The sequence below is a fragment of the Haliotis asinina genome, chromosome 3, assembly GCF_037392515.1.
Source record: "Haliotis asinina isolate JCU_RB_2024 chromosome 3, JCU_Hal_asi_v2, whole genome shotgun sequence".
In the NCBI taxonomy this organism is placed as follows: domain Eukaryota; kingdom Metazoa; phylum Mollusca; class Gastropoda; order Lepetellida; family Haliotidae; genus Haliotis; species Haliotis asinina.
Genome location: NC_090282.1, coordinates 39687943 through 40189869, shown reverse-complemented (window position 1 = coordinate 40189869; position 501927 = coordinate 39687943). Strand labels below are relative to the sequence as shown.

General features: G+C 40.0%; 17 protein-coding genes, 1 long non-coding RNA gene and 2 pseudogenes across 23 annotated transcripts; 9 read left to right on the top strand and 11 right to left on the bottom strand.

Annotated features, from left to right (window-relative positions):
• Positions 1-49175: 49175 nt before the first annotated feature.
• LOC137277990 (calcium-activated chloride channel regulator 1-like) lies at positions 49176-64231 on the top strand. Its single transcript, XM_067810018.1, has 13 exons — positions 49176-49494; positions 50654-50930; positions 52569-52639; positions 53169-53393; positions 54711-54944; positions 55583-55781; positions 57419-57531; positions 57897-58019; positions 58936-59040; positions 59537-59810; positions 60351-60512; positions 61108-61326; positions 62202-64231. Exons 1-13 carry the CDS (start codon positions 49342-49344, stop codon positions 62591-62593), a joined length of 2547 nt encoding a protein of 848 aa, XP_067666119.1. The 5' UTR covers positions 49176-49341; the 3' UTR covers positions 62594-64231.
• A 2581-nt stretch (positions 64232-66812) lies between these two features.
• LOC137276833 (uncharacterized) lies at positions 66813-86397 on the top strand. Its single transcript, XM_067808478.1, has 5 exons — positions 66813-66973; positions 80673-80998; positions 82770-83125; positions 84221-84611; positions 85055-86397. The coding sequence occupies exons 2-5, from the start codon at positions 80683-80685 to the stop codon at positions 85783-85785; spliced, it is 1794 nt and encodes a 597-aa protein (XP_067664579.1). The 5' UTR covers positions 66813-66973; positions 80673-80682; the 3' UTR covers positions 85786-86397.
• On the top strand, positions 66946-76770 carry LOC137278884 (uncharacterized). The gene is made up of 4 exons (XM_067811384.1): positions 66946-66973; positions 70751-71404; positions 72739-72851; positions 76081-76770. Exons 1-4 carry the CDS (start codon positions 66946-66948, stop codon positions 76768-76770), a joined length of 1485 nt encoding a protein of 494 aa, XP_067667485.1.
• Positions 86398-88666: 2269 nt separating the features above from the next.
• On the bottom strand, positions 88667-91262 carry LOC137278883 (scavenger receptor class F member 1-like). Its single transcript, XM_067811383.1, has 4 exons — positions 91259-91262; positions 90318-91127; positions 89788-89884; positions 88667-88907 (listed from the first exon to the last, which is right to left on the bottom strand). Exons 1-4 carry the CDS (start codon positions 91260-91262, stop codon positions 88667-88669), a joined length of 1152 nt encoding a protein of 383 aa, XP_067667484.1.
• A 10534-nt stretch (positions 91263-101796) lies between these two features.
• LOC137276831 (uncharacterized) lies at positions 101797-105003 on the bottom strand. The gene is made up of 2 exons (XM_067808477.1): positions 102365-105003; positions 101797-102247 (listed from the first exon to the last, which is right to left on the bottom strand). The coding sequence occupies exon 1, from the start codon at positions 104688-104690 to the stop codon at positions 102426-102428; it is 2265 nt and encodes a 754-aa protein (XP_067664578.1). The 5' UTR covers positions 104691-105003; the 3' UTR covers positions 101797-102247; positions 102365-102425.
• A 13064-nt stretch (positions 105004-118067) lies between these two features.
• On the bottom strand, positions 118068-126415 carry LOC137278881 (uncharacterized; annotated as a pseudogene).
• Positions 126416-134894: 8479 nt separating this feature from the next.
• On the bottom strand, positions 134895-145644 carry LOC137276830 (uncharacterized). The gene is made up of 7 exons (XM_067808476.1): positions 145398-145644; positions 141993-142048; positions 141260-141369; positions 139903-140048; positions 138478-138655; positions 136514-136636; positions 134895-135305 (listed from the first exon to the last, which is right to left on the bottom strand). Exons 1-7 carry the CDS (start codon positions 145474-145476, stop codon positions 134963-134965), a joined length of 1035 nt encoding a protein of 344 aa, XP_067664577.1. The 5' UTR covers positions 145477-145644; the 3' UTR covers positions 134895-134962.
• A 163-nt stretch (positions 145645-145807) lies between these two features.
• On the top strand, positions 145808-167321 carry LOC137278003 (enoyl-CoA hydratase domain-containing protein 3, mitochondrial-like). Of its 2 annotated transcripts, XM_067810033.1 has the most exons (11): positions 145808-145823; positions 154749-154805; positions 156487-156581; positions 158503-158638; positions 159255-159326; positions 161960-161993; positions 162323-162407; positions 163614-163723; positions 165653-165711; positions 166087-166193; positions 166842-167321. In XM_067810033.1, the coding sequence occupies exons 1-11, from the start codon at positions 145815-145817 to the stop codon at positions 166957-166959; spliced, it is 882 nt and encodes a 293-aa protein (XP_067666134.1). In that variant the 5' UTR covers positions 145808-145814; the 3' UTR covers positions 166960-167321. The 2 variants fall into 2 exon arrangements, with proteins under 2 accessions (XP_067666134.1, XP_067666133.1); XM_067810032.1 differs by lacking the exon at positions 145808-145823 and having other exon boundaries at positions 154650-154805.
• Positions 150209-152170, bottom strand: LOC137277222 (uncharacterized; annotated as a pseudogene).
• A 350-nt stretch (positions 167322-167671) lies between the features above and the next one.
• LOC137278001 (paramyosin-like) lies at positions 167672-181132 on the bottom strand. Of its 2 annotated transcripts, none has more exons than XM_067810030.1 (11): positions 180595-181132; positions 178550-178661; positions 177505-177606; positions 176625-176703; positions 176012-176126; positions 175478-175662; positions 174679-174834; positions 174125-174286; positions 171520-171678; positions 169968-170135; positions 167672-169588 (listed from the first exon to the last, which is right to left on the bottom strand). In XM_067810030.1, the coding sequence occupies exons 1-11, from the start codon at positions 180707-180709 to the stop codon at positions 169367-169369; spliced, it is 1575 nt and encodes a 524-aa protein (XP_067666131.1). In that variant the 5' UTR covers positions 180710-181132; the 3' UTR covers positions 167672-169366. The 2 variants fall into 2 exon arrangements, with proteins under 2 accessions (XP_067666131.1, XP_067666132.1); XM_067810031.1 differs by having other exon boundaries at positions 181025-181131.
• A 1253-nt stretch (positions 181133-182385) lies between these two features.
• On the top strand, positions 182386-205339 carry LOC137277986 (vacuolar protein sorting-associated protein 11 homolog). The gene is made up of 29 exons (XM_067810013.1): positions 182386-182430; positions 182766-182840; positions 183416-183589; positions 184690-184740; positions 185599-185664; positions 186806-186903; positions 187452-187593; positions 188028-188117; positions 189324-189460; positions 191879-192020; positions 192566-192645; positions 193009-193162; positions 193495-193641; positions 194198-194389; positions 194726-194831; positions 195390-195419; positions 195552-195652; positions 196067-196150; positions 196584-196634; positions 197623-197711; positions 199036-199110; positions 199575-199666; positions 200914-200999; positions 201265-201386; positions 201852-201950; positions 202583-202642; positions 203119-203185; positions 203633-203698; positions 203901-205339. The coding sequence occupies exons 1-29, from the start codon at positions 182416-182418 to the stop codon at positions 203970-203972; spliced, it is 2763 nt and encodes a 920-aa protein (XP_067666114.1). The 5' UTR covers positions 182386-182415; the 3' UTR covers positions 203973-205339.
• A 2372-nt stretch (positions 205340-207711) lies between these two features.
• LOC137278880 (uncharacterized) lies at positions 207712-215953 on the bottom strand. Its single transcript, XM_067811382.1, is given in 6 exon segments — positions 207712-208908; positions 209596-209674; positions 210673-210766; positions 214781-214843; positions 214845-214896; positions 215757-215953. Coding segments are annotated over 6 exon segments (726 nt in total). The 3' UTR covers positions 207712-208667.
• A 4324-nt stretch (positions 215954-220277) lies between these two features.
• On the bottom strand, positions 220278-226230 carry LOC137277989 (elongation factor 1-alpha 1-like). Its single transcript, XM_067810017.1, has 7 exons — positions 226088-226230; positions 225746-225900; positions 224893-225072; positions 223535-223994; positions 222789-222880; positions 222460-222624; positions 220278-221851 (listed from the first exon to the last, which is right to left on the bottom strand). The coding sequence occupies exons 2-7, from the start codon at positions 225887-225889 to the stop codon at positions 221501-221503; spliced, it is 1392 nt and encodes a 463-aa protein (XP_067666118.1). The 5' UTR covers positions 225890-225900; positions 226088-226230; the 3' UTR covers positions 220278-221500.
• A 2741-nt stretch (positions 226231-228971) lies between these two features.
• LOC137277988 (elongation factor 1-alpha 1-like) lies at positions 228972-243281 on the bottom strand. Of its 2 annotated transcripts, none has more exons than XM_067810015.1 (7): positions 243170-243281; positions 240722-240886; positions 234311-234490; positions 232374-232809; positions 231784-231875; positions 231510-231674; positions 228972-230023 (listed from the first exon to the last, which is right to left on the bottom strand). In XM_067810015.1, exons 1-7 carry the CDS (start codon positions 243260-243262, stop codon positions 229673-229675), a joined length of 1482 nt encoding a protein of 493 aa, XP_067666116.1. In that variant the 5' UTR covers positions 243263-243281; the 3' UTR covers positions 228972-229672. The 2 variants fall into 2 exon arrangements, with proteins under 2 accessions (XP_067666116.1, XP_067666117.1); XM_067810016.1 differs by having other exon boundaries at positions 240722-240876; positions 243170-243267.
• Positions 243282-255885: 12604 nt separating this feature from the next.
• On the top strand, positions 255886-357780 carry LOC137277985 (oxidation resistance protein 1-like). 3 transcript variants are annotated; one of them, XM_067810009.1, is made up of 16 exons: positions 255886-256203; positions 303054-303196; positions 325950-326131; positions 328149-328256; positions 328449-328565; positions 333586-333777; positions 335397-335578; positions 343049-344334; positions 347594-347756; positions 349541-349727; positions 350691-350807; positions 352063-352215; positions 352771-352866; positions 353472-353545; positions 354103-354240; positions 354482-357780. In XM_067810009.1, the coding sequence occupies exons 1-15, from the start codon at positions 256154-256156 to the stop codon at positions 354236-354238; spliced, it is 3186 nt and encodes a 1061-aa protein (XP_067666110.1). In that variant the 5' UTR covers positions 255886-256153; the 3' UTR covers positions 354239-354240; positions 354482-357780. The 3 variants fall into 3 exon arrangements, with proteins under 3 accessions (XP_067666110.1, XP_067666111.1, XP_067666112.1); XM_067810010.1 differs by having other exon boundaries at positions 255890-256203; positions 326055-326131; XM_067810011.1 differs by lacking the exons at positions 255886-256203; positions 303054-303196; positions 325950-326131; positions 328149-328256; positions 328449-328565 and adding an exon at positions 332106-332305.
• Positions 357781-363976: 6196 nt separating this feature from the next.
• LOC137277987 (cadherin-23-like) lies at positions 363977-381433 on the bottom strand. The gene is made up of 13 exons (XM_067810014.1): positions 381374-381433; positions 379284-379461; positions 378144-378308; positions 376610-376759; positions 375396-375524; positions 374263-374430; positions 372551-372747; positions 370512-370710; positions 368425-369061; positions 367003-367059; positions 366193-366249; positions 365768-365793; positions 363977-365052 (listed from the first exon to the last, which is right to left on the bottom strand). Exons 1-13 carry the CDS (start codon positions 381431-381433, stop codon positions 364973-364975), a joined length of 2103 nt encoding a protein of 700 aa, XP_067666115.1. The 3' UTR covers positions 363977-364972.
• Positions 381434-385491: 4058 nt separating this feature from the next.
• On the top strand, positions 385492-395125 carry LOC137277227 (protocadherin beta-7-like). Its single transcript, XM_067808896.1, has 10 exons — positions 385492-385551; positions 387251-387443; positions 388618-388797; positions 389708-389851; positions 389980-390108; positions 390253-390420; positions 391821-392017; positions 392854-393252; positions 394316-394544; positions 395106-395125. The coding sequence occupies exons 1-10, from the start codon at positions 385492-385494 to the stop codon at positions 395123-395125; spliced, it is 1719 nt and encodes a 572-aa protein (XP_067664997.1).
• A 2432-nt stretch (positions 395126-397557) lies between these two features.
• On the bottom strand, positions 397558-400339 carry LOC137278879 (uncharacterized). Its single transcript, XM_067811381.1, has 2 exons — positions 399955-400339; positions 397558-397784 (listed from the first exon to the last, which is right to left on the bottom strand). Exons 1-2 carry the CDS (start codon positions 400337-400339, stop codon positions 397558-397560), a joined length of 612 nt encoding a protein of 203 aa, XP_067667482.1.
• Positions 400340-404315: 3976 nt separating this feature from the next.
• LOC137277984 (solute carrier organic anion transporter family member 2A1-like) lies at positions 404316-418892 on the top strand. Its single transcript, XM_067810008.1, has 10 exons — positions 404316-404506; positions 406774-407539; positions 408902-408988; positions 410823-410990; positions 411343-411507; positions 411835-412027; positions 413965-414142; positions 415606-415766; positions 416577-416641; positions 416934-418892. The coding sequence occupies exons 2-10, from the start codon at positions 406804-406806 to the stop codon at positions 417203-417205; spliced, it is 2025 nt and encodes a 674-aa protein (XP_067666109.1). The 5' UTR covers positions 404316-404506; positions 406774-406803; the 3' UTR covers positions 417206-418892.
• A 64439-nt stretch (positions 418893-483331) lies between these two features.
• On the top strand, positions 483332-498079 carry LOC137276829 (uncharacterized). Its single transcript, XR_010956584.1, has 3 exons — positions 483332-483418; positions 496842-497329; positions 497690-498079. It is a non-coding gene; the product is annotated as an uncharacterized lncRNA (long non-coding RNA).
• Positions 498080-501927: the final 3848 nt, after the last annotated feature.

The following is a 501927-nucleotide window of genomic DNA, read 5'->3' as shown; positions in this document are numbered from 1 at the left end:
TTCACTTGTCATGCAGAAGACCCAGGTTCAGTTTCCCTCTTCGGTACAATGTTTGAAGCCCATTTCTGGTGTCCCCCTTTGTGATATTGCTGGAATATTGCTCAAAGCTGTGTAAACCTAAACTCCGTCACTATGATAATGATACAACTCAACACCAGATATCACCTATTGCAGCCACTGTAGCCTCTGGTTTGAAGCCAGTATGATTCATTTTAGACTAGTGACCTCACTTTACAACAGTCAAAACACTGAAATCTACTTACAGTTTTGTTGATTTTGGTCAGTGTGTTGCAAGTTATGTTGCTCGAACCGCATTCATTTATGCATATTTGAGTTTGGGGTTTGAGTGTTGGGGTTGAAGAAACTAAAGGCATTCAACAAAAGGCATTGGATCATAGGGTGTGATGTCATACCTATGACTTGACGACTTGCACAAGCAATGACATATTTGTGTAGAAGTCCCTATTGCTCTTGACAAGTTACATGAGCACAGCGTAGATAGGTGGGTAAGTTTTTGTTTAGTTATTCGACTCTCACTGGCCATGGGTGATAGTTCCTTTCTTGACAATGTGGAAACCTGCTGTCATGGACACCAGAATTAAAGGTGATATATAGATCTATAACAAAACCCTTGTACCTAGACCATGCTTCAGTTTTACATGGAATCCTCTTTTTTAGGCCTAATATTGACCTTAATATTTCTTAATCTTCTTTTTAACTTCCATTGTTTTTATTCTTGATGTTACAACTGACAATTAGATACCTTGAAAATACCACATATTGTGGAAAGTAGGTATATATTTTCTTGTTGAAGTCACTTGTGTTTATTAGCTTTGATCAAGAGGTTGTACACACATGATGCTCATTCATTAGCCAAGCATCTGTCCACTCTTAGGGAGAGTATGTAGGTGCAGAGCCCCTTATTTCAGTCACCTTGTTTCTGACCTCCTGTCCATGTCAGGTCATTGCTAGGGTATTATGTGCATCCTCCTTTTTCTATGACCTGGATCTACCCTTGTGTTGTCTATGTTACATGTCATGTACTATACTGCACAGGGTTTCCAGTGGGTCAATAAAGCTTTGTTGATGCTACATTTTCTCAATAGGTTTTCTTTGGTCACAAGTTTCTCTATTTGAGAAATATGAGTTGTTTTCGAAGTACAGGTGCATCAAAATTACAATTCTGTAAAATAATTATGCGCCCCTTGGCAGTGCCTTACCTTAAAGGGTACCTAGGTCATGCTATGTATTTATTATTTGTTGTCCTTGCATCTTTGATCAAAAAAATTTGAAGCCAAATTTTGTGTGTGTTAATTCAAATATACATAACAGTTACTGTCTGATTCACTTTAAAAATGAGCCTTTGAGCTCCTCTGTGATTAAAACAGAGTGATGAGTACCTTTAATAAAGTTACTTCTTTTGTGATAGGTATGCATACTTCCAGGATTTTAAGTTAGGTCCAGGCCACTTTTAATTCTTGTTTTATTGATCTTCCTGTCAATAAGAATCAAATATAATCTGAATGTTTTTATTGGCCAACAATGTAAACTAACAAGAAAATATATTTTAGATTGTTTTTGCCCCATATACACTTCATAAATTGACAAAAGTAAAATACTATGAGTATTTAGAAGGATTAGTACTTTGACTGGTGATTATTTTCTTCCCTCCAGTCATTAAGTTTCCTGAGAACACAAATCCGTAAAACATGAAATAAAACTACTCTGGCCTAAGCTACTTTTGTAACCCGAAGTTTGTAATTAAGGTTTAACAATTTGTTTTACATACTGACAACATACCGATTATTCTTTTGTGAAAGAAAAAATTACATTTTCAGCTCACCCTCTTATTGATCGTTGCCGGTTGTATTCTAGCTTGAGCAGTGTTCAGGGTTATTGTGTGTGATGATTTCCACTGCTATGTATGTTCCCCGGGCCTTTCAGTTTAATACTGACAACACTGAAAGTCTTGGGTTTTCGAGTATGACAGATGTGCAAGATAGTAACAAATATGTATATTTTCTTAGACGATGTTCCAGATGGACAATGATGGTGTACATGTGAATGTTTAAATTATGGTGGTTTGATTGTACATATTTTGACTCGGAGCTTGGGGGAGTGGCTTGAAAGCACTGAATGAGCGTTTTGTGAGATCAGGAATAAAGAATGTATATCTGACTTGCCGTGTTTTTTATTTGTGTGTTCAAATATCAGGAGATTTGTTGTTTTATGCTTTTGATGATCCCGTTGTTGAGATTTTTATTGTATCATTTAGAAAGCTAAAAAATAAGTTATTACAACGCTCTTCTATAGTTACCTGGCATACACTGTTACCAACAAATTCACTGGGTTGGCACTCATGTTAGAAGTACGTGTGTTTTACGTCTTAAATTTGACCCGAATTTGTTAAGTTTTCTTCAGAAGGTTATTTAGCCCAAACAAAGTTTGTTTAGTATTTTCTCTGAAACATACATGTTCCACACGGGCATTAGTTGTTTCCTACCCGTGAAGATCCGGGCGAGAATTGGTCTTGTCATTGTATCGAATTGCATGCTATTTATCACTGAATTGTTAGGTTCAAACAAACAAAGCAAACGTTTTTATATGAGGATGCAGACGGCCATAAAATAAGTGGAATGTCTCACACCGCGGATATAGACAACAAACACCACGAATGAGTGAGATTGCAGATCTTTTGCTCTTTATACAATGTCCATTGATGTTGTAATAATACTTTGTTGAACCACATACAGTCTCTCAGATTCTGATTGTCAGAATTAGAAATAGTATATATTTAATGGAGCAATCAGCAGCATCCTAGCTATATGGCAGAGGTCAATAAATCATCGCGTGAGGACCAGACAATCCAGTGATCGGCATCATTACCACCGATCTCTACTATTGAGCTCGAGATAATAATTGACAGTGTTTAGTGCATGACCCTGCATCCCTGGTGATAATGTTGCTGGAATATTGCTGAAAGCAGCATTACTCCATAATCACGCAATTGTGTCAATCACACTCCGATGTACACCGAGTAGGGGAACGCACTGTGGTCTTCCACGTGCTTTCAATGCTTTATGGACAGAGAAAACATCTAGTGCCCCTCAGACACACAAGAAATATTCCACGATGCAAAGTTGTGAAATCTGTATCAGTTGTGTTACGAGTTATTTTGAAACCTCTGTGAAGGACACAACGTGTGGAGAAACATAATCAGTCACTGAATTGTCTATTTAATGACCTCCATAATGCACACCCACAGCGGCTCCACGCCTGAATGAACTATTAAAATATTGTACAACTATTTCAGTTGCAATGCAATGCTGTCCGAACCTTGTCACTACATGTTAACGTGAAACTGTCTCCATTATATTCTTAGATCATCCTACGCCTCGGCGACCTTTCTGGAACAACCAGCATTGGAAAGTCAGTGGCATAGCTACCAGTATAAAAAAAACCTAGGCTTACACATCAATGATACTAAATAGGTTGGGCAAGCCCTCAATACTATCTTAATGTAAAGCTTTGCGTTCTATGGGCTTATAAAAATGTTTTCATGCTACGCGCCTGAATGTGTAATGCTAATGTCTTGTTATCATTCCTGCAAGTACAATGTTATCTTATTTCATTTGAGAAACACTTTTCATTAATAACTAATATGTCTTGTCTTGAGATATTTCTTTACATCGATAACGGTTATAATAACCTGTTATTGTTATTGATTGTATATATTTTTACTAAATGTGAAATAAAGGATGATTGCAATGAGGAGTGGTTCCACAAAAGCAAAGTCATTGCTTTGTACCGTACCCTCCTTACCTTGGCAACCACAGCAAAAATGAAATGTGACAAACAAAAATGCATAAATATTTTAGGCGTTATTGAATACATGATCTTTTGCATCACGTGCACAATGCCTCGATCACAAATAGAACCCTTTCAAACTCTTTGAGTTGTTTGGAAAACAGCCCCAAAGCACCAAATGTGTACGTTCTTTCGCATATCGAATCCCTAACATGCACAGCCTCCACAGCGAGTCTCCAGCACCCACAGTCTCCATATCGAATCCCCAACACACACAGTCTCCACAGAGAATCTCCAGCACACAGTCTCCATATCGAATCCCCAACACACACAGTCTCCACAGAGAATCTCCAGCACACAGACTCCATATCGAATCCCCAACATATACTGTCTCCACAGCGCGTCTCCAGCACCCACAGTCTCCATATCGAATCCCCAACACACACAGTCTCCACAGAGAATCTCCAGCACACAGTCTCCATATCGAATCCCCAACACACACAGTCTCCACAGAGAATCTCCAGCACACAGACTCCATATCGAATCCCCAACATATACTGTCTCCACAGCGCGTCTCCAGCACCCACAGTCTCCATATCGAATCCCCAACACACACAGTCTCCACAGAGAATCTCCAGCACACAGTCTCCGTATCGAATCCCCAACACACACAGTCTCCACAGAGAATCTCCAGCACACAGTCTCCATATCGAATCCCCAACACACACAGTCTCCACAGAGAATCTCCAGCACACAGACTCCATATCGAATCCCCAACATACACAGTCTCCACAGAGAATCTCCAGCACACAGTCTCCATATCGAATCCCCAACACACACAGTCTCCACAGAGAATCTCCAGCACACAGACTCCATATCGAATCCCCAACACACACAGTCTCCACAGAGAATCTCCAGCACACAGACTCCATATCGAATCCCCAACACACACAGTCTCCACAGAGAATCTCCAGCACACAGTCTCCATATCGAATCCCCAACACACACAGTCTCCACAGAGAATCTCCAGCACACAGACTCCATATCGAATCCCCAACACACACAGTCTCCACAGAGAATCTCCAGCACACAGTCTCCATATCGAATCCCCAACATACACAGTCTCCACAGAGAATCTCCAGCACACAGTCTCCATATCGAATCCCCAACATACACAGTCTCCACAGAGAATCTCCAGCACACAGTCTCCATATCGAATCCCCAACATACACAGTCTCCACAGAGAATCTCCAGCACCCACAGTCTCCATATCGAATCCCCAACATACACAGTCTCCACAGAGAATCTCCAGCACACAGTCTCCATATCGAATCCCCAACATACACAGTCTCCACAGAGAATCTCCAGCACACAGTCTCCATATCGAATCCCCAACATACACAGTCTCCACAGAGAATCTCCAGCACCCACAGTCTCCATATCGAATCCCCAACACACACAGTCTCCACAGAGAATCTCCAGCACACAGTCTCCATATCGAATCCCCAAGACACACAGTCTCCACAGAGAATCTCCAGCACACAGTCTCCATATCGAATCCCCAACATACACAGTCTCCACAGCGAGTCTCCAGCACCCACAGTCTCCATATCGAATCCCCAACACACACAGTCTCCACAGCGAGTCTCCAGCACCCACAGTCTCCATATGGAATCCCCAACACACACAGTCTCCACAGAGAATCTCCAGCACACAGTCTCCATATCGAATCCCCAACACACAGAGTCTCCACAGAGAATCTCCAGCACACAGTCTCCATATCGAATCCCCAACACACACAGTCTCCACAGAGAATCTCCAGCACACAGTCTCCATATCGAATCCCCAACATACACAGTCTCCACAGCGAGTCTCCAGCACCCACAGTCTCCATATCGAATCCCCAACACACACAGTCTCCACAGAGAATCTCCAGCACACAGTCTCCATATCGAATCCCCAACACACACAGTCTCCACAGAGAATCTCCAGCACACAGTCTCCATATCGGTTGTCCTCCTTATAAGGGATGACACCTCGGGATACACGTGTATTGTCATTTCAAGCACAGAGACCTCGTCCCATCATTACTGCAGTAACAGAGTTTTGACGACATGTTTTTGTATCAAATACAGAATCTGAAACCAAATTTTCTTGAACAATGGCTACGAACCAGGTCCATCTAACATATGAAAAAGTGAAAAACTAATTAAAATTAAGATGAAACATATCTAGCAAACCTTTTGGTTGGTGACGTTTCTTTTGATTTTCAGTATACATGACATTGCAAACCTAAAAAACCAATATTTTAAGCAAAATAAAATACACAACAACATCCAAGATACTGTATTTTTTAAATAGCAAATTATAATTCGTTGTGCTAGAATTTTTTATTTACAGGTTTATACAGTCTCCCGTAATAGTTATGAGAATGCATGTGCTGGAGACATCCTGTGAAGGCTGTGTATGTTGGGGATTCGATATAGAGACTGTGGGCGCTGAAGACTAGGTGTGGAGACTTCGGGGAATTCGAAATGGAGACTGTGGGTGCTGGAGCCTCGCTGTGGAGACTGTGTATGTTGGGGATTCGATATGGAGACTGTGGGTGCTGGAGAGTCTCTGTGGAGACTACCTGTGCTGGGGATTCGATATGGAGACAGTGGGTGCGGGAGACCCGGAATGGAGAGTAGACTATCTATGCTTGGGATTCGATGTGGAGACTGTATGCTGGAGACTCGCTATGGAGACTGTGTATGTTGGTAATTCGATATAGAGACTGTGGGCGCTGAAGACTCACTGTGGGGACTTTTGGGGATTCGATATGGAGACTGTATGCTGGAGACTTGCTGTGGAGACTGTGTATGTTGGGGATTCGATATAGAGACTGTGGGCGCTGAAGACTAGGTGTGGAGACTTCGGGGAATTCGAAATGGAGACTGTGGGTGCTGGAGCCTCGCTGTGGAGACTGTGTATGTTGGGGATTCGATATGGAGACTGTGGGTGCTGGAGAGTCTCTGTGGAGACTATCTGTGCTGGGGATTCGATATGGAGACAGTGGGTGCGGGAGACCCGGAATGGAGAGTAGACTATCTATGCTTGGGATTCGATGTGGAGAGCACCCACAGTCTCCATATCGAATCCCCAACACACACAGTCTCCACAGAGAATCTCCAGCACCCACAGTCTCCATATCGAATCCCCAACATACACAGTCTCCACAGCAAGTCTCAGCATACAGTCTCCATATCGAATCCCCAAAAGTCCCCACAGTGAGTCTTCAGCGCCCACAGTCTCTATATCGAATTACCAACATACACAGTCTCCATAGCGAGTCTCCAGCATACAGTCTCCATATCGAATCCCCAAAAGTCCCCACAGTGAGTCTTCAGCGCCCACAGTCTCTATATCGAATTACCAACATACACAGTCTCCATAGCGAGTCTCCAGCATACAGTCTCCACATCGAATCCCAAGCATAGATAGTCTACTCTCCATTCCGGGTCTCCCGCACCCACTGTCTCCATATCGAATCCCCAGCACAGGTAGTCTCCACAGAGACTCTCCAGCACCCACAGTCTCCATATCGAATCCCCAACATACACAGTCTCCACAGCGAGGCTCCAGCACCCACAGTCTCCATTTCGAATTCCCCGAAGTCTCCACACCTAGTCTTCAGCGCCCACAGTCTCTATATCGAATCCCCAACATACACAGCCTTCACAGAGAATCTCCAGCACACAGTCTCCATATCGAATCCCCAACACACACAGTCTCCACAGAGAATCTCCAGCACACAGTCTCCATATCGGTTGTCCTCCTTATAAGGGATGACACCTCGGGATACACGTGTATTGTCATTTCAAGCACAGATCTATATCCCCTTATAAGGAGGACAACCGAACATGCACCGAATCGTTCACTGTTTGACAATAGCGACATGCCACGATTATCACCGGAGCAGAGGGACCAAGCTCTGGGAAGCCCGAATGCGGACCGGACTGCAAGACATGTTGAAAATCATTTTTCTGTTCATGTTCAAACAATATACCGCCTGCCGCGACTGGAAGCACAATCCGACTGTCCTCCCAGTGGAAGACCGCCTGTGACAACGTTGAGGCAAAATCGGCAGATTGCCCGTCATTCCCTGCAAAGTCGTTTCTCCAGGTCTACGGAAACTGCTTGGACCACCAGTGGCAATCACCAGAGACCAATCAGCACCGACACGGCGCGGAGGCGTCTGAGGCAGAGATACGTCATATGTCGCAGGCATTACCGAGGTCCGAACTGGCGTAAGCGGGAGTGGCGAACCGTGGTCTTCTCCGACGAAAGCCGGTATTGCGTCTCGCCGCTGATGGCAGAGTGAGAGCGTGGCGACGATGCGTGGATCGTTTTGCAGATGATTGTGTCCTGGAAAGAGACTCGTGGGGAGGTCTGAGCATAACGGTGTGGTATGCTATTGCTCTCAGTCACAAACCAGACCCTATGGTGTTCCAGGATATTGTCTAAATCACCTTTCATTTACAAAAATGATCAGTCAGATTACCATATTCGATGACACAAGGTGCTGTTGTCTCAGCAGATATTCCATGCACTGATATTAGACTATAGCCGACTAGCTTTCATTGTTCCGATACGTTTCCTATCTCTAAATTCGGGACCGGTCAAATCTGACTTTACAACGCTATTCCTAAGAGGAACAGCGATGAAACAAATGCCCATTTGACAACATTTTTATCGAATCTATAGTCCAGTAACAACTATACATGTTAACAAACTCATCATCTGGGTTACTACAAGCAATTTGCTCTGAACACTTGTCCAGTTCATGTATTGATATACAACATATAAACATAAATAAATATACAGTATTTCATGTAGAAAGTATGGGATCTTATTTTTATGATTTATGATTAAAAATATTTAGGAGATTTATCGGAGTCAATCAATGTTGATATGATATTATTGAATGTTTTGAGAGTGCATTAATGTTCTAAGTGATTTCTCGACCGTCTTGGGAAAACGTCAAAATCAAGAACTTCGACCCCATGCACGTGTACGGGACTACTGCGTTATGCACGTGCAATATCACGCGTTGTCTTTAGGGGTGGTAATAGAGGGAAATGGCAGTGCGTTCTTAAGATGTCTGTACTTGAAACGTTTGTTAACGTTTACATTTCCTATCCAAATTGAAAGTTCATTATCCTACTTTTTTAAGACTATATGGGCGATGTATTGGGACATAAACAACATACATTTCTGTAAACGGGAAAACCGACTCAACAGATAAAGACTGATAATGGTTGAACGTACTGACAATGACAATGACAATGACAATGACTTATGACAATGAAACAATGGTTGATAGTTACATACACATTGCAACTTATGTCATGCTAGGGAGGAATGAAAGCCGAGTAAATGAAGAAAGGATTTCGATTCTTTCCAATCGAACTATCTTTTGTATACCATGACGTCCGTTTACATAAACTGAACTAGCTTCTTTCTGTCCAGACCACTCATTGTACAAAACATCCATCAGTCAAAGAACTGGCTTTGCGGCAGTGAATAGATCTAATCTTTCATATAAGATAAATAACTGGTGTGTAAACATATCTGTTAATAATATATTTGATTATTTTTGTCCTTGTGTATAAACAACTTTGGATCAGACGCCTACATGGCTATGTTGTATCTGGAATGAAAGGGAGTGTGTGTGAGTGAGTGAGTGAGTGAGGTTTTACACTAGCAGCAACAAGAAGACTTTATTTCCAAATGATTTGATTTTTATGTTCATACCTTTTATGTGACCATCATTGATAACATAACAGGAAAATGAGTTAAACAATCGACTCTTGAAAGGCCGTTTCAGTTCCTGGAAACTGTTTTTCACCAGGACTATAATTACACCAGTGATGACATATGTTTCACAGAATTTCTCTTTTGGTATGGACAGGTCCCCATAGACTCGACACTATGAACCAGTATGTTCCTGCCAGTGTTGTTCATGATATAGATCATTAAACAGACGGCTTGGTAAAGCAACATACTTAGTCTTGTTAATCGCGAGTCATACCATTAACGCCAGGTTTGAACAGAGCACAACTAATCATGACTTTTCAGTAGAACTGAGCTATACAAAGAGAAAAGGCTTTCCCCAAACGAGAACACGCTAATCGTGTTTGAACACAACCATTTCTTGAACGAGAATTCCAAATAAAGGATATTTATGATAACGAGACACTAATACTCCTAATGAATACTTTCAACGTGTGTCTTTCTATTTGTGTCCTCTGTTATCTGAGTGTCTATAGGGAATGCTCTCTCCCGTTTTTGTGTAACCAATGTCGTTGTGAAAGGACAAGGACAATCTGTATTTGATTTTATGTCCGTGTGTTTGTTCGTTTGTCAGAGACAGACTTGTTAGATCACCATTCATTCGTTCACTTTCTGAAAACTCAGTTACTAACGATGCAGCTTTCAGTGTGTTCATGCATAGGTCATAATTTTATGTTTCACCCTTGGACTACGCCGGGAATGCGTTTCCCATAACCGGACTGGTTTTTCAATGAATCGCACCTGCTCCTTGGTTGGTGCTATTGAGATGGAGACCAAGGAGTGTGTACTTTAAATGTGCGCTGTGTGGAATAATGTTTCCCAAAGCCATTGGAGCTAGCAAGTAAATGTTTAAGCCACTTTGATCGATATTGTAGCAGTATAAAGACGGAAATGAACTTCACAGCTTGTACCCATGTTCGGTTGGGGCACCCCTTTAATGCCTTAGGGTTGGGGAGCCATGTTAGGGTGGGGCAGCCCATGTAGAGTCTTTTGGGTTAGGGAGACATGTTAGGGTTGGGCACCCCTTTAAAGTCTTAGGGTTGGGGAGACATTAGTTTTTTGGTAGTATGGTGATAAAAGAAACATATTACAATTGGTGGTGAAACATGACAGTAGGCTTTATGAATTCCAACGCCTTTGAAGCATGGTAGGGGAATGAGTGAATTTGATGACTTGACGTTTTTGGATCAGAGGTGCACAATGCTCCCAAAATTTGTCACTCTACAATGCACTCTCGCTATGAGTCTCACAAAGGCAATTTGATGGAACCGTCCCACTCCTCGTCCAGCGCCTGTGTCAGGTCAGCCAAAGTGGTTTGATTGCTTATAGCTTTGACGCACACGTGTTCGAGAAAGGTCTGGGCTCATTCATTGTTGACTATGGCATTATGCAAATTGGAATTTTGATTCAACGTTTCAGTGTGGCTTCGTTGAGTTTGTAGCTCTGTTTTAGATCAACCCATTCTGTATTCTTGCCGTTGAGTTGGAAACATCAACAATATTTGATTTTTAATGGTACCTACTCCATAATCTCCCAAACGAAGAAACAAGAAAACATAGGACATAGTGCCAGCATGCCATTAGCACACAGACACTCTGTGCGTTAACAAACATGGACAGAAAACAAGCAAACAATTTAGACTTTCTGAGAGAAAACTTTTTTTCCATCAAAAATTAAAGTCCAACCACCCTTGTCACTTTTGAATAAAAATGTGCCCGAGAAACATTTTATTTTAATGCAGCATAATGTATGATGAGTAGAAGCAGCACGATTCACAGAAATACAGGTCCAGCTTGAATAATTATTGTTCTGATGTTACTTTTAACAGTCATATACCTTCTGATATACAGCATCTGACAACTACACAATTCTTTGTCGTGCCGCATGAAGCAGGTATTTCAATTTCAGAATCCAATTGTGAAGGTTTTTAAATCAATGTTCGCATGTCTGCGTCTATTAACGCAAATGTTCTTTCAAAACAACTGTATTCCAATTAGCTGTCATTAATATTAAATATTATACAATGGAAAATGAGATGCGCCAATACTAATGAACACAGTTAACCCCCATGTTTATACCGGCTATATACCCTTTTGCTCTAATCTGCATGCATGGCTTCAACTTAAAACGGAAATAATAACCATGATACAATATTTTTCCTAAACATACCGTGGATTTAATGACAATCGACGTAATTAAATGTATTTATGGCTATTCAATATTCGATTCTTCTCGGTGACAGATTTTAAAGTCCTTATTTGCCAACGTAGATGCACCACTATCTGTTAATAATGTATACAACCGTCCATTAGACTGGTAGTGAAAGACATCTTGAAGAAAAGCTGGTCAACATGGATCCGTGGGATGGGGTGCGCTTGGAACAATGTCTTCTGTTGTGTCTTTGTTTGGGAGGGCGTTTTTCTTCTGTTTTCGGTCACAACACATGCGGTCGGTTTTCATATCACCGTCACCATAGACTCGACAACCAGATATTCACCAAGGCTGCTTTGGAAGTGAAATTTTACATCCCAGAGAAAGCCTTGACTGGGTGCTCTTCTGACTGTTTTCGTCACCCGGCGTGCAAGATGTTCGTACTCAGCTCCAGCTCAGGAGAGTGCAGAAGGTTTAAGCGGGCTTTCTCTGATCTAACGAATGCCGTACCTGCGGACGGTTTTAAATATTATGCTGGTAAGTTACACGAGCCTTTTGTCCAAATATCTCTAGTAAACACATATTATAATGAGTAAGAATCGGTTGTGAAAGATTTTCCTCAATAACTTCATACTGTTTAGAAAGATTTTATTTGGTAACAAGTTCGTTTTCAACATATCCTTTTTCTGATATATACAAGGTTGTTTTAAATGTTTTTTCGTTTGTGTTTTTGTCCAGTTGTTTAGTGATCGAGACATTTCATAAGCACGTGTAAATACGGGAGCTTCGAGGTGATATCAGAATATGGCTGCCATCCCACTTTGTATAATTTCGCAGTAACATCAGCTCACGTACACGTTTCATAGCCCTGGATGGTCATGTCGAGGGTCAAGGTTAACGACCACGCCTTTGAATTAATTAAACCATTTGTTGACCGTTTAAGTCGAAAAAGATGAAACTATTGAGGTAATAGAACTTAATGCATGTCGTCAGAGAGAGCAGCAACCGTATCGGGAAAGTTCGTTAGTAAGTTTGTCCTAACGTATGTTTTTGCCACTGTCTCTGGTTTTCCTTTTACGAGGATATTTTGATATTTATACAGTTTATGCCATTTAAATCCTTAAATGATTTCAGACTTACGCATCGTGTTCGGTCACAGCAGCCTACCGCTGTGGAAAGCAAATACGATTTTTCATTTTACGTTCAATCCCTCCCTGGGACATAACGTAGTCACAGCTCATTTGCTGGATGGTCCTTTAATAAAATGGTTCTCTTTGTTAAACAGTTGTCACTGACATGGATGCCAGCAAATGTATTTCAAAGATGCATTGCGTGTTGGAGGATTGCATTTGGTGTACAACAACATCAGGGTAGTATACTGAATTGATTAGGTTTTAAGTGCTTTATCGAAGGTCAAGGTCACAGAAAGTCAAATGATGTCAGGTAGTTTCTTTTTGTCCTGTTAACATCGTCCAAGCCAGTATTTACACTACACTAACTAAATTTCAGTTACAGAAATAGCAGTACATTTTGACTTATCGGTATCGCTGCGCAGATAATATTGATTAGGATTGACAGTATTTGGTACAGGACAAAGAATGACACGATAAATAATGAAGTCGATGTTCATGCCAACCTGTGGAAACCGTTGCACCCGACACCTAAGGCCATGGCATTCAATAGTTTTGTTTTGGAATCCCATTACTACACTCATCCTCAATCTCCTGGGTATACGTTATAATAGTCATAAATCTTCACTATACCCTGGATGTATCTACCGCACAGTCCGATAGATTTATTACCTCCCTTGGCTGTCTTTTTTTGAAGCAGCCAGGTGTCTACGGTTGGAATTTGAACGTACCAGTCACAACACACTTTCGCTTTTAAATTGCCTAACCGATAAATTTGGCAACACAAATGATGCAGAGGTACTCTGAAAGAAGTAGAATTCGTTGGTTTCTCATTAATTTCAGACTCGCTGTGCGCATGCGCAGAGCGTATGAAAATATCTAGTGGCTAATTCCCGCTTTGGTCGTACATTTACCGATAGAAATACACTCAAAACAAAATGATTAAATAATAATTATTTACGAGTGACAACTGTTCATAGCTGACTAAATATATCGATTTGCATATGCTTTTCAGTTATTGATGCCCTATTTTCGTTGCATCTGCATCAGAAATGTCTGTTTTGTTAGTTGTGAGAAAGGGATGTGTGGGAAGAATGGTAGTGGTGAGATGTGTTTATACAAGAACTTATTTTGTCACTTTAGTTTAAATCAAATAATTGTTATTAGTGTCAGTATTGGGACAGTAGATTTGTAGTTAAGTTTCAAGTCGGTATGTCATAGCTGACTGGCTTGCATTCTCGATTCACCGCGAAGACAGACTAAATTAAGTGGACAAAAACTTCTTCCACACATTCGTTTAAATTCTAGAAGGGAAACATACCTTTACCTGAAAGGTAAGTATTAGTGGTAGTTTTATGACTTATGGTGCATTTGAGGTGTGTGAAAAATGTGGCATATCGCTGATTTGATCTGATCAGCCACTGAAATACTACACTGCGGGTGTTTCTAGTTATTATTCTAAAACATCTTTTACACACACCTTTAATTTTTATGAAGGGAATATACAATCAGGTGAAAGGTGTTTGCAGGTAATAATGATAGTGATTTTAGAAAAATTGCTCGTATGTGATGTGTGTAAAACATGTGACGATCTGATCTGATCTGATCTGATCCACCATTGATGCTGGTGATGTTTGAGGGTTATAGTTCTGTAACTTGTTTCTTTCTTGATGATCTTAATATTTTTTGTTGATCTTATTATTTGAGAAAAAGTGGAAAGGTGCTTATAAAGCTTTGTGATAATTTGAAGTGGCGTGTGAGAGTGTTTGTTAATGTCCATGTCATTCCCCACATGCAGTAAGAACTCTGAATTAATTATTAATGTAAACAAAAAGTGTCTCAAAGTAGAATTTTTAAAAAGGACACAGCTTATGTTAACACATGTGTTACTTTTGCGATAATTATGCGTTCTTAAACATGGTCGTGGCGTATCATTTATTCTTTCATTCATTCACAAATGTACTTTTCTTTCTTTATTTCTTTCATTTACTCACTGATAATTCTTACTATAATTCATTTATTCATTGTAAAATTCCGACTGATACAATTTGGTAACAAGTTCGTTTTCAACATATCCTTTTTCTGATATATACAAGGTTGTTTTAAATGTTTTTTCGTTTGTGTTTTTGTCCAGTTGTTTAGTGATCGAGACATTTCATAAGCACGTGTAAATACGGGAGCTTCGAGGTGATATCAGAATATGGCTGCCATCCCACTTTGTATAATTTCGCAGTAACATCAGCTCACGTACACGTTTCATAGCCTTGGATGGTCATGTCGAGGGTCAAGGTTAACGACCACGCCTTTGAATTAATTAAACCATTTGTTGACCGTTTAAGTCGAAAAAGATGAAACTATTGAGGTAATAGAACTTAATGCATGTCGTCAGAGAGAGCAGCAACCGTATCGGGAAAGTTCGTTAGTAAGTTTGTCCTAACGTATGTTTTTGCCACTGTCTCTGGTTTTCCTTTTACGAGGATATTTTGATATTTATACAGTTTATGCCATTTAAATCCTTAAATGATTTCAGACTTACGCATCGTGTTCGGTCACAGCAGCCTACCGCTGTGGAAAGCAAATACGATTTTTCATTTTACGTTCAATCCCTCCCTGGGACATAACGTAGTCACAGCTCATTTGCTGGATGGTCCTTTAATAAAATGGTTCTCTTTGTTAAACAGTTGTCACTGACATGGATGCCAGCAAATGTATTTCAAAGATGCATTGCGTGTTGGAGGATTGCATTTGGTGTACAACAACATCAGGGTAGTATACTGAATTGATTAGGTTTTAAGTGCTTTATCGAAGGTCAAGGTCACAGAAAGTCAAATGATGTCAGGTAGTTTCTTTTTGTCCTGTTAACATCGTCCAAGCCAGTATTTACACTACACTAACTAAATTTCAGTTACAGAAATAGCAGTACATTTTGACTTATCGGTATCGCTGCGCAGATAATATTGATTAGGATTGACAGTATTTGGTACAGGACAAAGAATGACACGATAAATAATGAAGTCGATGTTCATGCCAACCTGTGGAAACCGTTGCACCCGACACCTAAGGCCATGGCATTCAATAGTTTTGTTTTGGAACCCCATTACTACACTCATCCTCAATCTCCTGGGTATACGTTATAATAGTCATATATCTTCACTATACCCTGGATGTATCTACCGCACAGTCCGATAGATTTATTACCTCCCTTGGCTGTCTTTTTTTGAAGCAGCCAGGTGTCTACGGTTGGAATTTGAACGTACCAGTCACAACACACTTTCGCTTTTAAATTGCCTAACCGATAAATTTGGCAACACAAATGATGCAGAGGTACTCTGAAAGAAGTAGAATTCGTTGGTTTCTCATTAATTTCAGACTCGCTGTGCGCATGCGCAGAGCGTATGAAAATATCTAGTGGCTAATTCCCGCTTTGGTCGTACATTTACCGATAGAAATACACTCAAAACAAAATGATTAAATAATAATTATTTACGAGTGACAACTGTTCATAGCTGACTAAATATATCGATTTGCATATGCTTTTCAGTTATTGATGCCCTATTTTCGTTGCATCTGCATCAGAAATGTCTGTTTTGTTAGTTGTGAGAAAGGGATGTGTGGGAAGAATGGTAGTGGTGAGATGTGTTTATACAAGAACTTATTTTGTCACTTTAGTTTAAATCAAATAATTGTTATTAGTGTCAGTATTGGGACAGTAGATTTGTAGTTAAGTTTCAAGTCGGTATGTCATAGCTGACTGGCTTGCATTCTCGATTCACCGCGAAGACAGACTAAATTAAGTGGACAAAAACTTCTTCCACACATTCGTTTAAATTCTAGAAGGGAAACATACCTTTACCTGAAAGGTAAGTATTAGTGGTAGTTTTATGACTTATAAAAATAGTTATTGTGTCCGATGCAATTCCCGATTTTGAATTTTACCATCCGTTTCCGAATTATTTCACGTGAACGACTGACTGTACTTAGCATTTGTTTAGAAATACTGCCACTGGTGAGGCACAACAATCCCCAACACCTGGTATCATCACTTTATCAGTGACAATCACTGGATTTTCTGTTCTCGTTTTGTTTACAAACGTACAGCTGTAATACTGCTGAAAAATAATAAGCAAATGATGTTGTCACAATTGTTTTTAGCAGAGATTTCTTATGAATATGAAAATGCTTTGTCGCTTTTATTTCCACTTGATCATGTGACATGCATATAGTTGATCTTAGTCAGACTATTGTTATCAAAAATATTATTGGTATTTCTTTTGTTAAAAAAATGTTCTATATTTCTTCCTGATCGTTACAGCCGATTGCCTCTTCTACAAGTCTAATGTATGCCAGGCTGGGTTTTCCCTTTATGCAGATACAGAGGGTTACCACTGCTACAGAGCAGGCGTCTGGGAGTATGGCCGTGTCTGCAGACAAGATGAGTGGACAGACTTGGTGAGAAATTGCGAGACCATTACTAACACGTCGAGAAGGCCTACTCACCCAATTGAGTTGATAAACCCAAAAATTATAATTTAAAAATAGCAGCAATTTTACGACTAGTTCAAAACAATCCTATAAAAACAACTAAGGAAAACTAAATATGTTCTTCATTATTCTTAATTTGTTATGGAATCGGACCATCATTCACACTCTCCCTCGGCAGTGGTATGTGTTGAAAGTCTTGCATCTTGCTCTGGAAACATTTAACGTATATAAGAAGGCGGGTTGTGTTTCGTACATGCCCAACAGATAGTACCCGTGAAGGGAATCTTCAGACATGTTCTACCATGAACAAATGATCAGTCCCCATGAAGCTGAACATCCTGTTGCAGAGTGTAAACGATGTTCCTCTACCATCGCCTCTCGTGTCGGGGGTAACTATCGACATCAGGGGATCTAGGAGCAGCGATTTTAAGTAAGAATGATCTGTTTGTCACTTCTTGTCTATTCATGTTCATTTTGTTAACAAAGAAATACTTGTATGCAAACTTGAGTTTCTATCTCAGACATTCATTTTTTTGCGAAAGCTGCCGTGGCTCAGTGTATCCTTGACTTTTTAGTTTTAGGTTGGCGATTGGGTGCAAGTCTCTGAGAATGTGGCTTTCCAAACCCGGAAAATCCCGGATCCACAAAAGTGCTAACTACTAAAACTCACTTTACTGAGAAAGTGTAAACCAAAATACCACATATATTACATTTTACCACTCTCTAAGTGTCATTAATATTTGTTCACCCATATTGCCAACTTGTGTGTCAAATGGTATCTGTGTGTGTGAGCTGGTAATCACTCTTCTATTGCTTTGACGTCCTTAATGCATATTTGTTACTCAAAGATTCATGGAAACAATCTTACTTTGTAACAGATTGTTTACTCTGCTACGTCAGAAAACGTCCATTGATGAAACGGCGCTACTGACTGTGGCACCTGACGGAACTACATTCGCTGGAGTGTACATACGTGACAGATGGCAGTCCACGCGTACTATAAGCCCTTTCCCCGTTGCCCCACGGGTGGTGTTTGATTTGCAAGTGGTTGTATCAGCAACTCACTTTCAGGTAGTGTCAACTTCTTTACACAGGTCACCTCGTTAATGTGTTTATATTCTGAAAACCGGTCAATACCAAGCGTTTCGGTTGAAAGAGCATGACGATGATGATGAAACGTGGCTGAGATTCTGTAATATTAGGCATGCAATGGGGAAAATCATCCAACCACACAATTCAATCTCAAGCAAGGACTATTGTATCTCAGATAGCTGGGACACACCATGCAGAAAGCAACTACAGAATACATTGATAATAATGACTACGCTTATCATGACCTGAAAACGAACAAAATTTGTCCTGGCCTCGTCTGAATATTTTAATAGCAAGGCGTTTTAAGAATGGTTATAAAGAACAGAAAATCGCGGTTCCTTAGAGTTCGCTAAAACCGTTGTTTACTGTACCACACTAACCACCTTATCTTCTATGTCACTATGTATGCATGTTTTTTTTCGTTACAGATGAAAATTGATGGCGCTGATTTGATAAAAATGGGCGTTGGACTACCGCTCAACATTTCAACAGAGATACAGATGTTTGACTGGCTGACTGTGGAACGGGTCAAACTCACCTACCCTTGAACATATCTTATATCCGAATATACGCTCTTCAAAAAAAGGATAAGCACGGGCCATTTTTAGAAGAATGTATTATGTAATTTTAATGGTAAAAGGTGAAAATTGACACGGCTATAGACAAGGAGTTCGCCAACACAACAGCAACCTTTATTATTGTGTCTCGGTTTCTTGAATCCACAAGATGGCGCCAAAGTCAGTTCTTTTTATGGTCACCGTTGGCGGCAAATACAGTTTGGCACATACTACAAGTCGAAGAAGTCCCCTTACGGTACTTCAGCAATGCAATGCTTAAGTGTCTGTTGCGTGTTTAGACCTTATATATCTATTCTTTATTCCTCCATAGGGGAGTTACAAGAGTAATGTACATCTGGAAAAAAACATTGCAACATCAGAATGTTGGAACTGGGATAAAACCTGTTATTGTGAGACAAATTGACGATAAAATGTCAATTGTTATAAATTGTTACTATTTCCTTCGACTGGGCAGCCATTTTTGTTTTAAGACGCTACTCCGTACAAAAGGATTACGCTGCACATGCCACAGAAGGTCCGTGTCTTCCTTGTTAGATGTGCATGGAGGTCTGCCCGAAAGTTTTTTGTCCGTTTCCAAGTACTTTTTTATCCCAAAGCGGTTGACGGTCGATGGATGACGACCAATTTGAACAGCAGTTTGGTGTAGTGACATTCCAGCGTTTCTCATGCCGATTATCTGCTATCTCTTTGCAGCCGGCAATTGTGGAGGACCTATTTGCTTCCCGTATGTGTCCAAACATGTTGCCCTCCTTGAATACGATACCGAACTGATTCAGATTGGAAAGTGCCCTTTTATACGGCTCTGGGTGCATGAATACCACGCGTATGTTTTGATACATGTGCCTTGGGTTAGTGTGTTTGGGCGATGCGGCAGATGGAAGAGATGGAAACGTATCCATTTTATCTTACTACAGCTTCAATAACAAGATGGAAGTCATTCCAGCCTACAACTATTCTGGTGTTGCAATACTTTTTTCCAGATGTATAGTATTACATTATAACAGCTTTACATTATATCCCCATGCAAAATTATGATTACGCGTATATTCATAGATGAGAACAGTTACTCTTTAAAACCGATGTAAGCCTTTTATTGCTACTTCCAAAAATGTGTCGTCGTATGTATGATGACACACAATATTATGCACAAGGAGAATATATACTCTTTAAAAAAAAGTAGGGAATTTTCTTTTTTTCATTTACGATATTGAGGAAATAAATATATAGGAAAAATAATGAGGAAATTTCAATAAATGTGGATATGATAATATGGTTTGTTTTGAGAGTGCATAACTATTTGCACTTACTTACAACCGTACACTACTGAATAAAAGTTCATTCTCCTTACAACCGTGTCCAATGCGTGACACAACCCGTGTCAGTCGCCTTGGTCACTCATGTGCAACCCGTTGACCATGCGTGTAAAACCCGTCTGACACGCGTTGCACACGGGTGTGAGTCGTGTTGCACATGCCTGTGCAACCCGTGACACACGCAATTCGGAGGGAACAAACTTTTGACCAATGGAGGACCCATCTAAGATATATGTTACCTTTGTTTCGACTTCTTGTTAATATATAATATATGGATTTCTTGTCGTTGAAACAGGGAGACTATATACAGATAGGGAATCCGTTTATCCCTCTTTGAAAGGTTTGTGTAAATTCACATTAAAAAATGCGACGCGACTTCTAGTGCGTTTGTACATGAGTAGATTGCAGTGTTTTAATGGGTTATAATTACTTTATGTTAGCTTCGATCATCTTGTGTCAAGTCTGTGGCCTTGACGCTGGGAAGAGCAGCATGGGGTTTTAGTGATTACCTACTACAGGTAGAGACCGCGCACTCGCGTGTGGCCATTAGGGTAACGGCTGCCGGGAGAGGGAAAAATAATTATTGACTGGGGAAGTCAGAACATAACAGCAGTGCTGTTTGCGCTGGTCTGTTGAATGTAATGCCTACGCTACTGGCAACATGATGTCTAATCAATCGATGAAACATATTTGGACATTTACAGTATACACATATGTAAACCAGAGTGCGAAATATTGCACTTTTGATTTGCGATTGTACGCTTATAATTTGTTTATTTGTTTTCTTTTTCATAATGCATACAATATGCCATGAATGAGTGGTCGTTGTGTCCTAATAATGCTTATGTTTTTGGTTACATGCGACCTTTAAAAAATGCTCAGCTTGAAAACTGAAATGTTTTAACTCTTGCCTATAGAAACAGGAAAACATGCGGGTTGTGATAAGGAACCTCTTTCACAGACGTAAACAATCTGTTTTATTGACACTCACGTGTCTGCCCGCCTGCCTGCCAAAGACAATATGCAATACACAGATTTAATCATTGACCACCTGTAATTTGAACTTAACACCTATTAGACAATACTCCATAAACGAAACACATTGACTTCTGTCTTTGTCACGTTACGTAATTAGACAAACAGGTGTAAAGATGTCTCGTTCTTCTTTGATATCAATACTGGTATTTAAAAAAAAATAACCCATGCGCGCCTCAGGTTCAGCGATTTAGATTCTTAGTCCAGGAGGAGGCAGTTCTGATTAGGTTTGACACTATTTTCAGTTAGTATGATGTCTTGGGCTCATGAAAAGGGTTGTAATACTCTCAGGGTGTGGTATCATTTTTATATCCACAGGCTATTTTATGTGGTGGTCTGTGAGCATTTTCATGACATTTCGTTTCCTGCCCGGGAACATCTCAAAGTTAATTATGGATAGTTTTACTACTATCAGTCTGATCGCTTTCATTTTGACTTTTGTGTATTGCTAAAGGATGTATAAAGCTTTTGACATATTTTTGCTTTTGACATGTCTGTGTGCACAATAAATCAGATCATCTGCATTGACATAGATCTCTCTGCTGGCATACTGACTTTAATGTATTTACTCTATGTCAGTTCAACCAATCCACGGGGAGCAGAATCTCTCGACATCAAAACACCAGCAAAGGTATATGCTGACCATCGCATATGATCCAACCATGGCCAAATGGTGAAGGGATGTGGTTGGCTGCAGATACTGGTTCCAAACAAGCACGTGGTAGTTTACTTGCTCAATGTGATGTTTGTTGGAGCTTTTCATTCAATGTCTTGCCTCATCTACAGACATCACTGGATTGTTGGGGATGTGATGTGATCTGGTTATGTTCATAGGCATTCGTATTGTAATTTCTGGTTTGTAGATATTATAATACGCCCGTGTACTGATGTATTTTGGTTTTAATGTTGTACTTGTTTCTTGGTGTGTTTTTGTTTCTGTTTGGCAGTGTATGGCAGTGTATGGCAAAAACAAACACCCCTACTCGGTGATAAAGTCGAGCACATCCGATTTCCATGGACAAAAACAGTTCTCGAACTTTCAAACACAACAACAACAAAAACAAACAAGTACAATTGGATCAGCTGTTCGGATTACGTTTTTTAATGTCATCATTCCCAACATGGAACAGTACCAAATCCAACATTGTTGCCGGAGAATGTGTCTAAATTGACCTTGTTCAAATCTCAAAGGTAACCGAAGCCCGACGCGTAAAACCAGAGATAAAAAACTTTTTTGAGAAAAAAATCTGGAACCGTGTTCCCTCAACGCATGCAACGCTACCTATTCTACCGGAGGGTTTCCAGTAGTAGACACTCAGAGTACATTGTCACAAAGTGTGTGAACAGTAAAACATCTACATCCTGCTCCAGAAGAATCCTTGATACATTTCTGTCCATGGAATGTCTTCTTGACAGTCGCCCTGCCTCTGGGGGACTTCAGGGTCCATTTCCGCCCCCAGGACGATGGCATGCACGCCCCTGATAATAAAGGTAATTACTTTTTTTACATCATTGGTACCGTGTGTATGAATGCCAAATATATGCCTACACGAGAAAAAAGCTCAAACATGAAACTCAAGTTGTGACTTGGGTGTAGACGTTATTGTAAACAAGGAGGCATTTTATGTTTTCTTTAAAAGATCTAGGACGGTTCTACTAATAAGGGTAAATAGTATTCGTAGTATCATTTATACTTTCCACACGTATTAAGACTGCATGAGTGTTGTTTTCACACCGCTTTAGCAATATACCAACTTATCACGGCGAGAAACATCAAATATAGCCTCCACACACCATCCACATATGAGAAATCGAATTAGAGTTGTTTGGAGCGTCATGAGCGAACGCTTTAACCATTCGGTTATTCGACGATCTCAATAGATTTAAATTCAAAACAAATATGTCCTGACATGAAAACAAAATTTAATCTAAATATGAAACTGAAATATTGAAATACCTTACCAGCAGATGACCGCGCAGTCGGCCAGTACACTGACTCTCAAAGTGACCAGCCGGGACTTGCTTTGTCTCGAACTACCTACTGAAGGACGGAATGGTGGGTTACCACTAAATTATGCCATCTATAGATAGCATCGTACAGGGCATGCACGAAGGGGGCCCTATCTACACTACCACCTAAATCTACCAGCCAAGTGCAGTCAGCATTGGGTCTACTGGGGATGCTGAAAAGACTGGGGCCACAGAGTGTGCCAACCCTAAACTAGCTGGGTTGCTGTAACAACCATCCTGACTGTACAATCAGGCCCTAACACCGAACCTACTCCATGTACAGTCGGCAGGGGCTACGCGGAGAGCAGATGTACGATGGAGCCACCATGAGACAAAAGCTCATACCATCGGTCCCTCGGAAAGCCAGTGTACTAAAGTCCAGGTGGAAGGGTTTAGAGGACACAGCACCAAATCCAGAATGTGCCAGGGTTCCTTCGTCTGAAAGAAATGAGTCATGCATAAGCATCAGGAATCATATTTCTTGCGTATGTAGATTGGTTTAACAACAGCGAGTAAGTCTGGTTTTATACCGCTTTTGGTAATATTCTAACGACGGGCGTGAGACAAAGTATTCAAGTGGGGACTCGAACACTGGCACTGAACATGGCGTGCCATCACTTGAACAAATAGGCTACACTACCACTCCGTTTCCATGCAGAAACCACTATCAACCTTTCCCATCTGTACCTAAATGGCAGTATACTATCAAAGAATGAGTGTGCTCTGTATATTAAACAAATATTCATGAAGACGCATATTTTCTTCCAAATAGATTTGGAAACACCTACCTGTCTGGTCCTCTGTCGCCCTTCTGATGAATTCTTGAAGTCATCCTACCTCTACAGGATCTCAAGACTTTCTGTCCCCACGACAAATATTTCAGATCATTTTGAGTCGGTGATCAGACCCCAAGCGGGCTTCAGTCGCTCGCTTCGGTCGCTCAAGTGTGTGCCGCTGGAAACAAAGGGCAAACCAGCCACCTTACGCAACCTAATCCCAGTCGAAACAAAGGGTTAAAGCTATTGAAAACACTCTCAATCACAAGTGTTTGCACAGAAACATGTTTTCTGATTTAGCGTGAGCCAAGTAAGACCTGGTAATATTCTTTATTGAAACAAAACTAACCAAAAAATTATTTCATTACAGATTTATTTATGTAAGACAGTATGATTAAAACAAAACCAACGGCTAATACAATACAGGTATGGCGCATTGTCAATTTAAAATTACAATTTAAACCCAAAGTGACATAGGTGTGTGGATCATTCAATACAAATTAACTGAAACAAGCTGTCGTACGTGGGTGGGAATGTTGTAAATTGTGATGTGCTTATTACTGTTCATCGCATTCGTGACTCACTCTGTTATTCTGCGATTACAGTCTGTTTGCCGTGAAAAAGTACCGATGAATATCTCTTTATACAAAAAAGTAAATCGAATAAAGTGAAATTAAGATTGCAAATTCTTATAATTTTACCTTGCCAATTGAACATTTACTTATCAGAATTTTATTCAACTTAGGATGAAAGTTGTTTAGCAAACGATCATGATTTGAAATCACTTTCTTTCTTTGTATTACAGGGGGTATGCACATTAAATGAAACACAGAGAAGTTGGGTTGGTCTAAGTTTCACTGTTCTAACTGCTGCGCTTACCCCCTTGCGTTACAAACCAGGAATAACGATTTGAATCTGTGATCGTTTGTTAAGCAACTTTTATCCTAAGTTGAATAAAATTCTAAGACTTAAATTTTCATTTGGCAAGATAAAATTAAGTGGATTCGAAATATTAATTTCACTATGTCTGGTTTACGTTTTGTTTAAAGTGAGAAATCATCTCAACATCGGATACCACCATGCATGTACATGAGACACCGCCATCACCATCACTAGAAAGACAAAGTAGGATCATACCTTCTGAATGAATGAAATCTCTGGATATGGATGAATATGACGTTAAAAGAATGTGCATTTGAAACCACAATATTGACACCTAGGTGATTTACAAAGTACACATGATATACTCCCGGTTTTGCGATATTCTAAAAAAACCAATATAACTTTAAACACATGACACGTTTTATTGATCACAGTAGTTCTCTTTTTATTCTTTATGCCATGTTTCAGAACCACTTCGTTTTTATTCTTCATACGACATTTCAAAGCTAATACTTGCTCCTAGTCAGCTTGAAGATATTAAGACTGCATGAGTGTTGTTTTCACACCGCTTTAGCAATATACCAACTTATCACGGCGAGAAACATCAAATATAGCCTCCACACACCATCCACATATGAGAAATCGAATTAGAGTTGTTTGGAGCGTCATGAGCGAACGCTTTAACCATTCGGTTATTCGACGATCTCAATAGATTTAAATTCAAAACAAATATGTCCTGACATGAAAACAAAATTTAATCTAAATATGAAACTGAAATATTGAAATACCTTACCAGCAGATGACCGCGCAGTCGGCCAGTACACTGACTCTCAAAGTGACCAGCCGGGACTTGCTTTGTCTCGAACTACCTACTGAAGGACGGAATGGTGGGTTACCACTAAATTATGCCATCTATAGATAGCATCGTACAGGGCATGCACGAAGGGGGCCCTATCTACACTACCACCTAAATCTACCAGCCAAGTGCAGTCAGCATTGGGTCTACTGGGGATGCTGAAAAGACTGGGGCCACAGAGTGTGCCAACCCTAAACTAGCTGGGTTGCTGTAACAACCATCCTGACTGTACAATCAGGCCCTAACACCGAACCTACTCCATGTACAGTCGGCAGGGGCTACGCGGAGAGCAGATGTACGATGGAGCCACCATGAGACAAAAGCTCATACCATCGGTCCCTCGGAAAGCCAGTGTACTAAAGTCCAGGTGGAAGGGTTTAGAGGACACAGCACCAAATCCAGAATGTGCCAGGGTTCCTGCGTCTGAAAGAAATGAGTCATGCATAAGCATCAGGAATCATATTTCTTGCGTATGTAGATTGGTTTAACAACAGCGAGTAAGTCTGGTTTTATACCGCTTTTGGTAATATTCTAACGACGGGCGTGAGACAAAGTATTCAAGTGGGGACTCGAACACTGGCACTGAACATGGCGTGCCATCACTTGAACAAATAGGCTACACTACCACTCCGTTTCCATGCAGAAACCACTATCAACCTTTCCCATCTGTACCTAAATGGCAGTATACTATCAAAGAATGAGTGTGCTCTTCGTTTTTATTCTTCATACGACATTTCAAAGCTAATACTTGCTCCTAGTCAGCTATTTTTCCCAGGTGATAACATGTTATATTTACTAGCCAGTGTTTAGAATACCTCTTGGCTACATTTTCAGCTATATGTACTTTTGCTGAATCAGCTGTCACGTAGATACAGGTCATGGTGTGGATGCATCTTCCAGTCATCGTACATTGTAGGTTAAACATTTGTGGATTTAGATCTGGTTTTACATAATCGTAGATTGTACATTTGTGTATTCAGATTTGCATCTAAATGATCTTAGATTGTACATTTACGGATTCAATCTGGTTTTGAATAATCGTACATTGTCTGTGCGTGTATCAAGATCTGGTGGCAGACAATAGAACTTATAACTTAATACATGTTTGATATAACTGTATCAAATTCCGATTTATTTCCTGAAAATTTAAAGATATTCTTGTGAAATCCCGATGTTCTAATGGCCTTTCTTGCGTCTTGTTTCAGGGAAAGGGCATATTCGGTAGACTGGATCAGGTGCACAAAATGAAGACAACAATATAGGACTTCACTAAACGTGAGGATCCTTGAGAATGGCTTTAATATTAACATTTTGGGGGATTGAACCTACACTAATTGTCAAAACGCTTCACTCACTCACCCAGCTATTCTGGACGTTGGGATTTGATGGCCGCGTTGTATGTGTATACAATCTGGAACATTCTCTGACATTCTGATACTACACTGAAGTGTTTTGACCTGTTTCCAAAGTGTATTAATAAGACGATGTCATGTGTAATGAAGATTTGATTTGGGACGGTTATATATTCAAAGTGTCCATAAGATATAATGACCGACAAAATCCTGATTGTCACCTAATTGTGTGAATGTACTTGGTGAGCTGCTTCAGTAAGATAATTCCCATTGTCCAAAGTTCGACAGGTTCTAAAATGGGACGGAGTGATAACACACCTTAAACAAGATCGCCGAATGACGAACGGAATGGCCGTTCTTCAAACTTAATGGGGATGTGTGCAGACATAATATAGTTGGACATCAGTTGCAATACGTTTGTACACAGATTCTCACCAGGTCAACACCGTTCGCAAACAGACGAAACTCGACCGCATTATGTTCTTAGTTACTTTGGTATTCCGTGCAAATATTCTCAAAACCAAATGAATTGTTCTTAAGAAGTTTGTAGTACATTTCTACTCGGTTCTGAAAGAGCGCGATGGATTCTCATCAAGTTCTGCTCGTTCTGCGTTTAGGTAGGTCTCACACATGTGTCACTATGTCAACACTGTGTGCATTACAATACGACACGGTAGGGTATACAGACATGCATGTTTAACATGTTCTCCATTTGGGATAAAAAAATCAGCTGTCAAGATGCTGAATGCTTATTTCCTGCAATTTTTATTGGAAGCAGAACAAGAGTACAATGGGTTGGTAGAGCAAGAAAGGAGGAAACGAACAAGAACTTGTTTGGTGAGAAACTGACTTTACCCTGAGAGGCCAGCGGCTGTGGAACAGTTCATCAACTGACACAGGATCTCCGCCTTGAAGATCATGAGTGCTACAATTCCTTGAGAATCACCCCACCCATGTTTGATGAAATTCTTGAATTCATCACCGCTTCATTAAATAAGATATCCTTCTTGGTCCACCCTCATTTTTCTGTGGAGGCATGGTGATGCCGATGTTTCCATCTCGAAACTGATGACGGAAATAAGAATGGACTGGGTACTTACAGAAATCAAACCAGGACATGTCTGCTATTTCCACTGCACACGCTAGAATCAGAGTGAGAATGTAGTTCGAACTGGAAGAGATGTCTGAATACGAGCTGGCTGAGCTAGGACCGCGGTAGGGCTAATTCAGAACGGATATGAACTGACTAAAGACAGCTTTGAACTGCTTGAAAATGTTGTTCACATGGAGTGAAGGCGCATTTCGCCCCGGTCTATACGTAATACCAACTGTCTGGGGATTGGGCACAGATGATTTATATAATCATGACAAGTTCTATCTCGTTCAATTACTTTTTACAGTTATTGTTAAGGTCAGGACGTCCTAAGAACTACAAATGTACCTTAGTGTGCCCTTTGTTGAGAGGACCGCTGATTTGTTCCATTGTCTTGGTACTGGTGTGTTTTTACCAACAATCGTGACTTCTTGTGCCGTTGACGATCATCTTTGATTCGCTCCCCTACTTTGACCGACTCTTGCCTGGCATACTTGTCCTAAACAGCATCAACTGTAATACAGTCAGTTCGATTCCGAATCTATCTCAATGCATATCAGCCACGTCTCCAAATTTTGACGCAGTTCCCTCTCTGCACATTTGCAATTTTGCCATTCCATTAAGTACATGTATATGAAGAGCCAGTATTCTCACATCTGCTAGTAATCAATGAAGGACCAAACACTCTCGTTTAAAGTTCCTCTTACAAACCACATTTGATGTTTTTCCTTGATGTTCCATCTGAATGAGACACTTGTAAAAGGAACACCAGAAATGTCAATGTGCTAATCGGGATTCATGGAAAATCCATTCAGTCTTCCAAATTAATGACGTGTCATGTCTGTGTCTTATGAGGTTGAGGGGTGAGTTTAGTTTTACACCGCACGTATTTTAGAGGTTCGACAGAATGGCAAATAGTGAAAATCATCGAAATATCCTCTAGGCAAGGTTTGTGAAATGAAAATAGAAAATAGTATTTTAGTGTGAGTGAGTTTAGTTTTACGCCGCACTCTGCAATATTCCAACCATATGGTGGCGGTCTGTTAGCAATCGAGTCTGGACCAGATAATCCAATGACCAACAACATGAGCATCGATCTGTGCAATTGGGAACCGATGACATGTGTCAACAAAGTCAGCGAGCCTGACCACCAGATCCCGTTAGTCGTCTCTTACGACAAGCATAGTGGCCTTTTATGACAAGCATTGGTTGCTGAAGGCCTATTCTACCCCGGGACCATCTTATGAACATTGCAACTGGAGTTGTTGTCCCAAAGGATATAATTCACGGCTTCTTGCATGTTGAACAGAACAAAAGGATTAATATCATATGTAGTCAGCTGAACTCTTCCAAGACAAACTCTTGGTCAACTTCAAATCGATTGAACCTGAAACTGAAAATCTCCTTTCAACATTGATTCCCTAAAAGTCTGTAAAGCCCAAGCATGATACTGGGTCACAATTTTGATGTTCACGAAACAGTCCTTACATCTTGTGGACAGGTTTCTAATGCTATGTATGTACATGTACCAAATGATCTAGTGATGCTTGTAGATGAAGTATTGACAAAAACTCTCACCGACATCCAACAGTCTAAAGCGTCTTATTGAGCGAGTTAACTACAAAGTGCATGTGTGGGTACAACCAATCATGAAGACTGCAGTTGGCCCTGGTTTTGAACATTTGTGATGGTCAGCTTATCCCTTTTCTGATGTCGAGAGATCCTGCTCCCCGTGGATTGTGTGAACTGACGTCGAGTAGATGCAAAAGGTCATGCCACCAGAGAGATCTATGTCAATGCAGATGAAGTGATTGTTGCCCGAACAGCTTTGGCTTGTAGATGACTCCAAGTCTGACACGATGTAACATATGATATGAAAGAAAGTGAAGAGGGGAGTTAATTGTAAGCTTCTGAATGATCAAAAGTGATTAAGAGTTATCTGACAGACTACTTTGCATAGCTACAACAGGGCCAAAGTTAACATTTCTCAATTAAAGGAGCACTATCAATATTAAAAGTGTGTTATATGAATACGTTTATGCATAAAAGGTAACCTGTAAAAAATTATAGGGGGCAGCTGTACCCCTGCTTCCCCTACCCTGTACAGCCAGAGCTTAGACGCAGTTATCGGCCATGAAGCATAGTTTTCTAACACCATGGATGATGTTATTTCATCAACTAATTTAGACAAGTGACGCTTTCGTAAACCATACCATTGAAATTTTGTTCTTTTTCGAGACTGCATAAAACATTTGACATCAAATGAATTGTTTGTTTACATATCAGTACAAACTTAGTACTCTGCTATGTATAAGTAGTGAAACTACAATGGCGGCCTATCCTTTCTTATACCTTTCCGCTGTATAATTACTTACGGTTTTCAACATACTTTATCAATACGATGGATACCACATACATTTGGTTTTTATATGGTAACCTGACAAAAGGTTGATCTCTGTTCACCATTTATGCAGTTTTCCGAAAATATTTAACGTGACTGGTTGTGGCACCAGGGCATTCTCTTACTTTACTGGCAATTGATTAGTTGTAAATAGCTTATGCAAATATGCACATGTTCTGGAGAGGCATTAATATAAGCCCAGTGAGCTTGTTTGCCAATCCCTTTTCGTTCTCTTGAAATAAAATTTGTTTAAAACATATATCATGCCTGTTACCTATGATATTAAAATACATTTGATGTGTTCGAATCTCTAACACTACTTTGCCTATGCTAGACAAATCTGAAACTTTACAGATGAAAATAAGTACATACAGTTTGTAACTTACATGTGAGTACACATATATGTATTTAAGTTTCGTTCGTTTCCTCGGGCACTTTGTACATGCAATACAGCGATAACTGCACCGTTGTTGGTGGTATAAACCTACACTTGTTATTTGTCATCATTCATGTGATGGTCAATCCGTGTGTTTCCTTATCATCAAGGCTCGCATAGTACAATTTTTATCCGTGATAATATGATATTAATGATACGGAAACACACTCGGCCAATAATCTGCATTTACGAAACCTAATAAGGACAATATCGACTCTACTGTTTATGAACCTTTAATTAACAAATACACAATCAGCAGTATGCGCCCGCAGACATCGTTAGAAATGAGTAATTATTAAGGCTCCCATAAGAATGAGATGTTAAGCTCCAACTCGGTGTGTTCCAAGGGTGGCCTCTCTGTCTATTACTCAATGACTGCCAACTTCCAGGATCCACTCCGAGGTGACTCGTGGAGAAGGTGTGAACGTGGGAGCTGAAGTAAGACGTTAAACCCCATTTCAACTCATTTGACTCATTCTCCTCTTTACTATAAACTGCGTAGCAAGGACAGGTATCGTTGACTTCACTTGACCAAAATATAGAAAAAGCACGTATGTGAGATTTATGATAATTAGTTTACGGACAGAAATCATCTTCCGATAATTCTAATGAAAATTCATTGCAATGTTGGTCTTGCATTTGCTGCAATTCATTGGGAAAAAGTCAAGGGGTCAAAATGTAAAACTGTACAAATAAGAGGTCCATTTTGAAAGTGCATAAAGGTGAATTACCATGATTTACTAGATGATATATGTTATCATTTCATATTTTTGAGAACAGGGGAAATACGTTTTGAACATGGGTTTATCAACTCCATCAGTACAGGTTTCCCCTTCTGTGAGCTGGTCTCGAGAAGGGTCAACTTCTCTTCCACATCGGTGACAATCTGCAAGTATCATTTAGGAAAGCACCTCAATAGTAGAGACCAGGTTTTGTGTAATATAACTTTTTTTCTCATTTTTTATATCAAATAATACAAATGTCATGAGTGTTGAAAAATAATGAAGTAATGTATGGCCAGTTTGACTTTTTTCGTATGTCCACTTTGACCTTTTGGTATGGTAATTTTGACTGGAGGTTTGTGGCCATTTTAACGTGAGGCTATTTCGACTAGGAACTCCACCCGATCCAGTTAGTCGCAACTTACGACAAACACGGGTTACTGAAGATCAATTCAAACCCGGATCTTCAAGGGAGTGTACAAGGTAGAATGTACAATTTCACGCTGACATTGCAAACTACAATTTCCGAGTCCGTTTAAAGTTTCAAAGTATTGATTTTAAAAGTGCAAATAATGCCAAATAATTTCTCCCAGATACAGTGAAACTGGTATTCTTAATCTACCGATCACAGAGAATTGACTACCTTGAGTAGTTTGGGGAAACAGGTTAATGTGTGAAATATTAGTAGTCGCAGCTATTTAAGGTTTAGTTCCGGATAGAAATTATCCATCAGATTATCCATTATCCAAGTGCCCCAGGCTTGGTTGCAGCAGTGTAACGCACAGATATATGAACCATCTATATCTTCAAACTGCGCTTGTTATTGTGGCTGTTGATACAATGATCCAATTCACAATTATTTTCGTGCGTTAATTACACTGACATTGAACAGAAAATTCACTTATGTGCTGAAGGATATGACATGAAATCAATACTATACGGCAGCTGTAATGGATTTACTAAATGAAATCTTGAATTATTAGAATCTGCCCAGTCTTTCATTGTATTGTGCGGCAGATTTGTACTTTCCTACACTATTTGTTCTAATGTTATAGACAGCTATGTTTCCAGATATTGATTGTTACATTTCCAGAAGGCTTTAGTTTGTTAATAGCATTCCTTTGTCCTCACGATTGTTATATCTATAATTTATTTGTATTCCAGGGCGGTATTCACAAAAGCAACATACTGCTTGTTTACCGATCCGGTTCCACATTTGGATATAAATACGTTTAAAGCAAATTTCTCTCGGAGTGCCAATTTATCAAAATTCCACAGCCACCATGTGACATCAAAAGCGAAAGGTTTTGAAAATGTGGTCACTTTTTATAGACTGGTGAGTGTAAATGGGGAGACCAATTAGATGAACGCCCCTATTATCAACAAAATACGGATTCAATAAAAAAGATGACGGTGAAACTGTCATTGTTCGGGGAATTGACAATAGAACCTTCACAAATACTTAGCTTGAACAGAACAGAAACAACAGCCGAGGGAAGTTTATTCAAACAAACAGTTAATCCATATATGTTTACAGAGTACCTTACACTTTCCCATGAGTGTTAAGATCAGAAAAAAAACAGATTGTGCCTGCTTGATTATTCATCTGCAAATACTATCACCAACAGGATCCCGAATCCCCAATAGAATCATACTGAAACCGGCATTCCCCAACTTACTGACATTGTTGCAGTGACCTGTTCTGAAGGACAAATATGTCATGTTAATAGTGTTCATTAGCATATGTAAAGAAGTAATATGCATCTTTCTTTCTGGGAGGAAACTAGTCACATGACGTACTGAACATAGCAACTCAGACGCGCGGGATGGTTGACGCGTAGGATCCAGGAGGTGCAGTCATGGGATATGACTTTCCACTTCTGATCCTTCTAGGTTTGGAGGTTTCTTTTCTCTTGGTCACTGGTCAGAACACGTGTGGGCACTTCTCATACCACCGTCACACGGGCCTAGATGACAAGACCTTCTCACAAGATGGATTACTGATAAAAGGCTACACAGTTGAGAGAGCCTTGACCGAGTGTTCTTCCGACTGTTTCCATGACCCAAGCTGCAATATGTTTGTACTTAAAACGACCACAGGAGAGTGCCGGATGTACAAACGGTCTTTCGTCGACTCCACACATGCCTCCCTGGCCTCTGGTTTTAAGTACTATGGTGGTAAGGTGCTCTAGTTCTTTTGCTTTTAACGTGTTTTGTACAGTGGCGATACAAATCCTCATCCTAATCAACATCTTCAAGGGTTCTTTTCCCAGAAAATGAATTCATAATTATGACCGGATTTTTCAAAAATGCTATTTTTGATGTGTCATATGATCTTCGCACTTAAAAAACTATTATATAACACAACGAAAGCACAATAAATCCTTTCTTGAAAATTGATGACACTGGATTTTTAAAATCTTTCTAACCTTTTGAGATAGAATTAAAAAATATTTTTTCGTTTTGCATTTCCGTTGATTAAATATGGTTTCTTTGTGGCAAGAATTTGTCACGAATTCCTGGTTCAAGCTTGACGGAAACGGTCCTTCTTATACAACAGCATCAACGGCTTTGTGACTACAGGCAGGGCAGGCATTTCCTCCTTTGGAACATTAGGAGATTATTACATCCATGAATAGTACTCACCAGACAAACCGTCATCCGTCTCACGGGGTTTGCACTTAGCCTTGTCGTCTAAGGAGCTCCGGGCAGAGTGTTCATGCAGAAACTCTCGAGGGTCCAAATCAGTTCGTCCTGATTATGTGTTTAGATGTGTCAGCACTACAGCACTTAAACAAGAGCCACCGGGTTTCACAAAAGTTGAACAAGTTTGAAACCTGCATCACTGTACGGCTTACAGACATTTCACATGATATGTATGTAAAGCTTAACATCGTCGTGAGAGATTCATTTTGGTCCGGATTGTACTCGTTCTCAGCAGAATGACAGAGGGTCGTCTCCACCAATCAAATAGTCTTGTAAAAGGTGATGAAAGTCTGTAAACTGCCAAGAGAACCAACGGCGTGTTCAGGAGCTCTTGCTGTATGGTGTAGTGGGTTTTATGATCTTGGGAGGAAGTTGTGGGCAGGGGAGAACTCCAGTGGGCACCGTTAACGGAAATTTGATGGCTCAGCGTTACATGGGTGGCATTCTCCGACCAGTTGCCTTTTCCACAACAGCTGCAACTCGGTGGCCGTTACCCGCGAAATGCATCCCAAACTGAACATAACTTCCTTGCAACAAACAACATCGACTTGATGCCTGCACGTCTTTGGAACTCATCCGGGATGGTAGGGATCGTCCTCCAGGCAACTGACAGGAACCGATTCATCCTCTCCAAGAACACTGGCAACATAGCCCAGGTGGCCTCCTTTAGAGAAATACGTGTTTTTGAGCGCCGGAGAAATTTTGTTGCAGGGAATTGTCAGGCACACATGTGACCGGGTGTCCAGCACACTTAAAGCTTGCTTTTGCTGCCACACCTCTGTTCGAGCAACTGTGCTGCTAATATCGGTTGCCTCTTTGTTCTTAATTTGTGTTAAACAAGATTGAATTTAAACTGTTGTGAAGTTTCTTTTGGCGGCCAGTTTATATAAAAGTGCATTGTGATATCGTCATATGGTTAAGTTCTAATTTGAAAAGCAAATCTGTGATACTCTAATTAGTTTACTGTCCATTGTTGACAGTTTTTTTATGGTTGAAATGTGTATATTCTTAATGTATGTATTGTTATCATGATGTGGGTGAAATATTGCCGACGTGACATTAAAAGGCACCAAGGGGCAGTGGGGTAGCCTTGTGGTTAAAGCGTTCGTTCGTCACGCCTACGGTGCGGGTTCAGTGTCATACATATATACCATGTGTGAAGCCCGTATCTGATGTATCCCGTCGTGGCAGTGCTGGAATATTTCTAAACATGGCGTAAAACCACTCACTCACTAACTGACCGTAGTTTTCATATCTCTATATTTCAGCGTCCTGTACAATGTACAAGTCCAGCACCCAGTGCCAGGCTGGATTTTCCCTTTATCCAGGGTCAGGTCCAGCGGATGCCCACTGCTACAGCGCTGCTGGACTCTGGGTAGCGACGGGCGGATCCGGTAGCAACGTGTGCAAGCAAGACGAGTGGATCAACACGGTAATATGATGTTTTCGCTGTCAAATACACATATATTATTGTTATATACTAGCCACATAAGAAACTGTGCATTGTCAAACTTATCCCAGTTGATAAGTACGGTAACAATGTCAAAGGTACACATAAACGTTAATGGAGGGGTCACGAGACCATAAAAAGTCGTGATAATTTCAACTGAAAAGTTAATCACAATGACGTCACCAGTGCACAAGCGGGACAGGGGTCAAAAGACCATGTCACGAGCTCAATAACGGGTATGTCCACCATCGGCTTTGAGAACAGCAGTGCACTGGCGACGCATAGAGTCTATCAAACGTGCAAGGAAGGCTTGTGGGATGTCACGCCAGATTCTCTCATGTTCTGTTGCAAGGTCAAGGACGTTATCTGGTTGATGAGGAAGACGACGTAGACGTCGATCCATCTCGTCCCAAACATGATCTATCGGGATGAGATCCAGTGAATTTGCAGGCCAAGGCAGTAAGTCAACGTGGTGTTGCAAGAAGTAAATAGCAACCCTTCCCGTATGAGGGCGGGCATTTCCTGTTGGAAGGTTAACCAAGAGCCATGGCGTTGCAGAAAAAGGATTGCCACAGGTCGAAAAATCTGATCCATGTAGCTCACACCAGTTACGTTGCCCTGAACAATCACCAGAGGAGTTCTTTGGTGTGCTGTTATTCCACCCCAAATCATCACGAAATCACCACCACCACCAAAGCGCTCCCTCACCAAGACACAGACCTGTGCGTAACGTTCTCCCACGCGTCTATAGACAAGTCGACGTTCATCACTACGGGAAATGTTAAACCTGGACTCATCTGTAAAGGCGTTATTTCTCCACTAAAACAAGGGTCTGCGAACATGATTTTGGCACCACATGCGGCGAGCTTGTCGATGACATTGTGTCGTTGATAGGTCGTATGGCGAGATGCCGTGGTCTGATCCTGCGATGATGTAAACGTTGTGAATACGGCGAAGATGGGTCACCCTTATCCATCTGTCCTGTCTTGGCGTTGTTACATGTGGACGTCCAGAACGTGGCCAATCGATGACGTCGTTGATGTTCTGATAGCGTCTCACCTGTGAAGAAATGGTGTTACGGCGGCAATATGTAAATATGTAGCTACTTGTCGTTGACGCATTCCCCCAAGGACCATCCAAATGGCCTCATGACTTTGTGTAGATGTTAGCCTTGGCATGCTGTGCGTTTGAATAGCCGTTTAATTTTTGAACGATCGCAAGGGCACGGACAGTATTGTGTTGCTGTGTTGCTCTGTTTGTCGGATTCCACGTCTCAAGGACGAAACCACTGACGTCACGGACCGTTGCACGTGTACGCATGTTGGATACATGTCACTAATCTCTTAAATCCTTGTGTCTACACAGGTTTGATAAATTTAGATTTTAGTTTTAAACTTTTGTGTGCACAGTTTCTTTATGTGCCTAGTGTAGTATGTTTCTTAACACCACACTCAGCTCTGTTCCAACTATATGGCGTCGCTCAGTAGAAAACGGCTGGCGATAGTGGTTCCATGTCTTGAACAGTAAATTTTCACCTTGATTAAACATTTACACATCTCTCATATTGACAACTGAAAAACGTGATGACCATTACGGAGTTGTTTTGGGCAAGGTGATCAAGATAAATTATGATGAAGCGTCCTGCCCCTTCAGCTTCACCTGTTTTGTAACGCTTTGTTAGATGGGTCAAGAACATTTGTTTGGACTGTTTTGTGGACACTGCTGATTTCTTATCCAGGTGTGCTACAGTGCATCGGCACTGGTTCTGTGTAAGAACTAATTCCTTTTTAGATGATGATCACGATGAATCGAAACTACTACCTAAACGTAACTCTGTCCTCAAAACTATCACGGCGTGGGAATTGTTTATTTGTCCCCAAAAACGTTTGCGTTTCGTTGGAGGCAACCTATCGGACCGTGTGGTTCGATTTGGTGTCTTAGTTGACAAGGTGTCAAAGCTCACATACACACTCTTGAAAATCATTTTCTTTGTTAGATCTATTTACATCTTTCCGTTTTGATATAAATATATAAAACGGAATTGTTATATGTCAGCAATCGTTTTGATGTAGTCTTGACGGCCAATATAATACTGATTTTTTTTATCAGAAACACATGTTTCGTGATGAAAAAGCATAATTTCTACCTTTAATATGGTCGTCCGGTTTGCCCGAATTGCGTTCGTGGACTCTGGTTTGTCACCCTGTCGTAAACCGTTTCGTTTGCTTCAGAAATACACAGGTTATTTCCCAGAAAAATGATTTTGTGTTTTCTAAACCGGGCACGGGGCTTATATAAGTATAACTATTTCTTTTGTTAAATATATTTGTTTAGCACAAGAAAAGTTTGAATTGGGGTGACACATTTCTTTATGGTTAACTGTCAGAAGCAACTGAACATAGCAAAAATATATAGTATAAATAAAATGAAAAAACGTTGTCTCCTTTCAGACTGAAGTTAGCATTCCCCTTCCAGCGCCCATTGTGCCAGGAGTAACAATCGACATCCGGGGCTCCAGGAAGACTAATTCAGAGTAAGAGAAAGTTGTTTGTATATATTAAGTACTTACAGTCTCGAGTTCATCTGTGTAATGTCACATGTACCTGTCAATGTGCAAATACAAATTACACCTCACCAATTTGCAGTTGGCACTTTCCTCCGTCTGATATGATCCAACCATCTCAAGAGGGTCTCCCAGTTATCATTGTCTTGAACATTCAAGAAGAAGAATATGTCTCGGCGCATTGAACTTCTATAGTTTCTATTTTCTATGTTTATTTCACAAAACTGGCTTAGAGGATGTCTTGATGTTTTTTCACTATTTGCCATTCTGTCGAACCTCTAAAATACTATTTTCTATTTTCATTTCACAAACCTTGCTTAGAGGATGTCTTGATGTTTTTTCACTATTTGCCATTCTGTCGAACCTCTAAAATACTATTTTCTATTTTCATTTCACAAACCTTGCCTAGAGGATGTCTTGATGTTTTTTCACTATTTGCCATTCTGTCGAACCTCTAAAATACTATTTTCTATTTTCATTTCACAAACCTTGCTTAGAGGATGTCTTGATGTTTTTTCACTATTTGCCATTCTGTCGAACCTCTAAAATACTATTTTCTATTTTCATTTCACAAACCTTGCTTAGAGGATGTCTTGATGTTTTTTCACTATTTGCCATTCTGTCGAACCTCTAAAATACTATTTTCTATTTTCATTTCACAAACCTTGCCTAGAGGATGTCTTGATGTTTTTTCACTATTTGCCATTCTGTCGAACCTCTAAAATACTATTTTCTATTTTCATTTCACAAACCTTGCCTAGAGGATGTCTCCATGGGTTCCTGTCCCAGATGTCATTCTGTCCTACCTTTAGAACTACTTTCTTTGCTTTCGCAAGTATGCTAATAGCCAACTCTCCTGGTATCACTCCTTCAAGGAAATGGGTTTTTGTTTGTTTTGTTTTTTCACAAAATTTGTAAAGAAGACATTTCCACAGTGTGGTGAGTACCATTGTGCTGAACTTCAAGGAAAACGTTGATCTTTGTTTGCACCATAAACAGTCGTTACATAGTCATCACAGCAGGGTTCCGTCCCACGAGAATCATTGTATGGGAAAACGTTTCTCTTTGTTTGCACCATAAACAGTCGTTACATAGTCATCTCAGCAGGGTTCCGTCCCACGAGAATCATTGTATGGGAAAACGTTTCTCTTTGTTTCATCCGCAAACCTTCTTCAAAAGCCATCTTGGCTTGGCCATATCGTACGTCGACGAAAACGGCCGTATATTTCGCAAGAGAAAATATTTTTGTTTTGCACAGAAATGAAAGAGTGTCTTCAAGTATCGTTACATGATTCAACTTGTTTTAATTCGATGCAGGTAACTTATAGCTTTATTAATATAGTTTGCGTATGGGCGGAAAAATGACTTTTTTGTATTGAAAATTAATGATGATCTGACGCTTGTATGCATGTGCGTGAGTTTGTGTGTGATTCTGTGTTCTGTGAGGGGGGGGGGGGGGGGGGGGGGGTGGGGTGCGAAAGAGACCAGTGACATGCAGCTTAGATGCCATGCTGTGGTTTAACATGAATACTACTCTGTGTGTGTGTTTCTGTGTGTGTTTCTCGATCTGTGTGTGTTTGTGTTACTCTCTCTCCATGTGTTTGTGTGTGTTTCTCAATCTGTGTGTGTGTATGTTGCTCTGTGTGTGAATGTGTTTCTGGACACCTGTGTCATGCTGCTACCTCACTGAGATATCATGCTGCAGTTTAGCATGAATACCCCATTCACACATAGAATAAACCACAAGTCTTTGTTTTATCATGTTACTGTCAAGCACCAGGCAGGGTATCAACAAGTACATCTTCCTATTTGACATAGAGGGGGTTAAACCATGAAGCAGGCTGACAGTCATGTTTCCAGGAGATCAGAAGTTTCTGGGTTATCTGGATGTCAACAAAGTCTGACAGCATATGCACACACAAATCTGTTACATTGGGCTGAACTTTGAAACCTTTTGTATCTCATGAACTTGTCCCTGCTTACTTGAATATAAGACCTACGAACAATTCCCTTTTAGCAATATGGATGCATGCGTGTGTGTGTGTGTGTGCGCGCGCGCGTCTCCGTGCACGTGCGCACATGCTGAAACCAGTTCATGGCAAAAGAGATAAAGCACCTTAAAAGACGTTTTATGAGATACAGGTTCACGTGGAAAAGTTGCGTTGCAACTTATCATCTCCTGACGTGTTTTTGACAGATTGTTCACCGCACTTCGTCGGTCAGGCAGCACAAAGGAAACAAACCTCCTCAGGGTGATGCCTGACGACTCTACACTATTTGGAGTGTATGACGGTGTCTCCTGGGTGACCTCTGAAAGCATCCCGACTTTTCCCATTGCTCCGGGGGTAGTGTTCGACTTGAATGTTGTTGTGACACAGATCCAGTTCCAGGTAGGACCATCGTCGATGATACAGGGTGTTTATCATGTGTGGGTAAAGACACGAAGAAAGACTTATGTTTTGAATATGTGTCATTTAACATTACATTGTGGGGGTAGAGAGTTGTGTCCCTTCATCGCGCCAGGATTGGTTGGATTCAAGATTCCGTTTAACGACCCGTCGGTTTCTCAGTACAACCATGACCCTGTTCTTCTGTTTCACCAAAGTAATAAAACTCTTAAAATAAACTTTTTTCTTGAAGGTAAACACTAAAGAGAAAATGTGTTCGTAATGGCAATTGTTTTTCTGGAGGGTAAACACTAAAGGGAAAATGTGTTCATAAAGGCATTTGTATTTCTTGAGCGTCAGAAAATGTGTTCGTAATGGCAATTGTTTTTCTTCAGGGTAAACACTAAAGGAAAAACGTGTTCATAATGGCAATTGTTTTGGCAAGTTCAAAATGCAGAAGAAGTGATGAAACTGAAATTTTCATATTTAAATCCTATGGACAATTTGAATTGCACACGATTCAAACCACACGATTACCACGGGGAACATGAACTAGTAAAAGTTTATCCAAGATTTTTGTAACTGTAGACATCGCATGTTTTATCTGTAACACATAAAAAGGACGTGTCTTGATCTTTTGACTATTAACACCATTGTGATTCCGGGTGGAACAAGTCACAATACTGATGTAAGACGTCACTAAATGGATCGAATAGTCAGATTAGATTTATTGCTTGTTATCTTCATCGTGTACTTATTGGACGGATTGAATATCCCCGTGCTCTTAGTTTTCAGTACAGGTAAACAGCTGGATATAGACACTGCAGAGTTTTCTCTTTAAGGTGAACGCTTAAGGGAAGTGTGCTCTATGATTCGCAATTGTTTGTAATGTAAGCTCAAAGTTCGGAAGTAATGATAAAAGAGATGAGGAATACGAGCTGGAATACAAGATATAGAAGGCTGCATAAAAAGATTAAATGTTTCTCGGGCACATGTTTTTCCAAAGTGATGAGGGCGGTAGGAGTTTTCTTATAATTGTTGATAGAGAAACAATAGTGACGAGGGAGAAACACATTTTCTTTTTCTCTCAGAAACACAGCTTGGAACGTGTAGCACGTGTAAATGAGTTGTAGATTCAGTTACACTCGTTCTTATAGACACGCATTCTTATAGTGGACAAAATGGACGGTCGGGACGCGGCAAAGTCAAAATTTATTTTTGTTAAATGACAATAAAATGTTACGCGCACAAAATAAACGTTAGGCGCCGACGTCCGAGAAACATTTCACTTTTTTAAGTTCGCCTAAATATAACGATACATACTTCATCTATCACGTATAGATGTTTGTAAATATAACGAGGTATACTTTATTTGTGACACATATGCATGAGTGCGGCATTAAACATCAAGCAAACAATTTTTGACTATGATTAAATACCAATGACCAGCTGGTAGATGTACCTTTCAGTCTGAGTATATCCCGTCTGTTGTCTGGATGTTTCAGGTTAAAGTGAACGGGAATACCCTGAAAACATTGGCGATCGGATATCCCCTGAACGTCTCGACGTTTATACAGATGTACTACTGGCGGACGGTGGAGCGGGTCAAACTAACATACCCCTGAATACACACATAATCCAATGACAGATTCTAGGTTTTCCAAGATATCACTTTGAAGCGTTCATTTATAATGTGCTTCACATATTTGCTATGAACAATGTTTTTATTGACATCACAAAATTAATTATTAATATCTGAACTGATTTTTTGTGATGTAAAATAATTATTGATACCACAGTGTCATCTTGAATGGAAGAGATAAAACATGTGTTTTGTGGTATAAAACATGTGTTATGTATGTATAGGATCACAGTCTTAAGGGTTGGACATTTTCTGAAGTTCTAACGCAAAGCGACTGGTTATTACATTCATAATACTCAAGGAGAATAAACGATGTAGACCGAGGCGAAACATGTACTCATGTACATAGTTGTACATGCTTGTACTACAGGAACATGCAGTGTGCATTGACTGAACAAACACATGTACACAAGTTGTACGTGGAAGCACAGTAAATATATTGTACAGATTCATGCTGTACACAAGATGTTCGATTCCCATATGGGTAAAATGTATCATGGAGAATTCGTGTTCCCGCGCCGTGGCATTGCTGATTTATTGCTGAAAGCGGCTTAAACTCACTCACTCATCCTTGGAGGTATTGGTTAGATGGGAAATTTCAGTTGGCCCTATCTGATCGGTGCTGCTTAAGCTATTTGTCATGTATAATTTGAATATTAATGTATAAGGTAAGAATCTGTGACTATGTATTCCCTCTTAAACACGCCATATTAATAAACATGAAGTATACTAGTCAGTGTATACCTGCAGTTGTTTTTGAAGATCCGTGAAGATCCGTGAAGATCCATGCTGCCACGAGTATACAGAAACCCATATACTCCGTAAGAAGCGACTAACAGGAACACGTGGTCCGCCTTGCTGACTCTCCTAACAGTACTCCGCATGCGTAGGTCGAAACTCATGATGTCAATCACTGGACTGGATCCAGTCTCGGTTATTGACCACCGTGATTTAGGTGTAATATGTTTTATGATATATATTCATATTGCTAATTGTGGCGTTGAACCACAAACAAAGTTACAGATTTACAATGCATTAGTACATGTATAATGCAGCAAATTAGATTTGTGATAAATAAAACTGAGGTGGGAATTATGTGTTTATTTAATAATGACAACCACTTGAGTACAATCCAGCAAGGCACATGCTGTCCCATTCTATTAACATATGTCTTATATGCTGAGAGAACACAGCATATAAGGATATTTGTAGACGTGAATAGTCGCCCGTAGAATGTGCTCAGAGATGTTGCTAACTCAGACATACCCACACTATGTCTTTTGCATCTGTGTGAGTCTTTGCATGAATGTTTTACTAGTGTACTGTTCTTTTTTGTGACCTTCGACTGATTCCACTCTGAGGAACAGCACGATTCACAACAATAGAATAACTATTGCTTCCATTACCCCACGGACAGCTGTCAGTAGTGTCGATGGGTTCGACGTCGGACGATCGATCTTACATACCCCTAGCGGCTGATGAGACTCGGTGACACGTCATTCATCCATGCTACCGCACCCTATAGTATGCTTGCCGACGAATTTCACTTTGATAAAAAAAAGTTGCTAATGAAATTAAGGTTGCTAATCCTCATAATTTCAAACACATAAATATCAGAACTTCACTCAACTTGGATAAAGGTTGTACAACAAACAATCATGGGTTTCAATTCCTTATTCTCGTTTTTTATGTCAAGGGGGTAGGCACATTAAATGAAACACCAAGAAAAAGTGGGGTTGGTCTAAGTTAACGCCCAACGTGTACCGCGCGTGGGTTTGTTTCACTGTTCCAACTACTGCGCTTCCCCTTGTAATACAAACCAACACGTCTTCACTGCAAACAGACTAACTATAAATACGGAGGTGTATGCCCATGATATGATTCACTGGATCGTCTGGTACACCTTTACACAGACCGATTGTTCTCATACAGCTAGGATATAGAAAACTCTGTATTCAGAAAAGCAGACATGGAAACATGGCTAATTTTGTACTCGTGGTCGTATGATGTAAAATGTGCAGTCCTTTACAGGCGTTGACAATATCAATATCTATTGTAACCTCTGCAACAGACCCCCTTCCTCATTGACTGTTGCAGACGTGGCATTATACTTTGTAATGCTGCGTGTGATTCAAAATGAGGGCTTGTTCCAACACGACAAGATTTAGTATTGTCTGATCTCCCTTGCGCATTCTGGCGTCCATGAAGACTCATTTTATAATTTTAAAAGACGAACCGGAAGCTACTCTTTAACACGCCACGTGCACTTGACACAATGACGGCCTATGATTCACAGAAGGGCAGAATCCTCTGAAGAAGCTGTCACTCGTGGTCGACCTGAACACTAACAGTTCCAAAATTTGGGGATACACTAGATTAGATGTTATTGAAAAGGTACACTTACTTACTTGTACTGCGTTTTGTGCTTCTTGTGTGACTGAACTAGAAGATGAATTCCATATCACACTAGTGTGTCCTCTCTACAATGAATATCGTGCTAGATACCGGAATATTGTCATACACACCCTCGTGTCCAAATGTTTCTTGAACTGATGAAAGCAAGCGATAACAATAGACTTTTAAGACTATGTATCTTTTTTATAAAAGTGTTTGTACTCCGATCGAAACACAAAAATAGCTGTGAATATTTATCATATTAATTGTACTAAGATCCGCATTTACAGTGTGGAGCATATGTATGTTTTTACCTCACTGTGTACACATGTACTGTTCGCCTCATGGCCATGTATACGTAATAAAGAATCAGAACTTACTTGCTTGTAAAAAGTTTTAAAACCTTGGATTGTCTACACCAACTGCCATGGTATATGGAAGCTACCCTCTATACGAGATTACTATCGGAAAGTGTATTCGATTCTGGGTTAGAAGTTTAAGAATGGCAACACATCGCCTCCCTAAACTTGCTTACAACATTCTATAATAGCATTATGATACTCTTGGTCACTTGGGCTTCTCACATCGGTATGTTTCTCTTCTCTCTTGGTTTTGGATATATATGGCTCTCACAATTTGTTGAAAATGTTGATACGTTCATCACCCAATTTCGACAACGTGTGATTGATAACTGTAGGCAAGCCTGGGCATCTACGTTAAGAGACAGTTCTCGTTATGCCACCTATGTCTATTTCCAAGATACTTTAGAACCTGGAAATATTTATCTTGTCTTCAAGGTAAGAAAACATTAAAAACGCATTTGTTCGATTTAGGCTGGGTCTTACAAGCCTAATGATCAATGAAGGTAGAAAATGTGATATAGAAAATTCTTTACGATTATGCCCTTTGTGTAGCTCTGGATTTGAAGATGAATTCCATTTCATGTTTTTGTGCCCATCTTTTAAGTTACTGCGAAGAAAATATCTTGGCGAACTTTATTGTCCAAAACATGTCAGTTATACCGTTTTCGTTAATCATGGCTACCAAAAATGAAGCAATGTTGTCTGATCTGGCATTATATGTACAACAGACACTGAAACTAAGACAGTCTATTGTATAATTATTCTACCTGCACACTGAATGTTAATATCCATGTTTTTAATAATTGAATGGGTGATTACAGCAGCATGAATTATACTCACATATTGTATCTATGGTTTGCATACACGCCAATGGCCTTTCATGCAATAAACACTTTCAACTTGATTAATTTGGTTTCTGGTCATACGGAGGGAGGCAACCGGTATGTCTTGCAATACATCCCGCAGACATACCAACTATCAAGATGTCAAGAACTTACCATCTCTGAGTAGTAAATGCGAATCTGTTGATAAAGGAGACACAAATGTTGTATGGGTAAATGTTGATAACGGCGATGTGCGTCTGATGTTAACTGTGATGTGCGTCTGATGTTAACTGTGATGAGTGTTGTTAACTGTGATATGCGTATGTTGTTAACTGTAGTATGTTGTTTAATGTTATATGCATTTATTGTCAACTGTAATGACTTTATGTTATCAACTGTAACTTGTGTCTGTTACGTGTTTACTCTCTGCGTGTAACATCTGTGGTGTTAATATGTGTTTGTAAGGAAATACAAACTATTACAAATTGTTACTTGTTATCGAGCTTCGTTTCCCTTTCACGAATACAATCGCAGGAGCGCAACATGTCTCTGTTACTTCATGCCACAGAGGTTCCATTACTTATTTACTTCAAATGTTTGTGTGGGTGAAAAGTTGTTTGATAAGCTCGTGTAAAGGCACTGCCATACTCCCATGTGGCTTAAGATGTTATAAAACAGGTCCTACAGTTCATAAGCACCAAGCGAGACTTTGCGCTGGTTCTGTAACCGTCAAGGGAGACAATCGGAGGAGTCTCTAAAGGTCACAGGGGAATGAGAATCCTGCATTGGTGACAACTGAAGGTGACACACATTCCCACTTTTCTAACACGTTTGTACATTGTTTAATGTAGTTATACTCGTGTAGTTCGTGGAGCTTAGACTGTTGTTTCCTGTTATGGCTTTTGTCAATTGTTACGATAAACCAAACATTATGGAAACTACTTCTTTAATTGGCATCTAGAAGCTGGCATGATGAAGCGGAAACACATTTTCATTGATAAACAATCTCTTTATTGCAGAATATGCGATGTTTGGGTGTAGATCCTAAGGCCGTTTGGACAAAAACAAAGCAAAACAAAAAAAAAACAACAAAAAAAACAAACAAAACAAAACAAAAACACACACAAGCAAATAAAATCCCCCTGAATGACCTTCAGAACCGTTTGGTCGAATCTAACAAACAACACCAATTCCAGACTGGGATCCCAAATCTGTTTGCCCGTTGGTTTGATTGCTTGCAGCATACATCAATATTCCTGTGATATGTAAATAACTGGCCTGCAACCAATCCAGTCTAGACCAGACAACCCAGTGATTAACATGATGAACACTGACCTACATAACCTCGGTACGATGACATGTGTCATCCACGTGACTGTGCCTGACCATCCGATCCCGTTAGTCACTTCTTACGACAAGCATGGGTTACTGAAGACCAGTTATAACCCGGATCTTCACGGATTACTTAAACACGTTCCCCACGTTCCCCCGCATGCCACATGTACAGCAGGACTGCACGATATCACCGGTATATCGCAGTACGCTTTTCAAACGACACGTATGTTCCAGTATTTTGTCTGAGAACAGGTATATTGGGTAAAGAACATAAATGAAATTTCTGTGATTATCTTTATGGCGTAAATAAGAATCCGCACATACTTTCATTCGCCCCTGGTGTTTCCCTCGTTATTCATTGATAAAACATGATAATGTAAAGGAATAAATTTTACAAACAGGAACAGAATCCATGACTATGTAATCAGAACAGTATATATGTGTGTGTGTGTGTGTTTGTATGCGTCCGTGTGTGTGTGTATGTATATGTGTGTGCATGTGTACGTATATGTGTGTATGTATGTATTTATGTATGTATGTGTGTGTGTGTGTGTGTGTATGTATGTATGTATGTATGTATGTGTGTATGTGTGTGTGTATGTGTGTGTATATATATATGTGTGTGTGCATATGTGTGTGCATGTGTACGTATATGTGTGTGTGTGTGTGTGTGTGTGTGTGTGTGTGTGTGTGTGTGTGTGTGTAGGGACTTGTAATGTAGAAAGTATGGCTGACATGCACAACGAGTGCCACTCACAGTTACAAAAGTAAGGCCCTAGTAAATAAATAAATTTACATCGCATTGACATGCACAATTAGTGCCACTCACTGTCAAAAGAATGGTCCCAATATATCGCACTGACATGCTCAATTAGAGACACGCACTGTCAAAAGGATGGTCCTAAAACATCACATTGATATGATCAAACAGTGCCACTCACTGTCAAAAGAATGGTCCCAATATACTATTATCACAGTACGTGTGGTAAAACGGGTTCCAGAACAGCCATAGATTGCAAAGCGATTTTCTTCCCAATACACAGCTGTAATGTACAGCTAATCTTAAAATAGGTCTCTGAGCAGTACATACAGGAAAAGGATCACGTGTGTGTTTGCATTCGCCTTTTCACAATCAGATTTTGTGATTCTCTACCATCAAGTGAAACAAAACAGTCTTATTAACATGATGAATAGTGGCATTCTTTTCACCCACCACCCTAGACATGCGAACAGAAATGGTGTGCAAAGGGGATCTTTCAAATCAGCTGACTACGGTCAAATGTCACACTGGTCTTCCGCCAACCAATGCGTGCGACAACGACGAATAATGGTTGAGTGGTCTATGGGAGGTAACTCTATGTGATCCACAGTTATACCGCTACGATTTCAAAACATCATCTACGTAAACCTATGTAAGTCTTAATCACATCACAAGACTAAGTTTGCCAATTTACGCATGCTCAGACGAGACAACTTCCGACATGCAACAGTTAAACGTGCTGCTTTTCCTTTCCTGGGGAATTCCCTGTGGCTATTTTTAGCTAAGTATACGTCAGCGTTCATATTTCTCGACACCGACAACGGAATAGTTATAGCAGGGAAATGGGGACAGTGCTATCCACGGTAGTCACAGGGAAATCTTGTTAGACTGTACAGAGAAGTCGGCACCACTAATACTACTCTTATAATACTCTCCTCCATGCTGCATAACTAAAGTGTGTTCAGCCATGACTGTCCAGTCCGAAGGCCTTGCGTGCCTGTTTTTGATGTCCGTGGCTATGGCAACGAAACTGTCTCTAACAAATGGAGGGTACGAGGACATTACAATCGCAATCAACAAGAATGTTCCAAAGTCCATGGAGATGGTTGAAAAACTCCAGGTAGGTTACCTTGACCTCTGGCTGTTTTCGCTAAACCTGTCTGATTGTATTATTATCGAACATCAGAAAATGTTCCAAAATAGCGAAACTCATATCCCTCCTTTCGGGTCAAAGGTGTGTCAAAGCCCCGAATAAAGTTCTACCTTTCGCTACGTGCTTGGGTGCGAATCCCAGTTTTCTCCGGTTGTGTTGGTCTTTGGGTTTCACCAGAGTTGTAAGTTTATAAGACGTGTGTACATTTACATGTGTACCTATAGGAGGGGAACATTGATCCTTGTTTAAATCCCCAACAGGCCCAATAAGCTGACGAATTTTGTGTAACATGATATGTAGTCACTGCTGAGCTACCGTGGAGTGTTAGCAGTCAGGGACATGTGCTGTCATGCGTGCACTGAACGGGTGTAACGACTCAACTTCAAACCCTGAATACATTACATGGGTTGGATAGCCCTCTTGTAAGTCGATACGTCGAGTTCACTGTACCCTGGGGATAGTCGATGACAGCGATGACGTATAACATTTACCTCAAGGAAGAAGGTGTTTGTGCAGGCTGTTCGGTTGTAAGTTTGTAACACTCACACCGTTCATCTGTACTACCTACGTATAGCCTTGACGAGCTGACAGAGAATTTACATTTTATCTTATAGGAAATAAATAATTCATGTGACATGTACATCAGATATGTCACGTGACGTACATCAGATATCTCACCTGACATGTCCATCAGATGTCTCACATGACATGTACATCAGATATCTCACGTGACATGCACAATAGATATCTCATGTGACATGCACCTTTCACACCAGATATCTCAAATGGCATGTACCTTTCAGATCCTACGAGACATTTCATAGCACATATCTCTCGTGACATGTGCCTTTCGTATCAGATATCTCACGTGACATGTACATCATGTATATCACGTGACATGTACCTTTCATATTGAGTGGCTCACGTGACATATATATTTCACATCAGATGTCTCACATCTCTTTACATCTCACATGACTTGAACATGAGATTTCACACATGACATGCACCTCACGCACCTACTACTTCACTAGACTATCTGGTATCCGATGTAGAAATATTGTAGTGTTTTACATTGGGTACAATGTAAAAGATACAATGTCAACAATTTAAGACCGTTTTTCAGATCCTGCTACAGGATGCGTCCGAGAGTCTGTACGCCGCTACAGGTCTGTACATGCGCACTGCTACTATCCTTGTGCCCAGTAGTTGGCAGATCGGGGACAGGAATGATAAGCTGACGTTCTCTGAGGCGGATATGAGGGTAGACAGACCCCACCCCTACTACAGAGACCGGCCCTATACCCAGCCCACGTGGACGTGTGGGACTACGCAGCGCTACGTGCACCTCACCCCGGGGTTTGTCCTCGGGAAGACTGACCGTACAAAAAATATACGACCTGGTAAGTACCGCTTCTAAGATTGTCCTCGTGGTAAACACTCACGTTTCCTGAAGATTCATTCGTAATCATGGCTTATACAGAACGTCTATTTCTAATCTGTTGTGACAAACACCCCCTGACATCACTAGAATCAGCACGTACTGTCCTGTCTTGGTTTCACAAGTAATCCACTGAACGTTGCAAAACTTCCGTCCCTTGCCTTAATTTGTGGCCATATTTGTCTCAGGTAAAGCCTCGTTATTCAGTATAGAGTAAACTACGCTTATAACGAACCCTCTATACAACGAACCATCAGATATACCTGCTTATGTTTTCCTGTCGCGACCACATGTATATTTTAGTCCCTTTGAGTTCGTCATGGCCTCACTTAACTCTCACTCGGATGAGGCTGCTATTTTGTATGTAGGTCTGCGGAATTCGTGTTCAGAACAGGAACGCCACCTGCTTACCTTTTAAGGAAATTATAATCCGAAACACTTAAACAATAACGAATAAGTTCTGAAAGGCAGGAACGGGCTACTTGCTGAAATGTTAAACAACAATCAATGTTTCATGTAGCGGTTGGGTAACAACTGGCTGGCTGACAAGGAAACACCTCGTTAAAACGAATCATAGCTGACAAGAACAGAAATAAGAAAGCAAAAAGATCAAAGGTGTGGACAATGGTTAGTGTTTAACGGTGACCAAGAACGTCAACACTCACTCGTCTTGTCAGAAGAATAATCCGCGTCACAGGGCATTAACATTTCAAAATGAGGATTTAAGAGAAATCTATACAGATGGTAAAACCCATTCTCTTCCCACAGAGGTTACTCCTGTCATATCTTCCTACGTAACCTCTGTTCTAATACGGCCCTTTCATGGTGCGACTGTTCAAGACTCGCGATTGGAGGCGTTCAGATTTAGTTGTGCAATTAGAGGCGTTGTTTCAAGAGTGATAATTGCAAGATCTCGGTAATTTCCGAATGCATCGGGAAAACTTGCCACTAGCAGTTTTTGTTTCTACAAACACATCATGGCGATTGATCCCTGCACTCTCTATTGCCAGTTTCTGATTTTCTGTTAAATGTGAAATACCGAATCCTTCCTTCGCACGTTGATGAACCAACTCCATGGGAGTCGCCACATTGGAGCTAAGTCTATTTAATTGTTCTGATTGGATAGTAACAAGGGAGATAATTCCTGTTGCGATTTTTCGCCGCTTGGGGATTTCTCTTTGACCGGGAAATATGGCCGTATTAGAACAGAGGTTACGTAGGAAGATATGATAGGAGTAACCACTGTGGGAAGAGAATGTGTAAAACCGTGTTACACAACGAAAGTAACATGCTTAAATTACATAACCCGGGATTCTCTTTTTCGTACCATAGTGGAAGCCTGCTTATCCAGAGACCGATATCTGGAAACGTTGTCCTTCCAGGACGAGTCAGGTGAAACAAAATATATTCCTTCCCAATTGTATATTTAACCGGAAATTAGGATCCGGTGAATTTCAGTTCCCAACAGTACCAAATGCACATTTTCACGCATCACTACTAGCAACAATTGATGTTGACTTTCATAAACAAAACTGGTGGTAGCCGTTACGACATAGTATAACGTGCCACATACAAGGAAACGTTTCCTCTTCTTTGGTAGGCATCGCCCTTGCAAACCAGTTTGCTCGATATCGCTGGGGGGTGTTCGACGATGTTATATCAGATGAAACGGTAAGTTATTTAAAAACACTCGTATATTTCTGAAAAAATATTATTTCCGCGCATTGGTTATTGCCTTGTATACTAGTATTTGACCCTGGAATCTCCGGGTTATCATTGATCGTCAGTAACCTATGCATGCAAGAGGCTCATTGAAGACTCCCTGACTTGGCTGACACGTCATTGTATTCCATTTGGGTACATCGATGGTCATGCTGTTGATCATTGGATTTTCTAGTCCAAACTCGTTTACTTACAGGCCGCTGCCACATAGTTGGAATACAATGGAACGCGGCGTAAATTAGAGGTCTTTCAGTCACAGATCCCTAAGTTTTCAAAGAGTTCTCTCAACAAATGAGTGAGTTAGTTGGTGAATTTAGCCATGTTAGCCAAATCACAGAGGAGAGCACAAGAACTGCACTTCACACTTGCTTCATGCATCTATATGAGCAATGGGTAGGATCGAGTGTCCCTAAATGTACATGTGTATGTATTTCACCAGTCAGATATTGATGCTAATGTGACTGAATTATTTCATTAGGGTTCCACTACAATGTCTAGAAGCCACGAGAAAGCTTGTAAGGGGAAAGGTGTGGCGGACATCATACAAAGTCACGACGACCACAGTCAGAAAGGTCAGACGCCGATTGAGACAGTCACATTCACTGTCGTGTATAACGACAACGATCAGGACAAGAACCCGGAAGAGAAGGAGTGTGGAAGACGCGTTGTATTACTGCTTGATGACTCCATGTCCATGGATGAAGTAAGTGGTCGTGGTGAGCTGGGCGACTTATCCCTGAATATGTTTATAGAACTTAAGCGAGATGAAGTAAGTCAAGATGTGATAAGTAATCTTGGTGAGTTGAATAAGTTAAGGTACTATGTGGCCAGTAAGCGTGATGGGCTGAGTAAGTCAAGTTTGGATGCGATAAGTAAGACTGGTGAGCTAAGTAAGTTAAGTTGGATGTGATAAGTAAGACTGATGAGCTGAGTAAGTCAAGTTTGGATGCGATAAGTAAGACTGATGAGCTGAGTAAGTTAAGTTGGATGTGATAAGTAAGACTGATGAGCTGAGTAAGTTAAGTTGGATGCGATAAGTAAGACTGGCGAGCTAAGTAAGTTAAGTTGGATGTGATAAGTAAGACTGATGAGCTGAGTAAGTCAAGTTTGGATGCGATAAGTAAGACTGGCGAGCTAAGTAAGTTAAGTTGGATGTGATAAGTAAGACTGATGAGCTGAGTAAGTCAAGTTTGGATGCGATAAGTAAGACTGGCGAGCTAAGTAAGTTAAGTTGGATGTGATAAGTAAGACTGATGAGCTGAGTAAGTCAAGTTTGGATGCGATTAGTAAGACTGGTGAGCTGAGTAAGTTAAGTTGGATGTGATAAGTAAGACTGATGAGCTGAGTAAGTCAAGTTTGGATGCGATAAGTAAGACTGATGAGCTGAGTAAGTCAAGTTTGGATGCGATAAGTAAGACTGATGAGCTGAGTAAATTAAGTTGGATGTGATAAGTAAGACTGATGAGCTGAGTAAGTCAAGTTTGGATGTGATAAGTAAGACTGATGAGCTGAGTAAGTCAAGTTTGGATGCCTTAAGTAATCGTGAAGTCAAGTTTATTTGTGGTCAGTAAGCGTAATGAGCTGAGTAAGTTAAGGTTGGATGTGGTAAGTAAGCCTAAATTTTCCCCGGAGGCATTGTAGTAAAGTCGTCTCGGTGTAATTTCCCTTCGTAATATTCACAGGGACTACATTTGAAATCTTTTCGTAGCCATGGCTAGATTTTGCAGACGACACAAGAAAAGGAGATTTAGAGTTATCTCCCTTCCATCGATTTGCAGTCGCGAAATATCGGTAATTTCCATGCATCATGCGTGATTCAGTGTTAACGAGATAAATAGGTACCTCCACGAACTAATGAATCAGTTGCCATGGGCAGCGAGGGTTCACTTAAATGTACCTGGCTTGTAAGCTGGTTGCATTGAAAATAATAGAAGAGCGCTCAGCCCATCAGAAAACGACATTAATGTGTGAGAAAAGACAAGATGATTTGTTCATTATAAAATAGTTGTTTTGGTTTCAGTATTCCCGTGTATTCAGGCAGAAGCAAGTGGCTAGAAATTTTATAAAGGACGTGCTTCCCGCCAGCTCAGAGATTGGAATCATAACATTCCACGAGTATAGCATCATGCTAGTACGGAGTCTTACCAAGCTCTCCAGTGATGAGTATCAAGCACGAATTGTCGACTTGGTGACTCAAGATCGTCGGCTTGGGGCAGCCACGGGAATTGGACAGGCTTTGAAAGATGCCCTTGCAGTAGGTCGCCTGTCATAACATTGTTATCTGTTGTGTTATGCACTCTGTAGGTTAACATGAACTTTCCTGTTTTTATTATTTATTGGAAGAAGCCATATCTAGTGGAGAGGCATGGCGGTGTCACCGTAGATTATGCCTTTATCTCGTTATGAGTTAGAAGTTTGATTAAGAGTGAGCAATTGATTATGTTTTTACGCTGCTTTTAGCAATATTTCAGCAATAGCATGACTGGGGACACCAGAAACAGGAAACCAGGCAATTCTTCTTGAAAGGTCATTGTAACTGAGGCAAATACCCACAGTATCAGGATAGACATAAAGCAAGCGATCGTTTTATGCATATTGAATGAAAGTGAATGCACGTTAACGCTCTTTGTAGTAATTTGGGTGTGATTTTGGGAGACAGTTTTCACAAGAATGGGGCCGTCACGAATCGCGGAGAACCGGACAATTTGTACCCATACCGTTTATGGCACTGCATCTTTTCCAAATTTTGGTGCGGGTCAGTCTCATAAAGAGGCGCGAATCTGATGTTAGGTAGTGGTTAGCTTTTTAACATTTTGTACGAATTCCGTGGGCATTGACAGTCTTGTCTTCGAATTTAAAACTGGCTGAAGGTACGTTGTCATCTCGCTCCAGCTGCTGAAAGGAACTTCCGACACAGGAATCAGCGAGGAGGACAGAATACTGTTGATTACCGACGGCGAGGAGAACCCACAAGGAGGCCCGAAAATCGTCGATGTCATGAAGGACATAATTGAATCCAGAGTGATGGTCCATTCCATAGCATTGGGGCGTGACGCTTCAAGGTCTTTGGGAGAACTGTGTCAGGCAACAGGTAGAGCATCGCAGTCATTATGGAAGAGACATGTACTAGTCAAGCATTGGTAACTGCCAAACAGTCAAATTCAGCACCTAGAGAAAATTCAGAATCATGCCGCTCATATTGTCACTCGCCCATCTTCATCATCCAGTATGTCCTCTATCCGGACTTCTCTTCATTGACTCTGTGTCCAAGAAAGAACTGACTTTAAAATACTGTGTCTCACGTACAAATCTCTCCACAACACCTCTCCAATGTATCTCCAGAACCTTGTCAAGCCACACATTCCATCCCACCCAACAAAGATGTTCTGGTAGCAACTTGCAGTTCGACATCACAAGAATCAATTTAAAAGCTTTGGAGGACGCTCTTTCTCTCACAATTCTGCAGTGCTCTGGAACTCTCTACCTCTCCACGTGAAAATAGCTTCATCTCTGTCTCAACTCTCTTCAAGTCATGTCTTAAAACTCATCTTTTCAAGCGATATCTCTCATCTTCAGTGTGTACCAATAATGCTTTTACCTCATTTTTGTACACATTTGTAAATTTTCTGTTCTTTACGTAATATATTTCATGTTCTTGTCATGCGAATTGAGCATGTGCCTAGCACGTGGAGTTGTGCGCTTTACAAGCACTCTTATTATTATTGTTATGTCAGTGTGTTAGTTAGAAGCTAATACTGGGCACCAACCCTGCAGTAAATGAATTCCATTTCGAAACGAAACCCCAATGTCTTAAAAATGACCAAATGTAACTGCATTAAAAAAATCAAATTCTTAACAATATCGCAGTTATTTATCCAGTTGCCTTGACTACGTTTGCACACTTGTCAGAAAAAATATCTATGTCTCTTCTACATCAGGTCTGTCTACTGCCTTCGGGCTGGTGCAGCTACCATCATTATTACAGCTGCTGCTAGTTTTACTGCTACATTGATCACTGTTTCTACCATTAATGCTTCTAGCACAGTCTCTGTTAACCACATACTGCAGCTACCTCTACCACTACATTCTTAGTGTATATATTTCTGTTACTACTGTCGCTACTGTATTCAGTGGTACTGCTGTACAACCATTGTACTGAATGTATGGCTAACAGGTGCTGTTTCAGGGGGAGCATGTGGCTAACAGGTGATTTTTTAGGTGGAGTGTATGGCTAAATATGGCAATGTTTTAGGTGGAGTGTATGGCAAAATGTGTCAATGTTTCACGTGGAGCGTAATGTTGATTATGGCAATGTTTCAGGAGAAATGTATGGCTAAATATGTCAGTGTTTCAGGTGGAGTGTATGGCTAAATATGTCAGTGTTTCAGGTGGAGTGTATGGCTAAATATGTCAATGTTTCAGGTGGAGTGTATGGCTGAATGTAGCATTGTTTCAGGTGGAGCATATGGTTGAAATTGGCAATGTTTCATGTAGAGCGTGTGGCTAAATATAACAATGTTTCAGGTGGAATGTATGGCTAAGTGTGGCAATGTTTCAGGTGGAGCGGATGACAAAATATGGCAATGTTTCAGATGGATCGTATGGGTAAATATAACAATGCTTCAGGTGGATTGTATGGCTAAATATGGCGATGTTTCAGGTGGAGTCTATAGCTAAATATGGCAATGTTTCAGGTGGAGTCTATAGCTAAATATGGCAATGTTTCAGGTGGAGTCTATGGCTACTACACGGAGAACGCCAAGTCAGGAACCCTCACACAGGTCGTCAGCAACTTATGGCAAGATTTCAACATGTTGTGTGTGGAGGACCAGCCCATTGAGGTACTGACACAAAGCGAATGTTACATAGGAACATAAATCAATTGGCAACCGTGTACAAAATACCCAGCAAATACATGCAAATCACTTCCAAAATTAGAAGAAGCCTATGCTAACAGCATATGTCTTTGAATCACTTTTTACACTGATGATGCTTAATCGACCTGGTTTGGCGTAAGTGGAATATACTCGGTATTCTGTCAATAAAAGAACCCAGTGTTCTCATTATAGCAGTAGGAAAAATACGTATATGGCGGTACTCGCAAAGCTTGTGTCAGCTGCAGTCGTCGAATGCCATTTCGCATTCCTCTCAGTAACGAGAATATCACATTGCCAACACTGGGTATTTCCGTGTTTTCACTTTCCAGATTGTGAACATACCACTAGAAGTAAGCAAGGACAAGCCTGTGGTTGAACAACCTGTACCAATAGACTCCACCGTCAATAAGACCGTTTTCCAGTTTACATCACCAGAGAACTCGGATATTGAGGTAAGCAAACATACATGATTGTACGGATGAATCGTATTGAATTCTTCGTGAAACCACTGTGAACAAGGACAGGTTAGTGGTGCACCTTGTCTCTACCAACATCCTGTACCACCTCCAGAATAATTCCACAGGCGGATCCAGGGAAGGGGGTAGGGGGTGGTGCAACCCCCTTTTGCCCTGAAATTTTGATAAATGTCCACTGTAACTCGGATGAAAATGAAGTGTGCACCCACCTTTCTCAAAAGTGTGCACCCATGCCCCTCTTTCTTAAACACTCTTAAGCTGCATCCACCCCCTAATACAGTTCCCTCCCTATAGTTAGAAGTTTTGGATATTTATTTAGAAAGTGATAAAGGATAACCACTCTACACTTTGCAGGGATAACAATGTTTTGTATTCTTTATCCCGACATTTGAGAGCTAATTGCTGATCCTTCATCACGTGATTCTTCTGGGCGCTACATCTGATGAAGGAGCAGGAATTAGGTCTAATACGTCGTATTATTACTCGCCCGTTGAAGATACTGCAGTGTAATATTTTCACTTCAATATTGCACTAGTGTAATAGCGCTTGACGTATGACGTCAAAATGGTTCAAAGTTGTGACGTCACAATGCTAATGTTGATGTCGCGATTTTACTAGACCTTGCTTGACTTGAAAGCTGAGTGTCCTCACACTATAGGCAATTTCGCCGCAGTTTCTGTCAATTTATGTTGGCGAGTAATAAACAGAATACTAAACTCGCTTCCGTGAAATACCATTTTCATTAAACTCGTTAAAGATTTGGTATCAAACTCGCTTTCGCTCGTTTGATACCAAATCATTAACTCGTTTAATAAAAATGGTATTACACGGAAGGTCGTTTAGTATCCTCTATATATAGCATAAAGGAGAAGTTGTTCCTCTGTATGTATAGCTGCAGATTAAAGACCCCGAGAACAGGACCTATGACAGAAATTCACCTCAGTACACAGAAGATCTACGACTCAAAGTGGACAAGTTCACCTTTGACAACCCGCAGGTTTGTGTAGGGTACACGATCTCTGTGATAGTTACACCAAAAGAATGGTTCTTAGACACCTCATTGAAAAATTGCAAGTTACATTCTTCTTATAAGGGACGTGGGGTAGCTCGATGGTCAAAGAGTTCACTCGTCACGCCGAAGACGCGGCTTTGATTCCCCACATGGGCATAATGTGTGAAACCCATTTCTGGGGTCGCCCGCCGTGATATTGCTGGAATATTGCTAAAGGCGGCGTAAAACTAAACTCACCCTAACTCCTTCTTATGAATACAGCCAAACAATGATCTGTTGAGCGTACGTTTGTCTCGATGTAAAAGCTTGGCATGTGCATATGCCTTCAGCATTCATTATTTTGCCTCTGTGTTGAAACTCCGATTATGCGAATTCTTTACGGAAGTCTCTTTTACTTGGACGCAAGGGATTTACCTGTATATTGATATCTGTAGTCCATGGAATTCGACTTAAAGATGCTTGACTAATGTGTTTGCAACAGCCAGGTGAATGGAACGTAACTGTTAGGAGCAAGTCGGTGCACTCCAATCCCGAAGCTGTAATCATGACTGTCAAGGCTGACCCCAAACAGGACTCCGAGACGTATGAGGTCCAGTCATGGCTTGATAGCATAATCGTCAATGTCCCTGCGGTAACCCGAATCTACGTATCAGTCTCTCGGGGTTACTCCCCTTTGATTAAGGCCAAGGTGACAGCTACTGTTGAAAGACCAGATGCGGACGCTGTGAATGTGGACCTCAGAGATGACGGAAAGGGTACTTTGAAACTTGCAACACTGTGACTTATATCAGTTACAACAGTACGTTAAGATTAATGCCTTGTCACAACATGTGTGAAAGACTTATTTAAGGTACCCTTCAGTAAAGAGCAATGGCTGAGCGTAATATATTTTATGGTTTTGTTTGTTGTTGAAGCCAGCACTGCTCAATTCACATGGCTGATTTCTCTAAACAATCGATTCTGTGTTTGATACAGTTAGCATGATCAAAGACATTTTCATGCGGTGATGGGTACTTGGTTGGTCAGCTTATTGTTTAAAGCCGCACTCAGCAATATTCTAGCTATGTGGCAGCGGCTCTGGCAGGGTACCTTGTGATCAACAGCATGAGCATCGATCTACGAATTAAGGATACGATGATTTGTTCCCATTGGTCGCCTCGCACGGCAAGCACGGTTCTAACTGAGATCTTCATGCGTCGTCATGCTTGAAGCTGACACTCCATGTTACAATTAAAGCATTGCTCTAAGACTTTCTTTGATATCAATTCACTGACATTAAAATAAACGCTTTGCAGGTGCTGACGTTGTAGGCTTGGACGGTATATACACTGGCGAGTTCACCAGCTACACCGCCAATGACCGGTACTCCCTCGAAGTCCATGTAGCCTCCGTTGTCGGGGAAACAGTGGTTGTCAAGGAGCTGCTCAGCGGTGCTAGAGACACGCAAGATGATGTTGGTCGGTAACCATTTACATACTCAACTATAAAAGAAACGCATGTTTCGAAAGATGAAATATCATAAAAGTAAATCTTTGTGTTCATGTCTTCTATTTAAATACTTGACATAAAAAAAGTATAACAAAAAAAACCAAACCCGAAACACAAACAAACAAACAAACAATAAAAACCAACAGAGTTTCTTTTGCTGTAATGTATGCGTAGTTGGTAAGAAACACTATGTAACATAGGCTGTTCCAACAAATGTAGCGGAAATAAGGGGATGACATCGACAATATGGCTACACGTATTGATCAATATGTTGTGTACATAAAGAAACCAAAATTTGGTAGAAGACTTGTCATGTTGTTTTACGTCACGCTTTTAACAATATTCTGGTTGTATGACGATAATGGAGCCCCACAATCCACGGCGTCGTTCTGTGCAACTGGGAAAAGATGGTATGTGGTCAACCAACGTTGTGGGTGAATACCCTTCTTATCACATGTCATCTCTGTCAAGTACTAGTATTACGTAAATGAACATTTACTGAAACACAATATGTAAGGAACACAGTATGGGCCGACAATTATTGACTGGAATTGTTTTCTACAGGTGTAGAGAATTTTGAAGATAAGATTATAACATCTCCAGTGGAACCCATGGCTCGAAAACCATCCCAAGGACCAGGAGCATTCGACGTGCGTGGACTGAACCTACAGGTCGATCAGTTCCCGCCATCTCCAATCACTGACCTTGTTCCCACAGAGGTCAAGGACAACCGTGTCACGCTTCAGTGGACTGCGCCCGGAGATGACTGGACAGAAGGGACAGGTACAGCTTTCACGTCACACTTACCTTTTGATCGGGTTGCCTTTTAACTGTTTATTATCAACTAGCTACTTACATGAGTATGCTATAAAGATTGAGACCACATATAATTTTAGATAATTATGTATTCTTACGATAACCTCAACTGCATTTTGTCTGTGAATTTTGACGTTTTCACGTTGCATGAGGGTTAGAGAAATATTCTTATGTACGACGTTAAACTGTTTCACCTCATCCCACATCTGTGAAATTTGGTTAACTACCGACTTACGTAGTTAAGGCAACATAAGGAGTGAATCCTGCTGGAGATTCGTTCAGGTAGCAGTAGGCACAACCAGCTAAGGTGCCGTGTGTTTGCGTGCTGACCCGTTTTATATGTTTGGTTTCTGTGAAGATTCATAATTCCATTATCGCCCATTTTTTAATGTTGGGATGCTGAAAATTCTTTTTTCCATTATCGCCAGTTTTTAGGTTGGGATGCTGAAATTCATTTGTCCATTTTCGTACTTTACCCAGAGTACAAGACGTATGTCAGATTCACAAATGCCTTTTCAGACAGTGTCTTATGATAACACTGCATTTCTAGCATGTCGCCTTGCAGACACTATACGACTCTAAAGTTAATCAAAACTTATTGATCTGATAATCACAAGTACCCACACCCACAAGAAAAGAAGCTGCGATCTCTCACATACAAAATGCACAACTTAGAATAATTTATAGACACCATCACGTGGTCCATTTGCACGTTCAGTCAGGTAAATGGTCAGATCAATGCCCGTTGTATTGTTATTCAGTTCGTCTATGAACTAAGTTATCTTCAATTTGTCAGCGTTTCATATGTCTATCTTCACCAAAACGTGTTTGGATTGTTACAGCAAGCGAGTACGAGTTCCGAATGTGGTATGACCAAGACGCTCTGAAGAAAGATCCAAGCATTGGCATTTCCCTTACCATCGAGGACACGGAGGGAGGAAAATACGCACCCTCACCCTCCCGGACATTAGAGTCAGGGACCATCAAACTAACGGACAATTGGCCATTTCCTTTCTATTACATCGCTGTTATAACACGTGACCATGGTAACCACACATCGGAACTCTCTAATGTCGTCCGACTGCCTCGTCCTGAGATACAGTATGACATCATGTCTGACCCTGCCGCCATATTTGCGTATACATACGCAACTGTGTACTTTTTTACTCGAATTTTAGAAGCATATGCTATAATTGGTTGTGATTGGTTGTGTAAAAATGTGAACGAATTTTAATTTCAAACCGCACATAAGATGCTACTTCAGATTATTTTATGCCCAAACCAAGAGACGTTACCTATATATTTTATGGCTAAGTAATCTAACGGTCTAACCAGTCTGTTTCATGGTGATTTTACATAATCATAAAACGTCAGCGTCAGCCTCAGTGTCTACCGGTCTTCCACCGAAAGCGATTCCTTTCTGCGTGAAAGGCAAATTATCGGTGCTGAAAATGTGATATCAATGGTTCACTGCAAAAAAGTTGTTATGAATCACCATCATTGTACATAGAAACATGTTTTTGCTCTGAATTCTGCTCTGAAATGAAGGGTAGAACAAATTCCTCCGACCTCTCCCTCTTCCCACCCTTCCCCAGTTTCTTCCCACAGTGACCCGTGAAGGTCCCGGGGTAGAATAGGCCTTCAGCAACCCATGCTTGCCATAAAAGGTGACTATGCTTGTCGTAAGAGGCGACTAACGGGATCGGGTGGTCAGACTAGCTGACTTGGTTGACACATGTCATCGGTTCCCCATTGCGCAGATCGATGCTCATGTTGTTGATCACTGGATTGTCTGGTCCAGACTCGATTATTTACAGACCGTCGCCATATAGCTGGAATATTGCTAAGTGCGACGTAAAACTAAACTCACTCACTCACTCACTCTTCCCACAGTGGTTACTTGTCACATCTCTGTTCCAATACGACCCTTTCATGGCGCGAGTGTTCAAGACTCGTGATTGGAGGCAATCAGATTTAGTGCAATCAGCGACCTTGTTTCAAAAGTGATCGTTCGCAAGATCTTGGTAATTTCCGGATGCATCGTGAAAACTAGAACCTGTTCCGGAGCGCGATACTCAAATGTTTCTTCTAGACAGAACTCAGTTATGTCATATTTGTTTTTCCACATTGCTTCCATTTGTCAAGTTGAATCTAGGTCGATGTAACACGTGTTCTGATTGGACAGAAAAGGGAGATACATCTGCTGCCATTTTTTGCCCCTAGGGGATTTTATGAGAACCGTGAGGTTCGTAGGAAAATATGACAAGTAACCCCTGTGGGAAGAGAATGCCCCTTCCCATGTGTACTAAATCCACACTGAAACATATGTCCTTGCAGTGCAATGTGATTTGTGAACATAGTATTTCCAGTTATACAACTGGAATCTTTGTTGTATATGCGTCATATTTTGGCCGTTAGTCTCGACTCGTGCGCTAATTGTGTTCTTTAAATGTCCGGACGGTGGGGTAGGCGAATGGATAGAGCGTACGCTTGTCACGCTGAAGACCCGGGTTCGATTCCCCACATGGGCACAATGTGTGAAGCCCATTTCTGGCTCTACAGCTGGAATATTGCTGAATGCGGCGTAAAACGATACTCACTCTTTACTCACTCTTGAAATGCCATTATTGTTTTGATATTTGTGGACCTTTAAGCGTTTACAAACTTTTCAAAGACTGAAATGAAAAATCGTACTCATGCAAATTTTACGTCATACATCAGTCATCAACAGCGTTTATTTTAAAAACAACTATGAGCATTAGGATGTACAAGGGGTGATGCACTCTCAACTCATTCATTATTCTCATATCAACATTGACTAACTGCGATATATCTCCCACTTTATTCAATGTTAAATAAAGAAATGATGTCCCCACGAAGAGTGTATTACAAAGGTTTCAGATCAGAAAAAAAATGTTTTTGTGGAACGAGATATTTAACACTACAATAGAGATTTATTTATGAATTGTACATTGTAGGCCTTACAAATACGCAACGATTGTTACCTTGACTATACCTCAGCTACTGGGAAAAAACAGAAGTATGACCTTGGACGTTATCAAATTGTTTCTTGGATCAGAAAAAAATGTTGCTTAAACACTAGGATGATGCCATCTTACCAAAAATAGATGCAGAGTATAGAACTATGGGTTACATAAGGACATTTCCCCCAAAGACGAACCCCACATGAAATGGGCATCGTCATGATCAAAGTGTACCACAGATTCGCGGAGACCGGGTGTGGCGACCAGAACTGGGCTAAATACAAATTATGACTGTACATCCATGTTCTGGGTGCGTGCCCGTACAAGGCGCCCATGATACACATGCTTCAAGGCTGTACGGAATGCTGAGCCCTCTGGTGTATAGTACGTCTATCCTTCGAAGAGGCATGTCTAGATAAGCGGACAGTACAAAGACCGTGACGCCAGTCTGTTGTTTTTACTCCTTTTTTCAGACCTTCTCATTTAAACTGTTGATTCCACCCCCGAAGATCTCGAGAAGGAGCTAGTGCTTACAGACTATGGGTCACTGCCGGGGAGAATCTGGGATACAATTTCCGCACCAGACAGGATAACAACATCAAAACATGCTGCCATGGATTGAAGTAGATGGAAAGACGGTCTGAGTGCCAGGCAGGATAACAACATCACAACTTGCTGCCATGGATTAAAGTAGATGGAGGTACAGTCTGAGCGCCAAGTAGGCTGGCAACATCACAACTTGTTCCCATGGATTAAAGTAGATGGAGGTACAGTCTGAGCGCCAAGTAGACTGGCAACATCACAACTTGCTGCCATGGATTAAAGTAGATGGAGGTACAGTCTGAGCGCCAAGTAGGCTGGCAACATCACAACTTGCTGCCATGGATTAAAGTAGATGGAGTTACAGTCTCGGCACAACACAGTCTCCAACAAACTCAATGAATCTCTTGGACATCAATATTTTCCACAAGCAACTTCCCACAAATTAGTTAATGACAGAAAACCGTCAATTCGTCAATCTACAAAGAGTTTTGACGTCGGCTTATTATATAGACTTGTATGAACTGATGTTTTGCCGACCTTTATGAATGCATGCGTGATGATCAGGCCCTAGATTTTCGAAGATCTCTTAGCGCTAAGATAGTCGTAAGTACTATGCATTAACATTGACTTACGACTATCGTAGCGCTAAGAGAGCTTCGAAAATCTGGGCCCCGGGCCCTTATTCTCGAAACGTTCGTAGCCCTAAGAATTCTTATCTTTGATCGTAGCCAATGTGTTAAGAATGGGTTTAAGAAGTTCGTAGGGCTACGAACGTTTCGAGAATAGCTGGCCAGATAATCAAGTGATCAACAGCATGAACATGGATTTACTGATGTCATGTGTCAACCGAGCCTAACCACCTGGGCCCTTATTCTCGAAACGTTCGTAGCCCTAAGAATTCTTAACTTTGATCGTAGCCAATGTGTTAAGAATGGACTTAAGAAGTTCGTAGGGCTACGAACGTTTCGAGAATAGCTAGCCAGGTGGACAAGTGCGCTATACGTAATATATGTACGGACGGGTGTATATATGTGTATGGATGTTTGGATATAGTTGGCAGTTTGCAAATTAAACAAGGCTAAATTATTCTTTGCTATCACTGATTATCACAATATCATTATTCAACATTATGTCCATGGCGTGAGTACTTCACAACACGGTTTGGGTGATGTTTATACAATGGGTATTGTTTTTTCTGTTTTGTACCATATATTGCACAAATGGGGAGACATTAATAAACACGTTTGTATTGTATTGTATTGTAGTATAGTGTATCTTTTGTTTTGATGCCACAAGTAATCGAACCACTACTCTGTTCTCTAGACAGTAGCTCGATCCGCTACACTACGGAGACAGTAGTTGTAGAGGTGAGTGGGTGTCTTTTCAGGCTATCTTTTCAATGTTCAAGCTATGTCATAGCGGGGCACTCCAGAAAGTGACTTCACACACTTCACATTTAGAAGATCTAACCTGGATCCTCGCTAATTGCTGTTAAACCAATACTTGAGTGGCATAGACGTAGCAGGGTAGCATACAGCGTTTTGAGAAAGAGGAATGCATAGTTCACTTTCACCCATTTTCACGAGAGTTCCAATGGTCGTTTTTTAAAAGAATACTAATCTTTATGGCCTGCTTGTCAAAATAGCCCGCTAATGCAGTGGGTTTGTTGACCATCTCCCTGACTTCAAGAACACTGATGAATAACTAAGGACAAAACTAGAAAGAATTTAGTACAACGATCACATATGACAAAAGTCGTTATGATACATAAACACGTAGCAGTTTACTCAAAGATTTAAATGAAAATAGAAAATCCGCAGCGTAGTCACTGTGAAATTCCCGCTGGTCTAAATATACCTCTATGTCAGGTTGACATGCGGCGAACGGGGCAAAATGCGCATGTTCAAACGTGATGAAATAAAAGTCAAACGCGTAGTTTCGTATTCGGAATATATATATGCGATCTAATTTTAGAGGCTGTTGCGCGGCATTAAGTTTGCTGCTGGATGTTTCAAGGAATGATGCCGTGCACTAGGTAATCCAGCAGCTGGGAAAGAGAATGTCAGTCCACTTTGTCACAAGCGACGGTAGGTATTGTGCTAATTTTGTTCCATTTCAGATGTGTTGTTTCGAGCGAGCCTGTCCTTTTTCTACCGCTATGTAGACTAGATGGGCGTTCATTCCGCACTCCACTGAGTGTTTGTGACAGTGAGGCGAGACGATATCGCTCGCTGTAGCCAGTCGTGTACAGTGGGATTGCTGAGTCACGGGAATACGTCGCCCTGAGAGGGCATACAAGATCTTTCTGACTTTTCGAGTTACTCTAGAACGCATGTATAATCAACGCTGCATGCTAACTGATGTTGTCACCAACAAACTTTGTGTCATCTATACATATCTTGCTTAACGCTGTATAGCCTTTTTGGATAGTAGATTACTCTCTGGGGCTGGCGTAGTATGTTTGCTGAGATGTCTCCGACTGTTAGATGATCATATGAACTACACTTTACTGATCACAGTAACTGCTCACCTGGAGAACACTTTACAGACCACAGTAACTGCTCACCTGGAGTACACTTTACTGACCATAGTAACTGCTCACAGGAGTACACTTTACAGACCACAGTAACTACTCACAGGAGTACACTTTACAGACCACAGTAACTGCTTACAGGAGTACACTTTACTGATCACAGTAACTGCTCACAGGACCACAGTAACTGCTCACAGGAGTACACTTTACTGCTCACAGTAACTGCTCACAGGAGTACACTTTACTGCTCACAGTAACTGCTCACAGGAGTACACTTTACTGATCACAGTAACTGCTCACAGGAGTACACTTCACTGATCACAGTAACTGCTCACCTGGAGTACACTTTACTGACCACAGTAACTGCTCACCTGGAGTACACTTTACTGATCACAGTAACTGCTCACAGGAGTACACTTTACTGATCACAGTAACTGCTCACAGGACCGCAGAAACTGCTCACAGGAGTACACTTTACTGCTCACAGTAACTGCTCCCAGGAGTACACTTTACTGCTCACAGTAACTGCTCACAGGAGTACACTTTACTGACCACAGTAACTGCTCACAGGAGTACACTTTACTGATCACACTAACTGCTCACAGGAGTACACTTTACTGATCACAGTAACTGCTCACTGACCACAGTAACTGCTCACAGGAGTACACTTTACTGATCACAGTAACTGCTCACAGGAGTACACTTTACTGACCACAGTAACTGCTCACAGGCGTACACTTTACTGACCACAGTAACTGCTCACAGGAGTACACTTTACTGACCACAGTAACTGCTCACAGGAAAACACTTTACTGACCACAGTAACTGCTCACAGGAGTACACTTTACTGATCACAGTAACTGCTCACAGGAGTACATTTTAGTGACCACAGTAACTGCTCACAGTAACTGCTCACAGGAGTACACTTTACTGACCACAGTAACTGCTCACATGAGTACACTTTACACTTTGTGGTGTACAGGAGTACACTGTACACTTTACAGACCACAGTGTACAGTGTACACTTTACTGACAACAGTAACTCCTCACCAGGAGTACACTTTACTGATCACAGTAACTGCTCACCTGGAGTACACTTTACTGATCACAGTAACTGCTCACCTGGAGTACACTTTACTGATCACAATAACTGCTCATGAGGAGTAGACTTTACTTATCACAGTAACTGCTCACCTGGAGTACACTTTACAGATCACAGTAACTGCTCACCAGGAGTACACTTTACAGACCACAGTAACTGCTCACGTGGAGTACACTTTACAGACCACAGTAACTGCTCACCTGGAGTACACTTTACTCATCACAGTAACTGCTCACAGGAGTGCACTGTACACACCACAGTAACTGCTCACCTGGAGTACACTTTACTGACCACAGTAACTGCTCTCAGGAGTACACTTTACTGATCACACTAACTGCTCACCTGGAGTACACTTTACAGACCACAGTAACTGCTCACCTGGAGTACACTTTACTGATCACAGTAACTGCTCACAGGAGTACACTTTACTGACCACAGTAACTGCTCATAGGAGTACACTTTACTGATCACAGTAACTGCTCACCTGGAGTACACTTTACTGACCAGAGTAACTGCTCACCTGGAGTACACTTTACTGATCACAGAAACTGCTCACAGGAGTACACTTTACAGACCACAGTAACTGCTCACAGGAGTACACTTTACTGATCACAGTAACTGCTCACTTGGAGTACACGTCACTGATCACAGTAACTGCTCACCAGGAGTACACTTTACTGACCACAGTAACTGCTCACCAAGAGAACACTTTACTGACCACAGTAACTGCTTACAGGAGTACACTTTACTGATCACAGTAACTGCTCACCAGGAGTACACTTTACTGATCACAGTAACTGCTCACAGGAGTACACTTTACTGATCACAGTAACTGCTCACTGACCACAGTAACTGCTCACAGGAGTACACTTTACTGATCACAGTAACTGCTCACAGGAGTACACTTTACTGACCACAGTAACTGCTCACAGGCGTACACTTTACTGACCACAGTAACTGCTCACAGGAGTACACTTTACTGACCACAGTAACTGCTCACAGGAAAACACTTTACTGACCACAGTAACTGCTCACAGGAGTACACTTTACTGATCACAGTAACTGCTCACAGGAGTACATTTTAGTGACCACAGTAACTGCTCACAGGAGTACACTTTACTGACCACAGTAACTGCTCACATGAGTACACTTTACACTTTGTGGTGTACAGGAGTACACTGTACACTTTACAGACCACAGTGTACAGTGTACACTTTACTGACAACAGTAACTGCTCACCAGGAGTACACTTTACTGATCACAGTAACTGCTCACCTGGAGTACACTTTACTGATCACAGTAACTGCTCACCTGGAGTACACTTTACTGATCACAATAACTGCTCATGAGGAGTAGACTTTACTTATCACAGTAACTGCTCACCTGGAGTACACTTTACAGATCACAGTAACTGCTCACCAGGAGTACACTTTACAGACCACAGTAACTGCTCACGTGGAGTACACTTTACAGACCACAGTAACTGCTCACCTGGAGTACACTTTACTCATCACAGTAACTGCTCACAGGAGTGCACTGTACACACCACAGTAACTGCTCACCTGGAGTACACTTTACAGACCACAGTAACTGCTCACCTGGAGTACACTTCACTGATCACAGTAACTGCTCACCTGGAGTACACTTTACTGATCACAATAACTGCTCATGAGAAGTAGACTTTACTGATCACAGTAACTGCTCACCTGGAGTACACTTTACAGATCACAGTAACTGCTCACCAGGAGTACACTTTACTGATCACAGTAACTGCTCACGTGGAGTACACTTTACAGACCACAGTAACTGCTCACCTGGAGTACACTTTACTCATCACAGTAACTGCTCACAGGAGTGCACTGTACACACCACAGTAACTGCTCACCTGGAGTACACTTTACTGACCACAGTAACTGCTCTCAGGAGTACACTTTACTGATCACACTAACTGCTCACCTGGAGTACACTTTACAGACCACAGTAACTGCTCACCTTGAGTACACTTTACTGATCACAGTAACTGCTCACAGGAGTACACTTTACTGACCACAGTAACTGCTCATAGGAGTACACTTTACTGATCACAGTAACTGCTCACCTGGAGTACACTTTACTGACCACAGTAACTGCTCACCTGGAGTACACTTTACTGATCACAGAAACTGCTCACAGGAGTACACTTTACAGACCACAGTAACTGCTCACAGGAGTACACTTTACTGATCACAGTAACTGCTCACTTGGAGTACACGTCACTGATCACAGTAACTGCTCACCAGGAGTACACTTTACTGACCACAGTAACTGCTCACCAAGAGAACACTTTACTGACCACAGTAACTGCTCACCAGGAGAACACTTTACTGATCACAGTAACTGCTCACCAAGAGTACACTTTACTGATCACAGTAACTGCTCACCTGGAGTACACTTTACTGACAACAGTAACTGCTCACCAGGAGAACACTTTGCTGATCACAGTAACTGCTCACCTGGAGGACACTTTACTGACCACAGTAACTGCTCACCTGGAGGACACTTTACTGACCACAGTAACTGCTCACCTGGAGTACACTTTAGAGACCACAGTGACTGTTCACCTGGAGTACACTTTACTGACCACAGTAACTGCTCACCTGGAGGACACTTTACTGACCACAGTAACTGCTCACCTGGAGTACACTTTACAGACCACAGTGACTGTTCACCTGGAGTACACGTTACAGACCACAGTAACTGCTCCCCAGGAGTACACTTTACTGACTGCTCACGTGGAGTACACTTTGCAGACCACAGTAACTGCTCACCTGGAGTACACTTTACTGATCAGAGTAATTGCTCACCAGGAGTACACTTTACAGATCACAGTAACTGCTCACAGGAGTACACTTTACTGATCACAGTACCTGCTCACAGGAGTACACTTTACAGACCACAGTAACTGCTCACCTGGAGTCCACTTTACTGACCACAGTAACTGCTCACCTGTTGTACACTCTACTGACCACAGTAGCTGCTCCCCTCGGGTACACTTTACAGATCACAGGAACTGCTCACAGGAGTACACTTTACAGACCACAGTAACTGCTCACCTGGAGTACACTTTACTGACCACAGTAACTGCTCCCCTGGAGTACACTTTACTGACCACAGGAAATGCTCACCTGTTGTACACCTTACTGACCACAGTAACTGTTCACCTGGAGTACACTTTACTGATCACAGCAGCTGCTCACAGGAGTGCACTTTACTGATCACAATAACTGCTCATCAGGAGTACACTTTACTGATCACAGTAACTGCTCACCTGGAGTACACTTTACAGATCACAGTAACTGCTCACAGGAGTACACTTTACAGACCACGGTAACAGCTCACCTGGAGTACACTTTACTGATCACAGTAACTGCTCACCTGGAGTACACTTTACAGACCACAGTAACTGCTCACAGGAGTACACTTTACAGACCACAGTAACTGCTCACCTGGAGTACACTTTACTGATCACAGTAACTGCTCACAGGAGTACACTTTACTGATCACAATAACTGCTCATGAGGAGTACACTTTACTGATCACAGTAACTGCTCACAGGAGTACACTTTACAGACCACAGTAACTGCTCACTTGGAGTACACTTTACAGACCACAGTAACTGCTCACCAGAAGTACACTTTACTGATCAGAATAACTGCTCACCAGGAGTACACTTTACTGACCACAGTAACTGCTCACCAAGAGTATACTTTACTGACCACAGTAACTGCTCACAGGAGTACACTTTACAGACCACGGTAACAGCTCACCTGGAGTACACTTTACTGATCACAGTAACTGCTCACCTGGAGTACACTTTACAGACCACAGTAACTGCTCACAGGAGTACACTTTACAGACCACAGTAACTGCTCACCTGGAGTACACTTTACTGATCACAGTAACTGCTCACAGGAGTACACTTTACAGACCACAGTAACTGCTCACCTGGAGTACACTTTGCTGACCACAGTAACTGCTCCCCTGGAGTGCACTTTACTGACCACAGGAAATGCTCACCTGTTGTACACCTTACTGACCACAGTAACTATTCACCTGGAGTACACTTTACTGATCACAGAAACTGCTCACGGGAGTGCACTTTACTGATCACAATAACTGCTCATCAGGAGTACACTTTACTGATCACAGTAACTGCTCACCTGGAGTACACTTTGCAGATCACAGTAACTGCTCACAGGAGTACACTTTACAGACCACGGTAACAGCTCACCTGGAGTACACTTTACTGATCACAGTAACTGCTCACCTGGAGTACACTTTACAGACCACAGTAACTGCTCACAGGAGTACACTTTACAGACCACAGTAACTGCTCACCTGGAGTACACTTTACTGATCACAGTAACTGCTCACAGGAGTACACTTTACTGATCACAATAACTGCTCATGAGGAGTACACTTTACTGATCACAGTAACTGCTCACAGGAGTACACTTTACAGACCACAGTAACTGCTCACTTGGAGTGCACTTTACAGACCACAGTAACTGCTCACCAGAAGTACACTTTACTGATCAGAAGAACTGCTCACCAGGAGTACACTTTACTGACCACAGTAACTGCTCACCAAGAGTATACTTTACTGACCACAGTAACTGCTCACAGGAGTACACTTTACAGACCACGGTAACAGCTCACCTGGAGTACACTTTACAGACCACAGTAACTGCTCACCTGGAGTTCACTTTACTGATCACAGTAACTGCTCACAGGAGTACACTTTACTGATCACAGTAACTGCTCATGAGGAGTACACTTTACTGATCACAGTAACTGCTCACAGGAGTACACTTTACAGACCACAGTAACTGCTCACTTGGAGTACACTTTGCAGACCACAGTAACTGCTCACCAGAAGTACACTTTACTGATCAGAATAACTGCTCACCAGGAGTACACTTTACTGACCACAGTAACTGCTCACAGGAGTACACTTTACTGACCACAGTAACTGCTCACATGAGTACACTTTACACTTTGTGGTGTACAGGAGTACACTGTACACTTTACAGACCACAGTGTACAGTGTACACTTTACTGACAACAGTAACTGCTCACCAGGAGTACACTTTACTGATCACAGTAACTGCTCACCTGGAGTACACTTTACTGATCACAGTAACTGCTCACCTGGAGTACACTTTGCAGATCACAGTAACTGCTCACAGGAGTACACTTTACAGACCACGGTAACAGCTCACCTGGAGTACACTTTACTGATCACAGTAACTGCTCACCTGGAGTACACTTTACAGACCACAGTAACTGCTCACAGGAGTACACTTTACAGACCACAGTAACTGCTCACCTGGAGTACACTTTACTGATCACAGTAACTGCTCACAGGAGTACACTTTACTGATCACAATAACTGCTCATGAGGAGTACACTTTACTGATCACAGTAACTGCTCACAGGAGTACACTTTACAGACCACAGTAACTGCTCACTTGGAGTGCACTTTACAGACCACAGTAACTGCTCACCAGAAGTACACTTTACTGATCAGAAGAACTGCTCACCAGGAGTACACTTTACTGACCACAGTAACTGCTCACCAAGAGTATACTTTACTGACCACAGTAACTGCTCACAGGAGTACACTTTACAGACCACGGTAACAGCTCACCTGGAGTACACTTTACAGACCACAGTAACTGCTCACCTGGAGTTCACTTTACTGATCACAGTAACTGCTCACAGGAGTACACTTTACTGATCACAGTAACTGCTCATGAGGAGTACACTTTACTGATCACAGTAACTGCTCACAGGAGTACACTTTACAGACCACAGTAACTGCTCACTTGGAGTACACTTTGCAGACCACAGTAACTGCTCACCAGAAGTACACTTTACTGATCAGAATAACTGCTCACCAGGAGTACACTTTACTGACCACAGTAACTGCTCACCAGGAGTATACTTTACTGACCACAGTAACTACTCACCAGGAGTACACTTTACAGACTACAGTAACTACTCACCTGGAGTACACTTTACTGCTCACAGTAACTGCTCCCCAGGAGTACACTTTACTGATCACAGTAACTGCTCCCCAGGAGTACACTTTACAGACCACAGTAACTGCTCACAGGAGTACACTTTACAGACCACATTAACTGCTCACCTGGAGTTCACTTTACTGATCACAGTAACTGCTCACCAGGAGTATACTTTACTGACCACAGTAACTACTCACCTGGAGTACACTTTACTGCTCACAGTAACTGCTCCCCAGGAGTACACTTTACTGATCACAGTAACTGCTCACCAGGAGTACACTTTACTGATCACAGTAACTGCTCACAGGAGTACACTTTACTGATCACAGTAACTGCTCACTGACCACAGTAACTGCTCACAGGAGTACACTTTGCTGATCACAGTAACTGCTCACAGGAGTACACTTTACTGACCACAGTAACTGCTCACAGGCGTACACTTTACTGACCACAGTAACTGCTCACAGGAGTACACTTTACTGACCACAGTAACTGCTCACAGGAAAACACTTTACTGACCACAGTAACTGCTCACAGGAGTACACTTTACTGATCACAGTAACTGCTCACAGGAGTACATTTTAGTGACCACAGTAACTGCTCACAGGAGTACACTTTACTGACCACAGTCACTGCTCACATGAGTACACTTTACACTTTGTGGTGTACAGGAGTACACTGTACACTTTACAGACCACAGTGTACAGTGTACACTTTACTGACAACAGTAACTGCTCACCAGGAGTACACTTTACTGATCACAGTAACTGCTCACCTGGAGTACACTTTACTGATCACAGTAACTGCTCACCTGGAGTACACTTTACTGATCACAATAACTGCTCATGAGGAGTAGACTTTACTTATCACAGTAACTGCTCACCTGGAGTACACTTTACAGATCACAGTAACTGCTCACCAGGAGTACACTTTACAGACCACAGTAACTGCTCACGTGGAGTACACTTTACAGACCACAGTAACTGCTCACCTGGAGTACACTTTACTCATCACAGTAACTGCTCACAGGAGTGCACTGTACACACCACAGTAACTGCTCACCTGGAGTACACTTTACAGACCACAGTAACTGCTCACCTGGAGTACACTTCACTGATCACAGTAACTGCTCACCTGGAGTACACTTTACTGATCACAATAACTGCTCATGAGAAGTAGACTTTACTGATCACAGTAACTGCTCACCTGGAGTACACTTTACAGATCACAGTAACTGCTCACCAGGAGTACACTTTACTGATCACAGTAACTGCTCACGTGGAGTACACTTTACAGACCACAGTAACTGCTCACCTGGAGTACACTTTACTCATCACAGTAACTGCTCACAGGAGTGCACTGTACACACCACAGTAACTGCTCCCCAGGAGTACACTTTACTGACCACAGTAACTGCTCACCTGGAGTACACTTTACTGATCACAGAAACTGCTCACAGGAGTACACTTTACAGACCACAGTAACTGCTCACAGGAGTACACTTTACTGATCACAGTAACTGCTCACTTGGAGTACACGTCACTGATCACAGTAACTGCTCACCAGGAGTACACTTTACTGACCACAGTAACTGCTCACCAAGAGAACACTTTACTGACCACAGTAACTGCTCACCAGGAGAACACTTTACTGATCACAGTAACTGCTCACCAAGAGTACACTTTACTGATCACAGTAACTGCTCACCTGGAGTACACTTTACTGACAACAGTAACTGCTCACCAGGAGAACACTTTGCTGATCACAGTAACTGCTCACCTGGAGGACACTTTACTGACCACAGTAACTGCTCACCTGGAGGACACTTTACTGACCACAGTAACTGCTCACCTGGAGTACACTTTAGAGACCACAGTGACTGTTCACCTGGAGTACACTTTACTGACCACAGTAACTGCTCACCTGGAGGACACTTTACTGACCACAGTAACTGCTCACCTGGAGTACACTTTACAGACCACAGTGACTGTTCACCTGGAGTACACGTTACAGACCACAGTAACTGCTCCCCAGGAGTACACTTTACTGACTGCTCACGTGGAGTACACTTTGCAGACCACAGTAACTGCTCACCTGGAGTACACTTTACTGATCAGACTAATCGCTCACCAGGAGTACACTTTACAGATCACAGTAACTGCTCACAGGAGTACACTTTACTGATCGCAGTACCTGCTCACAGGAGTACACTTTACAGACCACAGTAACTGCTCACCTGGAGTACACTTTGCTGACCACAGTAACTGCTCACCTGTTGTACACTCTACTGACCACAGTAACTGCTCCCCTCGGGTACACTTTACAGATCACAGGAACTGCTCACAGGAGTACACTTTACAGACCACAGTAACTGCTCACCTGGAGTACACTTTACTGACCACAGTAACTGCTCCCCTGGAGTACACTTTACTGACCACAGGAAATGCTCACCTGTTGTACACCTTACTGACCACAGTAACTGTTCACCTGGAGTACACTTTACTGATCACAGCAGCTGCTCACAGGAGTGCACTTTACTGATCACAATAACTGCTCATCAGGAGTACACTTTACTGATCACAGTAACTGCTCACCTGGAGTACACTTTACAGATCACAGTAACTGCTCACAGGAGTACACTTTACAGACCACGGTAACAGCTCACCTGGAGTACACTTTACTGATCACAGTAACTGCTCACCTGGAGTACACTTTACAGACCACAGTAACTGCTCACAGGAGTACACTTTACAGACCACAGTAACTGCTCACCTGGAGTACACTTTACTGATCACAGTAACTGCTCACAGGAGTACACTTTACTGATCACAATAACTGCTCATGAGGAGTACACTTTACTGATCACAGTAACTGCTCACAGGAGTACACTTTACAGACCACAGTAACTGCTCACTTGGAGTACACTTTACAGACCACAGTAACTGCTCACCAGAAGTACACTTTACTGATCAGAATAACTGCTCACCAGGAGTACACTTTACTGACCACAGTAACTGCTCACCAAGAGTATACTTTACTGACCACAGTAACTGCTCACAGGAGAACACTTTACAGACCACGGTAACAGCTCACCTGGAGTACACTTTACTGATCACAGTAACTGCTCACCTGGAGTACACTTTACAGACCACAGTAACTGCTCACAGGAGTACACTTTACAGACCACAGTAACTGCTCACCTGGAGTACACTTTACTGATCACAGTAACTGCTCACAGGAGTACACTTTACAGACCACAGTAACTGCTCACCTGGAGTACACTTTGCTGACCACAGTAACTGCTCCCCTGGAGTGCACTTTACTGACCACAGGAAATGCTCACCTGTTGTACACCTTACTGACCACAGTAACTATTCACCTGGAGTACACTTTACTGATCACAGAAACTGCTCACGGGAGTGCACTTTACTGATCACAATAACTGCTCATCAGGAGTACACTTTACTGATCACAGTAACTGCTCACCTGGAGTACACTTTGCAGACCACAGTAACTGCTCACAGGAGTACACTTTACAGACCACAGTAACTGCTCACTTGGAGTACACTTTACAGACCACAGTAACTGCTCACCAGAAGTACACTTTACTGATCAGAATAACTGCTCACCAGGAGTACACTTTACTGACCACAGTAACTGCTCACCAAGAGTATACTTTACTGACCACAGTAACTGCTCACAGGAGTACACTTTACAGACCACGGTAACAGCTCACCTGGAGTACACTTTACTGATCACAGTAACTGCTCACCTGGAGTACACTTTACAGACCACAGTAACTGCTCACAGGAGTACACTTTACAGACCACAGTAACTGCTCACCTGGAGTACACTTTACTGATCACAGTAACTGCTCACAGGAGTACACTTTACTGATCACAATAACTGCTCATGAGGAGTACACTTTACTGATCACAGTAACTGCTCACAGGAGTACACTTTACAGACCACAGTAACTGCTCACTTGGAGTGCACTTTACAGACCACAGTAACTGCTCACCAGAAGTACACTTTACTGATCAGAAGAACTGCTCACCAGGAGTACACTTTACTGACCACAGTAACTGCTCACCAAGAGTATACTTTACTGACCACAGTAACTGCTCACAGGAGTACACTTTACAGACCACGGTAACAGCTCACCTTGAGTACACTTTACAGACCACAGTAACTGCTCACCTGGAGTTCACTTTACTGATCACAGTAACTGCTCACAGGAGTACACTTTACTGATCACAGTAACTGCTCATGAGGAGTACACTTTACTGATCACAGTAACTGCTCACAGGAGTACACTTTACAGACCACAGTAACTGCTCACTTGGAGTACACTTTGCAGACCACAGTAACTGCTCACCAGAAGTACACTTTACTGATCAGAATAACTGCTCACCAGGAGTACACTTTACTGACCACAGTAACTGCTCACCAGGAGTATACTTTACTGACCACAGTAACTACTCACCAGGAGTACACTTTACAGACTACAGTAACTACTCACCTGGAGTACACTTTACTGCTCACAGTAACTGCTCCCCAGGAGTACACTTTACTGATCACAGTAACTGCTCCCCAGGAGTACACTTTACAGACCACAGTAACTGCTCACAGGAGTACACTTTACAGACCACATTAACTGCTCACCTGGAGTTCACTTTACTGATCACAGTAACTGCTCACCAGGAGTATACTTTACTGACCACAGTAACTACTCACCAGGAGTACACTTTACAGACTACAGCAACTACTCACCTGGAGTACACTTTACTGCTCACAGTAACTGCTCCCCAGGAGTACACTTTACTGATCACAGTAACTGCTCCCCAGGAGTACAGTTTACTGATCACAGTAACTGCTCACCTGGACTATACTTCAGAGGTCAGCGACCTGAGTGTTTTATAACACCTTATATTTACAAATCGTAACTGCACATAGTTGAGAGTATACATGTATCGAGATTTCGTGCAGAGGGTGCTCTCATGATGGCCTCGACACTGCAGCAAGGCGTGTAGATAACACTTCATACATTGCATTACCACCGGTTCGGAAATTTCTTTCCGGTTCAAGGTGGACAAGGCAACATCCGGCCATAGTATGTTTATAATATGTTTATGATTGCAAGAGGATCGAAATCACTGCAATTTATATGAGTTCTTACCAATCCCCTTTTTCGTTTTTCGATTAATTTGTCAGATGCTCCCACATTACCGTATTTTCTCAATACATTGTCTTGGCGTATGCATTATTCGGGCTTTTGCTACCGACAGATTGCATTCAAAAAGGTAATAATGAAAAGATCCGGGGATTAATGCAGCTTTACCGAAATGCATGCTCTGCAGGACTGAATAGGGAGTATCTGAAAGGAATATTCGTGCTGACGCTTGATCGAGGACATACGATATGTGATGATGTCACAGTTCTGGGCTGTGGCTTCCCAGTTGATGACAGTTTACAAACGGACGTGACAGCTTCAACGTGCGTACCTCATATTGACATAGCACCCTTTCAATATCCGTAAGAAATATTTGCTGAAAGACGACTCAGTTTTAAGTCAAGAGTTTAGTTTTACCCCGCTTTGAGCATTGTTCCAGCAACATCACAACGAGGAACAATACAAATGGGATTCACACACTGTGCCCAGATAGTGGTATAAAGATGGATCTGTTTGTTTCAGGCCGCACATATATTGCAGTATTATGGCAACAACGTGTGATGTGCTGATGAGTCGCTAGGAGATACGGGTGATAGCAGGTGCTCAAACAAGGGTGATCGCATACTGCACCACCGATAGCACCTATCATGAATGCATGTAAAAGCTAGTCAACCGATCATCTGAAAACGTTCGTGAGCGCATGGTACCAGACAAAATGCGGAATTACCTTTTCCTGCTGCCACAGAGAGGTCAAAGTTTGAAATGCTCTTCATCTGTCCAACGTAAACGTTTTAGAAACCTTTAGTAAAACCCTGAACGTTGTAACTTTGATCGAACAGCGTGGGAGCATGTGAGGTATAGCATACTGTCATGTTCATTCTATTTATTTTTCATTGTAATTTCACGTTTGCAGTTTTGTAACAATGACACGTGATAATTACATTGGGGACCTGACCTCGAGGCTTGTTTCGCACATCCATGAGAAGGTGAAGGCCACCGTCCGCCCTCAGGTCGACGTGGAAAAGAGAGCCAGGCAGTTGGAAAAGACTATTCAACAAAAATTAGAAAAAGCCTTGAACAAGTCTCTGGATAATCTAGAGAAAAGGTTCTTCAAGTATGCAGACAAGTGTGTATCCCTTTCTGAAAACAGGAAGTTTGAACGGATCTCAAGCTGGATATCAAGGGCTGAGAACGACGTGGACGCCAACTTTAATGAAGGTCAAACACAAACAGGGTTCGGTAAGTGTACCAACTACCATCAGTATCTTCTAATGGAACGCGTCGGAGGCTGGGGTTGTACAAAACAATTATCAGCGTCAACGTTTGTTACAGAATGAGAGTAACGATCACCTTAGCACTAAGAGACTTTTGCACTGAACAGAGTGTGACACTCAATTTGCGATCGTAGTTACTATCGTAGTTTTAGTCTGGCGTATCCTACGTTTGAAAAGGTGATGTAGCCGGACTGTCTGTCATGGGTTGAGGAACTGTCCATCCTTTGGAAGAGTGTCCAATCCCACCTGCTGTATTGTGTGAGGTGAGAATGTGTCATATCTGTGTCAAGCAAAGCGATCTTAACGCTAAGGTGACAGTAATTCCCATTCTTTAACACAGGTTCGGTTGGCTTTGAACAACGGCACTCTATGAGGTAAAAGCGTGTCGGGGCTAAGATTTTATACGGTACATGTGGCCATGCTGTTCCTGACGGGTTCGACTGAATATATCGTCACATGAGAGTGTCCTACTTTACGCGACATACTGTCCTGGTGAGAGATTCTTCTGCTGCCCCACACAAACTCTAGTTCCGGGATGACAGGGCTTGTCCTAAAAGCGAGAGAGTGTCCAACCAGTTAGCTAATGTCTGTGCGTTAGACTGTACCCTGTTTTCTTTCAGTAACCCCTGTCCTGCTTCAGGCGTTCCTTGGGATTCACAAAACGTGAAAGCCAACAGTTTCCCAGCTTATGGAACAGAGTCCTTGGTGGGGGGTATTACATGTTTCCACGTAAATTCAGATGACAGATGACGAAATAGAAACATGTCTACTGAGTGAAATAGGCTCTCTGGTTATTCATTAATACGACTGCAGCCATTAAGCATGGAAATTCGTTAAGGACTACACAGCTGACATTTCCTCGTTTTTGCGACCTTATGCTTTCGCTGCTACAACATTACTCTGTGGAGTAATGTATTGTGACAACGTTGTGGCCAGCCGTTGCGATAAGTCGTTTTTACATTCACAAGGTTCAAAGTATTTGATGCTAACGTATGTTAAGTTGTCTTAACGTTTTATGTGACGTTGCCACCAATGTTTATCCTCGATGCACAATTAGGGGATAACTGTACCGTGTTTGACGACTTGGGGACGTATAACTGCGGTTATAATTTATTTGAACCAGGTCAAAGTTACAAAGGTCGTTATACTTCATTTACGACCGTATAAGCTTACCATATGATCAGAAAATAATAGCACTGACCAGTCAGTTCTTGCGTTACATACTGAGTTGAATTAGTTGAGTATTACCGAGTGTGCAATCTACATTTTCTGCGTCCATTCTTTACGCTACAACATTGAGTGCTTGCTTTCAAACGGCTTACTGCCACATCCTGGCTACAGTAACTCTTTCAGCAAGCCATGCTTGCCATAGAAGGCGACTCTGCTTGTCGTAAGAGGCGACTAACGGGTCAGGTGATCAGGCTCGCTGACTTGGCTGTCACGTGTCATCGGTTCCCAGTTGAGCAGACCGATGCTTGTGCTGTTGATCACTGGCTTGTCTGGTCCAGACTCGATTATTTACAGACCGCCACCAAATAGCTGGAATATTGCTGGGTGTTGGGTAAAATTTTAACTCATTTTAACTCATTTTAACTCTTGATTCAGCCACCCCACGTAGGTGTGACATTAACCACAATCCGATAACTTATCAGATATTGGTTGTTTAAATATTAAGATGTTTTCTTAGCTCTAACATTTGTGTTTTACTTATGTTTGAAGATGAAACCAATTCTTAGTTGCAGGCAGAGGCGATATCCATGGGCAAGTGCTGAAGGAATGTTATTATGACCTTGTGGACAACTTGAATATTTTAGGATCTCGTCTCCTTGATATTCTGTATGGAGAACACATAGTATCAGAATCCGACGACAGGAGCATTCGAGAAAAGACATCTAGTCGTGAACAGAATAAAGAATTTGTGGATATTATATGTCATAAATTATCTCCAGAAGAATTCAATGAGACTTTCCTTCCGGCACTTAAGGAAGATCATCCACTTGTGTTTACTAAATTGGTAGAAAAATTGTCCGAAATGGAAGAGAGCTATGAAGAACGGCAGTGCCTATCATGCAGAGTAAGAAATAATGTACAGGTATGTATAGAGATTTATTGGTTACAGAGAATAACCCCCCTCCATTACATCTTTATCACAATGTCAAGATTCAGTCGTTAATTACGGTCAGTAATCTTCAAAACAATTCGTTTACGCCAAAATGCGACTTTCTCGGATACTTGTTCATAATGTTTCGGGGTGCATGCAACCAAACTGGACCCAAAGTCAGTACAAAACATCTAAGATTAAAGTTTTAGGAATTCGTCTTGAGGATCACTGTCCCAGCATGCTCTGGTACAAGGTCGCTTCATCCACAAAGATATTATCACCGAGAGTCTGACGATCCAATAAGTAATGATTGAATGAGTTTTGTTTCACGCTCTTAGCAATATTCCAGCTATATGGTGGCGGCCTGTAAATGATCTGTGAGGACCACACAATCCAGTGATCAACAGAATGAGCTTCGATCTGCGCAAATGGGATACGATGACAGGTGTCATCTGTATGTCTGTCCACTCGATCCAGTTAGTTGCCACTCACAACAAGCATGAGTTACTAGAGATCAGTTGTGATCTTCACGGGAGCCTACACTTAATGACTTTCAGTTGATTTCATCTTCCTCGCATATCAGTGTAAATGAGACAGCCGAATATTTTCACCCAAAACTTCTGAAGTATTCGTTTGATGGAAATGTTGGTAGAACATATTAAGAGACATTCGTCTTTGTATATTAAGCACGTTTTATCCCTTGTGCTTTTGAAACTGCATACGATACCACATTTGGAGAAGCTTTCAGTTACTTGTTGAGACCAGATCTGTTTAATAAACCTGAGTTTTTCTGGAGAAACGAAACCAACTGCAAATGTGAAAATCATCATTTTAGCTTAGCCAGCTTGAGGATTAGTTGCAACAGAATCGTCTCGTTCTAAAAGGTTCTCCACTGGATAACACCTCGTATGCAAAGGCGCTTACCCAAAGACTTACCAAAGACTGATAATTGATTGCTCCAGATTCCAGGGGCATGGTAGTAATGCAACAGAGGTTGTATTCTCAGAATGATAACTTGTTTGATCTGTGAAAACTGGGTCACTTTGTTCATTCATTCCTCGCTAATGCCTATTTTCAAATGTGTAGGTGCATCGACTTGCAAAGCCTCTTCTAAGGAGGGGAGCAATCCATCTTTCACTGCACGCCGACCTGTGCCGAAGGGGGCTCTCAAACAGATGCAAGTGGGCAGAACTAGATCACCATCGCGTTCATCCCAGAGACGTCATTGAAGCTCTGGAAAAGAAATATCCAAACTATTACGACCAGTTCAAACAAAACAGAACAACGTCGTTGGAATGTTGTTGTCAACAGGAGCTCGGGAAGCGGGAGATTGTGGATGACCACGATATTGTGGATTATCCCAGTGTTAGGGATGATCCCAGTTATCCTCCATCAGAAAATCCATCAACCAAAGGGTCCGAAGTTGACATGCGGGATGTTGATGCATATGTAGATATCTGTGAAATAAAAGGAAAAGGTAAGCACGCCGTTTTATTTTGATCCGTTCTTGTTACTCTGAGTAAGTGCGGGTTTTATCATGTTAATATCCATTGACACACTGAAGTCAAGACGTTTGACTTTGACTCTGACACTGGAGGAACAACAAATATGAGCTTGACACCCTGCTCCTATACAATTAGTCGTAACCCGCGTGTACATTTATTAATCCACCCACTTCCACAGACAACCTGAAACTATAATGAGAAAAATACATGTAATAAAAATGTATAACGAATTCTCAATTTCACTAATTTCAAATATGCGTGAAAATGTCCATCTTTTAAGATACAAGGTACATTGATATACGGATTATGGCAAAGGATAATTCTTACTGATATCCTGTCTGTGCATTTATTAGATGTCCTAATCTTCATTCAGACCAGCTTCGATCGATTCTTATTCAGGGTGTACATATTTCAGATTACCCAGTGAAGCAAGGCAGTTGCCGTGGAATATGCCTTATCATTAACAACAAGAACTTCTCTACACCAAGGTTTCGGACAAGATCTGGGTCAGAGATTGATGTGGAAAAACTGAGTGCTACATTCACCAGACTGGGATTTCTAGTGGTGACAGAAATAGATTTAACTTCAGATCACATAAGAGCTCGAATTCGCGAATTTTCCAAACACACCGATTTCTCAGATTACGATGCGTTTATTTGCTGCTTGATGACGCACGGGAACAACGACATCCTATACGGGTCCGATGGAGCTAACATTCCTTTATCTGAGATTACGGCTGAGTTTACATCCAGCAAATGTCCATCACTGGCAGGCAAACCCAAGATATTCATTGTTCAAGCCGACAGAGGTAAGACTCGTATGCAGGGTTTCAAACTGCCCACTGAGATGGCCGAGGCTGGAGAAGGCGTTCAGACCGTCGCAGACATGGCCGACTTTCTCATCGGCTATTGCACACCTCATGGGTATGCTAGCTACAGGGGCAGATCTACGGGTAGCTGGTATATCAAGACGCTGTGTGAAGTGCTGGAGAGTAATGCGGACAGTCAAGATCTTCTGGCAAATCTGGTGGAAGTGAACGCAAGAGTTGCTGAGTTAATTGGGCGTCACGGCGAGCAACAGGTCCCAGCACCGATGTTTACTTTAACGAAATATCTGTATCTCACCATCGATCCACTGACTGTTTGAAAGCATGGAGTAAGTTTGATCAGATCATATAAGACATAGCGGTCACAGCAGACTTCACAGAAGAACCAGTATTCCATCGTGTCTACAGACATTAATCCTCTGTACTTTGTTACTTTGTTTTCCACGATGCGAGTATTAATTGTGTGTGTTGTTTATTGACCCGGGTCCCGACCACAACGTGCTCGTAGCGGTGCGACATTCCCAAGTCTGTTATAGACTGTAGATATACGACAGGTCGTATCGTTACGAACGCTCTGTGAATCAGAGCCCAGATTTTCGACGATCTCATAGCGCTAAGACAGTCGTAAGTCCCATATATTGACATTAGCTTGCGACTGTCTTAGCGCTATGAGATCTTCGGGACTATAGGCCCTGGACACTGAGTAATACGACTAGATGTACATATTTACAATGTGTGAGGCCCGTTTTGTTGTGTCCCCCGCCGTGATATTGTTACGTGAAAGCGGCGTATAACTAAACTCACTCACAATAAGGACAAACAAACGCCTAATGGCCATGTGAACATACGTGTGAATGTCAGAAAATTAACAAGGATTGCAAGGACATGTAAAAAATACTGACATATCAACATATATATTTTTAGAAAGTAAACTTTATTGATGTTTTTAAATATATGTGAAGTCACTTCGTATTTACACGCTCAGGTCTCTCCTAATTTTCTAAAAATGATTATATTCATTGTCATGCAAACCCGTGCTACATTACAGCCTACTGGTTAAAGCGTTCGCTCGTCACGCCAAAGACCCGGGTTCGATTCCCCAGATGGCCACGATATGTGAAACCCATTTCTAGTGTCTCCAGTGGTGACATTGCTGTAATATTACTAAAGGCGGCGTAAAACTAAACTCACTCACAGATTTGTCGTGACAGCGATGCCATTATTCAGATATTTTTAGTTTACCGCACCAAAGTGCCAACGATGTTTGCAAAACTACACTTCACTTCACCTTTCAAAACTATAGTCCAGTACGTTTGAGTAAGAAACCGACCGATGAATCGCATATTTAATCATTGTACAAAATTGACACATAAATATAATTAGTACACACTGTTATCATTTACTAGTACTCAATAGGTTTCTTATATTTGAACAGTTTCCGGACTCCACCCAAAAAGTTGTATAAAAAACTATCACCATTGACATTTCAAGAGTTCTTATCTGTTGCGGCGGGGTGAAACCGCAGAAACGGAACAGTCACTATCTCTTCGTGCACGGGATACACATGCTTGATGAAAAAGTTGAATGCTGACTTAAAACAGTTGATGATTAAAGTGTACGATTTTTTTCCGTGCTGAAGCCGAAAGGGGCTAACCATTCTATGCCATCAATAAATTCCGTAAGCGGGCATCAAAAGCTTTAGGAGTATCAGCAAGGGTATTGACAAGTGTTCTGAAACAGAAACATTGTGATGCGAAGCAGGAAGGGGTCGTGTCAAAATCATACAAATTAAAACATTTGGACAACCTTCAAAAGAATCTTGTCGGCAGTCTATCAACAACTCTGAAAACAAATACACGTCGGTGAAAATATTAAAAAAGCATTTGAATCAAGAACACAACCTCAGAGGATGAAAGTATCCACTCTCTGGCGACTCTTGCACTCTTTCGGGTGTCGTTGTAAGAAAATTTCGGGGGAGAATAGGTCAGTACTCTGTAAACGCCCCGATATCGTTCGCTTGAGAAGTAATTTCTCAGCGTAATAAAGAAGAAGCGTGAGGAAGGGCTCGAGCCAGTGTACTTGGACGAGACCTGGTTCAGTGCCTGCACACTGCCAGCAGTCAGTGGGTACCCGATCGGAGTGATAAGGGGTCACGTAGAAAGCTGTCTTAAGGGACAGGAGAAAGACTAATCATTCTCCATGCTGGTTGCTCCAGCAAAGGCTTTCTCTCAGGCTGTGATTTGGTATTCAGGGCAAAGTCCACAGATAACAGAGAATACCATTCCGAGATGAATGGTTCGGTTATCCTCGATTGGGTTAAATACAAATTGGGACCAGCTCTACCAGAGAAGTCTTTTATCGTAATGGACAATGCCTCATACCACAGCGTGCAAGACCCCGACAGTAAAGCCCCGACATCGAATAGTCGAAAAGGTGATCGCACGGCCTTCAAAGGCAACGAACCCTCAGTTATATGAGATCATAAAACCCACAAAGGTGAACGTTTCTACAAAGTTGAGAGTTACACACAATTAAGGGTCACGATATCCTGCGACTTCCATCCTATCACTGTGGCCTCAAGCCCACTGAAATGACTATTACACTACGACAGACGGGGAACCGACAGTTCACCCGGAATAGATTTTGAGGTGTCCCCAGCAATGACTGGCTGTTCCGTTTCTGCGATTTCACCCCGCCGCGGCAGATAACAACTCTTGCGTTTTCAATGATGATAGTTTCTTAGACATCTTCTTGGGTGGGGTTCGGAAAATCTTCAAATATCAGAGAGCCGTTGGATATTAGTATAATGATAAACATCTGTACTATTTATATTTATGTGGCAATTTTGTACAATGACCACATTCGCAATTCATCGGTCCGTTTCTGACTCAAACGGATTGTAATGTATTGTAGCACTATCTAAAATGAAACAGCGGTGATACAATCAATCAGTGTTAATAGGCAGCACAGCGTAGGTGAAGATCCGAGTTAGAATGGTCTTCTGCAATCCATGCATGTCGAAAAGGGCGACTAACTGGTTCTGGTGGCCTGGTTCGCTGCTTTGGTTGACACGTCATCGTATCCCGTTTGCGTAGAGCGATTCCGATGTTGTTGATCACCGGATAATCTGATCCAGACCCAATTATTAACTGACCACTGCCAGTAGGTGGCATGTTGGCGTGTGACCGGAAGTGGACCAAGCTAGCATCTGGACGCACTGTTACTGATAACTGGCATATATCGCAGAGACTCATAACCAGCAGGGCAGTCGCAGTGTCGACTTTCGTCATTGTTTCTCCTGTCACGCCAGGTGCGGAAACCGTCATAGTTGAGGTCAGTCTCTTGTAACTGCGTCACACTTGATTGACAATGCCTGGGTACATTACCCTCTGAGAAGTTCCAAGTATCCAAACCGGTTCTTGTTTTGGGCTTCCTTTGTCTCCTACAAAGGAAATAGAGTATTCCATTAACTCGGATGGTGTCCTTGTATTTGTAACAAGAGTTACGTATGTTGAGATGATGCTTTGTTGATAAAATAGAAACAAATGTCCATCGGACGTCAGCTTGTCGCGGATTTACCATGTTCGGCATAACGAAAGGTTCGTAAGTACGGAGAAACGTTCCTTTGATTGATAACTTTACAGAGAAATGTAAACGGCCTGAGTGAGTGAGTTTAGTTTTACGCCGCACTCAGCAACCTTCCAGCTATACGGCGGCGGTTTGCACCAGACATTCCATGGATGAACAGGTGGAAGACAGGTATATATATGTAGTTTTATATAGTTTTGTGCCGCATTCAGCAATATTCCAGCTTCCAGCTATTTGGTGGGGGTCTGTAAATGATCGAGTCTGGACCAGACAATCCAGTGATCAACACCACGAGCATCGATCTACACAATTAGGAACAGGTGACACGTGTCGACCAGTCAGCAAACCTGACCATCCGGTCCCGTTAGTTGCCTCTTACGACAAGCATTGTCACCTTTTTGTGGTAAGCATGGGTCGCTGGCCCGGATCTACCCCGGATCTACTCCTGATTAAGGATGTCGAGAATAACTATTGTCTTTGGTTTGGTTTGTTGGTTGTTTAACGCCACACTCAGCAATATCCCAGCTATATAGCGGCAGTATGTAAATAATTGATTCTGGGTCAGACAATCCATTGATCAACAACATGAGTATGGATTGCTGAAGACCAGTTCTAACCCGGATCTTCATAGATGAAACGATTGTCACGTATGGAGAAACAGAGAAATCTTTGCTGTTAAGTCAGTTCCATATGTACACAAACTCGCACACCCTCCCACTCACTCACTCACTCACCACATTTCTCGGGCACACCACACAGTAAGAGACACCGCAAAGGCCAAGAGGACACAAACGAAAATGAAACTCGTCCTTCTAACGCCGGAAGAAGAGTCTGAAATAAGCAATAATGTATAACATATCACCATGACCTTTCTGATTATATTCTTGTTAGACAAATTTAACATAATGAATAAACTAGGACAGGAAAGCCCACCGTGTTCACACAGTTACGTGGAAGCAAGTGTAACGAGACTCCCATGATATAACTTTCTCTTGTCAAATTGTGAAACTCGTACGAATATATCTCAGCAATTTGGAGTGGCTAACCCAGCGATTTGTTAGTTTGTGTTTCTTGAAACTAAAAATATTTAGGTCACGCCCAGTAATGGATAACATCGGCTGATGAGTAAAACTAGGTATATCGGTTATGGGAACTTAAACGGAAATCAATTTCTTTGTTGGCCATGAAAATAGCCCTATGGAATCACCAACACTTTCCATGACCAAATTAGACAGAAGTTTGTCCAACAAATATAGAAACTCACATGTCTTCCACCCGTTTGCTGAATTTTGGATCACATTTGAACGGCCAATATTTGGAACTGACGTCCAACCCTCTGACGTCACTGTGATGCTGATGCTGTTTGAAGCAAATGTTGTTGGCGTTGTGATACACGTTGACCCGTGTTTACACTCACTACACGTGCTACCGAATTGGGAACAAACAGCGCAGTTGTCTGCACATTTTTCTTCACAGTTTCGACCCCGGTAACCGGAAACGCAGCCATGACACCTCGAACCGGATGTCTCCGGCAGACATGTGCTGTTAACACAGTTCCTGCAAATGTTGATAGAACACGTGACGCCAGTCCAACCAGGTTTACAACCTCTTCTACATCTGCCGTTGAGATGATCACAGGCTCTGTCGAGACAACCAATGCATTCCTGGCTACAACCTTCTGTATACCAACCCGACTGGCACTGACAGGTGCCGTGCCACCGATGACACGAGTTTGGGACACAACCACCTCCACATTTCTTAGTGCAGTACGGTCCATACCAGCCCAGCTTACAACCATCCATGCAATTACCGGTCTTGAAGTCACACTTATTTTTGCAATGCGCATGGCATGATTTGTTGCACGTGTCACCATAGAAACCAGGATAGCAGCCTCTGAGACACACTCTCGCCGGGTTGCAGTAACCCCATTGGCAGTTTGGACATGTAGTTTGGGTGTCACATCTCGGTCCGTTCCAGCTTTCCTTACATCCATGTGTACAGAAACCAGTATTGCTGTCACAGACGTCATCTTCGCAGTGGTTCTCAGGCGGGCAAGATATGACCAGTCCGACAGCTGAAAACGGAAATAAACAAATATTTATGTATTACGCCATATGATTAAATGAAAATATATTCTCCTTATATTCATCTTTTCATTTACAGTGGATTTCGACATAGGATGAGAGCATATGTGCATTCAATTACCCATATTAACGGGACATTTACGGTTATGGGAAAATGTCCATGATGTAATTACACACGAATAGAGAAAGGGTACGTTCTTATTCAGAAATGCATGTCCAGTGTCCAGTGTCCACATATACCTGCAGTAGAACAGAATTCCACTTAACTTAAATCACACCTGTCCTGTTATCATCTTCGTGGGACAGTCGAGTAGCAGTCTAAGTAAACTTAGTCTCAGTGCATTTCGTTACACTCCACCACTAAGTGTAATAAACCCTAGTAGAAGGTCGCGTCAGGTCACCTTTGAGTGACCTATGACCGTCTAATCAAACGCGAGACGGTTAAATAATGTAACCAATCAGACAACGGCTACTGCTTAGGGATCGGCGGGACTTACGCAATATTCAGATCACTGACACAGATCTCTCCACAAACAGAAATTCGCATATAACATGATGGCATCCGCATGAGTTATTTGACCTGCGGTATATATGCTTCGGGGTTTCTGTTGACATGGTTACCATTAGCTAATATTTCCACATCCCTGAACATTGCCAAAAATACTATGTTTCAGCGACTGTTTACTCACCGATGTCATGGTTGTAATGTGCGCCGTGTGCATCACCCGGAAGCGATCGTACGCTAAATAGGATTCGGAATCGTTTGGGTACGAACCTTTTCGAGAAAAAAAGTTCAAAAGGTATGTGCTTATGTCCATTTTCGCGATTTGGTAAGCTGTATTCTGACTGGTCAATCTCAAAGGTTAATAACGCGACCTCCCGTAAGGTTTTGTTAGATTCAGTAGTGGAGTGAAAAGTACTGAGGATAAGTTTACTTAAACTGGTCGAGTAGCCTCGTGGTTAAAGCGTTTGCTCGTCACCTCCGAAGACCGGGTTCGATTCACCACATGTATGAAACCCATTTCTGTTGTATCCGCCGTGATATTGCTGAAATGTTAAAAGCGGCGTCAATCCCCTCACTCATTACTACCTTCGTTTTGGAAACACTGATTGCAATACCGTCTGACACTGTTTCCTTGTCAGATAGATAGATAGATAGATAGATAGATAGATAGATAGATAGATAGATAGATAGTCTCTATTTTGATACAGGTGATATCAAGGATATTAGAAATGTCATCATAATGTCATCATCGATTACAGATCACAGATTGACAAAGCAATCTACGTCGATTATATCAATGACACGTTCATACAGTTCATTTCTTTCTTCCATATTCATACGGCCAGACATGAATACATGCTTAATGATATCATAAGCAACAGTACCACAACAACTTTCTTTTGATTGAAGCCTTTTTGATGCAAGTGAGACAATACGAGACAGCTGCTTAAATTTACGTGGATAAAGTTGGCATAACAGCCACAGTTTATTATGTTCAGGAGATCTGATAGAGACATGTCTTGATAGGTCCATTCGCCTCATCATACGGCTGGTAAGGAGGGACATATCCATGCAGGGCACTTTCTCCATCACAGTGCTAGTCCACCTGGATTTACTGAGTATATTGCCATTAAAAACATATTCAGAAAAGTCACGGGAGAGAGTGTACTTTTCATCCAGTCTGAACATATTAAAACATGGTGAATAGAAGCATCTTTGAGCACTCGCAGACTCACATTTAAATTGAACAAGTCTGTCGATAAACACATGTTTAAAATAGTAGCAGTAACGTCCTCTACAGAGTTTGCCTATAAGAAGTAGAGATTGAGAGTCAATATGGGATTGTATACTGATAAGGTTTAGGCTGTCCAGCACAACTTTATTTGGGGTTTTCTGGGGTAGAACTTGGGCCTTTTTTACTGAAATATCTTTGGGGTATTTCCAGCATTTCATACTCTTTTGGTGATAGTTGACCCCCAGGTATTACAGCCATATAGTGCGAGATAAAAAGTTCCAAAGGTAGGTGCATTTTCGCGATTTGGTAAGCTGTGTTCTGATTGGTCAATCTCAAAGGTTATCTGACGTGACCTCCCATAAGGTTTTGTTAGACTCAGTAGTGGAGTGTAACGAAAAGTGCTGAGGATAAGTTTACTTAAACTGGTCGAGTAGCCTAGTGGTTAAAGCGTTTGCTCGTCACCTCCGAAGACCGGGTTCGATTCACCACATATATGAAACCCATTTCTTTTGTATCCGCCGTGAGTAGTAAGAAATTAATCAGCCATACACACACAATAGCATTCCTGAACCAAACAATGGCATTCCTGAGCCAAACAATGGCATTCCTGAGCCAAACAATAGCATTCCTACAGGCTCAGCCTTAAAGAATGTAGGTTCATTCCATTATGAATGACATTCCATAGGTTCAGTGGTTACAACAAAAGAAATTCCTACAGGCTAGGTTCAGTGGTTACAACAAAAGAAATTCCTACAGGCTCAGCCTTAAAGAATGTAGGTTCATTCCATTATGAATGACATTCCATAGGTTCAGTGGTTACAACAAAAGAAATTCCTACAGGCTAGGTTCAGTGGTTACAACAAAAGAAATTCCTACAGGCTCAGCCTTAAAGAATGTAGGTTCATTCCATTATGAATGACAATCCATAGGTTCAGTGGTTACAAGAAAAGAAATTCCTACAGGCTCAAAAGAAATTCCTTAAGGATCAAAAGACATTCCTTAAGGAGCATAGAGCAGGACAAAGACATTCCTTAAGGAGCGTAGGAGTAACCATAGAGGTGAAACGACATTCCTACAGCTACCACCCAGGTATATACAGGTGCGCTAACTCACATTCCATAGATACATCATTTGTCAGTACACATTCCTTCTATACAAAACCAAATTCTTATCTTAACAAATATTATCACAGAATTGTTTATAATGACATCACATATTTGCATCTATTTATTTCAATTCAAACTTGAAGCAAAATTCTCATCATTCCATATCTCTTAACCAATCAAACTGAATGTGTATTACACATAAACCAATCAGACAAACCATTCTCTACAAATCCTATCTTACACTCAAACGTTTTAGCTATTTCAAATCAGTTTTATCACCAACGTGGGGCAAGAAGGTGCTGAAGATCGTCTATCTCCTACATATATTCGTCATGACGCAGAAAAGTGTGGATGTGAAACGTGTTGCTTTTTCCTCAGAGGAGACATTTGATGATACATTTCTGAAAGTAAAGGATATTCTTGATAGTCAAGTTTATCTACATGAAGTTATGATGAGATCGAGTGAGTTGTACAAAACCATTTATATGGACATGTTGGAGAAGACCAACGCCTTAGAAGGGAAACTTCAACCAATGTCACCTGCTTTCTTGAAATGGTTGACGGATTACACTCATCTCATAGGATCTTTCTCCTCTGCTCAGGAGCAAACTTCAGAGACAGCAACAACACAGAAAACAGTTGTTGCTAAGAAAAAGAAGAGAAGCAGAAAAATGGAGGATGGTCTGTTTCAGCCCAGTGTGAAGAAACCAAAGAAACAGCAGGTTAAGAAAGCAAAGTAAGTATATATTTGTGTTACATGCGACTGTGTTCTATCTATTTAATTTGTAACATCAACAATTTTTGTTATATATTCATATCTTTTTCTTTTCTTTTTGTTGGTAGGGTAATGGACAAGAACTCAAGTCAACCATCGCTTGTTACAGAACCTATTTCACCTCCTCCAACTGAAGCTAACCTACATGTTTCCAGTGAAGTCAACTTGTTTGTGGATGAAGACACTCTTGTAGCCGACTGTCAATCTACTACCCCAAACGACTGGTGGCAGGATTACAATCGGCTTATGGAAGATATTGAGCAACAAGAGTCAAATGCAGTAGTGGATGATCCTTATGAAGAACACAAACTAACTCCTCTTCAAAAGAATTGTAGTGTATGCCGTCATAATAATATGTTGCGATATATCAGTTGCAATAGTGGTCAGGGTCGGTGTCATGTGTGTTGTATGGATCTGATGAACTGTATGTGTTATCATGATCCAGAGGGGATGGTGGATGACATGATATCTCAGGACTTTCATGGACATATCCTCACAGTATAAGTTGTTGCATTCCAACAGAAGACATATGACTGAGATGATGATCATTGGTTCTTATCTTATTGTGTATGATGATTGCTATGTTCAACTGATGATGTATAGAATGTTCTGTGGTGAAATAAATTCTGTTCACTTCTTTTTTAGTTGTATAAATTCTTGTTCAACACATTGCCTTGTTTCAATTCATCATGAGTTCTCGAAAGAAGAACAGTGCATTAGAAAAGTATTATTTCAACCCACAAAACCCAGGTGCTTTCTATGGTCCATCTAAACTGCGTGATGAATTGAAGAAAAACAAGCAACACAATATCAGGTTGAGGAAGGTGAAACGGTTTGTGAATGAGCAAGATGCTTACAGTTTACACAAACCAGTTAGACATAAATTTAAAAGGATGAAAGTAAGAGTTAATGCAATGAATGAAATGTTTGATGCAGATTTAGCAGATATGACAAGGTACATGAAATGGAATGATGGTGTCAGATATCTGTTGGTAGTTGTGGACATTCTTTCACGCTATGCTTTTGTCTCGCCTTTGGAGAATAAGAGACCACTTACAGTGGTGAAATCTTTCAAAAAGATACTCAAATCAAGACGACCAAAGAAAGTTCGTACTGATGCAGGATCTGAGTTTCGAGGAGAATTTGAATCATTTTTGAAAAAGGAAAACATCACCCACATCATCACACGTAATGAAAACATTAAAAGCAATTATGTGGAACGTTTCAACAGAACACTGAAATCTTTGATCACGCGTTATATGACGCATAACAACACCAAAGAATACCTTTCTATATTGCCTCAACTGGTACAGAATTACAATCACACTTTACATTCATCACTGCCTTATTTATCACCAGCACAAGTGAATAAAAGCACTGAATTGAAAGTATGGCATCACCTGTATGTCAAACCTTTGAGGAAACACCTCAAGAGTAAATCCAAGTATGTAGTGAAGAAATTCAAATATAAGGTTGGAGATATTGTTCGCATTCCATATCTGAGGAAACCATTCAGTAAAGAACTTGATTTACGCTGGACTCAAGAATTGTTCAAAATAGCTCATCGCTACAAAAGGCAAGAAATACCCTTGTACAGAATTAGAGACTTTCATGATCAACCAATTAAAGGAACATTTTATACTCAAGAACTTCAAAAAGTAAACAAAGGTGAGGACATTGAGTGGCAGGTGGAAAAAATCCTGAAACGTCAACGTAGAGGAGGTAAAACCTATGTTCTTGTGCGATGGTTAGGATGGCCAAGCACGTTTGATTCTTTTGTGGAGGAAAGTCAGTTGAAAGATTTGTGATGGAGAAATATATTTTCCTCAAGTCTTCAGATTCAAAAGAAAACTATTATAAGGACAACAGCCCCTATCATTTCCGTGTGAAACTGAATCAAAGACTGATGTTGGATGGATTTTGGGTTGTTTCATTAACAGAGTTGAATTTTGGGAAACTGACTGATGTGGACAAAATCCAAGATCCATATGTAAACATACTGTGCAACTTGTGTGATAGTTCACTGGTAGGAGATGCTCAGCTACCATTGCTGAGACGCATTGACTTGAGGTTGGGACCTAATTTCACCTTTGCAAACGAATATAATATTCATGTGGTATTGAAAGAATCACCTGTCATAGAAATTGTTATAAAACCCAGTGATGAAGTGGCCTTGTCATTCTTGAGCGAGGAGACCAGTGCAACACTTCACTTACAGCGATATCCATTTGCAAGTTAAGATGGAAGACTATCCTCTCTATGTACCTCACTATGAAAATTGGAAACATTACTTCAAGAAACTGAGCACAAGTCACCAGCAATACCACAATGGAAAATTATCAGCTAAAGTAATACCATCTCATACAGTGAAAAGAAAAGAAGAAGGACCTTCAGTTGAATTGCAAATGACATCAGAGACTCAGAGCACAGTAGAGAAAGCAGATGCCAAAGAGAGACGACGCAAGTCTTTAAAAAGAGCTGCAGGAGAACAGATCATCACTACCAAGAGGATACGTCAGACAGAGAACACTACTCCTTCTAAGACAGCTAATGTTTTAACGTGTACACCTGTTGCAGGAAACGATATTTTCAGTTAGCATAATGGCGCTCTTATCCAGCAGTAACTTTTCGGAATATCTCCCAGATTCTTACTCCCTTTTTTCGCTTCCAAGTTACACAACAACCACAGAGATGTTCTATTTCAATGATGTACGTCCATTAAGCCAAATCAATGACTCGTCACCATTGGAATTTGCTATCCCTAATCAGGGTAGTGAGTACATTGATTTGAAGAGAACAAGACTACATGTGAAACTTAAAGTGGTGCATGATGATGCTACATCATCTTCACTGGTTGAGGATGAGAAAGTTGGGCCCATCAACCTATTTTTACAATCGTTGATCTCGCAAATGTCTGTTTCCCTAGGAAATCAATTGGTATCAAGTGCAAATAATCACTATCCCTATAAAAGCATGTTCAAGACATTGTTGAATTATGGAGCAGATGCCAAGAATTCTCAGTTAACATCACAGTTGTTCTATAAAGATACTGGCAATGACAATGACGACATTGAATCAACTGATGCTGTTGCTGGTGGTAATGATGGATTGTTGAAACGTGGTGACTTCATTGCTAAAAGTCAAGAGATCACAATGGTTGGGAATTTGTTTGAAGATGTGTTCAACATGGATCGCTATTTGATTAATGGAGTAAAATTGAATGTAACCTTGTATAGAACCAATCCTCAGTTTTGTCTTATGAGTGGAGTTGCTAATGCTAAATACAAAATAAGCATTTTAGATGCAGCACTTAAAGTGTGTTATTTGAAAGTGAACCCAGCTTTAATTCTGGCTCATAACACTTTGTTTGAAGAAAAGACCAATGGGAAACCAAACAATGCACTGTATCCCTATGTGAAGACAGAAGTCAAATCAACCACTATTCCTGTGTCTACTGAATCATTTACTATTGAAAATATTTCAAATCCTGTCGCCCATCGATACACAGTTGCATTTGTTGAGAGCAGTAGTATGTCAGGTTCTTTGGTGAAGAATCCATACAACTTTCAATCGAGTATGATCAAAAAGGTTACTCTGAATGTCAATGGTGTCAGTCTCCCTGGGAGAGCATCCAATGCAGATGATGCAGATACCTATCTGAATCTATTTGATGGTGTGAATGTAAAGAGAGAAAGTAAAGGCAACTTTATCAGCAGAAAAGAATTTTTACTTGGAAGTGCCCTTTTTGTGTTTGAACTGAATGAAACTGGCACTGAACATCTCAGTCTAGTAAGACGTGGAAATGTATCGCTAGAAATTCAGTTCAATGCAGCCTTAACCAAAACACTGAGTTGCATTGTCATGACTGAAAGGACCTCGCTCATAGAAATTGACCAAGCCAGGAATGTATATGTCAAATGAACAAGATGAAGGCTACAGAATTGTTATGTGCTATTCAATGCGATCCTGTGCTTAGAAACCATGTCTTAGGAGTGTATGCTAGAGACACTTTACCTGTGCTTACATCTTCAATGTTGATGAGAGGTGTTGGGCTTATTGTTAATACTGATGTGAGAACTAAAGATGGTCGTCATTGGGTTGCTATGTATTTGAAAGGAAACAGAGCAGAACTGTTTGACAGTCTGGCTGAACCTATCAGTACAACATTTGATGACTATTTAAAGTCATATGTTCAATTCTACATATACAGTAGCATACCTTTACAATCAGTAGATTCAAATGTCTGTGGATCATATTGTCTGTATTATCTGTTGTGTGCATTTAAAGCTAACTGGACTTTTCACCACTTTTATCATCAGTTTGATGTAAAAAACTTGAATTGGAATGATATGTTTGTATCACGATATATTTGTCACTATTTTAAATATTGCACTCCTTCCTGTTTTCAATGAAATTATGTGTTATAGTTGCATGGAAAGAAAACTTTCAATAAAAAGTAGCTTAGTTTAAATCCTGTGGTTGTTCTTTGTATAAAAAAGAAGCCATGTGAGGTTTTAACTCACTAGTACAATACACAGGCAAAGTGTGCAAGTCACCATGGAAGAATGTCTGTTACCCTTTCATACACCTACTACAATTTCTGTAGCTGGAGGATCCTCTAGTGGTAAAAGTGTTTGGACTGCTCGTCTTATAAAACAAGCAGATACCATGTTTGATCCACCACCTCACTTGATTATTTACTGTTATGTTGTGTGGCAAGACATTTATTCAGAGCTTGAAAAAAGTGTTTCCAATATTAGATTTCAAGATCATTTGCCTACTGAAGAGGAACTGAAAGCTTATTCTCATGAATCAGACAAACAATGTTTACTTGTCCTGGATGATTACATGCAACAAATGTGTAAAAGTCCATTGATTTTAGATCTGTATACCACACTATCGCATCATTTAGGGATTACAGTGATCAACATTATGCAAAGTGTCTACCCCAAAGGCGAATATGCAAGAACAATGTCACTGAACACACATTACTTTGTCTTGTTGTCCAATCCACGTTCAGCACATGAATACAAGATTTTAGCATCGCAAGTATTTCCAGGTCAAGCTAAGTATTTTGCTGAATTGTTTCAAGATGCAGTAGGAGGAAAGAAATATGGTTATCTTGTCTTAGATGTGTCACCTTATGCTGATGAACAGTATGGACGTTTACGGACCAACATATTTACTGATGATGGAATGTGCACAGTCTACCTACCTCAGAAATAACTTCACTAAATATACAAATTACATGCCTGTCATACACCATTTCGTTTACAACCTCTGAACTGATCAGAGCTATGGATGTTTGTGGACACTTTAATGTGGAGTCTGATTGTGTTGGTGTGACACATAATTCTCCTGATGGAAAAAGGTTTACTGATAGACTGGGTTCATTCAAGACTTGGCCCATTCAGATGAATCAGTCACCTAAAGCCATGGCTGAAGCTGGATTTATTTACACGGGACAATCTGATAAAGTCTACTGTTTCCAATGTAGGCTGCGAGCCCATTCGTGGATACCAGAAGATGATCCTCTGATTGAACATTTCAGACTGTCTCCACATTGTGGTTATATCAACATGATAGCAGCTCCGAAACATACAACTATGAATTCATCATCATAGTTTTCTATATAACAACCAGTTCACTTTACTTCAGTCATTCTACAGTTGGCTTGCCTTCCGCAAACAAAATGTATGCAGTGAAAGAAAGGAATTGTTTGTTCAACATTATTGAAAAACACAGAAAGAATGGTACAACATTGAATGAAACAGCTTCTAGAATGTTGTTTACAGTGTCAGTGTGGGGAGACGATTATGCCGCTTTACAAATACAAGATCACTATGACTCATGGACTGAAGTCATTAAAGACTTGTTGTGGAATAACAGACTGTGTCCCAACATATTGGATGAAGATATATGGACAGATGGGGAAGTAGACTACGAATGCTTCAGTAGCGAAAACGAACGAGCAACTGCCTATAATATTTTCCGAAAGGCTATGTCTTTACAAGATTATGAAGACTCAAAACATAGTACCTCCGTGTCTGTTGGGGGTGAAGATTTGTTGGAAAGTTGGCAAAGAGATCCTCCTCATGATTGTAGTCAGTGTGAAAATGTCAATGAAGAAGATGACAATGAACAAGAAGATGTCTAGATAAATAACAATAACTAAAGATGTATGTCTTCATTTGAAAGTGGAACAGCTACCCTACAGCTTCAACATGAGTGGACTGATAAAACATCATGTTAGTTTCTTAACCGTGTTAGCAGAAGCTAATCCTGCTCAGAGAAAAGCTATGCTGACTCATGCTTCTTCAGAACAATTCCTATCAATTCTTACTCTTGTGCATAATATTCTCATGGGTAACATAGAGGTGACACAAAAAGATAAAACGTGGTTGTCTCGTCGCAAGAAGGTCATTCGCCTGTTAGCCAACAAGGGTGTCAGCAGACACAGAAAACGTGAACTCCTCATCTTACACCATTCAATTCTACCTATTTGCATAAGGAGCTATCTATCCTACCTCACCACTCTACAACATGACCAAACCAATGGTTGTTTTGACAAGAGAAAATTACCAGAGACTGGTGTCAAAACAAGAACAAGAGAAAGCGAATCCGACAGTGAATCCGACAGTGAATCTGACAGTGAAACCTCCAGTGAGTCCAGTGACAGTGAGTGATGGTAGTGAAGAGCATGACTCATCTCTACAGCCAGATCTTAATGTGATGTTACGAGTTCCAGATCAACTCATTCAAGGCATTTCATCTTCAAATTCTGTTGGCAAGCTGATGTCAATGTGGTTCTTTTTGAAAAACAATATTACAGCTGGAAACATTGGATTAACAGAAAATTTGCAACTGGTGTTGGAGAGTGGAAAAGTGTTGTATGGTACCAACATTGTGGACTTAATTCGGTTTATGATCCTGTCTCCTAAGAGGAAACATACACCACCAGGATATAATAAGTTTCATAAACTGTTAAAGCGCTTGCATGCGCCAAAACAACTGTTGAAAAGAAGAACAAAACACAAAAGTCAGTCAAAGATTTTATATATCAAAGGAAAACCAGTTAATGGTGTGCCTGGAGCAACAAAGCTGAGAGCATTAGAGGTTCTGTAGTGTTCATGCTTTTTTCAATAAACACATAAATGACATTTTTATTCTTCTCGTTGTCTTTGCTCAGTGACTCATAGAGCAATTAGCACATCATCGTGCACATAAACACACACAGTGGATGAATAACACCTTCAGTCATTGTGGTGTGTCCTATGACACGTGCACACACGTGGCTTTTTCTCATATTTCTTCTTATGCACTTGTATTCTCACAGGACAGGTGGCAGTATGAACCATGAATCTATGGTAGGTGTATTTCAGCTTGGTATTGCAATAGACACACGTAAACAGTCCTGAACTGTCTTCCCCATCAGCATCCACAGGTAGATAGCCGTGACAGGTAGTGCAGATATATGATGGTTGTTCCATCTGTGAATGAAAAAAAGAACAGACATGGAAACTGCAATCTCAAACTAAAAAGTTGATGTTCAAGTCTATAATTAGGAACATAATTTTAAAGAAGTGGAAACACAAAGTGGAACATACCTGAGGTTGATTTCCTTGACTATGATTTCATCTACTGCTTTCCTAATGGTTCAGTAAGCAATTATTCTGGTGAATAACCATAAGGAACACTATAAATACCATCTTCTAAAATAAAACGTTTGTTGTCTATGGCTGTCAATGCTACTTTGGTATGATGTTCCGTGTACAGAGTGTTATTATGTGACCTAATGAGATTAAAGGAACATGAGACAGGTTTCCCATCAAACAGACAGTCTCTAAACATTTCATGTCTGAGAAATTTTTTGATGACAGATTTCTTTATACCTTTGGCTGTTTTTTTCTCCATGAGTTCTTTGTCGTTTTGCATTAAGAAAGAGTACATCTTACTTTTCAAACCACAAAATTCTAAAATAATGTTTCCACCTGCTTCATCCTTCATCTTCCCAGTGACTTTGCGATTGTGTTCAGAATACAATCCTTTTGGATCTTCTGGTGCATAATTGGAAGTGTCAAATAACTCCAAGTTTCGCTTCATAAACACATAGGGGTCCAGGAGAGGTTCATGCGGAGGGGCATGGACTTGCATGAACAGACTGTCAGTATCGGTCATGAGCAAATCCAAATGTTCATGTCCATATTGATTTTGCATAATGTCATAGTAAAATGAATAGATTTCATATTTGGCCAAGTCCAGAATGGTAAACCCAACAGTAATAGGCTGATCTAATAGAACAGACACCTTTTCCATTTCTACTGCCACCACATCCTCTGAATAAATTTTGAAGTTTTTGAAGTTGGATTTTGCACACAGTTTTTGAAGTTTTGCTTGTTGGGTGACCAGCTGCACTGTTTTGTGTTTGCGTTTATTCATGCAGAAACGTCCAAACACACAGTTGTTCATCAGTTTGTAACGATCTTTGTCACAATCGTCCTTTGCATTTTTGCGATTTCTCAAGTTGAGCTGCACATAGGGCTTCAACCATGGGCCTTGGGTAAATTTGAGAACTCTGTGTATTTGCTGTAACACTATACCATGCTTTAGATACAACTGTAAGGTTTTGAAATGAACCACATAATTGGTACGGTCTTTCAAGGTACAAAACAGTTTTCTACCAGATGATTTTGTAGGAAGTTTATCCATGTCTTTTTTGAGGAAATGAGCCAGCAATTCTTTGTGTTTCTCTGAAAACTCCCCAAAAGAGATATCATCATGAGTTGGAGCCATAGGGAAAGCTGCATGAGATTTGTGTAAGTGAGGAGGATACATCAAATCCACTTCCAAGATATAACCCGTATCACCCTGAGTATCTACATTGTACCAGTCTATCTTACTGAACTCTGTGGATGGGATGAATTGATAGTTTCCAATGGGGAGAGGTTGTAACATGACAGTGGCATACAATGAATTCACATCAAAGTAGAGAAGGGTGGAAGTGTCTTTCTCTGGGTCAGATTGTTCCATATGGTCATTGTTGGCTTCAGCATATTTCTTACCAATGACTGACACTCCACCACGAATAGAATTTTCAATGAAATTGTAGGTGTCAACCTCTGTGAATAGATCCAATTTTGCTCCCGTGATTTTCATAGCTGCGTCCAAACAGAAACCAGGCATGGAATAGTAATGGCAAATGTCTAGCCCATAATCATTCAAGCAACCTGTTCGAAAAGTCTCAATGATATCTGTAAGCAGTAATACATCTGTTTTGACATACAGTCTCGTGAAATCACTGATGGTTTGGCACTGGAATGTTTCCCATAATTGTTGTGTATATGCATAATCTGCATCGCTGATACTTTGTTCACTGAGTGAACTGTAAAAGCTCTCTTTGGGAGGCAAAGATGTCTCCTCTAAAGTGTTCCAGGATTGCATATATTCATAGGGAAAGTTTAGTTTTCTTGTGAGATGATGAGCCTTGCCTCCAAAATGTTCATTCAAATACACAAATGTATCCTCTCCTTTCTTCAGCTGATTTTGAGTTAGAGCCTCTAATGAACTCTGTAAAAATTTGTAAGAATCCAAAAAGACTAAATGTTTGTCAACCGTGAAGGACAGAAATTGCTCAGTGGTATGGGGTATGACAGTGATCTCACGATCACCAAATTTTTGAGCCACCTCTAGCAACAGATGAGCATCATAATGTTCCAAATTGTGAAACATGACAACCACCTTCTTCCTTAACTGAAAATTTAGATTGCATTTATTATGCAAAACCTGACGAAATTTCCCTGACAAATGGTCATGGTCTAACACCCTATCAGATCCCAGCAGCTCTCCACACAATCCACAATGGGTTGTGCTAGCTATAAGACGTTGATCTTGTTCAGTGAGCTGGATAGGTTTAACAGAATCAAACAGATTCATAATTTCATCATATTCTTTTAAAATGTTTTCAATGAAATGTTCTGCAGCATTTTGACCTACATAAGTTTGAATAGGTTTAGAATATTGTTCATCAGTACACACCACCTTGTAGGCATAAGCACAGGGTACATGCCGATTCAGACGAGACGTATTTCCCTGTTCAGGCACTAATAAACTTTCAAAGTCAGCTACAATCAGAAACTTCGCTCTTTCAGTTTTGCTTTGTGATCTTAAACCAAACTGGTACACTGCTTCTTCAGGTTTAGGTAAATCAACCCTCTGTGCCTTTGTGTAACAGTACGTTTTGTGAGCTTCCAACCTTGTCTTGGTTGAAAATGACCATAAACATTTTCTACAAACAAAGCACATGTTTTTTTCACCTTTTCTGTATCTGACTAAGCCATTCAGTCTAGTGATCAGACAGTAATGCATGTTTGGGCTCTTGTCAATCTCCATGGCTTCCTCATGGTCTTCTAATCCTAACACCCCTACAAAATCATCGGGTTCACTTTCTTCTGACAGTAGTAACAAATCCACCTGTCTGTTTTTTTCTACATCCAGAACCTCACTGATGAACATTGGGTATAAGGTACCATCTTCAAAACCATACACATTGATGGACAACTGATTCACTTGTTCAAACCGAGGAATTTGTTTCAAGGACATAGGGAAAGTGAACCCTTCTAAATTCAGTTGATTCAAATAGGGAAGGTAATGACTTTGTCTTTCTTTGTTGACTTTAGATGGGAACAATTTGGCAAGAATGGATAAGGGAAAACATAAATTATTATCCTCATTTTTAACATTGGTAATGCAGTAAGTATGCTTTGCCAGTGCTGGTGGTAATGGGATGTAAGTGCCTCCACTAAATGGAGCAAACTTGACCACAGTGAGTTTCAAAAGCACAATGGCGGACACATTTAAACCAGAATGAACCCCTTCATAATCATCTAAAGTTTGAAGCATTTTGTTCATAGCTTCCAAATACTGCTCAATCAGATCGCTCCCTACTGTAGCTGTCTGCATTTCACTTCTAAAATAGGCTTCATGATAATTTGATGCACCATCATCACTTGGTTTTTCCATTTTAATGTGTAAACACAAACCCCATTTCACAGATTTTTTCTCATGTATTTCTGATTCTAGCGATGAAATGATATTGCCCTGTTCACTGACTAGAAATTCTAATGCATCAGTTGCACCCCTACCTTTGAAGTCATATTCCCTAACATCACCCTGTAAAGCTTCAGTAGAACATGGCTTTGAATGATCTTTGGGTTGACTAGGATGGTGGGAGGAAGCGGGAGGAGCAGTGGAAACAGGAGGTGAATCAGGGGGTGCTACAGACACTGTTGCTGGCTTAGACTTTTTCTTAGCCCTTCCTTTACCATGTCCTATCATATCATGACCTGATTGACTTTTGTGCATACGCAAAGCCTTTGAGGTGGGAAAGGATTGATCACAGGTTGGACAGGTATGAGCAGAAACATTATTTGAACATGAACCTACACAGGGATGGTTTTGATAATCAGTTTCATTTGAAAACTGCTTAAAGCAGTGTGGACATTGACGACCATAGACAACTCTCTGTTTACAGGTTTTGACATGTTGATTCAAATTATCTTTCCGATTAAAAGCCTTTTGACAAAATTGACATATAAATAAAGAACCTGTTCTACCACAATTCTGAAGATGACGTACTAAACTGGATTTATGTCTAAAGCGGACATTGCAATGACTACAAACGTACACTGGGCATGTGGTATGGTTTGACATTATGAGGTTATTCACCAAGAATAGTATGCATAACAGCTCAGAACCTGTGTAAAAGAAAAAATAGCATATGTAGCCAACACCCTATATACTACTATAGTGAAGTAGCGTACAGTGCAATCTAGTGTTTATGGTTGTCTCATTGTTATACAGACGAAGGTCTAGTGTCATTGAACCCACGTTGCTCCTACCAAACTTTGTTAACTGGGTATATGTAAAATATTTCAGGTGAAACAAAATAACACTCTTTCTTATCACTATTACCAGTAATGTCACATACTCTCTTTCAATGAACACATCCTTACCTTACTGTTGTCAAATCGTCAACACAAATACCACTAAGGTCAGTTTGTCTTCTTCAAGTGTAGAGACAAGTCAGTCTTCAAGCGTGATGGGAGATGATGTGGTGTGATAAGAAAGGACAAAGTTCGAACCTTTTATACCCTCACTTGCATAAGTCCACATGGTTTCGTGAGGATAAGGTATCCTGAGAAAGATACCCACCATAGAATACGTTTCTTGAATCAAATTCTAAAGTTCAAGATGACTAGGTAAAACTGATTGTCACTGACGAACTACATCGTGATGATGAATTCAATAGAAAACCTATTTTCATATGTTCCATGTGCAAGATCTGAATAGATGTCATGACGAAACTAGCTCACACCCATCACGTGAGGATGAGTTAGTAAAATTGGATAATAACACAATTTGTAAACTCATGTCGAGTCATAAAAGAGGGTTGTGTTTTCTCAGATTATATAAACCTTTTGATGAATGGCACTGTCATGTGATACCTTATAGAAAATCATGAGTTTTCAGATTTATTTCTGTAATATCACGTGGATTAGTTTCAGGTTATATAAAACATGAGTTTGCAAGTTTTCAAAGCTTCCAGAAAGATTTCGAACATCACATGATAAAAAATCTTGAGCATTAATAGAACCACTCACCACTTACAAGCACAACGTCTCTCTGGTTGTTGATCAAGTCTTCTTGCATGATGTCTACTACTGCTGCTGAAGCCGTCTATCAGTTTGCTGACAAACACTATCTAAGTATCAACTACTTCAATGGGGTAGTGTATGTGCATCTGTCCAACTGGAATTCGCAAGGTATGAAAAAGACCATCTCAATGACATCAGAGGTGTTCAAAGCATTCCTCGGCTCTTCAAAGGAGTACACGGCCACACTTGATGATTACGAGACAATCCCAAGACAGCTCCTCACCTGCTTCTCTAGCAGTGTCCCACTGCATGCTACAATTCCAATGACTGGACATGGACGGGCAACGTCACCCACTCCCATGAACAAACCGGGTACCATTATGTCACCACCACCGCCATATTCAGAACCAAGCCGTGTAAGCAGACCAACGCCCTATTCGCGTGGCGAGTCTTTATTCAGCAACATGGGAACTGTTGAAGATGAACGCTGTGTGTACTTCTATTCGAGAAACAGTCCTTTCAGTCAACACTATCTTGTAAAGATGGAAGTGGATGGGAAAACCTTTAACTGTTCTGAGCAGTACTATATGTATTGCAAAGCTTTGACATTTGGAGATACATTTATTTCTGAGTGTATTTTGAATTCATCATCTCCATCTGAACAGAAACAGTTAGGTAAACGCGTGAAGAACTTTAATCCCACCGTCTGGCATACGATAAGTCCACAAGTGGTGGAAAGAGCCAATTATGCCAAATTCACTCAGTCTGAAGAACTTAAGTCTCTGTTGCTAAACACATACCCTAAGGTGTTAGTAGAGGCATCCCCATACGACAGAATATGGGGAGTTGGACTCTCCCTATCAGATACTAGGATTAGGAATGAATTAAGCTGGCGTGGTCACAATCTGCTGGGAAAGATCTTAATGGGTGTGAGGCAGCGTATTTCCAGTGATTATAATTAAATATATAGACTGAAGTACATAGATGGCAAATTCACATTTCTCCGTATTACAGTGTCAGCAGCAGGAGCACACAACTTAGGCAACGGACAACCTACGGACTGGTAACCACCTGGTTCGCATTTCCTTTCTCATGGTGTGATATCAAATAAAGAAATTATCTTTGAACAGTGATGCTTGTGATTAATCTCAGTGTATGTGACATAAGAACCATTTTCCCTTACCCATACACATAGACCCGTGAAGATCTGGGTTAGAATAGGTCTTCAGCAACCCATGCTTCGCACAAACTATCCACGTCGTGAGAGACGACTAAAGGGATTGTGTGGTCAGACTCGCTGACTTCGTCTCCCAGTTGCACATATCAATGCTCATGTTGTTGATCACTGGGGTACATCGTTACCATATAGCTGGATTTGTAAACGTTTTGTTTGAAAACCATCTAGCTAACAATCTCTTGCCTGCAGAGAAGATTGAGCTATAGATTACAAGTTACAGCTTTGTCATTCATTCAAACGTGATCGTACATAATACGGTAGCGGCTGACGTCTAGGCCAGAGGAATTCCAAATAACTTTGTTGACTGTAAGTAAACACTAAACTCATAACACATGCTTTAAGTTTATTTGGCGATACATGTACTAATATCGGTTTTGCACAGTACTATTCTTACAAACCAGACTCAGTAAATTAACATTTCTGAACCAGTTACGAATTTAACTCAGTTGTGTAAAATGATAGACTGTAAAAGGGTGGGTGTAGGTTCGAATCTCCTGGTGAATGTACGGAACGTTTATCCTTTAGTCGTCCCAAGACCTATGCAATATCTTAATCATGACCCTCGGATACACAGCTCCAAGATGTGACAATGTATGTGCCTTGACAGGGAGCATGCGATCTCTGTTTATATTTACTTGCAAATAGCAGTTCACTATTTACAACCAACAAAACAGTAAACAATACTGTAACTGCGAGTCGTTATTATTTACCCTTTCAGTATTTATATAGCTAACTGGTTTGATTGACAAATTCAATGTCGCTCAATAAGAGGAGTGCACATGCTCAAAACATCGTCACGCGAAACACATGCACCAATCAAACATCAGAAATATAGATCAACATGAAAGTCAAAACTTCATTAAGGAAGAACACATGTACACAAATCGCTTGAAACATGTGGGGAATTTAACAACTTATAAAGAACCTGTTCGAAATGTTACAGAAAGTTTTCTTTACTGTGAATATAACTAGATTAAACCATTTGTATTCACAGTATAATACAAATTGATCATTATAACAAATCTTACTATACAAGTATATTTTCAAATGAAAATAAACAGATGTTTAGCTTTTAAGGACTGCACGATGCAGTTTCAACTTCTACATCGAAATACAGTGCGACAGAATGTGAACCATACAAGAAGCTATTTGATCCCAGCGTAACCTTTATACCCATAACAAGCGAACGTGTGTGTTATAAGCCTATTGAATTGCGGCACATATAAATTTATAATGTTGATACCTGATACATCTAGACAATTCATAGGAGAATAACATGTAGCCTAGTTACGCGAACTCTTTGCAAGATACGATTTCTTCCGAATGCTGAAAAGGTTTAACTTACCTCTAGTAATGTTGCTGGATTTGCGAATACCTCCGTTCATATAAATTGTTCCACAGATCCTTCCTTAAATCAACTGTGACACTAATTTCGCAATTTTGAGTTTCATACAAAATAATGGATGTATGAACAGGGAAAAGATAAGACAGTGTTGATAATTTCTAATTTGATTTAAAATATAAATGGAATGGTATGTTCAGAAAGAGAAATTTGATGCTTAGCATAAAAAATAAATAATCTCAAAGCCAAATGTTACAGGTGAAATCAACAGAACAGACACAACGCTTATAATGCATGGATGTTTTTTGTCTTATATACTAAACCTATTGGCATTGCAAAATCCTGTTCGTAACATTTTTAACAAAGTCGTGATAGTCGTGATATTTGTTGTATAACGCTTACACGTGTCCGACAATACGACGAAAACTTGCGATACATTTATAGTTTATCGGTTGGTATAAAATGCGCTGGGTAGAGGTCGGTGTGCGATGAACGTTACAGCATATATAGCGTGAGATGTATTATGTTTTTTTCACTAGTTGACATCTGAGTGATTTCCACTGAAAGGATTCGTAAAACTACGTTACCTACTTAGAATAAAAAGTTCGTGCTACCTGTGACCCTGAAAGCATCACGATATTTGATCAGTATGTTTGCATAACTCATACATGGTGCCAGAAACCTCACTGTATATGTAGATTATAACTGATGTTTAAACCTGACATGATTACAAAAGTGTGGGGATGCTAAGTAAATGATACTTTCTCATGAAAGAAGGACTTTTCGTGATTTATAAGGGAAAAAACTGTTGATATATTCCAAAGGAAATATTGTACTAATCACTCTGTGAATGTGAAACCTATCCTGAAAAGTGATGTGAAAAATTGTGTTTAAAGACCGATTGTTCAGTGAAACTGGAAAGACGAACACTGAAATTATTACCAAAAAAAAAACCAAAAAAAAAACCAAAAAAAACAAAAACAAGAAAGCATCTCTGACATGACAACAGCGGAGTGTGTATGCAAACACTCTTTTGTTCGACTTTATGTAAGTTTTATTTATTATTTGCTTTACTTTGAGTAATATGTTTTAAACGTGAGGACAAAGTTTGCCGCCACACTTAAGGGTGTTGAACTATATTTATTTATTTATGCAGTACAATTCCATGACATAGAGCATGAACCAGAATATTCTTGTTAGACAAGTGATACATTTCTGCATGTATGATTAAAAACGATAATTAACTTACCTTCATGGAAAATATCGGTTCGTTCGTTGGATCTCTCGCTCTGCATTTCCTCTAATAATATTTGTCCAAATTCCGTTGACTTCACAATGCGTAAAATAAAATATTTTGTCTTCTACAGTTAATCTTATTCTTAATACATGTATACCCTGGTGGAGGTCTCCCTCAAACAGAGCGGGAAACTCGTCGTCAGGACAAAGAGTAAATTGGAGAAATGACTTACTTATTGTGTTTGAAATTGGTTTCAATAATAAATAAAAATAATTGTGGACTTCCAAAAAGTAAATCAATGCCTCCTTTAAACCAATTTTATCAAAATCGCACAGTTTAAATTCTTGTGAAGACTTATCCAAAAACATATAGTCAAATTTATCTCCGTCTGACTTAACCTTATAAAACTCAGCCAATGGTAAATGGAGTGTAGTAGATGCAGAATGAAGTTTACATCTACACTTCGCATATTTATCATGAAACAAAACTGGTAAAACGCAGTTTCGCAGCAAACCATATATGAATCATTTCAATAAAAATTTACAAGTCGTGCTAACTTCTTTATTGCAATTTCAAAACATTTTGATGACATATACCCATCATATGTTTTCAAAAAACATCACTAGTCATAGATAAATAAAAGTAAAACAATTCGTCCGTCACGTTTTTAGTTGTGATATTTAAAAATCGTGATATGCTATTTTTTAACCTGCTTTGAAAAAGTTTAACCAGTCATGTTTTATTGATAAAAATCGTGATATACTGCTATGAATACTGTTAGTCAACCTCGAACATCAAATACAGGCATCAACTGAAATAAACTTAGTCATTATTTACGCAACAACCAGACTAGAACAACTTGTGAGTATATTTAGCACAAGGCAAAGTTGAACGAACTATATCATATACGTTATGAAAGCATGTGATGACAGCATGAGGTGTGAATGCACCTGGCTGTGTTAAACAAGCACGACTAGGAGTGTAAAACAAACTGAATGATTAAAGCTGAATTTACCTCACTGTTCTAATAAACAAGTCTAGGTATGAGTATGCAAGACGAAACAACCAGCATTATGACTTGAATTCGACTCACTGTCCGAGTAGTGTACTTTGTGTTTGAATTTTATGCACTACTCGGGAGTGAGATTATAATATTGTGTATGCAACGCGAAGCGAGATAGGCGACCTACATTTTATCGTTTTGTAAACATGGTGTTTGAGCGTACACGGGAGAGATTGCCGCATGTGGTGAATACGTGCGATTAACCCTTTCACGGCATCGTTACATGACTCTTGTACGCATGTAAAACGGATTTTGAATTGAGCATGATTAAATGGAGTGTAACACAACTTGTATTGCATATTTTACATGAAACAATGAAAATCTATAAGAATTTGATATTTGTATAGAAGGAATGTGTATAGACAAATGCCGTGTTTATGGATTGAGAGTTAGCGCACCTGTATATACCTGAGGGGCAGCTGTAGGAATGTCGTTTCACCCCTATGGTTACTCCTACGTTCCTTAAGGAATGTCTTTGACCTGCTCTACGCTCCTTAAGGAATGTCTTGCGATCCTTAAGGAATTTCTTTTGAGCCTGTAGAAATTTCTTTTGTTGTAACAACTGAACCTATGGAATGCCATTCATAATGTAATGAACCTACATTCTTTAAGGCTGAGCCTGTAGGAATTTCTTTTGTTGTAACAACTGAACCTATGGAATGTCATTCATAATGTAATGAACCTACATTCTTTAAGGCTGAGCCTGTAGGAATTTCTTTTGTTGTAACAACTGAACCTATGGAATGCCATTCATAATGTAATGAACCTACATTCTTTAAGGCTGAGCCTGTAGAAATTTCTTTTGTTGTAACAACTGAACCTATGGAATGCCATTCATAATGTAATGAACCTACATTCTTTAAGGCTGAGCCTGTAGAAATTTCTTTTGTTGTACCCACTGAACCTATGGAATGTCATTCATAATGTAATGAACCTACATTCTTTAAGGCTGAGCCTGTAGGAATGTCTTTTGTTTGGTTCTGGAATGCTATTGTTTGGTTCAGGAATGCTATTGTATGTGTATGGCTGATTAATTTCTCCCTACTGCCGTGATATTGCTGAAATGTTAAAAGCGGCGCCAATCCCCTCACTCATTACTACCTTCGGTTTGGAAACACTGATTGCAATAACACCTGACACTGTTTCCTTGTCATGCTTGTTTAGGTGAACAGACATTCATTACTTGTATTGATCTCAGTAATACAGCTGACGAACATTTGAATCTTACTTAATATTTCCTTATTACCATAGCAGGGCTACACCATTACTGATCTGGCCAAGCCTTTACCATTGAACCGAGCCTGCCAGAATAAGGTTTTAAACACCAGTTACTTACCAAATACTGCCAGTAGCAAGTAAACCCTCTCCATCACGTTGCTCGTTTTATTCGTTAAACTATATCAAATAGCGTCTATGTGGTGTAAAACGTGACGGAGGTTTAAAAAACTGTTCTGTCGGATGATTATGACTCATTGGTTCGGTTCGGAGATATCTGTAGTTTCGTGTTCCTTGTGAGCATAAACAGTGGACATACTGGGACTCTCAGTATTAGCTGCACTTCTGAATGTTGATCGTGTTGTGAAAATGTTGACTTTTCCAATCTGAGACAAACTTTACTGAACATCATTGAAAACGCACCACCTGTAAATAAGGCAATAGAATAAGGCAATAGAATCTTTTGGAAATGGAAAATTAATGGTGGGAATTTTGATAATAACACACTATATCGTAAATAACGCTCTACAGTAAAAAACGGATCGTTCGAACACATCATCGAACACATCACATGAAAACAACAAAATTCATGCACATCACACACGAAGGGCACAAATTGCATGCAGAAAGCATGCTGTTCAGGGGTATAAATGACCTTCGGCACAAAACCGTTCTCATTTTCGCAGTACTTTCGTAAGTAAAGTTTTTTCGCCATGCCAAGATTGTCACCAGAGGAACGAGAACAGGCCTTGGGTATGTTGCAGGTCGGCGCTTCAAGCAGAAACATTGCACGACGATTTGGGTGTCATCATTCGACCATTCTGAGGCTTGCTAACAGATACCAACAAACAGGAACCAGCAGGGACCGGCAACGCCCAGGTCAGGCACGTGTTACCACCCCTCGTCAAGATCGAGACATTGTACGGCGCCATATTCGGGATCGAACCTTGCCCGCTGCCAGAACCGCCAACGCTGTCCAGGGTCGACGTGGTTTGATCAGCGCTTCCACCGTCCGACGCCGTCTCCGTGCGGCAGGGTTACGTTGTCGACGCCCTTACGTTGGACCCATCCTGACTGACAGGCATCGCCGTGAACGCCGACAATGGGCTGAACAGCATCGTGTGTGGTTGTTACGACGTTGGCATGGTGTGGTGTTCTCCGACGAGTCGCGTTTTCACTTGCGAAATGCTGACGGGCGTCTACGGGTATGGCGTCGACGGGGTGAACGTTATCATCAGGATTGTGTTGTGCAAACCGATCGGTGGGGTGGAGACAGCATTATGGTGTGTGTGTGTGTGTGGGGGGGGATAAGTTATCACCACAGAACCGCTCTGATTGTTTGTCGTGGCAGAGTGAATGCCGTTTACTACCGTGACAACATTCTTCATAACAACGTCGTTCCCTTCTTTCACCAGCATCAAGATCTGCACACATTTCAACATGACAATGCACGAGCCCACACTGCACGTGTTTCGATACAGTATCTGGCTAACAACAACATTCCTCTACTTCACTGGCCTGCATTGTCACCATATTTGTCACCCATCGAACACTTGTGGGATTACATCGGCCAACGCCTCGCACGTCGTCCGCAGATCAACAACCTTGGGGAACTCGACAATGCCTTGCAGCAAGAGTGGAATGCAGTGCCTCAGGACTTTATTCAGAGACTTATCCGTTCAATGAGGAGACGTTGCACAGCTTGTGTTGCTGCTAACGGGGGTCATACACGCTACTGACTTTCCATTTTGACCCCATCTTTATTTCATTGTCAGCTGCATTAAATCTTCACTGTTTTGCTTGATTGTTTTTTGCTTCTTTTCTTTATCAAACATTGGTCTACACAAATATGTAAAATTTACATAGATTGCTCACTTCTGCTCTTAGAAATCCACAATTTTAGGGGTGGTGCGTTTTCAATGATGTTCAGTATATATATGAATCTACTGGCAGCCCAGTATCATCTTGTCATCTCAGAAGGGGCAAGTTCTACCTACAATGAATGGGTTTTACGCGGCTTTCAACGATATTCCAGCAATATCACGGCGGAGGCTTCAAGGTAGCCATGTGAGCAGTCGAACCCGGGTGTTCGGGTGACGAGCGAACGCTTTACCACCAGGCTACCCCACCGTCTTAGTTCTATTTATTGTGTTATCTTTCTAATCCAGTAGATATTTCTTTATAATCATGTGTTGTTTCATCTAGATAGAGGCTTGATGATAACCTAACACTCTTTTCCAGGAACAATACTGTATATTTTGTTAATGGGTATTAATGACTAAGATTGACAATGCTATTTTCTGAAATGTGTAAATATACATAGAAACCCATTGTAAACAGTGAGTAGTTTAGGTGCGCTTCAACCAGTTAATTCCGCAGTGCAGTGTGTCTTATGGTTCCGCATGCTTCTGCCAGCGATGATGACGTGTGTTGATGCAACCGATGACAAAGGCCATTAAGGTGTGAAGGCAAGGAGCACAATTCCCACTAAGTCATAGAACCTGATTTCCCACAGTCGAGTCATATACATAGTAGTATCTAAATACACGGAAGGGGGTAAGAAAGTTCGTAGAACTCACTACGTAAAGTTGTGAAACAACAATGCCGCTAGTATTGCATACATTGATCATTCATGTGATACCTGTGGGGGTTTCAACACCCCGCAACAAACAGCATTAATATTGTGATAACTGGAAGAGACATACTGTACTTGATATCAGGAAGGATTCTAAAATTGAGTACAGAGCTGTAGTTCATGTCTTCACACTAGAGGGCACCAGCGCAGACAGGATCCACGAGTACACTCCTCACCTGACACCCAACCACCTGATTAACGGCCTGTTTCAAAATTTGAAGTCCCACTTGCGTGGAAGAGATTTTCCAGTGACGAACTGAACTTCGCTACGAGGGAATGTCAAAATGTTTTGGGAACTTCTCGTATCAGTAGGGTATTTCTGTATAGTTATCACAATATTGATAACCTCGTAAGGTTTGGGTGCCTATACCCAAGATAAATGGGGTTGATGGGGTTAATGGGCAATGGCAATGCCAGCATGAACTAGGAGCAGCGCCGACGCTCCAACACAAATCTTTCAGATCTCATCTAGTGAACACCCGATCCTTGTTGTACTGGATCAATTTAACTTCTTGGGTGTAAAGACACTAGTACTTCACCAGGTCACCCTGTTCATCGGCCTTGTATGTAATTCTGTAATGGGTCATGCTCGCGTTTCCGATCTCAGGAATAAAAGTATCCTACACAATGTCCCATTTTCTTTCCGACTATTTATTACGTCCTCAGCACTTAATTAATTGTAAATATGTATTTGCATTAACGCGGCGTGTATGAAATTCTCATAATTTTATTATCACAAATGAAACGTTTCAAGAAAAAAAAAACCCCGACACCCCAGATACATTGGTAAGTGTATGTACATTTTGTTTATATCACATATTCAATTCCAAAATATAGCATTGTTGTGTTGTAAGTCATTAGCAGTGACGAAGATATGCAGTAAAACAAAACCAAAATGAAAAATCTAATATTATCTCACATTTTACAAAAATGTTACCCAGAATGCTGTGAAAGTTTAAAGCATCATATTGTACAATCATACGTTATTTTACCCAAATGCAATGAACTGCTTTATTAGTAAGTCATGGATGCATCATTTCAAAGTACCAGATGTTATACTTCAGGTAGGTATACGCAGGATACAGACAAAGTCTATGTGTGACAGATGTCTACTTCTCAATAGATGATGGCGGCTACAACGTTAACGTTCATCGCGTTCACCTACTATTTGATATTGATCACGCCTCAAAGACAATACTTCAGCTTTTGCATCTAAAACGGTCACTTCGAAATTTGTACAAAGCGCTCCATCTCATGGCTGGTACATCGACACATCGTGCTGTAAGTTGCAAGGTCAGTACAGAGACAGCTGTTGAGTTCCGCGATGTAATAAGAATTGTAATAATGAATTTCTATACCGCCTAAAATTCATTAGAAAGCTGCTCAGTGGCGCTGTACATATATAGTCAGTTTGGGTATGCTTGAAGAATGAGATATGTCTTTAGAGCTGATTTGAAGCTTGTTGTTGCCATTGAGGACCTGTGAGATACGGAAGACTCTTCCAGAGGTGGGGACCTAGCCGCAGGAAAGAAAGCTGTTTTGCTGAGTGGAGAAATACGAGGGACTGGCCGAAAGAACGAAAAGATCGGAATGTTCGTGAATTGTAATGAGGTCTTTGAAATAGATAGACACGTCGTTGTCAAAGATGCAGCTGTGAGTCAGAAGAGTATTTGTGTCTACAATTGGTTGTTTGATGCGTAACTAGTGGAGGCATGGCAGGGTTGAAGAAGGTGGTCATATCTAGAACGAGAAATGAGGCGCTGCAGCGTTTAGAATTCTCTGAAGTGACGCAAAGATGACGAATGTGAGATACAGTTTACACAGCTGTATTTTCATTTGACGAGATACGGAACTGGGAACGTTTAGAGAACACAGCAATACTAACCAACTCGTGTTATTAAGGGACAAGGTCGGGGGATTCCCAGGGTCTAGTTTCCGTCCAAGGTTGTGGGTGTGGACGCAGTGACATTGGACGTAGTGACGTTGAACGCCGTGGCGTTGGACGCAGACGCGGTTAAGGCATTTGGACGTACAGAAACTCTCTGGGCACACTTGCAGTCTGGGTCACACTTCATTCCTACGGTCTTGTAATACAGAGTCTTGTAGTCCGTGTGGATGTAGTAGTAAAGACTGTAATATAACAGAGAAAGAGTAAACGTCTTGCAGGGCATTTTGGGACATTGCTAAAAAGAAACTAGATACAAATTATGGATAACATCCTTTTTCCTGTAAAAACGACGTTTTCAATAGATCGTAATACCAATAGCAACAATTTGTACAGATAAGGGAATTCGACATTATTGCTATGAATAATAAACGAGCAAAGGCTAACACTGAAACGGGAAACCCGGAGTGAGGAAACGACTTGAACCTGATTAAAATGATGAGTTTAGCAATAGCTAAGCAATTTAGCAGTAATTATAAGGAAAATTAGGAAGTTGTTTCCATTTATTCTTTCAAACTTCTAATCCGTCAACGTCTGTGATATGACTATCAAAATCACTGACTACTGGTCGCTTCCCCCCGTAAGAGCACGGCACATGACCTCCAGCAGACTCCAGAAGCCAGATTGTCAAAGTGGCAGAATCTTTGGTAATTGTAACGATCAGATAATGATCAGCTGGCCTGGCCCTTACAAAAGGTCTATCTCATTTATTAACCCCACCCGTTCACCCAATGTAAATAATGTGGGTCGAGTCGTGCTACAGCATATGGGTGAAACGGGGATCATGGTTCCATGACATGTTTTGCCAGGGCTTCACTGAGGGATTTCAAATGTTTTGTTATCCAGTCCCGCACCGTTGTCAGGTGGGGTAGATGGTTGTGGTGTGGTGGTTCCACCGATGAGTGAGAGGACCAAGGTCGATATGATGAAGCCCAATGTTGTCAGAATGCTGGCGATGGTGATGCCTTGCTCTTGGAACAGAGTTCTGATCCTGTCAGCCAATATGGTGTCTTCGTATTTTGTCGGTCTATGGTTTAGCTCATGTGACTGATTTGGGAATGAAGAGTTTCTGACCGATGGGAACTGCTTCTATTCGAGCCAATCTTTCCTCAATACAAGGTCTACTGATCTCGTCATCATAGTCGTCTGCTTGTTCGAGGTTGTTTTTTCGTAAGTGATATGGTCATCGAGTGCGCTCTGTTTAGCGATGTTATTAAACAGCAATCTCAGTATGGTTTGCATGGCTGTGTCTAACCACCGGTGTAAGGGATTTCGTTCATCGGGGGCAATATACTGTCTAGTTCGTCCTTCCTTGATGTGTTGTAGTATGTCACAGTTGTTTGTAACAAAGCTTTGATTCTGACAGTGTCAAACTGGAACTCTTGCTAAAGCTCGTTCATGCCATCGATACAACAAAATCAGCGGGAACAAGGTACTGAGCATCGACGACAGCGACGTGTTTTATTGTTGGATGGACCTCTGGAGAACTGCGAGCAAACGCAATGACATGGTGTGTCACGTCATCTGTCTGTAGAGCTGTAAAGTGACTCAGTTGCAAGTGGGGTATGGTTTCACGCAAGACGAGCTCAACAAGATCCCAGTGGATGAAAAAGCTGTTCCCGAAGTGTTTTGCAGACCACTCGACTAGAGGGACACATGCCGTTTTACCAGCCATGAACCTCACTGAGTACCTTGAAAACAAGTATATGCTGTGGCTGGACATGTGATCCACAGGCGATGACAGCCGCTGCACATCAGCAGCTGCAGGGGCATCACCATCAAAAGCATCAAAAAGCTCAAGACCCACCCACTAAGTTACATTTATGTACACCTCAGCATAAGTAATGCACCACTAAATTATTTTGTCAATGATTATGCAGCGAATGTGTAAAGAAACTTCTCCTTAACACTCAGTGATTTATATATCATCTTGCTGTCTTTCGAGTGTTTATTGCTGAAGAAATAGATACCTTTACGGTATTTACAAGACACGAGTCCAGACTCAGGTGTACACCAGCATAGCGTCTTACTTCTTTCAAATTCCGCCTGAACGTTGACTGTACCTTTGGGGAGGCTTCGCGAGTTTTTGGGCACAATGTTGCAACTGCTGGCCAAGCACAAAATGTCCAAGTCAGGTGTGGTCCGGCCGGAAGCTCATCGCAGTCGAGCCATCGCGAGAAATTCATGAGGACTTTAGCCGAGCGCTTATTCGGAAATCAGTACTTTACATTAAGTGAGAGGGAACAAAAACAACTCGCGGCTCACCGAATGGGTCACACAGCTACATGAAGTGGTGTTAGCACATCAATCATGAAATCACTGGCCTCACCACCAACATAAACAGCCGACACCATTGAAATAAAATCAATGACCGTCGAATCCACCGCGCCGCTGCGTAACGGGTAAGAAAAATAAATACCTGAACGGGGAATTGCTGGTCATATCCCACGACACGGTGTTACCGTGGGCCTGATGAGAGAGAACAACGTACTCAGCTTTGGGAAGTTTGCCGGTCAACTGGTAGACCCCCATCTCACAAAAATCAGAATATCTCCGAAACTTTTTCGACCGATCTTCTTCAAATTGTGTATGTATATCAATGATAGTCTCATTCACCCAGACTCATTTTGCATCATTGCTGGAGCCTGAATTAATCAAAATCAGAAGATACTGGTCCAAACCTATTATTCCCTATACTACCTAAGTGCACATCGTATATGTCCATACATATAGAACTTCATTCACCAGAAATGTCCGTCAATTGTCAACTCTCATACTGTTATGTTTCTTCAGGGAAATATTTAGTTTCCTCATGAAAAAATATACTTCATAGATTCATTTTGTTTTACATCAAATAAATGAAAAGCAACACTAAATATACGAACACCGCGTAGTGTGCTCCATTCTTCTCTGCACGTGTATTGAATGCAAAGGAATGAAGAGCTTACACCTCGCACTTACCGGTATCTTGTGCAAGAGCCCCACCACCAGAAACCGCAAGATATGTAGTAGGTACTTGATCGGGTCCTCAGCTGGGTGTAGTTCACATGTTTCTTGCTGTGACAAAATGAGCTTATTCAATGCAAGAACATAATGAAAATGCTATGTTTTTATGGATGTTTGCTGTTGGATGTACTTTGACAACTAATCTGATTTAATATACACTGAAATGATCATCAAATTAAATGCATATAATACTTTTAGGAATGAAGATTTTGTATGGATATCAACTTCTTTATGTGAGAACACAACGTTTCGGAGTTAATGCTTACTCCTTCATCAGGTGATTGAGAATGGGGTACAGTTATGATAACAATGATGGAAGCCAATAGTAATGCATTACAGATGATAGGATATGTTTACATAACACAGATACGGGGTAAGGATGATGTACATGATTGGGGATAAGGATGGAAGCCAATGGTGATGCATAACGCATGATTGGATGATGTTTACATAACACACGATAGGGGGCATGATACATGAGGGATACTGTCGGCTTCCTATCAGTGCTTGTTTATACTGGCTTCCAGCTTTCGTTAACTCATTCCACTTGTTACTTTGTTATTGTTTTACCTGTACATATAAATACAGCTCTGTACCCCATTCTCAATCACCTGATGAAGGAGTAAGCATTAACTCCGAAACGTTGTGTTCTCACATAAAGAAATTGATATCCATAAAAAATCTTCATTCTTATGTATTTCACTTCTAAATGCCTTTCAAAGACTTAATACTTTCAGCTTTTCACCTTATATTGTTTAAACGTTAAAGGTGCAGATGCCTCGGAAAGCTGTAAGGATGCGTATGCGATGGACTATTGAAACATACCTTATTGTTCCCTCGAAGGATTCTTCGCATCCCCTACAGCATTCTACTTGGCAGTCAGAGGATCCTAGAATGTCCCAAAGTCGGTTGGATATATAAACACATACTTACGTACTCATATCAAATATTGATTTAAAAGCATATAATTTGAATATAACGCAATTAAAACACATTGTGTCTTCGTATAAACATAGAAGGAAGTTAAAGGCCAATCAATTCTTTCATGATCTCATAATGTCGAGATTAGGTCTGCTGGCGATTAGGTGCCTGACTCTGAGAGGATGGGTTCTCGGATGGGACTCAGTTCAGACAAAGTACTAGAATCTGAATTTGCTACGAAAATCTAAGCCCAAACATATCGAATAAAATTTGACCACTTTCTAAATGGCACAGTGTATTCATATCTATCGGTCGTGGGACCGTGTATTCGTAGTACATAAAGTTATATATATATATATGTGTGTGCAATATAAACTAGTGGTCAAAAGATACTTATCTCCTGGTGTTCAGGCTCATGAAGGCGACACCAAGACATATATCATAGAAATGTTGTTTTTTATACAAAACGTAACTATTTACCAAACATGAAAAAGAATCACCAATGTCCAATCGATAGTAACCTGGTCACGGAATCAAGCACAAAAACGTGGGGTCAAAATCAAATGTTACCCAATCACAGACCATTCACAAGATGTGCTTCAAGTCACATTATGGAACTGTCCAAGCCCTCACTAGAGAGTGTGACCACCCCTTGAATCTATACATGTGAAAACACTTCTCGTGGGTGACGAGGTAACCAGGAACTCTGCACCACAAGTCCAAGAGAACTTGTTCGAGCTGCTGTCTATTTGCTGGCGGAGGTTGTCTCAAACGTCTAACAAGACGATCCCAGAGATGCTCTGTCGGATTCATATACGGAGACTGTACTGTCCACGGCAATACGTTGATGTTCATGTTGTTGAGGTAGTCTTGTACGAGCCTAGCAGTATGCGGACGTACATTGCCATGTTGAAAGATCAAACCCCTCGGCTGTTGACGCACATATGGTAACACAATGGGTCTCATGATCTTTGTTGAGCTCCAATTCCTCCCCATAACCTGACACCGTCTCCACAAAAAGGGTGCACCTCTTGGAAAGTCGCTCACACCAACGTCTGTAAACACGAACTCACCCCTCATTTCGGAAAATGCTGAATCGACTCTCATCTGTAAACAAAACTCTTTGCCAATCACGTCGCTGCCACTGACGTTCCCACTGTTCGTGCCCACTGTAAAATGGGTTGAGCTCTGCTACCAGTCATACGGAGTCGTCGTAGAACGGTTTTTTTCGGCTGATGGGGTGTCAGAGGCCCTCGCCGCCATTGACGTCGCCGTGACGAATCTATTCTGTAGGTGTATTGTCCGTGTGTAACGGTTTTCAGCTTGCGTTGGCGATGTAAGCCTCGGTCTTCTCGTTCTTGGACGGTTTTGTGTCTGGCCTGCCTATTGGTAACGGCTCAACAAGTTGCTGGTGTTTGCTGGGATGAAGACGGCAATGTGACGTTGTATTTTCACGTTTGGCTTGTGAAAGTATCGGCATTTCTGTAATATTCTTGTTGATAATTCATGCTTTCACTGTTCCACACCTGTATTTATGCAAAATCTGTGCACGGGTATTTTCACCAAAGTCTGTTTATGCTGTTTTAGGACTTTTTCATGCCAGTACGCAATTCACTCAATCACGCATTTTTGCCTTGGTACTCAACCAAAGAATGTGTTTTGGCGAATGTTTTCTGAAAAAATCACTTTATGACAGTATCTGTAATTGCGGAAACGCTAATTCAAAAGTGATAAGTTTCTTTTGCCAGGTAGTTTATGTGTTTGGGGCAATTGCATGAATACATTCATATATTTTGCTCACCTGAAGTAGCTGTTTCAGCTAAAAAACAAAGCAGGAGTACGACAAGGATATGTTTTCCTTCCACCTTCATTATGATGAAATGGTGAGTTTTCCTTGCTGCAGTGTCTCCCAGTGTGTCCGTGTGTATCTTGTTTAGCTCATATATACTGTCCAGGGTTCGGGACACTCTTCCCATTGGCTGGGAGAAACAAGGAAGCGGGAAAGCACCGTCAGGTGCATCAGCTCCCTGATTGGTTTGAACTGTAGGCATGCAAAATGCATATGCCACAGCGGTGTTTTGCATATACATGACCATATATGGCCTTTCGAAATGACTTCTGCAGTGTCAATATATGTCTTTTTATGTCGAAAACACCAGTGGTGGCTTCTCTGAAATGTCACGCGTAATGTTGATCCATACTTGTCGGGTGACAAGGTGATCGTTATGTTTTTACAGTAGTCTCTTTAAAACAGGTTCCAATTTGACCACAAAGTCTCTGTAATGTGCACACCATTGAAAAGTAACGCGAGAGAGAGAGAGAGCGAGAGAGAGAGAGAGAGAGAGAGAGAGAGAGAGAGAAAGAGAGAGATGCGTAGATTTATTAGCAATATTCCAGCAATTTTCGGTGTGGGACTCCAGAAGTGAAGATCTGCAAAAACAGATACATTGTACCCATGTGAAGAAATCAAACGCAGGTCTTCGACGTGACGAGCGAACGCTTTAACCACTAGGCTACCCCTTTGTAAACCTAGAGCAATTCAATGATGCAATATGCTCCAACACAGGATACGCATATTTTAGGTTTCGATTTAATTATGTTGCAGGAATACAGACAGAAAATCACACCGGATAATATTCTAATGTTTTATGCTCTAAGACGTGCACTCTGACAAGAATCTTGCCAGTTGCTCCATTTATGTGTGTATGACATGACTCTATACATGTTGAGTTGAAACTTGACAAACATGTTACAGGTATTAGGTTGTTCCAGCTAAGTGAAACAATACACGAGTTAGCGTGAGTCGTCACAGATGACTTTATGGATAGCAGGAAATGCTATATAACATCCTGCTTATTACAAAAGAATGAGAAACTGCTCGGATCTTCTTTTCTTGAGAAACTCGTATGATATGACAAACAATGACAGCTATCTATTTATTATCGCCATGTCAGAACCGAGAGCGTCGCAATAAAGACTGCTCGAGAGGTTTGCTGTTATTTCTGAAAAAAAACTAACAACTGTCGATTCTAAGAAACCATTTTGATAATCCTGTCTTTTGTAGATAAGTGTCGGACAAATATATAACTTATCAATACCAGAGAAGAACCGAGAACGATCATCTGCTGAAACAGATTCAATCAGGTGTAAGTACAATTAACAGTGAAAGTATATGAATTAATTAATCACAGATTTCCCGTACAATACAAAATTTAACACACCAGTCGAGCCATGTTCGCACACTGCAATCATGAAAACGTGTACTGAGGTATTGTTTATCTACTAGCTAACAGGAACATATAAGACGCGGAAGCTTTAAGGATATAGCCAAGAATGAGAATACAAATGAGAAATTATCGCTACCCTCACCAGTGTTCTAAAAGATTAGAAGTAATGGATCTAAGTGGAAAATGTAGTTGGGTGTCTGATTTAAGAATGCTATTATCTACATGTGTTTTTCTTCTGTGTGGATAAGCCAAGATGTTGGAAATGTTTCGTTATTCTAAAATGTTTCTCTCGACGTTTATATTCATTGCTTTTCAAAATTGGCTTGCAAGTATTAAAAACTTTTTTTAAAGATTGTAATCTAAATTCTCCTTCAGAGTCTGGACTAAACTTTCTCCATTTGAATGACATATTTTTGTAGCTGTGAAATTACCAAAACCGGGTGGTAAATGAGATAGAATGAAGTTTGAACATTTCAGTGACCTTTCATGTAGAAAAGGTCTTTCATGTAAATTAAAGGAGTCATAGACCCTATGGTTGGATCGACATGAATGTCAGTTGTGAAGGTTCCCAGTAGAATGTGTCCCCAATGTTACAACATGACAACGTAACAAAGCAGAGGTGATGACTGGTCCCATCACATACACTCACACACACACGCTCTCTCTCTCTCTCTCTCTCTCTCTCACACACACACTCACAGACTAACACTAACACGCACACACTCACTCACTCACACACACTCACACTCTCTAACACTAACATACTAACACTAACATGTACACTAACGCACGCAGTAGGGGTCTGGATAATTTTCCACAAATTCATCGTGGCGGTAAGATGATCGTTACTCTCATACTTTATCATAGACTTACGACTGTCCTATCGCTACGATCGCTTTGAGTAATGGCGCCATGGATTTATGACTTGACCTACTGGCAAGAACGACTTCAAGCTTCATTTCGTGTGGCGTCAATACTTCAACTGATTTGTATCTCACTGCATGCGTGCAAAGGACAATCAATACAGACCCCGGCGAGGTATTATTGCAATGCTGCTTTAGTTACCATCTTCACCCATGACATCATCTTCAGTCCTGACAAATATTACAAGATTGTATGTAGAACGTCCTTTAACATCTTCTCACCCTACTCACCTGCCTTGTTCTAGTTCTGTCATACCTGGTGCATGACGAGGTGTATACTATTTTGTTAGCAATATATATGAACCAGGGGAAATCTATACTTGCTTTGTTTCGCATTGTACCACTTCCGGGTTTGTTGTAACTCATTGCTTTCAAGTCAGTTAACACTGACGTCCTACATGAAACATCCAGCATAACCAAAGTGGCATTGCAATAAGTGTATAAATTGTCAGGCTGTTCCTGAGAAGAGACCTTTGTGCGGTGTTGCGTTTTTGAAGTCTCTCTGGCGTATTGAGCAAACCATAATTTCAAAAACATAGCGCTCTGGAATTAAGGATGGCCTTCCATTCAGAGGATGATCATCTAAATATGGTTCATTAACTTTGTGAAGGTTGTCAATCATGTACTGTTGTCCAGTCCGATTTTGGTCACTCCTGTGACAATCGCCACGACACAATCAATGATTCCACGCTAAACGTTGAGGATATGAGCTTTGCCATCAGTCATGAACTAAAGAAGTCTACATTTGCCCCACTAGTGGACCCATCCCCATTCACCCGACCAGTGGTCCCTTCCCCATTCACTTGACCAGTGGTCCCTTCCCCATTCACTTGACCAGTGGTCCCTTCCCCATTCACCTGACCAGTGGTCAGTTCCCCATCTGCCTGACCAGTGGTCCATTCCTCATTCACCCGATCAGTGGTTCTTTCCCCAATCACTCGACCAGTGGTCCCTTCCCCATTCACCTGACCAGTGGTCCCTTCCCCAGTCACCCGACAAGTGGTCCCTTCCCCAATCACTCGACCAGTGAATCCTTCCCCAAGCACTCGACCAGTGGTCCCTTCCCCATTCACCCGACCAGTGAATCCTTCCCCAATCACTCGACCAGTGAGTGCTTTCCCAGTCACTCGACCAGTGGTCTCTTCCCCATTCACCCGACCAGTGGTCAATTCCCCATTTGCCCGACCAGTGGTCCTTTCCCCATTCACCAGACCAGTGAATGCTTCCCCAGTCACTCGACCAGTGATCCCTTGCCCAGTCACCCGACCAGTGGTTCTTTCCCCATTCACCCGACAAGTGGTCCTTTCCCCATTCACCTGACCAGTGGTCCCTTCCCCAATCACCCGACCAGTGGTCCCTTCCCCAATCACCCGAACAGTGGTCCCTTCCCCAATCACCCGTACAGTGGTCCCTTCCCCATTCACCTGACCAGTGGTCCCTTCCCCAATCACTCGACCAGTGGTCCCTTCCCCAATCACTCGACCAGTGGTCCCTTCCCCATTCACCTGACCAGTGGTCCCTTCCCCAATCACTCGACCAGTGGTCCCTTCCCCATTCACCCGACCAGTGGTCCCTTCCCCAATCACCCGACCAGTGAATGCTTCCCCAGTCACTCGACCAGTGATCCCTTCCTCATTCACCCGACCAGTGATCCCTTCCCCATTCACCCGACCAGTGATCCCTTCCCCATTCATCCGACCAGTGGTCCCTTCCCCATTCACCCGAACAGTGGTCCCTTCCCCAATCACCCGACCAGTGAATGCTTCCCCATTCACTCGACCAGTGGTCCCTTCCCCAGTCACTCGACCAGTGATCCCTTCCCCATTCACCCGACCAGTGGTCCCTTCCCCATTCACCCAACCAGTGGTCCCTTCCCCATTCACCCGACCAGTGGTCCCTTCCCCATTCACCTGACCAGTGGTCCCTTCCCCAATCACCCGAACATTGGTCCCTTCCCCATTCACCTGACCAGTGGTCCCTTCCCCAATCACCCGAACAGTGGTCCCTTCCCCATTCACCCAACCAGTGGTCCCTTCCCCATTCACCCGACCAGTGGTCCCTTCCCCATTCACCTGACCAGTGGTCCCTTCCCCATTCACCCGAACAGTGGTCCCTTCCCCATTCACCTGACCAGTGGTCCTTTCCTCTGTACCTGTCTCTGTACCTGCCGATTGTTGACGATTTTGAAAAGTTCTGTTGAAACGTGTTTTTTAAGACAGAAAAAACTGCTTGAACAGAAAAGGCCTTGTGATTTACAAGAAGCGTTGTGCCCTTAAGAGGAACTAATAGCTGGCGATACCTAGCGTCATTTGTTTGCTGATATTTCCTGCACAATAGGTTGATAGCAAATGGAGGTACTGACTGAGGTTTATGAAGACATGACGATGGTGTTCTAACTCGCCTTCAGGTGCTTGCGTTGTGGAGCTGATGATCTTTGCTCTTCTGTTAGGGCTGGCGATTATTCGGTTTTTTGACAGTTTACCAGATATAAGACGGATATAAATATAATTACGGATCCATATACTGCTCGTGATGTTCGACACTTACATACTTAAAATCAATGAATGGTGCACTCGGAGGGACAAAGGGACAAAGAATGTAAGTGTTATCTCGGTGTTAAAATCATGGGAGTTACGATACCTTTTCCCAGGTGTAAATAACCTGTAGCCAACGGGTTTTCTTCAAACCTTAGGACTATTGGCCCGGTTCTACGCGATCTTTACTGGTTATCGATTCCATAAAGAATCATGTTCAAGACCCTTGTCTTCCGTGTTCAAGTTCCTACATAATCTTGCTCCACCCCACGTTATCGAACTCATTATCCATTACACCCACAGGCGGACTCAGATCATCACGAATATTGGAGATACCACCCACAAAGAGAAAGACATATGGTGCTAGATCTTTTTCCCAAAGCAGGACCCGTGGAACAATCTCCAAACAACATCCAGGGCATATGTGAACTGGACTTGTTACAACGAATACTAGAAACAAAACTGTTTGACGCTGCCTCTGCCTGAGTGCCCCCGATGAATTTATTGGAATGGGCGCTAGATATTAGCATTATTACTTTACTTGATAATAAACTTGTAAAACATTATCAACGACTCAGACCTGAGGACTTGAAGACATAAATATATTGTCATAATGTCGCAAGAACAGAACTTTCTCTCAAGGTTACATAGCAGAGCATAATGAGGCAGCTATCAGAGATCAATTTACAGGTATATGGCGGTAGTTTACATATTACTTAAGCTTACGAATTAATTGACCGTAAAATCGAGACACTTTGTGCAATATAATGGTATTTTTGCATTTATAAATACCGAACACAGCGGGGCGCTTTAGACAATTAACTGATATTTTTGCTTTCCTATATCTGCAAAATATTCTCAAACAAAAGTAATAGTGATGTTCGTTTCTAGTATCATTAGATTGTCAGATTTTGTAAACAATCGTCTTTTTCATAAGCATTCTTTTCCATTTCATACATGTAAGTTTACCTTGACCAATATTTTATTCTGAGCAGTCATTTTCACCTTTAATTAGAATAGAAACTTACAGTTTAGTGACCCGACCCATAGTTGCTGATGACCAATTCTAAGCCGTTTTAAGGTGCCAGGGGGACGAGTACACTAACTTACACTAACCCGCAATCTCTGTTGGGAAGCAATGTCAGTGTAAGATTTGTTTGATTAGGGTTAGAATTGGCCTCCCTTGCAATAGACAACTATCGGGAACCGGTGGTCAGCCTCGTCGACTTGGATGACACACGGCCATCGTATCCCACATGGTTAAGCCAAAACAAATGATACTGATCACAGGCTGGAGGGCAGCGTTAAACAGCAAACTAACCAACCAACATCATGAGCATCGATCAACATAGGCTAGACACGACATAGACACGACATAGACACGACATAGATACGACATAGACACGACATAGATACGACATAGATACGACATAGACACGACATAGATACGACATAGATACGACATAGACACGACATAGACACGACATAGACACGACAAGGTTGGGTTGCTGAGTCTAACCATTGATACTGATCACAGGCTGGAGGGCAGCGTTAAACAGCAAACTAACCAACCAACATCATGAGCATCGATCAACATAGGCTAGACACGACATAGACACGACATAGACACGACATAGATACGACATAGACACGACATAGATACGACATAGATACGACATAGACACGACATAGATACGACATAGACACGACATAGACACGACATAGACACGACAAGGTTGGGTTGCTGAGTCTAACCATTTCCTCATTAGCACAGAATCAAATGTTCGGGACAATTGCTTCTGTGAATCATTTCAATAACAACAGCCTAGCTGTTTTGGGATACGGTCGAGCATGCTCTTGTCAAAGAAGTTCTTCGACCAAAGTTTCAGCAACCAAGGTCTGAGTGAAGCTGTCAACGGGTGCATATATTGTTGATGCGTCGACTGGGGATCGGCTCATGGATAGAATGACTGGAGAATTAGCTCGTGATTTTGATGAACATTACGTTGACTAAGACAAATGAATACGTTGATGAAGACGAAGGCATAGTTTAGTTGTTCAAACTTCTTTAGTTGGTTTCACAAAGCATGACAAAGAAGTATACATGAATGAGGTGAGCGGACTTCCAGCTCAACCCTAGGACCTTCCCTGCGAGCGGCATAGTCCTGCTCGCGATCGTCCCTACAAAGACAGTCGGAATGCCGGCCTCCACACTCACATCTCACGTCCAGTATATATGTGAGCACACACACACACACACGCACGCACGCACGCACGCACGCACGCACGCACGCACACACACACACACACACGCACACACACACGCACACACATATATTTATTTATATATATATACAGTTTTTAACAACAATAGACAAGCAAAGATTCAACAATGGAGAGATAGAGAAACAATAGTACTTCCTTCTACAGTTGATGTGATAACAGACACAGCCAAGGGGGATGGCCAATAAACGCCATAAATGTGATATACGGGAACAGGGTTGCTGACAAAACAAAGTACTCTGCGGTAGTGATAAAGATTAAGAACGCAGATTGAATAATAATAACTAAATCTGGCTACATAGATTTTGGTCTGTAGAAATATTTGGACATGGCTGTCCTGAAGTAAACACAACAACAAAGCCTTCAGAAAATGTTATGGTGGAATCTTGAAGGACATTTCCAGATTAATTTTTACGTACCAGTGACTAAAAAGGTGGTAGAATCGATTTCCTCATTTAGACACATACCATACATTCCCGTGTGTTTGAACTGAACAACTGCCTATAGTCTATGCATATGTTAAAGGCGTGTAGCGCGGGATGTGTTCTCCTTTACGCGAACACCTATTTGATAGTTATTCATAAACACATGATCAGGATATGGTCGGGACTGTACATCGACTCTGTGTTTATCTGAGATTTCTTGTAGATGTGGAAACGATTCGGTAGCTGCACCGATTTACATAAGTGCTGAAAAAGTGACTCCGTTACTATTATCCATTAAATTGATATGTCATCTTCCCGAGGCAGGGGTATTAACTGACTGTCAAAGTCGAGTTTTCTCCCTTGCTAAACTAGCTTCGGATTTCGTGGCTCCATCGTGGCCACAAGTCACTGTGTCTACTGTCCCTACCATGTCCTTCCAACTGACCAATCAGAGCACACGTGTCATACCACTTCCATTTACTTCAAATAACATGGCGGCGGCCTGGGAAGACGAGTTCAACAGCTAAGATCTTTATCGCAATTAAACGTTTCTTACCCCGTGAAGAAAGATCGCTAGAGAACTTAGACAGAAAACACGAAAAGATTCGGAAAATATCTGTTGACGTCCAGCTAACGTTACACATGCTCTGTAAATCACCCAGTCGTCTCAACGACGTGCTGTCGGTCCTTTGAGAGATTTTGATTGGACTAGGTGTCCATTCGTTCGTCCAGTATGGCTCCGGTCAAGGTTGTCATGCATGGAAACTGATCTTCATTTGCCTCAAGTTCTTCAAAGGCATTTAGAAGTTGGATGAACATTAGTACGTGACACGTTTTAAGGATAAACACTTGTTTATTTTTTCAGAGCCAATTCTTGTTCCTTCTTCTGGCTCTTAAATGTCGTATAAAGAATAAAAAGAAGTTTATATCCATGAAACGTGTCACTCAAGCATTCAATCGTCTCGCAACAGAGTAGAAATATGTCGAACCTAACAATTTTCAGGCAGGAGACTTTTTCAGCCCCATTAACGGGTTGCAATATATTTCTGATAGGAGATAGCTACCTAAATACAATCTAACACCAAGGCATAGCGTGGAAGAGAGTAGTTTATTTCATCAAAATGTGTGTATAATATAAGTGTTTAAAATATCTACAAAAGTACAGTTACTCTACGGCTAGATACCGACTAGACTACAGACAATGCCATTTATGGTTGAACAGACGGTCATAAGTACACAGACTTTAAGTTTCATAACAAACAAAACATCAAATATTAACCTTAGGACAATTAATAATACTGACTCCCAATACTCATGTTGCATAATGTGATAACTGACGTAACCCGGTTGTCCTGGTTGTCCTGATATGTCAGTATAACACAAAAGTCAATGTCTTTGGACAAAAACAATAAACAAGCACGTGTAACGACCGAAAGCTTCAATCCTTTGAATAAGTGAATTCAATTTAAATGTCTTTAAGGACTTTCGTACCAATAACGATTTAATTCTCTTCCGCATTCGTCTTCACTGATAATCGATCTTTCACTCGAAGAGGTAGCCAGGGGCGTAGCTACTATTACACAAAAAAAACCTGGCCTACACGTGATTTTTGCTATGAAAGTTGGGCAAGTCTTCAATACTGTCTAAATACAATGATTTGCAACCTTTCTTTGCTTGCGCGATAAGATGGCTTGCTCCGCACCTGCTAGCGCATCTTAATTAGTGAAAGAGCTTAATTTGATGAGTTCGATCAATAACGGTCGTGATTCTACTGTCCTCAACAGTGCATGAACGTATTTCTCTTGCCTAGAAGGGATATCATAAAATAGGTTCCAGAATATGTTTTAGCCCTAATTCTCTGAATTTGTGGATGTGTTTCAAATCCACGAGGTATTAGAATGAAAAATATTTTTCCTGTGGTCTCTCTAGGAAATGTATCCGTAAAACATGACTAAACAAGATGCATCAAACAACATGTTACGGCATCGCTACAACAGGTCAGCGTTGTATGGGTGTAGATGACGTTATTGATAGTGATGACATCGCTATATATACAGCAAGGAAGCAGGATGCACTGTGACACAATCGTATACCAGCCTTGACGATGACGGGTTGCTCAAAGACGAGAAACTCCACCATGGCAAGGATTGTTAATAACAAACCGTGATCTAACGCAGAAGCACTACAACAGCAAGCACGAAATAAATAAAAACAACAACAACAACTATATTTACACAGGCATTACCACACAAACACATTGCAAGATGGTTTACCTAAAACTTCTGTTCTCAACATTAATATCCTTGATTCCTTGGTATTCAAGTCTGATACCGACTTCGGTGCGCAATGTGTCCCATGATTGAGTATTCATTCGTGTTTGTGAGATTCATAAACAAGCACAAGTTCTGACCTTTCAGATATTAAAACTTATGATTACCGATACTGCACCGTGTATGTTTACCTAACATGCCTCGTTGTTTGTAATAGAAATCACAAGGTTCTCATCATGGCTAGTCCGGTGTGTCCTATCAAAATATTTTAAAGAACACAAGAGTTTCACATAGAATTATGTCAATAAGCCATTTCTGATTGCGGCATACTTCTTTCCGAGGATGATCCTTATCCTACTCCGAGTACTACTAGCATATTTATAGATTTATAATCTGCGCCCCCGCGGTACATTAGATTCGTTAGCAGCCGGTATTAGTCCAGTCAAAATAAAATATCCTTTTACAGTACTAAGCTCGTGTGGCATAAGACCTTGTCAGCTCGACTTAGTTACCAAGAAAACATCTTTTTTTCTGCTAAAAGAATATGCATAACATTCTGCCAGTCTAGTTAGATGTTGATCGGATACGGAGTTGAACGAATTGAAGTATTTTGATTTGTTGTTGGTTTCAGGTGGCCCCTACCGACGTCTCCTCCAGAACGAGGCTACGGCTGTTGGATCCATGGCTTAGATCAGAATGGAAGAAAGGGACGCACAGGTCTGGATAATGAAACATTTCTAAACTATTTCAAAGAGGTTAGATATGTGATGCATACATTTCTTCACACAAATGTTGTTTACTGACTAGCTAATTATTTTTCGTTACCAATTAGTTGCGGTATTGAACAAAATATTCCACAGAAAGGCAAAAAATACAATATATTTATAATATGTTTCTAGTAATATAACTACGGGTTAATATGATTATGCATAATGCTCTAACGTCATGTCGCCATGATTAATGTATTGAATATACGTGACCAATACATAAATATGCTTTAGTGTGTATTGAAGATGAACCAAAGCGAAATGTATTTAAAGCACTTCACTTATAGAACAGTATTCCTCGTGCCCTGCCCCCGTTTTAAAAAAAAAATAATAATAAGACAATTGCATCTTAATTATTCGATTATTCGCTTAAATGGAACGGTTGCCATGTGCTTTACAGAGAGAAATTCATCACTTATCTTGAGCTTCCTTTATCCTATAAATTCTACGATAGCAGGTTTGGTAACGTATGAGTTTTTACCAGGAACACGTCATTCCAAAGCTCTTTCGTTAACGTTGTTTTTAACATGGGTCGCTGTCGTAAGCTTCATTGCCATAATGCTTTCGTTCATGGGACGTTATCATATGTGATCGGTTGTTTTCGTTGTCCGATTGATTAGGATCGTAACCAGATTCGGAATCTCGGTGATGTCGCTTCTTCCTCTTCTTCCTCCGCTTCCTGTCCTTCCGGTGTTCACCGTCAGGATCTTCTACAGATGTGCCTCGTGCTGTTTTGCGGTGCTGTGTTTCATCTTCCATAAACCCGTTTACAGGGGGGAGTTTTTTCGGGTGCGTTTGTGTGGTGTTGGGTAAAATGTCCTTCATTTGGTGCGCCTCCTTGTCCGTGCGGTTTACATTACTTGCGCTGTAATAGTGTAGACATGAATATAAACACAATATGTCAGTGTTAGAGTACAGACCATACTCCGTAGTGCAACGTGGACGAGAATACATTGTGTGTTGAATATTGTTATTAACGTCGCTATCAGCAATGTTTAAGCTACATTAGGGACTGTTGTTGTCCATATCTTATTGATTAAATCTTGATTGAAAGATATCCACCCGATTAACTGTTATGTATGAACTTAATTCCAAAATCAATACGTAAGAAATAGATGAAATCAGTCAGAATACATCAGCCATGGGAATAGCACTTCAATCGGTGAATGGTTACCAGAACACTCAATCAGTGCAATATAACACATGAGTACAACTCCATGCAGGAACACAAAACGTGATAAAACAACTGCAAATGGAACAGTCTCGACTTTTCAAAGTGTTTCCCTACTGACCAACTGGACTCCACATCAACGATTCCCCATCATACTCCATACCAAGTTACCAAACATGTCTTTCGTCGTCATTTTTTCTAGAAAAGAAGTTTCTCAGAAATGGAGAGTCGTTTGCAATCAGATGTTGGTTCTTTCATCAATTCAAAATAATGCATCACTGTACTACAAAAGTCGAATATAAGTCGTTGTTTCCCTTACATGTTACACGCCAGTACAAATGTCGACTATAAGTATTGTTATTTCCCTTACATGTTACACATCTACAATTGTCGAACATAAGCTGTTATTTCCCTTACATGGTACGTACCTGTAACTGTCGAATATAAGTCATTATTTCCCATACGCAGTACTCACCTATAAATGCCGAATATAAGTTGTTATTTCCCTGACATGCTACACATCTAATCTTAAACATTAGTCGTTATTTCTCTGACATGCTACACATCTACAAATGTCGAATATAAGTCATTATTTCCCATACACGGTACTCACCTATAAATGTTGAATATAGGTTGTTATTTCCCTGACATGCTACACATCTACAAATGTCCAACATAAGTCGTTATTTCCCTGACATGCTACACATCTAATGTCGAACATTAGTCGTTATTTCCCTGACATGCTACACATCTACAAATGTCGAATATAGATCGTTATTTCCCTCACTTCACTATCAAGATACTGTTTAAATCAGCGTTAAACCAAATTCACTCACTCACTATGCCCTCGCTTAAAGGAAAGTTCAATGTTAAAAACAAGTGCTGCACATCTAGGCACTCACTTCAAGTTGTTGTGAGTGTCAACGAGTTTACCAGTAGCGCCGTGGGTGGTGTGAATGGGTGTCACCTTCGCCGAAGTTAGGTCACGTCTCGCGTGACTCTTTTTGCTCTTTATCTGGTGTTTGCTGAAAAAAAATAAGAAAACATACTGTTATTACAGAATGTGTTCAGAAAGAATCGGGATTTTTGTACTCTCACTGCTATCTTTTAATCGACGATTCAGCAGCAACATTACTAGTGACAATGGTACCGGTATCCGTGAAGATCCCGGTTAGAACTGATCTGCATCAACCCGTGCTTGTCGTAAGAAGCGACTAACAGGATGGTTGTCAGGCTAGCTGACTTAGCTGACACATGTCATCGATTCCCAGTCGCTTAGATCGATGTCCATTCTGTTGATACCGGATTGTACCAGACTCTATTATTTACAGACCACCGCCATATAGCTGGAACAGTGCCGAGTGCGGCTTGAAACTAAACTCACTCACTCACTCAGTAACAGCAACGGTGACGTCAGGATGAACGCCGACATGTAAAGAAATGGTAACGTAATGTAGTCATTACAATGAACCAAGTGACAACAGTATGTAATTGCACATCTCAAAGGTTCAGAATGGATAGTTGTGTCAGACGTAGGAGTAACGTTGATAATCGTGTCGATGGTAGGGGAGATGTGGATAGTAGTGCCAATGGTAGACGTAACATTGGCAGTTTTGTCAGTGGTAGATGTAACTAAGATAGTAGGGGGACTTGTAGGAGTAACATGGATAGTGGTATCAATGGTTGGAGTCACATGGATAGTAGTGTGACTGGTAGGCGTAACATGGATAGTGGTATCAATGGTTGGAGTCACATGGATAGTAGTGTGACTGGTAGGCGTAACATGGATAGTGGTATCAATGGTTGGAGTCACATGGATAGTAGTGTGACTGGTAGGAGTAACATGGATAGTGGTATCAATGGTTGGAGTCACATGGATAGTAGTGTGACTGGTAGGCGTAACATGGATAGTGGTATCAATGGTTGGAGTCACATGGATAGTAGTGTGACTGGTAGGCGTAACATGGATAGTGGTATCAATGGTTGGAGTCACATGGATAGTAGTGTGACTGGTAGCAGAAGCATGCCAGTATCAATGATGGGTGTAGTATTGATAGTAGTGACAGTGACAGACGTCACATGGAGGGTAGCGACAAGGGTAGGAGTACTATCAATAGTGGAAGGTGTTGTACATATAAGACTGCAGGAAATAACGTTTTAACAGGTGAATGAGTAGGAAACGTGGTATGGTAGGAACATGAAAGGTAGAGACCCTACACACATGTTCGTCAGCAAAAACAAATGGCCTTATGTATATTACGGTATGAATACAAAACAATGCTCTTCAATAGTGAGTGAGTGAGTTTAGTTTTACGCCGCACTCAGCAATATTACAGCTATATGGCGGCGGTCTGTAAATAATCGAGTCTGAACCAGACAATCCAGTGATCAACAACATGAGCATCGATCTGCGCAATTGGGAACCGATGACACGCGTCAACCAAGTCAGCGAGCCTGACCACCCGATCCCGTTAGTCGCCTCTTACGACAAGCTGAGTCGCCTTTTATGGCAAGCATGGGTTGCTGAAGGCCTATTCTACCCCGGGACCTTCACGGGTCCTCTTCAATAACAGCACAGTAAAACATCAGTACACCCAGCACGATCAATACATCTAAAAAGTACCGGAAAAAGAAAACATACGCTTAACAACTTGGATTCATCAAATAAATACGAACGTATTTATCAAACTGAAAACAGTCAAAGAAACACGTGAAATATAACGCCCAAATTTTAGCTGTATAATCTTTAACATCGCATATATCCCCGTCCAATACGTCCTATATTGTTTTATCTCCTTTTTAGCCACCACCTAACAGTGGTGTGTACTTCCTTTTGCTAAACAGTTTGATGTTCTATGCATCTTACTTCCACACATGGAGGCCGATGGCAATGGCGATGATGATGAGGAGGACGAGGACGGCGACGGGGATGATGACCCTGTTAGCGAGGTTGGCGGGAGGGATGCCGTAAAACTCGTCGTCTACATACGTCACAGGCGCACCCACTGCCGAACCGATGTCAAGGCGAACGCCCTGCACAATGGCTGCAATAAAAGATAGTTAAGTGACTTCAGTCACTGACAACGGCGACGACGATGATAATGATGATTAATCGAAGATGGTAATATCATAAATACGGTCAATCACCATTGTGTCGAAGTTGAAAAGAGCAACGCAAATACGTTCAGTTATCAGTGGTTCGTCATAATCTAAAAATGATGACTTAATGGTTTCACTGCACAAATGTATACAAATAAACTGGATAATAAAGACATTATTACTGTCTTGCAAGTGTGCCATATGAATTGAATGAAACGCGTGCAAAATTTTGCATTGCCCCCGCTCTGGCTTGGGAAATAGAAAATGTCACATGCGCTTGTTACCTTTAAGTCGCATAGTAAACATGCTCACCGAATGGCCCAGACTCGAATATTTACAGATTGCCGTCATATAACTTGAATATTGCTGAGTACACCGTTTAACAACAACACGAACACACCAAACAATGTAACGTGCCAAATTGGTTGTTGCTCAATGCCGCTTTCATGACATGCACCAATCAAGTCAGGCAGCCTGACAGGTTAGTGATAACCCGGTCCTGTCAACCTATTACGGCAAACCATCTTTGAATCAAACGTGTCAGCGAGTCTGGCCACTTGAACCCGATCGTTTCTTGAGATAAACATGGGGTCTGAAGCAGTGTTCGTAATACTTTAATTTGCCAGTTGAACATCCGGACCTGCTGCCACCCGCAGGCTTTACAATCTACAGACCCTGAATGAAATTTGCAGCCCCAGCTTTTGAAAAGCCAAACTAATATAAACAAAACACACTACACCGTATACAGTTTACCACTTTTTCTACAAATTCAGTCAGTGAAGACTATGGCGGAGAGAGAAATTTGTATTTTAGTAAAGACTGGGGTTGCGCAGCGTAGAAAATATGACCAGTCTTCTTACATGCGAGCGAAGCCATGTAAGAAGACTGACGGTCATTTTCTCTACGCTGCGCAACCCATATGCACCCATTGATGAATCATGGGTGGTTCTCGAACGTTAATAACAAAACATGGGAAGATTCTGGTTGCAAAAATATTGGCAAATATTTTCACTGAAGACCATAAAGGCCTGCAAATATTTGAAACTGCCGACCCGATACAGCAACAACCGGCACTGGGCCTACGGGTCGGCGGTTATTTCGAAAGCTGGTCTGAAGGCCAATTCTATCCCGAATCTTCATGTTTCAGTTAAATCAGGTTGTGACCATGTATGGTATATGATGACCAACTTACCCTTAAATGCTATAGAGTTCAAGACAAACTGGGTCTTGGAGACTGACGAGATATTAGCAAGAGCATTGAACTGTATATGAAAGTAGACCTTCAGATTCTTATCGTCAGGTACAGCCTGGTTCACTCCCACCAACGAGCCGGTAAACCTAAAAACAACATTCCATAAAGAAAAATTTGAATGGCATTTAGAAGTGATGAAGATGTAAGAATATCCTCCGAAACGTCGTGCTGAAATAAAGACGATGACATCAATAAGATTTCCCTCTCTAAACAGTTTTATAGAGATTTATTGGAGGTATCACTAGCAGGAGCGTGTCAGTTGTAAAGCAAGTGTATATTTCTATCGGATCAGTGTAAAACATGTGTGTAATTGTAAAAAATAGTTTATTCAACGTAAATGATATTAAACGAAATATGAGGTTTAATGTCAAACTTGAGATAATATTTCACTCATATGATGTCGTTGATGCGTGTGGCTTCTTGTAGTATCCCAGACTTCAGCTGGTTTTATAGTGCTACCCCACTGATAAACCATGCCGCAGTTAAGCATGAATATCCCACTCAGTGTATATACTACATGTCGAGCAGTCCTTGTTGTAGCCATTCATGTCGATAGCCAGGCAGGGAACAATAAGTACCATATTTTAAAGTCTTTTGGTGTGACTCTGCCGGGAATCGAATCCGCGATCTTCCGCTCACTGGGCGGACGCTCTTACCACTATACCAGTGAGGCTGTTTCTGGGTGATGTGAAGCTGATCACATCCGTGATTGTTTCATGATGGTTATATACTGTCCGAATGAATGAGTTTAGTTTTGGGCCACATTTTGCAATATTCCAGCTTTATGGCGGCGGTCTGTAAATAATCGAGTCTGGACCAGACAATCCAGTGATCAACAGCATGAGCATCGATCTGCGCAATTTGAAGCCGATGACATGTGTCAACTAAGTCAGCGAGCCTGACCTCCCGATCCCATTAGTCGCCTCTTACGACAAGCATAGTCGCCTTTTATGGCAAGCATGGGTTGCTGAAGACTTATTCTAACCAGGACCTTCACGGGCCTGGTGTGGCAGTAAGCAGTTTGAGAAAACTATTCAAGCGCAAAGAATGGACGCAGAAAATATAGAGAGCATACACAGTAATACTCAACTAATTCAACTCAGTATGTAACACGAGTTCTGATTGGCCAGTGCTATAAAATTCTGATCATATGGTAAGCATATCTTCCCTGGATCTTCGGGTCCTGTCTAAATGAGGTACTGATACATACAATGACATAACTATATGAGTTATTAATTGTGGTAGAATATCTAACACACAAACAAGCAAACAAATGGACGAAAGTAAGTTAACTCACGCTGCATTGATGTCCCAGTAGAGGAAGCCACAGGCCGAAGGATACTCTTCACAGTAGACATTGGCACCGTCGGCCACAGCTGTTTTAAAGGCGGTGGTTTTGCTTGGCCACTTGAAAACAAGAAAGTGTGTACTTTATGGGTTATGATTTTGATCTAAATTAAAACTGCAATCACATGGGAAAATCTTCAGACTTCCACCCCTTTCTGTATACATAGATAGATTACTTCAGAGGTAAAGGACAGTTGTTTTTGCTATATAAACGCTTTGTTCACATGTTCGTTACTGCAGGTAGCAGCAACATTCCAGGTAAATGGCGGTGGTCTGATGAGTAGTCGAGTCTGGACTATAGGCTCCAGTGGTTGACATCATGAGCATCGATGTGCACAATCATGTTACAATGACAAAAAAGGGAGATATTTAGAGCTCGACTACTGTATGTTGAAAACCTATTGCGCTGAACATAGTATTGTGGCGCTTTGGCAAATGGTGACAAGTTTTGCTTCCTTTTTAAGAGGGCGACAATGCTTCAGTGCAACAACACCAATGTCCCTACCGGTATGGAACCAAATACTGATAGGTGTCCTTATTTACGAACATGTTTCAACTGATGAAGTGACAAAAATAGAACATGATCATGAAAGTATAACGTTTATTCTAAATCAAGTATCCTAATGAACAATGTTTGTCGATAAGCTGTTGTTAATTTCGAACAAATCTGCAAACATACTCACATCGTCTGGTTCAAATCTGTAAAGAGTGACAGAAACAACCTCTGACTGTTGTTCGGCTGAAACAGAGAAAAATATTTCTGATGCTTACACCAATAACACGTAGCAAATTGACTTTTGCGAGGTATAAAATAAATTTTGTTATAATCTAACCTGAATCGGACCTGAAAATAAGTTCATCTGTCCTGATATAAAATAATGGCGTTTAAGATTTATAAGTTTTGTAACTGTATGACTTAGCTTATATATGCCATCGTATCTGAAATGCGTAGATCGGTGCTTAAGAGGCTAGTCTCTGGAATTACTGGCAGTGGGCAGGTTACTTACAAGCCTCCGCCCCACAATGCTGCAATACATAGCTGGGTGTGGCGTTGACCGTTTAGTCCAATCCAGGAATCGAACCCACGCTCTCTATGTGAAGAGACTAATCGTTTGTCGACAGTCAAAGATCAAGCCCGCTTAGCCACCGTGAAAATATGTCTTACTGGTAGATCAAGTGTTTAGGAAACTAGGCCACTAAGCTACATAATCGCCGTTCATAACGTGCGAAAAGAACTCATTGCAACACATTGCTACAGAACTAATAAATTTGTCTAAACTTGCTGATGAAAACATGCCAAAGGTTATGGGATCAGCTCCAGTTATGTTTTTCTTTGAATCACGTACGTGATGAATAGTGTCGCAGTAGTATTGATACTTTTGCTTCTGGTTGTATTACTGTAAAATTTGAAACACCCATTTGAAACATTTGTTTTATTTTCTAACACTTTTGGCAGAGATAACAAAACCAATAACTACTGAAAGGTTTCATGAGACAATATGTGAGATGTGTATACACTAAGTGATATATCACGGCAGTATTTATTTATTTAGATTCTAGCCACTGAAGCTCATTCATCTAGCATACAGTTTGTACAAACAGACAACTACGTGCCTGTAGCGTTTTATTGAAGATAAAATATATCTTGGTGGGTGTGTCACAGTGTGGGATACACATACATAAATCATTTATTGGGATCATTATGAATGAAACCTCATTTTGGCATTTGATAACGTTACAGAGTCGTGGAGGTATAAGGAGAGAAAGCCTAATTCATGACCAACATAGATCATTAGCAATTACAAGGCTGCTATAGATATCAACATTGAAATGCATATACCCGTCACCTCTGGGAATTGTCGGAGTTGGATTTAACAAAGGTTTATATATTGAGGTCCGTACCCCTGTTATGTAAATGTGGCTTTTTATCCCTTGCTAAACCAGAACCTGGCTATGTAAATGTGGCTGTAAATCCCTTTCTAAACCAGAACCTGGTTATGTAAATGTTTCCTACGTATACATAGTTACCCTGAGCCACAGGCTCATGGCTGGAACAGTTATAAAGAACGTTGTTTGTATCCAGGTAAGTACTTATAGTCAATGGTCGTGAGTAATGGGGTCTGAATAATGTTCTGTATAATCTCGGCGATATATTTTCAACTGTCGCCGTGGCGATGAATCTATACGGTTGAACAAAGCTAAAGAGGCCCACGTAGACACCTCGTGTTATCTCAGGTTCGACACAATCTCAAAATGATGACTTTAGTCAAAAGTAATTATATTTTGTATCCCGGTGTACAACAATTATAATTGGACACGCTTTACATATCGACGCCATTCCAGCTTGACACATTACCCATACATATATTCTAATACATATAGACATCTGTGGTGTAAAAAATGCCCGATGAATTATCTATGGGACATTAGCAGCTCGCCCGACACCGAGGATCGAATTCTGTTGTATTGGGATTGCTCTAAAAGGGTACGTTTATGACAAATATTTGGGTGAGGTGATTTTAACGTCCTTCTAAACATTTTTTCAGTTAAAGCAAAGTAGACTTGGTGTGAGAGGAATGCAGAATGTCACGTCTCACACGTGTACCATTTCGTGTAACCAACTAGCTCGGATGTGAGAGACTGAGGTTACTTTTACGTAGTTTCTAGCAATATCACAGCAGGGGACACCGGAAAAGGGCTTCACATATTGTACCCATTTTGGGAACCGAACTCGGGTCTTCGGCAAGACGACCAACGGTTTAACTAATAGCCTTCCCCAACGCCCCCAGTACCACGTCATGACAGTGACAGGGGTTTTCTGGGATTTTAACATACGAACAACTCATCTTAAGCAGGCTCGTGAAGGTCGGGGGTAGAATAGGTCTTCAGCAACCCATGATTGCCATAAAAGGCGACTATGCTTGTCGTAAGAGGCGACTAACGGGATCGGGTGGACAGGTTCGCTGACTTGGTTAACACATGTCACTGGTTCCCACTTGCGCAGGTCGATGCTCATTTAGTTGATCACTGGATTGTCCAGACTCGATTATTTACAGACCGCCATTTGCAGGAATGTTGCTGAGTGCGACGTAAAACTAAACTCACGCACCCACTCATCTTAAGCAGGCAAAGGGACGCAACTCACCAGACTGAACAAACTCTGTATGAGCGATTCAAACTGTCATGTGTGATTTTTAAATATCTTACAACGGAATACATTCGAGAACAATCAAATTGTAAATACTAAATTTCGAGCTGTCATTTTGTCATAGTTAATACATCCTGTCCTTTCTAAAGGCCACTGTATCAACACTGTGTGGCAACTGTAATATATTTCTGTTCTATTCATGGTTTTCTTTTGCAAAAATCGACATTACCGAATCGATGCGTAAAGAATTATATATTTGACCAGAACATTTAGTAATAAAAAAAGAAACAACATGTACTTGAGATGCGAACTCACAGTCAATCAAATCAGTTTACAGACCGCGTCGTCAAAAATCCAGAATATTACCGACTGCGGCGTAAAATTTAGACTCACACACTCCAATAAGAAAACCATTTATTACATGAAATTCGAACGTTTAGTTAATCAAATAATAAAAAAGGTACTTGAGATTCGAACCTTTATTCAATTAAATACCGAAAATATGTTCTTGACATTCCAACCTTTGTTTAATAAAAATATGCGCTTGATTGATAAAAATTATGGACAAAACAAACTTACATGTAGCGAAATTTGATAATATAAAAAACGCATGGGAAAAAACTGAACTGTATATTTTTCATGGGGATTAATTCAGCTATTTTATATTTTTTTTTGTTGGCAGCTACAATTTCAAACACATTATGAATTATAAAAGACAAACTGATTGTATATTGATTATATATTCCGTCGTTTGAGTGATCGGGGAATTCCTTGATCTTCGGTGCAATTAGTGTTTGTTGTTATTTACATGCAAAGTATATTCCGGGAAACCGATCGATATGATATTTAATATTTAATAAATAGTTCTTTTGTTTGGATTTAGCACGAGATGGATTTTCTTTGTGATGAATCCAAATTCAGATTTAAAGCACAATTTTACCTGATAACGAGGCCGAATCAGTCCCAAGAAATGCCCCAAATAGCAGTACTGTCCACGCAAAATACTGGCGCCACCACATCTTTACAGTCGGACAGTAGATAACAACACCTGATAAAAATCCTTCGGCAATTTCACATTATAGATATCCGATTTCTACACAGGCGATGGTTTCTTGGGTGTGCTTGAACTCTGGGGTATGGTGTAGGCCTGATTTGTCGACATGTTACCCTTGGTAGAGCATAACATTATACACAGCGTCCGTCGATACCGGCCCATAACAGCCCGTTGCTGTGGACTGTGTATGAAAATGATTGACAGTCAGTATTATGGTGTTAATGAGTTGCGCAAAGCCATTGGCCCGTTTGGCGGAAGATCAAACCAATCGTATGTGCCGTTACAGAGCGGAACGGTAGGATAATGTTGACAGGCTGTGGCTATATACACGACATCGTGTATATAATGGTCTTATATACACGACAAGACAATGTCGTGTATATAAGTCTGTTATATGCACGACGGTCCTTTTATATAATCCTGCCTTTCACACTGCAATTAACTAATTTATTATATGGTAGCATAATAATTGATAATAAAGACGTTTTTAACGTCACTACCAGCAGAGACCATATAATATTATATGGTCTCTGCTACCAGTGTCGTCTCAAATGTCTGTCTAAAAATTGAAGTTATGGTACAAATGCTGTGTAGATATATTTTCGGGGCTTTTTATCAGACCTTGTGAAATGAATTTAATTATTACGAATCTTGCATGCAGATATATTTTGTGCTGCGAATTTTTTAATTTATAAATAAAATCGAAGTTCATTCAATGATCGCACAAATGTTATTTTCAACATATTTGTACATGCTCATATATTGACGGAACGATGTCTGCAACAAACACTTTTTTCTCGTAAGTATCAAATGTAGTATTTGGCCTTAGGGAGGTAATAAGCTCTGCAAGACAGCTGGTCAGCAGTTACATATGTTAGGAGATAAAATGCTACAAGGCAGCGGTTACCCTTGTATGCTTCAGAAATTCCTACTTGACAAAGTGCACACCTGGTGGGAACTAACTAATTAATTAATATGTAATAAGGAATAAACCACCCTGAAACCACAATAAGCTTGTGACTGTGTATGTGAGCGCGTGATTATCCGATTGCTAATCTGTGTAAATGATTGATTGGTGTATGCATGGGAGAGTGTATGAGTGAGGAAGAGCATTATTGTGTGCATGTGTGCGTCAACGTGGTTATAACTTCCATGTGATTGTTTTCTCTTATTTCTGTCTGTGATATACTGTCATTTTAGTGTCTCACAGGCCATACAGCCCGAGTGCGTATATATTTAATGTACTGTACATATTGTAAAAGCACGTGAGACTTTCAAAAAAAGTTTCTCTATATATGTCTTAGGAGAAAGGCACCGTGTCCCATGTCTGTGTTAGAAAAAAAAATCTACAAGGCAGCAAGTTTCCTTTGAGTGTGTTTGGGGACAAAACTCTACCAAACACAGGGTAAATGCGAGTGTAAGAGATAAAACCATACTATGCATCTGACGTCTCTAAATGTATCAGGCGATAAAACTCTACAAGGCCGCAGATGCCTGTGTTTATTTTAGGAGAAATAAGTAACCAAGGCAACGGTTACATCAACCGGGTATCAGTGTGTATTTGGAGACAAATTCTACTACGCTGCGGGTACTTCTGTGTATTAGGAGATAAACCTACAACGCAACGGGTGCATGTGTGTATTAAGAGAGAAACTCTATAACACAGAATGACAATTATCTGACATATTTTATTCCAAATAAGTCTTAATATGTCACGGAAATCACCTATACAATATGAGGATATAAACTCTTCAAGGCAGCGGGTACCTGTGTGTATTAAGAGAGAAACTCTATAACACAGAATGACAATTATCTGACATATTTTATTCCAAATAAGTCTTAATATGTCACGGAATACACCTATACAATATGACAATATTCTAATAGAAGACACGAATACAGTACAGGTGAGACAACAAACCTGTATGCGGAATGACACTCATACAGGTGGGACAACCCCTGTGCAGCTGGATCAACACCGACACAGTTACGACAACACCGATCGAGGTGGAATAACACCCATACAGGTGGAACATTCATACAGGTGTGACAACACCGACACAGGTACGACAAGACCCATATAAGTGGAATGATGCTCATGCAGGTGGAACAACACTGATATAGCTGCGACACTCATACTGGTAGAATGCTCGTGCAGGTGGAATATCATCAGGTGGAGTGACACTCATGCAGGTGGGACAGCACCGATACAGATGAAATGACACTCATACAAGTGGAGTATCATGCTGGTGGAATGTCGCTCATATAGCTAGAATATCAAACAGGTGAAATGAGTTCCAATCATATAAGATTCATGACGTGTTTACGGTGGGATTTCAGTGATATACCTACTGTATTTGAACATTTGCAAAGGTATATCGTTGTTTACACCTTCGCATATTTCATGGTCTGCAAACGCGTCGCGATATTACAAAATTACGTTTGAAAACGATCACACACAGTAGGGTTATCACTTAAATAACACCAGCACCAAATAATAATAGCGCTACATGTATGTCTACGTTCTGAGTAACAAATGTTCTGTAGTCACAGATTGTATATAAAACATCCAGTCATTCACCAGTAACGAATGTAAACAAGACGGGGTTCATACTATAGAGCAAAGTGGACACATGTATCGGCCTTTCGGTTGCTCTTCAATTCCAGCACAAACGAAATGGCACCAACGGTCACAACCACCGCAGAGGACCCACTGATGTTTCTTTTGCCTTCTTGGGGGATCACTACAAAATGGTAGGTCGCAAAGAGTGTCTCGATTGTCCTTCAATTTCTCCACAAATGTAGCAGCTGCAATTCCCCTGAAGTACTCGCAGTGACACTGTCGGAATACACAACACGACATGCCACTGAGTACCGTCACAGCATTCTGAAGCATATTGACAAATAATCAAGGTGTGTTTCAAGGTTCCACTCATTTTAGTTTGCCCACTTCACATAAGATATTACTCTGTTCATTAAATGTGTACTGAATTATAGACAGACTTCTCAATGGATGTGTCAAGAGTGTTTTTATTACAGCCGTTTTCTCTATTGCAGCTCTTTTTTGTTTTTGTATTTATTGTTTTTTAAGGAACCACTTTACCATAAGAACAAATACGCCATAGCTACTTCCATCCGCCTGTAGGCTACAGGGCACTTCTTTTTCTGTCCATATATATACTGAAAGGTATGCATAATGTAGACACAGTAGCGTTTCACATTCAGTACATCTACGATGATATATATTTTTGTATAAAACACATAAATGATTGCTGTGGGCAAAATATCAGGAACTGGACATGACATGCCCCTAAATGCAATGCCATTTGTGCCCTGTCCACATATTGGTTGTGTTCTACAGACTGTTCCCAAGAACATAGCCTTGTACAGATATGGCAAATGTCCGAGGCCCAATCTATTAAGCCCAACAGCAAAACTGTGTATCTGGGGGTTTTTTTAATATGCATGTACAACACATACGAGTAAAGAGGTACTCCTCTGAGGAATCACGGCACTATATCAATTTTGAATGATTAGATGAGATGATTAGTCTGGCAAATAGAAAGAATATTAGGTAAGTGGACACCCATTAAATGTAATAAACCTAAGAAAAGTTGCCTGACGACTATAGTCGTCACAAATAGTTGACGAATAATTGACGAGTGACATTGGCGTAGTCGTAAGTATCGGGTACTGTTGGGTCCGTCTTGTCGAATTGGAGCTTCACTTGCAATTAAATGTCGACTTCACTCGCAATCCTCGTGGAAAAGTTAACTACCGACGTGTTCAGCCTGACCAGAATTACCCAGCAAAGATTATGACCGTTATGTCATTGTGACAGGTACATACCATATTGTGTATAAAACGGCAGTGTACAGGGAGGCAGGAACCCTCACAGATATACTTATGTCACGTTGTAAGTTAGACCATTTTAGGTGGATGTAACGGAAGAGGTCAAATTGATAGTACTTACCGCCAGTGTGAAATGTATCTTGTAGCTCTCACTGTTGACTTTATGGAATCCAGAATACTTATATCATGCGTCCTCATAATGGCAACCATAAGTATCCAGTGGTGACTAGTGCAGATCGACAGAACGACCTAGTGGTATTCTGCAAGTGGTACCTATATCAAAGTCAAAACTCATTACTGTCAGAGCAATTTTTACCACCTTTATATAACCTCAGGTGAATTTCATAACTGCAAAAAGTTACATGTAAAACGACGACATATGCCAGATGATACTTACCTGATTGAAAAAAAACCCAGAACGTTGAGCAGACTTAAAAAGAAAACTGTTTCTTTTAATACACCAAGACTATGTCAAGTTATCCATTCTCCGTTAAATTGCAACATGATTTGAATGCCGATTTTGAATGCGATGACAGACATATCAAGGACAGCTCATCCTTCTCTAATTGTCATAGTTAAAACAAAGTTACGTGAACGTTCATGACATTTGAATAGATGTAATCATTTTGCTGACTCTCCAATAGTTTGAGTATATATATAAAATCGTCCCATAGTTTTCCTAGAATGATTACCCTCCCATAGTTCAAGAAGAGCGATGACCCTCCCATAATACAGCAGGATTTGCACAAAATTATGTTGTGACAAATTCCCGGACGACCTTACACCAGGAAATGCGTTTCATGTTCTCAACTGTCTTAATAAATAACATAACGCTTATTCTCAACTCAGAATGTCAGCGACAAGACAACGCCGACCCTCAGAGCAAGTTTCAAATCACGTTCCTTTTCCGAAGCAGTGCCGTCATCACTCTTGTTGGTGGTGGTCAAAACTGGTGCAGCTGTTGGTGACGGTGCCGTGTCTGTCTCGGTAGGCCTGCTGACTGTCAATAGAGCCGCGCATGTACTTTCACTGGACTTCCTCTGAATGACGCCATCTACGCGGGCTTCCATCTCTGCTGAGGTCCTCTGCAATAAAGGAATGAATTATAGGTTATGGAAATAGTTCCCTTGAGATTTTCATTCTTTATATTTCGGAAAAGCAAACAATACAAACAACATTCAAATGTATCAGCTAGCCATGCCTTTTAGCTTCGGAATGCCAGAGACGTGTGTCCTGTCCTCTCAGCTATCATCTGCTCGTCTAGGCCAGAATCATAGAGATGTGTTGCTGTAGTCGCCCTCAGTGAATGATTTGAAGAAAATCCTACAAATCCTGCCATTTTACACAGTCGTCCGACAGTGTCTTTCAAAGGGTGCAACCCAACCGGAACATCAGTATACCATGCATCTTCTCGAATAAATTTCAGGGGCCTCAAGTAAAATACGGTACACTTTTCAAATGTAATTACCATAAACACACGTTTCCAAAGTGTGAAACATAGTATAGTTAAAGTGATTAATGATACTGTCCCTTGCATAGGTTTAAGCATCTCATTTTAATTATGCGTTAGTGAGTGAGTCTACTTCTACGTCGCATTCAACAATATTGTAACGTCATGGCGGCGGTCTGTAAATAATCGAGTCTGGACAAACAAGTGATCAGTAACATGAGCAGTTGGAATTATTATACGATTATGTGTGTCAAACAAGTCAGCGAGCCTGAACACTCGACCCGTTAGTCGCTTGTTACTAGCAAACAAGGATAAGATGGACTGGAGCAGAAAGAGTTTTACGAGAAGCAGGCGCTGTATACGGCAATGACTAAACCCATCTGGTTTGTAAAAGGTAGAGCAGATGAAACTGATTCTGCGCGTAGCTCATAAGACTGCGACGTCTATACAAACTATGAAGATATATCAGGAAGCATATTTTCCTGCCAAATCCATTGATAGCTCACCCGAGTGACATGTATTTTTCATAAAGCCGGACAAGACATCCCTCTGGGCGCTCTAAATTCTGGGAGACGTAGACACATTTTCTTTCACACTTTCGATATTTCAAGCCACCTCTGTTAGTTTTGGATACATCCTCCATGTATCTGAGACCCATCTACACCTACTGTTATTTCGAACCGTGAGTTTGGACCCGTTCTGGGATACCTATGCTCTTCGCCTTCTCTAAGAGCACAATTGAGGCCAATGAGGTACACCATTGTATCTAATTGCTGTTGTGGGCTGTTGCTCCCCTAAGATCTGTTTCTCCCACAACTCTGATCTACACTGATCACTTCAGCCTGTCTTTTCTCTATTCCAATTCCCTATCTAGCCAGCGACTTCATTCTTGCATCTTACACAGACCTTAATCCCTGAAAGAAGTGAGACTCGAAAAGGTTTAAATGCGTCCATTTCTTCTGATGTAATACTGCAGAGAAGATACAATTTCGTAAAGCGTATTTCCACGATATTCCTCGCCCTTCTGATTTCTGACCTCAGCTATGAAAAACATCAAGGTTTTATTTAGTTCACATTCCTTCTGAGCCAGTGCCACAATGCCAGGGTTTAAATCAATATCCTCTCTCCTGCCCCTCTTACGCCGATCTCTCACCCACTCTTGATACAAACGAAGTGCCCACTTACTCTTGCTTTCAGTATTCGATGAATATGCTAAGTCGCACAATTTCTTAATGTCAAAATCTGATGCTGGCTGGTCAAACCTTGCTGAAATAAAATCTACGCTATGTTCTGGAGTTTCAGGGGTCGGAGGTTCTTTTAATGATGTCACTTGCGGGGGAGGGTTACAGGGCAACATATTAAAAAGGTTGGATTCAATTTCTTGGCTTGCTTTGTACAAATCAGTATCAGAACCAGAAGAAAAACCTTCAAGATCAACCAGTTCACATTTTCCCACATCAAAGTTTGGAAGTGCATTATAATCACTATCAGAATTTCATAATATCTCAACATCTGAATTAACGTCAACCTCAAAAGTGTCTGTGAAACTGTGTTGCGTAACAAACACGTCGATGTCGGAATCACTCACACTGCATATGCCTACCGAGTCTCACGATGTTCACTGATGCACGTGTCATGATGTACGTGAATATATAACCACCGCCCTCCCATAGTTGAGCACGTTTATTTGCGTGTTTTAACGACGCGTTTGGTAATGGCCATGTACAGCTAGAACAGTCTTCCATTAGTTTGGCTCGTGAATATCACAAGAACATTGGTTTGAGTTATACTCTTGATCGGACTTTGTTTTAAGTAGGAGAAAGTCCTCAACCTCGCTATTATTTTCGCACGTGAAACTTGTCTCGGCCTAACGGCCTCGAACAAGCTTCACGTGCGAAAATAATAGCGAGGTTTCTGACATTCTCCTATACATAATACTATACATTACTATTTCTCCAGATGCAATTAATACATGTAATTATAACAAACTTCATTCTTATATTTAAAGGGATTCAGCATGAACACATTTATGGTAACAGCGTGTGCGTGGTGGGCGAACTGGATGAGACACCAGGCTCGTGATCTAGCAAGTTTGAGGTGTCGGTATGAAGCCCAACTATACTGACGCTTTAAGTGTTGTCACAACCCCTATTGTACAGTACACGATCCTGTACGCTTAAAAGAATACAAGAATCCGTTGGTAGATGATGGACAGTGAAATACGTGCATACACTTAGTTACGGGTACAGGAATGCGCAGTAGAGAGAGCTACCTTTGGACAAAGTACTGTATGCGTCCCAGCTGATATATGCTGATATATAGCAATTGTATCATCATTGTGTCAGCTCATTCTATACGTGCTTGTATCTCTATGTTTTAACATGGGAGCAACGATCGTCCATTCATGACTTGTATATTTTCATGAATAAAATATGTTTAAAGAAACAATGCAATGCGCCCGCCCCAAACCCCCAGACACAATACATAGTATGAAACTGTGAAAATATAGACTTGCCACATATTCTACACTTGCATGGGTTTTCTTGGACATATCTATGTATTTTTTTGGTCTGTATGACAGATTATGGATAGCTTATACGTAGTACTTACCTTCTATAATCAATACTCTAGTGTTGTACAAGATACCTACTGCAGCGGATACCTTTGTATTACACCAGCTTGGCCTGCATAAAATTAATTAAACGTTTCTCGGGCACATGTTTTTCAAACGTGACGAGGGCGGTTGGACCTTGTTTGTTAATTTTTGATAGAAAAAAAGTGACGAGGGAGGGAAACATTTCTATTTTTTCTCTCTCAGAAATACCGCTTGGAACGTTTAGCACATGTTAATGAGTTGTAGGTTCAGTCCAACTCGTTCTTACAGACACTGATTCTTATAGTGGACAAATGTATGATGGGGACGAGGCAAAGTAAAACGTATCATTTTTATAATGACAATAAAAACTTGTTACGCTCACAAATAATATTTCACTTTTTTATATAGCCTTAAAACATCAACATGTCTGGTTCAGTGCATAACTAATGCCCAAGCTGATACCAATGGATCAGTCCAGAGGAATCAATTAGACAAATGGTTATGTTTATTCAGTATATTTATTACAAGTTCAACAGAGATATAAGATGAAAGTAAGTAATAAATAGTAAATAATATATATGGTACTATGTTCATCATGACCATTCGTGACATATTAAGCACAGCGTTTCCACAGAATTTACAAACAAAATATTTGTATCTCTAGCATGTACTACTTATGGCCATTATCATTATAACTGATCGTGTACATTCTTGACACTTTCAGCACTGGATGTATATGTAAGCCTGATACAAGACCCCTTCATCTTGTGAGGAGATTTTCAAAGGTAAACATATCATGGATTTGAATGAATATTGGCGGTAATGTCTGCTTACGGTTTGGTGAAAGTGCATTAAAGTACAAGTATAAACAGTAGCACTTTCAAAATTTAATAGTGAGTGCTGTTAAGGTGGAGGCATGTTCTACTTTCCAACTGAGAAATGTATTCGTGTAATATGCGTCTCTCTCTCTCTCTCTCTCTCTCTCTCCCTCTCTCTCTCTCTCTCTCTCTCTCTGCCTGATTACATTGTGGAGATCAGTTCCGTAGCCCCTACTATTGGACAATATGACGGAATATCTTGATTGGGAATAATATATAACTGATAATTTATTTAAAAAGACATTCGAGAACCAAAAATATAATATTGCAATAATAGAATACGAGACAGGGCCCAGTTCAATGTAGCGCTTGTCCTCCGACGGCACAAGGGCTTGTAACCGGTGTACAAGCGATCTACCAATCACAGCGCGTCTTGCAAAGCGGGGAAGGAAATGATCCAGTCGTGTATATTGTACCACAATATACACGACGTCGTGTATATAGACGATTCGATGTTGACAAGGCGTATTCTTCAGGTGCTTGCCACACGTGCTGTTCAAGCGGCGTGTAAACGACAGGTACATTGGCAAACCTTGTTCAATATATAATTTTGTTTGCATTTAATAAACCTCATATGATTTTGCTAAACGTATGATATGATCATCAGCACATATGTTGAAAGTGCAAAGACTTGCAAATGTCGAAATATCATGTGATCTCCATGCAGTAAAATTCTCATAGAAAGGGATCAATGGAAGTGATACTGGCAGTGATATTGTTCACATTAGGTGTGTTGTGAACTCTACAAGAGAGAGACTATCTCATTTCCTGAAACCGAATGATCAGACATTTTATTGTCCAGCATAGAGAGGTGACTTATCAGCTGGTAAATGTCTATCTAGGTCAAATTAGGGTCCTGAACCAGGAGCATAAAATTGGTTCAAAGGGGAACTTTGCCCTGTTTCAGTGTTTGTAGTACCAACGAAAGAGCATTTTTCAGGTTGTTTGCCTCTGACTTTGTCACTAAACTAAGACTGCACCAACTATAACAATTTATCATTGATAACCCGTCTACACACACCCTGCAAAAGTTCCATAAATGGCACTTTTTATGAATATTTTTGCAAAATGTTATTGGCCTTGCCTTTTGAGCAATGCCTCACCTTGGTAGAACTATTGAGCTATATCTACTAAGTCTGTTTGTATGTAGTTCAGACAATATTCACCTGCTCCTTTAAGATACGAGATGAAAGACTGTTATCCATTTGTCTGAAGGCATGTTCACAAACTCCTGATTTGTACAAGGTCATTTCTTAGACCTATGGGATGAACGCCAAATTGGAAGATAAAGCAGGGGCCAGTATTCATGGTCCAGTGTATAAAGATATATAATTGTCTGGTTTCATACCTGATATTGTCTGTATAATTCATATAGGCACAGACTATATACCAATACAGTACATTGTCTCAAGTGTATACTACCAGTACTTCTCATTGGGGTTGATATGGGCCCACTTGGAATGATCACTGATGTTGAGTAATGAACATACGTCCATGAAACGGTTGATTTGGACAATGTGTGCATTTATCACAGCTTCCTTAAGATATCTATGCCAGATTAGTGAGTGAGTAAGTTTAGTTTTACACTGCACTCTGCAATATTCCAGCTATATGGCAGGGGTCTGTAAATAATTGATTCTGGACCAGACAATCAAATGACCAACAACATAAGTATCGATCTGCGCAAGTGGGAACCGATGACGTGTCAACCAAGTCAGCGAGCCTGACCACCCGATCCCGTTAGTCACCTCTTACCGCAAGCATAGTCGCCTTTTGTGGCAAGCATAGGTTGCTGAAGGCCTATTCTACCCCGGGACCTTCACGGGTCTATGACAGATTAACAGCAAGTACATGTTAGGACAGTGACACAAATGCAGGGATGTGTCGTTTTCTGCTCATTGCAGATTTGTCGCAATTTTGTTTCAATTTTGTGAATTGTCTCCTAGTCTAAAAACCCTGAAGCCCCCATTCAGTGACACAACATGAAGTTTTCTGCTGAAAATAGATTTTCTGGTTGCCATCCCTGATGACTTCATAAACTATTGACTTAAGACGGCCACTATGGTTGATGTGGAAGGGATCAGCCAATGTGAATGCAATGAATGTCGACGGGTTAGAATGAGGCTGAATGATTTAGTGTTTAGATGCTTAGCAGGAGTACACTTTGTGTTCACCATATGATGGGTGTGTTTTCTTCAGTTTTCACAGACACCGAGATCACTAAGAGAACAACTTACTCAGACTACACAGGAAAATGGAATCAGGACAATCTGTCTCAACAATCCAAAGAAAAGGTTTGAAACTACATGATGAATGTATTAGAGACAAGCAGTAAACAATGTTTATAATGTTTATTACGAACTGAAAGAACTAACGGATAGTGTTTTTGCTCTGGCCGCTTGCTATATATTTTATTCAAAATGCATATAATGAACTACGGCTATACCTAACTAAACTTAGTTGTCCCATGAGTTCATCATAATCATAGTGTATTTAATGTTCTCCTTTGAAGTGAGAGAGTTTAGTTTTTTTGCCGCACTCAGCAATTTTCCAGCTATATGGCAGTGGTCTGTAAATAATTGAGTGACTGGACAGTCCAGTGATCAACAACATGTGCATTGATCCTCGCTATTGGGAACCAATGACATATGTCAACCAAGTCAGTGAGTCTGACCATTAGTTGGTCCCATTAGTTGCCTCTTATGAGTTCCCCTTTGGAACCTGTGAAGATGCAGGTTAGAACTGGTCTTCAGTAACCCATATATGTGGGAAGAGTCGACTAACGGGATTGGGTGTTCAGACTTGCTGACTTGGTTGACACAAGTTATCATACAATAATTGTGGGGAACGATGTTCATGATGTTGATCATTGTATTGTTGATCCAGACTCCTATTGTTTACAGACGTCTGGCGACCTGTGAAGGTCCTGGGGTAGAATAGGCCTTCAGCAACCCATGCTTGCCATAAAAGGCAACAATGCTTGTTGTAAGAAGTGACTAAAGGGATCGGGTGGTCAGTCTCTCAGGCTTGGTTGACACATGCGCAGATCAATGCTCATGTTGTTGATCATTGGATTGTCTGGTCCACACACGATTATTTACAGACCGCTGCAATATAGCTGGAATATTGCTGAGTGCGGTGTAAAACTAAACCCACTCACTTACTTACAGACATCTGGCATATTACTGAGAGCAGCAAACCAACCAACCAGCTGTTTAACTTTGTCCACCAAGTCCTGATTGTAATTCATGCTAATTGTTTTATTAGAGTTGATTTGATAAATTTCCAACAATGGCCAGTAGCTGAAGGAATGAGATGAATCTTGGAGGGGAACTATGGCGTATCTCTCCACTGACTGTTTTGACTGAAATACTGCCAGTGTGACAAACACTAACTTAACACTATACCCCTGGTGTCCTGGCGAAAGGATATTACACTATGGTGTATTTGGGTCTCTTTGTCTTCCAGTGTTTTGGTATCATTCTATTGTCCTTTCTAGGACAATCAGATTACTCGGTTACAGGGATGATGGTTAGATAATTGGTTTAAGTATTCGCTTGGAAAGACCAAATACTTGGGTTCAATTCCCAACGTGGGCACATTTGAGAAGCCCATTTCTGATGTCCCCTGCAGTGATATTGCTGGAATATTGCTAAAAGCGACTGAAAACCCAACTTACTCACTCACTAAAAGCAAGAAACAATACATGCTCTACTATTCAGTAACAACTTTAAACCATATTTGGTTCTGAACCTGCAAGTATTCAGCCCAGGGTTTGCTGCAAATTTAAGTAAATGTTCTCAAAAATGGAAGAAAAATATTTCTTAATGTTGATATATATAAAACTAAGACATAGCTGTACGATTCAGAATATGATATGATTTTTCATTATTGCTGTGAACTTTGTACTTAGATATCAAGATATAAAAAAAATGTAAATGATCTCTGTTTGAGTAGCTGCTCCTTCTTGGCAACAAATGGCGTTGGTTTTGTACTGTTATTTGGGCAATGGGGTGGCTATGTGGTTGAAGCTTTTCCTTGTTATCTGAGTTCTGTTTCCAACATTTGTACAATGTGTCAAGTCCATTTCTGGTGTCCCCTGTCATGATATTATGAAAAAACAATGTAAAACCCAACTCTCTCTCTCATTTATACTGTTACAAGTTTCTGCTGTCCCATTCAGAAATCTCTCAATACATGTTGCGTTTATTTCAGGAATGCCCTGTCCCTGGCCATGCTGCACGCCCTGGAGGATGACCTGACAACTGACGATTACGAGGAGGACCTGAGAGTGATCATCATCACACATACAGGGCCAGTCTTCTCTGCAGGCCATGACCTGAAAGAGCTGGTGTGGATGTCATTCCTAACTATTTTGAATTGCTTTTCATGCAGACTCTTAATGAATGAGAACATGATTTGAAACAAATTATATTTCTGCTCATCTGAAAGCAGATTTAAAGTCTGATTCCCTCTAATTTGTGTGCAGCATGACACAAAATGAGTCTTAGTATATAAAAGTAAAAAGTCAGTATGAATGCGCTGAAAACATATATCGCTTACTTAAATGTATGGAATAGATTCTCTATTTTGTGTGTGCAGGCAGAGTTAAATTGAGGTTGATGGTCATGTGACTAATGATAGCTGGTGAGGAAGTAGTGTCTACCACATGATGAGGTTTAACTAAAGGTCCTGGGGATTGTGTGAAGCATTAGATGCCATTTTGCTGACCATCATGTCACTGTTGTTAGTTATACAGCTGTGTATCTTCAGTCCAGATGGGGTGGTCAGGCTCGCTGACTTGGTTGACACATGTCATCGGTTCCCAATTGTGCAGATCAATGCTCATGTTGTTGATCACTGGATTGTCTGGTCCAGACTCAATTATTTACAGACCGCTGCCATATAGCTGGACTATTACTGAGTGCGGCGTAAAACTACACTCACTCACTCTTTGTTCTGTCCAGACTCCCAAAGAAGGCCGCAGATATCACCAGAAAGTGTTCGATACCTGTACAGAAGTCATGACTCTCGTACAGGTAAGACTGACTCTCATACAAGTAAAACTGACTCTTATACAGGTAAGACTGACTCTCATGAAGGCAAGACTGACTCTAATACAGGTAAGATTGACTCCCATACAGGTGAAACCCACTTTCACACGGGTAAAACTGACTCACATACAGGTGAAACCCACTCTCATACAGGTAAGACTGACTTACATACAAGTAAAACTGACTCTTATACAGGTAAGACTTACTCTCATGAAGGCAAGACTGACTCTAATACAGGTAAGATTGACTCCCATACAGGTGAAACCCACTTTCACATGGGTAAAACTGACTCACATACAGGTGAAACCCACTCTCATACAGGTAAGACTGACTCTCATACAAGTAAAACTGACTCTTATACAGGTAAGACTTACTCTCATACAAGTAAAACTGACTCTTATACAGGTAAGACTTACTCTCATACAAGTAAAACTGACTCTTATACAGGTAAGACTTACTCTCATGAAGGCAAGACTGACTCTAATACAGGTAAGATTGACTCCCATACAGGTGAAACCCACTTTCACACGGGTAAAACTGACTCACATACAGGTGAAACCCACTCTCATACAGGTAAGACTGACTTACATACAAGTAAAACTGACTCTTATACAGGTAAGACTTACTCTCATGAAGGCAAGACTGACTCTAATACAGGTAAGATTGACTCCCATACAGTTGAAACCCACTTTCACATGGGTAAAACTGACTCACATACAGGTGAAACCCACTCTCATACAGGTAAGACTGACTTACATACAAGTAAAACTGACTCTTATACAGGTAAGACTTACTCTCATGAAGGCAAGACTGACTCTAATACAGGTAAGATTGACTCCCATACAGGTGAAACCCACTTTCACACGGGTAAAACTGACTCACATACAGGTGAAACCCACTCTCATACAGGTAAGACTGACTCTCATACAAGTAAAACTGACTCTTATACAGGTAAGACTTACTCTCATACAAGTAAAACTGACTCTCATACAGGTAAGACTGACTCTCATACAAGTAAAACTGACTCTCATACAGGTAAGACTTACTCTCATACAAGTAAAACTGACTCTCATACAGGTAAGACTTACTCTCATACAAGTAAAACTGACTCTTATACAGGTAAGACTTACTCTCATACAATTAAAACTGACTCTTATACAGGTAAGACTTACTCTCATACAAGTAAAACTGACTCTCATACAGGTAAGACTTACTCTCATACAAGTAAAACTGACTCTTATACAGGTAAGACTTACTCTCATACAAGTAAAACTGACTCTCATACAGGTAAGACTTACTCTCATACAAGTAAAACTGACTCTCATACAGGTAAGACTTACTCTCATACAAGTAAAACTGACTCTTATACAGGTAAGACTTACTCTCATACAAGTAAAACTGACTCTCATACAGGTAAGACTGACTCTCATACAAGTAAAACTGACTCTCATACAGGTAAGACTTACTCTCATACAAGTAAAACTGACTCTCATACAGGTAAGACTGACTCTCATACAAGTAAAACTGACTCTTATACAGGTAAGACTTACTCTCATACAAGTAAAACTGACTCTCATACAGGTAAGACTTACTCTCATACAAGTAAAACTGACTCTCATACAGGTAAGACTGACTCTCATACAAGTAAAACTGACTCTTATACAGGTAAGACTTACTCTCATACAAGTAAAACTGACTCTCATACAGGTAAGAGTGACTCTCATACAAGTAAAACTGACTCTTATACAGGTAAGACTTACTCTCATGAAGGCAAGACTGACTCTAATACAGGTAAGATTGACTTCCATACAGGTGAAACCCACTTTCACACGGGTAAAACTGACTCACATACAGGTGAAACCCACTCTCATACAGGTAAGACTGACTCTCATACAAGTAAAACTGACTCTTATACAGGTAAGACTTACTCTCATGAAGGCAAGACTGACTCTAATACAGGTAAGATTGACTCCCATACAGGTGAAACCCACTTTCACATGGGTAAAACTGACTCACATACAGGTGAAACCCACTCTCATACAGGTAAGACTGACTTACATACAAGTTAGGCTGACTCTTCAGGAAGTAAAACTGACTCTCATACCTGACTCAAATAGAAGTAAAACTGACTCTCATAAATGTGAAACTGACTCACGTACAGGTGAAACCTACTCTCATACAGGATTGACTGACTTACATACAGGTTAGACTGACTCTTATGGAAGAAAAACTGACTCTCATACCTGACTCTCATGGAAGGAAAACTGACTCTCATACATGTAAAACTGACTCACGTACACTGCTTTCTTTACTGAATCAAATCTACCAACTTTGTTATTTTTTGGCTGCCATGTACTTGTTATCCCTGGTATGGTTATGGAACAACCTTCATATATGTGTATGTACGTAAATCACTATTCTGTCTGTCAAATGATAAGTTGTATCATGGAATGCCACAGTGTAGTCTTCCAACTCTATGCACTGACATTTTGACATTTTGACATCTACCACATGCAGAAGGAAACAATTTATCCACATGTGCATCAAAAGCACTTTGATCTATTTTGATCATGTTGAGATCTATTCATATTTGTTCTGTTTATTTTGTTATTTTGCAGGATCTTCCTGTTCCTGTAATTGCCAAAGTGAATGGTAAGGCTTCTGTTTAAATACTTTATTTGAATTTTTCCTTTGCCTGTTTTGTAAAATGTTAGAGCTTTGATATGTGTCTTTGATAAGCTTAAAAAACACATTTCTTTTGACATTATTATTTTTGCCTCACAGGTACATTTTTTCTGTGTGTTATGACTGTTGGACTGTTATGAGTTAAATATAACGGAAATAGAAAACAGTTTCGGATTTTACTAGACAACAACTACTATTCCAGTTTCAGTGGGTACTAAATACATTATTTACTCATTCAGACTATGGTATGTTTATCCCACTGAACCTCACATGTTGTGTACTTGTGTTCTTCTCAGGGCTGGCCACAGCAGCGGGCTGTCAACTTGTGGCCTCCTGTGATATGGCCGTGGCCACGGACACCTCCAGATTCGCCACACCAGGGTATGTAGATCAGGGAGATTCAAGTGTAAACGTGGGAGTTCATGGAGATCATGAAGTTTCAGATGTAGATTAGGGAGATTCAGTTGTAGATCAGGGAGATTCAGTTGTACAACAGGGAGTTTCACATGTAGATCAGGGAGATTCAGTGATAGATCAGGGAGTTTCACATGTAGATTAGGGAGATTCAGTTGTACATCAGGGAGTTTCAGTTGTAGATCAGGGAGTTTCAGATGAAGATTAGGGAGATGCAGTTGTGCATCAGGGAGTTTCATATGTAGATCAGGGAGTTTCAGATGTAGATTCGGGAGTTTCAGATGAAGATTAGGGAGATTCAGTTGTACATCAGGGAGATTCAGTTGTACATCAGGGAGGTTCAGTTGGAGATCAGGGAGTTTCAGATGTAGATCAGGGAGTTTCAGATGTGGATGAGGAAGATTCAGATGAAGATTAGGGACTTTCAGAAGTAGATTAGGGAGTTTCAGATGTAGATCTGGGAGTTCCAGCATTTCAGAACAGTACTTATTGATATGAGAAAAAAAATAATGTATGGCCCTTTTGACTTTTTGGTATGGCCATTTTGTTAAGGGGTTGTGGCCATTTTGACTGGGGTCATTGTGGCCAATTTTTCTTGTGGCTATTTTGGCCTGTTCCCTAGTCAGGTTTGGTTAGGTGTCTCTGAAAAGCATGGATCATAGTGCATTCACTGGTTTATGTTGCTTACTGACACTTAAAAGTCACATGCAAGTAAAAAATCAAACATAAATAAAACACAGTTATCACTTATTTGTGATATATGAAATGTATTGCTTATTAAGAAAAAAACAAATAAACAAAATTGTACGTGTATAATCGCAACTGGTTCATTTGCAGCTGTTGCTTAGCAGGCTCTTTGTTTATGGCTTATGAGCCCGACAGGTGTAAATTGCATGTGGTCAGTGATTAAAGTGGTGCATTGTATATTGCCACTAGCAGACAGAAAGGCAGACCTGTAAGTGTCAATAAACCAGCTCTGGGGGAAATTTATTGAATAGTTTGATTTTGTAGACTTTTTTTTTTTTTTTAACTTGATAGGTTGAATTGGCATTTTTGATGATTTGTTTCGGTAAGTGCATACCGAAAGGTATCAGAACCTGCGAAGTTGTGTTTTACGTTGCATGTGACTTTTAACAAGAAGCTGACATAATGCTTCACTGTAATGTCCGACAGTGTTAACGTTGGCCTGTTCTGCTCCACTCCTGCTGTTGCTGTTGGCCGATCTGTTCCCAGGAAGGTTGCTCTGGAAATGCTGTTCACAGGGGAACCAATCTCTGCTCAAGGTAGAGGAAACTATGACATTGATGATGTATAGGACACTGAAACTACATGTCTTGTTTTTCAGTATAAGTGAGTGAGTGAGTGTGGTTTTATGTCGTTTTTAGCAGTATTCCAGCGTAATCATTGCAGGGGCTTCACACATTATACCCATATGGAGAATCAAAGCCAATCCTTCAGCATGACTTGCATTAAAGATCACATATCTAGGGGGTTACAAGTACATAAATCATTTATTGACATCATTATAAATGAAACCCTGTCAATAAAACTATTCATTTCAACATTTAATTGCGAATAAAATTTCAACCAATCAGAGGAGCATGCCTGCGTGTCGTAATGTGAGATATACCTATGTGGGTTGCTGTAGTATTCATGTACATTTCTGGGGGTACATTATCTTGTTTATAGGTTTGCCTAAACCTGCAATCGTGAAAAAATCAAAGCTCTATGCTTTCACAATCTGCTGCCAGTTAATCTTGTCACCTGCTTTGCTTATTTTTCGAGATACAATTTATTTTTTTCCGAGATACAACTTATTTTCATAGACAATTCTGATTCTGTCAAAATAGCTTGTCGTCATAATGGTTTGTAAATCGTTCTGGTAGTTCTGTTGTAAGCGGTGTCATGCAAAATCTTTTGGGTCATGATTCAAAAACATATTTAACTATGAGTAGGAAGTAGGTTTGATCTTTTTACTTAATGAAAACAAATCATAATTTAATTGATTCTCAAACTGACTCTAGACCGTGACACCACCTTTTTAAAAATGGCGGGTCGTGTCTTATAATAAAAGCTATTTAGGATTGTTTTCACAGAGTTACAAATTCTAAACCACTGTCTACTGGAAGATAAATATGTATTCTATTGATGGACAATACGATTTTCCATGTCATTGCCTGTAACGTAACAATTTCACTCTTGGAAGCTAGGTGGGTGTCAAAATGTTACTACTTACAACATTATTGTCACTTCGACCACAATCTCGCTTCTGAGGTGGAAATCATTATGTTACAAGTTGTGTCATGGAAAATCCTTTAGGTCATCAACCATTTACGACAAGTAAAGTACTTTTGATTTTTATAACACGATGAATACAATTCTAAATAGCATCTTCTATCATGGAAGCGAGGTAGGTGTCGAACCACCGTAGCTGTTTAATACGTACATGCAGGCTACCACAATGCTTGCTTAGCACTCACAAACAACATATTTAGCATGAACTGAGGGGTCCGGTGGAAATCTGTTCATGGTGATCACCTAGCAACCTTTGTTGACGTTTGGAAATCAGCAAATTGACAGGCTTGTTACACATTTTATATGCAACTAACTGAAAATCCTTCCTCATATGACATCACTGCAGGTCTCTGGTGACAGTGTTACAAAACCGGTCTGTGGTTTCGTTGGTGGGTGAGAGGGAAGCAGACGACTTGCTGGCAACTTTTAATCGTATTAATATGGAGTTTCACTTAAGACTAACCACAAGACTTTCATATGTAAGGGTTAAAAGAGTACAAAAATATGAGTTTATTTGTTCTTTAAGTATTAGGCCACAAATCATCATAATATTCAGAAGATACTGGTCATAACCTCAAATGGGTTCAGAAACTGTTGCCTAAGTTCACCCTTTGCAGAGTTAAGGTCCTTGCTCAAAACTTTTTAGTTCAGCAAAAAGTGTGAGAAGTATGTGCTAGTCTATCCAAGAGATGAATTCAAGACTGACTTAGAAAATGATTTACATAAACTATCTGTTCTATAGGCTTAAATCCTTGATCCTTGTTGCTTTTTTTTTCATTGGTATCTGATATACATGACACAACTGAACTCAGACATTGGAGGCATACTCTACATTAATTAGTGCATGAACAAGCAGGATGCTAATATGTCCTGTTGGGGAGTATAGTGTTAAGGTTGTTTTCTTATTTTACTTCCAGATGCATTGTTGCACGGCCTTGTGAGCAAAGTGGTACCAGAGGAAAAGCTTGATGAAGAGGTAAGAATTGACAGCACATTGGCTACATTTAGTTGCATTACATCTGGTGTATTGAGTATACTAGGATCTGAGGCAAGAAATCTTTAAGTAAACTGTGTGAATACCAGCAGAATTTTATCTGTTGACTAGTTTCATACTTGTGGGAAACTGTTTCAAATCCACACTCAACAACTTGGGATGATAAACATGGACAATATAAAAATTTGCTATGTTAATCGTGACTGAGCCACCTATCCCAAGGTCCAGGGTTTATATAATGGCCTACTACCCTATAGAAACCATCTGAAGCCAACCCTGAAAGGCACTGTAAATGTGTGGTATAATGTTGTTGGTTATAGACATGTGGTCATGACGATCACTATGACCTGATTCCAGACAATGAAGATAGCCAATAAGATCTGTCAGACAAGTAGAAGTGTTACCGCCCTCGGGAAAGCTACTTTCTATGCTCAGATGAATCTGGAGAGACGCAAAGCCTACAAGTAAGTGGATATTATTTCAGACTTGGTTATGTACAGACAGAAATATTGCAGACATTATTTTAGCTAAGGCAGACAAAAGGATAGTAAAGTCTGTACGTGCATTTCTGTGTTCCCAGGAGTGGATTTTTTTTTTCAAAAGCCACTTGTCACAGGGCAAGTGACTTTAAGAAAGTAACTTGTTCTGACTAATTTTTCACTTGCCCTGATTTTATGACATTATCGTGATGGTGTAAAGAAAGAATTAATCAACATGGCCTTTGATAATGTAGCAAATAGCAAAGAAAGATAACTCTACTATATTATCATTAAGAAATGTAATGGCTACATTTTGAGCAGATATGAAATGAAATCCAAGTTTATTTGCAGATTGAAACCATAAGTGGAAATTATCTAGTAACCCACAGACAATCAAGATACCATTATGTGGTTGCCTGAAATGAAAACTGACTTGTCCTGGGCATCAGGTGATGGGATTTTTGAACCCATGGTTCCTTAAAGACAAAGATGTGACTTTCCTTCTCATACATGGTTGATATTCTTAATGATTACACAATCAGGATACCCAGCACACTATGTGTATTTGCTTTTTCTTTCATTTTTATTGTTCATGAACAAGTGAAGAAAGTAATGGTACTTTTGCCCCCCCAGAATTGCTGGAGGAGTGATGGTGGATAACCTGTCCCTTAACGATGGTATTGAAGGAATCAGAGCTTTCATTGATAAGCGGAAACCCGAATGGACACATACCATGGACAAGCCAGAGTGACTGTTGAGAGTGGGAAGATATTTTGTCTTGCATGTCCATTGCTCCACTTGTGTAGATGAGTATTATGTGGTATTAGACAGGAGAGAATAGCACATACTTGAAATAATTATATGCAATGTATCTCTGCATGAAGTGGTAAGAATATATATTCAGCAATGACAAAACATACTTTTAATATGTATAGAATCTGTGTGTGTTGAATGTGAAATATTGATCACTGAAAGAGAGTCAAACCCAAAGACAGAAAGACCCACATGTTAACCAGTGTACAGGTGGACACAGAGTGTTTTTATGAATATCAACATCACATATTGACTATGTGTACTTTTCTCAAACATATACTTGATAAATATTATACAGTGCACTGAGTTGTTATGCCTTCTTCAAATGTACCTTGGGGTAGCCCAGTGGTTAGAAGCTCACTTGTCACGCTGAAGACATGGGTTTGATTCCTCATTTGTGTACAATGTGTGCCACCCATTTCTGGTGTACCCTGCTGTGATATTGCTGGAATATTGTGAAAAGTGACGTAAAACTGAACTCATTCAGTCTTGTTTCAATGGCAGTGGGTTGCTCCCTTTATCATGCACATAGTTACAACTGTTTCTACAAACATGATCATAATAAGACCACTGCTGTCATGATAATAGTAATATTGGCATAATCTTCACAACCTTGATACTTTTGTGGACACTGAAATGAAAGAAACTCCTGGATTTTATGATGCTTTTATTCCTTACATTAAATATCTGGAATCAGTATCTGATTGTAAATTAAATCTACATCTTCTACTGCACTATTGTCATATTAATTACAACAAATATATAGGGTTTATCCCTAGACTACAGATTCTATCATGCTTGAAAAACCAGTAAGTTCAAGAAGCATATTGACTTCTAAGGTCATGGCAATCAGTACAAAGTCAATAATGTACATAAATATTGGAGTAAGACAGAGATTGAATGAAAAAAAAAGTAGCATCGCGCAAAATCACAGATATTGGAATAAATAAAATCTTGGACGGATACTGAATACACACAACAGTGAACGGAATATCTGATCACAAAAGCAAAGAAAGAAACTAAAACAGAACGTGTGAGGTAACTGAATTCTCTCAGCTAATGTCTTCTGTAAGATCTAAGTTGCACTGCCAACAAATATAAAATGTGCAACTATATGAGAAAACACTTCCAGAACATGCATTTCTCATTCTTGTTTTCTAACAAGTGGGCTCATAAACCCCTGCAATGAACAGCTGGAAATACAGATGATCATTGAATGCTATGTCTTGTATTGAGCTTCATGTAACTAAAAATGTAAAAGAAATATTAAAAAATGAAATCATCACAATAGTGGATGTTGCCTAGCAGAAGAACAGTTCTGGTTTACAGGCACTGATAGTTGACTACCTTTCTGACATCAGGTGGATAATCTTTGGTACAGAAAATGCTGATGTAACAAACATGCCAATCTTTTCTACATTTGATTCTCATTCAGTTAGACCTTTTTATCACAGTAAACTTACATACAGAAATGCTGTAAAATATACAGTTAAACTTTATCAACTGAGACTAAAGGCATCTGGAATCTTTGAATATTTACCCATTGTTTTATCAAGACCAACTAACCAGAAAATTAGACTATATAGGTGTATATTTAAAGGGAGATAACTGAGTACCAACAATTCTATAAATTTGGTAATCTTATCACGGTTTCTTGGAGGCATTTTCAAATGTTGGAAAATTAAACATTTCCAGTTCAGCTAGAAACAACATTTCAAAGTAAAACAATGAAGAGTTGACTTGAGGTAAAATTTCATTGTTTTTATAAATTAAAGATACATCTCTATGTCCGTTAGTCTGGAAGAATGTATTTAACTTTTTCAAGGATGGAAGTATGACAGATGGTTATTCTACTTATATATGTTCATGTAAACACAATGTCAGTTCTGTGGCATTACTACTCAGTAACTTAAATACCGAATCTATTGAGGATTGGAAGTTCAATCTGATGTCTACCAAGCTGGCTGGTGCTGATGCATTCCATGGTGTTGGCATCTAATTATGTCACAGCAGAAATCAGCTTCAGACATTTTTGAGTTATTAAACACAAATATAACAGGAGATACTTTTGAGTTGTGAAAACACTTACAGCTGTCCATATACATATAACAATCAACAATAATTAGATCATACACTCAAATGAGTCTATAAACATGATCAAGAAATACTTAACATTCAACAAATGTAAGTTCACTTTATAGGAAAATACTCTATTTCATGCCTTCATTCATCATCAAAAATAATGCCTCATTTATACTGATGCATAACACCATTAAGAAGATTCTTCATACAGACTATAATCGGCAGAGTAATATAGTGCTATATATGTCGTTGTGTGCAGAGTTTCAGTATCGGAGTATCTTGGTACTGGAGCGTGGGGTGACTGACTGTGCTGCCATAGTGTGAGACAGTGTTCGCATACTCTCAGCTAGTCGCCCGAACTCCTCCCACTTCTGACTCTGTACAGTATGCTCCAGGTTGTTCTCATTTTCGTAATCTTTGAGGCGAGCTTCCATTGATACGATTTCATGCTGCAGCTGCAACACTTCCCGTTCCTTCGTCTCCAGCTGTAACAGATAACAGGAGTTGAATGAGTGAATATTGTTTGAAAGCACAATGTGATATCAGCATCAAGTGGATATAAATTTGAAGGAAACACATTATAACAATTGGTTTGGTTTGGTTGTTATTTAAAGCTGCACTTGACACTATTCCAGCTATATGGTGACGATCTGTAAATAACCAAGTCTGGACCAGACAATCCAATGATTAATACCTTGCACAAGTGACCAGTTACAAAAACGTTGTGCCATTCCTCTGAAGATTCAATTCCCCAAATGGGTACATTATGTGAAACCTAATTCTAGCAAGCCCACATTGACATTGCTACAATATCTAAAAGACCGTAAAACCATGCTCGCTTGCTCCCTCCCTCCCTCACTTTACCTTGGCTTGAAGGTCAGCCACATGGTCCACGAGCAGCAGTTTGTCTCGCCTCAGCTGGGTATTCTCAGCATCAGCAGCTACCTGCAAGCCTTCCAGCTCTCCCATACGGTTTTGGGCAGAGGTCAGTTGCTGCTCAGTGCTGCTATGTGTTGTCTCTTTCTTTGTGAGCTGTTACAAAAGATTACCAGCATATCAGAAACAAAACTTCAATGCATCTGTAATAGAGCATCATATGAGACTATTCTGTCTTTAGTTTAGAAAAGAAAGGAAATATTTTGAAAAGCTATTTTTGAAATGGGTTCAAAAACCTCAAACACAGCACAATTACTAACATAAAAAGCAAATTAATTGCAAATTTTAATCTTATTAAATTTATTTGTCTGTTTCTTTGTTGTTTAGTGGTCCAGACCAGACAATACAGTGACTGACACAATGAGCATAGATACAAATCAACCAAGTTGCCACACATGACCACTCAAACTATTAGTGACCCTTATGACAAATTATCCTGCCCAGAATTCTCAGAGCATATCTTGTTATCTCTGTATCTTGATGTTGTGAACACAGTGTGAGTTGTCAAATCCTACCATATCAATTAAGTTCAGACAAGAAGATGAGTGATTAATGTTGACTGATTTCAGTTAATACATTATGGTCTTCAGCTTAATTTGAAAGCATGTTCTGTCCGACAGGCTAATAGTATATTGAAACCATGTCCAACATACCATTCAGACCACTACACTCCCTAAAGTCCAAATTCTAAAAATGAAATAGCAGCACTCCAGACAACTTAACCATCCAGATAAAGCATGAAATCCTTATCATTCTGTACTAAGTACCTGGCCATTTCCAGGGTGAGTGAGTTTAGTTTTATGCCACACTCAGCAATATTCCGGCTATATGGTGGCAGTATGTAAATAATCATGTCTGGACCAGACAATCCAGTGATCAACAGCATGAACATTGATCTGTGCAACTGGGAACCAATGACGTGTCAACCAAGTCAGCGAGCCTGACCACCTGTCAAATCTTACGCCAAGCCAAGTTGTCTTTTATGGCAAGCATGGGTTGCTGAAGATCTATTCTACCCCAGGACTTCACAGGTCGCCATTATCAGGAAATCTGGGCATAATATGACTGCCATATCTAAATGAAAACTTTCTAAGGTTTGATTTAATTTTCTATAATTTTCAGATGTTAACAAAAGAAAATACAGATGAACTACAAATGTTCCTAGCTGTTGGATGTAGATACCTTGTGCTCAAAACTCAAAAACACTAGGGTCTCTAAAAATATCTGCAAAAATCAACGAAATATCACAGGATATATTACCTAAATACATGGCCCTTGATTATAGTTATCAACACACAGACTTTAGATACAATCCTGTCTTTGTTATTTCATACCAAGCATTATATACCATGTCACTATTTGTCTGATCACAAATTTTAACTGATTTTACCCCCTATGAACAATGGTGAGAGCTTCATCAAATCTTCGTGAATGGGATACCATACTGGAATTAAAGGTCAGATTTTGCACCATGTCTTACCTCTTCCAGGTAATGCTGACCCTTCTCAGACTCTCGTCGTAGTTGTTCTCGTAGCTGTTCAATTTCAAACTGTAGTTGTTTCTCCTTGTCACGACTATTCACAAGTTCAGCAATGTTGTCTGAGTGGCGTTGGTCATTGCTTTCCCTCAAGCCACGTTCCTACAACATCACCAGCATGTAACAAACATTATACAATCAGGCTATTAAGTATTATGACTATCAATATATTTATCCTGCATTACATTTGGCACATCACTCTTACTAACAAAGCTCTCACTGGAATTAAATGATATTTTGTAACCCCCTATTTCATGTCTTAAAAAAACACATATTCAAACTAGCTGTTACTGTACCTTAGTAACAACACATCTTATGGGTAGAAGAATACAGGAAGACCACTCAGGTCACAACACTTAGCAAGGGCACCTTTGTATAAAATAACCTTAAGGCTGTGACTGCAATAAGTCTGTTACATTGAGGTCAGATTGCTTTGTACAACAACACCATGAACTTGAGTACACCATGTCAAAGGATACAAGACAGACAATCAACATTTTGACTTATTTCACGACTTCACTGATGGCAAATTGTGTTCAGACAAAATGACCTATTAAAATCTGGATGTTAAGGAAGGAAGGAAGGAAGGAAGGAAGGAAGAAGGGTGGGTGGGTGGGTAGGTAGGTAGGTAGGTAGGTAAGGCTTTAGGGCGACCACATGTTAAGGCAAGAATAGTTGAGTTAGCTCCCCTATGACATCTGATTTGGGGTCTGAATAAAAAATTAATTTCTAACAGGCCTACCATACAAACGGTGAACAAATCCTCAAAACTGAACTCATATTAACTAAAACAGCACTAATATCCACCAATACAGAACAAAAATCACCAGAAACTGCCACAATATCCTCTAAAACCAAAACAAACCCTCTGTAATGGAAAACTAATCGTTCGAAATGAAAACAAAACTCGTGAATCAGTTACAACAGCGCCTGAGAACGGTCGCTGAGTGCACAAAACGGCAGTCACAGCATCCAAAAATGGCAACCACTGCATCCTGAAATGGCATAAATATCATCAAAGATGGCGGTGAGGGGAGACGAACAGGCAGTAGACAATAATGTTATTCGTCACCATGAGTTTATTTTTGAATATTTGACATCGGGATATAGCGCATCAACCCAGTATTGTATTAAGCCTCAAATCTATGTTCAGACTTCTCAGAGACAGGCTTGTGATTCTGCACAATTTGGTCCCTTGTTCGACCGAATAGGGTTTGTTCCGAAAATGTCAACGTCTGAGTGTATTCAGTGTAAAAAAGAAGTTAAAACCTCGGACAACATTGCGTTACTATCAGAGAAGGAAACATAAACTTGCTAATAATTGCAATAGTGGAATGTGTATCAGGATGGTTTTCCAGTCTGCAATGTTATCATCTCCATGTTCTTCAAAATTTTCCATACATCCAAATGTTTTTACATCATTTAACAAAAAATAACGCTTAAACTGTCGTACAAACATTTGTCCGTCTTAGTTCATGTAAGTCTCAATATCTTGCCTCCTGTGGATTTGAAACAGAAGTCCCTGCCCCAATCAGTGGATTGAGTTTGCACTTGTTCACTTTATTGCGAAAGTCAAAATGACACTTAGATATACAATTCACAGATAGTGATCAACGTTTTAAATCACCAAAATATATTAACATTGAATTCTTATAAATGTGAATACTTTATAAGAAAAACAAGACAATAGCACGACACATTGTCGACAACAAAGTGAAAAACCGTTTCGGCCAAAAGGGGCACCAAATTATGCAGAATTGCAAGTCTGACACTGGGAAGTATGAACATAGATATGAAGCTTAATACAACACAGGGTTGATGCACTACATCCCGATATAAAATTTTCAAGAGTAGACTCAAGGTGATGAATAACATTATCGACTACTACCTGTTTGTCTTCCCTCGCCGCCATCATTGATGATATTTATGCAATTTCAGAATGCTATGGTTGCCGTTTTTGGATGCTATGACTGCCCTTTTGTGTGCTCGGTCAGTCTCTGAAATGAACATATTTTACTGAAAAAACGTTCATAGTGAAAAAAAAATAATATAATAAAATGGAGCCCTGAGACTTTCTTCATTTTCAGAAGCTGAAGCTATGGAAATCTAGACTTGCCACATTTTCTAGACTTGCGTGGGCTTTCTCGGATATATTTACTTCAGGGTCTGTACAAAAGACTAGCGCTCGGTGACCGTTCCGGTGCTGTTGTAGTTCTTTCGCGAGTTTTGTTTCTATTTCAAACAATTAGTTTTCCGTTACAGAGGGTTTATTTCGGTTTTAGAGGATATTGTGGCAGTTTCTGGTGAATTTTTTCTGTTTTGGTGGATTTGAGTTCAGTTTTGGTGTATATGAGTTCGGTTTTGATGATTTGTTCACCTTTGTATGGTAGGCCTGCTTATGAAGAATGTATAAGGTGGTAAATATATGTCTGTATCTTTTCTCCATTATTTGCTTATGTGAATTGCACTGATTCCTGTTACGTAATACTATTCTATATAATAACTACATGTTGAGGCCCTTGTAGTGAGATACCACACAGTATCTTACCCTTTCAATCTGTTTCTGTAACTCTGAGATCTGCTGGTTGAGCATGGCATTCTCCTTCACCAGATGGGAGCTATCTTCGGACACCTTGTCACGTAGGTAGCGGTCTTTCTCTGCCGCTAGCTCCGTCTCCTTCAACTTCTGTCTCAGGTAGCGGATCTCATCCTGGAACAATCATTGATGATACTTCCTGACGATATAATGATGACTAGTGCCCAGGAAACTAAATGGGATGAACAGGTAAGTTGTTCGGATTTTGTTTATGAATACCATGAGCTCTTGATTATACTTCGTGGGATTCCAAGACATGGTAATAGGTATCTGAGTGATACTACTACACTAACACTAACACTAATAATCAAAGCCTTTGGATGTCCTTGACAGACTTTGTGACAGAATGAAGAAAATCGGATTTGCACCAAAGTGCATGCAGTTGTATTATTGACGTCCCTAGTGACCCTGTCTTGCATTGTGAGCTACCATGTCCTGTAGGACCTTGCCCTTTTTTGTGACCTTCAAAAATGTCCAAATCGACCTTGTCTTGTATTGTGACCTACCCGAAGGTCCTGTGTGACCTTGTCTTGTATGGTGACTGTGCTGCTGTAGTACTTCTCCTCCAACTCCCGGAGTTGTGTCTCCACTGTCAACAGCTCAGATCTCTTTTCCTCAAGGTTGAGTTGTGTCAGCTTGTGCTGCTCTACTCGCTGATCCAGCTGCATGAAGGAGGACAAACATCCATCAGTACAGTCCTTATTCTTTAGATCATACAATAAGTGAGTGAAGGAAGATTTGTTTTTGGTCTCACTTTACATTCTTCACCACATTCTTACAACCTTCAAATGGTAGTTGTTGCAAGAAGTTTATTGAAAAAAAATATACAAGAAGTCCTTGAAAACCACATGTACATAGAAGAATTAGAATGAAGAAACATTCACTGAGCTACAAGTACCTTCTACATGTCACTAACACGAGAGCGATATGAGGAGGACCTGTATAATCCAAGCAGGTCTTTAATGTCATTTTTAGGGGTTTTGTCTAACTGTCCATTAAGTAAAGGTAAAATAGGCATGATCAGAAAAAATGAAAAGCTTTATACATAGTTCAGTTTGGACTGAGAAATATGTCCATAAAGCCATTTATCTTCTTCCCTCATGATTGCTGGTTGCTCCACACTGAATCTTAATTTGATCGTCATATGTAAACTTATATCCAAGAGTAGATTAGTTAATGGGTTAGCCTCACTGTCTGAATGTTACACCAAAGGTGTAGATATCCCACATAGGTGCAACATGTGAAGCCCACTTCTGCTGTATTATTGCCAGAATAGTACTAAAACAACTATTTACAACTACCCACCTGGCTCTTTAAAGTTGTAATCTGAAGCTCTGCATTTTTAATGGCAGAAGCACTTTTGTCGACTTCTGACTTTGCCTCCAGAAGCTGTGTGTCCTTCCGAGATAACTCTCTCTGGCAGCGATCTTTCTCCTTCTTGAGGGTGATAAGCTCATCTGTCAGCAAGCGCTTTTCTCGCTGCCATGTGTCTGAAATTTGATGGGCACAATTTGTCAATAAAATCTTATGATTCACCTGGAAAGGTGTGAGGACAAAATTAAGGTGACAAGAAACTGGGGTGTCAGAAACTGAAAGTGCCTTTGAGGACAAAGTGAAGGTTGTATGTAGCTGGTGACGACCCCAGTAACTCAGGTACAGGATCTAAAGGAAGTATGGCATGTGGCATACATAGATTCTCATGCTATCAACCTGGTGTGGCTGCTCAAGGACTGACAAAGGGCACCAGTTCTAGTGACAATACTGACTAAAGGGGCAGATCAGTTGCAGTGTTCAACTGGTCTTGGTTTGAAAGCTTTTGTTATCAATCAAAGTCTTCACCTCTCTCATTCCCATGTTGTTCTTCAAGTTTCTCTTTCTCAGCATTAGCCATGGCCATCCCAGATTCCTTGTGCCTCATCTCAGTGTGCATACAATCCATCTCTGACTGCATTTGCTGCACATAAAACATGTTAAATGATTTTAGGCCCATTAGTAAATTAATATAAGCCCCACTGGTAAAGCGACAGTCATTCATTATGTTCTGAGTATATGGTGGGTCATAAAATTTGTGCACATGCACTGGGAGGGGGAAGGGGTGCAGTGGGGTTTGTCAACACGTTTGTACAGAGAATTGCAATGATGCTTACAAGTTAGTGGTGGTATTTGTCTTTGTAGATGACAAGGGAGTGTGGGCTGTGTTAGGTTGCTTATGATATGCATAAATGTGAAGATGGGTGGGGTTCAATCATTCATATTGTCATATTTTACAATCTTCTACTCATAACTTATGACTGGTCCCTTGGCAGTATTCCACATACCTTTCACAGCGTAGCCTTAGATTTGTCAAAGACATGTTGAAAGATTCTGGAATTGTATTTTGGACAACAGGATCACAAAATATTGAGCAACTAACTAGAGTAAAATTGGGGAGCTTCACAACATTAGAGCATACCCTCAGTTTGGTGAGCATGCGTTCAGCTTCAGCTGTCATTTGAGGATGCATGTCTGTTGCCTTCTTTGCCTGGTTTCGTGTACTCAGGAGTCAAGAAAAAGACACTGAACATCATCATCGCCACATCATAGCATACGCTATGTTCTTCCATCACCCTTCAATACACATGGCCACTTCACAGTGAAGTGTCTACCACACTGAACATCATCATCATCACATCATAGCATACGCTATGTTCTTCCATCACCCTTCAATACACATGGCCACTTAACAGTGAAGTGTCTACCACACTGAACATCATCATCATCACATCATAGCATACGCTATGTTCTTCCATCACCCTTCAATACACATGGCCACTTCACAGTGAAGTGTCTACCACACTGAACATCATCATCACCAGATCATGGCATACACTATGTTCTTCCATCACCCTTCAATACACATGGCCACTTTACAGTGACGTGTCTACCACACTGAACATCATCATCACCAGATCATTGCATACACTATGTTCTTCCATCACCCTTCAATACACATGGCCACTTTACAGTGACGTGTCTACCACACTGAACATCATCATCACCAGATCATGGCATACACTATGTTCTTCCATCACCCTTCAATACACATGGCCAACACACTGAATATCATCATCATCATCATCAACGTGATATACACTATGATCATCTCTCAACTTTCAATACACATGGCCAACACACTGAACATCATCATCACTAACACTCAACACCACCATCACCACAGACATTTTGATTACACAATGATTTAATATTAACATGATTAATGACATCAAATATTGAAATATAGTTAAAGAATCCATGGATGAGGTAAAAGATTCCAAACAGACAGTAAAGGATATAGATAGTTGGCCTCGAGTTCCAGGAAATATATCTGTTGCTGGAGATTCTTGATGTACTCAGCTTCAATACCAGACAGATCACTGTGATTCTTGCTTATCTTTCTGCAACATACAATAATCAGCTGCTAAACTGGTTTAGAAAACTATGCCTTAGCAATAGGGGTGAAACCATGGTACAGTAGGTATTGCAGTACAAGTTATTTGGTTCAGTCCCAGTTTGGGTTTGGTATATGGAATATGATCATAATGTAGCAGGGCGTGGAGTCATCCCACAGATGACATCCTTACCTTGTCAGCTTGCTGATGGGGTTAACCTCTTTGGTCATGTGGACAAGGCGTCCGACTTCGGATCAGAGGGTCCGTCGTTCGAATCCCAGCACGGGACTCGGACATTTTGTGGCTGCCCTCCGATGCGAAGTCGGACGCCTTGTCCACATGACCAAAGAGGTTAACCCCATCAGTAAGCTGACAAGGTAAGGATGTCATCTGTGGGATGACTCCACGCCCTGCTACAATAATACAAGAAAAAAAAGAAATGCAAAGAAATTTATAGATTTGACAAAACGGTTTGATTTTTAGTCATTTAGAAAAGGTTTAAAAAGGTTAATAAAATGACTATGCAAAAACCAAATTTTTGGACTGCATTATGGTAATCCGAACCAAAGGCAAAATACCATGGTTCTACTAATATCACTTTATACAGTTTCCCCTACTTAGCAATGAATTCTTATCAATGACACTATCTCATATATTGATAAACTGATAAAGAAATGTGTTTTCTAGGCTTCTTCACTTTTCCTTTCTCCAGATAGACAATACTAAAAACACCAGACACAAACCATGCTGCTTCATTCACAATCTTCCTTAACACCCAAACATTTGCATGTAAGTCTGTCATTGATACTGCTGATCAACATATGTTATTTTCAAAGCAAACCTGCCTGTTCAGTTCCAATTTAAACTTGAGGGTTAAATCCACAGTTAACCTTGCTACACATTCAAAACCCTCTATGCTATCTTATAACTGAACACTGAAGACACAAACCCTGAAAAGGCTGCCGCCAAGTTCCCTGTGCTCTTCCGTAGGGCATTATTCACAGAACTGTCTTTCTTCAGCATGCTGGTAGACCTGGAGGGTACATCTGTTAAATAGGCTCCTGGAACAATAGCAAGTGCACTTTGACAATCATATACTATTAACTAATTTCACCAACATGCCCTACACGTGGTAGAGCTTGTGAACCAATTCACTTCATCATCATGATCCATTTTCTTTAACAGGAAATAATCAACTGAATCAAAAGATAAATGACGTTGGTAAGATACAAACATCCAAACTGAAATTGGTGAAATGTACTCTTCAAGAAAAGAAAGTTGGCATAGGAACCAAGTCCCCTATTGAACATTAATGTGATACCCTTGATCAATGTTTCCCCCACCTCAGACACTACAAGAACTACACGTATCTTCTACTTCAGCAACAATATCAAAAACATTCCTCAAGACAGCATTTAGCATCTCCTTTCTCTTATGGGTCACCACGGTGGTTTTACCAAAATCTTTCTGGATATTCAGGTTTTGGAAGTCTGTAAAGTGATGATTTTATTGTAACTGAACAATGATATCATGTTCGAATCAGTTATTTTATATGCACTCAGTAAATAAACTCTCCAACAGCATGCCATGCCAAGTTTCTTTTTTTTTTGAAGAGTATATATACTCTGTCATAGCTTAATGAGTTTGGTATGTACCTGTGGGTATCAATAGTTTGTACATATGGCAACCTCAAGTCTAAAACAAGCTAAGTGCATTTAGGGCTGAAACATTTGTTTCTAAAAATCTCTCTCTGCATCCTTTCAGTATTAGTGAATCAAAACATCAGACCAGACATAAAATACATCAAAACAGATGCTGAAGAGTGAATCTGGTTTCAGACGCTTTGAACAGTATATTATTTATCTCAAGGTTTGTCAGCTTGTGGTAGGAAAGTGTAAGGTGATGCAGGTGTTAGACATTGACTACTTCACTGATAGTAGGGGTATGGTAAAGACAAACCCAGTAACATTATCACAGCAACCGAAGTCCCAATTATGTGTTTTCTTGTGTGTCAAACGTATTCAACTCTGTGGATTGCAGTGCCTTACTTGACTAGGTTCTCTGTAAAGCAGTGGTTCAAGAAGAAACAATGATAAAGCAATTATCTACTCTTTAACAAGAATTACCATGTCAGTTTTGTCACATGAAGTATGCTACAGACAAAAAGAAAGGAAACATGGCCTAAGAAAAGAATGGTGGCAAAAGTTAAGGGATTTGGTCAACTTCAGTTGTAGATGAGTGAAACATTACACATTTCCATGTGACCCATATTTTGAGCACTGTGGGAAAGAATACAAAAAGCGTGTTAACATGGTTCAAGAAATGGTTAGATTCAGAAGTCTGTTACAATAGCTGAAATGACAACATCAAGAAAACCACCTTGTACCAAGTTATACCATAGTAGCGTTCAATTTAAGTTACTGGTATCTTGCGGTGATTGGTGGAAAAAACACCAACACTATTGCTGTTATATCACAGCATGTCAGCTTCATATGGAAGGAATGTCCTGTGTGTAAGCCTAAGATGTTACCACTTTGTTTTTTCCCCGTCAACATGATGAGCAATCAAATAGTACTGACAAACCAAGGTTTGTCATCACAGCAAACATTTGAACCCATCATCACAGGTTTCTGTTTTGCTTATAGGAAAGAACCCTGAACAGATGACTGAGCTTCTTGTACTCCCTTTATCATGCAGCAAGCAAACATGCATTTATCATAGATGTGTCACATTTTCTGTATTTTTAGCAAAATCCTCAAACTTTTCAAGCAGCATGAAGCTGCCACGTATGCATGAAACAGTCATGTCTATGCATATTGAGAAAAAGTGCATCAGTTAGGACTATTTATCATTAGACTTTTGACCAGATTTAGTGATCCAGACTGACTGAACTTGACAAAAGACTTTATAGAAAAGGTAAATAAATTAATATTTTGTGTCCAAACGTATCTGTGAACTACAACACGTATAAGCTAATCTAGATAAGAAACATACCTTTTGACTCAGTATTTGAAAGTCTTGAAGGAGATGGACTCCTAGATCTAAGTTTCCGGCTCCAATCATAAACAGCAGGACCTTGAGATCCAAGAGGTTGCGATATTCTCGACATGTTTATGCTAGACCCTAAAGTTGTTGATAAAATGATGGTAAAGTGGTAACGAATGTGAAGTTGGTAAAGATGATAGAAACAAGGCACCAGAATGTATCTCCTGTCCTCGGTAAGTGAAAAATAACCAACTGGTTTAGAAACTGTCTGATTCCAAGTTTATCCGATTGAGAAAAGCACCTGTCAAAACTCCAGATCGAGGACACGGGCTTGTTCACAAGTCCTTTTACATACAAGTGGAAATGTTCTGTTTTTGCAGAAATGAACAATGCATACTCCACGAAAATGTATACATTAGTTGTTAACGATACTACAAACCTCCCAAAGATCTCACAGATGACCGTAATCCGGCCTGTTTTCCAAATGTTGACGAAATTCGAGACATCGTATCCCACACAGGAAGCAAGTTGAAACGCGGCGCTCGTTGACCGGCAACGGAACGTGATGCCTTCCTTACAACTAGTGTTTGTTCCTCGACTTGTGCTGGCAACGTGTGACGATTCGCATTAGTCATTTGCTTACTTCAGTAACCCGAAAGAACAGAAACCACACAACTTCGGGCTAGTTGGCAGTCTACGAATTCCCTTTGTTTGTATGGTTATGCATGTTTCCATATCGTATTGTTTGATATGGAAAATTGACCTGTTTGTTTCTGGTAGTCAAAGTCATATTTTCATAGATAGCATGGATCATATTTGATTGTTGAATGTGATGGCTATTTCATTTTTTTTAAAAAGAATATTTCTGTTGGATGGGCGGATCCAGTTCACGGAAACGGAAAGATACGTCATGGATTTCATCTCTGTTGCATAATGATACATTTTGGGGAACGATTTTTATAACGCAGTCAGATACAATGTGGTATCCTAATGGTTAAAGCGTCTGCTTCGGGTTCGAATCTCTACATGGGTACAATGTGTGAAGCCCATTTCTGGTTCCCCTGCTGTGGTATTGCTGGAATATTAATAAATGCCGCTTAAAACTAAACTCACTCACTATACCGCCGTCAAGCAAGATTTAGGTACTATACAACACACGTATTGTAGGGTTTTGGTCAAATTATAGTTCTGATGAATGTTCAATTCGTAAACTGATGAAGAATTGCAAGAATAAAATGACGGGTTTGTATAACATACTTATTGGCCGTAAATGTATAGGTTTGTCCTAAGAGTTCCAAAACAGCCAATAGCCGGAGATAAATATGCATGAGCAGGCAACGTGCCTGAATATGAGCGTCATTTGAGCGGAATATTAGTATTACTAATAGAGTAAACGACCATAAATTAAATTAATCAAATTTGAAAACATCTACACATGCTTTTTCGTGACCATCCATGATGGCTTATATAGTTCTTATACTTTAAAACAGATGATCCATTTATAAAAATCCCCCGGAGAACGATTCCAGTGGGCACATTAATTAATACATGACAATTGCGTGGCTTTACTTGGTTGCTGAACGAATCAAGACCGTTTGTAATAGGATTAGTCGTGGTGAAAATAGTTCAAGATTCAGAGCGAAGGTGTTTGTTTTCGAATAAAGGGGTATCTGATTGCCAGCCACTGGAGTGAATCAGTAGAAAACTATAGAGTTTATTAAGGAGTAATCTTAGAAAAAACACAGAGTTGGCCCTGTAGAAATATTTAGTTTGGTTTCGAGTTTGGTTGTAGATAGCTCCACTTACACGTTGAAGGTGAAGGTCGTGAACATGGCCTTCTTGCAGGTAGGCGTTTTCGGTTTATTATTATAGCGACACAGCCAAGGGAACATTAAGTTAAGTGCCCCGTACCATGCTCTTCTGTTGGTTCCTCATCGTTTGATGTTTTCATGGTTTGCACGTCATTGTGTCCACACCTGATTATGAGCAGGGAGTATTTACAAGATCGAACCAGGAAACGAGATATTGCTTGACCATAACAATACCAGGTTGACAGCTGATCCCCAAACCAGTGCAGTTGTGCCACATATTGGTTGACCTACACACAGCTGGATCAGGCCATATCATAGAATAATTTCAAATTTTTTCCTTAACTAATGAATGTTTTTTAATGCTTGCAGTGGAGAAGGTTCAACTTTTTTGAGAAGGAAACAGTCAAAGACCCAGAAACAGATCAGTATTTTGATCAGCTCAAGGTAATTTACTTCATAGATTTCGTTTATGATTTATTTGTTAGGATTGGATTCGGCGTGGATTTTACTACCACATTATTCAATGCAGGTGTGCTGTTGTGTTATATACGGATCTAATGTCATGTCTCACTTGATAAGTTCTATAGTAGTATTACTTCTAGTAAATATTTACTTATAATATCTCCCCTTTTACTGTGTTATATTCAAGTTAGTTCTGTATGAAGACACACATATCAACACTGTAGAGAACAATGCTTAGAACAAACATCCATATTTAAGCAGTTACCACTACATCCTGGATATCTCCAGGGTATATGTTATGATAAGTCTGCACTACACCCTGGTAATAAAATTATCGGGCCGTAGATGCCCAAGGTATAGTGGGGACTTATCAGAAGGCATATCCTGGAGACATTGAGGATGTTACTACTAGTCCTAAATGTCAAATTGACCTTATGATTAAGATTAGTGCTACATACATTCATTTGCAATCACGTGTACATTTATTATTTTCCTGCTTACAGCAGTGATGTATGCTGTAATTGTGTAAAGTGATTGTGTTGCTTCATTAATTACAGGACAAAAATGTATCTGTCTGTGCCAGTGGCAGGGGCCAGCTCATTGTTGGTGATTTTGATGGTAATATCTACCTCATCAATAGACAACTTCAGATGTCATCTTTCAAGGGTTATGAAATAAGAGTGAGCCATCTTCATCAGATGAAACAACACAATATCCTGGTGTCAATAGGGGTAAGTTCAAATGTTTTCTTTAACCATATGCTACACAGCTCAATTGTTTATCAATCTTTTTGTGTCTTGTTTTGTAAGAAATTACCATGATATATGAGTGCTTTTCTGTCAATCACAGCGATTCACACTGCTTGGCAATTTGCAAGAAAACCTAAAGAAGTGCAGTTATTTAATTAATTTAACTTAGGTCATTAAGTTTTCTTCATGATGTTCACAATAAAAGTTTCTATCTGTCAGTATTCAGTTTTTGGGGGTGATCGGGTAGCCTAAAGGTTAAAAGATTCACTTGTCGCACTGAAGACCCGGGGTTGATTGCCCACATAGGTACAATGTGTGAAGCCCATTTCTGGTGTCCCCTGCTGTGATATTTTTGGGAGTCATGTATCATGTACTCTGACATTCAGAACCTTTGAAGATCCAGGTAAAACTGGTTGTCATAAGAGGTGACTAACAGGATTGAGTTCTCAGGTTCTCTGACTTGGTTGACATATCCCATTGCAGTGGTGTTGGGGTAGCCTAGTGGTTAAAGTGTTCGCTCGTCATGTCGAAGACCCGGGTTCAATTCCCCACATAGGTATAATGTGTGAGACCCATTTTCTGGTGTCCCCCGCCATGATCTCCCTGGAATATTGCTAAAAGCGGCGCAAAACCAAACTCACTCACTCACCCATTGCATAGATCAATGCTCATAGTCATACTGTTGATCGATGGTTTGTCTGGTTAAGACTTTTCATAATATCAGCCCTGTGAAGAATAGGTCTTCTTCAAGCCATGCTTGTCTCAAAAGGCAGCTATGCTTGTTGTAAGAGGCAACTAACAGGAGTGGATGGTCATGTTTGCTGTGTTGCTTGACAAATGTGATTGATTGCCAGTTGCGTAGATTGATGCTCGTGCTGTTGATCACTGGATTGTCAGATTTACAGACCACCGTGATATAGCTGGAATGTTGCTGAGTGTGGTGTAAAAGTAACCTCATTCACTCACTCTGACATTCAGCCACAGCATCTGTATTGTTTCAAGGCAAGAAATCTGTTTAGTGACACAAGTATACATGTTTTATATTTCTTACTATGTTCTATGACCATGTGACTACCTTACAGGAAGATGAACAAGGTGTTAATCCACTGATAAAAGTATGGAACTTAGAGAAGGTAAGATATGAACGCAATATTTGAACAGAACTCTTAATAATGTTTTTGATACTACTGACATAATATGACATTGTGATCTTTTGTTTGTCTAAAAAGTGAAACCAGTGGCAAAGCCATAAGATGGAGCTCCAATATTTTTCATGAGTTGCAGAGTTTGAAGCCATGGGAACTAATCCTACTTCTTTACTTAAGTGACAGGTGTCTCTTGTGCCAGTCATAGATCTATTTCATGCATATGCATGTTAACAATATGTCAGTTAGCCGACTTGCATATATATTGTTACCAGCAGTAATTAATGTGTAGGGTTGTTCATCATTGCAGATATATACTACACATAAAAGTTTTAGACTTACTAGTGTAAATGTAGCCACTTTTGTCAGTCAGCTGTTCTGACCTAGACTTTGCAAAATATTTGATATTGTTTAAAGGTGCTGTTTATACATGAGCTGATGTGTTGTAAAACAAATTCATAGCTTTGAAAAGACTATTGTCATGATTTCAATAAATGATAACTGGTGAATTCTTAACAAAACTTTACACAAAAATGCAGCTGTCCATGTAAGTCATATAATCGTCAAAAAGGCAATGAGCCCCATATCACCTCACCTTCACCGAGAAAAGGTTCAAGGCTCTGTATTGTAATAATCTAAATTTATTTTTCTTTGACAGGGTTAATTTTATGAAAGTTATTACCATTTTCTGTTGACCTGTTCCTGTTTGGAAACATGCAAAAATGACTCAGAACTTCTCTGTTATCTAAACAATGTTAAAAATGTTGAAAATTTTATGATATACAAACTGAAGTATTGTTTATCGTTCTCAAATCTCTGAAGCTATAACAAACATTTGTTTCCCAGATGGAGAGGGGAAGTCCTATATGTACGAGGATATCTAGGGCAATACCTGGAAACAAACCAACATCGGTGAGTACATGGTAAACACTGATGACAATTGCCAGGCATGGTTAGTCCTGTGCTTTAAGGTCCATGTCTTTCAGTATGGGTTGTCTATCTTACTTGAAGGTCGACTTTGAAAATATGAAGTGATACTGATCCTTGTGGTTTTTACTTTAGTGTTAAACTGTACATCCATTTGTTACATAATAATTTTCCTTCATGTGTTTGTTTATACACAAATTGCCGTTTTCCGTATACGACAAAATGTTATGGATGTCAGACCGGTGAAGGTCCTGGGAGAGAATAGGCCTTCAGCAACCCATGCTTGCCATAAAAGGCGAGTATGCTTGTCGTAAGAGGCAACTAACGGGATCGAGTGGTCAGGCTTGCTGACTTGGTTGACACATGTCATTGGTTCCCAAATGCACAGATCGAAGCTCATGTTGTTGATCACTGGATTGTCTGGTACAGACTCGATTATTTTACAGACCGCCGCCATATAGCTTGAATATTGCTGGATGTGGCGTAAAACTAAACTCACTCACTCACTGTTATGGATGTCAACTTCTCCTTTATTGTTTTCACAACGTTTCTGGACTGTTCCTTGTCCCTTCGTCAGGTGGATGCTAAGTAACAGTTAAACAGGATATATATACTAGTAATGTACAAAAGCTAGGATAAGATATGAAGGGTGGGATGATGCTATAACAGTGGATTAGCCGGTGATTGGTGAAGCCTTGTGTCTAACTGGTTTCCCATGCATTGGGTGGGTAAACCCCATGGTCTCTGTTCATCTCTCTGGCTAACCTCTTGCAGCTTTCAGTGTCATTTCTTGGTGTAACCCATGAAGATCCAGGCAGAATTAGTTTTCAGCAGCCAATGCTTGTATTATCAGGATTGGGTGGTCAGATTTATTGACTCATGGTATCCCAACTGCGTAGATTGATGATCATGATGTAGATCACTGGATTGTCTAGTCCAGACTTGATTATTTAAAGACCATGGCCATATGGCTGGAATATCACTTTGTGTGTCATTAAACAACAAACAAACAGTCAATGGTGAACAGACTGTTGTTTTTTGTAGCTAGCTCCAAGTATATTGGGATTTCTTTTTCTTTAAACATACCCTTTTTATATCTTTGAAACCAGTATATCATTTTTTGCAGGTAACTTGCGTGAGTGTACATGAGAATCTCAACTACATGGCAGTAGGGTTTGAGAATGGCGTTGTCATTGTTTACAAAGGGGATGTCACTCGGGACAGGTACAGATGCTCACATGTTCAGTTACAGGAATTACATGTTACATGTGAATTACAACTAGGTTTAGGTGAATTTCAACTAAGGTTTAGGTGAATTACTACTTAGGGTTAATTACTGGATTGAGTTGGCTTTCTTTGCAATGTGTTTCTTGTTTTGCGTTTGAAATCAGTGTAATAATATTTCCGTCACTGGTATCAGCTCTTTGAGCTGTAGAGGTCTGAGCAAGAGCATAATGCAGTCAGAACCAAATGTATTTAGTGTCATTTGGAGTACATTTCAGTCTTATATTGTGGATTATGTGTGGCTGAGCTATGTAGATCAAACAGAATTGTATTAGTGGCTGAAGACTTGTGGATGAAGTCGTAGACTTATCATGAAAAGAGTGCCTGTAAATAGTACTGTTCATTTCAATATGATGATCAGGCTCATTATGATTGTTCGGTGAAAGTTTGACAGGATATATCTCCTCTTGAAGGCTTCAGCTATGCTGTTCAGATATTATTTGATTTGTCTGCATGTCATTGAGGACTTTACATGTTATCATTTCCAGGCACAGTAAGTCTCGAACAGTGTTTGAGAACCAACGACCAATCACAGGGTTATCATTCAAGACGTCTGGTAGAGATGTCATCCTGTTTGTTGTGACTGAAATAGCAGTCAATGCCTTCAACCTCACTGCCAAAGATCAAAGGGTTAGTGTAAGAAGATTACATTATCAGAAACCATGAACACCCATGAATATGATGAGAATATAATGGTGAAGGTGCTGTTTGTTTTGAAAATTGCAAGAACTCTTCTATCAGATTTTAACAGATTCATAAACTGTCCATATTTTGCTATTGAGACTACCAGTTGTTAACTGAATTTTGAGCTGTAAATAGATGAATGGTTATGAACAGAGACTGTTTGATGCAGGATAAATAAGATGTAAGTTTGTTGTCAGAAACATTGTCTAGTGCTGGTACAGTTGTACTTTACAACTAGTATTTAACATGTTTAAAGGACTTGATAGTATGATAATGATAAGGATTGTACTTATTTGAATGTAATGTTTGTTTGCAATATGTAGTGTGCTAGCTGAAAAGGTAGACATGTTCTTTCAAGAATTTGCTTTCATTTCCTTCAGGAGACTCTAGAGTCATTTGGCACGAAGCTCCGCTGTACAGTCACAAGTGATGCCAGCCATGACAACCAGCTGGTCATTGGCAGGCAGGATGTAAGTACCAGACTCATTTGCTCAGCTACCAATAGTATGTACAGGATCTTTTTGGTCTGTCAGGAGCACACCTGTTATGTTGCTATCATACTTATCATGTTACCATCTTACCTGTGGTGTTTCCCTCATACTTGCGGTGGTTCCATCTTACCTGTGGTGTTTCCATCATACTTGTGGTGTTACCATCTTACTGGTGGTGTTACCATCTTACCTCTGGTGTTTCCATCATACCTGTGGTGTTTCCATCATACTTGTGGTGTTACCATCTTACTGGTGGTGTTTCCATCATGCTTGTGGTGTTTCCATCTTACTTGTGGTGTTTCCATCATACTTGTGGTCTTTCCATCATACTTGTGGTGTTTCCATCATACCTGTGGTGTTGCCATCATACCTGTGGTGTTGCCATCATACCTGTGGTGTTTCCATCATACCTGTGGTGTTACAATCACACCCATCGTGTTGCCATAAAACCTATGGTATTGCCATCATACTCGTGGCATTGCCATCTTACCTGTGGTGTTTCCATCATACCTGTGGTGTTTCCATCTTACCTGTGGTGTTAGTTACTGTTACAATCATACCCATCGTGTTACCATAAAACCTGTGGTGTTTCCATCATACTTGCGGTGTTGCCATCTTACCTGTGGTGTTACAATCATACCCATCGTGTTACCATAAAACCTGTGGTGTTGCCATCATACCTGTGGTGTTGCCGTCATACCCATAGTTTTACAATCATACCTGTGGTGTTGCCATTATACCCATAGTGTTGCCATCATACCCATGGTGTTACTGTCATAACTGTGGTGTTGCCATCATACCTGTGGTGTTGCCTTCATACCTGTAGTGTTGCCATCATACCTGTGGTGTTGCCATCATACCTGTGGTGTTGCCGTAATACCCATAGTTTTACAATCATACCTGTGGTGTTGCCATTATACCCATAGTGTTGCCATCATACCCATGGTGTTACCGTCATAACTGTGGTGTTGCCATCATACCTGTGGTGTTGCCATCATACCTGTAGTGTTACCAGCATACCTGTGGTGTTACCATCACACCTGTGGTGTTGCCATCATGCCTATGGTGTTACCATCACACCTGTGGTGTTGCCATCATACCTGTATTGTTGCCATCACACCTGTGGTGGGTACCATATATTTAGCATCTTTTGATAGTTATAAAGTCAGGGTTGTCTTGTTCCAGGCTGTGTACTTCTATCAGCCAGATGGGCGTGGTCCTTGTCTGGCGTTCGAGGGAGAGAAGCTTCAGCTACATTGGTTTCGAGGCTACCTGGTGGTTGTGGGGAAGGACAACAAGAACATGCCACGTGCTCCTGTCTTGTGAGTGTCATTGTAGATTAACAACTCATGAACTTAATGGATAACAACTTCTTCATTGCAAGAGTGTGATGTTTTGATACAGGTTCTTGTACTGTTGTCAAGCAGGAATGACAACGGTGCAAGAATCTGTTTCGAAATGTTGCACTCTCATAATAAAGAAACTGTTATCCATAAAGTTTGCCAGTTTTGTACTTCCAAGCTTCTAATGCCACTCAAGAAAGTGATTGTAGATTACTTGTGTGAAGCGGTTTCAGAAGAATAATTTCAGTCATATGTTGTTAAATGGTATTGGTACTGAATCCATTTATCAATTTCTAGATTCTATGTTTCACATGCTTGTAGGGTTGTGTTTAACATGCTTAGTGGCTTGGACATAAAGAATTCACTGAATTCATTTACATTTCAATTGTACCCCATTGCTGGATGTTTTCATAATATCAGGCTTGTGATGATCCATGACAGAATATGTCTTTGGCAACCCATGCTTGTCTCAAAAGGCGACTATGCTTGTTGTAAGAGGCAACTAACAGGATTGGATGGTCATGTTTGCTGTGTTGGTTGTCAAATGTGATTGATTCCCAATTGCATAGATTGATGCTCGTGCTGTTGATCACTGGATTGTCAGATCCAGACTCAATTATTTACAGACCACCGCCATATACCTGGAATATTGCTGAGTCTGGCGTAAAACTAAACTCACTCATGTTATAATATTAACCTGTTGTTGGTCTGTCTTAGATGTTAGTATCTATAGGCCACCATTATTTAACTTAAACAGTTTTGAGTGAATTTCAATAATATACCTACATTCCATTGACTTCTAGCAAGATGCAACCACATGGGAGGAATCGCATTGAAGGGAAATGTTAACGTACTTGATTAACTATTTCTTAAGGGAAGGAAAATGTTAAAATACTTGGCTAACTGTTTCCTAAGGGAAGGGAAATGGTGACATACTTGGCTAACTATTCCCTAAGGGAAGGGAAATGGTGACATACTTGGCTAACTATTCCCTAAGGGAAGGGAAATGGTGACATACTTGGCTAACTGTTTCCTAAGGGAAGGGAAATGTTGACATACTTGACTAACTATTCCCTAAGGGAAGGGAAATGGTGACATACTTGGCTAACTGTTTCCTAAGGGAAGGGAAATGTTGACATACTTGGCTAACTATTTCCTAAGGGAAGGGAAATGGTGACATACTTGGCTAACTGTTTCCTAAGGGAAGGGAAATGTTGACATACTTGGCTAACTGTTTCCTAAGGGAAGGGAAATGTTGACATACTTGGCTAACTGTTTCCTAAGGGAAGGGAAATGTTGACATACTTGGCTAACTGTTTCCTAAGGGAAGGGAAATGTTGACATACTTGGCTAACTATTCCCTAAGGGAAGGGAAATGTTGACATACTTGGCTAACTATTTCCTAAGGGAAGGGAAATGTTGACATACTTGGCTAACTGTTTCCTAAGGGAAGGGAAATGTTGACATACTTGGCTAACTATTCCCTAAGGGAAGGGAAATGTTGACATACTTGGCTAACTATTTCCTAAGGGAAGGGAAATGGTGACATACTTGGCTATCTATTTCCTAAGGGAAGGGAAATGTTGACATACTTGGTTAACTATTTCCTAAGGGAAGGGAAATGTTGACATACTTGGCTAACTGTTTCCTAAGGGAAGGGAAATGTTGACATATTGGTTAACTATTTCCTAAGGGAAGGGAAATGTTGACATACTTGGTTTACTGTTTCCTAAGGGAAGGGAAATGGTGACATACCTGGCTAACTATTTCCTAAGGGAAGGGAAATGTTGACATACTTGGCTAACTATTTCCTAAGGGAAGGGAAATGTTGACATACTTGGCTAACTATTTCCTAAGGGAAGGGAAATGGTGACATACTTGGCTAACTATTTCCTAAGGGAAGGGAAATGTTGACATACTTGGTTAACTATTTCCTAAGGGAAGGGAAATGTTGACATACTTGGCTAACTATTTCCTAAGGGAAGGGAAATGTTGACATACTTGGCTAACTGTTTCCTAAGGGAAGGGAAATGTTGACATACTTGGCTAACTATTTCCTAAGGGAAGGGAAATGTTGACATACTTGGCTAACTGTTTCCTAAGGGAAGGGAAATGGTGACATACTTGGCTAACTATTTCCTAAGGGAAGGGAAATGGTGACATACTTGGCTAACTGTTTCCTAAGGGAAGGGAAATGTTGACATACTTGGTTAACTATTTCCTAAGGGAAGGGAAATGTTGACATACTTGGCTAACTGTTTCCTAAGGGAAGGGAAATGGTGACATATTGGTTAACTATTTCCTAAGGGAAGGGAAATGGTGACATATTGGTTAACTATTTCCTAAGGCGGTCTGCTGACTTAAACCTGGAGTCTTAGTGTTTGCCTTGCTTTGTAGAGGCACCCAGGGTCTGGAGATGAATACAGTGACAGTGTATGACATCCAGAACAAGTTCATTGCCTACTCCGCACCATACCCTGATGTCATCGATGTCATGTGTGAGTGGGGGTCTCTCTATGTGTTGGCCGGGGATAGGAAGGTATGCTTATCTGTCTTTTCCTCTATTAGAGGTTACCATGGAGATAGGGACTGTTGCTTGATTTTAAAGATATCAAAGTGAGACTTCAGGTTGTGTGGTTCATTAAAAGATACCTTTTGCATTTGAATTTATAGAAGAAATCCCAAATTACGATGTGGTTTTCACCATCATAAATGTTATTTGGTGTCATACAAAATACCAGTTGATCTATAACTAAAATGTATCTGAGGAATTTTTTGTTAGCATGCGTCATAAAAGTGATGTTGTTGAAATAAGTCAGTAACCGCTCTGTGTAAGAAAGTTTTCAATACATTTGTCAGGAACAAGAAATTGCATGCATAATGAGTCTTTGTATTCATCAGGGAAAAGTGGTTTTAGGTAGAGATTGGATCTTATATTAATGGCAGATCACTTTATTAGGATTGTGTTCATCATTCTCATCAGTATAACACTAAAAATGTTTGGCCTTTTCTGAGGATTCATAAATAAACCTGGGCTAGAAAATAATTACTAATATTGTCTTGTCTATCTTGTCTTGTCTTCAGCTGTACCAGCTTCAGGAGAAGGACACACAGACGAAGTTGGAAATGCTCTTCAAGAAAAATAACTATACTCTGGCCATCAGGTGAGACAGCTCAGGCATGTTCTCTGTCTACTATTACTAACCACTTGCTTCTTGTTGTTAGCCAGCCTGGTGATTTGCATAATGGGGATAAAACTGGGTTAGCTTAGAGTCTGTATACAGTGTCTGTGCAGCATTTTATGCACTAGCATCATGGCACACTTACCAGATTTCACCCCAGGACAGCGTTCCAGATGCTTCAGCACTTAAATACCCCAAATACCAACCAGGGCATGTAAATGGAAATCCTCCTTATAGCCATATGTTTGTTTGACCCATGTCTGTGTAGGTTTTTAGTCCCTGTAGTTATGGTGATATAGGTAATCCTGATGTTTGTCAGTTCATCCCTTTTATCTGTTTGACCAGTTTGGCCAAGAGTCAGCAGTATGATGCTGATGGCCTGATCGACATCTTCACTCAGTATGGCGACCATCTATACAGCAAGGGCGACCATGATGGCGCCATTGACCAGTATATCAAAACCATCGGCAAACTTGAAGCGTCCTATGTTATAAGGAAGGTATGTGATAAGGATTTAGTATTTCAAACATTTTGGAGGATTTCTTGAATGGGATAGATTATTTAGAACTTTTGGTTTGAGATAGATAAAATCCCGGATGGGACTGACATTCACGCAAAGCCCAAAAGTACCAGAATCGGCACTTTGATGAACAGTGTCATCTCTATATACATATGTCACATCTGATCACTTTCTAAATTGCTTCATGTATTCATTGCCTGTCTTGCTTTGTCAGCATCTCTCTTCTGCATGAGGTAATGCCACCATCTCATTGTGCTTTCCTTCCACTTGATATTCCATGGTATGATCATGTGATTACTCCCCTTGACCAGTTCCTAGATGCCCAGCGCATCCACAACCTAACCAAGTACCTGCAGGCCCTCCACAAGGCACAGATGGCTACTGAGGAACACACAACACTCCTCCTCAACTGTTACACCAAGCTCAAGGATGTGTCCAAGCTGGATGAGTTTATTATGGTGAGACGCAGCAGGATTGTCCTAGTCAGTATGAAATAAGGGATTGATGGGTTTATGTTTTGACTTCCTTCTGGTTTTGTCTGTTTGCTTTGAAATATTTGCTGTTTGTTGTTGGACTTGTTTTTCAAACATAGATGGAGGTGAATATTTCCTCATAATATTATGAATAGGTATTTACCCAAAAGAGAATATGAACTAAACTACAGTCATAACAGAAACATCTGCAAATTGCTTTTATGTTATGCAAGGGGCAAGAATGGTCCCACAATATAAGATGCGTCATTTCATTGTGAAGAGTTACATTTCTTTGCTGTGACAGGTTCCACTTGTAACTGATAGACTATTTATTTTCTTTTTTTTATTTCATTTCATGAATGTGAAACTGTGGAAACCAATCGCTTTGAAAAGTCATGAATCACCCATGTTCATGAGAATAACATTTCAGGATAAATGGATTTTTGTGAATCAATCCAAGGGTCCACCTAGTGTGAGCTCCAACAAGAGATCTGTAACTGAAAGCACAGCTAAACACATCTCACAACCCTTGTTGCTTCAGACAAAGGATCGGGAAGTAGATTTTGATGTGGAGACGGCCATCAAGGTGTGTCGCCAGGCTGGATATCACAAACATGCTCTGTCTCTGGCTGAGAAACATGCCAAACATGAGTGGTACCTCAAGATCCAGCTAGAAGACATCAAAGACTATCACAAGGCACTTGAGTACATTGGCAAGCTGGACTTTGATGAGGTATGTATTCCAGGTGAAGACAAGAGGATACACTGGATATACTCAACTGCTGGCCAAAACATTGTACCTTGTCTGTGTTGGTAAACATTGTTATGTTTTTGATTGAAATATGCAACCTGAAAGTAATTTTTGAATTCTGCTGGCTGAATTTGTTGTGAAACCAATGAAAATATTTCAGTTGGACTTTGTATCTTTAAGTTTTGATTAACAGAAGTATCATTTTGATTTTGAAAACGATTTGAGCTCGCCCTCACTTTTGTATTGACCTTACATGGAATGTACATATATAGATAGATGTAATGTGAGCATTTCATGTTTGGTGATGTTGGTTTACAGGCGGAGAATAACTTGAAGCAGTATGGAAAGATCTTGATGAGCGAAGTGCCACAACAGACTACTCAGCTGCTGAAACGGCTCTGTACTGATTACAAGCCCATGAACAGTGCGTGTTTCACTCGCTCGCTCGCTCGCTCACTCACTCACTTGCTCACTCATTCACTCACCCACTCGCTCACTCACCCACTCACCCACTTGCTCACTCACTCACAGTGGGTGTGTTTTAATTTAATTTCTGACTGTGGAAATACATTTGCCTAAATTAGCTATTCAAAGACCACAGCATCACTTGCAATGTATTCAATGAGTATAAACATAAGGCTGCATAAAAAAATTAAATGTTTCTCGAGCACATTTTTTTGCAAAAGTGATAAGGGCGGTAGGACTTTATTTTTGATTCTTGATAGAACGAAAGGTGATGAGGGAGGAATATATTTATATTTTTCTCTCTCTCAGAAATACAGCTTGGGAAGTTTAGCATGTGTTAATCACACTCATTCTTACAGATCAGGAGGTGGCCAAGTCAATATTTCTGTTTATAAATGGAAAATAAAGAACTGTCATATGAACAAATAAAAGTGACGCACCAAACCCCAAAAAACATTTCACTTTTTTATTTAGGCAAATATGCATGATTAATGCAAGAAACTATCTTCCATTTCAGAACCTCTTGTGGACCAGCTGAGTATGGATGGTAAGTTGCTGTTTTCAAAATATGAACTCATCAACTTTCAAACAGTTCAAGGGATGAAATGATGAATTCTTTGTATGTTTTTCAAATATGTATTTGGAAATACCTCTGATATTATGTATTTTGTTTTCGTAGGTGGCTTACAACATATTCAGAAAGCTAATGCTGAAGAATTCATCCATATATTTGTCAACAACTCTGGTAAACTGACAGAGTTCTTGGAGCACATGGTCGAGGTATGGATATGTCTGGTCTCACTGAGAATAGCCTTTCATATTACTTAATAACCCTCAGTCAGTGTCACAGCTTACTGAGTCACTTGTTAATAGCGTAGCAAACTTTGTGGCAAGTGCTAACCCATGCTCTGTGACATTTACTTTCTGCAGACATACCTTTCCATCATATATAAATGTAAAATTGTAAATTGTAAATTGTAAATTGTAAATTGTAAATATATTCAGTGTGGAATATGTGAATGGGCTTATGAAATATACATTATATCAGAATGGTAACTGTAATGATTACATTCCTTCACACAGAAAATGTTCTGAAGATATTTGTCTCCCAAGACAATGGTCAGTTATAGATGTGGACATTGTTTTGGCAAACAGTTAATGGTATGAAGATATGCATCCTATCCACTGTTCCAGGTGCAGCCCAACTCCTCCAACCTTGTGTACAACACCCTGCTGGAGCTGTACCTCCATGACATGATGCATGAGAGGGATATAGCAGTGAGTAGCTGTACAATGTATTTAGTGATACCCATGACAAATTGGTCTTCAGTAACCTATGCTTGTCTTAAGGGGTGACTAACAGGATCGGATGGTCAGGCTTGCTGACTTGGTTGACACTATCCCAGTTGCGTAGATCATTGCTTGTGTTGTTGATTGCTGGATTGTCAGGTCCAGAATTGACTATTTATAGACAGCTGCCGTAGAGCTGAAAATTTGTTGAATGTGGTGATAAACAACAAACAAACAAACAAACAAACATGAAGAATGATTTGAGTTCGGCACAGACAGTAATAGATTGACACAAGATGTTTCTATGATGGTGTGACTGTAAAAGGAATTGCATGGCCCTAATGGCTCAGAGTATGAAAAATTTAGCGCTGTATGTACGTAGATTCATGATTTAATGTAAACCAATTTCTCATTCTCACAGCCTCGAGTTGACAGAGAAAGAAAGACGTTGGAACTGTTAAAGAATCCTGATGTGAGTTTGCATATTATGCAGTATTCAATACAAGGTTCATGTCGACTTGTGAAGTCCTGGAATTCTGATGTTTGAATTGGAAAGGATGTCAATTGCAGATAACATTGATTTTGATAGAAATTGTTGTTTGATAATCATTTCTGGCTGTCTGTCACATTGGCATGCAATGATAATGTGAAACTGTTGCTAATGATGATTTCTCAGTGACTTTTCCTGTGACGGCATCATCTCTTAGGGTTATCTCCCTTTCCCTCTGTCATAAATGAAGCTGCAAATATCTCCCCAGCTGGACCTGTTTTCTATCATCTGTGGAAACAGGCATATGTGTATATAAACATCCTAAGTTTTCCTTGGGGCAATTTTTTTGCTCTGAGGATAGTCCTAAGGAAATCTTGTGACTAAAATCATTTATAGGATTTAAGGATGTTGACCCCAATTTACTGTTATGCATCATTGTAAACCAAAAGTTACTGTGTTCTGTAATCTGATTGGTTGAAAAACATGATTAAATGGTATTAGATTCCCGGAAACTGAAAGACTATTCACCGTGTATTGACACGTAAACAATTGTTTTGTTGTGTCATGAACATTGGTGACGTCATTCAAATCATATTGCGACGTAAAGTTAGAATGACGTCACAAATGAGCAACTCCAGATGCTACCATGAGAACCAGCTGAAACGGCCAGCTGATGACACTTCACTGCTGTGTCTGTATTCGATGTAAACGAGTGCAGACACTAAAACCCCTTTGGTTTACTTTTGTGTTTACAATGTCGATAAACATCATGTGTTGGCCAATTTCCGGGTGTTATTGAGTATTTGAAGCACGGGAATATTTAATTTGAAACCTCCGGCTGACGCCGTCAGTTCCAAATGCATTCCCGTGCTTCAAATACTCAATAACACCCGGAAATTGGCCAACACATGATGTTTATCTCCTAAGTCAAGGATTTGTCTCATGACGTTTTGTTTTGAACATGTTGCAGGCTCGGTATGACATTGACCACGCCCTGATTCTCTGTCAGATGAACAATTTCAAGGCTGGCATCCTCTACTTGTATGAGAAAGCTCATTTGTAAGTCAGATACCAGTTTTCAGTCAGAAAATGTTGTTAAATTGCATGAACTAGTCAACAGCCCATGGAAATGACACAAAGTCTGGTTTATTCTTGCTAGAATAAACTGATAAAATTCAGTTGTTTTTGTGGCTTGAGGTGATTAAATTGGTGGTCAGAGCTTGTGGCTTGGCTGATGGGGTTTCAATGTCTGTTTCAGACCTGTGTCATGGGATATTTCTGATTAGTTTTGACTGGTCTAATCTCAGTTAATGTATATTAAGAAGAAAACAATGTAACGTATCAGCACTGTGAGTCCAAATGCTCCTACTGGTGTGTTTTACTCTAATAGTTTCACCTATGTCACTCTTGACTTTTCTGCATCCTTGTCTTGTCATAAAGTGTCTTAAGTAACAGAAGTACCAAAAACAAGACTAAAACCTGACTCACTTTTCCATGTCTGTAATCCCACTTGAAAGTGTAAACTGTAATACTGTTGTAAAACCTGTTTTGCTATGATCCAGCCTTCATGATCCCCATGTTGTTTGACGTTTTATCTTTGTATCCCCTAAAAATGCAAAATCTGCAACAAATGCATCACAAACTTCAGGAAACAAAATATGCACGAAACATTTTGTGTGTTGAAGATTGGTAGAAGTCCACTAAAATCAAACTTATGTATTAAAGTGCATAAAAAGCAATTTGAAACTACAGTCGCCTGTTAAAGGGACTCCCCTCTTCATTGTTACCAAAATAGCTCGTTTTGGAGACACTCCATAGTGTAGATAGATGATGTAATGAGATGGACATAAGTGATTCTAATGTTTTCACTATTCCGACATGATGTTCAGTCTAAATACTGAATGGTCACACAAGTGTCAGCTTCTAATACACTGTAAACAGTGTCAGCTTGAATATCTAGACTAACTGTTTTTGAAAGATCAAAGTGGGGGTTTTCTTAGAAAACAGCCCCTGTACAAATCTAAATCAAGCAATCCAAATCTTTGGCTGTTGATTATCACAGGAATTCGTCCTAGAGCATTCTGAATATAGTTTATATGATATTATCTGATAACATACCATTTTCCAAGAGGCACCAAATGTCATATCGTTTCACTTTTGTCAGTTATTTTACAAATATTAAACCCCAGTGTGTTGTGTGTTGTCGTGGACCACATTACCTACATATTTGAACCTTTGGATCTAGCTTTGCTAATGATCCTTTCAGTATAGAATGGAAACTTTACAAACATGGGACATCAAGAGTCTAGTTAGGATCGCTACTTTTTAAAATCCCCTCGTATGTAGACATGCCTTGATATGACCTACTTTCCTGTTGTTACAGGTATCAGCAGATTCTCCGCTATCACATGGAGCATGATGAATATGTACATGTCATCGATGCTTGCAAGAAGTTTGGGTGAGTCCATGCGCATCGAAGTGATTGGTTAACATGATCTAAAATTCACACTTCAGAAAATAATTTACGATACTGTCACAAGGGATATAGGTTTAGATTTATTTTGACCGTGAAATACATGAGTATATGTTGTAGTTAAATCATCGGGTTAAAAGGGAGAAAATTCATTCAGGACCACAAAATGTTTTGGAATATGAATGTAATGTTCACAAGTACTGATATTATTGAAAAGTGGAATAGTGATGTGTTATTGCTGGAATATATCTTCAGACAGGATATTGCTGTGATGTTGCTGGAATATTGCTGATATCAGCATAAAAACCAGTCACTCCCTCTTGATAGCAACAGAATACAACTGTCACATGACATGAGTAGCAATTAGTGACTCAGACTTTTGCTTGTTCGGTTGTCTTGCCAAAGTGTGTATAGCTGTATTACAAGAATACATTTGCTTACTGTTCCAGGCAACAAGATCCAAGTCTGTGGGTGCAAGCACTGTCTTTCTTTGCTCGGAAGGAAGAAAACTGTAAAGCTCAACTGATGGAGGTTCTGTCTCGTATCCTTGATCAGTCTCAATGTTCGTGTCCACTGTCGCGGTTTGTCATGATTAGTTGTGATAAGCAGAGGTACCAACTAGCAAGACTTTCTAGGATTCATAACCAAATCCCACCATCACCAAGAGATCCTGCATGGGGATTCTGGGTTAGAATTGCTTCAAAGCAACCTAGGCTTGTGTTGTTAATACATCATATTTTCCATACAAACTATCCATTTTATCCCCAAATTTCATTTATATCTCATGAGTTGTCCTTGTCCACTGTCCACGAACAGGGATCTTTGAATTATCTCCTCTTTTTTAGAGGTTGGTAACTAAAATATACTTGAATGATCTCCCCTTGATTAGAGGTTGTGACTGCATTGGCAATAGTGAAAGAAGGGCCTTTGTCCATTAGGGCAGTGTGAAAGATATGGAGTACATATCTTGCAATACAAATAGTGGTCAACCTGATCAGTTTGTGCTTAGTTTTGTATTCGAATGATGTGAAATGTTGACCATTACAACAATTACTGCTTTCTCAAATTCAGACTTGACTATTTACATGTTGCCATCTGAAGGAGTATTGGAAGTGTAGGGTTAATCAACTATCGAACATACTTCAACTAGCCCCACTTTGCCTGTTAGCCTGTCTAAAGGACTTTTTTTAATGTCCTGTCCTCTGGAAAGTGGACTGAAGATGTTATATCATTGTCATGATACAAGGTCTTTGTCATCTCTTATATGATGAGATAATTTAACCTTCTAAAGATTTGTGAAACATGGCTAATAGTAGTCGTTCAAGGTGAGTTGTTGTCCTAAGCTGATCCAGGAACTGAAAGTTGTGGATCCTTGGAATGCCAACAGTATGCTTCCAAGGCTTCAACACTTGTCAAAATGTTTGTGCTTTCCAATATCAGACAACTGCTCAAAATATATATGCTCAAGTTCATTCTTACATACTTGTTAACCCTCATGAAAACAGGACTGGTGAAGATCCAGGGTAGAATAGGCCTTCAGCGACTATTCTTGTCATCTGAGGCTACTAACAGGATTGGGTGGTCAGACTCGCTAACTTGGTTGACACATGTCATTGGTTCCCAAATCGATGCTCATGATCACTGGATTTTCCAGACTCGATTATTTACAGACCACTGCCATCAGCTGTAATATTGCTGAGTGCGGCATAAAACTAAACTCACTCACTCATGAACTCATGAACTCATGAACTCACTCATGAAAACTGATGAATTTCCTTAACATATGAGATATCGACAAGAAGAATCTGCTGCCCCCTCTGCTGGTGATACAAACTCTGGCTCACAACTCAACTGCCACACTGTCTGTTGTCAAGGTAAGGATCTTACTGCGTGTTGCGAGAAGTGATTGATGCTGATGCAGGAACTCTGTTTAAGTTCCTACAGAGATTGGTTTGTTGTTTTCTTTGTTTAGCTCAAATACAGTGCATATGTTGATCCAGATGAATGCAGTATGCCCTTTTTTGCTCTGTACGTAAACAGTTACTGATTTAGGGCTGTTATCTTTGTTTTGTTTTTGTCGTCATGGTTGGTGATGATCAGTATTGGTGGGTCAAGAGGTAATCATATGATATGCTTCAGGATTATATCATCAGAAGGCTTCAGTTGGAAAACGACCAGATTGCGGAGGATGAAAGACTGATTAAACAGTACAGAGAAGACACAGAGAGGAAGAGACAACAGATAGAAGACCTCAAAACATCGTTAGTATTTGTCATGCATGGAAATGTTCAGTCTAGAAACACACCCTGTTTTGATGATTTTGAATACTCTTTTACACTTAACAGTTTTCATTTACCAATTGTACCAGCTGACATGTTTATACAGATTTTTCCAAGCCGGCATTCAACATTTGTTGGATTGATTATGGGTATGACAGAGAGAAAGTCTTTACACTGATGATTCAAGATTTTTGTCATGTTGCAAGAAAGAATTTCAGTATAACTTTTTGTGTTTCTAGTTTTCTTGGAATCTTTGTTGACAAAAGTAAGAGAATATGAAACATGAATTATTTGTCTGTCATACATGTTGGGATGAATCTGAAATTCATATTGAAATGGCAAAAGCCATTTTTTCCCATTTTGGACTGATATGAAATGCGAACTGTTAGACATCTATCATGTTTATGAGGTCTCTCTTTGTTATATCTGAATATATTCCATTTTCAGAGCCAAGATATTCCAGGCCTCCAAGTGTAACATCTGTAACCATCCCTTGGAACTGCCGTCAGTACACTTCCTGTGTGAACCACATTCCTATCACCAACAGTGAGTACACCGCATTCCTGTACACAAAGTCTTGAGCCTGTTACAACATCAAATAGTCCACTTAAAGTGGGATTCCGCACAAATTCATGTTTTCACAATACTTGAGTTAATACATTGTAGAAGGAGTGGTTTGGTTTTGTATTGCATAACCTGAGGTGTGAAGTTGTAGTACTCTGTACAGTGACCACATCAGTATCATACAACTGTGGGAGAGGGGTGGAGGGGGGTTGTGGAGGGTGTGTGTGGAGGGGGGCTGGGGAGGTGAGCGTGCATGAGTGTGTATGTGTGTGTGTGTTAGGGGAATAAAGCAGGGAGTGTTGTTAAAGCATTTGTTCGCCCTACCTTATGGCTTGGATTCAGCTCCCCACATGGGTACAATGTATGAAGCCCAATTATGGTGTCTATGCCCTGATATTGCTGGAACATTGCTAAAAGCAGCATAAATTCACTCACTCAATCATTCACACAGCTGGTAACTAGCTTTAACTGCTTATTCATACAATTAACCTACACCGCCACTACTTTTATCATCTTTTTATTATGCTCTGATTGAAGACTTCAGCATTACAGAACCTCCACTCATTCACTGAAACATTTGTAGTGTTGTGATCTGCATGTGTTTCTATCCACAGCTGTTTTGAGAGCTATGCTGAGACAGACACGGAGTGTCCAGTATGTGCTGCAGAAAACAGGTGGGTTGCCTGGCCAGCGGGAACAATGTATTCTACCCACTTTCACTGCATCACTCTCACTTCATAGTATTTCTGTCCTGACAGTTACTACAGTTTTGTGGAAGATTAGGGTGTTCTTTCATTGAGGTGTATGTGTTTGTTGTACCATTCCAGAAAATGCTGCTTTCAAATGGAAATATGTTTGTAACATGGCTGTCATTGTATCAGTGCATGTTAAATGACTTGGGAAGGTAACAGTTTCATGACCATGAAAGCTAGACCGTTTACTCAGATACGATTCTCTAGGAAGTTGAGATAACAACGTTAGATAATCTTCTCGATTAGCCAGTCATATTTTAGACTTGTGCATATAGGACTTGCTTGATGGGACAAGAGACGATTGTTTGGCAGTTTAGGTCATTTGTGGCATGAAGCTTTTTATTGACACTAGGTGTGACTGACAGACATTTGGTTACCTGTGTTTCTCACTTTTTCAGGAAAATTATGGATATCATTCAAGCTCAGGAACAAACAAAGGACATTCATGAACATTTTCACAATCAGGTAAACATTACATTGTTTTCTTTTAAGGGAGGGTGAATTGTAGCATCAAATCATTGTTTATGATTACTGCACCTATGTAGAAATGTTTATAGTGGTAGCTCATTGAAGTACCATGCAGCAGTTTAATACGGATACAACACTCTGACTAAGTATATGGATTTTGCACTAACATTCCTTGTTTCACCACCTAATGCCAAACACCAGGCAGGGTAACAACAAGTACTGTCTGGTAACATCTTGTAGTGTAACTTGGCTGGAGATCTACGGCCTACCTTCAGATGGGTAGATGCTTCAGTCATAAGACAGTGGAGGCAGTTTATTATGAGGTGATTTTGTAATCAATAATGACCTGTGACTTTATGTCTGTAGATATAATGTTTGTTTCAGGTGTAAACATTTACAAGTTTAGACAGAACAATTACATGGAAAGTTTCCCTTGTTTTTCAGTTGGAGCGAGCACAAGACGGTTTCTCTGTTGTGGCAGATTATTTTGGTCGAGGCGTGTTTAACAAGGTATTCCTGCAGTCTGAAATAGTTTCAGCATGTGTTTGTATCAAATGTAACCAAAATTACATTTTATTGTTTCTCTTTTTATGGCAGTCACCGGTGCCAACTCTTTCAGTAGGAATCACCAGTATTTATGTTGCTTTACTTAAACCAACACCACAAGGTTGGATGTATGTATGTTTAGTATGTTTTCTATTTTTTATTTCAGGTGACGCTAATTACAGACTCCCCGACCCATCACCGGACTCCTCAAGGGAGTCTTTCCTCCAGAATACCATAGACCATGGACATGTGGTTAATTGAACAAGTCAAAATACCTAATGTCTAAACCAGCATTAAGCATGTCTGTGGTGAAACTGTTGTCTCCATGTATGTCATAAATATTACCACAGAAAGTGATTGTCCAAAATCATGTTACAAATAACTTAGAAACAATGGTCATAACAAGTTTTGTACACTCTTCTTGGAATTAAATGTAAGAGTTAATCTGCTGTCAGGAACTTGGTAATGGCTGATGATGCATGGATATGACTAGTGAAGCCTGGTGATGTCAGGCAATGACTTATGATGTCTGGTGATGATGAGTGATGCTTGGTGTGGTCTGATGATGGCTGGTGATGTTTATGAATGTCTGGTGATGACAGTGATGACTATTGTTGTGTTGCGATGTTAGGTGAAAACTTGTAATGCTTGGTGATGTCTGGTGATGCTTTGTGATGTGCAGTGATGATTGGTGATGTCCAGTGATGGTTGGAGAAATTTTATCTTGTACACAGCAGTCAATATCCCAAAGAAATCAAGAGCATCCAGCTTTAGTAGTGTCAAAAGATATGTAGGTGAGATAATGTGTAATTCGTCCCAGGTCTGACTTAGCGCAGTCAAATGTGGAAAGCTGGCAGAACCTTGAGTATTTATCTTATTTCAGACATTGTCAACGACTTCCACAGTGCTACAGCTTCTCTTGGAGACGTGGTATCTGTTGACCATGACAGGGTGAAAACAGAACAACTGTTACACTTCACAAGTTCACAACACTTTAACACTGACTGCAGTCATGAAATGGTGTAGCTATGTTGTGTAGAAACAGACTTCTCCCCTTCAATTTGTGTGATTCACATCTAAGTCATCCTGTCTCCAGGATCATGACATGCACTTAAGTGACTGACTTTGAATATGTGTTGACCATAGTTTCTGATGCATCAGTTTCATAAGTCAAAAACTGTCAAGATTTTTTTGAACATTATAGTTTTTCACATGTTTAAAAAATATGCCATGTGATTAAGTGGCATCAGTGTTCTGTCTAATGTTTTTAAAACATTTTGTGGAAGTTTGGCAGTTGTGCTTTTGCAAATGCGCTTTATTATGGAATTAACAAATATTGCACAAAGGCTGAAGCATCTAAAAACATTTGACATGAATATTTGTTAAGCTTAAGTATCTTGTATGCAGCTGTAAACATTTGAAGATGAATTGTTAAGTTATTGTTATGTTTGTGTGATGTAAATACCATATGTGCAATATGGAGTGTACTTATGTAAATATTGTGGACACATTTATTCACACATATGAAGGAGGAATGCCTCAAAGTTGAGCATACTGTACATTGCATTGAATAAAGAGCTGAAGCTTCATGAAATCTCTTGAAAAGTTGAGTTTCAACTACTCTGTGTTTTCTTAGGTGGTAAGGTGACACAGTAGTCTATAGTGTTCTAAGACACTGTAACATGTCCTGCAGAGTGCTGTCCTTTTGCCAAGTCAGGATGTTGATTGGCATCCCAAATATGATCCTAGATCTGAGAGAACATTACCCAAACCAGTTGGGTTCGTTAAGGTTGCCACAGTGGCCAGTGTTCCACATGAAGCTGTCACGCCTTGGCAGTGCTAAAATAATATCAACTGTATGCAGAGGGTTGTCCCCATTGGGACACTTGGAGCCTTGGGACCTCTTACAGCAACAAGACTCAGGATATGAATTTCAGTGTCTGTTGTACATGGCGACACAATCTCATTTTGTAAAATTTAAAGGAAAGGTTGCCAAGTGAAGCTACTCCAGAGGGTCGGATTTCATTCATTTATTTTTAAGGAAAGTTTTGCATACTGTTGCATATTATGCCAGCGTCAGAGACTCGAGAATCAAATCGAATCCGGATCACCCTGAATGTATATCTAGATTTATCAGCCCCATACTGGTCAGTTCAACGTCTGAGACTTGTGGAGAAAAGTTCATGTCAGTACAGATGTCTGTCTCTGAAATCAGATCAGAGAACTATAGTGCACACACTGCAATTATGAACTTCTTTCCCCAGTGTCCTTGTCTCCTTATCAGTGTGTGATCATGCGACCAACAACTTCTGATATGTTTCAAGAGGATTGCAGTACGGTAGGTTTCGATGACTTATTCAGATCCTCACGAGTATGTTACAGAACTGGGTAAGGCCTAGTTCCCCCGTTTCAGCAGTATGCCACGCGGTCGTATTTATCAGAGTCTATTCACAGAGGTCTGCTGCTCATTTCCCTTCAATGTCTAGACAACCTAACTGATGCAGCTTGAGAAGTCGGAACACTAACATTGTCTGACAATTATTTACTTCCTGATTGGTATACATCATTAAATGTGATTTAGCAGACAAGTAAAGTGTCTGTCGAACACTTGAATAAACTCTAGACCGTCTTGACTTGAGCTTCACCTAACTGTATGGTTCTCCTCATCAGATTGATTTTGTTCAAACACAAACATTACATTACGTTTCGTTGCCTTGGTCAGACCAACTCTCTCAGACAGTCCAACATGCCACGCATGCACAGGATGTCAAGGTCAGCTGGCAAAGAATGCAAACCTTTGTTACACAGACGGTCTAATTGGCTTTGATTGTACATCCGAGGTTGTCTGCTAGTCTAGTAATAACCCACGACACAAATTCACTGGAGTCAATACTAAAGTTTCAGGCACTCCAATTATGGATTTGTTACTGGACTGGACACCGGTACCAGACGGTGTTGATGAGCATCCATTCAGGGCAAGAGATTATAGATGGTGAAGGTGCTGACTTGTATTATTGATTACGAATCAAGTCTACCTTCTTGGAGAAATGGAACAGTGATCGAGAAGTCCGTGGTTGTGGGTTAAGGAGATTCTGTGGCGACTGTACCGGCTTGACTACTGTCCATGGGTTGTCGGATTTTTTACCACTGATGGCCAAGTGTATTGGATATCGATATTCTAACAGTGGCAGGATAGTACAGTGGTGATGACCGGGGCTACTTAGGAAGAGGGTTGAATAGGGTCACATCACTCATTTGTTTGTATTAGCAGTCGGGTCACGGGGGTCTTTCGGTGAGAACATCAACCACAGACTGGATTTACTGGTTGCCCTGTTATAGCAGGAGAATTGTCGCCTAGGGCAGGCGACAAAAGTACAAACCAACAAACAGTCCCCAATATGACAGGAATATTGCCTACTACAGTGGAAGACGTGCGCACAAACAAACGGGACCTGGTATTGTAGGAATATTACTGACAGCGGCGAAACTCTCAGACCAACAAACAAACGGAGCCAGGCATTGCGATAACAAAGCTGACTGAAGCGGAAGACAAACATTCAAACCAACAAACAAACGGGGCCTAATATAGCAGGAATAATGGTGACTGAAGACAAACGCACAAACACACGATGCCAAGGGCAATGTCTGTCTGACGTTTGCCACCATACACGGCGGTATCCCATTGTATAAACACTGGGGGTTAAGATGTGGGCGTTAAGATGACTGGGGTTGGCTGGGATTCTCACTCAGAGGTCCGACATGGATCCCGAATGTTACTTCAGCTCATGGAAACGCCCGCCACCACACCTGAACTCCACTATAAATCGCCTTTGTCTAGGGACCCTTTTGAAGGATGTTTTGCAGTAGACAATGTCAGTCTCTAGATAAACACTTGTGTAAATTGCATCAATGTAACACTGATGCTTCCAGCACAAGCACCTAATACAATATATAGAACACCACACTGTGCGACAAACTGATGCCAGATCATAATAATTTATTCATTTTCATTAAATAGTTTTCAAATACACCGCCAACAATTGTTCATATTTTTGTTGTTGGTAAATATACCGTTTATACAGACATGTATGGAAGCCCAGTCATTCGAGATATTGATCTGAAGCCGGTCACTGAACTATCGCTCAACATATCCTTATTAACACAAGTTAAACTAACACCCACAGCTAGAAGGCTCTGTGTTACAACACCAAACCGATAGTCTAACTACCCATGGGCATATGAATATAATCGTGTGTTCTTTAACTTGAGTAATCTATCTGAAAATGTCATGGATGGTCACATGAACAGCCGTAATATAGAGGTCCCGGGTTAAAGAGGTTAGGACTTCACAGCCCTGATACGTTTACTATTCATGTATGTCGAATGCTGTAAGTACCAACATGTCACCCACTTATTCTAATCGTTCCCTTTAAAGGACACGGATCCGGAAAGTGAGTGAGTTTAGTTTTACGACGCTTTTAGCAATATTCCATCAATATCATCGGGGAATACCGGAATTTGTTTTCACACACTGTACCCATGTGGGGAATCGTACCCGGGTCTTCGGCGTGACGGGCGAACGCTTTAACCACTACCCACTGCTCAGAAATGGAAAGGAAACAATCTGGTAATCGTGTACATTAACGATAATGAGTCCAGGCTCGTACGGAAGAGTAACGATTATAGACTCTGAATATATGTAATTTTGAGAGCAACAAATAAACCCATTTAGATTCAAAAGGAGTCCCAGTGAGATGTGAAATTGAGAACCTGAGGAAATCTATTCTTGATTTACTTAGGGCTTTAGCATGGCAGGGAGAGCAAGGTAGTGGGTGGGGGGGATTAATGTGGTTCAGGGACAGACTAGCTCGTACGGCTGAACAGGACTTGTCTGACATTTCACGTACTACTTTTCTTTGTATGCGTTTGTTCTTCACATTCCGGTCATATTCTCCTGTATGTCGACTTCCCCACTACCTTCTTCCACAGGACAGTCCGGGTCTTTTGAACACAGTGGACCACAGATGAAGACTCCGAAGTCGCAGCACCTGCAGAATAGGTCGTGGACCCAGCAGACGATCGACGCGAGCTGGCAGCAGCCGCCATAGTTACCACAGCAGCCAGGGTCAGATCCGAGAATGTGCCAACCATTCGGATATGGACACTGGTTCTTCCTGCAAATGGATTATAGTCTTAGTTATTTGGAGGATAGAATTTTTCAGGAAAAAGACAATTTTGGTACATGAAAATGCATCAGCAATGTAGCATAATGGCGTCCTAAACTTAACCTAAAAGCAGCCAATGAATAACTGAAAATTGACTGAAAAAATGATTACTAGTACTTTATTCCATTACAAAAGTTCGCTTTCAAGATGAATGGTGAAATGGATGACTGTGTATTCGTTGAATAAGTTTCGACTACAGGTTCGCATGACCTTGGAATGACATAAAGGCATCTGACTTACAAAAGAAACTTCACACTTTTTTCAGCATCTTACATGAAAACACGTAAAGCCTCTTTTTTTCTTTTTTCTTTTTTTTTTTAAGATTTGGTTGAGACTTAGCAAGCCCCCAACATCGCGAACGCGTTTACAAAGGTGTTTTAGCCAAATGAGATGTTGCCAGCGTCTCAAGTTCATCGCCTAACGGACACTTCAGTCACTGGCCAGCTGATGACAGACAAAATCAAAACACTTCAAACACTTACAAAGTTTATTGGAAGATGCTCTCAAAGCATCAGGTCATTTTAGTCATAGTTTTCACTGCGTCTTACAACAGAGTCAGAAATAATGCCGAACCACGTTAACTATCTAGCGTCGTTGTAGAAATATAGTCCCTATCGAACATGCTGTACAACTCACGATGTGCAGTTGTGCCGTTCACAGGCTGTCCTCCACGCTCGTTCCCTCACCTTTAATTCGTTCACAATTGCTCTTGTACCTACAGACGAAATAATATCAACCATATCCTATTTGTGTTGACATAGCAAAGCAAATGCTGCATTCGAGTTTAAGGGCATGACCAGACGACCAGAAACAAGGCTTATCATGTCACAGTCAGAGTGACAAGGCACCAAACGGTGTCCAGTGAGAAGGCACAACAAGGCTTAACCGGTCTTAAAGGGACAAGACTTAACATGTCGTTAAGGGACAAGGCTTAACATGCCGTTCCGTCACAAGGCTAACCCTGTCCATAAGGAACATGGGTTAACATGTCGTTATGGGGCATTGCTTAAAATTGTGTTAAGGGACAAGGCTTAACGTGTTGTTAAGGCACAACCTGGGTTTAAGGGACAGGGCATAACGCGGCGTTAAGGGACACTGCATAGAGTGGCGTTAAAGTGCAGGACGACCTGGCGATAAGGATCATGAACGGGACATAAACTGTATTCAAAATTGTCCATGGACGGAGGCGATGATCGTAACAACGGACAAAGTGAGATTAGTGGGAGGTACAATAACAGTAGCCGGATGGGGTGCTAATGCGCGTGGATGTAGAGGCAGAATCCCTGGATGTAGGGAGTGGGGGGGGGGGGGGGGGGGGGGGGGGGGGATTGTATATTTATGTATTTGGATGGGGAGATAGTGCCCGTGAACGGGAGGTAGTATCTCTGCTTCGGGAGGTAGTGTATCTGGATGGGGAGATAGTGCTCGTGGACAGGAGGCAGTATCTCTGAATCGGGATATAGTGTATCTGGATGGGAAGATAGTGCCCATGGACGGAAGGTAGTATCTCTGGATCGGGAGATAGTGTATCTGGATGTGGAGATAGTGTCCATGGGCGGCAGTATCTCTGAATCGGGACATAGTGTATCTGGATGGGGAGATAATGCCAATGGACAGAAGGTAGTATCTCTGGATCGGGATATAGCGTATCTCAGTGGGGAGATAGTGCCCATGGACGGAAGGTAGTATCTCGGAAGGCATTATAGTTCTTACTTCTCTTTCTGATCCTTGTGGCGTCCACCAACATGACCATGAAAGCAAGAGCCATGACAACCCGGCACATGAGTTGACGCATCTCAGTCGGGAACTGGAAGGAGAAATAGCTATCACTTTGTATGTTACAATGCTAGAGTACAAAGCAGGGAATCTTTACAACGAATGTGTTAACGATTAGTGATTGTCAGTTTTAAGTTTCCCATGCACAATGTGTCTTAACTGTGTATAAGCGCTGTCTGTGTTTTGATGAATGTTATCTTAACTTGCTTTTTAGATTACTGTTATCTGCTATCTCAACCATGTATTCTGTGATCTGGTGTGCTATTAGACAAATTTCCCTTGCGATATTAAAGTGTCGTCTTATCTAGGAAACTTCTTGATGAGGAAAGATTTGACCTGACAAGAACAAAATGTGTTCAGATTTGTGACTGAATGAGTTTAATTTAACTTAGCAATCAGCAATTTTCCAGCTATATGTCAGACAATCCAGTGATTAACGGCATCGATCTTCCTAACTGGAGTAGGATGATATGTATCAACCAAACCAGCGAGTCATACCACCCGACCCCGATCGCGTTAGTGGCCTCTTACGATAAACATGAGTTACTTAAGATTAATTCTAACCCTGATCTTCGCATCGCCTGCATACAGTAAGTAACACAGGGTTTTACCCCATCGAAAATTGTTAAACTTGAAGTTGGAACCTCTTCATAGTTATTTAGATAAAACGAAATTAACGTTATCAACAGCGTACTGGGACCGTGCAGAACAAGGCCTGCCTGCTGTAAAGACGTCAATTTGAGAACGTAAACAACCTTAATCAAACGGCATTTCATCAACACACTCAGGAAGGTCAACAGCATGCGTTGTTTCCATGCTTAAATAGTCTCCATGTTGCCGGGAACGAAAGCACCACAAAAAATATGAAATGTCGCATACATTAATCTTTATGTGTTTTGCCAATCCCCTTACTGTGTCGATTCGATCATTCCGATCGATGTATCATAACGATCCAGTATCTTGAGTGAAAGTGCACTGACTTCCCGACACGTTCTGTGTTGATGAACCACGCCAATGTGACGGCCAGATGGGCAGGTTTGTTTTGGGTTTATTTTGAGAAATAACACATGGCGTCTGCATCGGAAACGTTGCCGTGTGGCGGAACCAGTTTAACGGAAGAACTAATGTACGTGATACCATCCACTACATGTTTGTATAGAACACTGCCCTATAAACACACACTGAGTTCAGGTAAGGTCTTCTTGGAGTTGATGATAAAATGGTTCTTGGTTTTCATCTTCTTATCAATATTATGTTCAATTTTTTTCGAATTTTCAACAAGCCTTACTTTTTCAGTAAGGGAAACAGTAATATTGCCGTTGGGTCATCGTTGATTTTCAGTGGTCTGTTCATGTTACTTTCACAAGTGTTTTGTTATTACCCTTTTTGGATTCAGTTTAGGCGGAGACTGGTTATCATCTGGCATTGGCTTTCTGTATCTGTATTGTCAGTAGAACTATGACAAGTCTTAGACTATATACACCTTCTTTATATATCATACTGCTCAAAGTTTACAGAGGATCGCCACTATAAATTGTAATGCGTCAAATGCATGCATTTCTTGAAATAGTCATGGACAATATTACCCAGAGACAAGTTATAAGAACCAGCCATCTTCCTCAGACGATACGTAAGCAAATGTCAGTCAGAGCATACCTGTCCAAAACTGAAACGTCAAAAAGTGCACTCTGCCGTTAGAGCATTGCCGGGTTCCTGCAGAGTAGCCCGGGGGACAGGGCGTCGTGAGAAGGCGAATCGTTGTTAGCTCACTATGTGTTCAATAGCGTTGAGGCCTATGGACCGGACTGGTTCATCCATTCAGAAAATCGTCAACCTTACTCGATGTATCATGCGTTATTTTCAGTGAGGTTAATGTCCAGTCAGATTTTCTAGCATACGACATCGTGTAGACATTTAGAGTGCCGTTTTTTTCGGCCACTTCCGATGTCACACATGGAGATGGGTTTATCCAGTTGTGCAGGTCCAGCCCCCAGTTATGATTGATCCTCCTTCCTATTCGGCTACGGTGAAACCTCTTGTCTACGCACACTCGACGATCTCTTAAGTCTGGAGTGGATGTCGATTAATTGTACTGGAGCTGAGCTCACGTCATATTTAGTCCACTGAAAGCGTGCATATCCCAGGTCTGTGGGATGCAAATGGTCGCCCACGGTGAAACCAACCTTACGCGTTGTGAGATATGTTAACACCAATGATGTTCCGTAGCTCATTTCTGAGCGTTATGCAGTCAAGTGATGACATCTAGCTGTTATCAGGTGGAAGCTCTCTTCCACACTATCGATACTCTGCACATTGTTGGAGACAATATACAAAAGTCTGTTATGCATTCCATGCCTTACTGATCACAACCTGACGTTTGCGTTAACCCAGTTTATATGCATGCTGATGCATTTACGTAATTTCTACGGTGTTTTTACGCTGAGGAAACATAAGATCATTCTGTTTTTTTGCAATTCTCGGTTGCAAATGTTCTGTTCCTGTATACATCTCCACCCATGCTTTCAAGAATGTCAAGCATACCATGTGCTCACTTGCATTATTCTGTCCGTTCATCTTAAACTTTGAGGTCCTATACGGGTTACTCGGTGATTTCATGTGTCAATCAGAATTTTTGTCGTTGATTTTTTATATTGCCACATATTGATCATTAGCAAATTTTGAGTAGTATATTCCACCGAACGACACGACACATACCATTATACTACATACTCTTGCCAACACACGACCAATGCTTGCCTCGTCTGGCCTTGTTACAGTAAGAAATCGGTGCACATATTCATCGAGCATGTATATACCAGTACTAGAAATAACGCAAGTAAATAGAGGGTTGCCTCAAACATATGCTTCAGTCATATGTCACCTGGCTCAGATTTATGTACAATGACTGAAAGAAAGAGAAATCCAATATCAATTTACTTATGGGTGAACATTTTAGAAATACATGCACCACAGAAGCACATCGAACACTGTTTTCAATCAATCCCGGAATGCAGCTGAAGAAAAATAATTAATACATTCGTTGGAAACAGAACCCTGATTTTTCTGTTGTGAGTTAACGAAAGTGACTACATTGATAACAAAAGAAAATATATTCTACATACTATGCTGTACTACGATCTGTATTCACTACAATAAATGACCTTAATAAATAATGGATTCTGTATACATCCAAAAACCCCGTTTTCATCAGTTTCTTCTCGTGTTATGAAACAACCATTTATCGTCACAGGAACAATACAAATGATATGCCATGAACATACTTTCCTATACAGGTGATACTTGGTATTCTGGGAAAACTGTACTTGGTATTAAATACCGATACTGCACTTGGTATGGAATAAACAATTTATAATAATAACCTACCTGTAAAATGCACAGCGAGTAAATCAATTCCTAAATAATCCTGGATATGAGACAATGTGATAGCCAGGGTCTGTAACGCCTGTCTTGATTCGGTACAGACATTGTTGTTTAGGCAAGAGGCGAAAAAACTTTCGGTAACGAACATGGCGGCGTGATCTACACGGGTTTTGGAACACCTGACCAAAGCCTGGTGCCAAGGGTAACTCGGTGGATACAGTTGCGAAATATCGTGTTTATAGTGTAATACTTACGACTGGAACAGTGTTGATAGGACGATAATACATGTACTGCTTAGAATACAAATACTACTACTACAACTACTATTACTACTACAGCTAAATAACGTTAATAATACTGATGATGAAAATAGATATGATGATGATAACAATATATATGATGATAATAATCATATTCATATATCATAATCATAATCACATGATATGACTGCAATATTGCCGATGTGACGTTAAATATTAACTCACTCACCCATAATCACAAATACATTAATTTACAATATCAAGACACCTGTTGGAAAAAAATACAACAAATAAAGAATATCACGTTTGAAAAACATCTGGCAGCATCAAACGTATCCATGGAAACAATGGGATTTCACATAACTCAGAAATAGTAGAGTCATGCACCTGGTGTGTACACGTACCTGTGCAGCTCTACCAACGTGCTGGTGGTCTTCAATAGGTCAGGTACATCCAAGGAGCCATGATTCCTTCAGTGCGACTTACATGTGATGAGCGCAAAACTCGAAAATAATAAACACTTCAATCGGAAATTAATACTTTGATCTTACGTCGGTGATATAATCACACCTTTTGTAGATTCAGCTATTCCTTTACCCTTGCGAGTGTTTTGTTATAAAGTCTTGGTGTTCTATAGTAAATCCGTTACGTTTCGCTAAAAATCAAGAGCACGCATGAACAAAACAGTTCTGTTGTGAAAACCATAGTTCGTGGGACAGCTGGGAGGTGTGCCAAAAACACATACCATTGGAAATGTTTACATCCTCGCAAGGTGTCATTGCATTGCATCCAGCAAACAGTCAACACTTTTTTTATAAAATAACAGACACAATAGAACGAGTCGAACCAATTACTCTAGAGGTTTGTATAACGGCGTTTAAGTGTAACGTTTCGATTTAAAGCTTTCTGGATAAGCTTGTTTCCCTCGTAAGAACATGTACAGCCAATATCTGTCGACGGGATGAGTAGCTTATGAAGCAGACAATTAATTCTCTTTAATATCACAGTGATATCGCCTATAAATTTATGAATTATATCTATGGATTTGGAGGCTCTTTCAATCAGGCCCTTCACTGGTGTTGCTTAGGTTCATATGACCATCCAAGCGGTCCTTTACTATAACTCTATGCGTTTTAGATGCTTTTCCATGTTTCTTGGTCGGTTTGACTTGAGTTAAAGTGGCTTCTCAGTCGCCCTGATTCGAACAGACGTGGTTTCTTACTTGCTCTAATTTGAACAGACGTGGTTTCTCGATCAAGCTGACTCGAGCAGACGTGGTTTCTCCGACTCGAGTTGACGTTGTTTCCAGGTTACTCGACTCGAACAGACTTGGATTCTTAGCCGCGACTTCAAAAGATGTGCTTTCTTTGTAATTCCGACTCGAGTAGACGTTGGGTCTTGGTCATTCCCGCTCGAGCTGGCCTTGTTTCACGGTCGCTCGGACTTGAACAGACATGGTTCCTTCGGCGCCCCGAGTCGAACTGACACAGTTTCTCGTTGTCTTCAACTTGACGCGATGGCAGATTCTTTATTATCTTAAACGCGCTTGACAAATATAACTCAACAAGCTCATCCATCACATACGTTACATGAGAAATTTCAGAGTTGTAAAATGCCAAAAATGTCCAAAACCCCAGAACAGGGTAAAGATTTTTAAGTGACGTTTTCCAAGAGTTCTTTGACAGGTTCTGTGATCCACTGGTGAATCAGGTAATATCACATTGCGACAATACACACAGTCAAAGAACACGGGCTGTACAGGATGATGCATAATCTCGAGTGTCTGTCGCAGCTAGACGTCACGTGCTTTCAATTTGTTGAGTTGTACAAAAATGTATCCTCAAGGAATACAATAGCACAATAGAAAGAGATGGCATGCATGACACATATCTGACTAAATTTGTAGTTATTCTCCTCGTAGACGGACGATTAGAAAATACAGTAGGGAAGATTTTCCTTGTTTAATCTGGAGTTACGCTGGAGAAGCGTGTGGTGTATTTGAGCGGACATATTGTACTCGCAGTCAATGAGATCAATGTGCTAATGTTTGTGTTACAGACTTTTGTTTTGTCTGTTTGTTGTTTGACACTTCAAGTACATGACTGCGGTCTGTAAGCAATCGCGTCGGGACCAGACAATCCAGTGATCAATACTCCGAGCATCTATCTACACGACTGGGATACGATGACTTGTCTGATCGCCCGATTCAGTTAAACAACTCTTATGACAAGCATTGGTTGCTGAAAATCCATTCTTACTCCGATCTTCACGGGTTCTGAAAGACGAGACATCAGTGAAGACGACATGTCTGTAAGTGAAGTAACTGAAGAACATGGGTTCGAATCCATGTATCTTTGTCTGTCAGAATCAAAGTCCTGCACGTGGGTTTCACCGCTAATTTTTTTCATTTTTAGACCATGCATCGCTCCAGCGTTTCACCCTCAAATCAAGTTAATACGTTACGCATATTGTAGTGCTGTCTAGCACCACGTAAACCCAAACTGACTCACTTACTTATGTAACCAACACGAAAAATCATGATACGGTATCACATGATGATCACATAATAGACAATGGAAATCACACATTTAAAATCTTGTCACAATTACACGACATAAGAGGCAATAAAAAATCTGGCATGGTGAGACAAACCTTCATTGAGAAAGTAAATGTGAATCATGTTATCTGTAACTGGAAGTGCCATAGTTACAAGGAATGTTCATATCAGGTCGACCTCGTAATGTGAGCACATACTATCTATAGGTTAACAAACTGAACGTAACGACATGCCACAAGTGAACATCCTCGGCGTTGGCCTTAACGTCTGTATTGCAGACTGATATTTCTTGTTTACTAATTTCAGTCGTCTCCATTGCGGAGGTGATTGATCAATTCCCCTTGCAAGCCTATATTTTTTCAAGATCAAACTAATGTTTTCACCATGACATCACATTGTTCAGAGAACTGTTTCACGTGCACATGCTTTTGGGAAGATTATATGTCAATGGCACTTGCCACAGGTTATTCATCTTACAATAGCGATTTGCATTTTAAGTTGTTCACTGGTCACGAGGGGCGCATGTGTTGATGTACCCTATATGATTATAATTATTTATGTCCCCTGAACCCGATGGGCGAGGGGAACATAAGAGGGTACGTCAACCCATGGAGCCCGAGGGATCAACATATTTATCTTATAGGACATTTCAATGTTGATATTGAACAGTTTGAAGTAAAAGTATCGGATCACAATAAGGACTGCCAGATGAATTGTCTCAGGTCGCCATTCTCAGTGGGTAACATAGAACATGTTACTCGTTTGCGAGCGGGGTACATTATTTGGCTCAGCCAATCGGGAAAAAGGCATTTTATGTATGAGGTAAGATACATTATTTGTCCGGTGTCTGTAGCACGGCATAAGCCTATGGTACTAAGTGGTACTAAGTGTACTAAGTGTACTAAGTGTAGTAAACGTCATCGATGTACCACGGTACACTTGAGATTATTATGAAAGACCTAACAAATGCAAATACTAATCCTGGGAGTGCCCTACTGAGGCTTACTGCTTAGAAAAGATGCTATTTGGCCTCCACATGTTTACGTACACTTACCCATCTTCCACCCACATAAACACGTCTCTCTTCTATCTACATAAACACGTCTCTCTTCTATCTGCATAAACACGTCTCTCTTCTATCTACATAAACACGCCTCTCTTCTATCTACATAAACACGTCTCTCTCGTATCTACATAAACACGCCTCTATTCTATCTACATAAGCACATCTATCTTCTATCTACATAAACACGCCTCTCTTCTATCTGCATAAACGTGTCTCTCTTCTATCTACATAAACACGTCTCTATTCTATCTACATAAGCACATCTATCTTCTATCTACATAAACACGTCTCTCTCCTATCTACATAAACACGCCTCTCGTCTATCTACATAAACATGTCTCTCTTCTATCTACATAAACACGCCTCTATTCTATCTACATAAGCACATCTATCTCCTATCTACATAAACACGTCTCTCTCCTATCTGCATAAACGTGTCTCTCTTCTATCTACATAAACACGTCTCTCTTCTATCTACATAAGCACATCTATCTTCTATCTACATAAACACGTCTCTCTCCTATCTACATAAACACGCCTCTCGTCTATCTACATAAACATGTCTCTCTTCTATCTACATAAGCACATTTATCTCCTATCTACATAAACACGCCTCTCGTCCATCTACATAAACATGTCTCTCTTCCATCTACATAAACACGCCTCTCGTCCATCTACATAAACATGTCTCTCTTCTATCTACATAAACATGGCTGTCTTCTACCTTAATAGACCAAGTCTCTCCCTATCCAGTTAAAAGCAATAATGTCTTTGTACATGTTCTGAGTACATAAATATGATTTTCTCTAATTAAAAGAGTAAATGACGTTCTGCTAACAGCTACTATTCTCTTTCTGCATGTTACTTATCGTTTACATACCGACATAAGCACGCACCTTTTCCAACAACATGCATTTGCCCTCCAATTATTTTAGATACACATGCCTATCAGTCCATCTTTTACGCTTTCCTCTTTGCTAACTCAAAATATCATATTTACACCGATATTCACACTTTATAGCACACCTCCTTCATGTATACTACACCTCCCTACGTCTTTTACCCATTCTTCTAACTATGTGTACATTAACAGTTTGTTAATCTGAGAAAGATGACGAATCAATCAATCAATCAATTAACCAACCAACCAACCAAGCAACTTCGTTAACGGTTACAAATATGATGCTTTGTCTTTGACCCTATCAATGCTCCATATTAACAACCTGCACGCATGTTGCTATGTAACGGAGCCTTCATGCACACAGAATAATATACATGCCACTTACCGTTAATCGCTCTCTGTGAGACAGCAAATGGTGACTTGGTACTAAATACCTTGGAGGTAAGTCATCATATTATATGTATCAATAATGGTACCCTCGTCCCGACACTAGTCTATGTATAGAGGCGTTACAATGCATGTCGGTGCATTATGGAGGGGTAAGTTGGTACTCCATCAGTGAAATAAACAATGGTGTGAAGTATGTCGTATTCAATAGTATTCCTTTCCGCCCAGCCAGTACAGACACTCACACACCCTCGTGCCTGTTTGATATAGCCCTATTGGTTCCTTCCGTTGCTCTGACACTCAGTGCTTTAATAGCGTATATTTCGTGACAAGCAATGTACAGTCAAACTCCAGATTTCCGGAGGATTATTTTTAGGGACGCCTACTACCGCATTATCCGTTTAGAAGGACACCTGTTCATCTGGACGATTTGTCCTGGTCGCCAGCGACTTGTGAACCTTTATCGCCAAACTGAAGCGAAATAACGAACGACTTGTTTCTGTTGTGCTGCTGAAAACTTCATAAACATGAGTGAGTGAATTTAGTTTTACAGCGCACTCAGCAATATTCCAGCTAGATGGGGGCGGTCTGTAAATACTCGAGTGTTGACCACACAATCCAGTGATACTTAATAAACGCAAACCTTTTCATGCTTTGTATGCATCACGTCCTAATACAGTTGCCTCAAATCATTATTTCGTGTGCTGCGCCTGGCTATAATTTTCCACTTTCTGTTGGATTTTAAAACAAAAGAGGGATGTGATTTATTTTTTTCATTAATTCCATCGCTATATATTCGATTTTTCAAGATTGCGCAAAAGATTTGTTTTAATGGTATACAGCTCTCATTAAGACATACTCCCCCTCATTCGACGTGGAACATATCATATTTCACTGGACACTCAGAATAATCTCGATCATCAGAAAACAGTACGTCAATAACAGATGATATATTGTTGGAATATTTCTCAACAATAAAACAAACCAGGACATCGTCTACACATTTATTTAAACCAACATTGACTGATATACAGTGATAGGTGTGAAAACCGGCATCTGTCTAATCCAGCAAGTTGTCAACATCGGCATAAAATCCAAGTCCCTCTCGTGGCTTGCACATTTATCATCAGCTCTGTAATCCGGCACTTTGCCTAAACCGGATATTTCCTTAGTCTCAATGAGTGCCGGATTAGACAGCTTGCACTTTGACGGATCATCATAACGTACGGTGAAATCAGTGATAAAGTTTTGCAATCATTGATTGTAACTCACAATATATCCAGTTGATTATACAGTCAGTCAGTGCAGTGCAGTCAAATAATCAAATTTCACTAAAAGAAAACTCTATATAAGCCAGTAAAAATAATGGATATTGGATTGACAAGATTGACAAAATGCAAATGCTGATGCCAAGAAGGAAACAGATGGTGAAGAGAAAAACTAATGGAAACAATTTACCCCATTCCTTTAGATATGTTTCATCTGTGTGGATATATTTAACTTTTTCTCATATGCATTGGCACTGGCTAATGGTATGCTCGTTAAATGGAATATCCCCTACTTGTTTAATGATATATATGGATTCACTTGTGTGTATATCTTTAAATGCGTGTCACTCGAGTACGGTGGTTTTTAGGGACATCTCTTGCTCTCCTTCGATAACGGCCACGATAATGCGACAACACGTGATAAGAAACCAATGCACACATATCGCCACTCTTGCCACTCTAAATGAAGGCGAGAAAGTGAGTGAGTTTAGGTTTACCAGCAGTAAATCAGAGAGAGCAATGTCCCACACGGTCACCATACTTGTATGAAGTGTCCATACCTTGTATAATGATTGTTTGAGAGCGTATCAGGACCCACAAGACGAACCCCTTTCGAATGGCAACCCTTAGTCGTGCTAACAATAAAAGCGACAAAATCCCTTTCCAGATCCACAATAAATCTCCATTGTACAGTTTCTTCTGTATCATGAACGTGTGTTCTGACTTACCATCATGCACAGATGAAACTACATATGACATGTGTGACTCGATTTATGGAGATCACATCATGCGTCTAACTGTAAAATACATTAAAAAATCAACAGAGCCGTATCAATATTACAACATACTACATTGTTGTACTACGCTGTTCGTGGAATATAGTAAGTGATAGGTTCGATTGAAATTAGTTCAGTCTAAGATAGTGATGTAAGCTAGGAGGAATTGTTAGTGACCTTTTTTGGCAGATTTGGTCACTTTGCCCGTGCTTTCTTTCTTAATGGTCACATTTTTTATGATCCCAACGGCCACCGTCTGTCGCATATCGCGGACGGCAAACCTTCCGAGTGGAGCATAATTGGCAAATGCCTCTACGCACATTGGTTTAGATGGTATGAGATTTACAATGCCAGCGTCCCCAGACTTCAAGAACTTGGGATTGTCTTCCAGCTTCTTGCCGTTCCTGCGGTCCACCTTCTCGTTGAGTTCCGCGAACTTACATGCAATGTGTGCGGTGTGGCAATCCACGACAGGAGCGTAGCCAGCAGAAATCTGGCCTGGGTGGTTCAGAACAATCACCTGAAAACACCATTGATGTCCATTATGCTTATAATTGGCGGCGCATAGGCTGGTTTAACTTGAAGTGATTGGTTTGGCGTGTTATTTGTGAGTGCCTCCTATTCAGGCTAATTTACCAGTTCGTGATGGAGTAGAAATGGCACTATCGAGTCTGTTTGCAGAAATAACTCATGAAAACGGAAAGGTTTTTATGGCTTTAATGAGAGAGTGAAAATTGTTCTTATACCGCTTTTAGAAATATTCTTGCAATATCGCGGCGGGAAACACCAGAAATTGGCTTCACACATTATATAGTACCCACGTTGGGAATCGAACCGGAGCGAACTCTTTAACCACTCGACTATCTCACCGCCAACTGCCATGAATATCAGATGTTATAATTAAGCGAGAGGAAACTTCTACAGCGAGTATTTAATTGCTGTTTGTTGCACTCAGAAGTATTCCAGCTCCATATTCCACATGGAGCAGCCGCATATGATAGAGTCACGACCACATAATCCAGTGTTTGAAATCAAGAGCATCAATATACGCCGTTGGATTACGATGACAATCCGATGCTGCTGTCTCATACGATACGTACGGGTTTGTTTATTAATTTACTGATTTACCTGAGCAATAAATGATTTTGTCGTGCGTGGTGGGTCGTTTTTGCTGTCACCCGTTACGTTCCCTCTACGTATGTCCTTGACGGAGATGTTCTTGACGTTGAAGCCGACGTTGTCCCCAGGTAAGGCCTCAGACAATGATTCGTGGTGCATCTCCACTGATTTGACCTATGTATCATCACAAACAGAGAGCTGTGAGAGATGTGTGTTAGAATCATACGTTCGTAACTGTGGGTGTGTTTTCAAGACGAGCGCAAACCAGAATGATATATATTCATGCAGAACTTTCATTTGAATTTCAGTCAGAAACCATGAGTTTGCCACTGTGTTACCTCTGTGGTAATGTTGGCAGGGGCAAATGTAACAATCATTCCTGGCTTCAGGACTCCTGTTTCCACTCTACCCACTGGTACTGTTCCAATTCCTAGCGGAAAGAAAACAATGTAAAGGCCCTGGATTTATGTTTCTGTAGTGTATGAAACATGTGATATAGTGATGAGAAACCCATACACACGAAAGCCAGCAGATATGATCTTGTCCATTTTGATTTTCATATCATGGATTTTTCTGTCCCTTTTCGCAGCAACGTCGTTGACAATAGAAGGAAACAATGACAACGTTACAAGTTGTCAGTCATGTACCAAGTTTGTCCGACTCTCCATTGGTACTTTCCGATCTCTTAGCGCAGATGAAGTATGTGCCAAGGCTCCCTGCTGGAAGCACACCACTTCTGATACCATTAGTAATGCAAAGGCAGCTAAGCTGGAAATTCTACATGTTCTCCCAAAGGTTCTTGGTGGGTTCGACTAGGCAGCGCTTCATGGAGAAATTCTATTCGCTACCAGGAGTACGAGGTAATGACCCTGGGGTGATCATGAACCATGCTAACAATGACTTGATCACCAGAAACCTACTTGTTCCATTAATTTATTTAAATCTGTAAAACATTATGATCATGTTCAAGAGGTAGACATTCCTTTTGGATGAACCACCATCTAAATCATTGGATGTCAACCCAATGACTGTTTTCTTTCAGATCCAATAGATTATTTAAGCAGGAATCAGAATGCACACTCACCTCCTATCTTGTAGACGTCTTGAAGGGGAAGTCGCAGAGGCTTTTTAACTGGTCTAGTGGGAGGTGCGATGCTATCAAGTGCCTCGAAAAGTGTTTTACCTGAAGTTTTTATATGTTCACCATCAATCCTCTTTACAGTTGACCATCCTTTATACCAAGGCATGTTTGAACTTTCCTCAAGCATGTTATCCCCATGCCAACCAGAGACGGGAACAAACGCCACAGATTTAGGATCAAAGCCAACCTTCTTCAAGTAGGTTTTAACTTCGGTGACAATTTCCAGGAACCTCTTTTCAGAGTAGGGTGGTTCCGTCGTGTCCATCTTGTTAACGCCAACAATAATTTGTTTCACACCCAACGTGTAGGCAAGCAGGGCATGTTCTCGTGTTTGGCCATTTTTGGATATTCCAGTTTCGAACTCCCCAGTACCTGATGCCACGATGAGCACAGCACAATCGGCCTGCGAGGATAATGTCAGGATGTCAATATAAACACAGATGACTCCAGGAGAGGGGAAAGGAAACTCTAAACTGGAGTAAGGTGAAGGACGTGGGATAAGGACATCGTCATCGTCATCGTCATCGTCATGGATTCAAGAAGGGAAAGGTCATGCAATGCCATTCCATGCAGCACTACAAGTGATCAAGGTAATCAAGTGAGGTTGAAGACCCTGAATCATTCCCATTATGACTATTCCCATTATGACTACTCCCACTTTAACTACCCGTCCAGTACACAACCTATTCCTGTCGAGTGGTGTTTAATTAGAAGCTCTCTCACCTCAATCGGATAGACTGTTACATCAACACCTGTGAACAGATATAGCTATAGCAGGTTCATACAATATCTATTCAGCTAATTACATAGGTCATTGCTGTGGAAGAGTTCAAGCATCCATATTATTTTGTTATATTATCATTATAGCTCCTAACAACAACAACACCACCATCATCATCATCATCATCAACAACAACAACAGTAACACCAACAACATTAACAACAACAGCACAAATTCTGTGAAACACCTTACCACAGGAGATAAGATCCTCCGAAACCTTTGGCATATTCCGCCAGAAACGTAAAACTGTTCTATTCAATCAGTAGCTATCCTCCTCTCTCCTGTATGTAAAGCACCACTGAGCAGTTTGTGCTAGATAGTAGGTGCTACACAAGTGTATTATTATTAATCACAATATAATCAGTATGAGTAGCATGAGAAGATATCAGTGTGGTGTCAGTGCTTTATTACACGGGTAGCACATCAAGCGAACTACTCGGAACCCTTCTCATCAAATATTTATGAATTCATTTATACACTTTGTATATCTGATGGTGTGATGGTTACGTGGCCTACTCACCTGGGAGGTTCCAGTGATCATGTTTTTGATGAAGTCTCTATGGCCTGGAGCGTCTATGATGGTAATTGAGAATTTCGTTGTCTCAAACTTCCAGAGAGCAATGTCGATAGTGATGCCTCTTTCTCTCTCGGCCTTCAGTTTGTCCAGAACCCAGGCGTACTTGAAGGAACCCTTGCCCATCTGTAATAGAGTGTAGGATTGTGATGCTGGTGATGTGTTTGTTGACAAAGAGTGTTATGCATTTTACACTGCTTTCAGCAAATATGAAGCAATATCATGCCAAGTGTCACCAGAAATACGTTTCATACAGTGTACCCAAGTGTTCATTCGGACGCAAGTATTCCTCCTGGCGAACTCACCCTTAAGCCATGAGGTTAATGACACAACAGCGGATCCGTCTTACTGACCTGTTGACCTGTCAAAATCCAACTGAAAAATCCAGTTTGAAACAAACAGGTTTTGCTCAGGTTGTGAGAAACAAATATAGACCTTGTTATCCATACGATCTGTCTTGTATTACCATACTAACCCCTAAATGCCTTTGAAGACTAAGAATCTGTACGTTACGCAGAACGTCTAAGACCAAATATCCGTAATGGAGACCTGTTGAACAACTACATTTCAGTCTATAATTTCCTGCAGGAAGTCCGGGAAGTATATGATTGAATGCCATCATCACCGCAGACAAGTTAGACAAGATAACATTGACGTTCATTTTTGTGTAATTAGAAAAATTCGTTTCAAAAATGTCAACCTGGAACAATATCGACAGGTCAAACCGATTTGATTTTATTAAAAACACTATTCATCGACTACCTCCATCTTTGGCTGTCGGTATGTCTGTCACCCCTACCTCTTGAGCTTCCTTCTCGTACTTCTCAATTGTCCTCTTGTCAATCCCTCCACACTTGTAGATGAGATGACCAGTTGTTGTTGACTTCCCCGAGTCGACATGGCCGATCACAACGATATTGATGTGAATCTTTTCCTTCGCCATCGTGTCTGGTACTGCAAGACACTTCCAAATTAGGTCGCATGTGTATTTTTATTCTTTTAAAATCACCATGGTATTACGTTCCATTGAAACTAACTTGTCAACCTTCGATTTGCTATTATCGCTCCACTTTTAAAATTATTATTTTGCCAGTATCCTTCCTTTATGTTACAAAGTTAGTCAATGAATTACGGAGCTTACCTCAAACGGCTTCAGAATGATACTCCTTGTAAAACTGTGCAGACTCTCATAGAAACCGTCTCCAGCACTTGCTATTTTACCGCCGTCATATACTTCGAATACACGCACACACCTACTAACGTTGGCAGTTTTAATAGTTGAATATTCCATCACGAATCCTGTAATGTGTATAAAACCAATGAATATGATGTGTCTAATCTTACAGTTGTGCTAATGAATAGAAATAATAATTGATAAATGAATGTTAGAACCAAATATGCAGCATCCCGCTAACCTTGTCTCAAAGCCATAATCAGCGATGATAGGGAGACAATCCAAATGGATCAATTACCCCTGAATGTGTAAACGAAAACCACCTATGTTACCCCATGGTACGTGTATAAGAACTTAAACTTGCAGTAACATTCACGCCCTTTCTGTTGTGGTGTAGTCTAGTGTGTTCGATTCCCTACACGAGTAGAGTGTGTGAAGCCTATGTATGGTGTCCCACGCTGTGATATTGCTGGAATATTGTAAAACGGCGTAAAACTAAACTCACTCGTCCCCTCTGTCCATGGTGTGCACACTGGTTCATAAATAACACAAATCTCATATCAGTAAATGTGTCCACAGTCATCCTGTAGTCATGTATTCATGGCGTGTGTGACAGGTGGTAGATCTTGTATAAACCAATTTCCATTGATTCTTCATCATCTGTTTCTGTATATACTGATGGAAAAAATAAGGGATCGCATGAAAGTACAAGCTTTCCTTTATTTTTTCCCAGGTTTCTTCACAAGCTAAGCAAGTGCAAGCAAAGCTCCCAAAGACACCTGGAAAAAACATTAAAGGAACACTTGTGCTTTCACGTGATCCCCTCTTTTTCCCTTCAGTGCATAAAGAATTCATTGGTACTATTCATTCTTATATTCCGAATTTCGAATTTTTGAGATCGTATGTTGAAAATTTAGATGACACTGTGAGCTACCAGTTTCTTCAGGTAACATTTCTAGCTCGGGCTTATGTACTTTTAGATTCAGGTTGTAAGTGCACATAACAGACATATGAGACTAGTTGAATAGAAACGTCACTGAAGCAACTTGCCCTTTTGACAACGTTGAAAGGTTTCTTCCCTCGATCACCATCCTTAAGACGTATAATCTCAAGATTAACTTGGATTTATTTTTATGGTATAACTAATCGTTCAGGATACAAAATATTAAATGTGTTGTTACATCTCCCAGGTTTCAGAGACAGAGGAGGCTACATCTCACAGTGTCGACTGTCGACCTTGTGCAGGGCGACCCAAGTCAACGGAAACAGTACAGGAACGACAGATCCAAAAACAGGCATAACAAAATCGAGCTGAAATGGCGAATGAACTGTTCCTAACTTTCATCTTTCCTCTGACAGGCGATTAGAATAGTCATGCTGATGTTCATGCTCATTTTGTGTCTCGCTGTACAAATCGTCATTTATCAGACGACACCAGTGGTGTACAACGGCAACATCGCTGGTGCAATTTTTTTTTCAGTTCTGGTCCCCTCTGCATTTCTTTCATAAGTCTTTCCCTTGGTGATGTCTGGTGACAGTAAAATGAAGGTCAAGTCAGTGTCACACAGGGTCATTGTGGCGGATTAGGCTGCAGGTGGGTTAATTAGTACCGTGCCAAAAAAAGCTTTAGACATGAACTGGAAATGTTTCCGTTCACATCATCTGGTGCTAACTACGTTGACGGAACTTAACTTAATTTAACTTAACTTGGTCAGGCGCTGCAAGAAGAGTGGATCATACTCCCTCAAATCATCACTGGGTCTCGTGGTCTTCATCAAATGAATCAATGTTTGTCAGTCATGTCCCCTAAAGGTCAACTTTAAAATTCCCATCTTATTCCCTTATCGCCCTCCAAGATCGTTGGAAGTCATTACCGGTCGTATTGTTTTCCAAATGATTTTCAGTTATCATTCCATTGTCACTCGAAACTAAAGGCCTTTACAACTTTGGAAAAAGTATCCAGTACGTTTTGAAGAGTATATAATGAATCTACACATTTAAGATGGACAGGACATTAGAAACGAAACAAACAATGGTATGATTAGACTGGCAATGATTGTCACCAAACATGCTGAAAGGTACCTAGGGGAGCTGCATAGTCTCAGAACATTTCTGTGGCTTCTGATGCTACTCATAGATGACGTCTACCGGTAAAAAGACAGATTTAGAACCTTCACCTGTAAAATGATAATTTCTTTTAGAGAGTTTACAGGACATGTTTTGTGTACTAAGAGATATACTAGAATATGTCTCTTCTGCCCGACCTTAGATAACCAGTTACTTCCCCAAGGTACTATACCTAAACTGTCCCTAAATTGGAGTCACGAATCTGCAAACAGTGCTAACGTCCACAACTGAATCCATACAAACTGTTCAGCACTGTGTCCTTTAAATCTATTTCCCGAACAAGCATACGTATGAATTCAAATGTAATAAATTGTTTTGTTGTAACTGATTTCAGGAACGCGTGTTTTGTTTAGAAATAAAGACAGTGGTATGACTAGTTGTATCTGTATAAATTGTAATTTTAGAGCGATTGAAGATGAATGTCTTTATGCATTGTACAAAATATAGTGAATTTCGGCAAAAATAATTACCACAGTTGAATGCCATGCCCCAGTACACTCTAAAGATTCAAGTGTTATTACATCTGTTGCTCTGTTTCTGAAACACCTGTTTAAACATTACATGTGAAATTAAAACTTGGCTTTTGTAAAATATTGTATTTGTCAGTTGTATTATAGGCTGTCTGGCCAGCTTTACTGAATAAATATGTCCTCTGTCTGTCATTTACACGCATTATACCCAATCTCATCAACGATGATGCCATAAACAAAACAAAAAGCAGAAACACTTGTCGAGCATATTTATATATTCCGAAATGAAAGAAATGTTCATATAAGCGTGTTGTGCTAAAGACGGTAGTTGACATCTACACGGAACGCGCGTCCTTCATTTGGCTATAGAAACGGTAAATAATATTAAATTACAAGGCCATCAGTTGGAAAGTATGAATAATAACAGAGAAAGCGGTTAATCAAATAAAGCCCCAATGACATAGAGATAGCTGATATCGTCATTACTTGATATGTTCATGTACACATCAACGGTGGGGTAGCCTAGTGAGTAAAGCGTTCGCTCGTCACGCCGAAGGTACGGGTTCAGTTCCCCATCAGTACAATGTGTGAAACTCATTTCTGGTGTCCCCCACCGTGATACTGGCGGAATATTGCTAAAATCGGCGTAAAACCCAAATCACTCACTCACTCACTCACTCACTCACTCACTCACACATTATTAATTCTGTATGTTTCTGAGAAGTCCCTCGTTTTCCAATATTCTTTGCCTACTTCGAATATTATTCTTCAAAATAGTTAAACAACTTAATGAAGGAGCCATGTGGGTAATAATAGACAGATATAAAAATATACTATACATATCTGCACAGCACGAAATATATGTTAGTCGTTGTTCATAAATAAGACATCACAGTGAAATGAAGCTATATGATTTAAGTGCAAATCTACTCATAGTCTTTGAGAAAGGGTCAGTTTAAAGTGCTTTCTTTGCAGCCTTGGTCACTTTTCCTGTGCTTGCTTTCTTCTTGGTCACGTCCTTAATGATCCCGACGGCCACCGTCTGTCGCATGTCGCGGACGGCAAATCTTCCGAGTGGAGCAAAGTCGGAAAATGGTTCCACGCACATTGGTTTAGATGGAATCAGATTTACAATGCCAGCGTCCCCAGACTTCAAGAACTTGGGATTGTCTTCCAACTTCTTGCCATTTCTACGGTCCACTTTTTCCTTGAGTTCCGCGAACTTACACGCAATGTGTGCAGTGTGGCAGTCCAACACTGGAGAGTATCCGACAGAGATCTGACCGGGATGGTTCAGGATAATCACCTGACAAGAGAAATAGCTTTATATGATTACATGCAGGCAATGGCTGGCCTGGTTTAACTTGCATAGTGCGGTGTGGTGTTCTGTAATGTGGCACGTGTGGTGTGGTGATCTGTAATGTGGTGTGGTTTTCTGTGGTGTGGTGTAGTGTTCTGTTCTGTGATGTGGTTTCGTGTGGCGTGGTGTGTTGTGGTGCGGTGCGGTGCGGTGCGGTGCGGTGCGGTGCGGTGCGGTGCGGTGCGGTGCGGTGCGGTGCGGTGTGGTGTTCTATGATGTGGTATGGTGCGGTGTGGTGTGATGTGGTGTGGTGTGGTGTGATGTGGTGTGGTGCGGTGTGGTGTGATGTGGTGTGGTGTGGTGTGGTGTGATGTGGTTTGGTGTGGTGTTCTGTAATATAGTGTGTTGTGATGTGGTTGTGGTGTGTTGTGATGTGGTGTTCTGTAATATGGTGTGGTGTGGTTGTGGTATAGTGTGGTGTGATGTGGTGTTCTGTCATGTGGTCTGGCCCCAATTACTCGAAACAATCTTAAGCTTTTACTCAAATCTCAAACTGAGTTTGACAATTTGAAAGAACTGATTTTTTTAGTCAACTGCATTTCAGCGGTGGCTGAGCGGGCTAGGCGGCTGACTTTGTGTGCTGGCGATTAGGTGCCTCACTCTGAGGGTGCGGGTTCGAATCCCGGATGGGACTCAACCGAAAAAATACTAAATGGCATTGCGTAATCATGCATTTGGTAAATAAAAAAAGTTCAAACCTCTAAAGAAATCTGTCTACAAAACGCAGATTGTCTACTAAGTTTGAGTTTGATACCGATTTCTGTTCATTCTGGAAAATGCATGTTCCTGTGTTTTCTCAAACTTGAGCAAAAACTTGAGACTTAAGTATGTTTCGAGACATCGTAGCCTGGTCTGGTCTGGTCTTGCCTCGTGCGGTGCTGTGCGGTGCTGTGCGGTGCTGTGCGGTGCTGTGCGGTGCGGTGCGGTGCGGTGCGGTGCGGTGCGGTGCGGTGCGGTGCGGTGCGGTGCGGTGCGGTGCGGTGCGGTGCCGTGCCGTGCGGTGCGGTGCGGTTCGGTGCAGTGGTATTATGTAATATGTCGTGGTGTGGTGTCGTGTTCTGTCATGTGGCGTGGCGGGTGTGGTGTGGTGTGGTGTGGTGTGGTGTGGTGTGGTGTGGTGTGGTGTGGTGTGTGGCGTGGCGTGGCGTGGCGTGGCGTGGCGTGGTGTGGTGTGGTGTGGTGTGGTGTGGTGTGGTGTGGTGTGGTGTGGTGTGGTGTGGTGTGGAGTGGAGTGGAGTGGAGTGGGGAGGTGAGGTTAGCTGAATAATTGTGTTCTGTCACGTGGCGCAAAGCTTACATTACTGTGGCGATGGCATGCAGCACACACCGGGATGGTTGGGGTACATAAAAAATATTGACTCTTTTTCTTTTAAAAAACTACAGAATGATATTCAGAAAGCACATCTGTTGCTGTATATATATTAGTCATTACTTGAGCATCGAAACACTGCGCTTCGTATGGCGGGTTATCTTTGCTGTTTCCTGTAACGTTCCCACGTCGTAATTCCTTGACGGAGACGTTCTTGACGTTGAAACCGACGTTGTCTCCAGGTAAGGCTTCAGAAAGTGACTCGTGGTGCATCTCCACTGTCTTTACCTGAAATGACACCACAGATGAAACCAATTATTTATGTATTTTTCTTAAAAGCACCAATTTACATGATGAATAGAATACTGATGTTCTGGAAGCACTAAAGATGCGTTACCTCTGTAGTAATGTTGACAGGGACAAATGTAACGACCATTCCTGGCTTCAGAACTCCCGTTTCCACCCTGCCCACTGGTACTGTTCCAATTCCTAACGGAAAGAAAACAATAATACTCAGAAAATACTCTGGGGTCCATATTAATACTACCCATTCACTCTTCACTCGAACGTTCATGGGAACTGAATCTGAATAACAACAATGCTGAAGGCAATGCATATATCTTTTATGTTTTTTATTTAACCTCCTTAATATAATATTACCTTTAAACGCATCACTGTGATTATCACTGAGGATAACGTCATTCAGTTCAAGGACATTTGGAACGTCCATTGGATGCTTCTCTAATGATAGTAAAAACATGATGAACATGTATGACAGTACGGATTGTTCTATTCTTTTTCCTTAGCAGTGAGTGATTTTGACAACTGTCAAAATGGTTTTACAGGACTTTAAGCATTTTGACAATTTTCCACATAGGAATCACACGAGGAATCGGCTGCATATATATTTTATCATTGGGCAAAAAATGACACTTAGTACGTATATGTACATTGTCCCAGCGGGACAACCATGAAGGGCACACTCACCTCCTATCTTGTAAACGTCCTGAAGGGGAAGTCGCAGAGGCTTCTTAATTGGTCTTGTGGGAGGAGTGATGTTATCAAGTGCCTCGAAAAGTGTTTTACCTGAAGCCTTTTCAGTTGACCATCCTTTATACCAAGGCATGTTTGAACTTTCCTCAAGCATGTTATCCCCATGCCAACCAGAGATAGGAATAATTGGCACAGATTTAGGATCAAAGCCAACTTTCTTCAAGTAGGTTTTAACTTCGGTGACAATTTCCAGGAACCTCTTTTCAGAGTAGGGTGGTTCCGTATTGTCGATCTTGTTAACGCCAACAATAATTTGTTTCACACCCAACGTGTAGGCAAGCAGGGCATGCTCTCTTGTTTGGCCACTCTTGGATATTCCAGCTTCAAACTCTCCAGTGCTCGACGCCACTATGAGTACAGCACAATCGGCCTGCAAGGAGAGTGTCATGAGAGACGGGAATCAAACTGATGAAGTGGTATGGTGATATCAGAATTAAGAAGGGCAGTGGTAACTAATGAACAAGGGGCAAATGACGTGAGATGACTAGAGTGAAATGAAGGCCAATGATGTAATGCAAACTTGGGGTACAACAGACCCGCGAAGGATAACCTAGAAACTTGATCATTGCTGAAATGCACTGGACATGTGATCAAGGTTGCTTCAGTCAGATAAGGAACACCTTGGACATGTGATCAAGTGACTTGAGTCAGGTAAGAAACACCTTGGACATGTGATCAAGTGACTTGAGTCAGGTGAGGGGTGTATTGGACATGTGATGAAGGTGACTTCAGTCAGGTAAGGGATCTACTGGACATGTGATCAAGGTGACTTTTCAGTCAGGTAAGGAACACCTTGGACATGTGATCAAGTGCCTTGAGTCAGGTTAGGATGTATTGGACATGTGATCAAGGTGACTTCAGTCAGGTAAGAAACACCTTGGACATGTGATCAAGTGACTTGAGTCAGGTGAGGGGTGTATTGGACATGTGATGAAGGTGACTTCAGTCAGGTAAGGAACACCTTGGACATGTGATCAAGTGCCTTGAGTCAGGTAAGGGATGTATTGGACATGTGATCAAGGTGACTTCAGTCAGGTAAGGAACACCTTGGACATGTGATGAAGGTGACTTCAGTCAGTTAAGGGATCTACTGGACATGTGATCAAGGTGACTTTTCAGTCAGGTAAGGAACACCTTGGACATGTGATGAAGGTGACTTCAGTCAGTTAAGGGATCTACTGGACATGTGATCAAGGTGACTTCAGTCAGGTAAGGAACACCTTGGACATGTGATGAAGGTGACTTCAGTCAGTTAAGGGATCTACTGGACATGTGATCAAGGTGACTTTTCAGTCAGGTAAGGAATACCTTGGACATGTGATCAAGTGGCTTGAGTCAGGTAAGGGATGTATTGGACATGTGATCAAGGTGACTTCAGTAAGGTAAGAGATGTATTGACGTGTGATCAAGGTGATTTCAGTCAGGTAAAGGATCTACTGGACAAGTGGTGAAGGTGACTTCAGTCAGATAGTTACAAACCTGATGGATGAACAGCTTCTTTATTAAGGTGATGTGGCGTTTCGATGCAGCTTCTTGTCAAGCAAGTATACTAATCTAATCAAAATGAAACTAGACGGTTTGGTCGTCTAGTAGGCGTTCGCTCGTCACACTTTAAGCCGGGTTCGGTTATCCCACGCTCTGATGGAACCGGAATATTGGAGCCGGGTGGAGCCGGTTACATTTCTCGTCAAAGTACCGATTCCCATATTTAGAGTACTATGCGGGGTCTAAATCCACACTCTCGGAGTCAGACACCTAATCGCCAGCACATAAAGTCAGTGATCTAACCTACTCTACTATGTACTAACTGCTTATGAGCAGCCTTCCTTGGCTAATACTACACCATGAGTTGCCGCCCATGACCTACTCACCTGTGAGGTTCCAGTAATCATGTTCTTGATGAAGTCTCTATGGCCTGGAGCGTCTATGATGGTAATATAGAACTTCGTTGTCTCAAACTTCCAGAGAGCAATGTCGATAGTAATGCCTCTTTCTCTCTCGGCCTTCAGTTTGTCCAGAACCCAGGCGTACTTGAAGGAACCCTTGCCCATCTGTGACAGGTGGTAGGAACAAGCTATAGCAGAATTCTACCCTTCTACTTGCTTGGTGCATAATGTGGCGAAATCCCTTTAGCTTAAAAGATAGAACTATATTGTGTATTTTGTGAAATATGTTATAACTCGGCTTTAATGATCTACAATTGCAACAGTCAAAGCTGTGTTACAAGGTGAATGTTATTTATGGCATTGCCTGGCTTGTGATTCTTGAGGTGAAGTTTGTGTTACTTTCTATTCGAGAAAAGAAGTGACAACGTGAATCTGATAGTGCTGCAGGGATAACGATGATGATGAGGAGGAGGATGACATGGAGGAGAATGTTTGAGGAAATAAATACCGGTTGTTATTATGTTAGTGTAACAGTCAGAAGAGAATGCCGAGTCAACGCCGCACGTCTTCTTTGATTCATACTAAGAAAACACCTCATAAACCGAGGTGTTTGAAGGATAAGAAATACCGAATTTCCCCCCACGTGAGAGGAGTTTTTTTAAACTGGGACCCCCCTAGACGGAAATCGTTAAAGACAATATATATTAGCTATTCAACCTTATAATAGCACAGGAAAGGTGAAATGAACATTCATCAGTGTGAAATGTGTTTCAAAACACGGATTGCTGTTGAAAGAATGGCGCCTTGAAGCAGAGTGACTGATCTGTTGACGTTAATGTTCCATTCGTACATCACAACTGTGTATTGAAACGACTTGAATCAATAAATGATAATATTTATGAATCAGTTGTTTGTTTTTGTCAGTTTGTATATTCCTCAATTACCTGGATAATTATATGTGTTTTCGCAGACAGGCAGGTATCAACACAAACTTCATATATCTATGAGCCTCCTTTTCATGCCAATACATCTAAAAAGTAATGTAATCACATTTACAGGGATGAGTGCATTCCGCACAAACGCTACACTCATTTGACACTCCAACGGTCTGAAAATAAGCACAGATATGTTGAGCCTAGACCTGTGTGCGATGTGTTACGATGTGTTTATAAATATGAACTGCTACCCACACTCATAGTAATGCCTCATGTAGTGGTAAGAACCGTAATTGATCTATTGAAATGTGTGATGCATTCATGTTCAGATATATGTATAAAATCTACATTCCTACATTACCACAATTCATTCAAATTTATAAAATACTGGTTACATTCATTATACACACACAGCAGCAAAACAAAGGTTTAATGAGGGGATAATCCATGATCTCTCTGAAATAAGTCCCTAACATATAATAAATACGGTACACTGGTCACACAATTTATGAATGGGAAGATTCACTGGTACGTTGACATTGTTACTACCGGTCGGTCGTTTAGTCCATCTGCTACACACTAGATATGAATAATCCTGCTTAGACGCATATTTTTCTATGAAACATTTTCAAATGTCCAAGTCAAAATATGTTCTCTCTTCGAGTTACGAGTGACTGATGTAAATATGAAACACGGTGCTAGCCTCTACCTGTCCGGGCCCTGATCGATTTCAATAACAAACAATTTTCTTTCCAAACAAACCTTGCTTCATATTGGTACACTGCTAAATGACTAAGCAGTTTTAAATGGCATAGATTTGTGTCTGTCCGTGTGCATTTGGAAGCATTTATTTTTGATATAGCACGCGCTGAATACAGCCCTGAAGTAAAATTAAAACTTGAACTGAAACGGAACGGAAAAGCCAGCATGAAATATGACGATAGCATTTGAACTACTTTCATGGTGTTACCCTTGTACATGACACGTTCTGTACGAAATTTTGTTCAACCGTAACATGACTTGCATTTACCATGTTAATACAACCCGTCTATATTGTGGGTATGATGTAGTTCAACACACATCCTGTATTCATCAAAACAGGTCGCACGCTCTAGCGAATACGGGCTATTAGAATATAGGGTCACGTGAGTTGTCAAGCGTCCTCAATTCAAACAGGGCTGAGAGGTGTTTTCTGTCTATTCAGGACAGTACGACACATAAGGCTCAATTCATAATACTTTGCTTTTGTTGTATAAAGGGTTTTCTGCAATATTGTATGAAACATTCACCTTTTACTGACCTTTCCTGTCATGTGACGTGCTGCCTACATACACATCGTGAATACGGCGAGGAACCGGCGCGATGTTCGTTCAATTAACTGCTGCACATTACTGTCATGTGCTGGATCGACTGTTATGCTTTAAAATCCTTACGTTCAGTTTGCTCTACCGTTTCCTGTCGCAATTAGTTTACTATTTTGCCTATTAAAGCGGTTGTTGCCCATGAGTCATAATATGCGTGCATAGACGTGTCTTGGACTATCGGTGGCAATCTGCGTGTACTTATTCCATTATACTTATACAAACTGATGTTATGACAATTCTTCTCCTTTTGGGATTTCGTATTAATTCAAGTCGCACTCAACATTTTTCCACCCCTGTCTAGTCAACCTGTCAACAATCAGGAAAAACAAACCGCAAACCTACGTCCGATTCACCCCAGCCCCATTCGAAGACAATCAACTTACGGACGATGTGGCATAACCAGTGTTTCATGTCAGAACCTCACCCAAACCCCAATAACTCCAATTAGGTCAAGGTCCACGTCACCCTAACGATTTACACATACGCACGCACCACGTACGCACGCACGCTCGCACGCACGCACGCACGCACGCACGTACGCAATAATAATATTGTTTAGTAACACTGCGTTTGTGTCATGAATATTCACTGACTTGTGTTTCTACTTTCTAACACATTTCTCAGCTTAAAGGTCACATGCAACCAAAAAATCAAACATGATTAAAACACATTTATCACATATTCATGACATATAATATACAAAATCATATACACGAAAAGAAGTCGTTATCCATGAAGAATGTATATAGAGATGTTGGGTTTGGAAAATACATGTTCTCTGTATTTGCGCTCGATTCATTTTTTCGGATGACTGGATTTGAGGGAAACTGGTGCAAACTCTTGTCAGTTTCAAGTCCTACTTTGTACTTGGACGAATGACAGATTCCAGGCAGCCACGCAGTAGTTTACCATCTCTACTGACATGATTTTTGATTGGATCGAGCGCAAATTCAGAGAACATGTATTTTCCAAACCCAACATCTCTATATACATTCTTCATGGATAACGACTTCTTTTCGTGTGTATGATTTTGTTTGACAACAGTATATGAATCCATACTGAAACGACGCATCAAGTACACAAATAGAAGTTGTTATCCATAAAGAATCTTACTTTCTTGTGACTGGCCATACTTCTAGAATGCCCATCAAGCAGATCATCTTTTTGTACACACAATGAACCCTCAGCATATCAGCAAATGAAACAGCCAATCGGAAGCCGTCGTTACACTTGAGTGCATATCCACCCGCTACGACTGGGTTCGGTCTCCCGAGGGCTTCGTTTCGGGGGAAGTAAACCCAAGTACAAAATATTGCACTTTTGAATCGCGATTGTACGCTTATAATTGTGTTTATTTGTTTTTTAAAAGCAGCAATGTATATTATATGTCATGAATAAGTGATAAATGTGTTTTAATTATGTTTGATTTGTTGGTTGCATGTGACCTTTAAACAGATCGTTTAAGTACTACGTAGGAGATAATTAACATGTCTGTTGACATAGAACGTCATCTATTCTTTCCCTAATAAAATGATGCCTCCGCAATCTCGTTTCATAGTCGGTATTGTTACTGTGATGCAATCAGCACTATGATGTACACATGCAGACACTACTTCCATTTTGAGATTCAGTTTACTAAGTTTGTGATTTCTTTGACTGTGCGTGCTCACTTATCCTTTAGGTTAACTCTCCACTAAACTTTGAGATTAAAAATGAACAAACAATATGTTTGGAATATAACAGTTTTTATTAGACAAACTCAAACTTTGACAGATGATTGCTACGTTTGATATGTGCAACGTTACAAAGGTACAATGAGTTCCCATTTAAGGCCAACTAGATACGTTATCTTATGATTTTCAAACATAGTTTCTTAACGATGTGAGACACACATTAGTTTGTTGTTGACTTTTCTTTAAAACTCCAATTAATGTGACTAATGACACATTAAGTTAAACCTAGCTCGATATTATAAAACAATGTGTTCTCAATGTTCCAAGTACACACAAAAAGTTATATATATAAAAGGTTAATAATACATTAAAATGTTTTAAATCCAGAGTATAATAGTAGAAAACTTGAGGTAGAAATAGACAAATGCCAGTCCTTGATAAAGATATTCTTGTTTTACCAAATATTGCTTTGCTTGATTCAAATTTCAGAACGGGTAGGAATCATTTAGGAATGCTGTATGGACAGGAACTGTATATTCTTTCTTTTTCTAAAAAGCCAGTATCATTTAGCTTTTTTCTTTCTCTGTAGGCACGCTGGATTTCAACGCATGTCTTGCCCATTGTGACCCTGGAATATAATAATACAACATAATGTTTATTTACCTTAGTCTGATCGACAGCTTTTCATTTGATTCAACCAACCATAATTCCGTGAAAAAAATGGGTACGCTACCATTCTGTTCTCATTCTTACAGTGTTAGTATGACTAGTCTAATTTGTTTTCAAAATTCAGAACGTAATTATTCTTTAGTGATATTGAAATCATTTCGAATTATTATTAAAATTTTGCCATTAAACCTGAATTTACATTTTATCAGACATGTTACTATGAAAAAAAACCCATACAAACACGTTACTTTCACATTTGTAATAGCTATCATATGTACCTATGTCACCGTGATTGAAATACATAATGTGTCGAATTACATTGTGGCATTTATCGTTTTGATATGAAATATTACACTTTTACTACGTTATTCCCACTCAACCAAATACATTACAGTATGTTCCAGATACCTGACCAATAAAACCAGGTACGTTACCGATACATTCCCTTCAACCGGCTGCTATGTGACTGTTTACTAACAAAGCGGATCAAATTGCATTCAAAATTAGCACGAAAGATTTAAAAAGATGTTTTGTTGACCTTATTTACGATGAAATTTAAAGTTTTATTGAAAAATCGTGTGATTTGTGTGGATACAAACATGTCCCCCTGCTCTCATGACAGCCAGAGGTGGATTAGCAGACAATGGTACCATACAAATATAATGACCCTGAAGTTATGCAACTAAAATGCTGGAAGTAGCTACTTTTTCATAATACTAATTATCTAGTTGTAACTTGTCTGGTTAACTTCATTTTATGATCCATTTCATTGCCACTATTCAGGACAGTCACGGAAAGTTTTGTGCTGTCAGTTGAGAAACGGTCAAAGGGAAGCATCTCATTTTGTCTTCATACTTGGAGCAGTCAGTTGAGGGGACATAATCTATAACTTGGTAACGTATCTGGTCAAAATCTAAAGTGAAAAACGATGTTTTATAACATCTTAGTATCAGTGTTACTTTCGCAATAAAATGGAGTAATTGTGTCAATGCAGACATGTAGCTGTACATGTTGTTTTGACAAACAAAGAGCTTCAGAGTTAATTGTCCTATTGCTGTTAAGAGGAATGTTACAGACGCATGAAAGCATGTAGCGTATCTGATGACAATTTTTGAGGCATATGAGTTGGATGTAAAAAACAAAATACAACACAAGATCTGATGTTCAGGGTTACAAATAAGTGTTTATTAGAATATTGTACCAAATTCGAGCATATCAGACAGTGGTAACTAGGCAAATTGATCAATAAAAGGTGTACTGACCGAAAAAAAAAACACTGCCGAAGACAATAGAAAATGACATAACAGCATAGCGTAGGATCAGCATTCATTTCTTGCACCCATCCTACGTATGTTTTCATTTGTATGCACCTTTGTTGTAGTTCCACTGTGAAAACATGCTAGAAGGTCGTGTAAACATTCTTATAACTTCACAAGCCGACAGATAATGTTAATGTGCAAGTTTAGTGGAGAATGAACCTTTACATATGTACAGCCTGATACTATTGAAGTGGACAATGACATTTATACAAACAATTTCAACTGCTTCACGAATGTCCCTGGGACTGTCTGACCTAAATAACACATGTCATCGTATCCCAATTGCGTAGATCGATGTTCATAATATTGATCACTGGTCCAGACTCGATTACTTACCTACCGCCGTCATAGAGCTGAATATCGCTGAGTACGGCGTAAAAATACATTTCACTCAAACACTTGCCTGTTTTCTTATTTATGGGCGAGACTACCCTACCTCTTGGGCTTCCTTCTCATACTTCTCAATTGTCCTCTTGTCAATTCCTCCACACTTGTAGATGAGATGACCAGTTGTTGTTGACTTCCCCGAGTCAACATGGCCGATCACAACGATACTGATGTGAGTCTTTTCCTTCACCATCGTGTCTGGTACTGCAAGACACTTCCAAATTAGGTCGCATGTCAATTTTGGTTGTTTTAATCGAAGCATGTCACAACATGTTTTGTTTGGCAATAAACTCCCCTCCCCTCCGAATATTTTGAAGCACATGTACTATTATGGACAGTTTTCATATTAGAAGTGTCCAGCAAAGCTATTACGTAATTCACCAACGTTATGACGTAGTTATTCAAGCTACCGCAATGACTTCCCACATCGTATTTGGAATTAAATTGACTTAGAAACAGGAAAAGTGTTTTTTTTTTTGCACATTAAAACCCCAATGGCTGATGGCTGATGGCTGATGGCTGATTCTTGTCATCGCATCTCAATTACGTAGATCGATGCTCACGTTGTTGATCACTTGAGTGTCTGGTCCAGACAGAATATACCTGTAATATTGCTGAGTGCTCCGTAAAAGTCATCTCACTTAACCACTAGTTGGGGACCTCATTGTGATTCCCGTTTCGTCAACTCATTGCAACACTGTCATATAACCTTCTTCATGTGTGAGTCACTCAAGGACGTTTATCAGTTGAGTTCATATGCAGAACGTGTTTTTATCATTACATGTTACTGTTCCGAGAAATTAAAAGTAAATAATTGTTTGCAAACTTTGTGTGGGGAAAGCTATGCGGTGATAATGACATCGGAAAGTAGGTCAGGAGCAAACATTATTAAAACAGCTTCTATACATCGAGTGAAGTTTAAGTCAAGCGAGACGTATGTATTGTGAACATTGGAATTTTGTCAGCTACAGTATTTTGCAAACATGCCAGTGGAAATGTTTGATACCAACACTCAAATTATTCAAGGCTCTGTGTTGATGGTTCAAAGTTCAAAGGGTTTAAGACATATTTTCAAAACACCTTTAAGTGAGCCTTCTGATAAAGACTGTGCACACCCTGTGGCGCGACTGGGTGTTGTCACATTGCCGTGCTTTGGTTAATTACAACGTATTGTACATCACTGTACCTAAGTGGATACTGGTAACGTGCATTGCCAGCATCCCAACATGGCGGCAGGTAGATCGCTTGGCGATTATTTTCCTCGAATTAGCATACTTCCTCGTGTATACAATCAAAATTAATTAAGACACTGATAAACCTTGATGGCGCAAATGCATTAAATGCACGGGTTCTTAATGTCTATGAGTTGAAGATAAACATTTTTAAAATAGCGCGAGGATGGCGGTAACTCAAAGTGATAAGCATCTCTTTAGGTTACCGACATCCTCGCGCGATTTTAAAAATGCTTTTTTCTTCAACACATAGATAGCAATAAACAAATTCAGTGCATTCAGTGTATTTGCACCATCAAGGTTTATCAGTGTGTTAATTAATTTTGATTGAATACACGTGGAACACTCCTTATTCGATGGAAATATTCGCCAAGCGATCTACCTGCCGCCATGTTGGGATGCTGGTGTTATAGCGTCTAATTCACATGATTCAGGACAGCCATCGTCCAAATATTTCAAGGAAAAACAAAAACTATGTAGCCAGGCCATATGAAAATTACTTATTATTATTCAGTCTGCATTCTTAATCTTTATCACTACCGCAGCGTACATTGTCATGTCAGCTACATCAGTGAGTGTGGAGTCCGGTATTCCCACTCTCTGTGTATGGACGACCACGAGCAGGATTATGCCGCTTGCAGGAAAGGCCCTGTGGTTGAGCTGGATGTCCTCTGACCTCATTCATGTATACTTGTTTGTCATGTCTTGTGAAACCATCTAAAGAAGTTCGATCTAAACTAGTTCTTTGTCTTCATCAACGTATTTATTTGTCTTCGTCAACATATTGTTCATCTTAAGTATGAGCTAATTCTCCTGTCACCGTATCCACCCGTTGACACTGGCAACCAACGTTACCAGCATCACCTTAGGTACAGCCTACATGGCGACAATACGACAGTGTCCCTTCTAGGAGTCCATACTATCGACATTGACGTGTATAATAGCTTGTGTACGCTCTCACGTCGTTGATTTCTTATAAGCTTTTGTGGGTCTAATTCACCAAGAAAAAGTTCTAAAGTTTTGGTCTTTGGTTTTACTCTATGAATATTACATTCCTACCTTGAACAAAACAAAATATACAAAATTTACTCTTTTCGCCCCTTCGGTAGAGACAATATCTTCCCATTAATACAAGTTCTGTTGTGAAACTTATACGAAACCATAACCTTGTAGTAATAGAAAATTATTAAACCCGTCCCTTAAGGGTGAATTTACAAACGCACCGATTCCAACAGCATTTTTATAAATGGCATAAAATTACTCACCTTATACACCGGGTGATGTCTTTCAGAAGAAGCAAGTCTGCTTGGTGGTCTTGACTGTCTGGCGGTCTGACGATCGTGTGCATGAAACGTCATGTGATACCTTGTCAGATGACTTGTGTCTCCGCAAGACTGATTCTGCTGCAAGGTGTATCATTGTCGTGTGTCAGCTTGAAACGTAATTACGATACCACATGACCCGTAGTTTGAAGAGCAACTTCAATGGTGCAAGCTGGTATATGTTTTTATTGAATTTTAGCAAGACTTGAGTAAATGGCTGACAACTTAATGATGTCGGTAACTGCAATTTATGTTCTGATCTATCGTTTTTATAGGACATGTTTACTTCTTAAATCCCCAGGTATTGCATAACCAATAGGAGAAAAAATATTCCGGAAGCGTTTACATTCACGTTTATCTCCTTATTTGTAAATGTGGACAGTGTAGTGTTCTGACCGGATCCCTACCATCATGGTAAAGCGGGTAAAGTCTGTGAACTGAAACGCTTAAAGGAAGATGTTGGGTTTCTTAGGAACCACTTTATATTGAGGGTAATCCTACCCGGCATGAGGGAGATAGACATGACAAAAACTCTACAAGGAGACAAGTATGGTTCAGTATGGAAGCACCGTCCGTATGACGCCATTTCGGAGTGGTTGTGGGAACACCTAGAATTGGATGCCGGTCTTCCAAATTACTTCATGGAGACAAGCATGGTTCAGTAGAACTGCCGTCTACTTGTATTGTACTCTACCCGAAATATCCACAGACAAACACATATACTTCAATAGAAATGTCATACAGGGAGACACCGCTTGTTTAATAGGGATGTCTTCTGCGGGACAAGCATGGATAAATGGGACAGTATTTTGCTCGAAATCTTGAAATACAGTGCGACAAGTCTGGTTAAATACAGTATTGTATTCTACCTGAAATATCCATGGAAAGATACAGATAGTTAATTGGGATTTCTTCTGCGGAACACGCATGGATAAATACGGTTGTATTTCACCTAAACTCTCGAAATCCACCGAGTGGTTCAGCAGGATTGTATCGACCTTGAATGGCCACAGTGACACAACCATGGTTCAGTATGGAAGCATCGGCCACAAGACGCGATTGTGTTGTTTTGGGAGCAAATGATATTCTTATGGTATGGTATTTTCACACCGTTCTTAGGAGAACGCACACGCACACATACATATGTATGTATGTGTGCGTGTGCATGCGTGTGTGCGTGTGTGCGTGTGTGCGTGTGTGTACGTGTGTTACAGTCAATTTGTGTAATCAATCATTTCTCACGTAATAACCAAATTAATTACTAACAGTCATTTCGTGAAGTGCCTGTGAGCACAAGGAAATCCGTGTAATGACTGAAAATTCCAGTCATTACATGTAGTGACTAATATTCATAGCTTTTTTTTACACATAACGCCTGACTTTTGCAAATGAGGCAATACGTGTAAAACACAAAATAGCATTGTTTTCATTGTCTTTATGACACATCTGTATATTTCAAATGTTTAGGAGCTGGTGATGTAAACTGACTTAGCAGATAAAGACAGGCCTCATAGTTTGCAGTCTGAAATATGTGGTGACATATACACACACTACAATTACTGAGGTTGTGATTGTGAATTACAGAACCGTAGCACCCGCTACACTCGATGAACTTGTTTTGAATCACCAATATATACATCATGCTGAAACACACCAGCCATGTTAACAGAAGTCTCGTTGTTAAACTAACCTTGACTGCCTACTGATGTGCAACCAAAACTATGCTCAATCGCTGCTCAGTGGTTATTTGTGCGTCAACCAAATATGTCGCTTTCGGTCTTCCATACACTAGGGGAATTGCATCGGTGTCGTTATGCTGGTTGTCTTCATTGTGGTTGTTGGTGGTTATGCATTTGAGTTGATGGTGTGGATGCGTGTTCCTGGTGCTGGTCCATAACGTGAATGCAGAGGTTGGCCCATGGCCTGACTGCTGAAGTTGGTACATGGCGTGACTGCTGAAGTTGGTCCATGGCCTGACTGCTGAAGTTGGTCCATGGCGTGACTGCTGACGTTGGTGCATGGTGTGACTGCTGAAGTTGGCCCATGGCGTGACTGATGGCGTGACTGCTGACGTTGGTCCATGGCGTGACTGATGGCGTGACTGCTGACGTTGGTCCATGGCGTGACTGCTGAAGTTGGTCCATGGCATGACTGATGGCGTGACTGCTGAAGTTGGTTCATGGCGTGACTGCTGACGATGGTCCATGGCGTGACTGCTGAAGTTGGTTCATGGCCTGACTGCTGAAGTTGGCCCATGGCGTGACTGCTGACGTTGGTCCATGGCGTGACTGCTGAAGTTGGCCCATGGCGTGACTGATGGCGTGACTGCTGAAGTTGGTCCATGGCGTGACTGCTGAAGTTGGCCCATGGCGTGACTGCTGACGTTGGTCCATGGCGTGACTGATGGCGTGACTGCTGAAGTTGGTCCATGGCGTGACTGCTGAAGTTGGTCCATGGCGTGACTGCTGAAGTTGGTCCATGGCGTGACTGCTGAAGTTGGCCCATGGCGTGACTGCTGAAGTTGGCCTATGGCGTGACTGCTGAAGTTGGCCCACGGCGTGACTGCTGACGTTGGTCCATGGCGTGACTGATGGCGTGACTGCTGAAGTTGGTCCATGGAGTGACTGCTGAAGTTGGTCCATGGCGTGACTGATGGCGTGACTGCTGAAGTTGGTCCATGGTGTGACTGCTGAAGTTGGTCCATGGCGTGACTGCTGAAGTTGGTCCATGGCGTGACTGCTGAAGATGGTCCATGGCGTGACTGCTGAAGTTGGCCTATGGCGTGACTGCTGACATTGGTCCATGGCGTGACTGCTGACGTTGGTCCATGGCGTGACTGCTGACGTTGGTCCATGGTGTGACTAATGGCGTGACTGCTGACGTTGGTCCATGGCGTGACTGCTGACGTTGGTCCATGGCGTGACTGATGGCGTGACTGCTGAAGTTGGTCCATGGCGTGACTGCTGACGTTGGTCCATGGCGTGACTGCTGAAGTTGGTCCATGGCGTGACTGATGGCGTGACTGCTGAAGTTGGTCCATGGCCTGACTGCTGACGTTGGTCCATGGCGTGACTGCTGAAGTTGGTCCATGGCGTGACTGCTGAAGTTGGTCCATGGCGTGACTGCTGAAGTTGGCGTGACTGCTGAAGTTGGTCCATGGCGTGACTGCTGAAGTTGGCCCATGGCGTGACTGATGGCGTGACTGCTGAAGTTGGTTCATGGCGTGACTGCTGAAGTTGGTTCATGGCGTGACTGCTGAAGTTGGTCCATGGCGTGACTGCTGACGTTGGCCCATGGCGTGAGTGCTGAAGTTGGCCCATGGCGTGACTGCTGAAGTTGGTTCATGGCGTGACTGATGGCGTGAGTGCTGAAGTTGGCCCATGGCGTGACTGCTGAAGTTGGTCCATGGCGTGACTGATGGCGTGACTGCTGAAGTTGGCCCATGGCCTGACTGCTGAAGTTGGCCCATGGCATGTCTGATGGCGTGACTGCTGAAGTTGGTCCATGGCGTGACTGCTGAAGTTGGCCCATGGCCTGACTGCTGAAGTTGGTCCATGGCGTGACTGCTGAAATTGGTCCATGGCGTGACTGCTGAAGTTGGCCCATGGCATGACTGATGGCGTGACTGCTGAAGTTGGTCCATGGCGTGACTGCTGAAGTTGGTCCATGGCGTGACTGCTGAAGTTGGTCCATGGCGTGACTGCTGAAGTTGGTCCATGGAGTGACTGATGGCGTGAGTGCTGAAGTTGGTCCATAGCGTGACTGCTGAAGTTGGTCCATGGCGTGACTGCTGAAGTTGGCCCATGGCCTAACTGCTGAAGTTGGCCCATGGCCTGACTGATGGCGTGACTGCTGAAGTTGGTCCATGGCGTGACTGCTGAAGTTGGTCCATGGCGTGACTGCTGAAGTTGGCCCATGGCGTGACTGCTGAAGTTGGTCCATGGTGTTAGTGCCAAGGATGGTCCACTAGATATTTAATCAGCGGTTGCTCCATGCCGTGAGTGCTAAGGTTGGCCCATAACGCGAGTGCTGAGGTTGGTCCATGAGGTGAGTGCTGAGGTTGGTCCATGAGGTGAGTGCTGAGGTTGGTCCATGAGGTGAGTACTGAGGTTGGTCCATGAGGTGAGTGTTGAGGTTGGTCCATGAGGTGAGTACTGAGGTTGGTCCATGAGGTGAGTGTTGAGGTTGGTCCATGAGGTGAGTGCTGAGGTTGGTCCGTTACATGGGTGCTGAGGCTGGTCCATGCCGCGAGTGCTGAGGTTGGTCCAAGAGGTGAGTGTTGAGGTTGGTCCATGAGGTGAGTACTGAGGTTGGTCCATGAGGTGAGTGCTGAGGTTGGTCCGTTACATGGGTGCTGAGGCTGGTCCATGCCGCGAGTGCTGAGGTTGGTCCAAGAGGTGAGTACTGAGGTTGGTCCATGAGGTGAGTGTTGAGGTTGGTCCATGAGGTGAGTGCTGAGGTTGGTCCGTTTCATGGGTGCTGAGGCTGGTCCATGCCGTGAGTGCTGAGGTTGGTCCAAGAGGTGAGTACTGAGGCTGGTCCATGCCGTGAGTGCTGAGGTTGGCCCATAACGCGAGTGCTGAGGCTGGTCCATGACGTGAGTACTGAGGTTGGTCCATGAGGTGAGTGCTGAGGTGGGTCCGTTACATGGGTGCTGAGGCTGGTCCATGCCGCGAGTGCTGAGTTTGGTCCAAGAGGTGAGTGCTGAGGTTGGTCCATGAGGTGAGTACTGAGGTTGGTCCAAGAGGTGATTGCTGAGGTTGGTCCATGAGGTGAGTACTGAGGTTGGTCCAAGAGGTGAGTGCTGAGGTTGGTCCATGAGGTGAGTGTTGTGGTTGGTCCATGAGGTGAGTGCTGAGTTTGGTCCAAGAGGTGAGTGCTGAGGTTGGTCCATGAGGTGAGTACTGAGGTTGGTCCAAGAGGTGAGTGCTGAGGTTGGTCCATGAGGTGAGTGTTGAGGTTGGTCCGTTACATGGGTGCTGAGGCTGGTCCATGCCGCGAGTGCTGAGGTTGGTCCAAGAGGTGAGTGCTGAGGTTGGTCCATGAGGTGAGTGTTGAGGTTGGTCCAAGAGGTGAGTGCTGAGGTTGGTCCATGAGGTGAGTACTGAGGTTGGTCCATGAGGTGAGTGCTGAGGTTGGTCCGTTGCATGGGTGCTGAGGCTGGTCCATGCCGCGAGTGCTGAGGTTGGTCCAAGAGGTGAGTGCTGAGGTTGGTCCATGAGGTGAGTGCTGAGGCTGGTCCATGCCGTGAGTACTGAGGTTGGTCCAAGAGGTGAGTACTGAGGTTGGTCCATGAGGTGAGTGCTGAGGTTGGTCCATGACGTGAGTACTGAGGTTGGTCCATGAGGTGAGTGCTGAGGCTGGTCCGTTACATGGGTGCTGAGGCTGGTCCATGCCGCGAGTGCTGAGGTTGGTCCAAGAGGTGAGTGCTGAGGTTGGTCCATGAGGTGAGTGCTGAGGCTGGTCCATGCCGTGAGTGCTGAGGTTGGTCCAAGAGGTGAGTACTGAGGTTGGTCCATGAGGTGAGTGTTGATGTTGGTCCATGAGGTGAGTGCTGAGGTTGGTCCGTTACATGGGTGCTGAGGCTGGTCCATGTGAGAACTGAATTTACTACATAAGTTGAATGCTAAAGCTGGAACATGAGGTGAAAGCTTAGGTTGGTACATGGCATGAGCACTGAGGTTGGTCCATAACACGAGACCTGCAGTTGATACATGAGGTGGGTGCTGAGGTTGGTCCGTGAGATATTTTCCCACAGGTTGGCACATAACGTGAGTGCTGAAGTGAGTCAATGAGATGATTATGCTTATGGTGGCTCATGACGTGCGTGCTGATGGTGGTTCCTTTGATTCGGGGGTTGATATTCTAGATGTATCCCAAGTGTGGTGGCAGCTATATTCTTGGAGTATCCCACGTATGGCAGCAGGTATATCCTCGTGCTATCACAAGACGTAGTATGGAGGCAGATTTACTCTGATAGTATTCCACGTGAGAACGCCGCCAAATACCTGAAAGAAATAGCTGAGAGGGACTGTCGACCAATCAGTGAATCATCCATGCGGTAGCAGGCACATCATGGTGGTATCCGATGTGCGGTGACAGGTGTATTCTTATGGTATCCCATGTGTAGTGGCAGGTATATTCCAGTGGCATCCCATGTGCGGTTGCTGGAATATCCTTGAGGTATCCCATCTTTGGTGGAAGGTATATCCTTATTGTATCCCATGTGTGGTGGCAGGTATGTATTCTGGTTGTATCCCATGTGTGGTGGCAGGTGTATATTCTGGGTGTATCCCTTGTGTGGTGGTAGGTATATATTCTGGTTGCATCCCATGTGTGGTGGCAGGTATATATTCTGGTTGTATTCCATGTGTGGTGGCAGGTATATATTCTGGTTGTATCACATGTGTGGTGGCAGGTCTATATTCTGGTGGTATCCTATGTGTGTTGGCAGGTATATTCTAGTGGTATCCTATGTGTGTTGGCAGGTATATTCTAGTAGTATCCTATGTGTGTGTTGGCAGGTATATTCTAGTGGTATCCTATGTGTGTTGGCAGGTATATTCTAGTGGTATCCTATGTGTGTTGGCAGGTATATCCTAGTGGTATCCTATGTGTGTTGGCAGGTATATTCTAGTGGTATCCTATGTGTGTTGGTATCCTATGTGTGTAGGCATGTATATTCTAGTGGTATCCTATGTGTGTTGGCAGGTGTATTCTAGTGGTATCCTATGTGTGTTGGCAGGTATATTCTAGTGGTTTCCTATGTGTGTTGGCAGGTATATTCTAGTGGTATCCTATGTGTGTTGGTATCCAATGTGTGTTGGCATGTATATTCTAGTGGTATCCTATGTGTGTTGGCAGGTGTATTCTAGTGGTATCCTATGTGTGTTGGCAGGTATATTCTAGTGGTTTCCTATGTGTGTTGGCAGGTATATTCTAGTGGTATCCTATGTGTGTTGGTATCCAATGTGTGTTGGCAGGTATATTCTAGTGGTATCCTATGTGTGTTGGCAGGTATATTCTAGTGGTATCCTATGTGTGTTGGCAGGTATTTTCTAGTGGAATCCTATGTGTGTAGGCATGTATATTCTAGTGGTATCCTATGTGTGTTGGCAGGTATAATCTAGTGGTATCCTATGTGTGTTGGCAGGTATTTTCTAGTGGTATCCTATGTGTTTTGGCAGGTATAATCAAGTGGTGTCCTATGTGTGTTGGCAAGTATTTTCTAGTGGAATCCTATGTGTGTTGGCAGGTATATTCTAGTGGTATCCTATGTGTGTTGGCAGGTATATTCTAGTGGTATCCTATGTGTGTTGGCAGGTATATTCGAGTGGTATCCTCTATGTGTGGGTATCCAATGTGTGTTGGCAGGTATATTCTAGTGGTATCCTATGTGTGTTGGCAGGTATATTCTAGTGGTATCCTATGTGTGTTGGCAGGTATATTCTAGTGGTATCCTATGTGTGTTGGCAGGTATATTCGAGTGGTATCCTATGTGTGTTGGCAGGTATATTCGAGTGGTATCCTATGTGTGTTGGCAGGTATATTCGAGTGGTATCCTCTATGTGTTGGTATCCAATGTGTGTTGGCAGGTATATTCTAGTGGTATCCTATGTGTGTTGGCAGGTATAATCTAGTGGTATCCTATGTGTGTTGGCAGGTATTTTCTAGTGGAATCCTATGTGTGTAGGCATGTATATTCTAGTGGTATCCTATGTGTGTTGGCAGGTATAATCTAGTGGTATCCTATGTGTGTTGGCAGGTATTTTCTAGTGGTATCCTATGTGTTTTGGCAGGTATAATCAAGTGGTGTCCTATGTGTGTTGGCAAGTATTTTCTAGTGGAATCCTATGTGTGTTGGCAGGTATATTCTAGTGGTTTCCTATGTGTGTTGGCAGGTATATTCTAGTGGTATCCTATGTGTGTTGGCAGGTATATTCGAGTGGTATCCTCTATGTGTTGGTATCCAATGTGTGTTGGCAGGTATATTCTAGTGGTATCCTATGTGTGTTGGCAGGTATATTCTAGTGGTATCCTATGTGTGTTGGCAGGTATATTCTAGTGGTATCCTATGTGTGTTGGCATGTATATTCTAGTGGTATCCTATGTGTGTTGGCAGGTATATTCTAGTGGTATCCTATGTGTGTTGGCAGGTATATAACACGGAAGTAGCTTGAGGCACCGCATATCCGTTCCAACCAAGAAAACCGTTAGAAGCATTCGTTTATCGTGGCCATCGTTTGAGATCCTTTTACTGGCGCTTCATCAATTTTTGCATCATTCATGTTCTACGTTATCGCATATACTTCATGAATACACATGTAGTTATACTGGTCAAATGACGATTCCATCTAAATCTACTTGGAGTTGGTGGTATTAATTTTGTTTTGATTACGGATTTAGTTTGAAAGAAAACCCCTGAAAACTAGAAGAAAAATATATTGCCAAACAGGGATCTTCGCGAGATTTTCGTCCCATTTGTACAATTTTCTGTCTGCGGATCCATAAACAATATTGTGGAGACAAAGCGTTATATCAAACGAAAAAGTATTGTTTCAGTCTAAGTAAACGTAGATTCAGTATTACTCGTTATAGTGTCATCGGTATATCGGTATATGGTCTCTGGCATAAGACAGTCGTAGTGCTGCTAAGATCGTTCAGTAGAACGGGACCCAGGCTGCTTCATGGTCGCCGTAAGTGCCACACTCTGCTAATGACAAGTCAGCAGACAAATTAAACTGCCAGTCTGTACCTGTAGCCATTATATATCCTAATGGGACTGTTAAGCCATCTTTAATGGCAGCAGGAATACATTTTGGGAAAACTCTCTACTTGTCATTGCTCAGCAGTGTTGCTATAAGATTCTAACCTAGTCCCTTATTGGAGTCCCTTGCAGTGCAAGTAGTGTTGTGTAGCAGTGGTAGTAGAAGTATTAGTTGTAGCAACGACAGTAGCAGCAGCAGTAGCAGTAGCAGTAGCAGTAGCAGTAGCAGTAGCAGTAGCAGTAGCAATTTGACACTGGTCTGTGTCACTGTCCCGAAACAGGTCATATTTTTTATTGCGTATCCCTCGCTGCGACGCTAGCGTCCTAAATGAAGCATGCCTACATTTCCCTGTATATCCCAACGTACCGGAGCTCCTTTCCATACTTTAATGGATTGACGGGTAGTTGTTAATATCAAAATCATATATGTTCAGGGACTAAGGGTTTGTATAGTGACAAACGTGCACGGGCAGATCTTCGCCTGGAAAGTATATTTTATCACTGTACTTTCTTTCATTAATTCTCCCATGTTCTCAAGCTGAGCACATTAATATAGTACCATTCTATTTCTGTCCTTCCCTGTAAAATCGGAATTAAAAATGCACTGAGAATGTTTTGAAAAACAAAATCAGTATGATCCCATGATGCACATACTCCAAATTAATAATGATTTTGACTGATCTATGTCTATGATATCTTTGACAATGAAGGAAAACTATTATTATTTCAAAATGTGACTAATTATTCCCTCCATCGACGACATGGATACGATGCTTTTATTGTCAAGGCGTGTTTGTTCGGGCTCTTCCGATAATGTCCGTGTTTATGCAAGTCATCTTTCCTAGAAAAGCGCAGATTCATTGTAATCAGCACTAATCCGTTTCTCATCGATCTAGCTTACTCAAAACGTCCAAGTAGTTTTTTTTCTCAAGAGTCAAATCAAATGCAGTAAGTGTATTTGTCTTCAAACGGCCCAAGTAATTATTTAAGTACCACCGTCCTACGGCTGAAGACAAAGGAAGATGAGTCGAATTGGGAAGTCCGGAAGTCGGCCTTGGAGTTCCGAGGCGGGAAGTGCCAGAGGGTAATCACTGGAATTGATCATTTTCGACATCAAAAGATAACTCGGGCGAGAGCTTGCTGACCACTGGGTGCAGGTCCTGACCGTCACATTCGGACGCTATCGATCGGAACAGCATCGGGCCAACTTGGTTCCTCGCTGGGTTGAATGCGCCATTTACTTGGGTAATCTACTCTTGAAAATGCGGGCTTTGTCACTGAAAGCATGCGGTGAAGCTTAATAAAGATAGACTTGTCTCTCGTTGGCATACAGACAGTGATGCTGTTAAGTGTGTCATATCTGGAGCTTGTAGCTGCAGAACTGCTGGTGATGCATAAAACTGATTCACCCAGTTTCTTAATAACTGTTGCTGTAGCCTTTAATACAAAGGCAAAGGTCGAATGTCATTATGAATGTATTGAAAGAATTTTCACTCATACAGGGTGCAATAATACAATATCAATGCAGTCGGAAAGAAGTCGAACATCCAGGCAATGATCAGGCCTTTGTTGTGCATAGTTGCTTCCCTTTGTTATGCCAGTATCCGCTGAATTCGTCCGATTATGGTCCTTGCCTTCCTACGAACCAGTCGTACCATGCGAAACCTTCTCATGTTGTCACTGCATTTCTCCTCTTTCTGCATCGATGAGGCGATGGGGTCGCCAATTGGTTAAAGCTTTCACTCGTCATACCAAAGGCCCATGTTCGATTCCCCACACGGCTTAATATGGGTACAATGTGTGAAGCTCATTTCTTGCATCCCCCGCCGTGATGCTACTGGAATATCGCTAAAAGCGGCTTAAAACGACACTCATTCACTCAGTCTTCCATTATGTACTGTGCATAACGATGTCGATGATGATGATAGTGACGATGAAGACTACGATGACAATTACATTTGTGAGGGACTCTTTAAAGCTCACATGATGAAAATCTGTTACTGTCAGGCGGAGCATGAGTGGAAGACTTCAGCTTCATAAACATACTCACTAGCTCACTAATATATTCATCCAATATCTGCCGATAATCCCCGATTATTATATGCTTGTACATGGTCTTGGGCTGCGTCAAAGTCGAAAATCTGTCAGACATATTAACGAGTGGGTCACGCGATACACCTCTGACCCTCTGACCTTGGCAAACACCCAAACGTACGAAAAATATCTATATTACTTGGTCTTGGGTTAAAACTCAGTTTCATAATGTTGTGACTGGAGCCGTCATACCCATTTACTGGTGTCCCCAGCATTGATATTGCTAGAATAATGCTAAAAGCGGCGTAGAAATGTACTCGCTCACTCAGTCTGTCGGGATAATGAAAGATGTGAGTTGCTCCGTGAGTAAGGCTTCTGCGAGGCTTCTCTGAAAGCGTGATAGTGCTGGAATAATGTTGGTATGTTGCTAAAATCAGTGTTCTGTCTCCTGTGGGAAGGTTTGAAACATGCCCTTGTATACCTTCACTTAATCGGTAGGATAAGAGTTGAATACTCCCCGGGGAGTTGAGTTGGTTAAAAGACTTGCTTAGACTTGCCTTGAGTCTGTACCATTTGCTTAGACATGTGCGCTGTACAAATATCCTATCATCATCATCATCGTAATCATCATCATTTTATTTACAGACCGCCGCCACATAGCCTGAATATTGCTGAGTGCGACGTAAAACTAAACTCACTCACTCACTCACATTTGTGTCGTGGCATCATGTCCAAAACTTATGAAGACCAAACACAAACTCACGGGCAAAAAATGTACATTCTTGCTTGATGATGGCTGAAATGAAACAGAAAAGAAATGGTCATTCCATGGGTATGCATTTCATACGGGTATCACAGTTTTGAAGCTTAATTTTACAGTCTTCCCACGTCTGTTTTGGCCACATTTGAAGTGTCCCGGGGTTGTTCTGTCCGTGGCTGTTTAATTGTCAACACGTCTCACCAAATTTCAAAGCAATTTAAAAGTGAAAGAAAACTAAAACTGAACATTCCTGGTGCTGTTTCATTTACAGCATCTAGTAGGTCAGTAGTGGAAATTACTCGATCATTGTCCTTGACCTGTGGCAGGGATGCCTATAGCTCAGCCTGCATCGTGAAGCAAAAAATGCAAATTCTTTGATACAACCTTTCTTGCAGAGTGAGAACTCAGGACACCGGTGTCATCGTCTGCGGTGCACAGAGCCATTGTGATCAGTCAATTGAAAATTGCCCATGGGAGTCATCGCATCGTACATGTGTCTTCCCCCCAATTACGCGTTCATCGAAATGAGCAGATCGCGGCATTCATCATTGTCTTGTTCCGTGTAGAAATGTCGATGTTTTAGAGCCGTTACAGCTGCTGTCGATTTAACCAGATATGGAGAAGTTGGCGTTTAGTTCCATTAACAATGACAAGCTGTTCCAGCCATGACTACGTCCATGCAATAACCAGACATGTGAAGTCCTGTAGAGAGCATCAGTGTCCCAGTGTCATGAGCTCTAGTTTCCCGTTAGTTTTTATTCCAGTTTTAAAATATAAGGCATCCTCTAATAAACAGTTTCCTTGATTTGCAAACTACAGATGGAAGTTACTTTGTTATACCATGTCCAGGTTTTACAAGACAGATTTAGTTCAGTTTCGTTCACTATAAATTTGTGGGTATATAATTGCCAAGATAAGATATATGATTGTATATTATGGAATGATTATTTTAACCAACATCTGATATTCCATATATTGCGCATGCCAATGAAATGTATTGAAACAATGTCGAAACGACAACGACACGAGACGACGGTTTTAATTTATTTTACTAGTGATCAGCCTCGATTTGCGTGAGAACGAGAGTTTCCTCCCTTTGACTAAACGGAAGTAGGTTATGGAAAACATAAATGGCTGATTTCGTGGGCGTGAAGCTAAATGATAACATTTCCACGTCGGAATGCCTCGTAACAAAATCTTCTCTTCGCAGACTTGTTCTATGGACACTTTGTGAATGTGAAATATGTTGCAACATGAAATCGAAGGCATACGTTATGCAGGAATCATTCGCGAATGGTCGTGTTTTCCACGAAAATGACATCAGCTGTTGAGTTCGCGAGCCGTATGGAACTAAAAAGCAGAAGACATGAGTAGAAAACTTTTTGAAAAGCCTTTAGCTATGATGCAAAACATCAGGTAAGTGGAATTAAATTAGAATACAATGAACCTGGCATATTCAGTATAAACGTGTCTGTACCCTATGATAATTACTCTGAAAGAGGGTTATAAATGTTGATTGTGTTGCAATGTTTTGATTGTGAATATAATCGTGTTATATTTGGTCACACGTGCTCACTGCGTTGTGAGATACATCACTCTGTCCGGTAAATAATTTATGTGTTGTATGTGTTGTGTGTGCGTCTCCAAATTTCCTGATAAAGAGAAAATGAGATTACACTCACGCCCAAAATAATTGTTCAATCTTGCTCATGATCTTTGAAATAGACTCTTTGTTAAAATTAGACATAATAACATGCTTGTTTTCGTGCTATACAGTTGTATTGTATGTTGTGAATAATTTTATTTGTTATGTAAACTCATGGTTCTGTTATACTGCTTTGTTCTTGAAATCATTTGGTTAACCTGGTGTGCATGGTCACTGACCCTGAAAAATACACTTGCCCACCATTTCTATGTAGTTTACAGGTACACCTGACTTAAGCTTTGGTAGCCTTACCCATTGTATTACCAACTTTTTGGTCAGTGTCACTGAACTTCTTGTATTCTGATATTCTAGATGCACAGACGGGCTGAAGAATATGTTTGTTACAGACATAAATATGGCTAACTGACAGATGTAACCAACTGCCCTTTCATCGGTCTTGTCCATTTTCTGTGTATTATATCGTCTGAAATTTATGGATGTCACACACAGATTTGTATCAAACTACGAATTAGGTAATGGCACCTTGTCAGTTCACAGCCTCAGTAAAACAATATGAAGCAAGTATGGTTTGAGTACGACAGTTCAGTTGATAGAAGATGAAGATGAAGACACATCTTAATACCCAGAGATTAAGTTTCAAATCATCCCTTGTGGTAATACTGGAAAGAAACAGAAGAAAGATATTGCAGTTAAATATGGTACTTTACTGACAGGTTGGAGAGCTTTGTGAAAACATGTTGTGTACATGATGAACCCATGAGTGAAATGATAAGCAGCATGATTAATGCTTATGTGTCCATGCTCAACAGAAGATGTGCTTGGCATGCATCATCCGTTTCTCGTTAGATGTCCTCTGTTGATTATGAAATCTCTGATAATGGAGACACTATGGCCTGGCTGAAATCGTGTGACCTGTGGCCAGGAGTGTAAACAGCTATCACATGCGATGTGACCATGGAAGGTTACCTGGCTTCCCATGATGCCCACAGCTGAATGACCCCAACAACAACACCCCCCTGTGCCTGTATGTCATTGACACTGTATCAGTAATATATTTACTTATATTATAGGCTGTAAGTAATTTTGTTCATAACTAAGTGCTGTACATAGTCAGTGCTCATTACCTTTTTGTCAAGTAAACAAGATCTAGTCATCTGACCCAATGTAAGATGCTGATAGTCAAAATGGTTATAGAGAACTGTGCTATAGTGAACTGAAACAGGTGGTCACTTTGGGTTCATTATAAGTTTATATAACTGTAGTTTGCTGACGCTGCATTGGGTAGTTTCACTTCTGATCAGTGATCCCATACTTTGGTTTCCTGTGTATCTGCTCTTTGTTAAAGGTTATCGTGTTATCAATTGTAATGAGTGTTTATTTTTCAAGTATCTTTTACCAACTTTTTATTGCATGATTAATGTATGCCAGTCTGTCAATTAATGATAAAACATAGTCATTATATCTTGAGTATCTCAGCGTAAACTTCCGGTCATCCTGACACAAGTGTCATTGGACTTGTCTCTCCAAATTCAAATATTTTCTTAATTGATGATGATATTTCCATCTTGACAATCTGTCTCAAAGTTCTAGAACCATATTACTGTCCCAACTTCCCAGCCATTACTGTATTGCAAAAGCAAGAAATGACTGAAGTCTATGTTGTCTTCAGGTTCATGTCTGAATCATCCACCTCACTGGCGCTCCTTTTCAATTTAAATAGAATTATTTGTTTTTACCAACATTATACATTTTCCAAGACTAAACCTCAGTCTAATGACATGGCTTATCAATAATGAATACAAACTGGAGATTTCCTTTTTGTAAACATTTCATACATTCCAAAATTGCAACATTTCTTTTCCAACAAAATGCATCAACCAAACTTCGTTATCAAGACAACCATGGCCAGCCTAAAGTTGGTGAATGGATTTAGGCCGCTATACAAACAGGCTTTAAATTATTATTATTAAAGTTAATCTGGTACCTACCAGCACTGAAACGCCTTCCTCAATTAAAGTTCAATTAAAACATATCTAAGCGATGTTGAACTGGTTAGCTAGTTCATTCTGACTGGTTAGTGCAAGTGTACTTTATGTAAAAAATGTTGAAAATGGAATATCTCGGATGGGTGGGGTGCAACAGATTATCTGTGTCCTACAATACCAAATCTGTAGATATGAGTGTTATTATGTTCACAGGTGAGTCCCAGTGACTGGAGATATTAATGGCTCAGTCATGCGTGAAGGCTTCTTGTGATAAGTGGAGGTGTGGGTTCTGGAATGTTAATCACAGTGTTATGTAACAGAAGCTGAGAACTGCTGTAAATGTGTAATTGACATGATTAGCGTTGATTACATCACTTCCATATCAATGATTACTGAATGTGCGTGTGTTCTAATTGAAATGGCAACAGCCATAATTAACAAGATTGGATATTGTCAAAGTCAAGACAGTTTCAGGGTGAGGTACCAAATCACCTGGAGGGGATACTCAACCCCAGAAAAGTTTAAAACTTTGTACTTTCCCAAGAAAGTGGATGACATGTGTTATTTTTTTGACCTCTTTACTTGAAGACATTTTATATTCAGAAGACTGTGTATGTGTTATTCAGAGTTCAAAATTACAGGGGCTCATGAACTCTTCACCTTGGGTATTTGACTTAGGATCCAGAACGTCATTAACATTTAAAATTTGGGTTGAACACTGATAACTTTCATCTCAAGCTTCATGCTAATTTTTAGGCCTCTTATTTTATTGTATATTTTGGTACTAGATTCTTACCCATACAATTCAAGTTAATTAGTTTAAGTTGAAACTGAGAATGAAAGTAAGGTGTCATTGTCAGTCCTTGAAATATTTACAAATCAAACTTTTGTTTCCCTAGGTGCACATATTATAAGAAACTGTCCTCATGGCCGCCTTTAATTTTTAATTCTGTTGATATTCATGATAGGATACTCAATTTCATCACATATTTGCTCTGATTGAATTTGTCTTCCCATCTGTGAAAGAAAGTTGGAGTGCTGGGGTGCTAGCATCCTGTTTGTAGACATCAGGCAATGTCATACAGAGGTGAAGCATCTCGAGCTTGTGTTCTGTAGGGAGCGTACATACTGTTTAGGTTGTAGAAATGAGCTACCTGCAGTTTCTACCCTGTTTAGAATGAACATGCAAATAATTGCATCCTGTTTGTGGACACGGATTTTGCAGCTGACATCCATACAAATGTGATGCTCCTGTAGTTGACGACTTTGTTTAACTCTCCAGTCAACAAAGGATAGTGTTGAATCAGGAGAGGTTTAAAATGTTTTGGTATGGTTAAATCTACCAGTAGCTCTACACTGAAGTCACTCTCTGTATACTTAAAAATCAACCAGGACAAAATAGGACACAAACTTGTTAGTCATAGACAAGATATTGAATGAAGTTCAGTGAGTTAACCAAAAATGTTTACCATGTTATCCTTCAGTGTATTGACATTTGTAGCCACTGTAACAGGTGGCTGGCTGTGTACAACCAGAGTTGTTTACATTGGGAGACCCCCTTTAATTGGTCAAGCCTTCCAGTCAAGTGATGCCAGATTGTTGTTGATTTGTTGCATTATGGAGTCTACAAGGTATATAAATCAGATAATTTTATAAATTTGTGATAGAAATTCAGAAGGGTGTGATAATACAGGTTGTTTGTTCCTGACATGAGGTATTAAGCCATTTGAATAAAGTTATGAATATTTGGATACCAAAATTGGAGTGTGATGGGACATACTGTCACCATAATTAGTACACTCTGATACTCCACAAACATACAGTTGCGTCACAAGCATACAGTTGCTTCCTTAGAGATTGTCTGTGTCTGATTAATAAAATGACACAAAGTGCAGGCAGATGGATTAACAATAAGTCTTAAACTGTGCAGCCGTACATCTTCCCAAACCAATTACTGCCGAGATTACAGGGATCATGGGATTGGGAAAATGGATGAATTATTAAAGTTATCAATAACTGGACTGATATACATTTTCTGGGTTAGAAATGGTTTATTTCACTAGCTGGCAAATAAGAACTATTGCTGTGTTGGCATTTAGTGATTTACCCAATAAAGGATATGGTAGTCTTAAAGTAAATGTCACTCGGCCATCCTGAATTCTCCATGTCTGAAACTTCTGTTTGCCTGAGATTTCTGTAGTACAATTGTTGTAAGGCTGTTTTGACCACTGTGGTTGGGCCATGATGCATCATATGTAGTCTGTCATACTGATCTGAAACAAGCATATCCAATATGGCCCATTCAAGGTGCATTAGCAAAGTTTCAGAAAAATGAGGAGAGTTTCTTTTCACCTTTTTATCAAGTTTTAGCTTCAAATTTTATTTTGGAATTGTTTCTCAGTAAAATGTGTTTTTTTCAGAGTCTGTTGGTAGACATTATGTGATAGGCACAAACATGTACTTTGTAATGTTGTAGACATTAAACTTTGGTTTATGACCTGGCACCCATTCCCAGTCTAATTGTCAAGTATCACACGTTGCGTGAAACTGTTGCCTTACTTCCTTTTATAAGGTTTAAACAATGCAAATTTCTGGATGAGACAAACATTGTGTGTTTTGAATTATTGACAGAATCAGATTGACCCATTCTCTGAGTAGGCCGAAGGATACAATGAGCTTATACAGATTACCATTAGGACTCTGATATGTACAAATACATGTATTTTGTTCTGTGACAGTGACAGTAAGACTACATGTTTATGCTACAAGCTACTAATGTCCACATTTCTTTCTGAGCATACAAGTATGGGTATGGAGGTGGTGGGGTAGCCCAGTTGTTAAAGAAATTGCAAATCACGCTTAAGACCTGGGTTCAATTCTCCACATGGGTACAATGTGAGAAGCCCATTTCTGGTGTCCCCCGGCATGATGTTGCTGGAATATTGCTAAAACTGGCATAAAACTTTACCCACTCAATCCTAGGTATGATAAAGCTTCTTGAGTGAATGTATAATTTAGTGCTGTAATTGTTACTTGCACTGGTGCAACCCAATATTACGAAGTACGACCTAGTTACTTGTCTAGCTTACACCAGGTGCAAGTCAATTTTTGATTGAGTAAAACATCTAAGTAATTCAGTAGCTTATTTATTTCATTACATAGTGCAATAAAAGCAGTGCAAATGGCATTTAATTTATCTTAGGTGGCACCTGGTGCAAGCAGGTTAACATGTTAATCGAACTCTGGATTATTTATACCTGTATCTGAATAGTTTTACCTTGGCTTCAGTGTTTGGTACCTGGGTAATGTGTTTCACAGTTCTTTAACCACATTAATTTCCTGTCAGTCCAGCCCTTCCTGCAATGCTGGAGCCCTAAATGAAGCTAGCTGAGATTTTCTCAGGTTCTGAATGGCACATCTCACGTGGGAATTGTTTGCATTTATGAAAATTGTGTATATTTGTACCCTATGCATTATTCTGATATATTCTAATAGCTCCTCGTCCCAGAATGCAACATCCTTACTGAGCCATGTGTCAACACCAGATGACAATATCTAATACATTTAGTGAAGTCAGATCTTTCTGAGCTGATTGCTTGACTATGGTGACAATCCTTGTCTGAACATTCTTTAAATCACATGAGGCATAGTCTGTGATATATGCTATGGCTTGTTCTGTGTCTGTAGTTCACCTTACAGAAGGTACTCATTTGTTACCCAAATAATCAATAGGCATGATGCTGTGTAGAGTAAAGCTCTCCAAGAACATTTGGTTCACATACAAGGTCCTGTTCCAGAAAGAGATCTTAGGGCCATGTCGATCGTAATTTCCATTCTTTATCACTGACTTGAGATAGTTGATATGTTTGAGATCACTTTGTGGAACAGAGCCCAGATCTCCTGTGGGCATGCTTATTTAGAGGATTGTGTATTGTCATGACCTGCTGGTTATGTGTTGCTCATTACGCCAACCACTGGATTGTCAGGTCCAGATGTTTTTATAGACAGGACACATGATTAGAGTGTTTCTGACAGTGGCGCTGAACGGCCATTAAGTAATTAGGTGTCCATTCCTGTGCATAAAGCTGCTTCTACAATAACTTGCTGTCTATACTTTATCATTGACTTAGTCATAGTCCTTAGATAACTTTTAGACAAATGATATGTTGTAGACTTTGTGAAAACAAAACACACTGAAAATGGACTAACGATTACTTTTCTGGGTGTCAGCGACAAGTTGTATATTTAAGTCAAAATTTGTGTAGTGAATTACTATTGTACCAAACAAAAATTACTAGTCTGTTTGAGTTTGTTCTGTTGAAGGATATGAACAGTCAAAACATTCAGGCTTTCAGACAGTTTTCCAGTTCAGCAAATTCAATTTCTGTCATTCATTTATGAAACAATTGACCTGCTGACACAGTACAGCATTGTACAGGACTGTTGAGTGTTGGTGTGTGGGGGTGGTTTTGAGAGGGATCAGTGGCACATGACTAGTTTCCTTCCAACATTCTTCAGTGTATAACAAGTGACAGCATCACAAGTTTATGCCTGACCATGCTATACATAACACATCATCACATGCATTGACTTGTCTCAGTCTTACAGTATTGTCTGGACTGTTACGAGGAGTATTAGCATTGCCACTTACAAAACAAAATGTGAAATCTGATCCTAATTAGACTGGTTGATAGCAACAATCTCTTGTTGGGGCTCAGGGAAATATTAAAAATGGTTCATGCAGAAACTTTTCAACTTCAGTATTATATAACCTGAACCAGCACCAAATATCATCTTTGACTCATTATATTATGTAATCGCTTCTTTGAGGCACTGTACTATCTGCAGATGCAAAGGGTGAGTGAGGCATCGGAGTAATCATGATAATATGTAATCTCTTCTTTGAGGCACTGTACTATCTGCAGATGCAAAGGGTGAGTGAGGCATCGGAGTAATCATGATAATATGTAATCTCTTCTTTGAGGCACTGTACTATCTGCAGATGCAAAGGGTGAGTGAGGCATCGGAGTAATCATGATAATATGTAATCTCTTCCTTGAGGCACTGTACTATCTGCAGATGCAAAGGGTGAGTGAGGCATCGGAGTAATCATGATAATATGTAATCTCTTCTTTGAGGCACTGTACTATCTGCAGATGCAAAGGGTGAGTGAGGCATCGGAGTAATGATAATATGTAATCTCTTCTTTGAGGCACTGTACTATCTGCAGATGCAAAGGGTGAGTGAGGCATCGGAGTAATCATGATAATATGTAATCTCTTCACCACTATACCATCTTTAGATAGATAAGGTAAACAATGCATCGGCTTCATGTTTGCTCATCAGGAGTTCAACATGAAATTAATGTTTCAGTTTCTGAAAAAAAGAAGTTGGAGGCGTATAAAGTTACATGTTTAGCATTGTCGAAGGGAATAATAAAATAATCAGTGATGTCTACAGGATCCCTATGGCTGTATTTGAAACCATCTCAAATGTAACAGTAATGGTAAATGAAGTTCCGTTATTGTCATTGCCCTGTGGGCCGTGTTTGGATACTGTAAGAAAAACCCTCTTGTTTCATATATACTGACTTATCTGGTTTCAGTGTCGAATACATGTGGGCAAGGAAATGTCATTTTCCTGATTGAATGAATCATGAATGTAGTTCATAGTACATATGGTTTGAGTTACATTTGTAACTGCTGAACTTTTGGCGGAAATTGCAGGAAATGATCAGAATTATACTCCTGTTTCATCAGGGCAAATAATTCAATTTGCTTTTTAAGACATCTCATTCCTTGTAAATAAATATTTTTATGTCAAAGCAAACATATATATTTGGGGTTTCAGGGAATTTTCACATTTGTTACTGTTGGTGGTACATGATACATGGTGTATTGTTGAAGTATTTGTAATAAGGATGTCTGGAGTTGTTTAACTAATTGGTTCTCTTTACAGGAGTGGATCTAGGGGTGTTGGAATGAGACTTTGCCAGCAGTCACTGTCATAGTTGTAGTAATTTTGTGTGATCTTACTGAAAGGGTGATAGGTTATTACAATGCATTTTAAATCAATGCATATGGAAGAACAGAGCATGTCAGGACATATAGACATGTGACTGTAGAATTTGTGGAATTTTTAACGAACAAACACTAGAATGCTGGTAGTTCCAGCACTACTTAGTAGTCTCAGTCCCCCAGTGAATTAGTGGTGTTCGCTGAAGCTGCTTATATCCCACCACTATGTCGACCTAGTTCATGGTGGGAGAGACTTCAAGTTAATTGACCACCGTCAAAGGCTGTTAGGTAATTGCATGTATGTGGCTGTATTTTGAAAATGGGCCATTATTCAAGGCGGTACTGATTCTATGCAGATTTAATGGTGAGAGTGGTGTGCTATGTACATATCAAACACAACATATATAGGGGATTGCTTTGACCTTGTTATTCATGCCCTGTCTGATACACTGGTTGTGGGTGAAATGGTTTGGGGAACTGGTAGTCTCTGAATACAGATAAGTTTCATAGTAACAAATAAACTCATTTAAATTAAAAAGGAGACCCAGTTTTTGGATATTCTGAATCTAGGGAAATCTAGACTTGCTTCATTTGGGGCTTTAGTATGCAGAGAGGACTTGCCAGAAGGGAAAATAATGTGGTTCAGGAACTGTGAGTCAGACTGAGGGACTGAGACTTCTTCAGCAAACCTCAGGGGTTGGCTCTGCAGAACTGAACAGCAGTACATCAGCCAGGTTAAGCCATTATGTACTGATTCTGCAATGTCTGTTCAGATTGCATAGGTTCAAATAATTTTGAATATACTGTCCTTTGCTGATAAACTCATATAAACAAACTGATGACAAACTGTCAATGAATTAGTTGTAGAATACTTTCACTAAAACAATAAATTGCCAATTAACCTGTACACTGATAAATATGGTTATGCGAAACATATATTCTATTTGGGTGAAGGTAATGATCAGAAGCCATTAGATGTGATTGTATCAGTAGCTGGATCTGAATATTTCCCAGCTTCATCAGCAACAGATGGTACACAAAGACCAGGAAAACACCAATACTGTAATTTATCATGTAGATCAACTTCCTCAGCACTAGCAACAGCTGTTTCGTATTTTACAGATTTTGAATTGTATTATCCTGTTAAATGTAATGATGCTTCACAATTTTCAGTGGCTCTTTTTCCACATCCATTTGTTTCACATGTCAGATTTTGATGCTCAACATGGGGGATAACTCTTCCCATGTCTTCTTATAGCCTGTTACTTTCTGTTTGTAAACATACCATTGTGCTACCGCATTGATTTTGTAGAAAATATTGTCTTATGTTCTGATATTGATTCCATTTTATAAAAGGCCAGGACAGTGTATGATATCATGTTTGTGGTGTGTGTACCATACACCACCTTAAATGTTTGTACGAGAGAGTGTTGCTATTGAAAAGGCTATTGCAGTATTTAGATATGGTTTAGAATCCATCTTTAGCATACTAAGCTTTTTTGTAATAAGACTGCTGAATGGTCATATTTGCTGACTTGACTCCTTCTTTATGTTTTATGCCAAATGTATAGCAGTGATCATGATAACATCACTAGATTGTCTGGTCTGTACTGGATTATTTAAAAACCACCGTCATACTGTTTTGTGTGACGTTAAATAACAAAGAACGGTCTGATGCCTTGTGTACATACCACTGTGAGTGAGTGAGTGATTATGGTTTTACGCTGCGTTGTAGCAATATTCCAGCAATATCACATTAGGCCACACCAGAAATAGGATTCACACATTGTATCCATGTGGGGAATTGTACTCAGTTCTTCAGCTTGACAAGCAAATGCTCAAACCACTAGGCTACCCCATTGCCCCATAAATCAGTGTGTCTGTGTTGCAGTATGTAGCGTTGAGCTGGTGATATTGTAATGGAAACATGCCATGGGCCCTCTATTGTTGTGTGGTATGCTATTAGCTTCAAATCACACCTGACTGTGAGATACACTGGGAATTTTTTACATTACATTTTTTAGAGCTTTAGCAGCAATGTGCTCATAAATCTATAAATTATGGTCAAACAGGAAATATGTTCCCCTGGTGTTTTGCTGTGTATAAATGTTTAATGCTGTCTCCATTTTGAAAATACCCATGAAGGCTCTGGTTATAATATCGGCCTTTAGGAGCCCATGCTCTTCGTAAAAAGCAACTAATGGGATCAGGTTATCAGCCTTGCTGACTTGGTTGACACATGTCATTGGCTCCCATTTGTGCAAATCGGGCTTATGCTGTTGATCACTGGATTTTCTGGTTCAGAATTGATTATTTACAGATTGCCACCATACAGCTGGAATATTGCTGAGTGCTGTATAAAACTGAACTCACACCATTTGACAAAAAAAGCACATTGCATTAGAAACATGAGTCAGTTCATTACAGTTGCAAAGTCTGTTTTCCAATATTTTATAATTACAGTTTAGAAAAAAGCATGAATATATTAATATTTTGTCAGTTTCCTGAGTAAATAAGCACTATGTCTCATGATGGTTTTGTAGGTACATTTGCATCACATTGTATGACCTGTTTTCTTGATGTAGACACATCAACCCTATTGTCACGATCTCTATGATGTCTATACATGCATATGGATGATTTGTTCCAGTCAGGTCTTGCAGTTGTAAAGCTATGTTTGATTGCCATGTTTGGATTGTCTGTCTCAGTCACTGACTTAAAATTCATAAAACAGCATGGAAGACTGTTATGGTGTATTATCATAACCATCGTCTTCATGTTATGAATACTTCTATTACGCTTGAGATTTTTGTTTGAGATTCTGACAGTCATTGAATGAAATTTGAATAATTTCTGAATAAAATTTCTTTCTCTTAGATATATTCAGATTTGTTAATTACCAAAAGAATGCCTTATTTCAATACTTTTGTATGTATACATGTGTTGCAGTGTTGCACTACTATACATCACAGAATAATTCCCTGATGGAACAAAATAGTTATGCATGAATAAATAGTTTTCTGTATAAAGAGCCAGACACTGTGAAGTGGATTGATTTGATTTACCTGTCATGCTGATAATATAACCCGTCTATACACGGTAAAGTGAACAAATTTTACAGTTTTAACATTGTAAAGAAAAAAATTGATGTTTATACTGGTGACCACTGGATTGTCTGGTCCAGACTCGATTATTTACAGACAGCCGCCATATGACGGAAATATTGCTGTATGCAGTGTTAAACAACGACCAAACCCAAACCGAAAGTGTAATGAGACGTGATTTAATTATATATTTAGTGACAAGTCTTTGAAGGGCATTTAGAAGTGAAATGAATAAGAATGAAGATTTTATGGATATCAACTTCTTTATATGAGAACACAACATTTCGGAGTTAACGCTTACTCCTTCATCAGGTGATGAAGGAGTAAGCATTAACTCCGAAACGTTGTGTTCTCATATAAAGAGGTTGATATCCATAAAATCTTCATTCTTATTTAGTGACAGTTTAGATAACAGTTTTAGACTGTTATACTACTGATATTTATGGGTGATCTTCTTCTTCAGTATCATTGTTTATCAGAGCAAGAGGAGATCAGTTTAATTAAAAACATTCAAAAGGTACACAAAAAGTAAAGTGTTCGTGATCAGCTGTCGGTCCGTTTTAGGTCATCATTTAAAATCTTTCTAGTTATTTAAGATCAGATCTGTTTTTTTCTTGCATCAATAACATCCTCTAATGTTTCTAAAGTGAAATACCAATTCGATGATAAAAACACACACAATAAATAAAACAATGTATTAGTACTGAACAGAGAGGTAAGTCAATATTGATACACTAATGGACCTTTGCTGAAGAACTATGAGTCGCTTTGACTGTCAGTGTTAGTGAGCAATGTTTACCATGCATCAAGTAGCAGATGAGATTTTCAACTGACAAACAAACAAACAGAGCAGTTACTTAGCGTTGTATTAAATGACAGCAAGCCATTATTGCATCTCTCTAAAGTGTGCTGGGAGTTTATACATTATGCTTCTCAGCGGGTAACGGTTTTTACAACTTTCATTACCTATATTAGTTTACTGTACATATTGCACTATAGAGCTGTATTCATGTACCTACTTAGGCTATTGCCAGTTTAATATAAACAGATTGATTGTGATTTGGGTATTTTTGTTTAGAAAATGTTTGTAAGTGTTTGATTTTCCCATGTGACTGTAGTGGGTTCGATGGCTGGGTTCTGATCCAAAATGTGTTTGGAAAGTTATGATCTGTCATCACTTCACACTTATCATAGGTTTATGAATGTCATGTCGTAGTGCAAGGAACGTTTTGTGGATTGGTTCCCTGATTGTGTTTAGAAACTAGGACAGAGTTAAAAATATCTCTTGAGGACAGTAGGGGAATGTTGTGGTTAAAGCATTCGCTAGTAGTGCCAAAAACCTGTTTGATTCACCATATGGGTACAGTGTCTGGTGTTCTCTGTTATAATATTGCTGGAATGTTGCTAAAGAGCAATATAAAAGTAATCTCACTCACTCACTCACTGGAGGAGGCAGTGTATATTGGTGGACATCCGTGTTTTCTGCATAGTATAGTTCCTTCTGTATATAATACTTATTTTATGCAAAGTCTTCAGCTGTGGAGAGGCATGGCATATTAACCGTATAATGATTTTGTACAGTAACATGTTACAATAGATAAGAATCCACTGCACCAGCCAAAGGTGAGGATGTAGTATTTCTGGTAAAATGCTAGCTTCAGATTTCCTTTCTTTCTAAATCACATGAATCTTTGCATTGGTTGATTAATAAATCAGTGGTATGTCATATGACTGGTGAGAGCTATGTTTCATTGTTTTATAACCAAACACCCAACATGATAATATTTGATGTTGATTTTTTATTAAACAATCATGCTTAAGGTGACAGGAAGTACAATTAAAGCTTTCCATAATCATGTCTCATATTTTTTTCTTAATATTTGACATTTGTAGTCTCCGCTTCAATTCAGAAAAGATTTCATTAGGAAAGGAACAATGTAGTTTTTGTCTTGACACCAACCTAGGATCATGGTTGTTTCCTGTTAAAATGCCTACTTCCTGAATACGAGTTCATGTCATCATAATTATGCATGTTTGCCATGTCACAAAAAGATTACATGTTGCATATTAAAGTTGCTTCCTGGATCGAAGTATCACTTATGTATTATTTGATTTAGAGGATAGAGCGTTTTCCTGGCGAGTTGACCTGATCTGTGGTTTGATTCCCATCATACCAAAGAATTCTTGAAATGTCAGTGGACATAACTGGGACTTGGAGTAGGTACACTTTATCTGAGCGGGTGTTGAGGTTAAACTGCTATCTGTTTGTTGGCGCTGTAAAACCGGGTTTCAGTGTAGACTAGAACAAACAGCCAAAGAGCAACATGACAGGTGCACCCTGCCACACCCACACCCACACCCACATACACACACCCAGACAGACACACTGCCACATACCCACACCTACACTCATCCATCCACACATGCACACACACTGCGTATTACACCTACCCACACCCAAACCAACAGGCCTGAGTACCCACCAAAAAACATCAATGAGCTAGAAAACACCACTCATGCCAGTAGACCTGCAAACATGCACTCATACATGCTGTCATACAGTAATCTAGAATATGGTTTGAAACTCATCTCTCCTCATCTTCCTCCATGGAGGGCACTTTGTGAAACACCTTGACCTTATCAGTTTCACAGCAGTTTCCTACAGCTTGTCATCTGTCCACAGGGGAAGGATGTGGTCATGACACACGGCCTACTAATGCTCATGTCAGTTCTAAGTTCAGTGCACTAAAACCTAGCAGGTTTCTGGAGAATTATATGTGCATATAGTTAATTATGTGTACATAGTTCTATCTAACCACCAGATACTTGCATGTTTTACTACATGAATCATGTGAAGGACATCATTGGGTAGCAGAGTTATGTTTCTCCCTTAGTCATTGGTCAGTTTGAATTGGATTTCAGATCAGTCTACTGAGCCATGCATCCTTCTTCTTGAATTGGATTCTACTGAAGTCCTCCTACAGATAAACCACTGCTTGGCCTAGTGGAGAGAGCATCTGTTTGCTGAGGGTAGAAAGTTATTGGTTTGATTCTTGTTGGCATAATACTCCCAAACATAGTCTGTCGTACAGACACTGAAGCAAGTATATCCAAGAACACCCAAACAAGTCTAGAAAATGTGGCAAGTCTAAAATGAAGAAAGTCTCAGGTTTCCATTTCATTATATTCTTTTTGTTCACTATGAACTTTTTTCAGTAAAATTGGCTCATTTCAGAGACTATTTGTTTATCTACCCCAAACATTAAAAGATGGTACTTGTTGTTACCTTGCCTGGCACACAGCATTATGGGGATAGACCAGGGATTTGGCATATATTATTCCATTTGAGTGAAGAATGTTGAACTGCAGCATGGACCTCAGTGGGATGTAAAATTGGCATGTACAGGCCTACCAAAGAAGTGAGTCAGTGAGTTTAGTTTTACTCTGTGCTCAGCAATATTCCAGTCATATGGCGGCTGTCTGTAAATAATCAAGTCTGGACCAGACAATCCGGTGATCAACAACATGAGCATCGATCTGCATAATTGGGAACCGATGACAGGTCAACCAAGTCAGCAATGCTGACCACCCGATCCCCTTAGTTGCCTTTTATGGCAAGCATGAGTTGCTGAAGGCCTATATTACCCCAGGACCTTCATGGGTCGCCTACCAAAGAAACCTCACACACACACACACACACACACACACAGACACATGCATGTGGCAGTATGAGTATGTCTTTTATTCGGCTTTAAATCCATTTCACCTCCCCAATGTTTTTCTGATTCCTAAAGGAAGTCAATACTCAAAGTGTTTCCAAGGATGATATCCTTATCTGTAATATAGGTCACATGAAATAGACACTGTTGTTTGTGATCAGAAACTGATTACACAGGTCAGTTGGCTCCATGACCAGATTGTCACTGATTAGCACCACAACAGTACTTGCAATGTACATCATCCTCATCCTCATTATACCACCTGACCTCACTATAGCGAGTTGAAGCCCATTGATCTCAGTGGGAAGCAGGCACAGCCATTTATATGAGGGCAATCAGTTGCACATAGTAGACATACACCTACTATGTATAGTGGTTGACCTCTTGACCAATAGATAGCAGCATGACCGCATACTTGTGGAGAAACATCCCCAAGGACACTTATAAGTGGGATCAGCTGAGAAAGGAATTTGCTGTGCAGGGTTGTATCCCTTAGCAAGGCCTGTGTAGAGAAAGGCTTTGAGATAATGCCTTGATGGGCCTTAAATTTACATAACCCATAAAAGCCTTGAAAATATACAGGACTTAATATGGGCTTGAATTTAAGACTTTGTCTTGAAGTATTTGATTCCGAAAGGGAATTTGATTTGAAGAGGCCTTGTAAATGGACATGACCTGAAAAGGCCTTGAGTTTTTCATGAACATGTTGAAAGAGCTTAAACTGCCATTGAAAAGGCCCTGAAAGTAAATGTGATCTGAAAAAGGCTTGAATTACGAACTGTGGTTGAATCCCAGGGTTGTTGGCACTGTAGCCGTGCAGATGAAATCCACTAGTACAGCTCCAACCTTTGTCCGTTTGGCTCTCTTCCAACATCCCCCTCATAGTATTTGACTCAGCTTAAATGGAAATAGTGACGTTGCCATCAACATCACTTATTTTCCCATATAAAGTGCAGTCTGCAACTTTTACCTCCAGCCAAAAAAAAAAAAAGCCTTGTGAAATTTCTTACAGTCTAGTAAGCTCAGTGGATAACAGTTCGGAAAGTTTGAATTGTTCGTAAAAGTTCCTCCAAGACAATGTCAAGTTTGGTCTGGCAGACTCATGAATTAGTATGTTCATGCTCTAGGCTATAATGGCAAGTGTTAAAGTGAAGTGTCAAAGTGATTGTGTTTGTATCGTGTTGTAAATTGGGAGAAAAGAGAAGAAGAATTTAAATGTCCTTCATGGCGATGCAGTAGTTTGTGTTTGTAATTAGGATCAGAGGGTCAAAATAGTGGAAAGACCTGTTGAGGCAGCAGTGGAAATCCCCTTTATCACTCTAGTAAACCCTATCTTTGAATGAAGGACACACTGATATAACTTCGAAAGAGTATGTTTCTCTCCATTGAGAAACAACAGGGTGTATAAAATGCTAACAACAATGACATAGTATGGCCGTTATTATTATTATTCATTTGGAACTGCCTGTTTGTGTTCATTATGGGAATGCAGAAATTATACTGTTGTGTATACTCGGCTGACAATTAATGTGACTTTAAAAGCTTCAAGGCATATTTGCTCCTTGAAAAGTTCTCCGCACTTGACATCCTCTGAGGGAAATGTCATGTCACTAGAGGTTCCATATACTTCACAGTTTTGAATTCTGTGGAAAATTTATTGTTTCTTGATACATTCCTTTATTATCTGAAACCAAGCTTAAGTACTTAAACTTACCTTTCAAAATAGGCTTCATTGTAAATGTCACCATTTTTCACACAATACAAAATCGTGATTCGCAGTGTTATTTGCTGTATGTTTTAAAATGCGAAAATTGGATAAATACTGGGAGTATTGAATTTCAAAAATAGCGTATTAATGATGACTGATATAAAGTTTTCATGTAACCAGTAATGATAATTATGAAACATCGTCGATGAACCCAGAATCGGTTGGGATGTTTTCGAAAATACACTCACACAAACGCTGTGAAATCAACTCATTAAGTGTACTATACCATGTTTTAACATGTGTTTTAGTTCCTGTAATGTACAATGTTCAATACGTTGGGGCTAATATTGCAGTTTCATATGAACAGGTTAATAAACAGTGATTTAATTAAACATTTAACAGTAAAACTGATAATATTAACGAAAATGATTTATATGTTTTATGAAATGTATAGGCACACATATTTAAGGAATCGTCTTGTTCACGGAATTTTATGTTGTTTTTATAGACAAAACAATTATGATAATTGATTGACCAGTTGTGAGTTTGTCCAAAATGTTAGGATTCATTATAATTATTTTCTATAATACAGTCAAGTAAGATTCGAATAAAACATATTGTATGGCAGGATATCTAACTTGAACAATATTTATACGATATATATAAACCAGGTCATGTCTTAATTTGGACAAATCTTACGTTGATTTTCTAATAGTTCCATACTAAAAACGTGATCACTTTGTACCTTTCATTCTATATTTATGAAGAGAAATAATTACATAATCACTTTTCAAACTTTATGAAAATGTGCGTGTGTTGGCGAGCCAATGGTGGGGTGTTCAGGGGGTTTGAAATACTCTTCAGTGCTATTTAAGCAATTGTACATATGATGTTCTGTCAGCCTGGCATCAATACGAGGCAGTAAATGAGTAATGGCAAAATCTATGAGGCCCTGAGACTGAGGTCAAGTTTATCAGCATACAACTAGTAACCCATAGATACAGTGAGACCAAAAATATGACTTGCCATCTCAGTTGTTTGGTAATTTTAAGAGTGCTTCCTGCTGTAGCTGAATTTTGTTTGTGTCGGATAGTGTGTTTGTATTCTATTTATAGATCAACTTTTTTTACGTCACATGACAATCTGATGATGTCATATTGATAACATTGCACTGGACTGAATGATGTCCAGAGGACTGGAAGTGTTGTTGTCACTCCTATGGATGTGAGCTTCGGCCCAGAATTGGTCTTTCACTACATTCCTTGAATGATATTATTTTCCATTCTGCTCAGCAATTGCTATTATCTAAAAAGCCCTACATAAAGCAAGTATAGATTTTCCTTAAGATTTCATTTTCTTATTTTGCTGGAGGCGGTGTGGAAGCCAAGTGGAAAAAGCGTTTGCTCATCACGCCAAAGGTCTGGATTCGATTCCCCAAATGGATGCAAGTATGTTAAGCCCATTTCAGGGGTCCCTGCCTTGATATTACTGGAATATGGCTAAAAGTGAGGCAAAACCATAACTTGTTTCTATCAAATACTTATATTTAGACTTTCTGTTTTTGAAAAGAGCTGCACGAAACAAGTAGATTTTCCTCAGGTTCTGAATCTCCCATCTCTTTGGGGCGCCTTTTAATTTTAAATGGAGTAATTTATTTCTATCAATAATATATGTTTTCGAAGCCTCAGCGTTAGTCTACCAGAAACGCTTCATCAGTCAGTGTCTGAAGCTTACACAACCCAGATCACATAACAGGGAGATGTTACACATAAACAATTTTATCAGTAGAGAATCAGATTCAGTGTCTGCTTATAATGGCTGACAGTAAAGTTATAATACAATATAGATAGAGGTTAACACAGCAAGCTCACCTTAGATCTAACAGTCGGATGTAATTATTGGCAGCCATGTAAATACAGAGTGACATAGACGACTCTGGCATACAGGGCAGCATGACATTTGAATAATGATAGATGGGACAATGGTTGTCAGGAGTTGGGTAGATTGATGACATCTATCACTTTGATCATAAGTGGAAACCAATATTGTGTAATAATTGTGATAGAGCCTCCCTTGCTATTGATTTAGATAGATAGCTGGATGCTTTCCCATGGCTGGAGGGAATGGAAGAAAACTGTTCTGCAAAAATTATTTAATTATACTTGAAATATATGTCTATTTGATTTGTAGAATAGAAGCATTAGTTGCAAATGTTTAGATTATCAGTGTGCTGAGATCTGACGCTATTTGTATCAGCTCCATATATATATATGAGTACATGTATAGACATGATAGATTGTTTAATGTACGATACAAATACAAATATTGATCAGTGAACACCAACTCAACATTGGATTAATCATGGAAATATGTAAACAAAGCACTTTATTCTTCTTTCTTTTGTTGGGAGACTGCATAATTTTTCACTAAGCATCTCACAGTTCCTTTATTGGGACACAAACAAGTCAGGAAGTTGTGTGACATGTGTGTGTAGAGGGTACATATGTAAGCTTGTTTGACTGTGTGTGTGTGACTGTGTATGTGACTGTGTGTGACTGTATGTGTGTGTGACTGTGTGTGAGTGTGACTGTGTGTGTGTGTGACTCTGTGTGTGTGTGTGACTCTGTGTGTGTGACTCTGTGTGTGTGTGTGTGTACAAACAATGGGAAGCTGGTGTGACATGTGTTTGTGTGGAGTGGACAGTGGGAAGCCTGTGTGATGTGTGTGTGTTTGTGTGTGTGGGGGGGGAATACAATGGGAAGCCTGTGTGATGTGTGTATGTGTAGAGTGTACAAATTACACATCATACAAGCTTCCCATTGTAAGCACCACACCCACACACATCACACAGGCTTCCTATTGTAGTCGTGTATATGTATGGAGTGTGCAATGGGAAGCCTGTGTGACATGTATGTGTATTGTGTGTCCAATGTGAAGCTTGTATGATTTGTGTATGTGTAGAGTGTACATTGTGAAGCCTGTGTGATGTGTGTGGGTGTGGAGCGTACAATGGGAAGCTTGTATGATGTGTGTATGTGTGGAGTGGGCAATGGGAAGCTTGTATGATGTGTACATGTGTGGAGTATACAATGGGAAGCCTGTGTGATTTGTGTACGTGTGGATAGTGCAATGCGAAGCCTCTGTGACATGTATGTGTATTGAGTGTACAATGTGAAGCCTGTTCGATGTGTGTATGTGTATTGATTGTACAATATGAAGTCTGTGTGGGTGTGTGGGTGTGTATGTGTTGAGTGTACAGTGGGAAGCCTGTTTGATGTGTGTGGGTGTTGAGTGTACAATAGGAAGATTATATGATGTGTGTATGTGTGGAGTGTACAGCTGGAAGCCTGTGTGATGTGTGTGGGTGTGGAGTGTACAATGGGAAGCCTGTGTGATGTGTGTGGGTGTGGAATGTACAGTGTGAAGCCTGTGTGATGTGTGTATGTGTGGAGTGTACAATAGGAAGCCTGAATGATGTGTGTATGTGTGGAGTGTACAATGTGAAGCTTGTGTGATGTGTGTATGTTTGGAATGTACAATGTGAAGCTTGTGTGATGTGTGTATGTGTGGAGTGTACAATGTGAAGCCTGTGTGATGTGTGTGTGTGTGGAGTGTACAATGTGAAGCTTGTATGATGTGTGCATGTGTGGAGTGTATAATGGGAAGCTTGTATGATGTGTGTATGTGTGGAGTGTACAATGTGAAGCCTGTGTGATGTGTGCATGTGTGGAGTGTATAATGGGAAGCTTGTATGATGTGTGTATGTGTGGAGTGTATAATGGGAAGCTTGTATGATGTGTGTATGTGTGGAGTGTATAATGGGAAGCTTGTATGATGTGTGTACATGGGGAAGCCTGTGTGACATGTATCTGTGTGGAAAGTACAATGGGAAGCTTGTTGAACCTATTTGTGTGGACAGAGTATACAATGGGAAGCTGTGAAATTGACCACAGAAGTGAGTTTTGATATCATATGAATTAAGTGCAATGTTAAAATACATTTAAATGATAAAAGTAATATTGGAATAGTGATGTAAACTAAGTGTGCGTTTTTTTCAGTGTTTGTGGCAAGGACATTAAGTATAAGGAAGTCTTTATAAATCACTGCCTGCCTATAGTATTGCCTATTTACTTTGGACAGTGTATGAGATGATGATTGATAATGATTCCACAAGGAAATACCATATGTTTATATTATGTTTTCTTCATAGAACTCTCTGGGGTTTAGTGAAAACATTGCTTGCACAAAAATATTAATATTTTTAAGACCTACAAACCCGTTTGTTTAAAAATCAAGATTCAATAAAAAGTGATGTTAGGACATGTAAGAATTATTTGGAAAATTATCATTTATGATTGATAGGAATAAACTGATTGTGATCAGTGATCAATGACATAATTCAACCAGTTCCTATCAGAAGTGACAGTGAAGATTTATGTCTGTAATATTGTTCTTTAAGGTTACAGATTACAAAATCATATTGCCAACACTGCCTCTCTGTGACATTGACCAAACCAGCTCAAGATATGAACGCATGATGTATGACATTAATGATTAACAAACCTCGGAGCTTGTATTATTTGAGATGGTGATTATTGTTTGATGCTCTTGTGCCAGGCGATACTGAATGAAGGCCAAGGTTGGGGCTTAGATTATGAGTATTGATCATCCATGGCAGAAGTTTACTTTTGGATAAGGGATGATGGGGAGCCAAATGTTTGTATAATGTTCACTTGTCACACCGATGACCTGGGTTTGATTCCCTGCATGGGTTCAATGTGTGAAGCACATTTCTGGAGTATTGTTGGAATATTACTAAAAGTGGCATTAAACCCAACTGCTTTGACATTACTGAGTACACTTAGTTCCTAAGTAAGCTGCAAATACATCTCTGACTCTGCAACACTAGCTGCACACACATCTCTGACTCTGCAACACTAGCTGCACAGACATATCTGATACTTCAAAAATTGCCGCATACACATCTCTGGCACTGCCACACTAGCTGCACACACATCTCTGACTCTGCAACACTAGCTGTACATGCATCCTTGACAATGCCCCACTAGCTGCACACACATCCCTGACATTGCCACACTAGCTGCACACCCATCTCTCACTCTGCAACACTAGCTGCACACACATCTCTGACACTACAGCACTACCTGCACACGCATCTCTGACACCACAGCACTAGCTACAACCACGGAGGGAATGTTAATCCTAACACATAGGCAACTCTGATGAGACAATGAAGCCCTTCAACGAAACTGTCATCTTGGGACAATAGGTTGAAAGACTGGCATGACTATTCATGAGGAGAGAATGTTAGCAAGAAGCTTGTCTAAGTGCTTTGTCCATCCCTGGGGACATCAAGAAATAGATGTGCATTATCTGCATGCTGGCATGGATTCTATTTGTTGTATGTACAGGTGTTACTGAAACATGCTTTCCTGACTTACATGAATGGACTAGCTACCAAACAATCATACTGCAAGAAGGGTTGGAAAGCCTACAATTTGAAATCCACTTACAGTAGACTAAGTTCCTGGAAGGCTAATAGTTTTAATCACTTTATTTTCTGCCAAGACTTTTTATTGCAATATTTATAACATATATTTGTGTGACATGAGTATGATAATTTTTATAACCATTGTTAGGATAAGGAACTAGGAAATACAAGAGAAGGATCGATGAAGGAGTAGATTACTCCAGAATGTTGTTTCCCTCATATTACAGAAGCTGTCATCCAGAACCCTCTCCCTGCAATGCAAGTAATAATGGCGTCAATTTGTGGCGTAAACGTTCACAGGGATGCCATGTTACTTTGAGTGTAGTTGGATAACAGGTGTCATTTAATAATCTGGACAATGTACAGTTATTAGGCCACTGTGTATGAGATTCAGTGATGTGCACATGTTGCACACTTCAGAACCAGTTTGAACCCAGCGTATCCTCCATGTGAAACATATGAATATTATTATGAGGTAAGTAAGTAAGGCAGCTTATGTGATTGAAATGTTTAGAATATGTCCAGCACCCAGACATTCTCCCTTTTCTGTCACAAACTAAGCACCAATGCAGACAAGTTCATCCATTCAAATGCAAATGTTTGATTCAAAACATTCACTTTTACTGTTCTAAAAATAAAATATGTGTTCACTTATTTCATTCATAATATATGTGCTGTAACCAGTTTGTCTTTCATGTACGAGAATAACTGGATGGTTGAACCTTTTTGTAGTGAATAAACTGATTGTATTGCTGGCATGATCTATTCTGTCATTAATATGGCAAATTGTTGATTCAGGTTGGTCAGTCATGAGCTAGAGGTAAGCTGCATATATCATACAATATGTAAACTAAATCACCATTTCGCAGTTAACTTTGAGCTTGCATTGAGTGTTTGCATCCAAACAAACATGTAATTTACCGACTTTAATCACCAGTGTTCTAAGGGGAGTAATCCCTGTTACCTGGCGCGTTCATCCCATTTGGGTCAAATGTTTTATAAGTTTTATCTGGATTGACTTTCTAGCTCTGTAAAGAACGACAAGCACTGATCATAGATTCAGTCAGCAAGGTGTGGATGTGAACACCAGGTGTTGTGAGGCATTATTTGACTGTATATGGATGAATGATCATGTATTGTGATACCAGGAACCGGTAAAACACAAAGTGTGGATGTGAGCACCAGGTGTTGTGAGGCATTTTCTGACACTGAGTGATGGTATATGGATGAATGATCAAGTATTGTGACACTGCCATGCAAGGTGTGGATGTGAACACCAGGTGTTGTTAGGCATTATCTGACACTGTGAGAGACAGTATATGGTTGAATGATCATGTATTGTGATACAGGGGACCAGAAGAACACAAGGTGTGGATGTGAGCGCCAGGTGTTGTGAGGCATTATCTGACACTGTGAGTGACAGTATATGGATGAATGATCATGTATTTTGATGCTAGGGACCGGTAGAACACAAGGTGTGGATGTGAACACCAGTTGTTGTGAGGCATTATCTGACAGTATATGGATGAATGATCATGTATTGTGATGCAAGGGACCTGCACTAAAGTAAATCAACCTCTTGAATATGTCAGATGTTATGATGTATGCTCTTAAGATTTCTTCATGTTTTTCCTGCTATGTTTATTTAACATTGCTATAGATTGTGTCAACCATTAATTTAACAGACACATAGAAATCAGTAGGGACATGTAAGTAGGGAGATGTTCTCAACTGTAGGAATATAGCCACACTTGCAGGAAGTGCTCTTCCCTTTAGTGCTTATTACACAGTTGTGTTTATCCATAATTAATGTCTGGCAAGAATGTAGAGTTTAAAATTTAGGTCTGTTTCTGAGTTTGTTCCTGTGACTACTGCAACAAGGCTGCATTATTGAGGCATCATTGCTTTATTTGTATTTGACATCAGGGATTGGGAAAGGCAGGGACCATTGGCCGCATTGCACATTAGAATGAAATAAAAAATTGCCCATTAAAATTTTGAAGTTTACTGTTATTACAAGGCAGTGGCCCATTCTAAATTCAGAAAATGGCTAATAATCCTGAAAATGGCCCATAATGTCAAAGTTCTCTTTCCCAGTCGCAGTGATCTTATAATAAAGAATGTCATTTCTAAAGAATATCTAGTCTTGGCTCTCCTCAGAAAGAAATGGAAAAAATATACAAGTTCTTCTTTGAAAGGATAAACTACACAATTATCTGTATGAAATGTTTTTTACTTCTGTTTACTTCTGAAACTTGCTTGCTTTTTTCTAAAATGAGTATGAAATTCAGTGTACCAATACCAATCATTTAGACTGAATTAAAACATTTTTGGTCACTGTATAAACTATTTTTCACTTTTGGATTTATTATCTTTAATATTTCATTGTGACTTCACAGACTTCTTGAAATTTGAATCAGAATGGTGAATGGTGAATACTAAATAAAGCCAATAGAGAAAGCCTGGACTCCTTGACAAATCGTTTCTGTGTGCAGCATTCTGTCCATAAGTAAACCTGGATTGATCATGTTAATGCACTTTGGGAAGCACTTATATAAACTAGTATTGGCTTGTCTGCCAATCGAGTAAGGGCAAAAATGTCTGTCTAGACCCAAGAGGCAAAACCTGGTATCTGATGCCAACCTTGACTGATTCAGGGAGATAACTTGAGTATGTATTGATGAATTTTTAACAAATTTGCTCCATGTCTAGACCCATGTGAAAGACAGGTTATTTCCACTGACTGTTTAGTCAGTCAATGTAACATATCAAAACATTATTGATAACAGCATGTTGTGTCCTCACTTGTGACTCTGTTATAAACATATGAATATACGTGCGGTGTATTGATCATAATGCTGTGGATTGATCCAATGAAATGATGAAGAAATTGATACAGCAAACACAGTTTGCTGAAAATCTATAGTTCCTACACAAGACATTTCGTCTGCTTAAATGATTTTGTTTTTCTAACGTCCCTTAAAGAAAAATGATTTTGTTTATGCTCTTGTCATAATCAATGTGTGCCTCTCGTTAAAAATATGTTATTGATATCTTGTCTTCTTGAGATGCTTGTATCAGTTTATACATCTACTCTGATCAGTAATTTGAAAGAAAATAAGATTCTCGTTGAAGCATGTTTGGTAATATAATATCAAAGATGAAGGTAATGTTTGATTTTTGAGGCATCTTTTGAATAGATCAATTTTGTTTCAAAAGAAAGATCAACTAAGATAAAGGCCGTTTTGAAATATCAACCACAAAAAGATGTATGAACTTAGCCATGTTAATATTCCTGCAAGTTTTGGACTTCTTACATTATCAATGATATAATGTCCAAAATGTGGGATAGCAGATTTTTCTATCTTCATGAGACATTTTTGGGGAAATTAGTGATTATGTCAGGGACTTGCTGACATGTTCAAAGACAAAGAAACTGCTTCTTAAAAACCCGCAGGCAGGAATTTAAGAGAACAATCCATATTCCCATTGACACGAGTAGAGCAGTCACCTGGGGTAGCCTAGCAGTGAAAGAGTTGCTTATCACGCTAAAAACGTGGGTTTGATTCCTGCTTAGGTACAATGTGTGAAGTCCATATCTGGTGTGCTATTGCTTGAATATCACTAAATTGCCTTGGCATCAGATTCTCATGAACCACAACTTTCATGTCCAAAAACAATAATGAATTTTGATATTGTACTACACAGATGTTATTTTCTATAATGCTTTCTTCCAAAAGGAACTCTGTTTTGATAAGGAAATGCTGTCACTATGGAATGACATGATGCTGGAATATCATGATTCAGTTGATGGCATCACCTACTTCTGTGACATCTGACCCTAGCTGGTGTTTATCAGAATGCAACCAGAAGCAACAAAGTGTTGTCCTGATAGTTATAGATCGAATATGATATTGTACTAGAGTTGATTGAGAAACACAGAAATTAAGAAAATAATTTCAGCATCTAATCCAAGATAACATATTTAAACAAATCAGAATGCAACTCACTCTATATTCACATGCATATTTCATATGCAACAATATGGACGGAAGGTGACATCCTTCCCTCATGCTTCAGCTTGTAATTTGTATTAAATGAAGGTTCACACATACAGATTAGTAGATGAGCGTGTGTGTCTTATTGTTTTTATGAAACAAGTGTCAGAAAAATCCATATTTCCTGAGCGAGAACAGCTAACTGAGTATGAATCAGTATCAGACTTGGAAACATATACATGTGTTTACTGATACTGTCATTCATACTCTTCAACTTCTACAAGAATCAGTCATGGTTTGATTGGGAGGAGACTTAGCAAGTGCTGACATGAATTAACCTTGTCTTTGCAATAAAATGCCTCTTTGTTGTTGACAGGGAATATCATTGATTAATAATTCATAAGCACCACACTTATGTTTCAGTTATTTCATATGATTTGCTTGACATTTTGGGGCAGTGAGGTAGCCTAATGGTTAAAGTGTCAGCTCATCATGCTAAAGATCTGGGTTCGATTTCCCACATACAGTGTATGAAGCCCATTTCTAGTGTCCACTGCCATGATATTGCTCGAATGTTGCTAAAAGCAGTGTAAAACCATAATCACTCACTCACTCACTCTTGACAATTCATGTCTTCATACCAAGTATGTCAAGAACATTAACTAGGGGGTTGACTTTCTTGAGAAGGTCAAGTGCCATATGTTACTATTCTGTTGAGAATCATTTTATCTGTTCATTGACTATTTGTGCTTCTGTGGCAGTTGAATACACACTGAATGGTAGATTAAGTGCCAACACTCAATAAAAGACACATATGCAGACGGGAAATAAATATCAAAAGTTTAAACGTGTCATGCATGTATCGTATAGACTAAGTGTGATGTAGATTCCATCGTGGAAGATGATTTGTCTGCAGAAGGGAGGGTTACTCTCGTGCTGTCGGAAATATGGTCAAGTAGTCCGGGTTTTGGACTATCCGTGAGTATATCATGGTTTAAAGTGAGAGAGTGATTCCATCCATGGATTTGGAGGGGTAGGCTATTGTCAAGCTGTATGATATATGGTCATGTAGTCAGCGTATTAGAGTATTGCGTATATCATGGTTTAAAGTGAGAGGGAGGTGGTGGGGTAGCCTAGTGGATAAAGTGTTCGCTCGTCACGCCGAAGACCTGTGTTCAATTCCCCACATGGGTACAATGTGTGAAGCCCTTTTTCTGGTATCCCCAGCCTTGATATTGCTGGAATATTGCTAAAAGCGATAAAGTGAGAGAGTCAGTGCATCCAGGGATTTGGAGAGGAAGGCTACTGTCAAGTTGTATGATATATGGTCAAGTAGTTGGGGTATTTGACTATCCGTGAGTATATCATGGTTTATGGTGAGAGAGTGAGTGCATCCAGGGATTTGCTTGGGAAGGCTACTGTGAAGTTGTATGATATATGGTCAAGTAGTTGGCGTATTTGACTATCCGTGAGTATATCATGGTTTATGGTGAGAGAGTGAGTGCATCCAGGGATTTGCTTGGGAAGTCTACTGTGAAGTTGTATGATATATGGTCAAGTAGTTGGGGTATTTGACTATCCGTGAGTATATCATGGTTTATGGTGAGAGAGTGAGTGCATCCAGGGATTTGCTTGGGAAGGCTACTGTGAAGTTGTATGATATATGGTCAAGTAGTTGGCGTATTTGACTATCCGTGAGTATATCATGGTTTATAGTGAGAGAGTCAGTGCATCCAGGGATTTAGAGGGGAAGGCTACTGTGAAGTTGTATGATATATGGTCAAGTAGTTGGGGTATTTGACTATCCGTGAGTATATCATGGTTTATGGTGAGAGAGTGAGTGCATCCAGGGATTTGCTTGGGAAGGCTACTGTCAAGTTGTATGATATATGGTCAAGTAGTTGGGGTATTTGACTATCCGTGAGTATATCATGGTTTATAGTGAAAGAGTGAGTGCATCCAGGGATTTGGAGGGGAAGGCTACTGTCAAGTTGTATGAAATATGGTCAAGTAGTTGGGGTATTTGACTATCCGTGAGTAAATCATGGTTTATAGTGAGAGAGTGAGTGCATCCAGGGATTTGGAGGGGAAGGCTACTGTCAAGTTGTATGAAATATGGTCAAGTAGTTGGGGTATTTGACTATCCGTGAGTATATCATGGTTTATGGTAAGAGTGAGTGCATCCAGGGATTTGAAGGGGAAGGCTACTGTCAAGTTGCATGATATATGGTCAAGTAGTTGGGGTATTTGACTATCCGTGAGTATATCATGGTTTATGGTAAGAGTGAGTGCATCCAGGGATTTGAAGGGGAAGGCTACTGTCAAGTTGCATGATATATGGTCAAGTAGTTGGGGTATTTGACTATCCGTGAGTATATCATGGTTTATAGTGAGAGAGTCAGTGCATCCAGGGATTTGGAGGGGAAGGCTACTGTCAAGTTGTATGATATATGGTCAAGTAGTTGGGGTATTTGACTATCCGTGAGTATATCATGGTTTATGGTGAGAGAGTGAGTGCATCCAGGGATTTGGTATTGAAGGCTACTGTCAAGTTGTATGACATGTGGTCAAGTAGTTCAGGTATTGGACCATCATGGCTTTACACTGAGTGAGTGAGTGAGTGTAGTTTTACGCCGCACGTATTCCAATATTCCAGTGGTAAGGCAGCAATCTAAATAATTGAGTCTGGACCAGACAATCCAGTGATCAACAACATGAGCATCAATCTGCGCAATTGGAAACTGATGATATGTGTCAACCAAGTCAGTGAGCCTGACCACCCAATCCCATTAGTTGTCTCTTACGACAAGCATAGTTGCCATTTATGGCAAGCATGGGTTGCTGAAGGCCTATACTACTCGTGACCTTCACAGATCTTGTGTTTTTAAGTGAGTCACTGATTGAATGAGTTTTTCTGTGAATGCATAGGTGCAATTATTGTTCAGTTGTCAAAAATATGGTGCTGTAGTTATACATTTGACTAAATGTGAATAACTGAGCGAGTCTGTGTGCAGGTGTATCCACGAGTCAGCAGATATAACTTGATGTCCGGATGTTGTGCATAGCAGTAGGTGAGTGAGTGGGCAGGTGCAGTTATATTATACAGTACACACAGATGACTGTCATATATTCTTTGTGGAATTTTCAAAGATCCTGTTTCCTTATGATATATTATTGTTTGTATTGTTAGTCAGAGGCAAGATGTACCTGGCAGTGCAAGTGACCTTGCACTCAGGAAAGATCAAAGGCTTTTTGATAACTGTGATCAATAGCAATGAAATATATACTGGAACATGTCTTGCAGCTTAAACCTCAGATCAATATTGCATGGATACTGTGTCATATTTTACCTTTCGGATATCATTTGTTAAGTAGTCCAGTTTTTTAGCATGGACGCTCTGGGAATCAGTTTATTTAGAGTCCAGGCTTAATAATAAAGTATCCAGTTTGGTAATCAAATTTTGCATCCATAACTATGTCTATAGTTCACATTCAGGAACTGAACAAAATGTCAGTTTTCTTTGCTACTGTGTATGGTTTTGCCCACCTTGTCAAACTTATATTATCGCACATCAAACGTGACTTCACACAATAAATGAGTTCATTCAACTACATCATTTTTGAGTCTAACATAGAGCAGCAAATTTGAAGATATTTCAGGACCTCTGTGTGGAAGATGTGAGTAATGCGGACAACTTTCTTGAGCTTGATAGTTGAAATGACAAAAATGATGACAGATTCTTCTCAGCTCTCACATAATACGTCAGACTACAGAATTGTTCCCCCTTGAAAGGGAACGTGTTTAAGGATGACCTTTGTAATACTGAAATCAATGTGCTTTTACCAAGGGACATCACTCCCCAACAATAAAATAAAAAAATCTTAATATAGGTCAAAGGGACTGAAAAAAAACACAAAAAAACTCAGTCAGTGGATCATTGGGCTTGAATATAGGAAATCTACAAAAATTAAATAGTAAGAAAACCAAAGAGGGAAATAATGTTCCTTAGTACAGTGTTGAATGATGACTTTAGAATCCAAAGGATTTGAAAGGTTAGTACAGTTCCATGCCTTCTTGTACGTTGATATGAGTCTGCAACTCAGAATTTGGCTCTTAGAAGACACTAACAAAACCATGTGGGATTAGGGATTTTTTGATTCAGATAATCAGTTCCTGTGAAAAGTCTTTTTGATGTGTGGAAACTGTTTTATTTTTTCAACATTCAGATTTTTACATGCCTATAAAGGTAGAGTTTTCAACAGTGTTAATTTCAACACACTTTATAATGACCTGCAGAAAGGCATACTGGTATTTTTATAATCATGCCAAATTTGTGCATGCTTTTAACAGGATCAGAAAATTGTTGACACAATTTCTGGATTACCAGTTGACTTGATGTCAATTTGAAGTGCGAATCAACCCATGCAGTAGGATAAAGACTGGAGGTGGCGGCTATCTGACAACTTGTATCAATACACCAAGCTATTTCTCTAACAACTTGACTGTTAATGATGACAATTTGTTATAAAGATTCAGGAAGATTTCTTTGAGGACATCACCCACTGTTGCTGTGAGAGTTTTCCTCTCTAATCTCGCTGATGTTATCCTGGAGAATGGTAAAAAGCATTTTCTTTAAACTATATGAAGTATGTTGTTCATAATTATGTTCGTTCCTCCAAAGAGAACAGTTTTGATGTGTCAGCTCTAGGTTCATGTTCAGATAGACGTCTCCAGTGTTACCCTTTCAAAATGTTAATATTTACTTTCATATTTGTTCTAATATCAATGAAGGAGAAAAAGAGTAATTTCCAATTCAACTACTTGACCGAGGGCTGAATCATGAGGTTTCAAAATCATACCAGAGAGGTTATGATTCATTTGTCTAAATCTGAAACTCTGATATGGTTGAATGTGCTGACTTAACATAATGGTCCATGCATAAGAAAGTCAGTATGACCTTACATGATAGACAGCTTGTGTATTCAAGTACATCGAAGGGACACTGTTATCTTGTTAGCTCTGGCATGCTTTTAGTCTTCCCAGTAATGTCGTAACTATTTTCTTTTACTAAAGCACTTTTGATACGGAAATTGGTCGGAATATGCTTTTGATACCGGAACCGAATCGGACAGACATTTGATGGGAAAAATACATGGGATGGGGACTTCATGCTAGAATTATCCCAGGGCCATGAAAAGTGGGGGATCATTTAATCAGGAAATTGCTAGCCCGTCCATTTTTTCCCCTGAGCAGCCAAAATTACACCTGACAATGCTTTGGGCTGGATTTAGTCATGTTCCATCTAATGTCTTTAGATGAATTTGGCCACCATTGAAATGTATTGATTGTATTAGTGACACAGTCAACTTTGATATTTCATGTCTGACAGCTGTGTGAGTCATTGACAATAGAGCATGTCAGACACTGACATTGGTACAGAAGCTTGAGTTTATTCTGGTGTGGTCAAAACGGTCATTAACTGTTTGATGTTGGGGATTACGCAACTGCTTGTTAAAAATAGCTGTCAAAACATCATATTGTTTGGATCTGATAAATTACAATTAGTGGTAATGGCCCATGAACAGTGAAAGTGTCCTATTTACATGGATGCTGAATATGTTATTTATGACACATGAATTTCTAGGTAGTCTAGGTAGCTGTCAAATGTGCATTTATTGAATCAACCCATGAAGATCTAGGGTAGAAGAGGAAGGTCAGTTGTACATCAACACTAGCGCAACATTCAGCAGAACTTCCTGCAGTTAGAAGTAACACAGAACCATTCAACAGAACGTCCTGCAGTTAAAAGTAACATACAGCCATTCCACTGTGTGTGTGTTTCACTGTAAGGGTCAGTGGAAGGTCAGTTGTACATCAACACTAGCTCAACATTCAGCAGAACTTCCTGCAGTTAGAAATAACATACAGCCATTCCACTGTGTGTGTGTTTCACTGTCATGGTCAGTGGAAGGTCAGTTCTATAGTATTCCCAGAAATTATTGAGAATCATGTTGCGTCATGTAACTCATTACATTTATTAACTTCTGGCGTTTTACTTACATAAACATGTTAAAACATCATCCTTTTACAGTCTCAGTCTTGTTTTAGTACTTTGTTAGACCTCCTTGCTCAGCAATGCATGCCTGAATACGCCTAGGCACACTACCCATCAAAGTTTGTAGGTAATCGTGTGACAGGGTATCCCAATATTGGACCACCTCGGCCTTCATATCATCAATATTTCTCAGTCCCTTTTGGTTTATTCTGTCCTTCATGACTCCCCACACATTCTCAATTGGGTTAAGGTCTGGGCTGTAACTGGGCCAGTCTAAAACTTGAACATTTTCGCCAGACAACCAGTGTTGCGCGCAGTGTGTTTTGGGTCATTATCATGCTGGAAAATCCAATCATCTTCATACAATGTTTGTGCTGTCGGAAGAAGGTGACCATTTAGAATGTCAACGTATCTTTCTTTTGTCAAGTTTCCTGTGAAAACACACAATGACATCACTCCGTGAGCCGATATGCCACCCCACATGTGAAACTTTGGGCTATGTTTTGGTCGCTGGTAGATAGGTTGACAGTATCTTTGGTCCAAATTTTCACACAATTAGGGAAAAGTCAAACAGAACTTTCATCCGAAAAGAAAACATTATCCCAATCTTGATTTTCATGAGCCCGACACCAGTTTAAACGTTTTTCCTTTTGTGCATCTTTCATCAACGGCGAGGGAATTCCACGTTTTTTCACCCAATTAAGTCTCTGTAATTCCTGCCTAACTGTTTCATTGCATACCTGAGGACTTCCTCTGCTAATCATTTCATTTCTGATGTTCTCAACACTTTTCAATTTGCCCCTACTCACAATCTGCCCACTGAATTTCCTAGGCCGACCTGCCCCTGCTTTGTGCTCTATCCCGGTTCCTGTGTGAATATTCTTCAAAGTTCTGTATACTGTAGACAGAGGAATACCATGTCTACAAGCTAACACTTTAGCATCAGCCTCACCCCTTTCAAAATCATCTAGAATGAGCTGTCTTTTCTCTCTTGCTGTAAATTCTACCATGTCAACACAGGAAGCCGTCTGCTCAGACAAGGGAGATAACTCTTAATGTAATGAGCTACCTTCTAAGCCTTCAAGAGTTGTCTCCCTTATTTAGTATGCTTAGTGCATAGTGAAAGCTCTTTTTCCAATCTTAGCATCATTAGAAAACAAACAAAGATTTTCTCAATAATTTCTGGGAACACTGTACATCACCACTAGCCCAACATGCAACAGAAGCCATTCTGGCAGTTAGTAACACATTCAACTGTGTGTGTGTTTCACTGTCAGGGTCCTCTTATGATCAGCTCTTCCCAAGCCCAGCCCCCAACATTCAGCCGAACTTGCCACAGTTAGAACTCAAAGTCATTCAACTCTTTGTGTGTTTCACTGTTGGGGTCCCAGGAATCAATGCATGTCATTTCCTTCCCTTTAAGAAACAGTAGTCCCAATATTGGATTTGCTATTGTTGTTTCAAGTAGGTCAGAAAGAGAATTAACTGCTGGATATGTGGACTTCTTGCAGCAAAACCTTGAAAATTGAATTAATCCTTACATGGGAGAGGCTCAGGCAGTAATCAGGTTGCTTTGATGCCAAGGAAATGTTGTAAATAAATAAAATGTTTGTTGTGAGTGGATGGAAATTAAGAGAATTCTAGGCTTGATTCAGACCCAGACCCAGATAGAAATTGTCTGCTGGATTGATGATAGCAACATAGATGAATGAGAAGACTGCATGAGATTAGCAATGCAGGGTTAAATTTAGAATTATATTAAAACATAGTGTACCTTATAGTTATTACACTTAAGACAAAATGAGAAAACTTTCTTTTATCGAAATTTAAGATGTGCAGTTACAATGTGAAGTATTAAGAAAGTTTAATGTTAACATCTTATCTTCATATGTATCTATGAGCGAGTGAGTTTGAGTGTCTTGACAACATGTTTTAACATGCATCATTCAAAAATATTTTTTCAGAGTATTTTCTAAGTAAGTGCATGAGACCCATGAAGCATTAGGCCCATACTGAAAGAGGTAAATACAGAAATTGTGGGGTCAGGCTGTCGTCTTGGTTGAGATATGTCTTTGTGTCTCAACTTTATAACTTGATTCTTATGATGCCAAATTATGATTGGTTGTCATGGATGGATAGATGGATAATTGGTTGTCATGGATGGATGGATGATTGGTTGTCATGGATGGATGGATGATTGGTTGTCATGGATGGAAGGTTTGGTGGATGGCAAATAATGGAAACTGATGGTTGGATGTGTGACAGGATGGATGCATGACCCCGAAGATTGACTGGATGAAAATTGGTGGAATGTAATGACACAGTATGGAAATTTGGTCATTATTCTACTTGAGGAATTTCACATGTGTTCTTCAAAAGTTGCATAAAATGATTCAGCAATTGAATTAGACTGAATTGGTTAATCTTCTTTAGCTTTCTTATTCATAGCTAAGGTAATGAAATAATCAGCTTGTCAGCTTCTGAACTTTCATGTGTTTGTAATGATTCTGTCAGAGATTGAACACCTGTCATCAAGGAAGTAGCTCCAGTTTAAGGGGCAACAGTTAAGTACAGGGCAGCCACTGAGTCATGAACTGTTTGAATTCTCTCTTTTCAGTTACTGACAACATACACAATTAAAATTTGTTGCTCCACAATAGAGAAAAGACTTCGTTCAAGTGTAAATGTTGCTAAACTATTTTGAGAGATAGTGAAAAGTTCTGTATTATCTTTATTTTCCACACATATATAATGCGCACTGTCATTTTAGTAACAGGCACTTATAAGATACAAGTAACATACATGTAGATTTTTTCAGAAGCTGGTCAAAGAGACATTTGGGTGTAGATCAATAATAACCAATGTAATAATTGAGGATTTCGATAAAATCTTTTCAGACTGCACGGTAAACCAGTAGCCTTAACAAGTAGGATACTCCACCAACATTGGGGATTCGAACCCCCACTGAAGTTAATGTGTTGGATTGGCAAAGCCAATGGGGGTTTCATGAGGCGCGGAAATCCCCTTTGGAAATTCCTGGATAATTCTATGACCAATGTCCACTGCTGCTTTGTTCCTTCAGAGGGTCCTGTCCCAGTATTGAAGAACAGAGCAAAATGCCTCAACGAAAACCCTGTGGCTAGCCCACAAGGCAAGCTTTCCTGGCTTCAGATGTTCTTGTTAATAATGAAAACTTGTTCAAACTGCACACTCAACAGAAAAATAAAATCATGAAATTTGAACCCATGTGTTAATCATTGTATGCAGAAAAGAATAAGGCAAATGGCAGCACCTTACTTCGCTATGGAAAATGTATAGAAGCTATATCAGATTTTACTTTTCTCTTACATTGAACACACTACTGTACTACATTTTTTTACCAGGCACATGACCTTGAAACTGGGGTCCATCTGCCACATGTTGACATCCATACTGTTTTTGACGAAATGTATTCTTGAAATGACATGAACACTAAAGCCATGGACATTCTTGAGCACAAATGAATGTCAGAGCATTGTTTTTGAGATTTTATCGTTGAACTTGAACTTGAACTAGAGTAATCCCACATTATCAACACTGATAAGCAACAGAATGTACGATGTATGTTCCTCTGGGTTATCTGTGGAAGGTGAAGGTCACTTGTTTCTGGGATACCACCAACACAACAGAAGAATTACTGTAAATCAGGTTTGAACTCAAAAGACGGTGGTGGGGAGCTGAGGTCAACTTGCCTCAGTGATTTAGCATTTAGATCTTGGCAAGCTTGGCTATGATTAAACAAAACCTGACAAAATTATTCCTTGCTCAAGTCTCTGGAGGCTTTAAAGATGCCAAGTGTTGTTAACTCAGCTGAAAGGTTATGCTTGTGTTGATTAAAAACCCCAGATACAGAAAAGCCATGTTTTTGTTGTTGTAAAATCTAATACATTCAATGTTTTCAAGGAAGTAGTTTCTGCATCATTAAGATCTTAACAGTAATATTTACATTGAATTGAAATAGTACATATACTTCTGTTTGGTTATGCCTTTTTGTAAACGGTAGATGAAATATTATTGAGTAACATTTATATATCACCTCTGTAATCAAGATAGAGGATGCTGCAATGCATTTATATTCAGGCTTGACTGAATGGCAGGGGATGGATAAGAATGATGATGAGTTGAAGGCTGCATCAAAAGATGGAGTTAACCAACCAAACTTGAACTAACTGTGAAACGTGCAGCGGAATCAAACTGCATAATGCTGCTGAAAAACTTGCATCTGCTGCATATTGAAAAGTGTATTCAAGTATGGTAATAAAACTGAAGTTTATGATTAGAGGAGAGAGGTTTGAGAATATTTTCAAATGACATTGACTACATTGTGTCAGCAGTAACCATTATTAGAGCTGTCTCAAAGGCAATCTTTCTTTTTCGTAACTTCACTATCCTTAACAACTGCAAACTGGAAGAGTTTTCCCAAGACAGGTCATGTCATATTTGCATTTTATATGGTGGAATGTTTTTTTTTTTCTGAAAATCAAATTTTTAGACTGTCAAACATACTTTGCACCAGGGGGATACTTCAGATATCCCTCTTCCGATCTGTCAGAGCATAGGACTACCAGTCATCTAGGGAGATGCAGATTAGTGCATCTTTGTCCCTCAAGACTAACATGATGTTAGTTTTTTTCTGATCTCTGACTTCTTCAATTGGTTTCATGGTCCAGTGGATAGAGCACTGCTCATAGACAACAAGGTCAGTGGTTCGATACCCAGAAACTTCATACCCCAAAATTCTTGTCATCCAGACTAGCTCCCAGCAAAAGGAGTCTGAATGCTGTACCAGAGTTTGGTGCTCATATTAAACTGCAGCATGACTCACAGCGGACTGCCAGTATGAATCTGGCAACTGTCTAGATAAGTACAAGTAGCCATTTACACATACTAAATAGAGAATACTAGACAAGATCTTATTACGTACGAATTATATAAAACGAGTGTCCTTCCTATGGTATCTTACCAAACAAAAGCGATTTCTTTTCCTTCTCCCTCAAGACATGTTTGTCAGATCCCAACATAATATGAAGCAGACTCTTGTTTTCCACAGAATAAATACTGATTTCAGACTACATTATTATAGTGTCTCATGGCATTCTTGTTTGAATAAAAACTATAGAAAGTGTTCTTTATGCATTACTTCTGTTTTCAACTAAATATTTAAATAAAACCTTACTGCCTTCCTGAGAACAATGTGCCCATGGACCCTCTGTTTATAATGCGGCTTGAAGAGCCATAGATGGCACTATGGCCTCATGAGAGAAGTACTGATTTACCTGTAAAACATTCCTATGTCTTATTTGAGGTAACACCATAAATAAACCATTGTATGAAGGATATCAAACACATTCAAATGGTTGAATCAGATCCTTTGAAGATTCATAATATCAAACATGTTGACAGGATTTACTTTATCGACATAAAATAATGCCTAAACTCGATTATTGTTAGAAATATTCTTTTCAATTTCCTCTTAATCTGTTTGCTAACAGGATATAAGAAACTTTAGATTTACATTGTTGACCTCTCATCCATAAACTTTACCTGTGACTTGGGAAAAACAATTCTGCAAGAAAATTGAAATCTCTGCCAAATTTATGAGAACATTTCTCCTGATTGGTCCTGTCAGAACACATTCAGGTAGTCAGGGGGTCTACTTGCCATTCTGATAATGATTGATCAGACCACGGTACATGTTGACTGCCTTCAGCTATTGTTGATTTGGCCCACATTTCAGGTAAGCTTTGTTTATTACCTCTTTTTAAAGAAAGACCCAGTGTTTTTGCAGTTGTAATGGTTTATGTCATAAGTTATTGTCGAAGTAGGGGCGGGCCTGTTGAATGCGATGTCTCCCAGGTTCCCAGGTTCAGAGAGACTTGCTGTGCCTCAGGCTGTATTGCCTGCACTGGTAACATGACAGCTGTCATTGGTGTTGGATGTAGGATGCAATTTGAATGATACATGTCTGCGGGCACTACTGGATGTTTGGGAAGTCCTGTCTGGTGTATGGTACTTGTTTAACTTGCAGCCAACATGTGGACAGTGTAGGGACATCTGGAAGTGAAACTTACCATCGAATTTGAGTGACAACATGCTGATTTCATGGGATGTGGATTTCATTGTTGGAATATGTGCTTGCAAGTCATTTTGTTAGGATATTACTTCAGCAGATGGTGTTCTTTAAGCATAGTGCATTTGCAGATGGGAACAATTATTTTACCTTTGCCATACTAAATTTGTAGAAGGGAACAAAGTGCCGTAGCCTTGCACTAAATTTGTAGAAGGGCAACTTTTTACAGACATGATAATAAGTTCTGTAAGTTCAAATTATTTAAAGAAAACATGTTTCACATTTTAATTCCAGTTTATCATTCAACTTGTGATTGACTTTTCTTTAGAAATAAGTAACTTTGAAAAATGATAAATGGTATTTCTTTTTAAAAGCTAGACAGCTGAGACATGTCAACTTTTTGAAGAAAGACGCCATACATAGTTCTTGAACTGAACGTTATATACATAGTGTGGTCACAGTATTGAAATAACAACAAATATTAATATCAGAAAAACAGTAAATGGTAAAACGTACATTAGCAGTAAGGATATGGAGATGAGAGACTACCCTCATGTTATACAATTACTACTTTTAAATCAAGGCATAGAGTGAACCATTAGAAATGCACAGTCATCACAAATGGAGTTCAGTGACGAGTAAATTTTCCACAAGAAGGAATAAATTTCATCACAATTCAGAGGACCTGAAATATCGTCGATCAACAAGCCTTGACAGTTCTGATGTTTCGTGTGAATCGTCTGAACCCATAGACATCCATTGTGAACAGCCTTGGCCAGAGAAGTGTGCATTTCATCAGCATGGGAGTTTGAAAGCTCATTTTATCCATCTTTCGGACACCCTTGCTACTGATGAGATACCCCTAACTGGGTGAGTGTGCTTCTCTAAGCTGTCCTTGTGATGAGCATTTACTGTAGCCGCTAAATTAGGTAGAGATAGAAAACTGTTAACAAACTGCCCTGATTATCAGCTTCTAGATTATCACTGACTGGTTCAGTTTATTGTGTCTCTTCGCTATGCTGTAATACATGTCATCTCCAGCCAGACTAGCCTGACTGGAATATCAAGTTAGTCCGGTTAGTTCCGGCAAAGGCACATGCAACACCTTGACTTACATGTAGTCTCTAAATGAACATTTTACAGAAAGAAACAGTTCCTTCATCATAATGAGTGATTGAATTTAGATTTATGACGCTTTTAGCAATATTCCAGCAACATTATGCCGCAAGACACCAGAAATGGGCTTCACACATTGTACCCAAGTGAGGAATCAAATATAGTAAATATTGAAACAAATGAAATTGCCAAATTACATTACCAAGTAAAAATGCTTGAAGTGGGATGTGTGTTATACCCTCTTAGATTAGGAAAAAAGAACATCTGAATGGAAGATGGCATATTCTGTTTTTTAAACAGATTACTTGTGGTGAAAGCCACTTTTCTGAACACACACACACACACACCCGTGAAATAGCAGTGCTTTTTTATCACCTACCACCAAGAATATTGCTGTAAGAAGTTTGTAAGCCAAATAATAAAATAAGTGTGGCCTAATGGCTGTTGTAGGTTTCTAGAAGCCTTTTGAAGTTACTGTATGGACTAGTCCAGGGGCCCATTTCACAAAGTGATCGTAGTGCTCCGACTGTCCTAAGTCTATGTTAAAGTATCAGTGTTACAATGACCTCAGCACTTTGACAGCTTTGTGAAACAGAGCCCAGGTTATTCTATGTGTCTGAGAATTCTACAGGTTAATGTGTTGACTACTACAGCTTAGTACTGTCAGGGACTTGACTGAAGGTTTCTGTACAGACTGCTACCTGTTACCATCAGGACTTGACTGAAGGTTTCTGTACATACTGTTACAGGTTACTGTCACGACTTGACTGAAGGTTCCTGTACAGACTACTACAGGTTACTGTCAGGGACTTGACTGAAGGTTTCCATACAGACTGCTACAGGTTACTGTCAGGGGCTTGACTGAAGGTTTCTGTACAGACTACTACAGGTTACTGTCAGGGACTTGACTGAAGGTTCCTGTACAGACTACTGCAGGTTACTGTCAGGGACTTGACTGAAGGTTTCTGTACAGACTGCTACAGGTTACTTACAGTCAGGGACTTGACTGAAGGTTTCTGTACAGACTGCTACAGGTTACTTATAGTCAGGGGCTTGACTGAAGGTTTCCGTACAGACTACTACAGGTTACTGTCAGGGACTTGACTGAAAGTTCCTGTACAGACTACTACAGGTTACTGTCAGGGGCTTGACTGAAGATTTCTGTACAGACTACTACAGGTTACTGTCAGGACTTGACTGAAAGTTCCTGTACAGACTACTACAGGTTACTGTCAGGGACTTGACTGAAGGTGTCTGTACAGAATGCTACAGGTTACTTACAGTCAGGGACTTGACTGAAGGTTTCTGTACAGACTGCTACAGGTTACTTATAGTCAGGCTCTTGAGTGAAGGTTTCTATACAGACTACTACAGGTTACTGTCAGGGCATTGACTGAAGGTTCCTGTACAGACTACTACAGGTTACTGTCAGGGGCTTGACTGAAGGTTTCTGTACAGAATGCTACAGGTTACTTACAGTCAGGGACTTGACTGAAGGTTTCTGTACAGACTGCTACAGGTTACTTATAGTCAGGGGCTTGAGTGAAGGTTTCTATACAGACTACTACAGGTTACTGTCAGGGGCTTGACTGAAGGTTTCTGTACAGACTACTACAGGTTACTGTCAGGGGCTTGACTGAAGGTTTCTGTACAGACTACTACAGGTTACTGTCAGGACTTGACTGAAAGTTCCTGTACAGACTACTACAGGTTACTGTCAGGGACTTGACTGAAGGTTTCTGTACAGAATGCTACAGGTTACTTACAGTCAGTGGCTTGACTGAAGGTTTCTGTACAGACTGCTACAGGTTACTTATAGTCAGGGCCTTGAGTGAAGGTTTCTGTACAGACTACTACAGGTTACTGTCAGGGCATTGACTGAAGGTTCCTGTACTGACTACTACAGGTTACTGTCAGGGACTTGACTGAAGGTTCCTGTACAGACTACTACAGGTTACTGTCAGGACTACAACAGACAACTGCATGGTGACTGCACAGGCTACATACAAGGTTACAGATATATTTAACCTTGCCAGTATTTTAAGAACTGATGGCAATGATAAATGGACATTTTCATCATGTAGGTCATTGCTCAAGGGCATACATAAATCACGGAAAATATGGAGGAAGGTTTTGTGGTGTATATTTGATACTCTCAGTTTATCTGATGTGACTGATATAAATGCCCAACATCTTGTACAGTAGGGTGTTGTTGAGGGAAATTAAAATTGTAATAAGATTTTTGTTCTTTCGTTTTCAAACATCAGGTACATTTTCTGTTGTTGATCAGTTTATCATTGAAAATGTCTGAGAGAAGCCAAGACAATCTTTACACTCATCTTTCAATAATAATTGGCAATTATGGTTAATGAAATTAAGTGAAGTGTTTTTTGTTTGTTGAAGGTATTGATGTCTGATCATTTTATAAATTCCTTCAGCATGACTGTGGATGAGGGCAATACGTACTAATGAAATTGAATGGATGCCAGGAAACCTCAAAAGATACCATGGCTGGAAGCAGTTGTACTGCAACAATACGAAGGAACTTGTATGTCATGTTCTTCCTGTGATAGTATGTGGGAAAGGAATATTGAACCTTTCCGATTTGCTTGTTTACAGGGAAGTTAATGAATATGGACAATGAAATCAGAGAGATAGAGATAAAACATTTGAGTGTTGCTGCTATGGAAACATCAGTGCCTAGTATGGAGCTTGGCCAATAGTAACCATAGCTAAAACCCATATGAATCTTTCTTCAGGAAGTGGTGGGTGTTGCCATGGGGATTTGTTGGAACAATGCTGATTGAAGTGCTGTAGTTCGGCATGTCTCTCACAACATCTGAGTTATCATTATAAATATTGGGTTTGTTTTTTCTTGGATTCATTGCAGTTTGTGTTTTCTGTCAGATATAATCAAGGAAATGGAAAGGTTTGCTCATTCTTTCAGTCATTGTTTATCATCACTATGACCTAACTGTCGCATCACTGATGGGATCTCGTGCAGTAATCATGTAAGGTGTCTTGGACATCATCATGAAATGAGCAGGATGACATTACACATGATTAGGCAAATACCAAGCAACTCACCTGATTCTGAATATTTAAAAGAGGTTAGTAATGATTGATAAATACAGTATTTCACTCGAACCTGAAACGGGAAGACATTTAGGGAACAACTTTTGGGGGGGAGAATTTGCATCTGATTGCTAGATGTTAGAGAAATAGGAAACTGGAAATCATTGCGACTTTTGGGTTAAAAGTTTGTCCTTAACATCCTATACTTAGCATAGGTAGCTAGAGGCATCCAAATGGATTTTGGGTTGGTTGGTGACATTGCAGCGACGTGGCATGGATTGTTACACCATGGGTCATTGTCTTGTTTGATCCAGGCTTGATCATTGTCAAGCTGGTGTTATTTACCTGGAATCTCCATGGATGCATAATAAAACAACAAGCCATATTTTTCTACTTGTTTGTGTCAAAAAAATATTTAAAAAAATAAAATGTGTCTGCATTTCACTTGTCATTTCACAAAACCTCAAATTTGATCATTCTTATCATCAGGTAAGCCATACTCAGTTATCTCCCCTTATGACTTCAGGAAAAATCATGGCAAAACATGTTGCATCTCATGCTGCCTAAAATGGAATGCTGTTTTTTAAAGATAAGCTAAATAAGGAGATCTTAAAGGTAATAAATATGTCATATGGTATTTTGAAAGGGGGAGTGGGTCTTACAGACCAGTACACAATTTTAAAACACTGTGTATCAGTAGTACTCCTTCGACATGTCAGGATCAAATGGTCTGAGGGTTCAATTGTAGATTATCTTCAAAATCATCTAAAGGATGGTGGAGTCACTGAAGCATAACTTTCCTTTAACATTAGCTGCCATAGTGTCATGGAGCTTTTTTCCAAATTGTTATGTTTCTACCCCCTCTTGCACAATCAAGGAAAGATATTACCCATAGTTGCTGGAAGAATTTACTGACTGCTATTTAGTAAAAATAATGTTTTTGTGTATTCTAGTGATTCTCAGTGTTGAAAACTGTTTGATAGGTAATTTGAAGCTATATAATTCACATACTGTGCCGACTGTTCAAGATGCCATTTGATGACGTCATCCTGACAATAGGTAGATGTGAGGGAAGCATTTGACATTTTTTTTGTTTTTGCCTTAATATTTTCTTAAAACGGTGCTGGATAATCTGACCTACTCGGCACAGAACTGTAACATATAGTGTTCCCTGTGATTAGATTAAATTTTTACATACATTTCCTCGTAATCCCATAAAAATGATGTTTCCATGTTTATTCACTGGAAATACATATTTCATATCAGCTCAAAACTTAACGGTTATTCCCTTTGTATTCATTAAACAAGAAGGAAAATTGTGAGCGCCTAATAACAATTGATATCAATTATGTGTAAAATGTGGTTGTAAAACGTTGAACAGATGTTTCTCTAATGGTGCTTTGTCACATACATTCCATTACTCTGAACAACATGCCAGTGTTTTTAGCATTGCTTGAAAGATCATTTCACAACACTACTCGGTTCTGCAGCATGTAGAGAGCTAGAAATGACCTGTGCATGCATTGGAGCAACAATTGATGGTAACTGACAATTGAATCCCCTAATTGTCTTTGTTCATGGATGGTTTAGAGAGATGAGAACATGTGGAAAATCTCAGTTGTAATTTTGTTGTGACAGATGATGCTGGTAGCCTGGATATATGCCATAATATAGATCAGCAACAACAGCGGAAAAACATGGTCCAGTTTCCTGTGGAAAATGTCAAAAGTTGGATTCATTGTTCTTCAAACAGTAAACAACAACTAACAGAACTTGTGAAAATATTGGATTCAATCTGTAGTATTTTGATAAATATCTGACATGATGGAATATTTGCTCTCTCCCTCATAAATGTTACTTTTTGTTACCCTGCCTGTCATTGTGCAATGATGGGATAAAGCAAGCAGTCATGTCTCGTTGGCTTAGAGCCAGTTTACTCTGTTTCAGTGGGCAAGCACTGTAAGAGTGCATTATTCCTGGCAAGTACAATCTCTCTCTCTTTCTCTCTCTTTTTCTCTCTCTCTTTCTCTCTTTCTCTCTTTCATCTCTCCCTCTCTCTCTCACACACACACACAGGGATAGAGATGATAATTACATCTTGGAATATTTGACTGCAGAACATTAGTCCGTTAATCGTAATAACTGTCTATGTCTGCTTGTCCTTATGCAAGGAGAATTTTAAATAACCAGGTTCAAATTTGGTTTGATTGACAGTATAGTAATTAATGTTTGTAATTTACATAAGTTACAGACATTAAATTGTTGTGTAAACCAGTTGACTGTAGTGACAAGTATTATAGCAGGTCACATGTGTCCTGATGACAGATTTCGATTGGTACATACGCATATGTACTAAAGAGTTAAAAATGGTGGATGTTTGGACTCAGAAACTTTCTACTAATACTCAACAAAGCAATCATAACACTGAGGTGATAATAATTCCTATACTTGTACACTGACTTACCGTTGTAGCACCATAAGCGCTGTGTTGGACAGAGCCATATGACTGATCTAATTCTGCTCAAAGACCAGTATTCTGGCCCCAAGTTTGAAGCAAATGTTCTTTCCTGTTACTTACATTTCACTTCAACCAAAACCAAGGAGTGAGTTATTGATTATGGTTTTATGCTGCTTTTAACAATATTCCAGCAACATAACTGCAGGGAATACCAGATATGGGCTTCACAGATTGTACCCATGTGGGGAATCAAACCTGTGTCGTCAACATGACGAGTGGACGCTTTCACTGCAAGGCTACCCCACCACCCACAAAACCAAAGAACAAGAAGAGGCTTTAATGTTTAATGTTCAATCTTATTTTTTTAATATAATTCAGATTAAAGACCTCTGATTTGTCAGGAAATGCCAATGATGCTTAATTTGGCGACTTCTAGAAAACTCCCTTTTATGCTTCAGCATTCAAATCTAGAAGGATGTAGCTGTTATACTTGTTTATCATTAAGGCTATGACTAAGACTCCCTGACATTCTATATGTTCTATAACAGCAGTATTGTACCTAGTAGTCTGTCGTACAGACCCTGGGCCTAGAATTTCGAAGCTCTCTTAGCGCTAAGATAGTCGTAAGTCTGTGTTAATGTATGGGACTTACGACTATCTTAGCCCTAAGAGAGCTTCGAAAATCTCGGCCCTGAAGTAATTATATACAAGAAAGCCCATGCAAGTCTAGAAAATGTGACAAGTCTACATTTCCATAGCTTCTGAAAACGAAGAAAGTCTCAGGGCTCCATTTCATTATATTATTTCTTTTCACTATGAACGTTTTTGCAGTAAAATATGTTCATTTCAGAGACTAGATGTTAGTCTATGTATCTAGCTGCCACTGTAACCAGTGTTGATGCTGTAGGGTGATTTAGTGATACAGTTTTGAAGCATTGGTAGTGATAAACAGTAACAGCTGGTGAAGCTGGCGCTATCATAGTGTACCTATTGTTTCACAGCTTAGATGTTTATGTGCTGGCACTGCTGCTCCATTTCAGTGTTGGTCACGGAAATCAATGACACCTTCTGGTGTTTCAAAACATCAATGAATGTCAGAAACATACTGGCATTTTTTCAAGTCCATTTATGAAGTTAATGAAAACTTAAAACTCTCAAACTTTGTGTGATGGAATTAATAAAAATATGAAACTCACATGGTTGTATAAATGAAACTAATCAAAATGTTGATTTTCAGTGACACATATATGAATGTTATGAGTCATATGTCATGTTATATGCAAACTTGAAACTCCTAGTCTGTAAATATTAGAACTGTTACATCGTTTTGGTCCTTTCAAATGTAATTCCCTCACGCATGCGCTTCAGTATCAGAGGAGATACTGTGGAATCTGTTACTGATTGTATGCAATATACAGTAGTACACTGTTTCATTTTCAAAACTTTTAAGTGCCAGTTGAGACTGACCAATCCAATAAAACATGATCTTATGTTTTTTTATGAAAATGACTTTTTGTCCTGTTTTGCCTGAGAGACCCTTGATGCCATGAACTCCGCTTCATCAGGCTGTACTTTTGACAGACTTGACCAAGCCATCAAGCACCGTAACCTCCGCACATGTGTCATATTTGTGAATGCTGGAAAGATGCATACTACCCATTGTACCCATTGCAACTCCTTGCTGTTTTAAGAATGTGTTTGCATGTGTATTCAGGATGCTTAATGGTTTTATGTTTATTTCAGATTCAGGTCTGGGTCCCTTGACAGTCAGCTTGTGACATCAACACCAGATAAGACAGACTCCTCTCTAGCGATAGTCTCAGACTCGGATGAAGGCAAGGAAAATGACAGCACAAAGGCTGTCGACCTTGGCAACCCACAGAAAGGTGAGTGGCGGGTTGTCAAGGGGAGATAACTCCCAAGTAGATTCAGATACCCTTATCACAATATTTTACGATGCAGTTATATTTTAGTTGTCAATAGGAAAGGTCATGAATGTTTACTGTCTCTTAGAAAGGAACTTTGCTTTACGTCATTTCAGCACCACACAATTTGCTTGGTAATTTAATGTTGAGGTTGAGTAACAGTTACTCATTGCCAGTTTGTGCTGGTTGGAGGTATGTTTTACCTACCAGTTTTAGACATGAAGAAACCTATTTTACACCATCAAGGAGAAGAACCTGATAGCATGAAGGGAAAATATGTTTCCAGTTTAAACAGTGTTAGAACTCTTGTCTGAGTCCAACAAACAAGTTTCTGTCACTTAAAATGCCAAGGGACATTAACAAGAATGACAAATGGTACAAAACATAACTGAAACCAGCCAAAATAAAACCAAGTCACAGATCATTTTGGCTAGAAATGCCAAATCTCATTAGAAAGACAATTAGGTTTGTCATTCATTTAGGGTTATTTTCACCTGACAGAAATATTGTAGCCATGAGTTCCTAGTTATTTCAAGCAAAGCTTATAGTCCTAATGACAAAGAGTCAGTGTCTCAATTCTGCACATGCTGGATTTTCTGCTATGTTCAGATATCATGTGATCGAGAAAGGACGTAATGACCACCTCCAGACATGTCTGTTTACATCATGGTGACATCTTGAAAAGTATACAGGGATATATTTTCCAGACACCAGACAGAGAAGAGAGTTCAAAAAGGGAATAATGACTACCTCTAAACATATTGTTGTTTATACCATGGTGACATCTTGAAAAGTTATAGGGATAAATTTCCTACACACCGGACAGAAGAGGGAGTTCAAAAAGGAAGTAATGGCTACCTCTAAACATATTGTTGTTAATACCATGGTGGCATCCTGAAAAGTATCTAGGGTCGATATTTCTTGGACACCAGTCAGAGATGGGTGTTCAGAAGGGAAATAGTATCTACCCCCAAACATATCTGTTTATATCATGGCAGCATCCTGTAAAGTTACATATAGGGATATATTCCCCACACGGTCAGAGAGGGGAGTCCCATGACAGCCACAGAATGGTAGCCATTTCATGAAATGAGTCGACTCTTACACCTATACATGGACTGATATTGAATCATCTGGGCCTTGACTAAAATCAACAGTCCGTAAACACAGTCCACAGTAAGCACAGTATGCCTTCCAAGTCTGTTTCGGAAATTAATCTTTAACAAATTGGATTCTCTGAACCCAATAACTTTGTTATGGAAACATCTCAAGCAACTTCAAGCCTCCTAGATGGTAAATTGTTTATAAAGTGATATTAATGGTGTTGTTATGTTATGAATTACATTTTCTCAAATATGAAAGATATCTGATAAAAATATTTAGGTCATTTATTTGACAAATAGGATTTAACATTGCCAAGCAACTGATCAATTTATTTCTTTGAATGTCATGTATTGTAAATTACCCGTATCAATAATTAGGAGATAAACATAACAATTTGCGGGTGTTATTGAGTATTTGAAGCCCGGGAATACATTTGGAACCCACAACGTCAGCCGGAGGTTTAAATGAAATATTCCTGGGCTTCAAATACTCAATAACGCCCGGAAATTGGCCAACACGTGATGTTTATCAACATTGTAAACAAAAAAGTAAACCAAAGGGTTTTACTGTCTGCACTTCTTTACTTTGAGTACGGGTACAGCAGTGAAGTGTCATCAGCTGACCGTTTCAGCTGGTTCCCATGGTAGCATCTGGAGTTGCTCATTTGTGACGTCTTTCTTACTTTACGTCACAATATGATTTGAATGACGTCACCGCTGTTGATGACACAACAAAACAATTGTTTGCGATGTTTCCACGTGTCGATACGCAGTGAATAGTCTTGCAGTTTCCGGGAATCTAATACCATTTGATCATGTTTTTCAACCAATCAGATTACAGAACCCAGTGACTTTTGGTTTACAATTTAAAGTAATCAAATTACATTGTGATTGATTTGGAGAGAATATGGTAATAGCTATGAAAAGCTGTCACAAAACAGTCTATGAATGTATCTATGAAAGGAACTTTTTGCCTTTATTCAGAATGAAGTTAAGTATAGATACACACATTTGTAATGTGTAATTATATCAAAATTGTTTTTGAGCATACACACATTTGTAATGTGTGATTATATCATAATTGTTTTTGAGCATGATGTTTTTAAGTTGTTTGTTAATCATTGGAATTGACAGTGTAGAAATCATTCTGAGCCTAACAGGACTTCTTGAATATATTGTCGGGAGTAAATTTTGGGAGTAGTTCACAAAAGCTTCCATTTTCATTTGCCATCATTATTAGAGAAAGAAACATACATAGTGATGCTCCTTTTTCCAAACAATGTTTTCTCGATCTTGAGGCAGTTTTAGAAGATATAATATGTAAACAAGAAATTCTGTCCGTCTGTTGATTTTCGTTTAGGAATGAACAGGCTCAGTTGATTATTCTGACTTCAAACATTTTGTGGTTGACATAGATTCTCATGATATTTTTGTATGATGAGCTATGAAGAAATGTCTGTTATACAATATGGAGATGTTTAACTTGTAGAAGCTGACTATAAGTCCCAAACTCCACAGAATATGCAAAGAGGCCTCCCTTTAGTTCTGTTGACCTTGGGCCAGTTTAATCATGAGAATGATGGTATATATTCATAAAGCTGAGTGTAGACAACTGACAGTTGACATTTCATTTCATTACGCATTTGCATGTATTTTTTCAGTCTTTCTATGTCAGTAACATAAGTGTGGAAACTATCAGGTCTCTCAGTTGAAGACTGGGACTGCCTCCATTGTGGTGGGTTCTTATGGGAATAGTGACATCCAGTTGGGGAATGTCAGTGAAATCTTTTTAACACTATGAAGAAAGTACTGTGTAGCACACCATTGTGTGGCACAGCCAGGAATTCCCAGGAGAGCTGAACTGATCACAGGAACTCGTTGGTAGCCTGAGAGACAGACATCAAGATAACAATACTTACTCATTGACTGTATGAAATAATTGATGGGGAATAGTCTAGGGATATTTGATTTACTTAAATCTACTTATGTTGGGTCAACTGAGTTTCGTAGGTGAAAGGTTTTAGATATTAAATGCACATTTAATTGAGGGACACTATAATTTATCTTTGTAACTTGATTTTAATTAATAACCAAAAACTGAAATAAGTGAGTTTAGTTTTAAGCTGTTTTTAGCAATATTCCAACAATAACAAAGCAGGGGACACTACAAATGGGCATCACATTTTTTGTAACCATGTGGGGAATCAAACCCAGGACTTTGGCATGACAAGCTAGCGCTTTAACCATTAGGCTACCCCACCACCCAAGAAACTGAAAATGATCAAGGCAGTTAGTCCTGTATACTGTGAACTGTCTTATTTCCGTGCCTTTAAATTTTCGTGAGTGATGGTCACTAAACCTTTTCGCGCCTTCTTAATTTTTGCGAGGTGATCTTGTTACAGGGGCGTCTCTGAATGTTTTCACACAACATGCAGGTGCTTGACCTTTGAGCTGTTATAAAATAAACAGATTTGCGAAGTGATCTAACAACAAATTAATGTCATTGATTTCAGAATTAATCCTTTTTAATTAGGTGCTAGAGCAATGAAAATAGAACATGATTGAGCCGTGTTATTCCAGATTAGCCCAGCGGTGACACGTGATTGAGCAATGACACCTGTATTGTTTTTGTGTTGTTCACTTACCTGAATAGAGTGTATGATATATCTAAATCATCACATGTTTTTATTCTGGCGTCATGAAGTCTGATGCGAAGTTTGCGAAAATTTGGCTGTTTACAGTAGTCCTTCCATATAGTCATGTTGCAATCCTTGAAGTGTTTGGTGTACAGATGAGCGAGTGAGTTTAAGCACTATTCCAGCAATGAGGGGTCAGCTGAAATGGGCTTCAAACACAGTGTATCCATGTGGGGAATTGAACCTGGGTCTTTACAGTGTCGAGCAAATGCTTAGACCACTGGCCCATGCCATCACTCCATTGCATAGATGAAACTGATCAAACGTGTGAAAGATGATCATGGAAACAGTAACCCATCAACATTAGATTTTGACAAAGGAGTTTGAGCTTGTCCTAGACATAAACTAAGTCGCTGAATATAATTTTGATGGAAACAAATAATTCCATTTTAATTCAAAATGGTCCTCAGTGAGATCCGGAACCTGTCAGGAAATCAAAACTTTCTTCATTAAGACTTTAGCACTGCGGAAGGGGCTAGGTGGTTTAGGGACTGTGAGATAGACTAAACCTGATCTTGCTTTTTAGCCAGTGTTATTGTTAGGCCTGACTTCATGTGTTAAAGTTCAACAGTCAGCCTCACTGATGTGTTAAACAACAAAACAAGCAAACAATGTTTAAAACATAGTCAAGTTGGTATTCTGGGGTTGTTGATGTTTGGTTGGGTTTAAATAACACAACAGAAGTCCTAACCTGGTTGCAGCACTGTAGAGAAACTGTGTTTTGGATATGCAAACACCTAATATTTCATCACATTGAATTTCACAGTTTAACACAGTAATTGAACCTCCTTGATATGTGGATCTAGGTGTCTACATGACTTTCTACATCCTCAGGACCAAAGTACTATTACCATGATAAACCAGATTTATCATATCCTGTGCGATAACTGCTGACCTTGCACTTCTTACTGATTCCCGGTATGGTCATGTCAATGGTGGACAAAGATCAGTTATTTGTACCATAGAAAGACAAAACATTAACACACACATGGATGTAATTCTAACACTTCTGAATCATTAAACTTACCTTTATTGGTGAATAAATACATTGCTGTCCCTGTATAGCTTTGGTGTGAGTATTTACAACACGACTTGAAGGCCCACATAGACTTGAGACATTCCTCTGTTGTTGTAAGAATTGTTTGTTCAGTGTCTACTCCATGATAAAGTCTCATGATCATGTGCATGTTGTTATCTCTCTAGCCATCAACAAGGGAATGTGGATTTCAGCACGAATGGAATTTATGTTTTCATATTTTGTCATTTTTGTTATAACCAATCATACAGAATGAATTGGTTGTACTCAGCTGTAAAAGGAGCTTTGCCATCTACTGAGGGTTTTTTCCGAAGTGTTTATCAAAGATTCGGCAGAGAAGGTGAGATGTGTCAATTTGTGATGTAGACAACGTTATCATCAGCTGATCACATGTTTCAAACTCATGTGATCGGTAGACCAAACGTATAGGCTTTATTTCCTACACAAATACCAAGTAGATAATGTTATGGAACTGATACCTGTCCTCTTCATATCAAACCATCTACATATGCCAAACACTTGAGTTTCATAATCCAACTTTTGAGGCCATTTTAGATAGAGTTTGTGCACGTATGTGGATGATCCTTAGCTGACCTTCCTGAACCATCATTTTAACGATTGTTACGATTGTAAATATCCGACATACTACAAAAGAAATGATTTGACTGTAAATATCCGTCTTACTACCCAAAAGAAGTGATTTGATGGACCTTATCAGTCTGATGTTTTTACTGGAAATATCACTGTAAAACATTTTGATATTTATTATGAGCTTCTGGATGTTTTGAACTTAGCTTAGTCAGTGTCACAGTTCCTGTACCACATTATTTCCCCTTCTGTTCAGCCCTTCTGCCTCAAATGAAGCAGTCAAGATTTCCTCAGGTTCTAAAACTCCATTCTCACTGCGGTTCCTTTTCAATTTAATAGGAATTTTTGTTGTTGTCGAACTTGCATATATATTTAGAGACTAAGTGTAAGTCTAAACTGAACGATGCTTAAAAGTAAGTTTTATCTTTGTAACCTGAGTTATCCAGCCAAGCATTCACAGTTAGCCATTAAAAGTTTCAATGACTATGCACATATCAGTGTCAGTCTTTCTTATGTGTAGAGCCTTGTGGCTATGAGTTTACGATTTTGTTGATGAAAGTTGAGCATATTATTCCATACTGTTATACAAATAATGGTTCCTGATTCACCTGGTGAGTTCAAAATTCACCCCAAGGGCTGTATAATTTAGAGTTGTTTTGATGTAAGATAAGTTTCTCCTTAATGTTTTATTTAAACATGGATGTTTGGTTCTCAAAAAGCATTAGAAGTCCTGATTTCACTGTAGATCTATATATGTCACAAAATCTGTATTAATGTTTCAAATTTGACGCCCATGTTGTTTGGAACAATTGTATACATTGTATTTTTCCGATGACAGGTTATCCTGCTGGTAAAAATAATCATGATAATCATGAATTTTTAATGGAATAATGGACATCACCTTGTCATACAGGAAGGAAACTCCAGCAAACTAACATTATAAATAAAATGGTGGGTGTTAATAGTATGTCAAACATGAATTACCTCCCTTTGAAGGAATGTACCCGGTATTCAATATGACAGCTACAGATACAGTCTGCTTTGTTTTACCCTTAACTATGACATACAAAATCCCACTGTTTCATTGGAGGATCAAAAGAAGGATTAAAATGATTATCGATTAAAAATAAGGTTTGATTAATGAACATTTTGTTGTTTTAGTATCACACTTGAATGAAGTAAACTAACTATAAAATGTGACAAATATTCACAAACAAACGTGGTCAAAAGCAAAAACTATTGCACATTGTAAAATTTCAACCACATTCATTGTTTAATTACAATTTCAGTGTATTTCTTGCATGCATGCATTTCATTATGTGCAGTATTAAAAACATTAATTAGAAAGAAAATTAGGGAAAAACCTTAAAATTGGTGATTATGTTAAAAATGTATCATTGCATTCATTTCGATTATGATCAATAATCGTTCACCACAAGTCCCCTGTTTGGTTTCCAGTTCCCTACACAAGGTGTAATTAGCAAAAAGAATGTTGAAGGTTGTCACCCTGTCACAAACAGATAGGGAATGTTTGTTGCATTCTTCTGAAGTTTAGTAAAAGTGATGATGAAGGTCAGTATTTGATACCAACAGCCCATGCTTAAGACAGTGGTTTGGTAGCCTTGTGGTTAAAGCATTTGTTGACCGAAGACCGGGGTTTGATTCCACACATGGGTGCAATATGAAAAGCCCATTTCTGGTGTCCAAGAAATCATGATATTGGTGGAATATTGCACAACTCTGTCATAGCATTTAATAAAGTCATTTGCTCTAATGTTGGCTTGCAACAATCATACTGCTTAGATTATTGTATATATATATATATATATAGATATATATATAGATATATATAGATAGCAGATTGTTAGAAGAAGTTTTGTCCTCATTGTGACCCCAGGGCCCAGTTGCATGCTACTCTAATGTGGCCTTGCAACAATCGTAGCTAAGATATCAGTTTCTTTGAGAAACTGACATCAGAAGTTTTGCCCAGTTGCATGCTACTCTAATGTGGCCTTGCAATAATCGTAGCTAAGATATCAGTTTGTTGGAGAAACTGACATCAAAAGTTTTCTCCTGTGGTCCCAGGGCTCAATTGCGCACTACTCTAATGTGGCGTTGCAACAGGGTTCAGGTGATCATTACACACCTACCAGGGTCAGAATAAGGATTTTGTTCAGTGTAATATTACATACACATCTTACCAAGCTAAGTATAATCAGCAACATTTGCAGTTCTCATGAAACATTGCCTGAACATTCATCTAGAACGAGAGGTCAGTTTACTGTTAATGAAACACACAGTGACTGAGGATGTTCTCAAGTCTATACAGGCAGGTGTTTTGGGTTTCCAAACATGCCATAGATAGATTTACATGCATCCATCATTCTGCGCTGTCTGAGAAGAATTCAGAATGTATTGCCATCATCACTTGATCATGATTCATAAACATATAATATAGGTGGAATCGGAGCAATGCAGTCAGCCTTTTGCGTTTCTTTCATATAATGGCTGAGGCTTTCCAAATATACTGAACAGCAAAAGAAACCCAACTCTGGCTTTTTGTCAAGTTATAAGTAGAAGACATAAGCATGAATGCTTACGTTAAAGTGATTTCAATTTTTAAAAAAAAAATAGCGTTTCTATTGCTGTTCAGCTTATGTGGAATGAAATATAGTGCCTGGGCAAATGTTGAAATAAATTAAATGTCCCGATGCTCAGAGGTTAGAAAATGATCACCATTATATTCCAAGTTACTCAGGATACCATGATATCTGTACCAAGTTATGTTTTGAGTAAACACAGGTGAATGTAGCACATTGGAATCTTCCATAAGAAATGGATTGGATTGTGTGAATGAGATGTGAATGTGACATAAAGGTGTATTTGTTTATCGAATAGTCAAAAGGTATCTTGTTTCAGTAGAAATACAAACCACACCTTATTGCCAACAGCAAGTTTGGGGGAAATGTCTCACAGACAAAATGCACAGAACAGACCAAACTTGGTCATTAAAAATCTCTCAACATTGGAATGAACATTACAGTAAAATCATGAGTAAACTTTCATTTGTATCTCCTGTTTGATTGTAGTTCATATGTTTTTTATGTGTAGTGATTAGAATTTTCTTGTAAACTAGGCTGGAAATTGGCTGACCTTGCATTATGCCATCTAGCTGTGAATCGCTTCAGAAATTACTTGAAGTATGAATGTAGCAGGAATTATATAATTGATATGTCATAATTAGGTTCCTTGGAGTATTCTGTGAAAACTGTGTGTAAACTGTGAAATCGATGTACTGACAAAGAATTATCCAAAAACAAACACTAGTTTTCAAGAATACTGGACTTTGGACGTTGGGCAATGGGTTATTTCCACCCCCAGACACCAAGGTTTGTTTCAACAACAGATTTCTGATTGTTGATGCTGAGGCAATTTGTGCATGTAAGAGTTTACCAAAGTTAATGAATATAATATTGAATGAAATATTATATAAAATGAAAGGTTTGACTGAGCTCAGATATCTTTGAGGCTGACTTTTATCATCGTGGTCATCTTGCATGCTCTGTTGCTCTCATTATCGATCACTAGGTTTACCTAATTATACATGTCCATGCCACCGTGATAAAAATATGTTGCTGGTTCTTTTGGCATTATTTGCTTTTAGGCTTTGGGCGTAATAAATAATTTAGGCGCATTCTCATCTAACTTCATCCTATCAGAAACTTTGATAGTGGCTTATTTTGATAAACAATTGTGAAAAGTTGCCTTATTCAAAGTCCCTAAAACATATTATTTTCGTTCTGCTGAGTTTTTAACTGTAATTTAGTAGATCTAAATGAAGCAAGTCTAGATTTTCCACTGGTTCTTTATAATATCCATTGTTGAACCATCTCAATCAAAATTTACTCCCCAAAATCTCATAATCTCTAAGACATTGCATATTTATGATACACAGAGCCAGAAGATGTTGTGTAATTAACTGTTGCCATAAAAAAATTACAGTATCATATCATTTGATAACCTGTTTTGGTTTTTGACATGTCTGAGCAGGCCATGTTGTATTCAGAGAGAGCAAGACTAATGGATTCTTTCTAATATTCAGTCCACTTATTTTTCAAATTGTCAAATTTATTTGCTTACACAATAATGTAACAGTAAGTTTTACAATGTATATGATTGACGAGTTTTTTGTTCCAGTTGTAGAAATGGATTTCTGACCATCTCTCATGCAAATAATATATGTAACCCTCTTATAATCCAAATCAATGCCATAAACCTTCCTCTGTTGTAACGCACAGACATTTGGGAAGCAGATGGTAGAAGATAGATGTACATAACACATTTCATAACAGTGTTGTTTGTAACAAAGTTACACCTCTTTAAGGAAGATTTGTCAAACACCTGTTATCACTAATGGATGGTTCTCTTCACAGTATCTGACATGTACATGATCGAGATGCATGCATACTGGGTGACCTTGACATTGCATAATGAAGATGTTTTGTAACTCAGACAGTAGTGCTGTAGATCATCGTTGCTCATGCTGTGATGTGATTTAGCATCAGTTCCCTCACAACATTAATCAAGTTATTGGTAATTAATGTATGCTGAGGTTAAAAAGACGTTGATGCTGTCATCTTGTCTGGTGTTATTGGTATTTATGACCCTACTCTCGCAACAGAAGAGATATGCAGGGATAGCTGGCTCTGCCCTTCGTCAATAGTTACTGATAGTTTATGAATCTATCATGTCTTAAATCTTTGATAGGCATTTACAAGTTGAAAGAATGTAAATACCTGACCCTTTTTGGGATAGAAATGTTTTTATACTTTGTAACAATTTAGGGATGAGTAGGTTTTTTGAGTTTTTGTATAGCCAAGGTTTTGCATGTTATCAGCGATGGATTTGATTTACAAAGATAACAAATTATTGAGGATACCAGTGAGATTAGGAGATAACTCATGACGGAGGAGTCGTCAAAATACAGAAACATACCCATTACAGTAAATGTTGGTTGAGTCCACACTCCACCACCCATAACTGAAACTGTATTTAGTTGTACCCGTCCAAGTCTGTGATCGAAATGACACTCAAGGCTGGGAACTTTAGTATTGTGCTGTCTGAAAAAACACCAGCCTGTTTGTCTGGCTGATATTTTTAAATACCCCATCCCTTATTATGAATAACATGCAAAAAGATATGACTGAGGGGGGTATAGCTTTCTTTCACGCTTTTAACTTTCACTATTAATTTTTTCAGAAAATATATCATTTTAATGATGTAAAGACAATCAAGTGTATCTTATACAACACTGTGACAGTTTCAGTCAAGAAAAAGGCACTATGCGGAATGGTATCATCCCAGAATACATCTCTGTATACAGTGTGTACAGTATATTCAGTGTATCTCCCAGTAACCAAGGAATCTACCTACCCAAGATGTTTGTATTTGCTTTTGCCATATCATAAACTCTTGTGTGCTGTCTTTATTGACTTATTCTAAAATGGTTACCATGATTGCCATATTGTTATAAGTGTTTCCATAATCAGACACTTAGTATCAGTGCATCCAGACCTGAAAGAACCTCCACTGAGGATCATAAGGTGAACCTTTAATGAACTTTGACCTGCCAATTTAAATGATTAGGCTTGAAGTCATCTTCTTGAAGCAAGGGAGCTAAATGACTATAAGAGTTCAGTGACAAACTGGGCTAGAATTTCAGAGTCAAATGTTTGATGGACTTGGTCTGTCTGTCTTGGTCTGATGAAAAAATTCCTAATCTTTTCATGTTATTAAGCTTCCGAAATAATTTGATGCATGTGACATAAGGCCTGTAGTTTCACTATATATAGATTATCAGTATTCAACCATTTTGTTTGAAGTTGGGAACTGGTGAAGTGATAATGGAGATGTAATGACGATGAATGTTTATGAAATGAGTTTTGGACATGTAGATCAATACCTGATGTCTCAACCATGTTGGGAATATATCCTCAACACCCTCATGGCTATTTATTGCTGATAGTTTGTGTATGGTCATCCTTAGTACTGACAGCCCGAATTAGTGGACACCTGCACACTGTGTGGTCAGGCATTGTTCAAAATGTCTGCCCATAATTGTAACTAATGAAGCAGCAGTGGCTGATGACAGGATGCAAAGTTTCATCTGCATAACGATGGCCAGTCAAAGATGTGTTCGCAATAACCAAATCAATTTCCCACCCCATCACACCACTGATACCATACCAGTCACGGCCATGTATTGTTGCCCTGGCATTACATTCACTGCTTTTTCACCTACAAGGTTTTCTGGATCTTTGAACTGGAGGTAGAATCTTGATTTGCCGGTAAACATGGTATTGACAACCGATTCCTTCTGTTGCCACTTTTACAATGGTCTTTGCTCTCCATGGTAAGCTGTTAGGATGACACACTTCATTGACACAGCAAAAAGATGGCTGAAATTGTCTTCACTCTTATGCTATGGCCAGCCATGATAACAACAGCAGAGCAATGATTCTGTATAGGTATCATGTTTAGTACACTTTTTGATTTGCTATACATTTGGGAAAACTTGGGGAATCATACTTCATCTTCTTTCATACACTCAGTTCTCCATGAGTAGTGATTCTGTCCTTTAGGCATTTCTAAGCATATTGCTTAAGTCAATGACAAAGTGAATTCCCGTATAAGGACAACATGTTTTGGCTTGTGTGTGCACGTTCATCACATGCTGTTCTGGCATGATGTCTTTCTGATCAGATGTTGTGATTACATGCCTTAGATGCAATGTTCGTCTTGCACAGACACATGCTGATAATTAGTTCCCCTATTTTTTATTGTTTGTATATCTCGGTCATTTTAGATTATTAGTCCTTGACTTCAGTCAGTGAGACAACTTTGCCATGGTTTGCTACACCCATCAGAGTTGTACCAAGTGTACAAAACTTACTAAGAGAATAGACACAGAAAAACTCAATTACTGTGACTGGAAAGCAGATCAAGAGTACTTCTAAGTGTCTGTTATTTCACCCATCTGTGATGATCACTGATCGTTGATTCATTCCAGGCTCTGACGTCATTATCTGAATGTACCGTACCCAACACCATTTCAGTTCTTTATAGGACCCTCATATTACCGACAAGGACCTGTAAAATGTATTGATGGGGGTCCCATGTACCCGCACTTTAGTAAGTCAAGGCAAAACCTTGACCTTTCTTGAAAGACCTCATCTATTAGTCCAAACAACAATGAAATATTTTCCGAAACAACCCGGGCATTTGTCCTTCACATTTCATGTTAAATATTATAAAGCAAGTGAGGTGGAATCAACAAGATAAGGCGTCTCACATACTGAAATAGTGGGCAGTCAAAATGTCAAACACTTGACTGCAATCCCGGTAACTGGTATATCTTGTCATACAGAATTGATGGAGGTGACAAGGACAGTTCACTACGAGGCAGAACCTTGGGAAGTCAATGGCAACTGGGTCATTGAAATTCTATGCAACTGTCCATAGGTCAAGAGGAGCAGAATGTTGGTATGAGGTAACATTGCAGGTCTTGATTATGACAGAACTGTAATGTTGTATCATATGGACATGTTTACGGAGAACTGTTATGCTAACATTTAAACATTCAGTGTTAGGTTTGAGCAGCAGTGTCAGGGTTGGAATGTGGTTTCATGGACTCTTCAGTGTAACCTCTTGGGATACTGTGTGAAATGTATGTTCTGGCAGAATTTATGATTGTTTTATTAATTTCAGTCCAAATTTTGTTGTGTTGAGAGTAAAATGCTCATCTGAAATAGGGCGTCTAATTGACTCAGGTAATTAATCAGTTTATAGTGTTACAGTAGAATAATGCTGCTTCCTATATTTGTGTTAACTGATTAAGATTGAGATTTGTTAATTGATCAGTGGATTTAGAAGATTTGTGAACTCATCAAGGGATTGAGATGATAATCTTATTCCATTTTTGAGAGCTTTGTTGCCTGTAACTGATTGTTAACTGATTTGAAATTATGAAAAGAATTTGTAAATGTTAAACTGTGGAATACTGGTTCTTCCTGATGTCCAGTGTTCAGGTAAAGTCAGGTTACAATCACATTTGATCATCTGAAGTTCATAGTGTTAAGTAGCAATTATTCAGGGATTCCATTGTTTGTTTTGTACCATAGCATTAGCTGGGTACTAAATAGCTTTACGTTCTTAGGACTATCTTTTGAAAAATATTCATAATATCTTAACGGAATGAAGGACACTCATCTAACATAAATCATGGTCATATATATTTTGTCACAACCTTTGTAAATTGCTTGAATGCTGAAACTATTGCAAAAACAGACTAAGGAGGAGACATTTAACAGTGGCACACAGTATGTGATGATCACCTCACTGTTGGACATATCTAGCATCACAGTGTGTAGGCCTTGAATGAAATTTCTGTATTGTAAAATGTTATCAGCATACGTCACAGGACTATTTTCATTATTGTACGGTGGAGTTATAAGCTATCTGTAGAACAAGATCACCATGCTTACTTTCAGGGTAAACTATTGGAAGGTAGACCACAAAATATTGAGCTGTGAAAGGTGTGTGGATTAACCAGATGTGACCTGACAACTCATCTCTATATGCACATTCCATGTTTGCATATATGTATACTATTTTCAAGAAGATATAGTTGAACTTAAATTCTGTTCAGTGTGTAAGATAACGTCAAGATTACAGCTGAAAGTGCACTGTTTAGAAATGCCTTGTGGAAGAATATGGATCAGAGATTTTACATGTCTTGGTTGAGTGGCATGTGGACACAGATATAGTGGACAAGCGTACTTGACCAGTGTGTGGCCAGAGGAGTGCTGTTGAGGAGTTTGTGAGGTGACTGACCCTGTTACAATCCTGCGTGTCACTTCTGACCACTGGTCAGGGAGAGATAGCAGCAGCTGGGTTATCATAAATAACACTCATAAACACTGCCCAGTGAGAAACAGATGCAGGTGTCTGAAGCAGCAAGCCACAGCAGCTCCGGAAGTAGTGACTGTTTCTACCTAGAATACATAACTGTGCACTTTTAAATGACTTGATGTGATCAAAGATTTTCTGTTTCAAACTCAACTGATGATTTAAAATTATTCCAATATCATTGTTGGTCAAACTACTGAATCAGACCACAGGAATCTGATACTGAAAGTGTAAGGTATCTTATCAAAAGGTGACAGGTCACATATTCATAGTTGCAATATCGATATATATAGGCAGTAGCCTTCAAGCGTGCTATTTGCTGCTGACTATTATTGTTGTCATCTGGGTGCAGCAGGGAGTCCTATTCTATTCCATTTGTGTGTGAACTTGTCAGAATGTCTGCAGTAAAGACACATGTTCCCGCCCCTGTACACAAACCAAGAAGACTTCACATAGGGTTGAAACTACCTGGACCCCTCTCTCGTCTAAAACGACGTAAAGCTTCGCCTTCACCAGGTATGTTTTATTACTGATGTATGCATTACAGATACTGACTGATTCGATGGTTAATATCAAACTGTTCAAGATGGGTCACTGAGATAGTGTCACACATGTTTTCATATGAGTCGCAGTCTGAAAAGGTGGAAATGCTTGAATGAGTCATTCTGTTTGATGATTTTATTAGTATTTGTTTTTACATGTTGGACATAAGGACATCAGCCAGTTTTTGTCCCACTTCATTATACTACTGTATGTCCACATTAATGAAACACACACAGTGGGGAGAAGGTTCATGGGTGTAGTCAGCTTCAAGCCATGTTTTTGTTGAATTATAAAGATTGAAGGTAAGGGTTCCCATGTAAGGACAAGGTATGATTCGAACACTTTTTCTGACTTTTATAAAAATGTTACGTATGAGCCGTGAGGTAGCCTTATGGTTAAAGCGTTCGATCGTCACACTGAAGACATGGGTTCGATTCCCCACATGGGTACAATGTGTGAAGCCCATTTCTGGTGTCATCCAATGTGATGCTGCTGGAATTTTGTTAAAAAGTTTTAAAACCCAACTCACTCACTCACTAAAATTCGTTATGGAAGTTATCATCTGTTTTGTATGGGTTGGTTCATGTCAATATTTGGATGTTTTGGGACTAATCGTTTGTAACACTAATGTATGCTTCTGATCAAAAAGAGACAATTCTGGAATTTTGTTGAAAACATTTTTCTAATATTTCAACATGAACATGTCTCTGACTTTAATTGATTTCCTCAGAGATGTAGAGAAAAATAGTAGAAACACATGATATACAAAATAACTTGCTGACTTAGTTAAATGTTAATTTAAATATTTTAGAATGGCATTGTTCACACATTTTATCAATAAGAATACAGTTAATCATGTTAGAGGTGTAAAGAAGACTTACAAGTTTCTGTTGCAATGTCTTCAACGTCTTCACTCAACCTTTCATTGGATGATGTTTTGGGATTTTGCTCATAACTTAGCAACTGATTTTTTCTTTCTCTATTCAAATATTAACAACAACTGTGATGTAATTGTGAATTGTGCAGTCTGGAAGATTTTGAAGATATCACCAACATGCCAACACACCCTTTTCTGACCAGTGATGGTTATTCAAATGTTAGTCGATATGATTATTTATCACTATTAATTGTCATTTAGACAAAAGGTTTCGGTCAGGTGTGTTTCAGCTTCATGCTTATATTTAGCCATAACTAACAACCTTTGTCCTTTTGAATCGTAAAGTCCCAAAATCATAAATATTATGAAATAGGTGTTTTGCCAGGAGATACAATTGTATCAAGGTTTCTATAAATGTATTCACTATGCCTATAGAATTCGTCAGAATAAGCAACTGATTTGTGCAATTTTCTCGAGAGACCTTAAATGATGCAAAACTGTGGTTCATGCCCATTTGATTACATTACAACTGTAATTATCCCCTAGTCTACAAGAAGCTGGCTGTGCGGGATATGATGGGAAGGATTCTGTACACACACAAGCCTTGATTACCTTCCAGAGATCAATATCATTCTACGATGCATCTTCCCATTCTGCCAAACTCGTCAAAGTAAGGACGAGATCCACTTCATCTAGTATGGCTACACATCGAAGGCAAACATCGCTTTCTTCACAGTTTCTCTTCCATAGCTTAAACACTCTTAAGGTCTTGTAAACATGCTCCAATCAATTTTTTGTCACCATTCCAACCAATGAAAATGGGGAACTTTCAGTCAGGATTTCTTCCGGTTTGTGTTTATGGAGTTTGTTGCTGACACAGTTGGGTAATGAGTTGGATGCAGTGGAGATACCTCCCAACTAGCTATAAATGAATTAAATATCAGCCCTGTTTGACGTTAATGCACTTGCTAACAAGGTCAAAATGTTTATTGATTTGAGGTATGAAAACATTAGTGTGACTTGTTGAGGGAGGTTTTTGGCAGATGATTTGCTCATTTTGACACAAACCAATTGAAGTTTTTGAATTAGGAAATCCATGCATGGCATTTCCTCCTCTCAGGTTTCGGTACGGTCATTGATTTTATGTAAAACGGAGAATAATTTTTAAGGATCAGGGTATTAGCTGATGATTGTTTGGTATTTGAATGTCAACAAGATTTTCTTTGCTCATTAGTTGTTATTGACACATTGTGATCTGGGTTAAAAAGAGTCTTCAACATCCCATGCTTGTATCCTTTGAAGATCTAGCATAGAATTGGTCTTCAACATCCCAAGGTTGTATCTGGTGAAGATCTGGTTTAGAATTGAGCTTGAGGAACCCATGGTTGTAACCTGTGAATGTCTGGCTAAGAATTGGACTCAACACTACAGCAACCCATGCTTGTGTGACTTGAAGATCTGGCTTAGAACAGGGCTGCAGCAGTCCATGATTGTACCCTGTGAAGATCTGAGTTAGTGTGAGTGAGTGACTTTAGTTTTACGCTGCGCTCAACCATATTCCAGCAGTGTGGTGGCAGTATGTAAATAATCAAGTCTGGACCAGAAAATCCAGTGATGAACATTATAAACATCGATCTGCACAAATAGGAACTGTGGACAAGTCATTGAGCTGGACCACCCTATCCCATTAATCACCTCTCACTACAAGCATGGGTTACAGAAGATCAATATTCTGACCAAGACTTTCACAGTTTCTGGTTTAGAACTGGACTTCAACAACCCATGTTTATATCCTGTAAAGATGTGGCTCAGAATCAGTCTTCAGCAATTCATGCTTGTACCCCATGATGATCTCGCTTAGAACTTGGCTTCAGGAACACTGATGCTTGCACCCCTTGTAGTTCAGAAACCAGTGTTTGTAACCTATGAAAATCTGACGTAGACTTAGTCTTCAGCAAACATCATGCTTGAACTGCAGGAAGATTCAAATCAACAACCAGTCCTTGGCATAAGAGGTGACTAACAGGGTCTAGTGGTCAGATTGTCTGATTTGACTGATGCATGTCATCATACCCCAGTTAATTGATCAGTGGAGTGTTGCTTAGTGCAGTGTTACACAACTAACAGACAAAAATTATTTGTCTTCCTGTTGCTGGTTGATAGATTTAGTACTTTTCCAACTGAACAACCTGAGTGATATGTGTTGGATGAACTTAGCAGATGACCTGTGAATATCTTCTGTGTAAGTGGTGCATGTCATTGTGTCCCAACTGTGAAGGTCTATGCGAACGATGTCAATTGCTGGATTGTCTGGTGGAGACTTATAGAAACTGCTGGCATATCACTGAAACATTGTTGAGTGTGTCGTTGCTGAAGACATACACAGACAGAATGTTGTGTTGGATATCAATATCTGTTTACAAAAATCCAGATTTGGATTCCAATGCATTATTCATCACAGTTTACTCATAATAATAATAATAAGAGCACTCTGTTTCAAGGTTGGTCAGTCAACCTCTTGAATGCACAGCACATTTCAGTGTTGAATATTTACTTTATAATGTCCAGGTGGTGACGTCCAGTGATATCTAGCAAGGTGTTGATACACTGATTCAGATTGAGAACCAATATGTGCCATGCTGGACTACATATGGGGATTCTTCATTCCAACAGATCCCTAGCAATCCTACCAACAATTAAAGGATCTGTGGTCAGGCACATTGACATGACTGAGTGAGAGTCACTGTACCCTAATGACCTGGATTATATGAGATGCTTCTGACATCACCCACTGATTTGTCTGGGTCAGATCTGATGATTTACAGGCTGTCAGCATGTAGCTGGAAAATGTTCAGAGTGGGGTTCAACAGCCAGCAAACAGTTAGTTCAGGTTGTTTACTGTTTGCAGTTCCAGTGGTCCTTTGTGTAATAGAACAATTGCTATTCATGTTTTAGACCTTAAAAGGTCATACTGGATTGTCTTTGCTGAAATGATCCTATCATTTCTTCAAGAGCTATAATCTGTTTGCCATGAAAACGTACCGATGAATTTCACATAAAAAAAAAAAATAACTTGATCAAAGCAAACCCTCATATTTTACCTTGCCAGTTGAATTAAATCCCAGAATTTTATTCAACCTAGGATAAAAGTTGTTTAACAGACGATCATAGTTTCAAATCGCTTTATTTGTTTGTATTACAATGGGGTATGCACATTACGTGAAACACGGAGAAGATGGGTTGGTCTTAGTTAACGCTCATCATGTACCGCACGTGCATTTGTTTCACTGTTCCAGCTACTGAGCTTACCCCTTGTAATACAAACCAATAATAACGACTTGAATCTATGATCGTTTGAAGCTATGTTAAACAACTTTTATCCTAAGTTGAATAAAGTTCTTGGACTTAAATTTTCAATTGGCAAGGCGAAATATGAGGATTCACAATCTTAATTTCACTATGTCTGGTTTACTATTCTGTATAAAGTGAAATTCATCTGTATGTTTTCACTGCAGACTATACGTCTTATTGAGTTTCAATTAGAACTCTTTGTATATGGGTTATTTGCCAGCTGTAGTTGATAAACAGATAATCATTACTCTTTACGAATTGTTCCCTATGTATAAACCATCCTATTCTGTCCATGTCTCCACATTTGAAAACAAGTATCGCGTGCTTGTTTGGGAAAGTCAGATATTTAATTTCTTCATGTTTTATATGTCATAACTGATTCATAAGCTTAACCCAAGTAGACCAAGCTGGATAAATTTTGCAGCTGCCATCCACTCTTTGATAATATTATGTTAAATGCAGGGCTAAAGAATTGGCACAAGATATCAAGATTTTAGGTGACCTCCCTACTTTCACAACTATTTGAAAAGGTATAATTTGGAGCCATTGAGGGAAATTAATATTCATCAGTAATACCAGTCAGATAAATAGGTACTGTTTGGGGTCAAAATGTCAGTGTCTGAGACTGAGATGTTTGTGTGCTGTCCTGCAGCTAAAGATAACACCCTTTCTCAAAATAATCTCTGATCATGAAGGGCAGTGTAGATTGGACATAAATCCTGGCATGTGAGTCAACAGGAATTGAAGAATTTTGGTGCTGTTCGGTTTCTTTTTGATGTTGCTGACCTAAGTATGTTGCTTGTGAATAATAGATGTCAATTTGCAGTTAATGGTTAGTTGCAAGGATGGATGAGCGTCCATATGGATGGAACTCTTGTTATTGGATTTTTCTTATTAATCCATCTTTGTTTAGCTGGTGGTGAAGTTTCTGTGCTGATACTGGCTAGAGTCAAGACTGTTAGCAATGAAAGATAAGGAAGGAGTGTTTGCTTGCTTTTATTCAATAACATGAATTGATCTCCCTGTGTCCTCGAATCACAAATTATTCACAAGCTGAATTTGGCTATGCATTTCCCATACAGGTTAGGATGAAAAGAGTTATCTCCCTTAAGCAGTTATTTCCCAAACAAATATTTGTTTTGATTAGTGTCTGGCAAATTGCTTGTTTTGACTCTGACTGATATAAACACAATGTTTTTCAGGTATTTGTTTACACAAACTTCATGATCGAAAGTTGTTTGTTGACATTAGTAAGCTATTTTTGTTGCCACTGATAATAGCTCAGAACGAATGGTGTCAACATTCTATTTACAGTTTCGATATGTTTTCCTCATGGATACTCACATGATATGTTTAGTTATCAAAGATTCTGCTGATTAAAGTTGTCATTGTCATTGTCATATGTGTTTGTTGTTTAACGACACATTCCTGCTATATAATGACAGTTGGTCTGAACCAGAGAGTTCAGTGATTCACATGACATAAACAGTTGGATCAGGCAATGCAGTTAGGATAAACTGACACACATGAACCAAGTAAGAGAGTCCAATCAGCCAATGCTCTTTGTCTTATGACAAGCATGGGTTGATAAAGGTCTGTTCTACCTAGTGGTGCTCCGATTATTTGAAATAATAATCGAAGATTGTTTGCCATGACCAAAGACCAGGCAATCATCATGTTTTCAGATAATCGAGCACAAGCAATTTTGTAACTGTTTTAGTGTTTGAAACACTTGACAATGGAACATATCTTAGAATTTGTCAAAAATGTGTTGAATTCTTGGAAAACTCACTAATCACTTACTGAAAAATCATGACTGAATATTTCTTGAATGCTCTGGGAAGTTTATGTTCATGATATAGTATTCATCGCTTAAAAGGAGCAAGTGGCATCATTTTGCATTGGATGGGAAATTCGCAAATGCAGTTTGCCCATGTTTTTCATTGAAACAAAAATAAATCACCGAACCAGTGTTTTTGTTTTTTCTACTTATCTAAATGCCCTTCAAAGATTTACATATCTACAATAGCAAACATGAAACAGAAAATCTGAAAAATGACACTAAGCAATTATTTTCGATGATTGCTAGCTGGTAATGAACCAGCTAATTCCCAATACTAATTCTAACACCGAGTAATCTGTCATACAAAAGCCCTGTTATGTGGAAAGGGACCACCCCTGTTGTCTAGTGAACAGGGCATCTCTCCTTAGAGTTAGATGTTGGTAGGGGAAGTGTAGCACCAAAAGATGTGAATAGATGGATATTATTTTCTGTATATATTTCACAGGTGTTTTGAATTACCTTCTCCATGTTCCACCTGCCTTAGCTGATGAGATGTTGTTGACAAAATCATCCATTGTGTGGTTCATTTTCTAAGCAGCTATTGTCATACATATATGATGGTATTGGGCTATTATATTTAGACTTTTTGTCATAATAAGCAATTATGTAATGCTGGCCTAACCATTAGTGGTAATTGTGAAACTTTCAATTTATCCGTCTTAAAAAACGCTGTGCATTCATGGAGTATTTTTTTTTGGTTGTAAATTACTGATTTTTTATGCATTCTTGTTACAGTATTTGAGTCTCTTCATTCGCTCACTTACTGGTAGTTTCTGATCAGAAATATTACAAAATATTTACGAAGTTTCTGATGTCAGCACTCTCAAGTTTAGGTATTTCCAGGTGAAAGTAGCAGAGTGGTGCTGCCACTTTCAGTGTAAAGTTGTCTCCCTTAGCTGTCGATATACATGGATATGTGAGTTGTCCTAATTTACCAGATCTATGTTTATGAGTGAAACAAAGGCAAACAAACATTCATGACCTTTGCTATCTCATAAAATCATATCTTAGTGATCACTACCTGTTATCAAAGATCTGAAGACGTTCAAATACAGGTCACATCAGATTAAGCTTTTATGACCATTCAGTATAATGGACAAACACACTTCACAAAAATCTAAGGATCTTAAATTACAGGAACTGACACATTGACTAAGCAATGCGACTAACAAGAAGTAGAAGCCAATCAAAAGGCATCATTCTGAGATCCTACGAAACAAGTTGAATTTCTGACTTTAAAAAATTGTCAGAATAATATTTCAATTTATTGACTAAAATTTTTGAAAAAGACCCAAAGAAAAATATCTAATGTATGGTAAATGGCTATCCTCTATGGCAGTATTTTGTATGGACTGTAAATTCTCTTATGTTTCTGTATATTCCATTGTTAACCTTTCTGACATTTCACTTTTTTGATTTTGTTAGTGGCGATCTGAAAGGTTATGGTGATGTGACCTTGGATGTCTTTTGATATTGTGTAACAGTACAAGCAAAATCTGATTTTAATGAGGCAGTGATATTGTCATTGTTTTGTTTTTGAATTACTGTTGAAACCTTTCAAACGTTTTTCATAACTCATCTAATCACCTCTTACTTACCTCCAGGTACAACTGCACTTGTCACCTAACTAACCTTTGTTAGATGTTCCATAAATACCTTTCACTAATCCGTCACTAACCCAGCACTAACACACTAACCCTTTACCACCAGATTCCAATAAGACTGTGTGGTATATCACCACTGACCCTGTGGCCATACCAACTCCTGATCTGGTTAGCCAGCCGGTCACTGATGCAGCCCTCTCATCGATTTCAGCAAGTCTTGCAGAGAAACCAGCATCACCGGAGAAAAAGCCCACACGTGCAAAGCCCAAAGGCACCATTGAATATGTGGTATGTATCTGGAAATATCATAAAAAGCTCATAAAAACCTCAGGAGAGGTGGGTGTAGCCAAGTGGTTAAAATATTCGCTTGTATGCTCAAGAACCGGGTTTGATTCGCCACGAGTGCAGTGTGTAGAGCCCATTTCTGGTTTCTCCTACCGTGATATTGCTGGAATATAGCTAAAGGCAGTGTAAAAATAAACACTCACAAACTCCAGTATTAAATTTGACTCTTGTTATTTTGTTGTGGGTAATATAGCAAACGTCTTTTGACTGTTTCAACAAGTGAGTGAAAAACACCTGTCAACAAAGGACAGTAAAAGAATTAGAATATCATAGATAATCATCCGAAGCAAGTTTGTAAGTAGTGAAATTTGACTATTATTAACAATACAATATAAAATGGGCTAAGCTCCAATCACCTAAGTTAGGCCACTACACTAGGAACTAAGGGGACTTAGGCTGGTTCAACCTTTTGGCATACTGTAACAAACATCATGAACTATTAGTTTTTACTTTTGTTCTGTCTGCTCCTCGGAAAATATTCTTTAATTCAACTCTGTATTCAGCTACAGTCTCCTGATTTGATAGATATTGCAGTGATTTTGCGTGAATCAAGTTTTACGCCTGGTTTAGAAATATTCCAGCAATATCAAGGCAGGGGACCCCCAAATGGGTTCCATGCATTGTACCCATGTCTGGAATTGAACCCGGGTCTTCAGTGCGATGAGGGGATACTTTAACACTTATGCTGCTTCACTATCCCAAGTGATTTTGAACACAGTGAGCCATCATCAGAAATCATATTTGGAGTGGTTGTTGATGCCAAGCTGTTGCAGAGTTAGTGAGGTGGAGAAGGTTTATTGAGGCAAAACTTCCGATGGAAGCTATGGTCATGAATGAGTCCAATGGACATCATTGTTAAAAAACTTTCCAGTGACTGCATCCTTGTGCTTTCTGTCATTTTGGAATGGAAGTATGAAATGAAATAGGGAAATGAATATTCACACAAAGACAATGCTGGTCATTGTTTATATATGAACCTCATAAAACTCCTCTAGATGTTACATTGATCGTGACTGTAATGTATGTGTAGAGTTCAGCATCCTATCGCAATGATATCCGACTTGGTTTATTGGTTCATTTGGAAGTTACAACCTCTGAAGTCTCATGGCTAGAATATATGCCAAATGTGTGGAGGGCAAATGGTATAATGTCTCACCCATGTTATACCACAGTAGGTTAAAACATGGTACTGGCAGTGTTATCCTGCTGTTACCATAGCTACAGCATGAAGGGGATAGAATGTAAAACACAGACATTGCATGCTTCTACAAACAATCTCAGCACTGAGATGACCTCAACTCCAGTGTGCAAAATAGCGACTGACCCTCTAGCCCATGGCTACTAAGTATCCAGTCTGGCCAGTACATCTACACAGTCCCAGACCCGACTGGCTGATGAATTTTCATGGGGTCATTTTGTAAATATATCACTCGCTCCGACTTATTACGTTATAGTACACTTTTAAATCATGAAACATTATGGTCTGATAGGAATATTCATCATACACAACTTAATGATGAAACCCATGTGATTGCAATATCTTATTTTCATCTATTCTTGTAATCTTTTGTTGCATTCAAATTCTGGGCTCGTGAATTATTTTGTGGGCTCTAAACTGTCAGGCATAGCCAGCTCAACTAGATAGCAAACTTTGGAAATTATTAACTGTTCAACATTAATACTTCCTTCTCATCACTGAAGTGTTAAGATTGCTGTGTGGAAAAAGGGTCAGGTTGGCTCATATCAGAGTACCGTATCTGAGTCTGGTATCCATGTAAAATGTTGCATTGTCACCATGCTCTGGATGCTGTAGTAGGTACTGTGTCTTGGTTCTTGGTATTCCAGTTTCAACTGTTTGTAGGATCCAGTAATATATAATTGGCTCAAGTGGTTTAATTAGCTCATCGCTAGAATGGGCTGAAGATCAACATGGATGTCTAGTTGTGAGTTTGTCTTGTAGGTGGCAGGGCGAGACAGCTTGGAGAGCATTGCAGCACATCATGACACCACACCCTCAGAGTTGAAGAAACTCAACAGACTGGTGTCTCGGATGATCTTTCCTGGACAGGTAACAGTTGGGAAGATACTTTTATTGGAACTTTTATAATAACCAAAACTTCAGAATTGTTTGACATTGCTATTAAGTGGGGTTACTATCATGACAATGGAGATTAGCTGATAAACAGGTTCAGATGAATCTAGTTTGTGCTAAAGTCAGGGCAAGAAATGTTAATGAGATCGTCATGCTGTGTATTTCCAGGTGTTGTACATCCCAGATCCAGACTATGTGTCCAGCAGTGACCAGGAGGCATCTTCTCCAGAGCCATCCATCTCTCCACCCTCCCACAGCCCACCTCCAGAATCCAGGGTCAGAGTGGTGAGTTAAATATTGTTCTACTCCACCCCAGTGGCCATCCATCTCTCCACCCTCCCACAGCCCACTGCCAGAATCCAGGGTCAGAGTGGTATGTTGAATATTGTTTTACTCCACCCCTGTAGCCATTGATCTCACCCACAGCCCCCCCAGAATCTAGGGTCTGATTGGTGAGTTAAAAATTGTTCTGCTCCACCCCAGTGGCCATCCATCTCTCCACCCTCCCACAGCCCACCTCCAGAATCCAGGGTCAGAGTGGTGAGTTACCCTCCCACAGCCCACCCCTACAGAGCAACCCCGTGGCCATCCGTCTCTCCAACCAGTGGTGAGTTAATACTCTCCTCTGCACCAATTCTGTACTCTGCCATCAACACTTCTCTCCTCCATATTTATGTTATTGTAATGACCATGTAATGAGATAATAATACACATATCACAACATCATTCACAGAATAAATGAAGATAATAACAATGTAACTAAATAGAGGTTATGATGTGATAAACATCAGAACTGATCAACCACATGAAGCACAATACAATAATCAACACTTTTCACCTAATTATGGTATCATTACATCACCATCTAACAGCCACTATTGATCATTTTGATAGCTCGATGTCTGTCAGCTGATACACATGCCAGATTAGATTAATAGATCAGTTATTTTCTCGCTTGATTCAAAATACAGCATTTTTTTTCTTTTTTTACCCACATTGAGTAATAATGACAAAAAGGTTTTTTTCATAAAACTGTAACACTTGTTGCTGAAAAGTAAAAACATGGACATGTCCTAAAAGTGACACTATGTAATTAAAGACATCAAGGTTTTATTAGTCCTTTAAGGTAATGTCACATACTGGTAAAAGGAAGCCTAGTTTGATTGACTGATCATTGAAAGCTGTTTGGCAACTAAGACCATTTACTTCTTGCCCATCAAAAGGCTTTCCTCAAAGTCCTATCTTGTGCGGAGGTTTGTCACATGGTTACAAGGGGGAAAGGAGCTGTGGGGTAGTCTGGAGGTTATAGTGTTCATTTATTATGCTGATGACCCTGGTTTGATTCCCAGACATAGGTACAATGGTTGAAGCATATTTCTAGTGCCCTTAGCTGTGATTTTGCTGGTATATTGCTAAAAAAGCGTAACTGTAAACTTACTCAATGTTGGAAGTAGGGTTGCAACAAGTACACCATTTCACAAATCTGATACATACCACAGATATTGGGTAACAAAAGCAAATCATTATTCATGAATACAATATTGTAGGTAAGTTATTGATGCACAATATGGAATGCTCATGCTGACAGTGTTCATTTGTCAAAACTAACATCACATGTACTACTGCGGGGCTAGTACATATTCCATTACAGCATTTCTCACTTAGAAAAGAGAGATAAGGATTCTAGTAAACCATCCCCTTCAAGCACCTCACACTTCGTGGAAATTTCTCAAGAGAAACACCATCTTCATCAGCTGATGAATGTCAACAAGTACAAGTTGAATTCATAAATGACAGATTATAACCATCACAGTTGATCTTTCGTTACATATATTGATCATTTGTTATTATCATATAGATATATGTGCAATGCCATCACAGTGAAAGATGTATTATCGGATCAAACTAAGGTAACGGGGGCCCATTTCACAAAGCTCTCGTAAGCTTAAGATCTTGTAAGTTTCCTTGTAGCATCATTTCTCCTGTACTGTAACTTAAAGGTACCAGTGTTACAAGAAAAGTTACGAGGTCTTAGGCTTGCAAGAGCTTTGTGAAACGGGCAGGGCCCGTGCCAGATCTGTTCATACCAACAAGAAATGGAAAAAATATTTGCTGGAAAATTAACATAATATAATTCATGGCAACAACAGCAGGAACCAATGAAAACACTTTCTGACACATGATCGCAAGAGTCACCAATCATTACAGCCAGGATTGTCTTACCTTATTGTTGTAGCATGTTGATGCTGGAAAACGAATAACAATATTTCAACTAAATGTAGCTAAACTGGTTTGAGTAGGTGCCAAAAATCAAGTGGGAAAGTATCCATCGGTAAGCTAAAACAGCTATTTATGTCTATCCTAAATCCTGTGTATTACTTATAAATTAAGTTTGCAGTGAGGTACTTTAGAACATCACTGGTTTGAAGTATTTAGCAGGTTGATGTATATCCACTGTTTTGAGATCCAGTGAGCAGCAGTTATGGATTAGAAAAAAAGCCAGTGATGAGTTACTATAGTCATATGACTACACCTTCTGTGTCTTATTTTCAACCAAGTTATGCTACTTGGTTTTTTATTGTTTCAAACTGAGGTTTTTTGTAAGACATCAACAGTTAGAATAAAAATCTGATCATTGTCGTAATGTTTTCATTTTGGACAAACTAAAATTGGCTACATATGTACATATGTAATTCATACTGCCCCGTTCAGTGTCATTCTTTTCTTTGATGGTCATGGTATGCGCTAATTATAAGATTTTATTTAACTTTTCACATAGACAGGTGGAAATTTGACAGGGTGGACATTTCAGATGTTTGTTTAACAGTAATGAATAGAAGTAATTATGGCAGAGAAAACACTGTGACTGAAAATAATAGCGCAATAATGAAAACGTGGAACAGGAGGAATGTGCTTCATAGTTTCCAGTAGATGTCTTCTTCGATAATGTCATGTGTAATATATTAGATGACGTAAGTGAAACGAGGATAGGCATCAAGTGCTTAAGTAAGTCTTCAGTTTACCATGAAGAATATGAAGGCATTAAACTTTTAAGGATTAAATCTGATTTCATGCTTCTAAAAATTCAAAGCTTGTCCCTTCACCTGGTGAATGACGGGTCATTGTTTTATGCTTTCTGGCATCTAATGAAGGAGGTAGAAGTCATCCCAAAATGTTGTTACAAACAATAAAGACATTTTCATCATGAACCGTCAGATCTTTAACTAATAACATGGTATACTATTGATCATTTCAGTCAGATGATTGAGATATTTAACCTGCGATATGATAAATTTCTTGAAATGATACATACACCTTAAAAGAATGACACATTTTGTATCGATACACCAGTCGACGATACAGTAACTATATCAAACTTACATGTATCATGATGTATTGGCGCATCAGTGAATCGTGTCAGCCCTAGGGGTTAGTACGGTTACATTTAAAATTTGTGAAATGTTTTTATGGACATTAGTGGACTGGACTGAAGTTTGCAGGGACTACCAATTAACCTGGACCTAGATCCCCTTTGAGCATCATTTGAAATGAGCAGTAGATGATACTGTAAAGATGACAAGCTGCAGGAATACATTGACTTGATACTGACATGTGATAGTTTGGAGACTCAGCTTTGATGTTATCCCAGATTGCTGTATCTGCTAAGTGGCAGCACCAGGAAAGTGGCCTGTTGATTGACTGCTACTGACATGTATGACGGAGTTCTATGTGGCTAGTCATGTGCTGATATTGATCATGGACCAGCTGTAACTTACAATATGCCCTCCCTTGTTCCTGCTTGAGGCTGTCAATATCACAGCTTCCACCTGTTGATATGTAAGTCCTAGCATCAACAGCATTTGTACATGGTGTCTTGGGTAGTCTATGTAGTTGACTTTGGCAGCAGATGTTCATTTGGGTGAAATTTTGATTTGCTGTTTTTAATGGAGATGTGGTCACCAAATGACAACATATGCAATGTCGTGACCTTCTTTGGGTATGATATTACGCTGCACAACACTGGGGTAAGTAGTGTAGTGGATCAATGTTTGTTTGGACTCCATGTGATGCTCATATCAGGGTATTGCGCTTTTAAACAAGTGGACACATGGAGATCAAATATAAGGGCACAAACGCCTAAACTAAATGCTTATTGATTCTGATCAATGCTCCTGATTGTGACATGTCTGATAAGTAGTGAAAAGATTCTCTTGTGAATAAACATTTTTATATTTGACTTCCATAGTTATATAACTGTTGATAGTAATGAAATTATGTTGCTGCTCTTTCAATACTACAGTGAATCCCTTTGCTCCGTCAGTACCATGTCCATGTTCTTGTGCCATTCAACACTACGGTGAATCTCTTGCTCTATCAGTACCATGTCCATACTCTTGTGCCATTCAACACCACAGTGAATCCCTTGCTCTGTCTGTACCATGTCCATGCTCTTGTGACATTCAACACCACGGTGAATCCCAAGGGTCTGTCAGTACCATGTGCATGCTCTTGTGACATTCAACACCACAGTGAATCCCAAGGGTCTGTCAGTACCATGTGCATGCTCTTGTGACATTCAACACCATGGTGAATCCCTAGGGTCTGTCAGTACCATGTCCATGCTCTTGTGACATTCAACACTAAGGTGAATCCCTAGGGTCTGTCAGTACCATGTGCATGCTCTTGTGACATTCAACACCACAGTGAATCCCAAGGGTCTGTCAGTACCATGTGCATGCTCTTGTGACATTCAACACCATGGTGAATCCCTAGGGTCTGTCAGTACCATGTCCATGCTCTTGTGACATTCAACACTAAGGTGAATCCCTAGGGTCTGTCAGTACCATGTCCTTGCTCATGTGACTTTCAACACTACTTGAAACAACTGTGTGAGGTTTAGTCAAGTTATTTGATAATGATGTGATTGCTAAGAGGTTTGATACTAGGAAGAATTTAACAGTGTAAATTCAATAAAACAACATACAATGTTTATGATAATGTGATGTTAATGCAAGAACACAAAATAATAATGATAGCATGAGTAAAACCATAGAGATGATGGTGATCATGATGATGATGATGATGATAAAGAAGATGAAGAAAGAAAGTAAAAAAGTATTAATTCAAAGGAACAATTACATTTTCAGCTATATTCATGATGATAATACCAACACAAACATAATGATTATGATAATGTGATGTCAATACAACAAAAATTATTATAACATGGGTGATAATGATGATGATGATGATGATGATGATGATGATGATGATGATGATGATATGTTTCTGTTATGTTGTGAAGGATGTGCCCCTGGTCTGTATGGCTGACAAACCACCAGCCCGAGTCCCAGGTCATGTGGAGCGGCAAATTTCGTTGCCGAAGGAAAAAGAGCCTGTACCGCAAAAGCTGACTGAGGAGGAGGCAAAACAGCTGGACCAAGAATGCTACGAGAGATTTATCAAAATTAATGTCAAACACATCACTGATGGACAGGTGAGGCATTCAGCAGGTTGTGAACATATCTCCTTTGTGTTTCATTTAGAAGCAACTTCTAATGACATCCAGGCTTCATCTGTTGCCTGGTGCTTAGATGGCTGCCCAGAGTTCAAGATCAGTGGCTAAGTCATAGATAGCTAAGGCAGTATTTCTTGCTATCCATCATGCCATTATCGGGATAAAGCAAGCCCTGATTGGCTCAAAGTCGGTCTAATCTGTTTGGGATATAAACCTATGAACATCCAGGTTAGAACTGGTCTTCAATACCTATGCTTTTCATAAACAGCGACTAACAGGATTTGGTTGATTGACCTGCTGACTTGGTAGATCGATGCTCCTGCTGTTGATCACTGGATTGTCTGGTCCAGACTCGATTATTTGCAGACCACTGATGTATAGCTGGAATATTGCTGAGTGCAGCATTGAACAACAAACCAGCTAAGCGGGTGGGGTGTCCACATTGAAATGCCACATGGTGGACAAGTACTTTAGAACCAACTGAAGCCAGGCCAGTGATATAGAGTGACAAAGACATATATACGTACCTTCCTATATAAGTGCAATGATATTAAGCATGACATTAAACCACATTGTTTGCGCAGCTGCCTGTACTGTCAAGTAGTGATTTAAATATCGGAATGTAATATTGCTCCTTCAGAATAACAAACAATACCCTCAGCTGCTACCAGTTCTACATGACATCCTTCTTTACTTTGAGCTAGGTTTTTTGTATGACTAGAAAAGCCTTTTTTGACAAATGCATCCACAATTTGTCACATGATGTGCTTTTCTTTCAGCTTTACACAAATTTGTCTAATAATCATTTGAAATTTTTCTGTACACAAAAAAATTCAAAAACATTTAATTCATGTGTTGAAGAGTGGGGACTGGGTACTTTCCACTTGGGAATGAGATCCCCACTGTTGATACTAATGAAAGGAGGCAGCTAAAGTGTGTATTTGGTGATTACAATGGTTGTTCAGAGTGTAGTGTGCAGAATGGCAACCAAGTCAGACAACTCCTCTTTGTGACCTCTACTATTCAGTGTGTGGCTGGCCTCAATGACCATGATCAGTATAAGGCACTAGTTTATCGGGTGCAGAATGTCTGGTTACACATCCTGGTATACACTGCTGTCTACCATTGTTTATGACATGAAATAAATTGCATTACCATCATGCATGTCTTTAGCATAGGAATGAAAAGTTCTCACTGAAAAGCACAAGCATTATAATACTGATCTTAGCAATAGAGTTTATAAATGATAATACTAATGCATTTGTTGAGCGCCTAATATCCAATGCTGCTCACAGATTTATTTTATTGAGCATGAGTGCTAAGCTGTCTTTTGAATATATCAGTTTTGTTTAACTGAAATAAGGGGTTTTTTTTAGTAATTATTAGGAAATATTCACAGTCCTTTTTAATTCTGAATGTAACTTAATGGTTCCGAAATATGACAGTGTTTGTGTAAAATGAAAGTGGCCTCCCTACATATATATCTTTTTTGTGGTTTTCCCATCATGAACAATAAACATAAAAAGAGATGAAGCATGGTTTTAATGAAAATAGCTTTAGAAGTCAAAGAAGGAAAATTTAAACCCTTCCTCTTTCAGGGAGTAGTGAGTGGGACGTTGATTGTGACCCCCAATGCTGTGATGTTCGACCCAAACGTGTCAGACCCACTTGTGATTGAGCATGGCACGGAGCTATATGGGATGATTACTCCTATGGACATGGTGATCAGCGCTGCCATGTACCATGACATAGCAGCCATGAAGCTCCGGGGCAAGAAAGGGTAAGCAATTACTCCAAGCTTCACATACTCATGCTTCAGTGACAACCTTCAGAGAACCATCTTTGGTGATTCCATGCTGACATGACACATTTAGCTTTGAAGAAAGGTTGAGACAATGCTGAATTAGAAGTATACAGGTTGTTACATTGCTGAATTAAATAATTCTCCATATGTTTTTGAGGGGACAGATCATTTCCTAATGTTGAAAGTCATTATTTATAGGCCGTATTTAATATACACTATATCTGCAGGAACCACTAGGTTGAAATACTCACAGCTAACTGGATGGTTTGTAGTCAGAACTAGAGGTCTGACGATACAGAAATTTATGATATGATATGTATTGCAATATCTTTGAAAGATACGATTCGATTAACATCATGATATGCTCACGATATGCTATCTGTAGTAATTATCTTGAAACACGTATATTTGTATATCAAGTAACCATGTAAATTTTGACATTACCGTCAATTTCAAATGAAGTTTAACAATTTTTAGGTCAACGATACGTATCACGATGCAAAAAAAAAATATTGACATATTTATCGTCCGATAAATTATCACGATTATCGATGCAACAGTATATTGTCACAGCTCTAGTTATAACACAGTTGTCCATTGCAACAGCAATTTTAAACAACTACAGGAGTTTCTGTTGATAGTAGCAATTCTGTATTGTCAATACCTTTGAATTTAGATATCCCTAACAAATATGTTTTGCAAGTATTCAAGAAATGATTGCATATATACAGTTGAATTATGTGTTATGTAAAATTATGAATACTGTCAGATTTGCTTTTATCTATATGTGTGACAGTCTCTGAGATTATTGTGACAGATGTGTCGCATCTGGATTGGATTTTTCACCCACAAACTATTGGACATTTTATATACAGTGAAACGTGGGTGATGCTAGCTCCGTTATCTCGGACTAATGTACCAAGCTGGCTTCAACAGAGGTTTCCTTAGGGAGTATGCAACAGATTGTACCTGAATGCATCCTGGACTATTGTGATGTCATCGGTTACCAAGGCATTACAAACAAATGACATCACCAATCTCTCTACCGCTAAAGCTGTACAGCTTTTTACCTTTATAAGATGAAAAGGTTTAGATATGCATGTTGAGCGATAAATAGGATCTTGAGTCCATCAGCATGCGATGAAAGGTTAAAGGTCCAGGTCAATCCTTAGAATTGTTATCTTTCATTGTGTTGAAATCTTGATATCAAGACTTAAAAGCTAGAATCTCTGTGTATCTCGAAAGACATAGAAATTTGCCAAAGCCGACTGGATGGTGTCAGCTGATGACCAGTTGTATACACATTATGAAATCCATTATGTTTAGCTTTTCAAACTATTGCTACATGCCAGCAATACTTTGACTGGTCTAGACTGCCGTAGACTAATGCTAAGATTTTTTATAATAACAAAGAAACCTATTTCAATTGAAAAGGAGCTCAAGGCAGAACCTTGGGAAATTTAGACTTGCTTCATTTAGAGGTTTAGTACTACAGAGAGGGCAAGGCTGTAGTGAAAATGATATGGTTCAGGGACTGAGAGACGGACTAAGATATCCCCTGAACCTTCCAACTTTTTTTCAATTTAAATGGGTTTATTTGTTACTATCAAAAAAAAGATATTCAGAAACTTAGCATTTTGAACACTGTTTGTCTCATTATTTGCTCAGATGCATCTACTGCAAGGAAAGGTTTTTTGTCATACATTGGAGCTTCATAGATGGGCCTCTTAGTCTTATCAAAGCAGGGGAAACTTAAGCTGCTGAACTATTAGGTAATATAAATCCTTTGAACATTATGTAATATATTTAGTGTAAGAGATTAAGGCAGTAAAGTGAAGTTGGACTCTTTCTTATCATCATTGTCAGTAGTGATATTAGTATAGAGCCAAATAATTCTTACGTGAATTTATTTCCAAGGTCCATTACATCATACCCTTGTCTTAGTACCGGGTATCTCCCATGTCAAGAGATGGGGAGGAACTGGATGGGACACTACATAAACAGATCATAACCATAGTTAGGTACAGAAATCTGGTAGAAGGCCTTGCTTTTCATGTAAACAGGAATAACTGATGTCAGGTGAGAGGAAAATGTTATTGATGATACTCAAAGCATTGATTTCTGAGGAGCAGGTTAAATGGACAACTCCCTACTTGTGTGTGTGAAAGACATGATTGACAAGACCAGGAAATGTCCCTGTTGTTTATGACGTGCATACATTTCGCCAGTAATTGTGGTTTGGCTTTGTGAATTTCACCCACTTTACCACCAGGAAGTGGAGCTGTGTTTTAGAGAGAGTCAGTTATGTCTAGACCTTGTTTCAACCTACTTGTGGTTTTGTTGAGATACTTTTTGGCAAGATGGGATGAAGTTTTTCCTGTTTTTTAATAAGCCGTTGACAACTCACCATGAATGTCACTTCTGTTGATTTTTTTTTTATCAGTATGAGAATACAATAGGCTTGTGAATTAATGTGGATGTTTGTATAATGAAAATTGAATTAAATTATGAGAAGAGTTGTAAACAATTCCTAATTTTATTTTGAAGAAATTTTGATTCTAAATATCATCTCTTTCTGTATTTTTACACGTTTACTTTTATTTGAAGAATCTTCTGAAATAATTCTGAAATTAGATTTGCAATGACATGTCAAATTTTATGATAAGGATTCACAGATAATTTTAGTTCACAGTGGAAGGTTTAATAACACTTTGTTCAAAATTGATGTAACCTGCAAAACAAAAGACAAAACACAGGTGGATCAATTCAGTCATGCAATGGTTCAAAGGGAGACAACTCTCGTTGCTAAGTCTTGATGGCTGACTATGATTAGAAGTCATGTGGTATAATTCTGTATTATCTGACAGTGATAGTAGTCACACGTTTTTAAAGTCAGTGGTCAGCACACTTGATAACTCAGGTTGTCTTAAATGGCCACCATGAGGTTTTTCATGAAACATGGTTTCCGAAGGTGTTACAGTTTGATTGGCAATAGAAAAAAGAAACGGTGATGTATATTTTTGGATATGATTTTAATATTTTGTGAAAATTATGGCTATGGTTGAAGCTTTAGGGGATCTTTTTTTTTCTTAAGATATTCCTGTGATGGTTGTATTTTATAATAATAGGTTTATGTTTAGTTTTAAGTCATGAATTACTGCTGTGTATTTAATCATACATTTTGACCTATTAAACTCATGATCAAGTCACAGAATACTGTACTGGACATTGATCATATATTTTTGTTTTGAAGAGTTAGTGAGTGACCGAACTCAAGATGAGCTTTGTATGTATGTCAAGTGCTTATAATACAGAGCTATAACCTAAACATACAACTAAAATATATTCTTGACGATTGCTACTGTGAAATTAGAAAAATATCAGATGTAGCTAAACCTTTGTTTAGAAGTATGATTTTGAAATGCTAAGGGGATTTGATATTGTCAAATATTTTTTAAACAAGCAGTACAGATGCATGAGAAAAATCTTTAAATCGAAAAAAAAATCTCTCCCATTATATCTATTATATGGTCTCTGCTGTGCCAGATGTCTTGTAATTTCACAATGTCAGTTTTCATAAACTGCAAACAAAAGTTATTAGTTGAATATATCCAATAAGTTTAGAGGCTTTATCACACACAAAAGTTTCTGACACACCTCTATGGATGATCAACTTTATTTAAACTGTTAAAATAAAGCAGTTGATCATCCATTTAGTTCTATCATCTGTATACCAACAACTTCTAGAATACCACTCAAATTAATCACACAATTCCTGTTTGAAAGGTTTCTTTGTATGAACCAAGGGCATGGGAGACAGTCTCTATATTAAAAAGATGTATGTTGTGTAAAAGTAAAACTATGTAATCATGACTGGGTTGATTATTTGGAATGTATTATTATCCACACAAAGGTACCCCATAGTTACCATGTACCAGCAAATCTTGTATCCCATCAAGAAATTTGAATTTAAGGAGTCTGTGAGTAGAAGGCTAATTACAAAGCCTGCTCCTAATTATGAGACTGTTATAAACAAAGGCCATCTGAGAGCCTCCAATCATAGCAGAGCTACCATCCCATGTGAGTATGGTGTTGCGTAAGTCAGGCAACTGAGATGTAGTCATCTGCAGAACCAGCTTGCCCAGCTCAGGGTGGGAACTGATAGCCCTGCTTGTAACTGAGTTATCTCATTGTCCACAGATGTTTTAATGCTGGACCAGTGAATCAGATCTATACTGGACCGGTCAGTTCATGTTTTCCTGAGAGAGAGAAGAAGGGGTACCACCATTTGTTTTATCTTGTTTTGAGGATATTTAGTTGACTGTGACATAGTTTGTCTGTCCTTTGCTGTAGTGCACTTCATTTTTGTCTGTTTAAGTTTTGCTTTTTATTGTTTTGTGTTTCTCCCAATGGTGTTGAAAGAATGTAGCATTTATTAAGCTCTGTCATCTCTAGTAGTAACACGGGTAAGAGTTCTGCCCGTAACCCCTTCTTGAAATGTATTCAGTTTATCAAGATTTCTTCGAGGGTTTAGGGGTTTAGGTTTAGGTTTAATTACATTAATTGACAACAGAAAGTCACCTGACCAGGGACAGCTGTTATGTTGTAAATCTTGTTACATTGCAGCAAAGGGTTGATTGAGCAAAACATTTGAGGTGTAATTGATCTCTTGTGTATTTTGAAGTTCATTAACCTGTGAGTATTTTGTTGAATTGATGAGATTATTATGTGGTTCATATTGATTGACCTGTTACACATATACATTGAGTTGTAGGTCTCTTTTGGTATAGTGTCAGTTCAGTATTGCCATGCTCTTGACTCAGAACAGCTGGATTCTGTGAATGATGTTTGATAAGATGGAATAACATAGAGTAAAACTGTCTGGACTTTGCAATGAGTATTTCAGTTAGTAAGAACTCCACCCATACCCTACACCCACATCAACCACCAAAATTACAAACTGACATGCATACCGCACACTAAATATGCATTCAATATACTAGAACAGGTATTGAAAACAATCAAAGAATTTATTTCAGTATTGGAATATTACACCTGGAAGGACGTGTCATAGAGGAATTTTACTGTGTTAAAAGAGGGGGGTACGAGTGGAGCTCTTTCCAAAAAAAAATAAAATGGGTGTAAAATTTTATAATTTTATCACATGAACATAATTTATTCCCCAAATTTACTGTATTTCTTATACTTCACTTGTTTTAAATAGCTTTTGCTAAGGTTGGGACAAGTCTGTTCGCACTATGTGGGTACAGGAGCCCTGAAACAGCCTCTATCATTCATGTAACATGGACGTTGACTGAAACTTTTATCTTTATTCAAACATATAAAAAGTCAGAAGGAATGTTTGTAAAGTCTGAGAGATTTATGAACATTAGTGGCTTGTCATATAACCATAGCATTAGAGTGAAACTTTATCAACAAACAATATATTACATGATTAACTATTGGTCAGACCAGTCCTGAGGATGTGCCGGTTCCACTCTGAACCATCCTGACCCCAGTTGCCAATCTAAACCCTGGCATATGCTTAAAGGGATAATAGACGAGATAAAAAGTTTTATCATTTGTGATTCAGTGTGCTTCCATCTTAGTGCTAGAGTTCCAACAGGTCTTTTGCCATTCCAGTCCTTCTTACTCTGATACTTATTTCCTGGAGGTTTGTTTTGTTGCTATGCTGCATATTCTCCCTTGCTATACTGCATATTCTCCCTTGCTATGCTGCATATTCTCCCTTGCTATACTGCATATTCTCCCAACCTGCACTGCATATTCTCTCAACCTGCACTGCATATTCTCCCTTGCTATACTGCATATTTTCCCAACCTACCCTGCATATTCTCCACACAAAGCACCAAGATGTAATTTCTCCCTTGTGTCAGTGGCTCATGTCCCCCTCAGCCATCAGGAGTTTCCTCATCAGAGCAGATGCCCACCACTCATGCTTGTCTTGTGACTTATGAGTTACAGTATGCGACCTTGTTTACACAGTGTATTGGAGTGCAGACATACATTTAGCCCCAGAAATAATGTTGTCTTATGTTACAGTATATATCTAAAAGAAAAGAATAAATTGAATAAATGCAATCATATTAATAGGAGCCCCAAACATTTCTTAATTTCAGTAAAGAGCTGAAGCAGGCTAGACTTGCTCAGTCATTCTCGACTTGAGTTGGACTACCTTTTTCAAATGTATTTTCTGGGTCTTGGGCGATTAGATTCCAGGTAGTGTGGGCAGCAGTGGGGTAGTTTCATGCTTAAAGTGTTCACTCTGCACGCCGAAGACCATGGTTAGATTCTTCACGTTTACAATGTGTGATGCCCATTTTTGGTGTTATTCTGTGTGATATTGCTGAAATATTGCTAAAAGCAGCATAAAACTGGACTCGCTCCGGATGGTGTGGATCACTGCTATCCACTTGTGGTGGGCTTATTTCCAGGCTGTCTTGTTGTAGCTGTAGCTTGTTGACTGTAGTGTGAGGCTTTCTCTCAGTCACCTTGCCATCTTTGGATGGGATTTCATGTGTTCAGTTCGGAAGAATGTGATGTTTGTGAGGGCTGGACTTTTGAAGTTTGTATGGTATTTAGATTCATTTTACACACTTCATTTTGGTTTGTGGCAACATTTTCTTTTTCTGACATGAGATTTTTGAGATTTGCTGTTCATTTGATATCTATGACTTTGACAATCCTACATATGTCATATTTGGGATTTCTCTTTCTTAGTAAAGAACAAATTCTAGTACTTTTTTGGTTGAGTCCCATCTGGGATACAAACCCTCACCCTCATGTACAATGCAAAGTATGCCAATACATCAAGATTTGTATATTAGGGAATATTAATGAGTGATGTTTTGCTTTGAATTTGTGTGGGGTTTTTTGGTGCTTTTTTATTTTTAATTCCATATTTTTAAAACTTGTAGGTTTTGATGAATATCTTTTGCAACATAATTATATCATGCTGCAGAAGCTTTTTCTATAATGAACAGGACATGGTTAATGATTGTCAATCATCCTACATAAAAATATAATCCTACATGTCAAGGCTGGAGCAAACTGTTTTCTTGTTTCATAAATAAATGATGATGAATGGAAAAAAATCCCCAGAAGTGAAGCAAGAATAAAAAATTTTAAATGTCTTATGTCTAACTGCAAATGTAATGATAATCAACATCTATTTGGTTATGTTTTTTTAAACTGATATTTTATGTGTTTTTGTATGAAACAAATTGTCAAGAAAACCTGTAGAATAGGGAATTAGGTAACATGAGTCTTGCACAAAACATTACATGACAGAAACCATTTTCATGGTAAACCTCGATACCTGTATACATGTTGTGTAAAATATTTCTTTTTGCATAGATAAAGGTGCAGTGGAAGAAGCATATCTAGACAACACTGGAGATCTAACTGCTACAGTTGTTTTTTCAGCGAGGACCGAGCAACATCGCCACGGCCTGAAGTGTACCATGACAGGGGTTGTCCCCTCTATCAGGCTTTTGCTTCACTGCACGACAAGTCCAAAGACCATGTAGACACAGGCACAGAGGCAGTGCTGAGTGATTTAAGCCATCCAAGTCGATCCTCCACATTGGAGAGCTTGAAATCAGAAACTAACAGTATCTGTTCGTGTGGTGTAGTATCTCGAAATCAGAGTGTAAATATTGAATCACCAGATTTGAATGGAAACGAAAAACTTCCAGATGAGGGTGAAGCAGAACCTGCATCTAAAGATACTGGGAAGGGCGGATTAAAACAAACATCTGCAGAAGCAGGCACTCATCTGGGAAGTACTACTGAGGATACTGGTAAAGAGAAAGAGACTGAACAGAACTTAGGAAGTGGCCAAACAGGCACTGACGATACAATGGGAGCAGTTAAAAGTAAACTTTCTGATGGCTTGGATGAAACTGAGAGAAAGGTTGGGAAGGATTTGGAAAGAGATGTTGATGGAAAGTGTGATGAGAATTTCAATGATGAAGGTGCAGCTGGTGCTGTGACCGGACTGACAGTTCCTGAGAATATTTCGGAGATTTCCAGCGTGGAAACTGATGTGACTGAAGATGAAGGCTTTAGTGATGATGCAAATGTGACTGATGACAAAGGGTCAAGAAAAATTACCTTTGTGGATAGAGATGCTTCTGTCCTAACGACTGATGCTTCCGACCTTGCCCAAACTTCTCTCTCTCAGGACGAACCCCAACTGTCTTTAACACTCTCTGGTGAGGAACCCAAATCTGTGATATTGAACAATGCAGCTACTGGAGAATCAACAACTGATTCAGAGTCTGAGAGAGTGAGCCAAGAAAACCAAAATCCAAATGAATCAAGAAATGAAAACGTTTTTGTTGACAATAGTGATGAAACTGCAAATGTCAAAGAAGCTACTTTCGAATCAGATGACGGACAACAAGCAGACACGTCTGCTTCATCAGCTGCTTTGGAATCTCAAGTGCAGGATCAGACTGATGGAGGGTTCAGGCCTTTTCAGACATCTGCCAAACATCTGAGTAATTTTGTCAACTACGCAACTGGATTGTTCCGAAAGGATTCTGATGACCGCATCAACCTGGAAGACATCAATGAAGTGGTAGTGACGACAGCAAACAAAACACCAGTCATGTCCATCTTAACTACGGCCCATTCTGATCTGAACCTAGAAGTGGAAAGTGCCATCAAACTGGAAGACAAACCAGAACTGTTTCAAACATTTGACAGTAAGTATGACTTGTCAGCCTTAGGACTCTTATTTCAATCCAAAAACTATACATACGGTTAGCGAAAAGTGTTTTGAGTCCCATAAAAGTTACATTAATTCATACTGAGGGTGGAAAACATCATAGTCTGCCAGTATCCTGAATAAACAAGGTGAGGTATATTTTGCAACATGAAAATGATTTACTTAGTCACCTATCCAAACTTTCAAAAAGTCTTTTTGATAACGCTAAATGTATTCAAAATGATGCCAAGACTCAAGTTGTGGCTAAATGTATTGTGGACTGACTGCTGATAATTGCATGGTAAGTATTTGGTAATTAATATTGATAGTTTGTGTTAATTTGACTACCATTTGCATGTATACCTTGAACAGATAGTGCCTTTGAATCTTTAGAAGCATTATTCTGTACATATTGTCAGTAGGTATTGACATTTGGTTGTAAGTGGTAGGTTAGTATAATTTCGTTTCCAGAATATTAGTTTTATCCTCAATTTCTTTTTAGTCTTTTTTAACCAGACAAACTTAATTTCCCCAAATTAAATATTAGTTTGTGTCAGGCTGTACTTTACTTATGAATGACCATTTGAATTTGTGCATGAACTGATCATGAAGATTAGCACATCTGCTGATGAAGTGCAATTTGATATTGTTAAACTTCTGCATCATGGAGCATTTTAAAGTATCATTTTTATCTTCTCTGCTTTCCAGGCCTAGGTATGTGAGAAAGAAGGTCTGATTCTGTGTCAGCTGTGCTTATGGCAGATTTACCTTAACGGATATTTTCATATGTGCATGTTGTATGTCTGTGCATGAGAAATATGATGGGAACAAAAATGGTGTATTGGAATTTATAAGTTTATTTTTGATTTAACTGCAGATGTGTTACTTTAATTAAAAGTACATGAAAAAGAAAAAAATATGGCCTTGATATAATTGCTTGAGTCCATTACATAAAGTCTACCAATGGTCAGGAAAATGAAATGAAACACACCTTATGTAACTGCGGCAGTTCCATATTATGGCATTTGCCCAAAGACAGTTTTTGGTCATGCTATCAAACCTTAAACTGTGCCTGTATTCCAGCATTGATGGTGAAAAAGGCGAAGTTGTGAAATAGAGATGTGTATTAATTTTTTAGTGATTGAATGATGGCATTCTGCATATATTGAAAGCAACAAATTTTAACTTTAACATTTTGCTAATGTACACTGTTTATGTGTATTTTAGCCAGATTTCACGCCTCATTGATGATGTATACCCTTGATACCAAATATATATGTTTTGGGAATTATATGACCTGTCCTAAAGGATGGAGACCTCAGTTTGTCATTGATGAATGTTTCCAGTGTTTTCCTTGTAACCTTTACACTGCTTTGGTCTAAGTAGCATACCTTTGCTATCCTTAAGTCAGACTAGGTTTTTCATGAGGACTCTGATAAAAATTTGGCAATGTAACCCAAAGTGGTGTTAACTCCATCTTTAACGTACAGTGAAATTTTCTTAGATTCAAATGATTCATACTGTTGACATTTATGTAAATGTTCTGAAGTGAAAGGCCTTTGATAAATTGCATGATGCCAAGTCTTAATGTTTAGCTGATGATACAGCAAGGATGTGTAGGCTGCAGTTCTATATTCTCTGTATCTGTCTTTCAGCATCCATTCAGATTTACTTAAGTTCTGCTCTTTCTGTTGTATATGCTATCATTCTCTGTGTTTTTGGAGACATGTTATTTTGAGTACGACATTATTCTACCTGTAACTGTGCATGTTAAGTGGTAACTCTTTGTAAATACTGCTGTCATGTAACTGGATAAGAGTCGGGATAATCTGGTGTAAATTTGAATTTTGAAAATATCCCCAAACAATCTAAAATATTGCAGAGTTGATGTGTACAGCGACTGATCAATGTTCATAGCTTTTGGGGTAAAGACGTCTTCAGGTTTGTGACTCATATTGAGAAAGACTTCCTTTACAAGACCTTTCCTTTTATTGATGATTTCCAACATTTTACAAATTCTGTATTATCGTGAATATATCTTCAGACACATTCTTCTCCAATGCTTCACATTTCTGATCACCTCAACTTCCACTATCCCTCACTTTCTTCATAAATCAGATGTGCTGTAAAATGCATCAAATGAAACTATTCTTTTCCAAAAGTAGCCATCATTTTCCATACCATGTCTGTTAACAAATTCAAAGAATTTTACTAAGGGATAAATGTATGCAGGTTTTGGAGTAATCTTGCTCTGTATTACTGCTGTGAGTCGAGCAACTGGACTCTGGACAAAACTAGAAACTGAAACAGTTGATTTGATGGTCATAAATTTGTGGATGTAAATCTCAACTGATTGTGTGCACAATTTTGTAGACCAAAATTATTCATATGATGTGTTATCATGTACATATAGATGCAATTTAATTATTGTCTGAAAAAGCTTATACAGGACCTTTTTATTCTCGAACATGGAATAAAGGTATCATAATGATAGCCATAAAAATGATATGATCTTATATAACATAGTTAATATGGACATAGAGAAACATGCAATATCAGAATTCAGTTGCACGTCAATTCAGCCCATGATTCCTTTTTCAATGCAGGAATTCATGTTTGTTTGATTCTGATTAGTGTTGATGATTTATTGTGTGCATGGCTCTGTTGTTTGATAGAGTTTGTTTCATGACTAATTTCTCTTGCTTAGCACAGCAGTGATCAACAGGCCAGTCAGTTGTATTTTCATGCACATTTTGCTTAAGATTCACCCGTCTCATGCCTTCAGTGAGATGTACTGCAAGCATTCTTCTCTATCTGACTTACACCATTTGGCATTTATATATATGTTGCTGGATATTGGTTTTGAAAAGAATTTTTTTGTTTCATGGGATATGCTGATAGTATATTTTATCCTTGAGACACCCAGAAGAGACTCTGTTGTGTATGTTTGAGTTAACTCACAATGAGGGAAGATTTTGACATTATAAACTCTAATTTCTATCATACAAATGGTATAGGATATATACTTTGGGAATTTGAATAACAATAATTGATGATATATTAACGATTATCAAACAAGAATTAGGCCAGTGGGCTTTTGTAGTCATTAAAGTGTTCGCTGATGACCCAGGTTTTTCTGGTTTTCCTTGCAGTAATACTGCTGGTATACTGCTAAAAACAATTTAAATTCATTCACACGTTCAAAGAAAACTGGTTACATTTATAAGCAGTAAGTAACATGGATTTTCCACTCACAGAGCTGATTGCCCGGCCTGCCACTCGGTCAGAGGACCCTCCACTTTACCTCTGCCTCAGGGTGGGGCATCCCAAGAACAAGGAGGTGTCCCAGACCTGTCCCATCGAGTCCTACAGGGCCACCAAGAAGAAGCCTGAATACTGGTTCTCCATCCCCAGAGAAAAGTGAGTCTGTGCTAGCACAAACTATTCTGCTGTGTCATCAGCCAAAGAAAATATTTTGTGTTTTGGGTAATTCAATATGGCCACCATGATAGTGATGTAGAGCAAACATTTTATGGCAACTACTCAAGAGTATTTAGTCAGAGCTGTTTTATGTCTTGTTTTGTTTTATGGCAATATTTCTATTCTGCTTTTCTATTAAATGCTGAAAAGATTCTAAATTTCTCTGAACTTGCTCAACTTGGGTAAGAGGAACTTTGGCATAAATCCTTTCCAAATCATATCTGTACGTTTCATTAGAATTTAGTGTTGGTTGTTAGTGTTTATGCTTAAAATATCTATAGCTGCAACTTTTATTCAAAGTCTACATTTGCTTATTAGCCTGTTGAACCATGTCACTTGAAAAACAGGTATTCTTCGCTGGACTACAGACGTAATGTTCATGTGTAATGTAAAGCAACAAAATGTAAGTCTTCATGTGCAAGTATAAATTGCCATGTTATTTGGGGTGGAAATCAGTTTCATTTGTCTATATAGTCCTTTCTCAGTTTACCAGCTGAGTCATGCTTTGGATCAGTACAGTATAATGTCTTCTGAATTATAATAGGGATAATCCACTAAAAGCATTTAAACCTAAATGGATTACAAATAGCTTGTAATGTCATACCTGTTTCAGCAAAAGTAACGCTGTGACATCATTATAGAGCCTTGCAGTGCAGATCTTTACCATTGCAGGTTTCACTTAGTCCTAAGGATACCAGCCTAACGTTAAATGCCATGTAGCTAGTTGCTGGTTTGACGTGCAGCTAGAGTATGTTCTTACTAAGGAACAATGGCTGAACATATAAATCTCTAGGTTTGGGGTTTTTTTGTTTTTGTTTAAAAAACTGATATTAGGTTTCTTTAATAATTGAAAACATTGGCCTGAACACTCAGCATCATCTTAGACGTACAATATTCTAATTCAGTTGTTGTATGGTATTGTGAAGATGGATATATTTACAATGCATATTTTACCTGTAGATTTATCACCTAAAATTTTAACATTTAAAACCATATAATTGGTGTCTGGTTTCAAAATCACTGTACACTGAGAAAAGTTGTTATTGCTTGACTATTGCATCTAACCACCATTTCATGTTTGATTGATTAAAAATGAAATGCATGGAGGAAATAAATCTGTGATTGTAAATAAAGGAAGAAGTTTGTAATGATTGCCAAGTCATTTGTAGAAAGTGGATAAGGCGCCAGTTATATGGACCTGTTATTGACGAGGGTCCTGACAGGCTGTCAATCATGGCTAACAGCTGGTGACACAGTACAACACTGTTATACAATGCAGCATTACAACACATACCATCACGCTGATCATAGGTACAAGAGGGGCTTATTCCACAAAGGCTTGACAAAACTCTTTGTATGGTAGTTGGTCTTGAAACACAAGCCGACATGGCTGGTCTTATGGGGGAAAGCTGTACAAATGACTGTCATGTCTTACACCTGGTGTTTTCATGATGTGAGTGCTTATTTGTGATGCGCTAAGACAAGGTGTGTCTGCTTCTGAAAATATTTCAGGGTTGTAAGAGAATGTTTTTTGATGTGATTTACGAAGCATGGAACTATGCACGTAGCTTCTTTCTACAATAGACAACAATTCGTTGTCTAAAATGTTGTTGAACTTGTGTCTCTAATAGTATGTGAGTGTTCATTGATAACAGTGGCTTGGTCTCTATTGACTTGAAGCTGAATCGTTTTTATGGATGGAAATCTTCTTTGTTTGTCTTTAGAGTCGACCAGCTGTATGCTTTCTTCGTCCAATGGACACCTGAAATCTATGGCGATGAAGACGACATTGATCCAGAGACTCGTGGTTTTGTTGTCATTAGTGATGACGATCAGCTGGAGAAGGAAGAGCAGTTGGAGATAGTAGATGAACACTTTGCCAGTATCCAGAAGATCCGCAAGGACTGGGAGGTAAAGATTCATATTAATTGATGTATAACTATAATTCATATCCTTGCCATGATGGTGATGGAGTAGTCTAGTGGTTAAAGCACCTGCTCGTTCCGCAGGAGACTGGGTTCGATTCCCCACATAGTTACAATGTGTTAAACTATTCTGGTGTCCCCTGCTGTAATATTGCTGGAATATTGCTAAAGTGGCATAAAACCATATTCACTCACAATCCCAGTCACACTTTTATATGAATCCAGCTATTTCTTCATATATTCCCTCCTGTGGCTGAAAATAGAAACTTTACATACATGGTACTGAGGAGGTTCTGTGGTGTTGGCGGATGTAATCTGCACATCTCCTATGTTAAAAAACAGCTATTGTGTTAAGGAGTTGTGAATGTTCTCTATGAATGAACCTTCCCTTAAATCTGTTGTTTTTCATTCAGACCACTTTTTCACTGAGTATTTGAAAACAATAGGACCTATTCACACAAACTCACAATAATTTATTTCATGGGCATATTCACGTCCATTTAGTAGAGTATTGAAATGATGCACTGTACGTTTAGATTTGATTATTATTTGGATTGCAAGAATTTATTGTCAAGAATTTGATACAAAGGTGCAAAATCATTATGTTACTTTAAGGGTGCACTATGTATTTCTCTGTGCCTCTATACATTGTGCACACTGGTAACAATATTTGTGTCTCAATTTCAACAGTGATGATTTAAAATTTATTTACAAATGGTCAAATAGAGTTTCACACTCTCTTTCCAAAAGCTGTGTCTGTGTTGATATATTTTTGCACTTTCGGGTCAGAGCCACTAAAGATCAAATAGAAACATTCGGTGTATTTTATCTGCTGTTCCTGGAAGTGTCGATCTTTTTGTGAGTGTTGGACACTTGTTGAAGTATCAGTTATAGTAGGTATAGGGAGTGTTGATTGTCAGATGTGACAGAATGATGGATGTGATTGCAGATAATCAGCAAGGAAGAAGCCATTCGACGCATGTCAACCGTGGACATAGAGGACTCCCTACAACTTCCCGAGATGGTTGGGGAATCCAAGTTGCTGTCTCAGGAACAGCTCATTGAGGTAGGTGTTCAATCATGACAGCATTATGTTCTGTGTATTTTTGTCCTACCTTTAGGCAATTACTTTGTCTGACATTAACTGTATGAAACAGTAATATCTAGTATCCAAATCCACATACTTATTCATAAAATGTTTGCAAGACTAGATTTGGATGATAGTAATAAAGAAACTTCTATGGCTTTGTCTTTGCTTTTTTGCAGGCAAGTAAAATAGTAAAATTACTCATATGACATTTTTGTGTTAAAACGTGTCATGTCTTGAATGTTTTGGTATTTATATGTATCGTCCTTTATGATCTGTCATTTCATATAAATGAATTTGTTTGATGTAGTAAATTTATTTATGTATATCACTAGGTTCATTTTTACATAAAGGTTATTAGATGTAAGTTAGGCTGATATATGTTTGCCAAAGTCAACACTGAGCCAAGATCTTAACTAGCTTTAAGTCGACATATATATGAGCTAGCTTTGAGCAAACATGAACTATCACTGAGCCAACATGAACTAGCTTTTTGCCAACATGTATCTGAACTAGCTTTTTGCCAACATGTATCTGAACTAGCTTTGAGCCAACATGTATCTGAACTAGCTTTGAACCAACATGAACTAGCACAGAGCCGAGCCAACGTTTATCTGAACTAGCTTTGAGCCAACATGTATCTGAACTATCTTTTAGCCAACATGAATTTGCACTGAGCTGGCATTCATCCCAACTAGCTCTGAGCCAACATATAGCTCATGAGCTACGTTGGAACGCGCTAACATTCGCTATGTCTAACTCTATTCTGGCATGTAACATTTCTGATAATAAGCTAACATTTTCTGAGCTGAAAATGATAATAATATGCATCTTGACACTGTGCTGGATTCCATACAAAAGTTCATGCTCAAGGTGCTACATGTAAAGGTGATTTGAGTGCTAATAGATTTGTATATAACATGGTTGAAACTTTTGAGGATATGTTTGTGAAGAGGAAGAGAAGTGTTTCTAAGGTGTGTTTGAAGGAATCAAGGGATGTTGTTATTCACTGAAGGTTGCACTGAACATGGACTTACTTCAGCTAATGACATGTTAATTAACATTTGCACAAGCCAACACTGAGCTAATTTTTACCTGGTCAGTTCTTCCCATGTTAACTAAAAGTGATCTAATATTCACCTGAGGTTGCACTTAGTTTACTTTTGCATATACATGTACTAGAAATAGCTTTCATTGAGCTCTAACTGAGCTGACACTTCCTGTATCCTTTCAGCTGTCCCAGAACATGCCTGCCCGCACCATTGGGTACACCTGGAATCTCATCTACAGCACGGAGCTGCATGGCTTCAGCCTGAAGACCCTGTACCGCGATATGTGTCACGTGGACAGCCCCATACTTCTGGTGGTTGCCGACACCAGCAACAATGTAAGTCCTCGCTATATATTTACTCATTTTTCACCAAAACTTCTCAATAAACCTGAAAACATCAGGACCTTATAGACACAATGTAACGTCCTGTATTTTTTTTTTGTCATGAAGTCTTGTGAATGACACATTTATGATTCTGAAAACGAACCACTACCCAGTGTTTAACATTTTTTTTCCTTCTTCCGAGCGATTGCAATGAGAAAACCCTTAATGAAACAAGCCTAGATCTACCTTAGGTCTTGAATCTCAGATGTCACTGGGGAGGTGTCTTTTCTTTGAAATGGATTTGTTTGTTTCTATCCAACTTAATATATTCAGAGACCAAGCATTAATCATTCCTACGTAGTGCTGGGTCCTTTTGGGGCTGAAGCTGAAGACACTGTTTATGTTCTTTCAATGAGGGGTTTTGTCACGTCTGAAATTGTTTTCAGTTTTGACTAAATCTGTCATGCTGTATCACATAAGTGATAATTTTGCCAGCAATAGTGTGAACAGATTTCTCAGTGTGTAAACAATAAGGATATTGCAAGAAACAAATTTTGATATTTTCAGGTCTTTGGAGCTGTGACAAATTGTGCTTTTAAGCTGAGCGATCATTTTTATGGCACCGGGGAGAGTTTTCTGTACACATTCTATCCCGAATTTAAGGTGAGATTTCATGAAGATGAAAGGTAAAGAATCTATTACTTTAATTCCTTTCAAAAACATGTGCTTCTAATAGTAAACATAAAAGTCAAATGTATAATTTTCATTTGTGTACAATGTTTAGAGAAATGATATCTTCAGATAATGAAGACCGTAAGTAACTTATGCCTCTAATGAGAAGTCCAAGTGTAGATAAATTTGTTGTTATATACTTATTACATAATAGTCTGTTTTGTAATACCATATGAAGGTTCTGGTTTGTTCTTGTTTGACGTCACAGCTATTAATATTTCCGTTAGTCTTTAAATCAATGATCCCTTTGAACTTGTTATGATCATAGTGAACCTTTATTATTTGAATGGTATTTGGATTTTAATGTCATGAACAAGGGGGTAAACAAGTGCTTGATAGCAGTTTTAGCATGAACACCAAAATGTTGCATGTATTGTAATAAAGAAGTTGTACATCCGTAGAGCTATCCCCCTTGTGTATCTTTATTTGGAATTATTTTTCAGGTCCCAGTCTTTACTTTCTTTTAGGTCCATGGCCAAATGAATATGGTATGAATGTGATCATTCAGGCTTATTTTGTTCTGGCTGATTTTGCAGGTGTTCCACTGGACTGGAGAGAACAACTTCTTCATTAAAGGCAACAAGGAGAGTCTGGCTATTGGAGCAGGACAGTGAGTACCTACCTTCAACAGTCAGTGTCATATTTCAGTGGGATGTAGGGATTAGAAGTGAAACATCAGCAATGGTACTTAGAAAGGAGGTAGGTAACCGTGCAGTTAGGTGTTCGTTCATCATGCTGAAGACCCGGGTTTGATTCAATACATAGTGCCATGTGTGAAACCCATTTCTGGTGTCCTGTCATCTTGCTGGAATACTGATAAAAGCTGCGCATAGCTATATTCAACCTTTGAATCAACCACTCACTCAACCACAGGGTTAGAGGGTACCAAAAGTGTCACGTGTGGGGATGGGTGAGTGGGTTTGAGTTTAGTTTTATGCCACTTTTAACAATATTCAAGCAATCACAGTGGAGGAGACCAGAAGTGTGTTTCACGCATTGTACCCATGCAGGGAATTGAACATGAAGACTGAACACTTTAAGCAGTAGGCTACCTCACCATTCAAAGGAGCATCAGGCATAATATTGGAAGGGAGGTAATTTGCTTCAGGATTAGCCTCCCTTGTAAAAGAGCCCAACATTTATCAAGTTCTGTACTTTGTGTTCCAGGGGTCAGTTTGGATTGTGGCTTGATGGGGACTTGTACCATGGCCGCTCACATCGCTGTGATACGTTTGATAATGATGTACTCACAGACAAGGAGGACTTTGTACTGAAGGGGTTGGAGGCTTGGGCCTTTGTTTGAAGGTACATACAACAACTGGTTCATATATTTCATGAAATATATGTTATGTCATATGCTTTTAGTTTATAGATTTGCCGAACAAATTAATGGCTTTTGCATGAATCTGTTTCTTTCTGAGAGTTTCATGAGAAGAGCAATGAAGTTTACTTCTATTGTAATTAAACAGCTTCATGGATAGTTTCATTATGTATATCAGACATGTTTTTAAATGATAACTTTAAATATGAAAAATGTCTTTTTCAGGAATGAAAGATTACATTGGCTCGTCAATTTCATGAAGCATCAGTATAGATGCTGATTGATAGCGTCAGTGGTCACCATCAGCCGTTTGCCGCCAACATGACAGGAGAGCAGCGTAGATTCACTGATTCCAGGAATGGATGATGTAATACTGAGGACTCAACTCAAGATACGTCACTGACACCGGAGATAGTGCAATGTTGATTGACATACGTCAGTATGGTGTAGATTTCCTGTGGAACCGTTTTGATGACAAGACAACATTGGACTCTGAGAAGATTTGCACCCCTTGTCTGTGAAAGTATGGCTATGGACGTAATATTACTGTGGATGTATCGTGATGAATCGCCAGACCATTACACTATTGTATAGGTACTGTCAGATGTATATCTCAAGCACATCAGTGTCAATGTCTTTGGAAGATGGACTAGTTTGAAATGAATATGGTGTGGCTGTTTCGTCATTGTTGTGGGATATGACAGGGGTTTGTGTGATTGGGGAGGTCAGGGCAGTGAAATCAACGCAGTATGTGTGTTGTTTAGTATGATAGATGACAGGTGTGTATTTCAGATAGCTTTGAAACATAGATCAATGGCAAATAGACAATATCAGTGTCAGTGTCAACACATAGCTGAAATAGACGACCCTATTTAGCGACGTCTTTGTGGCAGTTTATAAACACTTGTGCAGATGTTAAATGCAGTATATTATTGGTCACACTTTAGCACAAATATTATCCTTTACTTTGGTTTCAGTCATTGTTTTCAAGTTGTCACTCTGCCTTCAATGATTTTATTATATTATATTGAAGTGGCTGCACTTCTAGTTCTGACACTTGTGAACCCTTGAAAATCAGCATGCTAGTCTCATGTAGATCAACATGGCTGTCGACAGTTGTTGACGGCTGAAGTGTGAAATGCCTGTCGTCATGCTGCACATTAGATTGTTTCAATATGCTCACAGATTTACATTGTTGGTTCATTGGTCCTATTTCATAAAGAGACCATTATCGTGAAATCCGTCAAACTCTGGACATGTGAATTAACAGCCAAAGATGTTTACTACCATTCATTTCTGCAATGTCTTTGGGTTTGAAGACTGTTAACATCAGTAAACGTGAATGGTTAACACAAGTAAACATGAACTGTTAACATTGGTAAACATGAACTGTTAACATTGGTAAACATGAACTGTTAACATCGGTAAACTTGAACTGTTAACAGTAAACATGGAATATCAACATCAGTAAACATGAACTGTTATCGGTAAACATGGATTGTCAACATACGGTGACATGAGCAGCTATCACAACTGAACATGAAGCATTAACAGCAGTTAACACAAATAGTTAACATCACTTTACTTTTGTTATCTGATATGTTGTTTTTGGTAATGATTATATGAGGTCTGGAAATGAAGATGTGTACTGCTTACATCCTTGGACAAGTCTTCTGTGAACATCCTTGGACAAGTCTTCTGTTAACATCCTTGGACCAGTCTTCTGTGAACATCCTTGGACCAGTCTTCTGTGAACATCCTTGGACAAGTCTTCTGTGAACATCCTTGGATTAGTCTTCTGTGAACATCCTTGGACCAGTCTTCTGTGAACATCCTTGGACAAGTCTTCTGTTAACATCCTTGGACAAGTCTTCTGTGAACATCCTTGGACAAGTCTTCTGTGAACATCCTTGGACAAGTCTTCTGTGAACATCCTTGGACAAGTCTTTCGTTGACACCCTTGGCAGTGCCAATCATCTTGGTTGATTCACGCGGTAAACATCCACTGAAATGCAAAGAGTTTACATCATTGGATGTGGAACTTTAAAACCTTAGACGCATGATCATTCACAACCTTTGAGCATGGGATGAATTTGAACAGATGTGTTTCCTGGACATCCAAGTGGATTGATGTTGCCAGCAATGTGACATGGCGGGATAACAGTTTTGGATGCAGAATGGTTCCATGAGTCAGTCCTGCTTGACCAGTACATCCTGACATGCATGTTTCTAGGATAAACATGTCACAGTTTGAGGAGTTCGTTGTTGCAACTGTTAGTGCTAGACGTTGCTGTATATTGTATATTCCATGTTTTGCTAAAGGCACAGCAGTACTGTTGAATGTGTCGTTGTTGCTAGGGTTACATACATATTGTTGTTATATTAGTGTTATTTATGTAAGCAGAATCTAAACTGCAAGGGTTGGTACTCTCCTGGACTGACTGTGTTGACAGTTACATGTCATCCAGATAACCCAAAACTCCACTTTGCATGGAGTATCAACACCTGGATATGGTGAAAGAAAATCAGTTTTAAAACTCTATTCATTTGACATATTGTTGAACTCTGCTTGTGTCAAACTGTGGATAACTCAAATGTACTCGTGGTAATGAATAAGGGAAAACAGGAAAGTACAGTGTTCCTTTATTTATTTCCATATATTCACCCCCAGTGCAATGTAAAGCATGACAAGAATCCTAGAAAAGATTACTGGAACTCTTGTACTTTCATGTGTTCCTTTATTCATTTCTTTGGCATATTTTAACTATCAGTAATACTTTATGCTGTCAAGTTTTCCCTTGGGGAATAAAATACTCTGTGATCTATGACAACAGAAATATTCGACAGCCAGTGTAAGGGACAAGAAGAAATATAGTCTCAGTTCACCTAAGAGACTACTCAGAATATACAATTTGAAGGATGCCAAAAGGTTAATTTGGACTGAACTCGCAATCTGTGCTGGCAAAGGGTTAAATGCTGACATTTCAGAACAGTATCAACCAAATGTGGATTTAGTTGCCTTTAGCTATGTATGTTGGTGAGAGAGTCATTGTTCACATACAGAGTGTATATAGCATGTATAGTGTTGCCTTATAGTACAGTGTGTGCATGCATTGATATAGTGGTGAGAAACGCAACTTTTTAAGCTATCATCGACAATTATCATTTTATGATGTGTCACAAACAGAAGTACTACTTTTAATTATAGATCTATTCAATATTTCAGTACTGCCTAACCTGTTTGTAACAATTATGGCCCCTTTCTTCATGTTTGGGTTGTTCTAATCTCACAAAAGTATGTAAAATGTATCTTCCATTGTTTTGCAACTTGCATTTCTCTTACATTCCTTTCACCATTTTGTCAGCTTTTTGATTTTCATGTGCATTGTCCTTGAATCATAAAGATATATGAAAAATATTTTCATTTTTCAAATTTATTTAACCACAAAGTATTATGTACTGATGTGTTTCAGATGCAGTCTATTCTTACTATTGGTTAATGACCTATCTTTGATGCACCAAAATAAGAACTTAACAACGATGTTCTTTCATTCTTTGAGGCTCATTTTCAGAATTATTTTTTTTCCCAAATTACAATTTATGAAGCCAAATGTGATATCTTTGATTTTAGGATAGTCGTTATTTCATCATATTACCATCCAGAAAATTTTATTATTTAGTAGAATGCTTCCTTACTTTTTCAAAATTTAGGTAGGCATTTCTGTGAGACAAGAAACTCTATTGGGTCTGGCTTTACAAATACAAAGTAAATGGGTTGTTGATTTCTGTGGAAAGACACAGATTTTAAAAGCAAGATGTCATATTTCAGTTGTGTATTTGCACTGCCATGCAGGGTATTCTAGTCACTTTCTCATCCTGGTTTAGGGTATTTAAAAAAAACAAGCTTATCCCTTATCTGAATTTAGCCCCAAATCTGCATGGACAATATGCACCCGCTGCTTCTCATTGTAAATGAAATAACAAATCAATATTTGATCCATCTGATAGACAGAGGCATCAAATTGATCTGCTTTATGGTTAGCAAGATTAAAAGTATACAATTGTACAATTGGGGTATGTATGTTGTATCCAGTAAAAATCAGTATGTCAGACTTTCTGGTCTTCCTTCCTTTCATAGGATGTCACCATGTACGTTTTTTGTTGTTTTTTTTTTGAAGAAGAAATTCTACCTTTTTCAAGTAATCTTGTAGGATTCTGTTTTTTTAACAGACATCTTAGGTTATGGCATTTTTTGTCAAAAGTGTTGAATTTATGGTTTAAAAAATGGCACATATGTCATCAAGCATTGCATATCTGAGATTTGCAGTGAAACATTTATACTTTAGGTTTTGACTGCGACAAATAGATTATTGAAACATTTTGTTTCAACATGATGAAATAAAAAGGAATGGATAGCTGAGAAAAGACCATGCTGATCTCACTTCAGGTCTTCTGTACTGACATTATTCAAGAGCTTATTATTAAACCATCTTACAAGAGCTAATGTGGGTGTTGAGGGGCTGTATAACAAGTCATTAATATGGCAGTGTTTGAAGAACACTTCAACAGAGCTATGACAAACCTATCCAGCTCCATTGGCCAAGGTTACATTCCATGCTGACTCTAACAGCCATCTAGGGGTATGTTATCTGAAGTTACTATGTTGCAGAAAGTGCTCACTTAAGAAATTTGTTAACACATTGTCAAATTTTCACAACCTATAAATGCATTTTTTATTTCAAGCATATGCAGCTGCCAGAGACATCTATATTTACATAACATCTGATAAAACACCTGAACTGTCCATAAGGCCACAAGACAATTTGCGATTGATAAATATTATTTTCTAGTTTTGATTCCCTAGTGTCAACAGTTTAGATACATTTAGTATTTAGATATCCCAATTCTGCAGTATTGTACAATGATGTGAATATTGTGCAATAATGTGAATATTTTATCTTGAGGTCATGCATGGATATGTGTACATAGAAGAAAGGTTGTTGTTATGTTTGGGAAATGAACAGAAAAACAATTTTCTGATGGATATGTACATGAGTTCCTTAACCATTACTTTATTTGACTGAAGTTTTGCAAGTTTCCTGCATCAATTCCTGTATTGTACTAGCTTACTTTCAAGAAATGTGTCATACAGTTACAGACTGTACTGTTACATATTAAACTGACTCAAAAACTATTCACTGATGCAATTTCAGTCATATGACCTAGAATGACCACAAATTTCTTAATTCTTCTAAGAAATAATTTGGTCATTTCTCAGATTAAATTGCATCCCAATCCAAGTATTTGTATACATTTAAAGAAAGCAAATTTATTTGCCATGGCCAAGATAATTATTTGTTTTGAAATGGGCTTAAATCTATCGATGTCCAAGCTTACCAAATATCATTGTATGTTTGTTAAAACTTGTCAAACATACGTATGTTGTATGTAAAATGCAAAACTGTATTTGATTGTTTTTGATGCTATTCCAGTAGAAATGCTTCAGCCTTAGATTTATCATGTATATATTATCTGTATATATTTTGATTTCTTTATATGATTGGAATATTTCTGCTTCTGTTGCTTTGGGGTCTGGCTCATGAAACATTGCTTTAAACAACATGCTGCTTGGTTCTCATTAATCACCAACATTCACTGTGAATCAGTCTGTCATCTGTCAATTCTAACCAGCCCTTTGTTCAACAAAACGACCTTACCACTGTGACTATTGTAAGCTTGTATCAGAATATGGGAGGTATGATTTTCTTAGCACAAAGATTGCTTTGGAGTCTTTGAAATGCCATTTAGTAACAATACTCCAAAATATAGAAGTTGACATTCACAAATTCTTGCCTTCAGGCCAGGCCCAACTTTATTTCTTGTTTTACGGATTTTTGTCTTCAGAAAACCTAGAGGCAGAAGGAAACTAAAAAATTACCAGTCAAAGCAATATTCCTTCTAAATACTAAAAGTATTTTACTTTTGATGATTTATGATATATACAATCTGAAAACAAAAAAAAAACAATCTGAAAAAAAATCACATTTTTTGTCAATAGAAACAGTAGGATTTTAGTTTTTTTGAATGTGGCAAATTATGGTTTGGTTTTTTTTATCTCATTTTTGAAAAACATGCAATAAAATTGGTCTGGCCTTAAGATGACTGTTGAATTGCGCCAAGTACCATCATACTTGAAAGTAGGAAAAATTACATTTGTTATGAGACCATCAGGATTTTTGGTGTACAGATCGTTGCTCTGTAGGTTAAGGAAATGATAACATATGGTATCCATACATAATCAAACTGGGATAATGACAATTTGTTATTGATACAAGTCCTTGTAGTTGTTTTTGGTTTGTTTTTGATAGCCAGTGTCACTGACAGCTGAGGTAGAACTCATGTTAATCAATATTGTTTTCATGTCAAAGGGACCAACCATTTTGTGTTACCTTGAAATAGAATCCTGGTGTGAGCACATGTTTTGGAGTAAAGGAACGTGTTAACTGATTGAAGAAAGAAACGATTCTGTATGAAGGATGTCAGAAACAGTTGTTGCACATGTTAGAAGAAAAACTGTTCATAGATATTTCACGCGAACATTTTAACAAAGTGAAGGGTCCCTATGACTCATTTAGATAGTATGATACTGTGATTAGTTGCTTTCTCCTGTTTGAAGTATTCATGTGGCACACTATGCGTAGATACGAAGGCATTGCAGTTACGAACCATTAAGGGATTACGTCATTGTGTACATTGTAAGTTTGTTTTGGAATGTGGATTCTAGTAAGTACTTCAGTGACACTGGAGCTACCAGTGTCTAGACAGTCTGTGTGATATACTGCAGTACCAGCAATTTAAACCAGTGTTGTCATAGTGAATTTCTAGGAAATAATTGTGAAGATTAATAGAGGAAATGTTCAGAGCTGTTGCAAAATAAACTCTTTTCAGTTTTTTCTTTTCCATATATAGTAAACCAAACTGGGTTGATAACTGTTTGAAAAGGGATGAATTTTATTGTAATGGTGATTCGAAAGTATTCTGGAGAGCATAAACAAATCAATTAACATATTTGGTCACCATTCTTCAACCATTCTTTGAGAGGCATTTAGAAGTTGGGGCAGAAGTAAAGGACAACAAAAAAGCCAGAGAATTTGATACTGTTTAAGATGTAACTTTTGTAGAGAATATTCTGATAAGATCTTTATGCAAAAGCTCTAAATGTTCTTGCTCTGTTATGTATATAGAGCACTGATATAGCACACCTAGACTGTTTAGTACAGAGTTATCTGATAGCAGTATGTTACCATAGAGCTGTCGGGTGTAAACACTACTTACAAACATGATGACTGAATTAAAGTGAACACATTTGCCAAAACAGTGTTGAGTTATGTTTTAAGCCTCTTGCTGCACATTAGACGTGTACAGCATAAATTGGTGGTGAGAGTGTCCCTGACTTGTTTGGTCCAGCTTTGATTAGTTCACGGCATCTATCATGCAGCCGGAATATTGCCGAGTAAGGGCATTAAACAACATACTGCAAAAGGCCAACCAACTGGTCCTGGCAACTTCCACCAAAGCTGTTCGATCAGTTGTTTTGGTTATGTATTGCTCATTGATACATCTTTGAGCTCAACATTTCATGTTGAAATGTTTGAGTAGTCTCGTGGAAAGTAGTCCGTCAGTAGCAGAAACTCTATGCTCAATTAGAACCCATGGAGATCCTGGTTAGAAGGGTTGACCAGTGGGATCAGATGATCTGACTTGGTTGATACATCACTGTAAGAATGCTGAGTGCAGAGATGTAAAACAAACTCCTTGGAGCGGAAACAGTACATGAGTGTTCATAATATAATAAGTGTCCACGGTATCAAAACTGAAGGGTTATCAGGGGCAAGTTTACACGATACTTAACCTTTTTGTTTTCCATTTTTTTTATCACGAGGATTGTTTATCGTGTACTTTTGTAGCCCAGTGAGGGGTAACAAATTTTATTTTGCGTTATATCGATTCAAAGTTCCTACGAACACCGTGGTTTACGTCTCTTGGTGCAGATAAAGGTGTGGTTCTGGTGTCTCGATGCGCAGACTGCTGTTTTCATCCACCTGCTCTCTGGCCACCAGCTGGCTGTATATGTGATCGGTTCCACACTGTTACCTTGTACAAAAAGTGTTACCATGTTACCAAATTGTACAACATTCAACTGGACAATTCAGCCCGTCGTCTTTCCCACCAACAGTGACTGCATTCGCCGAAACTCAAACGTATATATGCACTACATCTTGCTTACCATTGGTGAATGTGAAGGCATTCTACGTTGGGGACATTCCTACATAAATCCTACAATATTTGTCCGTTGGCCTTCTCTTTGGATACATTTGCGCATACGTTTTAGAATATGCACGAGACCAGCATCGTTGCTAGAGATAGTCAAATAAAACAAGGTGTATTGACTGTATTCCAGTTATTTCCACAGATAGATAGATAATTTAAGACTTAGTGTTAATAGGTGTTCAGGCAAGTAAACCCATTTACACCTTGCCCGTCACAAAGGTTTGCTAATTTCCAAAACGTTTATAAACTATTAAAACTGCAACAAGCTGTAATATAAGCAAGGACATTCTGAATACCAACCCGAGTGATATTCCGTGAAGACAACAATCCAGTCAAGGAGGTGTCAATATTGAGTGATGTAAGTGATTCCATCATCACCTTACGTTGAGTGACATACTTTTGGCAATGCAGTAAATAATGGGCCACAGTATCTAGCTGACGACACACTGTGCAATTTGGAGAAATATCTTTATTAATCCCAGTTAGACAGGCACCAAGACCACAATGCCCAAGACGCATTCTGGTTACTATCATCCATTCTCTGAGGTTGCCTCTGGATAATTTTGACTTCGTTATAAAAGGCTCGATGCCATAGAGTTGGCGTCCTTTTAAAGATGACCACCTCTGTTGCCATTTCGTCTGAGCACAAAACTTACCGAAGGTGCATAATTCTGCAGAAGAGGGCAATATGGACTCATCCTGTTCCGATCCATCAAAGTCTAATACAGCTTTTGTCAATCTGTCAGCTTTTTCATTCTCAAATATGCCAACATGAGCAGGTATCCATGAAAATTCAACGTCTAAAAGATCTTAAAGAGAACAAGTATATAATATTGATCAAATCTTGCCTTGCTGAGGAGGCGCCTGTCCGAACTGCTTGTAAAGCACTGACAGAATCACTAAAATGACAGGTGATACAGGTCTAAAAAAATGAATCCAACGCAAAGCTTCAATGATGGCCGCAAATTCAGCAGAAAATACTGACAAGTGATCAGCTAATCGGAGAGAAATCTCTCTATAGTCAGTAGCTATGAAAATACCTGCACCAACATGACCGATTTTCATTGGGGTGATTAATGAAAACACACGCGACCATTTCTATCTTGTTGCTTGAACATTCAGTTCTAATGCTTCTTTCGTATTTTTACATCTGTGTTTTCACGGGACTTATAGCGCGGGCTATATATACATGTACTGTAGGAAAATGGATGTATTTTTTGAAACAATGATCTTGGTTCACATGAGAAAAAAAGTATTTCGTCTTGTACACTTCCCCTTTAATTCCACACTGTGCAAACCAATGCATTAATTAATGTCTGTTTCAGCCATGTCATGGCAAGCTATTACACCGCCTTGTAGGGCAAGGTTATATATCAGTAAAGACATGAAAGAATGAATGATTTATTACAAAACAAACAGAACACACAAATGCTGATGATGGTGGTAATAGTAACAAAGAGGCAGGGACAAACTGCTGGCTTCATCATATGGTTGAAATTCATTAATAGGGGTTTGGTCATCATCTAGTACGAATTAATTGATGTGGAAATCGGGATGCACCCCTTCTTAGCAGGAATGCCACAAGAGGAGGGGCTTCAATATTGCCAGGGATTAAAGTACTGAATAGGAATGAGTGTTCGCTGAGTCACGATACTGGAATACATGCATCTTTGAGAGTGATTATATGGGGCACAATACTTAGACCAAGAGTTTGGATTGTGAACCAATAATGTAGCCGTCAAAACAGTGTGGCATAATAGATTTTTGCCAAAGTGTTTCTGTTTCAGTTTTCAAAGATGTATTGCCCTTTACCAATGAATAGAAAGATGCCTCCTTCTTATCTCATACTAGGATAGTTCATCTGTTACGCCATGACATGAAAGAACTGGATGGCCCTGAAGTTATTCTTGTGGTAAACATGTGGAGTAGCTTTTAGAGCTGACCTAATCATGAAAGACCAGGGTATACAGTCAGATACTGACCATGTCATGAGTAATATATATCACATATATCAAACAGAAACAGATATAATGTGAACACGCGCAGTCACTGTATAAGTATCACACTGGCCGCTCAACAAGGGTATACGATAGCGCGTGGATTAACCCCGCGAATGACGGTACCCGAATGACAAGCAGCTCCTACACCTCTTCAGGGGTAGGTTACAGATGTCCAGTGAAGAGAGGTCCAGTGTGTTGTTCTACACGATTACTTGATTACAAGGAGACATGACCTTAGTACATGTGGCGCGCCAAGATACATACACACCGATATGATTGCGCTGTATATATCAGCTTTGAGTTTAGCTGCTACCTTTCAGAGGCAAGACGGTTAACTGCAGTAACCGTGTATACGATGTGACGCTTCACATCCACAGTTTTGTATCTACAGCTCAAATGTTTTATCTGGTTGCGTGCCCACTCCCCGCCAGACATTCTTCTGCTGCAGGTTCGGACCTTTCTGGTCTGAAAACGAAACAAAGCTATTATAACGCTGTCCAAACGTAAGCCGCAACAACCTAAAAAAGAAGGATGTTCAGGAATGAATGGGCGTTCAGATGCAAAATGTTGCTATTGCGCCGTTGAGCCAGACAAAGAAGCCGTTATGCCGCCTTTTCGAAGGCGCCGCAATTCAATGTATAATTCCTTGGTTGTGTGCGGAAAATATGGCCACGGGTTCGAATCCGGAATCTGATTATGTTTGTGGGTCTGACTAGTGCCTGTCCGAAGTAGTGAAAAGCTTTTTCAGATAGCCACGATAAAAATCCCGGTGTAATGTGATGTTATCGACAAGTAGAGTAGACGAATTTTGTTCACGTCTACCAAACATGTATACCTTTATAGACCAAACAAGTCACCCACTTGGTCCAAGAAAGAGCTTTGTATGTTTTGGCATTCCCCACTGAACTTTAGAGGCACGCTCGAAGGTAAAACTTTGAAATTCTTTGTAATTTTTCTCCAGGTACACCAAACCTTGCATCGCCATCATGATAGTGATCTTCACCTTTACTTGAGAGCAGGTTTTAAGTGTCATAGTGTATGTCGCTAAGTACCGCGTTTCGGAGAAAAGTACGTTCAATATTAAGAAGTCAGGGACCGACCTGCCATACCATAATCACGTTCTAAACAGAAATAGGTCACTACAAACTAAAAACATACTCAATCGTCATACTGAACTTACCATCCTTATATGCCTCATACGGTTGCCTGCACAAGAAACAGAACAAATCAATTACAGACTGGGTTTAATAAAAAAATTTTACGTGCGTGACAAAAAAATGACTGTTTTGATTGTTATTTAACACGACCAGCAGCAATATTCCAGCTATATGGCGTCAGTATAGAAACAACTGGCGACATGTAAATAATAATTTTCCATCGATATCAAGGTGTGTCAGTTTAAATGAGAGAAAAACTCGAAGCGATGTAGGTCTCAGACGTTTACCAATTTCTTAAAAACCCTCCAGTACGACTGGCACCCGGGACACTACCAAGCGGTGCAGAGAAGATAGTGCATTGTTCAGTTCTTGTTCCAATCCTTTGCTACGAACATCTACACCCTTAATGGTGACTGTCGGACCACATAGGCCCCATTTATATACTTACACTTCCCTCGGTGTGACCGGCTTCACATTGTTTCTCTTGGGAGACTGTCGAATATTGCTGAAACGTACAGAGAGGACACAACTTCAGTGTTAGTAAACGTACACAAACGCTGATGGAGTTTTTCATGACGGCTTGTAAAGCATGCAAAATATCATATCCGATTAATGCCCACATCGCACTTAAATGTTAACACAATCACCCCACAAGCAGACAAGCAGTCATGAACACGACGTGCACAACGTGTTTTCAAACCTCGCTTGGGCGCATTCTGAGAGAGATCGAATACTGGTGTCATCGCACCAGATGGACGATAACACACAACACATGGACGAATACACACAACACATTGTACAAGAGACGCTGATACATGCTAAACAGAGCAGGACACCAATGTCGGAGGTGACCAGTACCGAGCTCAAGTGGAACATGCCGCACATTGCCCTCTCACGAAGCCTGTCTTTCCAGGAGCTCCTCTGGAACTCGACAGTGGATTAATCTTCGCTTGGCAGCCAGGCACATATTTACAATTTTGTGGCGGCAGTGCTAGACTGTGACCGTGAAGTTTCATATTGGATCAGATAATTTTGACGGATTATCTGAGGGATTATGTGTCACATGTTGTTTGTTGGCACAGTGGACATTTGTCATTTGTGACTATTGTGTATTTCAAACAATTTAACGTATTACGTCCTAAAGTGGCTATCCTTACTAAAGTAGACTATACCGAAGAAAATCCCTTGGTATTAATTTGAAAAAGAAATCCATATTTTTAAACGACACCAGAACCGAAAAATGCTACGATCAACTTACCCTCTGTTTTGACCTTGTCTGTTTTCAGGGTGACCAGGCTGTTTATTCTGTGATGGTCTAAAGGAAAACGTATAGGAATTAGTAAACCTCTTGAATCAGTGAGTGAGTTCGGTTTCACGCCAATTTGAACAGTGTTCTAGTTGTATCACGGTGTTACAGATTAGATTCGGAGGAACGATTCAAGTAATGCAGACCTCAGGCATTTATCACTTCGGAGAAACCCATGAGCACAGTTACGGATGTTGCAAAACCTAGAAACGTAATCGTGGCTGGATTCTAGCCCATAATCATAAGTCCAAGGGAGACAACCGTGCACAGCTAATTGTGGTGTCTCGGATGACTGGAGCACATGTGTTCCCATGCATCTCAGGACAGTGCAGACATACGATGTCTTCATCCAAGAGTGAATGTCTGAATATCCGACGATTATATCAGTAATCGGTTGTATGATATTTTCGAAAAAAGTGTCGAGTCTGGAGCAAGAAAACATGTGGCTGACGGTATGAACAACAACCTGCCATTAGGGCAAGAAGGACAAATCACATTCCACACATAGTAACCTCCGCTTGTCAAGAGTCAGTTCAAACCAGAAGCACCGGTTCCTGCACACACAGGTTTTGCCAGTCTCCGTGAAGGTTTCAGAATGAAGGATAATAAAGTACGTCAAATCAGACAGTGACAGTTTAGTTTTAGAGGAAATTAATGTTGCCGTAGATGCAAATGGCGAGCACGGAAAACAGGGAATGAATCACTGTAATGGCGAATGATCCTGAAATACAAACAGCAAAGGTCCGGTCTAAACAGGACCAGTTAACTCCCTTATCTTACAACAAAGGGAGACAACTATAAGCATGAACAACTCCGTACACGGCAATGTAACAGCTATATGGCGGCGGTCTGCTAATATTCGAGTTTGGACTAGGCAATACAGTGGCCAAAAGCTTCAGCATCGATCTGTACAATAGGGATACTATGACGTATCAACCAAATCAGCGCGTCTGACTACCCGATCCCGTTAGTTGCCTCTTACGACAAATGTAGGAGTGTAACGAATAATACTGACACAGAGTTTACTAAAGACTGGGGTTTTGGGGTTGTTGAAGGCCAATTCATGTGACAACTCGGACGATGTTACCTTTCATATTCAAATTTGTAATTACAGAGACATACTTTCAACTGCAGGTAAAAGGAAAAGATATTTGGCAATTTACTAGTATTATGCATGTATAATTTTTTATAGCTGCTGTACAAAACCCTTGATCACTCTGCTGTCCTCATATGTCAAGGGATAGTAATGAAATATGTCTTTTTGGTCACATCGAAAAAGTGAAAACTTTCAACATTTATCAGAAAGTATTTTAAATTATTTACTTATGAATGAATGAATGAATGAATGAATGATACTTTTCATGAAACACTTACCCTGCACTGAATCTTGGTGATGAGCTTCCTTTACAGCGGGGTACGATATATCTGCTGATGAAGAAAGCGGCTGCCGCTATTCCGATACACCCTAATATACAAGCGGAGACAATCCAGGGCATGTTCCCAGTGCCGTTGTCGCCGTTGACGGCAGATGGGCCGACCAGTCCACCAAAACCAGGTATAGTAGGAACAGGAGTAGTTGTCGTCGTCGGCAAAGGCGTTGTTGTTGTCCCCATTGTAGTAGTTGTTGTTGTGGTTACCGTACAGAGGATCGAGGTCACGAGTACTGGTGTGACAGGGCTTGTTAGGGGACCCGGAACCGTCCCTTTGTCTGAAGCCGTAACGTCGATGGTCGCTACCGTCCCAGCTGGTATGGACGCGTTGAGGATGACGTCACAAGCGGGCAAAACGAAAAGGAAGCCTGTTGTGCCTGGATTGCATTCCACAACGTTGTTATTGTTGAAAGCTGAGTCGACGCCATCAGCAGCAAAAATTTTCCCGATATAGGTCCCGGCTGGAAAGCAGTCCTCCACTTGGTACTGGTAGAGACCCGATGGCGGGGCTGTGATTACAGGTGCGTTGTCGTTTCTGTCCAGTATGATGATAGTCACAGTCGTGTTATCCTTCCCCTTGCCTGTGAGAAACGACAGGTGAGTTTCCGTGGGTTAGTGATAAGATGTGAGGGTGGGTTGCTGACTCAATAGGTGAATGGGTGAGTTATTGACTGAGTTTCATGGGCGTTTAGGTGAATTACTGGCCGAGTAAGTTTTCTGGTGAGTGCTTGCTTCATTGAGTTGTGAGTTGGTCGTTGGGTACAGATATGGGTGTTTTGGTGTGTGATTGCGCGAGTGTTTTGGTGAGTGTTTCGATGAGTTATTGAATTGATTGTCTATGCATATTATTGACTGATTGCATATCCATGAACATCTCTGGCTTCCTGTGATTCTAATTATCACTTCATTAGCTGTATTCACATCTCCTTTTCCTCATTGTTTGTGTCAGCTGGCATTACTTTATCCCTAATATCATTGTTTGTGTCAGCTGGCTTTACTTTATCCCTAATATCATAGTTTATGTCAGCTGGCTTTACTTTATCCCTGATATCATAGTTTGTGTCAACTGGCTTTACTTTATCTCTAATATCATTGTTTGTGTCAACTGGCTTTACTTTATCCCTGATATCATTGTTTGTGTCAACTGGCTTTACTTTATCCCTAATATCACTGTTTGTGTCAGCTTGCTTTACTTTATCCCTAATATCATTATTTGTGTCAGCTGGCTTTACTTTATCCCTAATATCATAGTTTGTGTCAGCTGGCTTTACTTTATCCCTAATATCATAGTTTGTGTCAGCTGGCTTTACTTTATCCCTATTATCATTGTTTGTATAAATGCGTTTGATCGGTCCTCTGTCTTGGTACATGTTGTGTGTTTCGTACTCCTGCCTTTAATCACCTGAAGAAGGGGCAAGAAGTAGTCCAGAAATGTCGTGGTACACAATAAAGAAGAAGTTGTCATCCTTACACTCGACTTATATGTATGGGTGAATTGGACGAGTGATTGCGTGACTTTGGTGCGGGACTGCGTGAATGGGTGAGTCGGCTGGTCATTGGGTGAGTGTTCTGGTGAGTGATTACGTGACTGGGTGAGTCGGTTGGTCGTTGAATGGGTGTATGGCTGAATTATTGGGCGAGTGAGTGTTTTGGTTAGTTATTGAATGAGTGAAATGGTCGTGAAACCTAACGAAAAAGCAAAGGTGTTTCGGATTCGTTGCATTGGTGGTTATACCATCAACCATTACTGACAAACCAATGATCATAATGAAAACAAATTTGGGATTCGCACCAACGATCAACAAACCGTTACATCGGTGCAGGCGTCTGTCGCGAAGGACGTGTCTGCCATAAGTGTGCGAAATTGATTCCAAATTTTGCTAGTCAGCCGGGCTTCATGGCTAATATATTTACGATCTGAAAATTCACTAGCCGGTCGGACCAGAGACTTTGGAGATTTCCTGGCCCAATTTGATTTTTATTGGCCACGTGTTAGCGGGCCAGTAGCTATTTCGCACACTGCTGTCATACCTTTAACGTCTTCCAGCTGAATCACTAACACAACCGTTGTAACAGCTCCGACAACGTCAACGTCGTAGTCTGTACACGTGATGATCCCACTGAAGGAGTCGATGAAGAAGAGGTTGCCTATGTTTCCGCCGATGATGCTGTAAGTGGCAGTGTCACCGATGTCTTGATCCACGTATGTGAAGTTTGGGTTCAAGGTAAACTATACAAATATAAGATTTAGCGTTACAAAATAGTGTTGTACAGGCGTCCGATTCTTTCCTTTGACAAAACAATACAATACGATAGATTATTCAAATAACAAAATTTAAATACAAGAAAATACCTGTGCCAAGAGGGCATAGCGGAGCTATGTAATTTTCTACACTCTTCAAAAAAAGAAACGCAAAACCCATACATCAATGAACATTTGATACACAGTGGCTCGTGCTGTTGGAAGAGCTGCCGTTGACGGTCAGCAAGGTGAAGGACGTGCGGACGGAGAATCTGGTCGATGTATCGACTGGCCGTCAGATTGCCTTGGACAAGCACAAGTTCTGATTTGCTTGTGTATGAGATTTCCCCCACACCACAACACTCCCCCTAACAAATCTGTCCACCTGTCTGATGCAGTTAGGAACAAAACGTCCATGACGTCATCTGTACACGAGGTCTCTACTATCACGTCACCTGAGGAATTCATCGCGATCCATGCCCCTTCAGTTTGCCAGGTTAAATGGCAGCACCGTGTTACACCATATCACTTGTCGACGTCGATGTAGTCATGTCAGGAAGGGGGCAACGTTTGGACGTTTGGCACGTATTCCTACTTCTCGGAGACGGTTCCTGATTGCCTGATCGGACACTCTTCGGGCTACAAACTATTCTTGTGCTGTGTCTCGGGCGGTACGATGGCTGTGACGTAGGTGGGTTACCCAGATGTACTGATCATGGGTGGTGACTCTATAGGTCTTCCAGATCTTGGACGGTCATTTGTTGAATTTGTTTGACGAAATCGATCCCATAATCGAGCTATTGTGCTGGGATGAACGCTGATGATCCTTGCCACCTCAGTCTTTGATTCGCCAGCTTGCAATTGCCTGATTTCGATCCGCAGCGTTGAGGCGTCCCATTTTCGTGTACAGTACTTGCAAAGATCGTGTATGAAATCGTGAGATTCATTTGGGTCTTTTATAGTCACGTGCTGTAACTCATGCTTTCCACGTGAGAAACAATCATTGTGCCTGATATTCGTGCTACATGACATCCACGCACACCATGACAATCCTGATTTATAAAACGGTTTAAAATCATTTTTGGTTGCGTTTGGTCAAACATGATCTTCTAAAACATTCCAGAAACAATGTGCAACCCGAAAAAACCTTTGAGTTAAATTGCCAAAAATTGAAGTTGTTGAACCAGTCAGTGAGTATGGATTTACGCCGGAGGAGACCAAACATGGACCGCAAACATTCTAGCCATGTCAGGAATAGAGGCTTTTAAACACATGGATGCCCTAGCCCCTCCATTGAGCACCAGCAGGTAGCTTGGCGTTCAGGGAAGATCAAAAGCGCAGTCGTAGCCGTGAATTGTTCATCTTTCACATAGTAACATCTAGAGCTTCAGCTTTACTACTCCCCAATGTGTATATGATGCTAAAATACACGGCGGCCTCCCTTTTCTGTCTGGCTTTTATTAAGGAAAATGATATATACTGCACCACTTTTGACTATGATTGGCAATAGATAATGTGAGTAGCCGTTAGCATACATTAGTTATTGGTGAGTAATATGCGCTGTTACCACTGTTGCTGTTATCACTCGAGGGGCGATTCGGTACCGTAGTCGTGACAGCGTTCGCCCAACACGCCAAAGACTCGGGTTCGATTCCCCACAGGGGTACAATGCCCACTTCTCGTGTCCCCCTCCGTGATGCAGTTGGAATATTGATGACGGAGCATATAACCATACTCACTTTCACACCCCATACAGATTTGATATCTATCGATTGTAGGTCAACGTGTATCTGTCTCCAGGTACTCTATGATATATGAGATAACCTACCGGTCCTTCATACACTGAAGTGACGATGTCCCTAGGGCTGATGACTGGAGGATCGTTGGCGTCGGCTACGTTGATGTAGAGGAAGAAGATGTCTGGAGTGCAGAAACCGTTTGAAGGTTTGATTGTAACATTGATGTTCCGTATCCCTCCCTCGTAGTCCAGCTGCCCTCTCAGACGCAGGGTAGATGTGGCCGCCACTGCAATGTGTGAGAGAGAGAGGCAGCGTGAGTGTAGTTTTACGCCGCTTACACACCGGTAGTGCACATCACACATATTATCCATGTGGGGAATCGAACCCAGGCCTTCGGCGTCACTAGGCTAGCCCACCACCCCACTGCTACAATGACGATACGTAAGTCTCATTGTGTGTTTAGTACAAACTGAACCCTATTTCACTAAACAATATCTTTGATAAAACTAAATCTTTGAGAATTTTAAAGATCTGAGTTTCTGAGTCTCATTTCTGAAACAAAAGCCCCAAAGGGATCATATCATGTTAAGTTACCTATCTACCAAACTCAAACTGTCTATTTATGTTTGGGAAAAAATACCTTTTGTCAAGTTTTCTGAATTTTGAGTAAAAACTCTGAAGTTTGAGTCTGGTCTAAAGGACACTGCAAATGTGTCAGATTATACGAAGTTCGAGACAATAGTTCTCTGTGTAAATGGTGGTTTTAGTTGTAGTAACACAGTCGTGGTAGTAGCAGTGACTGTGGTGTAGAGTTGCCTATGCTGTATGCAGAAACTGTTGCAATAATAACAGAAGCAGTAGCAATAGTAACAGAAGCTATAGCAACAGTAACAGAAGCAGAAGCAATGGCAGCAGAAGTAGTAGTAACAGTGGCAGCAATAGCAGCAGAAGTAGTAGTAATAGTGGCAGCAATAGCAATGGAAGTAGTAGCAATGGTAGCAGCAATAGCAACAGAAGTAGTAGTAATAGTGACAGCAATAGCAACAGAAGTAGCAGTAATAGTGACAGCAATAGCAACAGAAGTAGTAGTAATGGTAGCAGCAATAGTAACAGAAGTAGTAACGGTGACAGCAATAGCAACAGAAGTAGTAGCAATAGTAGCAGCAATAGCAATAGAAGTAGTAGCAATAGTGACAGCAATAGCAACAGAAGTAGTAGCAATAGTGACAGCAATAGCAACAGAAGGAGTAGCAATAGTAGCAACAATAGCAACAGAAGTAGTAGCAATAGTAGCAGCAATAGCAACGGAAGTATTAGCAATAGTAGCAGCAATAGCAACGGAAGTATTAGCCATAGTGACAGCAATAGCAACAGAAGTAGTAGCAATAGTGACAGCAATAGCAACGGAAGTAGTAGCAATAGTAGCAGCAATAGCAACGGAAGTAGTAGCAATAGTAGCAGCAATAGCAACGGAAGTATTAGCAATAGTAGCAGCAATAGCAACGGAAGTAGTAGCAATAGTAGCAGCAATAGCAACGGAAGTATTAGCAATAGTAGCAGCAATAGCAACGGAAGTATTAGCAATAGTAGCAGCAATAGCCACGGAAGTATTAGCAATAGTAGCAGCAATAGCAACAGAAGTATTAGCAATAGTAGCTACGGAAGTAGAAGAATATGATAGCACATGTAAGAAAGGTACATTAGCAATAACAGTAACTATACAAGCAGTAGCAGGTAGTTTCATACAGATCATGCAGTATATAGTCTGTGAAGTACTGCATTATCTACTGCGTCAACCTACCGTTCACTGTAAACAGGAACGCTGCTATAGACGGCGACGTGTCTAGAGTGTAGGTGGCTACAGGGTCGCTGACTGCCTGGATGTTGCTTATTATGCTGTCGATTGTCATATCTTCAGACACAGTCAACTCCTTGTTAACGCCCGGGATATAGGGCACTCGGTAGTAGTCTGAAATCAGGAGGTGATGGCAGTAGAAACGTCGCCATGTTTGCGACACTAACTGAAATATCACGACACATACCACTTGGTAGCCAGTATGTTCTACTGAACTAACATTGAGTTCAGTGTTATGGCGTGGAAATAAATGCTGTCGCACCCGATCAAGAGGATATCCCGATACGTGTTTGTTTGTCATTGATAAGTGTTACTAGCAGTGTTCCTAGCAGTGTTCCTAGCAGTGTTCCTAGCAGTAACACTGACGACAAGCAGTAGCTCTTAGTAACGACAACTACACGCTCAACCAATCTGCTAATCAAGAGGAGAGCTGAGATTTAGAGAGCGTTAATTACTGTACAAACAGTCAATTGGGCGGTCCTTGTTGAGCCGAAATACTGAATAGACTGACGACGGATTAGAGAGCCTGTAAATGATATTAATAATTTAACTGTCGGGACCAAATTCGAATGCTGAAATCGAGAGCGTACCGGATTAGAGGGCTGCCTGTTTTGAGAGCTTCCACTGTACATGAAAAGGCATATTAGGCGTATTATTCTTCTTATTATTATACTTCTCAACCAAAACCGAGTTTGTGTAATTCCTCCGTATTTCGTCATACTGTTGTTACAATTATTTTACCGGAAAAAGACACAAAGTGATGATAGGTATTCCATATTGGATAATCCGTGTTCCCATATGACGCAATTGTTCCCCTGTGGTTGTACGGTTACATGATTGCACTGTATTTTATAAATACAGTTAGCAAGTAGAAAGAGTAAATGTTAGTCTTCATAGGCAGAAAGTTTTGTAATTGCTGGTAGCAGCCCACACTTGATAACAAAGACTTGGTAGTACCACGTAACACTGATGAATGGGTAACGTACATTAAAAGATATAATCCTACATTTCGTCTCAAGCGCCAACAATGCTCTACTGTTAAATGATCTTTTAAAACCCCATGTGAAGTGAGACAGTACCTGAAAACTGGATGGTGACGACTTTGGGTCCAACGAGGACGTTTCTGCTGTCGTGTACGTAGATGAAGAACACTAGCGTTGGAAAACACTCCGAGGAGAGGTCTGTGGTTGCTCGTATTACTCCGTCAGCTGGGATAATGTAACTGCGTCATAACTATTGTGTACACAGTGAGAGTTTGGTTTTACGCCGCTTTTAGCAATATTCCAGCAATATCGCAGCGAGGGGACACGAAAAACAGGCTTTACAGATCGCAGCCATGTGAGGAATCGAACCCGGGTCTTCGGCGTGACGAGCGAACGCTTTAACCACTCGGCTACCCCATCGTGTATATTACAATATTAACAACAACTATGAAAATGAAACATTAAATAATAATTGGGCCAGCGTTTAAACTCAGTCTGACCCTAAATCTAGCTGTTGGTGTCGGAAATTCTCTTTGGAGGAACATGGGTTACATTCGTGTTCAAGACTATTTCACTATATAACGACGTGCAAGTATGTGTCAGTGAGGATGTGTGTTTATTTCTTAGTATCGAACCACAGGGAGGATAACAATAACTATCATCTTTTAACATCTAGTTGTATGGTAACATGGCTAGGGAATTAAACCACTGATACTCGCTCTCTGGGTGGACACTATATCCTCTGGGTCAAGGAGGTTGTTCCTATTTAGACATTCGCCAGTTAGGGAGTGAGGAATAGTTTTACGCCGCAATGAGCAATAATTCACTTATATGGCGGCGGTCTGTAAATAATCGAGTCTGGACCAGACAATCCAGTGACCATGAGCGTCGATCTGGAACCGATGCCATGTGTCTGCGAAGTCAGCGAGCCGTTAGTCGCCTCTTACGACAAGCCTAGTCGACTTTTACGGCAAGCATGGGCAGTTGAAGACCTATTCGACCCCGGATCGTCACAGCCACTTAGATGATATAGGAATATATGTAAGGAATATTAGTCTCTTTGTTGTTTAACGCTATACTCAACAATGTTTCAGATATGGTGGAGGTCTGTAAATAATCGAGTCTTTGCCAAGAATCCTATGATCAACAGCATGAGCATCGACCAACAGAATACGATGACATGTGTCAACCAAGTCAGCGAATCTGACCATCCGATCCCCTTAGTCGCCTCTTGCGACAAGCATGGGTTACTGAAGATCAAATCTAACTCGGATCTTCACGGGAAGTAAGGAATATTAAAATGCACACACTTAGTCCAATCTCGTATTTGGATGTGCTGGATACTGGAAAGACGGTCATATTGTAGAACACGGCATCACCATCCGGCTCTGTAACCCCAGTCTCAGTGTAGATGACAGCTCCATTTGTCGTAGTTTTGGCGTTGACTGTGGTCACTGTCACTGCAATGGATGTACAGTGCAGATCAATTATAACATAAATGATGTACGATTCTGCCTCCAGGTTTACATACAGTATACAAACTGTTTTTAAATGCTTAACACCTTTCGTGGTCCATACCTAGTGTTGATCTAACAATGTTTACAATCTCGACAGGTTTGAAACCAGCATGTTCAGAATTGCAGATTTATTTGTGGCGTGTTTGGTTATCCACACAGTATATCTGGTATAAGTTATAAGCAGTGTCGGAACAAGGAAATTGAACTGTTATAGTGACGAGTAGAATGTAACACCTTCAACACCATTCCAGTTATGTAACGGTATGTTAACCCGGAAGTAATACAGGTCTCAGAGACTGACACTTTGATTGAACTCTAAACTTTGCTATAAGGCTGTACTGAATGCAAAACCCACGCATGTATAGAAATCTATCCTTTAAAGGGTCAAGTCTAGATAAGTGGACAGGGAACCCAGTTTGTATTTTTAAACTTATTTAATATATATATTTGTAGAAATTATCATTTAAACTATGAAGTATTACCTTGGAGAATTGCGCAAGACTAATGAAACCCTCGAACCAGGGCACAGTGGTGACTCACTAGAAAAGAACTAATTGTTTTGAACTGGGATTCGAACCCGAGTGACAACAGGACGATATCAAGGGTAATGTGCGTTAAAACGTGTTAGCTGAAACAAGATTTTTCTTGTTTTTAGATTTGCACTGGGCGACAGCATTAATGTAAACACGTCAGTATGATCAACGGAGTGTGAAGACAGTCGATCTCGTGTATGTGATTTTTATTGAATCGTGATAGGTAAGTGCTGTGATAGTTAAGGACAAACTAAATTTTACTGGTAGGTATATAGAGAATGTTTCATTTGTTACCGTGATGTTTCAAATCACTCAGATTTTAACATGTATGTTTAAACTGGCTATATTTGCGGTACGTATCTCGATTATTTCAGTTACTAAGATTCGTATGGAGATTAAATATGCATCAACATTTATTGAAACAACTATGAAAAGCAACCTTTTCATTGTGTACAACAGAACATCGTTAATCAGGACACCATGTAAAGGGGACTACCTTAGTCTTAATGTTGAGAAATCAACATGGATGCTTCTATCAGGCACAACAAATTGATTACGAATCGTTGTACTTGAAAGGGTAATAAGTACTTTTGGTGTGAAGGAGCCGGGATTCGAACCCTCGATCTTCATTTACCTGAGAAGAATTGAAACTGTTCTACCTGCTTTAATATTGTATGTCAGGAACAAGCAAACTTTCAGTAACATGAGAACATGCATATAAACTAATTGCCTCTCCAAATAATCCATTGTTTCTCTAGGCTCTACAAAGACGTTTGGACTAGTGTAAAACTTACCTGAAAATGTGTCAAACCTCGGTGGTTCGTTTGTCCTCACTCGTACATTAATGGTGGTGGAAACGTTCGCCCCTGCCGCGTCAGTGCACGTCACAGTGATGTCGTAAATGGGGACGAAGGCATAGGAAAGATTCCCTTGACTCGGTAGGTAGAATAACTGAAAATCTGAGAGTAAACAGCAAAAACCATATAAAAACGAATGTAAACTTGGCACACAGGCGCCTTCATTGTGTTTGTGTTTGCTTATTCTGGAATGCAAGGAGAAGAAAAATACACAATGAAAGAAGGGCTACTCACGAAGAGAAAGGGTTACTTACGAAGAGGAAATAATTACTAACGAAGAGAGGTTGTGTTCTATTAACACAGAGAAAGGAATTACTCAAGAAAACAAAGGACAACTAGGAATTACATAACCTAATAACTTAAAATATCAATCACAAAGCATCAATGAGGAAAGTATTTAAAACATTAACACCATATTTTGTGTGCCATAACGTCATTTTAACACTTTAACAAAATCAAGTATTAAAAGCATACATACATAAATAAAATAATGCATGGCCATTTTAACTTTTGTGTGTGGACATTTTGACTTTTTTGTATGGCCATATTGACTAGGGCATGTGGCTATTTTGACTTTTTTTTGTCTGGCCATGTTGACCAGGGTCAGTGGGGCCATTTTGACTAGGGTCAGTGTGGCCATTCTGACCTGTTCCCCTAGGAGGAGAGGGTCACAGATTTAGGGGGACTGCTAATTGAACGAGGTTTACCAATGATGTGGGGCTACTTATAATGAGAATGTTACAGTTACGAGTGTCTACTCACGAAGAGAGTGTTACAGGATAAGGGAGGCTACTCACAAACAGAGCGTTACGGATTAAGAGGGGCTATTGAGGAAGAGAGAGTTACAGATTAAGAAGGGCTACTTACAAAGAGAGCTTTACAGATATACGAGGGAATACTCACGAAGAGAGAGTTCCACATTAAGAGGGGCTACTCACGAAGAGAGAGTTCCACATTAAGCGGGGCTACTCACGAAGAGAGAGATACAGATCGAGAAGGGCTACTTACAAGGGAGGATTACAGATTAAGAGGGGCTGCTCACGAGGAGAGAGTTACATATTAGACGTTGCTACTCACTGGTAGACGGGAAAATCCTGTAGACAGCGAAGCACGTTTCACAGAGGGTTCTCGGCGAGACTGACCGGAGGAAGACAGTTATGGGATCGGTATGGGTACACACAATGTCTGTCAGGTTGACCCGGGACTTTTCTTCTTCATACACATTGGCCACCAGGGGTACGTTGGTGATGGTCATCTGTTGAACAACAAACATCATAATGGATGACATAGCTCCAATTTGAAGAGAACAGGTTCGCTTTGTGGAGACCCTTTACAATGATGTACGTGTGACACCGTGGCACGACAAATACAGTGCTCTTTATTTAAAACGAGGCATGGTAATGGATTATGGTTCGGTCATGTTACAAGATGGAGGAGTTCTTGATCATCTCTTTACGGTCAGTTTTACATGTTTTGGAATTCAAGTCCTAGCCAAGTTCCAGAAAGCACAAATCAAAGACAAACGTCTTGCTGATTATAAATCGTGCTTAAAGAAATCTGGAGCTCAGCGCTAAATGCTCGAAACAAGGTAAGAGCCTCAGATACTTTTTCTGTGTCAGCACCTTCTTATTCCTTCGAAGAAATTGAATTGACAAAGCAAGACATCCAGAGTGAGTCTTGGCCGGTTCACTAGAAGGGTCATGTCTGACAACCCATCATCCTTGTTCCTCTCTTAATCGTTTTATATATGCCATTCAAAAAACCAGGAGGCTGGAGTTTCATTGATGCGGAAGTAGTTCCTGTGTTACGTCGCACTCAATAATGTCCAGACAAGAAAAGACAAAACGGTGATTGATAATATGAGCATGTGTGCCTACGCCGTTAGAATAGGGTTACAAAAAGTATCGGAGTTGAACACAGTGTGCGAATTAGCCACTGGTCCGCTAGCCCGTGGCTAGTAAAAATCCAGTCTTACCAGTAAATCTCCACAGTCACTGGCCCTACTGGCTAATGAATTTGCATAGGGTCGTTTTGAAAATACATGATCACTCTCTCCGACGTGATAAGTTGTAGCACAATTTAAAATCATGCAAGGTTATGGCCTGATAAAAATGTTCATCATCATACGAGTAGCATGATGAAACCCATACCTATATTCAGATTTGGGATTAGTGATTGTTTTTTTTTAGGGCATCTAACTGTCAGGCATACCTAGCCAGCTGGAAACTTTTTCGCTCACTGGCTGAACACTCGGTGCTCTGTAATCGTTACTCATTGTACTTGTTTGTTCTTGGCCTTTTCTGGCGGTGAATTAAATTTCTAGCGTTTCACGGATAGAACTAGCTATATGAATCCAGTGGAGCTGAGAATGAAAGTCTTCAACATTGTAGTTACATAAACTGATGCCAGATATGTGATCTGTACCGCATATAGTATAAGTATAATATTAGAAGAGTGAGTGATTTTATTTTACGCCGCACTGAGCTTTTTTCCAGCTACATGGCGGCGGTCTGTGAATAATACAGTCTCGACCAGAAAAGCCAGTGATCAACCACATGTTAGCATCGATCTACGCAATTGGGATACGATGACGTGTGTCAACCAAGGTAGCGAACCTGACCGCCCGATCCCGTCAGTCGCCTCCTACGACAAGCATTGGTTACTGAAGATCTTCACAGGTCAGTGTTAAATGAAGGAAGTAAGAAGCATCTGGTAGTCGGTTGGTTGGATGGTTGTTTTCTCAGCAATATCCCAGCTGTATGGCAGCGGTCTGTAAATAATCGAGTCTGGACCAGACAATCGAGTGATTAACGGCATGAGCATCGATCTACGCAAATGGGACACAATGACATGTGTCAACCAAGCCGGCGAGCTGACCCCCCGATCCCATTAGTCGCATGGGTTACCGAAGATCAATTCTAACCCGGATCCTAACGGGTCATATTCCTCAGTGTAGTACAAGACGACCAAAATGAGTGTATGATAAGACTGTTTACAAAACAAATAGAAATTTATAAAAAAAAGAATAAATGAAATTAATTTAAATAAATATATGAAAAGAATATATATGACATGAAACAATATCAAATAACAATCTGCTAAACTACAATGAAAATCTGCAATAATCATATATAAACACTGAAATATAACTGTTATATCATACATACTCCACCAACGACTTTCACAAGCACAGCACCAACAAGGAACAGTATCCACAGGAACAACATTCTGACGACAATACCACAGTGCCAGTTCCGAGTGTTTCTTTACATTTTTCTCCACCAGGAAGTATAAATATTGCTCAGATCATTCCAATTTCACAAGCCGACAAAATCTGACTGCGTCAAGTCGTAAATCCAAATTGGAGTACGTATGTCTAAATGTAGGTAATCAGTTTGGCAGATAGCGTTCCAATGAGTACAACTACATTGAATTCTTATTGCCTGTCAATGCTTAGAAATGCGTTCCTTTCAGAGGGTAGATATTGAAACACGGGTTCAGTGGTGTTAACAAAGACTGTCCTTTGCACTGGCATTCTTTCTCATAGGAGATGGGAGTTGTATGATTTCAAAAATTGCTGACCATTTGTATCTGTCATTCTCTTGCATGGTTGAACCTACCGCTTCAATTCGGGCTCTTTATTCGCATATTTAGATGATCCTGTTCAAAGAGTTATGTTTGAAAGTGGTTTATTATGATGCGTGTTTTTCACACTAGCTTTTCATATCCAAGTGTTGATACCAAAGGTGTTCGTAGACAGTCGAGGTGTCCTGGGGTCACACTCGCAGTAATACAGCACACGTAATTTAATGACGTCTGATAAACAGGAGAGAGAGAAAGAGAGAAGAGGGAGAGAGAGAGAAAGGTTGGGAGCGGGAGAAATGTATTATAACATTGTAATACTATTCAATCCATTTCCTTTACGATTTGAGGGGGCACTTGTTAGGCACTGATCTTCCCGTTGGCAACAATACCACCCAGTCGGGAAAACAGTAGTTTTCAGTTCCTCTTCAGACGCCAGAAGGTTAACAGCCATATTGCCATGTCATGCCATACACCGCCAGATAACGATCATCCAAACACAGGCATCCGCTTTAAGAGGCACAAATGTAATACTTGCTTAAGTATTGGACAGAGCCAATACCCGAGCGACGACAGTGTCAGGGAGATACTCGTCTACTAGCATGCTTTCTCCGAGGAAGTAATAGATCGTATTCAAACAGACAATACAAGGTTTGATAGCCCAATACAAATGAGCTGTCTAGCTTTAGGCGCCGTTTGGATTTAGGTGAATAGGTCGTCATGACTAGGATCGAAATTATACGTTTACATATTCCTCTCTGAATAAACGCAACCGCAAGGAGGTCACAAAACTAGTCGGATTTCCTTTAACCTCCCACGGACTTGACTAACGGCTAGTGGCACGTGCACGTGGTACTCTAGTAACATCGATTAAATTCTCCAAAATACTACTAGCTCATGTTTTATATAATATATAATATATTATATATATTACTCAGATTGTCAGGATATTGGCAAACCTTGAAGTAAACAATTTCTGTCACGAAGGGTCAAATCAAAGAAAAACAAAACCTTTAAAGGTGTTTCCCCCAAATGAAAAACATATATTTAGTGCCGGTGGTGGAAACCAATGGTATCGAAAGAGTGAAACTAATAATTAAAAGCTATATATAAATGATGTATGTAAAATTGTATGACACCCACCTTACGGGTACCCATACAACAACTGAATCGTTCCAATCTAAGTTCAGACAGAGCAATTAGTAACAACGGGGCATGGGGCGAATCTCATCTCCCAGTTCCGCCTGATTCTAGTGTAGATGTATGCTGATAATGTGGTAAAGATTCACATTATCCGTGAGAGAGTGAGTTTAGTTTTACATCGCTCCTAAACAGCAATATTCCAGCAATATCACAAGAACAAGAGGGACACAAAACAATGGGCTTCATATGCATTCATGTTTTAAATCGAATCTGGGTCATCGTTTTCACCACTACCCTACCCCACCGCCCAAAGAAGCAGTTGATTTGAACTGTGTTTTTCTTGGAACATCAGTGCTTAAGAATGAAGAACCATATTGGACACGTATCAGGTTTCCGAATCTATGACTAACAGAATGTTGTGGGATTAGATGCTTTGCGTAGAAATATCAGTGCTGGATCTATTCATTGCGACGCACGTCTACAGAGAGTGAGTGAGTGAGTCGGGTTAAGTGCTTACAAGTAATAGCACGGCGTGAAACGATACAGTTCTTTACGTTACCCATCTGTTTAAACGCAAGTGCATGGGTATAGTACGGACAGCACAAGAAACATGGCATGGCTTCCTATACTCATACGTTTCATACGTCACCAAGGGACGCAACTATTCAATTTCCGCCTGGGAGAACTAGGCCAGCCTTAACATCGCAAGTGGGACCAGAAATGGGGAGGAAGTCATATGTGCAGAAAAATACACCCGATTAATGCTTGTGCGATCTCTATTCTACATATTGCTAAACAAGTGACGAAAATAGTCCCAAATGTGTAGAGACCGTCTGCGTGTTAAAGTAGATAGAGTGTACGCCAGGTATTAGGCTGGCTAGGAGTTCCATCCCAAGACAGCGTTGTAGCGAAAGAGTTTAAAATTGGTACTTGTTGTTATCCTGCCTGACGTTCAGCATTAAGGGGACACAAACCAGATTTGTCTGCTTGGAGTCTGTCAGAGCGTGGCATCTGTGTATGTTAAACTGCGATAGTTTACTTTATTTGACTGGGTCACAATAACACCGTGTGTGGAACCCATTCCCGGTGTCCCTCCGCCGTCATATTGCTTGGATATTGCTGGAAGCGGCATAACGTAAAAAAACAAGTCACTCACTCACACACAACAACAACGTCTAGTCCAAACCAGTACCAGCAGGTACACACACCGGTGTATTAATCTTGAACACGACGTTGAACTTCATTATTGCTTCCCCGATTACTGACGATCCAGAGTTTGAATTGATCTCCACCGACCCAAGATTGTCGTGAGGGGCGACTAACGGAATCGGTTGGTGACATGTCATTGTATCCTCAAGCCGTTGATCACTTGATTGTCTAGCCCAAACAAGATTATTTACACACCAACGCCATGTACCTGGATTATTGCTGAGTGTGGCGTTAAACAACAAACGAGCGAACGAATATAATTTCACTTCACCTTCAGATACTGCTGGTGCCATATAGCATGTCTGGACAGAACTTGATCCATCGTCATCACGTGACAGCCAGACTCTATATATATATATGTACATAAGATCCTTGACATACTCGACGATAAATGAGCAATTCCGTCATTTACCAACAGAATATATGTTAGTAAAAAGTAAATTATACCGTCATAATATAAAAGTACAGAATTCTGGCTTCTGTAATGTCGATTTATTGAAACGAGTGAATAATTGTGTTATCTGAATTTGTATTTAACAGTGATATGTTGAGTAACCATGTGTATAAGGCTAAAGTGCTGTCTGTACACGTGATGTTTATATGTCCATCAGCGGTTTAAAAAATCACAAACGTACTATGTGTGAATGTTCTTTGTTTGATTTTTTTTCAACTTGAAATGCAAAGTAGGTATTGTGGAACTTCACATCATTCATTCTTCAAGTGAAGTCATAAGCACACTCACATGTCATGCTCCAAGTGAAATATCCTTACAGTAAACATGATACATCTTTAGTACAAAATAAGACCATAAAATATTACCCCTTTACCCATGACATTGTGAACCAACACTACAGAGGGGTATTAAAATACCTTCATGCACTGACATCAATCGGTATCTCCGATCCACTTCACCCCTTACCCGTAAAGCGAAATGCAGTGACGTCAAATAACCTATACCTAATGAGCAGACACTTTTCAGTGCCAGGTATAACTTTGTGTCACTTTCCACTTACCTTGATTTATGGCTGAAATGTACATAATATATGTGACAATTTCTTTGTGGCGTTTGTCATATCCGATTGACAAAACACCAACAACGAATAGCTTTATCTCCTTTGCAAATGTGTAACAGGGACGTTGAATAGATATGATTATGAACTTAATTCATCTTGAGCGGAATGTCACTGGCAGAGTCACTGTCATAATTGACGGCTATTGACACGGTTTGCAATGACTATCAATTGACGTGTGTACATTTCAAGACTTGGTACTTTCACAGCGCATTATACCAACAGTGGTCGCCGAATGATGTGAGCTTTAAACGAAGAGGACGTCTTGACCTGGAATTAACATGGAACTTCTACGTTTGGCGGCTGTGGCCCTGTTTTGTTTGGTTGTGCCTTCATTACAGGTACGTTTAGTAGATTATAGTATTACAAAAGTATTAATGCACTCACAAAGTATGGTTTGGGAACAGCAACCCGAAGTTCCAAACATTGAACTACACATTACATGCAAATGCAAAATGTTATATACGTTAACGGTTTACTTTTCACGGTCATTTTAGTAAATCAAATTTGCAAAACTCATCACTTACAAGATTTAAAGGGCATATCACACGTAAGTGTAAAATGATATTTGGGATTAATTTAGACACTCAAGCATTTTTAAAAAGATACAGATTTTTATGTACAAAATTTACTGACCCCTCATCCCTTGTTTTAAGTGTGCAAAATCGATGAGCCCCTACGTCCCCAGAACAGAATGGGTGACCCACCCTCACCCTACCCTCATATCACTACGCCAGTTTTCCGTACCCCATGAGCGCTCCGGAATAGCCGTCTTCCCTTACCCCTTCAAAAACAAAATGAAAAAAACGAGACAAACCAAATACATAATAAATTATATATACCCCAACTCACTGTGCAACTCACAACCAGCGACCCATTCTCACCTGACTACACCCAACATCCTCGTGGGGATACGGGTTAAGAACCTGTCCCAAACGTATGCATGGTATTAAGGAGAAGACTTGGTGGACCGTGTGGTAAGGTGTGGCTCACTATATCAATCACCTGGTTGGAATTAAACAGCAAGTACTTGCCTTGCAAGTTTTATAGCTGCCGTTAACTTTAAAATATTGACATAAAACTTTCACATATGCACTCATAGCTGAGTCTATTCTCTTCTCTATTTTATTTCCATATCATTTTGACGCATGTTTACAGTAAATGACAATAGTTATATTTTCACAACGTATTTGCACGATTTTCATCTACTCAAAACCATCATTAATCATGTTGTTCGTGCTCAAATAACTATTTCCCTTTAATGAATCGGAACGATGAGTGTTGGTTATTCGCCAGTTTCTCGGGTTTTGAGCAGAGCTTGTAAATAGGCAGGGTGAAAATACACGTGAACTGCAACCCGCTCTAAGCTGAACGTTGAGTTATGTGGAGCTAGTTACACATATTATAATTTAGAGACTAAGCGTTGGTTTAAACGAACTTCCTACAGACCATGGGCCCGTTTCACAAAACTCTCTTATGTCTAAGATCTCGGAAGTTTTCTCGAAGCCATTGTACCTCCTATACTGTAACCCAGGAGCTACTGATGCTACGAGAAAAGTTACGAGATTTTAGACTTACGAGAGCTTTGTGAAACGGGGCCCAGATCAACCTGTTGTTGTAGTATTACCTATTCGTTCGTTAACTTGAGAATGTATCTATTACAAACTGAATCATCAGCCTCATCTGAAGGTGATGTCCTACATGCTGCTTTTGATTATCACTTTTTGTACAGATTTCTTACGATTGTACTGTTTCTTCTCCGTTGGGCGCGTGAAGATCTGGGTTAGAATTGGTCTTCAGAAACCCATACTTGTCGTAAGAGGCGGTTAATTAAATCGGGTGGTCATACTCGCTGACTTGATTGACACGTGTCATCGGTTCCCAGTTGCGTAGAGTGATGCTCATGCTGTTGGTCACTTCATAGTCTGGTCCAGACACGATTATTTACATATCGTTGCCACCATCTGCAATATTGCTGAGTGTCGCATGTAACTAAACTCACTAAGCCTTTCGCTGTGATCCAGTCTATGTCGGTTTCAGGTCCCTCCGACCATTGCCCCCATCACCACAAGGAACGTAAAGGAGAGCGCTCCAGACAACTTCATAGTAACGTGTGTACCATGTCAGCACACCTCCACCATCAGCGTCAGCATCGTCAGCGTCGTCGTAGCCCAGGGGGTCGGGACCCAGTGTACTTCATGTTTCACCGCCAGACAAATCAGCCCCACCAGTGGTGAGATGTTACTGCCATTTTGTCTCTAAGTAAGCTGCTGTGAGACACAATTCAGGTCGCATCGGCGAGCCAGATGTTAGAATTTGTTCTTCAGCAGCTTATAGCAATATTCCAGTATCACCATATAGCAATATCGGGGGACACTCTAAATGGGCTTCAAACATTGTAAGCACGTGGGGAATTAAACCCAGGTCTTAAACTGCTAAACTACCCCACTGCCCATCTTGGTCTGAGTGTCCGTATTAAGGAAAGAAAAGCTTAACGATATCTGCGACTTTAGCGTGAGTTTTGACACCGGGTGTAGCTGTTCCGTCTGCGGCTTAATTGTGTGTGTATGTGTGTATGGAGAGTTCCGCCTGTGATGCATCTGGGTGTGTTAGTGTGTGTAAAGAGCCCAACCTGTGTGGTGCGTCTATATGTGTGTGTGTGTGTGTGTGTGTGTGCGTGCGTGTGTGCATGTAGAGCTCCGCCTCTGGTGCATCTGGGTGTGTTTGTGTGAATGGAGAGTTCTGCTTGTGGTGTATCATGGTTTTGTTTGTCTGTAAGGAGGACTGTGTTTTTGTTGTGTTTGTATGTTATTGTGGTTGGTGCCAGCTATGTCTGATGTGTGCATGTGTGTGCGAGCACCCGGAGGGAGACTGTGTCTGTAATTCTTTGCTCGTCACCATCAAACACTGTTTTTGGCATACACTGAGGGACCAGATGTCACCGACCTACTATTCTGTTAACTCACAGTGAGAAAACCAAATGGAAGTATTTCTACATCTTGTTGACATAGCTTTACGGACCCGTGATCATCCCGGTTAGATCTTCAGCAACCCATGCTTGTCGTAAAAGGCGACTAACGGAGATCAGGTGATCAGGTTGGCTGACATGGTTGAAATATGTCATCGTATCTCATCGTATCCTGATGTTCATGCAGTTGATCACTTCATTGTCTGGTCATGACTCAATTATTGACAGTCTGCTGCCATAATGATGGAATAATCCTGAGTGGGGCGTTAAACACCAAACAATCCAAACAAAAACCATTACGTTACATTGTAATACTAACCAACGACCATGATGAGGTCGCTGTTCCAGGTTTCTCCTTATTCTGAAACTATGTTGCTGGACGTGTTGTGGAGGGCATTTATGCAGCTACATTAATATGATGACTATTCCATGTTCGTAGACTACTGCATAATCTACCACCGGAACTTCCTGACCAATCCCCCAGAGGCAATGGTGTATGCTCAAGCCCAGAGATACGTGATCACCCTCCAGTGCACTGATGGTGCGGAGTCTGCAACAGGAACCGTGGATCTCAGGGTCGTTGCTAACACAGCTCCTCAGTTTACCCAGCCCGTACCAGGTAGATCGAGGAGCACGTTTGCTTTTATGATTCATGTTACCTCACTCCTTTCTCATTTAACTAATAGCACTTATTGTTACTTATTAAACGCCTGTATGAGCTGGTGCTTCTCCTGTTCGTCATAAGCCACTCAAAAGAGCATATAATCGAGCAGTTCCGAATGGAACATAATAAAGACAACCAGTAAACTCCATCATCTTTACCTAAACCTATCGTTTGTGGAATAGCTGTGTTATGTGTAGATTTTCTGGGAAGAAATACGTCATGTAATGCATGCTTTTTGTAAAGTAGGTCTCACCTATGTGTGCTCCTTTGGAAAGTGTATCGACTTTAAACTCCGGATGAATGTCCCAAAGGCCATTAACAAGAAAGTCTGATTGTAATAACGTAAAGTGCGACTAACGGGATCGGGTGGTCAGGATTGCTGCCTTGGTTGACACATGTCATCATATCCTATTTGCAATGATCGTTCCTCAAGTTCTTGATCATTGAAATGTATGGTCCTGACGCGATTCCTTACAGACTGACGCCATACAGCTTCAATATTGCCGAGTGATGGGGGTAAACAAATACGTGTCAACGGATAATAAAAATATACTCAATACATTGACGTAAAATATCACGTCAACGTCAACAAATTCCAAGTCTCAGTTATTCGACGAAACAATTTGTATTGGGTTTTTTGTAAATGACGGTGATACTGTTTGAAACCCAAGAGCTCGTCCCTGAAGCAGACAAACCGGGAATCCTTAACGGGGTAGATCTGGGATTTAAATCCAGGACACTGAAAGTCCTAAATAAACAAATAATACCTCAAATACCATGCTTACCATCACAGGGCATCTTATTATTTGTGAACGTTAAGTGATTTTTGAAATAACCGTTTTCTTTCTTTTGTTACTATTTCAAGATGCCTGTGGGACAATAAATGCCATCAACGCCAACACCAACGACGTTGTGTATAATCCCCCCAACGCCGCCGACGTCGATTCTGACACCATCACCTACAGCTTGGTATCGGATCCTGTCAACGACATCTTTGACATAAACACAGGTGAAGGCTTAAGTGTTTGAAGTATTTCATACAGATGGATTATCCAACAGAGGGCGTGAGTTCTTTTTCTTAATATTCTTCGAGCCGCATGACAGTTTCTAAACAAACTGTCTTGTTCCTATTTGTAGGTACCGGGGCGATCTTCGCTAAGAAGCCCGTCAACAGCTATTGTTACAACTCTATTGACTTCTATGTCTCCATCACCGACGGCATAACGGCACCCACTGGTCCTTTGAAAATTACATGTCCAGTTACAAGTAAGCTGATATTCGCTATACAGACGTAAGACCTTTACACTAAACTTATTTACATTTTCGAATTTATTGACTGTTTCGAGTTATCCGTATTTCGAGACTACTGATGGAACATTCCAATAAGATGCACAAACGTTCCTTTTTCAGATCACCATACCCCACCAACCGTCACGGGACTGAACCAGGACATTTATATGGATGAGGATGTCCCTCTAGGGACGGTTATATACAGTCTCCCAGTTTTAATACCTGCGCCAGTTTTGAGCATTTCCAATGTCATGCCTGCAAGCGCCAGTCACCTCTTTACAGTAGTCGGTAGGGTATATCGTTGACTGGATATCCAGAAACATTGCTTATCTTGACAACATGCTCAATGCATTCCTGAACATACATATATGTTAGATATTCATGTACTAAATCAAGATCAGTCGTCCATTAAGTATATTCAATAATGTCTCGATATCATGGAGTGTTTGATATCTCGATGTTATTCGTTCTCTAAGTTCGACTTTGTGAGATATTTGACTCTCTGTATCTCTGTATCAGTATGACACCTTTTCACTTCATACTTGATTTAAATGAACAGGGGATTGTTAGGTGGGTCAGATGTTCAAGCGTTGCTTGTCACGTCAAAGATCAGAGTTCGATTCCAACTTGAAGCCCGCTTTTGGTGACCCTAACGTGAGCTGGTTGAAAGCTGAGTAAACCCACCACACTCATTCATTTCTAACATCTACTAACGTGCACGCTCCAAACATTGAACCTAGTGTGATATTTTTATCACTCGAAACAATGTCCGTAATGCGAAACAGAGACATCAATTAAAACAGCAGAACCAACAATATAGTGTGACTTATTCTACTTAAATCATGTTACGTTTTGGGCATTTCTTCTGTGCACGTTTGCAGGTTTAACTATTGTGCGTGTTGTTTAAAATTCATATTAGGAATGGTCAGTTCATGACACATTCAAATCTGCCGTAGTGTTTTTTCTGTGCTATATTTATTAGTGTAACCTTTTTTCCTGCCAACGACATGCATGTACACTGATATCAACATTTCATCGTAAATTCGAAATCATGTATCTGCTGTTAAATTCCCAGCTAGGATGACAGCAGTGCTTCTTGCAATCACGGTATCACAGTGTAACACAACTTAATGATGTCAACGACCCGTGAAGATCCGGGATAGTACAGGCCTTCAGCAACCCATGCCTGTCACAAAAGGCGACTATGCTTGTCGTAAGAGGCGACTAACGGGATCGTGTGGACAGGCTCACTGACCTGGTTGCCACATGTCATCGGTTCCCAATTGATCGATGCTCATGCTTTCGACCACTGGATTGTCTGGTCCACGCTCGATTATTTACAGACAGCTGGAATATCGCTGAGTAAAACTAAACTCACTCGTTTACTCACTCACTCGCTAATGATGTCAACGTCGACTGGCATCCGTGTGGGGTTCCTAGTGACATCTACACTGATATGCAGTATGTGTCCCTTAAGTTTACCGCACACATATATCCTGGGTTCGAATCTTGGGTTTGTGTGTTTGGTTATCCTCATCATAGGAATCCCGGATTTTTGTGTTTCTGTGATCATGCGTTTCGCCAAAGGAGTGAACGTGTAAGTCACATTCCACTTAAGACTAGCGTTTCACATCAGGTTCACTCCGACGTGTGTAATGATTGACGTAAATGTTCGTTTGTCTGTGCAGGGGGAAGGGTGCTTCAAGTTGCGGCCCCATTGAACTTCGAGGACATCACGAACCGAGACCCGAACATCACACTTTCCGTGAACAACAACTTCTGCGCACCCACAGAGTACTACCTGCACCTTCATGTGAGGGACAAGAACGACCCCCCTAAAGTCACCCCTAGAACTGTGGTTCATACACAGACTGAAGGATCATTTGTACGTTCCACGTTTAAGTAGATCTGAATATTAATGCGAAATAAAGAGAGAAAGATATGGCATATATGTACGGTGGTACACCAGAGGTGAGCATCACTGTACCAGTTTGGGCAATCGTACCTGAGCCTTAGGTGGCACCAGCGAACACTTGATGAATATTGTGAGCACTGTATAAGCACAACGAGGAATTACCAGGAACCAAGATATGGACCTATTGTGGAGGCTGTTTTGTAATGAATGGCTTCCTCTATATGTATTATGGGCAACTGGGTAGTCTTGTGTTTGCAGTGCTTGCTTCTCACGCCGAATAAAGCCGGTTCCTTTTTTACACACATATACAATGCGTAGAATCAGTAATAACCCATATGTCCGGGTTACCATTGACCTTCAGTAACATCAGTAGCGTAAGCTACTAACAGGATCTCGCTGGCTTGGCTGACACATGTGATTGGTTCCCAATTGCGCAGATCTATACTCATGTTGTTGATCACTGGGGTGTCTGGTCGATACTCGATTATTTACAGACCGCCGCCATATATCTGCAATATTGCTGAGTACACTCACTCACTCAAAGAAATATGCTGAAGAATGTATACCATAACATGCATGGCTATGAATACGCGATGCCATTTATAACGTGCTCAAACTCACCGTGTGGCTGAGTGGGTTAGATGGCTTACTTTTGGTGCTGGCGATTTGGCGCCTGAATCTGAAAGTGTGGGTTTGAATCCCAGGTGTGACTCAACCAAATAGAATTTGTGTTTTACGCCGAAAGTGTAATTCCAAACACTTCATATGCTATAAATGTATGAGAGTTTTGTCTTGATGCACTTCAGATCTATGTGACACCGGCTCTGACAATCACGGACGATGATGACAGCAGTTTCGGAAGGGTGATAACTGCTGCTGCTGACATAAACATGTGGGCATTTACCCCTGGCGGGGACTTACTTTCTGTGGTCCAATATGACGCTGAAACGCTTGGTCCCGTGACGAGTTTGACGATGAAAGTCACCGACACGAAAGGTGGTCTCTCCGAGGACATAGTTGTCACTATTACCGTCACGGACGTCAACGACAATCTCCCAGTATTTGACCAAACTAACTATAGTTTTACCGTATCGGAATGTGATTCCCCAGGAAAGGTACTGGGATCCCTGAAGGCCACGGACATGGACATCAGTGCTCCAAACAACGTCATCACATACGACACCGTCAGCATGGGCAGCATAACAGTGAGTACATTCATGCATGTATTGAAACACTTTACTTTGCTGATATGAAATTAATTACATTGTCCCCAAGAGTTTGGGTTTAATTACTGTTTCACACTTGGCACAGCTAGACCTATAGAAATCCCTTTCTGGATGAAGCGCGACACTAACGGGAACAACAGACTGACACATTCCTGGATTAACTCTCACAATCCGAAAAACAAAATACACACTATGAATTATTCCATGCAAGGGTTGTCATGCATATGGACATTTCTTGATATATGCATATATCACACATATCATATATCACACACTCATTTCACGTGTAACGGCAAATCTAAGTTTAGACATCTTATGTCAGAACTGACCAATATCATAGACAACACTACCCTTGTCTGATGCCATAATATTTATAAAAGACTGATCTGATACTAATGTTACACACAAAGAATAACACATGGTATTGGTCTTCCACAAAAGATAATCCATCTACAGCAAAGAGAGCAGAGTCGACTGAAATATTCTGTATCATCTTAACAGCTTGTTTCTACTACCTGTCCAGCTATAAAACTCGAATAGTCCAGTGCTTGACAGAGGCCTGAAATAATTTAGTCTTTTAAACCAGTGGTTGATATAATGAGTCAACAGAGTACGGAGATACGCAGTCGAGCCTGGCAATCAATTTACATTTCCTCTTCATATACAAATATTAAGACCTTAGTATCTTGCAGTTCGTAAAGCTAACAACGCAACAACGATGTCCCCAACCAATTTACTATCTTATCAAAGCTCCCATCCACCCTATCCGCGAAGATCCGGGTTTTGATATTCGCTTTCAGTAACCCATGCTTGTCGTAAAACTCGACTAACGGGATCGGGTGGTCAGGTTCGCTTACTTGGTTGACGCATGTCATCGGTTCACAATTGAGCAGATCGATGAACATGATGTGGATCACTAGATTGTCTGGTCCAGACTCGTTTATGTACAGACCGCCGCGATATAGCTGTAATATTGCTGAGCGCGGCGTAAAACTAAACTCACTCACTCAGTGACCCATCCACTCACCACCCACTGCTTCAGATCGACTCCACGGGGCAGGTAACACTCCTATCCAATGTGTCTATGGGGGTGACGACGCCTGTTGAGGTGGGATGTCATGACAACGGAGCCCCACAACTCTTCTCGCCCTGGAAGGCTACTGTGGAGGTGTTGGTCACAGAATGTGTCCCCACCACAAAGTGCCCTAGTCGCGCGGAACACGTCTCATCCTGCTTGTGGACGCAAATAGCCGCCTTTGTGGCGATATTAGGTATGGGAACATGCAATATGCGCATCTGTACAAAATAACAATGTATGTATGTATGTATGTATGTATGTATGTATGTATGTATGTATGTATGTATGTATGTATGTGTGTGTGTGTGTGTGTGTGTGTATGTGTGTGTGTGTGTGTGTGTGTGTGTGTGTGTGAGTGTGTGTGTGTCTGTCTGTCTGTCTGCGTGTGCGTGCGTGCGTGGATGGATGTGTGGATAGATGGATGCCTGTCTGTCTGTCTGTCTTGTGCGTGCCTGTCTGTATACAATAACACTGAATTAAAAACATCTACGCATTATGGCAAACCGATTGCATAGTTGCGATCGTTTGATCACTGCTTTTAATGTCCATGGGTCAGGGCATAAATTTTCGAAGCTTTCTTAGCGCTAAGACAGTCGTAAGTTAATGTTTAATATATATTTCAGGTACGACCTGTCTTAGCGCTAAAAGAGCTTCGAGAACCTGGACAAGGTATTAAAAATGTAAGTCATCACCAATATTTATGTGATATGACCAGTATAAACTGTTTTTATAAAAATTCATTTATGTTGAACAGGTGCAGTGAAATGGGGCTGAGAATCCACAATCAGAACATCCCGACACAATATGGAGGACAACTCTTCACTCTTGGAAACAACTGTTTTCTGGACAGTCATATGCAGAGGGAGGTCAAATGTGAATGGTTTTCTCCATCTGTTTCAGTCTTTAAAGACATTTTCATTAAATCAATGTCGTTGAAAAACGTTGAATTCAGATCAAATCCAAGACAGTTTCAACAAGATACGAAACACAATACGACTTTCTCAGTATAAAGCGTTTTGGATCTGTCGATTGGATTTCGATGAACTTTGGAACTTTCAGTGTAAACACATCTATCTTCTAAATACGACCGTGACAGGGGATTTGATTTGAAATCCTAGATTGACTTAGTCTACTCAAACAAGACCAAGAATATCTCTCGCTGTTACTGGAACTGTCATATATCGTCATGGTAACGATGTCTTTAAATATAAGACATGATAACGAACCTGTTCGATACACACTCTACCACGGTTACACCGAACCCAAGGGAACACAATGATAGTAGTTTGCTAAACACATTTCGACTAATACCCGCAAATGGTTGGGACAAAATTACTTCGTTAAATCCGTCACTTCGTTATAACCACATTCGTTACAAACGTAGACTTTTATACAGCTGTTGCCAGTTGCTGTTGACTCAGCCGCCATGTTTGCAATTATTGGATGGGATATCTCTTCATTTGGATAAAGGCGGACTGGGAATAAGGAACTATGGACGTGGTATACATGAACAGGGAATGTAGTAGCATGATGACTATAGGAGATTAATACCATATACGGGATCTTGCTGACTATGTATGTGTGCGTTCCTGCTGTTATCTTGATTTAAAATGCCGGTCCTAATCTTGCTGAATAAAATTTGTTGTTACCTATGTGTTTCTGAATGTTTTTTCTCAGCTTTCAAACTGCTTCTATACAGGATAATTGCGGTTTGCAGAACATTGGACCTCGTTCCTAAAAATGCACACAACCTCCATTAACTGTTAAGCTTCTTGGCGTCATTGGTTGACTTCGACCGTTATGTTGAGCAAAATCGTACAACCCAGCCTGTGGTGTCTTCGTTGTGAGGTACGGTAGGGCACCGGTCTTTTTCACGAAGATTAAAAAAAACTACTCTTGCTCAAAAGGTGCTTGATCAAAGTTACAACATTCAAGGCCTCAGTAAAGCTTTCAAAACTATATTTTACTACTTTTTATGGTAGATATAGGGAGTGCAGCTCCAAATGTGAGTGTCCAGGGTAGATATTTAGATCAGTCATACCTTTCAGTCCTGTATTTTTCTTCTTCTAGAGAACTTTTTATCATCACTACATGCAGGTGATTCAGAAACACAATGGTTTGCATATGATGCCAGCTGTCGGGCAAAACAACGTTACGGATACAACCCCAAAATTGCAAACCTTATCGAAACGTCATCGGTTTAAGACAGTATCCAAAGCACTGCAAACGTCAGGACCAAAACACAGTTTGGTCCCCCGTATCAAATGTATAATAAAATACATTAAAAAACAGACATGTGACATGTGTACTCTTCCTTTCATTGTATCCCGGCGCGGCATTCATATAAGCGTATGCTTGTTTACCAGTCCGTACATTTCATTGTTTAAATCAATAATAATTATTTTTTGCATAAATAATTTTTGTACTAGTTTTACAAATTTCACTATTCTAGAGAAAGATTTATATTCATTGTTTGCATTCATTTGTAACGTCACCATACAAATTCATTCGGGATCCTGAAGAGAGAGGCTGTGCTGTTGTGACCTGCTGAACGGAGGTATTATGCTTGTTTGTCCTCTGAAACACCAAAATGTCAGATTTGTATTAGTTGATAGAGCGCAGCGAAGGTTTACGTCACACTCAGCAATATTCCAGCCATATGGACGACTCTGTAATCGACTCTGGACCAGGCAATCCAGTGATCAACGGCATTGATCTACCCAATTGGGATGCGACGGGCGTGGCAAAACCAGTTCAGTGAGCCTCACCGGCCTATCTCGTTAGTTACCAATTCATGAGTAGGTGACACATCTCATTAATATCATTTAAAGAAATATATAAAGAGGCGAATAAAGACAGTTACACCCTGTTAAAAACCTTGTGTTAAAATGACAAAACTGGAAACGTATAAACGCATAAACGAGTGAGTGATATTCCAGCAATATCACAGCGGGGGACACCAAAAACAGGCTTCACACATTGTTCCAACTGAACCAATCTTATGAAGCATGACGCCACCTCGTTTAAACGACTGGAAAACAATTATGATATTGAAAAGATGGATACAGGTAATATGTTAGCTGTGTTATCTAAATGAAACCATATAATGAGCTCAATAAAAAATAATTGTTCGTACATTAAAAAAACACACCCAAAACACTGGTATATCTATGAAACCAAGTCTTTGCACACAGAAAGACAGTGGTCTAACTCGCCCGCTTGAACGTACCGTGGCATTCAAGAGTGACTGGGGTTCGGTGGCCGCTGTTACAACACTGGGCTTCAGGGTTGCCTACAGCAGTGTAACCAGCCCGACAGCGGTATTTGAAGATGTAGCAGTTGTTGTCTGCCTTGTCACGGGTGACGTCGTACATTTGGGGAGACGTGAATCTCAAATCTTCCCTCTTCTGAGGTATCGGACGACACAGTGTGGCTGAAGTAAACAAAATGTTTGGGCTGTTATGAGTGAGTTTAGGTTTACACTGCTTTTAGCAAACTTTCAGCAATATCGGGGCGGCTGACATCAGAGACAGGCCTAACTTATTGTATCTATGTATGGATACCGATCGAAACCGAGTCCTCGGCGTTACGACCGAACGCTTCAACCACTAGGCTACCCCAAGCTATCATAAAGACAATAAGGATCAGTCATAAGAATTTATATATTTTGTCTGGAAAATGTTGAAATATTGTTTAAATTTAAAATATACGGATATTCACAACTTGCAAAGAACAAGATATTTTTATTACTGTTCTGATTTTTTTACGATTGTTATGCGGATTGCATGTATGATAGTAGTAGAAGATTGAAGCGCTGGTAAAATGCTCAAGTGTTATTTGTTGCTGGCTCTTTCTACATCCGCCTTTTTGTGTCGAGGTTACGTTCTCTAAATGACTCACTCCATCTACACAGGAAGGAGATAAGGTCGATTCGAGGTCTCTTTCTATGATGTGACTGGCGACTTCTCTACTTGCGCACCGGTCTGAGTCTACTGACCAGTCGGACAGCTACCGACACAGCTTACAGGATTCATGAACACAACACGTAACTCATTCAAGATATCTCACAGTAACCTCACTCTGACTTTATATACATTAGTGTTGCAGCCTGTCTGATCCATTGTATTTTCCTCTTTGACTGTAACTCCCATATATATGTCTTGCAATATACATATTAGATCTCGTTTTCTAACTGAATGTTTGGGTTTTTTTTTTTCAAATTTTACGTAATTCTGGTTCAACTCAATGAATTACTTAAACGTGTCTCAGTGTTTGAATCAACTTATAACAGACATGTATGGCTAAATTTAAAAAGTGAAATGTTTCTCGGGCTTCGGTGCCTCAGTTTTATTTGTGCGCGTTTCATTTTTTTGGCCATTTAAAAAAATACATTTTTTGCCATTTAAAAAAATGACTTTGCCGCATCCCGATCATCTATTTGTCTACTATAAGAATGAATGTCTGTAAGAACGAGTGTGACCGAATTTACAACTCAGTAACAGGTGCTAAAATTTCCAAGCTGTATTTCTGACAGAGAAAAACATGTGTTATTTCCTCGTCACTTTTTCGTATCAAAATATAAACATTTATTTTCTTTTATGTAGCCTAATCATTTTAAACTTGACTGTAATGTGGGAGTTGGTGAGACTTTCTTCATAACTTGAAGTTTACTAAAACCCCTTTGTGTCGAACTGTAGAATGTCTCGAGGTAAAAGCTTACTCCTGCATATTCCTTATGTGGTCCGTATTTTTGTGAAAGTCTACCTGCACCCTCAACATTAGATCATCCACCCACGTCGTTAGCGGTATCGAGCGATCGAGCCCACCATGATTGTCCTTCACTCCCAATAGGCTCGCACCAACAACGAGATGCTCTCTGATTGGTCAAAAATAAAACACCAGTATTATTTTCATTTCGTGGCGTGATATATCGTGTTGGTGCGAGCCTATTGATGGTAAAGGACAAACATGGTGGACTCGATCACTCGATACCGCTAATTTCACAATAAGTTCGTGTATTGCAGGTAAAGGAATACCCTATTTCATTTGAGAGGTTGTAGAACGATAGCGGAATATCTAGCGTTTACGGAAAGGTTATGTGTTTTCGCCGACCGGGTGTTTTAAGTGAAATACGTCTAGTATTTTTTCTCCGAGAGGCGATGATTTTCGTAGGCGTACAAATGAAAAAGTTGTCTTTTCCCGAGTTCCAAGCGAAGTTACTCGGTAGACAGAGCACCGATTTTGATCATTTTGGATTTATTCTAATGGGAATTTATCTGACTTTATTTCAGTAAGAATTGCGGTTGTGTATTCCAAAATTTCCCACCCAGAATTCGCCCATAATCGAGAGCTGTGTGTTTGACAACTTTGTGCGCGTTATATCCCTTTCCTTCTTTATAATTATGTATATGGATATCAGTGTTGGCTTGTTGGACACAGGATGTTTCATTTTCAGCAATGCAAGCCCCTGTGCTCCAAAGTATCATGGCGGCTTAGAGGCCTCCGAAACGAGCGCAATCGACTTTCGCTTTCGACAATAAAATAGTGCAGACAGCGCCTAAAAACACATTCAAAAAGCATATTAAGGTATCGTTAGTACTCACGAAGGCTCAAGAAATAATTACGCCTTTTCCCTTGTAGTTCACTGGTAAAGTCAATGACATCAGCGCCGTCGTGAAATTTAAGGAGATGACATTCCCCGTATAGCTCCCGGGGGTAGAAGTTGGTGCAGGTGCTAGGTGTACACCCGTCAGAGTTGATCTCACTGAAGATGGCGCCTTCACAGGAAGTGTTTTCTACGCATGCGTACTTGCAACGGTGCAGGGAGACGTTTTTCTCCAGTTTGAAGAAACGCTCAGCTTTCGTATCACTGACGCTTTCAAAAGACGTGAGGCCGAAATGGAAAAGAGCTTCAAATTGTACTTTTCCATGAAGAAGATGGAAACAGAGACCCAATCCAACTATGATCAATATATTCTTCACATCCATTGTGGGCATGGAACCAGGATCGATGTATATGTTCCAGGGTACACACTCAGTCAGCAAGTGACCTGTCAATGTTATTACTCACATCACCAACACTGTTCACTAAGAACTGAAGAAAACGTCGAAGACACTCCGTGATATGGGTGATCAAGTGCCCGTGATTTGCTATAACTCTTTTGGACAGACGTATCAATTGTCTTTACCAGTGCTTATGTGTTTATTGTTACTTACAAAGAAGGCCTCTTATGTAGATATGATCAGACACTACAGTTGGTCTTCGTGTCGTGAGGAGGGATCCCTTCAACAATAACACTCCCTTATCACCTCCCAAACAATTAAAGGCCGTGTACTATACTAAAAGACGCGCATGTCTGAATACCTTACAACATCTAAACTGCCCATGAGAAACTAATTTAGTTACCCCCCCCCCCCATGTACCGGTGGCACTGGCTTGCAGCTGAGTAAAGGGACAGTAAATCACGCATGATCCATATGGGGAGAAATTCATGCCTAATGTTGTTCCATATAAAGGAAAAAATGTTTTGTCTCAATTCAGTAAATATAATGCTAAATGAATGTATTTATGTATATAGGCAACTTAATGCTTAACCCGTGAAGGTCCCGGAGTAGAATAGGCCTTCAGCAGCTTATAAGTGCCATAAAGGGCGATTATGCTTGTCGTAAGAGGCGACTAACGGGATCGGGTGGTCGATGACTTGACTGACACACGTCATCGGTTCCCAATTACGCAGATCGATGCTGATGCTTTGAGCATTGGATTGTCTGGTCCAGACTCGACTATTTACAGACCGCCGCCATGTGGCTGGGATATTGCTGAGTGCGGCGTAAACCTAAACTCACTCACTCACGTAATTCTTAAGTAAATGTATTTAATGTAACGGTAAATACAGGCAAACACGGTTACTTAAGTAGTTCTACTGTTACCTATATAAACAGAAAGGCATTTTGTATCCATATACAGGAGAAATCCTAAATCTAAAATATTACTATAAATAGGGAAATACGAAACCATTACATACCCCTATAAGCGTGCAGGTTACCAGTATGGGTTGAAGAGAGAGTGAGAAGAGCGGGGGATAGAAACAGGGAGCGAGGGAAAGCAAGATAGAGAAAACGACTCTCAGTAACAACTAAGCAAAACTAAAATCCAAAATTAAATAAACTAAAGCAACACCTACAAACCCATCCCAAAACAATGACAACAAGAACAAAACTTGAAAGCAACAATAACGCTATATCGCGCTGCATCTTCAAAGCTGAAATTGTGATGTAGGTACAGACGTACTTAATAGCTAGTCAAAAGGATGATGTGTCGGTGGCCTGAGACACGCTAGTCGGACCCTACATCTTTAATGCAGCGACTATATTGTGCCATGAATGCGTGTAGGCGAGACTAGAAGACTAACGGATCACTGGAGTTTAAAGATAAACACCATGTTAACGGGGAACATAGGACGGAATATGGCCCTGTACACGCACATGGATCAATACAGGATATCGATTACCATAACATATACCCATTGCCTATAAATACGTAAATGTTAGACTAGATTCTCGTACACTTTACAAACACTCGTGACCAGATTTATAATTACAAGTCTATACACCCACTAAAGTATATTTGCAAACGTTTACGAATATACATGTGTACAGTTCCATAACTGATATAAATTTACATAAGTAATTATAAATCTAAATTTACATAATTTTACATACACGTTTCTTTTTAATATGAAATTTAACAAATTTTACATGCATGCGTTTATTTACGAACAAATATACTTTTAACGCACAAAAGACACAAAAAAGGTCCTGACAAATTCAGCATATCTCTATCAGTGGTTCTTTGACTGGATAATGGAGCAAACGTGCATTGACTTACTGAAAAAAAACGTGCTTCAGTACACATAACTGATTTAAACAGTTTTCGGGAAACGTATTGTCTGTTAAATATACTCATAACAAACGAATAAATGAAGACACGAAAGGACAAGTGTTCCATTATTTATTTATAGCATTTAACCCACAGTGCAATACATACCTTGTGAAGAAACCTGGAAAAGAAGAAAGGAATACTTTATGTACTTTTATGTGTTATTTGTTTCTATGAGTATATATTTCGTCCACGAACCCTTGTGAAGGAAAACTGTGGTGGTAATAATCCAAATCAAATATATGACTAGGATGGGGTAAGGAGTTGGGAGTACGAACCCTACCACCCTAAACAACACTCCATACCACCATATCATTTTCCGTACTGTTTATGCTGGACCTGATCATTGCAAATTGTTTCTTTGAACTTCTCATTTCACCACTGACCTGTACAGGGCAAACTGATAATTTGCAAATTATTTTCTCCCAAAGTGTAATCGGATTTATTTTCATACTACTTATATGTATTGTGTATCGTGAGAATAATTGTAAGACCAGTGGGAGCAGATAAGGATACAATGGTATGAAGTCTGATAGTGATCCCTGTGTGTATTTACATAAACAAGTCAACGACCGTCGATATGCCAGCATGTAGTTTATACTATCTAAATAACTAAACACCATTCCGAGAAATAGTTTCCAAATTTTGCTAGCCAGTTGGTGTAGCTATGCCTGACAGTTACTAGCCCACAAAATAACAGAAATTCACAAGCTGAAATGTGCATGTAAACGTTTGTTTCATAATTAAGCCGCTAATTTTTCTCAGGCCATAGCTGTGCATGATTTAAAAGTGGATTATAACAAGCCGGAGAAAGTGATATATTTTATAAAATGACCCCATTTGGAAAATTCACCAACTAGTCAGGCCAGTGACTGTGGAGATTTATTGGCCCGGCTGGATTATTAGTAGCCGCGGGGTGGTGGGCCAGTGACTATTTCGAACATTGCAACGTTATCATTCACAATCGACCTACATAGTGACATAACAGTGTTACTTTCATGTATAGTACATGTAGTGCCTATCACCATGTGGTAACAAAAGCCATGATTAGTTAGAATTACCGTGAATTGTTGTGACCGGTGACATTCACAGATCAACGCGTTCGTGCGTCATTTAACACTCTGTGATCCGTTTCTGACTTTGAAGGCACTGTTAGCTTACATGAATCATACGATCACTGACGGGCCTACAGTGTTTACTGTTGTACATTGACGTATACAGTATTCATTTTACGGTGACTGAGCTTCAACAAAACACTCACTACAAGTGGTAGGTTAGCGGCCCGAATTCATTTCAATAACACAGGCAAACAGACAGGTAACAACCGGTTTTTTGAAACCGGTTTGGGTGGATTAAGACGGGCATGAACAGATATGGTAGCGTAGAAGCTCAAACTGGTTTGCGAAATGTACCAGCAAAGATTACAAGGTGATAGGTGAAGGGTGAAGGGCTAAGAAGCCTCAGGCGTGTTTGGGCGCAGATTCGGAACAAACAGAAACATTTTCGATGAACGGATCAATGATAACAGGAATAACTTGCTTGAAATTCAGTGGCATGAAAAAATAGTGCATCATAAATTGAGTACTTTGATAATTTAAGCAATATCTGAAACAATATCTTGAGTCAACATATATAAACAAAGGATATATCTTGAGAACGCTTGAAAACGGTATAAGAATCTATACCGAAACGTCGCTACCCTGCAATAAAGAAGTTGATCATCCATAAAAATTCTTGTCATCTTTATATCTTGAGTGTTTTGAATAATCCGTATTAGCGGATTATGTATGGAAAAACAAACATTATGAATAATCCGTATTAGCGAATTTTGTATGAAAAAAACCCCCAAACATTAAAAGTCAGTTACAGTTGTACAACGTAACGCTTACAAGGTACTAAAACGTATGTCAAAAGCATTCCGCGTTTTATCCACCATGATCTTAACAGTCAGGGGTTTTAACCCGGTTAATGAACCTTACGTGAAATGTTTGTGTCCAATAAACGGAGAGAGCGCCAAAACGCAACAAGAACACCCACCCATTTAGGATCCCAGTCGCCGGATTAACAACAGCAGGAAATACTAGACTAGTATCGTATATGTCAAATTTCGCCAGTCACGAACTCAAGGGAACCTCATAAGAATTAATTGAATATGAACTAATTATTTCCACGTTAAGCACCCTTGCTGCAAAAGGACAACTTGTCTGAAGTTACGGGTAAGTGGTTTTGATGTCGATGTTTTGACAGGTGAGATGACTTTATCGCGCACTGTACGGTCGCTGATGTCCCGTGATGTTCGATGACATACATTTCATGACCGTGCGTGCAATTGACATGATTATGTCTGCAGCCTAGCTTTTATAACCAGTTTCAAAATACAGCTGAATGTGACAATACAGCTGAATGTGACAGTACAGCCGAATGTGACAATACAGCTGATGACAACAACGATGGGCTGAGGCAACTCGGCTTCATAACACCGCGATGGCTGGTTGCAATCCGCTTCACACCTTTTCTTTAGTGTAGGTACATGGCTACAATGCATACACGATAACTGTTGCTGGTCACATTATATAGGTTACAGATTATGGGAACAGCTCAATGCGAGAGGTGTCCTTTATTCTTTCTCAGTTCCTGATGGAGTGCTGTTTATAACGCACGTCTTTCACCGACTCGCTGTCATTTCGGATTCAGGGCTAAGCTATACTAATACCCAACATCAACAACAAGAACTCTGCCGTGTTTATTACCCCTGTTTCATTGTTCAGTTGCTGGTGAGATCAACAACGAGTGTTTAGCGTGTTATATCGAGGACGCATGTATGTCAATATTTAAAGTGTCTATTTCATGTTAATCTCCTAGTAAGATGAAGAACGTGTTATATCGAGGATGAATACTTGTCAATACTTGCAGTGTCTGTTTCATGTTAATCTCCTAGTAAGATGAAGAACGTGTTATATCGAGGATGAATACTTGTCAATACTTGCAGTGTCTATTTCATGTTAATCTCCTAGTAAGATGAAGAACGTGTTATATCGAGGATGAATACTTGTCAATACTTGCAGTGTCTATTTCATGTTAATCTCCTAGTAAGATGAAGAACGTGTTATATCGAGGATGAATACTTGTCAATACTTGCAGTGTCTGTTTCATGTTAATCTCCTAGTAAGATGAAGAACGTGTTATATCGAGGATGAATACTTGTCAATACTTGCAGTGTCTGTTTCATGTTAATCTCCTAGTAAGATGAAGAACGTGTTATATCGAGGATGAATACTTGTCAATACTTGCAGTGTCTGTTTCATGTTAATCTCCTAGTAAGATGAAGAACGTGTTATGTCGAGGATGAATACTTGTCAATACTTGCAGTGTCTATTTCATGTTAATCTCCTAGTAAGATGAAGAACGTGTTATATCGAGGATGAATACTTGTCAATACTTGCAGTGTCTGCTTCATGTTCAGCTACTAGTATAAGATAAGAGCGTGTTTTATAACGTTATGTAAAGGACATGTGTGTCAACAAATGTCTGTTTCGTGGCTGAAATCAGCAAGGGTTTCGTATATTATATGAAGGACACGTGCACTACTATATCTCAACAACTGAACCACTACACTATACACTATTGCCACTGACACTTCCTACAAAGAAAACAACAGGAACAGGCGGGTGTGATCCCGTCGTAAAAGACATTCCACGACACGGTCCCAAATGTATGTTGTTATTCTCCTAGCGGTTGCAATGGACTGTACATAATATACGTGTACGGCATGCGGATTGACTGCAAGATGACTCTGTCGCTCAACCAAGTGACAATAGAAGCTTGAGAATCACTGGTTAAACATGAGTTTGTTATCAGTGACCTGAACATGGACCACGTACTAAAATAGGAAAGTGATAAGATTTGATGTTTGTGTGTGACTCTCTGGGCTGTTTACAAAACTCTCAGTGTAAAACACCTTTATTTAGTGTTTATAAAACTGATTTTGCTAAACTTAAAAGCGACTTAACACTAGATGACGTTTTGTCCTGAAAGGGTATTAAGTGACAATTGAAACTCACTTGAAAACGGTTGGTCTCTCTCTCTCTCTCTCTCTCTCTCTCTCCCTCTCTCTCTCTCTCTCTCTCTCTCTCTCTCTCTCTCTCTCTCTCTCTCTCTCTCTCTCACACACACACATTTCTGAAAAAGCTGTATTAGACCCTGGTATTTACATGTTATCGTATGGGACCGGTACCATAGCAGAGCGGTCAAAGCGTTTGCCTGTCAGTCCAGGGATATTGCCAAACACGCGTGTAATTTTTGAAACCGGTATGGTTGGTGTAGTGGAACCAGAAGCAAAATGAATTAAAACATACTCATTTAGCGCACACTGAAAGTATCCTACGTTTCTCACATCGATCTGTATCTATCAACAAACAAACAAAAACCATGTATGTTGGTGGTGTTAAATGCACCAGCTCAATACTTATATTGTGTCTTGCAGGTGCGATCTGGATACGAGGAAAGTATCATCATGGACTTAGAGGATACAGACGCTAAGGGCTCCATGCTCATGCTACCCGATAGTTCTCTAAAACGAGGCTGGCGGAAGCAGAGGGATGGAAGGGAGACAACCGATGATGACACCAAATGTGGGATTGGAGATTGTACACCAAATTGTATACAGTGTTGCGGCACAATGGCTGCTTTTACTGCAGTTTACAGTTTTTCAGGATTGCTCACGACCGCCTTGCAAATCTATATGGCAACACAAATCACAGCCCTTGAGCGCCACTTTGGCTTTAGCAGTTCCGTCACTGGGTTTCTCGTTAGTTGTAATGAGATTGGATTCGTGTTAGTAACTGTCATTGTGAGTTATTGCATCCGAAAAATGCATATCCCTCGGCTTTTGTCTATGACAACTTTGTTCTACGGCATTGCGGGTTTGATATGTGTTATACCATTCATATTAACACGAGATCATATAAATCCTTCAAGTGATACCAACGTCACCTCGAAGTTTCAAACTGGAACGCTGTGCCATCTTGCGGTCACCGTTGCCCCAACGTCTAAGCCAAATTCAACGGGAAATGACGAGTGCAGCAATACCAAGTTCTCGTATGTAGAGGACGAGACTATGAGGAAGATCGCGATTGCTCTCTTTGCCTTTGGAATGATTATCCAAGGTGTCAGCAAGGCTCCCCGAACGGCGGCGATCACGACCTACGTTGATGACAATGTTCCAAAGACCAAAACAGCCTTGTACATGGGTAAGATAAGTAGACATTGTAAAGTGAGACTGTTTATGTTTTATTTTGTCTCGCTGGTCAGTTTTATTTTTCATATCCCTTAAAATAACATTAATGTGGTTGACTGTTTGCCTTGTAACATCCTTTCAAAAATTCATTCAGTTTTAAGAAAAACTAACCATTGTTTATGGATAGCGTGAAGGATTTGCACACTGCATAGTCGCATTAAAGACATGATCCAGAAAGACAGCACCCAGAATGCTTGCATACTGACGTATTGCACACTTTCACATTTGAGTCCCAAATGACAGCGACGAGATAAATATATGACGCATTTTTGTGGATAACAACTTCTTTAATTTCTTGTTTCACCCGATGAAGGAACAAAAATTGGTGCCGAAATGTCGTTTAGAGAAAAGTAAACTGTTGTTATCCATAATAACGTGTCGTGCATTTATCTTCGTCCAGCTACTAAATGATATTCAAGAACAACAAAAAGGAATGCACACAGAACGATTGCACCAAGGACAGAATCCTGAAAGATTTCATCTTGATGGACAGAACCCCGAGGACAGCCGCCAAAGTATTGTACCTAGAACCCTGGAGGACTGTACCATGAACGATTGAATCTTGAAGGTCAGCATCCTGAGTGGCAGCACAAGAAGGTCAGTATCCTCAAAGACTGCGCCCTGAATCACAGCACAAGGAAGTCAGCATCTTGAAAGACTGCACCCTGAATAACCCCACAATAAGTTCAGCATCCTGGAGGCTGCGCCCTAAATTACAGCGCAATAAGTTCAGCATGCTGAAAGTCTGCGCTTTGAATTACAGCACAATAAGTTCAGCATCCTGAAGGACTGTGCCCCGGTTTACGGCACAAGTTCAGCATCCTGAAGGGCTGCGCCCTAAATTACCGCACAAGAAGGTCAACACTCGGAACTACAGTGCCCTGAATTATGTGGAACTACAGCGCCCGTAATGAAGGTCAGCATCCTGAAGAATTATACTCTTAACCACAGCACAAGAAGGTCAGTATCGAAAGGTATTGCAAACTGAGTTAGCATCCTAAAGAATTGCGCCGTGAAGCATAGCTTGGAGGTTAGCATCCCGAAAAACTGCCGCCTGGATTGCAATACAAGATGGACTTAACCCTGAAGAACTTTAAGACAGAATCCCAAATGGAATACATACAAACTGGCTGCACCTTTCAGAACGGAACGACTGCATCTTCAAGGACACCATCCCTGGAGGACCGAGTCAAGGAGACTGCAGCATGAAAAACACCAGCAAGTTATTGTCACATCAGCATCAGTTAACGTTCTATACCAAATATTACACCTCGCTTATGCAGGAAGTGTTCTGAGAGTGTGTCGGTGTTGACAGGAATCATCATGGGGAGTGCAATCTGCGCCATGGCTGTCTCCTTCGGTGTCGCAGGGGTGTTCAGCAAGATCTTCATCACATTAGAAGGTGAGTTGCATTGTCATGTACATGAAAATAATCTCTTAAAAACAAGTAGGGGAACTTCATTTTTTATTTACGATTAAAAATATTTAGGAGATTTATCGGAGTCAATCAATGTTGATATGATATTATTGAATGTTTTGAGAGTGTATCACTATTTGCACTTCCTTACAACCATAGTTGTTTGGAATGTAGTTGCTTTTGAAAGATGATTGGTGTATGTCATGTGATTTGCATGTATACGATTTTCATTTTAAAACAAACGACTAGAAACCAACACTAGCAAATGTGTGATGCAAGATGAGTGTCAAAATTAATGTTCTAAATGATTTCTCGACCTTGCAAAAACGTCAAAATCAAGAATAGGACCCCATGCACGTGTATGTGGCAACTGCGTTTTGAACGTGCACATCATGTGTTGTGTTTAGGGTGGTAATAGATCGAAATGGTGATACGTTCATAAGATGTCTGTCCTTGAAACGTTTGTCAACGTTTACACTTAATTCCAAATTGAAAGTTCCTTATCCCCTACTTTTTTGAAGAGTATATGAAGAGGGCGGGCAATCTGGAGTCCATCCATTTAGAGTGAGTAACTCTAATTATATTTAGAGGTGAATGTATCCCTTCTTTGGAGTGAAACGGATTCATTTGTTAGGTTCACTTTACTAAAGAAAGTAAAGGTCTCAAGACCATATAAAGGAACATATCTACAATGTGCTATTCTCGTTGACAAAGATTTCATTTGAATACGGAATCAGTTTATCAGTTCTATTTACCCTGAAGTATTATTAATATAAAACACCCGTGGACCCTCATCCCATTTAATGGCCCTGAACATAATGATCGAGAACGAAGCATGCGGTCAAAGTCGCTTTTTTTGGTCAGTTCCGTAAATATACTTAGGTATTTCCGAAGTCTCTAATTCTCCCGCTAGAGACTACAGTTACTAGCTACCAAAAGCATGCCATGTCTCGTAATAACATTTTTGTTTTTCACAAAGTTGCAGACGTATTTACAAATGTGCTTCGCCAATATGCAGGACCAACCGTTCACCGATGTAGGGCAGAAGTTTCATGTGTATACTCTACAAAAACGCCTTGAATCATACCAATTACCATTGTCAGGACCCCTAAGTAATTGAAGGAATTACGGCATTTGAAGGAACTGCATTTCAAATGTAAACAAACGCAGCCCACTCGCGAAACAATTGCAGCTATATCGGTAGTTTAGCGATAATAACATAAACACAACGGCCCTATCGGAAACAATGTCGATAATACTTGAAACACGCTCGGCCATCTTCGGAGATATCTCGGCTCCGTTCCGTGATTTGTCGGTCTCGTCCTGAAACTCACACATCAATACATGGCGTCACTAGGAAGAGCACCCGTCTCGTTGAGGTTTTAGTTTCTACCGTTTTCATTTTTATAATTGTCCATCTTTGACCACCCGTGTTGAATGCGTTTAGGTATGAGGTGTTCTCGGAGCTATACATTACTTTTTAGGAAAAGATCGTCACTGCAAAAGAGCGTCATAAGTCATGCCCCTGGAGGTTGTTTACGTCTGAACATCGCAAGGACAATTATATAGTGGAAACAGTAGAAACTAAATATAAATCTAAACGAGACGGGTGTTTACATTTGATATGCAATTCCTTCAATTTTGCCGTAATTCATTCAGTTACTTAGGGGGTCCTGATTGTTAAAGTGCTTAATAGTTCATATTATTATCCACATAGTACTTGAATTGTGATTTTAAGGTGGTCTTTATTTGGATGCGTATAAATGTACACGTTGTTCAGTCTCACGTACGATACGTATAAACTCACTTTCTCTCGCAGTCACGAATATGACCCCAACGCATCCCCGGTGGCTGGGAGCGTGGTGGCTGGGCTTCCTGTCCTTCGGGGTGCTAGCAGTCATCTTCTCCATCCCCGTCATGTGCTTTCCCCGTCGGATGAGGTCAGCGGAAGACAGACCCGGTGTCAAAACTCCCGTTAAAGTCACAGGTATCGTTTAGCTTGAAGTTCTCTTTCCTTAATAAGGGCATTCAGGACAAACCGGTGGGAGTAGCCAAGTAGTTAAAGCGTTCGCTCGTAATTCCGAAGACTCGCGTTCGATTCCCCGCATGAGTTCAATGTGCGAGGCCCATCTCTGGTGTCCCTACCGTGATATTGATAAAATAACGCTAAAAGCGGCCAAAAGCGCATTCGCTTACTTGGTTAAAAATTTCTTCATACCCCCGTGTATATACGCTCACACCATCGACCGTGGTTTCGACATTACGTTTTATGACGATTTTCAAACATTATAATACTCCCTCACTCACCAATCGTTTTCAACAACAATATTACCTTGCAGGTTTCTTGAGCGCTCTTGTTCGACTCGTCAGCAACCCAGTCTACTTCCCCATCGTCATCGCCAACTGCATCACCCTCTTTACCATAGGCGGTATGATGACCTTCCTCCCCAAATACATGGAGACACAGTTCACTTTGCCTGCTTGGAAATCTAATATGATACTTGGTAAGTCAAGGGTAATCCTCATAAATCGAAGGTGATCCTTGGTAAGTCAGACATATTCCTGCGTAATTCTATCATGATTCTTCACCTTATATTCGACTATGGAGTAAATTCAAGCATATCTTATACTAGATATATACGTATGGAATATTGAAAGGATTGCGCTGTTTGGCTCGTAGATTCACCCTAATACCCATTGTCTATACTGCCACAACTAACGTCCCAAGTCGGTGTTTGTTTAGGTAATAACCAACAAATAGTTTTTTGCTATCCATTTTTGTTGTTGAGAAAACACAATGTTTTCGACATGTTAATCTGTGTTATTTACAGGTGCTATAGGCATGCTTTCAAACTGTGCTGGAACTATCATTGGTGGGATTGTGACGTCAAAGATGAAGTTGTCTCCCTTGACTTGCCTAAAGGTGTCAGTGGGAATTGTCTTTTTCTCCGTCATTGTACAAGCATCGATGACATTCATAGGGTGCGAGAACCCCGTTATAAGCAAAGGAGGGACGACCCCCCGGTAAGCTGATACTTGCATGTATATTAATATTAAACAGTTTCCATATCAGAACCGAGTTCGGCTCGGTTTGACTGTCTACTTGGTCTACTGTGTGAAGTGTTTCTTTTGCGTGAGTTTGGAAAACCTGAAACAAACTAAACTTTTCATGTACCTCTCATAAAAAGACAGATAATGAAAGTCCAAATTTGTTGCTTTCTCCTTTGAATGAGAGAGACAGCGGTCACTGATGGCGGTTTAAAGCAAGTCTTGCTGTATTTAGAAGCGAAAGAATAGTCACTTAAGCTGTGAGTGAGTGAGTGAGTGAGTGAGTGAGTGAGTGAGTGCGTTTTACTTCGCTTTTAGCAATATTCCCGCAATATCACGGCGGTGGACATCAGAAATCGGTTTCACATGATGTACCCCATCCCCGATATCTCCAGGGTATACGTTCCGATAAGTCTCCACTATACCCTGGAGGCATCTACGGGTCGGGACCCGTGAAGGTCCCAGGGTAGAATAGGCCTTCAGCAACCCATGCTTGCCATAAAAGGTGACTATGCTTGTCGTAAGAGGCGACTAACGGGATCGGGTGGTCAGACTAGCTGACTTGGTTGACACATGTCATCGGTTTCCCATTGCGCAGATCGATGCTCATGTTGTTGATCACTGGATTGTCTGGTCCAGACTCGATTATTTACGGACCGTCGCCATATAGCTGGAATATTGCTAAGTGCAACGTAAAACTAAACTCACTCACTCACTCTACGGGTCGGCCCGATAAATGTATTACCTCCCTTTGCTGGCTCCGCATTCTCACAGTAGCCAGTCAGCTAGGCCGCCGTTATAACCGAGCTTGCCAGTGTCAACAAAGGCAGCAGTCGCAACTGTTTGCTCGCCGTGCGACTCACAATTTGGGGAAATCATACAGACAAATTTATAGGTCCGAAACTTTTTAACTTTTTATGGGAGACCCCCATCTGCCTCTTTCAGAGAACCTCTGCATGGTTTGTTTGCCATGTTTAATCGGTCAGATAATTTAAAAAGCGAGTGTGAGTTGTGATTTGTTCGCTCAACTTCCCAGCGTAGACACCTGATTGGATGAAAAGCCAGTCAAGGGAGGTAATAAATTTATCGGGCAGAGCCGTAGATGCATCCACGGTATAGTGGATACTTTTCGGAGATATCGAGGATGGATGTACCTAGGTGTGGGAATCGAAGTCGAGCCTCCGGTGTGAGGAGCGAACGCTTTAACCACTAGGCTACCCCACCGTCCCACAAACATAGAAATATGATCACGTCGAATCATGGATGCCAGTTACAGCTCCCTTTGTGACTCGAATGCATGCACAGTGAATCGCGTCCTCAAAGAGATTTGGAAGACCACGCTTCTGTTAATTTAAATGCTGAATAAGGAAATGGTCGTTATAATCACGATAGGAACCAAGGTCCTTTCGAGTTAGGTACTGAATCATTAGAAACCAAGAATATGGCACCCCAATGTAGACACAAAGCTAAGAAGGTGGGAAATCAGTGATAACAGTTCTTATATCTGTGAAGTGTCTTCAGTTAAACTTGTTTATAATCAATGATAACAGTTCTTATATCTGTAAAGTGTCTTCAGTTAAACATGTTCATAATCAGTGATAACAGTTCTTATATCTGTTGAGTGTCTTCAGTTAAACATGTTCATACTCAGTGATAACAGTTCTTATATCTTTAGAGTGTCTTCAGTTAGACAAGTTCATACTCAGTGATAACAGTTCTTATATCTGTAGAGTGTCTTCAGTTAAACATGTTCATACTCAGTGATAACAGTTCTTATATCTGTAGAGTGTCTTCAGTTAAACATGTTCATACAAAGAACATGTTACCGTCATCTGGACAAGTGAAGATCAGTGATAGAATTGATCCCCAGCAACCCATTCTGGGACTCTAATGCTATGGCCGGCTTTTTTCAGGAACACTACAATGTATATTGGTACAAATTTTTCAACGTCGTCTTCAGCGGTGTCACCTAGCGGTTGCAACAGTGACTGTGGCTGCACAGACGCCCCCTACTTCCCAATGTGTGGCGCCGACGGTGTTAACTACTTCTCCCCCTGCCACGCCGGCTGCAGCGACTTCACCACCAACCATGTAAGACTTCTTCTCGTTCACAAAGTCAATTACCGTACCTGATATCCGGATTTGAATAAAACCTATGTAAGTAAGTGAGTTTAGTTTTACGCCACACTCTGTAATATTCCAGCAGCATATACTCGTAAATAATCGAGTCTGGACCAGACAATCCAGTGATCAAGAGCATGAACATATTTTTTCACCATTGGGAGCCGATGACATGTGTCAACCAAGTCAGCGAGGCTCACCACCCAATCCCGTTAGTCACCTTTCAAGACAGGCATGGGGTTAAACTTTTAACCCCGACCTTCAGGGTTATAACACCTACGTACTTACGATAGTCTATTCGGGTTAACGTTTGATATTTAAGTCTGATATTGACCGCAAAAACATTAACTCCGTAAGGACAACTGATGTTTGGTTGGTTGTTTAAAGTCGCACACGGCAATATTCCAGCTATACAACGACGGTCTGTAAACAGTCCTGTTGAACCAGATAATCCAGTGACGCATCAATCAACGCAACTGGGATACCATGACATGTGTAATTACTGAAGATCAGTTCTAACCCGGATCTTCAGAGGCCAGTAACAGATTTATACAATGGGTGTTCTTCTGGGGTCGGGTTATTTCTTCAGTGATATTTTGTATTTATTTCAAAATATCTGTCGTACATTACATTATCTTCATTGTCAAGTCGGCGAAGTCCTGTTGATATTTGTGAAAGAATGGCCATGGTCGTATCAATTTTACTTTCTTCGTCTTGTTTCTAATGTTCGTACAAATACCTTGTTAAACTTAACAGTTACGCACAAGCAAAACAAGCCTGGTTAGATTGCACCCGTGAAAATCCTAGTCAAACTTTTCATTAGGAAGCCAGTTACGCGAGTAAGTGGCTCGCTTACTTGGCTGATGCTTATCATCATAATATTGCGTGGATCAATGCTTTCATAATCATGACTGGATCACGATTTCAGTCACCGGATTGTCTTGTTCTTCCTCGATTACTTACAGAGCAGCGTCATATATCTGTACTAACGCAGAGTGCGGCATTAAACGACACAAACATAGAAAACAAGCACTATATATTTTCCCTGTCGCACAATTCTTACTGAAACAAATAATACATCGCTGTGTGTCTCCTCGATCGAACCTATTGCTACTACGGATGTTGGCCACCCTTGAACGTTGGACTGAAACAACAAATATATCATATAGCCTGACATGCAACAGAAAGTAGACTCCAATTCAGTGATGCTGAACATAGAAAACAACAACAATAATTTGATTTTGAAAAGAGATGTGTTTGATAATGGTAACGCCGATTTGTTTCAGGGTTGTAATTTTACAGTAGGTCCTTTCGTCTTTTTCGTTACTTTTTAACCTAGAAACTTTTGTCATTTTTGGGGTCAAATTCCGCTGACCCAACTCAATCTCTACCGTATAAAAATTAACGTCAGAAGTCTATTTTTTTTCATACAGACTTACTCCAGCTGTGCATGCGTGACCGGAAGTCTTAAAACAGCGACACCTGGACTATGCACTCCGGAGTGCCCAATGTTCTATGTTTTCACTGGAGTTGCTGTTGTTGCCGGATTTGCCATGGCAATAGGGGGAATGCCCATTCTTATAGCTGTTATAAGGTACGTCCTCATATAAGATGCTTAAGACAAATATTCATGAAAAACTGTATCTATAATCATTTATGACGTCATAGGGTGGACGCCATAGTATCAACTGTCAGTTCATCTGATGAAGGGCTCTGCAATGACCCCGACACATTGTGTGGAAAACATTAAAGAAGATTAATCCATAACATATCTTGAACAGTTTACAAAACTATGTTAATCGTTTCTTAACGTTATATGACTGCTATTTACATTTAAAAAAACCCAAAACGATGGATAATTATAATACATGAACACAAATAAGTCGTTTTGAATTAAGAAAGCGAAAAGCTGGTTTCGGCGTGTGCTTAACAAAAGAATAGTTTGAAGACTATACATAACCTTGGTATTACCTAAAAATCGTCCTGAAGGAGAGGTTTCCGGATATACGGGGTCCAAGTAAACGGGGTTCGTCGGTACTCCTCCGAAACGACGTGTACTCAAAAAGAAAAAGTTGAAGAAGTTGACATCCTTAAATTCATGAATATTATGGGGCATTCTTTTATGAAAGAGTACTTTTAGTCCAAGAATATCCCACAAATAGAGATGATCCTTCATCTGATTTGTTCCACTCACCAACAGTGGGAGTCCTTTAGTTCGTGAACTTGCATACAGATCTTATTATCAAATGATTGAACGTGAACCCCTCAACTGATTGATGTTTGTAAACCCTTAACAACAAAATCTGTTTCAAACATGTCCCCTCCCAACCCAAGCCCAGAATATTATGAGATCGGGTTCGCAGGCAAAGAAGTGATAATTCCATATACGTTTTGCTGTTTACAGGAGTGTAAAGGAAGAAGACAAACCGGTTTCTCTGGGTTTGGCCTCGTTTTTATACACGCTTTTAGGTGAGCATAAACATTGTAAAAATCTACTCTTGCGGACATCTCACAAGCGAATAATGTATCATCGTTTCTAGAAGCCAGAGGCCAGAGTAAGTCGGTTCTAGTGTCATTACTGTCAAAACAGCACATATCAGCACCATTCCTCGTGAGTTCCATCTATTTCATTAACGTCTAAGCCTTGCATGACTTCAGGGTCACATTCCACACTTGACGACCAGCTATACTAGAGTAATGTTTAAAAAGGCTGTTTAGTTATACCCAAATCGCGAATTTTAACTTATCTTGTTCTCCCTAGGTTTTCTACCGGGACCCATATTGTTCGGTTGGGTGATAGACAAAGCCTGCCTCGACTGGAATTCCGGATGTGGAGGGAGAGGCGCATGCGCACTGTACGATATAGAGTTGTTCCGGTACCTGGTGATGGGTATCCCGGCAGTGGCTCGGGTCTTCACTCTCGCCTTGTACGTGTTCGCTCTGTGCATGGCTCTAAGACCATCCTCAATATACAGGAAGCATGAGGAGGAACAAGGAACAAGGGAAGAACTAATGAAAATGAAACCAATATAGGAAACCAACATATTAATCGGACAGTTAGCCTCTTTCATGTGTTCATTCCAGAAAGATTCATATAGATATGCCGCCATTATTGTGGTATATTGTGGTTGTTCACTGGTCACGAGGGGAACATGGGTTGATGTACTATCGATGTTTGTTTATTTTCCCCCTCGGACTCAAGGAACATAAACAAACATCGAGGGTGCATCAGCCCTTCGAGCTCAGGGAACATAAACAATCACCGAGGGTACATTAACCCATTGGCCCCGAGGGACCAGTGGACAACGTATTTGCCTTACAGAACACCTCAATCTTAATATTGAAATTGTTTGAGGCACCGGCACAAAACTTTCTGTAGCCTTCGCTAGATTTTGCTGACAAAAAGAAAATCAGATTTAGAGTGATCTCCCTTCCATCGATTTGCATTTCCAAAACATCGGTAATTTCCGTAGATCATACGTGATTCAATGTTATTCGAGATAATTACAATCACGAAGTACCCAAAGAGTCCGGGATTCCCACCGGGGTACATAGAAAATGTTACTCGCTTGTAAGCGTTGTGCATTGAAAATAATAGAAGAACGCTCAGCCAACCAGAAAGCGACATTTATGAGTGAGGATAAATAATACATAATTTTTATACTACCTATGTGAAATGTCAGATTGAAGAGCTCGTCAGATCACGGGGAGATGTGGCAGGTCAATCTCAAATGTAAATCTAAATCACTCGATTGTATATTTACTGCTCATAACGGAACGAGATCGAATCAAGTGTTAAGAAATCACAAATCCCCTGTCTTTAAAGGAAAATGTCACAATTTCCGAATTGAGTGTTGGGGTGAGTTTAAATGATTAGTCGGTTTTTCTCGCCAAATAGAAATTCCTGGTTCGATTTCCCGAACGGAAGTCTGTTTTCTTCCAGACTCTATAGAGTTTACAGATATACGGGAGTCCATTCTGAAGTTCCGGATGACTGAACAAGTTCACATTGTCTTAAAATTTTTCTCGACTCCTCTTAGATGATGTGTATTTTTTAGATATATTTTTAAAATCGGTAGTATTTTTTTCTGGACTAACCCTCCGAATTCTTTTGTTCTCCTTTTGGATTCTTTGTTTTAGAAAAGTTGACATTATATCGGATTTAAGAATTGTTCTGGGCTCCTCGAAGGGTATATACATTTGTTGTGTTTTTTGTTAGATATATATTAAACATTTTCAATACAATACATTTGCGAACACCAAATGAAGCACCATCTGTATGGTAAACTCATGGTGGAATGTTATATTTCGGAAACTATGTTTTTATCCAACTAAACACCCCACCCAAAGCTGCGTCTTTCGTTTCATCATCCTGTAGATACTGTTAAGCAGCACGGAGAGGCGAAGCAGGCCTAAGCGTGAAACGCTATATTTGATATAACGCATACATATTCATAGCAGTATTTTGACATTCCAATATTCAAATGTATATTACTTCAGACACGCTTCCAGATAACGGCATTCAAGAATCTTTGTTGTTGGACTCGGAACTCACAAAGGGATTATATTTCATGTTAACATGTCTAATAGAGAAGCATGAAATGCGAATGAGAACATGTGATACGGGATGCTTTTTGTATATTTTTAACAACTGCTGTGAAAGTAACATATTTTCATATTTTTATGTGCCATGTGGGCCGAATAAAATAATACAATTTTATGTGTTTTAATGTGCTTCACGGGTACCAGTACAAGTTCAAGTAAACAAATATGTCAAAGATTGCTTCACAAATTGGAAATTGTCTTCAGTAACCTATAGCTATGCTTGTCGTAATAGGCAGCTTGAGATGGTCAGTCTCGCCCACTACGCCCCATTTGCGTGGAAGGATGCTCATAATGTCCATCACTAGGTTGTCTGGGCACTTCATGATTATTCATAGAAAACCGCCACTATTACTGAGAACAACAAATGTTCGCAACATCACCTCGGTAAGCAGCACGTAGTCGATGTTTATGCTGTTGATCACTGGTTTGTCTGATCCGGACTTAGGTATTTACAGACCGCAGCCACACAGCAGGGATAAGAAAATGTAATAACATACCCAAACAAGATTGTATAGTTTTCTAGACTCGCGCGCACACGTCTACACAAAACTTAAGTTTGTTTCGAGAAATCGGGCCCAGGTGTCACTTGGCAGAGACACTTGGAAAGGTATAATGGGCATGATCTAGCCAAACTGAGAAAAGTTCATTTCAACTAAATTAATTTATTCTTCATTTGGCCACATACTAAAATTGCTAGAATAATTTTTGATATTAATGATGAGACAAGATTATAGGTTTTACTTTGCTACAGTTCAAAAGAATACAGCTTAAACAGTAAAAATTATCGAATGCATAAATTATTATGCACTTTCAGTGTATTAGTTGAATAATATGACCACATCGCATATGACTAGTCTGTTGTAAATTACTAAAGATCATATGTCGAAGTGAAAGTGATTAGCGTATACACAAACCGATCTTAACAATACTATGAACATAAGAATGAAGATTTTTATGGATATCAACTTCTTTATTATGAGAACACAACGTTTCAGAGTTAATGCTTACTCCTTCATCACTTCTAAATGCCCTTCAAAGACTTAATGCTATGAACCTAGCAATATTTGAGCAACTGAATAATCCAACAAATACAACATGCACTCACGGCTGTAAGTATAGTTACCATAACGTGTACAGTCTTTTAACATAGATTTATCAAGGGTAGAACGGATCGTTTGAATTAAACACATACATTCGTTACTTAAAAATTCTCTGATTTAAGTGAGCATGGCCTACATTAACATGAGCAGCTTAATATGGCCTACCTTAAAATACAGTTCAGTATAGTGTAATACCCCGAATAAAGGCCGTTGTTTATACCACCAATTCTCTCAGAGTTCGTGTGGCGCTTAGAAATTTGAATGAAATACGTTTTAGGTGAGCACTTATTAAACGTGAAGTTGGAAATCGGACAGCACAACCCTGTGACGACATGGTGTCTACTTTGATGGTGATACTATTATATTTTGACATTAAAAATATCTTTAGAACCGAAGCGAGGGAAGTACGTTGCCAACTAGCTAACTCATTGGTGACCAACTAGTGTTATTTCGTGGCAAGCCGATTAGTATCCTCGATATCTCCAGGGTATCCGTTCCAATAAATCTTCACTATACCCTGGATCGGCTTTCGAAATAACCGCCGGCCCGGAGGCCCAGCGCTGGTTGTTATTGTATCGGGCCGGCTGTTTCAAATAGGTGCATGCCCTTATGGCCTTCAGTAAATCAGCTGACATTTATTTTTCAGCAGGAATTTAATTTCCTTTCTCCTGTATTAACGTTCGGGAACCATTCACAATCCATCATGTTACGATAACTTAGTTTCACTTCCTGGTAGTTCAGCGCTTGTCAACACCAGCCTGACAAATAAAAAACTCCTCTGTGTGCAATAGGCTTCTCTTGATCTAGTAGAAACAGTGTGAAACTGTGTACAGTGTAGTCTATTTTGCTTTTATTGGCCTGCCGATTTCATTCAGAGCCTACAGATTTTAAATCCTGCAGGTAGCAGCAGGCCCTGTTCTCCAGCTGGTAACTTAAAGCATTGCAACCACTGCCCTGGAAGCATTTGCTGGCTCCGCATTCTCACAGTAGCTAATCAGCTAAGCCGACGTTACAACCGGGCTTGACAGCGTCAACAAACATAGCGGTCCCTGCTGTGAAGGTTTCTTCGCAGTGCGACTCAGATTTTGAGGACAGTCTAAGTAAACTTAGTCTCAGTGTATTTCGTTACACTCCACCACTGAGTCTAACAAAACCTAGTAGAAGGTCGCGTCAGGTAACCTTTGAGCGACCAATGACCGTCCAATCAAACGCGAAACGGTTAAATAGATTTAACCAGGGAGCCCTTATAGAGTATCCCCGATTTAACCAATCAGACAACAGCTACTATTTAGGGATCGGAGGGACTTTAAAAACATTCAGGTCACTGACATGACATGGTTACCGGCTAATATATCCGCAAGATTACATCCTTGAACATTGTCAAAAACACTATTTCCAGCGACTGTTTACTCGCTGTTGTCATGGTTGTACGTGCGCCGTGTGCATCACCCGGAAGTGAGCGTACGCTAAATAGCATTCGGAATCGTTCGGGTACCTTTTCGACATAAAAAGTTCAAAAGGTATGTGTGAATGTGCACTTTCGCGATTTGGTAAGCTGTGCTCTGATTGGTCAGTCTCAAAGGTTACCTGACTCTCTCATAAGGTTTTGTTAGACTCAGTAGTGGAACTGATAATCCCAAAACAAAACACGTTTTTAAACAATTGATCATTGCCTACTTTTCTTTATTGTGTTACGAATATATGCTTTCCAAAAACAATCACTCTAAAAGTGTAGTACCTGAGTGTTTGTGGAATTCAACTTCCTAATAGTTACACCATTCATTAATAAGTTCAGTATGGCATAGTTTTGCGTTTTTCGAGTGAATGTTTACTCTCAGTCATACTTCGATTAAAACTAACTTGCTACTATTTAGTCCCGTCTATTTTTTTGATAAATAATTATGTATATTTACTTTGTAATATGATCATCTATTACACATATCAGTGTATTTGTCCACAAAAAGGCGGATATACATATATACATACATAAATACCATCAACAAAATCATTAATATAGATAATGAATAGAAGAGGTATAGAATGGGTGTTGTCTTAATCTCCCACATTTGTGTCTAAGATATGGGTGTCTAAGTTTTGGGAGATAACCTGAATAAGTTGTGCCGGTGTCGCAGTATACATATTCAATCACTCCTTCATAGTTTTATCTAACACCCACTGATCTTGCACAATATACATCTGGCCCCGATTTCTCGAAACAAACTTAAGTCTGAGTTTTGACTTAAGTCAAAGATTTTTCTCAAATTTGAGAAAAGGCATTTCTCTGAATAAACTGAAATCGGCACTAAACTCAAACTATTAGAAACAATTTGAGTTTCATGAATAGATTACTTAATTTGTTAGCGTTTTATATGTCAAAAATGCACTTGAGTTAAAAAACTCAGCTGTTTCAAATTGTGAAACTCAGTTTCAGATTTGTGTAAAAACTTAAGTTTGTTTCGAGAAATTGGGCCCTGACCTTGTACTCCCTACACATGACAGTAACAGATCTGGATAGATTAACATGACAATGTCACGAATCGTACGTGGACGAAATGTACGGTGGACGAATGGTCTTTGGACGAAATGCACGGTGGACGAATCGACCTGAACCCGTTTCAGAGTCTGTCACTGGTACCGTTGTTATCAAAAGGGCACTGGCTGACCATTGGTACATTGACCTCACGATAACACCCACGTGTCACCTCAAATCACAAACATCCGCCTCCTTTCCTCGTACAGTTTCAAGTTAAACCTCTCTCTCTTCCACAAACATTATCACAGTTGGCTTTTCGACTCCCTATGCTTGTACTGTAAATGCTTCCTGTGTAACTGATGCGTGTCGACACAAAGTGTGTGGACCACTTTACACACTACCGCTACTAACAAGATTATACAAGTCTAACCGACACTTCACAAATGCCAACATAATATCACGATAGGTTTTCGAAAAAACATGATATTTCCAATTGATTTAATCCGACGACTACATCCTTTCCTGTAAATCGTAGGCAGTCATGCCTTTCCTCCAAACCAATGAACATCATTAAAACATTTAAATTCCTTGATGCCTGCCTCAGGTTCCTACGTAATTCTGTTTAGTTTCCTGTTTGCTGTTTGATTAAACGCTCATTTATGCACTGCACGCATAAATCAGAATGATAATTCACAATGATATTACGAGAGTTTGTGACACTGACATTCTTTCAAACTATTGGTTCTTAGGATAATCTTTTAAGTGTTTATCTGTGAGGGGGTACAATTACACGTACATTATTGGTAGACAATGCAGATAATTTTTAACCTGCAAGACTACTGAAACACGTGGTGAATAAACTATGCGTAGGTGTAGTCTGGGTTATGATAACAACCACAACCTAAGACAAATATCCGATAACAGTTGGTACATTTACACCTACGTATACATACAAATGATCGTTGTCATTCTGGCCAACGATGTCCATAATTCTGGGGCAACCCATGATCCCTCCTGAAATCACGTAGAACAGATACAAGACTAGACGATCAACATGAAAACACTTCTGATTCTGTTCTGTATTGTTGGATTGAGCCGCACAGGTAAGATGAAAAGGAATGCTTTCAAACTGTTCCATTGTTGTAAATAATGGGAACGAGAATGTTTAAAGACTTGTTATATTTTTTATATTTGTTTGCGAGTTTGTCATTCAGCAATGTTGCATAGTTATATGACATCTGTCCCTTAATAATTGGGTTCAGACCAGATTATCCACTGATTCACATCATGGGCATCAATCAGCGACATTGGGTCATTTACACCAGTGCGTCTGCCTCCTTATTCGGCACAGTACAGTCATAAATTTGCAAACTCCAGTACGTACCTAGTGAATGTTGGTGAACATAAATACCTGGGTATTATATGTATTAAGAAATGTATCTAAAATCATCATTAAATGAGAAGGCTCTTAAAGCTATGAACTATATTTCATCAAAAGTTTGATGTTTTAATTCATCTGTGACCTGCCAAGTGAAGTCATTTGATGCTGTTGTGATTCCAGCCTTAACATGGATCTGAAATATGGTGTTTTGAAAGTTTGATTTTCATGAAAATGTGCAGTGACAGTTAATTGCTTTTGATAAACAAAAGTACTCCTCAATATGTGTGGTATGCTCAGGAAACCAAATTTGTATTGATATTCATTCAGGGACCAGACTGATTTCAGGCAAATCCTCAAATTTATGCAATATATTTGTCATATCTTATATCAGTTAATGCCTTTTATAGATCACCAAATAATGATAACTGGAAATAATGATATGGGGATTCAACACATTTGTGATAATACACAATAGATAGAGTATATGGTAAAGATTAGTCTCAATGATTTGTTATACAAAAGTGGCACTCTGATTTGGAAGTATCATCTAAGGGTAGATTCTATACATCTATGATGTTGAATCTACCTATAACATTTATCATGTCATCAATAACCGACTGAGACTGGTATATGATACAAAATTGATATTTTTTATAGAAATGGTACATCAAGAAATCAAGAAATCATCTTTATTTCAAAAGTAAAACGTCTTAGATTTGATTAAATTGTCCACCTTTTGCCGCTCTATATCATGCGATTTTAAATAGATTTTATGTCACCATTACTTACTTTGTCTATTGACCTCTGCAAACTCTCATTGTGCCGTGTATGTAGACTTGAGAGAAATAAACTTCAGTTCAGGCCCCTACAAGTATGAGGTTGCTGAAGACCCGGATCTTCACGGGTATATCTTTGGAGGTATATGTCCACCGCAATCACAATGGAGAAGGGTATCTAGTCCAAAGTGAAAAAGTCGTTGAACCTTCTTCCTTCCCCATGCTGTCCGTAAACGGTCGACCACCAATATTTAACCTCAACTAGTAAACGTCTTTGCTTTTATTGCATATATTGGATCCTTCCTTTAGACAACAATGGTCATTGTTATGCTTGCAAAAACGACGGTGGCATCTGTACGACAGCGTATTCACCATCAGTGCCTGTGATGCAAGCATGCGACAGTCAAACTGTTCGTAAGTACTACATGTTTCAGATGACATAGACACTGAGTAGGAAAGGACAACGGTATGTCACTGACATGCTTGGCAAGGTTGTTGTACCACATTTCAATCACCATACTATGAACACAAGGTTAGTCTTCATGGACGACAATGCCATGACACATCGGGCATGTGCCGTTCGTGTTTTCTTACGTCATCGATCTTGGACTTTCATAGTCCACATTTAAATCCATTGCTTGGGTCATTATGGGTAGCAATATACATCATCCTCGCGTACAAAATCTTGGTCAACTGGAAGAGTTTATCCATTACGTATGTAACGCAATACTTCAACGTCTGATACGGCCCTTGAGAAGAATTTAACACCAAGAGTGTTATTGCAGATGGTGAAGGTTACCCTAGGTTATGACGTTATGCTCTGTTGTTGAACCTGGTGTGGTTTCTTGAGGGTTGTTTTCGAGAAATAGATGCTCTTGTCATAGTCAGGAGAGCATAATTATCGGGATTTCAGAATGAGTCACCCTTTCGCTTCTCTGAATAAGCTACAGTTGTTTCGTTCTCAGGGCGTCTAGATGTGCCATATAAGTGTTCCTTGATTGTAGCTTCACCCAGATAGTATGTCAGAGTTTTGGCTATGTTACTTTTGCTATGTTTGTGCTAAAGCATTAATGTATTGAAAACGTAATAATGTTTGACAGACGGTTTAAACAGTTTGCATGTGTGATTTTAGACTTGGATCTGTGCAGAAGGTTCGGTGACTACTCCCTAAGCTGCAGCCGCAAGGAAAGTGGAAGGTCCTCTTTCCGCCATTGCACTGGGTCCTGCTCCAACTCGTCAAAGTCAAAACCTTCTACCACAACACTGCTTCTGACATCTGCTGTTCTTATTCTGGTAATGAAGTCGGTGCAGTGACTGGCTCCAATGGATGATTCTGGCAAAGAGCAAAATCTACGCAACACAGAGATTACCGATATCTTTTTTGCAGAAAATTTAACAAACATATTTGAGTAATGTCACAGGGACAACCTACGACAATATCAATATCCACCTACAAACAGTTTTCACTGAATTTGTTGATCTGTGTTGTAGTATTGTTATCAAAGAAATGCGGATAAAAAGTGTATTGTTCGTCTCTTTGCTAACACAGTGAGTGACTTGCATCGTCAACTGGGTAAGAGTAATAGCACATGCAGGAGACACGAGGAATGGGCTTCACTCATTGGATCTGTGTGGAGGTTCGATCCCGGATCTTCGGTGCAACGTGTGGACGCTTTAACCAGTAGGTTCTCCACACTCCCTATGAACAGGAGATAAGACATACATTTTTATTCAGATTGTCAAATTTAGGAATATCAGAATATGAGTTTTCTCATGTTGCGTGTGTGTCATTAACCATGTAGAATATCACCGATAAGAGGACATTTATAGTTTGTGTTTCGTTGTTGTAACAATCCAGTTGCCAACAACCTGAGCATAGATGTACGCAAATGGGATTTAATGACAAGATTGCACGATTGCTTGACTACCCGATCCCATCAGAAGACTAAGATTTCAGGGGTGCATCTAAAATGTCAAACAGTTTAAAGTGAAAAAATGTCTGTGTGATGATCATTATGGGTTTGTGACCATGGGCTAATTCTAATTAGGGAGCTGTCAAGTGAATATTAGTGAAAGTTCAAATGTGAACATTTTCCAGTGGATCTCTTAAACTTGTATTTCGTAATAACTGTTACGTGTAGTAACTAATGCAGCCATTCAACCGGAAACAAGTCCATAAAAGATCCCGGAGTGCCACAAACAGCAAAGCAATGTGATGCAATTAACATTTGTATACTAAACTTAACTAAGTTTATAAATAAATAGAAAATACTACTATTACAACAAAAGCAGAACAAAACAGTGTGGCAGTACAGATTCAAAGCCAGTAATCACAAACACAATCATTATACCAGTGTTTTAAGACATGAGTATTATGGTGTAAATAATCCAAAGGGGCATAACAAATAACACAATTTATGTGAAGTCAAACACAGTCTTTTAATCCTTATTCTCAAATTCATGTACTGTTCTACTCTCAATGTCTCAATTTGACATTGGTTTAAATGCTAACTTCCTAATCATTATCAAAACTATCTCAAAACACAAAAAGTGTCGGACACAAAACGAAAAGGACAGGGCACAAATTTAAAAAGGGCACATCACTAAACAAAAAATGTACAGGACACAAACCATAAAAAGACAGGGCACAAAACAAGAAAGGCAGGGTACAAAACAAAAAGGGCAGATCACAAGGCAGAAAAGCAGGACGCAAAGCAAAACATGGGCAAGGCACAAAACGAAAAGACAGGGCACAACCCTCCCCAAAATGGCAGAGTATAAAGCAAAAAAGGGCAGGGCACAAAGAATACCAAAGCAGAAAAGGAAAAAGCGCAGAGGGACAAAACAAAAGATGGCAAGGCTCACCACCCTTCTGAATGTATTCAGAAGGACGACTATTTTTAACTTGATAGTAGGGGTTGATTTATAAGTGTTCCATACAGTACAGTGTAGTTTACCGTAATCCTACTTAACATGTATTTTCGTTACATGAGATGTTCTCTCACCCGCTCAACTCAACGTAAGTTTCGTTTCTCATAAAAATCGTCCGGAAGGCGGGGTTTCCGGATATGTGGAGTCCGAGTAAACGGGGTTCGACTGTATACGATGAATTACATTTGGGTCACTGTTACACGTTAAATAACACTCCCAGAAAGCAGCATCAATGTGAAATACGTGTTCGACTCAAAACCTATTAAATGCCGGACAATTCATAGGTTCCGATCCCCCCATCGATATGTTTTGTAGGTTCACTTCAAGACATATTAATGGTCAGGCCAAATTTTACCTTTTTAGAAAGATCATTGTGACTGTACAGTAGAAACTGTACTATCATTATATGTGAGTGAGTGATTTTGGTTTTACGCCGCTTTTAGCAATATTCCAGCGATATCACGGCGGGGGACACCAGAAAATGGGCCTCACACATTGTACCCATATGGGGAATCGAACCCGGGTCTTCGGCGTGACGACCGAACGCTTTAACCACTAGGCTACCCCGCCACTCCTATCACCGGATGTAATCGGGTGGAAGGTTCTGGCCATTTCGGTATTAATACCGTCATACAGTAAATAAAATGGCTAGCTATTCTCGAAACGTTCGTAGCCCTACGAACTTCTTAAGCCCATTCTTAACACATTGGCTACGATCAAAGTTAAGAATTCTTAGGGCTACGAACGTTTCGAGAATAAAGGCCATGATCATGATTGTGTTATTGATTCATACTCAGCTAGTGTCGGAAATATGCTTGAGATTTCATTGATGTACCACGTGGCCACAGGAATCTCTGTAACAAGCAGTCGACGGTATTCACGAATCCATCAGAAGCTCTTCATGGTTGCCACCCAACAAATCACACAGAACAAAGTGTTCATCTGATAGAACCGTGGGTGAAATAGCACGTCAAAATATGAAAGAACCTGTGACATTTTAGTCACAGATAGATTAAAAGTTTCAAACTTTTTAATGTTGTGTCCCTTATCAAATAGCCTTTAAACAAAACGTTCATGTAGTCTGAAGCTCTTTGAAATATGAAGAAATGGACAAAACGAATCAAATCAATCAGATATGACCCTGAGTGAGTATTTTGATGAGTGAGTGAATATGGATTTTCGCCGCTTTTCTCAATATTCCGGTAATATCACGACGGGGAACACCAGAAATAAAATTCACACCAGGTGGGGAATCGAACCCGGGTCTTCAGAGTGACGCTATAACCATCAGGTATACCATCATTCTGTTTAAGTAAACTTTGTCTCAGTATTATTCATTACACTCCTCTATATTCAAGGATTCTGTCAGTGAAATATGTTCATTTCAGAGACAAGCTGTAACTCTACCTAATACACACAAAAGCTTAAACGCTTTTCAAAAGCAATGTCATGATTCGCCCGTGCACCGGTGTATCGTCGGCAGATTTTGCAAATCTTCCTGTTTGCTATAAAGCTGGGACGCGGCGTAAAAGGTCTGCAGTAAAAATGTATCTGTTACGAGAGTGTATTTTCTGTAAATTGTAATATTGATTAGGTGATAATTATTATTGGGTCACAACGTTTAGTGTTTTGAATGATTGTTATTATGGGTAACATGTTTGTTATTATGGGTAACATGATTGTTATTATGGGTAACATGTTTGTTATTATGGGTAACATGTATCATAAATGTTCAGTACTTTTCGTAGTTTGGCTGCAAGCTTTAAGGTTGCGCTTTAGAGTTACCTCCTCTTCTAGGCTCTTGATTAAATGTTAAATGTGCTTCCTGGTAACTACCAGAAGCTTCTACGTTGATGGCGATGGTCGTATGTGCTCGGATATTCCAGAATTGGTGACTGTATATGTAATGGCTAGTTGTCGTGTTGACGAAACACGACACACACGGATTAACTGGAGTATATCTTCAATCTCCGTCAACGTTTGACCTACATAACCGCTGCCTGACCCCTCGCTATGTTACATTCTGCATAACTGTTTGTCACTCTCACACCAAGACTAAGCATGTAACGGTTTTACTTTACTGGTTAACTGATGTGCTAGTAAGTTCATTGAGCAGAAGGATGATCTGTGAGATTTTATTGAAGTGACATTTAAGCAAACGTTTAAAATTATGGCAGGCTATTTCAAATTGTGGTAATGATAGATGCGCGTTATCTGCACTGACAGTTGTTACAATTGCTTGTACTTTGTTACGTTCAAGAGAAAATGAACAAGTTCAAGTTACACTTTTACTTTATTGGTTAAACATTTGAGGTTCTTGAGAGGCATTTAGAAGTCGGTATTCCAATATACGACAAAATGTTATGGATGTCAACTTCTTTATTTGTTTTCATAACGTTCTGGGCTATTCCTCGCCCCTTCGTCAGGTGGATGCTAACTAACAGTTAAACAGGAAATACTCAGTCTAACAATGAATGATAATCTGACAATATACAAAAGCTATGATAAGATACTAAGGGTGGGATGATGCTGTAAAAGTGGATTAGCCGGTGATTGGTGAAGCCTTACGTCTAACTGGTTTCCCAGGCATTGGGTAGGTAAACCCCTTGGTCTCTGTTCATCTGAGGGGCTCATCTCTTGATGCTGATAGCTTTTGAAATTTTGCGTTGTCGCCAAACATGGATGTTCGATGCTACGATGGCTGTTGCTTGCCAGTCAATGGAGTGCGACGGATTGTTCACAATATGTTCAGAAATTTTCAGCCCCTGGGCTTGTGAGTGGTCTTGTTTGGTGCAATCTGCCACTAGCCTTCAGAATGGTCATCGGTGTTTTGTCAGACCTGAAGGTCACATCTATATCGGCAGTTTTCTTGAGAAGTCGACTGATGTGGTAGCTAATCTGACCTTGGCAGGGAATGTTAATTCTAACTGGAGATGGTTCATGTTTTGGCTGGCGACACCTGTGTCGTAAGCTCCCCAGTACTTATTAATAACACAATGGACAGTGATAAATAAATGGTATTTAAAACAAAACCTTTTTTGATTCACTGTTTTATTTCTGTACACAAATATAGCCTTCGTATAGTGGTCACAACCGGTGTTGTAACAGAGATCATTCAAAGGGGTTGTCTATTATACTAGTCTCTCGTTGTAGAATATATAAACATGGATAATTGATCACATAGACTAAACAATGCAAGATAAAGGGTAATACAAACAATACACCTAGTACATTTTCCGTCTCACAGGTAAATTCAAGTAAACACATTTCATAACACGTGATCCACGTGTGGTTCACGCTCACACATGATCCACCATGGAACGTTAAACAGTTAGTTATGCTTGATAACCCTATAACGCATGCATGTTCATATTTGATAACAGTTGCTAAACTGATCAATAACAAAATGTGTTGACAACTAAAAATATATTAACAAGAAAATCAAACAGTCAGTTGATTCGACAAACACTGTTTATCAATGCACCAATTTGATTGCGAAAGTGAGGACTGTAGACATGAGGAGGAGGCTAGGCGTTATTGGTCCGGCTCCACAAGTTAACGTACAGCTGAAAGCGTGATACATATCACCACAGGAGAGAGTGTAGCTTCCGCCATACTTGGCGCACAGATCCCAGTCTGAAATGAAAATGACAATACATTACCATTTCAAAGAAATGAATCCAAGTAGTGCAGTTTCTAAGGGTAGAAATAGATTGCCGGCCTAAACTATTAAACTTTCCATAGTGCTAGGGAATATCATGATAAAACATATTTTGGGGAGTCTCCAAGGCCGCCAAACTTCTAAGGTTTTTCACTCTTTGACTTTCCCGCGCTGGATTATGGCAGAAAACCTTGTACTTTGTCAGGGAACATCATAACAATGTGTGATATTGGAGGGCCTTTCTTCTCCCAAATCCAAGAAAGCCCCCAAAAGTGTGCTGAGTCCACGAGGAGTGGTCTCTGACTAAAAAAAACCGTCATTTAATTTGTTCCAAAACATGAGATGTATTCACCGTTCAAAGTGCTACTTTCAAAAAATTGAACAAAGTAGTTTTATGTTTGATAATAAAAGATATAGGCCATCTTGAATTTTTCGGAAAGCGGGCTCCAAAACTCTGGCGGCATCCCATCATGATACTCCGCAGTACCTCGTCCTGTTTCGTGCTGTAGTCCGACATGTAACGATCAACCTCAAAATCGGACCTGAGCCCCTGGTCTATCGCTCGGAACCAATATTGTGTTACTTCTCTAGGGATTTTCATATTTCATTTTATCTTTTCATGTTTTCATTTCTGTACATTGTCGATATATCTGTTTAGTTCCACACATATTTCGGTGAAATCGCAATAATAGCAACTCATGTTGGAAAAAGGGAGGTGTGACCATATCCATAGATGTTTGCGGAAAAGGACGTATGTCATCGTGCGAATTACAGTTAAAGAGTTGATTTACCATCATTTCGTGTAAAGTTATTCTCAGACGTTTGAGCATGTTCTGTGAACATCCCTTAGATATATCTTAACTACTCATGGGATAGATTTCTAATTTTCTAAACAGTGAGGGTTACAGGTGGAATATTTTGACAGTGGTTGAAGAAAGGCGACAGTAGTATGCTTATCCCCGTGTGTTGGTATATAATAAGTTTATAGTGTATGATTCAGGATATCCATCGCCGAAATGTTTATAAAAAGCAAAAGCTATATATGGAGCCAGGCCATATGAAACTTATTTGTTATTATTTAATCTGTGTTTTTAATCTTTATCCCTATGGCAGTGTATATTGTCCTTGTGGCCACCCTGTTCTTCTTTGTCAATTCCATTAATTGCTGTATATGACATTTATGGCCTTTATTGGTCATCCCCCATGGTTGTGTCTCTCGTCATACCAACTGTACAAGGAAGCGCTGTAATTGTTTCTCTGTCAGTCCATTGTTGTTAAAAACTCTGTCTGTCTGTCTGTGCCTGTGTCTGTCTGTCTCAGTGTGTGTGTGTTTGTGTGTGTATGTGTATGTGTATGTGCCGCTCGTTGAGTTCGCCCTGGGTTGAGCAGAAACTCCGCTCACCCTATTCATGTATATTTGTTACTCATGTCTTGTGAAAGCAACTAAAGAAGTTTGAACTTAGCTATGCCTATGCCTACATCAACATGTAATTCATCTAAATTCCGAGCTAATTCCCCCGTCGACGCACCAACCGTCAATTATAATACTGATGACCACTTGAATGGTATGCTCACATTTTCCCGTCAAACATTTGGCGGGCTTAACGTTATGTTTATCAAGATACTTTAGTGCTCACAAAACACAATAAATGTTTAATATCACCCATTTTTCTCCGCAGGTATATGTATTATCAGTTTCATAGAATAAATCTGTTTAATTTTTTTTAAAACTTCATTCATTCAAACGATCTATTTGTTCCAATATATGTTTAATATCACCCATTTTTCTCCGCAGGTATATGTATTATCAGTTTCATAGAATAAATCTGTTTAAATTTTTTTTAAACTTCATTCATTCAAACGATCTATTTGTTCCAATATATGTCCAAAGTGTATCGAAGTTCTATCCCTTTGTGTATGTAATGTATTCACAAAACTGTCGAAATATCCCCTCTTATCATAAACTCCCCTCCGGGCAAGACCCTTCAACACCATCAATAGGCTTCAATTAACAACTCCCTACGTCGTCAGATCTTACGTATGTACATGTGCATGGGCCAGTGACCTTGCATAATGTGGAGTAATGGCCTTGTGTATTAAACCTGACTGATATGGTCAGTCAGGGAGTACAGCCACTGAGATCAATCATTGCAGAGAGATCAGCCAGGGAGACCAATCAGGGAAATCAGTCAGGAAGATCAGCTAGTTAGATCCGTCAGGGAGATCAGTCGGGGAGATCAGCCGGGGGGGACTAATCAGGAAGACCAATCAGGTGGATCAGCCAGGAAGATCAATCAGGGAGAACAGCCAGGGAGACTAATGAGGAATTTAAGACCAGACGTCCAGGCTAGTCCAAACGTCGGGTAAGGTCGTCACCTCACAAACGACTACGTCGAGGATAAATTAAGAATCGTTAAAATTTAAACTCCCTCCACCTCAGCACGTACAAATTCAGCTTCGCACTGACAAACCTGCAGGAAACTCAGAAACCACACTGAAATGTCACAGTGTCGATCTAATCTAATATATCAGACGAAATATACAGGTGACATGAGAATTAAATTGAAGAAAGCATCTACTCACGGACAGAGTCACAGGCTGCAGATTCAGGTCCCGAAGGATAATATGTATCATCACACGAGGAATCAGGAGTTCCTGCCTTACAAGACACACAATCACTGTGCGCTGAAACAGGAATCACGTATACTATTACACGAACTGTTAACATGTAAAACTTATCTACGGAACTTGTAAGCTTCAGTTTCATGTTTAACTCAATATTGTTAACATGTTTTATTACGACGCACTCGTACATTTAATATTAATGTACATGTGTCACATTCTATAATTATGGTTCTCATAAAACACTGGCCACGAAGCATTCCTTCCTATCGTACCTAAATGAATCAGTCCAACAACACAGAACACAATAAGAAGCGACTTCATGATAGGACCGCCCTGTGACCTATGCCCTTGGTGAATGTGGGTGTGCTGGGCTTTACTTATAGGCCTTGCTTTCTTGGCGGGGTTGATAACGGTAAAACTTTCGCAACACCTTCAGCGTCACCAAATACCATGTCGAGCCAACGATATGTTATCCGGGAACCCACGCTGGAAGTGGAGATATGAGCATAATAACCCTGGCAAACGTTATAGATAGCAGCTGTGGTTTGACCTCTGGACAATGGACTTTGCTGTTTGGAAAGGGATTGACGTGGTTTGAGTGTGTTCTTTTATACATTTTTATACTACTGAGGGAAACGTCGTCCGTTGTGTAGCTTATAAGGTTTGTAATTGTATTTCCGTGAGTGTGTAACATTTTTAAGTCACACCGGCACTATTTCAGCCATGGAAAGCTAAAGCTGTGGAGACGGATTGGTCGCCTGCACTGACGTGGTGTGAGCGTGTGTTGTATATGTTTTTATACTACTGACTGGTAACATCGTCGTGTATCCGTATGAAGTTTGAAATCGCATTTCCGTGAGTGAGTAAACATTTTAAGTCAAGTATTCCAGCCATATCGTGGCTAAAACAAGTTTTAATTTCACAATTGGTAAACGTAAATTATAAAAGTCTCTCATCAAAGGACAGTAAAAACATACAGAATATTGTAACGTATATATCATACCGAACACCTTAATGCTTATATTGAATTGTTTGAAACACGGGTACAATTGTTTTGTAACCATCGCTAGATTTTGGGGACAAGAAGATCAGATTTTTAGTAATCTCCCTTCCATCTATATGCATTTGCAAAACATCGTTTTTTTCCGTAGATCATACGTGATTCAATGTTGTTCGAGGTAAAAAAATTACTACTACGAAGTACCAAATGAGTTCCCAGCTGGGTACCTAGAAATATTACTCGCTTGTATCTCCGGTACGTTGAAAATATTAGAAGAGCGCTCAACCAATTATCAGAAAACGACATGTATGTGTGAGGGTAGATAACATGTAATATATTTACATTATCCCATTCTTGTCCTTAGCCACGTGGACATGAAAGAGTCAATGCACAATCGTGTTATCTTCTCTTTCAAAAGTATGATTTACTATAGTGTGTATAAGACCGATGGCTTCTGCAAATGACAATGCCCTGAAAAATAGTGTTACCAATATAATGGTTAAATTGCATAGAATTTCTTATAGAATAAGAATGAAAACGACGTCATCGATTTGAACCATTTTCTACTAAAACCAAACGCCAGAGGTCACTAACACAAACAGATAACGACTTTCGACTTTGACCTTTGCCCATACAACCAGCCGCCATTGTTTTTTTTCTTTTAGCAATATTGCAGCAATAGCATAGCAGGGGACACCAGAAATGGGGACAGCAGAAATGGACTTCACATATTGTGAAGAATGGACTTCACACACTGGAACTATGTGGAGAATCGAACCCGGGTCTTCACATTTAGATTGTGAAGTTAAGGAATATCAGAATCAGGAGTTTTCTCATGTTGCGTGCGTGTCATTTACCTTGTAGAATATCTCCAATAAAAGAATGTTTATAGTATGTCTCGTTGTTGTAACAATCAAGTTTCATCATCCTGAACACCCATATACGCAAATGGTGAGTGAGTGAGTGAAGTTAGTTTAACTCCGCTTTCAGCAATATTCCAGCAATATCACGACGAGAACACCAGAATTGGGCTCCCACATTGTACCCAGGTGGAGAATCGTACCCAGGTCTTCAGTGTGACGAGCGAACGCTTTAACCACTAGACTACACCACCACCCCTTTACACATATGGGACACAGTGACATGATTCCGCGAAGTCAGCGCTGTTGGCCACCCGCTAGAGTCAGGCCAATTCATACCTGTTTAGAAACATCATAGTAACTGTACATTAGAAACCTCAAGTCTATCGTTATGTGTAACAGAGTGGGCGGTATTGGCCATGTCATTACTAATACAGGTATACAGTAAATAAAACCATCGTGATTTTGTTATTGATTCATACCCAGCTAGTATCGGAAATATACTAGTCTAAGAGATTTCTCTGAGGCCTGTGGAATCTTTGTAACACGCAGTCCATGGCATTCATGAGTCCATCTATATCAGAAGTTCCTCGTGGTTGTCACCCATCACTCTTTCCGAATAAAGTGTTCATATTTAGACATTATTGAGCTGTGAGTAAAATGGTATAAGTCAAAATAAGAAAGTGCCTGGGACACCGTTGTAGTCACAGATATGCTGAAACTTTTTCAATGCTGTGTCCCTTATTAAAGATCCTTTCAACAAAAACCTCAATTGTATGAAGCTCTTTGAAATAAGACGAAATGAACAAAATGAATCAAATTAATTTATACATATAAAGGTGATATTTGATGGGTGAGTAAGGATCTACGTTGCTTTTAGCAACATTCAGGCATTATCACTGCGGGGAACACCAGAAATGGAATTCACACATTGTGTCCTTGGGGGGAATCGAAACAGATTCTTCATCGTGACGAACGGACGCTTAACGATTAGGCTATCCACCATCCAGAATATTTTATGCTTTCGGAGAGCATTTGCAGACAGCTAGCATTACCGAGCGTTTGCCTTGACATTTTTCCTAAGAAGATGTGCAAATTTGAATCACTCTTGAAGTGACAGTCTCCACTGTCTTTTTGTAAATCTTAAATATAAACATGAAATGCAAACACATCAAAACAGAAACACTTTCCTCGGAGAAAGAGTGAAGATACAGTATTATCTTACCTCACACATGAATGTCGCTTTCTGATTGGCTAAGCGCTATTCTATTATTGTCAATGTACACTGCTGGGAATTCCGAACTCTTCTGGTGCTTCATGGTAGTACTTCTTTGCCTCGAATAACTTGAATCAAGCATCAGGCACGGAAATTACCGATGTTTTGCGGTGGAAAATGTATGAAAGGGAGACCACTCTAAATCTGTTTACCTTGTGTCGTCTGCAAATGGCGATTCGCCTCGCATTCAACAGAAGTGCTTCAAACAGTTCAAAATTAAAATTCAGGTGTTCGGAAAGATAAATACGTTGTTCACTGGTCCCTCGGGGGTCCATGGGCTCATGTACCCTCGCGACCAGTGAACAATCTGAAGAAATGAACAAAATGAATCAAATTAATGCTCGAGGAACATAAACACACCTCGAGGGTACATGCGCTCATGGCCCCCTCGCGACCAGTGAACACCTTATGATAGTGACTTTTCTCTCCGATTAGTGAATAACGCTTTTGTAAAGCCTTAACGCTTAACACACAGTGCATATATGCTTACAACTTGGAAAGATTACATGGCTTTTTTTTTCCATTCTGCCAACGATCCCAGTATGTCTACATCCAAGTTGGCTGCAAAACGTATTGCAGGCAGAATGGGAAATGATTTTTGGCATTTAAAATAACGGAACAAACCATTTACCGGTCGCTTACGGGTATGTTGGTGGGTTTAGAGAAAGGGTAATTCATGGAGTTCCGCTTAAATTATACATGGTGATAGGGAACTGGTGAATTCAAAAATCTATGACCAGCTTTTGTCCAATATGACCGCCTAAGCACATAAGTGCCATACTACACCACTACTCCAGGGTGACGTCCTCCCATAACCAGCACAGAAGCAAGATCCTAACACACCTACCCAAGTCTGATGTTAACACACCTATCCAAGTCTGATGTTAACACACCTACCCAAGTCTGATGTTAACACACCTATCCAAGTCTGATGTTAACACACCTACCCAAGTCTGATGTTCAACTCGAAGAAACATGGACTCAAAGAAACGAGGGACAGCCGTTCTTGTATATTGTTTTTGCTTTAGGCGACATGCAGAACCTGCACCACCGTGCTGACAAGTGGTTTATGGGTGGAACGTTTCATGCTTCTCCAGCCCTATGAGACAAGCTCTACTTCATACATTATACATGTATTGTGAATGTATTGTAATAAACATAGAATTGCCACATTCAAAACATTTATACAGGATTTATTAAAAGCATAGAAGACCAGCAAGCCTACCTGATTGATGTGTACAGTTTGAAAATGTATAAAATTTAATTATATATGTTTTACATACTTATCAGGTATGAAAGTCAACATTGCCCACTTGCATTGAGTGGCGTTTTTTTCAATTTCTCTCCTAACTCAGTCTACACAAAGTAGAGACGTGAGGTCAACATACGGGCGGTAGGTCACCCAGGTCACGAGATGACCTATACCAGTCATTCCCTTACTAGAGACGAGCGAGTCCGGACGTGTTGTTTGCTTGTGCGCGTGAATAAAGTGTGTACGTTATTTCTTGCATCTTTTTCTCTTTCTACTCTCTCCTTTCTAGTCGGTGTCGGGTGCTTTTAGTTACCTGCGACTAGGAAGTTTTCTCTTTCCTGCTTGTTGTAGGTCAGCCGACGTCCCTCTTGCACGTGCTACACGGGCGTCCCGATTGTGTCTCGGCTCGCGCTTGTGTGGCTCGTGCGCTCGAGCCCTTGCCGGCCTTCCGTGTTCCTCGCTAGTGGATAGGCGGATAGGCAGATAGGCGGACCTTCCGCCTTGACAGAGAGGTGAAGGACAGGCGAACCCTCTGTTAGTTGTCATAGGTATCGAACTCCTCCGCCTCTGTGCGGAGAGACGGAGGACAGGTGACCCCTTCGCCTTGGCGGACCATTCGTTAGTTCCCTTTATTATCGCACCCCTCCGTCTCTATACAGAGTAGCGGAAGACAGACGGATCCTCCACCTAGGTGGACCCTTCGTTTGGCGTTTCTTCTGTCGTTCCCCTCAGCCCCCTGTGCGGAGTAGGGGAGGATAGGCGAACCTTCCGTCTCTCCTCCTCGGAGATTAAACGGACGTCATCTCTCAGTAGCGAATCTTTTCGTCCATTCCACCATGGTACGAGGGGATGTCAATAAGTTTTGAGCCTTGAGCATTTTTCATACTCAGGTGTCACAGCCTAGGGTACGACATTGAACCTTGGGGTGTAGCTGATGTGATATATAAGTTTTGGTATCCTACTCTCAGAAGTTATTGAACAGCTCGCATTGACAGAAAGAGACCCTCACGGCAGTGGAAAGAATAAAATTGAGTATAGAGCAGTAATTAAATTTTTAGTTCTTGACGGAAACTCGGCGAAGAACATTGAAGAAAGGCTTTCAGCAGCTTATGGGAAGTCTTCCCCTTCATCTACTACCATCAAACGATGGGTCGATGAATTTAAGCATGGTAGAGAAAGTCTTGAAGATGACCCCCGTCCAGGTCGGCCCAACAACAAGCACTAGTCAGGAAAACATTGACAGAGTGCATAGACTTGTGCTGGAAAATCGTCGAATCACACTCCACGAGTTAGAGGGGACCACCGGCATTTCACACGGATCCATCGAGACAATTCTTCATGAACATCTCGTCATGTCTAAGGTGTGCGCAAGATGGGTGCCAAGAATGCTTACAGATGAAATGAAGCAAACAAGAGTCACCATGAGTAACTCCATGCTAACCAGATACAACAAGAATCCAGAAGATTTTCACTTTAGGCTAGTAACCTGTGATGAAACCTGGATCCACCACTATGATCCTGAGAGCATACAAGAATCCATGGAATGGAAACATGTCACTTCTCCCAGGACCAAAACGTTCAAAGCCTCCAGATCAGTGCAGAAGGTAATGGCGACAGTCTTCTGGGATAGCAAAGGCGTCATCCACATAGATTACTTACCAAAAGGATGAACAACGAATGGGGAATATTACGCTAACTTCTTGAGGCAAGTGCGACAGTCAGTCAAGGAGAAGCGCCGGGGCAAGATCAGACGTGGTATTCTTCCACATCAAGACAATGCTCCAGTACACACCTCTCGCGTTGCAGCCGCTGCTGTCCAGGAATGCGGGTACGAAATCTTGCCGCATGCCCCCTACTCTCCAGACCTGGCACCAAGTGATTACCATCTGGCTAAGTGGGACCCTCACACTTTGTGTAGGCTTTGCAAGAGACCCGGCGCCGCGGATAACATAGAGTTATTCCCACCCTTCTGGAGGAGGTAGGGGATGACAGCGGCCCCATCCTTCCGGAACCTAACCCTCCACTCTCTGACTCTGCTTCTACCCCGGAGTATATTGCCGAATACACTGGCGTGGTGTTGGAGGTGGTAGGGTACCAACCTTCTGCCGCGTCTAGGGCGAGAGGAGAGTCTTTCTGCCCTGAAGACTCGGTTCTCTCCCTCGGAAGGTCCTCCCTCCGCACCGCATCCTTGAAGCAGCTGCTAAGGAATTGGAGGAGGCTGTTGCCTCCGCCGGACCAGGTCACCTTATCCCTCAGCTCCTCCTCTCTGATAAACAGAGGATTAGGCTTCCGGTGGCAAACTCACCCATTCCACATTCCGCACCCACTCCTTGGACGCGGACATCTCTCGAGTGGCATCTGCAGGCGTGCCCCACAAGGTGTCAGACAATCACCTCATCCATTTGGACAAGGAGGCAAAATCCATTGTGGGGCTGAGTAACTATGTTGCTCATGCCTGCCAAGCTATGGCCACTTTCGCCAAGGAGGCGGGGATGGAGCAGGGCGAGGAGCCTCTGTATAGGGCATTTGGACCTGTAGCCGGCAGAGTGGCACAACACATCCTATCAGCTGCTAGGATTTCGGCCACCATTATCAACCTCAGACAGGAAGGCTTCCTGGGGCATACTAATTTCCCTCCAGATATTAGGGACTCCCTCAGTCATGCCTCAGTGTGCACAGACACTTTGTTCGCTGTGGAGATCTCAAAAGCCCTTCGCGCTTGCCATGAGATCCAGCAGCAGGATATAACCAATCGGATCATGACAAGTGGCGGACCCTCCGCAGGCTCAGGAGGTGGACGACAACGTCCTCAGAGGAGTTCCCCAAAGGACACCTCCCCTGACCAGTCACCTTTTCATGGTCGCCTCCATCCAAGGATGGGGTGCTCACTTGAGGTCGGACCAGACGGCAGGTACCTGGTCGGCAGACCAGAAGGACCGGCACATCAATGTGTTGGAGTTGGACTCCATCTGGCTTACCATCCTCAACTGGTCCGTTCCATTCAGGCACCAGATCTTACTGGTACACACGGACAGCTCGGGCGCATCCTGGATGATCAACCGTCAAGGCTCGAAGAGTGCCACTCCTCTCCTAGACCTGACACACTCCGCCTGTTTGAACTGGTAGACAGGCTCCACCTGAGCACCAGCGTGGGTTCACATCCCAGGAGCCAAAAACGTCCTGGCAGACACTCTCTCCCAGCTGGACGCGCCTCCTTCAACGGAGCGGCAACTGAACTCGTGGACGTTTCAGTCCCTCTGTCTCCAGTTCGGCAGGCCCATGGATCTGTTCGCCACAAGTCTGAACTGTCAGCTCCCGATTTATGTATCTCCGCCTGACCCTGGTTCATTCCCCTTCGCAGACTTTGTCTGCAGGATCCCATTTGGATCCCTCTCCGGAGGGACCTACTCCTAAGCAAGCCAAGCGTCCGCGTTCACGAAAACCCTCAGGTATACGATCTGTATGTTTGGCTTGTATTCAAAGGGGGCTCGGGAAGAGCGGATACTCCAAGTTCCGCCCTGGCTTTCTCACAGGGGAACGCTCTACTCAGAAGCTGTACGACTACCAGTGGGGCTCCTTTTCCACCTTCTGTGAGGACCACGGCGTGGAGGCGTGGAGGCTCCAGGCCTCGTCCATTAACACCAATCTGGTGGCAATCATATGCATGTCCTTTGTAAGGAAGAGGGACTGGACATTTCAGTGCTGAGGGAAATAATCAAGTCTTTCCGACAAGCAGAGGGTCGGCGCAAGCCGATGGCTCCTGAGTGAGATCTGTCGGTGGACTTTGAAAACCTCAAGTCAGATTTTTATGAGCCTCTGGAAGAGGCTTCCCTCCTCCGCGTCACTGTCAAAACCACCTTTCTAGTGGCCATGGCCTCGGCGGCCCGAATATCGGAGCTTCACGCTCTTCAGGAGGACCTCCTGAGATTCGAGGCCACAGACGGAGGGTCTGCATCCCTGGGACTAGCCCCTGACTTCGTCTGCAAGAACCAACAGGCAGACGAACCGGGACGTACCTTCCATATCCCTTCCTTAGGGCCGTTGGTTGACCATGCAGAGGAGGGAGCGCTCTCTCTGCCCCATCAGAGCTCTCTGAGTAAATACCGACCGCACCCGCTCCCTCAGACAGGGGCGTCGGAGGCTCTTCCTCCCTCACTCCCAGAGGAGCAAACGGAAGGTTGACAGGAGAGTGCTTGGGGTCTACCTTCGGTCCGCCATTTTAGAGGCCTACTAGAGTCAGGACAGGCCAGTTCCGGCTTGAACTAACCCACACGAAATTAGGGCCGTCTCGGCCACCATGGCTTATCATCACAACATTGCGGTGGCGGACATCATGGCGGGCTTCTTCTGGAAGTCAGGCTTGGTGTTCGCCAATCACTATTGAAGAGCCCTAACTGGGGCCCCAGGTCTTTGTTTAGCTGTCTTTTATCGTGTTGGGTTTCCATTCCGGGGCTGCCTTCCCCCCGCCCCTCCTTAACGGAGGTGTCCGGGCGTCTTACCCGCCCTCTAGTATGGGGACGGATGCTTCCGCAAGGTCGCTCCGCTTATGGTTTCTTGGTTCTTCTTTACGTAGAGACGCACGGTCGAGGTCCACGCTCTCAGCCCTCTGCCTCTATGCCATTATGGGGCAATGCTAGCTTTCTTACCTGATAAATATGTAAAAAATATAACATTTTTGATTAAATGTCATTTTTTATACTTACCTGGTTGAAAGACAACAGTTCTCACCCAGCCTCCCCTCCTGAGGGTTTTATTGCCTGCCTCGCTGGATAAGGGAATGACAGGGTCATCTCGTGACCTGGGTGACCTCCCGCCCGTGTGTCGCGTCTCTACTTTGTGTAGACTGTGTTAGGAGAGAAATTGAGAAAGCGCCACTCAAGTGGGCAATGTTGGCTTTCTACCAGGTAAGTATAAAAAATGATATTTAATAAAAACATATTATATTTTCGTTTGATAGTGTCCATATATTTCTTGTTGTAAAGGTTTAAAAATTGGTTTGACATTCTTATTATTACATCTGAAAAGCACAGGTTTTGTTACAAGAATAATGACATTCAAAGACTTTACCCTCAAATCTACGAAAATACATTCTGTTCATTGAATCCAGTTGTTCCGTCGGTGTATTTTGCTGAGAGAGACTTCGGTGTTCTCGTTATAGAGTACAGTCCTCAAAATGTGTAATTTAATCCTATTTTATAAAGTCACAATTATCTAGTATGTAACACTGAGGAAAATATGACGTACTGACGAATGAAATATCGTCTACTGATTTGTTGAGATCAATATGCTCTTTTGATCAGGATTTCAAAGAGTGTCCTGAAACTCTTCCTCACAAGTTGTTTTAACAAGGTTGCAACATTCAACGCCTCTGTACCGCTTTCAGTGGGTTTGGTGGAGGACATGTGGAGGACATTTCGAAATTTGATGCATCAGTGAACAAAAATGATATCCGATGCAATCATCGGCACGTTTTGCAAGTTTTCCTATTTACTGAAGCTGGGCTACACCGTAAAAGGTCTTTCATGAAAAATGTATGTGTGAAGTCAATACTGGCTGATGTGCTTCAATGACTTTGAACAATTGACAGTGATTACTGTAACCAGTGATAACTGACTTGTTATACCTGTAATGAGGAAGTGACCTGTATTGACTGGTGTAGTGTGTAGTGTCAACACTTCTGCTTAGTGAGAAAATTTGTCGATGAACAAGTAGTGTCAATGAAACGAGTGTCAATTGTCAATTAATGTTATACAAGATGACTAAATTGTTGTTCCATTCTGTATTGAATGTATGGAAGACAATAAAACATGATAAAGACAAGAAGAGATATCCGTTTTCTGATGTTTATTCAAAAGTACACCCCCAGACTGAAATGCGTCATTTTAATAATGCGACACATGTACAGACGCATTTTTCGCATTAATAAAATTCTCGCATTAATTTCATGATTTACAGTATATATCGTTCGGGAAATGAAGCACACATGAACACACATGAACACACATTTGACCCGTTATCACGATGAACCGAGTCGGATCGAAGGCCTGTAAGAGGCGTGTATCAGGACAAGGTTCTTTGGGTGCATTTGCCGAGATGAATTCTGAACGTGACTGACAGTACTTACAATTGCATGTACTTTGTTACATTCAAGAGAAAATGAGCAAGTTCAAGTTACGCTTTGGCTTTATTGGTTTGTGAAAGAATTTATTCAAATTCCATTGTACAGTCTGCAAGTTAAAGTGAATTATTGATTTGTTTAGTTGTTACATGTTACTCAATATTTATCCTGGTTTTTTTGTGAAATACAAGCATGACAGATTATAGAACTGTGTGCTGATCAAATTCATCGCCTCTAATTATCCCATATAGACCAACCAAGTGAGTTGGCTTTGAGAGTGTGGTTGATGGGTACTTGACTGATGGTCAGCTGTCCTTCAATTCTCTTCTCGTGTAATCGTGTCTGACGATAAAAGATGTGATTTAGATTACCTGTTAACAATATTTGGGGCGTGGTGAGCTATGGTATTAAGTTGCTATACAAGCAATAGCTGTTTCATGTGCAACGTGTAGGAAATTCAATATCCCAGTATGTATCGCATTGGTACCTCAGTATCGAGATACGTATCTTATCATCAGACACCTGTATCGTAAGCCCCCAAGCATATATTCATAACAGAACGAGCAGCGATAAATAAAAGGTATTTAAAACAAAACCTTTTCTGTTTCACTGTTTTATTTCTGTGCACAAATACTGCCTTCGTATAGTGGTCACAACTGGTGTTTTAACAGAGATCATTTAACGGGGTTGTCTATTACACTAGTCTCTCGTTTTAGAGTATATAAACATGGATAATTCATAATACATACTGAACAGTGCAAGATAAATGAAAGGGTAATACAAACAATACACCTAGTACATTTTCAAGTAAACACATTTCAGAACACGTGATCCACGTGTGGTTCGAGCTCGCATATGACCCACTAAGGGACGTAGCTCCTCCTAAAGTAACTTTGGCTCACCGCTAAACAGTTAGTTATGTTTGATAACCCTATAACGCATGCATGTTCATAATTGGTAACTGCCGCTAAAATGATCAATAACAAAATGTGTTGACAACTAAAAATGTATCAACAAGAAAATCAAACAGTCAGTTGATTCGACAAACACTGTTTATCAATGCACCAATTTGATTGCGAAAGCGAGGACTGTAGACATGAGGAGGAGGCTAGGCGTTATTGGTCCGGCTCCACAAGTTACCGTACAGCTTGAATCGGTAGACACATCAACACATGCGACAGTGTAGCTTCCAACATATTTCTCGCACTGATCCCAGTCTGAAATGAAAGTGACGATACATTACCATTTCAAAGAAATGAATCTTAGTTGTGCAGTTCTAAGGGTGAAAATCGACACTTGCCGGCCTAAACTATAAAACTTTGAATAGTGCTAGGGAATATCATGATAAAACATTTATTTATTTCCCCCCGTTTTTACGACAAATCCAAGATGGCCTATAGCTCGGACCCAATATTATATTACTTCACCAAGCATTTTGATTTTTCCTTTTTACGTTTGCATTTCTGTACATATTTCGGTGAAATCATGTTGGAAAAGGGAGGTGTGACCATATCGATGGATGTTTGCGGAAAAGGGCGTATGTCACCGTGCGAATTACAGTTAAAGAGTTGATTTACCATCATTTCCTATAAAGGTATTCTCAAATGTTTGAGCATGTTCTATGACCATCCCTTAGATAAATCTTAACAACTCATGAGATAGTTTTCTAATTTTCTAAACAGTGAGGGTAACAGGTGGAATATTTTGACAGTGGTTGAAGAAGGGCGAGAGTAGTATGCTTGTCCCCGTGTGTTGGTATATAATAAGTTTATAATGTCTTATTCAGGATATGCATCATGCAAAGGTTTATAATAACCAAAATCTATGTAGCCAGGCCATATGAAACGTATTTGTTAGTATTTAAGCTGTGTTTTTAATCTTTATCACTATCGCAGTGTATATTGTCCTTTTGGCCACACTGTTCTTCTCTGTCAATTCCGTTAATTACCATGTGTGACATTTATGGCCTTTATTAGTCATCCCCTTGGCTGTGTTTCTCATCATATCAACTGTACAAGGAAGCTGTGTAATTGTTTCTCTGTCAGTCCATTGTTGTTCAAATCAGTACACGTATTCAATTCATATTTCTGATTGCCTGTCTGCATGGCTGCCTGTCTGCATGTCTGCCTGTCTCTCTCTCTCTCTCTCTCTCTCTCTCTCTCTCTCACTCACTCTCTCTCTCTCTCTCTCTCTCTCTCTCTCTCTGTTCCGAGCTAATTTCCCCGTCGACGCACCAACCATATCAACTCGTTGATAATATGAATTATAATACTGATGAACACTTGAATGGTATGCTCACATTTTCCCGTCAAGCATTTGGCGGGCTTAACGTTATGTTCATCAAGATACTTTAGTGCTCACAAAACACAATAAATGTTTAATATCACCCATTTTGCATATGTATTATGACAACAGTGTCATAGACTAAACCTTTTCAATTCTTTTTCAAACTTCATTTATTCAAACGATGTATTAGCTTCAAGATATGTCCAAAGTGTATGGAAGTTCTATCCCCTTTATCTATGTAATGTATTCACAAAACTGTCGAAGTATCCCCTCTTATCATAAACCCGCCTACGTCGGTGAATCTTACGTATGTACATGAATATGACCCAGTGACCTTCCACAATGTGGTGTTATGACCTTGTGTATTAAACCTGACTGATGTGGCCAGTCAGGGAGATTAGCCAGGGAGATCAGTCAGGAAGATCGGTCTGGGAGATCAATCAGGGAGATCAGTAGGGGGAGACCATTCAGGGAGACCAATCGGGGAGATCAGCCAGGGAGACAAATCAGAGAGATCAGCAAAGGAGACCAATCAGGGAGATCAGTCAGGAAGATCAGCCAGGGAGACCAATCAGGGAGATCAGTCAGGGAGATCAGTCAGGGAGACCAATCAGGGAGATCAGTCAGGGAGACCAATCAGAGAAACCAGCCATGGAGATCAGTCAGGGAGACCAATGAGGGAGACCAGTCAGGGGGACAAGACGGCCCCAGATCATTGACAGACGTTAGCAGTCTCCGGCTAGTCCAGACGTCGGGTTAGGTCGTCACCTCACACACGACTACGTCGACGATAAATTAAGAATCGTTAAAATTTAAGCTCCCTTACCTCAGCACGTACAAATTCAGCTTCGCACAGACAAACCTGCAGGTAACTCAGAAACCACACTGAAATGTCACAGTGTGGATCTAACCTAATATATCAGACAAAATATACAGGTGACATGAGAATTAAATTGAATCACCACATGAGAGAGTGTAGCTTCCACCATACTTGGCGCACAGATCCGACTCTGAAATGAAAGTGACGATACATTACCATTTCAAAGAAATGAATCTTAGTTGTGCAGTTCTAAGGGTGAAAATCGACACTTGCCGGCCTAAACTATAAAACTTTGCATAGTGCTAGGGAATATCATGATAAAACATTTATTTATTTCCCCCCGTTTTTACGACAAATCCAAGATGGCCTATAGCTCGGACCCAATATTATATTACTTCACCAAGCATTTTGATTTTTCCTTTTTACGTTTGCATTTCTGTACATATTTCGGTGAAATCATGTTGGAAAAGGGAGGTGTGACCATATCGATGGATGTTTGCGGAAAAGGGCGTATGTCACCGTGCGAATTACAGTTAAAGAGTTGATTTACCATCATTTCCTATAAAGGTATTCTCAAATGTTTGAGCATGTTCTATGACCATCCCTTAGATAAATCTTAACAACTCATGAGATAGTTTTCTAATTTTCTAAACAGTGAGGGTAACAGGTGGAATATTTTGACAGTGGTTGAAGAAGGGCGAGAGTAGTATGCTTGTCCCCGTGTGTTGGTATATAATAAGTTTATAATGTCTTATTCAGGATATGCATCATGCAAAGGTTTATAATAACCAAAATCTATGTAGCCAGGCCATATGAAACGTATTTGTTAGTATTTAAGCTGTGTTTTTAATCTTTATCACTATCGCAGTGTATATTGTCCTTTTGGCCACACTGTTCTTCTCTGTCAATTCCGTTAATTACCATGTGTGACATTTATGGCCTTTATTAGTCATCCCCCTTGGCTGTGTTTCTCATCATATCAACTGTACAAGGAAGCTGTGTAATTGTTTCTCTGTCAGTCCATTGTTGTTCAAATCAGTACACGTATTCAATTCATATTTCTGATTGCCTGTCTGCATGTCTGCCTGTCTGCATGTCTGCCTGTCTCTCTCTCTCTCTCTCTCTCTCTCACTCTCTCTCTCTCTCTCTCTCTCTCTCTCTCTCTCTTCCGAGCTAATTTCCCCGTCGACGCACCAACCATATCAACTCGTTGATAATATGAATTATAATACTGATGAACACTTGAATGGTATGCTCACATTTTCCCGTCAAGCATTTGAAGAATCATGATTGAAGAAAGCATCTACTCACGGATAGAGTCACAGGGGTCAGATTTTTCTCCCGGAGGATTATATGGATCATTACACGAGGAATCAGGAGTTCCTGCCTTACAAGACACACAATCACTGTGCGCTGAAACGGGAATCACGTATACTATTACACGAATTGTTAACATGTAAAACCTATCTACGGAACTTGTAAACTTCAGTTCCATGTTTAACTCAATATGTTAACATGTTTTATTACGACGCACACGTACATTTAATATTAATGTACATGTGTCACATTCTACAATTATAGTTCTCATAAAACACTGTCCACGAAGAATTCCTTCCTACCGTACCTGAGTGAATCAGTCCAACAACACAGAACACAATAAGAAGCGACTTCATGATAGGACCGTCCAGCAACCTCTTAGTCAAGGTGGGTGTGCTGGACTTTACTTATAGGCCTTTTTTTTGTATGACGAGGCAGATAACGGTAGAACTTACGCAACACATTCAGTGTCACTTAACAACATGTCGAGCCCCTGATATTTATCCGGTAACCCACGCTGGAAGTGGAGATATGAGCATAATAGGTTTGAACAACTGACTTTGCACTGTGGAAAGGGATTGGTCGCCTCCATTGACGTGTGATGTGAGTCTGTGTTTATATACGTGTCGTCTTTTATGCATCCTTAAAAAGTTTATAATTGTATTTTTGTGAGTGAGTAAACAAGTTACATCGCCAGTATTTCTGACATGTGACAAAAACAAGTTTTAATTTCACAATATGTAAAGGTAAACTGAAAACAAATCTCTCATCGAAGGACAGTAAAAGTAACCAGAATATCACAAGGTATTTATCTCAACGTTAATACTGAATTGTTGGAAACACGGGTACAATATTTTTGTAGCCATCGCTAGATTTTGGGGACGACAAGAAAATCAGATTTAGAGTTATCTCCCTGCCATCTATATGCATTTGCGAAACATCGTTTTTTGCGTAGGTCATACGTGATTCAGTGTCGTTTAAGATATAGAAATAACACTCCGACGTACCAAATGAGTTCCCAGTTGGGTACCTAGAAATATTACTCGCTTGTGTCCCCGGTACATTGAAAATATTAGAAGATCGCTCAACCAATCAGAAAACGACATGTATGTGTGAGGGTAGATAGCGTGTAATATATTTACATTATCCCATCTTTGTCCTTAGCCACGTGGACACCAGAAATGGGGTTCACATATTGTGAAGAATCGAACCCGGGTCTTCGGCAAGGGTATCCAATTGCCCCGTTAGCTGTTCGAAAGTCATATGTTTTTTCATTTAGATTGTGAAGTTTAGGAATATCAGGATCAGGAGTTTTCTCATGATGCATGCGTGTCACTAACCCTGCAGAATATCTCCAATAAAAGGATATTTATAGTTTGTTTCGTTGTTGTAACAATCAAGTTTCTGTCATCCTGAACACCCATCTAAGCAAATGAGTGATTGAGCTTAGTTTAACTCCGCTTTTAGCAATATTACGGCGGGGACACCAGAAATGGGCTTTCCACATTATATCCACGTGGAGAATCGAACCCGGTTTTCGGTGTGACGAGCAAACGCTTTTACCACTAGGCTACACCAAAACCCCTCTGCGCATATGGGACACAGTGACATGATTCAACGAAGTCAGCGTCCTTGTCTACCCGCTAGAGTCAGGCCAATTCATACCTGTTTACAAACATCACAGCCACTGTACAGTAGAAAGTTCAAGTCAAGTTCATAAAAACATCATGATTGTGTTTTTGATTCAGACCCAGCTAGTATCGGAAATATTCTAGAATATTCTCTGATGTACCATATGGTTGGAATCTCTGTGTAACACGCAGTCCATGGCATTCATCTATGTCAGAAGTTCCTCGTGGTTGTCACCCATCACCCTTTCCGAACAAAGTGTTCATATTTAGAAAATATTGACCGGTGGGTTAAATGGTATACGTCAAAATAGGAAAGTGCCTGGGACACAGTGGTAGTCACAGATACGCTGAATCTTTTAAGTTTTTCAATGCTGTGCCCCTTATTATAGAGCCTTTCAACAAAAACCTCAAATAGTATGAAGCTCTTTGAAATCCGAAGAAATGAACAAAATGAATCAAATTAATCAGATTTGATCCTGAGCGAGATTTATACCTGTAAAGTGATGTGTGAGTATGACTCTACGTTGCTTTTAGCAACATTCCAGCAACATCACTGCGGGGAACACCAGAAATGGAACTCACACATTGTGTCCTTGAGGGGAATTGAAAGTTGAACAGTTTATCTATCGTGACAAGCGGACGCTTTCACGATTAGGCTACCTACCATCCAGAATATTTCATGTTTTCGGAGAGCATTTGCAGATAGCTAGCATTACCGAGCGTTTGCCTTGACTTTTTTCCAAGAAGATGTGCAAATTTGAGTCATTCTTTAAGCGTGTAGCTTCGACAGTTTCCACTGTCATTTTGTAAAACATGAAATGCAAAAACATCAAAACAGAAACAGTTTCCTCGGAGAGCGAGTGGACATGGAGTAATTTTGCTTCTCTCTCCGATTAGTGACTAACGCTTATGTAACTCCTTAACGCTTAACACACAGTGTATATTTGCTTACAACTTGGAAAGATTACATGCCATTCTGCCAACAATCCCAGTTTTCCTACACAGCAGGTTGACTACAAAACGTATTGTTGACAGAATGGGAAACGATTTTGACATATAACAAAATGGAACAAACCATTTACCGGTATGTCGGTGGGTTTGGAGAAAGGGTAATTAATGCAGTTTCGCTTAAATTACACATGGTAATAATGCTGATAAGGACCGGTGAATTCAAAGAATCTGCGACCAACTTTGTCCAATATGCCCGCCTAAGCATATAAGTGCCATACTACACTACTCCTCCAGGGTGACGTCCTCCCAAAACCAGCACAGAAGCAAGGTCCTAACACACCTATCCAAGTCTGATGTTAACACACCTATCCAAGTCTGATGTTAACACACCTACCCAAGTCTGATGTTAACACACCTATCCAAGTCTGATGTTAACACACCTACCCAAGTCTGATGTTAACACATCTATCCAAGTCTGATGTTAACACACCTACCCAAGTCTGATGTTCAACTCGAAGAAACATGGATTCAAAGAAAAGATGGACAGCCGTTCTTGTATATTGTTTTTGCTTTAGGCGACATGCAGAACCTGCACCACCGTGCTGACAAGTGGTTTATGGGTGGAACATTCCATGTTTCTCCAGCCCTATGAGACAAGCTCTACTTCATACATTATACATGCATTGTGAATGGGGATATGTGTGTTCATTCGTTGTTACCATATCGTTTCCTGGATTTTTAATCCCCATTTGTAGGTACAGGTCCATTCATCTCAAAAACATTGCATATATTACTGCATATATATGCTCGTGTAGATGTAATAAACATAGAATTGCCACATTCAAAACATTTATACAGGATTTATTAAAAGCATAGAAGACTAGCAAGCCTGCCTGATTGATGTTTACAGTTTGAGAATGTAGTTGTATATATTCTTGTTTGATAGTATCCATATATTTCTTTTTGCAAAGGTTTGAAAATTGGCTTGATTTTCGTATTATTATATCCGAAAAGCACAGGTTTTGTTACAAGGATAATGGCATTCAAAGGTTATTATTTATATCCTAAAATCCACGAAAATACATTTTATTCATTGAATCCAATTGTTCCGTTAGTGTATGTTGCAAGCCATTTTGAAATGTGTCTCCATATTATTTTTGCACACTGACAGGCATATGAAACACATGTATATATAATGACTAAACTCATTTAACAGTTTTCTCGGGGTTCACATGTAATGTTTACTTCTCTCTCCCGACGTGTAGTCAGCGACTTCCTAAAACGCAGTCAAGACGAGGGTATATCGCCACGAACGGATTAGACTTGGGACTGCAAATGCATGACTTAATGCTTAATATTAACTTACAGTTTGGAAATGAAGGTCAGCGTGTATCAACACTAGCTGAGACAGGCTTTAATCGTTCTTGTAATTGAGTACAATCCTCAAAATGTGAAATTTAGTCGGATATTTTATAAAGTCACAATTACCTAGTATGTAACACTGAGGAAGGTTTTGCAAATTTTCCTATTTACTATGAAGCTGGGGTCCGCCGTAAAAGGTCTTTCGTGAAAAAATGTATGTGTGAAGCCAATATATATCGTTCGAGGAATCACACATGAACACACATGAACACATATGAACACACATTTGACCCGTCATCACGATGAACCGACCCGAGTCATAACGAAGGCCTGTAAGAATCCTGTATCAGGACAAGATACTTTGGGTGCATTTGCCAAGATGAAATCTGGACGTCATTCACATTTGTTACAATTGCGTGCACTTTGTTACATTCAAGAGAAAATGAGCAAGTTCAAGTTACGCTTTTGCTTTATTGGTTAAACCAGAGACCATATAATAGTCTATTATATGGTCTCTGGTTAAACATTTGTGAAAGAATTTAATCACATTGCATTACACAATCTGCAAGGTAAAGTGAATTATTAACTTCTTCAGTTGTGACATGTTACTCAATATTTATCCTGTTTTTTTTTGTGAAATACAAGAATGACAGATTATAGAACTGTGTGCTGATCAAATTCATCGCCTCTAATTATCCCATACAGACCACCAAAGTGAGTTGGCTTTGAGAGTGTGGTTGATGGGTACTTGTCTGATGTCAGCTGACCTACAATTCTCTTCTCGTGTCTGACGATAAAAGATGTGAGGTAGATTAACTGTTAACAATATTTGGGGCGTGGTGAGCTATGGTATCAAGTTGCTATACAAGCAATAGCTGTTTCGTGTGCAACGTGCTGGAAATTCAGTATCCCAGTATGTATCGCATTGGTACCTCAGTATAGAGATACGTATCTTATCATCAGACACCTGCATCGTAAGCCCCCAAGGATATATTCATAACAGAATGAACAGCGATAAATAAATGGTATTTGAAACAAAACCTTTTCTGTTTCACTGTTTTATTCCAATAAGCAATTCCTGTATTCCTGAACAGTGCAAGATAAAGGGTAATACAAACAATACACCTAGTATGTTTTCCGTCATACAGGTAAATTCAACTAAACACATTTCATTGCACTCGCCTTCCCGTGAGTTTCGCGCTCACATATGATCAACTAAGGGACGTAACCCCGCTTAAAGTAACTTTGGCCCACCGTTAAACAATTAGTCATGCTTGATAACCCTATAACGCATGCATGCTCATATTTAGTACCTGTCGCTAAAATAATCAATGACAAAACGACGTGTTGACAACTAAAAATATATCAACAAAAAACTAAAACGACTAGCTGATTCTGCAAACACTTTTTATCCATGGACCAATTTGATTGCGAAAGTGAGGATTGTAGAAATGAGGAGGAGGCTAGGCGTTATTGGTCCGGCTCCACAAGTTAGCGTACAGGAATAAGAGGAGAACCTAGTGTCACAAGAGAGGCTGTAGCTTCCGCCATACTTGGCGCACAGATCCCAGTCTGAAATGAAAGTGACGCTAAATTACTTTTTCAAAGAAATGAATCCTAGGTCTATATGTCCTCCATATCTATTCCTCCATTTTGCATGGGGCTGATCACGGTGATGAGTGAGTGAGTGAGTGAGTGAGTGTAGTTTTACGCCGCACTCAGCAATATTCCAACTATGTAGATGCGGTCTGTAAATAATCGAGTCTGGCCCAGACAATCCAGTGATCAACAACATAAGCATCAGAATGAAGATTTTATGGATATCAACTCCTTTATATGAGAACACAACGTTTCGGAGTTAATGCTTACTCCTTCATCAGGTGATTGAGAATGGGGTACAGAGCGATATTTATATGTACAGGTAAAACAATAACAAAGTAACAAGTGGAGTGAATTAACGAAAGCTGGAAGCCAGTATAAACAAGCGCTGATTGGAACCCGACAGTTATGATAACAATGATAGAAGCCAATGGTAATACATGATGGGATATGTTTACATAACACAGGTAGGGGGTAAGGACGATGTACATGATTGGGGATAAGGATGGAAGCCAATGGTGGATGATGTTTACATAACACATGATTGGGGATTAAGGATGATGTACATGACTACATGAGGGTTGATGGGCATGTTTACATGGGGGTTGATGATGTACAAACACAAGTAGATAAGGATGTACACGGGTAGATTGGCTATACATGAATTACATAGATAATTACATACATAATAGAATGTACACAGATATATGAGATTAATTTATCAATAAGTCCCAGGCACTTGGTAGGTACACTCCTTGGTCACGGTTGATTGCTGGTTTCTGTCTCCGGATCTCGATGGCTCGACCAATCAACACCAGAATGAAGGAACACCAGACCTCTGTCAGCAAACTCGACCAGAAATCGGCCATCTCTGAACACATTCTCAAGAACCCTGGACATTCAATCCGATGGGAGGACACTAGGATACTATCTACCAACAACAACAACTGGCGCCAAAGGAAACTGCAAGAAGCCATCGAGATCCGGAGACAGAAACCAGCAATCAACCGTGACCAAGGAGTGTACCTACCAAGTGCCTGGGACTTATTGATAAATTAATCTCATCTATCTGTGTACATTCTGTCTATGTAATTCATGTATAGCCAATCTACCCGTGTACATCCTTATCTACTTGTGTTTGTACATCATCAACCCCCATGTAAACATGCCCATCAACCCTCATGTAGTCATGTACATCATCCTTAATCCCCAATCATGTGTTATGTAAACATCATCCACCATTGGCTTCCATCCTTATCCCCAATCATGTACATCGTCCTTACCCCCTACCTGTGTTATGTAAACATATCCCATCATGTATTACCATTGGCTTCTATCATTGTTATCATAACTGTCGGGTTCCAATCAGCGCTTGTTTATACTGGCTTCCAGCTTTCGTTAATTCACTCCACTTGTTACTTTGTTATTGTTTTACCTGTACATATAAATATCGCTCTGTACCCCATTCTCAATCACCTGATGAAGGAGTAAGCATTAACTCCGAAACGTTGTGTTCTCATATAAAGAAGTTGATATCCATAAAATCTACATTCTTATGCATTCCACTTCTAAATGCCCTTCAAAGACTTAACATAAGCATCGATCTGCGCAATTGGGAACCGATGACATGTGTCAACCAAGTCAGCGAGCCTGCCCACCCGATCACGTTAGTCGCACAGTCGCCTTCTATGGCAAACATGGGTTGCTGAAGGCCTGTTCTACCCCGGGACCTTCAAGAGTCTGATCATGGTGGTGCAATCGGCATAATGGTCCTGGTATTACACCGTCTGATTGATACCTGTTTCTACGGGGTATGAATGATCAAATAACTATAATACATATAAAACTTAATGTACGCCATTCCCCATTGCACTCCAGATACAGATCCTTTTTTATGTTGACAAAACTACACCATGATAGCTGTATGTTGTCAAATAATCATGGTTTAAAAAGGTGAAAAGATATGTTTGCATTTCCCACATCTTGTGTTAACTACTCATATTTAAATCCATGTCTGAACAGAATACTTTTGTCTGAGTTAACAAGGTGATACACCGAGCGTTGTCCATCTTTTTGGCCAGGCAGTCTGTGTTCATTCAAATACAGAAGCCTACACCAGTACTAAATATCCCTTGGTGTATACAGAGGGGTTCTGCCACATTCAGTATATATCAAAATAAGGAATGTAATTTTTGTATTATTTTATTGATTGTCGGTAATTTTACAAGCACACCCACAGTGGAGGAAACAGTTGGTTGCACTTATTCAGTTATTTCTTAATTATGCAATAGAAAAATATAGAAAATACATGGTATTTTCAGTGTCGAAGCGTTAGTGCGGCAGACCCCAGGAACCAGACTGAGCAGTTTTCTGTTTAGTTAGTTAGAAATAATCTACGGAAATCGTCTGTGTTTATTTACATAAGAGCGGCCTGACGATTGTTCAAAGAATGGTAGTAGTGCTAATGCGAGGGTCGACGGTCAAAATGAAAAGCAATATCAAAAGCAGGTCGACACATCAGATGCAATGAGCAGAAAGGTTAAAAACAATGACATACACGCATAAGATAATGTTTTGTGAAAAAACGTATGGTCACAGTGGTTGAAACGCACGTTAAAATTGTCTGTCTGTCTGTCTGGTTTTCGATCAGGTTTCTAGGCTCGCATGTGTCACATTTGTGTTTCTAATGTAATGACTGTAGCGGTAGAATTTTCTGAACAAAAAATCATTTCTTCGCCGATTGTGTTCACATTTGAAATATGCGCTAATCGTTACATATAAAACAATATACGGATGTTCAAATCCAGATTTCTATTTTTTAAAATTATTTTCCAAACGGAGATTCGATCCCCTGTAAGTAGAAGTGCGAACAGGCCTCATGTGTCAGAATGGAGCAGAAAGTGGACATCATCTCATTTTGCATTGCCCTTTTATGATTTTAGAATAACCCCTTTTTGAGAAGAAGTGTATGTTTACAGCGGTTTTAATATTTCACGAGATGCAAGAAAGTTCTCAGTGCTTTTAAACCTTAAAGAGTTAAGTCTTTTGTGTGCCCAAACAGGTTATAATATTCTCCGTAGACCTATGTGGTGTTTCTTAAATAGTTTTTACATGTTTATTTTATTTTACTTTCTTAGTTTTTATTTATTTATATATTTTACACGGTTGTACTAATTTTTGGTGTTTTTATTTTGTCTTTTTACTGTCTCGTAATTCCTTTTAAATGGCTTGTACATATTTTATCGCATTTTTATCACTTTGCATTGTATAATTTGCATGTAGGAGATGAATTGTTTAATAGTTTGTGTGTTGAGGTAAAATGTGTGAGTAGACTCGGGTTGTACATTTTGGTTGATAGAAGTGTGAATATGCCCCGCAAATAAATAAATAAATAAATAAATAAATAAATAAATAAATAAATAAATAAATAAATAAATAAATAAATAAATAAATAAATAAATAAATAAATAAATAAATAAATAAATAAATAAATAAATAAATAAATTGTACAGGTGATATGAAAGCCAAGTTGTTAAATACATCTACTCACGGACAGAGTTGCAAACGGCAGAATCGGGTCCCGAAGGATTATATGCATCATCACATGAGGATGCAGGAGTGCCTCCCTTACAAGAAACACATCCACTGTGCGCTGAAACAGGAATCGTGTAGATTATCACTCGAATTGTTGAAATGTAAAACGCATCTGTGGAACCTGCAAGCTTCAGTACAATGTTAAACTCAACATTGGGAACATATTTCATACGACGCACACGTACATTTAATATTAATGTACACATTTCATATTCTATAACTGTGGTTGTCATAAAACACTGGCCACGAAGAATTCCTTCCTACCGTACCTAAATGAATCAGTCCAACAACACAGAACACAATAATAAGAGACTTCATGATAGGACCGTCCTGTGACCTATGCCCTTTGTGAATGTGGGTGTGCTGGGCTTTACTTATAGGCCTTGCTTTCTTGGCGGGGTTGATAACGGTAAAACTTTCGCAACACCTTCAGTGTCACCAAATACCATGTCCAGTCCCTGATATGTTATCCGGTAACCCACGCTGGAAGTGGAGATGTGAGCATAATAACCCTGGCAAACGTTATAGATAGCAGCTGTAGTTTGAACTTATGAACATGTAAACTGGACAATGGACTTTGGAAAGGGATTGACGTGGTTTGAGTGTGTGTTTTTATACGTTTTATACGTTTTTATATTACTGAGGGGTAACATCGTCCGTTGTTTATCTTTATAAGGTTTGCAATTGTATTTCCGTGAGTGTGCAACCATTTTTAAGTCACATCGGCAATATTTCAGCCACATAAAGCTCAAGCTTTTATTTCACAATAAGTAAAGGTAAAACAGAAAATCTCTCATCGGAGGACAGTAAAATGACTAGAAGATCAGAATGTTAATATTGAATTGTTTGAAGCATGTGTACAAATCTTTTTGTAGCAATCACTAGATCTTTTGGAGAAGAAAATCAGATTTAGAGTTATCTCCCTTTCATCGATTTGCATTCGTTATTTTTCGAAGATCATACTTGATCCAGTGTTATTCGAGATAAAGAATTACTACTACGAGGTACCAAATGAGTTCCTAGCTGGGTACAAAGAAATTTTTACTCACTTTTAACCGGGGCACGTTGATTATATTAGAAGAGCACTCAGCCAGTCAGAAAACGACATTTATGTGTGAGGTAAGATCACGTGTCAATTATTTACATAATCCAATCGGCAGTATTTCAGTCATATCGTGAATAAAACAAGGTTTAATAAGTAAAGGTAAATTCTTAAAGCCTGTCATCGACAGTAAAAGTGACTAGAATATCACCACAGATAATTATAATTGTAAAACTAGAATGAAAATCTAAGCTATCTTATCTAAGAAAGACAATACAATCTAAAACCAGCTGTAGATCGTCAACTGAAGGTGATCACTATACTAGGGACCTACCTTTGCCACCTGCGGCTGGACTTACACCATCAGAACGAAAATACTACGTTTTAAAAATATGATAAGCTTGTCAATTCAATGAATTTAAGTTTGAAAGTTTTAGGACTTACGTGCCCTCTCAGGAGAACAAGTAATCGTATTTGATATCGATCTGTGTTTCTACTTTAATTTATAGATAGGGTTGCAGGGTGCGCAGCACTTATTCTTCTCTCTTCTCACACACACACACACACACACACACACACACACACACACACACACACACACACACACACTACTCAAAAAGCTGTATCCGTTCTTGTGTAGTGATAGTTTTAACTAATATATACCAAGAACTGTAAGCTGTTCTGGTTCTGATGGAAGTATTCTTCTATATCATGTATATTCCATACCAGAAGCGTATATATTCACCTCTGCAGATGTTTGAGGAGGAATCTAAATTACATATTAAGCATACCTACACTCTGTCGGAATGTAATGTAAACTTATAACAAAGACAAATACATACCTTCTCTTTTATCAAATATGCTGTTACGACTTCAGATCTTCTATCTCCTTCCTTCACGGCTTCCTTTCTCTTTCCTATCGATGTTCCTTTTGCATATCATGATAACGTCCCAGATCTGGTATATTATAAGTTGTTCCCTGGTCACGAGGGGGATATGGCTTGATGTACCCTCGATGTTTGTTTATATTCCCTGAGCCCAACACACGGCACCAAGGGACCAGTGAACAACGTATGTATTTTACCGAGCACCTCAATGTTAATTTTGAACTGTTTGAAGCACGGGTACAAATATCTTTATAGCCATAGCTAGATTTTGCGGAAAAGAAAAACAGATTTAGAGTTATCTCCCTTGCATCGATTTGCATTCGCAAAACATCGGTATTTACCGTAGATCATGCGCGATTCAATGTTACACGAGATACAGATTTACTACAACGAAGTACCAAACGAGTTCCCATCTGGGTACATAGAAATGTTACTCGTTACTTGTAATCGGTAAATACCAAAAGAGTTCCCAGCAGGAGCATTTTTAATGAAAATACTAGATGAGCACTAAGACAATTTAAAACGATATTTATGTGTGGGATAAGATAGCGTGTAATGTATTATTTTACATTATCCGATCCTTGTCCTTAGTCACGTGGACATGAAGGAGTCAATGCAGAATCGTGCAAAATCGTGTCCTCTTCTCTGTCCAAAATATTATTTACTCTAAACACGTTGAACATTATACAGTCCCTGTGGTTGCTAAGAATATTCTCAATGTGAAAGATGTTGTGGGATAGGCTGTTTCAAATTGTTGGTAATCTCCATTTCATTTACAAAGAATGCTCGTCTTTGTGGTGTAACTGACTTATTTGTATACAGCTATCATACAGTTTCACTGTATATACTGAGTGGGTGAGTTTAGTTTTAAGCCACATGCAGCAATACACCAGTTGTGATGGCGGTCTGTAGATGATCGAATCTGGACCACAACATCCACTGATCAACAGGATGAGCCTCGATCTACGCACTTGGGATCAGATGGCATGTGTCAACCAAGTCACCGATGCCGTTGGTCGCCTCGACAAGAATGGGTTGCTAAAGATCAATTCTAATTTGGATCTCTCCACGTGAAAAATCCGTAGACCTTCCGAACACGACAAGTTTGCATCATGGCTGAAAAATGCCGATGTGACTCTAAACCCTACTAACACTGCAGGAAAAATGCTTCCACTGTTATATAACGGTAACGCTATTTTCAGGGTGTTATCATTTGCAGAAATCGAGCTTTCATCAAGTACCCGACAAAGAATAGAACGAGGGCATCTGCAAGTGACAATGCCCTAAAACTTAAGCGTAATTATAGACAAAAGGGATCGAATTTCTAATAAAATAAAAATAAAGCCGCCATATTTTTCAGTGCTCAGCAACGTTCGAATTCCAGTGGATGTTTCATTTGCTGTATGTTGTCATTTATGGTACAAATGTTATGGCTGGCACCGGCAAGCAAGAGCACAATGGCACAGGTATACGTGACGGATGTGATAATGGCACGTCTTTAAGGATTTTGCGGGCATTATCAAGTTACAGTGGGCCGCTTATTTCTGATAACTTGTGGGCGTCTTAATGATAATTCTATCCATTGTAGCTAGAAGGCAATATGCTTGATGTTGGACATTGAACGCGGTGATAACATCCCAAATAGGGATGGAATCGGTGTCGTTTTAAATTACTTACCATTTCGGTTGGGCGGTGGGGTAGTCCAGAACTTAAAGCGTTAGTTCGTCAAGCCGGATACCCGGGTTCGATTCCCCACCTGAATACACAGCGTGAAGCTCATTTCGGAAGTATCCCGCTGTGATACTGCTGGAATACTGCTAATGGCCACATTATAAATTTTAACTCACTCACTATCATTTCAGCCTCAGACTGACCTACTTCTGTAGCATTGTCAATGCATCAAGATCCCCTGATCGTGGACTGCATGTTGGACCTGTGACATTTATAACGTTATTTTGCTGGCAAATATCGTGAAGATGTTGATAGGTCAAGTTTCAGGCTTTCTCAGGGTGTTAGAGAAATAAATCTGTACCAGTGAATAAATATATACATGTCCTGTTATGTATGATTCATCTACACTTGTAATCGAAATGCAACTGCCTTAAAGTTTTAAACAGGTTTAGAACAAATTTTGCATCACCCGTTACTGATCGTTAAATCTGCCATGAAGTGTGTTTACAATCTCGGCAATAGCGTTGTGTAAAGTTTCAGATTCACACAATACATTGGGTATAAGGACCGACAGCAGTAACGTGGTGCATGTTGTTCTGACCATGTGGAACAGACCAACGGGAACAGAAAAAGAAGTGCTTTGTTGTTTATGTCTGTGTGAGGCAAACCAAGTGATTTATGTTGTGAACACTAATGTACACGGTCAAATTAAGGAGACAAGTATGAGTGAATGTGTGTTTACGTCGCTTTTTGCAATATCCCAGTATTATCATGGCGGGGGACACCAGAAATGGGCTTCACACATTATGCTGATGTCGGGAATCGAACCCATATATTCGGTGTGACGAGCGAACGTTCCAACCATTAGACAACCCCACCATTAGACTACCCAACCATTAGACTACCCAACCATTAGACCACCCAACCATTAGACTACAATGCCATTAGACTAGACCACCCCACCATTAGACTACCCGACCATTAGATTACCCCACTATTAAACTAGACTACCCCACCATTAGACTACCCAACCATTAGACTACCCAACCATTAGACCACCCAACCATTAGACTACAATGCCATTAGACTAGACCACCCCACCATTAGACTACCCAACCATTAGACTACCCACCATTAGACTATCCAACCACTAGACTAGACTACCCCACCATTAGACTACCCACCATTAGACTACCCTACCCCCCATCATGGGAGAAAGAGGTCAGGTTGTGACATTAGGTGATATCTGGATCTAATGACCTATTTTAATAAAGTTAATAATGGGCTACGTGTGAAGGAAGTTGTGTACAGAGTGCAGAGTGAGGTATGAGAGGGATATTATGAGAAATGGAAGAAGCTAGATTGCCCGACTAGTTGATATGGCAAGGGAGGTAATAAACTCCGTCCCTGCAGACCGATGGAGCTGAACGTTACAATACTAATTATACCCCTCGAGGCCACAGAACAGCAATAGCCATGTGTAGATGCGGTGTTGTCCCTTTATTAATAGAAACTGGTCGAGACAGTAATTTATGCCTTTAACTTCGAGAGTGTGATTTACCTGTTTGAAGCTTAAGGTTGTTGAAGATGAATGCATTCACTTTTTTACTCTCCTTTAAATCAGTCTTTTACAAAATGTTTGTTTGATAAGTGCATAGTTCTAAACTGTTAAAAACAGATGCAGAAGCCCCTGTTTAATGAATAGTCATAATTTATAAAACCAACAACCAAAACCTGTTCTGATTTTTCAAAGGAACGGCGCAATCATCGTTATCGTTAGTTGAATGTTTGTAAATTTTGTTATATATGTCTCATATTTTATATATGTAAATAGTCTCCAACAATCCCATAAAGGGTTATGACTCATTTCATATACTAGTTTCTTCTTTTCCGATGTTTTGAATGTAGTGTATAAGGTGAGACTCATACATATGACGTTTTATGCATATCACACGCGCGCACACACAGGCACACAAACACAGTCCTCATTTCTTATTATTTGTATGATTCGCCCTATGTCTGAAGTCCAACTGACTATTCAAAACTTTCTGAAAATAACTGTCGTACGATGGCACTTAATGAAGGCATGAACGCTTAATTCCTATCAACATTTAGATTCTTCGTCGTGCATTTGTGAATATACATCTTGGCAACGGAGTTTAAATGAAGGGTGCTTTAATCAGGGCCTTGATATATCATGATATCCATACATTATCTTCTGAGACGAAACATAAATCCGTTTCAAATACGATTACAAACTTTACAGTGAGATTAAATGTTCAAAGGACAGGTGCTATCCATAATGCTTGTCAAAGTTATTTCACTCATATGACCGTGGGATATCGGATGACATATCATATTATGTTTGGTGACACTGAAGCTATTGCGAAACTTTTACTGTTATCGGCCTAAGGCCTACAGGTAAAGTCGAACACACCTACATTCAAAAGATTCCACGGTACTGGACGGTCCTATCATGAAGTCGCTTCTTACTGTGTTCTGTGTTGTTATACTGATTTACTCAGGTACGGTAGGAAGGAACGCTTCGTGACAGGTGTTTCATATCTTATCAGCAGTAACACTGAGCGTCTCACAACAATGTGATATCGTAATAATCGTACTATGTGTTATATTTATGTCATACTACACGGTTGTCATACATAGCACGTATGACAATGATAATCGCCACTGTGTGAGGCAGAAAGCTGGGTTTTTCTTTTATCGCGAATATGCCGGTACTGGAACTGGCTTGAAGGCCAGTTTTCATGTCCCTACTGTCTGCATGTCTTGGGACAATACCTTTGAAAGTGTAGGTGTTATTCAGTGGGCGTTAGCAATGTTAGGTATGTGTTACTGTCCAATGAGAACCAATTACGTTGTTGGTAGTGTGTGCAGTGTAGATTCTTTTCGTTGCAGTGTGTGCATATGTGAAATATGTGTGTGAATATATTTTTTCGGGTTGCCCTTAGTAATTTGATTTTTAGTGACGGAGTAGAAACTGAATTTTGGATCTTTCTTTGCCATTTTTGGAAGATATGTTTTGGATGGGGTTGTGATTTCGTGTTTAGATAACGGAAAATAAGTGTCGTTTTAGCTGCGTGGTCAACATGTTTCTTGCCAAACCCCCATGGGATAGGATCCATATGAACTTTACTTTTCTACTGAGGCATGTAGATCCGGAGTGTTTTTTTTCAAATATTTATTTCATTAATTAATGTAGATAATTTGTGTTTAGGCACTATTCCTTAGAGTCATAGAAACCATAGCTTTACTCTCAGAGTCAGACACCCTTGTCGTCCGACTTCGATGTTTGTAGGAACCGTTGCAGTTGGATTGGTTAGACAGCTAGCCGATTCTAAGAGTATGAGTTCGAATCCTGAATGGGATTCAACCCGACAAAAGTACTGAAATCTTTACTTAAGAAAGTAATCCTAGATGCAGCATGTGTTACGAGGGAGCGGTTAGTCAGTAGTCAGTGACTAGCCGGTCTCACCTGTTTTTAATGTGTTACTCTGCTACAAGGTTGTCATCATCAGGCAAATTGGTTCCAACCTCACGATCCAAATTTTGTTTGACCTTTCCGAATGGACCCCGCAGAAAAAAAATATAATCATTAAAAAACAAAAGAGACCCCGGCGATAAAAGCATTACAAGCTTAATTAAGGAAACAACTAGGCAAAAAACATTTTATGTGTTTGAGGTTGGACTCGGCTCAATTCATACAATAAATCAATTGTAAACTACAGTTGGTTGCTAAAGTGACTACCACTTCATGAGAGAGCTTGTTTGGGAGACCATCTCCTTTCAGATGACGTAATTATAAGGACATCACTTATTGCATTGTTTTCACTTATTCATACATGATGTTCAAATTGATATATGATGATTCATACAGGGGCTCAAACAAAATACTCATACTCATACAAAATACTGTAGTGCTCATACACCTGTCATCTCTCAATATCAAGCAATCCAAAGGTTGATTACGACTGGGAAGTGGGGTCGGAGCGGTGTCATCCAATACTATAGTGAACACATTTTGTGTATTATCTGAAGACTTATCATTATCCAAAATGTATGAAATGACAGATCGGTTTCATTTTATGCAACATTTTAAGAAATATTACACCCCGATGTGTTGTAATGACTGACACACTAGCAGACATCTGACAACTTTCTAACTGGCATTGTGTATTCGTGTCGAAAGCTTCAATCAGTAGGCTATTCCATCGCCCATCTTGCAACATGGTGTCCAGCATGAATGAGGCTCCTCACCAGTTAGACACCATCAGTGTCCTCAACTCCCCAGTTTTGTAGGTAGAAATATGTCTCACCATGAAAACAGTGATTTTAACAGTCTTGCGTGTTTCTAAATGAGTTGCAGAAATGTTTAACATTGTTGAGTATAACATTGAACCAAAACTTACAAGGTCCATAGATAAGTTTTACATTTCAACAATTCGAATAATGATTATACATGATTTCTGTTTCAGCGCACGGTGTGTGTTTTTCTTGTAAGGCAGACAGTGACCCATGTAATGATCCATATTCTCCTCCGGGACCTGAATATGAAGCCTGCGGCTCTCTCAGTGAGTAGATGCTTTTTTTCCAATTTAGTTCTCATGTTACCTGTCTGATAAATTAGATTAGATAGACTCTGTGAGATTTCACTGTCACCTGTACGTCTGTCAGTGCGAAGGTGAATTTGGATGTGAATCTGGAAGTTAAAGGAGCTTAAAATTTTAACCAGATGTTGCCTTAAGTGTACCCTATGTGTGCGATAACAAGGGGGGTCTGTGTAGGTCCGGGGTAGAATAGGCATTCAGCAACCCGTGCTTGCCATAATAGGCGACTAGGCGACTATGCCTGTCGACTAACGGGGTCGAGTGGTCAGGCTCGCTGACTTGGCTGACACATGGTATCGGTTCCCAGTTGCGCAGATCGATGCTGATGCTGTTGATCACCGGATTGTTTGGTGCAGACTCGACCGCTATATAACAGGAATATTGCTGAGTGCGGTGTAAAAACTCAACTCACTCACTTGATAACAAGAGGCCCACATTACAGAAATGGGTAACCTCATCTCACAGGTGAATGTATAACATTTCGATTTATAGATGTTTTGCAAAGCACACAAATCAAATTATTAATTACACTTTTAAGACAACTGTCGCGTTACCTGCCGACTGGGTTCCGTCCTAGTGTGCAACTTAAAGGTCACATGCCATGTAAAACGAAACTTTGCAGGTTCTGGTACCTTTCGGTATGCACATACCGAAGCAAGTCACTAAAAATGCCAATCCGACCTATAAAGTTGAAAAAACCCAGCTGTCAAAAAAGCCCCCGAAATAGGAGTTCAAACGATTCACGAAATGCCCCCTAGCGCTTGGGGAAAAAGTTGTTTCAACAGCTACGAGGGGATGTCAATAAGTTTCGAGCCTTGCATAGAAAAACACAAAATATTGGTATGAACCACATTTATTTTTCAACATAGTCCCCAAGTGAGTCAAGACACTTGTTCCATCTTTTCTGCCAGTCGTTGATGCCATCTCTGTAGAAGGCCTGTGGTCTCCTCTAACTCGTGGAGTGTGATTCGGCGATTTTCCAGCACAAGTCTATGCACTCTATCAATGTTTTCCTGACTAGTGCTTGTTGTTGGGTGACCTGGACGGGGGTCATCTTCAAGACTCTACCATGCTTAAATGCATCGACCCATCGTTTGATGGTAGCAGATGAAGGGGAAGACTTCCCATAAACTGCTGAAAGCCTTTCTTCAATGTTCTTCACCGAGTTTCCTTCAAGAACTGAAAACTTAATTACTGCTCTATATCAATTTTATTCATTTTTCACTGCCGTGAGGGGGGTCTCTTTCTGTCAATGTGAGCTGTTCAATAACTTCTGAGAGAAGGATACCAAAACTTATATATCACATCAGCTACACCCCAAGGTTCAATGTCGTACCATAGGCTGTGACACCTGGGTATGAAAAATGTTCAAGGCTCAAAATTTATTGACATCCCCTCGTATGCTGTGAATAGGTTTGCGGAGCTTGAAACAACCTGTCTGCTCGGAGTATGGGGTCGTGATCAGAAGTTTAGTCTTGGTTGTGCACACAAATAAGTAAATAATCTACTCGCTACATAAAAAACCCCATTTTGATTGTGATAAGCAGACTCTGTCACAGAAAAACACTCAGTGACTGGTTTATTCATACATACATGTCTACTTGCCTGTCTGCTAATGGCAATATGCAATGCACAACTCCAATCGCTGACCGCATGCAATTTGAAATTGACACCTATTCGGCTTATAAGCCATAAAAAGGGCCGGCTAAGCGTATAGGCAAATGAACCAGTGGCCATTGAAAAAGCTTCTTTACACTTGAATGTGTACACCCACAGGCTCTGAGTGGGTTCGGTATCGCGGCGGCTTCCTTTCGATTGAGGTAAACCTAAGTACGAAATATTGCACTTTTGACTTGCGATTATTCGCTTATAAATTGGTTTACTGGTATTTGTTTTTTTCTTAATCAGCAATGAATTTTATATATCATGGATAAGTGATAACTGTGTTTTAATTATGTTTGATTTTTTGGTTGCATGCGACCTTTAACAATAACCAGTCGAGAATTAATTTTGAGACCAACTTATTTAACTTGATATATAGATATTAATCAGTGCTACTTGATACATTTAATCAGCTGTAAATTGCAACGCTACGCGCCTTCTAATCCTTGCAAAAACGTCGTACAGCGAGGTCTGACAAATCGTGGATACCTCAAAACGAGACGCGGACACTGAAAACGTTTGGCGGTCTTTTACGGCCTTGATATTATATCAATCACATTGTACGTTACAAAAATACACAGTGCTTTGATGAAAAAACACTGCTTTTGAAAAAAAAACACATAACAGGTGTAAACAATGAGCCAGATGGCCAGTGAATCATTGTAGGGCCTCTTCTAACAGTGGCAGACGGTGACGTCTTAGTTTAAGACATGATGCCTACACCTCGACATAAAATATAGAAAAAACGATTTTATTTAGCTTTAGAATTAAGATGAATTTGTAGATACCATTTCTTACGAAGCAAGGAATTCGAATTCAGTGTAACCATGGTTGTTTGTAGTGTCTCTTTTCACTATCATGCGAAAAAATTTGGATCGGCTGATTAGTAGGTCTATGTCTGAATCGGTTAATAGGACTCATGTTTGCACGAAATTAAAAAAGTCAGCTTTCAGACAGCCGAATGTCCATACATGTATGCTTGATCATATATATATATATATATATATATATATATATATATATATATATATATATATATATATATATATATATATATATATATATATATATATATATATATACAAGCGTTTCATTTCTTCTTGAAAAGTTATTGTCACTTTGATTTCAGGCCAGGACCTGTGCACCAAGTATGGCGGCAGCTACGAAATCGTCTGTGCTTCTATAACCAATAGTATCACCTGTACGGTAACCTGCGGAGCCGGACCAATAACGCCTAGCCTCCTCCTGATTTCTACAGTCCTCGCTGTTGCAATGAAATTGTTGCATTGATAGACAGTGTTTGTCGAATCAAGTGACCGTTGTATTTTCTTGTGATATATTTGTGATTGTTAACATAATGTAATAATTGTTCTTATCTACAACTGAACATGCATACGTATGCGTTATAGGGGTACCATGTAAAATGAACTGTTTAGCTGTGGGTCAAAGTTTCTGTAATAGGAGTTACCTCCCTTGGTGCATCATCGTAAGGCAGAAGTGGAGCTAAAGGTTGCACCAAATGTTTTCAAACAGACTTTTATGGTAGCCATATGTTTGTTTTTAAATAAATATCCAGGCTATCAACAACCATTTAATGTGCACAGGGACACAGTCTGGCCTTCAAACTAGAATAATACACAAATTCTGTCCAACTTGTCCGGATATTTTTGGAGCACAAGAACCAGAACACATCAATCCTCCATTCCGCACGTAATGCCACTAACTTAAAAATGTCTGTGCGCGCATAAGCATAAGTCATGGTGATAAACCTGTCAGCACTGACTACTTAAAATTGTGGTTCGTTTTAATTACAGGATGGAAGTGCTTTTAAAACACATAAACACCTTACACAGTGACTATTTCATCCAATCACAGCTGTCACAGGTTGTTTGAGTTGTTTTCATATGGTTCTCGCTCAGGGAGCATGTAATTCTGATATAGTGTAGTGGAACCTGTACTAACAACCAGTTTCTATTTTACAGACAAACAGTTATAATGAAAAGGAACCCCGAGACCCTCTTCTTTTTCATAAATCTAGAATTTCCTCATATTCCAGACCTGCACGAGAAACACATAAGTTCTAGGTGTAGTTGTTTTGCTCTGTCCAGTCAGTATTAACAACTATCCATTGCACCAGTATCCTCTAAAACAGGAAACTACATAATATAGTCAATCCCATTGAATGGGCTCTTTTGTACGTGTTTAAAACAATGAAACAGAAAACCTACAACTTGTATTATCTTAAATACCATATATGATGCATGCATCACTGTTCACTCTGCATTAATGATCATTAGGGAACTCACGATACAGGTGGTTGATACTTAGGTAACAATACCATATTATCGCGATACTGCATTTCCAACATTTTGCGCCTAACAAACAGCCACTATCTATATGGCACGTAGATACCATACCCCGCCAGTCCTCCAATACCCGATAACAGTTGATCGAAGTCACATCTTTTACAGTTACGTATTACAAGAGAAAAACAACTGGTATTCAGTACCTGTGAACCACACTCACGCAGTCAAGTCGTTTTAGAAGATGTAAATGCACTGACCCCTATCATGCACTGGTCCTGAACATATACTGGACTGTACCGTGCACTGACCAAGTATCCGGGCTGACCCTAAACATGCACTGGCCCTTAACATGCGCTGACCCATAACATGCATTGGCTCATTCTCCCGTGATTATGACATATGACTGAGGCTTTGAAATTCTCAGTGCAAATGATATTGGGGGCACGGTGGGCGAACTGGCTAAAGCGCCAGGCTAGTGATCCAGCGAGGTTTCGGTTTCGGGATCGAGCCCACCTGTGATAAGGGTGTAAAAACCTTGGAGTCAACTTTGTGTGCAGACTCTTTCAGTGTTGTCACAACCCCTACTGTACAGTACACAACCCTGTGCACTTAAAAGAACCCACGAATCCGTTGGTATATGACCACATGGTGGCCACATGAACACGTGCATACACCCAGTTGCGGGTACAGCAACATGCAGTAAACTTGGACAAAGTGCTGTGACTCTGCGTCCGAGTCCACCCAGCTGTCAATTGGGTACCTGGTTAGGACGAGAGAGCCACAATAAACTCGGTGCGTCTAGTGGCAGTTGTAGAGTTGTAGAGTTGTATACTCCCCAGGGAATTGAGATTGAAATACGATGTGATGTTGAGATTGACATCCAGTGATCGAGGGGAAAATACCAGCGCCTTGAGCATGCACTGGTGCGTTGATATGTGCGCTATATATAAATATCCTATATCTATATCTATATAATACCGTATAGTAAACATACATCAACTCATGCAATGAAGATGGCCAATCCCTTACCCTACAGCACAGATCTTTCTTCTCTAATGTTGCATGTCTGAAATATCAATGCATGATTGCTGTCTATAGTGCTAGCCTGTAATTTCACCAATTCCACACTGGTTTGCCGAATAACCCTATCACGGGCTCCATATGGAGAAAACGGATCCCAAAGAGGTCGAGGAAACGGCCTCCATGCTGGAGAAAACGGCCTCCGAACATGGAGAAAATGGTCTCTGTTCTAGGAGAAAACGGCCAACAAAGTTGCACCAAAACCAAAGGAGATTATATGTATCAAAATTGATTGATTTTTTTCTTTTTTCAGTTTTGATACAAATGGCGGTTTAACACTTGAAGATTGATTAATCGCTCTGATAGTTATGATGTACAAACCAATTTGATTGATTAAATTTTACAGCTAAGATTAATTGATGATAAAATAACAAGGTAGGGTTTGCATTGTCGAGGGTATTAGAAAAGTTCATTACATCAAAGGTGAACAAAGAAATCTCATTTACCTAATCCCAACTTTTGTTCTTGTAGTTCCAAAATTACTTTTTTGGTAATTTGTATAAAACTCAGTTACGATCATGTTAGAGCCACAGAAAATGTGGGACGAAAATGTGGTTCTGATAGGAAACAGCATGCCGACGTCAGCCAAGATATCACGTCATGTGTTCTCAGGACAATTAATTGCCCAAAAGTGCTTTTAAGCAGTCTAACCTAACTGGAAATAAGAGCTATTTATTTATTTATTTATTTATTTATTTATTTATTTATTTATTTATTTATTTATTTATTTATTTATTTATTTATTTATTTATTTATTTATTTATTTATTTATTTATTTATTTATTTATTTATTTATTTATTTATTTATTTATTTATTTATTTATTTATTTATTTATTTATTTATTTATTTATTTATTTATTTATTTATTTATTTATTTATTTATTTATTTATTTATTTATTTATTTATTTATTTATTTATTTATTTATTTATTTATTTATTTATTTATTTATTTATTTATTTATTTATTTATTTATTTATTTATTTATTTATTTATTTTTATTTATTTATTTATTTATTTATTTATTGAAAGTAGTACACCAATCTTCCAGTATAGGTGATGACCCGAAGGTAACACAAGACGCGGACATCGAAGTGGAATGTTAGTTTTGCTGCATCATGGTCATCGTCTAAAGAATCGTCATTACAGTGCCTTAGTTCCCAATAAGTCTAACCTAAAAATATCACCACTGCCTGCACCAGTTGAAGAAGGCGCGGCTATGCAGGAAAGGTAATCATCCTAAACATTTCATGTCATTATAGAGGATTCAGTTTTCCAAAATACCGTTGTAATATTTTAAAATATTTTTCTTGATTTATCAGATCATTTTATGTAAACAAGTATCGTAACATTTTGTTTAAAGTTTTTTATTTATCTGTTCAGATCGGTATCTAGTGACTACCTGGATGCATCCATGGTCACTTAAGAGAATGCCAGCATGGAACTACAGAAAAGGGAGCGGAAACCCATCGATACGGAGTCGTGTTCGTCTTTGTATTTAAGGCATATAGGGAGGAATCTATTTGTATAGCACATTATAATGTACTGTGGAAAGTAACAATCATAATGTGGAAAATAATAATACAATGTGAAAAATAATAATACAGTGTGGAAAATAATAATAATAGTAAATTCCTATGTCTATCCTGCCGTACAAACTTTGGGGGAGCTTCAGTTTTTTGTTAAACCTACTGAAACTAGAAGATATATTTCCTACATAGAGCTGTGCAACAAACGATAATGGCAAATATGACAAACGGCCTCCCATGGATGCCTATGAAAGGTTCTGGAAACAGTTGTGGTCTGTAACCTACAGGCACCATGGATCCCCAAAACCTCTGCCCTATCATATGTTTGAATACACAATACCAAATATGAGAGAATCGGTTTTAATTCCCATACGGATGAGAAGATCCCATGTTATATCCTTTTGATATTTTCACAATGAGCAATTTAGTGATTCTCGACGTATCATATCCAGCGCGTCGGCAGTTCGGCAAGGTCCCCACTAATCTTACCTTGTTCCCTTGCATATATTTACTGTTTCATAAGTTAACGTTAACAAATACTGATCACAGGTCGCTATAGCTCGGGACAATGAAAATCAATTTCCCATAAATATGTATGTATGCTGTAACGTCATTTCCGATGATAGTGAGTAGTTACAAACTGGTTGAGGCGCTCGTACAATGTTGAGTTGTGTCTGTCTTTGGACAATCCCATACTCCGCTCAGGGGCTTAGTGGCTTGCAAGTGCGTGTCGTTAGGAGTGTCTAAAACTGAGATTTACAATAACGTGTAAATATTGTCGTAAAATGCTGTCAGATTCCAAGTGTGCAGGTGTGCATTGAGATTTACAATAACGTATAAATATTGTGGTAAAGTGTTGTCAGATTCCAAGTGTGCAGGTGTGCATTGAGATTTACAATAACGTATAAATATTGTGGTAAAGTGTTGTCACATCTCTGAATCATTACTGTTCGCAATACGTTTGCTTTATGGAATACTTTGTTCACAAACTGAAAGTCACATCTATTTGCTACATATTTTTGCTTTCTTTCAATCGTTTCACCAAGTCTCGGCTTGCCTTTTTCCACGGCCGCTTTGACAGCATTAAGTTACGAGAAAAACATATGTTCTTAAAATGTGTCTTCTCACCTTACCAAATACCCATGGTACTGTAACACATTATTCTCTGTGAGTTCCTAAAGCTGAAATGGCCATGTATATTCATACAATTAACGCTTTCCCGTGTATAAATATAGTACGATGTCGATGTGAAAGTAGTGTACGAGATGCCTACATCAACATCAAATCCTTCTTGTACTTCGACATCATATCCTTCTTGTACGTCGACATCATATCCTTCTTGTACGTCAACATCATATCCTTCTTGTGCGTCGACATCATATCCTTCTTGTGCGTCGACATCACGTCCTTCTTGATTCGACATGATATTTGACATCATATCCTTCTTGTACAACGGCATCATATCCTTCTTTAGTACGATGTCGATGTGAAAGTAGTGTACGAGATGCCTACATCAACATCAAATCCTTCTTGTACGTCGACATCATATCCTTCTTGTACGTCGACATCATATCCTTCTTGTACGTCAACATCATATCCTTCTTGTACGTCGACATCATATCCTTCGTGTACGTCGACATCATATCCTTCTTGTACGTCAACATCATATCCTTCTTGTGCGTCGACATCACGTCCTTCTTGATTCGACATGATATTTGACATCATATCCTTCTTGTACAACGGCATCATATCCTTCTTTAGTACGATGTCGATGTGAAAGTAGTGTACGAGATGCCTACATCAACATCAAATCCTTCTTGTACGTCGACATCATATCCTTCGTGTACGTCGACATCAAATCCTTCTTGTACATCAACATCATATCCTTCTTGTACATCGACATCGTACTCTTCATAGTCATGGAAAGTCCTATTAGAAAACGCAGGATGATCCAGGGTGTGGAGCTAATTGAATTCTTTCAATAATCATAAGGGGTGTGAGACTTGGAGGTGGGGCTTTGGTAGCCTAGTGGTTACAGCGTTTGCTCGTTTGTTACAAGCGCCATAAAACTAAACTCATTCACTCAATAATCATAACAAAAATCAATCGTCAATACTACTAGATCATACCCATGTTTACTACACGTGAACATTTAAAGCCAAGTCAGTGATTCACCCCAAAGAAGAGGAATCCGATATATTCCATTAAAAATATGACACAGAAACTGGCATAATTTGTGTTACTGACGTCATAAATTTGGAAACGTCCCTCTCGTGTCTACAGAAAATAAAGACCCGTTCTTCGAGATTACCCAGCTCGGGCTAGATTGAACCATAACCAACACATACACAATAAAGCTTACGATACATTATTTGCCAACCCATGAACAAGGTTTTCTATAAACAAAGGAGAGTTTGAATTTTACAAGTATCCCGAGTTCCTGAGTCTGTCTCTCTGTCTCTAGTGTCAGAATATTTACATATGGAGAAAAAGTATCGCAACATCCATATTTTCGATAATTTCAATTAATTGCTATAAACCCTCGCTTTCCAAGCCATTGATTGTGCACACACGAATAAATCCAACTGCCTTTACACTCCTTTTCAAACCCTTAGGAAATGATCTGACTTGTCTAAAATTATGCATTGATTCACATCCTTTAGCCGAATATACGTGACTGTGGAAATTGCGCAAGCTCTAACGTATCAGTGTGCATGTTACTGCAAGGTTTTGATTGGACGACCCACATAATTCAAGATAACCTGTGTGTCATACACGAACGGCTCTGTGTCATTGCACCCTGCTTGTGACGTCTATAAAAACTCGTGACTGTTTTGTATGTACAAGGGGGTTTATGTTCAGGTCAATAACACTGTAGAGCGGGGGCGATATATAAAATCACTGTGGTTATGGTAGAGAACATAGCGATAGCCGGAGAGAAGACGACTTTCGACAGGAGCCACATTATAACTGAGAGCTGAGTTCTCTGACTGCCGACCAGATAGGAATTGAATTGATGAGTTGACACTGTTTCCAGCAAGAGTACTCTCCAGTGTCTCTCCACTGTAAGAGGTCTGTAATATTAATTTAAGTCGTGTCATATATTTCTCTTATTTAGGAGAACACAGACCTTGAGCATAATGAAGATATAGCGTCGGTCAATAATCAACAATTATTTGTCGTCTGTTTATTTCCGTCATGTTTCTGAAATTAATAACAGTTGTATGTACAAATTATTAAGATTGTGTACACTTTTCTCCATACTAAAAATATACAGCTCAATTGTCGGTGTTCAGCTTCAACTCCGTGAATTTTGTGAACATTATTCGCCCAACGTCTAACAAAAGTAGATGAGGGACATGTTCAGTCCGTTTGGCCCAAAAGCGGACCGATGAATTGCAGTGTTACTCGAAAAATAACAAGCATAACATACTCACTGATCATAACCAAAACATCATACCAACTCTGTGAGGTTTTTGCAGAATTTCTGTCCTAATAATAAGAAAGTTGTTTTACAATACTGACACAGCTCACAGTTATGTTTATTACTTTTCGAACTAGACTGCAATCCATCGGTCTTCTTTAGAGCCAAACGGGCTATAAGTGATCACAGAGTACATTGCTATCGATCCACTGCTATCGACTGCTATTCTATAAGATGTGTGATTATTATTATGGAGTTCATTTACTAGGCAGCGTTCTCAGAAACAGTTTACTAAATGAGAACTCGGACTGTTATATATTGTTCTTTTTAATTATCGCAACAATAATAGCTGAATAAAGCTGTCCTTTTTATAATTATATCCATGTGTTACATCATGGGTGACAGATTCCTATTACTTATATCATATCCAGCAGGTATTATGTGTTTTGTTGCTGTTACCTTAACACCAAGAAATCTATTACAATGAAAATGAATTCTTTTACGAATATACTACAACAATTACTTTTGTATACTGAAACGAGAACATTTTTTTACTTACTGATACCATTTATCTGGACAGGAAATAAGCTAGGGCTCTAAATTAAACGCCGTGTTCTGCAGGTAGATTTATATACTACTTGTGGGCTATGTCGTAGAAGATTCGTCCCTTGACATTGTAAACGAAGGCTGTACGTATGTACATAGAAACAAACCTTCAGATCCCCTGAAGTATATAAATGTAGCAAGTGATTGCATTGTGGTTTGCTTGTTACAGTCGCCGCGGGTCATTGCGATAACCAGGCATCCCTTTTCAAACCCACAGTCTATAAAGAGTCATCTTTAACAAAAAACATTCCGCTGTATTGAATATGAAAGCAGTGCTGCTGCTCGTCCTCACGGCAGTACTATGCCACACAGGTAGGTCAACATGACACAGACAGGTCTTTATTTGCAGCCAGAGGATATATAAGCAATATACGCGTAGAGCCGATCTAGCAACTTTTATCAATTATGTAGCGGGGCATCCTGGGCCGGCCAGCAGGAAAAAAGTGTTCTTTCAATGTATCTATATCAAATGTCTGTAAATACGCTTCTAAAGCCGTGCATTTTAAGGACGGTATCCACTTACTCCACTTTTTTTACTTCATGCCACCCTATTTTGCTTTTTGAAAAAAAAAGCTGGAATATGATAACAATAAATGAAAAAAAATGTCAATTTTGTTGTTTGAATGATGTGAGTAAAGAGTTTCATTATATTCTTAAGCGCACATATTTTAGAAAAGAAAGTCAAAGTATATACCAGCTTCTTTTATAAGAGACCAAATATGTTAAAATTTAAATCACTCTTTACATGTAAAAAGATATCTGTTATGAAACATTTCAGTAATTTTTGTAAATATATCATGCAAAGTATAAAATCTTCCGGCTAACTACTATTCCGTCGTATAATTATGATTTTTGTCATTTGTACCTTATATGCCGATGAGAAAGAATTTTGTTATTTATTTTATGGGTTGTTCCTATTTCTCAAATGGGATGTCTGGCAAATGGGAGGATACTGCATAAATTTGTAATGCATACTGAGCCAGGGGACCAACAAACCGTTGCGTTATATCCGAATGAGTTGAAACATCACTGAAAACCAACACTGAAAAGATTCCAGTGTGTATTGTCATATTCATCCATCTAAATGTTACACTTCAACAGCTCAAATGCCAGAATGATATTTTTTCAGTGAAGAGTTACTGCACATCATGCAGTTATGACACTGCAGAGGCTGACTGCAACGACCCATTTACTCCCTCGGGGCCTGTCATCAATATTTGTAACACAGTCAGTGAGTAGGATCCCTCCTAAATACTTAATTCTTTTATTCTTGGCCAGAACGCTATGCTGCAGACTGACTACGCAAGACATTCAAGATCCTCAAGTAATAAAGCAAGTCGTGTCGGGTGGTGGTCTTGACACACAAGGCCAAGGTCCGATTCCCCTATAGGTACAAGGTGTGAAGACCATTTCTGGTGTCTAATAACATGATATACTGTATTTTGGAAGTTGCTAAAACTAACCTATCTCAATAAAACTCATCCTCGATATCTCCAGGGTATACGTTCCGATAACTGTCCACTATACCCTGTATGCATCTATAAGACTGCCAGATGAATTTATTACCTCCCTTGGCTGTTTATTTACGCAATCACGTGTCTACTCTGAGCGAACCAATCCCAACTCACTTTGGCTTTTTAAATTATCTAACCGATTAAACTTGGCAGTACAAATGATGCGGAGGTACTCTGAAAGAGGTAAAAAGAGTTTGTGCATGCATTTTTTAAAGTTTCGGACCTGTCAAGTTGTCTGCATGGTTTCCCCCAAATGTGAGTCGCACTGCTATCTTTGCTGACACTGGCAAGCTCGCTTGTAACGGCAGCCTAGCTGATTGGCTACTGTGAAAATGCGGAGCCAGCCAAGGGAGGTAACAAAATTATCTGTCCGAGCCGTAGATGCGTATACGTTTCGATAAGTCTCGACTATACCCTGAAGATATCGAGGAAGAGTAAAACGTGGCGAAAGAGACACCCGAAATATGTTTGTTTTCAACCTAAAACGGTTGTGTTTATGGCAACGTATATCTAACGGACAATACATAATTGATTTGCATGTTATGTCCCTTTGTTTTCAGACGTGGACCTTTGCTCAAAGTATGGTGACTACGCTATCTACTGTCAGACGGGCGCACTCGATATCAGCTGTAAGAAATATGGCTACTGTTCCAATGGTAAGAATCTGATTACATCATAACTATGTTGATTAATCATCATTTAGTAGTAAAGATACCGGAATCTTCCTGCGTTTAAGAACATACAAAATTAAGCCCACGGACCTATCTCTGTGCCAAGTTTGGTGAAGAAATATTTAAAGGTTTTGTTTTCTGCTCCGAAAAAGAGTGTTACCACCAATTTCAGCCAAAGTCAACGCTGTTGTTGAAACGTAAACGATATATTATTCTGGAATCCAAACCTACCAAAAGGCACCACATTACATCATTGCCAGATGTATCTATATGCCAGGTTTGATGAAGAACTATTGAAGTTCAGGCTAATGTGCACTGAAGCACGGATGCACGTCCATTTTAATATTCTCGTAAAGCGCGTTGCGGGGGATAACAAAGAGATGAAAGAAAGAAAGAAACTCTGCAGTCGTTGAGATTAATCACTAGCTATTCCTTGCTGAAGTTGAGCCCTGATGCCGCAGTGGTGTTTGTGAAAGAGTGGTAAAGTCCTTGACAACACTGAAAATATTCGAGTGTGCTGAGGAAACATGCAAATGCTATGTTCTTGAATTCAAAGCTTTACATTTCACAACTCAAATGTCAGAATGATTCCCATTTCAGTGAACAGTTCCTGCACAGCGTGCAGTTATGGTACAGCAGAAGCCGACTGCACGGACCCATGGATTCCCTCGGGACCTGTAACGGACATTTGTGACTCAATCGGTAAGTAGTATCAAGTCTTGGGGGACGTAGAAACCCGTTGGGAAAACGTGGTTCTTTCATTGTGTAGTCTTGTAGTTAAAATGTCAGGCCGAAACACCAAAACCCTGGGTTAGACCTCGTCTAATTGGTATAATATAAGTCTTACACCTGTGCTTCCGTCAGTGATATTACAAAGTTCCTAAAACCATACTTACTCACTCAGCAACCCTTGCTTGAAGAGACACCTGAAACTTTCGCTTAAGGCTATTCTCGACATGTTGTCCTGTGTGTGACAACGGACATCTAACATACAAAGCATAACTGATACACATGTTATGTCCCAATATTTTCAGACGCGGACCTTTGCTCGAGGTATGGCGACTATACAATCTACTGCCAGAAAGGTGGAGTCCAGACGAGTTGCACGAAAAGGGGCGAATGTTCCAATGGTACAAATCCGACCGTGTTATAACCATGTGTATAAATCACTATTTAAATGCAGTTAAGGTGTCCTACACCTCGCTCGCATTAGCTGCAAACACACGATGAAGCCGGTTTAATACATACCATTTATATCCGAAATCCCTAACTATCCCGGAGTGAAAACATTTGAAAACTTACCATGTTATAGATGCTACCCGTCTGAGAAAGGTTTTACATTTCATGTACAAATCCTTGTAAACTCGGAATTACCAGTGTCTGCGGTATGTCTCACAGTCCGTGAACCTCATTATTTTCCCTGCTACCAAGCCCTCTCTGCAGTGATAAAACTCTAAATAAAGCAAGTTTCCTCAGGTTCTGAATCTCTGGTTCTCTGGGACCCCTTTTGAATTTAAGTGGGTATATTTGTTACTATCAAAACTACACTCACTGAGCGTTAGCATTAGAGAGTGTCTGCTACAGTTACATTATGATAAAATCTTAACCTCCGTGTCTCCTAGACGTAATACTTGTAAGACAGTACAAAGAGTGCCTTAGAAACATATTGGATGTTACCACTACTTCTATCGATGCAAAAATAGTACAAGTGACTTAGATACATGTATGATGTCTCTGCCAGGTGCAGTGATACCTCATAAAGGGTGACTGATTATCCGATTATCGGGAAGGATGGTAAGCAACACTGTAATGTTGTTGAAGGAAGGTCGGAAGGAGCGGTCGGACGAATGGATCGATTTTAATTTTCTGAATGAGTTGTAACAGTTTTGACAACGTTGTGAGACCTGTTCCACATTCCAACAAACTTTACACTTCAACAACTGAAATATCAGTTGTTTAGTCTTTGACAACATGAAAAAATATTCTTTAAGTATGTTGTGAAAACTTAAATTGGCAAAGTCACGAATTCAAAGCTATGTCAGAATGATTGAATTTCCCATTTCAGCGATGAGCTCCTGCACAGCGTGCAAGTATGGTACAGCAAAGGGTGACTGCACGGACCCATTTACTCCCTCGGGGCCTGAATCGGGAATCTGTGACAAACTAAGTGAGTAGTTCCAAGACTTAAGATTCTATATGTAATTAGAATAATATTCCTTATACTCGTCTGTTTTTCTTCTTTTTATTTCTTGGTTATGTTCTTACTTTATCATTTTTCTGTTTGTATGGACAGTTTTGTGTGATTCATATTTTAAAGAAGAGGCCACACACGCCCAAATTGTGGTCTTGAATATCACGGTCCGAGTGATGTTTCTTATGATAGACTGGTGGCATAGTAGAAAATGTTCATGATCTTCACTGACAGAAGCGGGGAATTTGACGTCGTAGTAAAAAGGGTGGACTCGACTTCCCAAGAAGGTAATCAGTGTGAATCCCTTTTCCGGGATCCCAGGCCGTTATGTTGCTCGGCTGCCAAAATGAAACGTAACCACACCATTCACTATGCAAGTCTTCTGTAAAGAGACGACTGGAATGGCTTTTACCTAGCAAATGTATGGCAACTGACATCTAACTGACAAAACTGGCACGCTGTGTCCCTTTGATTTCAGACGAGGACCTGTGCGGGAAGTATGGAGACTATGCCATCTACTGTCAAACAGGAGGACTCAGTACCAGCTGCCAGAAAAACGGACAATGCGTCAATGAGGCCAGGTCATTGACCCCTAACCTCGTCCTGATACCTGTCATCCTCATTCTCATAATCAAAATGGCGTATTGAGTCCACGGAAGACATGGTTTCAGACCACAGTTATCCCCCAACACCCCCTTCAATTTTACCATGACCCGGAAGGAAAACAGATGAATATTGTGCCTTGTTTAAATCTGATGTTCTGCCTGTACTACTTTTTCCTGGAAGACTTGTAATAGCTTAAATATAAGGTCAGATATTGTACTGTATTGCCAATTTTTTTGCCTTAATCTACACATGGTATTGACACCAGCCTTCCATGATGTGAACCCATGTTCAAGGCTGTTTAGCGCGTTTCGACTCGAAACTTCTGGTGAGCATTGTGGCCAGTTTATACAGCAAAATCGAGCTGGTCAACCCATGGTGATATTTACTGGTTACGTGACAAAAAGCAGCTTGGTGAGGATGTAACAGGAGAACAGCCTATGAAGGATATTAATTATAGTGGAATGGCAAGTCATTGCAGAAAACAAAGAAGGAAATAATTGTAGTCTGAGGTGGCATACCTTCGTTATCTCTGTGCAATTCTTCTATTAAAATCCACCATAGATGTTCACGTATATTTAATTTCCTTAACGTGTTAGCAATCCATCCCAAAGAGGTGGAAACTTCAGGCTTTACTTTAAACTCGACATTTTAATGTTTCAAATGTGTTTGTGTTGGATGAATACTGTCTACGTTGTCAAAAATGTTTTGGACATAATTCGCAATGTACCGCTTGTAATAAAATGTAGAAAAAGCTGATAAGTGTTCTTTTGATACACGTGAAAAGGAATAACGTGTGACCACATGCAATTCGGGTGTTAGGTCAAATGTTACTTTGAACCCTATCTTAAAAATGTGAAGGCGTAGAATTTGGGATTCGAACCCATAAACACGCAGACGCTACTCCGCACAGTGTAAATATATCTGTATTATGATTTATATTTTTCGATAAAAAATGGTTTTAAGTTATCAGAACACGACTGAAAATATATTTAGCAATATTCTGACTTTTAAAGTAGATTACTGATATAATTATATGATGTTAGGAGAATGGAAAATAGTGCTAACATCTTGTATTATCAACAAACTAATAACCGGCATATTGTACACAATCACAACCGCGTTACAGATACCACTGGTTCCTTTAAGCTATCTTCAGTTGCATCAGATATGTCTTTATTATCCGCTCAGAAAGTCCATAGAAATGGAGAAAGTCTTCCTAATTTCAGTAAGACACTAAACAACCATTCTCTTCCCACATTGCTTGTTATATCATCCTACGAATTATGACAAATAATGCTATGCAACATTCGACGGGAGATCCATTACACCAATGAACCTTCTGCAATGAGATACTAATATACTGAGGAAAAAATAAGGGACCACATCAAAGGACAAAGGTCCAGGTGTTTTATTCCAGACTTCATCACAAGCTTTGTGTCGCTTGTGCAGAAACTTGAATAAAAAAGTAAGGGAACACCTGTGCTTATTTTCGTTCTTCTGTATATATACAACATATGTTTGTCCCAATTAGTCGATACTATTTGAAAGGAAATCCCTGAACAAGCAGATTCACAGAAACCTACTTTCACAATCAATTCTGCGAAATACCCGTTTTCCGTGAATGTACAATTCAGGTTGGCGTAATGGCATAAAGTTGTGCCTCGATTTGAAGTAACCAATCAGCGCCTGTAACGTTTCTAGCTATGTTATATAAACACCCTAAACACAGTTTATTGACTGTAACGAAGACTTTGACGACAGAAAAATGGAGGCAGATGTACTCCTTGTCCTGTCGGTGGTACTGTGCAACACAGGTAGGTTAGCATCATATAGAATACTCTACAGGATGTACATACACCGCAAGGAAAATATGGTGTTTGATGCGTTGTTAACTTGAAGAATACTAGTACAGTTTTGCAATCAAATGTAACTTTTAGTACTTAAACCAAAAGGTCCAAAATGGCGACGGAATATCACATCGTTAACGTTGTTCTCAACTGTAATTAAAGGGGTACTTAGGCGCGTATTTTTTTTCGTGTAAGCCCGATAGGTTGCAAAGCTTTACGTTTAAGTATTATTGGATGCTGGTCTGTCCTTGTTAGGAGCCGTCATTTGTATGAATGAATCTCTTTCCTGCAGATTGTTGTCCGAAGATCATTATCAACATGTACATCAAATATTTACAGCAACATAACCACAGCAATGTATTTACAGCACATTCATATAATCATATATATGTTATAGTAAATGTGTCAAATCAGAAAATGTATACATTTCCTGGAATATTTAGGAAATTTGCACATTTCCTGATTTACTTAGTAAATGTGCACATTTCCTAAATATTCCAGGAAATTTACACATTTTCTGTTTAGATGGCCTGATTTGTTTACACATTTCCTGACGACGTTCTTTAAGACAAACAAAATCATCAATTCACACGAACTCATTCATTGTGACAATTCAAGCTTGCATGACAACGGCTATTACACTTAAGTCCTGCTTTGTAACGTTAAATTTGTTGGTATTGCACTGCTTAGCACTTGGCTCACAATTGCACCACCACTGACTGGCCGAGTGGACTACGATTTGTGCAGTTCCAGAAAGACAGTAGCCATGACTCTGGAATCAAGCACTGACCTTTCCGAGCTCTATTTGGAAGTGAGCCGAGAGTAGGTATTCATTCTTCTACTCTCAGTACCAGCTGCCAAGAAAAACGGACAATACGGCAATGAAGCTAGGTCATTGACCCCTAGCCTCGTACTGATATCTACCATCCTCACTCTCGGAATCAGGATGCTATATTCCACGCGTACGGAGAAAATGTGAAAGTTGTCTGTGTGTGATAGTTCTGTTAAATTCATCTGAAATTTTCATGTACATGATCTTTCTTGCATTGTGTTCGATGGATAGTGTGTGCGTTGTCGACCTGCCGTCCGTGTCTGTGTGTAAAATATCGATTTCAAGATACTGTCTCACCTATTAATCTTTTTCTCAACACAGAACCTTAATATCTTGAGAGTCTTTTACCCCAGTATGCTCTTATCAACAGTTTCTGTTAACTATTGTCGAAAGCATTCGAGGTGTATCGTTTGTAATAAGGTGTATTAAAACTGTTCACTGTTCTTTTGATACTGATACCAGCTGCTTCGTGAAAAGGATTATCGTGTTATCACATGCTAATATAGTACGTGTGTTAGCTAAGTCAAATGTCACTTTGAACCCTAAAGTGTGATATTTAAGTTTGCTCTGGACATAAAATGCATAACACATAGGCGTTTACCTACTTGTAAAGTACGCAATGAACCATTGATGATATCTGGGGTTCGAACCCATCAACACCAGACATGCTCAAGGGCTTGTACCACGAAAAGACGAAGGTCTGTATTTTCATCACGTAACGTCCAAGCCACGGAGACGATGCGTGATGAGATTTGACTAGTGTGGGTGTGGTTTTGCGCCACTCTTAGCAATGTTCCAGCAACATCTAGTCTGGAGACACCAGAAATGGGCTTCACACATTGTACCCATCTGAGGATATCGAACCCGGGTTTCCAGTGTGACTACAGAAGGCTTTAACCAACCCACCAACCTGATTTAATTAATTTTAGTAAATGATTGTCAAAACTTTTTAGTGGAGGATGTGACACATCGGTGACCTGGTGAACTCTTTGTTATACGTCCATCGGTCCGACATTATAGGTTCCGCAGAGATTCGGTGTATGTGTACGCACGATATCATGTGTACCGACGATATCATGTGTATGGACGATATGTGTACGAACGAAATCATGTGTATGCACGATATCATAAGTACAGGCGATGATATCATGTGTACGCACGATATCATGTGTACGGACGATATCACGCGTACGCACGATATAGTGTATACGAACGATATCATGTGTACGCACGATGTCATGTGTAAGAGCGATATCATGTATGCGCACGATATCATGTGTACTCACGATATCATGTGTACGCATGATAGACGTTGAGTCTGAAGTATAATATACGTGTGGTATATGAGTTTATTACTCGCCCGTTGAAGATACTTAGGAGATAAACATCATGTGTTGGCCAATTTCCGGGTGTTATTGAGTATTTGAAGCACGGGAATATTTCATTTGAAACCTCCGGCTACATGATGTTTATCGACATTGTAAACACAAAAGTAAACCAAAGGGGTTTTAGTGTCTGCACTCGTTTACATCGAATACGGACACAGCAGTGAAGTGTCATCAGCTGGCCGTTTCAGCTGGTTCTCATGGTAGCATCTGGAGTTGCTCATTTGTGACGTCATTCTAACTTTACGTCACAATATGATTTGAATGACGTCACCAATGTTGATGACACAACAAAACAATTGTTTACGTGTCAATACGCGGTGAATAGTCTTTCAGTTTCCGGGAATCTAATACCATTTAATCATGTTTTTCAACCAATCAGATTACAGAACACAGTAACTTTTGGTTTACAATGCAGTGTAATATTTTCACTTCAGTTTTTCACTTGTGTAATACCGCTTGACGTATGACGTCAAAATGGTTCAAAGCTGTGACGTCACAATGCTAATGTTGATGTCGCGAGTTTACTAGACCTTGCTTGACTTGAAAGCTGAGTGTCCTCACACTATAGGCGATTTTGCCGCAGTTTCTGTAAATTTATGTTGGCGAGTAATAAACAGAATACTAAACTCGCTTCCGTGAAATACCATTTTCATTAAACTCGTTAAAGATTTAGATTTTAGATACCAAATCATTAACTCGTTGGTAACTCGTAACTCGTAATGGTATTACACGGGAGTGAGTGAGTGAGTGAGTGAGTGAGTTTAGTTTTACGCCGCGCTCACCAATATTCCAGCCATATGACGGCGGTCTGTAAAAAATCGAGTCTGGACCAGACAATCCAGTGATCATCAACATGAGTATCGATCTGCGCAATTGGGAACCGATGACATGTGTCAACCAAGTCAGCGAGCCTGACCACCCGATCCCGTTATTATTCCCAGAAATTATTGAGAATCATGTTGCGTCATGTAACTCATTACGATTATTAACTTCTGGCGTTTTACTTACATAAACATGTTAAAACATCATCCTTTTACAGTCTCAGTCTTGTTTTAGTACTTTGTTAGACCTCGCTCACCAATGCATGCCTGAATACGCCTAGGCACACTACCCATCAAAGTTTGTACTAGGTAATCGTGTGACAGGGTATCCCAATATTGGACCACCTCGGCCTTCATATCTTCAATATTTCTCAGTCCCTTTTGGTTTATTCTGTCCTTCATGACTCCCCACACATTCTCAATTGGGTTTAGGTTTGGGTTGTAACTGGGCCAGTCTAAAACTTGAACATTTTCGCCCGACAACCACTGTTTTGTGTAGCGAGCAGTGTGTTTTGGGTCATTATCATGCTGGGAAATCCAATCATCTTCATACAATGTTTGTGCTGTCGGAAGAAGGTGACCATTTAGAATGTCAACGTATCTTTCTTTCGTCAAGTTTCTCGTGAAAACACACAATGGCGTCACTCCGCGAGCCGATATGCCACCCCACATGTGAAACTTCGGGCTATGTTTTGGTCGCTGGTAGATAGGTTTGACAGTATCTTTGGTCCAAATTTGCACACAATTAGGGAAAAGCCAAACAGAACTTTCATCCGAAGAGAAAACATTATCCCAATCTTGATTTTCATGAGCCCGACACCAGTTTAAACGTTTTTCCTTTTGTGCATCTTTCATCAACGGCGAGGGAATTCCACGTTTTTTCACCCAATTAAGTCTCTGTAATTCCTGCCTAACTGTTTCATTGCATACCTGAGGACTTCCTCTGCTAATCATTTCATTTCTGATGTTCTCAACACTTTTCAATTTGCCCCTACTCACAATCTGCCCAAGTGTTCGGCGATCCACAACACTGAATTTCCTAGGCCGACCTGCCCCTGCTTTGTGCTCTATCCCGGTCCCTGTTTGAATATTCTTCAAAGTTCTGTATACTGTAGACAGAGGAATACCATGTCTACAAGCTAACACTTTAGCATCAGCCTCACCCCTTTCAAAATCATCTAGAATGAGCTTTCTTTTCTCTCTTGCTGTAAATTCTACCATGTCAACACAGGAAGCCGTCTGCTCAGACAAGGGAGAGAACTCTTGACGTAATGAGCTGCCTTCTAAGCTTCAAGAGTTGTCTCCCTTATTTGGTATGCTTAGTGCATAGTGAAAGCCCTTTTTCCAATCTTAGCATCATTAGAAAAAAAACAAAGATTTTCTCAATAATTTCTGGGAACACTGTATATATACTATAGTATGATGTCTGCGTACAAGTAGGGTGTGATGTCTGTGTGCGAGAAAGATGAGATGTTTGTGTACGAGAAGTATATAATGTCGGCGTCTTAGTAGGATATGCTGCTGGTGAGGGTACAATTAAGGTATGACGCTAACATACGCACGTTGTAAAACCGAGCATGAGGCGTGGAATAGGACCTTCTGAGTTAAATATAAGTGTCTTTGAACAAATTATGCAAAAACAGTTTTAGATCATTTCATTAAGATATAATAAAATAGGAAATTCCTGTTGAGTGATTCGGAACACGAGGAAACCCTTTATCCATATTCGGAGAATATGAAATTATAGTCATAAGATGTGACACGACTGTATCACATCACGGTGTGATCAACAATGTGAAATACGCAAGTATTCAGGACATCCAATTCTGAAAAGGGACATATAAAAAATACAGTTGTGAAAAGACAAAATGTGATATTTCTGATGTGTCTTAAACATGGGCTTCAGCAGGGTTTTGTCGATATGTAGAAATTAATAAAAGCGTTAGAGGACAAAGAAAATCAGCCAGTGATGACAGTCACAGTAAAAGAATGGTCTGAAATAGAAGCAATATTTATTTTAAGCCTCAATTGAATGCATATGTTAATATGATCAGAATCTTGAGGAGTCAGAATCTAGTTGTTTCGCCGCATATATGGCGACTGTCTGCAAAATAATCGAGGTGGATCAAACAATCCTGTGATAAACACCATGACTATCTATACGCAAAGAGGAGCACACATACGACAGAAAGGGTAACATCATTACAGACAATATATTTGTTTAGCCATCGTTGGTTTCTAAATATTTCAAGCCGCAACGATACTGCAGTTGTCTGTTATGGATAGTGAAACGGTTGCGTGGTCTTTGGCTCAGGGGGTTCGAACCGAAAATAATTAACTGAAGTTCACATTTAAGTTAATAATTCGCATTGAGTGAGCCAGACGCAGAACAGACTTATCCGCACCACGCCCTCACACCCCCACACTATGAAAATCCCTGGATCCACCTGTGCTAATACAATAGACTCCTGAAGTTAACGGTTAAAATTGGTCTCCATCTGCCCATGCTTGTCGTAAGAGGCTACTAGCGGCATCGGATGTTCATTCTCGTTGTCTTGGTTGAATGGTCATCGTTTCCCATTTGCGTAGATCGATGGTCATGCTGTTGATTGCCTGGTCAAGACTCGATTGTTTTCAGCCCACCACCATATAGTTGTAGCTGAGTGAGGCGCTGCACAACAAGCAAACGTTGCTGTGGTTACGGAACACATAGATTAGGGGGAAAAAACACTTGTCGAACTAGTATTTTGTAACCACGCTGTGAAAGCCAGGGGCCATGAGTCAACATGTCGTAGTCACGATTTGCTCAATGGAAGCAGCAACATAACACCTCCTGGTGTCAAACATTCACGAGAAGGAATAAAGATAGGACGTTTCCGTTTCAAGTTACACTGCGTTAGACTCTTGTTGATGAGTCGTCTGCCATACTCGGCTGAGTTGTCTAGGCAGCTAAAGTGACTGTGTCGACTTGCGTCCACAGGACACTCTAGAACCGACATGGTTGGAAGCAAAATGTGTCCGGGTTAGTGAACATCATGCGCGACCACATCATTTAAGATCTAGACGTCCTTCCACAATAACTTCACACGCTAAGCTGTGGGGTGGTGGGGTATCCTTGTCTTTAAAGCCTTATCTCGTCCAGCCGAAGACGCGGGTTCGATTTCCCACATGTGAAACCCATTTCTGGTGATATTGCTAAAGTGGCGTAAAACCAAAAATTACGAACCCGCAGTATGTAAACATAGAGGCACAGGGCAGTCAAGAAGTCCCCTTCCCTCTTGAAAATTTCTCATGACGTATACTGTACAGTATTTGCTCTTTTGCTATTTGACATTTTCTGACTACGATATTGCTGTGCTGATAAACAAACAACAACAAAAATTAAACAAACGAAGGCAAGAAAGAAATGCACTGACACAAGGTTTGAACTCATGTTGTAAAGGACAAAGTTCCGAATTCAAATAAAGAACAAAATGCAATTAGAATTATCTCCCGTCGGTATACTTCCGATAATGGTTTCCACTGTAAACAGTGATAAACAATGTCACATTGACGGAGTTTCAAGTGTTGGTTTATGCCTACCTCAACATATTTGGCTGATTCCCTTTAAAACCTTTAACGAAGGAAAACAAGTGTATAATACTAACCCACATTATGTAACCGACGGAAGTTATATTTGGATACACGAAAATAAATAGATGACGAAGTCTCATAGATGGTGAGCAAAACTGCCAAGGCTCTTGGCAAGGACCTAAATGTACTCGTTTGTAGATATCAGCAACATACGTTTAGTCTTGTTCCTGTTTGTGGAATTGAAGGTTCTCTGTACAGTTATTAGGGACACAAAACGCGTAGCACCGAAAACATGCACTTTATAAGTATTTTAGGTGCACATGCAAACATATATTTATCCTCATGTTTCGTCTGTTCAGTCCCCAAAACGTGAAACTTTTTATTTATTTTTAACGTATGCTAATAGTGAGGGTTTGGAGATGTTATATTACTGTATTACTTACTTAAACTTTTATTTATCTCATGTTGTCGTGTTTCTAATTCTGGGCATCATATGAATTCAGCAGCAGAATGGCAAAGCGGCAGAAATAACAGAAAACTGAGATTTTCGCATTGACCTGAACATTTGAAAGATTGGCTAGTAATCAAAGAGCCAGGCAGAAATAATTTAAAGTACACCACAGTGTCAGCGGTTTTCAACGACACAAGTCAAATGCATAATTTGTATCTTTAATATGATTACAACAATTGAATTTACTAACTCTACAAGTTCAAATATATACTCTATTTCTATTTCACAGTATCATGTGTTTCCTACAAAAATAGCACTGAAAGTGTTGCCGCTCGACACACCCGGGGGTTTTGCATTGGTTTTGATAGTAAGTCATACTTTAAATTTTCCCTTTACACTGTGAGGGAGTGGTGTGATCGTGTGGCTTTCGGTTTATATGTTGCCAGTCACTAGAAGCCGACAGATTTTGCTGAATTTTTGCTCACTATTTTCAGTTATGAGGGCATTTGATTTTGCATCGAAAGTGCGATAAACCCTCACTTGTAAATAATATTCATGTTTGTTTGTGTTTATATCATTTACCTCCTGGATTTCCATTGTCAGTAAAATATCTCATGATAGTGACTGGGCATCTGTCTTACCAGTGGCACTGTTAGTGCACTCCGATCGCGCACACACCCCTGCGATATAGTGAGAGCAATGCAATCGTCGAAATCACCGTACATCAACCCATGTTATATAAGTGTTTGTTTATGTGAATTAGAAGTTGGAGAATGTTACAACACCTGTCACATCCCTGCCTTCTAGGACAGTGGAGTTTCCACGGAACCACAAACACCTGTTTTACCCCGGCGAACTATCAGCCTGCACTTTCCCTTGTAAAGTGAAGGGTCGGCTTACAACGTCTCCCCTGACATTTTGATCGTATTTCAGTCAGAAATGAATCGTGTTACTTTGGTGCAATCTGCCCAGATTTATGCGATTTACCCAATGTTACGATGTGTACGCACATGTCTTTGCGCGGATTAAAGGTTATTTTTAAAAATGTAAAAATGATTGTGGTGACCCCACGACTCGAAATGCTTCACAGTACTACACATCATGACAAGGCTGTACACTGTCCCCAGTAGGATATACCACAATAAGGAACTGGTAGGTGTTATGAGTGGTGCTCGATGGTCCAGTCACCCATGGTTATGTCTACATTAGGTCTTAACCGATTGCATGCGGTGGTATTGAAGCAGGTGGTTAGGGTGCACCCGTCCTGCCTTGTCATAATTTATTTTACCTGTGAAGCAGAACATATAGAACATTGGCCACTGTTAAGAATAGTAAATGCTGAGGTGTGTTGTACTGATGTGGGAAGCGCCGACAATCAAACCCCAAGAGCTCCTCTAACACACACCACCAGTCCACTGTATACCTTTAGCTTATATAGCGTTATAGGACCACCAGCCCAGAACTTTCATTCAGATTGTGGAAACTCAGTCGGAATCTGCTATTAAACAAGCACCAAGTAACCACTGTATGACGTAACAGCTGTAAGGATCGTGTGACTAGGATCCGGTTTTATGGTTGATGGTACTCTACGGTTGTCATAACATCAGTCACTGTTCTATCTCGTACAGTTTTGATCATTTCAAGATTTTCATGATATAGAAAAAATATTGCTTTCTCTGTATCATTTTCCGTTATACAATAACAGATCGGTATCTCTCCAACAGTCTCAGGCAAACAAAGTATAGGATTAACAGTCAGACTAAGTATTTCCGTTTCAGCACAATGTGAAATGCCACGATACAGTAAAGCTTTAACAAGTTCATTAGTAACGTGTCGTATATAGTATCACCCTGTGCATGTATAATTTATGTAGTGACGTACCCCTGCTTAGTGAAACCGTATACAATATATTATTTTCCCATGAACATGTACTTGTACCTAACCATTTCAGAGATACAGACGCCACACCATTGAGTTGATGCACATTCTCGACATGAGTGGGATATTCGCGATTGGAAACATTTCACATCATATCACCTACCCTTGTTTCTTAAATTTCCGAGGTGAAGTAGACTGGTGTTCTGGCTTGTTGACTTGTAAACAAATGGAATAAACAACCCTAATGCTACACAGATTCATATCAGTTGAATTTCTGGCATAGTTTTCTACCCATGTGGATACCAACTCGTCCATGCGTTCTGTCCCCAGATTTGACATAGATATCCTCGCGGAGATTAATTCTTCTGTGCCTTCATCGAAACACCTATGAATTCGTTTTAAGTAAAACATATTTCCTATATTCATCTAAAACTGTGACACACGTTTCAAAGGCGTTTTCTCTGAAACAATTGCTTAGTGTTTTGTAAAATATCAGTATGTACATGGTTTTATTAACGTTTACGCTTTCGTCCTGGTCCAACATATGGTAATTCATGGCAGATGTTTCAAACTTTAGATGTCTACAAGGAATCAACTCCGTCGTCTAACATATTCCGTAAATGTATGTAAGAATGCTTTGCTTGCTCGATTTGGTTTTCCAAATTACTGGATTCCTTTCTTGCTGGTACAAGTGAGTAAAGAGAGTGTATTTGTAACAGCAAACACTTCATGATGTTTCATTCATACTTCTTTTCAAATGAAAAATGACATAACACATTTGCATTACATGTTGTTGTTTGTAAGCACATGTATGAGTACCTCAATCTGTGTAGATAAACAATAGTCATTTACATATATGTGGCGTTAAGATGGTGTTAAGTGATGCTTGGTAAAAACCTGGCGTTGTCGCCTAGTGTGCCATGCAGGTTGATAGATCCCACTTGCGTCTTCAGCACATGCCACATGGTCTATCTAACATGGTCGGTCAGGTCCATGAAGGCCTCATATTTGGACACATTGCTAATGCTGCAAAGAAAATATGTCCCAAATGAAATCTTCATTACACCTGACAGCGTTTAATTGACACACTTTGGAAACAGGTCAAAACTTCAGTATAATATCAGAGAATGTCAGAGAATGTTCCAGATAGTATACGCATACAACGCGGCCATCCAATCCCAACGTCCAGAATAGATGAGTGACTGTGTGAGTGAATGAAGCGTTTTGACAATTAGTGTAGGTTCGATCCCCCCAATTGTTAGTTTTAAAGCCATTCTCAAGGATTCTCACGTTTAGTGAAGTCCTATATTATTATGCCCTCGTTTTGTGCATCTGATCCAGTCTACCGAATATGCCCTTCCCTGAAACAAGCCACAAGAAAGGGTGATTAAAACATCGGAATTTCACAAGAATATCTTTAAATTTTAGGCGAATACATCGGAATTTGATACAGTTATATAAAACACGTATTAATGTATATGTTCTATTGTCTGCAAAGAGATCTTAATACACACATGGGCAATGAACGATTATTCAAAACCAGATTTAATCCATAAATGTACAATCTACGATCACTTGGATGCATATCTGAATACACAGCTGTACAATCTACGATTATGTAAAACCAGATCAAAATCCACTAATGTTTAACCAACACTGTACGATGACTGGAAGATGCATCCACACCATGACTTGTATCTCCGTGACGGCTGATTCAGCAAAAGTACATGTAGCTGAAAATATAGCCTAGAGGTGTTCTAAACACTGGCTGGTAAATATAACATCTTATCATCTGGAAAAATAGCTGACTAGGAGCAAGAATTAACTCTGAAACATCGTATGAAGAATAAAAAAGAAGTGGTTCTGAAACGTGGTACAAAGAATACTAAACAACTTTCACCCTAAGTTGAACGAACTCTACATTCAAATACAAAATTATATCAATTTGCAATCTTAATTTCACTTTATTCGATTTACTTTTTTGTTTAAGGAGACATTCATCGGTACGTTTTCACGGCAAACAGACCATAGTCGCAGAATAACACGAGCTCGAGTGAGTCACGAATGCGATGAGCAGTGATAAGCACATAAAAATTTACAACATTCCCATCCACTTTACAACAGTTTGTTTTAATTCATTTGTATTGAATAAGCCACACACCTATGTCACTTTGGGTTTAACTTGTAATTGTAAATAGACAATGCGTTTGCATTACATGTTGCAACACATTTGCATTACATGTTGTTGTTTGTAAGCACATGTATGAGTACCTCAATCTGTGTAGATAAACAATAGTCATTTACATATATGTGGCGTTAAGATGGTGTTAAGTGATGCTTGGTAAAAACCTGGCGTTGTCGCCTAGTGTGCCATGCAGGTTGATAGATCCCACTTGCGTCTTCAGCACATGCCACATGGTCTATCTAACATGGTCGGTCAGGTCCATGAAGGCCTCATATTTGGACACATTGCTAATGCTGCAAAGAAAATATGTCCCAAATGAAATCTTCATTACACCTGACAGCGTTTAATTGACACACTTTGGAAACAGGTCAAAACTTCAGTATAATATCAGAGAATGTCAGAGAATGTTCCAGATAGTATACGCATACAACGCGGCCATCCAATCCCAACGTCCAGAATAGATGAGTGACTGTGTGAGTGAATGAAGCGTTTTGACAATTAGTGTAGGTTCGATCCCCCCAATTGTTAGTTTTAAAGCCATTCTCAAGGATTCTCACGTTTAGTGAAGTCCTATATTATTATGCCCTCGTTTTGTGCATCTGATCCAGTCTACCGAATATGCCCTTCCCTGAAACAAGCCACAAGAAAGGGTGATTAAAACATCGGAATTTCACAAGAATATCTTTAAATTTTAGGCGAATACATCGGAATTTGATACAGTTATATAAAACATGTATTAATGTATATGTTCTATTGTCTGCAAAGAGATCTTAATACACACATGGGCAATGAACGATTATTCAAAACCAGATTTAATCCATAAATGTACAATCTACGATCACTTGGATGCATATCTGAATACACAGCTGTACAATCTACGATTATGTAAAACCAGATCAAAATCCACTAATGTTTAACCAACACTGTACGATGACTGGAAGATGCATCCACACCATGACTTGTATCTCCGTGACGGCTGATTCAGCAAAAGTACATGTAGCTGAAAATATAGCCTAGAGGTATTCTAAACACTGGCTGGTAAATATAACATCTTATCATCTGGAAAAATAGCTGACTAGGAGCAAGAATTAACTCTGAAACATCGTATGAAGAATAAAAAAGAAGTGGTTCTGAAACGTGGTACAAAGAATACTAAACAACTTTCACCCTAAGTTGAACGAACTCTACATTCAAATACAAAATTATATCAATTTGCAATCTTAATTTCACTTTATTCGATTTACTTTTTTGTTTAAGGAGACATTCATCGGTACGTTTTCACGGCAAACAGACCATAGTCGCAGAATAACACGAGCTCGAGTGAGTCACGAATGCGATGAGCAGTGATAAGCACATAAAAATTTACAACATTCCCACCCACTTTACAACAGTTTGTTTTAATTCATTTGTATTGAATAAGCCACACACCTATGTCACTTTGGGTTTAACTTGTAATTGTAAATAGACAATGCGTCATACCTGTATTGTATTAGCCGTTGATTGTGTTTTAATTATATTGTCTTACATAAATAGATTTGTAATTAATGAAAGAAATTTCTGTTTCATTTTGTTTCAATAAAGAATATTACCGGGTCTTGCTTGGCTCACGCTAAATCAGAAAACATGTCTCTGTGCAGACACTTGTGATTGAGGTGTTTTCAATAGCTTTCACCCTTTGTTTCTGGTTCGGCGACTGGGATTAGGTTGCGTAAGGTGGCTGGTTTGCCCCTTGTCGTTTCCAGCTACACACTTTAAGCGAGCGACAGAAGCCCGCTTGGAGTCTGAGCACCGACTCACAAAGACGTGAAACATTCGTCATGGGGGCAGAAAGTCTTGAAATCCGTTAGAGGTAGGACGACTTCAAGGAATATTCGGAAGGGCGACAGAGGACCAGACAGGCAGGTGTTTCCAACTCTATTTGGAAGAAAATATGCGTCTTCATGAATGTTTGTTGTAATATACAGAGCATACTCATTCTCTCATATTAAACAGCTATTTAGGTATAGATGGGAAAGGTGGATACTGGTTTCTGCATGTAAACGGAGTGGTAGTGTAGCCTAGTAGTTCAAGTGTTGGCACGCCATGTTCAGTACCAGTGTTCGAGTCCCCACTTAAATACTATGTCTCACGCCCTCTTCTGATGCCCGTCGTTGGAATATTGCAAAAAGCAACATTAAAGCACACTTACCCGTTGTTGTTGAACCAATCCACATACGCGAGAAATGTGATTCCTGATGCTTATGCATGACTCATTTCTTTCAGACGCAGGAACCATGGCACATTCTGGATTTGGTGTTGTGTCTCTCTAAACCCTTGCACCCGGACTTGAGTACACTGGCTTTCCGAGGGACCGATGGGATGAGCTTTTGTCTCATGATGGCTCCATCGTACATCTGCTCTCCGCGTAGCCCCCCGCCGACTGTACATGGAGTAGGTTCGGTGATAGGGGCTGATTGTACAGTCAGGATGGTTGTTACAGCAACCCAGCTAGTTTAGGGTTGGCACACTCTGTGGCCACAGTCTTTTCAGCATCCCTAGTAGGCCCAATGCTGACTGCACTTGACTGGTAGATTTAGGTGGTAGTGTAGATAGGGCACCCTTCGTGCATGCCCTGTACGATGCTATCTATAGATGGCATAACTTAGTCTTAACCCACCATTCCGTCCTTCAGTAGGTAGTTCGAGACAAAGCAAATCCTGGCTGGTCACTTTGAGGGTCAGTGTACTGGCCGACTGCACGGCCACCTGCTGGTAAAGTATTTCAGTTTAATATTAAGATTAAATTTTGTTTTCAAAAGCCGACATATTTGTTGTGCATTTACATCTCTGGGGATCGTCGAATAACCGAAAGGTTAAAGCGTTCGCCCCTGACGCACTCATGCAGTCTTACTATATGTGGGAAGTATAAATGATGTAGAATACGAGTTACTTTTATTATTACAACCGTTTTTTTTCAAACAATCTTTTAAAGAAAACATAAAATGCCTCCTTGTTTACAATAACGTCTACTGCAAAGTCACACCTTGAGTTTCATGTTTGAACTTTTTTCTCGTAAAGGCATATATTTTGCATTCATACACACAGTACCAATATGTTTACCTTTATTATCAGGAGCGTGGATTCCATCGTCCTGGGGGCGGAAAAGGACCCTGAAGTCCCCCAGAGGCAGGACGACTGCCAGAAGACATTTCATGGCGAGAAGTGGACATTTTGTGACAATGTACCATGCGTGTCTACTACTGTAAACCCTCCAGTAGAATAGGTAGCGTTGCATACGTTGAGGGAACACGGTTCCAGGGGGGTTGTTTTGCTCAAAGAAGTATTTTATCTCTGGTTTTACGTGTCGGGCTTCAGTTACCTTACATCTTGTTCAAATCTCACATTTGAAGAAGGTAATTTTAGACACACATTCTGCCGTAAGAATGTTGGTGTTTATGTTCGAGGATTTGGTACTGTTCCATGTTGGGAATGATGACATTAAAAAACGTAATCCACACAGCTGATCCAATTGTACTTGTTTGTTTTCTTGTTTTGTTTTTGAAGGTTGTGAACTCGAGAAGAACTGTTCTTCTCCATGGAAATCGGATGTGCCCGACTTTATCGCCGTGTAAGAGTGCTTGTTTTTGCCATACACTTTTGGGACTGGAGTTCTAGAAACTCTCAGGAGTCAAGTTGCTAAACACGGTCAGCCATCCAAGGACTCTCCGCGCTCAACGTAGCTTAAGTTCACCTGATTGTGACATCACACACACCACGATATGTGGACAAGTGCAGGCTATTAGAATACTGTGTTTTATGTCCTGGAAAAATTGAAATACTGTCATAAAACACTAGAGCTCTCAGCCTTACCCCAACACGGCTCTGTGTTACACTCGTTCATGTCCCTGGTCTGTGTCGCTTCCCCGTCACAGGTTTCCCGTGTCCCCGTGCATGGGGGTGGAGCATGAGCGTGACCTCGTCAAGTCTGTCTGACCTCCACTGCTCAGGACGGGGCACTCGGTCACTGGCGTCCAGCCTTCCCAGTCAGTCCACTGCCCATCGACTATAATATCGCTACGATACAGCATAACGGTGAATCTATACCATGCGTTCTTATGACACCACAATGACATTATGGTGAGAGTTAACATCGACCTTTGTTATACTAAATCTCTCAAGTATAAATCTGAAATACTGAAAACAACTGAGATTGAAATCTTCACATTGGATGAATATTTACAAGGTCGACAAATTTGGCATCAGTGGCTGAGTAGTATAGGGAATGATAGTCCGAAAACACTTTTCAAAAACCCCTCTAAAAAGCCTCATTTACTAAATGAGGCTTTGGTGGGACTATTAGCTCTTGCTATTATTGCCCCTACTACAAAGCTACGCCATCACGTTTACCGTGACTTGGCAGGCGGTAACACTGTGCCGTACGGTACGATCAATAATTCTTCTCTTACAAACCCCCTACCCGGCCCACCCCTCAAGTAGTACAAGTTAGGTTCGTCGGCTTTCATATCCACTTTATCTATGTTGTAAGTTTTGACCGACCATATAGGATCGGTGGCTCGCTTACGGCTATCGCCCTCGTGTTCCCCCGGCTGGTATAGATACCTAACTAAGGCCCTATCTGGTATCTGTTTCTCCTTTCCACGCAATGGAGCAGACGACTCTGCTAACACTGATTTTAGTTTGATAGCGTCTGCCGGTTTCTTACCAGTGAGCCGGGTTACTTCATGGTTGATTGCCGACACCACCTCGGGTAACCTCGCTACCCATTCGGTCGATCGTTTTCCAGTGGTTGTCATTTCCCTAGCATACTGATAGCCGAACAAGCGCTCAGCCAAAGTCCTATTAAATCTCTCAACTATGGCTTGGCTGCGATGGGCTCCGGCCGTGCCACGTCTGACCTTTGTATCGTGTTTGGCTAGCAGTTGTGAAACGGCACCCATGAACTCCCGTCCGGGATCAACTTGCAGCTCTGTTGGCCAAGTCAGCGGGCTGCGTTTGTATATACGTTCTAATCCTTTGGCTACTTTGGCCGAATCTTTCGTGGTCAAGGGTTCGGCTTCCTTGTAACGACTGGCTACGTCCACTACGGTTAAGGCATACTTGTACCTCTTATCATGAGGTAGGAATAGTAGGTCTGCCTGGTGAATGCTATTAGGTATGTTAATTCCGAAACTCCTTCTAGGTACGTAGCGTGGCGCCGGCAAATAGATCTGCCACAGGGCTTGTTTTTCAAGCCACGCTTTGGCTTTCTCCGGTGATACTCGCGCCATTTTAGATAGCTTATCTACTGCGCTAGCTCCTTTCCAATATCCACGCGGGCTGTAATAAATAGCCTCAAATTTTTTCATGTCCATACGCGTATGTGTTTATACCATCAATAGCTATCCAACGTTTCGTGTCCATAGGCGATAGGGACGTCTTGTTTATAGTCAGTCCGTATATCTTATGCCCATCACTTCTAAGCGTGTTCATCTTATGCCTAAAGGTACGGGTCTTGAACAGGGCCTCCTTGAATCTGGCGTGTTTGATGTGTTGTTTCACCACATACTTCTTAACCCCTTTAGCTTTTCGGATCTCACTATTGTCGGCTTTCAATATGGAGTACATCTTAGGCCTCAAACCTATGTACTCAGCTATTGGCGTGCCAGCACACTCGTCCTTCATCTTACCTAGGACCTTTTTATTTACCGTGCTGTGTATAGTATGGGTCTTAGGATAGTCGCTGGTGTCGTATAAATCGATGTGTTTTTTCATGTCCTCGTACACGTCCTCGGTTCGAATCTCCATCAGCAGGGAATCCGTGTCAGTGTACAGCACTTCGCACCTGTCGCCGTACTGTTTCTTGAGCTCGTTGTAGTAAAAGTCGTACATCAGGTGTTTGGATAAATCGAGGATACTCATCCCAACGTAAACAGGTCGGTTGAATTTTATGTGACTTTTCTTCATGTGTATGGCAACTAGGTCATCTGTGAATATTTTATTACGGTTGAATGCCGGACTGGCTATCAATTTCCTGAGCTTGTCTTCCTCACTAGATCTAACCAGTTTCACGGTTACGCGTTTCCTCAGGTTTTCCATAGTCTTACCAAACACCGAGTTGTTCATGAGCTTGTAGAGATTTTTTTCAAAATCACTGGTGGCTTTTTTTCGTAGGTCTGTGTTCATTCTGATGTAGGGCTCCATCCATGGGCTCTGGTCGAACATGAGCACCCTGTGTATTTTGGTCAGCCTCATACCCAATGACAGGTACAGCTGTAGGTTGCGATAGTGAACGATGTACTTGGTCTTATTCATTAAGTTAGGCACGAGTTTCTCAACGTCCGCCACACGACCACCTGACAAGTTATGTTGGTACTCAGACATCCAGTCTGTGTTAACCTTCATACGTTCGGGTGCAAGGGGATAGCTGTTGTGCGATGTGTGTAATTCCTTGGGATACTCTAAGTCAACTTCGAGGATATACCCTTTGTTCGAATCTGGTGCAATGCTCATAATATCAATGTTTGGTACCCATTCGAATCCTCCTGTAGGTAGATACTGGCTCATGGCCCAGCCGTACAGGTTATTTGCGTCGAGGTAGAGAATGTGATTGGTTGGTTTGTTAGGATCGTAACCTTTCACGTATTGATTATTTGCTTTCGCGTATCGTTTGGATACCATGGAAATCCCACCTCGCAAGCCTTTCTCAATGAATAGGTGCATGTCGTAATCTGTGAGCAATTCTAAATTAACTCCTGTTTTTTTAAGCAAGGCGTCCCACGACAGACCTGGGCTGGTGTAATACCATGCGGGGTCGAGTTTATACTGCTTGAAACATGTTTGCCGAAACGTCTCGAACACGTCGGCTAACAGCAGTACATCTGTCCTCAAGTACAGGTCGTGATAATCGCCAAGGTTCTTACAACCAAGTTTATTCCATACGTTAATCGCGTGCGAGTAATCGTCTCGTGAGACGGACGCCTCATTCAGCTTGCTATAAAAGCAGTCGATAGGAGGTAGTCTGGTCTCTGTGAACTTAGCCCAGCTATCCATGTACTCATATGGGTATACGCCCTTCCTCATGAGCAGGTGTCTAGTCTCGGCGTCTGTGTATCGATCTGTGATAGGGAAGGTATTGTTGGCCTTGACCAGACTGTCTAGTGACGACAGGAGGAATTGAAACGAGTCAATGAACCTAAGTCCGTTTAAGCTGAAGGAGATGTATCTCTCCATGTTGTTGGGGATGCACGTTATATTACCATCGATTTTCGCGATGGCCTGCATGATCAAGTGAGAGTCGTATCCTCTCAAGTTGTGAAAGACAACGGGAATGTTTATTGTCTTAGGATTGATTTTAAGCTTGAGGTTGCACG

What these genes read in the sequence shown, in the direction of transcription:
- LOC137277990 (XM_067810018.1), top strand. Translation starts at nt 49,342, where the DNA reads ATGACTGTCCAGTCCGAAGGCCTTGCGTGCCTGTTTTTGATGTCCGTG. An exon ending in ACTCCATGTCCATGGATGAA is followed by an intron (nt 53,394 to 54,710) that starts GTAAGTGGTCGT and finishes TTTTGGTTTCAG; the next exon opens with TATTCCCGTGTATTCAGGCA. An exon ending in TGACTGGACAGAAGGGACAG is followed by an intron (nt 61,327 to 62,201) that starts GTACAGCTTTCA and finishes GGATTGTTACAG; the next exon opens with CAAGCGAGTACGAGTTCCGA.
- LOC137278884 (XM_067811384.1), top strand. Translation starts at nt 66,946, where the DNA reads ATGTCAGTCCACTTTGTCACAAGCGACG. An exon ending in CCACTTTGTCACAAGCGACG is followed by an intron (nt 66,974 to 70,750) that starts GTAGGTATTGTG and finishes TACTGATCACAG; the next exon opens with TAACTGCTCACTTGGAGTAC. An exon ending in CACAGTAACTGCTCACAGGA is followed by an intron (nt 71,405 to 72,738) that starts GTACACTTTACT and finishes TACACTTTGCAG; the next exon opens with ATCACAGTAACTGCTCACAG.
- LOC137276833 (XM_067808478.1), top strand. Translation starts at nt 80,683, where the DNA reads ATGACACGTGATAATTACATTGGGGACCTGACCTCGAGGCTTGTTTCG. An exon ending in GAGTAAGAAATAATGTACAG is followed by an intron (nt 83,126 to 84,220) that starts GTATGTATAGAG and finishes TCAAATGTGTAG; the next exon opens with GTGCATCGACTTGCAAAGCC. An exon ending in CTGTGAAATAAAAGGAAAAG is followed by an intron (nt 84,612 to 85,054) that starts GTAAGCACGCCG and finishes TACATATTTCAG; the next exon opens with ATTACCCAGTGAAGCAAGGC.
- LOC137278883 (XM_067811383.1), bottom strand. An exon ending in AGCAAACGGGTGGAAGACAT is followed by an intron (nt 89,885 to 90,317) that starts GTGAGTTTCTAT and finishes TGCTTATTTCAG; the next exon opens with ACTCTTCTTCCGGCGTTAGA. An exon ending in TGGTGTGCCCGAGAAATGTG is followed by an intron (nt 88,908 to 89,787) that starts GTGAGTGAGTGA and finishes TTTCCTTTGTAG; the next exon opens with GAGACAAAGGAAGCCCAAAA.
- LOC137276831 (XM_067808477.1), bottom strand. Translation starts at nt 104,690, where the DNA reads ATGAATCTGTTTGATTCTGTTAAACCTATCCAGCTCACTGAACAAGAT.
- LOC137276830 (XM_067808476.1), bottom strand. Translation starts at nt 145,476, where the DNA reads ATGTGGTGGCGCCAGTATTTTGCGTGGACAGTACTGCTATTTGGGGCA. An exon ending in ACAGATTTGAACCAGACGAT is followed by an intron (nt 141,370 to 141,992) that starts GTGAGTATGTTT and finishes CTTGTTTTCAAG; the next exon opens with TGGCCAAGCAAAACCACCGC. An exon ending in GACACTCACAACAACTTGAA is followed by an intron (nt 135,306 to 136,513) that starts GTGAGTGCCTAG and finishes ACACTATTACAG; the next exon opens with CGCAAGTAATGTAAACCGCA.
- LOC137278003 (XM_067810032.1), top strand. Translation starts at nt 154,680, where the DNA reads ATGATCCAGTCGTGTATATTGTACCACAATATACACGACGTCGTGTAT. An exon ending in TGTAATTGCCAAAGTGAATG is followed by an intron (nt 161,994 to 162,322) that starts GTAAGGCTTCTG and finishes TGTTCTTCTCAG; the next exon opens with GGCTGGCCACAGCAGCGGGC. An exon ending in TCCAGATTCGCCACACCAGG is followed by an intron (nt 162,408 to 163,613) that starts GTATGTAGATCA and finishes AATGTCCGACAG; the next exon opens with TGTTAACGTTGGCCTGTTCT.
- LOC137278001 (XM_067810030.1), bottom strand. Translation starts at nt 180,709, where the DNA reads ATGTCGAGAATATCGCAACCTCTTGGATCTCAAGGTCCTGCTGTTTAT. An exon ending in GAACTCGAGGCCAACTATCT is followed by an intron (nt 176,704 to 177,504) that starts ATATCCTTTACT and finishes ACTCCTGAGTAC; the next exon opens with ACGAAACCAGGCAAAGAAGG. An exon ending in AGGTCACACAGGACCTTCGG is followed by an intron (nt 174,287 to 174,678) that starts GTAGGTCACAAT and finishes TGATTGTTCCAG; the next exon opens with GATGAGATCCGCTACCTGAG.
- LOC137277986 (XM_067810013.1), top strand. An exon ending in GCAAGCTGGACTTTGATGAG is followed by an intron (nt 194,390 to 194,725) that starts GTATGTATTCCA and finishes GTTGGTTTACAG; the next exon opens with GCGGAGAATAACTTGAAGCA. An exon ending in GTCGAGGCGTGTTTAACAAG is followed by an intron (nt 203,699 to 203,900) that starts GTATTCCTGCAG and finishes TTTTTATTTCAG; the next exon opens with GTGACGCTAATTACAGACTC.
- LOC137277989 (XM_067810017.1), bottom strand. Translation starts at nt 225,889, where the DNA reads ATGGCGAAGGAAAAGATTCACATCAATATCGTTGTGATCGGCCATGTC. An exon ending in ACGAGAAGGAAGCTCAAGAG is followed by an intron (nt 225,073 to 225,745) that starts GTAGGGGTGACA and finishes ACTCTATTACAG; the next exon opens with ATGGGCAAGGGTTCCTTCAA. An exon ending in CTGCCAACATTACCACAGAG is followed by an intron (nt 222,625 to 222,788) that starts GTAACACAGTGG and finishes GATGATACATAG; the next exon opens with GTCAAATCAGTGGAGATGCA.
- LOC137277988 (XM_067810015.1), bottom strand. Translation starts at nt 243,262, where the DNA reads ATGACGTTTCATGCACACGATCGTCAGACCGCCAGACAGTCAAGACCA. An exon ending in GACATCACCCGGTGTATAAG is followed by an intron (nt 240,887 to 243,169) that starts GTGAGTAATTTT and finishes CTAATTTGGAAG; the next exon opens with TGTCTTGCAGTACCAGACAC. An exon ending in CGCAGTGTTTCGATGCTCAA is followed by an intron (nt 230,024 to 231,509) that starts GTAATGACTAAT and finishes TTCTCTTGTCAG; the next exon opens with GTGATTATCCTGAACCATCC.
- LOC137277985 (XM_067810009.1), top strand. Translation starts at nt 256,154, where the DNA reads ATGAGTAGAAAACTTTTTGAAAAGCCTTTAGCTATGATGCAAAACATC. An exon ending in CAGAATCCAGGGTCAGAGTG is followed by an intron (nt 328,566 to 333,585) that starts GTGAGTTAAATA and finishes TATGTTGTGAAG; the next exon opens with GATGTGCCCCTGGTCTGTAT. An exon ending in AACACATCACTGATGGACAG is followed by an intron (nt 333,778 to 335,396) that starts GTGAGGCATTCA and finishes TTCCTCTTTCAG; the next exon opens with GGAGTAGTGAGTGGGACGTT.
- LOC137277987 (XM_067810014.1), bottom strand. Translation starts at nt 381,433, where the DNA reads ATGTTGTTCCTGTGGATACTGTTCCTTGTTGGTGCTGTGCTTGTGAAA. An exon ending in TTGTGAAAGTCGTTGGTGGA is followed by an intron (nt 379,462 to 381,373) that starts GTATGTATGATA and finishes GTTGTTCAACAG; the next exon opens with ATGACCATCACCAACGTACC. An exon ending in AGACAAGGTCAAAACAGAGG is followed by an intron (nt 366,250 to 367,002) that starts GTAAGTTGATCG and finishes TGTACGTTTCAG; the next exon opens with CAATATTCGACAGTCTCCCA.
- LOC137277227 (XM_067808896.1), top strand. Translation starts at nt 385,492, where the DNA reads ATGGAACTTCTACGTTTGGCGGCTGTGGCCCTGTTTTGTTTGGTTGTG. An exon ending in CATCTTTGACATAAACACAG is followed by an intron (nt 389,852 to 389,979) that starts GTGAAGGCTTAA and finishes TCCTATTTGTAG; the next exon opens with GTACCGGGGCGATCTTCGCT. An exon ending in CGCCTTTGTGGCGATATTAG is followed by an intron (nt 394,545 to 395,105) that starts GTATGGGAACAT and finishes TATGTTGAACAG; the next exon opens with GTGCAGTGAAATGGGGCTGA.
- LOC137278879 (XM_067811381.1), bottom strand. Translation starts at nt 400,339, where the DNA reads ATGGATGTGAAGAATATATTGATCATAGTTGGATTGGGTCTCTGTTTC. An exon ending in TAATTATTTCTTGAGCCTTC is followed by an intron (nt 397,785 to 399,954) that starts GTGAGTACTAAC and finishes TGTTTACTTCAG; the next exon opens with CCACACTGTGTCGTCCGATA.
- LOC137277984 (XM_067810008.1), top strand. Translation starts at nt 406,804, where the DNA reads ATGGACTTAGAGGATACAGACGCTAAGGGCTCCATGCTCATGCTACCC. An exon ending in GATCTTCATCACATTAGAAG is followed by an intron (nt 408,989 to 410,822) that starts GTGAGTTGCATT and finishes TTTCTCTCGCAG; the next exon opens with TCACGAATATGACCCCAACG. An exon ending in AACTCCCGTTAAAGTCACAG is followed by an intron (nt 410,991 to 411,342) that starts GTATCGTTTAGC and finishes ATTACCTTGCAG; the next exon opens with GTTTCTTGAGCGCTCTTGTT.